General features: G+C 47.6%; 8 protein-coding genes, 3 long non-coding RNA genes and 1 pseudogene across 21 annotated transcripts; 6 read left to right on the forward strand and 6 right to left on the reverse strand.

The window, feature by feature from the left end:
• Positions 1 to 1,816: 1,816 nt before the first annotated feature.
• On the reverse strand, positions 1,817 to 62,762 carry SEMA4C (semaphorin 4C). Its single transcript, XM_079988995.1, has 15 exons — positions 62,542 to 62,762; positions 40,884 to 41,089; positions 15,719 to 15,867; positions 15,016 to 15,078; positions 12,697 to 12,795; positions 12,479 to 12,575; positions 12,059 to 12,175; positions 11,318 to 11,469; positions 10,629 to 10,804; positions 9,193 to 9,337; positions 7,872 to 8,067; positions 6,934 to 7,049; positions 6,241 to 6,398; positions 5,689 to 5,759; positions 1,817 to 4,199 (listed from the first exon to the last, which is right to left on the reverse strand). The coding sequence occupies exons 2-15, from the start codon at positions 40,999 to 41,001 to the stop codon at positions 3,358 to 3,360; spliced, it is 2,499 nt and encodes an 832-aa protein (XP_079845121.1). The 5' UTR covers positions 41,002 to 41,089; positions 62,542 to 62,762; the 3' UTR covers positions 1,817 to 3,357.
• Positions 62,763 to 86,490: 23,728 nt separating this feature from the next.
• FAM178B (family with sequence similarity 178 member B) lies at positions 86,491 to 295,555 on the reverse strand. Of its 6 annotated transcripts, none has more exons than XM_079988991.1 (18): positions 295,188 to 295,551; positions 289,070 to 289,585; positions 286,560 to 286,626; positions 281,532 to 282,550; positions 280,606 to 280,664; positions 275,694 to 275,816; positions 254,850 to 255,005; positions 244,930 to 245,035; positions 228,912 to 228,993; positions 213,550 to 213,679; positions 187,069 to 187,174; positions 175,633 to 175,809; positions 173,449 to 173,546; positions 148,397 to 148,472; positions 132,401 to 132,532; positions 93,709 to 93,786; positions 92,315 to 92,482; positions 86,491 to 86,844 (listed from the first exon to the last, which is right to left on the reverse strand). In XM_079988991.1, exons 2-18 carry the CDS (start codon positions 289,460 to 289,462, stop codon positions 86,824 to 86,826), a joined length of 2,991 nt encoding a protein of 996 aa, XP_079845117.1. In that variant the 5' UTR covers positions 289,463 to 289,585; positions 295,188 to 295,551; the 3' UTR covers positions 86,491 to 86,823. The 6 variants fall into 6 exon arrangements, 5 of the variants coding, with proteins under 5 accessions (XP_079845117.1, XP_079845116.1, XP_079845118.1 ...); XM_079988990.1 differs by having other exon boundaries at positions 213,550 to 213,682; XM_079988992.1 differs by lacking the exon at positions 275,694 to 275,816 and having other exon boundaries at positions 213,550 to 213,682; positions 295,188 to 295,552.
• A 5,799-nt stretch (positions 295,556 to 301,354) lies between these two features.
• On the forward strand, positions 301,355 to 304,165 carry COX5B (cytochrome c oxidase subunit 5B). Its single transcript, XM_079987979.1, has 4 exons — positions 301,355 to 301,565; positions 302,295 to 302,365; positions 303,327 to 303,426; positions 303,935 to 304,165. The coding sequence occupies exons 1-4, from the start codon at positions 301,448 to 301,450 to the stop codon at positions 304,042 to 304,044; spliced, it is 399 nt and encodes a 132-aa protein (XP_079844105.1). The 5' UTR covers positions 301,355 to 301,447; the 3' UTR covers positions 304,045 to 304,165.
• Positions 304,166 to 307,811: 3,646 nt separating this feature from the next.
• On the reverse strand, positions 307,812 to 322,165 carry ACTR1B (actin related protein 1B). The gene is made up of 11 exons (XM_079989012.1): positions 322,008 to 322,165; positions 317,526 to 317,590; positions 317,271 to 317,346; positions 315,101 to 315,226; positions 313,619 to 313,743; positions 312,992 to 313,208; positions 312,033 to 312,125; positions 311,577 to 311,751; positions 309,613 to 309,674; positions 309,189 to 309,229; positions 307,812 to 308,741 (listed from the first exon to the last, which is right to left on the reverse strand). The coding sequence occupies exons 1-11, from the start codon at positions 322,053 to 322,055 to the stop codon at positions 308,639 to 308,641; spliced, it is 1,131 nt and encodes a 376-aa protein (XP_079845138.1). The 5' UTR covers positions 322,056 to 322,165; the 3' UTR covers positions 307,812 to 308,638.
• Positions 322,166 to 328,577: 6,412 nt separating this feature from the next.
• LOC307223387 (uncharacterized protein) lies at positions 328,578 to 334,188 on the reverse strand (the record flags this gene model as incomplete). Its single annotated transcript, XM_079989353.1, has 10 exons — positions 328,578 to 328,735; positions 328,824 to 329,226; positions 331,379 to 331,776; positions 331,928 to 332,062; positions 332,330 to 332,444; positions 332,578 to 332,697; positions 332,883 to 333,019; positions 333,131 to 333,245; positions 333,399 to 333,541; positions 333,955 to 334,188. The coding sequence occupies 10 exons, from the start codon at positions 334,186 to 334,188 to the stop codon at positions 328,694 to 328,696; spliced, it is 1,842 nt and encodes a 613-aa protein (XP_079845479.1). The 3' UTR covers positions 328,578 to 328,693.
• Positions 334,189 to 350,711: 16,523 nt separating this feature from the next.
• On the reverse strand, positions 350,712 to 354,441 carry LOC307223188 (basement membrane-specific heparan sulfate proteoglycan core protein-like). 3 transcript variants are annotated; one of them, XR_013842015.1, is made up of 4 exons: positions 354,332 to 354,441; positions 353,916 to 353,991; positions 352,867 to 352,970; positions 350,712 to 351,358 (listed from the first exon to the last, which is right to left on the reverse strand). XR_013842015.1 is itself a non-coding variant. In XM_079989048.1 (3 exons), exons 2-3 carry the CDS (start codon positions 352,928 to 352,930, stop codon positions 350,843 to 350,845), a joined length of 237 nt encoding a protein of 78 aa, XP_079845174.1. In that variant the 5' UTR covers positions 352,931 to 352,970; positions 353,916 to 353,968; the 3' UTR covers positions 350,712 to 350,842. The 3 variants fall into 3 exon arrangements, 2 of the variants coding, with proteins under 2 accessions (XP_079845174.1, XP_079845175.1); XM_079989048.1 differs by lacking the exon at positions 354,332 to 354,441 and having other exon boundaries at positions 350,712 to 351,015; positions 353,916 to 353,968; XM_079989049.1 differs by lacking the exon at positions 354,332 to 354,441 and having other exon boundaries at positions 350,712 to 351,015; positions 353,831 to 353,968.
• LOC307223190 lies at positions 353,918 to 355,262 on the forward strand. Its single transcript, XR_013842017.1, has 3 exons — positions 353,918 to 353,971; positions 354,304 to 354,748; positions 355,138 to 355,262. It is a non-coding gene; the product is annotated as an uncharacterized lncRNA (long non-coding RNA).
• Positions 355,263 to 356,116: 854 nt separating this feature from the next.
• On the forward strand, positions 356,117 to 373,337 carry LOC307223176 (E3 ubiquitin-protein ligase MARCHF5-like). Of its 3 annotated transcripts, XM_079989022.1 has the most exons (7): positions 360,021 to 360,038; positions 361,206 to 361,342; positions 362,619 to 362,821; positions 369,188 to 369,318; positions 369,974 to 370,157; positions 370,989 to 371,158; positions 372,842 to 373,337. In XM_079989022.1, exons 1-7 carry the CDS (start codon positions 360,036 to 360,038, stop codon positions 373,010 to 373,012), a joined length of 999 nt encoding a protein of 332 aa, XP_079845148.1. In that variant the 5' UTR covers positions 360,021 to 360,035; the 3' UTR covers positions 373,013 to 373,337. The 3 variants fall into 3 exon arrangements, with proteins under 3 accessions (XP_079845149.1, XP_079845150.1, XP_079845148.1); XM_079989023.1 differs by lacking the exons at positions 360,021 to 360,038; positions 361,206 to 361,342 and adding an exon at positions 356,117 to 356,157; XM_079989024.1 differs by lacking the exons at positions 360,021 to 360,038; positions 361,206 to 361,342 and adding an exon at positions 359,377 to 359,411.
• Positions 356,251 to 359,376, reverse strand: LOC307223198. Its single transcript, XR_013842027.1, has 2 exons — positions 358,947 to 359,376; positions 356,251 to 358,612 (listed from the first exon to the last, which is right to left on the reverse strand). It is a non-coding gene; the product is annotated as an uncharacterized lncRNA (long non-coding RNA).
• Positions 373,338 to 389,341: 16,004 nt separating the features above from the next.
• LOC307222829 (neuropeptide Y receptor type 1 pseudogene) lies at positions 389,342 to 398,741 on the forward strand (annotated as a pseudogene). The gene is made up of 2 exons (XR_013843867.1): positions 389,342 to 389,685; positions 393,257 to 398,741. The product of XR_013843867.1 is annotated as a neuropeptide Y receptor type 1 pseudogene (transcript).
• Positions 398,742 to 426,894: 28,153 nt separating this feature from the next.
• Positions 426,895 to 428,362, forward strand: LOC307222830. Its single transcript, XR_013841889.1, has 2 exons — positions 426,895 to 427,971; positions 428,087 to 428,362. It is a non-coding gene; the product is annotated as an uncharacterized lncRNA (long non-coding RNA).
• A 16,564-nt stretch (positions 428,363 to 444,926) lies between these two features.
• Positions 444,927 to 455,163, forward strand: PURB (purine rich element binding protein B). The gene has a single exon (XM_079989021.1). The coding sequence runs from the start codon at positions 445,225 to 445,227 to the stop codon at positions 446,275 to 446,277; it is 1,053 nt and encodes a 350-aa protein (XP_079845147.1). The 5' UTR covers positions 444,927 to 445,224; the 3' UTR covers positions 446,278 to 455,163.
• Positions 455,164 to 511,283: the final 56,120 nt, after the last annotated feature.

Here is a 511,283-nt window from a genome sequence, read left to right on the forward strand (position 1 = left end):
GGATTAGAAAGCAAGGATGCCAAATGCAACACCAAGGCAGGTTTGGTCACTGCCAGGAATCCACACTGCCCTGTGGTACAGATAGCAAATTTTTGATTCTGGACTTAATGGCTCTATGGGTAGCATGCCTTGATTCATTTAGACAGTAGTGGCAGACAGTTGCATTTTGTGTCCTCGGGTTGGCCTCTGCTATGAACTCGCTATTGTGGTCTGAGCTAAGCAACGATTGTGCCTCATCCTCTACAACTTGACAGTAATACAGATCTTCATTACAGGGGTGTTGCAAGGATCACAAAGCCTTTGACTTTATCTTCATTGCCAATTCTAGCAAAGCCTATGTAGGTTTAACTTCATTGCTCACAAAGATCCCTCCCTCCCCTCCCCTCTCTTCTCTTCGCTATTCCCCCTCTGTAAAAATGTAGATTTTAAGTTCTTTTGGTGGTGGAGAGCAGTCTATTTTTTGCTGAAGCACCATGTTAATTGATACACACAAAAACACTTTGCCTTACTCTTGGCAAAGAAGTTGTAAGTGCTATGAAAATAAGGAACTGAATGCTGAGATGCCAAAATAGGTCACAAGCTGGGGATGCACAGATATCTTGAGATTCCACGTTCCACTCCAGAAGCTTCCTTGCAAATCCTTTTTAAACACCCAATTTCATCTCTTCATTGCAAGGTTATTGTTAGCTGATTGCCTGATCTGCGCCTCATGTGTAGCAGGGGAAAACTATGGATTATTTTCCCAGACTGGAAGCTAGAAGGGAATCAAGGCAGGATAAGTGGGGGAGGAGAAATCTGTTGCAACACACACCATTACTTCCATCCTTAATATATTTATAAATGTGTGTACAAATCAACAGGAGCAGGGAAGGCATTAAATTGGCAGTTGTGACAACAGAGCCCAGAGAGCTGCTTCCTGGGAGCTCTGGTTCTTTCCTCTGGGCTCTCCCACCCCACCCCACGCCTCCCTGCTTGGCCCTCTGGAGTGCTGGGAACAGAGAAATGCCCTTTTATAGCCCTGCTGCTCTTTTTCCATGAGCTCACAAGCGAAAGGAAAAAGACTGGCAGGCTGTCACAAGGGCAGGCCCCGAAGATCGCGGGGAAAGAGGCCCAGTTGTCGGGAAAGCTAACGAAAGGACAGCGCGATATCCAGGAGTGGCCTCCACAGGGCAGAAAAAGAAAAGTTTGTCCTGTCTGGGGCAATTCATCATCTGAGATGCATCATAGCCAGGAATAAAACAATTGCAGAAAACCAACTTTCACCAACCTAGCGCCCTCGAGATGTTTTGAACGACAGGTCTCTTCATTGCAAGAGATACACTGGGGTGTTGTCAAAAATATCTGGAGTTTGCCAAAGGTTAGCATAATCACACAGCAATTTGTCAGGGCTTCGTTTTCGAGAAGAGGCAGTCAGAAACCACCCACCACCATATATGGCCCTTATTCAGCCTTCCTCTCTCTTCTCTTCCAAATGCAATGTACAGAGCCAATGAAAACAATGTTAGCCATGCCATTTAATGTCCATGGGTCTACTCTTGAGTAGGGCTGGTCCTGGATACACACCACATTCACCTTTTTTTCTCCCAATTTCCTTCTCTCTCCCTCCTTCTCCCATCTTGATTTAGATTTCAGTCTGCTTGGGACAAGGAGCTCTTCTGTTCTGTAAAATGCAGTGTACACCCAATGAGGTTTTAACAATATTATCACTGCCATCAATTATTATTAATAACATATAATGCACACTCTCCTCCTGAGAAGGCATGTTCTGCAATGGAAGAGAAACCCCCACGCCCAATGAACACAGTACTCATCATGATATTCTTATTCTCCATTTTATTATTAATATAAAAATATCCAGATATTTACATCAAATAAATATATTTCAGTAACAAATAAATTACACGAATTGCCTGGGGGAGGTGGGCAGGGTGAGCAAGAGACCCTTGTTATCAAGAGGCCCCTCTTATTATTTACATGGGGTTTTTCTTGGATTAAAAAAGGGTAAAAAGAGAGGAGGGGGTGAAGTCAGCTGCTGGCAGTGGTGTGAGGCATGCAGGATTAGGGGAAGGGTCTGGCTGTGTTGAGGGCTTGGTTACCAGGCAGGGGTACAGCCAGGGGGGTGGGGGGGTATCTACACTGCATGCTCCTCATTCCCCAGAAAAGAAGGGAGGAAGCTCAGTTTAGTCACAGCAGTCAATTGCTTTGAAGGAAGAGGCATCTCTCTCTTTCTCTCTCTCTCTCTCTCTCTCTCTCTCTCACACACACACACACACACACACACACACACACACAGGGGTTCTCTCTCCCTCCAGAAGCAAGTCTAACCATGGGGTAAGTAAAGGTGGTCACCACAGGTGGCAGATCTGGAGGTGCCATGGGGAGGGCACCCCACAGACTGGGAAGGGTGTGATTTACTGGGGAGATCTCCTGCACAAGCCCCACTGAATTGAACATAAGCCTGGAAGGCTTTAGCAGGATGGGAGATTGCCACTCAAAACTTTCTGCCTTGACCTGACTACAATCCCTTAGGCAAACCCAGATTCTGCGCACCTTCCCTGGCGGTGCCACCCTTTGGCCCACCCCTTGGCAAAAGGTGGGTCTTTTCCAGGCAAAGCAGCCTCCAGCTCAGTTATGGCAAGTCTTCCCTGGAACTCAATTCTTCCCTGCGCCACCTTCCCAACCCCTTTTCGCTCTCACCAAGACACCTAAGCTTGAAGAGGCCCAGCCCCACACATGCAGGCCCCCCTTTGTGGCAATACTCCCGGGGGGGGGGGATTTATGCATCTTCATGTTAATCCCCAGTGTTTCCTTCAGAGGCATGGGTGGGGGGCACAGACTCTCAGCTACCCTGGCCCAACTATTGCATTTGGCCGGTTGTTTCCTGGTTAGCCCAGCAGAAGTGGCAAACAGAACAGCATGGACCCAACAGCAGCTGTGTACTGGGAACGAGACTCTGCCCTGCCTTTTGCTGTCCACTCTGCCATCAGCCACAGAGCCGTTTCGGGGAGGGGGTGGGAGTGGGCAAGCCTGAATTACTGGGTCTGCCAGTCCAATGGTTAAGTCTCCAGTGAGGTTCAGGCTCACCATCCAAGGCAAAGGAAGAGTTGAACACACCTCCCACAAAGTCCTGGGGATTTCTCAGAAGGAAGCACGGCTGAAAACACTGAATGAGGCAGGAGCAGCCTGTAATGGGGGCTTGGCAGTGTATAAAAACTGGGGGCCAAAGTGTCTGAAGGAAGTATTTAAATAGGATTTTCTTTTCTTAAAAAAAGAAGTAGAACCAGCCAGGGGCAGTGATCCCAGCCTAGTTTATGAGGTAGTTGAGTAATAATAGACAGGCCCAGTCCATGGCGCTGCTCATACGGACGACTCCTCAGGGTTTGAGTCAGGCAGCGCTTGCCTCTGCTTGAGCTTCCGGCGCAGCTCCTCGGCCAGGTCGCTGTAGTCTGGCCGCTCCTCGGCGCCCAGGTTGAGGCGGATGTAGCCGTTGGAGGAAGAGCCGCGGATGTTGCCCAGGTTGATGCGGTTGGGCGAATGGAGCGGGGGAGACTGCAGGGGCTGCCCGGGGATGCCGTTGGTGGTGGGAGAGGGTGTGGTGCCTCCGTTCTGGCACACGGCATGGCCGGGGACGATCTTCAGGGACCCGTCAGAGTAGTAGTAGCTGGCTGGGTCCCACAGCTTCTCGTCCGAGTCCGAGGTGGTGCTGGGAATGAAGGTGGGGCTCTTTGCCTCCTTGGGCAGCTCAATGGGGTAGACCAGGGTGCTCTCGATGGCCTTGGAGCCCTTCTCCAGCTCTTCCTTGAGCCTGCGCCGCAGGGACAGCACCACCAACAGAAGCACCAAGCACACGGCGGCCAGAGCGATCACAACCATCCACACCAGGCCCAGGTTCTCCAGAGGGGCTCGCGCTTCCAGAGACATGGCCGGGCCAGAGACCACGGTGACCACGTAGCTCTCGGACATCAGCTCATTGCGTTCCTCCAGCTGGACACACCTGTACAGCCCGCTGTGCTTCAGGCTGGTGCCCAAGATGATCAGCGCCTTGAGGTGGGCATCGTACAGGACCGAGTCCCGCTCTTCAGGCAACTCCTGCCCATTGAAGGTCCAGCGAGCCTGGGCCAGGTTGGAGGTTGGGCGGCAAGGCAGGACCAGGTCTGTGCCCACCATCACCGTGATGTTCTTGGGAATTACTTTGGTTCCTGCAGAGAGAAGGGAGAGGGTGAACAAAAGACGGGGGAAGACATCACGCCTAGCTATTCTTCTGCCAACAGACAGGGCTCCTTGCAGTCTACGAAACACAGGATTTTCTTCCTTCCAAAGCAAAAGCACTGTGGAATCCCACAAGCAGAAATGAAAAAACAGCAGAGTCTTTGTATATTGCATTTGTAACCTGTATGTCCCTCCCAAAAACCGTAAGAGTGGCACACATTTTTAAAATGTCTATCCCACCTGTTTGTCCAAAGAAACACATAATCCCTGACAAACCTCAATATTAGGGTTGCCATATTACAAAAAGCAAAAATAGCAAAGTTGTTGAGCTTTTTAAAAAATGCTTTTGAGGTTTTTTAAAATGACTTCCAACATGGGTTGCTCTGTGCCTGGGGTTTCCTGGACATTTTGGCTGAATTTCAGTAATTCTGCCCAGACGCTATTTCCGGCAGACGAATCCCAGCTATGTCTGGGCAATTCTGGGTGTATGGCAGCCCTGCTCAGTATAGTGTCACAGAATCATAGAACTGCAGAGCTGAAGGAACCACGAGGCATTGCAGGAACCTTTTTGCCCAACGTGGGGCTCTAACCCAAGACCCTGAGATTAAGTGTCTCATGCTCGACTGACTTGAGCTATATTCAAAGCAATAAATTAACAATAACCAACCTGTTTAACAAATTCCAGCAGCAAAAAACAAAACAAAAAAAAACCCACATAGAACTAATCTAGCAAGAATGTGATATCACAGCACTTTAAACGTACTGTGTGAAAGTGACCCAGTATAGACATTCTGATCAGGCAGCCTCTTGCCTAATTCTGTTCTCTTGTGCTTCAAATTATGTGCCCACAGGCTCCCACCACCATTTCTAGAAGGATTTGCAGACGGAGGACTCAATGTCATGTGAGCTTTGATCAAGAGGCAATTACGCCTCCTCCTTTTCATGGTCCAGCCACAAGTCCCAGGGCTGCCCTCAGACAAGCAACCAAATCTCCTTGCAGTGAGAGTCCATCCACGCACAGCCTGTGAGAGTCCGTGGGTTGCATGATGCAGCACACCGGGGGGGGGGGGGGGGGGCCAGGGACAAATTCCCCACTTGGCTACGAAGCTCCCTGGGAGACCCCAGGCCTGCTGCTTTTGCTTAGCCCAACCTACCTCACAGGGTTGCTGTGAGGATAAAAAGGAGGTGTGTGGTGTGGAGACAACTGAGGACATTGCTCCAGAGTTACTGATGAAAGCTGGAGTGTTTCCTTCACTTGGCATGAGGGACAAGTAAAACTCGATTTTGTGGCATTTCCTATGAAGATGTTGGTTTGGAGTTGCAACTGAGCATTTGAAACACACAATCGCCCTAGTTAAGCTTGTCTTGTCACTGAAGGACCACAATGCTGAAACCACCGGTCCCACAAAGCATATATACGAGGAGTCCACAGAGTAACCACAACACAACACTGCCTGAAAATTGCAGAGGAGGACTGACCTGATTTTGACGTGCGCAGGGGGCTGCAAATCCCAGGCTCCACTCCCAAATCCTGGAACAGCAGCGAGGTCCTAAAAGAGCCAAAAGCCAGTTCATCAGAAGGTGTTTTGCCACAAAGAGAGAGGGAACAAAGCTAAGGAACAGCACCGCAATACCAAGGAAAAGCTGGTGGTCACCTTTGTGTTAAAATTTGTCCATTGTCTGTTTTATTTATTTTTTTGTAAGCCACTTTGAGACATGTGTGAAAAACAGGATATAAATTATTTAAATAAAAGGCAACAGGACCATAAAACCAGAGTTGAGTGTATTCCGCATGCCTGTAAGTTCTTTTTGTGCAGGCATAGAGTTCTGACCCTCAGAAAGTGCAGAAGTTTCTAGGCCTGGTGGTTGAAGCTACTTAAGAGCATTCAGCAAAGGTCTGGACACAGAAGAGTAGCTGAACAAGATTCCTGAGAGTTGATGTCTCAGGGCGGACACAAACAGACAACTGCTCTCCACATTTCCCTTCCTTGTCACTCCCTCTTTTGCCACTTTCCAAGATGTGCCTCTTACCCATCATAGGCATCTATGCGAACACAGCGACTCCCATTCCACGTCCAGGCACAGTACGGGTCCTTAGTGAGGATGCAGTCAGAACAGCTGTGATACTTGCTGCAGTCGGCCACAGGAAGCTGGATAACTTGGGAGTTGGAGCCAACAAACAGCACCCTCTGGGGTGAGAGGGAAGAATATCAATACTGGAGCAGCATCTAGAGTCACACCACTTTGCTCCCACCTTAATCTTCAGATACCACTGAAAAAGTCAGTGCTGCCTCATTCCCTGGGTTGCTCTATTGCATGCTCTTGCTGCAGAGGCACAAACATCTCCTGACAAATGTGGGATGTTGTGGATCTAAGTTTACATACATTTGTCCAGGTTTCTAGTCCTTATGGTTGCAGAGAACCATGCAGGCATTTTCTGATGAAATCTTAGCAAACCCCAAAGTACACAGTGGCTGACCCCAATCCTGTCGTGCTCAGTTTGGCTGCACTGCCCTCATCTCCTGACCAGCACATCCCACTATTCTCTCACCTCCAAAACACTACAATTCCACCAATCCCTCATCAAAAAGACCCACTCGCTAACCCTTCTGCCCATCATGTGGTGTGATCGGGGACATGCCTTGTGACTCCGCAAGGAAAGGATTGCTGCCTGCTGTCACCCCCCGTGTTTCCAACCCCAGCCCATGCAGGGACATTTCTTACCTTCTGCAGGGACAACACTAGGCTCTTGACAGGCTGGGCATGCTCAAAGATCTGCAACTCTTCGATCAGGTGGACACCCGATGGCAAGACCACGGCCTTGTGCAGCCAGCCATTATCTTCAGAAAATTCAAGAGAGGGAGGTCATGGCAAAGAAGTATCACAGGAAGGCGCTCTCTGGACCACCCTCCTCCAGAACAGAGCTGCCCTAGGGACCACTGCCTCTGCCAGTTACCATATCATAGGAACCTAGGAAGCTGCCTTGAGGCAGGCCATTAGGTCCACCTAGCTGACACTGCCGGTCAGCAGCTCTCTGGGATTCCAGGTCAGGAATCTTTCCCAGGCCTTCCTGGAGATGTCAGGGGTTGATCCTGGGACCTTCTACATGCAAGGCAGGTGCCTACCATTAAGCTACAGTCCTTCCTCAGGCCACTCCTTCCAAGAACCGCCCCAGCATCAAAACTGAAATTATGTTGTTCTCATCTGACTCAAGAGCGGGGCTCATGTGGCATTTCCATCCCCCAAACCCAGGAACAGGTTGCAGCACTAACTCAGTCTATCCGCAGAGGTGCTGCAACTGGACATACAGAGCCAGACCCCCTACACAATCTTCTCTGCCTGGCGGTGGAGTTTCAGTTTGTGGAGCAAGTACACCAGGGATGGGGAGCCTGTGGTCCTCCAGGTGTGGCTGGACTCCAACTCCCAACAGCCTCAGCCAACATGGTCATTGGCGAGGGGGGGCATGAGAGTTGGTAGTCCATCATCTTGAGGGCGACAGGTTCCCTATCCCAGGTCTACTCCGGCAGGCAGCAACACTTCAAGACCTCCTGCAGAGAAGCTTTGCCATCCTTCACTAACCAAGACCCTTGTATTTGATGTGCCAGAGGTTAAACTGGTACCTTCTACATGCAAAGAGTGCTCTGGGCCTTAGAATCCCATACCTGTGCCAATGTAGAGCAATTCATACGGTTTGCCATCCAAGCCATGAACCCGTTCCACCACCAGCTGGGTGAAGTTGGCCTCCTTCTTGACCAGCAAAGGCCGGTTGCCTTGGGGAGGGACCACCTTATCCATCAAGGGGTGCTTCTTTGCAAAGTTGAGCGTGTTGTCAGGCAGCTCCAGGGAGTTGGTGATGCACTGGAAGGAAGGGAAGATGCAGGGCTTAGGTCAGAGCTGAAAATGCTTTTGACACAGATTAAGCCTTGGCTCTGCAAAAATGATTTTAATTTGACAAGACCCAGCCGTGATGGATGCAAAGCAGTCATGAAGAAGAGTGCTTCTGAGGGCGTACAGAAGGAGTGCCTTCCAGCTCCTATCAGCCCCAAGCAGCACACTCAGGAGGGGAGCTGCAGTTCAGCAACAGCTGAAGAGCACCACATTGGCTGCCCCGGGTGTGCAGAGCACACTTTCCTCATGGCTAAATAAGAAGGCACCTGGAAAAGTAATGTGCACATGGGAAAAGATGCAAGGATTTGAAGCCAGGAAATGTAGCTTCCACAAGATGAGTAGACACTTATGACAGAGAGACAGCCAGAGAAAACACACCCAGAGAGATAATAATAGAATTGCAGAGTTGGAAATGACCACGAGGGTCATCTAGCCCAACCCCCAGCAATGCAGGAATTTCTTGCCCAATGTGGGGATTGAACCCACGACCCTGAGATTTAAAGTCTCATGCTCTACCAACTGAGCTATCCCAGCTGCCTATACTCTCAACTGTCAGCCCGATCATGCTTGGGCTTGGGGACCTGGATAAGAGGTGGACACAAAACCCTGTGGCCCATTATCACAGAATCATCCCAGGATCACTGAGGTGGAAGGGCTCCCATGGGTCATCTAGTATGACCCACTGTGATGCAGGAATCACAACATCAGCTGGGGTGGGGATTCACATAAGCTTGGGGACATGCCAAGTCTTCCGCGTAAGACCAGGGAAATTTCCACTGAGTTGCTCCATCATATACACATTTTCCAAATGTGTGCCTACATTTTTCGTGTTGCTGCCACCTGCCCTGTGTAGTGGCATGTGGTATCTACCACATGTGATAAAAAGTAAAGATACTCTGGAAGAATCTGGATATGGAGAAGCAATCTCAGGATTGTGAGCCAATCTGTCCAAGGGGAAACTGGGAGGGAAGGGAGTGATAGGTACACTTCTGCCCTCACAGACCAGAAGGGGGCAGCAGCTGGGCACCCCATCTCTCAGGGGGTGGGGCAGGCAAACCACTCGGGATTCCCACTCTCCTCCCCAGAAGTACTTACTGCTCCAGGACGAGGGCTGGGCACTTGGTCCGAGTACCGAACCCACTTCTGAGCTACCTCGCTGTACTCCTTGTAGGGACCGTCAAACACTTTCTGCACCTCTTGAATCTGGTATTGACAGACGGCAGAAACATCCACATCTCCCCTGCAGGAAAGGAAGGGAGGGAGGCAGAAATAAGTTTAGCGATAGAGAGCAACCAAGATTGGGAAGATTTTATTTTAAATAGTTACTCGCCCCCCCAAAAAAAACCTTAAGAAGTTGCAAACAAAAAAATGGTACTGAACTAAAAATATTTACAAATAAAAGAAAATATGTTCTAATGAAAACTACATATATGTTTGATATGACTGCCATAATTAAATCCTAAACTGATATGACAACACAGAAAAACAACCATACACTAGGCTTGCTTTTTATCTTGAAATTTGTTATTCCCCAAATAAACAAAGACCATTTTTCAAAGAACATATTTATTTTCTTGAATAGCTTCCAGAAAAACAAGTTAGAAAAAGAAATCAGCCATGTAGTGTCCTATATTTTGCTTAACCATTCGGCGATTGTGGAGAATTTGTGCCACCCCCCCCCCCCCGCCCTTTGCTTTACAGATTCTACCAGCAGCCAGTAAATTGAACAATAATTCCAGATCAACTATTTCAACCTCCCCTTTCAGATATCAAGGTTGGGAGGTTTTTATTGCTGTTATATCAGGACAGGCTGAGGGAAAGAACAGGACTCCTGCAATTATTCCCATTTCATTGACTGTGTTATCCAACTATCAGGATGACAGCCTCTCTAACCCTACCCAACCCCACATCTTTCCTTTTGGCATTGGAAGGAAGTTTTTATTTTTTTTTGGGGGGGGACACCAGGAAAATAATCCAACATAAATCATAATTTAGGCAATTTATGCTGCTCTCTCCCCCATGTTGCGTGACTAGCACAGGTCCTGCTCACTATGGGCAAATTAGTGTGTGTGCCCAAAAGAGACCTAGAACACACTGAAGTTGTACCCGCCTCCCCTGGAAATCTTGTCTGATCACCCCTCCTATTCCCAAGATTTCTTTGGGAACGGACCACGTGCTTTAAAGGATATGGTTTTCTTTCTAATATATAGATTTATTTTTATATTGTTTTAAGGAAATTTCACTGAATGTCATTTTCAAAAACTGGGTTTTTTTAAATAATTCAGTTGTATCAATAGTCCATCTATCAATACCTAACAAATATTGTTTCTGGCCTTAGGACAAGATGCTTCTTGCTTGTTTAAAAAAAAGTGAAAGCAGAGATTCTCAGGAAGCTGAATTCTGTTCTCACCCTTGTACCTTGTGATATTTTTACACTCCTGCAGCCCTGCCAGCCACCCACTCAGCCTTTGCAGAGCAGAGGGCCATCAGTCCCACAGGACAAATCTGAAAGCAGTTCTTTGCTGCCTTACCAGCGTGCTTGGAAGACTCCGAAAAAGCTAGTTTCAGACCAATGATCCCCACTCAGAGTGTACGTTCCCTGGATCCGATTGAAATGCAGCTGTTGCTCCGGAATAGAGCACAACAGCCGTGCCTTCAGGAATGTCGTCCACCTCTTCTGCAAAGTCCGGGCACCACCCACGTCCCCCTGTACAGAGATAATTAACATTTAGGGGGGTGGGGAGAGGTCCCTGTCTCATGGAGCTTACAGGCAAAATTTTAAGAGCTGGAGAGGAAGAAGTGAGGCAAAGGTAAAGTATGAGAATCAGCTTCTTGCTGTTTTGTGCATGTTTGTTTTTTATTCTAGAAATGCTGACTTGTTAAAGATTTTTATTCTTTAGATTTCTCACATTTCATTCCTTTAATGCTATATCAGGTCACTGATGAAGACCTCTGTGTTGTTGGCCAGAGAGTGAATATACTGCATCACAATAAGTCCTATTAAGGACTTATTATTGGAGTGTCTGTATATAAGAGAATTGTTTCATTGCAATAAAAGAATTCTGTAGGGTTTTAAAAATACATCCATCCTTTAACTCTGATTTGGGCTGCTGGACTAGACAAGCCTTGGGCTCTGACCCAGCTGGAGTCTTCTGAGGTGGTTGGAGCCTGCCTTCTGAGCCTGCCATAACTCTCCATCGCCTCTGGAAGTGTCGCCTACCTTGCAGACTCTGGCTACCCGGGCCACAACTTGGTCTATGTCACAGTCGTACTCCACCGCCCGCTCGCTGAAGAAGAAATAGACCTTGTCGTCATCCCCTCTGTCGCTGCCTTTGCTCTCCCGGACGAAGGCCGAGCCCACAAAGTGGGGTTCTACAAAAGGAGGAAAGGAAGCAAGATGAACGGCCAGTCCTGAAACCAAACACATCCTTCCCGATCCCCTCTAAGCCCCCACCAAACACACATGCGCAGATATAATCCTGGCCTACTTTCTTCCAATGACAGTTATACCCCTCCTTTCCTCCAAGGACCTCTCTTACCATTTAATCTTCACAATAGCCCTGTGAGGTGGGGTAGGCTGAGTGACAGTGACCAGCCCAAGGTAACTCAGTGAGTTTTACACCTGAGTGGGGCCTTGAACTCTGGTCTCCCAGATCTCAGTTCAATGTTTTACCCACTACACCACACGGGCTTTAGAAACGGTTGGTTTCAGGCTCCCCATGCCTAGCATAGACAATATTGAGATATGTGCAGACGAGATTCCACATTCAGAGTACAGAAGCAGAGGGTACTGGTTTTTCCAAGCTAAGTAAACCAAGGCAAGCAGCATTTGCCACACTTGTGAACCTCTGCCTGGAACCCACCGTGGAAAACATGCATTTGTAAGGAGAAGCCATAACACACTGATGCGCACAGAGAGCCCAACTGGAGAACCACCCCCCTGCTTCCCATCGCATCTCACCATTGAGCCATGTGGGCAGGTGCTCAGTCTTGACAGAATACTGGGGGCCCAGGTTGCGCAGGATCACGGGTTCCGTGCCCAGAAAGTTGTAGAGTGTTGCCGAATACAACTCTTCCTCTAAAATGGGTGGAAGAGAAGGGGTTAACCTGGCTTGAAAGCCCTGAGGCCCAGGCTGCATTGAGGGGGAGCAGGCAGGGAGCAGGCCGGCCAGCTGTTACTTGCCTGGTTGCCTGTGGAGAACAAGAACTTGCCTGCAGGCGACCAGGCAAGAAAAGCTTTGCAGAAGTTGGCTCTTCCCCCCACTGCACTCCAAAGTCCTTCTGCAGAATCCACTTGAATGAGCTTTGTGAAAGAGCTCCTCCCAGTGGGACATACTGCCCTTTGGACTGAAGAAAGCCGGCAGCCCTGGGTGCCACTTACCCACAATGAGGCCCGTGTGCCCCTTGTCGGGGTCGTAGGGGCACTTCCCCCTTCCGTCTTCAAAGGAGAGCCTGTCCAAGGAGAAGGTGGCCAGATTCTGCAAGGAGCCCAAGAAAGAGAGGAGTGTGATGGGACTGAGCCAGTTGCCCCCATTCAGCGCACTCAGCCCACCAGTCCAAGCATGATTCGTGGACAGAAAAGCTCCCCGCCATACTCACAATGTAGGCGCACTTGGGCTGGAAGGCGTAAGTACCACAGGCATACATGTGGGAACTGTTGTAACTCTGCAGGAAACGGATGTAGTTGAAGCAGTCAGTCTGAGGAGGAAAAAGCAGGTCCTTCGTGAGACTCCAAAGGCCACAAACACAGAATAGAATCGCAGAGTTGGAAGGGACCACGAGCGTCATCTAGTCCAACCCCTGCAATGCAGGAATTTTTTGCTCATCGTGGGGCTCAAACCCACAACCCTGAGATTTAGAGTCTCATTCTCTGCCAAATGACCTGCCCCAGAGGGTATGGGTTGTTTTCATTTTGTGGCTGCATTGCTGACACGCAGAAATCAGCACCTGGAGAATGTTGCCGTTCTTTAAAATCACGTTTCCAGTCCTCAAGGCTCCTCAGAAGCCAAACTTAGAATCAGAGGTTAGAGCTCCTTCACAAAAAACCACCAGTGTACCCATGACACCAATTAAAAGCACAATACAGTGGTACCTCTGGTTACAAACTTAATTCATTCCAGAGGTCCGTTCTTAAGCTGAAACCGTTCTTATCCTGAGGCGCGCTTTCGCTAATGGGGCCTCCCGCTGTGTGATTTCCATTCACATCCTGGGGCAAAGTTCGCAACCAGGAGCAGCTATTTCTGGGTTAGAGGAGCTCGTAACCTGAAGCATTCGTAACCAGAGGTACCACTGTAAATGTAACCAAAGCATGCATCTATGTATATTATATGCAAATAATGTGCAGGATTCAGCACACAGATACAGCAACCTGGTATCAAATCCTGGCTTAATAAGCCAGCAAATTCAGGAGCGGCCAGGAAAACCCTTTCAGGACAATACAGAAAAGGATAACCCAAACTGGAGAGACGTTGAAAGATGAAAAAGCGATGAATGCTTCTCTGCCACAAGCCACAATCCCTGTGGTAACTTTCCTGACACTCGTTGCTTGCCTTTTTTTCACGTAAGAAATTAATTAACTGATTAATTAGCTGGATCACATCAGCATTTGTTTTCATATCCACACACAAATGGATCCCCAGGGAGGGTGGGGAATGTGGTTTTTTTTTTTAATATGGAGCCTGTGCATATATAGTAGGAAGACCCTGCTTAGGAAAAGGCATCTCTGCTTCCCTCTCACACCAAAGGGAACACCTCTCTTCTGCGGAGGATGCCTGTCACCCAGAGTTGTGTTGTTGTTTTAAAAAAATCTTCTTTTACTGAAAGTTAGAAATTCAGCTGCCTGGTTAATTGGGGCCACATTTTATCACTGAGCAAAATGTTTTAAAACCTACCAAGGGACTCAACATTGAAGCCCCATCAACAATGATCCATAATCAACTGCGACAACAGAAAGAGTGGTGGGAGGTTGCTAAAGCTGTGGTCTTAACTGTGACTACTCAGATGCAGGTCACCCTGAATTCAATGGGGCTTACTCCCAGGTCAAGTGGGGAGAGGAAGGCAGCCTCCGTCTCCCTCTCTCCTGTTGCCCAGTAAGCAAGGAAGCAAGGCTGGCTGCCAGGTGCACACCTGTCTGGTCCAAAGCTCAGTGAGGATTCACGTTTGGCAGAGAAGTCTGCAGCGGAAGATTTGATGTGCAGAGAGCCCTGGTCGGCTTGCTTAGCAGGAAAGGCGAGAAGCTGAGCCGACTAGAGGGGACCAGTGTTCCCAGGGGCAGGGCAATGGAAAGGGGAAGTATAAAGCAGCCACACTCTCTGCAGGGTGCCTGGGGGCTCACAGGGAAAGGGCCCATGCACACACTGATACCAAGATGGTGTAGCATAATGGCCGCCAGGACAGTGAGCTATGAATCAGGAAATCCCTGATCCAAACCTCACCTCCACCATGAACTCATTTAGGGACAAGCCGCTCTCCCTCAGCTTCAAAGTGGGTCCTCTCTGAATACTCTCCCGGCGTAACAGATGGGGAGAGCAGCAAGTTCCTCACTGCAGGTGCCTGACAAACCATGACAATAATGTGCTTGCCTGCCCACCGCTGTCAAGAGACGTTTGGCGGTAGGGACAAAGGCCCATCCTTCTGTGGGAGATCCATGGGGCAAGAGGATCCCCACGGGGTGCAGGTCTCAGACGCCACCCTCAGTTTTCTTAAGGACAGCTCTTGAAAACAACCCCCGAAAAAGCAATGGGAGACACCTCTCTGTTTCCTTGTCTAGAAGTCTGCAGTGAAGAAAATGTGAACTGGCTCAGATTTGAGTGGCATGTAGGACAGTTGTCCTGCCTGGGGCTGATGGGAGTTGTAGTACAAAGCAGCTGCAGGGCACCAGGTTGGAGGAGGCTGAGTTATGGTCATGTCCTGTCTTACCTGATTACTTTTGCCCTTTTGAATACATTCTGCTTTCTTCTCTGCTGGAGCCTCCCAATGGATCTGCAAAGAAGTAGAAATTATTCTTAAGCATCCTATGAAGCCCACCCTATCACAAGGGCTTGGGGTGGTTTATGTTGCCTAAACAGGAAAGTCACACAATCACAGCCACAAACAGCATGATAAAAGCATTTTAAAAGGGAGTTATAGAGTTGGAAAAGAGCGACCAAAACAATCAAGGGGGTAGAGCAACTTCCTTAGGAGTAAAGGCTGCAGCATTTGCAGTTTTCTAGTTTAGAGAAAAGGTGGGCAAGAGGCCTGGCTTTCTACAAGGCAGCTTGCTATGTAAGGACACCCAACGGCTGCTAGTCCTGATCGCTGAACACGGCTGGGAAGCAAGAGCAGCACGGCAGGCACTCTTGGCCTTCAAATGCCCATCTTGGGGATTCTTGGAAGCATCTGCTTGAGCACTGCTAGAAAACGGGTCAAAGAACGAGATGGATCTTTGGCACAGCTGTCCCAACCTGATGAGACTACAGCTCCCCTCAGTGCCAACCAGCACAGCCATATGGTGCTGGGCCTGATGGGAGTTGCAGTCCCCAAAACTAGAGGGCACCCAGTTGGGAAAGGCAGATTTGGCAGGCATCTCTGTGATTAATGCATCTGTGTAGCACCTCCCAAGACAGCCCAATCTGCAACTCACCATTTCCTCAAGCTCCATGTTGTTGGTGTGGAGGGCGAAAATGGCTTCTCGAGCCCCCACGTAAAGCAGCCCTTTGGGGTCAGCCAGGGTCAGTGTTGTGTAGTTGAACACCCCCATCTTGGAGAAGCGCTTCGTCACTTCCCTCAGGTCTGCAAGGGAAGAGCAGGCAACGTTAAGGGTCAGTGTGGTGCAGTGGTTAGAGTGCTGAGCTTGGGTCTGGGAGGGAAATCCCCACTCAGGCCCACGAGGGTCACTGGGTGATTCTGGGCCAGGCGCCATCTCTCAGCCTAACCTACCTCGCAGTGTCGTCGTATGAAATGGGGAATGAGGTGGGTTATCAATGTAACAAAAACTAAACATGAACAATGTTTTAAAAAGTTAAAAGGGGACAACAGGATTCTTGCTTCTCTACTGGCAGCAGATCCCGGTCCTGTTTGTGCTTAACAGAGAGGTAGACAGACAGATAGAGAGATATGTTCCAGTGGCTTTTCAGGGAACACCCTCGCAAAGCAGGGAACACACAATAGAAGATATAAAGATATAATAGACTCATTAGCAAGAATGTAGAATACTTTCAGACGCTGCTCTGCCACACCCAAGCTAATGAAAATCTCAATTAAAAGGCAGCACTGAAGAGGCAAATCTCCAGTGCTGGCCTAAATGTCTGTACAGATGGGAGTTCCACAGTTCAAGGGCCACCACGAAGAAGGCCTTGATCCTGTCCATGCTGAAGTAACCAATCTGAGCTGCAAGCCCTCAGGAAGCCCCCTTGAGGCACCTCTGAGCATGTGGGCCCTAACATTACAGCACCATATAGGCTATCTATGGGCTGCCCCCATATATAGGTGGGCTTTTCTGGAGGAAGAATCCGTAAGAGTGTAACATCCCATGTAGCACAAGGACAGAGCCTTGTGGCGTGATACTTGTTCTGCTAGCAATATGCAAGAGAATGCAGAAGCAGGTTGCTGGAAACTAGTTGTATGATCATGCATAATCCAGTTGGGATTCCTGCATGGGGGGAGGTGGAGTGGGTGACCCTAGGGGTCCCTTCCAACTCTACAATTCTATAACTTTGTTACACACTGGTATGTGTGATCCACTAGAGAAACTGTTGCATTGGATCCCTGCTAGTGTCTGGGTAGACCCATGAAATTAATGGACATCACTAATTTGGGGTTATTAATTTCAATATGTCTATTCTGTGCATAACTTAGCTGACAATTTACTGAATTTGCACCAGACAAACTTTTCTGGGTCCCCCTGCCATCGGAGGCAAGGGTGATGGTGACAGGAGGCAGGAGCTTTTTGGTGGTGGTGCCTGTTTGTTAGAATGCCTTTCCCAGAGAAAAGCCTGCTGGGTGCCTTCTTTGGCTGTGTACACATTTAAAGCAAGTCTTCCACCTCCCTCCCACCCAAAGCTCTGGAAACTGTTCTTAAATTCGCAGGCTGCTGGGAATTGTAGTTCTGGGGCAAACTCCAGTTTCCATTATCCTGTTTAAATTTATGGTGCACACAGTGGCAAAGTTACAATTAAGGCCTTTGTCTCTGACTTGAACCTTCTTAATAATAATAATTTGTTTGTTTGTTTGTTTGTTTAATATACTGCCCTATACCCTGGGGGTCTCAGGGCGGTTCACAGAATAAAATCAAGATATAAAACCACAAAATACCATAATAAAAATATAAAACAACAACCCAATAGTCCCCCCCCCAAAAAAAAAACATTTTAAAAGGGCATAGGATGTAAATCGGATTAACCAAAGGCCTGGTTAAAAAGGAACCTGTTGCCTAAAAGTGTATAATGAAGGTGCCAGGCGAACTTCCCATGGAGAGAGCATTCCACAGACGGGGAGCCACTGAAGAAGGCCCTGTTCTCGTGTTGCCACCTCCGGACCTCTTTCGGAGGAGGCACGCAAAGAAGAGCCTCAGAAGATGATCTCAGGGTCCGGGTAGGTTCATATGGAAAAGGTGGTCCTTGAGGTATTGGGCCAGGAAACTAATCGGTGGCCAGTGAAGTGGGACCAGGATTGGTGTAATGTGCTCAGACCATCTTGCTCCAGTGAGCAACCTGACCAGAGAATTCTGCACCAGTTTCTGAACTGTCTTCAGAGGCAGCCCTACATATAACACATTGCAGTAATCTAACCTTGAGGTTATCAGAGCATTGACAACAGTAGTTAGACTAACCCTGACCAGACAGGGGCATAGCTGGGCCACCAGCCGAAGCTCATGGAAGGCACTCCGGGCTACTGAGGCCACCTGAGCCTCAAGCTTACAGCAATGAATCCAGGAGAACCCCCAAGCTATGCAGCTGCTCCTTCAGAGAAAGTGTAACCCCATCAAGAGCAGGCCATCTCCTAGCCATCCGGTCTAGGGAACCCCCCACTAACAGCGCCTCCATCTTATCTGGATTGAGCTTCAGTCTGTTGGCTCTCATCCAGTCCATTACCGAGGCAGGACACTGGTCCAGCACTTCCACTGCCTCACCTGCAGATGTAAAGGAGAAATAGAGCTGAGTGTCATCAGCATCCTGCTGACAATGTACTCCAAACATCTGGATAACCCCACTATGTTAAACGACATGGGGAATCTGTGCCCCCCCCCCGCAAGGTTGCTGAGACTCCAACTCCAGCGATGCAGCTAGCAGTCCTGCATCTGGAGGGCCACAGATTCACCATCTCTGTGAAGTTTAAGAGGCTTCTTGGTGAACAGGGAGCTTCTTTTGTCTGCCAAAAACTTTCATCCAAGTCGTTTAATGTCCCATCTGGCATTTGAATATTTTCATTATTCCTACCCGTTCCAGCTGCTGCAAGTGATTGATTTTAATTGCCATTCTATTTAATGTAGTTCTTTTTACGATTTATGTTCACTGCTGGAATTCCGGTTACAAACTTCTAAGTGGGGATACACATTTCAAAGAAATAAATAGCAATTTTCGTGTTATTTTTGAAGCTAGCAGGTGCAAACACTGTTTCGCTGTGGGGGCGGCACTTGCGCACAAACATCACCGGCCCATCACAAGAAGGGCAGAGATGATATTACTTCCAGGCACATCATTGATCATTCCCCTGCGTGGCTGGGCCATTTTGAGCAGCAAAAACCTCTCTCTCCCCCCCTCTCTTTGCCTTTGCCAATCTGGTGCCCTCCAGACATTTTGGGTGACAACTCCAATCAGCCCCAGCAACACAGAGGATAGGTGTTGTAGTCCAAAGCATCTGGAGAACATTAGGTTGGTAAAGGCTGCCCTAGTGTCCCACACTCATATGCACTAGTATCCCAGAGTATAACAAAGGAGCAGTCCTGACCGCTTCCACTGTTTGAGTTCAGGGAATGCCACTGTGCAGGGCAAGAACAGTAATCTAACCATCTGCAGTGCAGCAACCACAGAAGCTACCATGGCTTTGCGAGGACCCAAGGATCGCCCACTTTCCCTTTTAGGGTGGCTGCAAGGGCCATCCAGCATCTCCTTTAATCTGAGGAATCATTTCACTGCAATTCTCCAAAGGAGATCTAAGCAAAACATTAAGAATTGGCTGGATCAGGCCAATGGCCCCTCAAGTCCATCATCCTGTTCTCAGGGTGGCCAACAAGATCATAGAATCATAGAATTGGAAGAGACCACAAGGGCCATCGAGTCCAACCCCCTGCCAAGCAGGAAACACCATCAGAGCACTCCTGACATATGGTTGTCAAGCCTCTGCTTAAAGACCTCCAAAGAAGGAGACTCCACCACACTCCTTGGCAGCAAATTCCACTGTCAAACAGCTCTTACTGTCAGGAAGTTCTTCCTAATGTTTAGGTGGAATCTTCTTTCTTGTAGTTTGGAACCATTGCTCCGTGTCCGCCTGTGAGAAGCCTGCAAGCTGAACAGGAGTGCAGAAGCACTCTGCCCACCCTCTGAGGTTAGCAGGGGCAGCAGCCTCTAACATACGTGTGTGTGTGTGTGCATGTGTGTGTGTGTGTGAGAGAGAGAGAGAGAGAGAGAGATTTATATATATGGATGCACATGCACATGTGCACACACACACACACACACACACACACACAGTTTTAACTGTTTTTAATATAAGTAACTGTTTTTATAGAATTGCTTTGAAATACATGAATGAAATAAATCACCACAACCTGATCCCTGGGTGAAGAGCTGGCACCTAAGTGGTAAAGGCAAACCATGATTTGCAAGCCAGGAGCCAGTCTGAGGAAACAATAACACCCTCTGCCTCTCCTCCCTCCCTTTCTAAATGTTAAGCATGGTTAACATGGTTCATTTGAAACAGCACCCCACAAACCTCGCATTTAGAAAACCACGCTTTCATATGCTGCTGCTTCCGTAAGTCAAGCAACAGGCTACATCCGATTCAAAGGAATTAAAAACACTCTGCAGGACAAGGCAGAATTGCTTAAGGGGGCAGAAGAACCTCTCTGACTTGGCTGCAATGCATGACACAGACTCCAGGGAGCACCGGTTAACCCTTTCCCTTGATTTCTAAGCTTTGAGTGATGACCAGGTCAAAAGTCTTTAAGTCATCAGAGTGGGAAAAGCAAAAATCTGCATTTGGGGATTAAGGTCTCAGCGCATTCTGTTGCACAGATGCAGGGCACTCATCCCACAAATGATGGGAAGACCAGGAGCAGAGGCTCCTGGGAAAGATAGCAGCACAATGGTGGCCCATGAACAAACTGGCATCGCTCTTTGAGAGGGTAATCCTGCAAGCCTCAGTCACCAGCATGGCCGGGGACATCGCTGAGCTCCACTATACGAGCACAGGGAAGGTTAATCCTACAAAATCGCTTCCATTCCCCTGCTCAGTGATTAGCAAATTAGTCTCTCTATAAGCCACCGGAAGCTACAGAGCCAGAGCTGGGGACTAAAAGCAGCTGTTTTCATGGCAAAGCAGAATGAAGCAGCGCCTATTAGATCACTTCTACCAGGAGGCTGGGTGATATCATTTGGAACTCATCGCCCCCTGTGATAAGCCAGATGGGCAAAAGAAAGGGGGACAAGCGTGCTTGCAGTGGAGTACTGATTTGGACACCCACAAACACACTGACTGACAGGTGTGATAGATCTGGCAAGCAGCCCCAAGCACAGGCAGGCAGCACAGGCTGCAGAGCAGTGTATGCCGCCTGGAGGCCCCAGCTTGGGGAAGGCTGGTGTAATTCCCAATCCAAGATTTGCTCCCAGAAGACACAGCAACGGCTACTAGCTTGGGTGGCTCCAAAAGGAGAATGGAAGATGGAGCTGTCAGTGGTTCATGGCTCTGATGGTTGCTGCTCCATCTCTGAATGAATGGGATGCCTCTGGATATCTGTGGCTGGGACTCTCAGGTGGGAAGAGGGCGGCTGCACTCAGGTCCTGCTTGTGGCATCCCCACTGGTCATTCTGTCTGGCCACTGTGAGAACAGGATATTGGACTAGATGGGCCTTGGGCCTGATCCAGAAGCCAGGCTCTGCTTCCTGGCATAGTGCTCAGTCTTGGGAGAGAACAAAGAGGTGGCAGAGCTGGGCTGGAGGCAGGACATCTTTCTCGCTCTCTTTTTTAAGCTGACGGTGGTACAACAGTGCCATTATAAGCCACAAGCTACCATTATAAGCCACAAGCTATTAGGAGAGCTGGCCAGAGGCTCTACCTTGTAAAGTTTACAAGGTGACCAAGTTCATAAGATCTAGTTAGTCAGGACGGTGGAGTGGAGTACAAATGACCTGGAAGCAGAGTCTGTCATGGGTCTACTGCACGTCCCCATTGTCCTGGGAGGCAGCTGCAGGAAAAGTAAGTTTGTCAAAAGGGCTCCCAGTGGGTAGATTTGCAGAGGGGCACACTGGCACCCCCACACACGCAAGGAAGCAGCTGGAATCCATGGAAAACACCCCACCTGGAGGAGGCCTCTGCAGCCCCGCTCCTGCCTGCCAGACCAGATCAAAGGACCATTGTCTGGGATATCCAGAGTGTAACCAGAGACAGAGAACCCTTTCCCCAGCCGGCTCAGGCCTTGAGAGCAGCGCTTTGTTTGCCAAAGAGGCAGCCCTCTGTGTGGTGGAGAGCAGAGCCCCAGGGGAGTTTGTAATGCATCAGGATATGGTTGGCACTCAAGCAGTGCTGGAGGGTGGGGGGAGCCAGGTGCTGGGTCTCCAGGCATTGCTGGCTGCTTGGGGTGAGGAGACGGGCGGCAGGTGGGGAGAGAAGCCCAGCCAAGCACTGCACCTGCCTCCTCCAGTCCTGCTAAGTGACTTTGGGCAGGCACAACAGTGAAGGAAAGCAGACGGAGGAGGGAAGAGGTAGCAACTGCTGTGGCCACTTGTGACTCAAGCATGTGGCCTTTGGAGGATTGCCCAAAAGGGAATGTGGCCCTTGGGCAGAAGAAGGCTCCGCACCCCTGCTATATATGTAGTTATGCTGTTTCCACGCTAGCCAGAAAGCTGAAACCTGTTGCATGCACAAGACCCAGAAATGGTGGGAAATGATGCTGATGACACTTTGAAGCCACTCAGAAAGTTGAAATTTGGCACATTCAGATGACTGGACAATGAGACATTTCACACCTAGGTGTCAAAATGCAAGATGTGAACTTCAGCCCAGAGAGGACGCTGACATTTTACCAGAGAGAAAGCAAAGCACCCCGAGGCAAAGGGTTAGGGGCAGGTGTGCTGTTGCTTCGTCCAGCCTGGGTCTGGCCAAAGCACAGTCATCCAAACAAGCAACCAGGTTGCCTGAAGAAGGTGGGCTCCCCCCCCCCACGGCCAGTGGCTGGATCCAAATGGGGCCCTTCCAAACCACCCCAGGAAACCTGCCTCCGCAGTAGCAACTACTGTCGCTTCTTGGCTCAACTCCCTCAGCAATCTTTCTGCACAGCGCTCAGCGGCCCCCCTCCCCATTTCCTGGCACTTCCAAATCCAGCATCTGCAATTTGCCCAGCACCCAAAGACGCTGCAGAGGTCAGGCATCTGGGAGCGATTAGGCCTTGGAGCTGCCACAACACGCCGCCTGATCAAAAGCCCCAAACGCCTGGCTTCAATCAGCCCCTTTTCCCTCAGCAGGAGAGGCTGGGAAGGAAGCCTTCCCAACTCCCTGGGAAGAGAAAGCTGGGGGGGGGGCATGGAAGGTTCTGGAAGCCCCCAAATGGAGATTCTCTCATCCTGTGTGCACCTCAAGCACACTCACAATTCTTATCATGCCAGCCACACAAACTGCCATTGGGACAAGTGGAAACTAGCTGGGGATCCTAAAGGAAAGCTGCTCCCCAAATGCCAAGTTTGCCCAGCTCAGAAGCTGTTGTGCAGAAAATCTGCAGGCTTCTTCCAGCCCTTGTTGCAGAGCCCCCTGCTTTCTCCTCCCACAGCAGTGTTCAGCGACTGAATGCGCTGAGCTGTGTCAGGCTGCGGGCGCAGGACCAAGGAGGGAAGCTGTAATGGTGCCATCCTGACTGGCCCACTGCCCTCAAAAGCCCCAGAGCAAGGCAGTATCTGGCTTTTTCATCTGAAGCATGCTTAATTATGCCACCCTAAAAAGAAAAAGGAAAACCCACAGTGTCATTTAACATTTATTTTGAAAACCGTCAGATTGGTTGCATGATCTCTGACAACACCCATTTTGTGTCCTGCTCTTGGTCGCGCCCACAGCAATTGTTCCTGTTGCCCTGCCCTCGTAAGACAACTGCAGGCATTCTCCAGCTCTGGATTAGCAAGGAAGAAGCCAGCGTGTCAGAGCCAATGGGGGTCATAGTCATTTGGAGGGCGCCAGGTTGGGGGAGGTTGGCATGTGCAGTTGTGCAGCCAGCGCTGCCTTTCTTTGCTTGGGGCTGCTTGCCAGAGCTACAAATGCTGTTACATATTTCAAATGCAGATCCAGATCCAGATCAGCATTCTGCTCCAAACACTCCCTTTCTTTTGGATCTCCAGCTTATCACAAGGGGGTGTTGAGCTCCAAATGAGATCATCCAGCATCCTAGCAGAAGTGATCTAAGAGGGCCGCTTCATCATTCCTTGCCACAAAACCAGCAGTTTCCAGCCCCCAACTCTGACTGTAAAGAGACTAATTTGATGGTTGTTGGGGAAAACTGCACTAAGGCCTTCCTCTATGGACAGGGACCACCTTGCACAAGAGGAGGGGGCTGGCAGCTATGCAAGCCAAGAACTGCAACCTCAGGCAGGCTTGAGCTGAGCCAGGCTTAGCCCAGAACCCTCCATGCCTTGGGACTGGGCACAGCCCCCGCTGCCCCTTCACTTCGTCCTCACGTTTTTGCCTGACTGGAAAGAGCCTTAGCACTCTTGATATGGCTTCTCTGGGTGAATGATAGAGGGCCGTGTATGTTCAGGTAGAAACCAGCCTACTCCACCCACTTTTGCCTCTGGCCCCACCCACCACCGCTGTGTGGCCCCTGAAAAGCTGCCCAGAAAGGAATGCGGCCCTTGGTTGGGCTGAAAGAAGTTCCCCTTCCCTGGAAGAGGAAGCAAATCTGAGCATATGCAGAATGCCCTTGCCTCACCACTGAGCATACAAGATAATGGGCAAGTCTCCCCACAAGGAGGGTTACGTTCCTGGATGTTTCCCATTTTAGAAACAAGAAATATTGCTCTCAAAACTAATAGGGAAGACAAGGCAGGGAGAATGTGCGTGGCTCACTGCCACCTCTTTCCTGTTTCTGTCAGGGCAGGTGCCCTTGGCAGCCTCTGGCCATCCATCAGCCCAGAACTGGGCCATCAACGTACCAAATTTATTCAGCACAAGGGCCAGAAAAGGCAGGCCTGGGCCTTGGCTCCGGCTCCTGCTCCACTCAGATTCAATTAGAAGAAGACTTCAGAAAAATATCCGAACGAGATAGACAGGCACTGCCAAAATATACACTGACAGATCCTCAGTGTGTCTAGCCAGGCAATGGAGCTATCATTAAGGCTGGCAGGTGCGGGGGGGGGGGGGGAGGACCAAGTCCAAATACCTGGTGGAGCAGATGGCTTGAACAGTGTGCTGGTACCGCACAGGATTTGGTACCATTTGTCATATTTCCAGTGCTGCAGAGCAGTAATGCTCTGTGCCTTCCTTCTGCGTTGCTTTCACAGCTGATCACCAGTGTTGAGTGTGCAGGTCTCTCATGCGAAGTGTTTAAAGCCCTCCACGTTCTTTGGCTTGTTCTAATGCAGGGGCCAGGAGCCTGTTGCCCATGGAGGACCTGCAACCAGCAAGAGTCGAAGCAAGCCAGGGCGGCCTTCTCTGGCTCTCTCCTTCTGACACCCCCTTCCTCTCATCCTCTCTCTTGTTCTAACATCCTCCTCTCCTGATTCTTTCTCTTTTCCCATCCCCTCCATCTCTCCCTCTCACCCCCCCCCTTCTCTCGCCCTCTTCCTGCTATCTTCTTTCTCCCACAGACAACCTCTTCTCCCCCCCAACCCTGGATCACTTTTACCCAAAGACTGAGAACTGCAAGTGCCCACCTCTGCTGCAATCTGTACAATATTTTTGTAATGTAGGACAATAGCCTCATTGGCAAGCTGAGGGCTGAGTTGGAATTGCCTAAAGCTAATAGACTGATTCTTACATTACCTAAAAATATCTGCTTCCGAGTGGTTCCTCCCTAGATTGCTCAGATAACACAGCAGAACCGTCTGCACATGTTCATGAGAAAAATGTTTTTCTTGCATTGCACAAACTGTCTGCTAAATGTTCCTTTTTTCTTCCAATGACTGATAACTACACTGAACCTCCAGGCGCCAGTATACCACACAATAGCAAAGGCTGTGAGCAAATCACAGAGGAGAGCAGTTGCCTTTACGTGTATGTTCTGCTTGCAGGCTTCCTGGAAGTATCAGTTGGCCATTGTTGGAAGGCAGCCTACTGGGCCAGATGGACCTTTGGCCTGACTGAGCAAGATGCTGGAACCTGGGAGGTCGTGTAGGATGGGCCCATTGGGGCCCTTGGGTCCCTTCCAGCTCCAAGATCCTATGATTCTATGACTCTGGCACATGCTCTAGGGCGCACAGCAAGGTGTGCTGGTCAAAGGCTACTGGGCTGTACCACTGTGAAATGAATACGCCCTAACACACACCCAGGGCTCCTCCATGCCTGTGCATTCCAGGGGAAGGCCAACAACAGAGGACAGGCTGTCTCTTGGGGAAGATTTCGTCTGCCATTGCCATCTGCAACCCCCAGATAAGCTACTGGGGATCCCCAAGACTCCCCAGAAGGCAATTTAAAGGCTGCTGGCCTACATGCGCATTCCACAGTTTCCTCTCTGCTAGGAGGAATAGTCCTGTGAGGCAATCTCAGGGGCTGTTGCTATGAATCAGGCCCAACAACTGCAGGCTTCCCAAAAGAGAGAGGAAGGGGCCACTTGCAATCAGAGGAGTGATTCCAGAGCCGAGTGTGAGCAATGAGTTCAGACCTCTGGAGAAAGCAAGCCATCCCTCCTCGGGCAGCCTGCTAGGTGGGCAGGAGGAGAGGAAGGGGGCAGAGGATGGGTGGCAAAATGAGAGGGAGGGAGGGGCAGAGAGAGAGAGAAAGGGGAAAGGGAGAGGGAGAATGGGGTGGCACATAGAGGAGGGAAGAGAGAAAGAGTTATTGGTGCCAGAATGAGAGAAAGGGGTGGCAGAGAGAGAGACGGAGGAAAGGGGGTGGCCGCACCAACTGCTGGCATGCAGCCCCCAACAGATTACTCACATGGAAATGCAGCAAGGAAAAAGCAACCACCACCCACTGACCCACATGGCATCAACTCAGCAAAGCTGTCCTGCCAACTTGGGCATTTCAAGCACTGAGCAAGGCCTTTGCAGCAGAGCTGGCAGGATGGGTCTCATTCAGCCAAGCACCCCAGCCAGGCAATTACGGAGCCCGGCCCTGTAATCAGTGGCTTTGTCGTGAATCAGCAGAATGTGCTGACACACACCACTGGAGGGAGAGGGATTAGAGTGGCGTGTCTCCATTTGGAGCCAGGCTGGGTGCCCAGCTCCACCTTCCGGGTGCCCAGCAGCAAAAGGGGGAGTGGAAGCGGAGGAGGCAGCCAGGCGGCTGTGTGTCATCTGTGCACGAGATGGGTGGGGGGAGATCCATGGCACCTCCTTGTACACTTTCACCCTACCTACTCCCATTATAAATGGCTCTAACCTCTCCCTCTGTGTTTGGGGAGACTCCCATACTCTAAACCAGAGCGGGGAGGGTGCCTGGGGCTGCCACGCCTGTGTTGTCCCTGCCCTGAAAGAACCCTGTGCAGCCCAGTCTGGACTGGTTCGTCACCCCAAAGAGCCGCTGCCGGTCAGTGAAGAGACAATACGAACTGTCTGACTCGCCCAGGCCCCGTCTGCACCATACAGTTAAAGCACTATGATATCACTTCAAAGAGTCCTGGCCTCCCTCAAAGAATCCTGGGAACTGTAGTTTGTTAAGGGCACTGAGACTTCTATTCCCCTCACAAGTTACAATTCCAGGGGGTTCCTTGGGAAGAGGGATTGACTGTTAAACCGCTTTGGGAGCTGCAGCACTGTGAGGGGAACAGGAGGCCTCCTAAATAATGCTCAGTGCAGTCTCTCCACCCTTGGGCTGGTGGGCCACGTGGCTGCTGTCCCAGTGCCAAACAGTGGAAAAGCAGTGGAAAGGAATGTATGACTCAAGGAATATGGGGAGACTCAGGCAAGAGCCGGCTGTGAGGTTCACGTGGACTAGAAACTTGTTCCTCAATGTAAACGAAACCTGGGATTCTCCAAAACAGACCAGATTCTTTGGAGAGAAGAGAAATGCAGCAGTTCACAGCATGGCTGCAGTCACAGAGTAAGTCATTCACCGTATAAAACAAAAACCTCACAGGCTACCTCTTACGTTTGGACCTAAAATAGACCGGGTTGCCACAAGGGGATAAAGACTATTGCCAGGCGCTGGCCCAAGCCTCCCCCCGCATCCCTATGGCAAAGGATGACATAAGGGAAGGCAGCATTGGTAGCAGGAAGAAGAGGTCCCCAAGGACTCTGTCTGAGCTGCAAACAGAGCATGAGATCATTATCAGGTGTTTGCAGCAACCGCTGGCAATTGTCTCAGGAGAGCCCAGCAGGTGAGACCACGCACTCTCCAGGTGCCCACAGCTCCCTCTATTAGAGCCAATCCTAGGGCAAACCTCCAGCCCAAAGGTGCCAAAGAAAGAGAGGCAGAGATGCTGGCATGTTGCCCGACAAGCTGGCAAATCTCAGGAAAACCGTGTTCTGCAGGTTCATCTAGAAGAGGAGGGTGCTCTCCACTTATTGCATCTAATAAAAAGCAAGATTTATTTGACAGGAGGCGAACGCTGTCTGGCAGAACTGTTCAGATTGTTCCAAACCTCCACACTACTCATGCCAGTTAAGCTCTCTGCCCCAACTTGTGAGGCCGTGACGGCAGGCAGGGCACAGGCGCCCGGGCAGCACTCAGGGCTCCCCATTGGGGCATCTGGGACTAGAAGGACCTTTGGTCTGATCTGGCATCCAGGCTCTTCTCATGTTCTCAACAGCACTGGGAGGTGTAGAAAAGGCCCGAGCCCCTTCCACCGACTCCCAGAGCCTTCCTCTCTTAGAAACCATGAGATCTAGAAGCTTGCTTGCAACTTTGGGGGTTGAAGTATTCTGGATTGAAGCCAGGTTCTTTTATTCATGACAAGGCTGTGGCCTCATAAAAAGGAAAGGAAAAGGAAGTGTGGTGGGGGCACAAACACTCTGAGGACAGAGGAGCCCTGGAGGAGCCCACACACCATGGCACCTTCAGTCTCCTCACCTAGTGACTGTCCCGGACCCTCTGCCCCAAGCCTTCTCAATTTACAACATTTAGAGGTTTCTTTTTGTTTTCGCTTGTTTGGTGATGCTGCAGCCTCTGTCTTTTTGGGGGAGTTGATGCTTGCTTTATTTCTCTGTGTTTTACGTGTGTGTTTTTTTGGGGGGGTCATTATAGGTATTTTGCTTGGAAGGTGTTATGAGCATCACTCCCAATAGGCTAGGGAACCCTGAAGCAGCCTATGGCATGGAGCCTCATCTCTAAGACTCTGCAGTGGGATTCTCTAAAAACATATTAAGAAACTTTCGATTGTTCATTAAAATGGAAATAAAACCAGTATTTGTATACTCATACTGTTATACTTGGGACGCGGGTGGCGCTGTGGGTTAAACCACAGAGCCTAGGGCTTACCTATTGGAAGGTCGGTGGTTTGAATCCCCGCGATGGGGTGAGCTCCTGTTGCTCGGTCCCTGCTCCTGCCAACCTAGCAGTTCGAAAGCACATCAAAGTGCATGCAGATAAATAGGTACCACTCCGGCGGGAAGGTAAACAGAGTTTCTGTGCGCTGCTCTGGTTCGCCAGAAGCGGCTTAGTCATGCTGGCCACATAATCTGGAAGCTGCACGCCGGCTCCCTCGGCTAGTAAGGTGAGATGAGCGCCACAACCCCAGAGTCATCCACGACTGGACCTAATGGTCAGGGGTCCCTTTACCTTTACCTTTACTGTCATACTACAGATGGGAGGGGAAAGACTGAAGCTTTAAGATGTGAAGTTACTTAAGGCCTTGAGTTCATGGGTTATGGTGAACCAGCAACTTTCGCATTTGAACTCTCAGCTAGTCAGATCAGCTCTACAAGCAGAGAGCAAAAAGTGTTTAAGTGTATAGATATCACAAATCCGTCTGACAAGAGGAGAGGGGGAATTATATCCAGCCTTCAGTTGTAGAGATCCATTAGCCACTTCAGCATGCAATTAAGACCTGCCTCAAGCCTGGTTCACACATGCACATTCACCACTTGATGACCTGCATGTGTGAATGGGACGGTGCAGACATCACATTAAGAAGTTTCAAATCCTTGTCACAGAAGCAGTTGCCACACTCAACACACAGCATGTAAGAAGCAAATCAAGTGAATAAAATAGAATTATATGCCCTTGTATCTGAAACAGGAGTCATTCTCCACCACTCAGGCAGGGGCGAAACCAAAGCAAAGTAACTTCCATCTTTCGTCTCACAAAAACAGCACCAAAGCCTTGAGAGAAAATATGGTCCAGTGGCACAGTCCTAATTCAACAGACAAGGCAATGCTTCAAACAAGAAGGCTCCGCTTCCTCTCCCCAGGACCAGGACAACTTTAATCCTTTGAGAGCCTGATCCTACCACTATTTATTTGGAAGTACAGTAACACTATATTTCACTGGGGAGCTCTTACTCACAAGCAAATGAGAGTTAGTCCTTATTTAAATAATTTATTTTTATTCTATGAACTTCTAGCTCACTCTTCATTAAATTTAATCCCCGTGGAGCAGAGTATAATATAACAAACCTAATGCATAAAATATAATAACACCCCCCTTCCCACACTAATATACGGTCATACCTTGGAAGTTGAACAGAATCCGTTCTGGAAGTCCGTTCAACTTCCAAAGCGTTCAAAAATCAAAGCACGGCTTCTAATTGGCTGCAGGAAGCTTCTGCAGCAAATTGGAAGCCGCAGAAGCCCCCCAAAGAATGTTCGAAAACCAGAATAGTCACTTCCGGGTTTCGGTCATTTGGGAGCCAAAACGTTTGAGAAGTAAAGGTAGGGCTGTAATCTCCAAACAACAATAAATCCAGAAGTCCAACAAGGGCAGGCCCATTTCCAATAAGAAGAACCTAGGAAGAGCCCTGCAGAATCCGGTCCAAGGCCCATCTGGCCCATCATCCTGCTCTCACGTGGCCAACCAGGTGCCTCTTGGTGAGAGGTGGGCAGTAAGGATGCCCAAACACTCTGCACCCCTTTGAGACAGCCTGGGCTCCAGAGCGCAAGGATGAGCAAGAGCTTTTTGGAAGGAGCAGAGGAAAAACTCCAGGCCAGACTGGATCAGCTACGAGGACAGATTCCTACTTCAGCACAGAAAGTGGGGAGGCAGCAGCAGCCCCCCCTACCTTTGCTACTCACATGCCTTCTTTCTTTTTCAAAGGAAACTACCATGGGTCATATCCAATTGTGGTTTTGCACTCACAAGAAGAAGCACCCAGTTTCCACTCCTTCCCCATCCCATTGTTTACTGTTGCAGAGGGTTCACTCAGGCTCCAGGAGCAGCTCTTCAGAGGGTTGGGTGACTGCAGTAGTGAGGGGGGTTGAGACTGCAAAAAATGAGGGTTCAGCCTTCCACAACTGCTTTCCACTTAAGCGCAGTGGCCACTATAATTACTATACATTTTTATGTAATGCAACAATAAAAGAAGAGATAAATATAAATATTTATGTTATTTATGTTCTCCAAGGACCTCGAGGTATCACACATGGCTCTTCCCCTCCTCAGTTAATCCCCACAGCTGCCCTGTTAGGTAGGCTAGGTTGGGGGGCAGAGAGGCGGGCCGAAGGCCAACCAGTGATCTACAGGAACAAGTGGAGATTCGAACCCTGGTCTCCCAAGTCCTCGCCTGACACTCTAACCTCCACACCACCCTGGCTCTCATTGGGAATCGCAATTCACCTCTCACCTCCCCATTTTACATATTATTTCACACTCAGGCTTAAAATATTAAATTGTTAAGATCTAACCTGGTAGGGTAGGAATATTCAGGTGAGTGTTGCAAAGTGATAGGGCAGAGTCCCCAATGAGGGGGGAAAGTGCAAGCGAGGGGAAATAAAACAGGTCTATGCAAAAACTAGCACAGACGAAGTCAAGCTGAGCTAGAAGCTCTCTCTCCAAAGCGCTAGGTCAGGGGTGGCCAAACTTTTTCCAGAAAGGGCCAGATTTGAACATGAGTGAGGGCCAACCAAAGTTGCTGACCTTTTCTTAGGATTGAAGTTGCTGAGTTAGGATTAGAGTTGTTGAGCATTTTTAGGATTTTACACAAAAGTTGTTCAGCTTTTGGGGGGGGGTTTAGGATTATAGGGCTTTGGGGGGGATTTGCTGCAGGAAATAAACCGCCACAGGGCCCCCAAAATGGACTTTGGACATGCCTGCGCTAGGTGGTTTTTTTTGTTAAGGAAAGGATTATATTATTATTATTATTACTACTATTATTATTACTACTACTACTACTATTATTATTATTATTATTATTATAAAAGCATCTTCCACTTCTGAAATGAAATTGTGTAGACCTGGTCTACCCCCCAGAAGAAAAATGAGTTGGTTGAATCCTGAGGGGCTGGAATCCCCTCCAACTCATTTTTCTTCTGGATGGGTAGACCAGGTCATCTTGCAGATATGCAGTTAAGTCTGCAAGTGTTCACTTGTTCTTCAAGCACCTGATCCTGGGGCCCAAATCTGCCATAAAGCTCCCACCCCCAGGCTTCCATATTTAGTTCAGATCTGTTGCATCAACCTAGCCATTATCAAAACATCCCGTTGCTTATTAATCCAATCTGTCTCAATGGTCGGAAGAGACTTCTGATGTTGCACAATAAGCATCTTTGCAGCAGGCAACATAGTTTGGATTTTTATTTTTATTTTATGAAAGTGAGCAGCAGCAACACCATCAACATTGCTTAATGTTTTAACAAAAAGGCTGTGATTTCTACCATTTCCTGATGGACTGGAGCACAAAACTGCAGTGAAATAAGACAAGACCACCCTGTGTGTTTATAAGCGCTGCTTCTCAAGCTTGACCTTTCCAGGTGTTAAATATCAAGATGCCACAGCTTTTCTTTAAGGCTAAGATCCCAGCAATGGTCTTGTCCATATGGCCATTAATGTTTCATATCCACAACTGGATATGATGGGCAGGCTTGATGACGTGCAGGATCTGCCTACTTAGTTTTTACTGAAAACCCCAAATCCCACCACCTGGAGTCTGGTGCAAAAGACACGCACTTAGAATTAAATAATTCTGAGCCCAGGGACTTGATTTTGAGCATCAGAACTGGGTGTTCAGAGTCCTTCCACACACAAAATCCACCCCTGGTCACTGCCCCCCCCAACACCCAGCTCTCACCATTTAAACAGTATAATTTGGGGGAGGGGCCACTTTGTTGCTGCTTATACCATTAGAAATCTTGCCAACCTACCACAAGCCACCCAGAGATCTGGATCCAGATCTATCTTCTGTATGTTCTTCATATAGAATATATTGCTCTAAAAGTGAGTTCTGTTTTTTAAACCCATATATCTTGATTCCTGGATCAAATCAAGCAAGCTATTGTATGCAACCAAAGGACTGCTCTTAAAAGGCTCTTCTGCCGTGTTTTACTAACCTTCCCAAACGGGTCTTCCTCTCCTAATTTTACCTTGACGTGAGAAGTACCTGGGACAGGCTGCAGTTAAGAACTTCAGAAGAGGCTGTGCCAATCGGTCAGCATCCTGGTCTCACTGTGGCCAAGCAGGCACCTCCCTGGGGAGCCACAGGCAGGACTTGAGTGTCACAGCCCTCTGGCATTTTGAGGTACACTGCCTCTCATAGGGCACAGTCATCGTGGCTGGTAGCTACTGGCAGCCTTTTCCTCCATTAATGGGTCTAATCCTCTCTTAAAGCCGTCCAAGGAGGTGGCCAGCGCTACTTCTTCTGAGAGCGAATTCCATAGTTTCACTACGTGCTATGTCAAGAAGTATTTTTCTTATGGCGGACCTGAATCTTCTAATGTTCAGCAGGATGCAGTTTGGGGGGGGGAGAGATAAAGGAGCTCTGTATATACTACTCAGTGACACAGATATTATCGCATAACCGTTTCTCTGAAGAAGAGCAATGGCTGAAGATAGGGCAGGGGCATGAATAGAGGAGGAAGGGCTTATGCCCTTGCCTAGGTCTGGCCCACAGTGACCTCTGGAGCCTGTAGCATATTATAGCGAAAGAAAGGAGAGAGCAAACAGAATTACCCCATGGTGCGCCTGCGCTCAATTCTCAATAACACACCTACCAGCTCTCAGTTAATCCTGGTCCAACTCAACAAGGCATATGAAGCTTTATAGTCATTAGCTGGGGGGAGGAAATATTTTAGAGGCACCAACGAAACCGTGCAGAATGGAAAAGGCCCCCCCCCCCCCAAAAAAAAACCCTGCTGGGAAAGGAACATACAGATGGCCTGAGGCTAGACCCTTAGCATCCTCAGCGCTGTTAGAAAAGTTCCTGTCCAAGCACACAGTCAACTGCTCAGGCGGATGAACCGTCACAGCCCAGTCCTGCTTCTGCTATTTATTATCTCAATACCTTCCAGAACTGGCCCCTCCTAACACCCAAGAATTGTATTTGCCAGCACTGCAGCCCCATCACTTCAGAGGAGAGTCATCAAGCGATTTAGTCCCCTCCTCCACCACTGTTCCCCTGCCAAGTCCTTCTCCCTACGCTGTCAGTTCTGGATGACGAGTCCACAGCAGATCAAGAGCCCGCCACCGGCCCACGAGTGCATCACCTCACACAAGGCCCTATTAATTTCCTCCCAGCTTCCGTTGCTCCAGCCTACGAGGTCCCTCAGTATCACCCTTTGGTCGTCTTCCAATCCTCATCTCTGCCAGCGCCTCTTAACTTGGGATCATCAGTGAATTTTAGAACACCACACATCCCCCCCCCCCCCCCGTAAGGAAAAGAAGTGGGGGAAACAAAACGGTCTAAAAGCTGATCTCCTTTACTGTTTGCTGTTTGAATAGAAAATCATCTTTGGAAAAGATGGTAGGAGGAAGGCAAGTGGTGAACTGCCTTTTGCATTCTTCTCCCTGAGCTTTCGGGTCTTCTTGCCTCAAAGGAGTTTCTTTAATAGGTTAGTATTATGGTTCTTGTTCATTATTTATTACTATTATTGATGATGATGATGATGCCTCAACATCTATACTGGCAATGCTTTACAGAGTAAGATAAGCAAAAACAAGAGAGAGGCTCCTGAGCAAGATATTGCAGTCTAAATTTCGCCAAGTGGGGCAGAGCAACAGAAAGAGAGCAGCCAGGGGGACAAGGGATGGGTGTGAGCCAATGCAATTGTGCACACTGGGTTTCATTTCATCTGGAGGCAAGGACATCAAAGGAGTTAAACTAGGCACTCTTGCTTGCCTGAATGGAGGGATGTGTCTGTGGGCACACAGTCTCTGGCTTCAGCCTGGCTGACACAAAAACCCCAGTACACAAAGCCAGACATTCACCTCCTTTTGCCTCCGACTCTCTCTGCTGTTGGCAAGCGGTCCTTGGAAGGTTGCCCACAAAGGAATGTGGACTCAAAAAAAGTACCTTCACCCCAAGTTAAACCCCCCGAAAAGTGAACTTTGAAGAGCATGAAGTTTGGTTTGCAAACAAGGCATGGCACCGAATATCATCTTAAATGGGGTGCACCCTGAGCTGCTTGCTTCCAGCCTTGGTGCAAACACTGATTGACGGGGCCCACAGGGCACTTTCTGACAGCCATTCCCAGCTTCCATCTGCCAGCCAAACAGACTCTGCTGATCCATCAAGTAGGATCAGTGCAGGTCACACAATCCGAATGAATGACAGCACTGGGGGGGGGGGACAACCCACAAAAACCCCACAGAGCCAGGCATGATGGCCTGAAGGCCCATGAGGCTACAACCTTGCTGAAGCTACAGGAGTCGGTACTAGGAGTGCAGGGTGTCTGGAAACTGTATGGACTCAAGTAGAACCCTTGAATTCTACTGGAGGCGAGGCAGAATTCAATTCATTTATTTACTTAGGTCAGTGGTCTTCAACCCGTGCACCGTGGCCCCCTGGGGTGCCTTGAATGGTGGTCAGGGGTGCCAGGGCAACACTGGCCTCTGTCCCTCTTTCCTTCCCTCCCTCCTCTGATGCCCTCTCATGTCTCTGCCTCCCAAAGGCTTGCACAGCTGTTTGTTGCAGCAGCCCTGGCTACTAGCTCCCCAGGCGAAAGGTGCTTCTAGGGCAGTGTGAGGAGGCACCTCTCTCTGGGGCGGGGGGGGGTGCAGTTCAGAGACCTGGGGCGGCAGCTGCGGCTGCCCAGAGGACTCCCAAGGAGAGGGGAGAAGAGAGGAGGCTGAGGGAACCCTCCACAAGGGAGGGTGTTTGAAATGGGGTGAGGGGCTGCCGGCTCTGCAACTGGGCTCCTGAGCCCCACTGGGTGCCGCAGAAAGAATGTAGTTGGTCAAGGGAGCTGTGAACCTAAAAAGGTTGAAAACCTCTGCCTTAGGTGGTTGGCACACCACCCTTTGTGCAAGCCACAGGGACACAGCTCTGCAGCAGAGCGTCTGCTTTGCATGAAAGTTCACTCCCCAATGTCTTCAGGTCGGGCTGGGAGAGCCTTCCGTCTGAGGCTCTGGAGGGCTGTTGCCAGTCAGTGTAGGCAATACTGAGCTAGAGGGACCAACGGTCTAACACAGGCAGCTTCCTGTGTTTCCTACACAAGTTGTCCCTCTGTACCCCTGGCAAGGGAAACAGCCACACATGGGGCCCCAGCCACGTGGATGGGTCCTTCAAATGCCATCCACAGCCATGTGGGATCATGCCACACAAAAGAGGGTCCCACAGCACTGCAGTTGTGCACAAAGGGGCCTAAGCCATGAGTGTTTCCATCTGACTCTCTCTGGAGTGGCACCAGTGGCAAAATCAGCTGACTTCTCCAAGTCTGGGTTCTTCTTAAAAATGAGCATCCAACTGGATTTCCAATTCAAGCCGCTGCTGCCTCTTGCTGGCCTAACTCCTCCCTATTTTGCATTTAATTAACAGTGTTTGCTTGCCCCAACTCCCCAGCTTAATTAACAGCTCGCTTGTGAGCCTCAGTCAAACCCACATGCAAAGTTCCACCGGATCACAGCACTCCTTGTGGTTTTTAAGGTTTCCTCCTTGTCAACAGTTGGATCAAGGGACGGGCTTCTTGGAGAAGTCTCCATTCTGAGTCAGGGACAAAGAAGTGGCTTTGGACTCCCAGCGCAGCCTGACCTGGCCCTGTGCTTGCGGCAACCTGGTTATCTCCAGGTGCTGTGGACTAAAAACCCCAGCAGCCCGTGTGTCATATATGGCTGTGCTAGCTGGGGCGATGGGAGTTGTAGTTTAATGGATCTAGTTCAATGCTGGTCATTGACCCTAATAATAAAGATTTGATTTGATTTACAAGCACCTGGAGAGTTGCTAAGGCTGCCTTGGAAGATTTGGTGCTAACAGAAGTCACCAACAGCAAGGAACTTTGCAGAATAGTTGTGAGCCCCACTAGAGAACCAGCAGCCAAAGAGCCTCTCTGGGAGGCCCTAATGCGACTTAACATGTTATAGTGCAAGAGATGCAATGGAGGCCCTGCCTGTGTGGCTGAATACGAAGGAACTTCCAAATGGCCAGGAACCAGAGAGCCTCCTCGCTTCCTTCCAAAGAAAGGGTGGGGTGGGACTCAGAGCACCTGCATCCCATGCAGGTGGTTCCAGGTTCAATCCTCACTCTCCTGGGAGGGCTCTGGTCTGAAACCCTGGGGAGCTGCTGCCGGTTTGTGCAAGCAATACTGTGCTGGGTCGACCACTCATTTGAAGTTGCATAAGGCATGTTCCTGATGGTTGGGGCAGGGCTGCACAGCCCTGGAGTCCAATCTCACGAGTCAGGGAAAGCCTGAGCAAAAAGAGGCATCTTCACAAGATGCCTGGAGCCGCTAACAGACGATGCTTCACGTTTGTCACTAAGGCGGCCCAGGTGTACTTTGGGCTGGCTGGTGAACCCACATGGCAGCTGGAAAATGCAACACACGCAGCCCTTCAGAAGATGCTGGAAATACATAAATAGAAATGCACCAGCAAGTACATACACGTATACAGGCAGTGGGTTGAACACAGACATCTGACAGGGAACCTATGCACATCAGCTACAATGCAACCCAACAACCGTATTACATTTTTTTTATTTACTCATTACATTTTTACAGTGCCATTGCATCTTACATGCATTTAACTTGCACGATTTCAACTATACATGTGATTGAAGGCCACTGGCTGAAATCCCACAAGCTAAATGCAAGCAAGGCAGAGAGCTTCGAAGCTCTTTTTGCACCAGCTTTTCCTTGGGAAGAAAGGTCTGGGATGCTCCCACCAGCTCTCCTGGGAATTCAGACAGCCCCACAAGATCTCATGAGAACATCTCAGGGCCTCTGGGGCCAGCACTCTCCAAGCAAGACAGGGGGCTTAAAAGTTCTTCTGTGCTGGGAAAACTCTCTGCCTTGCTTGTGTGGGAGTGGAGGGAAGCTGTGGGCTGCTCACATGGAAGCAGCTCCAAGGGTTCGGGCATATGCAGAATCCTTGGGAGCAAACCCCCACTTGAGAGGCAATTGGACTGCATCCCACAGGGCAAGATTCCAGATCATGCAGGAGCCTCAAGCCTTCAGGAGTGGGACCTACCAACATATAAGCACAGCCTTCTGAAACAGACTACAACACACGCCTTGCAAAGTGCAGCAGTTGCTTCCGTGTTCCTCTTGCTCTGGGGCAGAGTCCCCCGCGCCCCGCCCCCCACCGGGCAGCACACTGTGCATGCACAACACCCAACAAGCACAGCCCCTCCCCCAATCCCTTTGGCGTATGGGCAGGCCTGTGGCGGTTAGAGCAGAAGAACAGCAAGCATTGGCTTGGCAGGCATTTGCCTTCTCCTGGTTCTGGCAAATGGCCCAAAGGACAGAATTCTGGTCAGGCCTGTACAATTCTGGCTGGGTGGAAACTCTAGGCATCTCCTCCTCCTCCTCCTCCCCACATGTGCTGCAAGGGAGGGGCAGGAGCAGCTCTATCTAATGAAAAGGCTGGGTAACCACACCAACCAGCCAGGTGACTCTGCCAGGTCACCCTGATCCACAGTCCTTGCTTTCATCCACCCCATACGGTTCCCGTTCAAGGCCCAAACTGCATTCAAGAAAGACAAAACAAAAACAAAAAAACCCTTGACTCTTTTGCATTGTAGCTTTAGCATCTGCTCCAGCCACTTTTTCAAACGTATTCCCACCTCAGCCATCAGGACTAGAAGCTTAGTGGTGGAAGATGACTGTTGGCGGTGCATAAAGTTCCAGTTTTCGAAACAGTAAAAACCTAGATTAAGTGTTGCTTTGGTAAAGCCACTGACACTTCCTCCTGAGTATATTACAATGCTTTATCTCATTTGTTTTTCGCTTTAACTGCTTTGGTAGTAACTCTAATTGTTTTAGTAGTTTGTACTAATAGTTTTACCATGTTTTTAATTGTCGTAGAGATTTTTTAATATATTAAATGGTATAGAAATGGTCCTTAACAAGTAAACAAAGGCAGAACCTGGACTCAAATTCAGTCCCAGGTCTGATTCCACCATCTGGGCTGCAGCTTCACAAAGCAACCCCTTACCCAGCCACAGTCTGAAGTTAGAAGGAAATACCACAAGGGTCAAAAGGCTTAGAGGTAATAAAAGTCCCTTAACCAACAACCCTTGAGAACTTCTGCTGAGTCCCTGCCTGCCTTGGAGCCCAGATCACCCAAGGCCCAAGGCGCTGCCCTGCTTTCTTTGGCTTCACCCTAAAAAGAAGTGGGAGGAGGAGGGGGCTGGGGGGGCAGCCTCAGGGCAGCTGCCAGGGACAGAGATGTCTTGGTGCCCCATTCAGGGAATGCCCTCTCCAGAGCAGCTCACCTGGGGATCAAATGTGGTATTTTTAGGCACAGAGTGAAGACCTTTTCTCTCTCCAAGGCCCCTTTCTACAGCACCACCCACATTTGCCTGGAGCTTTTCTATAACTCTTTACGTCTTAATCTGTGGGCTCCTCACATATTTACACTGGCTTTTCAAAGTTGTCTTCTCTGTTCCTAATTCTTAGTTACAGGGGTAGCACAGATATGATGGTTTGTTTCCAAAAGAAGTGCAGAGTTAAGCACCCTGCCAGCCCAAGGATTTCCACTTGCACAACAGAAACACACACACACCCTGCTCCCCCGTGTGCCCCCTAAACCCGTTCTGGGGTCCCCCCAACCCTCCAGAGCAGATCTGGGGAGGGTGCAGGGGTGGGTGGGGAAATCTTTGCACTGGTGGGATGTGTTAGCTGCATGGCGTCCTAAATAAATAAAAATCAGGTCTCCGTGAAGAGCTGCCTGGCTGCGCTTTACACCCGCTTTCTGTCTCTGGGTTCCTTTGCTCTGCCTGTTTGCCTTTGAAGTCCTGGCTAGCCCTCAGCCCATCCAAGGCAGTTTGCTGAAGGAAAAGCTCGGAGGAGAAAAGAACAGAAGAATCCAAGCAGACCAGATACCTGGGTGATGCCAGAGGCACCGGTCTCCATCTCCTCTGAAACTAGGCTCAGGGCAAGGAAGAGGCAAGACATTTGGCTCAAAGAGTGGGTGGGGGAAGGGAGGGAACCTCCAAGTTATTAGCCCACATGTCATTAACACTGCCAGCCCACCCTTTTAATGGAGAAAGAGGTGCATTTCCAGTTCACAAAGGGTTTCAGACATGAAAAAGTCTTATCTGGAGTCTTCCAAAGAGTGGGTAAGGCTTTAGGCCAGAGTAATAGATCTGTAAAGTTAAAATGTGCTTTAGAGAAAACTACTGGACACTTTTGCATTGTAGCTTTAGCATCTGTTACAGTCACCTGTTCAGTCTGGTCACCATTACAACCTTGTTTTAAAATATTACTGTTTATAATAATTATAATAATAATTTATTATTTATACCCTGTCCACCTGACTGAGTTTCTCAACCCACTCTGGGCGGCTCCAACAGAATATTATATTATTATTATTATTATTATTATTATTAATAATAATGCAATAAAACATCAAACATTTAAAACTTCCCTAAACCTTCAGATGTCCACTAAAAGTCAGATACAGTGATACCCCGGGTTACAGACGCTTCAGGTTACAGACTCCACTAACCCAGAAAGAGTACCTCGCGTTAAGAACTTTGCTTCAGGATGAGAACAGAAATCGCGTGGCGGCAGCGGGAGGAACCATTAGCTAAAGTGGTACCTCAGGTTAAGAAAAGTTTCAGGTTAAGAATGGAACTCCAGAACAAATTAAGTTCTTAACCCGAGATACTACTGTAGTTGTTTATTTCCTTGACATCTGATGGGAGGGCATTCCACAGGGTGGGCGCCACTACCAAGAAGGCCCTCTGCTTTTCGGGGGCAGCGGCTGCTTTTTTAAAATAAACACTATGCATTCGTGATTTGTATAAAGCCACCAATATGCATTTAAAATAGAACAGAAAGGAAGAGGAAAGCCTGTAACCTCACTGCCCACTTAAGGGAGATGTTATCTAGGTCTCTGTTGTGGATATGCAAGCACACAGTGGACATCTATCGAGCTTCCATTTTCAGCCTGGCATACGGGTTGGGCCAAAAAAGGCGCCCTTGACTCACCTTTGTAGGGGACTGTTTTCCGGGGCACCAGGTTCCACCAGTTGCTAACCGAGGAGGCGCCCACACTCAGAACTACAGAGGCCAGGAAACACATGCCCAGGGCTGGGCTGGCGGCCATGCTGACCAGGACGCAAGGCTCCCGCTTCTCCCGCTGCCTTCCGAGGAGGCTCCTGCTGCGATGCCTTCCTCTCGCTCCGTCAGGGGCCCTGACAACAATGGAAGGAAGGAGGTTAGCCTGGCTAAGGTTACAGCGGCCTCAATTATGAATGAACAGTGTCAGAATCGGATGGTGGGAAAGGAAGGGGGAGGGAAAGAGGATGCAGAGGGGAACAAAGGGGGCATTGAGAGAGTTTCCACTCAGGTACTGCGATGATCGGCTCCTGCTTGAAGGGAAGGAGCACATGGCAGCCAGGATGAGTCAGGCCGTGAGTAACCGGGGCTGGAAATGGGAGGAACCCCCCCCCCAGCACTTATACATCACCACCCCCTTCATACACTTGTCCAATTCTGAAATTCCACTTCCTGTGTGTCTATATCAATAAAAAGGGTTTCCTGGACATCACAGGACACTGACCTGAAAGAGAGTCATTGCGAAATATACCCCAGAGCATTAAAAACGGTAACCACTAATGTGCCCATTAAGGTTGTGATGCTGATAATGGTTTCTGATCTGAGGTGTACCAAGACTCTCAGCCTCGGGAGCAGAGTTCAAGCTGGGGAATTCAGACAGAGGAACGGCAGGTTATGAATGCATTTCCTAGGCTGGAGGCAGACGAGAAGACCTTCTTTTTAAAGGCGGCGGGGGAGGGGGGAGATTTGACCTGTGAAGGCTCCTTCAAGCCACCACTTCCAGCTGGTGAATGTCAATGTGCAAGCAATGCGTGCTCTTCTGTGTTTTTTGGTGCAGTTTGGGCAGCTGCTTCTTTTGCAGAGTTGGAGAGGCTTTGCTTCTTAGGGTGATTGGTTTTGGACCACAACTCCTATTATCCCATGTGGAGGCTATCAGGCTGGGAGAGGCTGGTTGTCAAACACCTGCTTTTTACACACACACACACACACACACACACACACACTCACACACAAGCCACGTCCTCTTCTCAAATTGTCTTTAGAAGCAGGCCAGCCCCCACCACAAAACTATTAAGCAGAGTCAAGAGTGAGGTGAATATACACACACCACAAGCCATGATCTTTTCCCAAGTGCCCAGAGTGTTTCTGGAGAATTTGGGGAAACTGAACTACTGTAGTGGCAGAGTGTGAATTAGCTCCTCTTCAGTTCATTTACCCATAATTAATTCCCCAAGATCTCTTGCTCCAAATCAATTCCATTCCCCCCGTGCATTACCCCAAAATCATCTCTGCATACAAGTTATATTAAACCATTTCATACACCCCACAATTCATATCCCACTCAATAACCCACTCCCATCACCCTATCCCTAAATTCTCCAGAAGCAGCCTGGGCATTCGGGGAAATAGATGCTGTGGCCCGTGCGGTGGTTAGAGTGCTGGACCAGGGCCTGGGGAGCCGGGTTCCAATACCACTCAGCCACGCCACTTGCTGGGGGCGACCCTGAGCCAACCATCTCTCAGCACAACCTCCCTCCCAGGGTTGTGAAGATATAATAAAGAGAAGGAGTATGAAAGGTGAAATATAAATGTATACTAATAATTCAACAGTTTTGATTGTTGTCCTAAGACATAAAAATATTTGTAATGTTTCTCAAGAAAGAAAACCTAACTGCTATAATAATCTGCTGGTTTAATTTCACCAACCAACCAACCACAATGCTTGTTAAGGGTTCCCTCAGGTCAAATGGCTGGTGGGCTTGTTGTGCTGCCTGCAAGCCCAGCTTGGCCGGATTATTTGTTGTGCTCACAGCCTCCTTGCTACATTTTGCTCTTGGGTTTGCTAACCACAGCTGGAATGGGGTGGGCACCTCAGAGAAAAACCATCCAACGGTGCAGAACAACACTGGCTTAATTTGATAGAACAAGTTCCTCATCGCTTTCTTTCCAACTTGTTCGCCTTGGGAAGAAAAAGAGTAGCAAGGCATTTTTCCCATATTTAAACTGGTCTTCTCTACAGTAGGATTAGGCAGAACAAGGTAGATACATAGAATCATAGAGTTGGCCGAATCAACCAAATCCTTTTTGATCTGCCATGTGCTCAAACCCAGGGAAATCTTTTTCTGGCTTCAAACACAGAAACTAGATTCTGGGGGGAAACAACCAAAAAAATCCTGACACAATTTTTGAAGGAGCAACCTGTCTCTTGCTGTGCAAGCCCAGAATACCTGGCTCAATTTGCACAGATAGCACCTCTTCAAGAAAATGTCACTTTCAAACTCCTGTTCTGCAGAAACAGGCATTCACTTCTCCCAAGGAGAGCATGGCACAACTTCCTGCCGCACACCTGTGGGTGAATCACATCCAAGCGCAAGAGAGCAACAGCTGCTGCTTAATTTGTATTGATCAAGGATTCCTTTCAGAATCTGGCTAGATAGATCAACAGCCTGACTAAGTTAAAGGCAGCTTCCTATGTCCTAAGTTGTTCTGAGTCTTTCCCATTTCTCCACCTGAAGCCCATGAGCATGTGCAGAATGCGCTTAAACCCCATCACTTCTGAATCTAACTGACATTCAGGGGCAGGGCTAGCCCACACGCTTGAGCCAATACATTGGTCTACATCTGGAATACAGCCTCTGAATAGCCAATAGCTAGACTAATTCAACAGCAGCAGCCTGAGATCCTCTAAATCTTACCTGGCTTGAGATTTGTAGAACTCTGGAAAGACAAGGTTTTCAAGGGCATCAAGAATGCGCTCCCCCCCCCCCCCCCGCTTTGCAGAATTATGTTTCCCAGGTTGGTTAACCATGACAGTCTGCAAATGGTTAAAGCACAAGTGCAGACGGGGCCTCAGATGCCCCTCTCTGCGCAGCCCTCCAAATCAGAAGCTGAGCATCCAGCGAAGCACAGTGGAAGACTTGGGAGAGGAGGGGAGGATGGAGAATTACAAACAAACGTGAACACTCACATTCCCGACAGGAAGGAGAGAATGGAGAGACCAGGCTGAGAACCAGCCAACCAAGTAATTGTATACCATTTCATTTCAGGACTTTATAAATCCAGAAAATTGTTCTGAACAAGACAGCTAATTTCAGCTTTCCCCAGCCCAATCCCAAAACTCTGGGCCAGCCTTTGCCAACTTGGTGCCCTCCAGAGGTTGTTGGGAGGGACAGGTGGGAATTGCAGTCTAACAAACTCTGGAGGGCATCAGGTTGGCAAAGGTTGCTCTACGCACCCCAAACTTGATTAGGGGGAGTGCCATAGTTCTGTGGTAGGTAATCAATACCTCAAGGACTGCCTCTCCCCATATGAACCGACCTTGATCCTGCCATCATCATCTGAGACCCTTCTTTGTGTTCCTCCTCCATGAGAGGTCCAGAGGGTGGCAGCACAAGAACGGACCTTTTCTGCGGTGGCTCCCGGCTTGTGGAATGCTCTCCCCAGGGAGGCTTGTCTGGCGCCTTCATTATATGTCTCTAAGTGCCAGGCAAAAACATTCCTCTTCTCCCAGATCTGAAACCTTGGAGAGTCACTGCCAGCAAGTGTAGATGATAAGACTAATGGAATAAGACAGCTTCCTAAATTTTGCCTCCAATTTAAGATGCTGGGTTTAATCCTCCTTGCCAGCCACCAGAGCTTAGTTCTGAGCCAAGGCAGACCACAACTGAAGACTTCCACTGCCACAAAGGTCTCCTAATCTGCCCCGATGTGCAATTGCTGCACCGGCTGTGGTTTTACCCAGTGGTGGGGGAAAGGCACTCTGCACAGGTTCATAGTCTTGGGGGGCTTCAAATCCCCACCCAGCCACTAACTTGAGTGCAAGTGACTCAGTTTCAGTTCCCCATGTGTAATCTGAGAAAAGGCTTCTGGGGCTAATAAGTGCCCCTCCACGCACATATTAAATCCTGCCGGCAGCAGGCAATCCACACAAAAAGGCAGCAGCAAGACTAAATGGATACCAACATTGCCTGGAGGATAGGTCTATCAGTAGCAAAGAGGACAACACAAAACCTCCATGTACAGAGGAAGTATACCTCCAAATATCAGGTGTTGTGGAGAAAGAGCAGAGAAACCACATTCTTAAAAGTAGGGAATTGGTTCCCACAAAAGAGGACGTGGACAAATTCACGAAGGCGGCGGCTATCCACAACCACTAGCGATGGTCGCCAGCGTTCAAAACCTGCCAGGTGCCGGGCACATTTTGCACCTGACTATTGGCCACTTGCGACCAAGTGAAGATGCCCAGGTGCCAGGGCGGCAGCTGACGTCTCCACCACCCGGAGGTGCCTGCCTGGGGATCTTGTCTGTTTTCACACATTAGCAACACATCCTTTAGAATTCTATTTGTGACATTTTATCTGCACAATCAGAAAGAAATTCAGGAACAAAAAAGTTGTATTGAAAAATATGACTTTTGAGCAGTCTGGCCCCAAAGTGGAAACTAGACATTCAATTTTGGCAACTGTAACTCTGGTTTAAGGAGCCATTTGGCGCCTGGCTTATGTATCTGTGCTCTTGTGCTCAGGTCCTGCTTGCATGTCTCCCAGAGGCACCTTGGGGTCAGCCATTGTGAGAAGAGGGTGCTGGACTGGATGGGCCACTGGCCCGAACCAGGAGCCAGGCCCCTTCTCACAAAACATCTCCGCCTTCACAAACCTTGCCTGTGAGCTTCCTAGAGCTGGCGAGCTGCTTACAGAATATTGGATTAGATGGCTCTGTCGTCTGACACAGTGATTTATATATTTGCGTGCTGCTCCCACTACGCACATGTGCTCACACACATGCGCACATGTGCTGGAGGAGAAAATGAGTCCTTGCTCTCCTCGTCCCCAGTAATGTGATTTGCTGGCTGCCCCCTTCCTCCCAAGGGCAGAGTTTCATGCCACACATCCCAAACTGGCTTCCTTCCAAGTCGTCAGGGGGCTACCTGTCTCTTGGCTCTGCTTGTTCGCAAGCCAGTTTGCCTTCTCTTAAAATTATTCCAGACAGGGAAGCAGCAAAGTCAACTCCCCACACGACCGTCCAGTCAGCAAGACTCTGCAGAGTGTGCCGGTTAAACCATAGTAGAAAACTGCCCCTGAGAGCCCACCCCACGAGCCGAGGCCCATCCCTCCCCTCCCCCATCAGGCACACAAAGCCAATTAGGACACCGTGGTTTTTTAATATCATCAAAGCGCCCTGCCAAGGCTCCCAACAGCCGCAGCAGTGCGGCCTGCATCATTATGCCCACTTAACAGATCACAAGCCGGGGATGAGTAACAGCCCATGGGGTGGCTAGAACCAGTTTTCACGGCACTCCACCTCCTAGGGCTAATTTAAAATTAAAGTAACTATATATACTATATATACCTACAGAGCAAAGCAAGGTATTTGAACCTAGAAAACCTGGGGTCCACTTTGCGCTTGGTCACGTGCGCACACAAGCCACTCAGGCACCAGGGTAATTTGGGGGTGCTTGTGGCTCACCTGACAGCACTGTTGTTGGAAGGATAAATGTGAAGAACATGGCCCATTAAAATGTTCCGTCAGTTATTCCCTAGGCAAGGTTGGCAAAGTCACCCCCGCCTCTCAGCCTCAGGGGCGCAGTCTGTAAAACGGGAAAACTGCAAACCTAAAAACACTGCTTAGCATCTCCACACCTATGCCACGTGTTCAGAATTGCTTCACAAACATTTACCTCACTAATCCTCACAACAACCCTTTAAGGTAGGTCCACAGACAGCGAACAGCAAAGACTGGGAGCCAGTTGTCTGAGGCCCCTTTTAAGCAGAGCTTGGCTGGCCGTCTGACAGGCACCGCAGGGGGTCGGGGGGGGGAGGGTCCCTTCCAACTCTACAAATCTATGATTCTTGGTAAGTTCATGGCAGACCCACCCAGAGGGCACTATTGACTGAAAAGTATATCAACTGCCAAAAATAAAGTAGCAAAATAAGTCCGTTTTGAACGAGCTGCTTCCTTCAGCCATCCTGCTACATTTCTGTATATGGTTGGTATCCAACTAATTTCTACAATGAAATTAATGAGTAAGTTGTTTCAATTAACATCAATGGGTCTCCTCTGAGGAGGACCAGCATGGGATGCAACCCTTTGCCTGACTTTTTAGTCATTATCTACGAAGTGCTGCATCTATGCCTACAAAGCCACCAACTAACAAAAGTGAAAATGCTGCCGTTTCCCTGGTCTTTGGGGGGCAGAGCCAAGTGTGGGTCTCAGCTGGGGGCAGGCTGGGTCAGGGCCCAATAGCTTTCAGAAGGCTGTGGGGGCAAAGGCCAGTGCAAAATCTGCCTTTTCACCTCAAGCGTACAGCTGAACAAGAAAAGAAAAATATCACCGATTTTTTGACCACCAGGGCCACGGGTGGGCATGCTGCACGAACCACTATGTAGATGAATAGAGGATCTAAACTAGGTTTCCACCCAGTTTTATTATCCACTAACTGTGTGGAGGGGGGTGGAATGGGGGAAGCAAAATAGCCTGCACTGGCTCTATTTTAAAAGAAAGAAACAGCAATGTTCTCCGAGATCCAGGCCAAGAGCCACGGCCCTCCACACCAGAAACCTCTGCCAGGACTTAGAAATGCAGCCCAGCCAACTCACCACAAATCCTTCCATCCAACTCTCCCCAAAGAAGCCTCCCCCCTTGGTCAAATCCCCTTTCTTGTGGCTTTCCTGTGCTTTTAACCACTTCCTGTCTTCCGAATGAGGCCAGCGCTGAGTCAGCTGTGTGTAGGAACCAGGGGGGAGAGAAAGAAACAATTAACAGTTCCAAAAAAGCAGCAGTGTTTTCCTTTTCCAGCTGAGTCGGAACTGCAGCCACACCTTCCTCTGCCCCTGGGAGCTAAGTCCGCCTCACTACCAAGAACGCAGATGGATCACGTCTTCTGCAATCTCTGGCAAAGGCAGCCTTGCCTGCCCAAACTCACGCCTCTCCCCCCCCCCCCCATCAACTCTGGGAAGGATGCAAGGCAGGCGGCATGGGAGGGAAGGAGAGAAGGGAAGACTTCCGATCCTCAATCCAACCAAAAGCTGGCTACTAGTTCACAGCAGAGAGAAAGGCACTCTGTACATGTTCTGAGGCTACCACTTCATGCCAGCAGAGTCTCAAAGCCAGGATTCCTGTGTTCCCTTTTTATCTTCAGGGAAAAGCTGCAGTGCAGGTTGACAAAAGTGAAGTATCAACTAGGAAGGAACCTTATTGGGAACAGAAATAACATAGAACACAGAACGCTGTCTTACATGTTCCATCTAGCTCAGCACGGTCTACACTGACTGGCAGCGGCTCTACAGGATTTCAGGCAGGAGTCTCTGCCAACCCTACCTGGAGATGCCAGGACTGAACCTGGGACCTTCTGCTTGGAAGGCAGGTGTTGTGCCACTGAGCTATGGCCCTTTCCCAGCATAGACACAGCTGCCCTGAAGGTCCGGCCCAACCACTGGCCAGAGGGAAGCAGGTGCCTCTGGCTGCAGCTGTGGGAGGCAGGAAGCAGCAGCAAAGGCTTTGGTGCTCCATGCACAACACATACACCCATCGCTACTGGTCACGGTGGCTATGCCCCACCTCCACTGTCGGAGGCAAGGCGTCTCTGAAGGCCGCTCCTGGCATCCCATGTGGGCAGAGTGCTGTTGTGCTCAGGTCCTGCTTTTCAGGCTTCCCACAGGCATACGGCTGGCCGCTGTGAGCACAGAGTGCTGAACTAGGTGGGCCAGAGGCCTGATCCAGCAAGAAATCTGTCCCCCAAGTATGCCTGCTGCTCTTGCGTGTCGCAGAGGAGCCTGTTCTGTTGTCTGTGTTGAAGCAAGAGATTGCCAGGACAGTGCACCCTCTTATAGCTTACAAACACTCGCTCAAAACATCCAGTTGAGCATGCAACGGCAGGGGCAGCCATCGCCAATGGCTTTCCGGTTCACATGCCACTGGGCCAACCTGGCACCTTCAGCCCAAGATGGCTAGGAATAGCCAGAAGCCGGGGAGTGAGTGACCTACGGAAAACTTGACTTATCCTGGGGTGGGGGTGGGGGTGGAGGCCGGAAGAGACATCCCACTTGCTGGCAGCTGAAACAACCATTCAGATGCCAGGCTACACCAATGGTCTCCACTAGGCCATTGCCAAGTTCTATTTCAGAAATTCCCAAGAAGACAGGAGGAGGCTGCAGAGGCGGGTAATGGATCAGTAAACAACACACCCATCATGCGTCACAATCCCCAAATAAGCATTGATGTGGGACGAGGGAAGGTACCCCCCCCCAACACACACACACAGAGCAGAAAAGCATGGGGAAAGATGCAGTAAGTCAAGACAGGAAGAAATGTGGACTTCTTTATCTTGGACGACATCAAGGACCACCAAATGACACAGAAGCAGAGTTCTAATGTTGACTGTTGTGGGACTGAGGGGGACATCAAGATGTTCATGGTTGCTGGCTGGTCTTTCTGGGGCATCCTCCACAGGTGAATCTTCATTAACTCAACCCAATCGCCTTGCCCTACTCGGGCTGCATTTCCCTGGTACTGTAGCAACCCTAGCTTGAAAACAAAAGGCATTGTAGCACCTTAAAGACTACCAAACGTATTATTATGGGGCATACCTTCTTGGAGCAGAATCCACTTCCTCTCCAAGAGCAGCATTCTGGCACAGTTCCTGTTCCTTTCAAATGGGTTTGCATAGGAGAAGTTCCTGATTAGAGTGTGCCTGCGCCTTAACTGTGGAGTGGACAGAATAGAAAGTCCACTTTGATTTTCCTGCTCAGACCCCCGAATACCTGGGGTGGAGAGCAGGTTCACTCCAAGACGCCACAAAGCAGGGGTTGCCAATGTGACGCATGGGAGGACGGCAGCTCCCACCAGCCCCTGTCAGCACAGCCAATGGGCAGGAATGATGGAGTTGCAGACCACAAGATTTGAGGACATGGCATTGGCTATGCCTGGCTCCATCCCAGATTGGGGAAAACAAGTCAAAACGGGTCCATTATCTTCCTTTGGGGTTGGAGAGCAATTCCTTTTTTGAACTAGCTGCTGTATTCTCCACTGAACATAAAAAAGAATCAGATGTTGTAGATCACTGAGACGGATTGTCACAACCAGAAAGACCCGCTGTGCATGCAGGGACCTAGACATGGTGAATTCTGTGTAGTGACGCCCACATGAGAACCTGGATGAAAGCCAAGGCCTTTCAGGTCCAGCACCCCATTTCCCAGAGTGGGCAACTAGGTGCCCCTTAGAAACCCACCACCAGGCTGTGAGTGCAGCAGTTGTCTCCTCCGGCTGGCATTCCTAGGGATGCTGTCTCTCCTGGAGGTAAGATACAGCCATCAAGACAGTGGGCACTGATAGCTTCATGCTGTGTGAATTTGCCTAAGTAGGTGGTGATCACTATATCTTACAGCAGCAAATTCCCAGTTTACATGCATGAAGCAGTGCTTCCTTTCCTCTGTCCTGGAATCTCCCAGCATTTCAGCTTCATTGCAGGATTCTTGATTCTAGTGTTATGAAAGGGGGGGTGAGGGGGGTTCACTTTCTCCAGGCCATGCATCCTTTGATAAGCCTCTGTTATCCTCCACATGCCCAGACATCTTTTTTCTACACTATCCCCCCCTCCCCATTGTTACGATATATCCTTTGACAATCATCGCCACCCTTTTCAGAGATGTGTTATCTAGAAGTGTACAATGTGGCCCCACTAAATCTGTACAATGTGGCCCTTTGAGGCTCTATCTGAGGCAGCCACACCCTCTCCCCCTAGAACAGCTTTTCTCAAACTTGGGTCCCCCAGTTGTTGTTGGACTGATCATCCCTAGCTAGCAGGACTAGCTGCTGCCCAAGACCACCCCTGCTTTGCACCATCCTTGAGGGTTCTTGCCTGGCTGGACTGTTGTCTTGGACCTCTGACCATGCCCCCCACTTGCCAGGGCAGAGAATAAACAGCAGGGGATGGGGGTGTAGACACTAGCCCACAGTATAAAGCTAAAATTCACTTGTTGCTACACCTACTTTTGCCTTTGGTTCCCCCCCCCCCACTGGGATGTGGCCCCCGGAAGGCAATGTGGCCCTCCGGCTGAAAAGGGTTATCCACCCCTGCTACAAGGGCATTCCTCTATTGCCAGCTTTGTTTTTATCCTTCTCGGCCTGAGGGATACCTCCGATTCCTGGGCCTGGTTCAGATTTGACTCTTCCATCATTTACAGATTTCAGCACTAACTGAGAGACATCACACATCTTGGCACCCTGGGCTTGAGCTCACATCTCCAGGGCAAGTCAAGTGGGACTCAAGTGCAGAGTGTGCAAAGGGTGAACTGGCTGCAGAGCACACAACCCCCATTCCCAGAAGCACCTCTGAGATGCAGGGTCAGGGCGAGTTACGCAGCATTTGGAAAGCCCTGGACAAGACCATTTTTAGAATTCAGCAGGCCTGAGGATGGTGGGAGTCACAGCTGCTATTGTTCTTCATTAAGGGAAACAGGAAGAGCCCTCCCTCCTCCCAAGGTCCCCGAAGGAGGCAGAGTTCATGGCAGAAAGAAGCATATAAATGGATCTCCGGAAAGGAAACAAGGAACAGGGTCAGTGGACTGTGGGAACCGAAGGCTATTACACCAGGAAGCCCCACCACCAAGCACAGTCCAAGCAGAGCAGGATCTTGGATCTCGGCCGTCATGTAAATGAAGGGTTTTGGAGTCAGCCCAGAGGCCATGTGGCCCCTCCAGCCCCCTGGGATTCTCCCTGGACCCCACCTCTTGCCAGCCCTGCTCTCTGCTCTCCTAGAGCGCTTCCTTCCTTGCTGGAACTGCATCACCCAGCTAGGATGGTGCTTTTTGCAGAAATAAAGGTGACACCCATTGCTCCACCCCCCTTTTGCCTCTGGCCCTGCCCACCACTGGGAAGTGGCCCCTAGAAGGTTGGCCAGGAGGGAATGCGGCCCTCAGACTGAAGGTTCTTCAAACCTGGTCCTACTTAACTTCATGAAGGAATCAGGGGAAACTGTGGAGTAATAAAATAAGCACCCTGAACACGTGCAGATTGCATTTCTCAGGGATTCCAGGATAGCACAGCAATGCTTCAGGTCAAAGGCTGCAGCCTCAAGACATGCTGCAGCCCCCAGGCCTCTTTTTGCAGATTAGCCTCTCTCTCCTGCCCCACCACCCTACAAACTACACTTGAAATCATTTTATACAACCTTCCTCACCCCTGAATTCATGTGGATTTGGATGTGCTAGGCTACTATAAATTTATGCAAATTTAAAAATAGCTCACTGCTTAATATTAGCAGATGCCTGAAAAAACAGACTTCAGTTATAAAAAAAGCAAATGTGAAAATTGGAATAAAGGGGGCAGGAAGATTGCAGCACTCAACAGCTTCTCCTCCAGGCCTTATTTTATAAAGATTCAGCTCCTTGGGGCACAGGAGAAAACACTCAACTTGGGGTTCATCTGTGCTCAGTCATAAGAAACTTTAAAATGTGAAGAGAGATTCCAGTGTGAAAATGCTGGATTAGAATTTATCAAGAAATTTGACTCTATCTGCGCAGGGGTTTCCTTTTCCACTCCAGCTCTTAAATAACACAGCAAATCTAGAATGACTGTGTTGTATCACCAATTAATGCTTCCACGAATGATCCACTGGGCTTATATTGCATACATTTTAGCATTAACTGAATGGTCACAAACTCTGCATTTTGCATTCTCTTCCCATTTCTCCCCACAGGTCACCTCCCCTTCCCATCTGAAAAATGTATAATCTGTCTGCCAGCTGAGGAGAGGTCCATACAGCTGATGTTGTGGATGCTGCAATCCACGAAAGTATACCCTATAATACAGGGATGAGCAGGCTTGCAGGCTATGCTTTGGGTTTTTTTAACCCCCCCCCAATCCACCAATTAGAGCCTGGTGCAAAATATATGTGCTTAGAATTAAATAATTTGGAGTCCAGGAATTAGTTCTGGGTACCAGAACTGGCTGAGTTTTGTTGCTGCTACTATTAAACAAACTGAGTCAGAAATGCTTCTGATCTCCTTCAAATCACCCAGAAATCTGCCTTGCCCATCCCCGACATAATACACATCTTAATCTTGAAGGTCCCACAAGACCCTGATGGGTTCACTGCAACAGACAACTGCAGCTATTTGTATATTTCGTTAGGCTGTCTTGCAAGTTGGGGGCTGCGGAACTCAAACTGGAACTACTTCCTCCCCCAAGTGCTGCTGGCCAGAGGCAGGCTGAATTGGCTGGTCAGACTCCTGCCAAACCCTTCTAATTCCTGCACTGCGAGCAAAGGAGAAATCCACTCTGCTACCATGGGGTGTCTGAAAGTCAGTGGCAGCAGGAAACCCCACCCTCTGCACAAAAGCCAGATCTGTGGATCACTGCTGGATCTCAGGAGAATGGCAGCAACCTTGGCAAGTGTTGAGCAGGTGCTTACAACCAGATCAGAAATAGACCAAGATAAGCAACAAATGTGGAAAAGTCTGCTTAGTGCACACCTTTGGAACCCAGCAACACACCCTGCCCCACAATTCCCCCCCCCTTGGTTTATGCATCTGGGCTGAGCCAAACCATGCATGCCAACAATAAAGCTACTGGACTGAATGGGGGTGACCCCCCCACCCGGAATATAGGGAACTGCTTTAGGCCAAGTCAGATTCTTTGTCCATCCTTACACCAACTGGCAGCAGCTCTCCAAGATTTTGGAAAAGGGTTGCAGCTCACGCCTTCTGCATGCTCTGCCCCTTCCCCAGACGGTGCATCAGGAACGAAGTGTGCCAATCAGTTTCTACCATAACACATCCTTTGCCAGCCTAGTGCACTCGAGATGTTTTGGACCCCAGCTCCCAATGAGCGGAAGTTGCCATCCAAAACATCTGGAAGACTCCAGGGTGGCAAAGGCTGTGTTACAGGTGGACTGCTATCCCCATCAGCCAGCCCTGCTGTGCCCCCATCAAAACCTCTCTCAAAGCACTTCAACGCATTTTGAAGGTTTTTGTTCTGTTTTTTACAATCATGCAGTACTGTATTTTATGAAATAAAATTAACAAACTCTGGCAGAGAGGGGGGAGATCATCTGACTCCAGCCACAGACACCCTAGAAGCCACTTGCAAATTTGTCTTCATCCGCTAACAAGCAGCACATTCCAGCCTGACACCCCCCTCGCCCCCCGTCAATCGCTGAAGAGCCAAGCGGCAAGAAATCCGCCATTGCCCACAGGCCTGCAAGAGCAGCTTCAAACGGGTCAGAGGATGCTTTTGATAGGGGGCTGATTATGTTGGCAAAAGGTGGCAGGAACATTCCTATTAATGCTGAAGTGTCCATCAGACTCCAGGGGCGGCAGTGAAATCCTGACTAGAGAAACCACCAGGCCACTTACTAATGCAAATACACACAGGTAGCTCTCAATTATACTCCAGTGAGGACTACTTTCCAATGCAAATATATTCAGCTGCTACAGTTAGATAGCGGCTTACATCTCAAAACAGTTGCAGTTGCTTAAGTGAGCCAACAGGCTGGAGAAATTTGCATTAGTGCAGACGGTAACACCAGGCGTTCACTCTCCATAGGGGAGAATTTAAAGGCCTTTCCACTTTGGCTGAAAGGAGATCTGTGCCATTCCACCGTTACTTCACCAGCTGATGCCAACTTAGTAGGAAGGAGCCAATTTTTACCTATGGCTATATCAAAGAACCACCAAAGCTACCTGAGACTGCAGAGCTGAATCATAGAATGATAGAGTTGGAAGAGACCACAAGGGCCATCGAGTCCAACCCCCTGCCAAGCAGGAAACACCATCAGAGCACTCCTGACATATGGTTGTCAAGCCTCTGCTTAAAGACCTCCAAAGAAGGAGACTCCACCACACTCCTTGGCAGCAAATTCCACTGTCAAACAGGAAGTTACTGTCAGGAAGTTCTTCCTAATGTTTAGGTGGAATCTTCTTTCTTGTAGTTTGGAACCATTGCTCCGTGTCCGCTTCTCTGGAGCAGCAGAAAACAACCTTTCTCCCTCCTCTATGTGACATCCTTTTATATATTTGAACATGGCTATCATATCACCCCTTAACCTCCTCTTCTCCAGGCTAAACCCTTAGCCGTTCCTCATAAGGCATCGTCTCCAGGCCTTTGACCATTTTGGTTGCCCTCCTCTGGACACGTTCCAGTTTCTCAGTGTCCTTCTTGAACTGTGGTGCCCAGAACTGGACACAGTACTCCAGGTGAGGTCTGACCAGAGCAGAATACAGTGGCACTATTACTTCCCTTGATCTAGATGCTATACTCCTATTGATGCAGCCCAGAATTGCATTGCTTTTTTAGCTGCCGCGTCACACTGTTGGCTCATGTCAAGTTTGTGGTCAACCAAGACTCCTAGATCCTTTTCACATGTACTGCTCTCAAGCCAGGTGTCACCCATCTTGTATTTGTGCCTCTCATTTTTTTTGCCCAAGTGCAAAAGAGACACGCTTTGGCCTCTGCCATGGAACCATGTCTCCCTATCTCCCAGGAAGAACATTCTGCAAAGGGAAGGTCAACCTGGCCCCATCCATCATCTAATGAAGGCACAGCTGCTTCAGTGCTCGCTTTCTTCCTCCCTCCCCAATCCTTTTTCCTTTCGTACCATGTCAGTTACATGAAGCAGCATTTGTTAACTGCTTCCTGTGTCTTGTGAACAAACATTTTTCTCTTGACCCATAAGATTTATTTATTTATTTTTACATTTACCTTTCCTCCAAGGAGCTCAAGACTGGACTCTCCCCCCGACCCCACCCCCTGGAAATCCAGTTTGTACCTGTATCTTGCTTTAAAATATTAAGAAGCTTAGAAATGCTTCTAAATAAATAAATAAATTGTGAGCCTATCAGATGACAGGTGCCATCTTATTTTTCAGTATGTGAACAGCGCTTAGAAAATGTACCCATAGTTAAACTATGGCATCTTTTTCTACAAGATGTGGTGAATTTTAAATGTTTTAAATATGAATTTAAAAGGAGATTAGGCAATGGTCACTAACCATAATGGCCATATAATCTCTCCAAGATCAGAGGCAGGGGGTCTCTGATTGCCACTCCAAGCAAGAGAGGGCCACTGACCTCATGTTTTCCTCAAGGGCTTTCTGGAGAAAAACCCATGGACACGACCTTGAGCTCCTCCTGAGAAAAGTTGCAATAGAAATGCAATAAATCTTTTAAATAAATCTGGCAGATCACTGTAGGCAGCAGAATGCTGGTCTCGATAAGCCATGTCTGGGGGACCTGGGGCCTCCAGGTGCTGCAGAACTACATCTCCCATCATCCCTGGCCGCAGGCCATGCTGCCTGGGGCTGAGGGGAGATGTAGGTCAGCAGCATCTGGAGGGCCAGAAGTCCCCACACCTGAAACAGACCTTTGCTCAGACCCATCAGGAACTGGATCCTTTAAACTAGAGATATTGCGTGAATATACATTCCCACGGAGTTATCACAGATCTTCCCATTTTTGGATGCTGTGAAGAAAAGAGCCATTGAAGTCAGCAGAGCAGTTGCACAACTCCCAACTAAAAGAGGCTCCGGAATAGCCAGTGAGTCAAAAGGGGAAGAGGACAAAATTAAGCCCCAAGAGAGAAGGCAGAAGACCAAGACTGTGGAAGCACGTTTATTGGGTTCTGAATAAAAATGATTCAGCCTAGATCAGTCCATCTGAAATGGCTACTTCAGGATGGATTTTGGGGTGCCAATAAAGGCAGCAATTAGGAACACCGTGGACCATCTCCCAGGATGTTCCATTCATTCCACCAGGGCTTCCAGGGGATTGTCTCCCATAAGTCGAGGGGCAGCGGTTCTTTTTATCTTAGACTACCACACAGATGGGGACCCTGTGGCTCTCCAGATGTGGCTCTCCTAAGCACACTAGTTGCTGATGGGAACTGGAAGACCAGCAACTCCTGGAGGGCCACAGGTCCCCCATCAGTGCTGTACTACATGGTGGGTCAGTCTTAGGCAAGAATACAAAGGGAACTCCTCATCCAAGGAGCTAAAATTTAGGCAGAAGGAAGGAACAAAGCAGGCTGGCCCAGTCTAGATTGCTCCAGCAAGGAAATCGGGATGCTTTCTGTGGTGGGAAAAACACATCCAAGATGAATGCCTGTAAGATGCCAATCAGTCCTGTCACTCCACGGAGGAGTTTCACACCTTGGCAAGACAGACTAGGAATAAAAACAAAATCATTGGTGTCATCCTTGGTGGCTAAGAGGCAGAGATTCACACCAAGAAATCTGCAGTTCTAATCTCTTACACTCTGCCACTAAATGGCATTAGGAACACTACAGTTCTCTCACCCTCAGTCTTGCATCTGCAAAATGGGGATAACAGCACTGGCCAACCTTTTAGGGCTCATGTAAAGGTTGCTGATTAGCATTATATAATATAGAAGCATTGTGCACATGTTCTGCATGCAAGGCAGATACTGTGCCCCTCAGCCACAGCCCTTGCAGTCCCCTCAGTTTCACCCTGGTGGCCGTGGGTCTCTCCGCTTGCCCTGAACAATGGTGCAGAGCACCCACTGCAGCAAGTGGGGGGCGGGCTTAGTCCAGGGCCTCTTCTTTAAGGCAGACTAATCCTTCCCCAAAATGCAGAGCTCTTTTTCTAGAAAAAGAGGTGATGGAACTCACTATGAACGCCTCCCTTGTTCTTTTATAATGGCAATGGTGTCCCCACCTGAGAGGTGCCAGAACTGAGTTCTAGCGAGTTCCAGCTGAAGAAAAGCCCTGCCTGGCAGCACCTGCACCTACACACCTCCAGTCGCCCCCACCCATCATGAAAATGAGCAAAGAACCACGCTTGTGAAATGGAACAGGCCCCAGACTGGGAGAGTGAACTACTTGGAGGTCCCAACAGCCTGGCTTTTTATATCACAGACTGGGCCTGGGCAGGACCCCGGACAACTAACTACATTTCCACAGGCAGCCTTTCCAGTTGTTTTGGACTACAGTTCCCCTCAGCCTCAGCCAGCACAGCTGCATTACAGCTTGACTCACTTGCTTTGACCCCCTGATGTTATTTCCCATGTAGCATGCCTGTTCCTGAAGGGCAGGTAATAAATAGAAATAGTAATAGGCTTTAGTCAGACCAAACCTATTGAAATTAATGGACTGAACAGAGTAATGTGTGTTAATTTTAAATGGGTCTACTCTGCGTAGGACTAACACTGGATACACCTTTGGGTATGCACAGCTCTACATCTGTGGGGCCTCAAAATGAGTCAACCTTTGGGTTAAGAAGGTCTAACTGGGGGGTGTCTTGTTTCATGCCCAAATCTACCCTCCCCAGCAAGCATTTGCCCTCCCCAGCAAGCATTTGCCACCAGCTCCAAATGCTGTAGCCACCCAGCAGCAGAAATCAGAGGCAATCCCTGACGAAATGCTGTGTTGGCAGCAGGCAGGAGAAAGCAGGCAAAAGGAGGAGAGAAAACAAGAGAGAAAACAAAAGATGCAGTTTACCGCCTCCTGCCCTGGCTGGGAAGATCTTGGTTGGCACAAAAAGCTAACACCAGTGTCGCGTGTGTTTAAATTAGTACCCCTCTGAAAGCCACTTCAGTCGTCTGGAAGCCATGAAGCCAACTCCACCCCAAAGGCAAAAGCCACAGAGTCAGAGATAAAAGAGCCGTCAAGAGATCAAGGAGGAGGATCTGTGGCTCTGAGCCATTTAGTAACTAGCTTTACTACCGCCTCCTCTCACCCCTCCCCCACAAAGCCCAAAATGCTTCTGAGTTGAAGATTCCCAGATCCTGCCTACAGAACAGAAAATAGAAGGGGGGGGGAGACCACTCCCCTCATTTGGGAAGATAAGGAGGAGGAGGGCATGAGGTGCCCCCTGCTGGAAAGGAATACATAGTCATCCCACTGGCCCCCAATTCTGTAAGAAAGAGAGGGATTTGACAATATGGATCCGCTCCCTTTTGTGTGTCCAAGCAGACGGCATAGCTCAGGTGAAAGCAGCCTTCCACAATCAGGTGCCCTCCAGATGTTTTGGACTACAATTCTTATCAGCTGTGCTGGCTGGGGCTGAGGGAAGTTGTCATCCAAAGCATCTGGAGGGCACCAGGTCAGAAAAGGCTGGGGAAGGATGCGCCCCTCCTTAGCACCCAATTTGCTTTTTCCAGCAGAGGAAAACTCACCTGGGGTTCATCTCATTCAAGTCCTAAGCAGTCTACATCTTGCAAAACACTTGTAGAGGTAGAACAGTTTCGTGAAAGACCAACACCCTCAGTTTAGCATCAGCAAGGTGTTGACAGGGGGTTAACGTGGGAGGCTGTCATTAGCCCCCAACCCAGAGTCATGTAACTGTCAGAACCCTACTAAGATGATCTAAATGAATCCTTACAGTAATCCTGTGAGGAAGGTTCCCTCAAATAAAACGAGTCTAGAAAGAGAAGAAAATTAGGGAACCTGAGTAGCATAAGAGAAAGCAGGAATAAATAAGCAAAGACTGCCCACATTTCCTTTGCTAACTTACTTTGCAGATGCTGCTACTTCTGTGCTAATTAAGAAGGAGGGACAATTACTCCTCGCCTCCACACCAAAAATCAGCTCACAGATTAGAAACCTCAGCCAGAGTGGATTGAGAAGAAAAACTGACACCCAGGCTGGCATACACACAACAAACAGGTTCTGAGCAAAAGCTATTAGTCCAAGAACAGCCCACCTAAATGGAACGGAGTCCCATGGAGAAGCCCAGCCAACTATTTCCACCTCTGCAGACTCACAAGCAGGGCTGGACAGGTGAGGGGGGGGGCTTTTAGTTTACCCCCAGAGGTACCTTGCCTCTGAACACGGTGGATCCATTTGGTTATCATGCCCCAGAGCTGCTGGCAGACAACCCCCCCCCCCTTCTCCACAAATGCGCCTGGTCCTTCTTGCTAGAGTCCATCACCACATCTTGTGGCAGTGAATTCCATAAGCTCATAACTTCACATGGAAATAAGTCTTTCCTTTTTCTCAACCTTGAACCTACCAACAATTTCAAAGGGTGACACACACAGAGCAAATTATATCTGGCTTAATGAGGCACTGAGAAGGGGGATCTTTCTCTGCTTGTGTTGAAAGCACATTTTACAGAGCAAGGAATCCACATCAAGTGTTTTCATCAAATACACCACCACACTCCATCCCTCTGTGATTCTATGGCATGCAGAGTTGCTTACTTCCCAACTGTCCAGCGGTCCTATGCCCTGCTAAAGCAGCTGTTCTGCACCTTCACTGGCAGGTATTAGCTGGCCATCACACTTACCCCCATGCCCAGAAAAGCATTCCCTGCTGCTTCTGCAGATCAGGCTATTATTAAGGCCACAAGAGCAAGCCTAGCAAGGGGCTTTTTGTTCGCTTTTCCTGCTCAGCTGGCAACCCTATTCTGTGTGGCTATGGGATGTGTGGGTGTGGAGAAACGGCAAGGGAGACTGGGGCTATCTGGCCAGTTTTGAACTGGAGAGTTTATTTAAAATAAAAAGCTACATTGAACGGCGGTTGCCTCCCATGCTTTGTACTGATGTGAACAAGCCCCAGGGATCTATTTGCGTTTTTCAAATTACTTAAGAGAAAAAAGAGGGAGGAGAGAGAAAAGAACATTAAAAGCAGGAGGGGAAAGAGACTATAGAGGCTGAAAAGAAAAGCAGCCCAGATGGTGTTGTGTACACATACACAGAAGGGACTTTTTTGTGTTGCTCTGTTTGAAAAGTGGGGAGGCCGCCCCAGACATGCAGGGTTCAAATGTATGCTGACAAGAGAGACATCAGTATTTCTTCTTCTTTTTCCTTTTCCTTTTTCCCCCTTTCCTTTTTTGGGAAGAGCCTGTCAGTGGAGGAGGGCAACAGACCCAAAAACTGCAGCAGGTGGAATAAATATTAGATTAAGATTGTGAGATATATATTAGTGGTGAAGGAAAGGAATAGGAAAGGTTGAGTAGTGCTATCACTAGCCAAATATCTGCTAGAATAATTTTCACTATTCTCTGCCTGGGCCGGGCAGCTCTTGGGCCCGAAGCAAGAAGCCAGAGCAGCTGGCTTAGGAACAAACCTCCCCCCTCCACACACCTGGGGGAGGACTGCCAAGGCGGCGCCAATGCTGCAATCCTACCCAAAAGTCAAGGCTTCCCCTTACCTGGAGGCAAGCCCCGCTGAACTTAACAGGATTTGCTCCCAGGGAAACACCAGTGGGATCGGGCTGCGAGCCTAAGAGCGCAGAGGATGAGCGCATGGCTCGCTTGGAAGGCCGGGGAACTTGCCTCTAGTCTAGGTAACTATGCAGGCAGGCAGTGGAAGATAGGAGAGCCTGGCGTGCCCTGGTCCAGGGGGTCACCAAGAGGCGGACACGACTCAACAACAACAACTATGCAGGCAGGAGGGTCGGGCTACCAAATGATGCAGAGGGGTGGGGTGGGGGCGGGAATGCCCCGGGCAGGAGCCGGGCGGGGGGGGAGAGATCTCGTAACGCGCTCCTCCAAAAGTCACCAGAAGAAACTTGATCCGGAGCAAACACAGGCACACGCCCCAGCGCGCGGGGGGGGGGGGGGAGTTGCGAAGGAAGGCGAGAGGCGAACAGAAAACTTTCCACAGCTGTTTTTTTCTTTGGCTTAAAAAGAAAACAGGCCCACAAGAGGGAAGCAAGCCTAAAACAACATTTTAAACCTGCGTTAGCACGAGAAAGAAGAAAGGAAAACGAAGCGCTTGTGAGAAATTGAGGTGGGGCAGAGGTGCTCCGCAAAAGCTCCTGAGAAGAGCGATCCAGCGCATATTTCCCTGGGAACTGTTGCAGCCAGCGGGACTTACTCCTCAATGAACGTGCAACAGGATCGCGCCCACGTTCCAGATAACACTTGGTCGTTTGCAAAAAAAATGGGGGTCCAGCAACGAATAGGCAAATCATCTCTCTCTCTCTCTCTCTCTCTCTCTCTCACACACACACACACACACACACACACACACACACACACACACAGCAACACCCCCAACCCTCTCCGGAGAGAAGGGCGCTGGCCAAGCCCATCCTTGGCCAATGCGCGATCTACTGGATCCCAGGAGAAAGCAACGGAAGGAAGGACGGGCGGGGGGTATATCGTCACACTCTGAGCCCGTTTCCAAAAGGGAATCGTCTTTCTCTCTTCCACCCCCCCCCCCCCCCCGCCCAGACAAATAAATAAATTTCACGCCAGAAGCGCTTCTCTGCAATGTTGATGTTATGGTGGGGAAATCAGAGGATGGGAGGATCTGGAGCGCAGGCGAAGGAGGCGGCGAGGGGGCCCCGCGCGCGCACACGGCGTTGTAGGCAAAGGGGGTGGCGTTATCTGACGGGGGTCTCCCCAAGGAAAGTCTCTCTTGGCCGGGCTGGGCGTTCGCCAGGCAGACCCCCCCCCCCCCCGCCACGCAACACGCCGTTTTGGCCCCGCGGAGGAGAGATGGGGGCGCTTTCTTTTCTGCTTCCTTTCTCTCGCCCCTCGAGCGACCCCTTCCCTGGACCCCGCCCGGCAAGGGAAACAGAGGCAGACCCGGCGGCCAGACAATAGCGGCGGCGGCGGCGGCGGCCCGAGAGGAGCCAAGCGCGCCACAGCGGGCAGAGCCGCGGGCTGGCGGGGCTCCTGGGCGCTCACCTCTCCGGCGCCAGCCCCGCGCGCCCTCCTCTTGCGCCTCCTCGGCTCGGCCAGGTGGGAAAGGCGTAGATCCACAGTCGGCACCCCCGAACTTCGGGCGACCCTCCGGCCGCTCCTAAGCCGCCGCTGCTCCGGCTGCTCCTCCCGCTGGGCTGCTGCCCCTGCTCGGCTGGCGCGGGAGTGTTTTCCTGGCTGGCTGGCTGGCTGGCTCGCTCGCTCCCGCCTTCCTTCGCTCCCTTTTGCTTTCACTCTCCTCCTTCCTTGACGTCAGGGCCGGGGCGGGAGCCGCGAGTCGGGAGTCGGGAGCGGGGGGCGGCGAGGGCGCGCGCTCTCGCTCCCGCGGGACGGGGTCGCTTGGCCGCCGGGCTCCCTGCAGCGCGCCCCGGGGAGGCCCTCCAGCAGCTTCCCCTCCAGCCCCGCGGCCCCCGGCCCGGCACTCTTGCTTTCGCACGTGCACGGGTCTACCTGGGTGCTTACAACTCACGGAGCCACCATTCCGCGAAACAAAGCCGAGCCTATTATGCTCCGCGTCCAGGCGCCGGGGAAGGATTCACACGGATTATTCAAGCGTATTCGCGCCTGTTGAGCGCTGCCCTCTGCCGGGCAGAGATGCTTTCTGGATGTTACCTTCCTATTCCCTACACGGCGGGGAGGAGTTTCCTTCCCTTCCCCGCGAATTCGTTTTACTGGCTGAGTTTCCTTCCAGCAGGAGCGGGTTTCAGATACAGGATTAAGGCCACAAGCCCGTTTAAGGGGTGCACGTGTGAAATGGCTCTAGGGGCCAAATGCTGTGCCGGCTAATGGTCCTGGCAGGTGCTGGAAGTTGGCGGGTCGAGGGGCTCACAAGCAATTGCCACTTTTAAATGCTTTTTCTTATGGATATAGGCAGTGCTTTTTTCTGGGGGCATGCAGGGGGATGCATACCCCTAAAAATTTTGTGAATCTTTGTACTTTTGTCCATTTACTGTATTTATTTTCCCCCATTTGAAATGGGTGGTTTTCTTGAGTCAAAATGAGAGCACCCCTAAACATTTTTTAAGAAAAAAGCACACTGGATATAGGAAGCATACACAACCTTCACAAATGTGCAATATATAAACAATAATAAAGCATAGTAAAAAAGTAATTTGGGAGGAGGAGGGAGCACCACCCCCCACTTGCCTTCCCATCACAATGACATTGCCTTCTCCGCAACCCAGCAAGAAAGATCAGGCCAGTGGTCACATCACCCCAAAGAACTGAGCACGCAGTTTTGCCTCCAACCAACTGGGGTTGGTTGAGGTCTTTCCAGCCTCTGCCTCTTGGGCTGTGTTCACACGCCCATTTGTTCTGCATCCGGTGGTTTAGTTTGTGAAGCCACGTGGACACAAGAACGTAAGCCGCAATTCACATCTATCTGGGAGTTTCTCAAGAAATAATGTGCTTTGATGTGTGTGTCCCCCCCCCCCAGCCAGTGGCGTAGCGTGGGTTATCAGCACCCGGGGCAAGGCAAGTAATTTGTGCCCCCTAACCCGTGGATTTGCTCCCCCTAACCCGTGGATTTGCGCCCCCTAACCCGTGGATTTCCCTAACCCCCAGATGTTGCGGCCGGTGCGGCCGGCCCCTCCTGCACCCCCCACGCTACGCCACTGCCCCCAGCCCCCGCAAGCTTTGATCCAATTGAACAGGTGAGCCAGATGAAGACATCCATGCCCACTCAGATGACTGATGCAAGTGCAATTTGAAACAGGGATTTAAGACGGGTGATGTAGGTACTTAAAAACACCAGAAGAGCCCATCTAGTCCAGCATCCTGTTTTTGCAGTGGCCAACCACATGCCCATGAGAAGCCAGCAAGCAAGACCCAAGCACAAGCGCCCTCTCCCCTCCTGTGGTTTCAGCAACTGGTGTTCAGAAGCATTGCTGCCTCTAACTGTGGAGACAGAACATAGCCATTGTGGCTAGGAGCCATTGCTAGCCCTCTCCTCCATGAATTTGTCTCATCCTCTTTTGGAGCCATCCAAGTTGGTGGCTGTGGCTGCTGAGTTCCACAGTTGGCCTTGGGTGCTTGGCTTGAAGGAAGGCTCCCATGAGATTCCTCCTGACTCTGGCTCTATGAGCTTTGGTGCTGTGGGATCTGATGAGGGGGGAACCTCCTCAGTCACCTGCTGATCACAAGCATCAGGCTCACATCCAGCTCCTTTGCTGGTGAAACTGCAGCCTTTGTCTCAGTTTCCCGGTCACTGCTGGGCTCTCGGGGCCAAGACCCCTCTTCTCCATCACTGTTCTATCCCTCCTGAAGGCCAGTCAGGATTTCATGTGGCTCAGAGGCTGCTCTCTTAGGCAATATAAAGACAACAATAACAATGCACTTTAAATTATTCAAAGTTCTTTGGTAATCCTATAACAACTCTGTAAAGTAGGTCTGTATAAATATCCCCAGATTGCAAGTGGGAGAGGGCATGGCAAGAGAGTTGGTCCCTGTCCTAGTAACTTTTGAATTGAGCACAGCTAACTTTTGAATTGGGTTTCTTGGCACTGAGAATGAATGGTACTGGGTGCGGGCAGTGAGCTGGAGCCAAATGAATACTGTAATGAGTCCTGCTAGTGTCGTGGTACCCTTGCCCCCTAATTGGCTCTGACAGGGTAAGGAGAACCCAGCCCCCGCAACAGCATGTTGGGGTGAGGAGAGGGGAGATTGTTCCATCAAAAGGGGTTTGTGAGAGGTTTTACTTGTCCTGATGTGCACACATATCTTTTGTCCCAGTGTCACATCTGACCAAAAAGGTCTTGCAGGTTTTTCAGAGCATGGTGCTGATCATGCCAAGGTTGGAGCTTCAATCCCTGTGTGGGACAGCTGCATATTCCTGCAATGCAGGGGGTTAGACTAGATGATCCTCTGGGTCCCATCCATCTTTACAATTCTATGATTGTAATTCTATGATTATGACTAGAGGCAAAAAATGGGGTGACTATACGCACCACAAACAGCAGTCCCTCGTTCATCTGCTCTCTAACATGAATTGGTTTTATCCTACACAGAGTAGACCCATTGAAATTAATATACAGTTAGGTTAGTAAAAGTTAGTTGGATATGATCCACTGTCTCTGGATCAGTCCTTTCCAACCTGGTGCCTTCCATATGGTTTTTGGACTACAACTCCCATCAATCCCTTGCCAGCATGGTCAATTGTCATCAGCAATGGGGATTGTAGTCCAAAAACCTGGCAGCACCAGATTGAGGTTAGGCCACCGAAGAGGCACAGCCAAGCAGAAAAGACTTCTAGGAATCATCTCACAAGCCACCTGTTGTAGCCTATTGATACCCCCACAAATATTCTGAACTCAGGCATAAAGAGCAGCATATAGACAATCCTAATAGATGATTGCAATTAACAAGCAAACACCTGAAGCTGGGAGGTCCTGCTGGTGATCTGCAGGACGGGTGGGCTGAACCCACTTGAGCTTTGCACACAGCCTACCTCATGGGTCACCAACAGAGCACCTGAAGGGATTTTCCACCAGCGATGCTAGGGCGCCAATAGATGGCTTCTTCCTGAAGCACAACCGTTGTTTTTTGGGGGGTAGTGGGGGACCTTCCTAGAGAAAGCAGTTGGGTAGGGAAGGTTGATTCCTGCCCATCTCTGGCACAGGCCTATTTGTTTTGTCTGGGTGCCCTTATCTTTTATGGCTTAATTGAACACATTGTGGCCCTATGGCAGACTCCCCAGCCTAGTACTTTCTAAACCTATTGGACTCCCAACTCCCAAGAGCACCAGCTTGCATGGCTGCATTTCCATCAGCCCCAGCATCCTAGAGCCACACTGGGGGGAGCTGATGGAAGCTGTAGCCCAACCCCCTGGAGGGCACCAGGTTGTGTTTCTCTGCTGATTCTGTTTTATCCCTTTATTGGAAACCGCATTGGAATCAGCATACAAGTTGCCTAAATAGATAAGCTGATGACTCCTGTTTCCCTGCACCTGGGCTTTCACCATCCATGCAATCCTGTTATCTCTGCCTTCCTGTCATTTGCGCTGTGCTCTTGCACAACACCCATTTGCCTCCAGATCAAAGGGGCTTGCGTGGGACACAGGAAGCTGCCTCCTCCCCATGGGCTATTGTCCATTTAGCTCAGTGTGGATGGGGGGGGGGCTTTTTCAACCTGAGAGAAGCATGCCAGTGGGGGCAAGGCCAGAGGCAGAGGAGAAGGAGAGAAAGGGATGTGGCTCTTACCTTTGTGCAGGAGGCTGCACCCCAGCTGTGCAAAAGTCTGAGTCTTCCACAGGCACACCTCTATCCAGGGAAGCAAGAGGCATTAATATCATGGTTATATGACACATTCCTCTCATGGGAGGACCAAGGAGAGGGCTGGAAACCCAGAAGTGCTCCCCAGAGTCTCCAGCCGTGACGGGTCCTCTCTGTCACCTGCTCCTTGATCCTTTATCAACAGATGTCAGGGACTGAACCTGAGACCTTCTGCATTCAAAAAAGGTGCTCCACAATGGGGCTCGCAAACTGGCATGTAATAATTCTGCGTGCGGACTTGCATTTGGATCTTCCACACCAAAACTATTTGGAGCTGCCCAGCAGACACTGCAGTGAATGGGGAAAGCAGCAGCACTTTCCAGCAACAACAGTGATGCCCCTTGTCTTCATCCCTGGAAAGGTGATCATGCAAGCAATACTCCAGCTGTTGCATCTGCCTGGCGGAACTTAAAGCTGCAACCGAAATGACTCAAGTGACGGTCAGCAAAAGGGAGCACCAGAAAGACTTGGTTTATGAGTGCAAGAAACTTGGTGTGAAGAGGCCTGTAATGGGGGGGAAGGAGAGTTACATGGCATTCTTAGAAGACTGGCCCCAGGATATCCTCTCTGGGGCTGCAATAAAATATGTGAGGAGGGGGCCCTAAGGCAAAAGAAACAATTTGCCCCACTAATGAATATGCAGCACAATAATTGCTTCCGAGCCAGCCTAATTAAAACCATTCTTCTTGCCCAACTCCTATTTCTTTTATTCATTTGTTTTATTACATTTCTGTCCTGCCTTTTTGCCAAGGAGCCTACAGTTGGTGCATACAGCTCTCTGCCTCCCCATTCTCTCCTCATAACACCCTTCCAGGGTAGGTTAGTCTGAGAGATGGTGACTGAGAGATCAGCTGGTGAGCATCATGGCCAAGCTGGCCTTTGAACCCTGGGTGATCCCTCACTACACCACACTGGCCTTCGAATGAGTTTGTGTCGGAGAAGGACATCTTGATGGATTGGGTCCCCCCTCGGGGTGGGGGTGGGGTTCTACCTCACGGAAAGGGCTTCAGAAAGATAGGAGATGGCTTTAGAAGAGGGCTAGACAAAGCGATGCAGGCTGCCAAAGGCCATTGGCCAGGATGGCTGCGTTCTTCTGTGCAATATGCCTCTGCAGAGCAGCCGCCGGGAATTGCAAGTGAGAAGAGTCCTGCTTGTGGCTTCCCACTGTGTCTGCTTGGCCATTGTGAGAACAAGATGCTGGACCAGATGCACCTTCTGCCTGACCCAGCAGGGCCTCCTGATGTTCTTACATTCACCTCTTGAGGATACTGTAGTTCTCAATTTCCTGCATTAATCTTTCAGTTGACCTGGATGGTGAACAAGGCTCCCTTCTCCCAGCTGCATCTGTCTCCCAGTTTGCACCTAAAACCTGCCACCTCTGGTGTGTGCACTGTAACTGCTTATCCCAATCTGGTGCCCTTCAGATGTTTTCAGCTGCAACTCCCCTCGGCCCCAGCCAACACAGCTGTGCTGATGCTGAAGCAGATGGGAGCATGGCTGTGGTGTCTGGGGATGGCGGGAGGGAGCTGTCGTCTGACGGGCACGAGATTTAGGAAGGCTGCATTGCAGCCTTAAACTGGTTTAATCAGAGTTGGAAGGGACCCAAGGGTCATCTAGTCCAACCCCCTGCAATGCATAATTGTTCTTTTCCCAGGACAGGGGAATCTGAGTGTTGTAGTTCTCTCAAAGAGGATTATGAATTCTCAATAAAAAATGGTCAGCACTCTCACCAAACTACAATTCCCAGAATGCTTTAGGAGAAGATGTGACAGTTTGCTATAATCAAAATTGACCTTACTCAGCAGCGGACATGTTTGCTGCCTTGCAGCAGAGCCATCTCTGCTGCTGCCTTTTCCAAGCATCTGGAGCCATTTCCATTCCCAGTATGACTAGCATCAAAACCAGGCGGTGGTCTCAGTGTGTGTGAATGGTCGCAGTTCAGCGGTAGATCATCTGCCTTGCAGGCAGAAGCTCCCAGGTTCAATCCCCAGTATCTCTGGGTAGGGCTAAGAGAGACACCGCTGCTTGAAACCCCAGAGAGTCGCTGCCAGTCAGTGTAGACAATACTAAGCTAGATGGACCAATGGTCTGACTTGGTATATGGCAGATTCCTGTGTTCCTGTGTGCACAGCGGGCAAAAATGCCCTGTCCTTTCATCTTTAAAGATTCACTGCTGTGCCGCAAGCAGAAAAACATGCAAAGCAAATCCTCCTGCACCCCCCCCCATCCCCTGGGGAAGCATCACCTCTTGAACGTCTGCCTGTCTTGTGGCTGATGAATGGCCAGAAACAAATGATGTCGACCTTAATCCACCCTTGTTCTCCTTCTCCTGGCCTCTGTTTCTTAGGGTACACAGCACACAAGCAGAAGTCTAGAGCTGGTGTAGGACAAACCCTGCGGCAATCATGAACGCCTCAGGGTACTCCACTTTTCCTTTGTCATATGTGGTTTCCTTCCTTTCTTCTCTAACAACCCTGCTGGCTGCTTGTTCTTCAGGGTCTCTCCTTGAGACTCCCTTATGTGACAGAGAGGAGTTTTCCACAAAAGGAACTGGGCTTTCGGCAGCTTTGGGGAAGGCGTGCAGCTCAGCGGTCACAGAACATCTGCTTTGCATACAGGAAGTCCTGGATTCAGCCCCAGCACTTGGGACAGTCTTCCTGCCCAAAGTGCCAGGAGAGCCACTACCACGCAGTGCAGACCATAATGAGCTAGAGATGGATCAGAGGCCTGGCTCCATTGGAGGCAGATTCCTACGCTGTTCCCCTGTTGTTCCTACCATATTGGGAGAAAACAAGTTGTCCCTGCTGCAGATCGCTGAGCTTTAGTCTCTGAAGCAGTTGTGCAGGGAAGGGGGCAGAGGAGAGTGGGCACGCTGTTGATGGTGATGGGAGTGTAATTGCAACAGCTGGAAAAGGCAGCTACCAGGCAGCACCGCCTGTCTTCTTCAGCTCTAGCATCCATTTAAGAGAAGGCAGGCAGGATTCTGCATCTATATAGCACCTTGCATTAGAGAGTCCCGGGTGAGTGCTACGTCAGCGTCGCACTGAATTAGAGTCAGGAAAGCAATATTCTGGAGAGGCAAGGGGAGCAGGGGACAGAGAGAGGCTGCTGTGCCAGGCCTGGTGGCAGGCGTGTGGCAAACCACTCAGGCAGCCTGGTGCCCTCGGGGGGTTTTGGACTATGACTCCCATCAACTCCAGCTAAGCATAGTTGTAAATGGTGATCCCCAAAGCTCCAGTTGCTGCTGGGTAGTTGTCCTGCAGCACAAGCCTTTCTGAGGTTCACAGGAGCTGTGCAAGAGTGTGGCAGAAGGAACAGGGAGGTGTGTGTCCAGCCGTGGCCACCAGAGCCCGGCTGGACCTGTTTTCAGGCCTGGTCAAGCCTCTGGATGTGCACAGATCAGGAGGGGAGGCATTTCCTGTCACAGAGAATAAGACACACCGTCTCATTCCCTGCTGGCTGCTTGCAAGTCAAGTGGCTGCTAAAGGCCCAGCTGCAGAGGGTGGCTCAAAAGTCAGAGAGAAACCAGCCATGGAGGAGTGGGAGGAGGAGGCAGCGCTGAGAACCAGGGAACATCCTGTGCAAATTAATGTGACAGAGTTGGTGAAGTGATGGCATCACAAGCTTGTTTCACCTCCAAGAGTGTGTTTCAGGGGCTACTTCACCAGCCTGGAGCTCACCTAATATTTTGGGCTACAACTCCCATCCCAACAGGGCTGGGGCTGGTAGGCGTTGTGGTTCAAAACATTTGGAGGGCAAAGTGAGCTGGTGGTGTTGGGGAGCTGACAAGGATGTCCCTCCATGCCCATCTGCTGGAGAGTCTGTGCTGCTGGCCTGTGTGAGGACCTAAGAGGAGGGAGGCCCCTCTGTCCATGGACTGCTGTCCCTGCAAGGCCTCCTGGCGCTGACTTTGCCATCTTTCTGGTGTCAAGTCACGATGTTCTTCTTCTTGCAAACATCTGCTGGGATGGTTATTTTGCACATTTTTAGCTGATTATCCCTGATGTTTTGTCTGCTAGGATAATGTGGCTATGGTATCATGGTACTCCTTAGACTCTTTTATATTATTGTTTAATTTTTGTACATTTTAATCTGCTGCAAGATGAGTTTCTTTTGAAATAGATGTTTAAGTCATTTAATAAACAAAGTGAAACTTTAATAAACTCTGGATGCTGCCTGATACCAGCCTGCCAGATGGGTATCATCCTTCTAGTCCATGACTGGGCTCTGAATGGGCCTTTTGCATCACCTGCTACTCTGAAATCCTTTTTTAATTAGAGATGTGGGGAAGTTGACATGGGACCTTCTACAGGCAAGGAATGAGCATTGTCACCTTGCTCCCTATGCCCTCCTTTGCTGGTCTGTGTCTGGGGAAGCACATTGGCTCAAGCCTCCCACATTCAAAAAAAATTTTTTTTAGCCCAAACTGTCTTGGCTGACTCCTGGGATGGCTCCTGGGATGTCAGCAGCTTTCTTTGCCCTAAGTATACCCACCTCTCAATTCCAGGAAGCCATCAACATCAAAGCTTGCTCAGTTTGTGGGGCTAAGGAGGCACCTCCCAAATCATGCACCCTTTTGAGATTCAGATTGCTCTCAAGCACTCAGAGGCACCAGAATCAATCAGCACAAGCCAATCTGCATCCAGGAGCAACTGTGCCTCCGGCATTGCTCTCTATGTGCATTTGTAAATAACCATGCCAAGCTTCCTTTCTTCGAACCTGCATTAACGTTATACATTTGCTTCTGGAAATGGAGCTTATTTCTGGCCACAAAGGCCTTAATATTCTGCTTCTCCAGCTGAGCAGGACAGTGCTCTTGCCCAGAGGAACAGTAATAAGCAGAGCCTGACCATCTATCCCTGTCTTGGCTCCCACCCTCTTAACTCCTTCCTCATTCCTCCGAATTCCCCAACCTGGTAACCTCCAGATGCTTTAGACTACAGCTCTTATCAGACCCAACACCATCTGTCCATATTTGTTGGAGCTGTGGATTAAAACAACTGGAGGTTCTTAGGCTGGGGAAGGCTGCTGTCAGGTGTTTCTTAACTCCAACCGTAGGAAAAGTGGTTCCTAATAGGTATGCAAGTCCCAACAGAACTTGCTTCCCAATGCACATTGTGCAGGGTCTGGATGCAAGGCTATTAGAATGGGAAACTGGCTGGTCTGACTGGGGAAGGACCATAGCTCAGCGGCAGAGTATTTGCCTTGCATGCAGAAGCTCCCAATGGCATCTCCAGGTGGGGCTGGGAGAGGCTCCCTGCCTGAAATCCTGAAGAGCTGCTGCCAGGCAGTGTTGACAATGCTGATCAAGAAAGACCAGAGGCCTGACTCACTCTAAGGGCTCATCCATCCATGGACGTGGCCAGGATTTTGTTGGGGGTGGGCAGTGTTAATCTGAGGCTCTAGTCTGGGTTCACATTTGCACAGGAGCAAATTCCCCCTGGATTTTGCCTCATGTTGTTTATGGGGAGGGTGGTGCCCCATAACCCTTTGTCCAATCCCTTTGCCTGGGAGTTTCCCCTCTACCACACAGGCCCCTTTTGAACAGCCCTGCGGCCTCAGCATTTCCCTTGTCTCTGTTGCAGATGACCAGCTTTGCCTGTGTAAACAGAGGCTTCCTCTCCCCTCGCCGGGGTGCCTGGCAGTGTGTAATCTTGGCCTTGGCGGTGGTGACTGGGGCTGGAGTTCACTGACGCAGATCTAGGCTATTGCAGGATATGGAGAGTGTCTGGTTATGACAGCACCTCTCCTCTGAAAGACGCATCTTTACTTGCTGGCCTGTCATCATCCGTCGTCATCCCATGAGAATTAGGATCAGGAGTTAAGTACTGAGGATCCAGCACGTCAGACAGGGATGGCAAGTGTTGATGTTCCACAGCTAACCTTTGACAAATTAAAAATTAAGCTCATTGGTTCATATGGCACACACTGGAGAGTTCTCCAAGAACTCAGATGTGAAATTGTTGATCTCCTGGGTGGGGGGAATATGCAGCTTGTCACTTTACATAAACTGTAAAGAGATCCAAACAGGATTTCTCCAAAGTCTGACTGAACAGAGAACAAAAAGTCAAATGAGGTTCAGGGAAAGGAAACCTAAAGTGTTGCACACAAACAGAGCAAAGAAATCTCTATGCACACCTTCTGGACTGGCAGTGGCTAATCAGGAAGGGGATCTTGCTCTTGAAGCTAGCGCAGAGGGTGGCCAGGGCCGGCTCAGCCATTGGGAAGAGTGAGGCAGCTGGCTCTGTCTGGCAGCAGCAGTTGGAAGGCAAGCAGCAGTAACAGCAAAGGTTTATGAGCTGTGCCCAATGTCCACCATGCACACATCATGGGTACTAGCCACAATAGCTATACTCTATGTCAGTGTGCCAAGCTAAATTGAAAGGGATAGGAGCAAGGCAAGAGGAAAAGTTGGCAACTCTCTAACAGCCAATGGAGCAGCACTTGAGTTCCTTTTACATGGAGCATTACATTTTATGGATGTGTCAGTCACAAGTGGAGCAGATGGATGAGCCTCAGTATGGGGTGGGAGAGATCAGGGCAAACGATTAACACACCCACACCCATTTGCTACACTCCTAATGGGGAGGAAAACAGCCAGCAGATCAATCCCATCCCAATCTGCTTCCTAATCTACACTCTCCTTCCTTTTCATCCAAAGGGAAATTAATTAATCAGGCCTGCATCTGTTCCACACCCACCCTCTGCTGAACAATGCAAGCACTTGGATCTCTGTGCCTAACCCACCCACACAGACAGTTTCCCGCTGCGCAGATCTCCAAACAGGAACTCATCCATCACAAGCTCAGGACCTCGTGTGGAACTTCGAAGCTTGCACTCCCACAATCATTCACAACTTCTCTCTCCATCCATCTGGTGCCTGCTGGAACCCCAGTCCTCTTCCATTCACACGCAGCACGCAATGGTTCCCAGCTTCTCCTCCTATTTCTTAATCAGCTATTAAGCTGATTCTATTTCTTTGGTGCTTTAGGGTGCAAACTAACATGCTGAAATTAGGCATATGAAACATTGCCCATCATTTATCACCATGTGTGGGAACATAAAGGTTTTTTATAGAACAACTATTTTTATTCATTTTTCAGAAACCAACACAACACAAATGGGGAGTGCAGAGGCCAGTTCCAGCAAAGAGTTTACATCTGGCATGGAAAGATTTCCATGAGAACCTGTCTGCCTGAATCTATGTTGCTTAGTGGCTGAATCAGATATAAAATTTGACCAAACTACATAAAATTTCTCTGTGTTCTGACTTCTCCTTGTGCACAAAGTTGCCAAGTCAGTTTGTCCATGAGCACAAAACTCCACAGTTGTTGGTGCCAAGTTATTGTCAGACTAGCACCACACTTCTCCAAACATTTGCGGTCATAAGCCTTGCAGCAATCGTCAGATGGGTTATCAGATCTTCAGGAACAAAATCCTAATTTTCAAAGTTAAAAATGAGGAGAAGAGCCATTTTGGAGTTTGGGTCCTTTTAAGGGGGGGGGGAGGAATTGGCAGCCAGCCAGCCACACTGATTTTCAGCCATTTTTTGGTGCCCCCCCCATCCGCCCTGCTCCCAACAGCCAGTCAGCATTCCACAGCCACTGAGGATGCTCAGTCCTTACTGGGCTGCCTTAGGAGGTTATTCATCTAATTAAAACATTTGTGTCCCACACTTCAGCCAGAAAGGTTCTCAGAGCAGCTTCCATACAATCTGTTAAAACAAGGCAGTCTTTGCCCGCAGGGTTACGATCTAGAAAACACAACACATAAGGGAAAAGGGACAAGGAAGGAAGGTGGGGGTGGGGCAAATGCAGGCACCAATTTTTAAACAGCAGTTCTTATAATGTGCAGCTTGAATGGAAGCACTTCAAGGGCAGCCCATTCTTGATGGAGCTGCTCTTCCAGCAAAGCTGGTGGAATATGCCCTGCTTCCCATGTCTCTCCTAAGGCAGCCTGACGGAGCCCCATCGGTGTCCCCCATCTCACCCAAGGGCTATTCATTTATTCAGACACTTCTGCCGGCTCGTGCCTCCTTGTTGTGCTTTGATGATGCTCTTCTGGCCTTATAAGCATTGGCACTCATTCCTGTACAACATAGATAGAGGGAATAATCAACAGTACTTTTTAAAAGAGAGAGATCGAGAGAGATCCCACTTTATAATTTAGAAAGAATTCTAGCTGGCTTATGATAAAAATAAATAGCAACAAGCTACTGACAACATAAAAACATCATCATCATCATCATTATTATTATTATTATTTCTATAAATTATCTGTGGGTCTTCCATAAAGGTTTTTATTGAAGGGATGGAATAAACATTTTCTAAACAATGTGATCATTAATTCGCTAAGTAGAGGTGTGTGTGTGTTTAAGCAACAGAATTGCATTTATTAAATACTAAATGTCTAGGCTTTTTTTTTAAAGGTCTTAGCCTAGCACTTAAAAGTTACTGGGTTATACACTACTTAACTCAAGAGTAGACCCATTGAAATTAATGACCATGGCTACCTTAGGTCCATTAATCTCAATGGGTCTACTCTGACTAAATGTTAGTTGGTTGTAACCCATTCAAGCGAGGAGATCCTCTCTGCAGACTATGGGTGGTAGTCAACAAAGCTTTACTCAGAGTAGATGCATTAAAATGAACATGACTAAGTTAATTTTGATTGGTCTACTACTGCAATAAAACTCCGCTGACCCCCACCCTGTGGGTGTTGCTGCTGTAGGGAAGGTTCTCTGAAGGCGGCAGGGGAAGTGGCTCCGGAGGCCACCTTTAGATCCTGAATCCCTCCCCCAGCTGGATGACAAATAACAATGAATTAGCATGTAGGCACCCAAACATTTTAGTCCCCAAAGCACTTCTTCACGCATCATCCCTGGATGTTGCTGGACTCCAACTCCCATCAGCTCCAGTCACCATGTCCAATAGTTAAGGGTGCTGGGAGTTAGAGGCTCAGCAGCATCAAAAGGGACACAGGTACCCCCATCCCTGACTTGCAACAACCCTGTAAGGTGGGCCAGGCTGAGAAAGAGTTAACTTTAACAATGTAAGTTAGCAGGAGCCTTTTGTGCATGTTAGCACTGACATCTGTCAACATGTGCAGATCCACTAATGGTTAAATGTAGGAGAGCAGCAGGCAGTTAAAAATTGGCATCGTGATAGATTGAGATGAGATGCAAACTGGGACCTCTGTGTCTCACACTCTCAGGGAAAGCTTCGCCTGTGTTACTGTTTCCTCCAGTTAAGCTGTCCTTAGCACCTGGGAGCAGGGCAGAGGCATGGGAGGGGCGATGGCTAATAGTAAACATGGAAATGCCAACCTTCTGAATTCTGGAAGAAATAACAGTTGCTCAGTCTAATCGGAGCTCCCGGTTCACCTCTGCTCCCTGTGCTGTTCACGGTGGATCACATCATAAATGTGCTTCTTTTCTCTCTCCACTAGATACTTACCAGGTGCCTGGGGCTGCTCAGGTTAGTCACATGTTACTGCTCCTTTTCTAAAAGTAATTTGCAACCCTGTCTGAGCCCCATGGGCCAGACCTCCCTCTCCCTGGAAGGAGCTGCTGCTGACCCTTCCTTGGCTGGGGCTATAATTAGCCAAGCCCAGAAGTGGTGCAAAAACCTACAATTGGAGAGAGCCCTCAGGTGGGATCACACCTGAGCCAGAACAAGGGCAAAGGAGGTGGTTTGAAAAAGGGCTCCTTATAACTGGGGTGAATCACCAAATTATTTTAATAGTATGTAACCTGATCCTGGCTGTTGATTCAGAATATAGCCCCACTGAGCCTCGTAAGGAAGGCAGGAATGACATGCGGTGGTGGGAACTTTATATTGTTTTTATACCAGTTTTAACTATCATTGTTCCCCCACCCTGACAAAAAAACTCTGGGGAATTATAGATTGCTCCTGATCATTTCTGTTTAGCTGAGAAATCTTTAGCTCTCCTTCCAGAACATTCCCATGGGGGATAAAGCGTTCCTTTTAAACCAGTTTCACTCTGTGGTATAGATGTTGGTGCTGACCTTTAAAGCCCTAAACGGCCTCGGTCCAGTATACCTGAAGGAGCATCTCCACCCCCATCGTTCTGCCCGGACGCTGAGGTCCAGCGCTGAGGGCCTTCTGGTGGTTCCCTCATTGCGAGAAGCAAAGCTACAGGGAACCAGGCAGAGGGCCTTCTCAGTAGTGGCACCCGTCCTGTGGAACGCCCTTCCAGCAGATGTCAAAGCGATAAACAACTACCTGACATTCAGAAGACATCTAAAGGCAGCCCTGTTCAGGGAACTTTTTAACGTGTGATATTTTAGTGTATTTTTGGTTTCTATGGAAGCCGCCCAGAGTGGCTGGGGAGGCCCAGCCAGATGGGCGGGGTATAAATTATTATTATTATTATTATTATTATTATTATTATTATTATTATGTGCCCCCCTATGTCTGAAGTCGGGGAGCAGGAGAAGGGGCAGAGGCGACATAACACTGCAGCCTTTCCCAAGCTGGTCCCTTCCAGGTGTTCTGGACTATAACTCCCAGCACCCCAGCCAGCACTGCTTGAGAGGGACTTCTCCAGCAATAGTTCTGTTGTTTACTATTTTGTTCCTTACAGAGGATAACATTGCTGCTGCTGGCAATGCTCTTGCATTGCATCCATTCATGCTGGTGGCGATTGTACAAGATACCTTCCCAGTTATGCATCATGTTAAATATTGGGAGAGGAAGGCAACATTTGGATTTTTCCTCTAAGGTGCCAAGGTCTCTCAGTGGTGGGGCAAAGCGTGGGCACACTAGTCCTTCGCCATGGGTTGAAATGTGCACCCTTGCTTGTGAGCTCTGCCTTGGCCAGTTGGATGGTGTGAATCTTCCCACAGAATAGGCTGAATTGTGTCTTGGTATGGTCAGGGTTTCCCAGACTTCTGATAAGCTGAGGACACACTCCCCCCCCCGAATTAGAAGTTGGGGTACACAAATAATTCTCTCACTTTGGGGGTGGGGAAAGGTTGACTTCTACAAAGGCTAAGAGTCAAGGACTGCACTTCTTCCTTCCATGAGCTGGTCCCTTGTGTGTGTGCATGAGGACCAAATAAGGTGTGCATCCCCATTTAATTATTTCACTTGCCTTAAGGAAGGGGTGTTTCTTACAGAAATGGCCAGGGCATGGGGGCCCAATCTACATCAGAACATTGACATGGGGGCAGAGGAGCTTTAGCCCTTCCCCTGCTGCAGTCCCAATCCAGATCAGTCCTCCCTGCCTATAGTTTGCATGAGGGGAGAAATGCCCATTTGTTCCAGCTGCATATTTTTCTGGAAGGCACTGATTTGAGTCTAGAGTGCAGTGGAGGCAATGCGTTAAAGTTCCACTGCCTCCTCACACCACAGTCAGGTCACTTGCGCAGGCTATTTCTATAAGGAAAATTCTGCAGCAATAATGTCACATGTTTAGCACAGACCACTGATTTGGGACTGCTGCCCAGAGCAGCAACTCATTCAGAGATGCAATGGGCAGCCTTCTTCAAGGATGGCTAATTTGGCTTCATCTGTGCAATGGAAGTGATGGAATGAACTAAGCATTTGCACCTGATGCGGAGAGGTGCAGAGTTATCCGTTCCCAGTGGCAGCTATTTGAAGACATGGTAGGCGAGGATGCTGAATCATGCAGAGATCAGTAGGTAGCCTCTTCTGCAGGTTTGCTCTTTGGGCTGAGGCACACTTTGGGAATTAATGATCTATCTGGTTAAGAGAAGTCATTTCACTTTTGCTAAGTGATACAAGCAACAATCTCAGGCTGTGAAGGCTTGTTTGAAAAGGGCGTGTGCTCCCCCCTCCCCCCATGAAAAACTTATCTGCAAGGAAACCGTATTTGTGGTGCAAAATGTCAAAAACTGCAGCTGTCCAGAAGCCCCACCCATAGCGTGAGGGAGACCGCAGCTGAAGCAACAGATGGACTCTGACAATAGTTCAACGGCAACAGGGAAGGGAGGGGGAGCAGGGGGGGCCACAATCTGACTTCGGAAATCAAAGTTTATTTGTGGAGAGGCATAAAAAGGGTCTGTGCTAATACAACAGCTGAAACACGGCAGCTTCTCTCGATGTGATGGAATCCCTGTGTAAATCCATATTCACCAAGAATCATCGTGCCCACCCTCCAGTTGTGGCTTCAGGTCAGCTTTGGGGGTTTTTTTTGGGTGTGTGTATGTGTGTGGACTGAGTGCTGGACTTTGATCCAGGAGCTACCAGCTCAAATCTCTGCTTACCCTTTATCATCCTACAGCCATGTTGAAATTTATGGTGCTCTCTGGAGAAATGGAAGGATGAATAGTAATAAAAAGAAAAAGCTCTTTTTTTAGACTGTATCTGTCCCAAATGCATACTATCCCAGTTCTTCAACAATGACAATTATTTCACATGCATTGGAATAATCTCGCATCACACACCTACAAAACTATGTGCTGGAAAAGTTTATATATAGTGTTAAGTGACCTGGAGTTACTGCACTGAGTAGGTACACTTCTGAGTTGATGGAAAGACACAGCCGTAGTAGAGAGAGAATAACAATGGTGGATGTTTATAGAGCACTTTTTGAGTGTTTCCCTCCCCCCTCCCCCCCTTACACTCACTGCAGGAGGAGGCAAAATGGAAGGAGGCGGAGGGAACTTTCAGACTGGGTTAAGTTTCATGTGCTTAACCACCATTCCAAACTGCAACACCTTTGTTACACAACTGGGCATTCTCAGCCATAGCAGTGTGTCCCTTTCCACCAAAACAAGTCTTTGTTTCCATATTTACTCTTTGCAATAAATAGAAATGTGCATCTTGTTCCTACTTGCGTGACAATTAACCCCACCCTGGGATTTCCCAGTTCTGTTGAAACCAGGGATCTGCTTCAGCTGCCAGGTATTGCTTCCCCTCTCTCCCAGTTCGCCAGCCTCTCTCCAGGTACTGGAGGGCCAAGGGGGCTAAACTGGGCCTGAGGGGAAGCAGGATGTGTGCAAGAAAGGCAACAACTGCAAGAAGGGCAAGTCATGGGCAAGCAGCACTTCCTTCATCCCTTTGACTGGCCCAAGGTGGTTTAAAGGAAATCTTAATGGTTTCCCACTTTCTCTGCACATAGCTAAAAGAATGTTTATTTTTTTTTTTAAAGAATCCTGGCCATTTGCTGCCTCTTAACCAGAATCTGCTGCCTTCCTTTGCCTAAAGCAAGGTAAGGCTGCATCCTTTGACAGAGTTCTCCCAACACTTCCTGTTATCAGTTTGGCAACCCGCCCACAGCCATCTGGCCAGTCCCAACGCCGCACCCTGCAGGAAGACTGGCCAAGTTGCTTCCAAGGCCATTTCCCACTTAGCGATTTGCAGATTTTGAGCACCCTTAACAGTGACAGGCAGGCAGGTATCACCCACAGGCTACCATCCAGAGGGAAGTTCTCTTGCATTCTTTGCAGACTGTGTCTCATTAGAGTGATCATTTACACATTGACAGGAAAAGAGGAAACACATCACCAAAAGGAGAAGAAAAGAAGAGGCAGTTTTGCATACAATTTGCATATGCCAATTTATCTGTACCACTTTAGCTTTCTTTAGAAATACACCTCAGGCTTCCAAAATGTTTTGGGAACAGCTCAGAGAAGGTAGGGTGTGCATTCAGAGTGTGGCCATTGCTTTTGGACCTGCTGGGATGCAACTCAGCTTGTTGCAGGGTTTGCAAGGGGTTAAAGCAGATAGAGAAGGGAATCTGTCTCACTATCCTTTGATCTCTGTGCTGACCTTTCTATTGATGTTAGGCTGATATTCTTAGAGTTGTTGACCCAGGATCCTGCTTCCCCTTTCTTCATGCTCTTAATTCTGAAGCTGATGGAGAGAGGACATATTTGTGTGTCTCTCTGCTGAGTGCAAGAGGCAAGCACAACTCTCCGCAACTCCAACTTAGTTGGCTAGAACTAGGAACTCTTTTCTATCCAAGTAAGTGTTTCCTAAAATAAACCTAAGCTTTCTTATTTTCTGTGAGCAACCAAGGTAAGCCTGCTCTCCCAGCAAGGATTCAATACATAGTCAGCTTCAAGCTGTGTGCTAACTCTGCCAAGTAAAACAAGTGCCACCAATATTTTTTGCTGCCTGATGCAGAGAACCCTTCCCCATGCTAGCACCATTAAAGCTTGCTGCACCATTCAGCAATTCATTTCTGCATTCATCTGTCACCCTAAATGTAACCATATCTGCATAGAGGTTTAGGGGAGGGGCAGTGCCTCTGGTGGGGCCAAGTCATGCTCCTTCTGGGGTGGTTTGTGCACCTTTGGTCCCTACCGTGTACTCAGATCTCACCTGTGGCTCTTAGAAGCTGCCAGCAGGCGACAGCAGCCACACCCCAGGGAATGGCTTCCACTGGCTGGCTAAACCAGGTGAGGGGAGCTGATGGGTCTGAAACCCTTGATGAGTTTGGGACTTCCCCTGCATGCAAATACAGGTTCAGGCAAATTGAGCAGACAAGACCAAGAGTGGGCTAAATGGCCAAGAAGGAGGTTGTTGCACTTGCTGTAGAGGGAAATGAGGGGCAGATGGGGCTTGTCAACCTGGGAAGGGAGCCCTTCTAGAAGGAAAACTCTGATCCTAAATCTCCATTGCTTTGCAGCTATATTCATTCCCAAGAAAGCAGTAAACCCTGAGGAAAAATTTGTAGCCGCTGCCTTGTGAGAAGTAAACCCTACACAAATCTGGCGAGGAGTCCTCAAGACAGCTGGATGGCACCTCATACATCTCCTTCCAGCAACTCCTGCAGCCAAGCTGGTGCCAAACATATTGCTATAATTTCCTTTGAACCACATCAGAAAGGCCGTTTTGTCATCTGAGCAGTCCATACACACTGCCCAAGCATGCATCCTGGAGAGGTCACTTCGGTGCTCCTAATGCAACAAAAACAACGCAGGAGGCAGCAATCACAAGTTACCATTCTCCGCAGCCACAGCAGGTGCTGTGATTCTCAGTGCTTTGACTTCACACCCAGAGACACTCCATTGTCTCTTGAGTACAGACTGGCAATCTGTTGCTTGCATTTGTATCGTTTTTATATCTTTGGAAGCTGCCTTGTGAAAAGATTTGCTAATAGGCAGGGTATATATCTGTGAAATAGACGTGTAAAAGTCCACCGCTTGAGTCAGCTTCTGCACCTTGCTGCAAGGTATGGCTGCCTGTGGATGCAGTGAGGGACTCACTGAAAAAGGCAAAGGGAGACCCTGCCTTGTGCAACCCACAGCTTTTCCCCCAATATCTTTTCTGGCCCTCCATGTCCCTAGAAGAGCACCTCCCACCCTGGAAGTGGATATTTACATTGCAGTTGGGATACTGACCTACCAACAACACTGGTGACTGAACAGGACAGGGCCTGGGTGGCTTGTAAAGTCCCCAGCTAGCCTAAGAGCCTAAGAGCCTGGCATGTCCCTTCCTCAAAGGGCTAAAGATAGAGAAGCTCAGTGGCTAATCCTGATGGATTTATCACCAATCCCAGGACCATTGTCCCACATAGATTTCACAGGGCACAACCTGTCTGACTTCATTGTGCTGGGAAAGTCCCCTTGTATTTGAAGAGACGGGTGGGAGTCACAACCCAGAACTCTGCTTGCATCATTGGTTTCCCCTGCCCTGAATCTCATTAGCCTTTATTTACATGTAAAGGTGTGCTTATATGGGATGCATTGCAGGATACAGATTTGACATGAGTAAATTATATGGCAATCTGAGTTGTTCACTGCTCTTGGCTCCCTGCCTGCTTGCACCAGGGGTTGCCCAACATCACCAATAGCATACTGATATGTTTACTGGGGCTGATGGGAGCTAAAGTCCAAAACATCTGGAGGCCACCAAGTTGGCGAAAGCTGGGTTAGAGTACTGGACAACCTGGGACCTTCTGCGTGTAGAGGATTTTTCAGACACAAAAAAATATTTTTTTGGGGGGGACCTCCTTTTTAATCTTGAACCATATAATTGTATGGTGGTAGTGCTGCTGTTGCAACCAACCTTAAATCAGGCCACAGTCAGGGCCCTGATCCACCAACCAAAGCCAGGCATCCTATACCCTTGAGATATCCCCAAATGGGAATGTTAGTAATTTGCTTAATTCAAAGCAGAAGCAACAAAGGATCGTTGCTCATAGTTCAGTAACTTCACTGCTACACAACACAGGATGGAAACCTCTGGCCTGGACCAACCCTTCTTTTAGGTGGCCCAGCCTGCAGTCTCAGGTGTTCTGGAGGACACTATGCCATCAGTCCCATTGGCTTCTGCCTGTGGAATGGGCATGTTGGATCAAATGCTGCCTCCTCTCACTGTGAGCTCTTGTAGAAGACAACACAAAAGGCAGGAAACTTCCAAGATGAAACCAATTCCCACATGGAGCCCAGACGGAAGTGGTTCACTGTCCTGGCAGACATAAGCATCTGGGCTGCCTGATTCCACCACCCAAAGAGGAATCGCAACTTTGCTGCTGCTGCACACAAACTGCCACCCACACAACCGCTTCCCTGCATGACAAATGGACAAAGAAGTCATCCATCTCCTAATGGGAATGCCCAACGGGTCCCCTCTCAGCTGCTTGCAGCGACTTCTCAGCCCTAGTGAAAATGGCTGCAGGCCAGATCCAGGCCCACTGGCATTTCCTGCTTACAGGTAAAATATGCTGCTCATTCAATCCAGCAACTGTTTTAGCAGGCTGGCCCTATGCAGAACACCCATGTGTGGACGCACACACACTTTGTGTGGCTGCATGGCAGGAAATTGAGGGTGGCAACCATAGAACTGGATGGCAGGTAGGGGGAGTCAGGAATGGAATCCGGGGACCTTTCAGGCTACTACTGTTGCAAAGGCAGGCCTGACTATTTTGATTATTGGAGGGAGTGTGCACAGCAGGAGGTGAGAAACCTCAGGACTGGACTTCTACAGAACCACACACACCCTGCCAACTAAGTTAGCAAAGGTTGGGTTAACCCTTTGTGCCAAATCAGCAGTGGAAAAGTCCTTCTGCAAGGAAGCTGGCCATTACTTTGCCTGGGAAGTCTGAGATGGGAGAAGGGCCCACAGGGCCTGCTCAGCCCCCACCCCACCCCATCTGAACAGAAGTGTCTGCTATGGCACCTTCCTTGCCTCTGGACGTCCCTGTCCATCTCCATCAGCCAGACCCACTCGGCTGACTTTCAGGAAAAGGAAGATGCTTCCTCATTGGCTTTGAACATGGGTGCTCTCTTTGAATTGTTGGTGGTTCTCATTTGTCATCTGTGGATTGTTTTATTTATAAGCTGCCTCTAGAATATCCCTTGCTTTAGAAGGCAGGGTATAAATGTTTCAAATAACATTTCCCCGCCATATGAATAAACCACCTATGGCTTTACGAAATTAAAATAGATTATTAACTCTGCTGGCGATGGAGTTACCACCATCCTTCCTCCTGGCTGTTTTGTCTTCCAAAGGGAAGGCCATTTTAATTTACTGCTTCATCCCTGCTGGAAGGACCTCACTAGTGAGGCCGCCTTGACATCGAATTAACAGCATCTGCTTCCCAGGTACCAAGGAGCACCTGGCTGGTTGATGCGGAAGCAGGATGCTGAACTGGAGCTGCCTTCTCCAGCCTCGTGGCCCACTGGGGCAATCCTTACTTCTTACATCGCCATGGCTGCTGAAGGCACCGGGGCAGCTGCCCGCCTTCCAGCCGCGGCAGCCCGCTTGCTTGGTGATGGGCTTTGGTGCGCGCGCGCGCACGTTTTCTTAGGACGATCCCGGCCCGCTCTCGGGACTCTTCTCGCAGCCAGGCGCCTGAGCGCACGGAGCGCCCTCTGGGCTCCAGGCCGGCGAGGCGAGAGACCCCGCGGCAGCTCCTTCCCGGCGATCAGGCGGCGCCTGGAAGAAAAGGCGGATCAGGGGCAGCTAATCCTCTAACAGGATCGGCGCGATCGCCTTGATTTCTGGCCGGGCGGGGCGGACAGCGAGCAAAGAGCAGCGGATCAGGCGTCCCTGCAGCCGGGGCGCAGCCTGCCGTATCTGCCCACCTGCCCGGTGACCTTCGGCCCGGGCCTGATCCAAGCCCTTTCCTCCCTGTTTGAGCCAGGCAGATCTTACTTACTTACACGCTTCCAGCCCTCCCCGGCACCCCTTGCTGCAGCGCCTCCGTCGTTGAACAAGCTAAAGCCTCCATCCCGGGCCATGAAAACCATCACCTGCTGATTTCTGGGCACCCAGTCGCTGTTTAAAGGGAGGACTATTCTACAGTTCTCCATGTCTGATCTAGCAGAGATTCCTGCGTTGCAGGGAGTCCCTTCTATCGCTATGATTCTAAGGAGACAGGCCTTCCCGTCTCAGTCTGGTCCAGGGAAGCGACTCTCCCTCCACAGGGCTGCTTCCTGGGAACTGAGCCACAGAGCGCAGGACCTTCTTGCTGGTGAATGGGCTCCAGCTGCAGCTGCCCCTCGAGGGGGGACAGGAGCTGGGTGGGCGGCCGCCAGAGTGGAAGGCTGACTCTGCTTAAGCACAGGGGGGAGCGCCAGTTGCCCCTCCCTGAAACCCTGGAGAGCTGCTCCCACTGGAAGCAGACCAGCCTCTTCCCTCCTGGGAACTGTGTTCTGGACTGCAGCTTCGCATCAGCCGCATCTACAGCACCACCCCAAACAGCGGAGTCCCCGATGCTGCGCTAGATGGAGCAATGGCCTGGCTAGGCATAAGGCAGCTGACTCTGGATGGGGCACCAGCCACCCAGCAGCCGCTTCCAGAGAACCTCCTGGTGGATTGAACCCCACGCGAGCGAGTGGTTGGGAGCGGGTTGCAGCTATGTGGCTCTTTCAGGTCCCTTTATTTTGAGGCCAGAGAAGTCTCTTGAATGGAAGCGGAGAGGAGCGGGGTCACTCATGTATCTTACCCACCTGAGTCTGCAAATGTGTCCCTTCCTCTCTCGCCTGCCTATTCAGAGTGACATTTGGGGAGTGGTACCTGGCGGCCGCCAGCTTAAATGACTCTGTAAGGTCACAGTGCTGGGTCACAGAGGGTTATCTTGCGACTCCCCCCACCCCCTTTTCTATTTTCAGTTGGCTTTCTACAGCTGCTTCTTGTTGCCCAGCCAAGACACTCCTCAGAGCTAGATCAATAAGCAAAAAGGTGGTGGTGGGTTGGAACTGCACACCAGTGTGCTTTAGACAGAGCAGTGACTCCTCCTGCTTTGTCATGCAAGCGAGCAGCATGCATCGACTCCAGGTTTTGGAGGATCCTTGGACAAGACACTCTCCAGGGCCCCCTCCCTCCCTGCATCTACCTGCTTGCAACAGCAGGCCCAGGGCACTCTCTTCACCTGCGCTGAGCCGTTGGCAGATGCTGACCCTTGGCACCAGCCTGTAGCAGCTTTGCAAGGCCTTGAGTCCTTTCAACCTGATATGCTAGATTGAACCCAGAGCCTGCTGCAGGTGAATCATGTGAGCCTCTTTGCACTGACCTCTGCTGAGCAAACGCCTGGTGGTTCTGTAGACCCACCAGCAGTTCAGGAAGTACGGCCTCTGTTTCCTCCAGATCCCTTTCCTGATCTCCCCGGTAAGTAACAAGAATCCAGCATGCTTTTAAGAGACCTCTCCACACCCTTGATGTGGCCCATCGCCATGCAGTAGAGCACTTACTGTTACAACCTCAGGGAACAGCCAGGAAGAGAGAAATAAAATCCATTAAAAATGACATTTATTTTGGCCTCCTCTGTGCAGAGAGGGGTGGATATTCCTTCCTTGAGCGTTTTTGCTTTGAAAGGCACACTTCTTAAAGGCACAAGGTTGTGCAAATAAATAGCAAACATTGTTAGCTTAGCCCTTGAAAGAACTTTTCTCCTTTAGAAAAAAAGGTTTGAAACCCAAGTTAAAAATGCCTCTGCGGCTGAGGAACTGGGGGGGGGGGGGGAAACTGTTGTGCGCCTGCCTTACTCCACCAAACTGCTTTGCTGGGCTCCTTGCTGCTGCTCCCTATGGCAAAGCCCTGGTTTCCTGGGATATGTCCCATCAGATGTTTTCATTCTGGCCCTAAGAGGGGAGGAAAACACAAGGACAAACTCTCAGAAACATATTTTGCAGCAGACGCCAGCTTTGGGGGGCAGCTATGAGCTACGTAAGCAAAGCCTCCTGCAGACACTGCCGCTCTTGGCCTGTTGTCCCCCCCTTCCACCTTGATTATTGCAATTATTGCTCAGCTGTCCTCCAAGGATCTCAAGGTGGTGTAGGTGGTTCTCCCAACTCTCATTTTATCCTCACAACAACCCTGTGAGGAAGGTTAGGTGGAGAAACTGTGGCTGATCCCACCCAGTGAGCTTCAGGATTTGAACCCTGGACTCCCGGGTCCTGCCTCAACATTCTGCCCACTGGACCACACTGGTTCTCCTTCTACACCCACACCCATTGAGCACTGCTCTCATCTGCGTCCCCTTTTCAAGTAAACAGGCATGACGTGACTTTTCCTCTCCGCTAAGAACATCAGCAGAGCCTGCTGGATCAGGCCAATGGCTCTTCCAGTCATGGTGGCCCCAGGTGCCTTTGGGAAACCCTCGAGCAGGACCTGAGGGTTTCCAACAACTCTCCGCTCCTGTGGCTGCCAACAATGCAACCCTCTGACTGCAGAGGCAAAGTCCAGCCAGTGGGGCTAACAGCCATGGGTAGCCTTGGCCCCCACGGAAATCTATCTCCAAGGAGCAGAACTTCCCACCAGAGCAGATGGCTATGCTTCTGCACAAGCTGAGCCCTGGCAACTCTCTTTTTAGAAACTGAGCGCTTGCTCTTGCTTTGCAGTGTTCCAAAAACATAGTCCAAAGCAGCTGTGGCTACTGTTAAAATGTATGGCTCTAGGCAGCATATGCTGACTGAGTAGCGGGGGGGGGGGGGCTCTTCCCTTCTAGATGGATGCACGAGGTGGTCAGGACAGGCAGGGCTTTGAACATCTGCTGCAGGGTTTTTTGCTTTGTTTGTTTTTTATTAATTAATTTAATTTATATACCACCCTTCATCTGAGGATCACAGGTGGTTTACAGTACAAAAACACGAAAAGCAACATAGTAACAAAACAAACCTCCCCTCCACAGTTTAAAAGACCATAGATTGTTAGCCGGATTACATAAAAATGCTTTTGCCTGGCACCTAAAGATATGTCATGAAGGTGCCAGGCAAGCCTCCTTGGGGAAAGCATTCCACAAATGGGGAGCCACCACAGAGCCGGCGTTGCCCCCCTGTACCTCTTGCGGAGGAGGCACCAGAGGAGGATCACAGGATCCTTGAGGTACTGAGGTTCTGCCTCAGGCAGCAAAATAGTCAACCCACCCCTTGTGGGGGAGCTTTCTATCAGCACATCTGGGTCTTCTAGTGCATGAGCAAGCAGGACATGGTGCGGCTCAGAAGTAACCCCTGCAGGCAACTTTCTCCCTCTCCTGGCCCCTGCAACATAGGTGGGGGAAGGGGGCCAGGGAAGGCTGTCAGGCAGGAGGAGAATGCCAAGGACAGGTCTGCAAAAGCACATTAATCTGCACACATGGCAAACCCTGTGGCTGGGGTGAGCAGCCAACCTCTGCAGATTCACATCTTGTGTGACAGGACAGGGATTCTGGCTCTGTTCTCCCTTGTGGAAAAAAGGAAGGGATTTAGGGTGATGGTCTGGGAACGGCTGGTGGTGTTAGAGACCAAGACACACAGATTCTGAACACCAAAGTGACAGCCTCTCCTCTGCCCCCTGTGGAGGACTGGGGTCACCCAAAGGCATCTGGGGGGCATGAGGCAAATGGCATTTCCCACCTCACAATAGCATGAGACGTCATGAGGCATAAAACATAAAGTGACGTTTCTCTGCACATTACAACAAACAGGAGCTGTGCAAGAGCACTGCTGGAATTTATATCGCCAGCTTAAAAAAAATTGCTCAAGAAACTTTGCAGAGTGCCATTTGCATGGATGGCACTGTATTACAAATAATTCAGTGTGTCCCTTTCCTAAAGAACACTTGCTCACAATGCTGAAACTCACAAGGTGTCCACACACTCCAACCCCGTAGGCAGCTATTGATGCATCCAGCGCTCTCCTCCTGTCCTGGCTGATTGGATTAAAAGAGGGCAGCCACCAGGTCAGGAAGGGAAGACAACTCATTAAACTCTGTTTAGTAATTAAGTGGGCAGTAACAGCTCTGAACCCCTTTGATTTGAGCCACGCTGATGAAGATCATTTCCTCTCTCCAGCCCCCCCTCCCTTTGACTTCAGGCCATACTAGCAGGAAAGGGCCCAGCCAGCATTAACTCCTGGGCGGAGAAGAGTCATGGAAGCGGTGCTTCTGTTTCCCATCACGTTTGCACAAAAGGATGTAAGCATCATCCCAGCTCGTAAATCAGGGATTGGTGTGGGAGTGCTAGGCAGCCCTCTTGGGCTTCCTGGGTGCAGGAATGGGTCACAAAGGTTTGGAGGTTATTCCAAATTTTGAGGTTTGTAGTTGGCTGATCGCCAAAGAATTGATGCTTTTGAATTATGGTGCTGGAGGAGACTCTTGAGAGCCCCATGGACTGCAAGAAGATCAAACGCATCCATACTTAAGGAAATTAGCTCTGAGTGCTCACTGGAAGGACAGATCGTGAAGCTGAGGCTCCAATACTTTGGCCACCTCATGAGAAGAGAAGACTCCCTGGAAAAGACCCTGATGTTGGGAAAGATGGAGGGCACAAGGAGAAGGGGATGACAGAGGACGAGATGGCTGGACAGTGTTCTCGAAGCTACAAACATGAGTTTGACCAAACTGCGGGAGGCAGTGGAAGACAGGAGTGCCTGGTGTGCTCTGGTCCAGGGGGTCACGAAGAGTCGGACACGACTAAACGACTAAACAACAAAGTACAAACCCCATGTTAGATGTATCAGTTGCTCAGTTTGTGAGATGCTGCAAAATGCAGAAGGTTTTTTTTTTTTTTGCTGCAAAACAACTGCCAAAGTTTGGCAGAGGTCTGGAAGAGATTTGATCCAAAATTTTGTAGCTAATTTCCCTGGTCAGAAAGCCTCTGCTGTGGTGCCCGGGACTCTACTCCCAGGATCCTGCAGCCAGGCAAACCTGCTTGAGCAGGGCTGCAGCTCTCTCTGGCTTTGTAAGCCTGTACAGCAGACAAAGGATCTCATCCCCAGTGAGGCCCTTTCCTGCAAATCTCTGCCCAAAGCTAGTGATCAGCCTCCCTGGTATGGCACTCTTTCCCAAGGGGGGGGGGAGTTTATTAACCCTTTCTTTCCCTCTAGAGCCAGTGCACTAAAATAAGATTCAAAAATTGTACAGCAATATGTACAAAGAAAACTCAAAATGTATAGAATTGTATCTGAGTTCTACTCAGGGTAGACCAACTGAAATGAAGGAACCTAAGTTAATCATGTTCATTAACTTTAATGGGTCTGAGTAGGACTGGCATTGGAGTCAACCCACAATTCCTTGGTATACTGGCAATATCATATTGTTGCACTTAACTAAGTTGGCACAGTTTTGAACGCACCAAGGTTTTGTGCATGTTCAGCTGTGCATCTGACCTGCCCCCTGCAGATCCGAGTCCACATTCCCAGCATGTTTGCATTTCTGCCCAGTGCTATTTTTCTAGAAAAACAGGTGCCAGAACTCTCTTATCATGGCAATGATGCCTACTTGAGAGGTGCCGGAACTGAGTTCTGGCGAGTTCCAGCTGAAAAAATACCCTGCTTCTGTCTCAGTGACGTCTGTACTGGCTTGGTCATGTCCACAGAATGGAAGATGGCAGGATTCGCAAGGATATGTTTTACAGGGGGTTGGCTTCAGGCAACACCCCCCCCCCGAACAAGATTTAGTGAAGATGGGAGAGCGGCCAGTCCCTTGCCTCATCACCTTTCAGGCCACATCTGATTGTTTCCCAGGAACGCCTAGACTTCTGGCAGCTCAGCTGGCCTCAAGCACAGAACGGCAATTGCTTTAATCTATGAAATGGGCCGGTGTACAAACAAACAAAGGATTGTCTAGCTTGTGTTCATAATAGTGCCATAGTCATACTGAGTTCTTTAAAAGATAGGAACCTTTGGAAGATAAACCAATGTGTTGTAATTTAATCTTGAACAGGGAGCAGCCCTTCCAACCTCATAGAGAATCTTGCACCATTATACTAAAAACTCATTGTACCCTCCTATGGAAATCTGAAACGGAGCCCGGAGTCCCCTCACCCAGACCAGGGAAGCTCTTTTCCAGCCAGGTCTGCATCCTGCAGAGATTGCTTTGCTCCTCTCCTGGGGGGTTGTGCAGGGGGTGCTGCTGTGGCCTGCAGTCACCAGGAGTAATGGAGACGGGGAGGTGGAAAGCAAGGGAAAGTGTGGTTTTCTTGCACCACAAGTACACACAAGCTCCAGGTGGGTTTTTTGGTTAATATTCTGGAGCTGTCCAGGACCAAAGCAGGAACTGCTGGGAGCTTGCCCACTCCTTGCTTTGGGGTACAAGTGAAGTCTTTCTTGGCTGACCTGCAGCACAAATGGCACCAAGTGGACCAGGCTACCTGGGAAAGTGGTGGCCTCTCCTCCCCTGCAGGTTTTTAAACAGAGGCTGGATGGCCATCTGCCAGGGATTCTTGAGCTGTGATTCCTGCATTGCGGGGGGTGGGACAAGATGACGCTTGGGGTACTTCCAACTCCGCAGTTCTATGATTCCAAGTCAGACACAGCTCTGGCACGCTTGATCCCTTTCCTCCTTGTTCGGCTGGCTCTGAGCTGTGGGCTTCTTGCCACCCAGCAGGGACGGGTGTGTGTGTCATGTGTGATTAGCCACAGACAGCTGGAGATGGAGCCACAGCTGCCAGGGTCCCATGCATCCCAGGCCGGCTTGAAATACTGCCAGGCTTTTGGTGGACTATCCAAATGACATCCCCCTTACACACACACACACACACACACACACACACCGCACAGAACAGTTCTCCTGGTCCTCCCAGTGGCTGCAGTCAGACTGGTCTCTATTTTATTGTACTGCCCTTAAGGGCACCCTTCCATCATCTTCAGCTTGCCTCATGGTGGCATTTTAGCTCCTTTCACATGTTTTGTTCCACTGCACTTTTGTGTGAGTGTGTGAACCTGCTTGTGCTTGCTGGCCTGGCTCAGCTCTGGATGCTCTGCTCGGTGGTACAGCAGATGTCTTGCCTGCAGAAGGTCCCAGGCTCAGCCCCTGGCACCTCCAGACTTCCTGAAACCCTGGAGAGCTGCTGCTGGTCAGCGTAGAGAATACTAAGCTAGAAGGACCCATGTCAAGGCAGCTTCTTTTGTTTGGTGAAAGCTGTAAAAGAGCCTATCCATGTTCCAAAATGCAGGTGCATCCGCTCCATCTGTGAAGCCGGGATCCTTTGCAGAGTTTGTGTGCACAGAGGCTCTTTCACACCTTCTCCTGAATACACGAAAGGGAGAGAAGTTGTGACCCTTCCTCTGCCTCACCATCTGCTCACTCACCCCTTCCCACGTCTTTCCAGGTTCCTCTTTACATGGAAGTTACCTGCAGGGAGGTTATCTTGAGCCAGCCCCGAGAATGCAGCTCCTCCCACTTGAGAAAGGTTTGGGCAGCCAGGTCCTTGAGCTCAGTGCGGTACATGAGGCCAGCGTCTTCCCGTATGCTGGTGATAAAATGTTGCTGCAGCTGGATGCAGAGCTGCTGGAGGTGCCTCTGGTGCGGGAAGAAGGGGAGCACAGAGTCAAGGGAACAGAAAGGCAGGAAGAGAGGCATCTATCAGGGAGCAGAAGCTGCTCTCATCTGGTGAAGCATTAGCAGAGTGCAGAATAACTTTGTGTTTTTTAAATATATATATATATATATATCAGAATTCTGCACCAGGGTAGATGATATCCTGCATCCAGGGAAAGCCACATTCTGCAACCTGAACAAATCATGCATTTATATCTTTATGTGTTTGTGGGACGGGGGGTTATTGGTTTGGTTTGGTTTTGTTTTTATTATGCATTTTGTGTTTCTATTTTGTGGTATGCAAATATATTAAATAAAATAAATAAATAAAATATTTTTGGGTACCAGACATCCTTTTCATTGCACTTTTTCATGATTTTTACTTATGATGCTACTGTTGCCTTCAATACTGCTTACTGTATTTCCCCACAGCAATACTTTTTCTGAGCATTGCCCCATGCCCCTGCTTACAAAGACCGCTGGGCCTTTAGCTAGATATAATTAAAATAGATAGCATGGAGGTGAACCTTCTCCCACACATGCAGGGAAGTTTTATGTGCAGGGCAGTGGGGCGGCCTTCAATCAGAAATGCTGCTGCTATGCTTAAAGCGTGATGACTTGATTCTGCTAGTTGTATCAACACAGGGCTGCCTCCGAAGGGAGTCTGAAGAGAAACAAGGCAAAAGGAGAACTGGGAGAAGCTCTGGACCAAGCCATACATTACACAGTTGAGGGAGGCTTAAGACAGGTTTGTGTGTAATATGTAGCTCAGTCCAGACCTTTCCCCCAGTTCCCCTTTGCTTTCCTCTTGCTTTTGCTTGGACTCCCTTGGGAGTGGAGCCACTTCTCTGCCCAAGCACACTCTCCCAGGGGCTGCTAGGCTACCATTCAGCTACCACTGCAGCCCCACCGCTGAGTTCTGCTTTGTGCCACTCCCAGCCCCACGGTTGCTCTGAGCTAGGACTTTTTGTTGCTTCTGTGTGTTGTGTGTGTGAGCTGGCTCCAGCAAAGCCGTGAAGCTGCAGTTTATGCTGCCCACAAAGCTGGCCTGCCTCCAGCCTTCGCCTCCACCACACCAGGCTAAATGTCGCACACAGTGCAGTTTTCATTTCTCCTGGTGAGCGATCTGTTCTCTTAGCTGGCCTGGGCACAGCCCCCTTTTCAACATAGCCGCTCTCTGCTGTCCTTGCTCCGGGATCCTGACTCACCTGATCTCTCAGAGGGACAGCCGTGGTTCCCACAACCACATTGGCCAGTGTCAGGAGGCTGTAGCAGAGGTAGCAGGCCTGGAAGAGAGAAGGAGGCAGAGGCATATCATTTGGAAGTAGGTTAGCTAGCGAGCGAGAGAGCGACTGGCCCAAGGTGGGCTTCATGGCTGGGCTCCCAGGCCACAGCCCAGAATATTAACCTCTACACCAGCTCATGCAACATTCATCACAGAGAGAGAGAGAGAGAGAGAGAGAGAGAAGAAGAAGAAGAAGAGGAGGAGTTTGGATTTGATATCCCGCCTTTCACTCCCTTTAAAGAGTCTCAAAGCGGCTAACATTCTCCTTTCCCTTCCTCCCCCACAACAAACACTCTGTGAGGTGAGTGGGGCTGAGAGACTTCAAAGAAGTGTGACTGGCCCAAGGTCACCCTGCAGCTGCATGTGGAGGAGCGGAGACGCGAACCCGGTTACCCAGATTACGAGACTACTGCTCTTAACCACTACACCACACTGGCAGGTGTGTTTCCAGACTGAATACTCTCTCACTACCCAGATGCCGCTCTTCTGTGGTAAGACACAGGTAGAACTGCAACTGAGCTTCTGGATTACTGCAGTTTTTCTGTGCCCCCCACTATGTTCTCTCCACATTAGCAGGAGTGATGCTACTGCTGTGGGTGGAGCCCTTTTAAACTTAGCACCCATTCCGTATAATGTTTGCGGCTGGTGGGTGACATTAATTGTTGCTAAAAAAACCTTTTCCAGTTTATAATGAAAGAGAGGTGGCACAGGGCTGTAATGCAATGGTACGATCACACGTTACTACTACAGAGCCAGAGCATTAGAGGGTTTTAGCACTGCGGTTGCTTCCAGATGACCTCTTTATTGAGCATTTATCCTGATTTGTTTGCAGGGAGATCAGACAATGCCAGATATGCACCGAGCATTCACTCCTTTTCGTTTGTGGGGAGGTCAGAGGATGCTGTGTCAGAGCAAGTGTTACCTGTCACTTTCCTTACAGCAAGAGTCTGATTTTGGGGGTGGGGAAGCAGGCTTGTTGTGCATGAGCACTAATCACCTTTAACCTGATTTTGCCAGTATGCAAATGAATCCAATCTGAAAATAGGAACAGTTGGGAAGCACCCTTGAAATGTCCTTCACATTAGAAATAAATTAAAATAGCGGAGGAAACATTTCAGCTGTGGAGAATGCACTGCTTCTGGAAAACGTTGGACTTTCTGCAGTGTGGAAAAAGTTGGAAGGCCCGCATGGAAAATAGAGGATGACAGTGGTTTGATGCCCTCTAGAGAGAAAAGGAACAAAGCTGCCAGACCCTTCCCTCAGCCTCCTGGGACCCCCTGCCTCTTCTCAGGACAGAACCATGGATGGCCAACCTAGCTGGTGTCCAGCAGAAGGAGACAGACAAATGACCATGCAAGCTTTATCAGTTTTGGGGCCCCATGGCCACTAGCCCCACTGCTTCCAGCGGCGTGCCCTGCTAGCAACTAGCCCACCCTGCAGGGAGAGCAAGACCCCTTCTAGGTCTGCCCACTTGCACAACTCCCAGCTCATATCAAGGGGGCTTTTGCACAGGAACTTCTCAGTGGATTGGCGCTTGGGCAGATCTGTTGGTCTCCTACCCTCTGCCCTAAAGGGCATGAAAATCCTGCTGCCTTGTTTTGCTGGAAAGCTTAGGTTGCAAGCCTAACCCCACGCACCCGGCAGTTTAAGTCCCACTGAATTCAACAGGGCTGACTTCTGAGTAAACATGGTTAGGAAGCCACTACTGAACAACTTGCTTTGTATCACAACAAACTTTGACTGAAAAAGTCCCCCAATGAATCTCTCTGCTTTATAGTTAGATATTGTGGCCACAAGCAAGCCGCCTACTTGGCGTACTGAGATTTGTCTCGTAGGGAGAAGGCAGAAGGACAAAGAAGTTCTGTATGGAGTGGAAACTCAGTCTCCCCTGCAAAGAAGTGGAGAACTAGAATCTATCCAAGCCCTTTGCAGCTGCCAGGTGAGTCAGCCCTGCAGCTGTTTTCTCCCAAGCTGAAATCCACCTTATAGTGCAGCAGGGAAGGGGTGTGGCTCTGTTAGGGCTGACACACGCCTGGGATTTCCTGGACATTACCAGGATTTCAAAGGCAGAAGTGACATCCAGGGGAATTTCCAATTTCCGGAAGGCAGCAGTTTGTCCTGGATCTTTGGCAAGTAAACAATTTTTTTGCCGTTTTTGTAAAGAAAAGCTCAGCAATATTTGGGGTGTCCTGGTTTTTATTTTTTGAAATATGGCAACCCTAGGCTCTGTGCTCCTGCCCCAGCCTCTGCCCCTGCCAGTGCCACCTGTCCAGGCCTGAAAGTCTCCCCAGCTTCTATGCCAGACTTCATGGAGTCCCTTGTGCAAACCGTCCTTCCCACAGATGTCCTGCAGCTCAGCTTGTCGCAGCAGAACTCCTCAGCTGTTGTTTCAGCTGTGGAAGATGGCAGCCAACTTACTGCAGGGCAATGGAGAAAAGAAGATCAGGGTAGGTGTGTGTGTTAAACCACGTATCTGCTTCCAAAGGTATCAACAACAGAGCGATTAGAGTGGGAGGAGGCCTGGCAGGCCATCTGCTTGAACTCTCCGTTCACTGCAAGATATTCAGAGTATCTTCAGCAGTAGACGGCCATCCAGCCTCTACGAGTTCCTTCCCTCTCCCACCTTTTCCTTCAGCAGAAGTTACACAGGTCAACTTAGTCAGTAAGTTCCATTCAGTTCCATGGAGCTGCCTGCCAGTAAGTGAGTATAGGAATGCAGATTTGTAGCCTGCCTGCTTCCTGAACAAAGCAATCTAGCCTCTGATCCATTGTGCTGCATGGTGTTTGGAGGCAGAGGACATGTCTTTCTGCTCAGTTCTGCCTGGCTGTGCTGGACTTCACTGATGGGGAGACTCAGCTGCCTAAAAGCACACACCACTTGGAGCTACTGCTGGTGGCATCCCAACCAGTGGCAGCCAGTGCAAAGCCCCCAAAAGGCGTGTTTCAGAGGCAAGAGGGGGAGTTGTGCCCAAAAATCCACTGGATCTTCAGTCAGTCCAGGCCTGCTGGTTACCTGCTTTTCTTAGGGCTGCCTTGCATCCAGAATTTCCTGGACATACAGCACTCTGAAACAGTGTCTGGGCGGAAATCACTTGAATGTCTGGGAAAACCAGACATGGCAACCCATGTAAAAAGTCAAGATTTTGGTGAATTTCCTTAAAAATATCTGAACAACTTCATTTTTCATTCAAAAGTTCAACTTTGACCCCAAAAAGCTCAACATTTTCACATTTTGACATATGGCAACCCTAGCTTTTCTTGCTGGCGCAAAGTGGCAGGGCTCCAGGGTTAGGATGGCGGTCCCAAGGCTGAAATCCTGTGCCCACTTTGTTGTGGCCAAGCCCCATGGAACTCAGTGGGACTTAAAGGTTAGTAGAAGTGTGTAACGCATGGGATCCAGAAGCTCCGCCTTACTTTTATGTATTCCAAAGAGATGGTTATGCTAGTTTTTGCAGCAAGAATAAAAACACCTTACAGCACCAGAAAAAGCAGCAGAATTCTTCTAGTTTACATTTTCTTGGGATGAGAGCCCACTTTGTCTGATACATGACACATTATCCTTAGCGCTCTCTCTCTCTTTCTCTCTCTCTCTCTCACACACATAACAGGCGTGTTTGGGGTGTGTGTAAACAGTGGGCCAAAAGGCCAAGCAAAGCAAGAGGTTCACCCAGCATACATTTCTATGCAAAGCTCCAATGTCTGCAAGAGAAGCATGGTGGGCATTTGCAACAAGAGTAATTAATTATAACACAACCTCCTTAGCTTCTTATCTTACATACATACAAGCTTTGCATAGATTGGAAATGCCACAGATCTGCTGTTCCTCTTGCATTGCACGGCCTCCTGGCCCCAGATTGACAATCCCTCTTCTGTAGGTTTAGAATCATAGAATCATAGAGTTGGAAGAGACCACAAGGGCCATCGAGTCCAACCCCCTGCCAAGCAGGGTGTGTTGTGTCTCTGTGTGTTTCTCTGTCAACTGGGGATACCCTCATGCTTCTAACAAACTGGGCTTTCCTTCACAAAATCTTATGCCACAGTAAACCTGTAAGTCTTTAATAGCGCCACAAAACTCCCTGTAGTTTTATAAATGTGATTGCTGATGTTGATTAGCAATCTCAGCTGGAGCAGCTGGTAGCATCAAGGTCGTGGGGAATTCAAGCGGTGAATTAGTCAGAATACATGCCAGAGAGCTGTGGGCGAGCAAAGGGAACAATACGGAAACCTTCCAGCTTTTGAATTGGGCTAAATATGTTGAAAAGCTGGCCCAGCCCCTCTGGCCTCCCCCAGCTTTGCATAGCTGCACATTGCACAATCCTGGGAGTCAGTTCTTCTGTGGAAATTCCTGATTTAGCCGGGTGATGTTTGTCCCAATTCCCTCTAGTAAGTCCCTTTGAAGATTTAACCTATGCTGGTGATCTTTCAACTAGCAAGTAACCCAGTAGCCAACAGGGAACCGTGAAGCATTGTGTGCCGTTTTGCACAAGCTTAGCAGAAGAGGTCAGCAGGTAAAGGGGTTTGCAGGTAAGCTGTTTGCTGTGGGGACGCCAGCAAATTGCATTAAGAGATTGCAAGACAAACAGGATTAAGCTTAGAGGTGGGAGACAATCCTCCCTTTACCTACCAGCTCCCAAGTGCCAGAGGTGGGATCAGCTAGTCCCTTGTCTGATACATGCTACCATCTGGCACTGGAAAAGTCTGCAACTTCAGGTTCCCCCACCTTAAAAATAACCCCTTTTTATTCATTTGAACATCTCACCAACTGCATCCCTGCACTGCTGAATAAGTTAGCCCATTGTCAGTATAAAACTGCAAAGTGGTTTGCCTCTGCAGGATTGCATGTGTCTAAGTTGGAACCCCCCCCCTTTAAAAATCTTTACCTCCAACATTTTCCTACATAATTAGGATTATTTTGTAAACCAGGGGTAGGCAACCTAAGGGCCATGGGCCACAAGCAGCCCATGGGGGTCATTTAACTGGCCCACAAGCCAGCACTGCAATTATGAAAATGTTTTGCGCTCCTGTGCAGGACTTAAAACCCTGGAGCCTTTTTTGGAAGGCATGGCTGGAATATGAAAAGAAATAAGGAAGAGGTATAGTTCAATTGAGACTCATAATCTCAGGGTCATGCTCTGATTTGATCCACACGTTGGGCAAAGGATTCCTACATTGCAGGGGGCTGGACTAGATTATTCTCGTGGTCCTTTCCAACTCTACGATTCTTTCATTCTAAGATGCTGAGAGTGCCTCTGAGAATATGTTCCCATCCCCACTGAGTAATCACAGTCCAGCTGTGAATAGAGATCGCTCTCTGAGTTTCAGCATTTCTCTTTGTAGACATGGGCCTCTTTTGCAAAACACAACCAGTAAAAACAAAGCCCCGTTGCCTCCGTAAGACATGGGAGCCCATGAATCAGACAGAGCATCTGAGAAGCCAGGCTACTCCTGACAGCTGGAGTGGTGCCTTTTTGCCTCCTCTTCGCCTCCACACCCGGAAAGGGGAGCAGGTCGGGAGTTGCCAGCCCCAGAGCTAACACGTTCCAGGATGCAATTGTGCAGTGCAGGGGAAGGTTTTACCTGGAGCCTGTCCAAGTAGGGGAAGTGGAGGCCTGGGAGGAGAAAGCCCAGGCAGACAGTAGACCCAGCTAGACTTTGGGCATGTGGAGGGAATAGATGTTAGGAGCAAAACACAGGGTTCCCAAGACCCCCCTCCTTTGGTAGCTGGGAGGCAGATTCATAGAGTGCTGGCAGGTGTGTGTGTGTGTGTGTGTGTGTGTGTGAGAGAGAGAGAGAGAGAGAGAGAGAGAGAGAGAACACCCTTGCATGGCTGCTTTTCTCCCTTGCTGAGCTCCAACATCAGAAACACCTGAGTGAAAAACAACTGGGGGGGGAGGGGGTAGAGAGCATCCCACCTGCTCAGGATTGAGGCCTGAGAAGCCCACTCATAATGGATAAACACTGAAGATCTCTTTGTTGCCTAAAGTGCCAAGGGAGCTCCCTGATTCCTTATATCTCTGTCTTATTGCTGAGGTCTTTGGGGGGGGAGTCACTGTTAGTGGTCCCCCATGGCTCAGATGTTTGGCGCATGTCTGCCGGAAGGGCTTGGGGCCCATTTCAGCTGAGGCCAGACAGACCTCCTCCCTGCTGAACTTCCAGCACCTAATAAAGACCTTCTGTGTCAGCTTTTAAGCACCTACTGAAAACGTTTCTGTTCAGTCAGATTTATGCAGGCAATGAAGAATACATCTTCTCATAACAACTGATTTCTGATTTCAACTTTTTAAATATGGTTTTTATTGTATCATGTTATGCACAATTGTTGTAAACTGCTTTGACATTTTTTTAAATGAAAGCAGTAAATAAACAAATACTTTTTAAAAATCCCAGCAGGCATTTAAACTGAATTTTGACTTTATAATTTTAACTGATTTTTCTTTTCAATGTATTGAGACTCTTGTACATTGCTTAGAGGCAACTGCAATTAAGCATGTAAACTGTCAAAATAAATAAATAAAAGTGAAACCACTTGCAGAGGTCAGGGTCCTTTTCCATGGAAACTTGGAATCCTAGACTTGTAGAGCAGAAAGGGACCACCAGGATCCTCTAATCCAAGCCTGTGCAAGGCCAGAAAGAGCCTCATCATGCTCTACGGACTGAACTGTTTCAGTGCTGATCTTAACCTTGCACATTTTTATAGTATTTTAATCTTGGGTTTCTTGCTTTTCTCAGCTGCCTTGTGGGACTGGTACAAGTTAAGACAGAATACAAGCAAACAGGATATAGGCAGGTTTGTCTCCCGCTAATTCAGCAGTTAAAAGACACAGAAATAAAATGGGTCTGATAACAGAGAAGGAAGAGCAGGAAGGGGAACGAAGCGCCACCCAGACTAATAAAGGGAACTTTTAATCTTCTTAGCAGTAGAAATGTTCATGTTAAGAACCCAAAGTAGACAAACCCCAGTGACAGATCGCAGGATGCGACACACATGACACCATCTTCGTGGGTATGATATGATTGCACAAAAATCTGCCCACCCCTTCCGTGTGTGTGTGTGTGTGTGTGTGTGTGTGTGTGTTCAAGCTGCCCTAAGCAAAGGCCAGCAAAGACCACCACCTCTGCTCTGCCAGCAGCAGACCCCCCTCTTCCTAGCTGTTGCCAGGCACATCTCTGAGTGGTGTTCCCAGACAACTTTGCTTTTAAAGGACCAGCACACGCCAAGCGCCTGCCTCTCTTCTCATGTGTAATCTTCACATATCCACATATAATTTAAGAAATGTTAAGTGCAATTATTTGAAGGGATAATTAATTAGGCAGCTGAGGATAAAAGGGGGAGGTTGGGGAGGGTTATTTTTAATTGCCCAAACAGAGATATGCAATAATAGATGTTGGAATGCAGTCTGTTTTGTTGAGTAGAGAGAAAATGCTAATAAATATGTATCGTTTTCCACCCTCCTTCTTTCTCTAATCCTATACTTTCCCCAGTTGCCTTCCAGCCAAGAATCTCTGAGCAATTAAAAGAGCTCTAATTAAGCATGAAAGAAAATAAAAAACCAAGGCAAATTAAAGTAATGAGTTGTTGGATAGCTGGGTTGGGAGTGGAGAGAAGGAAATTACAGAATCATCCTTCAAGCCCTGAGTGTAGTCTTGCCATCTACTAACTGCAAGATGAAAACTTCCTTGTGTTCAGAGCTATGCACACATACAGAAACAGGAGTGGGATAAATTCTACACATTTCTGGCACTGGAAGTTCAGCTTCCTGACAATCTTTGCTTTCCTTCAGATACAGAAAGAAGAGGGAAATGGTGCAATCCAGAAGTGTGCATATGGTGGCATCAATATGTTCAGTGGAGGGTTGCCAGCTTTTCAGCACGCTTGTTGCTCTGCCCTTGCCAGCAAATTGATGTGCTGCTGGCACTAGCAGGTGATCACGTTCCTCTTCAGGCTGTGAAAAATCCCACCTACTTATTTCTGCTATTTTAAGTTGCTGTTAAAGGCATAGGTGCAAGCTTACTGGGCACCCCTATGTGGGACTTCCCAAAAAGCCTTATTTTGTGGCTAAATTGGCTACCTTTTATCTGTTCCAGTTCTTTTAGAACAGTAGCCTGACACAGAGATGAAGCAGCTTGGAGATGCAAGGCAGGAGGAACACCACCTGCTGATTTTCTGCATCTCCTGCTGCACTTTAAGGCATGGGAACAGGTCTAGCAGCCAGCCTTAAAATGGATCCTAAGGGCAGCACAGAAGGAGAATGAGATGTTCCTGTTTATAAAAACACAGGACAATAGGCTTGCTGCACAAATACAAGCCCTGGGCACATTAGCACGGCCAGTCTTTGAACTGGCCACTGCACATGTGTCTTTAACAGTAGCAGCAACTGACTGGAGCATCCTCCTTCCACCAGCTCACTCTTGTGCCTTACGTCTTAAGACCGTGATCTGTTGTTAAAGGCAGGGGCGACACTGCCTGGCTGAGAAGATGGCAAGTCTAAGGGACATTGTTTGCTGCCCTGCACAAAAAAGCTGACCAATAGTTTTTGGGGTTGCTGTTTGTTGTTTTTAACTTCTGTGTTTTTAGTAGCAGCTTGATTAGCAGGAGATAATCCTTAAACCCATGCTATGAATAAGCTTCACCTCTTTGTTTCTGCAGTTCAAACCACACTCAGTCACAGAAGCAGATTTTCCTCTCCTGGAGATCAGCTGGCAGCACAAACTGTTATCAGAGCTACAAATCAAAGGCTTCTTTACTAAAAAAGGTGAGGTTGACAGAGAAACGCCATGGAGGGTAGGTGGCCCGTCCCTAGGGCATATCTGTACATCTGCAAAAAATTGCTGGACTCAGGAGAATCCCAATTTCTTTCTTTCTTTTCTAGTAGTAATGTAGCTCTCACCCCCCCCCCCATGTTGCACAAATGTTGGCAGCAAAAATACTGGACACTCAGGAATAAGGAGGTAGGTGTGTGTGTGTGTGTGTGTGTGTGTGTGTGTGTGTGTGTGATGAAATACAGATTGCTAGTTTCCCCTCAATCTGGTGTTTTTTAAGCCTTTGCCTCAAGGTTTCTCTAGGTCTGTCTCACATTTTTCACAAGTGAAGACAACAAACCTCAAATAAGCATATGGAAGCCCAATAGGCTTATCAACTGAGCAGAGCACAGGCGTTGCTGCCTCTTTCCCGGCAGGGATCGTTCAGAGCCAAGGGGATAAAAAAATGCTGACCTATCACTACTCAGCCCTTTTCCTGCCTCTTTCCCTGAAACAGAGAAGAGGTCAAGAGGAGGAACTGCAAGAAGTTAAAACCAGGTTCCTGCTTTTCTGCACGGAGGCTCAAGCGTTGCCTCAGCTGGGCAACCTGATATCTCCTGGAGACGCATCAAGCAGGGCTGCCCCAGACCTGCCCAATCCTGCCTGGTGCTTGGCAACTCTCAAGCAGCTCATCCTCTTGCTTGGCAACTCTCAAGCAGCTCATCCTCTTACAGTCAGGCTTAGGCTTGTTTTTCATGGAGCCGTGGCGAGGTCAGGACTGGGGGAAGTGGGTCAGAGGCAGGGCCTCGTGTGACCCCTGGCAGGCCAAAAAAAGGTGTGTTTATTTAGGTTTTGAGGCTGAATCCTAGCTTCTGGATGAACCTGTGTTCAGAGGCCCTGAGTGTTTCCCAGCACACAGATGTGTCAATGGATGGCAGGACTAGGAGCTCATCCACACGTACCTCTTGCCCCACACTGTCCACCCAGGGGTCCGCACTTTAAAACTCTGAGTCCCCGATAGAAGTGTTAACGGTAAAAAAGTTAAATATAGAGGGGGGAAGAGCAACTTATGAAGACATTTTAATGAAAACCGAGGATGGGTGGAAGTTAAAACCTTATGAAAGTATAGAAAACGCTTTCACAGGATGACTTCAATACCATCAAGGTCATGGAATATTAACAGAAGACAAAAAAAACAGGATTTAGTGATAAAAAGTCATGATTCCAAATTGAAATTTTAGAGGGTAGAACAAAACTTCTATCCAAAATGTATGATTTTCTCCTGGAATGGGAGGGCATCCTGATCAAATTTGCAGATGACACCAAACTGGGAGGGGTGGCTAACACCCCAGAGGATCACACTTCAAAACGACCTTGACAGATTAAGAGAACTGGGCCAAAACAAACAAGATGAATTTTAACAGGGCACTTGGGCAAAAAAAATGAGAGGCACAAATACAAGATGGGTGACACCTGGCTTGAGAGCAGTACATGTGAAAAGGATCTAGGAGTCTTGATTGACCACAAACTTGACATGAGCCAACAGTGTGACGCGGCAGCTAAAAAAGCCAATTCAATTCTGGGCTGCATCAATAGGAGTATAGCATCTAGATCAAGGGAAGTAATAGTGCCACTGTATTCTGCTCTGGTCAGACCTCACCTGGAGTACTGTGTCCAGTTCTGGGCACCACAGTTCAAGAAGGACACTGACAAACTGGAACGTGTCCAGAGGAGGGCAACCAAAATGGTCAAAGGCCTGGAAACGATGCCTTATGAGGAACGGCTAAGGGAGCTGGGCATGTTTAGCCTGGAGAAGAGGAGATTAAGGGGTGATATGATAGCCATGTTCAAATATATAAAAGGATGTCACATAGAGGAGGGAGAAAGGTTGTTTTCCGCTGCTCCAGAGAAGCGGACACGGAGCAATGGTTCCAAACTACAAGAAAAAAGATTCCACCTAAACATTAGGAAGAACTTCCTGACAGTAAAAGCTGTTCGACAGTGGAATTTGCTGCCAAGGAGTGTGGTGGAGTCTCCTTCTTTGGAGGTCTTTAAGCAGAGGCTTGACAACCATATGTCAGGAGTGCTCTGATGGTGTTTCCTGCTTGGCAGGGGGTTGGACTCGATGGCCCTTGTGGTCTCTTCCAACTCTATGATTCTATGATTCTATGATCCATTCGGCGCCATTCCACCCTGCCACCAATGGCCAAGCAGAACGCATGGTGCGGACCACTAAGGACATCCTTCGCCGCATGACGCAAGGGGATTGGGAGTACCGCCTTGCCACATTCCTCCTAGCACAGCACAGCACCCCCACCTCAACAACTGGGTGGAGCCCCGCAGAACTACTAATGGGTCGGCGCCTTGCAATCAGATTGGACCGCCTTCACCCCGATAGAGCTCAGGATGAGGTAGTGGTGGGGGAAGGCAGGAACCCCTGGACGTTCGTGGCCCAGGACCCAGTGTATGCAAAGAATTTTGGGGCAGGCCCTGCATGGGTACCCGCCACAGTCACCAGGGTCACTGGCCCCGTGTCGTAGAAGGTGCTAACAGATGGGGGGCAATGCTGGCGCCGCCACTGCAACCAGATACGGTGACGATTCCTGGGAGAAAACCAGGAGGAGGACAGGTCAGAGGAGTCCCAAGGGAACAGTGGGGCAGTGAGGCCCATAGAGCAGCAGGGGCCAGCAGGAGAGGCAGAATCAGTAAATACAGAGAGGACCTGCGAGGCCGAAAGGACACCGGAACCAGAACCACGACTGAGCGAGCCGGTTGCGCCAGACCAAACAGCCCCATCACAGCCAGCATCCTTGGAACACGAGCCAGAACCTGAACCCCGGACCAGGGAACACCCCAGGCCGCAACGCACACGTAGGCCGCCGGCGTACCTTGAGGACTATGAATGCGACCTCCCGGGCAGGACTGGAACTTAGAGGGGAGGGGTGTTATGTACTGAATTGAATAGGATCCAAACTGCAGCAGTCTGATTGGTCCTAGAACAATAGGATCCAAAATGCAGCAGTCTGATTGGTCCTAGAACAATAGGATCCAAAATGCAGCAGTCTGATTGGTCCTAGAACAATGCAGCAGTATGATTGGTTGGCAGGAGCCACCCAATCCAGCTTCAGATAGAAGTGAATCCACAACCTGATTGGCCTACAGGAGAAGTCCGGAATTAGCCAATCACGTGCAGCCCATTGTGTAAATAATGTATATAAAGCAGATACTTTGGGGAAATTTCCATTCCTCCTCACCACTATGAGCTGAATAAAGAGCATGAAATCACTTTGCGACTCTGAGTATAGTTCACAGAGTTTAAAGCACAGAGCATGCCTGGAAAGCACAGAGGAAAGGTAAGTGAGGGTTGCTGCATTTCCCCCCTGGCAGGGGTCTTACACACTGAATAACTGTGAGACATGGATACATAAACAGATGAAGCTTTTGTGGGCATGGAGGTGCTGTGACGCGGAAGCCTGGACAGCTAAATCTCTATTGACCGTGTTGCTGTTAAAAAGGAACAAGAACTACAAAAACCCCACTCAATTGGAAACTCTACCTGTAAACTCAAGCATACTGGGAACTCTGCCAGTCCCCAGCCGAAAAACTGGCAAACCTCTGAAAAATTACTTGGCCTTTTGGGACTGGCAGATGGCCTACTTAGCTGCTCTGCTTGCTTTTGACGCGGATGTAGAAATTCAGGAGGGAAAATCCCCTTTGACTGAGAGTTTAAGAAGTGAGGGAAAGAAAACTTCTCATTTCATCAGAAAGCAGGGAGTTGAGTCACTCCGATGCCCCCTCTTTCCCTGGCTCTCCTCCTCCTCCTCGCCAGCCTTGGCAGCTGCTGTGGCCAAGGAGGAGGGGGGAGAGCATGCAGTGCGGAACCAGATGTTCAGGCTGGCCTTGCAGACTGGAGCCAGCTCCCAGCTGTTTATGCTGCTTCTAGCTATTAGATTACAAACTGGGGGTGGGGTGTGTGTGGTTAAACTCTAGATCAAGAATGAGGTGATGAGTAGCAGAAGGCACTGCTGCCTGAGCCATTTCCTTACTCCCTAAAGGTTGGAAGACCAGCTCTGCTATTGGGAGGATTCTTGTACAAATGGGATAAAAATAAAATGGGAATTTATGCACTGCAGAGTTCTTGGATGAGGCTGGAGACCAACAACAGGTTACAAGAGAGCTGAAAGTGGTTGAAGAGAAGATTCGCCCTGATGATACGAACACTGATTTCTTTTCCCTGCCTGCCATCTCTAGTCTCTTGTGGGATTTTGAAACAATAGAAAAAGCTGAAAGACCTGCTTAACAGAGGCAAACACAGGATAAACATGCCACAGTGAACACCAGTCCCTCTTCCAAACAACCTATATTATAACACTTCATCTGATGTTATGACTGTTCAGAAATGATCTGGAGTTATGTAACCAAATGTGCTGATAATAGCAAATTGTTCAGGGCGGCTAAAACAAAAAGGATTGTGAGGAGCTCCAAAAGGATCTCTCCCAACTGGATGAGTGAGCAAGAAAATGGTGAAGGCAATTCAATGTAAGCAAGTGTAAAGGGATTGGAGGGGAGAGGATCCTTACTTCACACGGACATGAATGGGGACTGAACTGGCAGTGACTGATGGGAAGACCTTGCAGTCATAGTGGACAGCTCAGTGACGATGATGCCAATCTAGTGTGCAGTAGTTGTGGAGGAGGTGAACTTCATTTTAGGGATCATTAGAAACGGGACTAAAAATAAACTTCCAATACCACAATGTCCTCATGCAAAACTAGGGTAAGACCACACTAGCAATAATACTGTGTACAGTTCTGGTTGCCTCACCTCAGAAAAGGTATTGCAGAGTTGGAAAAGGTCAGAAAAGGTCCAGAAAAGGGCAGTCAGTCAAAAGGACGAAGGGACTGGAGCAACCTCCCAGTCAGGAATGGTCACAGCATGGAGGACTTTTCTGTTTAGAGAAGAGGTAGGTCGGGAGTGGGCATGATAGAGAGGTGGATAAGTTTAAACGTGGTGTGGAAAAAGTGAGCAGAGAAAGGAACTTTTTTCTTGTCCCAGAATACTCGAACCCAGGGCCATCCTATGCAGCTGAGTGTTGGAAAGCTCAGGACAAGGAAAACGAGCTGGTTCTTCACACACAGCGGAGTCAAACTATGGACTTCTGATCCAAGTCGTACTGCTCTGGAGGGTCACAGGGCTACTTTTGTTTACATTTAAATTTTGTTTATTTACTGACTTGGTAGAAAACCTCTAAATTGTTTAAAAATATATAAAATAGAAGATTAATATTCTTGATAAAAAACAGTTAAAAACAGGCATTTAAAAACATTCAAATGATGGTTAAAATCAACAGCAGCTAAAAAGAGGTAAAACACATGAAACTTCCACATATCTGGACAGATCTGCCTATGCAGGAATCTTGTAAGCAGGCACTTAAAGAATTCAGTGAAGCTGCCTGCTTAATATCAATAGGCAGGGAGTTCCAACGTGTAGGTCCTGCCACACTAAAAGATCTATTTCTTACAACTGCAGAATGAGTATTATGTCACAGTGCCAGTTCCGCAGATCAAGTGGGCACATTTAGGGATAGGTGATCCTGCAAATAAACTGGGCCCAAACTGTTAAGGGCTTTATATATCAACAGGAACGCCTTGAACTTAGCCCAGAAGCAAATGGGCTACCAGTGAAGATGTCTGAGCAGAGGTGTTCCACACTCACAGGGTCTCAGTCCTTTTCGTTATGTGTATTCTCCTCCCCAGTGCCCTGATTTCTTGGTCAATTTGGCCTGATTGTGGAGGGGCTGAACACAGCAATTTCAGTAGCAGCCTGCTAGACTGATATCTGGGCTCGCTAGTGGAGCAGGTAGCCACTGTGGCCTCTCCCAGTTCCAAAAGTGCAGACCAAAACAAAAAACAAAAAACAAACAAACAAAAAAAGGAATTGAGGGTGGTTGCGTGAAACTGTCCTCCAGGCAGGCTCTCGTCTTGCCTGTATCATGCTGCGGAGCCAAGGAGACACACACCATTGGCATTGCTTCCTGAGGCCCAACAAAAAGCCTGCCTAGGGCCTTGGGGGTTCCCTTGAGGTGGTTCTTTAATTGCAAGGCTTCTTTTGTGCACAGGGAGATGGCAATAAAGCCTTTCTATTTAGCAGCAGGAGCAAGGAATTCAGGTCAACAGGCACGCCGGCCACAATGGTCCATCGCTGGAGTTTTAATTTGAAGCTGTCTTCATTGCCAGAAGCACCCAGACATTCCAGGGTGTTGCAAACTGACTGCAGCCATCAACATGATGCCTTTGCAAAAGGTGAACAAGGGTCATTTGGAGGTTGCTGCATATCCCAGACATGGAAAGGGCAGACCCACCAACTGGACAGTTGCCTAGAATGTCAGTGGGGTGGGAAGTGCAGAAGAGGCAATGCACTCCTTTTGCCTCTGCCATGCTTCACCAGGTGGCTGGTTTGGTTAGGTTTGTTGAATTTAATGCTGCTTCCCATGACAAAAAGTCCCAAAGCGATTTACAACAATAATGAAATGCAATAATAAAAAGATGTAGCTGTATTGAAAACACAGTTGGAATAAAAACACAGAACTGTAGAGTTGGAAGGGACCGCAGGGCTCATGGAGTCCAGCCTCCTTTCATGCAGGAATTACAGCTGAAGAATCCCTGACACAGGGCCATTTTGTTTAAAAACCTCCAGGCAAGGTGAGTCCACCACCTTCCAAGGGAGTTCATTCCACTGTCGAATATCTAAGTTCTGCTGCTGCCCAAATGCACGGGAAAATAAAAGCAGATTACAAAGTTGGTGCCAGGCCGGCATGCCTGGGGAGGGGATTCCATAGGCCGGGAGCTACAGCAGAAAGGCTTGTGCTATCGCCGCCATCCTTTGGACTTCCGTCAGAGGTGGCACACAGAGAAGGACCTCAGGGGACAATTTCAGGAACTATGCAGGTCCATATGGGACACGTTCATGTGTTGCTGGCTGAAATGGGAATGAGGGGTGGAGGATAAACCTGGATAAACCCCTTCCCCACCCCAGGCCAGAAAGTTGTCTTAACTACCAGTGCCCCTGGACCATTACTTGCCTCTGGATAGGCAGATTTGGCCCTGGAACCTCCTCCTGCTGACCCCTATAGCTAAATGGAGAATTTAGGTGAGTCTCTAGTGCACCCCTTCCCCCCTCCCATTTTGTTTATGAACATTATAGGGCCTCGAGGCTTCACTGTAATGAATATCAATCATAAGGAACGCGCCTTCTCAACGTGTTAATGCATGATCCAAAGTGAGACACGGTTCTATCGGGATTAATGTCTTCCCAGGCCAAGCTGATGGAGATAATGAGGAAGCCACCCAGCTAGACAAAATGCAATGCAATAAAAATGATTCCTAGCATAAATATTCTGGAGATCCCAAGATGAAGGACAGAAGGTAAACTTCACCAGTTGATTCTGGAAGGCACTCCACAAAGGAAGTGGAGGTTGTGAGAGCCCCCAAGCCTCCCCGCCCCAGGTGCAGTGTCCTTCTGCGACATGTTCCTGCTGCACAAGCCCTCTGATATGTTGGGCAAAAGATCCCTGCATGGCAGGGGGTTGGACTAGATGGCTCTTGTGGTCTCTTCCAACTCTATGATTCTTGCCACATGTGACCCACCTCCCACTTTACACCCTTCCCTGCCCCTTGGAAGAATTGCTCCCAAGCGGGGTGCAGGAACAACCATCAAAACAAAGATCCTGGACAACAGTTCTGGCAGTACCTTGTTGCCTAGCTGTTAGGGGCTGAGAGGATGAGTGGAGTAAAAGGACATCTGGGGTTCTGAGGGAGGGAGAATCCCCAGTTCTTTCGCATGGCTGAAGTACTAGAGGGAAATCAAGGTTCCTTGGGGCTGTGCTCCTCTGAAAGAAGGGAGCCAATGCAGGCTTTTAGGAAGAGAGGCATCACATTTAAAGAGAAGCTACAGCAGGTTCTCCACCTGTAGCCACGGTCCCTCTCAGCTTTGTCATCTGCATGGCACACATAAAATGGACCTGCTGCCAACTTCCAGCGCCTGTAGCCTTCTCTAAGTAATCCTAAATACACAATAACAGAAATAATGGCACATTTGTCCCATTCATGTCTGTCTCCATTTCCCTCGCCTTCCTTTTCTTGCTTCTGTGGGAGCTATTTTCAGACTGTAAGCCCTTGCAACAGAGAGCTGTTCTCTCATTCTCTGCAAATCATATACACCTATAAAGATAGTAAATAATATCATATCATATCATAATCTTGCCCCTCCCCACACCCAGCATGTTTCAAATATGCTCTTCAAACATATACATTCATCTGTTTATCCATTCACAAACATACAAACCTTTTCCCCCAAACAACAGCAACAGCAGCTGAACAGTCCTGGGGTTTGGCAAAGGAGCAGAGGAGTCATGCTGACATCACAAGCCCAGGGGAGAGCAGCCTTTTTGGCCCAGCGGGCCAGATCTTTAACTCTCCCACCCTGGCGGGCCAACTTTAGCAGGGGCTGGGGCCACCCATCTGTCCAAGTTGGCCTCCAGGGGAGGGGGAAGATACTGCCCAAGCAGGACTGAATTCAATCCTGATTTATGCAAGGCCAGCCACTTCCAGAAGAGAAGCAGCTGGTGAGCTCAGTCCGAGTTGGACGGATCTCGCTGCACCTGGGGAGTTCAATCATGCTTTCTGCAAATGGGTCTCAACCTGCCACACACCTGATGTCACATATGGGCAGGTGGGCACCATGTTGGGGAAATGGTTTGGCGGGCCAAATGGGGGGGGGGGCTGGGGGGCCACCTTTGGCCTGCGGGACAGAGGTGTCTCACCCTTGCACCAGAAAATCTGCAGCAACAGCTGGCTTACTGGACAGTTACAGAACTGATTTATTTTCTTCCTTTTTCAGAGCACAACCCCAAAGAGAAATATATATCTTTGCACAAAACAGGGCAAGGGCACTTCCAAAGCAGTGCCATTTGCTCCACAGATCTGTCTCCACCCGGTGATACATGCCAGCAGCTACACCGAGGAAAGAAAACGACTAAATCTGCTGCAGGAGACATTCTAGGGTTGAATGCTGCTTATTGGGAGCAACCTTCATTACGATTTGTCCTCATATAGTTTGGCAACCCTTGAGTAAGTTGTCAGGCCAACAGAGTATTAATGGAATTGAGCTGACTGAGAGCTGGCAAGAGATGCCTGTTTGCCACCCCTGCACTGGGGCAGACTCCAAGCCAGGCAGCTGGCCAGCCCACAGCAGGTCCAGTGGGGCAGAAGGTGAGCCCAGTCAGCTGTGCATCCTGATCCCCTTCACCAGGGCTTACTCCTAGGTAGGCATGCATATCATTTCGGCCTTTGATTTAAGAATTTTCACACAACTGGTGGTGCGATGCTGTGCTCACCACTTCAGAGAACACAACATTAAACTTTTCCCCTTCCAAACCTAAAGCTACTTTGGGGGCCCTTTGGAGGCCAAAAATAGACATTTTCTAAACTTCTACTACTATAGCCATTGTTTTGAAAGGACACTGAAAATGGTAGTAGGCACAAAATGCTGTTTCCTGAGATAAAAACTGCAGTTTTTAATATTAGAAACAAAGCAAGATTCTAGCCCTCATGGCTGCAGGCATATATATTTTTTGGGGGGGAGGGCAATGATTGCTGAAATCTCAGCAGCCAGAAGGGCAGTTGCATAAGAATTCCAGCAGAGGAGTGAGGAAGGTATCTGTCTTCTTTCTCCTCTGATGGTCAGCAAAACCAAAATAAATTATGCAAACAGCAAAAATGACAATACAGTATATTCATTTATTTGTGCGTGTTATTTGCACATGCACAATGGCCGTCTCATATGTACACATACAGTATTATTGTTGTATTGAGCATACCTTTTAATACAGTATGTGATTGTTTATTCAGAGGCATCTTAAGTGGCATGGCTTCATGCGCCAGGGCAGGAACCAAAGCTGTTCCTGGCCGACTCTGCCCTGACCCCCTCGCACCCTTTTTCTGCACCCTTTTTCTGGATAAAGCTGACAAGTTCCAAGGCACTTAACTTCTGGCAGCTGGCAGGGGAAATGTGGGTGTTCAAAAACTGACAGTGCCTAAGGGGGGTGGGGGTGGGATGCATTTTCTTTCCCCTTCTGGCTTCTTAGGAGGAAGTGCCAGTATAGCAGATCACCAGGAGCGGTGAGATAGCTTCTTGTGGGAACAGCCTCAGCATCAGCCGGGCAGCCAAGGCACCGAAGGAGGGAGCTCAGGCCAAAGAACTGGCCAATGGCCAGGGGCAGCCTGCGCTTCTTCTCTCAAGGGATACGGGGCAGGCGTCCCTTATGAATGACGCTGCGGCAGTCCTGCACCAACCCTGCTGAGCGCTCACGCAAAGGCTGCCTTCTCCCCCCCCCCCAGGCTCTTCATGCTCTTTCAGATGGCATCTCACCGCACTGTCTGTTTTTACTGTGATACTGCAAATCTGCCCAAAGCATGCGAAAGGGCGAGTAGCACATTAAAATGAGGGCGCATTGTCATGGCATACGTCTAAAGCACTTTCAGATCACTTAGACTGCTATGGCTCCCAACACAGAATCTTGGGAACTGTAGTTCACCCCTCAAAGAGCTAAAATTCTCAACACCCCTGACAAACTACAAGCTTCTGGGACTATTTTTTTTTTGGGGGGGGAGCCAATGTATGGTGTGGATGTGACCTAACTGAGCTGAAACCTAGTAAACACAAAGGTTTTCCACAGGTCATGCTGTGAAAGGATCCACTCAGCAGACTTCATGGCTGGTTTAAGGGCACACACTGCAAAGTATCCATCAGAACCCCCACCCCTCCCTGGGTGACCTCGGGCCAGTTCTGTGACTGTTCTCTCATCCTAATTTACCCAACAGAGTTGTTGTGGGTTAGTAGTAGTAGTAGTAGTAGTAGTAATATGCTTATTTGATGGCAGCAGATGGAAAGCCACCTGCTATGTTAAACTTCCCACAGTGCTCTGGACAAGCAGCACATCAGATGTGCCAGGGGACTGTGGGAAACCTGACATGGAAGGCAGCTTCCCACACCCAGCTGCTAATGTCTGATAAGTTTGGGGCCAGGGAAACAAAGGGGCAGGAGAGCCAAGGCCTCAGTGCCAATGGACTCTGCCAGGGGGCTTGGGCCCAAGAACTGCCCAAGGGCGCTGGCTGCTTCCTCCTTCTCTATTCCCCCTTTGTTCACAGAGCTGTGTGGATGGGCGATCCAGGTGACCCAGAATCCTGCCTTGAACTTCCTCTCTTATTTCCCTGGGCGCAGCTGAGAGTAAATCCCTGGATAAAAGAACCAGCTGAGTCAACTTCTCTGCGCACTCTGCCCCTAAACTCAAGCACACAAAGCTGACCCCCCCACACACACATTTTGGAAGTTCTGCAAGTGTCACTGAATGTAACCCAAGAAGCAACTTGCTTTCCCAGTTCTACCTGCCTACAAGGAAATAAAAGGAGAACACGCAAGAACAGGACTCCTGAAGATCTCTGCATGTTGAGGGCTTTTCGCTCTGGAGCCACTACCCCTGAGGCGGATCAGGAGCACACAAGCCTCAGCGCCTCCCCTCTGCTCCCTCTCGTGTCAGGTCCCAGCTGGCTGCCAAATTATCTGTATGTTCCCGCACTTGGCCCCACAGAGAGTTGGTTCACTGCAGCAGAATTGCTTCACAATATTCTGGATTTGTGGGTGCAAGGCTGTCCTGCAAGGTTATGGGAAGGCCTGTGAATCTTACTCCCTTGAGCTAAGCAAAGTGACTATTAGCTCAGCTTAGGTGGACTTTGCTTTTGTTTTGCATGCTATTGTTCTGAAGCACTATTTTAAAGCCGAGTTGTTTGAAAATGCATATATCGCCATGAGTATTTGTTTAATAAATTTCAAATACAAATAAATAATGCTATAGTCTAAAACTTAACTGTTCTGAATGTCTGCACTTGCACAGTTCTGTAAGCAGAGCACTGCACAAATGGCTTGAGCAGAGTTGCATGTGCTGCAGACACCCCCTGGCACCCAGGATGGTGCCTTCCTTGCCAGTGGCTATTCCTGCATCCCTGGCATTAGAGGACACTTCCTCCCACTCACTGCTTCAGCCTTCGGATGCCCTTGCTCATGTCGCCTACACAAATCTCAGTGGTTGTACAATGGACTCTTCTGTAACATGGAGGGGGAGGGGGGACCAGCCTGGGCTGAAATCTCTTGTTCTGGAGTGCAAGCATCAGGTCCACAGTGAATACCCACCCAACTCCCTTCCAAGTGGCTATATAGATAGATTAGCCTATGACACCCCTTTATTACCCTAGAAAATAGCCTCTACTTCGGACGGCTCTGGGCAGGCGGTGACGCTGGAGCGGCTTCAGATTGCCTGCAAGAAGCTCCTGCAGCCAATCCAAAGCCTCGCCGCCCATGGCTGAGGTAAACCCGGCGCGGCCATGGACAGAGAGGCCGGCGGGCAGGCGGCGGGTCTGGGCCACACCATGGGCATCATGATGGGTGCGTCGCGGGGCTTCAGCTGGAGCTTGGTGCTGCTGCCAGTGCGTTCTGTGGCCACGCTGGAGCAGTTGGAGGGCGAGCAGCGTGCCGCCTGCCCGGTGCTCTGCGTGCACGGCCTGCCCGTCGACCTGGCCTCAGACGACGGGCTGCAGCGTATGGTGCATGCCACCTGGGAGCTCCGCGGGACGGGCCGATGGAGCAGCTGCTGCTCATCAACAACGCTGGTGAATGGGCGGTGCCAAGCTGTGCTGCTGAGCGTGTGCAGAGTGCTTTCCTCCTCCAGGTCCGGAAGCACCTGTGGGACTGGTTTGCAGGGTATTTATATTTTTCAAAATATAGTCGAGTCCCCCACAAAGTCTGAGGGACAGTAGACCGGCCCCCTGATGAAAAAGTTTGCTGACGCCTGCTTTGGTGGTTCAGAAACAGAAAGGGCAATCTTTAACAAAGAAAATCTGGACTTTGGCCAGTAAGTTCAGGATTCAAATTAATGCTTGGCTATTCAGCTACATAGGAACCGAGTATGGTCTAGGCCAGTGTTTCCCAACCTTGCGCCTCCAGCTGTTTTTGGTCTACAACTCCCATCATCCCTGACTAGCAAGACCAGTGGCAAGGGATGATGGGAATTGTAGTCCAAAAACAGCTGGAGGCACAAGGTTGGGAAACACTGGTCTAGGCCCTAGGGTTTCAGGCAGGGGACAGTCCTCCCCTACAGGGAGATGCTAAGCCAGGCTTCCTCAACCTCACCCCCCCCCAAGATGTTTTGAGATAGTTCCCATCATTCCTGACCACTAGTCCTGCTAGCTAGGGATCATGGGAGTTGTAGACCAAAAATATCTGGAGGGCCGAGGTTGAGGAAGCCTGTAAGCACTGAAGTCAGGACCTTATGCACACAAAGCATGTGCTCTACCAATGGGCTAAAACCTTTTTCCACTTGCTTAGGGTGACTTGATATATTTCAGGCTCAAGTCACCATCTGCACCATGGCCTACCTCATAAATGATTGTGAGAATGAGCAGAAATGTAAAATGCTTTGCAAATTCAAAGTGCAAACTAATTGTTATTACTATCTATGATAAATTTTGGAATGTTGCATTTTGGAATCTCTATGCATATGGACAGCTCTTAAAACATCACAACCAAATTTTGCATGCTGGCTTCTGAGATCAAAGCGCAGACTTTCATTTATGTTTGAATACCGTTAGACACCCTTTTAAACCAAAATGACTGAACCTTTCAAAAGTGCACTGGTTTCTTAGAGCTCCTGAGCAATGTGCGAGGCTGCTAGTGGATGATAAAGTATTTGAAGTGTCTACATGCAGCTGGGCACTTTTGGGGACAATGGTGTTCTCCCTACCAGCACTATAGGCAGGGATGTATTCATATCACAAAGGGGCTTTCCAAAGAAAAAAACCCCTCCATATCAGAAGTGCTCACTCTACAAAGGCCTTTCTTTGCATAATTGGATTAACTTCTGAATTGCTCAAGATCTTCTGAAGGACTCCTTACAAGAACCCTGTTTGTCTCAATGGCTGAAGGAGACCATGGATTTAGGGCATGGTAACTATGTGATGAGGGCTCTGGGTTCTCCTGCAGTACATCATCCCTACTTTGGCAGGATTTGTGTTCTCCCAATAGCTGAATTCATGTTAAAGCACCAGAGCAAGCAACTCCCCATGCAATAGTCCAGGGGTTGCCAACATGGTACCCATGAGCACCAGTGTGCACAGCGGTGCCTCCAATGGCATCTGTGAAGGACTCAGTTAGAGGTGCAAAGAGCTTCTCTCTGCGAGTACAGCTGTGGCTGATGTAGGTGCCTTTTCCCATTAATGGGGGGGACGACTAATGGGGGACATAGCCTGCTGCATTTTGTAATTCTGCCTGGGTGCAACACCATTTCATTCTCCTTGCTCTTTAAATGTGGCAGCCATGATGTGTTATGCACATCCCAATGGCACTTTCCCAGAATTCCAAATGTGCCCAGAGGCCACTGAAATGTTGGCACCCCCTGCACAGGCACAGCCGTGTTAGCTGGATTTATAAAGCCCTTTAAACCCCACCCTGGAATCCCCCTTTGCCATGAAGCCTTTGGCTTCTCCCCCAACGGAAACAAAGACAAGGTTTGTGCAGCTCTATTTGCTGATGGTCTTCCTTTGACGCTCCCTTTCCTCCTCTACGTCTGTTGTCACTCCCCCCCACCAACCTCTGCCAAAAATTAGATTGTAAGCTCCTTGGGGTATGAACCTTTCTTTTTTGCTTACCCTACCCTGCAGAAATGTCATGTATATTGACAGCATGGTATAATAAAAAATAAAAATAAAACCTAATTAAGGTTTTATATTAGGTTTTATTAGGAGTAAACCTAATTAAATCTGCACAACACATCCAGTGCTCCATCTTTCAAACTGCAGACGGAAGCTTTTCACTGTGCTCAGGAACCATTTTTGCTTTCGTCAACTTTATGACTGGATCCAGACTTTAGTGGGTAATGTGGCGGGCTTTGGGTTTTCACATTTCAGTGCTTCCCTGTGCCACACCAAAATGCAGTGCCCCCCCCGGTGTATTCTGTACTAAGTCACTGTTGCCGCACCCCCTGAAGGACCCTCTCAGCTCAGCGTCCAGTGTGGGCAAACCAGTCCCTCTTCCCTAATCTGTCTCTGGTGGGCTGACCTAATGCCGACCTCGGCACTTGCCCAGAACTGTTGCTCCCCTGCTGGGCATTGCTCTGCTCTCATCTATATATGCCACCACACCTGCTTGAGTGAGCACATCTGGGGAAAGTTGCTGGCCGTATCAGACAAGGCGGCCAAAATTGGTGGATGGTGTCAGCAGTGCTGTGTGAGGGCTCCTTGGCAGCAACCAAGCCTGTTTCCCACTCCAGGCTCTGGAATGCAAAAGCTTGCTTGCTACTATCTTTTTTTTCTTCTTCTGAGTTTTAATAACAAGTGATACTGCGTGGGGGGGGGGAGCGGGGAGAGGACGTCCCCTCCTGCACTTAAATAATGAAACATTTAAAAATCAGTTGCAATTACCCCCTCCCTGTTTCCTCACTTATATTTTGGTTCACTTAGTTGAAGAAAACAGAGAGCAGCAGTATCTTTGCTTCATTACTTTCTCATCTTTTATGTGGCATCACAGAAGTAGGTATCACCCAGCTATTACTTTGGGATTTTCCCCGAATGCACCAATACAGAAACCAGCAATTATCAAATGACTGCAACCACAGGGCGGCTGCTCTAAGTCTGTGCTGATCTATCTCCTCTCTGAAATGCTTATGGGTGAACCCCAGATTGGTTACACAAGAAAAACAGTCACTAAGACTTCAGACTTACCCTCTTGTCCCACTGCTTTCCTCTGGGGAAAATCACTCTTTAGTGCTCAGCTGGAGCAAATGGCAATTCAGCTTTTCTCCAGACTGAGTTTTGCTCTGATTTAGCACTAAAGAGCAGGTTTTCCATGGGAAAAGAGTGTGGCAAGGAGGCAACCACTCAACCCTGTGCTTTCTGGGCTCTATGATGAACTAAAGCTGGATCAACTGGGGCCCTAAGACGTAGGATAACTTTAACACATATACATGCACACTCCGGATCTTGCAAGTAAGTATGGAAAGCACACACACTGCATTTGGGATCCAACCTGCAAAAGCAGGAGGCAGAAGCCAGCAAACTCCTAAGCCTCGGCTGTGAAATCTGTTCATCTAGATGAATAAAACATGACAGGGGTCCCCCCCAGGCTCTGGCAGTGTTTATACCATGCATATTCTCTGTGCCAGCATGGAGAAAGCAACCTCTGATCCAAAAGGGAAAGACACACACACACACAAAAAACACCTCTCCCCTCTTCTCTGCATTTTCAATGGCATGAAAAAACATGTTTCTGCCATTTGCTGCGTTTCACCCGTGAGCACGAGTGATAGACAGCCTTTAATCAGCAAGGGCTGAACCAAAAGCTCAACTTTCCTTAAGCATTCCATGAATTTGCCTGTAATAAGAATGTGTATTTCCTCACCCCCACTCCCAAAATCATTAGTCTTATCGAAACTAATCTGGGGAGCAACACAGTCTAAAACAGAATTCCCAGAAGTTAGCAAACACCTGGTAATTTCATGCTCTTTATTCAGCTCATAGTGGTGAGGAGGAATGAATGAAAGTCCCCTCAAAGTATCTGCTTTATATACATTATTTACACAATGGGCTGCACATGATTGGCTAATTCCGGAATTCTACTGTAAGCCAATCAGGTTGTGGATTCACTTCTATCTGGAGCAGGATTGGGTGGTTCCTGCCAACCAATCATACTGCTGCATTGTTCTAGGACCAATCAGTGCTGCATTCTGAATCCTATTGTTCTAGGACCAATCAGACTGCTGCATTTTGGATCCTATTGTTCTAGGACCAAACAGACTGCTGCAGTTTGGATCCTATTCAACTCAGTACATAACACCTGGCCTTTGTTAAAATCCTAATTTTTAGTAGGTAACAGGCTTAATAAACTCTAAAGGCTAATAGAATCCTCATTATGACAGATGAAGAATGGGGTGGGGAATTTAGTGGAGGCTGCCCCACTGACCTTGGCCTGCGCTCATCCAGCCCCCCCCCCCCCCCCCGCAACCTGCCTCTTTACTTACTGCAGTCCAAAGGACGGCCCAGCCTGCCTCTCAGCTTCCTCCTCCTTCATCTCAATGTTGCCTTTGTAGAACTCATCAAGGAAGTGGATGAGGACAAAACTAGAATTACTGATTTAAGTGACTGAATGAATTCCAGAAAATACCCAGGAAGAAAAAGCCCCAGTGATTTTCTGGGGAACAGCAACTTCCTATAATCAAATAATAACATTAAAGGAAGTGTTTACTTCCCTGTTTCAGTTCAACGCTTGCAACTATTGAACCTCAACTCCCACAATTAACTTTTTGGAAAGGCTGGAGGAAGTCCATTTATTGATAATTTAGGACAGGTATGTCCAACAGGTAGATTGCAGGCCCCCCAGGTGATTTCCTCCTCCCCCTCCTCCCTCAAAAGGGACACACACACCACTGTGGCTCCCTAAAAAAAGCTCAACAACTTTGCCTTTTCCAACATAGCTCAACAACTCTAAAAAAAGCTCAAAAACTTTGGACCATCCAACGACAATGGGTAGATCAGTGCCAGTTTTTTTTCATACTGTGAGTAGATCACAGTCTATTGGGAGTTGGACATCCCTGATTTAGGAGAACAAAACCAACACAGGGGAGCAGTTCTCCTCCCTAAACATGATTGATCTATTGTGGTTTGTTTCTTTTTTGCTGACCTCCTTTACTGAGTTAGACAAGACGAAATCAGCAGCATAGGCTAATGTGTAGCAGACAGGAGATGAAACTTGAGAAATTATAACAGGCTTCTGGAAAATCTGCACCATAATAAAATACATAAACTGCCAGAGGTTGGATAAGGAGTTTGCACTGCAAACGCCGTCACAATCTGACCACTGGCCTCTGCTATGTGGAGCCACAAATACTCCTCTTCTGAGGATGCCTAGTATGTAAGGGAATTCCAACTTTCATTTGAATCCACCAGCACATAAAATAGAAGTGTTAGAAAGCAACCAGGCAGCCTCCTCTTACCTCTGCCTCTTTGTATGCATGCAAATGTTAGACCATTAAGAAGAACCCTTTGAGCTCTCTGGATCTTAGAAAGCCTAATGTCATTACTTGTTAATGGAATCTTTCTTCCTTGCCTTTCTAAGTTGAGCCCCCATGGAGAATGCTAAGGAGCTTGCTATTCCATTTCCCATTACTGTTACTATTTGGGGAACATGTGAAAAGGGGAGGGGGGAGAGAGGACCACATATGAGCAAATGTTCGTGCTTGCTCAAAGAGCAAGAACTCTGAGCTAAAAGATTAAGTATGCTGCACTAGTGGAACCCATGTTACAATAGCTGAATTCTGTGATCAGTGTTTTTGCACGTCTTTTCCTATGCATAAATTGTCCTGTTCCTGCATATGCTGCCTCTGACTGCTGGAAATCTTATTCAGCAAGATCTTCTGGAGTCTGATACAGTGGTACCTCAGGTTAAGAACTTAATTCGTTCTGGAGGTCTGTTCTTAACCTGAAACTGTTCTTAACCTGAAGCAGCACTTTAGCTAATGGGGCCTCCTGTTGCCGCTGCGCCGCTGCTGCACAATTTCTGTTCTCATCCTGAAGCAAAGTTCTTAACCCGAGGTAATATTTCTGGGTTAGCGGAGTCTGTAACCTGAAGCATATGTAACCTGAAGCGTATGAAACCCGAGGTACCACCCAAGGTACCACTGTATTTCAACAGTCTCATGGGAGAAGTTCCAGCTGGTTATGAAACATTTTCCTTGCTTACCATTTCCTAATAATAATAATAATAATAATAATAATAATAATATAGCACTGCAACTCAGCTCTCTGAAGCTGGATATCTGCAATCCAAGCCCTTGCTGAAATTCAAATATTCATTGGAGACAAACTCTGATCTGCCCTCTTGCAAACTGATACTTAAAATTGACAACGGTCTTGTCATCAAGCCATTTTCTCAGCAAAAGGAGCTCCAGTATTAGCTCCAGAAAAGATTGTCCTCAAGTTGTTTGGGTGTGCTGGGTCCTTCGCTGCAACCCAGGGGAACACACCCCACACCTTTCCTTTCTGACCTGCAATAGATGGGTTCCTTGCACACAGCCGTCTGCATGCGCTCCTATTGCTTTCAACGTATGTCAGAGGTGCTGCGGAGGCTGGATAAAGTGATGAGCTTCCCAGAGCTGGAAAACAGCCCCTGAGCCCAGGGAACAGCTCTTCCTTTCCAGCTGTTTCTCCCATTAGTTCCCCTCCTCCAACCTTGCATCCAGGGCCAAGTCCCTGATCAACGCTGATCCTGCACGGATGAGGGCCAAAGAGAAGTGCACCAGAACTACCAGGCTAGGACTATGTGAAAGATAACATGTGCTCTATTGCAGCCTTCACCAACTTGGTGCCCTCCAGATATTTTGAAATATTACTCCCATCAGCCCCAGCCAACACATGCTGACTGAGATTGGTGGGAATTGTATTTTAAACATCTGGAGCTGGGTGAAGGCTGCTCTATTGAAATCTGCTGCGAGTGCTGTTGTGACGTGGGGTTTGTGATTTCAGCTCTCTTGACATAATATGCTGGAGACAGTTCTCTAGTAACACTTCTTTATTAAAGCAACAAGACTGAGACCTGAGGAGGGGAGAGCTACATTTATAGGGACAGGGAACTAGCTAGAAAGGATACATTTTGGAGGGAACAATATCAGGCAATCACAGTCCTGCCTTTTGGAGGAAACCAATAAGACAGAGGATCCAAATACAGCAGCTTAAATGAACCAATAGTAGCTGTACCCTCTGGAACCAAAAGGCAGTTACTTTACCCTAATGCAAATACAGACAATAATAATACAGATATAAAATCATTTGACTCAATACACAACACCCCTCCCCCCCTAGTGAGCACAGCAGACATAATCTCTCAGGTACTGTGGGGTCCTACAACTTCTACTTGATCTCCTGACAACAGGTGTTGCTGGTTCTGGATTGTGTGTCACCTGTGGTAGGGGGGGCTGCTATAGGGGTTTCGTCAGGAACAGATGGAGTCCCAGACATCTCAGGGTCCCCTACCTGTACCTCGTCATCCTGAGGACTAGCAGACCCTGGTTCATTTGCTGAAGCCCCTGGTGATTGCACCTCTGGGCCATTTTCACTCTGGTCTTGCAGCTCTGCGTCGTTAGCCAGGGAGGAATTATCAGACTCCTCCCTGCTGAGCGCCCGGCGCCTCAGCTGATCTATATGTCTCTTCCAAACTTGCCCATTTTCCAAGGTCACATAATAGGACACAGGTCCACTAGTCCGGGTGACCACACCAGCCACCCACCGCGAACCTCGTGAATAGTTCCTCACCCAGACCAGATCTTCAGGGGCGAAATACCTTGTTGTGTCAGTCTCAGCCTGGGGTTTTGCTCTTGAATTATGGTTTGGCATTTTATCCGGGTGGACATAATCCAGCACCGTTACCAATCTTCTACCCAAGAGCAGCTCAGCCGTCGCAGTACACGGTGTCGCATGCTGCAAAAATAACATTCGCGCGATGCGAGCTGACCAGTTACCCTCCATTAAGCGTGCAATGGATTCTTTGGCTGTTCTTACCATGCGCTCCACCTGCCCATTGGAGGATGGGTGAAAGGGCGCGGATGTGACCCCTCTTATGAAGTTATCAGCCAAGAATACCCTGAATTCTTGGGATACAAAAGCTGCCCCATTATCTGATACAATGGTCTCAGGTAACCCGTGGGTTGCAAACAGCTGCCTCAACACCTTGATTACGGCAGCTGATGCCATGCTAGGGACCATCGCCACTTCTAACCATTTGGAATATGCATCGACGATAATCAAAAAGACCTTCCCCTGGAATGGCCCAGCAAAATCTAAGTGCAGCTGGCTCCAGGGAGCTCTGGACTGCTCCCACCAGTGAACTGGTGCTCTGGCCACTTCTGGCTGCACCTCTTGGCATGCCTTGCATGTTCGTACCCATTGTTCTATGTTCTGGTCCATTCCAGGCCACCACACATAACATCGGGCTAGCGACTTCATCCTGACCATTCCCGGGTGTCCCATGTGAAGCGTCTCAAGAACCCTGTTTCTCAGTGGTGCTGGGATGATCACCCTATCTCCCCACAGGAGACAACCCTTATGCATGGATAACTCGTGCTGCCTTGTCGCATAAGGCCTGAATTTGTCTTCATGCGGACCACCTGGCCACCCCCTCCCCACCCAAGTGAGCACACGGGAGAGAACAGCATCTTTCCTCGTTTTCTCAGCAATATCAGTAGCCGTTACAGGAGCCCCCGGAAGTGTTTCCAGCATCATTATGTGCTCCGCTGGAGCAGGATCCTCATTGCTCCCGCCAGGAAGGGGCAATCGACTCAGCGCATCAGAGTGGCACAACCGTTTCCCCGGCACATGGGTCAAGGTGTACTGGAACCCGTTCAGGAATATAGACCAACGCAACATTCTGGGGGAGAGAATTTGTGGCGTTTGTTTGTTCGGGTTGAACAACCCCAACAGTGGTTTGTGGTCCGTTTCAATGGAGAAATGACGACCGTACACATAATCATGGAACTTTTTGATTCCTGCCACAATTGCAAGCGCCTCTTTGTCAATTTGAGCATAGTTGCGCTCCGTGGGCGACAACGTACGGGAATAGAAAGAGATGGGCTTTTCCGACCCATCCGGTTCCCTATGACTCAGCACCGCCCCCAGGCCGTATTGAGAGGCATCACATGCCAGGACCAGCGGCTTCGATTCATCATAATGAGCAAGGACGCTCTTGCTACTCAGCATTCCTCGCAAGGAGTCAAAAGCCTTCTGCTGCTCCTGCCCCCATCGCCACACATTCTTTTTCTGCAACAGTCTATGTAATGGTTCAGCTACCGAAGCTTTCTGGGGTAAGAATGAATGATAAAAGTTAATAAGTCCCAGGAATGACTGCAACTCCGTCTTGTTCTGTGGTCGTGGTGCCTCGATGATGGCCTTAACCTTAGCATCTGTGGGGTGGATGCCTGATGCATCAATTTTAAACCCCAAGAATTCCACAGTTGGCACCCCAAAACTGCATTTTTCCTTTTTTAGTTGCAACCCCACCTCCTTGAACTTGAGCAACACGGCACGGACACGCGCAACCAGTTCCTGTGGGTCTTTTCCAGCAATCAAAACGTCATCAAAAAATGGCAAGACCCCCGGCAGACCTCTTAACAGGCGTTCCATGAGCCCTTGAAAAATCCCTGGGGCCACACAAACTCCAAATTGTAATCTGTTAACTCTGAACGCCCCTTTATGTGTGACAATAGTCTGTGCTTCCGCTGATTGTGGGGTTACTGGCAGCTGTTGGTAAGCTTGCGCCAGGTCAATTTTGGCGAACACCTTGCCCCCAGCCAGTTTAGCCAACAGATGTGATACGACTGGAATGGGGTATGAGTTTCCCCTGAGTGCCTTATTGATAGTACATTTGTAATCAGCACAGATCCTGACTTCCCCATTTGCTTTAAGGGGCGTGACGATTGGAGTCCACGGGTGAGAGAACTCCCTGCTTGACCAATTTATCCAGCTCTGCTTCGATCTTGGGTTGCAGTGCAAATGGCACTCGCCTTGGTTTGAGTCGGATTGGGGCCACCCCAGGGTCCAATTCGAAGTCAAGTGGGGGCCCTTTATAACAACCCAGTTTTCCATTAAAGAGACCAGCAAATTCTTTGCATAATGCCTCGCTCATCTCAGGGCAGGTTTGGATTGAATTAAGCCCTGATATACTCAGTCCCAGGGCGGGGAACCAGTCAGTGCCCAGGAGACTGGGGCGACTGCCCTTCGCAATCACCAGTTTGAGTACCGCCTGTTTGTCCCGGAACTGTACTCTCACGGCACACATTCCCATGACATGGATGCGGCCCGCTGAGTATGACTGCAAAGTTGCCAGGAAGGGCTCCAGAGGGGGCAACTTACCCCTGGGAAAGAATGTCCTCACGGTCTGGTCCGACACGATAGTGAATCCAGATCCGGAGTCCACCTCCATGTCGCACAGCTGACCCTCAATCTTCACCTTGACGTGTGCCTTGCCTTGCACTGGAAACTGCACGACCCTCCCGTTGATCTCCGTTACGTAGTGGCAGTCCTTTAGAACATGGTTTGCTGTGGGCGATCTGCGATGCTCCAGTCTAGGTGCTCCTGTCGCTCCCAACGCCGCCGATCTACAGACCCTGGCGATGTGACCTGTCTTTCCGCACGTCCGGCACATAGCATCCCGGAAACGACAACTCTTCCGCTCATGGTTTCCGCCACAACCAGGGCACCTGCCTCGGTGATCTTTGTGCACTGTGCAGGCCTGACGCACTGACTCGACCCCACGGACTGGGCTCTGGCTCGGAGTAGCCTCTAGCTTGTCCATGGCATGCGCAGCTTCTATCTGTGGCTTAGGGGCCCTGTGACTGGCATCAAGCTCCTCTCTTTCATAATTCTCCGTGGCGGTGGCCTCCTTCAAGGCTGAAGCAAGGGTAACCTCTTCTTTGGCCACGATGCGTCTTCTGGCTTTCTTGCTGCTCAGACCACCGATAAACCGATCCAGGAGAGTCTCTTCCAGATCTTGGAAGTCGCAGTGCTGAGCGAGCTTCCGCAGTTCAGCTAGAAATGCAGATACAGACTCCCCAGCACGCTGCTGCCTCTTATGAAACTCCATCCGCCGGGCCACCTTGGTCTCAGTAGGCGCTAAATGGCTTGTTAGGCAGGCAAGAATATCTTTGAGAGATGTCTCACTTAGCTTCGCTGGGGCAAGCAATGCCTTGGCCAGCTTGAAGATCTCAGGCCCACAGTAGCTTAGGAATGTGGCCCTTCTTTTGCTGGCATCGGTGATCCCTTGAGCCACTGCGAAGAACTCGAAGCGTTCGACGTAGTCTTCCCACGTGTGGGGCTCTGATGGCTGGAAGGGATCCAATACCCTTGGACTCTCCATTGTCCTGTGGGCAGGGTCGTCTTCTCAGCTGGCCAGTGAGTCTTGTTCTTAGCTACAATCCGGACTCTGAGGCAGGGCTGCGTTTAACCGCTCCTCAGCATTCCGGATCCCACCTTCGTCGCCAGTTGTTGTGACGTGGGGTTTGTGATTTCAGCTCTCTTGACATAATATGCTGGAGACAGTTATCTAGTAATACTTCTTTGTTAAAGCAACAAGACTGAGACCTGAGGAGGGGAGAGCTACATTTATAGGGACAGGGAACTAGCTAGAAGGGATACATTTTGGAGGGAACCATATCAGGCAATCACAGTCCTGCCTTTTGGAGGGAACCAATAAGACAGAGGATCCAAATACAGCAGCTTAAATGAACCAATAGTAGCTGTACCCTCTGGAACCAAAAGGCAGTTACTTTACCCTAATGCAAATACAGACAATAATAATACAGATATAAAATCCTTTGACTCAATACACAACAAGTGCACTTTTAGGGAGGAAAGGCAGGGTATAAATCCCACTGATAAATATAAATAGGCAAATATAAATAGGCAAAGCAAAAATTCTGTGCTCAGATCAATCAAATGCTGCAGTTTACATAAATTATGCATATATGCACGGTATCTCTGAGGTTGCATAATTCTGATCTTAAAACTGTTTTGTGCAATTGATTTTGGCTCTGCTAGTCATGGGGAGAGGAGGGAGGGAAATGGAGGGCACCCCTCCCCAATGAATATAAGAAACAAAGATATTCAACTGCTGCAAGGAACTGGGACAACACATGTGGATGATCCCATTTTATCCTAATAGCGCTAATATCTGTGATCTGTAATACCAAGGTCACATCCCCACCACAAATTTAAAGCTCTCTTATAGCTTCCCCAATGAATACTGAGAACTGTAGTTTGTTAAGGGTGCTGGGAAATATTAGAAGAACTCCTCACGGAGCTACAATTCCCAGCACCCTTTTAAAACTGCAGCTCCCACGATTCTTTGGGGGAAGCCATGCCTGTTAAAAGAGGGCTTTGCTTGTATGGGGTGGAGGAGACCTTGGGGCTGATTAACCCTGTCCTTCCTGGTCTAAGCCCAACAGGTTAGCTTACTGCTGAAACTCCATTTTTGACCAGCACAATTATAGCCTGTTGGACATCCTAATGTGAATGTGGGGCACATGGCATTTGTACGGAGAGCGGGCGCTTGGAGCTTCTACTACTCTGATTCTTCAGTTGGCATTGAAGAGTCTCGCTATGTGCAGGCCGGCTGGAAAACATTAACAGGGAGAGAGAAAAGAGGGAGTCCTTTGTGCATGTGCTCAGGTTTGCCTAGCTGTGCTGGAGACACATCTGCCACTCATCTCCCACTGAAACCCTCTGCCTGCTGCATACTTGGCCATGGAACTGCTGACTTTTCTATGTGAGGTTATGGAATAACTTACACATGAGAAAAGATTTGCCTGCTGATGACATTCTCTAGGTCCAGGGATCTTTGTACAGCCAAAAACCTCTAATTTCTTGTTTCAGTATATAAGTGACAGGAGCTGCAGAAGAAACTAGATTGTTTTCCACTTGAGATCAGTTAATACCCTTGGCTAGAATGTCCCTTTTTATTTCTGTTGCCCTCTGCTTTGGTGAGCCAAGCAGTGAGGAGAAATGAGAGGCTGTGATAAGTTTCCAGCCTTTGATACAATAACAGAGAAAATCAAGGGCTTTCTTGGACTACTGTAACAGCTCTCTATGTAGAGCTGCCCTTGGAGACAGCCTGAAGCTGCAGTTAGTGCAAAATTCAGTCCCCAGGCTCTTGTAGGGATTAGTCTATTGGCATCTTCTAGCACTCTCCTGAAGCAGCTCCACCAGCTGCCGATCAATAGCAGCTGGTTTTGCTGCTCCGGTTTCCCAATGCCAGACATTGGTGAGGGAGAGGGAGAGGGAGAGGGAGAGGGCAGCAGGGAGCTTGGCACAGTGAGGTGGCACGAGCATCAAAACGGGTGTACCGCTTTGCTTGCACCGGAAGTGATGCATGGCATCGGAAAGCAGGTCACCAATGCAGCCTTCCGACGTTGGCTGCTACTACTGTCAATATGCTACTGGACCGCGTTATTGGTGCTGAGTAATACATTACAAAGCCCAACACAACTTGGGACTTAAATATTTGAAGGAGTGTCTCCTCCTGCAGCAGCTTGCTCACCTACTAAGATACCCGGGGTGGTGGGGGGTGGCAGGGGGTGGGTGTTCCACAGCCAGCTGAGATCTGTTCCACAGCAACATGGCAAGGCACCTGCTCCATGGTGCCGTCCCTCTTCTCTCCAGCTGGAGACTTTTTTATTTGCACAGCCAGGTTCTGGGTGTTAATATGTAGGCCAGGTATAAGGTGAGACTGTTATTTCTCTACTGGATGCTGTTTTGATTGTTATTGCTTTTTCCTTTATGGGATTGTTATCAAATGTTGTTGTTGTTGTTGTTGTTATGGTTTTAGATTCCTTTATTGCAGGGTGGGCTAAAAAGATCTGAATAAATGAACAAAATAAGGGAAAATTAGGATAAATAACTTATTCAAGAACAAAGTGAAGACTTACTGTGCAAGTCAGTGGAGGGGAGGGGCAAGAGGACCTGGGAGAGAGCAGGGCTCAGATCCCCATTTGGCCATGAAGCTCTCTTGGCCATCTGGGGCCAGGCACTGCCTCTCAGCCTAGCCCACCTCACAGGGTTGTTGTGGGGATTAACTGGAGAGGAGGAGAACCATATACAGCAGCTTGAGGATCTTGGAGAAATAGGTGGGATATAAATGCAATTAAAAGTAATAATAATACGAAGTCATTATGAGATTGGATTTGGCACCATTTAGTCATATGCGAAATGTTAGGCTCAAGGCTTGGTAGGTGGTTGCACCCAAGTGTGCGACTGTCCGTGTGGCAGCACAAGGCAGTCCCTCTTCCCAAGCACATTCCCCCTCCTTCCCTTTGCCTCCTTATCTCTCTGCTTTTGCTCCGGCAGCCCAACACTTTGCCCTCCTTTCCCTTCAGCCTCAGCCTGCAATTAAAAGCCATGCACCAAAGAGCCGTTCTGTACTCTCTTGTTCCCCGGCTTCCCTTTGCAAACAAGACCCAGTAGCTGGCAATAAAGAGGCGCTTTTTCTTACTCCTCCAGTCCCTCCTCTCCCCCTTTGATGCCTCCTGCCAGAGGCCCGGCTCCAAGGCCACGTGGACCTCACTTCAAACTTCTGATGCTGGCAAGAAATAAAGAGATCCTTTGTAGGCCTGTAAAAACAAACCCCTTAACAGCAAACCTCTCGCAGCTGGATATATCTTCCCCCTAGAACGCCCTGGCCCTTCTCTTCCACCCTTATGAAACATCTGATAGAAAATGATGTAGCACCAGCTAATGGGGTTAGGCAAAAACTTTGGAGGCTTTCGTTTTATAAGACTGAGCTGAAATGGGAGGGAGGATGCAGAGGATGGAGGGGTTAACAGCAACAACAACATCCACTCCACACAAAACTGATTCCCATATGCTCGCATCCATGGCAGTGAATTTTCAGGAAGGCCAGTGAGACGGGATTAAAAATGTTCATCCATCAATGTGAATGCAGGAAGGATGGTACCCCCACTGCTCTGGTTCCATGACATCAGCACCTAGTAAAATCTAACCGACCAACTATGTGGTCCTGCGGATGTGTTCTCTCACAGACTGGGGGCCCCTCCCAAATTCCCGTTCATTGTACATTCATGATTATTTGTGCTCGTGACAGTATGCAACTCTAGTTTAAACACTGTTTGTGGCTGCAAAAGTTTCTGGGTGCAAATACTACTTAATTTTCAGTCAGTGTGTATACTGTAGCTTCCGGCTGATATCCTGTACATTTCATAGCGCAGATGTTCTGGGGCAGAGGTGGCGACTGTCCCACTTCTGTTGCGCTATAGCTCAAAACTGCCCCTCCAAGCAGCAATGGGGAAGCATCTCAGGACAACTAATACAGAAGAATGATGTGTGGACAGTCTAGTATAAATCCACTACTGATGCAGCAATGTATTGCACCACAGAGTGTCAATGAGATGTTGCTGAATGAACCCGCAAACAAAACAAAACATGAGGGAGTTGGGACCACTTCAGGAGGAAGCTGTTTTGTCATTTCCCCTTCAAAATATTTGCAGCTGGAATTCGCCATGTCCCAATTATTTTGTGAAGTGCTATTATTTTATATCTACAAGGCAAGAAAAGGTGCTTCTCCATAGAATAAAATTAATGAAATAGCTGACAATTTCCCACCCTTTCATATGATCAAAATGTTCCACCTCGCTGTACAGGTACGTCTGCATCCAGTAATTCAGGAAGAATGTTGACAAATTGCAAAATATTCCAAAAACACCTCATAAAAGCATCTAGGATAAACATTGGAAGTTGCTGCCTTTGTCCATCTAGCCCAGTATTCTCTGATGGGCAGCAGCTCCATAGAAACTCTGGCTGGACCTCAGATGCTCTGAGATCTACAGCTGAGCTATGGTTCCTCTGCAAGGAAGGCATGACGTGGGTTGGATAAGTTTCATCTAGAGCAAGTGCCAGGTGCTAGGTCTGGCCAGAGGGATAGATCCTGATTTCCCATCCTCCCCCACCCGTACATCAAATGTGAAGAGTTGGTGACCCTACTCACCTGTCAATCATGCCATGTCACAATGACATCAGGTGACACAGCACTTGGAAGCCCCTAAAATCAGCTAACTTCAAAGTACTGCCCTGAGGTCTTCCAGTCTCCTTCCATCATGTGTTGGGACTGTTCTGGATACAGTCTCAGTTCAACAGTGAGACTCAGCAGGCCTGGGCATCACCCCACAGGAACTGAGAATGTGACTTTGGAACAACTCCCCCAAATAATCTGCAGTGATGAGCAAAGGCTGTTCCACAGCAAGCAAGCATGTTCACGTGGAAATGTGTCCCTGAAGGTTAAATGCTTGAAAACCAGTTAGCTAGCTAAAAATTGTTTCCAGCTGGATTTTTACAAATGGAAAGAGATGAGCAGTAATGTCACTTAGACATGGAGCGCAGGGCAGTAGCTCTAAACTGCCAGGAGGCAGTTGAGGGCAAGAGATAAAACCACCTAAAGAATAATTCATCAGTGCGGCAAACTGACAAGAAAAGGATGTGAGATTTATTAGGGGGCGCAAGGTGGTTTTCTAGGCGGCTCCACCCAGCTTTGTTGGAAGGGCAGTTGGGTCTGCAGCACCTTCGGACTCCTCATTCTGCTGCAAAGAGGGAAGGGTCTTCACAGGCCCTTCCAAAGGTTACTCATCCCATCTCCACAAGGTGGAAGAGGCATCTGCAGGGGACCTTCTTTATGGAAGCCCCCCCCCCCCCCGCCAATTCAGATGTTCCACTGGATCCTGTTTTAAGTCTCCAAATTTACTAAATTGGAGATTGCAGCCACTTCACATCAACAAAAGTCTGTCCGTTTTGTCAGTCTGGACTCTGCACACTCCAGCGGACCATGTTTTCTGCTTGTTGATTCCCTGCCGCTGCTGCTGCTCTGCCCCACTGCACAACCTTCTGCACTGACAAAGGCCAATAAGTGCAATTCACACCACACATTTAAAACCACTATGATACCGCCTGAAACACACAAGTTTCCCCTAAAGAATTCTGGGAGCTGTCATTGGTTAAAGGTGTGGAGACCTTTATTCCCCTCACAGAGCTACAATTTCCATAGTTCCCTGGTAAGAGGGGTTGACTGTTAAAGCACCCTGGGAATGGGGTCTCCTGACAACTTTCAGCACCCCTAACAAACCAGAGTTCTTTGGCGGAAGCCACAATGCTTTAAAGTGGCTTCATAGTGCTTTAAATGCAAGGAACAAAGGCGGTCAAAGCCTTCCTCACCCCCTTTGCTTTTCTCACCTCCAGGTCAAGTTCAGCGAGCACCTCCTGCTGGTTTTTCCCAGGCTGCACCTGAAGCCTCTGATCTTGCTGTAGGCCCTGCTTCAAAAGGGCAGGCTTCATGAGGGGCAGGAGATGGACCAGCTGTTGCAACTGTGGGAGAAGAGAGGCGCTCAGAGTTAGTGGCTGACATGAGCACCATGGGAATTGGTGCTCTAAAGTGATCAACTGGGACACCCCCTACACCCCCCAGTTAGTGGTCAACAAATCTGTCAGGGTCGGGTTCTCTCAGTTTCTTATTTCTCCAGTCTTAAGCTCAATTCCACTACATTTCTGCAACTGTGTGCATTGTATATATATATATAGAGAGAGAGAGAGAGAGAGAGAGTATTCATGAAAATTCATCAACATTTTAGTGTGGATTTCTCCTAATACACACATTTTTGCATGCAGTTTGGCCTGAGGCACATATTTTTTGCAAACAATTTCTCCAAATACATTTGGATGTCGTATTTTCACTAACATTGTCTGTTATTCACTCTGTACACCAGTTCAGTGGCTTTATGCTGCAAAGTAGTTTGTACATTTGCTTAATAAATAGCTAAAATAATCACACCTGCTCTTTTACGCATACTTCCCCCTACTATAAGCATCTTTGTACAGTGGTACCTCGGGTTAAGTACTTAATTCATTCTGGAGGTCCGTTCTTAATCTGAAACTGTTCTTAACCTGAAGCACCACTTTAGCTAATGGGGCCTCCTGCTGCTGCCGCGCCGCTGGAGCACAATTTCTGTTCTCATCCTGAAGCAAAGTTCTTAATCTGAGGTAATATTTTTGGGTTAGCGGAGTCTGTAACCTGAAGCCTATGTAACCTGAAGTGTCTGTAATCTGAAGCGTATGTAACCTGAAGTGTATGTAACCCGAGGTACCACTGTACATATTATTTGCATACAAATGTTTATAAATGTGAATTTCATGTATTGTGAAATTCCCGTATTATTTTCAGAAAGTGTGAACTAAGAATCCAAAGGGCAATTTCTCCCCCATTGCTGCAGCCAACCTCTTCCCACGTCTGCCTTCCAGAAGGAGCCGAGCCCCATGGCAGCATGGGAAGGGGGGCAGCTGCTTTGTCCCGGCAACACCTGGCGCCAAGAGCAGCTGTGTGCTTTGCTGCGACCTCATAATAGAGGCAGGGCCAGACCCTTCAGTTTCATGGGCTGCAGCCGACAGCCCAGCCAAGAGGCCCGCGAAGATCGGAAGCCCACCGAGTCAGACGCAGGCTGAGATCAACGGGGTGAAACACTATTCACTCTGGCACCATTCCCACAAACTGCAGATGTTTGGACTGTACCACTTCAGAATTGCAGGTGGGGGCTCACATGAATTAAAGTGCTCCCAATATTGAAAGCTATGTCAACAAACAGATCCGCACACAGTTATAAGTCCAGGAGAGCACTCACAAGCCAGCCTTGCCCCCACATACACGTTTTCTGTGTATGGGGATTTTTATTTTTCCCCTAGCATGGCGGAGCATTCAACTATGTGACTCTTCAGCTGGCACCATAAGTGGTACAGCTCAGAAACAAGCACATTTTACCACCCACTGCTGGCAACACAAGCCTTTGGCCCCATGTCCTCCTCCTTCCCAATTTACTGTCTAAGGACATTTCCTTGGATTCACCCCTTGATATCTTTCCTTTGCTCTGCCTCCTTTGAAATACTTTGCTGACAAAGGCAAGGATGAAGAGCTGCAAAGGTAGCAAGAGGTGAAGGCTGTGGAAGAGGAAGAAGGCTGTGGACTTCATGGAAAAGGTGAGTTGGGGGGGGGGACTGGAAGGAAAAGAGCGGGAGGGGGGCACCACGCAGGTGTTCTGGGAAGCTGTTCTTGGCTCTGCAGCTCTTCCACATGAGGGGGGGGGGGCGCTATTACTGGCACCCTGTTTCTGGATTCCTCAGTGCACTTCCAGGCAGAATCTGGGTGTGGCGGGAGCAAGGGATGGGTGCCTTATTTTACAGGTTAAAGATATGTCAGGTCTCCCTTGATGCAGACAGAACCGTAAGGAAAACTGACTCAAAGGAAGGGAAACTACCAATTGTGTTCTTTAATATGATGTCCAACTTTGATTTGATTGATCTATGGCTTTTTAAGCACCCGTTAGAACGCCAATTTACATTTTTCTTCTTTATTCACAATTCTTTTTCCAGAATAGATCACCTTTGGGCTTCAAAAGAACTAGGGTAAAAAAGGTGGAAATTCAGCCTAGAACAATCCTAATGCCATTTTGATGACAACAGCAGGTGAAAAATGTTCCTCATTTAGAAGGAGGTTAAACGATGCCGTACTGCAAAGTGAACAGAATGTAAACAGGGGGATTCAATCCCTACAAGAATCTGTTGATTTTAATCTAAACAAAGAAACAGACTTAAGTATAGTATGGGACGCTAGTAAAGCGGTAATGAGAGGTTTTTTTAATTCAAGAAAGCACTTTCTAAAAAAAAAGGAAAAGGAAAAAAAGAAGCAGGAGTTGTCAGAGGCGTTATTAGAAAAGGAGAAGGAACAAATTCTAAAACCAAAGGATGAAAATATCATACAAGCAATTAAATTACTTCAGACACTATTTTCGCTATTAGTGAATCAGGAGATTGAACAGAAAATTAAATTGATGAAATAGAAAAAGTTTGAATTTGCTAATAAAGCAGGCAAACTGCTAGCATGGCAACTTAAAAAAGAAAGAAAGAATAAGATAATAAATAATATCTATCTATCTATCTATCATCTATCAACCAACAGAAAGGACTCTAAAAACCATATTTTATCTTGCTTGTGTATTTCTCTACCTACAACACCCAATAGAAAGGCTTCTGGTTTCTTTACAATGTATATTACAACATTTTTAAAAAGTTCATTATATATCATTTCCCATGAAGCCTTCACTTTCTTACAAACCCACCACATATGGTAGAAGGTACCCTCTTTTTCTTTACATTTACAACATTGATTATTTAGTCTGTACATTTTTGCCAACTTCACTGGTTTATGTACCATCAATAAATAATTTTCATACATTTTCTTTAAGTGAACTGCAAGCTGTAAAATTTATTCCATCTTTCCAAAATTTTCCTCAATCATCTAATTGTATATTATAACCAATGTTTTTGCTCAGTGTATCATAACTGATTTAACTTCCTCATCTTTCACATGCCATTCTAAAAGTAGTTCACACATTTTTGACAATATTTTAATTTTAGAACTCAACAAATCTACTTCAAACCTGGATTTTGTAGATTCAAACCCATTATTTTTCTTATCTTCTTTAAATATCACATTTATTTGATGATAATGCAACCAATCTTTCACTAAGCTTTTAATTTCTTCGTAAGATTTAAATTTCTACTGATTGTCTACTCATAGCTGTCAACTTTCAGATTTGAAAATAAGGGATCAGCAATACAATCTAACAATCTAACAATCCGGGATCTAACAATCCGGGATAGCAGCGGGAAACGGCACTGAAATAAGGGAATTTCCCGCAAAAAAAGGGAAGATTGACAGTTATGTGTCTACTTTGATCACAAAATTTTCATAGGTGGCCCAATTTTCTTCCATATTTAACTTTTTTACACTTGTAGCCTCCAATGGTGATAATCACCATGGTGTTTTACGTTTTAACAAACTCTTATATCTATTCCATGCCTCGTATAATGATTTTTGAATTATATGGTTCAAAAAACCCTTGTTTACTTTTACTTTATCATAACATAAGTATGCATGCCATCCAGATCTGTTATCATATCCTTCCAGATCTAATAGATCTGTTTTCTTTAATAAAATCCAATCCCTGAACCAGCACAGACAAGAGGCTTCGTAATACAATTTTAGGTCTGGTAAGGCGGAGCCACCTCTTTCATTTACATCTGTAAGTAATTTAAATTTAATTCTTGGTTTCTTCCCTTGCCAGATATATCTTAAAATTACTTTTTGCCACTCTTTAAAATTGCTTTGTCCATTTATAATTGGGATTGACTGGAATAGAAAAAAACATCTTTGGTAGCACATTCATTTTAATCGCAGAAATTCTACCCCACAGGGATAGTTTTATTATTCCCCATATTTCTAAATCTCTTTTGATGCCATTCCACACTGGTATGTAATTATCTTTAAACAAATTAATATTTTTAGATGTTAGCCGTACTCCTAAATATTTTACTTTTTTAACCACCTCTATACTTTCTTGTTGCAATTTGTCTTTCAAATTCCGATTCATATTCTTATTATTTCAAGTGCTCTTTTAGCACTGATTAAAGGTTCTTCCATTGTTTTAACAAGATCATCTGGAAAGGCCCTTAATTTGTATTCATTCCGACCAACTCAAATTCCCTTAATTTGCTCCTCATTTCTCATATTTCTTAACAGGACTTCCAGGACCATGATAAATAATAATGGAGACGACAGACAACCTTGTCTTGTGCCCTTTGCAATTGCCAAATTTTCAGTTAATACATTATTATTATTCATAATAAATAATATCATTGATGAGGATAAACACCTGACAAGCCCAAAAGAAAAAAGGAAAGCATTTGGAAAATTTTATAGGTTACTATATCACCGTGGTAATGAGGAGTGTAAGAAAATGGAATCTTATTTGAGTAACTGTAACATACCACAAGCATCCAGAGAAAACCAGATAAGTTTGAATGCACCCATATCAATATTGGAAGCACAAATGGCAATACAGAGAATGAAGATGGGGGACGCACTGGGACCAGATGGACTTACAGCAATTTATTACAAAAAGTTCCAGGATGCTCTTATTGACCCGCCTAAAGATACCATGAATAGAATATTGGAGACGGGAGTAATTCCTGTATCATGGAAGGATGCCTCTATTACCCTGATCCCCAAGCAGGAGAGTGATCTAACAAAGACAAAAAATTACAGACCTATTTCTTTACTGAACTGAAACTATTACACTATTTGCCACAATTTTAGCTAATAGACTAAAAAAACCATTGACTGAGACAGTCTAAAGAGACCAAGTTTTTTAATATATTTTTTTTTTCATTTTTTAAAACAATATTCTTATACATTCCCATCATTTTCAATTTCTACACTTCCGGGATTACTTAGATCCCTCGGACTTCCGCCTGCCCCTCTGGTTTCCAATTTTTCCCTATTTTTTGCATCTAATTCATAGAATCATAGAATCATAGAGTTGGAAGAGACCACAAGGGCCATCGAGTCCAACCACCTGCCAAGCAGGAAACACCATCAGAGCACTCCTGACATATGGTTGTCAAGCCTCTGCTTAAAGACCTCCAAAGAAGGAGACTCCACCACACTCCTTGGCAGCAAATTCCACTGTCAAACAGCTCTTACTGTCAGGAAGTTCTTCCTAATGTTTAGGTGGAATCTTCTTTCTTGTAGTTTGGATCCATTGCTCCGTGTCCGCTTCTCTGGAGCAGGAGAAAACAACCTTTCTCCCTCCTCTATGTGACATCCTTTTATATATTTGAACATGGCTATCATATCACCCCTTAACCTCCTCTTCTCCAGGCTAAACATGCCCAGCTCCCTTAGCCGTTCCTCATAAGGCATCGTTTCCAGGCCTTTGATCATTTTGGTTGCCCTCCTCTGGACACGTTCCAGTTTGTCAGTGTCCTCCTTGAACTGTGGTGCCCAGAACTGGACACAGTACTCCAGGTGAGGTCTGACCAGAGCAGAATACAGTGGCACTATTACTTCCCTTGATCTAGATGCTATACTCCTATTGATGCAGCCCAGAATTGCATTGGCTTTTTTAGCTGCCGCATCACACTGTTGGCTCATGTCAAGTTTGTGGTCAACCAAGACTCCTAGATCCTTTTCACATGTACTGCTCTCAAGCCAGGTGTCACCCATCTTGTATTTGTGCCTCTCATTTTTTTTGCCCAAGTGCAATACTTTACATTTCTCCCTGTTAAAATTCATCTTGTTTGTTTTGACCCAGTTCTCTAATCTGTCAAGGTTGTTTTGAAGTGTGATCCTGTCCTCTGGGGTGTTAGCCACCCCTCCCAGTTTGGTGTCATCTGCAGATTTGATCAGGATGCCCTTGAGTCCATCATCCAAGTCGTTGATAAAGATGTTGAATAAGACCGGGCCCAAGACAGAACCCTGTGGCACCCCACTAGTCACTCTTCTAGAATGGACTTGTAAAAGGGTGAAAGAATATTGAGAAATGATATATAATGAATTGGGGAAAATGTGCAAAAGTACCTTTCCAAAAAGAGTCCTTTTTGTTGGGGATAATTCAGAGGGAAATTCCCAGGTGTCAAAAAGGACTATTTATGTATGCCACTATTGCAGCCCGTATCTTGTTAGCCCAAAAATGGAAAACGAGTGAGGTCCCAACCAAAGAAGGATGGCAACTTGCAGACTTAACACATAGAATAAGAGAACAAGAAAAATGCAAGAAGAATGGAAAATGTTTATGGAATATATGAGTAAAAACTGTGTTCATTTAAAAACGCTGGTAACATTAAGATAATTTCACAGTGTAAATAAGTTTTGATAGATGTAACAATGGATTATTGAATGGTTTAGTTCATGTAAAATATGCAGCGCTGTATGGTATGCAAAACGAACCACTGAAAGAGAAGAAGGGAAGTCATTGATTTAAGCTTGTTTAAATGAATAGTTTGAACTGTAATTTAGAAAATTTAATAAAAAAACTATTAAAAAAAAAGATATGTCAGGGAGATGTGTGGAATTCCTCCCAGGGCTTCTGCAGAGCTGGCCCTAACAATGGGCAGAATAAAGCAGCCGCCTCTGCTGGCAGACACTGGGGAGCCATGAGGCGTTGTGGGGAAGACCTGTACGTGCCCTATAGCCAGCTCTACACCTGCTGGTCTAGCTTGCTGCCCTCAGGGGCAGTGCAGCAAGCTGTCCTATCAGTGCCAAGGTAAGATCCACCTGTCTGTCTGGTTGCCTTTTGAACATCGAAAGGGTGTGTGTGTGTGTGTGTGTGTGTGTGTGTGTGTGTGTGCCATTTTGTCCTTTGCCTCAGGCAGCAAAACATCTTGCCCCAGCCCTGGATGTGTGTGAGCCAAGGGGCCTGCTCAAGCAGCGGCTTGCAGGCGTGTCGTGCCTCTGCTCGCCCCCCGCTCTGTCCTCCAACCGGTTTGTTGTTAGCAGCTCGTGACTCAGGGCTGCCAGTCGAGTGCCTGACAGCAAGACTCACCTATTCTGCCGGCAAACAACAGCTCAGCATCCCACTGAAGACACAAAGAATATCAGAGTTTGGCAGGAAATTGCAGGAGCTCCAAACCCTGGATCAGAAGCCTGCAGTCTATACTGGCACACACACATGTGCACTGGTTTTATTGCTGATGTCGTGTGCTCTGCGATGGAGCCGTGGGCATAGTGCAATTGCTATGCTGCTATTGAACAATGCTGTGCAGCACAAGCAGAGCAGAACTATCCAGTTCTTTGCCTTAGGACAACTTTTTCTTGGTGGGGGGCATAATAAAGGCAGCGGCAGATTTCCAGCAATGGACACTGGGTCTTGAATTGCAGAGCCAGTTTTCCTGCAACAGAATCACAGGTGGGCCAAAGATTGCCAGATTCAGCAACGTAGTGTTGGTTGCCGGTGCCTGGGATGGGTGTGCACTGGAGCAAAGCGGGGCTGCACTGAGCTGCCTACCCCCCCCCCCCCGCACAGGAGGGAGCCAGCCAACGCGGCCCTTGGTGGGCAGAAATGGGGGAGTGGGCCGGGCCACGCTGGGGTCACCTGTATGGAGGCGCCTGTGTGCCCGGGGCCCTGGCACCCCTCACACTTCACCCCCATCCAGTTCATAATAATACATACAACATCAATACAAAGAATGTATCCAGTTGTTCAGAGTACTTCACATGCTTCAGTCACCCTTACAAGGAAAAGCACTATTCTTATTCCCACATTGCAGATGCAGGAGCTGAGGCCAGGAGAACAGCTGCTTGTGGCTGAGCTCTGAACTCATGGTTCATACTTGGCCACAAAAGCATGGCAATGTCTGTGGGCACTTCCAGACAACCTGTTTATTGAGCATTCATCTTGATTTGTTTGCAGGGAGATTAGACAGCATTGGCTATTTAATGTGATTTGTTTGCAGGAAGCTTAGATGTTGTAGCGTCAAAGCCTCTGTTGTCGTTATTACACACTTTCCAGTACATTTTCCCGTCGGTTTCCTTTAGGGAAGCCGTTTTGTTCTGCCAGAGCTTCCAAACCTGAATTTGCTGGTATGTGAATGAGTCCCACTCAAAAATAGCAACAATGCCCGGGAAGTGAACTAACGGCATTCTGCCCCTTTGCATGGAGCTTATCTGGCAGCATGATAGAGATGTTGGGTAAGTCAGCAGCAGCTGCAGCAGCGGCAGATCTTTGCGCTCAGTCCCATGAGGAGGGAGGGTGACAGGGAAGGTGGATGAAAGGATCAAACAGTAAGAAGGCCTCTCAAATGCAAGGACTCTGACCTGGCCAGTTTGTGCACTGCAGCTCTTGAGACCAGGAGGCAATGGAGTGAGCTGATGTGCCCAAGACATTTCTGGAGCCACTCAAAACAAACTAGGATATAATGCTGGCAAAGGTCTGAGAGAGAAGGAAATCAAATAAAACTGGGAGAGGAGAAAGGAAAGGTGAAGACAGGCATAATACAGAAACAGCTCACAGCAGATTTGTCAGCCTGGCTTTCTTCAACTTTCACCAATGAAATGACAGGCATTTGGCTGGCACAGCTGGCAGCCTTGCCCCTTCTGCCATGCTTCAGGAGTGTTGATACCTTTTAACATTGTTAGAAGTGCTGTACAAATGCCTGCCTTTATATCGTCATTTGTTGCTGTATTAATTTAAAAGTTTTTATTTATTTATTTTAAACTGCTCTGGGGAAGAGAGTCTTCTGCTCCCAACTTGCAGGACTGGTTTCCCCGTCACTGCCTACTCAGACTTGACTCTGAATAGCAGCCTCTGTCTGATCTGCTTGGCACGCAGCGGGGGCAGCTTGATAGACCTAGAAATGCCCTGCATGTTTCTCCCCAATGTGAAGACGTTTGTTTCCAGTTACTTTGTTGTCGTTAGCAAAAAGAAGGGATTGTTGGCTCCTGTCTTAGCTGCCACTTGCTGCTCACATGATGTGAGCCCCAACACCACAGAACCAGAGCCCAAAGGATTCTACCCCACACATGCACCCCACAGATGTCACATGGGAGTGAGCACTGCGGCTTGTGGGCTTGTAGTCAGAGGATGAGGGCCGGAGGCTGCACTGGGGATGAACAAGCAGAGCAACCTCCTCTTCCCGGGCTCAGACAAGTCCCTTGAAGAGGCTGCGCGGCGGGATCCCTTCACTTGGCAGAAGTTGTGGGATCAGTTCACTCACCAGCAACCAGGCAGCAGTTCTGTGTTTTCAGCTCCCCCAACTGACTTGCAGCAAAAAAGAATCCCATCCCTTCTGAAAAAGGCAGCCCTATGAAATAGGAGGCACCCTGACACCGAAATAAAATGAGCCAACAATCTAGGGACACAAGGGCAGACTTACGAGAGACACCAATCCAACATTTCCGTGCCATTCCTTTTTGCAGGGGAGATTTGCAAGGGCAGAAGAACTGTTTGGGAGATGGGCTTCATCTTTTGCAGGCATGCTCCCGGGATTCTCTCTGGATTATTGACTCTCCTCTTCCCTTTGCATACATGTAAGTGGAAGTGCAACTTGCAGGGCGGGGGTTGCACTTCTCAACCCCTATAAGGACCCGAGCTAGCAGGCAGCTCCAGCTCCATTTCTTAGGCTTCACCCTGCCTGCCCTGAATAATGTTGTTTGAGCTCTGTGAGCTGCCATCAATGCTACAGTCTCTGCCTGCCTGGGTTTTCAAGCCTAAAAAGGCAATGGAACAGCAAGCAAATGGAAGGAAGCCAATCCCACCCCACTCCCCCGAGAGAACGGAAAAGGCCACTCAGAAAGACAGCCTCTGTTCCCAGCCAGGCCTGACCTTCTGTAGGATAGGATGTGGGTTTCTGCTGAAAGGGATCAATTCACATGACACTGACCCAAAGCCACCATTCCTTGACCTCACCATTGTCTCCCATCGAAATGGCACGAGAGAGGGGGTAGCAATGTGGGTGTCAAATCCAGACTCCAGCAGGGAGGGAAAGGAGGCTAGCGGGAAGGGGGGAGCCTGTGAGACTCAGAGAGCCCTGCTGGATTAGATGAATCGTCTGTGTAGTCCAGCATTCTGTTTTTCGTGCTGGCGAAGCCGATGCCTCCAAGAATCCCATATCTCGTGGTACATGAGGGCAGTAGCCTCCTCCAGCTGCTGCTCTCCAGTAATGGGTGTTTGTGACCAGCAGCCATGTGTCGGGGATTGGCGGGGCTCCAAAGTGCACATGGCAGAGCCAGGGGACCAGCGATTTATGGGGTTTGATGCCACCCGCAGGGCAGGAAATAGGGCAGGGGGTGGAGATCACTTTAGCTTACTTTTTCTGCAACTCTTTTTGAGATATGGCAATCAAAAGCCATACACAGTATTCATATTCTGGTTATACCATAGAATTTTATAAAGTTGTTATGATATTGGAACTTCTATTTTTTTATCCCTTCCCTAATGATCTCTAGCCTGAAATTTGCTTTTTTAAAAAACAGCTGGTGTACTCTAGCACAGTGTTTTGACCGAGCTACCCAGTATGATCCCAAGATCCCATTCCTGTTACATCAGACTCCATCAGTATGCATGCAGCTAGGATTTATTTTTATTTGCCAAGATGTGCTGATCAGTACACTTACTTACAACGCACCATGTTTGCTATTGCCCATTCACTCGGTTTTGAGAGATCTTTGGGAGCTCTTTACAATTCTTTTTATTTTTACCAACCTGAATAATGTGGTGTCATCAGCAAGTCTGGCCTCTCACCGTCCTCCCCTGTATCTAGGCTGTTGATCAACATGTTAAAAACCAAAACAGCTCCTTGGGGAACCTTACTTATGTGGGAAATTTCAGTCCAATATAACTAGCAAGCTTAGGGCTAGTTAATGCATGAAAGGGTTAAGACTCAGGCTATTCCCCCTTCACCTTCGGTGAAGAGGGAAGTAAAGGTTCTTTGTTCATTCTAAAGTTGACCAAGACAACACTGCGCTTCAAGCCCAGACTGTGTGGCGAGAAGTATTTTTCTGTGTTTTGTAAAACAATTTTTTTCTACCTGTGTTCTTCTTGCTGCTGCATGGAATAACACATTAATCTTTGGAGTTTGTAAGTAATGCATTTAAACTTGCTAATGGTGTGATCTGTTCATTGCAAGAAGGGTAGAAATGGGGAAGTGCTGTAAATGGGTTAAATCTAACAGCCTATATTCCTAGGCTATACTGTTGCTTGCTTTTGTGGTTTATAACTTTGCTGCTGGGACTCTGGCTCTGTTACTGGAGTTTGACTGCCCCACATTTCTGGATGTAGCCACCCAGCGCATTCTTTTATTAATTAGCCCACATGGGTGATATATACTATTTCTTCCCCTGCAACCTAATCCGTCTTTTTAGCAACCAGGACGTATCTCATTACTGTCATCATCAGACCTAAACCTTTGCTGCTTGTTCAGGACAAGGATGAAGAATACAAGGCCTCCAGATATTATGTGGGGGTTGGTTGCAATTATTTCCTCTGCTCAGCTCATAATCCAGCCATGCTGATGAGTACATTTTTTTTAGCTGCCTATAAAAAGTGTGCTTGTTTCTGCACCTCCACAACGCCTGCTGACTCAGTATACCATAAGTCAGTACTGATCCTTCTTCAAGCTGGCCTTGTAAAGGCCACCCTGAATTTCTCAAGGCTCCAGGAAGGAGGAATGCACAATAACATCATAGGTCCAGGTCAGACTGTGCATTTAAACAAATAATTGGCAAGAAGCTTGAAATGGTGGAAACTGAAAAAGGTGGCTTAAGCAGAGTCACAAAACTGATCCAGCTTCTCAGAAACTTTGGCAATTCCACTGCTAATCCCTGATAAAGTCCAAAATTCTAAGGCTTGTATTGGGAACCCGGTGGTCCTTTCAAGGACTGGGTGTGCTCAAGCCACAAAGTGCTTCTTCAAAGAATGGTAATGTGACACACATCTGTGCTTGTGATTGGCCGGCATATATAAGGCCTTCAGACTGGACTGGGCTCTTGCCTGGCCAACAGGTTAGAACCGCCTGCTTGCTGCCTCAGGCCTGAGTGCAGCTTTGTTTCCAGGCTGGCTCAGCTGCCTGCTGCCCTGGCCAAGCCCTGAGGCAGCACGCCTTGCGCAGATCGGATGGGCTGAGTCGGCACTTCTGGGGCCCCAGTGCCCCTGCCAAGCTCCTGTGCAGACTTGCCCTTGTAAAAGCGATTCCTCCTTGTGCACTCTTTCCCTGCCTCCCAAGTGCTTCTAACTCTGCATAACCTCGTTGTGGGTTTGAATGTTAACAAATCAGCAGAAATTTCATTTCAACGGAGCACTGGAGGGGAGGGGCGGTGGGGGGGGAGGAAAGGGAAAGCAATCTGTCAGATCTCCTCTCCGCTCACGTCCATTCCCATCGCTCCCCATTGTGCCTGCTGATTGCTTATTCTTCTTCCTTAAAAAGAAGCCTTGGAGAATATTTAAACAATAGCTTACTTGCTGGGATGAATCACAAAACATATATAGAGCTAAATATACAAAAATAAGCCGCCCACCTGGACGCCTTTCTCAGCGCAAAAGTGCAGAAGCCAAAGGAGTTTCTGCTGTGATGGGCTTTGGAATAAGCCAACTTGGCAATTTCGAAATTACATTCAATTGCTGGAGCAGAAAACAAAGTATACAGCTCTGGACATCAACTATTTTTTTAAAATGGGGGTGGGGGTTGATTTTGAAGGAAGCAAAGCCAGAGCTGGCTTTGTCTGTCAAGTCATTCCCTTGCAACCCAAGCTGCATGCAAAGGACTCCTTAACTCTCTCCTCTCCATTGCGCACAAAACTTTTACCAACCTGGGGCCGATGGGAGATGTAGTCCAAAACATATGCGGAGCACCAATGTTGGTAAAAGTCGGTGCACAGCAGGGGGCTACAGGGGGGATAGCCAGGTTTTTTGCCCTGGGCAAAGCCTCCAGAGGGATACCATTGAGGCTCCTAGCGTGTGTGTTTGTGTGTGTGTGTGTGTACACAAATGCACATGGGAGGCCAAACTGGGTCTTTGACCCTGGTGAAATAAAGCCTAGTTTTGCCCCTGGTGCACAGCAAGAGAGGCATGGGTGGCACGCAACCCCCCCCCCCCCAATCTTAGGCACCTCACCTTTTACTCTTGTCCATAATGCAAGGGCAGCTGTTCACTGCCTGGAGGGGGGGATTGAAGAGTCATTTGTCTAGCATCTCAGATACATTGTGGGGGTTCTTGGGGTCCTCCCGGGGAGCAGATGGGAAGCCCTGGGTGCCAGACTGAGTTGCTAGACCTCCAGTTGCCTACCCCTAATATACAGAAATGTGTGGGAAAGGGCTGGTGTATTGCTCATAAGGAGAAAAAAGTTTAACTTCATTTTGTGATCCTGCCAAGTCTTCATCAGTTTGCATCATTCAAATAGTTACAGATTTTTTTAAAAAATGTTTCAGCTTGTTTAAGATCATAAGAACGTAAGAGAAGCCTGCTGGATTAGGCTAAAGAGGGCCCACCTAGTTCTGCCTCCTGTCCTCACAGGGGCGGACCAGGCGCCTCTGGGAAACCGGCAAGCTTTCTTTCAACTGAGTAGGGAGAGTTGGGCTGGAAGACACAGAAGGATGGGAAGCAAGAGCGATGGAGTGCTGCAAGGACCGGGCATGAGCAGGTGAAAGGCAAAGACACAGCAGAATGTGCAACTGCCTTTGTGGATGTGACTCCCCTTCTCTCTCTCTCTTGCTTTGCTACCAGCCCCTCCTGCCAAAACGTAGGCTGAAAGCTCTTTGAGGTGCAGAGCCACCTGTAAAGCAGGGGCAGCCAATGTGGAAGTACTGGCTTCCATCCTTACTGAACGTTGGCTCTGTTGGCTGGGGCTGATGGTAGCTGTAGTTCAAACCAGCAGGAGAAAGGGCACCGGGGTGGGGAAGGTTGCTTTAAACCAGCATGAATGTCTCAGTCAGTAGAACATGAGACTCTTAATCTCAGGGTCGTGGGTCTGAGCGCCCCCCCCCCCGTCAGTCAAAAAGATTCCTGCATTGCAAAGGGTTGGACTAGATGCCCCTTTTGGTCCCTTCCAGCTCTACAATTCTATGAATGCTTCAGCAACAGGCATCCTGGCTGGGCCCCAAACCCAGCCCTTCTGATGAATGCCTCCCTCCTTGGTTGCTAACCAGGAGGCATATGAGTGAGGAGAAAATGAGTTCGGGGGCAACAGGATTCCCAGCAGTGCACCTATGGCACTGGCGCATAAGACCCACGGGCTTTTTCCAGTGGCCTTGATGTCCTTTTGTGAGGGTAGGTATATAAATACTTTTATTTATAAATAAATGAATAAATATTCATCAAAACTCTTGTCACAGAAAACATTCCACCAGACTATCTGGCCCCTCATGAATGACAGATATACATGCTCCTGTCTACACGAGAGTGCAATGTGCGGGAGATGCTGACGGCAGGGCACATGCTGCTAGAAAGGATGCTACGAGCAGGCGGCCTTGCTGTCATGTCGCTTTCCTCTGCAGGGATCCCATCAGCCTTTATCAGTCCCAGACGCAAGCAGCTATATTAATTTTCTGGCATTGCGTTCAAAGTTGAGAAATCAAAGCCAGGAAGGATTGGAACCCAGTCACACATGGCAGTCACAAAACCACGGTGTGCACCTCCTCCCTTTCTCTTCCCCTCCTCTGCCCTGGGAGGGGGGGGGCGTGGAGATGGAACCCAGATGAGGGCAGAAAAGTTGCTGGAAGAAATGATGGTTTCTAGATGCCTCTAGATGTCTTAGAGGGTGACCACCTTTCTAATTCCGGGGTGGGCAGCGTGAGCCTGAGGGCTGCTTCTAGACTAAATGCAGGGAGGGGCGAGAAGAAAGAAAAGAAAGAGAAATGGGAGAAGTGAGAGGGAGAGAGAAGTGGGTGGCGGAGGGGCAGGGAGAACACAGGCTGCAAAAGAGAGAAGGGGAAGAGAAAGCAGAGAATGAGGGAGGGAGACAAGGGGTGTCCTGCCCACTTCTGGCCCCAGCCTGCCCACTACCAGCATGTGTTCCCTGGCAGATTCCCCCCCCCCCAGGAATGTATTCCTCAAGATAAAATGACTTGTCCTTTTGTGCCGTAATGTGTGTCAGAATTCTGACCTGCAAAGGTTCCTTCTGCTGACAGGGAGTTTGCAGGGAACAACGTGGCTCTCCTTCTGTGCCAGGGCCAGGCTGCCCTCTGTTACACCTGCTTTGCTTCCCCTTCTGGGTAGACATGCTCAGACGTGCACATCTGCAGTGCTCAGCCTGCTGGGGAGTTCTGAATGCATTCTAAGTCACACTTGGGACTTCTTGGGGCTCTGTAAGCCTGGCTGGCACTCTGTCTGCACCCCAAATGTGTATATGAGCTTGGAGAAAGGCATGCAACAACTCACTGACAGTCACACAGACATAGAAAGGCCTCTTTCACAGGCAAAACTTTGACAACTGCTGGTCTACACAAATGTTTCAGCATCCACAAACAGGATGCAATATCCCTGCCAGCCATGTTCCCAGAAAAACCCACAGCCAGTATTCCAAGGGAGCTCCTGCTATACAAGAAAGGCGGTTCCAACTAAACCTCAAGAAGAACCGTCTGACGGGAAGAGCTGTTTGACAGTGGGATGGTCTCCCTTGGGAAGTGGTGGACTCTCCTTTCTGGGAGGTTTTTAGGACAAGATTGGATGCCCACCTGCCATGGATGAGCTGAGATCCCTGCGTTGCAGGTTGGGCTAGATGGCCCTTGGTCCCCCTTCCAACTCTAAAATTCTGTGATCCTTTGATTCTATGATTCTATGTTGGAAGGATCCCAGGAAAGCATCATCAGACCTGGAACCAGTTCACCCTCTTCCCACGTTTTCCCACACTAACCTCATTGCTCACTGCTGTCTGCATCTTTCCCAGCAGCTTTGTAATGAAACAGAGACTCAGGTTCCTGCGCAGTTGTCTAGAGGAAAGATGAGAAAGCATCAGCCTCTCCAGCCCCATGCCAAGAAGCCTTCCTTTCCTTCATCATGCCATGGACCAGCGTGGCACCAAGAGCGTGGCAGATTCCTGATGTTGCCAAAGGGCAGCAAAGTTTCTGTTTTTAAATGGAATTATTACTTTAAAAAAAAACAACCACATCCCAACAGGGGCAGGCAGGAGCATTTGGATTGTATGCCTCAGGTGCCAAAGGGCCCTTTGGGTCAGTCCTAAGGATCCCCTCTCTTTTTCTCTCTCTTCAAGGCTCTCGGGGCCCCTCCAGATATCCTTTTCATGGGGCATTCATGGAGACTGGGGCAGTCATATGCAACCCCACTTTTTGAGAATCGTTCGAGTCTGCTAAGGTTTTGGGATGAACATACTGCTTTGCCTCCAATCAGCACCTGCCCCGTAACCTCCTGCTAGAATCCTGTAACTTTTCATAACCACAAATATTCAGGTGGGGACAGGATTCGCTCTGCTTTTGCTGTGCTATAGCACAAGAGTTCCCTTCTGGACAGTATAGTAACACTGAGGAAGCATCACAGAGCAAAGATTGAAGAGGGAGGATGTGTGGGTGGCCCAGTATAAATTCACAACTCATGCACTATTACTGAATCTGTGACATGCTGCAGAATACACCCACAAAAACCCCACTGGTCTGGAAGAACCTCAGTCTCCCATCACAGGTTTCATTCACTCCATGAGATTTGTGTCAGGAGAACCACTGGGTGGATTGTGCCCCATATTAGTGAGTGGCCTTTTGGGTTTCCCTTCTCTCAGGCAATGAAACCATCTTGGACAGATCCCACCAGCACCATGCAAAGGTGTCGGTTAGGAGTGAACCACAAACCTCTTGCTAAAGCATTGGTAGAGCTCTATCTCTCGCTGCCTCCCACTTTGTTTAATTTGCTAGCCACTCTGTGAGCATTCTTTTGGATGATTTTCTTTTTACTAATTAAATTTAGACTGTCCTCTTATTATGTTAGCATTACAGTTGTATCCTCTTTCTGTATTCTGGGTTGTATTATTATTATTTTATTAGATTTATATACCACCCTCATCATAAGATCTCAGGGCAGTTCACAGGATAAAAATAAGTAAAACAAAACAGCACAACAACAACATGCACACCCTTCCCACAGACTCATTTCAAAGGCTGTAGAATATTAATCAGCCCATGGCCTGGTTGAAGAGGAATGTTTTCTCCTGGCGCCTAAAAATTGGATTGTGTCCAGTGCAGCACTAAGTTAAAGTCGCTTAGTGGGATACTTACTCTACTGGTGGGATGTTGTTGCCCAAAGGAATGCCTAAGCAGGTTGCTGGCATCTTTGCTGCGCAATGATTCTCTGCTGGCGCAACACTGCACTGGATTCCCCTGTTGCGCTGCGTTACTCCCTTGCACGAGGGCCACTGCAGAACTCTGGCACCACCATGCAAACAAAAGCTTCTGTGCCAACAGGCCACTCTTATCATCCCCAGCATTAGGCTGGAACTCTTGACCCTCATTTCAAGTCATAGTAAGCCACCTTGGCTATATCCAAGGCCAAGCAGCAGCAAGTGAATTAAATCAGCTATATGCATTCTGACAACGCAAACTGGCACGCTGCTCTTTCGCTGACGGTGACATCACTGGCAACAAGGCTGGCAGCTGGGATCCCTAAGGGCCAAGCCAGGCAAGATGTAAAAGCAGTTGTGGGAGATTGGGAATGGCGTTACGGCGGGGGGGGGGGGGGAGAGTTAACGCTCCCCTCTGTCTGCACCAGACCCCAGAAGGCCAGAGCACTGATGAGCAGGGATGAGCCCACGCATCCTCCTCCAGGGATTCAGTGCTGCAGAATCTCCAGAGCTTGCTGCCCCTTGGGACTGTGCCAAGGCCCACACCCTTCTCCCCAGCCCTGCTTCCCACCCTCCTCGAGTGTTTTTGCCTGGGTAAAATGTGTCCATGAACTCTGACAATGCCTCTTAGTTGTTTGGTTGTTTGGACAGAGGCTAGAGAGGGACGTGTGAGCATGTGCAGAAATGAGCCCATTTACGGAAAGGCTGCTCCTCCGACCTTGGACCTGGCACTGGCATTTGGCCCCCAGAAGGCAGCCCAAGAGGGAATGTGGCCCTTGGTCACAAAAAGGGGCCCCCCACCCCTGCCAAATAAAGTGGTGGGTGCACCCAATATGGTGGCTTAGGGTGAAAGAAGGCCTAATACAAACAGAGCCTGACTTCTTCTCGGGCTCGCAGTTGCCGCAATGGGACTACATGGCAGCAAACTGATTCAGCCACCGGCTCTGTCTTTCCCCAATTCCTGAGCAAGCTGCCTGCCTTTAAAGTGTCACATGAATGATATCTGCTTATAGGCCCACACTTCAGCTTCTTCATAGGAAAAAAAAGAAACCTTTCCTTTTATATATGCAAAGCTGTCCTGGGAGTTTGGGAATGAGGGCAGATTGCAAGCATCATAAGCAGCACCAGCCACAGCTGGCTTTTACTGACAATTTGCAGTATTATTCCCCCCTCCCTGGCAGTGTGACCCTGATGATGGAAAAAGGTGTTCTGCCTGAACTGAACGGAGCTGAGCCACTTTGAAACTGTACCCGCTGCTCTACAAAATGATGTCTTCATCCATAATGTTTCAAGGTACCCTTCAGCCCCTCTATTTGCATACCATTTGGGAATCCCTGCTTTGCTTAAATGAAGAAGAGGAGGAGCCTTCACCAGCCTGCTGCCCCCGCCTCCAAGTTCTGAATTACAGTTCCCCTCAGCCCCAGCCAGCCGTATGGGGGCTGGAGCTGATGGAGCACGGCCATTCTGGCAGAGGCTGGTGGCAGATGTAGGGCAAAACATCTGTGGAAGGGCACCAGGTTGGCACATTCTGAGTGGAATGAACACATAACAGCACTTAATTCCTGAATAAACCGCTGAGAATTCATTGTGGGGTTTGTCCCTCTGTGGTGTTCCTTGCTGCTGAAAGAGAAGCCCTTTTGTTTTCTTCTGCTGAGGGTGTGTTCCTTTTGTGTGATGTGTAAATATTACTAGCACCATGTGAAACTCTGCAACTTAGTGCTGCTTCACTTCCTACAGGATTCCTCCTACAGGCAGCTTCTTCGCTGTGTATACACACGGCATGGAGATTTCACACAAATTCCAGATTCTTTTTTAATATGCACAAAGAGGATCACATAATGTGCAGAGTCCTAATTTTTAAAATTTCTTTAGAATATTTGTACACCAACCTTCAGAAAAAATTATCCCAGAGACATTTACAAGATAGTTTAAGACTTTAAAACAACAATAGCAAAACGAAATACAACAGAACATTAAAGCGGAGTGTAACGCACATTAAACACACCACTACTTAACATAGTATAAAATCATTTAAAATGCCTGAAAGAACAATCACACCTTAACCTGGTGCCTAAGGTCACTTTCACACAACCTGTTTATTAAGCATTCATCCTGATGTGTTTGCACAAAGGTTGAGCAGAGATGACGGTTATTTACTGAGCATTCATTCTTATTTGTTTCCGGGGAAGATAGATGATGTTGCATTAAGCAAATGTTATCTCACACTTTCCAGTGCCTTTCCCCATCACATTCCTTACTGCAAAAAGGCTGGGGGGTGAGCTTCGGGGGGGGGGCAGGTCTGTTGTGCAAGAGCTCCAAATAAACCTGAATTGCACGACCTGCATTTGCTGGTAACTGAATCCCACCTAAAAATGGTGACATTCTGGAAGCACCCAAAGTGACCAGATACAGTGGTACCTCTAGATACGATCAGGATCTGTTCCGGAGCCCCGTTCGCATCTAGAAGCAAACATAAACTAGCGATGGCACGTCTGCGCATGCACGCATCGCTTTTCGCCACTTCTGCGCATGCACGTGATGTCATTTTGAGCGTCTGCGCATGCGCAAGTGGCAAAACCTGGAAGTAACATGCTCCGTTACTTCCCGGTTGCCGCAGAGTGCAACTCAAACGCACTCAACTCAAAGCGTATTCAACCCGAGGTATGACTGTATACTTCTTTGGGGAAGGTGTTGGTTGCCACCTGCCTTCCCCCCAGTATCTGGGGCACCTGAAGAAACAGCTTAGCTAAAGATTTGGGCAGGTTGGCATGAGAGCAGGTGGTCCTTAAGGAGTATGGACAACTCAATTGACATTTGTTCCAATTCAGTGGTAAACAGCATGTTTTCCTGGGGAAATTGTTGGGGCGGGCACACACACAAAACTGCCCAGACCCAGGCCTCTGAATCACAGACCTGGGCCTAGAAATCGCAGCACAAATGGAAATGTGGATGAGCTTCTGCTTCTCAAGTTAGCCAGAGCCTCGCTATCCTCTGGGGCCAAGACCCACATCTGGAACATAAGACTGGCCAGCTAACGAGAATATTCCACTTCAGTGGAATAGGAGTTCCATCGACTTGGACTGCTGCTCCTGCTAATCTGGGGAGCCTTCCTTAAACAGCTCGCTGCCACAAGAGAAGGTAGGTGTTCCCACAGAGTTCACCACTAGCTTAGTCTGCCCACAAAAGTAGCATAAAGATCTGGCGCTCTTAAGCAGTGGCATGAGGAAGCCTTCTTTTTAGGCCTGCAAGACTTTTGCTGAGCTCTTTGACTTTTGCTGAACCATAAAAAACTTTAAGAGTTGGAAGGAACCCGGGGAACCATCTCGGCTAAGCTCCTTCTCCCCAAGACAGGATTTCCTGGACATAAAGCAGCCATGACAGATTCGTGTCCAACCTTGTCTTGAAAAGCTCTAGGGAAAGACTTGCTGCAACTTCCTCTTGCACTGCCAAAGTGTTTGTAGTTTCCTGGAGTTCATGGTAGAGCTTCTCCTGTGCAGCCCTTTGCTCCTTCCAACTAGATTAAATGGGGCAAAGTAATGTGCATTGCACAGTAAATTATGCAATTTATAAATTATACAATTTACAATTTATAAAATACATAAATTTATAAATTATACAATTTATAAATTATTCAATTTATAGGTTACAGAATCCATTTTTTTTCTCCATGCAGAATTTGGATTATATTGCCTGAAAATTATGGTTTTTATCCAGCATTAATCTGGCTCATATAGACCATGTCTATATCTGTGTTGGGAAGGCTCAGAATGCTCTTCTCTAGAATACATGCCCTTTTAATGTCGTGGAAGGAGGGATCATCGGTTTGTTTCTGTTCTTATTTTTATTATGTGTTTTGTTTTTTGTGTTGTACTTTTGTGTTGTGAACCGCTCTGAGATCTATGGGTATACAAATTTAATAGACAATAGTAACATAATAAATTAAGGTTTTCAAAAGGTGAAAATCCAGACACAAAAGTTGACCTTTTTTTTTTTTTTTTTTTGCAAAGTTGTTGAGTCTGCCAACTGGCATGCTGATCCGGTCACCCACAAAGCCACTCACCGGGAAGAGGGATACCTGAAGAATCCGCAGCCCTGGAGGGAGCCAGGTAACTGCTCCCTCCAGACAAAGCCATGCAGGGCAAACTCAGCTCAGCAATTCACACAGCCTGGATCCCTGCCAGCACTTGAGTCATGATTACTTCCTTAGTTAGATTAGGAGAGAAATGGCTGCAAAATCTATTGCAATTGTAGCTTTATCATTGGGCATTAGCTGCACAGTGAAGACACTCCACACTTCTAAGGTCTGCCAGCAAGAGACTTTAGGGCTGCAATTCAATAGACCCCTACCCTTGGGCTGGGGTCTTGGGGGGGGGGGAGGTTGGTGGTAGAGGCCTTGTTTTTATTATTGATATTAATCTTTTGGATCTTTATTTTGGATCTTATGATATATGTAGAAATTGTGCAATTTGGCTGTGTATTTTTTGATGTTTTATTTATTGTTTATAACTTCTTATGCTATCTTGTAATTATGTATTTTCCCATGTTTTAAGCTGCCTTGAGCATGGCTTGAACTATGGAAAAGTGGCCTACAAATTAAATGATGTATATATGTATGCATCTGGGAGTAAGTCCCATTGAAGTCAGGATTGCACTGCAAACCTCTTGAACCACATTAGAATTAAACACACTGTTTTTTTTCTGTCTTCCCACCTTGCCTGCTGATAAAAGGTAAGCCATTTCCAAATATCAGATGGGGAAAACTGAATAATATAAAGGACTAGCTCAGAGGTCACACTGGACAACTCTGCTATAGCAAGGCTGCATAGCACACACTGTGGGATGTAACATCACTCAAGCAGTCAAATACAACATTTCCTGTTTGCCCAGAGTGGACACACAGGGGAATGTTGCTCCAGACAGAAGGACTAACTGTCACACCTGGTCTGGAGCGTCCTCCCCCTGTGTGTGACCAGGTAGATGGGTGTGACCCTGGCAGACCCTACAAAAGGGCCAGTCATGCAGCCACCTCTCTCTCTCTTGATCCCTTCTCTCCATTTTGCCATTTGCTGTCTGCTGGCTCTCAGCCAGCAGCACATGGGCTCATCCCTCACAGAGGATGAACCCACACTTTTCTCTGCAACTGTAACTACAAGATAATGCCTGCCTTCAGGACTATACTGTGAACTGAATGTAAGTAATGATCATTACTTTTAAAAGAAGACTGTTGTGTCATTACTGTTTTTAAGAGGGAACTAAATAGGAAATTTACCAGGAACAATCCAATCTGGACAAGCCAGACTGGACTGCTCAACTTATACGATTCCAATGAATCTATAAACTGACTTCCAGAAATGTGCAAGGGAATGTGCTCTGCTACTAGCTCACTAGTGTGAATGAAGAAGGATAATATTTAATCAATATATCCTCTCCTGCTATCCACAACACTTCCCCCGCAACTCTGTCTTCTAACATTTCACTGCCTCCCCCTCAGCCCTTACCACCTGAGGCAGCCACCTCTCTCTGTCTAATGGTAGAGCCAGCCCTGTTAGGGATTGAGTATGTCTCCTGTGTGAGGGCACCAAAAAGCTGCACAATATGGAAATAACTTCCTGAGAATCTTTGGTACTCAGGTTTATATGGGAAGCCCTGCTTCTTACTCAGTGTGGAGAAGGAAAAGCACTTGTTACATGCTCAGTAGTAGTCCTCTTTATTTTTGCTGGAAGTTTGCAGGAGAAGAGTTTACAATGACCGAGTAAGGAACCTCCTAATTACCAGGCTATCCCTGTACCTTTATCTCTCTGCGGACTTCTCTCTCTCTCTCTCTCTCTCTCTCTCTCTCTCTCTCTCTCATTATTTTTGTTGTCTATAGACTGATACATCTTAGGCAGTATCCCATTTACAGCTTCCTCCTTTCCTCACACTTCTCTCTCGGACCTCAATATGGGAGGTCATCTTTAACTATCCCCATGGCTGCCTTGTTCTTCTCTAGATTAGTTAGAGTAGAACTAGAAACCTTTTCCATCCAAGTTATGCATCTCCTACAACAAACAACTTTATTATTATTTTTACCTACAAGCATCTATGTGTGTGAGACTGCAGCAGGTGTAGTCTACTCTCTAACCAGATTCACTAAGCAAACACTGCACACTTAGTATAAGAAAGGGCTTCAAAGACCTTGTCATTCAGCTCAGTTGGTAGAGTCTGAGACTTTCAATCTCAGGGTTGTGAGTTTGAGCCCCATGTTCGGCAAAAGATTCCTGCTTGGCAGGGGGTTGGACTAGATGAGCCTTGTGGTCTCTTCCAACTCAACAATTCTATGATTCTATCTAAAGAACAATAGGTAACTGAGCCAGTTGCCCCAATAACAGTGTTATCACACATATTAATAGCAACCTTAATTTTGTGAGTGCTGTTGCACCAGAGGGGAGGTATCAGTGGACTTGGGGAAGCCCTAAGGTTTACAGAAGTACCACTGTTGTTCCAGAGGCAGGATCCCCGGGAGGGGAACATGCGCCATGCAGCCCAATTAGGATGAAAGAGGCTCTGTGGGCATGGAATGCTGAGTGCTGGGGGGAGAGGGAGGAAAGAGAACTTGGACGCAGGTTACACTTGTATTATTTCCTATCTGCTTTCTTCATATAAGGTGTTTTCAGACTGTCACTATTTTCTGGTGGGATGCAATTACATACTGGCAAATTCAATTACAGTTGATTGGAAGGTATTGAGCCGAACAAAAACAAAAAAGCTCCCCCAAAAGATTGGACTTCTTTTTCAATAAGTGTTACACAGTGGTTCCACTCCTTTCTCCTGGGCCGTGTACAGGGTATGAGTGTTCAAACTCCTAGGCTCTCACTTGTGGGGTGCCTCAGGGTTCCATCCTCTCCCCCATGCTTTTTAACATCTATGTGAAGCCGCTGGGAGAGATCATCAGGGGGGTTGGGCTGGGTGTTCATCAATATGTGGATGATGCCCAGCTCTACCTCTCTTTTAAATCAGAACCAGTGAGGCAGTGAAGGTCCTGTGTGAGTGTCTGGAGGCAGCTGAAGGATGGATGGTGGCTAATGGATTGAAGTTGTATCCTGAAAAGACAGAAGTACTATTTTAGGGGGACAGGGGGCAGGCTGGTTTGGGGGACTCCCTGGTCCTGAATGGGGTAACTGTGCCCCTGAAGGAACAGGAGCGCAGCCTGGGAGTCATTTTGGACTCACAGCTGTCCATGGAGGCACAGGTCCATTCTGTGTCCAGGGCAGCTGTCTACCAGCTCCATCTAGTACGCAAGCTACCCGCCGACAGACTGTCTTGCCAGAGTGGTGCATGCTCTAGTTACCTCCTGCTTGGACTACTGCAATGCGCTCTACGTGGGGCTACCTTTGAAGGTGACTCGAAAACTGCAATTAATCCAGAATACCGCAGCTAGATTGGTGACTGGGAGTGGCTGCCAAGACCATATAACACTGGTCCTGAGAGATCTGCATTGGCTCCCAGTACGTTTCCGAGCACAATTCAAAGTGTTGGTGCTGACCTTTAAAGCCCTAAGCGGCCTCAAAGGCCCAGTAGACCTGAAGGAGTGTCTCCACCCCCATTGTTCAGCCTGGACACTGAGGTCCAGCGCCGAGGGCCTTCTGGCAGTTCCCTCACTGCGAGAAGCGAAGTTACAGGGAACCAGGCAGAGGGCCTTCTCGGTAGTGGTGCCCACCTTGTGGAACGCCCTCCTGTCAGATATCAAAGAAATAAGCAACTATCCTACTTTTAAAAGACATCTGAAGGCAGCCCTGTTTAGGGAAGTTTTTAATGTTTAATGCTGTACTGTGTTTTAATATTTGGTTGGGAGCTGCCCAGAGTGGCTGGGGAAACCCAGCCAGAGAGCGGGGTATGTATGTATGTATGAATATTATTATTATTATGGGGCAAGGCACGTGGAAAGTGTAGGATAATAACACTTGCTTTGAGGAGCATCCTCTAACCTCTCAACATACAAATCAGAATGGATGCTCATTCATTGTCTAATCTTCCTGCAAACAAGTCTGGATGAACTTTCCACATAGAGGCTGCCTGGAAGCGCCCAGGGCAGGGGGGCAGGGAGGCTAAAGAGGCCTGGCTTAAGGAGGAGTGGGGGGGGGGTGATAAGACCATTCGCACTCGCAGGACATTTTTGTTCCACTTCTGCTGGGTGCAAGGTCCAGTGCAGCAAAACAGGTGATTTCAGGCTATTATTTCAATCCCTCACCCCCGTTTTGCTGCCTTAGCTCCTGGGCACCACCTTGTGCTTGGGATGCTGCTATTGCTCTGCCAAGCATCAGGAAGCGACTGGTCTGGGTGTAATCCTATTGTTGTGCAGCCGCCGCCACTGGGCCTCAGCAGGGTGAATACAAAAGACACGTGCTCATCCCCCTATTGTGGCTTATCCAGAACTCAATAAACAAATTCCCACAGAGTTATCTCGGGGACTGGACCAGGACAGCAGGTAAACTAACCACATAGAGGTGTTCATGCATGGGTGGGTGGGTGGGTGTGGATATAGAGAGATATGCCTGCATGCACACATACATGCTGATCATGCCAGCAGTCTGTCTAATGCGTTCATCCGCAGCTGTCAAACTCCATGTCACTTTTGTTCTGGCTTGGAAGGCGAGGCAGGGGGTGGGGAGAGCTGCCGAACAGAAAAGCTGAATGCACTCCACACCCGCTGTCAAGCACAATAAGGAAGGACTCCTTAGATGTGGAAATTGCTCTACATAGGGCAATGCAAAGCATCGTCATTGCATGACAACCGTCAGCTGAAGCAGCGGCGTTGGGCTTCATCTCTGAACAGCTGCTTTTAAGGACTTTGCTGGAAAGCACTCCATCAGCAAAATGAGGTGAATGTAACACAAGGGGCAGCTGAGGCGGGGAGGGAAATTGGCCAGGCACGTGCCTAATAGCAGGCTGGAGAACTCTGCTGCAGAGATTTATAAGGGCATGAGGCCCAGGCAGAGGAATTATTGGAAGGGGGTGTGTGTGCGAGTGTGCGAGTGCGAGTGCCTGGTGAGGAATGAGGGGCAACTGAGGGCAAGGCTAAAGAAATGCTTTCCAGCAGAAAGGCAAAAGAATTAGGTGTCTGTGTCTGTTATCTAGGTGGAGAAGTTGTGGGAGTTTTCCTAGAGCTTGGGAGATGTTCTGTGTGGAGAAAGGTTGTGGGAGACAACTTTGGCAGAGGGAACTGGTCCTCATCAGAATGTGTCAAAGTGTACCAGAGTGTGCCTCCTTAGGAGAAGTAAAAGAAAAGAAAAGAAAAGATTTTCTCTGAAGGAATCTCTCTGAAGGTCTCTCCAAAGAGAAACAGCTCAGATACAAAACCTGAAGCCCAAACAGCAGCTAAGGGGCACCACCAATCTGCGTCTCACTGGTAATGCACAGTAGAAAAACAAAACACACAACACCATTGCACGAGTGCTTCCTTGTTTCCCCACTGTTATGAATAGCAGCCAAGTAAGCAGAAAAATCACATGCAATCACGCCAAATCACATTTTCTTCTGGAAAACTCAGGTTGGTGGCACTTGTGGCTATGTTTCCCCATAAGCATATAGCTTGAGCTTTGCTCTCCTTAAGGTCAGAAGGATGCAACCCAACAGCGTTACTAAGACTTCTGCTAAAGGAAGTAACTCAGTGGGAAATAAATGGGACATCTCATTCCCTCCATGGTGGTGCCATTTCTGGGCCCAGACTGAAGCTCAGTCCTGCCTGAAGTTTGAGCACCAGGTGAAGTAGGGAGAAAGTCCAATGGAGCCAACATGGAGCGAGCCATCAAGTCCTCCTGCACAAGACTCACTGAAATTAAGGGGAGCTGCTGCTGCAGATTATTATTATTATTATTATTACTACTAAATTTTGCATGTTTTACTATGTTTTTATATGTGCTATAAGCTGCCCAGAGTGGCTGGAGAAATCCAGCAAGGTGGGCGGGGTATTATTATTATTATTATTATTATTATTATTATTATTATTATTATCACACCCTTCATCCAAAGATCATAGGGTGGTTCACATCATCAACAAAAAACAGTTATACTGTATTGATAATTTAACATTAATCACTTTGAATTTCTTTTTAAAGAAAATTAAAACCAGGCATATCAGCATGATCTGTATATCTTTCGTCCGTCTGACCTCACAGCCTGTACACATCAGGAATGGAGAACCTGCGGGTGGCCCTCCAAGTGTTATTGGACTAGAATTCCCATCAGGTTCAGCCGGCACAGCCAATGATCAGGGCTGAAGGAGTCCAGCAACAGTTTCTCGTGCTCTGCTGTACAAGAGGGGTGATATGATAGCCATGTTCAAATATATAAAAGGATGTCACATAGAGGAGGGAGAAAGGTTGTTTTCTGCTGCTCCAGAGAAGCGGACACGGAGCCATGGTTCCAAACTACAAGAAAGAAGATTCCACCTAAACATTAGGAAGAACTTCCTGACAGTAAGAGCTGTTCGACAGTGGAATTTGCTGCCAAGGAGTGTGGTGGAGTCTCCTTCTTTGGAGGTCTTTAAGCAGAGGCTTGACAACCATATGTCAGGAGTGCTCTGATGGTGTTTCCTGCTTGGCAGGGGGTTGGACTCGATGGCCCTTGTGGTCTCTTCCAACTCTATGATTCTAGGATTCTAGGATTCTAGGATCTCACACCCCTTACAAGATTAGCTCCAGACCATATAAAAGATCCACCAACCCCTGCCCAGAGCCTGAGTCTGAAGAGCTACACCTCCCTATCAGTCACCTTTGGATCTTTCTGGCCCTGTTCTAGGCTCATGATGCTCAAAGGCCACAGAGGTCCCCTCAACGAATGCCAAAGGTTAGACAGATTTAGTCAAGGTACCCAAGAAACCGAGAAGGATCTCATTCCCCATGAAGCAACTGTTAATACCTCCAGTACGACTGCCAATGCCTCTTTAGGGAGACCCACTTCCTACTAAGAAGTTTGGGCTATATGTGCATTACTGTTTGGCCAAGCACCAGGAAATAAATGGAAGAGAGTAGTCCAGTATCTAATCGATCAGATGGGACTTAAGATTCATAGCCTAACCTGTCTTGAATCGCTCCTTACCTCATTCATCATCCCGACAAGTCAGTGGAGTGGGTTACATTTATCTAATGGAAGCACAAAGAAAGTGACTTGCTCAAAGGTACCAAATGAGCATAGCTGAGTAGGTCTTCTTGGTCCTGCAGGAAGGGTACTGGCTCTGTTGCTGAGCTGTACTTAGTTGAGTTTGCATCAAAGGCCATTCTCATTCTTGTCCTCTTTTCCTCCCACCAGGATGCCCCTGCCTGCTGACTGTGGATGTTTCTGCTAAACTCATCTTCCCATCACTATAAACACATTCCATGAACGTCCGTTCACTGGCTCCCTGTCAAGCACTATATCAGCTTCATCTTTCTAGCTCTTGCTTTTAATTCTCCCACACTCTCTGCTCCTGACTTTGGGTAAATTGACACAGTCAGAAAAAAAGAGCATGGTGCAAAAATCCTAGGACTACACAACAGCAGGATGAGCGTAAGAACCTATTTTTGGTTTAAAGACAACCAAGGCCACCACCTTGCTGAAGCGAAGCAGGTCTACCTGGATGCGTGACCATCTGTGAACCACAAGACAGCCCCCTTGGGTTTCATGTGGTGCAATTGCGAGGTATGAATTTAGTGAAGTAGATAAAGTAAGAAGAGCCTTGGTGCATCAGTCCCAGCAGTTGAGCCTTCCACAATCTGGTGCCCTTCAGGTGTTGTTAGAGGATGCTATCTGATTGTTGGCCATGCTGGCTGGGGCTGGTGGCAACGGGCAGTCCAAAACATCTGGAAGGTCCCATGCAGGAGAAGGCTGCAGGCTCCAACTAGGGCCAGCAACTACTCTTCCACTGAGGTTCCATTTAGTGACCTACCATGGCTTATCCACTGACAGACTGTCCTCTATAAAATTTGTCTCACTCATAGAATAAAAAAAATTGTGGAGTTGGGAGGGACCTTGAGGGCCATCTAGTCCAACCCCCTGGAATGAAGGAATCCTGCCTACAGCTGTCCTTGAGTGGGCTAGAACCACTAACCTTCTGGTTAGCAGCCAGGTGCACTGACCCATTGTGCCACATATTTTGAGGTCATCTAAGCTAATGCCCCCCCCAAAATCTTGTGACAGTGAATTCCATGCTGCCCCCACCTATAGATCTCTCTCCCTCTGAGTTACAGCTGGCGTCGACTTAGGTGAGCTTTTCACCACTAGCTGAAAGGGACATTTCTTTGTTCCACAATATGCGGGGTGTTAATGCTGGAGCCTGGTGCAACTTGCTTGTTTTAGTGGCTGCTGATACTGTGAATAGATGTTTTGTGTTTTAATCTAAGGGGCTGCATTTTCACCATTTGTTTTTTACTCCATACTGGAATCACTTGTAACTATAAAGGGGGTGGATAACACACATTATTAAGTAAATAATTTTTAAAATAATACAAAATGCAGGCCTTTTTTGCAACCGGAACTTGTTCTGGCCCCTCTCAGAGGGTGGCCACCTTTGCCATTCTAAGAAACGAGGGCGGTGTTCAGGGTGAGTTTTGGTACCTCATTTTCTGAGAAAAATGAATAAACTGACAAGACTGGCCTCAAAGATGTTTAGATACTTTCTACAGCCCATCTTTCCCACTGCTGTTCTGGGGACTGTAAGACCTGCCAGGAGGGAGGATTATAGTAGGGTTGCCATATTTCAAGCATCAAAGAGATGTGAACTGGGGTTAGGGGCCAGGTCTCTTGCCTAGAAGTCGTCAGCTGATGACCTCTACGCCCCCTGCTATATTTTCAACTTTCTATTATGCACTGGCAACGATAATGCAGTTTATGGCATTATCCAAAAGGCCTAGAAGTCTCAGCATAGCTGGGCTGAAGCCTTCAGAGGGAAGCGTGGTCCTGCTTTGAATGTGGGCCTGGTAGAATAAGGGAGTGAGAGTGAGCCGTACAGCAACAAAGCTCCCCTCCTCCCCTCTGTGCTCAGGGGAAACAGCTGGCATCATGCCAGTGGGATGATCCCAGCTACCAAAGGGAAAAATAAAACTCAACTCCAAGTAACCTCTCTGGCGAAAGCAGGTTTTATACAGCCAGCTGGGCTGCTGTCCAGCAGGATCCACAGAAGAGAGGGGAGAAGGGGAGGAGGAGCTCCAGGCCAAGGGCTCACAGGAGAATCACTGCGGAAGGCACAGCTGGAGGAGTGGGAGAAGCTGTCAGGGGCAGCCCTGCTTTGGGACATGGGACAAGGAGAAGTCCCAAGAAGAGGTGGCCCTCCCACAATGGCCCAGGGAACATATCTGCCATGTATGGACGGGCAAATCTCACAACTTCAAAACAAAAAATTCCTTCCAGTAGCACCTTAAAGACCAACTAAGTTAGTTCTAGGTATGAGCTTTCGTGTGCTTGCACACTTCTTCAGATCTGAAGAAGTGTGCATGCACACGAAAGCTCATACCTAGAACTAACTTAGTTGGTCTTTAAGGTGCTACTGGAAGGATTTTTTTGTTTTGACTATGGCAGACCAACACAGCTACCTATCTGTAACTCACAACTTCAGTTTCTCTTACTTACTCATTTATTTTTTCAATTTTAAATTCAGCTGTATACATTTCCACATCAGTTTGTATTAAACACGGGGGAAAGACCTCATGAAAATTCACCATCAATGGCTCCTAATATACAAATTTTTGCATATATTTTTGCTTTGTGCACATATTTTTGCAAAACAATTTCCTCTAATTGAAGGCATTTTTAATGTTATACATGCATTTTTGTGTACATATTACATATGCACATGCATTTTATACGTATCTAGTGGGCTGGAAAACTGCTTTGCAAAATTCAGGGAAATGTGAATTTCAAAAGAGGACTGTGTTTTGGTTCAAAAAGTGCACAGTACGTAGGTTTGCCTTTAAATGTGACGTGAATCATTTCCCACCCCCTCCCCATTTGGGTGCCTCTAAGGGAGTCAGAGTGGGAGACAGAAGACCTTTGTGGCACAGTCCAGTGGTTCGTTCTCCCATGCAAATCCTATTGAAATGAACGAGGGCGGCTGCCCTTGAGCATCTCCCAATCGTTTCAGTGGGGCTTGCACAAGACAATTTCCCACTGAACTGCATTGGGGAGATGGGGGCTCTTTGGGTTCTCCCATCTCCCAAATGTTACAAGCCAGACTTGGAAAGAGGCAAATTGTTTCACAAAAGCTATAATTGTCTCCTGTCGGGACTTCCGGGTTGGCGCCTCCGGCAATGGCTGAGCTCCTCCGATCGGGAGGAACTTACTCCGTGAAAAACAGGGTCTGACCGCCACGGCGAAGGCAGAGACCCATTGAAATCACAGGTGGAAGAAACCTGCGAACCTGGGATTTGGCTGGCACCTTTTGCGCCTCCCCTACTCGCGGGGAAACCCTGTTTTGGGGATCCGGAGCTACATGGGGTGAGTGGCGTGGTGCTTTGAATCGACCGCTTCTTTCACAGAGTGAAGCCGCATTGCTGTTGCTGGAGAGCGCTGACTTGTTCCTGTGGACAATTGGATTTTAAACAACTACCCGGGAGTAGAACGAAAAATTGGATTTTTAAGTATCTTAATTCGGCGCTGAAGCTGGAAGGTCATAAACAGGAAGTCCGCCTTCCGCTTTTGTAAATAGACTGAAGCAAAGACGTTACAAGCTAAAGCCTTTGAAAGCCTTTGATAAAATATTAAATTTCCATCGGTTAAAAATACAGAACCCCCCTTGGAGGCAGGTGAAGAGGGGGGGAAGCTTTGAATTGAACTAAGTAAGCCTGCAGGAGTGAGGGGAAAATCAAATCACCTCAGCTCTGAAACTGGGAACGGGTTGCCAGATGATGTTTGGGGAAAGTTCGTTGACAGAACGGATTTGACAGCTAGTTGAAATAAGAGCAAGATACTGTTTCCATTGTCCTCTTCTGCTTTCAAAATGGAGGAAAAGTAACCGAAAATTGAAACTTTGTTTATTGCTTGAGCTGTGCTTGAAAGAACTCATACAAGTGGAGACTGTTTCCCTCTAGAGGGAGCTTTTGAAACTGTTACAGGAGTGTAACTGGGGGATTTCCAGCTGCAAGATAAGGATTCTGAGAACCAGTGATTGATCTTGGACTATTCAAAATGTTGATAGAAGATATTGTGACTCTATTATGTAAAATAAGTCATTCGTTGGAAGAGCTTAATAAAAAGACGGATGCCACGACTTTTAAAGTTGACAACTTGGAATAGAAAGTGACTAATTTGATACGAGAAGAGAGCACCAATACAGAAATAATTCAGGACTTGGCACAAGAACCTACTTTGGCAGAACAAATGGTGGAGGAAAATGAGAAAGTTGTTGTTTTTGAACCTAAAATAACACAAGTGGGACTCTTAGTTTTACAGAAGCAAATTGAGGACTATAAATTGAGGCCTTCTATGATTGAATATAGAAAAAGTCAAATTTCGAGGATTGGTTCCCGGTTTGGACTGAAGAAGGAAAGTCGGAATGATCCCTCTATCCAGGGATTAATTGATTTTTGGGACATGGATTTGGACTTGGTGGAGATTGAAGGTTTGTGTGCTGGTCCCGGGGGAAAGGTACCCTGATCGTAGTCAGAGTTCACGAGATGAGAGGCGAGGTCCAAAACAGGGAGCCGGGTGGGGAACAGGAACGCTGGGAGGTCAGAAGCAGAAGGCTGGGCAGGGAACAGGAACGCTGGAAGGTCAGAAGCTGGGAGCCGGGCGGGAACAGGAGCGCTGGAAGATCAGAAGCAGGAGGCCGGGCAGGGAACAGGAACGCTGGAAGGTCAGGAACAGGAGGCCGAGCAGGGAACAGGAACACTGGAAGGTCTGAAGCCAACAACGACGTTGCTCCCGCAACCTGGGACCGGGCTGACTGACCTATATCTTCTTCTAAGGCCAGGGGCGGTCCCGGCCCCCAGGAGCCCCGCCTCCTCTGGCCTTAAGGCGAGCACTCCTCCTGGGAGCAACCAGTTCCCTTCGCCTCTCTGCCCTAAGCCTCTGTAGTTCAGGAGAGGCCGAAGGGTTACTGGGCCCCGGAGGAGGCTCACCTGTAGCCACTGAGTCCTCAAGCACCTCTGGGGCCAGAAGGGTTTCACCTGGTGCCTGCTCTTGAGGATCTGACACAGGTGTAGGCACCTCAGAATCTAGGCCTTGCCCCAGTTCAGCCGGCCCTGGAGGCGGGGACTCCTGTGCAGGCTGGGATTCCTCTGGTTCAGCCTCTGAATCGGAATCCCAGGCCATCACAGTTTGGGGGCCTTTGGATTTGGAAGAATCTTGAAATACGACCTGAAATACTTTATTGACCCTAGCCTCAACTATGGAAATCTGGCTGAACTGTCCAGAAGGAATAAAAATATTGTTAAGATGGAGTTTTCTCGAGATTTGCTCTCTAGCATCAAAGAATATGAAGGAGATCGGCAGAAGGGGCCTGGAAAAGAGTTAAGAGCCTCGGACATAAGATCTCCAGGTTGATGGACTATATGGAATTGATGGAAAGGACTGGCAGAATCCGAAACCAGGGAGAGGAGTTGATGGAAGAAGATTGAAAAATTTAAAGTTTATATATAGAAATATTGCAAAATTAATGAGTGATAGATAATTGGTGGATTGATATTTTATGGATTTAGCAGAAATGTTATTTGGAGGAAATTTAAAGACTATTTACAGAAACATTGTAAAATTAATATCTGTTAGAAGGATGCTGGAATAATATTATACGATTTTAGCAGGAATGATATAAAGGATTTGGGAATAACTGACTGTTAATTGGTGAAAGGAGGAAAAGTAAAGTTACATTATATTAAGACAATTTACAGGACAAAAATTTTAAAAGAGGGAAAGGATTTGCTGAAATGGATAATTGACCTAGAATACAAAAAAGGGAGGTGGGAGGAGGTCAAGGAAATAAGCTAATGAAAGATTAGTAATGAGGAGATTTGATGCAATTTTTTGTGTTTTTGTTTTTGTTTAATGGGTTCTATTTCTCTGTTGTTGTTTTTTCTTGGTTTTTTTCCTACATTGTGATATGTTGTTTTGCTTTTGTTTAATGTGGCATTTTTTACTTTTTTTCCTGTAATTTTTGAAACTTTAATAAATATAAAAAATATAAATATAAAATTGTCTCCTGTCACATTCTTCTGGCATTTTAAAAATGCTAATCGGAAGCCTCTCTTTTCTCTCCAACTCCCTCCCACCGCCTTTCTATAAATACTGGGGGTGGGGGGGCGCTTGCCAATGGGGGATAGAGCACGGAAGATTCTGCAACCTCAAGAATAAAAGTAAGATTATTATTTTTTGAGTGTGTGTATGAGGAAGGATACTGGAAGGATAATCATAACAGGAAGATTTCAAATGGAAATAAGACTCCATGGCTTCTGGCATCCTGCAGCATGGAAGGCACTTCTATCAGCAACTGGTTAACCCTCAAAAGCTTTTGGTTTTGCCTCTGAAAAGGTGCATTCCTGCTTTTGCAGAGCAGAAAATTGTGTGCTTGTGTGTAGAAACTTTGGAGAACCATTTCAAATTTGGGTGGGAGGAAGATTTCAAGGGTAGGAGCAACATTCTCAGCAAAGTTTAAACATCTATTATTGGATCTAGTCAATAATAAACTGCAGAAAAAGAGTACCGGTATATTATAAGAGAGTCACACGTTAATGAAGCTTTCTAAGAGCATGTATTATGGGAACTCTGTCAAACTTCATGATAACTACAGCATTATAATCAGCTAAAGTCAACAACTGAAATTTAGTTATAGGGGGCTGAAAATGTGCCTGGAGCAGCATGGCAGCTGGGGATGGGCTACTTTAACCTTTCCCTCCAGGCTATTTTCCTGAGCAAAATTCCTCTCCTCCCCACTGCTTTTTCATTCATGAAAGGAAAGATATGGGGTTCCCTCCCTTTTTGCCTTATAGATAGAAAAGTAATGGGGGGAGGGCTGATTCTGAGGGGATAAATGGCCCAAGGGAGAAAAGAAGCACTCGGATTTGCAGCACCTCGCAGCTGCATTTCAGGGTCACACAAGACATGAAGCTGTTAAATGCGTCACTTAGAAGGAAATCAGGGATATAAAAATATATAATAACTGGTGTGAGCCCCTTCCCCAAACACACAAAATTTTCAACAATGCAACTATAATCCTGAGAAAAATCAATCCCATGCTGCTATTAGTCTCGGAGGGGGAAATTCAGAAAGGGAAATTATCTCAAACCTTCCTAACCTGCAACTCTGGTCCCTAAGAAGATCTCCCGCTTGCTCCTATTCCTATTGACCCCTAATGCGCTGCCAAGGGATCCTTACTGCCATGTCCAGTTTGTGCCGCAATTAAAAGAGAAATATTCACATTGGCCAGTATCTCATCTCATCTGAGGCTTACAGTGTAGATTAGAGCCATTCAAGCTGGACAGAAATATAGATGATCTCGAGGAATAATTTATAAATGCAGGTCTAAATACTTCTCAAAAAGAAGATTTCCAAACCACGGAGAAGATTTGGGATCCCTCTAGATGGGTGTTTGTTGGGAGGTGTACTGTGTCATTGACACAAGGACAGAGTATTAGTGGTGGATTTAAACAGGACAGTCTACCCACCATTCACCTTTATTAGCCGCTCTGCAATGCTTCCCCAATGCTACTGCATCACTGCTGTCCAGAAGGGCACTCTGCCGCAAAAGCGTGGCACCCCACCCCAATATTTGCAGTATTAAAAGTCACAGGATTTCAGTGGGAAGTTACAGGGCATGCACTGACGGGAAATGAAGCAGGATGTCCACCCTGGAGCTTTTGCAGGAACAAACTGTATTGAAAGCAGGATAACATGTAACCATCCTGATATCATCATGAGCACAAAACTTCATGAATGCACAATAAAAAGGCACCGGGAGCTGAGCTGAGCTGAGAACTCGGAAGTCCAGGCCCCTAGCAGAGCACTGCTGAGGAATGAATGCAAATTATGGGGAGCCAGGAGGTGGCAAGTCACTTTTCAGACCATTATCTCATTACATAAGGAAGTCATTCACCCCTCTGTGCCTGTGGAAAGGAGATAAAATACTTAATGCCTGTTCAAAGCTGTCAGGATTATACAAAGCTAAGTAGAGTTATTATCCTGCTTTAACCTCTGGAACTGCCCTAACTTTTCAAAAGACAGAAAGGAAACTTAGGGTCTGTTTGGACCTTACTCACCTCACCCCACAATCCTTCCATGAGACAAGGTGAGGAGGTCTCCTCAGAAATGGATTTTGAGGGCATTTAAGGGCAGGGTGGAGGACAGACATACCTGATCCTGAAGAGCACAGACTTCTGGAAGGATATATATATTCAGTGGCGTAGCGTGGGGGGTGCAGGGGGGGCCAGCCGCACCGGGCGCAACATTTGGGGGGGGGCGCGCTCGCACTCGCAGCTCTCTGCCCCTACCTGGCTCACTCACTCTCTCTCACTGCAGTGCTGGCTGTGCAAATCCGATCCGAGCTGCCGGGTCGCCGCCCACTGTGGAGGGGGAGGGTGCCAGGCGTGCGTTTCGGTGCGGAGCGGAGAGAGAGCGAGGGAGGGACTATCTGGGGGAGGGACAGTGCAGCAGCCACCCAGCGCAGCGCTGAGCGTGGGAGACAACCACACCTGACCAGCCCAGGCAGCAGCAAGAAGAAGCTGGCAGCGGCGGCAGGTTAGGGGTTAGGGGTGCAAATTACTTGCCTTGCCCCGGGTTAGAGGGCGCAAATTACTTGCCTTGCCCCAGGTGCTGACAACCCACGCTACACCGCTGTATGTATATATATATATATATATATATATATATATATATATATTCCATGCAATAAAAACATACCTCCAACTTCTCATTGGTTGGGCTACTTCTCTTAAACTGACTGACCTATAGAAGAATAGCTAGCACTGGCATGTTACTGTCAGGGCCATTGCAGAAATGCAGTGTTCCACTTCAGCTCTGTCCAAGAAGGAAGGGCTTCATGTACTTGAGTATTAATGAGCAGCCCTTTCCCTCACAGTAACAGAAGTAGACAGTCCACTGCAAAAGTCTAAGAATGCCCTAGAACAACTATTATGCTTAACATTTCCCGACAAGCCTATAATGGAGGCACAGCAACTGTGTGTTGTGGGGGGGGGGCAGGGCTTTAGAGCAACGGGGCGGCCGGTACTGGCAGGAGCCCTTAGTGGAAGGCCAGGAGGCTCATGTTCATGCTGTTTTGTAGCCATGAACTGGCCAGGCACTGCTAAGCATACAAGTGACTGGTTTCACCTGCAGCTCCATTTGGGGTCAGGCAAAAGAAGAAGCAGGTGTGCCAATGAGCTGAGACCATTTGGCGAGACTTTTGGTCTCAGGGTAGGTGAGATAAAGTGGACAGGAATGGAGAGAAAAGGAGGGACGCTTACTCTTTGATAATAACACACACACAAAAGATCTTCAGTCACTCGACAGCCCTCATTTAGCTGAACTGGCACGTGGAAACAAGCAGGAGTCACTGAGAGGGGATAAACTGTAAGGTTGTGGTCCTGTATACTTTGGAAGAAGCCCATTGAATCATAGAACATGGAATGTTGGAAGGGACCCCAAGGGATCTCTAGTCCAATGCAGGAATCTCAGCTAAAGCATCCATGACAGATGGTCATCCAACCTCCAAGGAAGGAAAGTCCACAACCTCCAGAGGGAGACCGTTCCACTGCCAAATAGCTTTCACAGTAAACATGCACAAGACTGGGCTGAAAATCAGTGCCTCCTTTTGTAAGTGAGGGTCACAAGGCCTTATTCAAACCAACTCTCAAACCCCTCTAGTTCTCTCCCTCCTCTGGGCCTGGCCTTGATCTCCTGAGGCCCTTGCGAGCTCTCATGCTGGCTTGGGTGGGAGTGAGCAGGATGGGGTGGAAGCAGCATGTGCGCAGAGGAAGCCATGGGAGTTCATCTCACCCCTCTGCTTCCGCTTCCCTTTGCTGGGACTTGAACGCTTGACCCCAGGAATGGATGGCTGAATGCCTTTCCTCTCCCAAGCAATGTGCAAAGGAAAAGGCAGTCTTTGGAAATTTCTGCCCCACCTCCCAAAGAAGGAAATGGGCCCCATGAAGAGCAGCAAGTTTCAGAAAGGAGATGAGGCCTTTGTGTAGTTACAGATGATTTGGGGTTTCTCATCTGGGCCACTCCCTTCCAGCAACTGTTCCCGATCAGATCTGCTGCTTAAGTAGGCTCCCACAAGAGGACACGTGTGGAAATGTGGAGATGAGCAATGCTTTAAATATCCAAGGGATGCATAGAATGCAGCACTTCCTATAAGCCATAAGCTAATCTAGCAACCCTAAAGTTGTAGCTTCTGCTCAGGTCCTTCGTAAAGCTGCCAAGTGCCCTTTTAGTTCCCCCGAACAGGAATAACATCAACACCTTCAGAAACACACATAGCCCCTGGCAGCCCTGTCCCTTTTCACTTCAATCTGTCTATCAGATCTGTAGGACTAGGAGCCTTCAAGCAAACCTTTTGGCTAGGAAATTCCTGCGTGCACACAACCACCACGTACCGCACTATCAAGAAACTATGGAAGACAGCCCCTCCCTGCAAATGTTTCTTACACCAGCTGGTATTTCTCCCCGTCTCCATGCTTCTCTGTTCATACATCAGGGATGGTGGTCTTGGCATGGCCGGTGCCACAACTGGTGTGTGGGCTGCTGTCTCCAGCACCAAACACCACCAGCTGGGCAGTCCACCATGATGACCAGTCATGAGAAGGCCTTAAGGAGAAGGTCTTAATCATGCAATGTCCCCTTTCCTGAGGGAGGGAAATGGCGTGAGATGGGCTTCTGTGGAGGAGACCCTGGCTCACACATTCTTGGGAGGGGAAAGTAGTGATGGGGGGCTGCAGCCTCCACCCCCCCCCCAGACTCACGCTCTCTCCTCCTCAGGGCACATACAGACTGGTGTTTCTCGCAGGCGGATGCGGCAAGATATCACTTACACATGAATAATGCCTTTGGCATGGACCATCCACACTTCATATGGCTTTATCCGTTGTTCTGTGCTGATTTCCCCGTGTTCCTGCATTCTTGCACCTACACTTTAATGCAGTCCATGCCATTGTCTGTGTTCCCATCTTCTCCCATATCCTCTCTGAGTGCAGGAAGCCATGACACCCTACTTTTATTTTTGCACCTTTGAAGTTCTTATGCTCAGGCTGTGACTGTTGTGCTGAGCCATAGCTTGTTTCCACCACAGGATGCCACAGTATTTGGCATCAGCAGGAAGTATGTGGGAGGGGTTATATCACACAGAGGCAGATAGAGCACATTTATGCACATTGCCAAGGCACTCCTGCACTACTACAAGCAGAGCATTTGTTGTATAGAAAAAGGTATGGATTTCAGCAGGAAACTACGGTGCGTGCACTAAGTGCACCTGACTGCCCCCAAACTGCCCCCAAACCTTTCGCAGGTGGAAATGGAATGGGAAACGTTATTGTGTATAACTTGCCCCAATAGCATCCTGAGCACAAATCATGATGAACACAGCAAGGACATCTGGAGGGGCCCCGAGACGTATGTTCTGATGAGGGCAAGGATTTGCCACTACATGTAGAATGCAGTCTAAGGCACCATTCAAATGCTCTGGTGTGCACGTGCAACGACATGATTCTCACAGCATTACTGCTGGACTGTCATCACGGCACACTATGATTGAGGATAGTATGCTCATTTCATGGTGATTGGATTGAAAAGTTAGTACAGGAGCTGGAGAAGGGAGACAGGCTGGCAAGCAAGAGATTATGGCAGCAGTCTCTGCATAGGGAACAGCCTCTGGGCTAAATCCTCTAAATTCCATTATCCTAACACTTTTTACACTACAGATCTGCTCCTGCAGCAGCTGCCAGAGATTTGGGTGGCCTTGTAACTTTTTAAGAAACTGTTTTTGGGGCCATGTGTGCCTTCCACCTCTGCCCGTTCTCTTGTCCTCTGGAGTACTCCCACCTTCCAGCCTTCCTTTCCGAGTCCTCTGTGCTTCCTTAGGCTTGCTGAAATTGGATGTGCCTCCTGTTTTCCTAAACTCTTACTACTACTGCCCCACAGTAGAGGATCCTCTGCCTGTTCCACTCACAGCCCGGCAACATGATAGACATTGGGTTGGTGAAGCCAGTCAATGTCAGAGATGACTTTATCATCAGTCCCACCACCAACTCCCTCAGTGCATCACAATATGATGCCCGTGGTATCAGTTTTAAGTTGCACCATGTTCTCATGCTAAACAATGTGGTCTGAAATAGACACTCCTGCCCCCCCCTTCTTTTTTCCCAAAGCACACATTTCTCAACATGCAGACACTCTGTTTGGACAGGGGAGGCTAGGAAGGATCTGGCATTCTAATCGGGAAAAGGCTGTGAGCAGAGTGGAAGCACTGGGAGAGAGAGAAAAAGAGAAGGGGACTTCCCAGATAACAGCATGTTTCACTGCATGGCCATGTTTCTGATTTAGCATCAAGCATCCCCTGGAAACATTCAGGTCTGAGTATGGCGGGCACTTGCAATAATTAGTGCCTCCAGAGACATCTAGTCACACTTCTTCCAGGATCTCTTCAGCAAGTCATCCTCCCTCCCGTTCTTACTGAACAAGGGCAAACTCACCGTCCTCTGGCTGTGGTGTCAGGAAAGGAACGCACAACAGCTACCAAATTGTGATGGTGCTGTGAGACATGGCAGAGGGACCTGCACAATTCTGGCAGCTGCAAAAGAAAAGGATGTGTCAGTTGTGAAGTTGCCGGGGAGGTGGGTTGAGATGGTTACTTATGGGGAGAAGGAGGAGACGGAGTGGGTGGGTGATGTTTCAAGATGAACAGCTCCAGTGAACATCTGCAGGCTATGCAGGCTGTGCTTGCAAGCCTCCCATAAACCAGGGCAGGGAACCTCAGGCCTCTCTAGCTGGCCCTCTGAACTCTCCCTGAGACATGTCCTTCCTCAGGCCACACCCCTCACCCCTCCACAAGTTCTTGTGGAGCCTGATGTCTGCTCAGCTGCATGGTGACAGCAAGCAACATGGAGCCAACCTGATGCTTGGTGCAGCTCTTATGTCCTTTGCTCACTAGCTCTCAGCTGATATTAAACTAGCCTGAGTTTCTCCCTCTTGCACAGCTACATCCCTCTAACCAACAGCTGGTATGAAATCCTGGGAACTCTTTCCCATTAAGGGTGTTCAGGGCCAGACTGCAGCTGGAAGGGGGCGTTGGAGATCTGATCTGGAGCAGTCTCAGCACAGTGCCTGCCTCCACCCAGCAGGCTGCTGTGACCCCAGCCTAGCCAAGCATGTCAGCTCCAGACAGAAGCATACAAATGCCAGCAGCTCTGTCAGGCTCTGCAGGGAATTGCTGAACCAAAGCTCGAGCCAGAGGTTCATTAAGCCTTGCAATTAATTAAGCAGCTGAATGGAAGATGCTTCTGGCTGTGTTGCAGAAAGAGGCAGAGGACAAGCCTGAATCAGCAGGGCTCCAATGGAGGGGAACCCTATTGCTGCAGCAGGTTTCTGAAGACAAGAAGAAGGTACACATGGATTGTAGGAAGAAGCAGTGCCGATGGGCAGGGACTCTCCAGTATTGCACATTGAAAAGCTCTGCTCTTGCTGCTGCTGCTGCTGCTGCTGCTGTTATCCACAACCAGGACAATGTGTAGACCCCCAACATGAAAACCAATCTTCCAAAATCTAAGCCCCAAATAAATCATGTATCTTGAGGAAATATGCATACACTTCCTTATATTGTATCACTTATTCAGATTGCTTGACCCACATTTGTTTTCCCCATCCCCAAAAAGTAGAATTATTTTAAGCCAAAGATTAGAAGAATGGAAGAGTGTGGATATTGTGAATGGGCACAGCAGCAGAAATCACGAAAAAGAAACCACCAAACATTCCACTCCTGTTCTGTATACTCAAAGTTATTATTATTCAAGAACATGTAGGCACCAAAAGAACAGGTAACAGAGAACAAGTAATGCAGACTTACAGAATAAAATAATAACAGCAAACTCAAACTCTGAAGGTAGCAATGTGTAGCACCCAGCAAAAATTCATTACATATGTGTGGTGTGTTGGGGGCGGGGGGAAACCACCATCCACACAATGTGTTTCAGTGCATACATGGTGAGGTAACATGAGATTTTTATATTGGATTTTCTTCCCTTAATAGATTATCTGTGGATCAGGAAGATTTGAATTAATTGGGAGTAAGGGCCAGCTGCCAGTTGGATGAGGATGTTGTGTGGAAGCTGCAATAAAACTGAGACACAAGCAGCTTTGGATTTGCAGACCTGGCCCACCCAAGGGGCAGGGTGATGCACATGCCTCAGGCGACAGAAGTGCAAGAGGGGGCAGGGGAGCAGGAAGATGACATTCCCGTTTCAAACAGGACACCCCTGCGAACAGGCATTAAACATCCTGTGTGGACAAGACTGCTAACTAAAGTGGATTATAATTTTCATTCCATTTGAGAAAAAACAACAGGAAGTCTGTGCAAGAGAGAATCTGTCTCCTTTCCCACACTTGGGCAGGAAAATTGGTAATGAGCTTAAACCAATGATATTTTAGTTATGCATTGTGACTGAAATCTGCCAATCCCATCCTGCCCTGACAGGAAAGACTGGCAACTTTTTTACCACTCCTTTGTCTTTGACAGCAGCCTGGCAGACAGAAATTCAGCAGGTGAAGCTTTTCTGGACATGGGAAAGTCTGACATGGAAATGTCAAAGACACACAAGCAGAGTCAGCAAAAAAGGGGAGGCAACTCTGTTCACAGGTGTACTAACTGGAGAGGTCAATACCTTTTCTGACCAGTCCTGGATGCCTTCAAACAGCACCAGCAGCAGTTGCTGAAGCCCTGTCTGGGGATGCTTCCGCAGGTTCTTGTCCAGGCCAAGCCGGCAGAGCAACACGAGGAGGGCCAAGCGCTGGCGGTCAGGGTAGGAGTGCGGATGGGATGCCACACACAATGTCAGGAACTAGGAAGGAAAGGAGAAACCCAAACAGTGTCAGGAGGATGTGGCAGGATGAGAATGAGGCAGGGGGTCTTCCTCAAGGCTGACCCACCAGGAATATCTTAAGGAGAGCTTCCCAGAGGTTCTCCAACACCAGCTGGATAAGGCATACAGATTAATTTGGCACACATTCATGGCTAGCCGGCAGGCAGGAATCCAAGCTCCCAGATCAATCCTACTTCTAACTGCAACCTGCCACAGCACAGTGATCAGCGTGGCCTGAAGCACTGAGCATTGGCTTGGGACCCAGCAAGATCCATGTCTGAGGACCATCTCTCATGTGAATTTGTGCCACTATCACTCACTATTAGTTCCCCTCTATAATGTGGAAAGAACAAGTCACCTAACACAACAAAGATAGAGAAGCACTTTGTAGATGTGTTGGGGGAGCTTGTAGGGCAGCGGCTGAAGAAGGAGCAAAAAGGGTTTTCTCCTGTGTGTGTTTCTTGTGGCTGATTAGCTGCTCTCCCTGTGCAAGGGTCAGAGGGGGCAGGGTTTCTGTTGAGGCAGGTGATTAGCTGTGGGAGGAGCTTATCAGAGCTTGTAGGGCAGCGGCGTGCGCAATTTGATCCATCTTTTAGATTTAGGGGAGCTAGTCTCAAACGTTTGTTGGGGGAGACCTAGGGTTTTTTGGGGGAGGAGTTACTTGTCCTGTCTGCACGCTTCTTAGTATGGAGGACCACTGTAGACAGCCCCAACGACACGTTCTCAAGATGGAGAGTGAGGGAACAGCTGCAGTCGCCTGCGGTTCCTGCACAATGTTTGCCATCTTGCCAAAGGTTGCAGGCAGCTTTACCTGCAGCAATTGCATGTTGATTGCCCTCTTAAAAGACAAAGTCCAGCAACTGGAGGAACGCTCCAAAGAATTAGAGAGCTGGAGCTCTTCTTGGAAGCAACAGAGCACACCGTCTCCACCAAGGAGGAGACAGGGGACTCCCCTGAGAAGGAGGCTAGTTCACCAACACAGGAGCCAGATATATGGAGAAACGTGACTCAAAGAAGTAGGAGGCCCAGGGTTCGCTCTGATTGTTTAGAAATACACAATCGCTTTGAGGTCCTCTCCCCTAGAATGGAAGACGAAGAGCAGACTCCATTTGAGGATCTCTCCCTCGTTACAGTCGATCAGGTATATGAAGACGAGCAGCATAGTCAGTCCTCAGGGAATGTGCAGGCGACCTTGGAACGGACAGATCACGGAAGAACCCCAACCAGACCTAAGAGGAGGCATGTAGTGGTGATAGGGGATTCCCTACCGAGGGGAACAGAAGCAGTGATCTGTGGGCCTGACAAGATGTCTCGGGAAGTGTGCTGTCTCCCCGGGGCTAAGATCCAAGATGTAACTGAACGACTGCAAGGAATCATAAAACCCACTGACAAATACCCCTTCCTCTTGGTTCATGTGGGAACCAATGACACTGCAAGCAATAGCCTCCAGAAGATCAAAAGAGACTATGAGGCTCTGGGCAGGAAATTGAAGCAATTAAATGCACAAATTGTCATCTCATCTGTCCTCCCAGTTGAACGACGTGGCCCAGGGAGAGAGAGAAAAATAGTGGAAGTGAACAGCTGGCTTCGCAAATGGTGTAAACAGGAACGGTTTGGATTCTTAGATCACGGACTGCAGTTTCTTGAAGATGGACTTCTGGCAAGCGATGGGCTGCACCTCACAACGGTTGGGAGGAATGTTTTTGCCAAAAATCTCAGAAACCTCATCAGGAGGGCTTTACACTGACTAATGTGGGGGAGGGAGACAGTGCTCCTGAAGGTAGGAGTCTATCAATTGATGAACATGATCATCCAAATGTCATAGACCAAATGGAGCAAACAGCACGCAGACCGAGTGGTGGGAGGAAAAAATCCTTAAATAAGAGACACGGGGGAATGATTAATGGACTTCAATGTCTGTACACTAATGTGCAAAGCATGGATAATAAACAAGATGAGCTTGAGCTCTTGGTACAGCAAACTAAATATGACATAATAGGCATCACTGAAACCTGGTGGGATAAGTCCCACAACTGGAATGTAATAATGGAGGGATACAATCTATTTCAGAGAAACAGACCAGACAAGAAAGGAGGAGGGGTGGCGTTATATGTCAGGGATGTGTATACCTGTGAAGAGATCCAAGATTTAGAACCTCAAAGCCAAAGTGAGAGCATTTGGGTCAAAATTAAGGGAGAGAAGAATAACAGGGACCTCATTGTGGGAGTTTACTATAGATCCCCAAGCCAAACGGAGGACATAGATGATGCCTTCCTGGAACAGATGGCCAAGCATGCAAAAGGAAGGGAGATAGTAGTAATGGGGGACTTCAATTACCCGGATATTTGTTGGATGTCAAACTCAGCCAAGAGCATAAGGTCAAACAGATTCCTCATTGGCCTTGCAGACAACTTCATTGTCCAGAAAGTGGGAGAAGCAACAAGAGGAACAGCCATTTTAGATCTGGTCCTAACCAGTGTTGATGACCTGGTTAGTGGGGTAGAAGTGGAAGGATCATTAGGCGCGAGTGATCATGCTCTTCTGAAGTTTACTATACAGCGGAAAGGAGCAGCCAAGCATACTAGGACTCAATTTCTTGACTTTAAGAAAGCCAACTTCATAAAACTTAGGGAAGTGCTGGGTGAGATCCCATGGACAGTAATACTAAAAGGAAAGGGAGTTCATGATGGCTGGGAGTTTGTTAAGAGGGAGATAGTAAAAGCACAACTTCAGGCAATACCAATGAGACGGAAACATGGAAGGTGCCTAAAGAAGCCAGGGTGGCTATCTAAAGAACTTTTAACTGAGTTAAGATTAAAAAAGGATGTGTACAAAAAATGGAAAAGGGGGGAAACCACCAAAGAGGAATTCAAACAAATAGCCAGCACGTGTAGACCCAAAGTCAGAAAAGCTAAAGCACAGAATGAATTCAGGCTTGCTAGAGAGGTTAAAACCAACAAAAAAGGCTTTTATGGGTATGTTCGTAGCAAAAGGAAGAACAAAGAAACAGTGGGGTCACTCAGAGGAGAAGCTGGTGAAATGCAAACAGGGGACACAGAAAGGGCTGGATTCCTCAATGCCTTCTTTGCCTCAGTCTTCTTCGATAAAGAAAACAATGCCCGACCTGAAGAATTTGGAGCAAATGATTCAGCAGAGGAAACACAGCCCAGAATAACTAAGGAGATAGTACAAGAATACTTGGCTAGTTTAGATGTATTCAAGTCTCCAGGGCCAGATGAACTGCATCCAAGAGTATTAAAAGAACTGGCAGATGTGATCTCAGAACCACTGGCAGTCATCTTTGAGAATTCCTGGAGAACAGGCGAAGTCCCGGCAGACTGGAGGAGGGCAAATGTTGTCCCTATTTTCAAAAAGGGGAAAAGAGAGGACCCAAATAATTACCGCCCAGTCAGTCTGACATCAATACCAGGGAAGATTCTGGAGCAGATCATTAAGCAAACAGTCTGTGAGCACCTAGAAAGGAATACTGTGATCACCAATAGTCAGCATGGATTTCGGAAAAATAAGTCGTGTCAGACTAACCTGATCTCGTTTTTTGACAGAATTACAAGCCTGGTAGATGAAGGGAACGCAGTGGATGTAGCCTACCTTGATTTCAGCAAGGCATTTGACAAGGTGCCCCATGATATTCTTGTAAAGAAGCTGGTAAAATGCGGTCTTGACTATGCTACCACTCAGTGGATTTGTAACTGGCTGACTGACCGAACCCAAAGGGTGCTCATCAATGGTTCCTCTTCATCCTGGAGAAGAGTCACTAGTGGGGTGCCACAGGGTTCTGTCTTGGGCCCGGTCTTATTCAACATCTTTATCAACGACTTGGATGATGGACTCAAGGGCATCCTGATCAAATTTGCAGATGACACCAAACTGGGAGGGGTGGCTAACACCCCAGAGGACAGGATCACACTTCAAAACGACCTTGACAGATTAGAGAACTGGGCCAAAACAAACAAGATGAATTTTAATACGGAGAAATGTAAAGTATTGCACTTGGGCAAAAAAAATGAGAGGCACAAATACAAGATGGATGATACCTGGCCTGAGAGCAGTACATGTGAAAAGGATCTAGGAGTCTTGGTTGACCACAAACTTGACATGAGCCAACAGTGTGATGCGGCAGCTAAAAAAGCCAATGCAATTCTGGGCTGCATCAATAGGAGTATAGCATCTAGATCAAGGGAAGTAATAGTGCCACTGTATTCTGCTCTGGTCAGACCTCACCTGGAGTACTGTCTCCAGTTCTGGGCACCACAGTTCAAGAAGGACACTGACAAACTGGAACGTGTCCAGAAGAGGGCAACCAAAATGGTCAAAGGCCTGGAAACGATGCCTTATGAGGAACGGCTAAGGGAGCTGGGCATGTTTAGCCTGGAGAAGAGGAGGTTAAGGGGTGATATGATAGCCATGTTCAAATATATAAAAGGATGTCACATAGAGGAGGGAGAAAGGTTGTTTTCTGCTGCTCCAGAGAAGTGGACACGGAGCAATGGTTCCAAACTACAAGAAAAAAGATTCCACCTAAACATTAGGAAGAACTTCCTGACAGTAAGAGCTGTTCGACAGTGGAATTTGCTGCCAAGGAGTGTGGTGGAGTCTCCTTCTTTGGAGGTCTTTAAGCAGAGGCTTGACAACCATATGTTAGGAGTGCTCTGATGGTGTTTCCTGCTTGGCAGGGGGTTGGACTCGATGGCCCTTGTGGTCTCTTCCAACTCTATCATTCTATGATTCTATGATTAGAGGTGCCAGATGGGTGAAAAAGTCTAGCAGCAATACAGACGATGACACTGTGTTTTTAGAGCAACAGCCTGGAGATGGGCAGAGTCTCTCAGTGCATTTTCAGGGGGGCTATGAGAACGCAACACAGAACATGCCAAGGAAGCCAGACACAGGGCTTGTCCACACTTACTTTTAGTCCCACTCTTTGCAGGCACAGGTCCTTGCTTTACCAAGCGTTGGTTTTTTGCCCCAAATTCTCCCTGCAAAACCCCACTCTTTAAAGCTGAATCAGAGCAAATGTCAATTTGGGCTTTCCATGGATTGGCATTTGCTCTGATTGAGCTTTAAAGAGCAGGTTTTCGTGAAGCAATAAAACACAGTGCTCAGATACGGAGCTTAAAAGTGCAGACCTTGCCTGGAAAGAGCAGAGGAAAAGTAAGTGCGACTAAGTCTGAAGTCCTATCTGTAGAAGTCAGCTTCAGACTGATTATTAAGGGGCTCCTTTGCTGGTCTCCTTGTAGTTTCTACCCAGGACTCAGGAACCTTTTTCAGCCTAAGGGCTGCATTATCTCTTTCTCTCTCTTTATATATAATTTCTCCCCCCCACCACGTATATACAATATTAATTTGAGAGAACAAAAGAGAAGTAATAAAAAAGTATAATAATGGAAACTTGTAGTACATATTGCTTTCTTGATCTACATAAAGTCTCTGTATAATTATACAGAAATGCATTATCATATACCTAATAAAATGTGTGGATTTGCTTTTTCCTGTACTTTATTACACCAATACATTATAAATGCACTCCATTTTTCTATAAAACAATAATAAGATTGCCTGCCTGCTCTGACCTTGACTAAGTAAGTTAATTTGATCATATTTACAATATCCCACACTGATTATCCAACAAAGGGGCCCTTATTTTCCCCCAATTATGACTTATGGTTATATGAGCATATGCATAATAAACTAAAAACCAGTCTTTTATCATCCGTTATAACATGGTCTTTAATAAATCCACAAAGGATAACCAATGGATCTACTAAAAGTGTATGCAGTGGTACCTCGGGTTACAGACGCTTCAGGTTACAGACTCCGCTAACCCAGAAATAGTACCTCGGGTTAAGAACTTTGCTTCAAGATGAGAACAGAAATCAGCTGAAGGCTCCATTAGCTAAAGTGCTTCAGGTTAAGAAAAATTTCAGGTTAAGAATGGACCTCCAGAACGAATTAAGTTCTTAACCCGAGGTACCACTGTACCCTGTGACTGTTTCTATTTCTTTTATCATCGCCCAACAGAATTTATTTATTTTTGGACAAGTCCAGAAAATACATTGTATATCAGCCTTATTTGTTTTACAATGGCAGCCTATATTGCTTGTTGTTCTGTATATATGACTATGTTGTTCTGACATCAGATACGATCACATACTATCATTAAGATTAACAGATATGGTTTGTTGAGGAATATTTAACCATTCTTTTTGGGGTGCCAAATGCTAGTGGGGATGGGCAGTAGTGGGTGGTGCAACAAAATGTTAATTGCACCTTTATATGGTGGTATTATTAATATTATTGTTGTTTGTTTATTTATTATTTTATATTGCATCCTTCACCAGTAGGTCTCAGGGCAGGTCACAATTTTAATTTCAGTATTAAAAACAGGTAAAACAAATTGCAAACACAGGAATAGCAGCAAAACTACCCTCCTCCAAAAAATAAGGGCTTTTTGCTGTAAGGAAAGTAACAGGAAAATGCACTGGAAAGTGTAGGATAAAACTTGACACAACATTGTAAACAAATCAGAATTCTCAATAAATAGCAGGTGTTATCTAACCTCCATGAAACTTTGTGCAAGGAAATCAGGATGAATGCTCAATAAACAGGCTGTTTATTGGGTTTTGAGGTGACAGCTTTAACCCTAGGTTTGAGGAGCAATTAGTGTGTGGGGCACTGCAAAACAGGGGGTTTTCACTGCAAAATGCTGCCAAACTGTTGCCAAACTTTGGCACCGGTTTGGAGTAAATCAGACAATGTTGGATTTTGGGGTGTTAACCACTGACCTCATGTTTGGTGTGTCAATTACTCAATTGGTGAGGTTTGTGCAAAACGTGGGGTTCTCCTTGAAAAATGCTGCAAAGCAACTACAAAACTTTGGCACAGGTTTGGAGGGGATCCAAAATTTTGGAGTTTGTAGTTAATTGTCCTGTCTGGAAGCAGGCCTTACGCCCCTGGATCTATTTCTGCTTTGACTCTGACCTGGACCAGACCTGCCTTGCCTCCAGCCTGAATTCAACATTCTGCTAACCCCAGTTACCTGCTCTGATTGCAAAGACTGAGACCATCTACATGACTCAGGCTGGCTGGTATCATTGGAGACAGACAGCATGTATGACATGCATGTCATGTATGACAAGCATTGAGAAATGTTGATCACAGACGATTGCAGTAAAGCTTAAGCTGCCGTCTATGTGAATGTGTCCTCTGGCAGGAGAAGAGAATCAGATGCATAATACATAGAGAAAGAACTGGTGGTTCTCTCCCTTGCTGAGGAGGCGCGGAGGTAACGAGAGGCAGCCTACGTCTCTGTGCTGAAGGCTGTAGTGGAACTGGCCAAGATGAAAGGAAGGATGGAAATCCAAAGCAGTATCTTGCTGAATTATTCAAGTCGGGGAATGAAGTTGTTGGTCTAAGGAGTTACAGAAGGAAGTGGTGGACCATGGGGCAATCCAGGTTCTAGCACAGGGGTAGGCAAACTAAGGCCCGTGGGCCAGATCCAGCCCAATTGCCTTCTCAATCTGGCCCATGGACGGTCTGGGAATCAGCGTGTTTTTACATGAGTAGAATGTGTCCTTTAATTTAAGATGCATCTCTGGGTTATTTGTGGGGCCTGCCTGGTTTTTTTTTTTTTTTTTAATATTTATTAAAGTTTCAAAAAAGTTACAAGAATGAAAAAAAGAAAAAAAGAAACAAAAAATACAGAGTACAAAAAAGTAAAAACAATTAAAAACAAGTCAACCTTTCCATATCTTGACTTTCATTTACTTGTTTCCCTGACCTCCTCACACCTCCCTTTTTTGTATTCTAGTTCAATTAGTTATTTCAGCAAATCCTTTCCATTTTTGCTTTTATCTTAATAATTTATCTTAATATATTATAACTTTACATTCTCACCTGTTAATAATCCATCTTTAAATACTCCTTTATAACATTACTGCTAAAACCACATAACCTCATTCCAACATCCTTCTAACATTCCTTAATTTTACAATATTTCTGTAGATAGTCTTTAAATTTCTTCCAATCTTCTTCTACCGACTTTTTTCCCTGGTCTCGGATTCTGCCAGTCATTTCCGCCAGCTCCATGTACTCCATCACCTTCATCTGCCATTCTTCCCGGGTGGGTAGCTCTTGTGTCTTCCAATACTTTGCGATGAGTATTCTTGCTGCTGTTGTGGCATACATAAAAAAAGTTCTATCCTTCTTTAACACCAATTGGCCAACCATGCCCAGGAGAAAGGCCTCTGGTTTTTTCAGGAAGGTATATTTAAATACCTTTTTCATTTCATTATACTGTAGATCATCTCCCAGAAAGCCTTAATCCTTGGGCACGTCCACCAAAGGTGAAAGAATGTACCTTCAGTCTCTTTACATTTCCAACATTTATTATCAGGCAAGTGATATATTTTTGCGAGCTTGATTGGTGTCATGTACCACCTGTATATCATTTTCATAATATTCTCTCTTAAACCTCATACCTGTGGTCCATAACTGTTCCCAGTCAGCCAGCATAATCTTGTGCCCATTTTATCATAGCAGATTTCACCATTTCGTCCTGAGTGTTCCATTTCAACAGCAAGTTATACATTCTTGATAGAGTCTTAGTTTTGGGATCTAACAGTTCTGTTTCCAATTTTGATTTTTCCACCTGGAAGCCAATTTTCTTGTCCAATTTGTATGCCTCCATTATTTGATAATAGTGAAGCCAATCTCGCACTTTGTCTTTTAGTTTTTCAAAGCTCTGCAATTTTAATTTATCTCCCTCTTGTTCCAAAATTTCCCAATATTTTGGCCATTTGGCCTCCATATTGAGCTTTTTCTGAGCCTTCGCTTCCATCGGTGACAGCCACCTCTGCCTGGTGTTTTTAAACAAGTAGAATGTGTCCTTTTATTTAAAATGCATCTCTGGGTTATTTGTGGGGCATAGGAATTTGTTCGTTTCCCCCCTCCAAAATATAGTCCAGCCCCCCACAAGGTCTGAGGGACAGTGGACCGGCCCCCTGCTGAAAAAGTCTGCTGACCCCTGTTCTAGCACTTCATTGCTGCCAATTCTCAAGCAGATTAACACCTGCTTTGTGACTTGGTTTCCCCTCTGTTGCAAAAAGCAATATCTGTCCAGCATATCTGAAGTGTTCAGCAGTAAATCTGAGGAGCTCCAGGAGCTATTTAGTTGGGGGACTGTATGAGCTGGCGATGGAGGAGCCTGAACCAGAGACCTGCTCTGTGTCTTCATCTCTTGCCTGGGGAAGACAGATGCTCCTCCCACTGAAAGAACATGCTGCTCCTTTGCTAGTATAAACCTTAGGACGTCCTCCTTGCTTCAGTCCCAAGAGCCAGAACAGCCACAGGAAGGGTGGATTAAGGGTTTGTCCCATAGGATCTTCAAACAAGGAGCTGTCTGGCTTAGCTAAGTGTCAGCATTGGCCATGCCAGTTATTCACCCATTTTCACCTCCGCAAGGCCAGACTAAAGGAAGAGCGGTTTCTGTGCAGCTTTCCATTTAGAGCCCCCAGGAAGGGGCAGGCTCTTTGTGCCCAGGCATGACTGCTTGTCTGTTGCAGGAGACAGAATATGGTGATTCTTTCCCCTTATGCTGGCCATGGATGCTCTGCAGCCAAGCAGGTCTTAAAACTCTGCACAAAAGCATGCTCAAATTCCCAATCTAAATGATTCAGATTGGGAAAACCCACACGTACCAGCTTGTTTTGCATAATTTATCATAATTCCAACATCCAGAGCCTTTGATGGTGTAGAGGAGTGGTGCCTTTCCCTGAAGACGGTGCGTCTGTTGCAAGGTGTTATGTTTCCCCTAGCTATCAAACCACATCTTTGTCCCTGGAAAATGTTATCCACCCCCTGCAAAAGAAACCTAGCACATCAGTTGCAGTTTTCTGCAAATGTAACTGCGCTGCTGTCACAGTTTCATAGCAACAAGAAAAATTGCATCCATGGAATGTCACCCTGCTTCACAGCCCTTGCATTTGATTCAGCAGCTCACTTTTAAAAGTTTTTAACCAAGCCCTGTTTCTGAGCAGTATGTCACACAAAGCATGGAAAATTGGTCCTTGTTGCAAGCATTTTTCTTGGCACATCAGATTTCTGGGCTCACGCTGTCACACCAGGAATGCTTCTGTGTAACAAATAGCTCTGACACTTTAAGGTTGTGATGGTTTCAGCAGTGCTTTCCTCCATCACCACTTGAAAATCCTAATCCCCTGGGTAGGGGCATCACAATTAGCTGCCACAGAGATGATTGTGGTGTGTGACAAGCAGCGGATTAGGAGGATGGAAGGCAGAGGAGCAGGCCGTTGCAGGGAGGCAAGAGGAGCTAATCCACACACAGGGTGAATGAAACCAGATTAGCGAACATCAGAACCAGATTGTGCAAATACAGTAAATGCCAGTCAAAACCTTATTTCCAGGGCCTAGCTCAGTCTTCCCCAACCTGGTGCCCTCCAGATGTTTTGAACTACAATGCTCATCAGCTCCAGCCAATGGTCAGGGCTGACAGGAGCTGCACTCCAAAACATGTTGAGGGCACCTGGGCTTTGGGTCTTTGCTATTAAATAGGGCCTCCTCATTCAGAATCTGGGGCAGTCACATGGCTTGTCTTTGACAAAAAAGGCTTTCTGGCACCCATCACATTCTGGGCCTCCCAACAGATCATGTGTAATGTTAGTTTCCAGAACCTGCTTTAGATAATCTAAACCCCTTCCTCATTGTCTGTGTCTCAGCCAGAAAATGGTGGTTGCATATGAACAGACACAGGAGCAGGTGTAGGTTTTGATGCTGCCAGTGAGTTGTGTTACCTTCGCTCCTCACATGTACAGCCTTCAAATCAAACCAGGACCACTTCTTCCACTGCGCCTGTCTCCCCATGATTCAGACAAGCTGTTTGTTTAATCCCCCCCGTCCCCCCTCTGTGAGTACCCTGCATGAAACTCTTCTTTGGTGGTTTGTTTGTTTTTTAAAAAAACCAAACAGCTTTTTTAACCCCTGAAAAACTGCTCTGAGAAGAGTGCTGGCACCAGGGCCTGCCAACCCACCCTGTACAAATCCAGTTTCCATTGCAGACTGGAAAAACAGGCTTCTCCTAAATTCAGTCTGGAGGAAGAGATTGGGACATGTGCCCAAAATGCAGTGGGCATGTTTTCATGCTGGGTCGACAGCTGGGAGTAGCTATGTCTGGATGCACCGGGTGTTTTGCTTGACGCTTACCTTAAATATATCTCCAAGCACTGATGGCAAGGTGAGCTGCCAAGACGCTCCCTCAGGAAGGCTCTCGCTCTTGGTGTCTGCGGAGCCAGGAAGGTGTTCAGAAACCCTTGAGGCAAGAGGAACAAGGAGGAGGTCAGCAGGGGGAGACCAAGGGCAACCCTGGAGTCCATGGGCTGAAGACCTTGGGAATGCCAAACTGAACAGCATCTGATCACGAGAAACGAAACCTCACTCTCTTATTTATCCACGCAACGAAAGCAGAACATTGTTTAAATTTTAGCATGGATAAAAAGATTGTTTATAAATGTATAACCTTTAATAAGTTTACAAAAGTATGAGATTAATGAACACATTAACACAGAACATTCATAGGAGAATCATAGGTACATTATTATAACATTACACTATATACAGAGCAGTTTCTTTCAAGCTCTTTTGGATGCAAACATCAATTATATCATTAAAATCCATAAGTCACAGTTTACCATTCTCTATGCAGAGAATGCTTTGATCAGAAAACTGATCTTGGGACATTGATGACCATAGATAATTCTTTATCTTTTCTAGTCTAAAAAAATGATCATTCACCAGTACAGTTTGCAACCATTAAGCATGGGAACAATCTGAAAATAGTTTCCAAAGGTGAGAGCTGAGCGCAGGGTGTGGACCAAAGGTGGAAGAACTACCCCAAGAGGAGCATGATGTGTCCCATACCAGAGGTACTGCCCGTCCCCCAACACCCCATTTTTTTGGTAACAAATTGGGTGCCACTACTAATAACTTGATAAAAGTGCTGCAGGTGTCTTGGACAGCAAAAAAAAAAAGAAAAAGAAAAAAAGAGGTGACTATTCTCCATACCAGTGAGGACTGTCACAAAAAAGCACTGGTTGCAACTCTTTCTTTCCATTGGGACTGAGTAAACTCAACTGGATGGAGCTGGAATAATTGTGCTTTTTCAGAGTCTCCGCCTCCTCTCCCCTCCCCACACGAAACCACTTGAGTCTGGCATGTTGCCAGCTGCTGTTTTGAGAAATAACTTCATCCTAACCCAGGGAGTGGAGGGCTTCCAACACACACTTTCATCATGGCAACGTGGAGCAAAAGGCGATTTCACACTCTGCTCCAGATTTCTGCTCAGCAAATCTAACTGGGGGGGGGGGGGACCCTCACTTCTCAGCCCCCACCCTTCGTTCCCATTAGAAACCTTCAATTTCAAGGCTCAATTTCTCAGCCATCTCAGATTGCTCTGGGCTGAAACTGAACATGCAGGATCAGACGGCAGCTCTGATTCCACCCGCCTTTTATTCTCTTTTATTTATTTATTCCTCTTCTTCATAACCGAAAGTGATTTTAAAAATGCCTCTTTTTATTATTAGAAGGCTTTTAGCTCAAAAGTCTGACCTACATTGAAGACTGTATAATTTAATCAGGATGAAAGAAAGTTCTCTCATTTCTTGATACCACATTTTTAACTCTTACCATCCTGTTGATGAGAAATCTCATAAAAACCAGCACTGTTCTTGAATTTCCTTGGGGGGGGGGGTGGACACACAGCAGCACCATCTTTAACTCTTTCTTTATTCCAAAGCACAGGCATTTTCACACGAGGCTTAAATGTGTAGACAATACGAATCTAAACTCAACTTTGGCTGAAAGGTAGAATCCGACTGCCTGTGCCATAGCCAAATTATCATTATGGAATTGGACTTCCCTATTTTCATCAGAGAAATGTTGGAGGGAATTTTGCAAATTTGACATAAAAATGGCCCTCCACTTTCCTGTCTGCACCAGCCACATTCACGCAGTGACAATATAACCAGGGCTGCACAGTGTTTCTTATGCATACTCTGTGCGTCTAATTCTGGAATGTTCCCCAGCAACTATTGTGTGATTGGTTAACTCTAGTCACATGGGAGGTATCTCATTATCCATTTTGTTTTGTGGGTGAGTGACTTGGCTGTAATGGTGGCATCTGCATGAACACGGAAGAAGAGACCGTGTTAGAGAACTCTCCCTCTCGATGCAATAGAGGAGAGGAGTGCTCATGTTTCTGAGTGAATGCATGTGAAGTTGATGCTCAGAAGTTGATGTTCTCCCAAAGAAGCAGGAAGGAGAATGGGGAAACCTCTCAGAAGGAGCTGCATGGCCAAGGCGGGTCATGTGCAGAAGGCTGAGAGCAAGGACTGGGCAGAGAGAAAGGAAGATGCTGTAATCTTCAACTAAGAAAAACCAAGCCCATGCTTGGATAAGCATGTGAATGTAAATACTTTGCATATATCTTCTTTAGCTATATGTTATACAGGTAAAAGCTTTTGAATAGTTTAACAAGTGTTTGGACACTGTTCTATTCTAATTTCAGGAAATAAAATTTCAAGATTTGGCTTCCTAGCTGCAATTTATCTACTCTGTCATCCATAACCGGGAAGACGTCTCTGTTTCATCACAGCATCCATGACATCATCCAGCCCTTGACACAAGGGAGAATGGATTGCGAGTTGCAGGTTATGAAACTCCACACAGGGGATTTTTAGTGGCTCACAGCATAATTTGCGAGCTTTTTTGCAGAGAAAGTCTTGCTGCTCCACCATGACCTCCCTGCCAATTTGGATACAGTAACAGAACTGGAGGCCCCTCGACTGTCCTCAGGTCCAGTATTGGACCATTTCGACTGGATACTCCCTGCCAATGTGGACAGATTCCTCCGAGCTGGAAGGCCCACCACTTGCCCCCTTGACTCGCTCCCGTCCTGGCTGATTAGAGCGTGTCCAGACGAGGTGCGGGTCTCCCTGGGTGATATCATTAATCAGTCCCTTGGCACGGGGACTTTCCTAGGGGAGTTGAAGGAAGCAGTGGTGCATCTGCTCATAAAGAAAACATCTCTATATCCTTTAGATCTATCCAATTACCACCCAGTTTCGAATCTTCTGTACCTGGGTAAAGTAATTGAGAGAGCGGTTGCCGAACAGCTTGGCAGGTTTGTGGATGAGACACCGGCTCTGGATCCATTTCAGTCCGGCTTTCACCCTGGTTACGGGACCGAGATGGCTTTGGTCACCGTAGACCCCTGGATCGAGGCAGGTCGGGACTGCTGATTCTCTTAGATCTGTCGACTGCCTTCAACATGGTCAGTCATGATCTTTTGGGGATTCAGAGCACAGTCCGACAATGGATGCGCTCCTTTATCTCAGGTCGGGGACAGAGGGTGGCGCTAGGGAAGGAGTTGTTCCCGCAGCACTCCTAGGTGTGTGGAGTCCCGCGGGGCACAATCCTTTCTCCGATGCTTTTCAATATCTTTATGCGCCAGACTTTTCGGAGTTTTGGTCTGGGTTGTCATCAATATGCTGATGACACCCAGCTTTATCTGTTGATGGACGGCCACCCTGACTTGGCCCCGGACACACTGACCAGATGCTTGGAAGCTGTGGCTGGATGGCTGTGTGGGAGCTGGTTGAAGTTAAATCCTCCAAAGACAGAGGTCCTCACATTTCATCTCCACCGTATTAAGCCTTTCGTGCCCTGATCTGGCCACAGTGATCCATGCGATGGTCACCTCCAGGCTTGATTATTGTAACTCGCTCTACGCGGGGCTGCCCTTGAAGCTGACCCAGAAACTCCAGCGGGTGCAGAATGCTGCGGCGAGGCTTCTTACTGGGTCCTTGCCGCGGGTTCAGATTCATCCAGTGCACTGGCTCCCAGTGGAGTACAGAGTCAGGCTTAAGGTCTGGTTTTGACCTTTAAAGCCCTATATGGCCTAGGACCCACATACCTATGGGACCGCCTCTCCTGGTATGCCCCACGGAGGACCTTAAGGGCCACAAATGACAACACTTTGGAGGTCCCAAGTCGCAAGGTGGTTAGATTGGTCTCGACTAGGGCCTGGGCCTTTTCAGTACTGGCCCCGACTTGGTGGAACGCTCTGTCACAAGAGACTAGGACCCTGAGGGACTTGACATCTTTCCACAGGGCCTGCAAGACAGAGCTGTTCTGCCTGGCCTTTGGTTTGGACTCAGTCTGACCCTTATGTTTCCCTTCCCTTAGGTTTTTATATATGGGCTACTTTTAAAATGAGGCTGCATTTTAAATTGCATTTTAACCTGTATTTTAAATTGGTTTCTTTCTATTATGTTTTTATTGTAATTTTACTGGTGTTAGCCGCCCTGAGCCTGGCTCTGGCCGGGGAGGGTGGGGTATAAATAAAAATTATTATTATTATTATTATTATTATTATTATTATTATTATTAATCCTAACAATGTCTACTTACAAAAAGGGAAAGGTAGTTAGGATTGCAGCCTCAAACTTGATTTTTCAGGTATGCAAGTCAGTCAAATCTTTTAAGAGAACACAGTATTTTGCCCATCCCTCATGATAACAAAACAGGATTTTTCATTTCAGTTTAATATTTATTTCCCCATTTTTCTTTCTATGGAAACCAAATGCAAGCAAAAAAAACCAATATCAAAAACAGCAATATAAACCATTCAACAAACGGATGAACCCCATGAATGCTTCCTAGGCTGTTGGATTTTCCATTACAGAGCAACGTCTTCCCCACACATCCTCTGCTCAAATTGCTTAAAAGCAAACAAACACACACATTCCCACAGAGGTAAATGTTATGTTGCTACAGCCTTTGAAAGGACCTCAGCTATCTCTGCTCATGTAAATAAGTGGAAAGGTGTGAAGGGAATCAGACCCCTGTGTGTTATGCTCATTCAGCCATGGGATTGCCGTTCTCCAGCAGCTCAGCTATGGCCCGTGATAGCTGCTAGATTCTCCCTTCCCAGAGCTATCAAGAGCTAAAGGAGCAAAGGGGAGAATAAGACATGGCATGAGCTCTTGGCTGCGATGTAAAAACAGCTCAATTCACTCTTGCTCAGGTGCAAAGTGATCAGGTGATGGTGGTGGAGGAGGAGGAGGATTGGTGCAGAGCAAATCACAAAGGCCAAACGCAGCAGGAGGGGACCTGGCAGCCTGCCCAGGCGCTGGCAACAATAGAGCCTTAACAAAGCAAACCCCGTTAATCCCGTGGGTGGGAAGCCTCTTGACTGCCAGGCAGTGGAAGTTACACCTGGCTCTGCGCAGAGGCTTTAATTTCCCCCAGTTTGAGAGAATGGAGCAGAGAGGCTACCACTGGGCCCAAGGTCAAGGGTTTGGAAAGGGTCACAAGACGTCTAGTTCAAAGGGGGGAATTATGCACTCAATAGGTCATCAAGGACACACACACAAAAGCAGAGGGAAAAGGATGATGGGGAAAACAGCTTGCCAAGAACAGAAATTCTTCCTACTGAACAGTGGAAAATGTGGCCTCAGATTCTCAGTCACTTTTAAGAGCTGGGCTGGAGCAAGTCAGTTTTGCCGCTTGAGGCGAAGGACAAGATGGAGACCCCGATGTTCTATGTACAGAAGCCAGCTGGCCTGGCAGTTGAATCTTATTTCTTTATATCTGAATGCAATAGTGTTCTCTATCACTTCTGAGGGCAGCATCATTACCCTATATTGTTTTGTGGCTTGGCCCTCCCCCCGGCTAGTTATCAGAGTGCAGAACAGGCAAATAGCATACATAGCCCTGGTCTCTCTCACACACACAAAAAGAGCACAGCCATGGGGTTGCCACGGCTGCCCTCCCAGCATCTGCCAGAGTCGGCCCTGTCCAAATGTCTTGCTACTCCTCCACTGCCCAGAGATGGAAGGACCAGCGTCTGGGCTGATGTCAAGCTTCAGAGGCACATGGCAAGCATTAGGCAAAGGTGAAGTCATCACCTGAGATGACGGATTTTGCCTGCTTGTCAGAGTAGCAGAACTCCCTGGAGGCACCATTAGGAACTGAGGGGTGGGGGAAGAGAAATTCAGGACAGTTTGAATTCCACTGTGATGTGAAAATACCTAATTTGCACTTTCCCAAACAATATGTAAACTGAAACTAGTCTTTGAAACTCCCATTGTTCTAGGCACATTTTGTGACAAGGAATTTCGTTAGCGCAAGTAGTTTCTGAGCTCTGGGTACAGTACTGCGCCTAAGATTTCAGATGAAAACTGCAGAGTGGAAGGAAAGGAGGACCTTTTTCTGCCTGCCCACTTCCAGCTACTCTCTGAAGACTGGAGAAGAGACCCTCTTAAGAATATTAGGGGGGTGGGCAGGGTAAGGACTAGACCATGTGAAAATGAACATAATATTTTAGCTGCAGTTCATTCACTTCCAGTTTTGTATTCTTGTTGTAAAAAAATCGTGCCTAGACATTCTGTCGTTGCGCCCATATGTTATGTTAATGTTAATTTAAGGTGCCTTTTAGCTCCTAGCTTTCATATCTCTGTTTCTAACATTGACTGAAACACAGCTGTCCTTTGACATTTGCATTTCTCCCAATGCTGCAATGCTGCAAAAACGTGTGTGCAAGGGGCAAGTGTGCCCTTCACAGTTTGGGACCAGTTCACCTGCAATACGGCTTTACCCCCATATATATCCACTTGCCCTTGTTGATCTGCGGAGCTGGCACAGTTACAAACACCTCATAAAGCTCATTCTGCATTTGTAAGAACACAGTCTTTGAGTGTGACAGCTCTGGAACTCCCTGGCTAGTGACGCCAGGCAGGCTCCATTTGCCACCTGCTCAAAACATTTTTCTTTAGGCAGGTCTACCTAATGTGGACATGTGTTTTCATCTGTTTTTAGCTTATTTTGTTTTTAATTATTTTGAATGTTTTAAACAGCTGTCTTAACTGTTTTTTATTGATAATTTTATTGCTTGATTCTTTTTGTAAACAGCTTTCTGAGGGTGTTTTTTTCTAAAAGCAAGTGTTACATAAATTTTATGAAATAAATAAAATAAATATATGAGTGAAAATAACATAGAACAATGCTTTGCAAAAATGTATGGATTAGTCAAAACTGCACACAAAAATATGCACATTAGGATAAATTTGTTCTAAAATGCTGATGAATATTCATTAGGACCTTTTAAAAATGGCAAATCAGAAACTGGTGAAGAAATATGAAGAAATATGGATCACAAACTGTAAAAAGGAGCAAGGGAGAGAAATGGGCAGATCCGTCCCTCCCAGGCTGCAATGCCCCGCAAGGTCCTCCTGAACAAGCCCCAAGAAATGCAGTGGAGCTAAGGAAGGGCAAGGTGCTCCTGCTCTTAGGCAGCTACTCATGCCTCTCAGTGGGACTCGCACAAAACTTGGATTATTTAAAAATCTCAAGTGCCAAAATGTCTCAGTCCAATCCTGTGGCCCTATTCCTTGGGTGCTATTTCCTGAATTTCTGTTTCTGTGCCAGGGGGCAACCCTGGGGTGTGAAAAGTCCAACTGATCTCACATAAGACATTATAAGAAGAATGTGGCAAATAGGAGACAGCTGTTATGTGTGAAGGTGATTAAAGGATCCTTAAACAACAAATTCACTTTTTAAAAAAGTTTTAACCTTTTGAAGTGACAGAGAAATGCATTGAAAAGTTTAGGAAGGTGTGGAAATACACCCTGCAAGCAAATCAGGATGAATTATGTTGTATAACTCATTGGTCTTCTGCTGGTGGGTCAGTACTGACTTAGTGAGTAAGAAAGATTAGGAAATGGGTTCTCCAGTGCAGGTCTGGACTAAAAGTGGGTCCTGGGACCCACTATTCCACCACGCAGCACAAAACCTCCAGAGAAAAACCTGCCAAGCCAAAGGCTTATATCGCCTAGCAGACTTCTACAAAAACAACAAACCCATATCAACACAAGAAATACAAGACAAACTAGGGCATACCCCTGGCTAACACACTACCAAATTACATGCCCTCTTTAAATAACTCAGTAGTAAAGTCAGCAGCAACTAGGCTCTTGACAACCTTCAAAAACCTCCTCCTAACAACAAAGAGACATGGCAAAGGGATGATATCCACAATATACAAAATACTGCTCCAAAACCCCACTAGACGTAATCAAAAAGCAATGGGAGGACAACATAGGCTATTAGATTACCCCACCCAGTGGACCAGGATGTGGTCTAAACCCCTCTTTAAATCCATAACAGCAAAAAGAAATCACTTATCAGTGAAAAGAAAAGAACCCACTCTGATACTCACTTACAGGTGGTAACTAACACCATGGAAACTAGTGCTAATACGCCCAGGAACCTCACCAAAATGCTGGAGAGGATGCACCTCCACAGGCACATACCTTCACATGTGATGGGAATGTCCTAAAATCCAACTCTTTAGGAGGGCAATCATACAAGAAATATGCAAAATAACTAAACTAAACAAGTATTCGATAACTAAAAAAGTATTAGAAGTCACCCCAGAACTGGCCCTACTAAACGCTTTCCAAGATAATAATGCCCACTCACACCATAAAGAGCTCATAACCCACCTACTCTCAGCAGCCAGAAACATCATAGCCAGACACTGGAGAGACCTGTCAGGAGTAAGCATGGACCAATGATACCAAACAGTATGGGAAACGGCCTTATTAGAAAAACTAGCCAACAAACTGAAATTGACCCAGGGATAAATAGAAGACGACGCCTTCACCCTGGTATGGTTCCCCTTTATCACGTACACAGCCCAACAAGACAACGACAAGTATCCGCCGACAGCATACGAATCAGTCTGGCTAAACTGATTCAAAAATACATACTCACACTCCGCTCACACATAAAAACAATTCTCACTACAGCCAACCAAAGACAACCAACCACACCCTAAGCCCCCCGCAACCTTTCTCACCACCAAGGAAACACAACAAATGAATAGTAAGAGAACCCATACAAGTAATGCTGACACAACCCCCCCACTAAGTAGAAGAACAGAAGAATAACCACCCCACCCCACCCCACCCCACTCACCATTCCCCCTCCCCCTCTTTCCCCCTTTTTTTTCTCCCTAATTGTTTAAAGCAATTCATGAACCAAGAACCTATACATTGACCACTAATAATGAAACATATGTTGTAAATATTTTTCCACATTAATATGCTATTTTTGTGATATACAAATGGCATGAGAAAACTTGGTATACTTATTTGTATAACGTTATTCTTGTTTATAAAATAAATAAATAAATAAGTGGATCTTGGGTCTGAAAAGGTTGAAGACACCTCATGTAACTGGCCTCTAAAGAACAAAAGCTCCACCAGCTTTTACTGATGTGCTTGACATTTCTAACTTGTTTTACTGCAATCCTGTGCTTTTAGTTGGTAACGCACCTTGCGATATTTACCGGTAGATATGAAAGTGCAGATTATAAACATTAAAATAAATAAGTAGCTATCTGCTATCATCTAACCACGATGTAAGCAAGGTGCCAGCAAATCAGGATGCCGCCTGGAAGGTCCCTCTCTTGGCAAAGGGGCTATTTGCCTCCCTCCAGCCTTCTAGAAAGCGGACCAAGCTCATTGACTCGTGAGCCACCAAGCGCACCCTCTCCTGGGAGGGGCCTTGGGCTACAGCTGGGACTGCACTCAATCTGGGCAGCAAACTTCCCTCCTAGAGTGGTTGCATGTGACAAGGCCAGAAACATCTGGCCCACCTTGCAACGTGGTTGCTCAGCACAGCTTTCCAGCACCCGCAAGCCCTCTGTTTCTCCTCCCCACCCTGGCTTTGTGGCTGCCTTTATGAGCCTGGCTATCTTCTCTTTCCAGACTCCCATCATTTACTTGCTTCTTTGCTTCCCGGCCTGTTAATTACAGGCCTGATGTGGGCGAACAGAATAGAGGGAGGGGGTGTTATTTAGATGGATAACTGCTTTTGTTTCCTTCCCCCTGAAAGGACTGTGGAAACTGGAAGAGGTGAGTTAAAAGAGGAAGATTTATACCAGGATCCTCTCCCTGCGGCTCACCACCAGGATTTATAACCTGCTCTGGTTCAAACTATGTTCAGGAACTGGTGGCTCATAAAAGTGAAGGATTGAGAGGTGCCAGCTGGGGCCAGGTGGCAGCAGATGCCGGGAAAGACACCCCCCCCCCCTCCAGCCCTGCCGATGCTGCTCCTGGCCTCCAGCCATCTCCTTATTGCAGCTCTGGGCGTCCCACACATGGAGCCTTCTCAGTCCCTCTCAGTTCTTAATTTCAGCTCTCAGGCACTAACAGCCATACTGAGTCAATGCTGGGCTCAGGGTGTCACAGCAGGGTTCTAAGGCACACAGCTAGGCATAAGCTAAGGCGGCGTTGTCCCAACATTTGACATGCCCTCTGAGCTGGGTGGGCATGGTTGTTGTCCCAAGGCCTGGGACTGGGCAGTAAAGAGAGTGCTCCTGGGAGGAGGCTGGGTCTGCTCAGCCCAGTTGCCGTTGCATCCTTGGCAATGGAGGTGGAGACAATACGGCTGGCTCACTGTCCAATCTGGTCTCAGGGGAGCACTTCACTGATGAGCGGGGGTGTTGAAGTCATGCTGCCGCATTGGAAACATCCAATAACACGGAGGTGAGACTGAGAGTCCTAGAACTACACCTACAAGGAGCCACGACAGTCACAGCTGAGGAACATGTGGCCCCTGACAAATTCTTGGACTTGAAGTCACATCACAATGGTCAATTCTTGGGAATGACAGGAATCATGTTACACAAGTCAAAACACACCTGTCCTCCTAAATTCACTCTGAATTGCGCAATGCAGTTCTAGAACCCAAAAATGTGCACAAAAACTCCCCCTATATAAGAGAAAGTGTGCACAAAATGCACATATTGGCAAAAATAGCATGCACTATTATTAGGAGAGATGCACACAAAAATTGTTGGAATTCTGCCTCGGTCAGAGGGATGTGCCAGTCTTCCAGGCACTGGCAGATATTCCTTGGCGACCTCCCGGCTGCTACTCCGCTGAAAAGCAGGCGAGGTCTCGGCGATTTTTTCTCAGGCTGTGAGAAAAACACACTGTTCCTTCTCTCTCCCCTTTGGTGTCCCCCAGGGAGGGGAAAGAAGCAGTCAGAAATCTATTTACATCTTTTATTTCTGTCTTTCACTTCAGTACAGAGAAAACATGTCTGCACTCAACAGCAGTAAGAATAAACTCCACCCATGTACATCCTGTACAGGTCATATGACACACACACTGAGCTAACATCCGGTGCTCGAAACAGAATGGACTGCCCCTTTGTTTCCATGGCAACAGTCACAAACATCCTGTTTGGCTTTCCAGCCACAAGCAGCTGACTGAGCTGCTAGAGCCTTTGCTTGCTGCTGCATTGCTGCTTTAGAATAACAAAAATATGCACAAATTTTCATTTATTTATTTATTATTATTTTTTTGCAAAGTGATGTGGAAATGGGATGAAATTGCAGAGTTTCGAGAAATTAAAGGACAAAGTGCGAGACTGGCTACATTATTTTCAAATAAGGGAGGCTTTTAATTTAGATAAAAAAATTGGCTTCCAGGTGGAAAAATCAAAACTAGAAACAAATTGTTAGAATCCAAAGCTAAGACATTATCAAAAATTTACAACTTGCTGCTGAAATGGAATACCGAGGATGAAACGGTAAAATCTGCTATGATAAAATGGGCACAAGATATCGGTCATAACATTATGTTTGCTGACTGGGAACAGTTGTGGACCACAGGTATGAAATTTACGGCATGTAATGCCTTAAGAGAGAATATTATGAAAATGATATACAGGTGGTACATGACCCCAGTCAAGCTAGCAAAAATCTATCATTTGCCTGATAATAAATGCTGGAAATGTAAAGAGGCTGAAGGTACATTCTTTCACCTCTGGTGGACGTGCCCAAGGATTAAGGCTTTCTGGGAAATGATCTATAATGAATTGAAAAAGGTATTTAAATATACCTTCTTGAAGAAACCAGAGGCCTTTCTCCTGGGCATGGTCGGCCAAGTGGTGCCAAAGAAGGACAGAACTTTCTTTATGTATGTTACAGCAGCAGCAAGAATACTCATCGCAAAGCATTGGAAGACACAAGATTTGCCCACCTTGGAAGAATGGCAGACGCAAGTAATGGACTATATGGAACTGGCTGAAATGACTGGCAGAATCCGAGACCAGGGAGAAGAGTTGGTGGAAGAAGATTGGAAGAAATTTAAAATCTATCTACAGAAACATTGTAAAATTATTGAATGTTAATGACGTTGGAATGAAATAAAGTGGTTCTAGTAACAAGGTAAAATAAGAATATGTAAGAAGGGATGGATTTTGGATGAAAATGTGAAGTCAGAATATGTGTGGATAAATAATTAAGGATAAAATATGAGGTTATGAATTCGCTGAATAAATTTTTAAATGGGATACAAAAAAGGGAGGTGCGAGGAAGTCACGAAAATAAGTAAATGAATATAAGATACCATAAAAGAGGGATTTTTTTTTCTTAGCTTTTTTATTTTTATTTTTTATTTTTAGGTTAAATTTTTGGTTTTGTATGTCTGTACTTCTTTGTGTGCTATGATTTTGTAACTCTTTTTTGTTAAAAATTTAAAAAATATTAATTAAAAAAAAAAAAGGAAATGGGATGGACTGAATTTACAATTGGAAAAATGAGAAAGTGATAGAAACCAAATTTTGCAGGTTTATCCATCCCTAGTTTTTAGACCCAAAGTTCTGTCATTATGTCAACTTCTGTTCTGGGTCAGAGCAGAATCCAGTACATCCATCAGACTGGAAAAAGCCAACACTTTCTTTTTCTAGTCCTCATGGATGTGCAGATAAATCAGGGAGAAGGCTTAAAACTCAAATGTGAAAGTCAGTAAAGCACATGTGCTATTTCTTCCCCACACACCAGGCTCATCCCAACTTGCCATTGCTGCTCCACTGCCAAGCTGCTTTGGGCTGCTCTCCATTGCTCTAGGGGTGTGTGGATATGAAACAACAAGTTGGGTGCTTAGTGAGGCAATCTCAGCATTGCTTTGCCCAATGCCAAACCCATCCACAACAACACACACCAATCTGCTTGTATAAAGAACGGCCTTTTTCATGCTCACTGGACTGGTGCTGATACGCAATGTACTCCAAAAGATCTAGAGCGAACCAAGTTGAGAAAGGCAGGTCTAGGTGTAGTAACTGGGCAAGAATACCTCACATAGGACAACATCACATAAAACGTTACTACTACTGGCTGGTTTAGCCAGCCAGTCAAAGCTGTTTCCCAGGGTGTGGCCGCTGTTGCCTAATGACAGCTTCTAGGAGCCACAGGTGAGAGCTGGGAGCAGGATGAGGGCCAAAGTTGGAAAAACTATCCCTGAAGGAGCACAATGTTTTCCCCCACCAAAGGTACTACCCTCCCCTAACACCCCATAAACCCTAAACCAGGTGAGGGTAGCCGATGGGTCCCAAACCCTTGGTGAGTTAGGGACTTCCCCTGCATGTGAAGACAGGCTCTGGCGGATTGAATGGACGAGACCAAGAGTGAGTCCAATGGTCAAGAAGAATTGAAAGTCATTTGGCAGTGGCATTGCTCCCCATAAACATGTGTTTATTTGTCCCACTTTCCCTCTCTAATTAAACAGTTTCTATAGGTTAGAAAATACAAAATCCAGCACATCTTGTTTACCAGCAGCAAAAGCAAGATGAGCACATACTATAGACAATGACCCCTTCATGGGTCACTGCCTTGCCGTGGCGAAGGGGCTTGAAGAACTCAGAGAAGCTATGAACTATGCCGAGCAGGGCACCCAAGATGAACAGGTCATAGTGGAGAGTTTTGACCAAACGTGATCCACCTGGAGGAGGAACCGGCAAGCCACTCCAGTATCCCTGCCAAGAAAACTCCATGGACAAAGACAACAGGCATATAAAAGTTATAACGCTGGAAGATGAGCCCTTCAGGTCGGAAGGCATCCAACATGCTACTGGGGAAGAGCGGAGGACAAGTATAAGTAGATCCAGAGCTGATGAAGCGGCTGGGCCAAAGCCAAAAGGACGCTCAGTTGCGGATATGCCTGGAAGCGAAAGGAAAGTCCAATGCTGTAAAGAAAAATATTGCATAGGAACCTGGAATGTAAGAACCATGAACCTTGGTAAGTTGGATGTGGTCAAAAATGAGATGGCAAGAATAAATATTGACATCCTGGGCATCAGTGAACTAAAATGGACGGGAATGGGCGAATTCAGTTCGGATGACCATCATATCTACTCCTGTGGGCAAGAAACCCGTAAAAGAAATGGAGTGGCCCTCATAGTCAGCAAAAGAGTGGCGAAAGCTGTACTGGGATGCAATCTCAAAAATGATAGAATGATCTCGATACGAATCCAAGGCAGACCTTTTAACATCACAGTAATCCAAGTTTATGCACCAACTACTGGTGCTGAAGAAACTGAAATTGACCAATTCTATGAAGACTTACAACACCTTATTGAAGTGACACCAAAGAAGAAGGATGTTCTTCTCATTATAGGGGATTGGAATGCTAAAGTAGGGAATCAAGAGATAAAAGGAACAACTGGCAAGTTTGGCCTCGGAGTTCAAAATGAAGCAGGGCAAAGGCTAATAGAGTTCTGTCAAGAGAACAAGCTGGTAATCACAAACACGCTTTTCCAACAACACAAAAGACGACTTTACACGTGGACATCACCAGATGGGCAGCATCGAAATCAGATTGATTATATTCTCTGCAGCCAAAGATGGAGAAGCTCAATACAGTCAGCAAAAACAAGACCTGGAGCTGACTGTGGCTCAGATCATCAGCTTCTTATAGCAAACCACTGGGCCGGTAAGATACAATCTAAATCAAATCCCTTATGAATACACAGTGGAAGTGAGAAACAGGTTTAAGGATTTAGATTTGCTAGACAGAGTGCCTGAAGAACTATGGATGGAGGCTCACAACATTATACAGGAGGCAGCAACGAAAACCATCCCAATGAAAAGGAAATGCAAGAAAGCAAAGTGGCTGTCCAATGAGGCCTTAAAATAGCCGGGGAGAGAAGGCAAGCAAAATGCGAGGGAGACAGAGAAAGATACAGGAAATTGAATGCAGATTTCAAAAAAATAGCAAGGAGAGATAAGAAAGCCTTCTTAAATGAGCAATGCAAAGAAATAGAGGAAAACAACAGAATGGGAAGAACCAGAGATCTGTTCAAGAAAATTGGAGATATGAAAGGAACATTTCGTTCAAAGATTGCCATAATAAAGGACAAAAGTGGTAAGGACCTAACAGAAGCAGAAGACATCAAGAAGAGGTGGCAAGAATACACAGAGGAATTGTACCAGAAATATATGGATGGCTCATACACCCCAGGTAGTGGGGTTGCTGACCTTGAGCCAGACATCCTGGAGAGTGAAGTCAAATGGGCCTTAGAAAGCACTGCTAATAACAAGGCCAGTGGAAGTGATGGTATTCCAGCTGAACTATTTAAAATTTTAAAAGATGATGCTGTTAAGGTGCTACACTCAATATGCCAGCAAGTTTGGAAAACTCAGCAGTGGCCAGAGGATTGGAGAAGATCAGTCTACATCCCAATCCCAAAGAAGGGCAGTGCTAAAGAATGCTCCAACTACCGCACAATTGCACTCATTTCACACGCTAGCAAGGTTATGCTTAAAATTCTACAAGGAAGGCTCAAGCAGTATGTGGACTGAGAACTCCCAGAAGTGCAAGCTGGATTTAGAAGAGGCAGAGGAACCAGAGATCAAATTGCAAACATGCGCTGGATTATGGAGAAAGCTAGAGAGTTCCGGAAAGACATCTACTTCTGCTTCATTGACTATGCAAAAGCCTTTGACTGTGTCGACCACAGCAAACTATGGCAAGTTCTTAAAGAAATGGGAGTGCCTGATCACCTCATCTGTCTCCTGAGAAATCTCTATGTGGGACAAGAAGCTACTGTTAGAACTGGATATGGAACAAATGACTGGTTCAAAATTGGGAAAGGAGTACGACAAGGCTGTATATTGTCTCCCTGGTTATTTAACTTATATGCAGAATTCATCATGCGAAAGGCTGGGCTGGATGAATCCCTAGCTGGAATTAAGATTGCTGGAAGAAATATCAACAACCTCAGATATGCAGATGACACAACCTTGATGGCAGAAAGTGAGGAGGAATTAAAGAACCTTTTATTGAGGGTGAAAGAGGAGAGCACAAAATATGGTCTAAAGCTCAACATCAAAAAAATGAAGATCAATGGCCACTGGTCCCATCACCTCCTGGCAAATAGAAGGAGAAGAAATGGAGGCAGTGAGAGATTTTACTTTCTTGGGCTCCATGCTCACTGCAGATGGCGACAGCAGCCACAAAATTAAGAGACGCCTGCTTCTTGGGAGAAAAGCAATGACAAACCTAGACAGCATCTTAAAAAGTAGAGACATCACCTTGCCAACAAAGGTCCATATAGTAAAAGCTATGGTTTTCCCAGTAGTGACGTATGGAAGTGAGAGCTGGACCATAAAGAAGGCTGATCGCCAAAGAATTGATGCTTTTGAATTCTGGTGCTGGAGGAGACTCTTGAGAGTCCCATGGACTGCAAGAAGATCAAACCTATCCATTCTTAAGGAAATCAGCCCTGAGTGCTCACTGGAAGGACAGATCGTGAAGATGAGGCTCCAATACTTTGGCCACCTCATGAGAAGAGAAGACTCCCTGGAGAAGACCCTGATGTTGGGAAAGATGGAGGGCACAAGGAGAAGGGGACGGCAGAGGACGAGATGGTTGGATAGTGTCTTCGAAGCTACAAACATGAGTCTGACCAAACTGCGGGAGGTAGTGGAAGACAGAAGTGCCTGGCATGCTCTGGTCCATGGGGTCACGAAGAGTCGGACACGACTAAACAACTAAACAACAACAACAACAACAATAGGCAATGATCCCTGTTTCAAATTACTTCCGACTCTGAAAAACAGCCATCTGTTTCTAGGCTTTTCTTTTCTTCAAAGATAGCAAACAGAATGTACAATTCCCAGGGTCCTCTGACTGGGAGTCATTACTATTAGACAGGTAGGGCAGCTGCAGGGCAGCAACTGAAGAAGGAGCAAAAAGGGTTTTCTTGTGTGTGTGTGTGTGTGTTTCTTTGTGGTTGATTAGCTGCTCTCCCTGTGCAAGGGTCAGAGGGGGCAGGGTTTCTGTTGAGGCAGGTGATTAGCTGTGGGAGGAGCTTATCAGAGCTTGCAGGGCAGCGGCGCGCGGCGCAGTTTGATCCATCTTTTAGATTTAGGGGAGCTAGTCTCAAACGTTTGTTGGGGGAGACCTAGGTTTTTTTGGGGGGGGAGTTATTTGTCCTGTCTTCACGCTTTTTATGATGGAGGACCGCTGTAGTCACCCCCAACGACACGTTCTCAAGATGGAGGGTGAGGGAACAGCTGCAGTCGCCTGCGGTTCCTGCGCAATGTTTGCCATCTTGCCAAAGGTTGCAGGTAGCTTTACCTGCAGCAATTGCATGTTGATTGCCCTCTTAGAAGACAAAGTCCAGCAACTGGAGGAACGTGTAGCTACACTCCAAAGAATTAGAGAACTGGAGCTCTTCTTGGAAGCAACAGAGCACACCGTCTCTCTCTCTCTTTTTTTAAATAATATTTATTACTTTTAGAGCTTACAAAAAAGAAAAGGAAGAAAGAAGACAAAAGAAAAAAAAAGAACAAAAACGAGAAAAAACAATACAATACATAAACAATACAAAACACAACCTTAACACATTAAACTAACACAATAAACTAAACCAAACAAAACAAAAACAATTTAAAAACATACATCATACCTTTTCCATATTCTATCTTTCATTCCCTTGTATCATTGACCTCCTCTCACCTCCCTCTTTGTATTCTACTTCCATTAATTGTTTCAGCGATTCCTTTCCATCCTTCTCTATTTTCTATCATATAAATGTCTTAACATATTTTTAATCTTATTTCCATTAAAATTAATATACTTATTTAAGCTTAACTCCTTATAGCATTTCAGCTAAAGCCATAAAATTTCCTTCCAACATTTTTCTATCACTCATTAATTTTACAATATTTCTATATATAGACTTTAAATTTCCAATCTTCTTTCACCATCTCCTCTCCCCAGTCTCGGGCTCTGCCAGCCACTTCCGTCAACTCCATAAAGTCCATCAACCTGGAGATCTTATGTCCGAGGCTCTTAACTCTTTTCCACGTCCCTTCTGCCAGTCTTCTTCATATTCTTTGATGCTAAAGAGCAGATCTCAGGGAAACTCCAATCCAATGATACTTTTATTCCTTCTTGACAGGTCAGCCAGATTTCCATAATTAAAGCTAGGATCCATAAAGTATTTCAGGGCATGTTTCAAAATTCCTCCAAATCCAAAGGCCCCCAGAACTCCAATCTCCTCCTGACCCAAGTCCATATTCCAAAAGTCAGTTAATCCCTGCATAGAGGGATCTTTCTTCTAGTCTTCAAAATCTGACTTTTTCTAGTCTCAATCATAAAGGGCCTCCACTTGTAGTCCTCAATTTGCCTCTGTAAGGCTAAGGCTCCCCCTTGTGTTACTTTGGGTTTGACAACAGCAACTTTCTCCTTCTCCTTTTCAGCAATTTGTCCTGTTGAAATAGATTCCTGTGCCAAATCCTGAATAATTTCTGTATTGGTGCTCACTTTTGGTTCCAAAATGTCAATTTTAGTAGTCATAGCATCCATTTTTTTATGAAGCTGTTCCAATAGGTGGCTTATCTTAGAAAATGCAGTCCATAAGGCTTCTCCTGTCGACATTCTTGAATATCCAAGGTCAATCTCTAGTTCCCACAGTTCTTATCAAGCAGCTGGAGATTTCCCAGCTCCACTCTTGTAACAGTTACAAAAGCTCCCTCTAGAGGGGAACAGTCTCCACTTGTATCAATCTTTTCCAACACAGATCAAAAAGTAAAGATAGTTTCAATTTTCAGATACTTTTCCTCCCTTTTAAACACAGAAGCGGACAATGGAAACAATATATTTCTCTTATTTAACTAACTGTCAACATCCATTCTCTTCGCTGTCAATGAACTCTCCCGAAACGTCAATCACCGGGAGCCCATTCCCAGGTTCAGAGCAGTGGTGATTTAATTTTAATCACTCTCTCCTGCAGGATACACAGTCCAAAATTTCCCCCCTCTTCTCCTGCTTCCAAGGGGGGGTCTAATAATTTCAATCGATGGAAGTTTAATCCTTTACATAAGGCTTTCCAAGACCTTAACTTGTAAGCTCTTTGCTTCAGTCTATTTACAAAAGGGGAAGGCGGACTTCCTGTTTTGAACCTTCCCCGTTCGATGCAAAATTAAGATATTTAAAGATCCAATTTTCCTTTTTACTCACGGGTTGTTATTTAAAATCCAATTGTCCACAAGAAAAAGTCAGCGCTCTCCGGCAACAGCAATGCGGCTTCACTCCGTGAAAGAAGCAGTCGATTCAAAGCACTGCGCCGCTCACCCCACATCGCTCCGGATCCCCAAAACAGGGTTTCCCCGTGAGTAGGGGAGGCGCAAAAGGTGCCAGCCGAATCCCAGGTTCACAGGCTTCTTCCGCCTGTGATTTCAATGGGTCTCCACCTTCGCCGTGGCGGTTCAGACCCAACTTTCCACAGAGCAGGTTCCTCCCGATCGGAGGAGCTCCGCCATTGCCGGGGGCGCCAACCCGGAAGTGCTCCAGAGCACACCGTCTCCACCAAGAAGGAGACAGGGGACTCCCCTGAGAAGGAGGCTAGTTCACCAACACAGGAGCCAGATATATGGAGAAACGTGACTCAAAGAAGTAGGAGGCCCAGGGTTCGCTCTGATTGTTTAGAAATACACAATCGCTTTGAGGTCCTCTCCCCTAGCATGGAAGACGAAGAGCAGACTCCATTTGAGGATCTCTCCCTCATCAGGTATATGAAGATGAGCAGCAAAGTCAGTCCTCAGGGAATGTGCAGGCAACCTTGGAACGGACAGCTCACGGAAGAACCCCGACCAGACCTAAGAGGAGGCGTGTAGTGGTGATAGGGGATTCCCTACTGAGGGGAACAGAAGCAGTGATCTGTGGGCCTGACAAGATGTCTCGGGAAGTGTGCTGTCTCCCCGGGGCTAAGATCCAAGATGTAACTGAACGACTGCAAGGAATCATAAAACCCACTGACAAATACCCCTTCCTCTTGGTTCATGTGGGAACCAATGACACTGCAAGCAATAGCCTCCAGAAGATCAAAAGAGACTATGAGGCTCTGGGCAGGAAATTGAAGCAATTAAATGCACAAATTGTCATCTCATCTGTCCTCCCAGTTGAACGACGTGGCCCTGGGAGAGAGGGGAAAATAGTGGAAGTGAACAACTGGCTTCGCAAATGGTGTAAACAGGAACAGTTTGGATTCTTAGATCACGGACTGCAGTTTCTTGAAGATGGACTTCTGGCAAGAGATGGGCTGCACCTCACAACGGTTGGGAGGAATGTTTTTGCCAAAAATCTCAGAAACCTCATCAGGAGGGCTTTACACTGACTAATGTGGGGGAGGGAGACAGTGCTCCTGAAGGTAGGAGTCTATCAATTGATGAACATGATCATCCAAATGTCATAGACCAAATGGAGCAAACAGCACGCAGACCTAGTGGTGGGAGGAAAAAATCCTTAAATAAGAGACACGAGGGAATGATTAATGGACTTCAATGTCTGTACACTAATGCGCAAAGCATGGGAAATAAACAAGATGAGCTTGAGCTCTTGGTACAGCAAACTAAATATGACATAATAGGCATCACTGAAACCTGGTGGGATAAGTCCCACAACTGGAATGTAATAATGGAGGGATACAATCTAATTCAGAGAAACAGACCAGACAAGAAAGGAGGAGGGGTGGCGTTATATGTCAGGGATGTGTATACCTGTGAAGAGATCCAAGATTTGGAACCTCAAAGCCAAAGTGAGAGCATTTGGGTCAAAATTAAGGGAGAGAAGAATACCAGGGACCTCATTGTGGGAATTTACTATAGATCCCCAAGCCAAACGGAGGACATAGATGATGCCTTCCTGGAACAGATGGCCAAGCATGCAAAAGGAAGGGAGATAGTAGTAATGGGGGACTTCAATTACCCGGATATTTGTTGGATGTCAAACTCAGCCAAGAGCATAAGGTCAAACAGATTCCTCATTGGCCTTGCAGACAACTTCATTGTCCAGAAAGTGAGAGAAGCAACAAGAGGAACAGCCATTTTAGATCTGGTCCTAACCAATGTTGATGACCTGGTTAGTGGGGTAGAAGTGGAAGGATCATTAGGCGCGAGTGATCATGCTCTTCTGAAGTTTACTATACAGCGGAAAGGAGCAGCCAAGCATACTAGGACTCAATTTCTTGACTTTAAGAAAGCCAACTTCATAAAACTTAGGGAAGTGCTGGGTGAGATCCCATGGACAGTAATACTAAAAGGAAAGGGAGTTCATGATGGCTGGGAGTTTGTTAAGAGGGAGATAGTAAAAGCACAACTTCAGGCAATACCAATGAGACGGAAACATGGAAGGTGCCTAAAGAAGCCAGGGTGTCTATCTAAAGAACTTTTAACTGAGTTAAGATTAAAAAAGGATGTGTACAAAAAATTGAAAAGGGGAGAAACCACCAAAGAGGAATTCAAACAAATAGCCAGCACGTGTAGACCCAAAGTCAGAAAAGCTAAAGCACAGAATGAATTCAGGCTTGCTAGAGAGGTTAAAAGCAACAAAAAAGGCTTTTATGGGTATGTTCGTAGCAAAAGGAAGAACAAAGAAACAGTGGGGTCACTCAGAGGAGAAGCTGGTGAAATGCAAACAGGGGACACAGAAAGGGCTGAACTCCTCAATGCCTTCTTTGCCTCAGTCTTCTCCAATAAAGAAAACAATGCCCGACCTGAAGAATTTGGAGCAAATGATTCAGCAGAGGAAACACAGCCCAGAATAACTAAGGAGATAGTACAAGAATACTTGGCTAGTTTAGATGTATTCAAGTCTCCAGGGCCAGATGAACTGCATCCAAGAGTATCCAAGAGTATTAAAAGAACTGGCAGATGTGATCTCAGAACCACTGGCAGTCATCTTTGAGAATTCCTGGAGAACAGGCGAAGTCCCGGCAGACTGGAGGAGGGCAAATGTTGTCCCTATTTTCAAAAAGGGGAAAAGAGAGGACCCAAATAATTACCGCCCAGTCAGTCTGACATCAATACCAGGAAAGATTCTGGAGCAGATCATTAAGCAACCAGTCTGTGAGCACCTAGAAAGGAATACTGTGATCACCAATAGTCAGCATGGATTTCTGAAAAATAAGTCATGTCAGACTAACCTGATCTCGTTTTTGACAGAATTACAAGCCTGGTAGATGAAGGGAACGCAGTGGATGTAGGCTACCTTGATTTCAGCAAGGCATTTGACAAGGTGCCCCATGATATTCTTGTAAAGAAGCTGGTAAAATGCAGTCTTGACTATGCTACCACTCAGGGACCAAGCAGGCTTTCTCCCGAGAAGACATTTATCAGACAATGTAAGGAATATAATAGACATTTTGGAAATGCTAGAAGTTAATATAAATACAAAAGCTGTTTTGATATTTGTGGACGCGGAGAAAGCCTTTGACAATATTTCTTGGACTTTTATGAGGAAGAATCTCCAAGGGATGGGGGTAGGTCAAGGGTTTGAAAACGGTATAGGTGCTATATATTCTGAACAAAAGGCCAAACTTATAGTGAACAATGTGATTAAGGAAGAACTTAAAATAGAAAAAGGGACACGTCAGGGGTGCCCAATCTCCCCATTACTTTTTATTTCGGTCCTGGAGGTTTTGCTGAATATGATAAGAAAAGACCAGCTGGTTAAAGGGGTTCAGGTCGGAGCGAAACAATATAAATTGAGAGCATTTGTAGATGACTTGGTACTTACATTACAAGAGCCAGAATCTAGTACCAAAAGGGTTCTGGAATTAATTCAAGAATTTGGTCAAGTGGCAGGGTTTAAATTGAATAAGCAGAAAACTAAGGTATTAGAGAAAAACTTAACAGTAATTGAGAAAGAGAGGTTTCAGAGGGAGACGGGTTTAACGGTGGTTAAGAGTGTTAAATATTTGGGGATTAACATGACAGCAAAAAATTTGAACTTATTTAAAGATAACTATGAGAAATGTTGGAAACAAGTGAAAAAAGATTTAGAAATTTGGTCGAATTTGAAGCTCTCCTTGTCGGGTCGAATAGCAGCTATAAAGATGAATGTATTGCCTAGAATGTTGTTTTTGTTCCAAACATTGCAAATTGTGGACAAGATGGAGTGTTTCAAGGGTTGGCAGCAAGATATTTCTAAATTTATCTGGCAGGGCAAAAAGCCCAGAATAAAATTTAAAATTTTAACTGATGCAAAGGAAAGAGGGGGATTTGCCCTGCCGGATTTGAAACTTTACTATGAATCAGCAGCTTTCTGCTGGTTAAAAGACTGGCTGCTGCTTGAGAACACTGACATTTTAGATTTGGAAGGTTTTAACAATTTCTTTGGTTGGCATGCATACTTGTGGTACGACAAGGTTAAGGCTCATAAAGGTTTTAAAAATCATATTGTCAGGAAAGCATTATATAATGTCTGGATTAAATATAAAGATTTGCTGGAGAACAAAACTCCAAGGTGGCTGTCACCAATGGAGGCAAAAGCTTTGAAAAAACTTAATACGGAGTCCAAGTGGCCAAAATATTGTGAAATTTTAGAACAGGAGGGAAACAAGTGGAAATTGCAGTTTTGAGAATCTAAAAGACAAAGTGCGAGACTGGCTTCATTATTATCAAATATTGGAGGTTTATAAGTTGGATAGGAAAATTGGCTTCCAGGTGGAAAAATCAAAATTGGAAACAGAGTTGTTAGAACCCAAAACTAAGAATTTGTCAAAAATGTATAACTTGCTGTTGAAATGGAATATGCAGGATGAAACAGTCAAATCAGCTATGATTAAGTGGGCACAAGATATTGGTCATAACATTATGTTTGCTGACTGGGAAAGGTTGTGGACCACAGGTATGAAATTCACGGCATGTAATGCCTTGAGAGAGAATATTATGAAAATGATTTATAGGTGGTACATGACCCCAGTGAAGCTTGCAAAAATTTACCACTTATCAGATAATAAATGTTGGAAATGTAAAGAAAACGAAGGTACATTTTTTCACCTCTGGTGGACATGCCCAAGGATCAAGGCTTTCTGGGAAATGATATATAATGAAATGAAAAAGGTATTTAAATATACCTTCTTGAAGAAACCAGAGGCCTTCCTCCTGGGTATGGTTAGCCATGTGGTGTTAAAGAAGGACAGAACTTTTTTTATGTATGCCACAACAGCAGCAAGGATTCTTATCACAAAGTATTGGAAGACACCAGATCTACCCACTCTGGAAGAATGGCAGATGAAGATGATTGATTACATGGGACTGGCGGAGATGACTGGCAGAATCCGAAACCAGGAGAAAGAGACAGTGGAAGAAGATTGGAAGAAATTTAAAGACTATTTAAGCAAACACTATAATATCAATGAAGGCTAGAATCGACATGAGTTTTAAAATTTTGTGGTTTTCAGGGGCGTTGATTAAGGGAAAAGAACAGAATTATCAAAAATAATGGGAAATAAGGGAATGGATTTGCTGATTAGATAAATGGAATTAGAATACAGAAGGGGGAGGTGTGAGGAGGTCGAGGAAATTAGGTTTAAGAAATAAGATTTGAAATGATACATGTTTCTAGTATTGTGTAGGTGTATGTTTGTATATGTCTGTGTTTATTTGTTTTAATTTGGAAACTTTAATAAATATCATTAAAAAAAAAAAAAAAACCAAAGGGTGCTCATCAATGGTTCCTCTTCATCCTGGAGAAGAGTGACTAGTGGGGTGGCACAGAGTTCTGTCTTGGGCACGGTCTTATTCAACATCTTTATCAACGACTTGGATGATGGACTCAAGGGCATCCTGATCAAATTTGCAGATGACACCAAACTGGGAGGGGTGGCTAACACCCCAGAGGACAGGATCACACTTCAAAACGACCTTGACGGATTAGAGAACTGGGCCAAAACAAACAAGATGAATTTTAATAGGGAGAAATGTAAAGTATTGCACTTGGGCAAAAAAAATGAGAGGCACAAATACAAGATGGGTGACACCTGGCTTGAGAGCAGTACATGTGAAAAGGATCTAGGAGTCTTGGTTGACCACAAACTTGACATGAGCCAACAGTGTGACGCGGCAGCTAAAAAAGCCAATGCAATTCTGGGCTGCATCAATAGGAGTATAGCATCTAGATCAAGGGAAGTAATAGTGCCACTGTATTCTGCTCTGGTCAGACCTCACCTGGAGTACTGTGTCCAGTTCTGGGCACCACAGTTCAAGAAGGACACTGACAAACTGGAACGTGTCCAGAGGAGGGCAACCAAAATGGTCAAAGGCCTGGAAACGATGCCTTATGAGGAACGGCTAAGGGTTTAGCCTGGAGAAGAGGAGGTTAAGGGGTGATATGATAGCCATGTTCAAATATATAAAAGGATGTCACATAGAGGAGGGAGAAAGGTTGTTTTCTGCTGCTCCAGAGAAGCGAACACGGAGCAATGGATCCAAACTACAAGAAAGAAGATTCCACCTAAACATTAGGAAGAACTTCCTGACAGTAAGAGCTGTTCAACAGTGGAATTTGCTGCCAAGGAGTGTGGTGGAGTCTCCTTCTTTGGAGGTCTTTAAGCAGAGGCTTGACAACCATATGTCAGGAGTGCTCTGATGGTGTTTCCTGCTTGGCAGGGGGTTGGACTCGATGGCCCTTGTGGTCTCTTCCAACTCTATGATTCTATGATTCTATGATTCTAGGTTAAAATTGGCTTAACTTTCTTGTTATATCATCCACCCAAGGCTTCTGCGCTGAGCAGGCAGCACAGAAATGTCCTGAAGCAAGAACCTGTTGGTACTCTTCCCAGAGGCCAAATGTTTGTAGCTGCAGCATTCCTTATCTCATGGTCAGAATGTCTCACAGGAAACAATCTGCAAAGCTGTACATTATTGCTTTAGAAACAGAGACAAAAATCCAGGGCTCATCACCTCCACAAGTTTTGAAGGCATCCAAACCAGCACATGGGGATGAAGGTTCAATTTGTTCATCTGATGGTCTTACTTTCTCACCTATCTACTTATTTTCACATATTACATTTATATCTCCCAAGGATTTACAGGAAGTTTCTCTGATCCTGGCCAGGCCCAGACCAGCTTACAGATCAGCCACCTCAGACCATTCTCTTGGTCCTGCGTCAAAAGGGACACGTCAGTGCAGCCCCAGTCCTCTGTGTCTACTGGTTCCAAGGACGAGAGAGCTGCTGGTGCTGCTGCTGCTGCTGCTGCTGCTCCAGTGACTTGAAAAGTTACATGAATATAGGAAGTAGCCTTATACCAAGTCAGACAATGTGATCCATCTTAGCAGTGCAGTCTGTATTGTCTAAACCTACCGGCAGCAAATCCCCAGAGTTTCAGAGAGGAAGACATTCCCAGTCCAACCTGGAGATGCTAAGGAATCTGGGACCTTCTTCATGCAAGGCAGTTGCTCTACCCCAATGGCCCTTCCCCAAATTTCTTTAGAAGTTCAAAAAGAGTTCAAGCATGGTCCACAAAAATAAAACTTAACTCACTTTACGTCTTTAGGTCTGAATTCTGGCTGAACAAGCCCAGGAAGGTACAAGGCAGATGTACAGGCTCCCAAATTGTAGAAGGCTTGTGTGATGTCCTTCAGCATTGGGCACCAAAGATCTGGGATCTTGTCTGCTAATAAGAGAAAAAGAGTTTGAGTGTATCTGTCTATTTGGGGTCTTTCAATTTCTTGTTTCTTCATTTTTTTTCTTGTAATATAGACATCTATTCACTTTGCCTGGAGGGACGCAGGTGGCGCTGTGGGTTAAAGCCTCAGCGCCTAGGGCTTGCCGATTGAAAGGTCGGCGGTTCGAATCCCTGCGGCGGGGTGCGCTCCCGCTGCTCGGTCCCAGCGCCTGCCAACCTAGCAGTTCGAAAGCACCTCCGGGTGCAAGTAGAGAAATAGGGACCGCTTACCAGCGGGAAGGTAAACGGCGTTTCCGTGTGCGGCTCTGGCTCTGGCTCTGGCCAGAGCAGCGATGTCACGCTGGCCACGTGACCCGGAAGTGTCTCCGGACAGCGCTGGCCCCTGGCCTCTTAAGTGAGATGGGCGCACAACCCCAGAGTCTGTCAAGACTGGCCCGTACGGGCAGGGGTACCTTTACCTTTACCTTTTATTCACTTTGCCTAATATGCACATTTTTGCTAAGCAATTTTCCCTAATAGAATACATTTTTGTATTTTATTTTCACGAATATATGTATTTTAATGCACACCTTACCCCAGTATATGATTTTTGAATACATTACGTGGCTGGAGAACTTCGCTGAAGGATGGCCGTGTTTCTGTTCATGTATTGTTTCATAAAGTGCAAATGAGGTAGGCTCACTTTTAAATAGGAACCTCTCGGCTCATCTACACTTCCACTTGCCCTGTGCCTAGAAAGCAGTTTTCTGCTTGTCCCATGCTTTCTAGACACTGGTTTTACCTCTTTGCCCCACTGTTTTCTGCTGAAAAAACCCACTTTGGCGCTATATCAGAACAAATGTCAATCCAGAAAAAACCTGTCTGCTGTTTGTTCCAATTCTGAGCTAAACTGCGGGTTTTCTCAGGGGAAAGTAGCAGGGCAAATGAAGGCATAGATTCACCCAGAATCCAATTTCATTAGGTGTCCAGTTGCAGAACACAGGAACAGATCATTGTCCCTTCTCCAATGAGAAAGAAATATCAGAACCTTTTGCTGATCTGGAGCATTTTGGTCTGGAACATGAATAAGCAACATCTCCTCCTGCAGTTTCAATCAGCGAGCTTGGAGGGGATGATGTTCTTTGCCACTTACTTCTTCTTGCCTCATGGGAGGGGGGGGAAGTGCTGCAGGAGTCAGCGCCTTTATAAGCGCACATCCACAATACAAACTTATATTAGCTCTATGTTAGATTAACTTTCATAACTTCTCTCTATTGAGGGTAGTAGGTTTTTGGGTTAGATATCCACAGATCTAGAGTCCCAAGGTTTCTGGCAGTGGGGGCCTTTTCCCACAATAAATTTGGGCTGTGCACACTGTACCTTTAAAGCACCTTCAAAGCAAATTCTCCTCCTCGAAGAATTCTGGTTTACCCCTCTTTTTTGTTAATTCATTAAATATGTACAATGCCCTTCATCTGAAGATCACAAGGTGGTTCACAACATAACAAAAGAACAAACAAAAACAAACCAATAGCCCACAAACACTGAAAGGGTCACAGAATGCCCACCCAAAGCCCTGGTTACAGAGAAACATGACTGCCTGGCGCCTGGAAATATGTAATGAAGGTGCCAGGTGAGACTCTCTGGGGAGAGCATCCCACAGACGCTCTGAGTGGCCTGTTGGTGGGTACATTGTCTTGCATGTTTTTGACATGCCGAGCAGCGGCGGAGCATATGCTACTGCCACCCAGGGCAGGCAAGCAGAGGGAGCCCACTGCAGCCGCACCAGCCCAGCCCTCGCCACTGCTTCAAGGGCACACTCATCCTGCACAGCTTTGCAAGGCGCTGCAGGCCAGGGAGGAGAGAGGCGGCCACACTGCTGCAGCTGCCTCTCCTCCTCCAGGTCAGGCCTGCCCCAGGAATGGAGCCGTGACTGGTGGGGCGTTGGGCCATTGCAAGAAGCGGCTGTCTCCGCAGCTCTCTCTTGCGCTAGAGCCAGGCCTCAGAGACCCGGCTGGGTTCGGCTTCCCTCCCTGTGGCTCTGGCTACGATGAGGGGCCTGTCATGGAGGCACCTCCGCACACCTGCCTCCGCACACCCATGCTGCCTCACTGATGCCAAGGTTAGGGGGACTATGCTACAACCAACCACAAGTGACCAGAGAATCTGTATGTATTACAGCAAGTTTATATGTTCCTCTCACTCAGACTAAGAATTTGTTACCTTTGTCCCAAAAGAAACCAGAACTGCTGCCTGCCTGCCTGGTGGATGGAGGAACAAGAGAGGCTGTCGGTTGCTCACCCACGGCCTTGTGGAAGCAGGCCTTGCCCCCACCCCAAGGCCAAGTGTGGTCGCCATTCTGCTGCCCCCCCCCCCGCCACTTGGTTTAACTACCTCAGCTAGAAAGGCCAGAAGACCCCCACCCAAATCCCAGAGCGCTGAGGCCCCTTCCCTTCCAGTGTCTAAGCAGATAAGCGCGCACGCTGCTCAGGGTGACTCAAGCCCTCATAGCACACAATTGCCTGAGGGAAACAAATCTTTACCATCAGACAAACCACTGCCTTTCTTTGTTGCAGCCATTTGCAGCTGGTGGGCTCCCCCTCCACCCCAGCCTTTGTTTCTTTGCCAGCTTAACAGATCCTCTAATTACCATGTAGGATGGGAGGAGGGAAACTGCCGCTTTTAGGAGCCAAGCTGGGTGGCAAATTCCCTCCCTCCCTTTTCCCTCTTCACCTCACAATTACCTGACGCCTGGCTGGGCCATATCCTGAGCAATTTAGTTGCTGGGGGTGGGAAGATTCTTTGGCTGGGGCAGGGTGGGGCGCAAGAGCAGCAACAAACTGCTGCGCATCTGGAAGGGATATGGAGGGTGGGGGCAGAGCAGCATCACACACGCAAGAGCGCTAGGAGTGGGAGAAATGAACGAGGGACGGAGCCAGATGTGGGCCTCCTGGGCAGACGGCTGGCTGGGAAGCTGGTGCTGCAAGGTTAGCAATATTGGGTCTGGGGAAGCAGCCAGTAGTCCAGGGAATGGAGAGCTGGATCCAGGAGATGGACCACCCAGTGACATCAGATACCCTAGCAGATCCCTTTTGCTGTGGAGTGGCCCCCAGCTCCACCTCCTGTCACTGAGTGGCCTCCTCCTTCTGGGGAGGAGACTGAAAGTAAACCAGATGCTGGGGAGGCATCAGGATAGCAGAGGCAGACTTAGGGCAGCATGACTGGTGTGTCCCCCCCCCCCCCGGGTGCCAAGCTGAGGGAGGTGCTTCTGAGTGCTGCATCCTTGACGTAGTGCACATGCACAATGGAAGGCAAGAGGCATGGGCGTGCCAAATTTTGGGCTCACACAGTGTGCCGCAGAAATCTGAAAGACCAAAGGGTGCCCCTGAGCATTGGCACTGACACCACCTCTGTCTCCAAGGATATGGAGACGCCAGCCCTGGCACAAATAAATCTTGCAGACCCAGAGAAGCAGGAGCCTCATGGCTTTAGAAGCCATCTGAAGGCAGCCCTGTATAGGGAAGTTTTTTTGATGTTTAAAGTTCTATTATGTTTTTATATGTGTTGGAAGCTGCCCAGAGTGGCTGGGGCAACCCCGTCAGATGGACGGGCTACTACTGCCACTGCTCCTAATAATAATCCACACTCCCACTTGTCCTGTGTTCACTTACGCTTGTCTTGTGCTTTGGGGGCACAAGTCCAAGAGGCTTTTCATTTGCTCTACTGCTTTCCCTGGGAAAACCCACTGTTTACCACTGAATCAGAACAAACATCAATCTGCAGAAAACCCAATTCACTTTTTTTTTATAGTTCAGCAGTAAATAGTGGATTTTTCTGAGGAAAGCAACAGAGCAAACAAAAAACCTCTCGGACCCGTGCCTAAAAAGCACAAGACGAATGGGAGTGTGGATGAGCCCTAATATAGGCTTATCTGCAACAATATTTGTCCGAAATCTTAACAACCACTAAAACACATCTCCAATTTGCCTGCGGTCTTTGCATCCTCATGGAAGCCTACACTGCTACCCACATGGGTGGTTCCGAGCCGGAGCCGACTGTCTCTAATAACTTCCCCAGCTGTGCTAAGCCATTAGTTCCTGAATGTTTATTGCTGGTGTTCTCCACTCTGTGCAAGAGTGATAGCCCCACGGTGAAGCTTATGAAAGCCAGAAAAGTCAAGTCTGGTAAACATGCCCACTCCCCCGTAGCTTATGCTACAATGAGAAAAAGCTGCTTTCCTGAAACCCGAGAACGGATGCAGGAAGCGAAGAAAGTTCCTTCTCCCTCTGATAAAGCCATTATATCCCCAGATCTCTTGGCTACTTTCACATCTGCTGGGTGAGTCCAAGCACTTGACGCCTGCCCACATGCTCTTCAGTGGAGAGGGCAACCTCCCTGAGGAGCTGAGCAGGAGGCGGAAGCTGACGGCATCTCTGGCAGCTCCTTCCGTCTCAAAACTGACAGGGGAAAGCTCCTGAGCACAGACGTGTGCTTCTCTGCAGGGCTTCTCCAAGAGAATGCACTGGTGGATTGTGGCCTCTAGCTCTGGCTTGTCTCATGTTCTCCTACTCTGAGCACTGCCTCATGGGAAAGCCCCTCTGCTTTGGACACGGCATTGAGATGGAGGAAATGCCTCTTTTCATCTCGAAAAAATTCATGGGGCTTCCACACAATGGTTTTGTTTCCACAAAGATGATTATTTCCTGTACCCCTGGTGGCTGCAAATTCCCCATTCCCATTCGAAATAAATAAATAAAATTAAAAAATTGTCCAGAGACCAACTACCGTAAGTTGGTTCTGGGTATAAGCTTTCGTGTGCATGCACACTTCTTCAGATACATGAAAAGCTTATATCCAGAACAAACTTAGTTGGTCTCTAAGATGCTACTGGACAATTTTTTTAATTTATTTTGACTGCGTCAGACCAGCACGGCTACCTACCTGAATCCCCATTCCCATTGAACTGAAAGGGCCTCACTGCAGGAGGAAAGCCCTTCTTTTAATGGGCATGGAAGGAGGCATGCACAGACCAGAAACACACACTCCAAAGAGAAGACCCCCCCAAAAAAAAACTATTTGTGTACTGTAGGGGGGGAGGGAAGCTCGGGCACAAGGCCAAATGCAGCCCTCTAGGTTTCTCTGTTTGGCCCTTGCAAAACTACCCAGCCAAAGGCACACCTAGGAGTTGGTGAAACCAGTCCCCACTGGGGGGGGGGGCAGGCCCAGGCGGGGAGGGGGCACAAAAATCACCTCTCGGACTATGAAGTGTATGGTGTATGTGTGTTTGGCAATGAGCTACTGCTGTCAAGATCAAATGCGGGATAAGTTTCCTGTCGGTCTTGCTCCACTTTTCACCTTCCTCCTCCCCTCACCATCACTCCGGATGCTTTGAGAACTTGGGCTACGTAAAATGTAGTAATTTCTATTGTGGCTATTGTGATAAAGTGATGGGGGGCGGGAGAGGATGCCAATACAGCTCCTTGCCAAAGGCGCAAGGGAACCTAAGTTTGCTTCTCTACCCAGCCAAAAATGCCCCTGAGCATTTTTGCCTGACTGGAAAATGTCTTCAAACTCTGCTAAAGCATCTTTCGTCCTTGGATGATGGAAAGAGGACAGTGTGTCTGTATGTAGAAACCAGCCTACTGTGCAATGTATATTCATTGCTCCACCCACTCTTTCTCTGGCACCAGGACCGGCAAGGGGCCACTGGAAGGCTGCCCAGAAGCTGGAAAAGGTTCCCCCACTGCTGGCATTGCCCATGGTTACACAGCAATGCTACTCTGACTTGCTCACCTACAACTGTCTGTCATCCATATATTTCCTGACTCTCCCACCTGAGAGATGGCCACGCTCCTTATGCATGGGCATATCCTAGGCAGAGGAGATGGTTCTGAAGTAGACAGAGAAGTGGATGGAGGTGTGGGATCCACTTGTATTTCCTGTTCTCAGGGATTTCCTAAAAATCCACAAGCAATGCAAAGAGCACTTGGGAGGCTATATACAACCCGTGGGCAACAGGTACCATATGTTTGCACTCACTTATTTCAAAATTCTCACCAGTGGAGCAAAAGCAGTTGCCACAGAGCCTCTGTCCTCCTTCCTTTCTAGGACCTCATCATTCAGCCCCACCACCTGGGTGTCGTCTGGTCTGCACATGCTGAAGAAGGAAGTGGCTTCTGCTTTTTGTTATCTCATCAGTCTGATCCTCACGCTGCCCTCCCCTTCTCTTCCCCCACTCAGCATTCAGTCTCTGACCTTGCCCAGTCCTCTTCCAAACTCATTCATGTTCCTTGCTCCACAGCCTCCCTCCTGCTGATTCACACTAGATGTTCCCTTTCCTCTGCCTGCTCTGACTCACTTACTCTCCTGGCTCATGCATGTCAGAACGTGTGTGTGCCACTGGCCTGGCGGCATCAGTGGGAAGGGGAGTGTGCTCTGCAGTGGCTTTGGAGACTTGCACCCAGGCTCTGTGACAGCTGGCAGGTTGCCTGTCACGGGTGGCCCGGAGCAAGGCTCTTGCACCAGAGCAGCTTCCCCCTTCCACCAGCTGTGCACTGCAGAGAGCAGGAAGAAAGAGTAAGCCGGGGCAATGGGGAGATGGGGAAAGAAGGAAAGGAGGAGAGAAGTCACAGCCATGCCATGCATTTAAAGCACAGGAAATCCCCCCAGAGAATCCTGGGAACTCAGTGCCCTTATAACAAATGACAGTTCCCTGGATTCTTGGAGGAAGCCCTGTGCTTTAAATGCATGGCATGGGTGTCAATGTGACCAAAGAACAGGAAGGAAGAGAGGATTTGTGTGCATTATAGGGAGGCAGAAGGAGTTTTATATATTGCTATAGATTCCGGGGAGACCCCACACCTAAACCCTGGATGGAAATTAATAAATGGAAGGGTTTTGATGAATTGGGATAGGATAAAAGTACAAGCCATAGGAGCCAACTCTTAGGGCCTGAGGTCCCTTTGCCCCCCTCCTAAAATATTTGAAGGGGCTGGTCCTCCAAAAGTTGATGGGCATTGCCATTCAATTGGTGTCTGTGCACCACGTCATGTGACTGATTATGCAGGGGGACAGGGCTTACTCGCCCCCCAAATATTTTAGTCAAGTTGGCACCCTGGTATAAGCTGGGCCGACTTAACAAGACAAAAGGGGTTGATGGGCATCTGAGAGGAATCCTTTGGCCTGGGGAGTCAGATGGTGCCAAGGTGATGGGATGTATGTTTGAAATGACAGGAAGAGAGTTTTAGCAAGGTGTTCTGGGAAGAAGTGGGGGAGAACAAGGTCTGGGATCCATCTTGGACAGGCTGGCTGAAGGCTGGCTGGGAGAGATGCCCTGGACAGCTGCACTTGTAGCGGACAACCCCTCTTGAAATGACCAAGCTGTAAGATCTGGACTCTCTCCATGCAGACGGAAGGTGTAAATAGGTGAATAAGCCATAGTTCTTAAATCTATGAAAGTCTCTGCCACATCTTCAAATCTCCAGAGGAGCACAGACCCTATGAGAGTGCCCAGGACCCCCTGGGATCTCACCAACACTCGGCAGAGAGTAGGGTTGGCACCCAACTTTCGGAACAATATGAAGGAATCAGAGGCTATGTTGTCAGAACCTATGGGGCATTGTCTCTTTGTGTTACTAACAGGCAAATGGGATTACTCTAGTCCAGGGGGTCAGCAAAATTTTTCAGCAGGGGGCTGGTCCACTGTCCTTCAGACCTTGTGGAGGGCCAGACTATATTCTGAAAAAATATATATGAATGAATTCCTATGCCCCACAAATAACCCAGAGATGCATTTTAAATAAAAGGACACATTCTTCTCATGTAAAAGCCTGCTGATTCCCAGACCGTCCGCGGGCTGGATTTAGAAGGTGATTGGGCCTGATCCGGCCCCCGGGCCTTAGTTTGCCTACCAATGCTCTAGTCCTCCACCCTCTCTCCCCAAAGTGATCATCCCATATAACTAGTTGCTGATCAGAGACAAGTCAATTTGGAAAAACAGCAGCAGCCCAATACTTGGCCTCTGACTTTGAGAGCAATTTTATTTGCTTGTTTTTAATGTCCTCAATGGCTACATATTCCCTGTGGTGCACTACCAGTGTATTAGAGCAACCGACCAAGGATGTGCTTTTGAGAGGGTGGGGTGAGCACAACATATTTGCAGTTACAGATAGGTAGCCGTGTTGGTCTGCCATAGTCAAAACAAAATTTAAAAAATCCTTCCAGTAGCACCTTAAAGACCAACTAAGTTAGTTCTTGGTATGAGCTTTCGTGTGCATGCACACTTCTTCAGATACACTGAAACTTTACGCCAAAGAATAAACGGACATAAATCTGACATCAGGAACCACAAGACAGAGAAACCAGTAGGAGAACACTTCAATCTCCCAGGACATTCTATACAAGATCTCAAAGTAGCTGTTCTATTACAAAGGAATTTCAGAAATAGACTGGAAAGAGAAGCTGCTGAATTGCAACTTATTACCAAACTTAAAACCATGGAGAGACCTGGTCTGAACAAAGACATTGGATTCTTATCTCATTATACATGACAAAGCCATTTTTCACCTTCTCACCCCTTGCTTTTTCCTGCAAGACCTATTGCAGTCGTTAAGAGTCGTCAACAGGCTCATCACAGCTATCTGCCAATCACCCAATCCCACCACCCTTCTGAGTAATACCCCTCCCCACCTTCTCACTATATAGAAGGGTCTGGTGACTTCTGTTTCAGTGTATCTGAAGAAGTGTGCATGCACACGAAAGCTTATACCAAGAACTAACTTAGTTGGTCTTTAAGGTGCTACTGTAAGGAATTTTTTTATTTTGTTTTGACAACATATTTGATCATCTAGGCAGGACTTGTTTTTGCTTTGAGCTGCAGTATCCCACTGATACTGGGGAACGCAGGTGGCGCTGTGGGTTAAAGCCTCAGCGCCTAGGGCTTGCCGATCGAAAGGTCGGCGGTTCGAATCCCTGCGGCGGGGTGCGCTCCCGCTGCTCGGTCCCAGGGCCTGCCAACCTAGCAGTTCAAAAGCACCTCCGGGTGCAAGTAGATAAATAGGGACCGCTTACCAGCGGGAAGGTAAACGGCGTTTCCGTGTGCGGCTCTGGCTCGCCAGAGCAGCGATGTCACGCTGGCCACGTGACCCGGAAGTGTCTCCGGACAGCGCTGGCCCCTGGCCTCTTAAGTGAGATGGGCGCACAACCCCAGAGTCTGTCAAGACTGGCCCGTACGGGCAGGGGTACCTTTACCTTTACTATCCCACTGATATGAAGGTCTGCAAGGGGGTGAGGGACCATGAGCCTGCGTAGCAGGATAAAGGCAGGTGAAGACAGATGCAACTTTCTCAGAGCAGAGGGCGAGTGGCATTGAATCCGAAGGTGCCTTTCTCTCTCCAGGGCTCCACTCTGGGGTGGAGGTGAGGGGGCACATCTTTTGGTCTTTTCAGAAAGCCACTTCCGGCCTGCCCAGGAGGTGGGGTTGCGGGCTTCACGCCCACCCCATGTGAGCGGGGGCTGGTCCCAGCCCCTGCGAGAGCAGGGGAATCCCGGTCGGGTCTGCCCCCCCCCCGGCCAGCCAATCAGCTGGCTGGCTGGGGGGCGTGGCCTGCCCTATTTAGGGCCGGCGCGGAGGGGGCTCGCCCTCTTTTCGGTGCCCGATAGCCATGAATAGGGCGAGGAAAGCCCTGGATCGGGCAGTGGTGCGTAGAGTGGCGGCCCTGGGGGGGAAGGTCATTGAACACCCGGGCATTCGTTTCAACTGTGAGGCCCTCTACCGGTTTGATGGCGTGCATCTTTCTGATGCTGGAAATGATATTTGGCTGGGGGATATAGCTAAGGGGATTAGGGATTGGTTTCAGGCATGAGAGTATTGGCGGCGAGTGATTGCTCGTGTGGCGGTAGGCATTGGTAAGAAGGGGTTAAGAGGATGTGTGTGGGGGGGGAGGAACGCCATCACCTCCCCCCAGCGACCGAAGGGTGGTCCGTTAAAGGACTCCGGGGGGCGTGGCCCTGTCCGAAGCCTATGGAGGTGAGGGCCAAAGGCACGCCCCAGAGCGGTGACCCGGGGGAGCTCCTAGTCGACGTGCCTCGGCAGGAGACTCCCCCGATATAAGGTTATCCCTTCCCCGTGTCTCCAGCAAATGGGCTGGAGCCGGATAGTCGTTAGGACCAATGCCTAAGCCAATGCCTCTCATTCCTGAATTCAATAAAGTTGTGGCCTAATTTGCCCAATTAACCTTAATTATGGTGTCTTGTGTCTTTATTTACCCTGGTGGGGGGCGGGAACTCGCCACGCAATGTGTAAATCTGAGTGAGGGAAAGACTGCTGTGGACAATATAAATCAGTTAGCTCCTATGGTGTCCCTAATATATAGATTTCTGGAGCAGTTTTGCGATTTCTTGCAGCTTTTGGTGCTGCTGTTTTTTAAAGCTAACGCAAAGGATGAATGCATAAACATGCACATGCTGTAATGACAATCATAGCAAATAGCTCACATGAGGTGCTGGCTGAGGGACAAGATGGATGGCAGAAGCAGAACGTGACTTGTAGCGATGCACTTTTGAAAGGCAAGTGGCAAAGTCAGGCTCACACCGCAAGTGAAGAGCCCACTGCTAAAATGTCATGTCTTTTTTCACCCCCAATGTGAGTCATAGGTGAGGCGCCACCATCGGTTACGTCCCTCTCTGCTCTGTTTGCTACACACCTGGCCACTCTGTAAGCAGCTGCACAGAAGCACACTGAGCTGGAGGCTCTCTGCCACTTCCTGACGGCCGTGCACCAACCCTCTCCCCTGTGGACAGCAGCTGTCAGAGGCTGCCTGCACACAGAGACCTTCCCTTTGCAGAGGGCAAGTCCACCTCTGGTGTAGGCACAGCTGCAGCCAAACAGTGGCATAGCTGTCAACGTTTCCCTTTTTTAAGGGAAATTCCCTTATTCAGAATAGGATTCCTCGCCAGAAAAGGGAAACGTTGACAGCTATGAGCAGTGGTGAACACCAGAACCCATTGTGGGGACCTTGAAGGAGAAGGGGAATTAAGTCCTGGCTTGGGGGAAAGCAGGAGAGCATTTGCTGGCCCAGGGGAGAGGCGATGGGGATGGGTGGCATCAGAGAGAACGGAAAGCAAGAGGAGGACGCTGTAAAGTTCTGTCACTTCCCAAACTAGCATGGCAACAAAAAAGGACAAAAAAGTTTGGCATTGCCTGGAGGGAACAGAATGAGGCAATAAACCAGCCTCCCCAACCTGCTGTTTTCCAGCTATTTTGGAATGCAACTCCTGTCAGCTCCAGCCAGCACCGTCACATAACCCATGCAATATACCTTCTGCAGGGAAAAGTGCACGTCTGCACTGCAGATTAAAATCAGTTTTATAATCTCATGTTCCTCCCTGCAAGGAATACTAGGTGCGCAGGTGGGTCAGGGACTGATGAGAGAGAGTTCTGAGCACCTTTACAGAAAAGTACAATTCCAGGTCTGCTTGGGATGGAGAAAAATTGTCAAAAGAATGGCTCATATTTCCAAGTGCTGACATACTGATAGTTAGCTAGTTTGGGTCTTAAACTACTACAACTGGCATGGCTTCCTCTCACTCCCTGCCGTTTGGTAAGGGTGCAGAGAATACTGTTAATATCTCTCTAGACCCCAGGCCTCTCTACAAAGAACTACAACTCCAGGGTTTCCAGCTGGGAGGGAATCACTTTAAACAATGTTAAGTCTATGGTGTGGATGGCCTCCTGGGGCTTCCATGCAGAATGTTCTACATTAGAACCAAGAAAGTCTTGCTGGATCAGGCCCATGGCCCTTCTTGTCCAGGATCCTGTTCTCACCAGTGGCCAACCAGATGCCCATAGGAAACCCGCAAGCAGGATCTGAGCACAAGAGCATGTCTCCCCCCTGTGGTTTCCAGCAACTGGGGTTCAGAACCGTGGCAGCAGAGCAGAGCCATTGCGGTTAGCAGCCCTTGATAGCCCTTTCATCCATGAATTTCTCCAGTCCTCTCTTAAAGCCATCCAGGTTGGTGGCCATGACGGCCTCCTGTGGCAGGGAGTTCCATAGTTTGACACTGTGCTGTGTGAATAAGTTCTAGTAACCTAAAGCTTGCTGTGGGAGTTTCCATTGAAAGGGGTCATCCAATTGGCAGTGTCATTTGATCTCCCTTTACCATTCTGCAAACTCCAATTTTTAAAATGTAATTTAATTCCCTTGGCTCTACTCCTCCTGCACCCTTCCTGGGTTGTGCATCTCCAGTAAGGTGAGATTATTATTATGAATTAGCAAAACTCAGGGCTTCCCCATCTCTCCTGCACATTCTGCTGTCAATTTGTGAACCTTTACTTTTATGTTATTTATTTCTGGGCTGGCAGCACACATCCTCACATCTCAAAGCCCATGCTCTAGCCCTCATTCAGCTTGGTTTAGGGGGGAAAGGAGGGGAGGGATACAAAGCAGGTTGTTATTTACAAGTAGACCACTACTGGAGCTCAATGTGGGTTACCTTGCAATTCAAGGAAAGAAGGCTATACATGTTGGCAGTTTCCTACTCCTGAAGCAAAACAAGATTTTAGTTGGATAACTCTTGCAAACGTTAAGCATGTCTGTAAGTGCTGCTACTAGATCTTTGTGGGAAGGAGGAAGGTGACTGAGTTTGTGCAAACGATTGTAAAACTAAGACAGGGCTTGGGCCAAAAGGAGGAAGAGAACTTCTCTTTCTCTCTCTCATATACCCACATACCCCACAACCCCAACCATTCACAAACACAGGCTCTACACCGAATTTGCACCGGAGAAAAGCAAACAAACCTCCTATTCACTTCAGTGGGATATTGCACAAGTGGCCCATGCACACACATTCCCAGCACAGGGCCCCAATCCAGATCTGAACCACAGTTGGCAGGCCAAGAATTGAAATGCACCCCCCACCCTCCTCCCAGGACCCTGATTTCCTTGCAGAGAAGGAAGGAAGAAAAAGCCCTCCCTGCACAACCAGCGCAGAAGCAGAGGAGGCTGGGCTGGGTCTGGAGGGGGATCCTGCCAAGGCTGCCTTGGGGGGCCTGCTGGCTTGCGCTTCCCTGTCTCTAACCTTGGTCACCTGTGCGGAGCCCGACCAAGACAAAGGGACAGGCTTTGGGCTCCAGCCAATGCAAGGATAACAAGGCTGGGCTGGGGCACAGATTCTGATCATGTGGAAGCGTCACTGTGAAGACGGGAAGCTTCCCGACCAAGAGGCTCTGGTCTGGCGCCATGAGCGACAGCATCTTTCCCTCCCTGTTTGTGTCTCTTCTTTCCCTCAGCGGCTGACAACTGCATGAAAGCATAATCCCAGGTACGTATAACCTCACTGGCTCCGGCTGCTCCTTCCCCACCTGGAATTCCTAATCTTTGTTTGCGGCACCGAAGTTAATTGCCGTGGAGGAGAAGAGGAGGAGGAGGAGGATGTAGCAAACAGGAGATTAAGACTCCCTCATCTCTGGTGCTGCCTTAGATGTTTCTTTCTGTTTGAAGTGTTCCTCTTCCCCCACCCCAGCCCTGGAAGCTCGGAGGGAAACAGGGAAGTCTTTGCATGTGGAGCAGCAGCCAGAGAACAGATGAGAAGCTCGCTAAAGTAAGCAAATTCCCTAGGAGAGAAGCACAGAATATCTAAAGCAGGATCAGACATCTTTCTGTGGCTGCCCACACAGGCAATGAAAGGCTGCTCCCCATCCCCGGCGCACACCAGATGCTAATCTTCCCTGCCTCCCCTTCAACAGAGAGTTGCTGCCGAATCTCATCAAAAGCAAATCTTTTAGAAATGAGTTTAAATGGTTTCTGCTCCTGCAAAACAGCCGAGGAATTGAAAGGCAGCCGAGAGTTTTGTAAAGGCAAAGTTTCTATTAGCGTGTGGCCAGAGTGAGGGGTGTGGCCTAGGAAGAGGGGCGGGGTTGAGGAAGGGCGGGGCTAGGCATGGGGAGAAAGGCGGCACAGTTCAAATTTTAATCTGCACTTTAAAAAACAATATGCTGAAGCACAGCTGTCCTAAAAACTGGCACTTTGAAAATAACCTACAAAATGCATTACGAAAAATGCTCGCCAATGATGTGCATCTCAGGCAAACTTGCACACAAAAACATGAACATTAGGAAAGAGCTGCACTAAAGTGCTGACAAATTTTCAAGAGGGCTTTATGAAATAAAATCACTAGTACATAAATGTGGAGAACCAAACTTAAGACTGCCAAAATGTGAGGGGCAGAGAAACCAAAACTGACAGTCGCCCATCCCTAGCCATCCTCTAGCTGGCCCTGAAGAGGCTCCGGGACCAGATGGAGAGACCTGGAGGGGCACATTTGGCTGCAGGTCTTGAGGTTCCCCACCCCACCCCTGCTGCCTCGTGAGGCATCTCCCCCTGTGTGCGAGTGGAAGGCAGAGAAGCCACGGCAGCCCCCTCCCAGCTACGCCCACTGAGCCCCCTGGCTGCAAGGCAGAGCTGTGGGGCCTCAGCCCGCTCTGCACCCGCTAAGCAAGGTTCAGCCAGGGGCAAAACAAGGCTTTATTTCACCTGGGCCAAAGACCCAGTTGGGCACCCCCACCCCCACGTGCATTTGCGTCCACACACCCACAGGCTGGGAGCCTCAAGGGCACCCCTCTGGAGGCTTCCCCCGGGGCCAAAAGCCTGGCTAGCCCTCTGGAAGCTAAGGCTCTGGATTCAGCTGCCCAGTCTGGTCAGTGCCTGTTCCGGGGAGCGGCTGCGGAGTGTGGGCACGGAGAGGCATATTGTCCTTCACCTCAAGCAGCAAAATGTCTTGAGCCAACCCTGGGTGCGTGGCCGGGTTTGCATGCAGAAGGTCCACAGCATTTCCAGGTAGGACTGAGAAAGACTCCCCGTGTGAAATCCTGGAGAGCTGCTACCAGTCAGTGTAGGCAGCACTGAGCTAGATGGGGCAATTGCTCTGACTCTGATTAAGCCAACTGTCTGTGTTCCTAAAGTGGTCTCTCACACAGGCCGGGAGCTGGGGTTGGTTGTGGCTCCCTGCTGAGCACATGCCCCGGAGGAAACCCGAGTTCACTGCTGTGTAGTGTGTGAAATGGACCTTAGACCCAGTACAGGCAGGAATGGAATAAAACAAAAGGCTCAGGTTGCCTGCAGCAGTTTGGAACTTCTTCCCCAGCCATCCCCAACCTAGTGCCCTTCAGACTACACCTCTCATTTCCAGACAAGTACAGCTTCATCTTACAAACTGCCCCCTCACACAACCCCACACTGACCGGCTGAGGCAATCTGAGGAGCGCTGATTTCCCAGAGAGTTTGGAAGGCACCTGGTGAGGCAACTGGGCTCCAAGACATCAGCTGCAAAAGAAGCAGGGACACACCATCACTCGGAGTTATCAGCTGCCTAAAAGGTCCCCATTTAAAAACGTAAATACATTATGCCATTAAAAAAAATAATCATATAAAACATTAACATACAGTGCTGGCCTATCAGTCACAGTCACAGGAAGCAACAGAAAAAACACCAAGTGAAGCACTCTAAAAGGCTTATGTAAGTGCTGGCAAGTATTATCACTTGATGGCTGCAACCTCAAGTGACGACATGCAAGTGTGGAGGAGCTACCTCTACCCAAACATCGTAGGCAGCATTTCCTTACCACCAGATCTATCACCTCACACAGGTGGAGCCCGGCTACCCTTGGCTGCACTTCACCCCAGTGGAAGACGCTGGAAGCCAGAGACAGCAGGATGTGCCAGAAGGAGTGGAATTATGCATTGCACAGCAGCAGAGGGCAGGGATGGGGAATCAGGTTGGTGATGCTTCCCTCGTGTGGAAACCTCCTTGAATCCACACAACCAGCACTTTGTAGGGGAAAGTTTTAGCACCGCCTCTCTCCACACGTGCTAGCTCACTACAGAAGGAGGCACTTCTTCACACAGTTGGACTATAGAATTGGCTGCCACAAGATGAAAAGGCAATGAAAACAATGAATGAGATTCAAGGAGGATTAGACAATTTCATGGAGGATAAGACTATGGAAGGCTGCTAGCCATGATTGCTATGTTTTGCGTCTGCTGGGGAAGGCAGGGGTAGGCCTCTGAATACCAGTTGCTGGAAACCACGGTGGAGAGAGTCCTGCACTTCAATAGGGAGAAAGCCACACTTGCAGAGCTCAGGCGATGCTGGATTTTGGCATCAACGTTGGCCCTTGAGGAAAGAGAACTGCCCAGGTAGGAGAAGTGATCGACATTTTCCAACTTTACACCAGTTGGATTTGTGACACTGCAGAGGGGTTGTTTTGTGCTTGTTGGTGCAGCATTTTGTTTTTTGGGATGTTGAGCAACAGGCCAAGCTTTTTGTAAACTTCTGCAAATATATTTAGGGTGGCTTGAAGGTCATCCTCTGAGTGTGCGCACACTACATTGCCATCAGCATACTGAAGTTCCTCTGGGCACCTCAGTGAAGGAATCTGGTCACTGGCGGGGGCCATCGCAGCAGTCCTGTGGGGCGCCCTCCTCAGTCGGCTGGCAGCAAGTGCTATTAGTCCCTTACCAAGGGGGCAGGTGATGTGGGGAGCCAATGCAGCTCCTTTCCCAGGGTGCAAGGGAGCCTTGGCACATCTCGGTTTCAGCACCCAACACCTCCAAGTCAGGTTGCCTGAAAGTGATCACTGCCGGTTAGTGTTGGTAGTACTGGGCTATATGGGCCGATGTTCTGAAGTGGTGTAAAAAAGCTTTCTCTGTTCAGTCTGGAACTCCTGTGCTCTTGTGCAGCTCCTCTTGGTTCCAGCAGTGCTTGACCTGGAGCAGCTCCTGCCTTGTGGTGGTAACAGACCTGCCAACCTTGACAAGACCCAAGACCCACCACGTGGCAGAGCTCTGCCTGGAGACTGGAGCCTGCCCAGAAGCTGGCTGTCCCTGCTGGCGGCTATCAGCACCCCACTCTTCCCACAGCTCCTAATAAGATTTCCCTCCCCCAACTCTTCTTTTATCTACCTCCTGATCTCTGTTCTGCCAGGGTCAAACCAGCCGCTAAGCTTGGACTGGGCAACCTCAGGACTCCTTTTCATGTCCCTCTCAGTCTCCCTCTTTCATCCTCTTGCACTCAGTTTCGCACTGCTGTGGTGGAGCACATCTGGCCAGGCTCATTAGACTGCACTTAATTGCATTTGTCACAGGCCTGCTGTTTGACTGCCAGTGCAGCTCCAACCCTGCAATTTAGTACCTGGGTGCCTCTTTCTGTGTGGCTTAAACAATTAGGCGACTCCATTCTTAGGCCTGGAGGAGGGGGAGCCAGAGGGATGCAGCAGTTGGAGAAGGGGTGTGTGCCCGCATAGCCACTTATGGGGAGGCGGGGAGCTTGGAGCAGCAGCAGGACCAAAGGCCCTCCCAATTCCCCTCTTGTCCTGGGCAGCTGGGTAGGCCTGCAGCATGAATCCCGTTGGGATGGCAGTGAAAGACTCTCCCTGCAGTGCTGTATGGAAGAAGGGAAGGTGAGAGAGAGCCAAAGACGGGGAAGTGGAGGTGGGAAAGCAAATGAGAAAGAGACAAGGAGGAAGGGAAAGGAAATGCTGGCAGAGTGGGAGGGCGGGGACGGGGGGGGGGGGATGCAATTCAACTCAGTTCTCCGTTGCAGGCAAACTGATGAAATCCACACTTTCTGAAACAATATGTGAATTGTAACACAGCCTTCCTTTGAAATCCACACTTTCTAAAATTTGTCATGCAGTTCTCTAGCCAAGTAATGTGTACAAAAATGCATATAAAATGTCTAAATCAGTGGAAATACCATATAAAAATCCATTAAGTTATGGAGAAACTGCTTGCAAAAATATGCATATTTATCAACATTGCATAGAAACATACATATTAGGGGAAATTTAAATGTGTTTTTTTTTAATGGAAATTGCTGTGGGAATGTGGAGAAATGAATTTAAGATTGGGGAAAATGAGGAAATCTGATAGATTTGTTCATCCCTCCATGACAGACAGGGAAACAGAGCCAGAACAGAGATCTAGGAAGCTATACTCAAAAATGCCATGTCCTGTAACATGGTGGCTTGTGAAAAGCTTATGGAGTACAACAAGGTACTCAAAACCCAGGGACAACAACCACACGATAATTGTCGCTGTCAGGAATGGGACAGGGGAGAAAAGTATTGGAGTTTCTAATGCTCACTTGTGCTGTAGGAAAACCTGAAAACATTGGGGGGCTAAAGGTGAAGACTGCCCTACAAGCAATGCTCAGTTGCCCCAGACGTTTTCTGGTTTGCCCTTGGATCCCAGAAAAGGGACGAGGGACTCCTTCACTTCATGTATCATTCAGCTATTTTCTGCTCTAAGTTGGCCCAACAGACCCATATTGCTTCCAAATCTCAGTTACAGAATTTGGGGGTTCTGGTAGTAGAATTTGAGTTGACCGCACAGGTAATTTTGGATCCTCTTTAACTTGGTGTATGTGCTGGCAGAGCAAAGGAGATCAGAAAAGCACCATGAAGAGGACAATGGGCGGCCAATCCACACAGGGCACTTCCAGTTCCAGTTCCCTATGAACTCAGTGCTGCTCATCTCAGGCATGGGATTTTTTCACAACATCCACACAGCCTCCTCCTCATCAAAATGCCATTCCACATTCCATATCTCCTCCCAGTCCTCTCTCAATCTGGATTTACTGTTTCCATGGGGCTGAGTAACTGGATTTCCCCTGGAAATGGTAAATCTGCTTTAAATGGGAAAATAATATGGGAATGGCATACTGAGGAGGCCAATGCCATGTTGATGGTGTGCAAAACTTGCATGTGTCAGCAGCACTGAGCCCACATGAAACTCTGCTGTGTGGAAATGCCCACAGCAGACTCAAGTCGTAACAGCTTTTCCTAGACGTCAGGATCTAAGTTAGGAGGGCTGTTTGTCTGAATGGATAGAACTCTCTGCAGAAGAACTCAACCAAAGCAAGGAGAAGGGTTTCATACAACCTTCCTCGTGACATGCTAACTTTCTATGCAATGACAGGCTTGTTGCTTTTTCTGTTACCAAGCTAAAACATGACCCAGCTTATCTCATCTTCCAAGGGAATGCACTTTTTGGTATTCTTTCTTCACCTATTAGGGCTAGACACTTGTGGGTTTGGAAAAACAAACAAATGCACCATTGTCGTCATGATGTTCTCAAGAGTGCCATCAAGGGAGAAAAAGCAGGGGTGTGTGAAGATGGACGTGTTTGAAAACAAGGAGTATGAAGGCAGAGCTGCAAGCCTCATCCCTTTTTCTGAGCCAAGAACCTGTTAACAGTTCCCTACTCAGCAAGGTCTTTTCGTTGTTCTTGCAAGAAGCCAGAACATAGGAACTTTCACCACAACAAGACACAGGATTTCCAGAAACTGAGGTCAACCTGGCATGAGGTGGGTGCCTTTGCTGTAATAACAGCCTGTGAGGTAGTTGGAGTGAGGCATCTTAATACCTGATGCAGAAAATCCAAAACGGCCCACCACTCACTTCCCACGCCTTAACACAGGCTCAGTCCAAGAAGAAGTTCTGCTGCATGAGCCTCACTGAAATGAAAAAGAGCTGTAATGACGGGCAGAATTCGAGATCAGGGAGAAGAGTTGGTGGAAGAGGATTGGAAGAAATTTAAAATCTATCTACAAAAACATTGTAAAATTTTTGAATGTTGATGACATTGAAATGAAAGGAAGAGGTTCTAGTAAAAAAGGTAAAATAAGAATATGGGAGAAGGGATAGATATCAGATAAAAATCAGGAACAAATAATGAAGGAATTTGCTAATTAATTCTAAACTGGAATACAAGAAAGGGGGGTGTGAAGAAGTCAAAGAAATAAGTTTATGGACGGTAAAAAATTAAAGAGAGGGGTTTTTATTTTTAACTTTTTGAATCTTTTTAGTGTTTTACTCTTTTTCTTTTTTCTTGTTTTTTCTCTGTTTTTCATACATGTTAATTGTTTGGTTCTTGTATTATGCTTGAATGTTTATTTGCTTGAGTGTTTATTTGTTCTGTGTTTTTTTCCCCCCATGTAATTTCTTTCTTGGATAAAACTTAATAAAATATTATATCTTAAGAAAAAAAAGAAATGAAAAAGAGCTGTGGAAGAAGTGTCCTTGGGCAGTTCCTGTCAGTGAGGCTCATTCAGGAAACCACCCCGTGATCTTCAGATATAGGGCGGTATACGAATTTAATAAATGATGATGATGATGATAATAATGATGAGGATGAGGATGTACCAGTATGTCGACTCAAAAACCTTAAAAGGTACAAACAAGTATTGAAAGTGGCTTCACATATAACTTTGTGAATTAGTCTACAGCGTACACTTTACCTTTTGCAATCACTCATAGATAGATATGGTTGAGAAAAATAAGAAAATTGTTTATTATAGGAAGTAAATAACCTGCATAGAAAAGTTTCTTGTTTAACCCAGAAAAGTGAAAGGCAGCCATGCTTGCTCCTTTGTTCTCAGAGGAAAGATCCAGGGTGATCTCTCATCCTGAGGTCTGGGAGAGAAGTGTGAGGAGGTGGAAGTTGCCAACAGGATGCTTAACGGAGCACTGTGTCACCTTGCAAGGAAATCAGAATGAATGCTGGGTAAACTGGCTGATGTCATCTAACCACTCCCAAATGCTGCGCAAACAATCCAGAGTGACAGCTCAGTAAACTGGGCCTCGGAAGTGACCAGTGTCTGAACACAGAATACTCCACCATCACCACACAGGCCATGTGGAGCAACTGTCACACTGGGGCCACATTCAGTCAGGGTGCTGCCCATTAGCTACAGTTAGGCAAATGAACCTGTGCACAAGCTTTCTATCCAGCTTTCTATCCATGCTTTCTATCCAGCAGGGAATCTAACACATACCTACCAAATTTGTCTGATGAAAATAGGGACATCCTATTTTTTAACAACAACAACACACCCTGTCCATCTGACTGGGTTGCCCCAACCACTCTGGGTGGCTTCCAACATATATACAGTAAAAACATAATAAAACATTAAACATTAAAAAACTTCCCCATGCAGGGCTGCCTTCAGATGTTTTCTAAAGGTTGTCTAGTTACTTATCTCCTTGGCTCAAGGGTCACATAACTCCATACCCGTCAACATTTCTCCAAGTGAAATAGAGACGTCCTTATGGAAAAACGGGACATTTAGGGACCATTTAGGGATGGCTTTTGTAAATTTGGGACTGTCCCTGGAAAATCGGGACACAGGGAGGGTCTGGTCTGCAAACCATGGAATGACTGGCTTATCATGATGTCTGAACCAGTACGGTGGTTTGTTTCTCCCAACCAATCTCAAGCACTGGAGGCAACGCTAAGCCTGTCACTTTGTGATTTGTTTCCCTGCGAGGAGCTCTCAGTGTGAGGGCCCTTTCACCCAGCTTGCACACAAATTAATTTGCCCAAGCTGAGTTAACGGTCAGCGTTATGTGTGAACATGGCTCAGGTCAGACTGTCCCTGGTCGACACTACTGACCTACCGCATGCCCCGAGGGAGCCCCCCAGCAGTGTGCCATGGGGATAGCCCCACACTTCTTATTCATCTCCAGTAGTCAGACCCATAGGGTTTGTATTCAGAACTCGAGTCCAAACTTTTGTTCCTGCAGTTAGACAAATCTCACATGCCAAGTCTGGGGGAAGACTCTGCCTCAGGATGGGGCTCAGCAGCTGCCAGTCAGAGTATACAGCACTGGGCTAGTCAATGGCTGCTAACCTTTGGTGGCCAATGGGCACAGTTGCAGACCAGAGAAACTTGTAGTGGATACACCAAACACATGGCAACCTCGCATACTCCTTTCCAGCCTAATTTTAGCAGGGGAAGCAGAACCTACAGGCAGCAGGGAAGGCTTGGGGGGAGCACGTGCACCCATGGGTGCCACAACAGCAACCCTAAGGCTAGATGGATGACTAGTCAGACTCAGTGTAAGCAGCTCCAAATCTTCCTCAGGGTATTTCACTGGCAGCAGTGTAGTATACAGAGTAAAAAATTGACACTGGACTTAGACTACGCCAGGGGTCAGCAAACTTTTTCAGCAGGGGGCCGATCCAATGTCCCTCAGACCTTGTTGGGGGCCGGACTATATTTGGGGGGGGGACAAAAAACGAATTCCTATGCCCCACAAATAACCCAGAGATGCATTTGAAATAAAAGCACACATTTTACTCATGTAAAAACACGCCGATTCCCGGACCGTCCGCGGGCCGGATTTAGAAGGCAATTGGGCTGGATCCGGCCCCCCGGGCCTTAATTTGCCTACCCAAGGACTACACCTATTAAGCAGCAGGGGCCACCTTTTCCTGGGCTGACAGTTGCTTACAGGCTCTTAGGTTCTGAGGACGGGGGGCTACAGGGGGTTTGCACACAGCCGTTCCTTGTAGACTCAGCGCTGCTCATGCCTTTGGGGGGTTCTTTTGTTGTGTGTGTGTGTGTGTGTGTGTGTGTGTGTGTGTGTGTTGCAACATCCAGACATCGTCATCCTCATCAAAATGCCACCCCAGGTGAGAGCACACCAGACCCAAGGGGGAAAGAGTGCCATAGGCAAGAAGAGAAATGATTTATGCACAGGCCAGAGGTCTTTTGCTCGTGTCTAAGTGTGGTTTAATGAGAAAGAACCCTAAGGAGAGAAAGAGGGGAGGGGGCAGTTTTGAATTTGCCCATCCAAAGTCACCACCTGGAAAGCAGACTGAGCAGGCACAATGGCCACTGCATGGAGACTTGGATTGCATTGCTACTTAAATTACAGTAATTATTTCACAATTTGACTTACAACTTTAAATGAGCATATGTAAAATTTATGCAAATATGTTACCCTTTTTGTCCTCTCTTTTGAAGATGTGTTTCCTTTGGGGGGAGCAATCCCAACTCAGCCATGAGGCTCACAGGGTGGCCTTGCGCCAGTCACCATCTCTCAGCCCACAACCTCGCAGGGTTGTTGTGAGAAGGAAATGGGGAGGGCGAGAACCATGTGCGCCACCTGGAGCTCCTTGGGGGGGGGGGGACAGGCTCACTTTGGGCCAGTTCATGCAACAGGCAAAGATGGCACTGGCTGCAACGCATAGTAATGCCAGCGCCGAGCTCAGGCGTCCCTGACTCTCTCCATCTATCTGCCGGAGAAGCGAAAAGCTTTGGGCTATGTGGTTCACCTCTTGAGTCATTAAGGTATAATAGTCTCAATTCATGGAACAGCAGGGGTGATATTTTCTGCCTGGAGTTGTGTAGGAGAAACAAGATCATTGTTGCAGCCCCTTCTGGATTAAGATGCATGAACCCGCAGCAACCACATAAATTACACCTACACTATGAACTTAAAATGCTCCCTGCCCACCAAACATTGTGCAGGAATTATTACTTACAGCAGCGGCCAGCAGCACGTGAGAGAAAATGCATCAGAAGAATGTCCCAGAGGTGATTCAAACACCGAGGAAGGGCGTGTGGCAGAGTCCTCCCAGGCTTGCGTTGTACCACCTCTGCCTTAAAATGAGTGGGAGGGGAGGGGGTATTTGTTGGAAAACAGCCCCCTCTCCTGCATCAAAGATCCCTTGCACATGTTAAGCATCCATTTTTCCTTAAATATATACTTTTACATGTGTGGACAAGTTCTTGGATACAGAAGGACTTTCAAGTATTTTAAGTCCTCCCCATAAGCATTATCTGCGTTCAGTTCCTGTGTAGACCATAGAATCACAGAATTGTAGAGCTGAAAGGGACCCCAAGGATCATCTAGTCCAACCCCCTGCAAAGTAGGAATCTCAGCTAAAGCATCCATGTGTAAAAGGAAAATTCCAAGAAAATAGGAGCAAAGCAGCAGCCTGTAGGCTTGACCTTTATTTAAAAGACTGTTGCAACAGGACCTCCAGCCACCCCACAGAAGAAGCAGGAAGAAGCCCCGAACAAAGGATGCTTCCTCTTTTATACGGTTTCCCTTTTCCCATAAATACCTCAGGTGAAGCATCATGCATACATCACAGATACATCATACATATGTCACAAACAGGGAGGGGTTTTCTGGTAGAAACCAGTTTGTCAGGTTTGCCCCCAACCTCCCTTGCCCACCACCACACACCCATCAAGTGATACAGTAGGAATATTTACAAGTTCCTGGTTTCCCCCTGACTGAGGACCTAATCCATTCCTGGGTGGTTTGCCATTGTCCATGGGATGACTGCCTGTCTGGCACCCATCTGCCAGGATGCCAGTCTTGTGCAAGAGCCTGCTGTGTGCCTGATCCCAGGTTTCAGGGATTATGGCTGCTCACATCCCAGATTCCCTCCTTGGTAACCATTCCTTTCCCAAACAGAACAAATTTGGAATGGTGCAAATCCATACTGGAGCATTTTTATATGACTTTCTAAAGTTTTCCCAGTGAGCCAGGACATAAATACATTTATCAGTGAATTGTTGTATTTGTTGAATAGAGATAGGGAAAAACTGTGATGAAGTGTTTTGTGGGGACATTTGCAGGAGTGATGTTTTGCGTTTGGTAGTCAGTGTGTGTGTGTGATGTCTGCTGGAGGGGCAACCCCCCCCCCCAACCTTTACATAAATTCCTGTAACACATGGCAGACGGCCAACCATCTTAACTCTAATGGCTGTAAGTAGAGATCAGTTCCCTGAGACAGGAAGTGCTTCCTCTAAGCAAGAAGTGTACCACAAAAGAAGATACCCCACTCCAGTCTGATCCAGCAAGAATGTTTGGCCTCTCTGCCTTCGCCACAGGGATCAGCACAGCTGACATCCACTCTCAGGTGCCAGTCACCTGCAAAAGCATTCCCAGTTGGGCTGGCAATTGAGAGCTGCCTTTGGACCTCAGGGGCGGCTGCAGAGCCATCAGCGTCACTTGCTGACTCGGGCCTGCACACCTTGGGACATGGGCCAAGAGGGAGCTTTGGCCCACTCCTGACCGTGCAGCTGAGCTAACGGGATGCAAGCAAAGAGCAGTTTGTTCATGTTCCTCCCCTTCCTCCGCGTGAATTCCAAACATCCTCTCAGTTCTGTCCTTACTATTATTGCAGCATTTGGGGACACAGGTGGTACCTTTTACCTGTTAAAGGCAGGGGTCAGCAACATTTTTCAGCTGTGGGCCAGTCCACCGTCCCTCAGACCTTGTGGGCGACCAGACTATATTTTGGGGGGAAATGAACGAATTCCTATGCCCCACAAATAACCCAGAGATGCATTTTAAATAAAAGGACCCATTCCACTCATGTAAAAACACGCTGATTTCCGGACCGTCCATGGGCCGGATTGAGAAGGCGATTGGGCCGCATCCGGCCCCCAGGCCTTAGGTTGCCTACTCCTGTGTTACAGCATTAAATTCATTAGTTGCTTTTTTGCCACAGAACAAAACAAATGCATTCATGAAAATCACAGCTACGGGTGTGTGTGTGGGGGGGATATTCACCTGGGTTTCCCAGGTCTTTGGCACTCTAACCACTTGCCTGTGTGACATATGACAGGTGAGGGGGGGGGTAGGGTGGTGAGAGAGATCGAGAGATCCACCCCGCCATGCCCACTGGTGAAAGTAAGTGGAGTGCAGCTTGCCTCCTCCCTGGGGGGCAGACAAGCCCAGCCTGCCCAAGTGCTGCTGGGAGCAGGGAGAGTTCTCTGTAAATGCGCGGCATTATCATCTGGCTGGATGTGATGTGAGGCAGGAAGGAAAGGGAGGTGTAGAATGTATTTCAAAGGCAGCCCCCGCCAATGTGCCCCCACATCCCCAGAGCCAGGGAGAGCTGGAAGCGGGACAGGGGTTGGCGGATGTGCAGGAGGGCTCCAAGGGCAAAGAGAAATGGCCTTTGCTTGTGCCTGCAGCCAACTCCATGAACTACAAACCCCAGAATCTGCTGACTCTGATACATATGTGGATTTTAAACTTATAAACTTACCATACAATAAAAAAGAAGGGCGCCAGTTTGGAGTGAACCAAACAATGTTGGGTTTTGGGGGGACCCTGCGACCCCCGGGTTTGAGGGTCTATTGCCCCATTTGTGGGATGCTGCAAAAACATGGGATTTTCATGGGATTTACATGAGTGGAATGCAAAATGCAGTAAAACATTTGCCAAAGTTTGGATTGAAAAGCATTGGATTTTGGTGTCATACCCATGGCCCCCATTTTGAGTTTAAATTACTCTATTTGTAGGGTGCTGCAAAATCTGGGGTTTTCACAACAAAACAATTACAAAACTTTGGCACCAGTTTTGAGGGGATCCCAGATTTTGGGGTCCATAGTTTATGAAGCTCCAAAGCAGCTGGGATCGCTCATAGTTGCAGTCTGCTCAGGGATGCGCTGGGAGGATAACTAACTATGAAGCCCAAAGTTTGAGATCCCCTCCAAACCTGTTCCAAAGTTTTGCAGTTGTTTTGCAGCATTTTGCAGTGAAAACATCACAATTTGTAGCGCCCCACAAACTGAGTAATCAAATACATCAATCACAGGGGTTGTAACTAACACCTGTGGGCAGGGCTTTCGCTGAAAAATGCTGCAAATTAACTGCAAAACTTTGGAACAGGTTTGGAGTGGATCCCAAATTTTGGGGTACATAGTTAATGGGATCAGTGCTGGGAAGGGGGAGAGAGGGGGCACTAAGACTAAGATGTCAAAGCACAACCCCCACCCCAAGATAAGGCTGAAGTGTTTGGGCTTTAGATGATGGGGTGGGTGAGGTCACAGCAACATTCCCCAACCCAGCAGACTTCAGATGTTCTATTTATTTACAGCACTGGAAGAGCAGGCTACATGCAACCAAGTAAGGCAAGACACTCCTGGCTCGCAGGCTTGCTGTCTAAATGAAAAAGCGACAGGGAGGGAGAAGCAATTCGGGTGCCAGGTCTTAAAGTTACATAGCAACTTCCTATAATGTCAAGCTGAAAACAGTTTGGGTGCAGGAGGTGCCTGATGCAGCTGGACTTCCAGCACATCTAATGGAATGTTTCGGACGGCAACCCCTATTAGCCCCAGCCAGCCCAGCTGTCCTGCTGCAGCCCAAAACATCTGGATAGGAGAGGCTGGAAAGCTTTCTCTCCCTCTCCTTTTCTTGAGTATTGAGTACCGTATTTTTCGCTCTATAACACGCATCTGACCATAACACGCACGTAATTTTTAGAGGAGGAAAACAAGAAAAAAATATTCTGAATGAAACAGTGGGTGCATGATTTTTATGGTTCATGCTGTGGCCACAGACATGTGATCTGATGGTGAGTTTGGGGTAGCCCAATGCAAAAATCCTGAGGATCCATGTGGATCCGTGCTTTGTAACCACGTTTTAAGTGGGGAGGGAAGGAAAAGCACTCAAGGGACAAGGAGCACGCATGGAGAAGGAGCTTTTCGGCAAGCTGAGCGGGGAGGAGGGAGGGAAAGAGCACTGTTGCTTTAAAGGTATACTTAAGGTACTTGCCCTGTGCCTGGGTTTTTTTTCCATTTAACAGTTTGCAGCCTTTTCCTTCCGCTCCTTGTTTTGAGGCAGAATAGATTTGAGCAAGTGAGGAGGACTTGGATTGCAGGGGATTCACCATTAGCTGTGTAAAAGCGCTCCTCCTTGTAGCCTGAGTGATAAGCATCCACCAGCAGCAATAGAATGGAGCACAAAAAAGTGGTAGGGGCACTAGGACCCAGACAATGCTCGAATCTATCCTGCCTGAAAACAAGCTGCTCGCTCCCAGCGGATCAGCTGAGACGCGGGGATTTGCGAAGTTTTCCCCTCTCCCTCATCCCCAGCCTTTTTTTTTTAACTTCCTGGTTTTCACTGCGTGGCTCAGAGCTCGAGGTTGGTTTTATTTTGCTGCTGGTTGCTTAAATTTTATCTTTCCTGCCATCCCTCTGCAGCCTCATTGCTCTGTTTAGAGAGCACACGGACCTTTGCTAGCGTCTGTCCCTCCTCCCGTGTAAGTGGCTGCTGCCCGCTTTGCTGCCATGGCTCTCCTTCCCTCCCTCCGCTCCAGGTCGCTTTAAAGCAAGCAAAGCGAGAGCCTCGTAGAGTGTGTAAGCGGCTCCCGCTTTGCTTGACTGACGGCAGCCATGGCTCCGATCCGTGCATTCGCTCCTTAACACGCACAGGCATTTTCCCTTACTTTCTAGGACCAAAAAAGTGCGTGTTTTGGAGCGAAAACTACGGTATATTAGGGATACTCAATAAAACATGTCAACAATTGATTTAGGACTTACAAAAGGGAATTCTGTTTTATTCAGTGGAATTTGTGAAACAAGGTGTAATGATGGGCATTCGCTTAGGGCCCATTCCAGACATTCTTTTTATTGTGATTATTTGCACTCATGATGGCATCAGGGTCGTTCTATGTTATCCCGTTTTCGGTACCGTTAGTGCCTGCAAACGTTTCCAGGAGGGAAACTCTGCTTTGTTTCCGATTGGTGCGTGTGCCATAGTCTCCTGCTGAAATCCTTTAACTTTTTATACCACAAATGTCCTGGTCAATCTTATGTCCCACTTTCATTGCACTATAGCCCAGGAGTGCTTCTCCATATGGCAACAAGGCAGTAATACTGGGAAAGTATCACAGAACAACTAATAAAGCAGAATTATGTGTGGACAGAATGGCACAAATCCATCACTAATGCCCTATTGGGACATGCTGCAGAATGAATATACCTGCAAAAGACACCAGTCTGGAGGGGGTCCAGGGTAGTTTTAAAAGAGGACTAGAAAACTTGAAGAGGAGAGGTCTACCAGGCTCTACCAGCAGAGGCGGGTTTAGAGGAGCATGACACACTGGGCACAAAGTCTTGGGGCGCTTCAGGGCATGCCACTACTATGATGTGGAATGGAAGGCAAGAGGCGGGGGCACCAAATTTTGGTGTTGCACAGGGTGCAGCTGAAATCTGAGACCCCAGGGTCCGCCACTGCTCCTAGCCACGAGAGATACTGTAAGTAGAAACACCAGATTAAGAGACAGGCCACCACAAAAGGGCTCTTGCCTCCATGGTCTGCTCTGGGTTTCCCAGAGATATCCGGCTACCCACAGCCACTGCTGGAAAGAGGATGCTAGGCTAGCTGAACCAAAACGTCTCCTGTTTCTGAGTGGGAAAACAGCTGAGACCGAATGTGATATTGGAGTTGGACACACCAAGGCAACAGGACTTCCTGAACATTGTGTGGGGACTCCATAGTAAGTTCCTGGTAATATTATCTGAGAGCTGCTTTTCCTTAGGTATGCTGCAAATAGAGGGGCTGTGTGCAATGCCTGAACAGATACAGTTCTATCATCATCTGCTATGACACAAAATTTGGCATCCTGAGAACTTGAAGCTGTTTAAACTTTCTGTTTTTGTTTGTTTGTTTGAAAGTCAAGTTAGTAGTCTTCATTGGCGGTTGCCTCATTGCGAGAAGTAAGGTTACAGGGAACCAGGCAGAGGGCCTTCTCAGTAGTGGCGTCTGCCCTGTGGAACACCCTCCCAGCAGATGTCAAAGAGAAAAATAACTACCAAACTTTTAGAAGACATCTGAAACTCTTTAGGGAAGTTTTTAACGTCTGATGCTGTACTGTTTTTAATATTCACTTGGAAGCCGCCCAGAGTGGCTGGGGAAACCCAGCCAGATGGGCGGGGTATAAATAATAAATTATTATTATTATTATTATTATTATTATTATTATTATCATCATCATCATCATCATTGTTTAGGGTGGGTGGGGAATCAATTATGGGACATGTAGGGAGAATCTGGTGAAAGCTCAGGAGCTAGAAAACTTGAGCAGGACTTCAAGTGAGAAAGGAGGCAGTTTGTGCTATCAGCAGGTGGCTGGTGGATCAAGGAGCCAGAACGGAAGCAGGGGAGTCAGCCTAGATGGCAGAATCTGGGCAGCAAAGGGCCCACAAAGGAGCTACCCAGACTAAGGAAGCTTTAGAAATTCCCAAACCCCTCAAAGAAATACAGTTTCCTTAAAGGCAGGAAAGCAAAGTTGCAGCATTCTATTTTGATGTGGTTTAAACATGCCATATGACTTAGGAAAGGCCATTTCTGGATGATGAAGATGGATATAAAGTCTGAAAAAGAGCTCCAACGAGCACGTCCCACAGACACAAGGGAATCTTCCTTCCAGATTGCAATTGCAATGACAGACATGCAAGTCAGTGAACTAAGTTCCTCAAATGCTTCATGCAGCCTGTCCACTTTTTCCTTTTCTTTTAAAGCACTGCATGAACTTGTCACTTTAATAACCACCTGAAACAATAAACCATTTTTAAAAAGTGCAAAGCTGCCGTGAGGGTGGGAGTTAGCCAATCAGCACCAATCATAAACGATTTCTGCTTTGGATGTTCAGAATCTTTTGCTTTTCCAGAGCTCAACCGGGGGTGGGGAGGCAGGAATTGCATGTTTTGAAGGAGGGGTGAAACTAGGGTTTATTTCACCCAGGTCAGAGACCCAGTGCATTTGCTCACACACACACAGGCTGGGAGCCTCAAGGCACCGCTCTGGAGGCTTCACCCAGGGCAAAACACCCAGCTAGCCCCCGCATTGCCACGGCTCTGCTTTGAATAGAGTGCTTCAAAGCAGCCTCACAGCTCTGAAAGGATTGCATCCATCTTCAACTTTGCATCCATCAAATCTGCAAAACGGGCAATGCCCTATCAGGCTGGCATGACTAACCTGTGGCCTCTCCAGGCCACAGACTATAAATCCCCTTATCCTTAGTCACACAAATCCCATTATCCCCAGTATACACAAATTTGTATGCCACCCTTCATCCAAAGACTGCAGGGTGGTTCACAACATAAAAATACAAAATGAGAATGCAAAATACAAAGAAACAAAAATGAATACCGAGTTCCACCCCACAGGGGACAAACAATATTTACAAGTCTGTTCCTCCTTCTCAATCAACTTGGAGGGTCCTTTAGGCACGATAATGATGCGAGATATGCGTCAGCTTGCTAGCACTGGCCACTTCAACCAACGTGTGGCTTGTTCGGCACACCAGCAGCACTGAACATCCTTTTCGCAAAGTCCTGATGCGCTTGGGAGATACAGGATCCCCTCCACCGCCCCCTGCCCCAATTGCCCTTAGTCAAGCAAAGGTGCTTTGGGGAGCCCAAAGGCGTCTGTTCCACAAGGCTGAGGACTTGCCCAATTAGCCAGACTTGCATCTTAAAACCAGTGATTAACGTTTTAGTGGATTAACCATGCTAATTGATTAGTGTCCTGGCAGTGTGCCCTGAACTATTGGGAGCTCAAAAGGGGATGAACGGTGCCTCCCAACGCAGTCCCACCTTGGGCACTGCTGCCATCTAGTGGCAAGGCCTTCTGCCTGCAGTTGGGCTGCTTGGCTTACCTGGAAAAGCCACTGCAGGAGAGGCTGAGGGCAGTGGCAGGTGCCGTGGTAGAGGGCGCCAAGGAAGCCGTCTTGGAGGAGCGCCACCTGGAGGGCAAATGGAGCGCTGGAGACAAAGAGGGGAAAGGGACGGAGTACTGAGGATCAATAGGGTTGTGAGCTTCCCCAACAACCATCATTCAAATCTCAACCCAGCCCACAGGATAGGTGGGGCATCTTAGGAGATGAACGCAACGCAGGAAGCTGCCTTCTGCTGAGTCTGATCATGGGGCTGCCTAGCTCAGTACTGCCCACACTGACTGGCAGTGGCTCTCTGGGGTTTCAGGCAGGAAACTTTTGGAGATGCTGGGGGCTGCACTTGGGACCTCTGCATGCAAGGAGGATGCCTGCACCCCACGGCCCCTCCCCTGAAGCGCGGAGGCAGAAAGGAAACACAGAAGTGAACCAACTACGACAACAGCTAAGAACCTCCACCTGCAGGGGCACTATGCCTCTGTATTAGACCCTGAGGATGCACAGCGGGGCAAGACGTCACATTCACACACCAGAAACAGAGTACTGGGACTGCAAGGCCTGTGGTCTGATCCGACTCCACCAGAGAGGGCACAACTGAAAAATGTTTCCAAATGGTTCTATATCTCGGCTCACTAAATTGCAGAGGAAATTGTGGGGTTTTGACAGGTGGAAAATTGGATGTCCTTTTTATTTCTTGTTTCTATTACAGTGGTACCTCAGGTTTCAGATGCTTCAGGTTACAGACTCCACTAACCCAGAAATAGTACCTCAGGTTAAGAACTTTGCTTCAGGATGAGAACAGAAATCGCGCAGCGGCGGCAGCGGGAGGCCCCCTTAGCTAAAGTGGTACATCAGGTTAAGAACAGTTTCAGGTTAAGAACGGACCTCTGGAACGAATTAAGTTCTTAACCCAAGGTACCACTGTATTTGCTTCTTTTTATCTTCTTTCTTCTGTTTTCTCTGCTCTCTTCTTTTATTTTCGTTTGGTGTCTCTGCTCAGGGCCATTATTGGGATCCAAGGATCACACACAGGAAGGCAGCCCTGCCCCCCCCCCCCCCCGTGAGAGATGGGGAAGGGAATCCTGCCAGGGGGAGAGGCTGGGAGAAGAAAGGAAAGCTCCCAGGTGAGAAGAGCTAGGAGCGTCCAGCACTTTCTGTGAGACAAGCATTTCAAGCAGTGCTATTTTTCTAGAAAAAGAGGTACTGGAACTCACCCTGAACACTTCCCTTGTTCTCGTAGAACCTGAGAGGTGCTGGAACTGAGTTCCGGCAAGTTCCCGCTGAAAAAAAAGCCTTGGTTGCAAGCTACTTTTGAGAGGGGACTCTGCGTTTTCTTTGCTTTTTTCTGTTTCAGTTTTTATTTAGATTAATTTATTTTATCTTATTGTATGATGAAAAAGCTTTTAAAAATCTTATTAAAAAGAAAAAGGAAGTGTGGGGTTTCTGCTGGGAACAGGCAAACTCTTAGATTGGACTGTATTTGCAGACCCCACCTTCCCACTCTAACAGGGTCTTGTGAATGAGCTGTCTTTGTGGCCAGAAAGGGGAACCTTTGGCCCTTGGGAGGCTGCAGGCTGCACCCCCCCCCCGCCCAGCTGGCACCTCCCATGCTCAGGGATAAGGGGGGGGGTTGTAACCCACAGCTTCTCCACTCCTCTTCTGCATACTTTGTTCATTGATCAAAGGACACAGCTGCTCTTCAGAGAGGAGGAGTGAGGGGGACATAGCCTTCAGGAGAAACCTTTCCCCCCAGGCCTTCTTTTGACAAGGGGGGGGGGTGCTCTTGTGATTCTGTGCTAAGCTCTCCCGGGGCTCACAAATCCATCCGTCTAAATCAAGTTGGAGGTAAACAAAGAAAAAAAGCACCTCAGAAATGGAAAAAAATCCCCAAGCCAGTCACTCCTTCAGAGCATTATTTCTAAACAACTCCTGTAAGTGAAAATAAAAGATGCAGGAAGAAGTCTTGTGCATTAAAGAGAAAACACAATTTAAAAGACACCCGGCGGCCCCCCTAAAAGCGGCTGTTTTTCAAATAAATCTTTCCAGAGCATTTGATGCCATACTTTTCTGGGACAAAATATATTTAAGCTGCTCAGAACATAATGATCCGTAGTGATGGTTCCCCCCTGGGCCACGCAGGCTGTCATTCCGCTCCCTGACTGCGTCTAGGCAATTTGATGAATTTCTCCTCAGCAGGAATTGCTGCAAATTTGGAAACGAAAAGAGCTCAAGGTTCTGGCTTGCTAGGAAAAAAAGAGTCTTTATTCTCTGAAACGCAGAGTTTGCATTCAGATTCACGCATGCAAAAGTGAAACGCAAACACATTTTTTTCTTTGTCTGATGGATGGAGGAGCGGAAGGGTCCAGTGGAACTTTACTCCATGAAGAACAACTCATTTTGCCCCCAGAACCAAGGAATCAGGGGGTTCTAGGAATTGCAGCATTAAGTGAGTTGGCGGTATCACGGGCACTAGCCAAGAGGCACCCTCCACAACTAGTCCCTCCACCCCCCCCGATTCCAAATATGTGGAATTTGGTTTCCAGAGCTTGCCCCAGAACAGAAAAGGGCACACATGTACTGAAAGAGGGGGGGGGAGCACTTTCAAAAGGGCTCTACTGTTCTTAAATGTTGAATCTGTTTTCCCCCAAACACAAAGCAAGCAAATTCTGCAGAGTATCAGTCACTTCAGGGTCATCCAGCTGCAACTCTTCTTTTAATTGCACAAAGGAAGATGAGCTGGCCTCCTTGTGCCCCACTTCCTGCCTGTCTGGAGGCCTCTCAATAGCCTGAGTGACTTGTCCGAAATTCCAGCTGCTGGGCTTGGCTGCTCTGGCCTCCAATTCGCCTTGCCTGTCTCCCAGCCAGTCCAGCGTCAGCCCTTAGGGGAGCGAGGCTGGATCCTGACATAAAGGGGATTGATGAGCATGGAGTTACAAGGAAAGCACAGACTTGCCTCGTGTCATTGGAATCCAAAGGGCCTTTGTCGGATAATGGAAAGGGCATTTAAATATAGGCCAGGTCAGAGGTTAATTGCTTGTGTGGAGCTGATGTAGGTATTAGATCAGCCTAGTCAGGACCACAAGGCTCCAAAAGGCCAATTCTGCTCAAGGAGAATCCAAGAAGGAAAAGTGACCCATGGGTGGGGGGTTGGTAGGGGTGGGGCTCATGGGACCCCAAATGTTGTGTGTGCGGGGTTGTTATTGTTGTTGTAGTAGTAAAAGCGGTGAATATTACTTGATGAATTTTTTTGGAGGGGGAAACTGGGTGTGTGTGATCTGGGTTATGCAGTAAGGTATTAAATTTGGGGAAATAAATTAGGATGACTTTATCTAAAGAGTCATGTGGGGGATATGAGTGCACTGAAGCAGATCTGATTTGGAGCGATCTGGAGTTGGGGTGGCAGATTAATTAGGGAATTCACCTAGGGAAATTAGTTGGCTCGCTTTCTGTGAAACTCAACTACTCAAGTTACGTCTGTACCTATTAGGTGACGTGCAAATATGTATCTAGGGGTCAGTGCCCTGAATCTCTTATGTACTCAGCAAAGCCCCTACAGCCAGGAGAGCAACCTGGGGCCAAGGTAAGTGATGACAGAGGTGGGTATGCTGGGTGTGTGTGTGCAGAAACATAGAAGTCAAAGAGTAAGTAACTACAGTGGTACCTCAGGTTACATACGCTTCAGGTTACATACGCTTCAGGTTATAGACTCTGCTAACTGAGAAATAGTGCTTCAGGTTAAGATTATTGCTTCAGGATGAGAACAGAAATCGTGCTCCAGCGGCACGACAGCAGCAGGAGGCCCCATTAGCTAAAGTGGTGCTTCAGGTAAAGAACAGTTTCAGGTTAAGAATGGACCTCCGGAACGAATTAAGTACTTAACCTGAGGTACCACTGTATAGGGATGCACACAGGGTGTGCCCAGGCACAGCCTAATGTTTCAAAAAGATTTGGGGATTGTGGCCAGGAGCACAGAGTGGCAACTCGGCCCCCTCAGTTGCCACGACTTGTGGGGAGTGGCAAGGGGAGAGCAACAAAGGTGGAAGGGAGAGGGAGGGAAGCAGAGAGAGACGCAGGAAGAAGAAAAGGGTTCTACCTGTGTCTGTCTCTGGAAGCAGTGGGAAGGGAGGAGGCCGCTTGCAGAGTGGCTGGGGAAACCCAGCCAGATGGGTGGGGAATAAATAATAAATTGTTGTTGTTGTTGTTGTTGTTGGCTCAGACAGAAGCTGCAGATCCATTCCAGCCTTTTTCTTCTGCCTGTGTCTGTCTCATGGCTCTGTCTCCCCCTGAGCTCTGCTTGCCGCCTTTTGTGGAGAGATATTAGTAGGGGTGAGAGGCTGCTTTTATGGCACGCAAGCAAGGAGGAGGAGAAGCCCCCCTCCCTGCCCTTGGCCCTCCAGATCGAACGTGCCCCAGTCAGCTTGGCACAGCTCCTTTTCGCTGCAGGAAAAATTCTGTTTTGACTTCTTGACTGCTCCTGTTGTAGACGTTTTGTTAGCTTTTTGCCTCTTTTCCTTGTCCTTCTTTGTTTGTCTTGCAATTTCCCCCCAATTCTTTCCTTTGTTGAACTAAATAAATTCCTTGGGTGCACATGCTAATGAAATGTGCTGTGCAAGCCTATGTAAATGACAGAGTGGGTGTCGGGACCTGAGGGGTGTCAGGAGGGCATTTCCATGCAGAAACGTCCTAGTCCAGGGTTCAGAGACTTGGCACACAATCCAAACGATACTAGAAAGGGAAAGACGGCCACCATTGTAACAACGCGGCTTGTTTGCATGTCGGGTGCTCAGTCACTGCCAGAGCTGAGTGTCCAGTGGGAGCCAGGAACCAGAGTAGGCCAATGTCTCCATTTCAGTTTCTTGTTTTTCCAATCCTAACTTCAGTTTTCCACATTTTTGCACTTTCCTCAAGAAAATCCACCAGCATTTTAGTGCAAATTTCTCCTAACATATGCATTTCTGCAAGCAATTATTCTATCATAATTCATTTTGCATACTATTGTCACTAAGAGATGCATTTCAACGTACACTTCCCCTAATATGTGGCACACACTGTTTGATTGGAGAAGTGTGTCACAAAATTCAGAAAAGCATAAATTTCGAAGGATCGCTAAGCTTCAGTTCTGTACTGTTTGGGGAAGGATGAATTACATAGGTTTGCATAAAAATGCAAATGAACTGAATTCCTGCTCCCTGCCCCTATCCCAAGCCAAGAACGAGAAGAGACCAGAGGCAGGAAGACAGCTGTTGCCCAGGCAAAGGCAGGATGCGTTTATCACCCTTTCTAGTTGTGGAGAACCAATGGGCAGCCTGGCTTCACTTCCCAAGATGACGCTCTGACCTGTAGCCACATAGGGCACCTGCGCAAAGAACTGTGAGCTCCTGGTTGTAGCCCTGGCAGTTCCTGGAAGAAGTGCTGAGTAGCTGCATTGTGGGCAGAGCTTTTATAAAAGTCAGGCAGCACCATCTGACTTATTTTGATGGTCTGATGCAAAGCTTTCCTAATTTTTCACGTTGGTGACACAGTCTTAAGACATGCATCATTTTGCGATACAGCAAATCAGTTTTACTAGCAAACCAGAGTTTAAACTAACCCCTTTGCAACCCTGGCAGGAGCACGGGGAGCTTTTGCGCAACACACCTACACACTACAGCCAACACATTAACACACAGTTTGGAAAGTGCTGACTGTTTGGCTGGAGCCTGGCAGTGACAGACAAGCTCAGTCTCTGTCCAAGTTCTCTCAGATGCTGCTGAAGCTCCTACGTGGTAAGAGACAGATTATCACTGGAAGAAGGGAAAGTGAACTGGAAATGCCACTGAGGATGGTCCAAGAAGTACAGCAATCTAGCCTACAACCTAGCAGCCACATCCACACTCAACCTAATTTTATGCTGCCCCCAAGACCTTCTGAAACTGCCCTGTTCTTGCATCCTATCACAGTTCCTTCCTTCCTGTAAATTTTCTCCTTACTCCTTGGCTTATTTTCTTTTTAAAATCTTCTTTTTTTACCTCTTCCTATGTAATTTTAGAATGATTGGCAGTATTTTATTTGATAAAAATAAATCAGCGTGTTGCGTTTTCTTTCTCTCTTTTTACCTCTTTCTGGGTTGCATGACGAGAAAAAGAAATTTCTCCCCAGCTGCCTGAGAACAAATTGGTAGGCTTCCGACATATATATGTGTGGGTGTGTACAGCTCAGCAAAGCCAGCAGGGAATTGCCTTCACTTGTTTTCTAGAACTGGAGCTATTTTGTTCTGTTGTATCAAAAAATACAAATATGAAAAAATCCTCTGTATACTCAAGTGTGACCCCATCAAACCCAGTGGGGTTTACTGCCGGATTTGCAGGATTGGGAATTTAATCTGAGAAAGACACAGTGAACACTGAAGCGAGACAATCTTTATTCTGGATTAGTTAATCCAGAACACCTTGGTCTGCTGCCACAGCAACCGTCCCCTGCAGAAAAACGACAGCACAGGTTTATATGAATGAGCACATGTGAAACTGACATGGATGGATCCGTCCATCTCTTGGCTCAATCTTCATCGCATGCAGAGACAATATGCTTGTGCCTTTGATTGCACAGGAGCTTTGAGACAGGATGGCACAGGTTTTTCTGCAGTGCCCATGTGACGCAATCGGCTTCAATGTGACAGCCCGTAGTTCCCCCCTCATATAATCCAGATTTATCCTTTCTACAGAAAATTAAGAACGCCTGCTGGCAACACTGAACCCCACCTGGAAGCACACTATGGGCAGGCTGGACTGCAACCAGAGTGCTTCCTTTCACTCTACATGCATGTTTCACACATGTGCCTTGCCCATGTGCTCATTTGTATGGGAATATGTGCAGCACAAACTCGTGAATATTCTAGCAGAGCTGCAAAAGTAGGTTACCTGTAATGCACAGCATCCCTATGATAAATGGCAATTGAGAGCCCCCCCCCCCCGCAGAGCACAGTGGAGCCTGCGCCAGAATAACAATGAAGCGACTGCTTTGCTCAGCTCCAAAAAAGCAGGGTGGTGGGAAACCGCTGCACTGAACGAGATTCTGACAGTAATTAGCCCGCATTGGCTCTGCTAATTGGAGGAGCTGCATGGCACTGTTGGAAGCAGAATTGCAAGGATGTCAGACAAGAGGGGAGTTGTGCGGTTGACAGAGGGAGGGGAGGAGGGATGCACACCCTGAATCAGGAACATCCACTGACAGGCACTATTGTCATTTCTACCCACCAAGACAGGCAAGGGAAATGCCAGGCACTTCCCTGGGCAAAACCCCCGCGGAAGGAATCAGGTCCCAGCTGCACTATGCATTTAAAGAGGCAGCTTGCCACATTCAGCAGTTGTGGGTTTCCCCAGAGACGCCTGGGAAGTGTCGTTGTTAAAGGTGCTGAGAGGTGTTCGGAGACAGCTTCTCCCTTCACAGTGCTACATTTTTCAGAGTGGTTTGTCAATCGATCCTTCTTTGCAGAGAATGATGGGAACTGAACTGAACGATGGGAACTGAACTGAACGATGGGAACTGAACTGAACGATGGGAACTGAATTGAACGATGGGAACTGAACTGAATGATGGGAACTGCGTGCTCCAATAGTGACTGGCCACTGTCAGAGGCAAAACACCAGGCTAGCCAGTTCTTTGATTTGAACAGTTCTTGTTGCATTAACAGACCAAGCTAAACTGACAGTACATTAAGTCTGCTTCTGCCATTTTCCAGTCTCAATTGTCTGAAAAGGTTCTTTACAACTCCAGAAACAAGACTATTTGGTATGTGAATCACCATCACACTGTCATGGAAACCCACAGACTTGCAATTTCGTATGCCCATGGCCCCTGCAGAACACAGTTGCAAGGTGCTTTTTAAAAGTTGGTTGCCTTTTCTGCATATGGTGAAAACTTTAAAGAGAAAAATAAACTCTTAGCATTTTCTTCTGTTTCCACCAGGGCCTTGCGGCTACCTAAAAGAGGACCAGGTTTTAAGGGGGGCCACACCACAGCTGGAGAGATTCAGTTCCTCCACTGAAGGAAGAAGGAAAGAAAAACTCCCCATCTTTGCAAACTGAAAGTATGAATTTGTGTTCTTGGTGGAGGCCACTTGGATTCCCACTTCTGCCCAATTCCTCACTGCTTCCAAATTTCACCAAGGCTTAATGTGTTCACCAGGATCCAGGCCTCACTGCTGCCCCAGCAAAGCAGAGGGCCATTAGTTATTCATTCTGATGCTGAAACAATATGCTGGCTGGCGACCCAGAGGCAAGAGAAGAGGAAGCAAACCTAAGCTGTTCTGAAGCCAATTTTCACGATGGCTGCAGGCCCCCCATTGCCAGCGACAGGGAAAGCAACATTGACCTGGGAAGATCATCTGTGTCCACATCGTTCAAATCACTCACTCGAGCGAGTAAAATGCTCAGCAAATGGCAGGCAGGCAGGCAGGCAGGCAGGGGGACAGGAGGCTTCTTCTGCAAGAGACGAGAGCAACTTCTGCCCCACGGGAGGCTGTGAAAGATGAGGGGTTAGGCCATGTGATCAGTAAGAGGCTGTGTTCCTCAGCGGAGAGATGTTTCAGTCAAGGAAGTTCATGTCCCCAAGATCCACAGGTGATCTTCCTCCAGCTTCTACTTCCACAATAAGCATGTCCCCGGGATCTGTGGGGATGCTCACTCTTGAGGAGGGGCGAAGGTCTGAGCAAAGGAAGGGTGGGCATTTCTGGTTCCCAAGGCAAGGCATCTTTGGGGGAGGTCATCGTGTGGATTCAGGACCATGGCTAGTGCTCCTACAACTGAGGCCTTACATCCAGGTTGTCTCAGCAAGGTCCTGCAGCCATAGGCTGAGCTTTATAGCAGAGCTAGGGAGTCGCTTACTGCAGAACCCTCCCTGCTGCCTCCTGATCAGCCACAGGACCAGCACTGACATCTGCAGCCATTGGCTCCTTCGGGGGAATGGGGTTCCCAGCTGTGAGGATCTTTCCAAAGGGCTCTCTTGGTCCCCCAAGGAGTCTGTGTGTCTCTTTGGGGGGTTGGGGGAACGGAGGCAGGCTCTGATGTCCGTAGACCGACATGAGGGGAGGGCCAGGGAATGAATCCATCTCCTCTTTGGTGTGGCAGTGACTAGAGGACTCTAACTCCAAGGAGTCCTGGATCAAGGCCATGGCGAAATCTCCACTACCATACCAATGTATACTGCTCCCCAGAGGTGGATTCAGAAATAGAATCCCCTGAATTTTGAAAGAGTGGACTAAGGGACTGGCCTAGTTCTCACTGAAGTGATCAACTTGTGCCTGAGTTACACCATTTCAGACTGCAGGCAGAAGGATAATATGATGGAAGCCACACGGAGAGCCAGTGTGGTGTAGTGGTTAAGAGTGGTAGTTTTGTAATCTGGGGAACCGGGTTCATGTCTCCGCTCCTCCACATGCAGCTGCTGGGTGACCTTGGGCCAGTCACACTTCTTTGAAGTCTCTACACTTGGGCCAGTCACACTTCTCTGAAGTCTCTCAGCCTCACTCACCTCACAGAGTGTTTGTTGTGGGGGAGGAAGGGAAAGGAGAATGTTAGCCGCTTTGAGACTCCTTAGGGCAGTGATAAAGCGGAATATCAAACCCAAACTCTTCTCTTCTTCTTCTCTATGGGGAGGGGTGGGTGGGAATCCCTGCACACAGAAAGCTAGCGTGTCAAAGAGAAGTCTAGGCATGATCTCTTCTCCCTGGCATACTCTTTTTAATAGAGAGGAGCATTCGGCTATTCACTGACCTTCAGGCTGAAATGGTACAGACCAGGGACAGGTTTGACCCTCTCAGTGAACACCAGACCTACATCAGCTGGCCTCCTGCACCCTCTGGCCTGAAGCCGTGACTTCCTTGAGGCCCACAATATATTCTTTACCTTCCAGTTGAACAGAGAACTCACCCAAAGAAATAACTTTCTAGCTGATTCTGTGGCATCAGCCGAACAGTGTCAAGGGTCAAAGCCGTCCTCAGGTAGGGAGGCAACATGAAGATGCATTCCCCGGGATGAACAGCTGGGATCGTGGCCTGGCTGACAAGGAACTGCTCCAGGAGGAACCTGGGAAGAGGAGGAAAACCAGCCTTTTAGAAACAGCTGCAAGAAGGAAATAATTACACTGGCTTTCAAATGGGAAACTGTGAGGCAGGAACATAGGAAGCTGGCTTGTACTGACTCAGATCCTGGAAGAGACGGCTGTCGGCGGCTACCAGCCATGATGACTTGGCTCCCAAATGCCACTTGCTGGAAACCACCAGAGGGGGAGGGCTGCTCTGGGGCTCAGGTTCTGCCCCCTGGTTTCCCACAGGTACCTGGTTGGCCCCTCTGAGAAGAGGATGCTGGGCTAGAGGGGCCATGGGCCTGATCCTGCAGGCTCTTCTTAGGCTCTTATGTCCCTCGAGCACAGCACTCTATGCTGGTGGCAGGTCTCCAGGGTTTCAGGCTTTCCCAGGGATCCCTTCCCAGCTGTGGCTGGAGATGCGGGGATCAAACCTGGGATGTCTGTATGCTCATCAGGTGCTCTGCCACTGAGCTCCAAGGCACAGGGCACAGATACAGGACGCCTCTCCTCACCTGCACAGAGGCGTAGGAAGGGGGTGGCAGTGGGGCAGGCCACCCTGGGTGTCAACCCTGAGGGGGGTGACAAAATTATCAACAATTACCGCCTTCCCCTCCAAGAGGAGGGCAGGGTTTGCAACCTGGCGCAGGGCTTCCCAGGTCTGAGACGCCACCCTCATTGCCTTGGGGTCTTCGCCCTGCCCCCAACCCAGCTGGCCAATTGGCTGCAGGCTGGGGGCCGGGTGAAGGAAAGGAAAGGGCCAGTGCTGCTCAGCCCAGTCTCATTTTGTTCCCCTCCAGACCGACCTCCTAGGTCGCTGCAGCGGCCTGCAGAGGCTGAGGACACTGCCTGTCCCGTGCGCCCCCTTTGGGCCCCAATCCCCCTCTGAGAAGCCCCTGCTGCCTCCGAAAGTGGAGCACGCGGGACAATGGCACTAGCCCCATTTTGCCCACACGTGGCACTGGGAGGAGCAGCACAGCGCCGCCCTGGACACTCGGCCGGCCTCCCCTTTGCCCCCCATCTCCCCTCCATGTAGGTAGCATTTATTATTCCAAAAATGAAACCTTCATCCGGTTGTAAAAATTAAGATTATACCAGCAAGAATGAGTCTTTCTGTTAAAAAAAAAGTGATTTAAATCGAGTCTTACTGACTACTGATTTAAATTGTGGTTTAAACTGTGATTTAAATCAAATCCACCCTGCTCACCCAGCTTTGGAAACGTAGCACAAAGGGCTGTGTTGTGCTTTGGCCTCCCTGTGATAGTCAATAAACCTGACAAAAAGGAGATTTGTTGGTGGTTTGTCTCGTCCAGCCTCCTGGTGTTCAGCCTATTCTGGAGCAGGTTACACCACCCTGGCCTAAAGGGATCAGGTTTGTAATCTGAGAGTGCTCTTGGATCTGGCATTGCCACTGGAGGACCAAGTGGCCTCCATGATTAACAGCATTAAAAAACAAAACAAAAAACCCAGTTTATGCAAAGAAATCAACTGCAACTCTTATCTGGACAGAGATAGCCCCCAACCCTTGCCTCTGCCGGAAACCCCAAAAGAGTCCATTGATTTAATTTCCTTCCCCTTCAATTATGTGTTTTCAAGAGACGTGGGAATACATTTTTTATGAGTAGCAAAGATGTGCCTCTCCAATACAACAGCCTAAACTTAATAAAAAGTGCCCCCCCCCAACTTCCTTATCCCTCCTTCTTGGCTTGGGTTCTGCCAGCTTCTTAAAGAGACAGCCAATGGCAACACACAGAGTGCAGTTAGGATGAGTGAAAGTTAGGTTTCAGAGTGCAAAGTGCACACTGAGAAATGTAAGGCTGGGGTGGGTTTTGGAAATGCATGTTTCAGGCAGGTGTGCTCTTCAGATAAGAGCCACAATAGGCTGCAGCATCCCTGCCCTGAGTTTTCTGCTGCACACTACATGCAAGGGGACTTGGTTCCATTTTACAGCCATTGCCAATGAGGCTTGGCTGGAGCTCGCTCTAGGAGACTATGGCTAAACAAAAGTATGTTCCAGTAGTGCTTAGAGTGAAGGGCTAGGACCTGGTTGAGAGACCAGAATTCAAATCCCCATTCAGCCAAGAAATTTACTGGGTGACCTTGGGCAGGCCGCTCCCTCTCAGTCTAAGCTGCCTCACAAGTTTGTTGTTGTTGTAAGGATAAAATGCTCAGTCAAGCTTTCACCAATGGAGGCTAAGGAGGTAAAAAAACTTAATATGAGAACTAACTGGCCAAAATATTCTGAAATTTTAGAACAAGAAGGTGGTGAATTTAAACTACAAAGTTTTGAGAAAATAAAGTCCAAGGTACGGGATTGGCTCCATTATTTTCAAATAATGGAGGCCTATAAACAAGACAGGAAAATCGGTTTCCAGGTGGAGAAATCGAAATTCGAAACAGAACTGTTAGAACCCAATACTAAGAATTTATCAAGAATGTATAACTTGCTGTTGAAGTGGAATACAATAGATGAGACAGTGAAGCCAGCTATGATTAGATGGGCACAGGACATAGGTCATGACATTGTTTGCTGACTGGGAGCAGTTATGGACCACAGGTATTAAATTCACGGCATGTAATGCCTTACGAGAAAACATTATGAAAATGATTTACAGGTGGTACATGACTCCAGTCAAGCTTGCGAAGATTTATCATTTGCCCAATAACAAATGTTGGAAATGTAAAGAGACTGAAGGTACCTTCTTCCACCTTTGGTGGACCTGCCCAAAGATTAAGGCCTTCTGGGAAATGATTTATAATGAGATTAAGAAAGTACTTAAATGCACCTTTCATAAGAAACCAGAGGCATTTCTCTTGGGTATGGTCGGCCAGCTGGTGCCGAGGAAGGATAAAAACTTCTTTTTGTACGCTACTACGGCAGCAAGGATTCTTCTAGCAAAGTATTGGAAGACACAAGAGCTACCCACGCTGGAGGAATGGCAGGCGAAAGTGATCGACTTTATGGGACTGGCAGAAATGACCGGCAGAATCTGCGACCAAGAGAAAGAGACTGTGGAAGAAGACTGGAAGAAGTTTAAAATATATCTTAAGAGCTACTATAAAATTGAGGAGTGCTAAAATGCTAAGGGTGAGGAAGACGTAGAATTACAGCGGTAAATTTTGTTTGATTTAGGGTGAAATTGAAAGGGAGACTGAATTTATATTTAATTGGCTAAAAGGGTTGTTGAATAATTGTTAAAAATAAAAGGATGCAAAAAGGGGAAGGTATGGGGAAGTCCGAGAAAAGAGGCTTATGGAAATAAGGTTAAGAAATTATGAATTTATGTGTTTGTTTCTATGTTGTTTTTGTTGTGTTTGTTAAAAATTGGGAAAATTAATAAAAAATTTATTAAAAAAATAAAAAATAAAATAAAATGCTCAGTCAAGAGTTATCTTAGGTCCACTGTGAGCCAAGCTCAGCTCTCTGGCTTAGCCATCTTGTCAATTGAAAACCAAGTAGCGAAAGGAACTGATTTTGATGATGCAATTTCAAAATTTGCAGAGAACAAAGTTAGGGGGAAATGGTTTTAAGTGCTTATGCTCACCATGTTAAGTAAATAAACCGGAAAATAACACTTGCAACTGTAAGCACCTTATTTTTCCTTCCTTTAATGATTTCAATGGGTGGGGGGGACAAGAAATTTTCTGCACCAGGTAGCACTTGCTACGCCACTGCATCTGCCTTGCCCTGCACATCCTTAAGAGAAGAGCAGGATGGTGGCCATGAATGTTTAAGCAACTCAAAAAGATCAAAGGCTGCAAATTCTAGTCCGGGGGGGGGGGTCCTTTTGGGTATGGAAACATCAGAAGAGGCTTAATGGCTTAATGCAGTCAGGCCACTGGTCCATCAAGTGCAGCTTTTTCAACACTGGGCTTCAGACAGAAACCATTCCCAGCCTTACCTGGAGATGCCAGGAATTCAACCTGCAACCTTCTGCATGCCAAGCAGATGCTCTGCTGCTGAGGAGCTATCATCTGTTTATCTGCCTGCCTGCCTGCCTGCAAGCCACTCTGGGAGTGTGAATGCTTTCAACAAATCGCTCGGATGTCCCTTTCCCTCGTCTAGATTCTAAGCCAGTAGGCAGAGTTTGTTGGCATGTAGTAACAATGATCCATACGAAAACTATGACCAGAATGCCCTCCCTGATTGGCTTTTGGCAGGGCTCCATCAGTAAAAGCAGCTGCATTGAACTGAGGTATTTTCCTGCAAGTAAATCCCAAGGAAACAACAGATTTTTTTCCAAGCAAGTGTAGCAAGGCTTAAAAGCACTAGGCAAAGGAATGATATGATACAGCTAAAAAGACCAACCAATTTTGCTCGGGTTCGCTTTCCCGTTAGCCTAAAGTGCTGACCAGCATTTCTCTGGCTGGAATTCTGGAGAAAGTGAGGAAGATTAACAGCAAACCACTGGATTGATTTCTCCTTTAATCTCTGGCCCCAGCAGGGCTCCTGAACTGATGAGTTTTGAAGCAACACTCACAAGAGAAGTAGGACAATGACTGCATGCAGAAAACAACTCCACTGACAGGTTGCGATTGCGGGTCTGTGCCGGTGCAATAAACAGGGGGCCTCACCTGGAAGGAGAACTGCGGCCTTCCCTCTCCAATCCTGTGCAGAGCCAAAACAGAGGAGGCGGGAAAGAAGGTTTGGGGGAGGGGAGAGCATGGGGCCAGCCCCACCATTAAGCACCATTAAACCTCTCTCCCAGGACTCTTCCATTCCCATGGGGAGGTCCAGTCGCAGATCTTCCACGTCATGTCAAGTCTGGCTCTTGGGCATCAAAATAAAGTCTTGGGTGCCCAAGCAAATGGTCAGAGGAATGGATGGATGGAGCAGGTGTTAGAACTGGGAAGACCCAGCTTGACATGAGTGGAGCTCATATGTTTCCTGTTCAGCAACCTGGCAGTTGAACAGACTTCAAGGAGCCCTCAAAAGCAGCTTCAGAACACATTGCGGTGGTCTAACATGGATAAGCATGGACATTGCGCTCAGTTATCCTTGTCTATCCTGGCCCAGATGAGGGATAAAGGAAGAAGGCTCCTGATTTCATCTCTGTCTTGGGGCACGAGACACAAATGGGCCTGTCTGTCTCATGTTCAGCGCTGTCCCCTGTTCCCATGACACGACTCCAGGGATGGGGAGGGGGGGGAGGAAGGGAACACCCCACTTTCAAAGTGGTGAAGCAGCTGCCTCTGAACTTTCCACAGTCACGCTTTGTGGGTGGAAATTTGGGTGCAACTCAGCTTGCAGAAACGGGGTTGCATGAGGTTAAAACCAGATAGAGCAAGAGGCCTCCAGATTCCCAGGCTACTCCTATACCTTCTGCCTCTGTGCTGACCTCCCTATCTTTTAAAATTTAGATGGATATGTCTTAGGAGGCATCCTGTTTGCAACTTCCACCTCCTGACACCTCTCTTGTTTTCTTCTCAAAGCTTCTCCTTTTTTTATGTTCATGGAGTTTTCTTGGGAAAATCCTGGAGTGGTTTGCCAGTTCCTTCTCCAGGTGGATCACATTTAGTCTAAACTCTCGACTATGACCTGTCCGTCTTTTGTGGCCCTGCACAGCATGGCGCACAGCTTCTCAGAGTTATTCAAGCCCCTTCGCCACAACAAGGCAAGGATCCATGAAGGGGCATCCCCACCTATCCACCCACAAAAAGACAGGGAGGGGCTACAGCTCTGTGACAGAGACCATGCGCTGCAGGCAGAAGGTCCCAGGTTGAAATCCGGGTGCCTCCGGAGAAGGCTGGGGGAGACGGACGCCCCAGAGAGCCACAGCCCGTCCGTGTGGTGCCAGCACAGAGCCAGGTGGACCAAGGGTGCTTGCAGATTGGGAGTTTATGATCAAAGCCCTCCAAAACCCCAGAGGCTTCACCACCAAGGAATCCCCCAGAAAAGCATCACTAGCTGCCACAGGAATTAACACGCAAGAGCCTGGGAGAGGAGAAATGTCCTCAGCTAGTGCCGCAAATACAAGCAAACCTCCCTGAGGAGAACTCTTCCAGAAGAGGGGGTTCTGAAAAGAAGAGGGGGTTCTTGTCTTGCGCCCCCAGCCAAAAGGAAAAACCCTGGGAACTGCAGTTTATTCCCTACAGAGATACAATTCCCAGCACTCTTAACAAACCACAGTTCCCAGAATTATTTGAGGGAAGCCATGTGTTTTAAGTGTGCTTTAAACATTTGGCATCTTCCTGTCTTGCTAGCAGCAGGCAACAGCAAAGATTTCTCATTGCCTGAGGCAAGGAAGCGCCTCTGCCAGTCAGAGTAGACAGCACTGGGTTAGGCGGAGAAATAGCCAGGCCTGGTAGAGAGTTCCTAAGACCTTCCACTCCTCACAGGTCCCTCCTTTGTCATCCGTCTCTTTTTAAATTATTGTTTTGAGGAAACGGCCGCTGCATTCAGCATTCTGCATCTTACTGCATTCTGTGGGAACGGCAGCCATTCTCATCCCACAAGGGGTTAATTGCTTTTGATCTCAGGAACTGCGAATTCCTGCCTTCCCCCCACTTTTTCTTTGACTGCAGCCTGACAGACTAATAACTCTTCTGCCAGGTCTCCGGATAATTGCCCACCTCCCTTGCTGGGATAATGAGCGACAACCACCGATGCAGAGCCGTTTGTTCCCCCCAAAGAGACGGCGAGATTGGACCACTGCTGCAGTGCCAACAGCTGGGTGGGGAGCTGGCACACCCGGTTCCTGCCATGGCTCCTGGGGGGTCACTCCCCAGGCTCAGTCAAGCAGCCTGCCTGGCAAAGGGCAACTGTAAAGCAGCTGCCCTCCAACCCTGGTGCTGAGTGGGCACCAGGATGGGTTGCTTTAGGATGGCACCCAATGGCTCCTGAAGAGGGGCCTACAGAGGGGCCCATAAACCTGGTTCCCCACATTTCCCCCCAATTCAGCTCCCACCATCAAGCGCCTGCATTCTTTGCAACTGTTGTCTAAACCTGATTTGCAGCAATACAACATGAAAGGAACTGAAGCCTTCAGCTCAGTGGCAGAGAGTGTGTTTTGTTTTGCATACAGAAGGCAAAACCCTCAGCACCCACCCAGAAAAGACTTCTGCCTGAGGTCAACAGTCCAAGCAGAGGGTGTTTCATGTGGGTCAACGGCAGAAAGGCCTGGTCTCAATTATCCCGTGGCAGGTGAAGCTATGAGGGCCAGCAGTTAGCAGCAGGGCTGGGAAAGAAAGGCCTCTGTCTGGGACATTGAAATATACTCAGAGTCGCAAAGTGATTTCATGCTCTTTATTCAGCTCATAGTGGTGAGGAGGAATGAATTGAAGTCCCCTCAAGGTATCTGCTTTATATACATTATTTACACAATGGGCTGCACATGATTGGCTAATTCCGGAATTCTACTGTAAGCCAATCAGGTTGTGGATTCACTTCTATCTGGAGCATGATTGGGTAGTTCCTGCCAACCAATCATACTGCTGCATTGTTCTAGGACCAATCAGACTGCTGCATTCTGAATCCTATTGTTCTAGGACCAATCAGGCTGCTGCCTTTTGGATCCTATTGTTCTAGGGCCAATCAGACTGCTGCAGTTTGGATCCTATTCAACCCAGTACATAACACCCCTCCCCTCTAAGTTCCAGTCCTGCCCGGGAGGTCGCATTCATAGTCCTCGAGGTACGCCGGCGGCCTACGTGTGCGTTGCGGCCTGGGGTGTTCCCTGGTCCGGGGTTCAGGTTCTGGCTCGTGTTCCAAGGATGCTGGCTGTGATGGGGCTGTTTGGTCTGGCGCAACCGGCTCACTCAGTCGTGGTTCTGGTTCCGGTGTCCTTTCGGCCTCGCGGGTCCTCTCTGTATTTACTGATTCTGCCTCTCCTGCTGGCCCCTTGTGCTCTATGGGCCTCACTGCCCCTCTGTTCCCTTGGGACTCCTCTGCCCTTTCCTCCTCCTGGTTTTCTCCTGGGAATCGTCGCCGTATCTGGTCGCAGTGGCGGCGCCAGCATTGCCCCCCATCCGTTAGCACCTCATACGACACGGGGCCAGTGACCCTGGTGACTGTGGCGGGTACCCATGCTGGGCCTGCCCCAAAATTCTTTGCGTACACTGGGTCCTGAGCCTCGAAGGTCCGGGGGTTCTTGCCTTCCCCCACCACTGCCTCATCCTGAGCTCTATCGGGGTGAAGGCGGTCCAATCTGATTGCAAGGCGCCGACCCATTAGTAGTTCAGCGGGGCTCCGGCCAGTCGTTGAGCTGGGGGTGCTGTGCTGTGCTAGAAGGAATGTGGCAAGGCGGTACTCCCAATCCCCATGTGTCATACGGCGAAGGGTGTCCTTGGTGGTCCGCACCATGCGTTCTGCTTGGCCATTGGTGGCAGGGTGGAATGGCGCCGAACGGGTGTGGCGGATGGCGTTCTGCGTTGTGAAGGTTTGGAATTCTCCTGACGTAAATGCAGTCCCGTTGTCTGAGACGAGAGTGTCAGGGAGCCCGTGGGTTGCAAACAGCCTGCGTAGTACCCGGATGGCTGCGGACGTAGAAGTGGACGGTACCAGTGCGACTTCCAGCCATTTGGTGTAGGAGTCCACCACTATGAAGAATGTTTTCCCCTGAAAGGGGCCAGCGAAGTCCACATGCAGGCGTGACCATGGTGCTCGGGCGGACTCCCAGGACTGGACTGGGGCCCTTGGGGGATCTGGGCGGGATTCTTGGCAGGCCTGGCAGTGTTTGACCCAGGCCTCTATCTCTCCGTCGATCCCTGGCCACCACACATAACTCCTGGCAAGGGCCTTCATTCTTACTACCCCTGGGTGTGTCTCGTGTAGGGCTGTGAGGACCCTTCTGCGGAGGGGCTGGGGAACAACGACCCTGCTTCCCCATAACAGGCACCCCTTGTGGGCCGACAGTTCATGTTTGCGGGTTGTGTAGCCGGCGAATTCTGGCCCGGGGCTGCTGCTGGGCCATCCCCTCCACACCCAGTCCAGGACCCGGGAGATGACCCTATCTTTCTTGGAATGGTGTGCAACTTCTTGTGCCTGAATGGGGCGGTCAGGAAGCAGCTCCAGGCTCATAACCTCTTGTGCAGGTGCTGGGTCGGGGCCTGTTTCCGGTAGTGGTAGCCTGCTGAGGGCGTCCGCATGGCCCATCGCCTTCCCTGGACGGTGAATCAGTGCATACTGGTAGCTGGCAAGGAAAATTGACCACCTGAGGACGCGAGGAGACAGCACTTGGGGGGTCTGCTTTTCAGGGGCAAACAAGCCAAGCAACGGCTTGTGGTCAGTCACCACGGTGAAGGGCCGCCCGTACAAGAAATCATGGAATTTTTTTACTCCCTTCACGATTGCCAGACCCTCCTTGTCGATTTGCGAGTAGTTTCGCTCGGTTGCGTTGAGTGTCTGGGAAAAGTATGCCACTGGTACCTCTCTTCCATCCGGGAGTTGGTGTCCCAGGACAGCGCCAATTCCATAGGGCGAGGCGTCGCATGCTAGCACCACCGGCAGCCTCTCGTCGAAGTGTGCCAAGACCGAGTTTGAGACAAGCAAGTCCTTGACTGCCTGGAATGCGGCCTCCTGGCGCTGGCCCCACACCCAAGGGGCCCGCTTGTCCAGGAGTCTGTGTAGGGGCTCCGCTACCGCCGCCTTGTGGGGAAGGAAGGAATGGTAAAAGTTCAATAGTCCCAAGAAGGCCTGAAGTTCAGTCTTGTTCTTGGGCGCTGGGGCATCACAAATGGCCCGTACCTTGTCCCCAGTCGGGTGGACCCCTTCTGCGTCCACCATAAATCCCAGAAAGTCCACCTGAGGCACTCCTAGTAGACATTTTTCCCGCTTCACCTTGAGACCCGCCGTCTGGAAACGGTGCAGAACGGTGCGGAGGCGGTCCTCAAACTCCTCTGGTGTGGGCCCGGCAATCAACACATCATCGAAGAAGGGGGTGACGCCAGGAATCCCTTTAAGTAGAGAGTCCATTAGATTCTGGAATATGCCTGGTGCCACGCTGATACCGAATTGCAGCCGCTTTACCCTGAATGCTCCTCTGTGCGTCACAATCGTCTGTGCCTCTGCTGTGGCCTCATCTACTGGCAGCTGTTGATATGCTTGGGCCAAGTCCAGCTTGCCAAAAATTTTCGACCCAGCCAGGGTGGCAAGAACATGGCTGACCACTGGCACTGGGTATGCATGGGCCGTAAGGGCCTTGTTTATGGTACATTTGTAGTCTGCGCAGATGCGGACCGAACCATTAGGCTTGACGGGTGTGACAATTGGGGTTTCCCAGGGGGCATTAGGCACCGGCTCCAGCACTCCTTGCTCCACAAGCCGGTCCAATTCCTCGTCTATACGGGGTTTCAGGGCGAACGGGACCCGGCGGGCCTTGAGCCTGACCGGTCGTACTGCGGGGTCAAGCTGTAGAGCAATTGGGGGGCCCGTATACTGTCCCAATTTCCCATCAAAAACCCCCGGAAATTCCTTGCATATGGCGTCCACGTCCACTTGTAAGCTAGAGTGGTTCACCCCGGTGACGGCTAGCCCCAGTGGTCCAAACCATGCCAATCCCAGTAAGCTAATGTAGGGGCCCTTGACCACCAGCAATTCCAGTTGCCGCGTCCGCCCTCGGTATTGCACCCTGAAGGTCCCCACCCCCATTGTGGGGACCTTACGTTTCTGGAAGTCCCGGAGGGTGAATGGGGCCGGCCTGAGTTTGGGACCCCCAGTAGGACACAGTTTCCTTAAGGTCCTTGCCGAGATTATGGATAGAGTTGAACCCGTGTCAAGCTCCATGCGGCATGGGGCCCCCTCTATCTGTACGTCAACATAAATTTTCTCTACGTTGGGGTGGGGCAACTGGTATACCTGGAAGTCCGTGAGCTCAGTCGAGTTGCCTTGGTGCGTTGGGCCCCGGGACCTGGGGCTCTTGGATTGGTCATCTGATGCCTGGCGTCGGGTGGGCCGAGCCCGACACACCCGGGCGATGTGTCCCGATTTTCTGCACTGCCTGCACTCTGCGTTGCGGAAACGGCAGGTCCTCCTCTCGTGACTTTCTCCACAGCTTGCGCAGTTCCCTCCTTCTCGTCGAGGCAGCTGTGGTATGTGGGCTGCTTGAGTGCGCTGCTGTACTCGGTGCACCTCCTCCCTGTTGGATCCTGAGTCGTCGGTGAGGTCTTCATGGTGGACCCTCGGTTGGGATGGCTGGCTCGGCCGTGCCTCTTGCGTCGACCTCTCGGCAGCTTCCGTTGCCAGGGCCTCCTCCAGAGCGACCTGGAACGTTAGGTCCTTCTTAGCGTAGAGGCGTCGTTGCAGCTTCTCATCCCTCAGGCCACCGACGAGGCGGTCACGAAGCATGTTCTCTTTTTTTTTTTTTTTTTTTATAATGATTTTTATTAATTTTCCACACATAAAATAAAGAACAATGTAACACAGTATAACTTCATAATCATCGGTTCATAACCTTTTTTCTCTGACTTCCCCATACCTCCCTATCCCTGCATCCTTGTTTAAAATTCTTTAGCAACCCTTAAGTCCATTGTCTTAGTTCTTTTTCATAAATATTTCTTAAGTTTTTTTTTTGTTTACTGCTGCAATTCTTTACTTCTTACCCCCTGACATCTTAACATTCCTCAATTTTACAGTTATTTTTAAGATATATCTTGAAATTCTTCCAGTCCTCTTCCACTGTCTCTTTCCCCTGGTCCCGGATTCTGCCCGTCATCTCAGCCAGTCCCATAAAGTCAATCACCTTTGTTTGCCATTCTTCCAGAGTAGGTAGTTCTTGCGTCTTCCAATACTTTGCCAGTAGAATTCTTGCTGCTGTAGTGGCATACATAAAGAATGTCCTATCCTTCCTTAACACCACTTGGCCCACCATACCCAAGAGGAAAGCCTCTGGTTTCTTAGGAAAAGTCCACTTAAGGACCTTCTTAATTTCATTATAGATCATTTCCCAGAAAGCTTTAACCTTTGGGCAGGTCCACCAAAGGTGGTAGAAAGTGCCTTCAGTCTCATTACATTTCCAACACTTATTATTAGGCAAATGATAAATTTTTGCAAGCTTGACTGGGGTCATGTACCACCGGTAGATCATTTTCATAATATTTTCTTTTAAAGCATTACATGCAGTAAATTTGATACCGGTGGTCCATAACTGTTCCCAGTCAGCAAACATAATATCATGACCTATGTCTTGTGCCCATTTAATCATAGCTGATTTCACCGTTTCATCCTGTGTATTCCATTTTAACAGCAAGTTATACATTCTTGATAAATTCTTAGTATTGGGTTCCAACAATTCTGTTTCTAATTTTGACTTCTCTTTCTGAAATCCTATTTTCCTGTCCTGTTTAAACGTCTCATTTATCTGGTAGTAATGCAACCAATCTCGAACCTTAGGTTTTAGTTTCTCATAACTCTGAAGTTTCACCCTTTCACCATCGTATTCTATAATCTCATGATATTTTGGCCATTTAGAATCCATATTAAGCTTTTTTACTTCCCTAGCTTCCATTGGTGACACCCACCTAGGGGTTTTGCTTTCCAACAGATCTTTGTATCTAATCCAAACATTATACAATGCTTTCCTTACAATATGGTTTTTAAAACTTTTGTACACCTTTACCTTGTCGTACCATAAATATGCATGCCAACCAAAGCTATTATCATACCCTTCCAGATCTAAAATGTCAGTATTCTCAAGAAGTAGCCAGTGTTTCAACCAGCAGAAAGCTGCTGATTCATAGTAGAGTCTTAAGTCCGGCAGGGCAAACCCCCCTCTATCCTTTGCATCAGTTAAAATCTTAAATTTAATTCTGGGCTTTTTGCCCTGCCAGACAAATTTTGATATATCTTTCTGCCACTTCTTGAAACAATCCATCTTGTCCACAATCTGCAGCGTCTGGAATAAAAACAGCATTCTAGGCAATACATTCATCTTAATAGTAGCGATTCGGCCTAACAAGGAAAGTTTCAGCCTTGACCAAATTTCCAGATCCTTTTTAACTTCTGACCAACATTTTTCATAATTATCCTTAAATAAATTCACGTTCTTAGATGTTAAGTTTACCCCTAGGTATTTTACCCTTTTTGTTATTTCCAAGCCTGTTTCATTCTGAAAACTCTCTCTTTCTTCCATTGTTAAATTTTTTTCCAACACTTTCGTTTTTTGTCTGTTCAATTTAAAACCTGCTACTCGACCAAATATTTCAATTAATTCTAAAACTCTTTTAGTACTAGTGTCTGGCTGTTGCAAGGTCAATACTAGATCATCTGCAAATGCTCTTAATTTATAATGTCTAACTCCGACCTGAACTCCTTTAACCAACTGGTCCTTTCTGATCATGTTTAACAAAACCTCCAGGACTGATATAAAAAGTAAAGGGGATATTGGGCAACCTTGTCGTGTACCTTTTTCTATAGGTATTTCTTCTGTTACCACGTTATTTACAATTAATTTGGCTTTTTGTTGAGAATATATTGCACCTATACCGTTTTCAAAACCTTGACCTACCCCCATCCCTTGGAGATTCTTTTTCATAAAAGTCCAACAAATGTTGTCAAAGGCTTTCTCCGCATCCACAAAAATCAAAACTGCTTTCCTATTAATGTCAACGTCCAGCAGCTCCAAAATGTCTATAATGTTCCTCACATTGTCTGACATATGTCTACCTGGGAGAAAGCCTGTTTGGTCCTTATGAATCTCTTCTACCAACACTCTTTTCAATCTTTTTGCCAAAATGTCTGCAAAAATTTTGTAATCCACATTGAGTAAAGATATAGGGCGGTAGTTTTTAACTTGGTTCTTCTCAGTCTCTGTTTTCGGTATAAGTGAGATGAAAGCCTCTTTCCACGATTCAGGTGCCTTTTTCCCCTTCAAAATTTCATTGCAAACTTCCTTCAATGGTTGTATCAGCCATTCTTTCAGCATTTTGTAATATTTGGCCGTCAGGCCATCTGGTCCTGGTGATTTTCCCAGTTTCATATTTTGAATGGTACCCTCTATTTCTTGTTCTGTTATTTCCTCGTTTAAGATCCTTTTACTTTGTTCTGAGATTTTTGGTAAACCGTATTTTCTGATGAATTCTTCTATTTCTTGCTCGTTGGTTGGCCCTTGTGCATACAATTTCTTAAAAAAGCTTTGAAAACAATTGTTGATCTCGTTGGGTTTGTGGATAATCTTTCCATCCATTTCTAAACTTGTTACCGTATTCATTTTCTGCCTTTTTTTCAATTGCCATGACAGAAGTTTCCCACATTTATCCGCTGATTCAAAAGTTTTTTGTCTCATTTGCTTTATCTTCCATTCTATTTGTTGGTTCATGAGTTCCATATATTGCATCTGATGAAACTTTATTTCTCTCAAAATCTCATGAGACTTTGGTTTGGACCTCAACTTCTTCTCTCCTTCTTTTATTTTTTCTAAAATTTTTTCCTTCTTTTCATTTTGTTGCTTCCTCTTAATAGAATTTTGTTGAATTAGGAAACCTCGCATCACGGCTTTGCTTGCGTCCCAAATTATTCTTTTTTCCACATCTGTTTTCCTGTTGATCTCAAAATAATCTTTTAATGTTTTAAGGGCCTTCTTGTGGATCTCTTCGTCCTTAAATAGGGTGTCATTCATTCTCCATCTAAAGGAACCAGTAGTTGTTAGTTTCATCTCCATCTTAACCGCGTTGTGGTCGGAGCACGTTTTTGGGCAGATTTCTACTTTTTTTGTTCTTGACGCCAGACTGCTAGAAATCCAAATTTGGTCTATTCTTGTCCATGTCATTTTTGCTTCTGAGAAGAAAGTTCCCTCTCTCTCTAAAGGATTCTTTGTTCTCCAAATGTCAATCAAGTCCATTGTTTCAGTCATTTCAAAAAAGATCCTTGGTAGTCTCCCTTCTTTCGAGATCACTTGTCTCTGTGCTTTATCCATGTTTGTTGAGACAACTCCATTCATATCTCCCATCATTAGGATTTTATAATCTAAAAAGTCAACTAATGTCTCATGCAACTTCCTGAAGAATTCAGCCTTCCCTTCATTTGGGGCATAAACTCCCACAATTAATATCTTTTCTCCTTGAATTTGTATTTCAATTGCCAGGTATCTTCCTTGTTCATCTTTAAATATCAATTTTGGAACCAACTTTTCCTTTGCATAGATCACCACACCTCTTTTCTTTACTTTATCTGATGAAATGAATTCTTGACCGAGTCTCTTATTTATTAATAATTTCCTGTGTATCCTGGCAATATGGGTTTCTTGCAAACATATTATGTCTAATTGTTCTTTCTTCAAAATGTGAAAAACCTGTCTTCTTTTCCGAGGAAGGTTCAAACCATTACAGTTCCAACTAAGGAGTTGCAGAGACATTTTGTATTTAGGTAGCTGTTCCTCCAACTGCTCCAAGCTTCTGCTCTTCCTCCGATGGTGGTAATGAAAGTCCAAATGACAAATTTGCTATATCGGGTGGTTCCCTCTCCTCCACGGTTCCTTTCTGCAAATCCTCCAGATACTTCTCTAGAAATAGTTCTTTGTCCTGAATTGTTTTTATTTTAATCTTCCTTCCATTGAAGTTAAAGGACAATCCTTGTGGAAATTCCCATCTGAATGGTATAGTATTTTTCTTCAGCAGGTCTACTAAACTCTTGTAATATGTTCTCACCTCTAAAATGTATTTAGGAATGTCCTTAAAAATCTGTATCTGACAATTTTGAATCACCAGTGCCTTTTGGTAATGCAAATTCAATATTCTATCTCTTTCTTCTTTTGATCTCAATGTAATTAGGCAGTCCCTTGGTTTTTTGTCCTGCCTTCTACCCAGTCGAAAGGCTGATATTATCTCAAGTTCCTCATCTTCCTCCCATTCCTCCCGCCAAAAAGTTATGATGTTCTCTGTGAGAAATTTCACAAGGTTGTCCCCTTCCACTTCAGGCACCAATCTAAATTTTAAATTCTTCTCTTTACGTTGAAGTTCCAGTAAGGAGAGGGCTGCATCATGCTCATTCACTTTTTTAATAATAGGCCCAAATTTTTCCCTTGTCTCTTCAGCTGTTATTTTTGCACTTTCTGCAATCTTTCGTGTTTCTGAATTTTCCTGAATTAATCTATTTATAGAATCTGTGTTCGATGCGACACTAGCCGTATTCACATCCAACCTTGTTGTCAACTCTGTTAATTTTTTAGAATTCTCTGTCGAAAGTTTTGTCAATGCTTCCAGGGATTGATTTATTTTAAGTAGAGCCTGAGTCATAGGATCCATAGAAGCTGGTGTTTTTTCCTGCACAGCTGCAGTTCCTGATATAGAGGCCCTTTTCTTGTGAGATTGTTTTGCCTTCTGCCTTGTTACTATCTCTTCTGTAGGGGCACTCATATCCTCAAGGTCGTTTTCACAGAGTTGATTCCCAAGTGGAAAATCCCACTGTTACTTTTTCAAGTGCAACAGTTTCAGATAGAGCCCTCTAGAGGGAGCATTCAATTGTATCCAAATGGCAAAGATGGAAAAAAACAAAGAAGCAAGGGAGTATAACAGTAGCCAAAAGTTTCGAATGTCCAAATTATAAAGTCTCTATTTTTCTATGTGGCCAAAATGCAGCAAAGTACATCTAAGGTCCGATAACTTTTTTGCAAACAAGTCCCCGCTTCTCAAAGTTTGACAGTCCACGTCCCAGGTGTCTTGTTTGGGCAGCCCGACCCCAGGGGATTTGGCAATGGAAGGTCTTAATTTCCATTAATTTTCCAGCAGATTAACAACATTCCAATCCCTTCCCCCCTTCTCCTGCCAGTCTGGGGGGAGATTTTAAGTCCGATGTCAGTTTGACAGCTTAAAAAAATTAGAAAGGTTCCCTTTAAGTGCAGCTTGATTTTCGTTGCTTTATTCCTTCTGCAGTTCCGGGGAGGCAGACTTCCTTAATTGCCCTCTTCTTGGCGTCTTCTTCATCGGTGACCCCTTTGGCTTCTAGGAGGAAGGTGAAACGGGAGGCGTATGCTTCCCAGTCTCCAGATGCTGGGTTGAACGGCGAAAAGCTGCTGTTGGTTGCCATTCTGAGTTCCTTGTGTCCCGGAGCTGAAGCCTGGATACACGGTGCGAGGCAGCGATGCGGCAGGTGGCGGTGCTGCGGTGCTGTGTGTGGCAGTCAGCTCAGCGGGATCCCACCTTCGTCGCCAGTGAAATATACTCAGAGTCGCAAAGTGATTTCATGCTCTTTATTCAGCTCATAGTGGTGAGGAGGAATGAATTGAAGTCCCCTCAAGGTATCTGCTTTATATACATTATTTACACAATGGGCTGCACATGATTGGCTAATTCCGGAATTCTACTGTAAGCCAATCAGGTTGTGGATTCACTTCTATCTGGAGCATGATTGGGTAGTTCCTGCCAACCAATCATACTGCTGCATTGTTCTAGGACCAATCAGACTGCTGCATTCTGAATCCTATTGTTCTAGGACCAATCAGGCTGCTGCCTTTTGGATCCTATTGTTCTAGGGCCAATCAGACTGCTGCAGTTTGGATCCTATTCAACCCAGTACATAACAGACATAATGGGGCCGGCCAAGGTCTGAAAAAGAATCGGGCCCATTTCAGTGGCCATCTTGAATATCAAAGCCAAAGATGGAGGACAGAGGTTGAATCCGCCACTCAGCATACAAAATGCTCAAGTGGGATCTGAAAGCCCCTTCCCACCAGAATGCCCTGCAAGGGAAGAGGGGGGCCTTCAGCCACTGCCCTCTGATTTTGCGCCCCCCCCCCCCGTCAGAACTAATGGAGCCAATCATTCCTATGGGGGCAGGAAAACAACTTCATAGGAGGAGAAATGGAGGGTGTGGACAGAAAGCCTTTCTCTGCAAATGTGGCCCCCAAAGCTTTTTTGGGCTCCTCCGGGTGACCCATTTAATCAGCACTCATCCTGACTTGCTCACACAAAGCTTACATGGAAGTTAGACAACAGGTCCCTCCAGGCACCTTTTTCATTTTGAACTTAGTAGGATTTGGGGCAACTGTGCACATTCCCCTTTCAAAGCTGTTTGCCCCTGCAAAAATTTTGGGGCAGACATACTGCTTTGCTTCCAGCTATGTCTCACAGTTTCCTGCTGATTTCCTGTTAACTTTTTATATGTCAATTTTTTGTCCTGATTCTGCTGTGCTGCAGTGCAAGAGTGACCCCTCCAGACATCCACAATGCAGTAACACTGGGGAAACATCACAGGGCAACTAATGAAGCCTAGGGTTTGCCACTGATTCTTTCCTTTTTTTCAAACAGGAGTTTGACCTTTGGGCGAGCATTCAACCCCTGGCCCAAGATATACAGGCCCACTGGTGCAAACTCCTGGGGACCCCGGCAACCACAAAAATTTTGCTGTGGGTGCCCAGCTTCCTTTTTGGCTCTGGCTGTGTTCACATGAGCCCCTTACAGCACAGTGAAGTTGCTGCCCCCCTGCTGCCCCCCAATGATGGGCCAAGGATGTCTCTACCATATGAGGAGGTGAACATGTCTTGGCTAGAAACAAATATATATATTTTTTTAAATAATATTTATTAAAGATTTTCAAATATAACAAAAAAAAGAAAAACATCCAAATTTAAGGCCTTATTTTCAATATCATCTTTCCAGGACTTCCCCCCTCCCCACCCCCTCTTGTATTCCAATTCTTTCAAATAGATTCAACAAATTCTTACCCCAAATTTTAAAATTATTATCATTAACCCAATTTAAAAAATATTTTCCCATCCCCTAAAATCGACCTGTTCCCTTCCACGAGTTCCCCTCTTTAATATAAGATACAGATTAACATAAAAGAATTAAAAAAAGAATAAAATATAATTTAACACCCTTTGGATTCCAAATTTCCCTCCCCCCTTTCCCGGTTGCGTTCCCAATGTCCATCAAATCCACTGTCTTCTGGAGCTCCCACATCTGAACCATAATCTAAGCCATAATCCTTCACCAGTCCGCTTTGCCGTCTTTTTAGTAATCTTTACCGTCTTTTAATCATCTTTAATTTCAAATGTCCAATCTTAGAAAGGGTCTATCTTCCAACTTTGTCCAGTTCTTGTTTTTCTTGTTCTTGATGTTCTCTCTTCTCCTCTTTTTTTTTCTTTTTTTCCCCCTGCTCTCCTGCACAAATGTTCTAATTCCAAAAAGCTTGTAATTCCTCTACAGAGGCTTTGTTATTCAGGAACAAAACATTACGTCAAGTCCCTTCCATTCTTCAATAGATAAATCTATTGTCTCCTTTAGTGTGTAGACCTCTGTAGACAAAATAGTGTTCCATTTCTCCAGTTTCCCAGGAGATAAAATGTCTGATTCAAATTCCATGCCAGCGATACTTGTAATAACCCACAGCTCCTCTAGAGGGATTATAGTAACTCAGTTTCATTCCCGATCTCACCCACCAGTCAAAGTAACTTATTATTCCTTGTTTTAAACAGTTTATATCCAATTTATAACAAATGTAACCAGCAAAGTCCTCGTAACAAAGTTCTCTTTTTGTTCTTCAGTTTTGGCAGCTCCTTTGACAGCTGTCAAAACCTCTATTTCTCCTCTCCAGGCGCTCTCACGGATCGCTCCCAGGGCTTCCGGGGGGGGTGGTTGTATTTTAATTCACATTCCACTCTTCTCCTCCAGCCCAGCTTATAATTTTCCATCGCGAAATTAATATCTTTATCAAAAGAAAAGGTTGCGCTCGATCTTAGTTGTCAGGTCCTTTGCTTTAGCTCCTCTACAACAGGGGGGAGGTTGACTTCCTTTTTATACCTCCCCCGCTCGCTCCGAATTTAAGAAAAAAATTATTCCCCTTTTTAATCCAAGTTCCAATTACTCACGGGTTGTTCTTTTAAGTCCAGATTTTCAATGGAAGAAGTCAGCGCTCTCCGCCAAATGGCATGCGGCTTCGCTCGGCAGGGGAAGCGGAGGACTCACAGCACCCCCCCCCCGTCACCCGCTCCGCAGCCTTTAAAAAGGCTCCTTCACGTGGTCGGGGGGGGCGCAAACGGTGCCCGCCGAGTCACCATGCCAATGGGTTTCAGCGCCCATGGTTTTTGAGGGTCCCCGCGTTGCCGGCACGGTAGAACCCAGCCCCTGCTGAGCAGACTCCCTCCGGAGCTCGGAGGGAGTCCGCCATTCGGCGATGGCGCCAACCCAGAAGTCGGCTAGAAACAAATAAAGATCAGCTTAAGGACTCCTGTTGCTGCAAATCTGGTTTGAGAAATAATGTCAAACAGCAGTATTTTGTAACAAAGTACAGTATACATATGCATTCAGGATAATGTGCTTGTGTGAACACGGATTAAAAACCCAGAACAGTCCATGGAGTGCACAGTAAAATGGGAATGTGAAGACAGCTGGAGCCTCTGAGTTCTGTACATTCTGGTACAGAACGTTCTGGTACAGAGTATATTCCTTCTCATGTTATACTTAGTCAGACCATGGGGCCCATTGAGCTCTGCACTGCCTACACTGACTGGCAGCAGCTCTCCAGGGTTTCAGGCAGGGGATCTCCCCCAGTCCTATCTGGAGATGCCAGGGATTGAACTGGCAACCTTCGGTCTGCAAGCCAGATGCTCTGTGGGCCCCCTGCAGCAGCATCTGCTCTCACTATCGGCTTTCAAGAGTCTGATCGTCTTGTGTTATCTTTCCGCAGTCATCCAGCTAGTCCTCGGAAGATGCTGCCCAACACCTGAAGTGCTCAAGGCGCCAAAACCAGGGCCACCCTTCTCTAAGCGCTGAGCCCTTCCCACTCCCTGCTGCCCAGCTGCAGAAGGGGGGCTCATTACCTGCGGGCCTCAGGAGGCAAGGCTGCATTCTCTTCCGTTGCCTCCACCAAACTGAACGAGTTGGAGAGCAGCAGCTTCTCCCCCAGGCTTCTTTCCAGCTCCTCATCCGCACAGGATTGTTCCCTAGAAAGCCACAGCAGCAGCAGCATGAGACTAGGGGCAGCGGGGGGGGGGGGGAGGCAGAGGATTGAGTGGGATATGTGGGCTTCATAAGGATCAGTGGAGCAGCTTTGCCCCGGCTTCCAACCTCCAGTCCTGATGGCCTGCTTATTTATTATTACATTTATATCACACCTTTTCTCCAAAGAGCTCAAGGTGGCACACCTTGTTCTCCTCCCAACAACCCTGTGAGATGGCTAAGCTAAGAGGCGGTGGCTGGCCCAAGGTCACCCAGGGAGCTTCATGACCAAGTAGGGATCTGAACTCTGGTCCCCCAGGCCACAGTCCAACACTCTAACCGTTACACCACTGGCTCTCAACTACAGCTCCCATCAGCCCCAGGCTAGCATGGCAATAGCATGCTGATGGGAGTTGTGGTCCAAAACATCCAGACTGGAGGGCCCCAGCTTAGGGAAGGCTGAAGCTGGAGAGCCTGGGTGGTGCCATGGAGAGAGTGCTGGGGTGGGAGCATGGCCAAAGGCCCTGACGAATGGGGAGGGAGCGCCTTTTAAATCTACCTCAGCACAGATGATGGAGAACTTGTTCATAGCTGATATAGGCACCCACTTCCTTTAAGCAAAATAACTAAAAAACCTCAACACTCTATTGGATAAACTGCTATGTAACGGATTCATTTAGTCATATGTGGTGGTGGTGATGCTGTGCTGCTTCGTTTTGGATAAAGGTGTTTCATGAGGCAAGCCTCATTGCAGAACAGACTATCTTCCTTGATCCCAAATTGCCCTTTTATCCTGCTCTGTGGCCACCCAAGATCACATAAGAGCCCATCACCCACCCAATGACTGCAGCAAAACTAACCATTGTCAAGTAGAGGAAAACATTGAACACAAACTTGTTAGGGTCTCAACTTTGGGATTTAATTCTGATGGACAAATTAGTAACCCATGTTTCTAGAAAAATGGATGGGCAAGAAATTTGACACTTTTTATTAAAATTGGTATAAATTTATTAACTGGTATAAAATTGGTATGTATATATATATATATATATATATATATATATATATTGGTAGAGGGAATTGCTTGAGGGGGGTGTTTCTGTTGTGATTCTAGATTCTCAGTTCTCTTTGCTGTATTAACGTCTGGATGTTTTTAAAAAGAAGTGGGAGAATCCAACTTCAAAACCCCTCTAGCCAAACTGGCTAGCAGCTCTGGGCTCCACAGTGCAAGATGTGGTTTGGCTCACTATCATGAGCCAGCCAGAGCTATTTTCTTAACAGGTGCCATCTTCCGGCTGCGCACATCTTTGACTGTGACACAACGAGCAGACAGTACAGATTACCAACGACAGGATGTGTGGAAAGCAATGCTGCCAAGCTGCAACCCAGAAATACACTCTGCAGCTGCTAACTCCCCAGTGAAGCAAGAAGAGGCTGCAGTTCTGCCCCCCCCCCCTTCTTCACCTAGTCCTGCTCCATCAGCTCTCTTCTGCCACCTGCTGCAAGGAGCAGGGCTCCAGGTGCACTGCAAAGCAGACCAGGGGGGTTGAAGCATGGCAGAAATCATGGGGGAGAAAGCTATCAGTGGCTACTAGCCATGGAGGCTGCTAAGCTCTGCCTTCACAACCAGGAGTAATGCTTCAGAATACAAGTTGCTGGAAACCAGAGGAGGGAGAGGCATCTGGCCGGCCACAGGGAGGACAGGAACTTGCAGATGCAATCTCAGAGCCTCTGAATATAATATATGAGAATTCTTGGAGAACATGTGAGGTCCCTGGGGACTTGAGATGAGCAAATGTTTTCCCCATCTTCAAAGTGGGGGGAGAGGGCCCAGGCAACTACCGGTCAGTCTGGTTGACGTCCATACCAGGAAAAGGCCTAGAACAGATAATTAAACAGTTGGTCTGTGAGCAATTAGAAAAAGATGCTGTGATTAGTAAGAGCCAGCATGGGTTTCTTAAAAGCAAGGCATGCAAGACTAATTTTATTTCTTTTTTTTGATAAGAGTTACAAGCTTGATGGACTAGAGGAATGCTGTGGATGTAATGTATCTTGGTTTCAATAAGGCTTTCAACCAAGTCTCCCATGATTGTCTTTCAGAGAAGCTGGTAAAATGTGGACTGGATGAGGTTACTCTTAAGTGGATTTGTAGCTTGAGGACTGACCAAACCCAAAGAATGCTCATTAATGGTTCATTGTCATCCTGGGAAAAAGTGACAAGTGGGGTGCCATAGGGAGCCACCCCGCCGTTCAAGATCTTTATAAACAACTTGGATGAAGGTGTTGAGGGATGCTCATCAAATTTGCAGATAACACCAAACTGGGAGATGTAGCCATTGCCACTGAAGACAGAACTGAGATTCAAGAGGACCTCAACAGATTGGAGAACTTGGCCCAAACTAACAAAATGAATTTCAATAGGGGCAAATGTGAGGTTCTGCACTTAGGCAGGAAAAACCAGATGCCCAAATATAGGATGGGAGACACTAGCAGTGCCTGTGAAAAGGATCTAGAGGTCTTAGTGGACCACAAGCTTAACATGAGTCAACAGTGTGGTGCAGGAGCAAAAAAATAAAAATAAAAATGCTCATGCTATTCTAGGCTGCATCAACAGAAGTCTAGTGTCCAGATCAAGGGAAGTAACAGCACCGCTCTATTCTGCCTTGGTCGGACCACACCTGGAATACTACTGTGTCCAGTTCTGGGCACCACAGTTTGAGATGGATGTTGACAAACATGTGCAGAGGAAGGTGTGGAAACCAAGCCTTATGAGGAATGGTTAAAGGAGCTTGGTATGTTGAGCCCGAAAAAGAGGAGATGGAGAGGAGATATGCGAGCCATCTTCAAATATCTCAAGGGCTGTCACATGGAGGAGGGAGCAAGCTTGTTTTCTCCTGCTCTGGAGAGTAGGACTCAAAGCAAGAAAGAAGATTCTGACTAAACATCAGGAAGAACTTTCTGACAGTAGGAGTTGTTCAACAGTGGGACAGTCTCAAGAGGTTGGAGGTTCTTAAGCCGAGGTTAGGCGGCCACCAGTCAGGGATTCTCTGGCTGTGATTCCCACATTGCAAGGGGTGGGCTAGATGATCCTTGGTGTCCCTTCCAACTCTACAATTCTAGGATTTTAGGATGCTGGACTAGATGGGACAGTGCCCTGATCCAACAGGCTCTTCTTATGTTCTTGACTAAGCCGAGTCTTAAGACACAAGACCGTAGGGGAGCCTGTGGCCCTGCGGATGTTGTTGGACTCCCATCATCCTCTGCCACCATGGCCAGCCAACAGGGATGGTGGGAGATGTAGTCCAGCAACACCTGAAAGGCCACACGTTCCCCATTCTGACTTAGAGGAATATGGATGTTATCTAGGCTGCAACAACCTGAAAATCCCAGTGGAAGGTTTGTCCAGTGCGTGGAGAAGGGTGTGCATATAGAACAAGAGTGGGAAAAGGCAGGCTGGGATTTGCTTTTGTAGAGCTGAGTGACTGGCAAGGATGTCTCCCCCCCAATTGTTTAACAGTGGCAGCAACTGGAGGAGGGAAAACCTCCTTCACTCCCTGAGGTTGCTAAGAAAGAATGCTTGGGTGAAAAAAGTGAGTGGCTTTTTTCATGAAAGAAATTGTGAGTTTGATCCTGGTACTGAATAAAAATTCCTGAGCTGAACATGTGTTCAGAGGAACTCAGTTCCTTTACTGTTATTTCAATTTCTTACCCATCCTTCACCACAAGGCCACAGAGGAGGTTATAACAATACAAAAATGTAGTAAGTCAATTTAAACCATTTGAAATCAGAAGAGCAAGGCAGAAAGTTTCATCTTCAGCATGCACCTCTGTGGGGATGGAGTTCCAAAAGTGAGGGGCTGCCCCAGAGAATGCCCTCTTCCAAGCTAGCATTCCCGATATTAGCATTTCACTCCTCCCCATACTTCTCCTTCACCCCATACTTCGGGGGGGGGGCAGAATTCTATCAAGAAACACCCAATAAGGTCTGTATGGGTGGAGGTGCTCTTTCAGAAATTTGGGGCCTAAAGGCTAGCATATGTCCACCCAGCTGAGCCTTGAGGTTCTGGGTGAAAACCAAGGAGATCCTGAAAGCCAGAAGCCCAGCCACCTTTGGTTTATATCACAGCCTCCAATGATAGGATTCCATAAAGTTACCATAAAAGCAGCACTGAAACAGAAAAGCTCTCTGGCAGCTCTCCTGGGGCTCTCCAGAGATGGATGCTTCATGGAACCACCCACAGCAAGTGGGTTCTGAGATGTGCCAAGCCCAGTCTCTTCTTCCTGTGTCCTGACGGCAGGGCCCCTCTCAGCAACCCTTTCATTGGGCATTGCTGATGACTTGTCCTCACGATGGTACTGGGGTGCGAGACATGATTCCCCTTTCCCAGTAAAATTACCTGAATACATGACTTTATTGGGGCAATTATACACAATCCCACTTTCAACTGCACCTGCAGAAGTTTCGGGATGGACCTACTGCTTCTTTTCCGCTCAGTCCATGTCCTGTAACTTTCTGCTGAAATTCTGTCCCTTTTCATACCTCAGGTGTCCCAGTTTTTTTGCCCCGCCTCTGTTCTGCTACAGCGCAGGAGCCCCCCCCCCATGTGGCAATAAGGGGGATAACATGGGGGGAGCAGAATGATGTGTGGGTGGGTCCAATGCAGAAGACACACCAATAAACCTGAATGGAGGGGCCCACGCAGCAATGAACACATGGCATGCGCAGGTTGCTTCAAGGTGTAGCTGCAAGACACAACATGCACCAGTGGAGTTCCATCCCTGGGTGAGCCTTACCTTTTCTCAAGGAACTTGTCAAGGCTGCTGAGATAACCGTCTGGCTCTGGAGAAAGGAGCTGGATGCAAAGGTGGAGGAGAAATGTGTCATTTTAGCAGACGAGGACAGAGCAGTGCTGCACAACTACTAAACAGGGCTGGTGTTGGCACCTGGCATTCTGGGGCAGCTGCCAAGGACCCAGTAGGGACACACACATGACATGTGGCAGCAGCAGGATCTCAATGCTGCCCGTGCAGGCCACCATTTTTGCCCCGGAGCAATGCTACATCAAAAGCATTGCAGATAATTAAAACGGCAGGCAGATTGCATCGTAAAAAGCAGTACTGTGTCCACTGCTGCCACCAGGGGGCTCCATCAACATAGGAGGGGGGGTCCACCAGAGGGCATTTACTGTATTTTTCGCTCTATAAGACGCACCAGACCACAAGACGCACCTAGTTTTTGGAGGAGGAAAACAAGAAAAAAAATATTCTGAATCTCAGAAGCCAGAACAGCAAGAGGGATCGCTGCGCAGTGAAAGCAAGCAATCCCTCTTGCTGTTCTGGCTCCTGGGATAGCTGCGCAGCCTGCATTCGCTCCATAAGACACACACACATTTCCCCTTTTTAGAAGGGAAAAAGTGAGTCTTATAGAGCAAAAAATACGGTAACTACCTCTCCCTTTAAATTGAGAATTGGCCCGGCCACACAACCCACGGGCTGTGCGTTATTCTCCCTGCCTTCAGTTTTGCAGTCTCTCTTTGTGCATTTCTATGGGGCGTAGTCTGCATCAGACATCCGGCCTGCTGCCCTTGACAGTGTCCAGGGACCTTGTGGGGTGCTACCTCTCTGAAATCACACTGGTAAGGAAGATGGGCTACTGAACCAAACTAAGCCAACTCTATGCCATTACATTCCAAACCTCTAGTCCACAGAGTGTTACCTACTGTGTAAAGGTCCTCAGAGCCTGGATCTGAATTGCTCATCTGCAGGAGGTCTCCAAGAGACACAAGGTCATCAGTGTCTTCATCCATGTCTGAGCCCAGAGCCAGTCTCCTTGGGGCACCTGAAAGCTCATCTGGGGAGGCTGAGATGCTGGAGGATGTCATTGGGAAATGGGCGGGGGTGGGAAAAGAGGAATGCTCTGGGCCTGGGTCTTCCTCTTGGTCTGAATCATAGGGCAGCCTCCTTGCTGGGTCCCCAGCAAGCTCACTGGAGGATGTCAAGGCACTGCTTCTAAGGTAGGTGGCAGGTGGTGTGGCCAATGGATGGCTATGAGAGGGTAAGAAAGGAGACTCCAGCTCTAAGGCCCTCTGGGTGCTTGTCTGGGTTTGGCCCTCAAGCGGGGCTCCTTCCAGCTGCTCACTTGCCATGTGAAAGACACTGCCCATGGGGAGCACTGGACCAACTCTCTCTGCCTGCTGAAGAGTTGCATTCTTTGGCTGCAGGATCACAGGCTCTTCCAGGAACTGTGGGTGGTCCCCAGCGGGGGAAGAGGCCTTGGCTGTGGACTCCATCATGTGCAGCTCAGCAGGCTCTTGGGTGATATCAGGCATCTCCTCCAAGCTTTGGTACTCAGATGCGGGGTCTGGGGCAGGGCTCAAGGGCGGCAGTTCATCATTGTACAGGAATTCAATCCGGGGTGGGGACCAGTCTGGGGGGAACATGGTGTCCTCTTGATCTTCCTCCAGCGGCGAGTCTGGGTTGCCCCACAGGCTGGAGCTGTGGCTGCTGTGGGATGCCTCTTCCAGGGGATGTGCAGGGGGAAACAAATTAGGGAGGCCGTGCTGATACAAAGAGAGGCCTTGCTGCCCCTCTTTGTCGCTGCAGCTGCTGCCAGGCCCCTTCTTCTGTCCCTGGCTGGGAGCTCCCAAGAAGCCTGTGTCTCTCTTGGACAAAAAGCGGGCTGCTGATGACCTGCATTTCTGGGACCTTTTTTGCATCTGCCGCAAAGTGGCCTGGGGCTCTGCCGAAGACAGGGAGAAAGAGAGAGAGAAAGAGAGAGAAAGGGAGAGAGAGAGAGAGAGAGAGAGAGAGAGAGAGAGAGAGAGAGGGAGAGAGGCGTTAATGCTCTGGCAGTTAGCATGATACTATGCCACAGGGGAACAAACAAACAAAAGGCGCAATGGGCAGGGAGGACTGAGCACAGAATTCAACTTTCTAAGAATTTCGCGTTTATTTTGGTGTGTGTGTATGTGTGTTTAGAATCTGGCCCTTAAGACTGCAAATATATAACTGAAAGTGCCTGGACAGTGTCAGATAAGAAATCAGAAGCCACCGGAGGAGTGGATGGAGAAGATTTCTGTGGCCAAAGGGCAGGACGTCTGTGCCCTCCTAAGGTCCTTGCCCCTTCACAAGGCAAGGCTCTGGTACACGTTGGGTTAATGCTGACACAGGACCTTGAGGGGGTTGCATAAACCCAGGATGCAAACAGACCCCACCTGTTACGTGAAGGTCTCAAAGAACCTTCCTAAAGATTAGAAACAGAACTGTAGAGATGAAGAGACCCCAGGGGTCATCTAGTCCAACCCTTTGCAATGCAGAAATCGCAGCTGGAGAATCCCTGACAGACGGCCAATCAAACGGTTAAAAAACTTCCAAGGAAGGAGAGTCCACCACCTTTAGAGGAAGCCTGATTCACAGTGAAACAGCTCTTAGCATCAGAAAGTTCTTCCTAATGTTTAGCTGGAATATTCAGCACTCCTGAGTCAAGATCCATCCCCTTAACTAAGTTGTTTCGGCTTCAGACCTATAGACATTTGTACTGATGGAGGCCAGTTTTAAGAAGTTTCAGAAATCCTACTATATTGTTCCACTAGACTGGTGCTTCTAAGGGCAGGCTCATCTTTTGAGAGAAGGGGCTTTCTGACCTGTGAAAAATACAACTTTCATTTAGTGAGAAACTCCTGGGATTCCGTAACATTTTCAAGGGGAAAGCGCCCTCTGCTGACTCCTCCTGCAGTCCAAGAAGACCCTTGGTGTTGCTTCCCTCCTCCGCCATGCAGACGTTTACTTCGCAAACCAGACTGGTGGGCTTATTCTGCAACATGTGCTTGATGCAATAACAGTGCATGACTGGTGGATTCATCCTGAACTGTCCACACATATCACTCCACTCTGCCAGCCTTCCCCAATCCTATTGCATTATTACCAACGGGGGGGGGGGGTTTGCACTGACTGGAAACAAATAATAATAATAATAAATTTTTATTTATACCCCGCCCTCCCCAGCCAAGACCGGGCTCAGGGCGGCTAACAACCAATAATAAAAACAAGTTGATTAAAATACAATTTTAAAAAGATTAAAATACAACATTAAAACATTAGGATGCAGCCTCTTCACAGGAGGTGAAAGGAAAAAGAAAGAGAGGGAGGGAATCAAATTGGCTCCAAGCCAAAGGCCAGGCAGAACAACTCTGTCTTACAGGCCCTGCGGAAAGAAATCAGATCCTGCAGGGCCCTGGTCTCATGAGGCAGAGCGTTCCACCAGGCCGGAGCCAGTGTTGAGAAGGCTCTGGCTCTGGTTGAGGCTAATCTAACTTCCTTAGGGCCCGGGACCTCTAGGGTGTTGCTATATATGGATGTTAAGGTCCTCCAAGGGGCATACCGGGAGAGGCGGTCCCGTAGGTACGAGGGTCCTAGGCCGTGAAGGGCTTTAAAGGTCAAAACCAGCACCTTAAATCTGACCCTGTACTCCACCGGGAGCCAGTGCAGCTTGAAAAGCACTGGGTGAATATGCTCCCATGGCAGAGACCCCGTGAGGAGCCTCGCTGCAGCATTCTGCACCCGCTGGAGTTTCTGGGACAGCTTCAAGGGCAGCCCCGCGTAGAGCGAATTACAGTAGTCAAGCCTGGAGGTGACCGTCACATGGATCACTGTGGCCAGGGCAGGGTGGGAAAGGTAAGGGACCAACTGCTTGATGCGGCGAAGGTGGAAAAATGTCGCCTTGGCTGCCCCCAAAACTTGAACATGGGATTGCATATAATTGTCCCAATACCATCTTGAGCACAAATAATTTTATTGTGAATGGACAATATAAAGGACATTTGAAGGGGCCCACTGTTGACCACATCAAAACAGCTGCACTACCAGTTTCACGTGCTTTAAATATCACCATTCTGTAGGCTGCATTCCAAGAGGATGTGGTTTAGCATACAAAGTGCTTGAGATTACAAATTTTACCATTGTAATCCTCAAATCTATGGGTAAGGAACTGCAGGCCCCCAGCATGGACAGCTCTAAAAGGAGATTAGGCAAACGCAGCAGGGAGGTAAATCTCTCAAAGGGCACCAAGATCAGGAGAGCCCTGCTGCCCCAGGTCCTGCTGGCACCTGGTTGTCCATTGTGGGAAGACGACAAGACAGGCCTTTGGTCTGGTCCAGCAGGGCTTTTCTTATGTCCTAAAATAAATGCTACCCTCCATATTATGGGTGGGGGCTGAGAATGAAAGGCGAGCAAGGTGAGGACCCCCAGGATTAGGGGCAGTTGGTGCAGTCAAGGATAAGGGAGGGAGCGCCTCCCCCCACCTTGCTTAGAATGTCTTAGGAAAGGAGAAGGACCTGCTTGGGGGTCCTTGCTATCCAAAGTACAACCAGAGGCTGCTCAGACGAGGGCTTTATCTGTGGTGGGACTCACAGCTTCATGGCTCTTCAACACATTTTATTTTATTTTATTTACATCTCACATTTCCCTGTAAGGAGCTGAAGGTGGCAGGCCTGGCTTTTCCCCTCCTCATCTGTAGTATTCTCACAACAAACCTGTGAGGTAGGTCAGGCTAAGAGACAGTGACTGTCCCAGGGTCACTCAGCGAGCATAATAGCTGAGTGGGGATTTGAACCCTGGTCTCCCAGCTGTATAACCACAACATTACCCTGGCCTTACATTATGCATCAAAACTTTCCCTTTCAACAGAGCCTGGGACTGCCAAACTGGATATGGATCTTTTTCTGCTGGCTGGATTTATTTTTAAAGCCAATGCAAAACACTTTTTGAATTGTTGGGGCATTACATTTTGAGAAAGAAATTGAGTTACGCCTGCATTTATCAGACGTATGATCCACTCCTCCCTTTCAACTCTCTCCATGGGATCACAACCCACAGCAGAGATTGGATGGCCATCTGCCATGGATGATTTAGCTGAGATCCTACAAAAAGCAAGAACACTGCAATAAATAGCAAGTGCTAAATACACATTCATGAGCCACTTGGTGGTGATAGCATAAACCTCTGCAGAAATTCTGTGGAAGCAAATCTGGAAGCAACCCCAGAATGAGGAGCTGACGTGGATTGGATGGTTTCATAAGGCAGTGTTTCCTAGCTGGCCTGTTGGGGGGAACCCTTGATCCACCAAGCCTAGTCTGACTGAGGGGCCAGAGCACTGAAGAACCACTCAGGTGAACTCACCTGCCACCAACCATTTATGAGAATCCCTAAACCCTCCTTCATCACACTGACAGCAAAAGGATGGCCAACTACGGCCATTGTTGTGCTTTTAGCATTGCCTCTGGAAAAGCAAAGGGTATCCATTAATTGCCCTGGTGTAAGGTCCAGCAAAGCAGAGTTGTCTTCGAAGCAGGACCTTAGGGGATTGCCTACCAGAAGCAATCCCTTTGCACTGCCAAAGTCACTGGTGACATTTTGGATCAAGGGTGGGAAGAAGGTAGATCAAAATATAATGGTGGATCTCTGAATGATTTGCAGCAGATCAACATGACTCAGGGGCAATGGAAAAGAAATCCAACTTAAATCAGGCTGCTGAAATGTAGAGAGCTAATGGGGGGGGGGAGGACTGTGTGAGCTCAGTTCGTTCTCAGTCCTGAAGACCTACCTCTCAGCTCAGAGGCTCCCTGCTCTTTCATTCAAACTGGGTGCCTTTTGCACCTGGTTCTCCTTGATAAATCTCAGGGCTCTAGCAAAAAGAGAAGCGTAGATCCAACAAGCCTTACGTCTTGCCCACCCCTGTTTTAAAATATTACCTTTGATACAGGAGAGGGATTTGCCACCTTTGGCTTCACCAGCCCTTGAGCGCCTGCGGCCGTCTTGCTGTAGGACAAAAGGGACATCTGTTCAAGGTGTGTCATTTTTTAAAAAAATAATATTTATTCAAATTTTAAAGGTTACAAAAAGAAAAAGTAAAAAAGACAGAAAAAAGACAGAAAAAATACAATCAGTAAAAAAAAGAACAATTCGAACCTTTACATAGCTTTCTTTCCTTTACTTATCTCCTTGACCTCCTCACACCTCCCATTTTTGTATCCTAATTCAAATTATTGTTTCAGCAAATCCTTCCAACCTTGTTTTTATCTTAATAATTTGTCTTAATATACTATGACTTTACATTCTCTCTTTCACCAATTCATTCTTACTTAATCCTTTATGTCCTTTCTGCCAAAACCACATAATTTTCATTTTCCAACATCTTTCTAACAATCCTTAATTTTACAATATTTTTGAAGATAAACTTTAATTTTTTTCCAATCTTCTTCCACCGACTCTTCTCCTTGGTCCCGGATTCTGCCAGTCATCTCAGCCAGTTCAATGTACTCCATCACCTTCATCTGCAATTCTTCCTGGGTGGGTAGATCTTGTGTTTTCCAATACTTTGCAATAAGTATTCTTGCTGCTGTTGTGGCGTACATAAAAAAAGTTCTATCCTCCTTTCGCACCAATTGGCCGACCATGCCCAGGAGAAAGGCCTCTGGTTTCTTCTGGAAGGTATATTTAAATACCTTTTTCATTTCATTATAGATCATCTCCCAGAAGGTCTTAATCTTTGGGCATGTCCACCAAAGGTGAAAAAATGTACCTTCAATCTCTTTACATTTCCAACATTTATTATCGGGCAAATGATAAATTTTTGCAAGCTTGACTGGTGTCAAGTACCACCTGTAAATCATTTTCATTATATTCTCTCTTAAGGCATTACATGCCGTAAACTTGATACCTGTGGTCCATAACTTTTCCCAGTCAGCCATCATAATGTTATGTCCAACATCTTGTGCCCATTTAATCATAACAGATTTAACCGTTTCATCCTGTGCATTCCATTTCAACAGCAAGTTATACATTCTTGACAAATTCTTAGTTTTAGGATCTAACAATTCTGTTTCCAATTTTGATTTTTCCACCTGAAAACCAATTTTCTTGTCCAAGTTATAAACCTCCTTATTTGATAATAATGAAGCCAATCTCGTACTTTATTTTTTAGTTTGTCAAAGCTCTGCAGTTTTAATCTATCTCCTTCTTGTTCCAAAATTTCACAATGTTGTGAAATTATCGTTCAAGGTGTGTCATTATCCAAAGGAAGCCTCTCTGCAGCAACTTCATCAGCGCTTTCTGTGGCTTTTGCACTACTGTCTTGTGTGTGCAGTTTGGCTGTCTGTGCTGGGAACAAAACTGATAGGACCCAATTCATGCTTACAGAGATCTCATGGTAATGCAGGATGCTTGGGAATTAGAATTTGTACTGGGACATTTGTGGCACGATGTACAGCGGTACCTCTAGTTACGAACTTAATTCGTTCCAGAGGTCCATTCTTAACCTGAAACTGTTCTTAACTAGAGGCATACTTTCGCTAATGGGGCCTCTAGCTGCTGCTGCGCCACCGACACACAATTTCCATTCTCATCCTGGGGCAAAGTTCTCAACTCGAGGTAACTCTTCCAGGTTAGCGGAGTTTGTAACCTGAGGCATTTGTAACTCGAGGTATCTACCAGCCGAGGATGACCAAGGGTCACCTAGGGAAAGAGCAGCCTGAACTCTTCTAGGCAACCGCAACAGCTGGAGGGAGTTTGCTTTCTCCTCCCCACACTCTCCAGAAAGAACTCTGCTGCGACTATTAGTTGCTGTTGCCACGTAGCTGCAGACAGCTGGGGAAGGGAAATGACGGGCTCCTATCACAAGCCGAAGAAGGACTGGCTCCTATCGCAAGCTGCTGGGTAGCCCCTTCACCTCCATCACAGCAAGACCACCAGCAAGTAAAGAACATTGCGGTTCCAGCAGGATGGACCCTCTGCACCCTAGCATTGCCAAACGGATCCCTCCCCCTCTACCATTTCTCTACATGGAAAGCTGCCTTCCACAGGGTTGGATCCTTGGTCCATCTACTCAGTAACAAGCTTGGTATTGTCCACACTGACTGGCAGAGGTTTTCTAGCATTATAAACAAGGATGATTCCCAGCCCTACCTGCAGATACTAAGGACTGAAGCTGGGACCGTCTGCCACTGAGCAGTGCCTCTTCCCTCTTGCCGGAGGCTTCCAAGAGGCATTGGGCAAGACGGTCTTCTGCCCTCTCAGAGTCTAAGCCTAAGGGCAGGGCATGTGCCTTTCGGACACTCTAAAAATAATACTTATTTGCACATATATCTATTTGGACTGACAACAAAGGCAACAGTACACACCAGCCTCAGGAGTCAATCCATGAGCACACTCCTCCCTCCCAAGCCCCAAATTCTAGCTTCACGTTTGGCCAGGGATTACTCACCCTCTTGTGTGGTGCTTCCTGGGAGCCATCAGTGAGCATCAAGGGAACAGAAGAAAGAGGCGGCATGGAGAAGGGCCGGCCGATTTTCAGATTCTTGGACTTCCGGAGCTGCTGGTACTCCTCCAGGCTGGACTGGAATGTAAAGCTGAAGAGGCCTGCTTTGGGCCTCCTTGAAGATGACAAGGGGATCTGGTACCACCGAAGGTCCTGCCAGGGGTTAAACAGCTCCATGCTGTAGGATGGCTGTATTGGGTGGGGAAGTGAAGTGACTCTGACCGCATCCTCCTGGGAAGGTGGATTAGGGCACATCTGCTCTGATGCATCCCTGGATGTCCCCTGCGGGTCACTGGATGAAGAGGAGCCTCCAGGGCTTTGCTTCCCTGCCTTCTTCATGGCTAACTCTGCTGATGTCTCCTCCAGCTTGTTCTGCCTGCTCTCTGGAGTTTCTTAAAGGAATGAGTTCAGCAGCTGGGGAAAGCAGCCTTATCTCCTGCTTTCTGGAAGGCCTCCAGCCACCTGGAGTGAGGGAAAGGGAGGCAAACAATATTTATCTTCTTGCTACAAAGAATAAATCCCACCCCCCCCCCCAATTTGGTGGCTTATTGGAAGTCATCATCTGTCTGGTGCTTAAGCTACTTTATTTTATTTATTAAAGCATTTTTTTGCCACTCATTAACAATACTATTGATTGGGATAACTTGGTGAATGACTTATTGAAACCCTTTTGGTATGCAGAGCAAGCAGTGTTTAAACTAGTGAAACCTTGGTTAGAGAAGAGACATTGCCTGTCACAATCACACAGAGATAAATGCTTGCAGAGAAGAAAATAGTAAAGTTGTTTATTGCAGGAAATACATAACTGAAACTAGAACTAGAAACTTCTATCCAGCTAGTCCAGAGAAGAACAAGAAAGCCGCGCTTGCTCCTTTGTTCTCTCATAGAAGAGTTAAAGATGACCTCTCATCTTGAAGTCTGAGATAGAAGTCTGAGGAGGAAGTGGTAAACAGGATGCAACCCAAGACATGTCAGTCTAAGCAAGAAGGAGATAGAGAAGACAGCTGATGGGTGAAAGGGGCAGGGATAGTATGGGAATGTGGGTGCCTGCCCTCTCTCGTCTTAACTCCTCCAAGCTGAGTTGCACCCAAACTCCCAAGACGCCAGATGAATCCCAGGAGCAACAGCCAGCATGGCCAGGGGTCAGGGGTGATGAGAACGGCAGTCCAGCCAATCTGAAGGCCTACAGGCTTCCCCACCCCAATGTGGGCGTCTTGTTTTATTCTTGTACCTACAGCACAAATAAAAGTTTTCGCTCTTGTGAATCACTCAGGAAGACGGAATAGACTATTCCTCATTGCAGGCATCTCCAGAGGTCATTTTATTTCTCATTCATGCTGCTTTGTGCTCATGATGCTATTGGGACAGTCATACGTGATCCCACTTTCAATACTATTTGTGTCTGCAAAGTTTGGGAGCGGTCATCCTGCTTGTTTCCAATCAGTGCATGTCCTTTAACTTTCTGCTAAAATCCCTTAACTTTTCATAACCCAAATGTTGGGGGTGGGCTGTCCCACTTACGTTGCACTAAAGCCTCTCTCAGGAGCAGTAATGTGGCAGCACTAAGGAAACATTGCAGAATAAATCCATCACTAATGTACTGTAATCATGTCAGCAAGAACATGCTGCAGAATACACCTCAATGAAACACTTGTCTGGAGGGGCTGAGGACTCTAACTCCAGGATCCTGCATTGCAGGGTTGGACTAGCTAACCCTTTGGGCTCCTTCCCACTCTACCATTATACGATTCTGTGACAGTTGCATTACAGGAAGCAGCAGCACACAAGGACTTTCAGGACACACAGCGGCAGAACGCCAGTCTGGAGGGGGCCTGCTTCTCACTCATGTGCATTCGACTTGAATGACCAGAATACAGTGGCAGCAGGGCTGAAAGCCTCCACCACCTCATTGCAAAGCCTTCCATCAAAAAATGATCATGACAATGCGAGAAGAAAAAAGTTACCATAGGGCGGTTATTTTACCGCACATAGCCTCCGCTTTTTGACAGTTGAGTCTGTGAGTCTTATCTACACGCAAAAAGCAGCAACAATTGCATGTTGCTCTTAAAAAGTCCCAAGGTCTTTCACTCTGCACCACTGTAGGATTTTGTACTGACAGCTTAAAATGTGGCTCCAGCATCTCTCAGCAAGGTCAGAGCCCTACTGTTCCAAAGCATACATTTCTGGGGTCCTTGAGAATCCACACACCATTGGAGCCAGGCAGTGACAGATCAGGCGAGTTCGCAAATTTTTAAAGATTTATTAAGGAACAAATATGTGAAAACAGAGGACTTTCAGATGATAACTTGCTGGTGTAGGACTAGAACAGTGGTTACAAAACTTTTTTGAGCCATCATGCCCTTAGTTCCATAAACTCATCCCCAGTGCCCCCGCCACCCTGTTCTAGAACAAGCATTTTTGGAACAACAATTTACACAGCCCACCAAGGAAGGTAACACAATAGAATTCAAACCAGTAGCAATTAATTGCACATTTGTTCAAACTATTCAGTTTAATTAAGTTGACAAAACGGATGAACTTGATCCACAGATACCAGTTTTTCAAAGTCTGATGGTCCTTTACACCTCCAGCACCCGTCCACGGTCCCCCTTGCCTCTTAGCTCCCCCAAGGTAAACCCTCCAGGGGGCACTACCACTCATTTTGGGAACCACTGGAAGAGAACAACATATGTGTGTTGATAATAATAATAATAATAATAATTTATTATTTATACCCCGCCCATCTGGCTGAGTTTCCCCAGCCACTCTGGGCGGCTCCCAATCAGTGTTAAAAACAATACAGCATTACATATTAAAAACTTCCCTGAACAGGGCTGCCTTAAGATGTCTTCTGAATGTCAGATAATTCTTTATCTCTTTGACATCTGATGGGAGGGCGTTCCACAGGTCGGGCGCCACTACCGAGAAGGCCCTCTGCCTGGTTCCCTGTAGCCTCACTTCTCGCAATGAGGGAACCGCCAGAAGGCCCTCGGCGCTGGATCTCAGTGTCCGGGCTGAACGATGGGGGTGGAGATGCTCCTTCAGGTATACAGGACCGAGGCCGTTTAGGGCTTTAAAGGTCAGCACCAACACTTTGAATCGTGCTCGGAAACGTACTGGGAGCCAGTGCAGATCTCTCAGAACCGGTGTTATGTGGTCCCGGCGGCCACTCCCAGTCACCAGTCTAGCTGCCGCATTCTGGATTAATTGCAGTTTCCGGGTCACCTTCAAAGGTAGCCCCACGTAGAGCGCGTTGCAGTAGTCCAAGCGTGAGATAACCAGAGCATGCACCACTCTGGCGAGACAGTCCGCGGGAAGGTAGGGTCTTAGCCTGCGTACCAGGTGGAGCTGGTAGACAGCTGCCCTGGACACAGAGTTAACCTGCGCCTCCATGGACAGCTGTGAGTCCAAAATGACTCCCAGGCTGCGCACCTGGTCCTTCAGGGGCACAGTTACCCCATTCAGGACCAGGGAATCCTCCACACCTGCCCGCCTCCTGTCCCCCAAAAACAGTACTTCTGTCTTGTCAGGATTCAACCTCAATCTGTTAGCCGCCATCCAACCTCCAACCGCCTCCAGGCACTCACACAGGACCTTCACCGCCTTCACTGGTTCTGATTTAAAGGAGAGGTAGAGCTGGGTGTCATCTGCATACTGATGAACACCCAGTCCAAACCCCCTGATTATCTCTCCCAGCGGCTTCATATAGATGTTAAAAAGCATGGGGGAGAGGACGGAACCCTGAGGTACCCCACAAGTGAGGGCCCAAGGGTCTGAACACTCATCCCCCACCACCACTTTCTGAACACGGCCCAGGAGGAAGGAGCGGAACCACTGTATAACAGTGCCCCCAGCTCCCAGCCCCTCTAGACGGTCCAGAAGGATGTTATGGTCGATGGTGTCAAAGGCCGCTGAGAGATCCAGCAGAACTAGGAAACAGCTCTCACCTTTGTCCCTAGCCCGCCGGAGATCATCAACCAGCGCGACCAAGGCAGTTTCAGTCCCATGGTGAGGCCTGAATCCCGATTGGAAGGGATCCAAATGGTCCGTTTCCTCCAGGCGTGCTTGGAGTTGTTCAGCAACCACCCGCTCAATCACCTTGCCCAAGAATGGAAGATTTGAGACTGGGCGATAGTTGGCCAAATTGGCCGGGTCTAAAGATGTTTTTTTAAGAAGCGGTTTAATGACCGCCTCTTTCAGCGGGTCTGGGAAGGCTCCCTCACAGAGGGAGGCATTCACCACCCCGCAAAGCCCATCGCCCAGCCCTTCCCGGCTCGCTTTTATCAGCCAGGATGGGCAAGGATCAAGAAGACAGGTGGTCGGTTTCACTCGTCCAAGCAGCCTGTCCACATCCTCGGAGGTAACAGATTGGAATTGATCCCATATAACAGGACCAGACAGAACTCTAGCACTCTCCCGCCCTGGCCCTGCTCCCACTGTGGAGTCTACTTCCTTCTGAATCTGAGCGATTTTATCTGCAAAAAACTTTGCAAAAGCATTGCAGGAGATCTTGGGGTCCCTACCAGGCCCCGGTGGTACAGGTGGTTCCGATAAACTGCGAACCACCTGAAAAAGTCTCCTGCTGCTGTTTTCTGCAGATGCAATGGAGGCGGCGAAGAAGGCCCTCTTCGCCGTCGCCATTGCCACTTGGTAGGCTCGACGTTGAGCTCTAACCCGTGTCCGGTCTGATTCAGAATGAGTTTTCTGCCACCGGCGCTCTAGCCGTCTCAACGATTGTTTCATCACCCTCAGCTCCGGGGAGAACCACGGGGCTGTCCGGGCTCCATGCAATCGGAGAGGGCGCTTCGGAGCCAGACAGTCAATAGCCCTGGTTAACTCCGCATTCCAGCGTGCCACCAGGGAATCAGCTGAAAGGCCATCAACTTGGGATAAAGCATCCCCTACCACTCTCTGGAAGCCAATTGGATCCATTAAGTGGCGGGGGCGGACCATCCGAATCGGTCCCACCTCCCTGCGGAGGGGAAGGGTTGCGGAGAAGTCCAGTTGCACCAGGAAGTGATCTGACCATGGCACTTCTTTTGTTTCGCTTTTAGTTAATGTCAGATCACCAACATCCGTAGAGGTAAACACCAAGTCTAAGGCATGTCCGTGGCTATGAGTTGGGCCAGACTTATTCAGGGACAGCCCCATGGAGGCCATGCTTTCCACGAAGTCCCGAGCTGCCCCTTGTAAGGTCGTGTCGGCATGGATGTTAAAATCCCCCAGGACAACCAAGCTAGGTGTCTCCAGGAGTATATCCGCCACGACCTGAAGCAGCTCGGGCAGGGAATCCTTGGTGCAGCGGGGAGGTCGGTACACCAGTAGGAATCCTGTACTGCCCCTATTGCCCAACTCCCAGAACATGCACTCAGAAAACTGGGTCTTCCCAATAGGACGCCTGGTGCAGACTAATGACTTCCTAAAAATCGCTGCAACCCCCCCTCCCCGCCCACATGACCTGGGTTGCTGTGCGTAAGAGAAACCTGGTGGGCAAGCAGCGGCAAGGACAGGCCCATCTGCCTCATCCAACCAGGTCTCTGTCACACATGCCAGGTCAAATCCTCCATCCACAATCAGGTCGTGGATGGCAGTGGTTTTATTCATCATTGACCTGGCATTATGTGTGTGATATATCATGCTCTGAGTAACTATAGGTAGGAAGAGGGTTACTATAGGGGCTAACTCAGAATCGTGGCTAAAAGCAGTGGCATCTAGCACAAAGCAGCAGCAGCAGCAGCAGGAAGAGGAGGAGGTGGTGGTGGTACTTAGAGGCCACAGCATGCAAGATCCAGTATCTTTGCACCTTTTCTGCACCTCACCAAGTACTTTGATATTACAAGCAGGCAGGTCGTTGCCAATGCACCGCAACCCTGGAAGGCAGCGGGCATTCAAGGCTGAGGCCACCTTGCGAACTGCACCGCCTTGGGAGGCAGGCGTGGGAGAGGAAGGTTGATCCCAGCGAAGGATGCAAGAAGGAAGACCTCGGAAAAGAGGGGAGGAAAAGGACCCCAAGAACTGGCAAGAAGGGGCTGCACTCGGAGGGAGGCTGCACCCCGCTCTCTACCTGCGGAAAAACTCCTCCGGCCGCTTCTGCCGCCGCCCAACTCCCACCTGCTTCGGCCCGATTCAAAAATCAGCCCGAACGCTCCATCCCTCGGTCGCCCGGGGCGCCAGCCAATCAGCAAGCGGGGATCCCAAGCCAGCCACGTGGTCGCCTCGAGGGCTCGGGAGGGAGAAGGGGTCCTTTCCGCGCGCGCAGCCCGATCCTAAGCTTACAGGCACCCCACCCCTCCGGAATGCGGGGACCTGTGGTTTAAGGGACTGCGCATTGGAGCCCCTGAGGGGTAGACTATGGTTCCCAGGATTCTTTCTGTTGCAGGGAGGGGTGCTTTAAATTGCCTGGAGCGATTCATGAGATGCGGCTCCAAGATGCAACCTCCACCTGCTAAAACACTGGCTAAAAAACTGGGCCACACTTTCAGAATAAAAATGTGCTTTGCGCTGCACCAAATTTTTTTATAATTGATAATAAGTACACTGGAATACAAAAAGAAAAAACCTTATAGCAGTGCTTGGTTTATAACAGTGGTTCCCAATTAGTTAATTACTGAGGACCCCCTATTTTTCAAAAGCCAAGCCACGGATCCCCCACTTTTGAAAAATTTGATAACTCTAAGGTAGTTTACCTCTACAAAGCAATTTTTTTTGAACAAAACGGTGGGGTAGCCCATAATAATCAAAGGATTTTGTTGTTGTTTAGTTGTGTCTGACTCTTCGTGACCCCCTGGACCAGAGCACGCCAGGCACTCCTGTCTTCCACTGCCTCCCGCAGTTTGGTCAGACTCATGTTTGTAGCTTTGAGAACACTGTCCAACCATCTCATCCTCTGTCGACCCCTTCTCCTTTGTGCCCTCCATCTTTCCCAACATCAGAGTCTTTTCTCTTCTCATGAGGTGGCCAAAGTACTGGAGTCTCAGCTTCAGGATCTGTCCTTCCAGTGAGTACTCAGGGCTGATTTCCTTCAGAATGGAGAGGTTTGATCTTCTTGCAGTCCATGGGACTCTCAAGAGTCTCCTCCAGCACCATAATTCAAAAGCATCAATTCTTCGGCAATCAGCCTTCTTTATGGTCCAGCCCTCACTTCCATACATCACTACTGGGAAAACCATGGCTTTAACTATACGGACCTTTGTTGGCAAGGTGATGTCTCTGCTTTTTAGGATGCTGTCTAGGTTTGTCATCGCCTTTCTCCCAAGGAGCAGGCGTCTTTAAAGAATTTTAGGTATACTAAAAAAAAACAGACTAGGGATGAGTGTTATATGGTTTTCAACACTGTGATATATCAGCAGCTAAACATCGTTATTGGGTGGTTTTTATTTTGTATTTTGATTTTGTTCTGTGAACCACCCTGAAAACTCCGGATATAGGGCAGTATATAAATTCAATAAATCAATCATTAGTAATAATAATCTGATATATCACAATGCCTGAAGTTGAAGATCAGGTGTGAGGATGAGGGAAGGAGCAGTCACGGAGATCGCACAGGTGGGGTGCCTGCTGATCAGGCGTGGAGATGAGGGAATCACAGAATCTGAGAGTTGGAAGGGACCCGAGGGTCATCTAGTCCAACATCCCCCCACAATGCAGGAAGCAGCAGCCGCAGAGATTGGGGGGGGGGGAGGAAAGGAAGCGGCATCACCTCCACTGCATGGTTTGAGTGGGAGGGGGTGGGGGTGCATCAAGTCGCAGTCCGTGGGGCATCCAGTGGAGATGCACGTCCTTCTGTGGCTGCTTTCTTGCTGAGTGAGAAAAGCAAGCATCATGCCTTTGTTGGTTAAGGGATTGGATGTTGTTGGAGAATAAAGACCTTTTAGATCTGGAAGGATTTGGCAACAGATTCAGATGGCACGCATATCTTTGGTATGATAAAGTAAAAGTTCATAAAGGATTTGGAAACCACATACAGTGGTGCCTTGGATTGCGAACAAGACCCATTCTGGAGCCCCGTTTGCAACATGAGCAGAATGCAACCCGCGTCTCTGAGTGCGCGGGTCGCAATTCACCGCTTCTGTGCATGCGTGTGACGTCATTTTGCGCATCTGTGCATGCTCGAGTGGCGAAACCCTGAAGTAAACCTTTCCGGTACTTCCTGGGTCGCCGCGGGACACAACCTGAAAACTCTCAACCTGAAGCAAACATAACACGAGGTATGACTGTATTTCGAAAGTCATTGTATGAGGTGTGGGACAGATATAAAAATCTATTACAACGCAAGACACCATGGTGGCTTTCGCCTCTTGAGGCAATGAGTGTAAAAAAGATAAACATGGGTAAAAATTGGGCCACCTATGAGCGATTAGTAACAGAGATGGAGAACCAATGGAAGCAAAAACCATATGAAGATGTAAAAGGCTTGGTGAATGGTTGGTTGCATTATCGTCAAGTCAACAAAATGTTTAAAGAGGATAAAAAGAAAAAATGGATTTGAATATACAAAATCAAATTTGAATTGGAGTTATTAAATAATAGATTTAAAATATTATCTAAAATGTACAAATTATTATTGGAATGGCATCTGAAAGATGAGGAAGTTCAATTGGTTATGATTCATTGGGCTAAAGATGTTGGTCACAATATACAAATAGATTGGGCGAAACTGTGGAAAGAGGGAATAAAATTTACTGCTTGCAGTGCACTGAAAGAAAATATTATGAAAATGATGTACAACACTAGTGAAATTAGCTGAAATGTATAAAACTGACAATAAATGTTGGAAATGTAAAGAAAAGGACAAAAATGTTGGAAATGTAAAGAAAAGTAACAAAATGCACAATTAGAAATGATTTTAGAAAACCACTGGTCAAGGTTGAAGGAAGTCCTAGGCCTAAAGATAGCCAAAAAATTTGAAACGATGTTTAAAAGGATATGCTGGAAAATATGTGTAAAAACCAATAAAAAATTAAACATAAGAGAAAAGCTGCTCTGCCTCAGTGCCGGGGGAAGGTGGTGCCACAGCGCCTTGAAGTGATATTCTCCATCAGTGTGAGGGAAAGGCAGAGACTCGCAACCGGCTGCCCTGCTCTCCCTCGAGTGAGGAGTGATCTGTTGCTATGTATTGCCGGGTCAAAATCGTTATTGCAGTGTGATTTCAAAACCAATTTTGGCCCATATACTGAAAAATTGCACAGACCATACAATTCGTGACATAACCCTGCAAAAATGACAAACAAACAAAAATAGTTGGGGGGGAGGCAAGGGATGGGGCTGCAGAGCCCCTGGGTGCATTCCATGGGAGTCCCAGGCGTCCCCGAACCCCTAATTGGGAACCACTGATGTATAACATAGAACACGACTGCTTCATAATATGATCATGGGACATTCAGAAATTATAAAACAATGCAGCTACATAAGAACATGAATCATTCATGAAATAGAATTATAAATGAGCCTCTGACATACATATCTTAAGTATCTATACAAACTCATTTATTTTAAATAATTTGCATAAAGGCGCAGTATTTTTTCCAACAGGCAAATCCATAAAAACCCACAAAATGACACAAACATGTAACGACACATCAAAGGACATGGATGGCCTAATTTCTGTCATCTATGCTCTAGTAGGCTCTGGGTTAGATTACTGCAATGCGTTTTACATTGGGCTACCTCTGAAGACAGCTGGGAAACTTCAGCTGGTGCAGAATTTGGGGCAAGACGGTTTGAGCAGACAACACTGATCCAACTGCAGTGGCTGCCAATTAGTTTCCGAGCCCAATTCAAAGTGGTGTTTTTTGTCCCAATAAAGTGTTAAACAGCAGTACCTCAAGGGTCATCTTTCCCCTACGAAGCTACCTGGTCTCTGCAACCGTCATCGGAGGCCCTCCTTCGTGCACCTCCTCCATGAGATCCAGAGAATTGCAACATGAGAGTGAGCCTTTCCTGGAGAGGCAAAAACATTTCTCTTCTCCCAGGCCTTTGGCAAATTAAACAATCTTTGGCCTTTTTAACTGTGGATTTGGAGTTTTTGTTTTTGTTTGTCATTATGTTATGTTTGTGTTTTTATACTGTAAAACACCCTGTGATCTTCAGATGAAGGGCGGTATAGAAATTTAATGAAGAACAACAAATCATTGCTAATGCAATAGTTGCAGCTTTTCTCCTTAAGTGCCCATCATAAAGAAGCATCTTAACTAGCCCCCTATATAGAGTTGGGCCCAGGAGAGCACACCAGGTATCTGATACTGAGGATGGGCCTCCAGGAGGGCCTCAGTTGCTGATCTTAGAGTAAGGGCAGGTTGATATGGAAGGGGTTTTTGCAGCAAATATAATGGAATTATTGGTCCTAGAATGCTTGACTGGTTCCCTCACTTGTTCTTTCATCAGATGGTAAAGAGGGTTTTTTTAATTCAAGCTGTGGGTTAAACAGAGCCTAGGACTTGCCGATCAGAAGGTCGGCGGTTCGAATCCCCACGATGGGGTGAGCTCCCGTTGCTCAGTCCCTGCTCCTGCCCACCTAGCAGTTCGAAAGCACGTCAAAGTGCAAGTAAATAGGTACTGCCCGGCGGGAAGGTAAACGGTGTTTCTGTGCGCTGCTCTGGTTCGCCAGAAGTGGCTTAGTCATGCTGGCCACATGACCCAGAAGCTGTACACTGGCTCCCTTGGCCTATAGAGCGAGATGAGTGCTGCAACCCCAGTGTCGGCCACGACTGGACCTAATGGTCAGGGGTCCCTTTACCTTTACCTATTCGTTTGTTTTACCAAATAAATAATTTCCTACTTAATGTATTTGCTTTATTTGTTGAACCTTTCTTCATCTTATATTACTGTGATGTCATTTCATTGCATTTTCTAATGTTTTACTTGCAAGTTGTCCTGAATAGCAGTGAGCACATCGGATTTTGAGAGTGCTGTGGATGCCAGTCACAAAGTGGGTGCCAGGAGTGGAGTGTTGCATAACACAAAATGGCTGCCACATCTTAAAGAGCAGAGAAATTGGTGCACAAAACGTTGCAGGCATGCCCCTGCATCAGCCACCCTCACCAGTGAGAGAGAAAGGGAACTACACCTGCCACCATCCCACTTCACTTGCTCTGAAAGAGAAGCCCTGTGCACCTCCCCTTTGTTCAGAAGAGAAAGTGGGCATCCACTCCTGTCACCCACTGCACAGTGGACATGTTTGGAGTGGTGAGAGCTCAATGTAACAAGAACTGAGCAGGAAGAGCAAAAGTCTTTCATACATTTTGGATTTGTGAGGGGATATTTACTGAGACCTTTCACAGGTGCTGTAAGAGATACTGGTAGGTACACTGCTGCCCACAGGCACCATGCTGGGGACCCTAAGAAGGCTGGCATATTAATCCTGAATGGCAGCAATCATCTAACTGACATGGTGAGATTCTAGGTGTTTCCTCTTATATTCAGCCCAGGCATAGAGGGGAAATATATTTTAAAAAAGAAATACAAAAACAGTCCACAAGAGGGGCAGCCACAGCATGTTTGGTGCGAGGCCAGTGAAGGCGCTCCCACGCCACGCGGACCCAGAGGCATCCAAGCCACGCAGGCATGTCTGATGTGCTGCCCCGCCTGCCCCCTGGAGGCAGAGAAGAGAGGGAGGCTGGCGGGGTTTACTTCCGCCCAGCGCAGGACGAGGAACTTCCTCACCTGGCACGTGGGGCTCAAGGAAAGAGGCGTCTTTGGTGTGAGCCGAGGGGGGCCAGGTTTCAAAAAGGAAAAACCTGGGACCCCCCCCCCCAAAAAAAGTTGTTGTGGAGCTTTTTTAAGGAAGACCCCAACATTGTTGAGCTCTTCTTCTTCTCTATACAAAAACGCCACAAAACACCGCGATTTTTCGATTGGTTTGTCTAAGATCCCGGACGTGAACCCCGCCCTTGACATCACTTTTTGTCCGGGAAAGTCCGGACGCCTGTCAGAAATGAAGGCGTGTCAGGACTCGGGCTGTGATCTCCTCACACATGTCGGACTCCCCTCCCGTCTGGGCTGCTGGGCATTTTATTTGTGAGAGCAGCTGGAGCTTCCCGGGAGGCAGGCCGGGCTGACCACTCCCAAGGAACGGCCTCTGGCTTCAAGATGGCGCCTCCCGCCCGCCCGCCGCTTTCTCCCGCCCGGCCATTCTCGCGAGGGCGCTGCTGCCCTGGGCCCGCCCACAGGGCGTCGCGACCAATGGGGGCTTTGTTTTATTTTTAAGACCGGAACTGGGTGGGCGGGCGTCTTCTTAGGCGGCGAAGTGAAGGGCAGGAAGCGGAAGAGATCCTGTGGGGAGGCTGCCTCTCTGCGCCTCTCTCTCGCTCTGCTGTGAGGGTTGCCATGGCGTCAAGGTTACTGCGGGTGTGCGGGGCCCTGCGAGGCCTCAGCGCGGGCCGGAGTCCCCTGGGCCGGGGGCCGCTGCGCCTGACGGGGGCCGCCCGCTCCATGGGCGCCGGAGGTGAGCGGAGCTTGCTGGGGTCTCTCGGCCGCGGCTGCCACGGGGCCGCCCTGGCCCGGCCGCCTTGGTCTCCCCGGGAAGATGCGCGGGGAAGGCGGGCAGAAACAGGGACGACCCTCACGCTTCTCCAGGGTCGCCTCCTGCCAAGGGACCCAGCGACTTTTACCTTGCCGTTTTATATTGCTTCCGTTTTCAGTTTCCTAAAAGTAGTACAGTATAGGAGAAAGTCCCAGGTCTCCGTTTTTAATTTTGGGGGGATTTGCCGGACTGCACAAAAACCTTAAAGATGGCTCAGTCCAGAACGGAGATATTTCAAAACTAAAAATACCAATCTCTTCAGAACTTCATAGGCTTTAATATGATTTGGCGCATAAAGTTAAGTTACAAAATTTATACTTTAAGAAATGATTTAAAAATCAATGTGGTTAAAAATCCACCCCCTCCAAATGTATTAATATTTCCAAGAGCTTCCTGCAAAATTTCAACTTGGGATCTCAAAACAGATATAGGGCCTTCTCTTATACTACTTTTAGGAAACAGAAACGGAAAGCAATTTAAAATGGTATGGTAAAAGTCATTGGATCACTTGACTTGGACTGGACAAAGTGGTAAATGCCAGGGGCACAGATGCCAAGAGGCTCACTGGTAGTAAAACAAATATTTTGTGTCTTCCCTGACATAGGGAAGACTCTTTCATCCCCAACAGGTCACTGTTGTTCTCTATCCTAGGTATTCCCAGTGATGAAGAACAGGCTACAGGAATGGAGAGGAAAACCATGAAAGCTTTAGAGAAGGGGCTGGTGAGTAAAAACAAGCAAGGGAAATGACCTTTATTGATAAAACTGTGTTGTGACTGTGCTCCTTTAGTATAAATGGTAAAAAAAATGGTAACTTCCCCCAGAACACTGGCACTTTTACAGTGGTACCTTGGTTTACGAACTTAATCCGTTCCAGAAGTCTGTTCTTAAACCGAAGTGTTCTTTAACCAAAGCGTGCTTTCCCATAGCAGCGGGGGACTCAGTTTACAAATGGAACACACCCAACAGGAAGCGGAACATGTTCTGCTTCCAAGGCAAAGGTCACAAACCAAAACACCTACTTCCAGGTTTGCAGCGTTCTTCATAAACTAAGCTGTTCTTAAACCAAGATACCACTGTAATTGGATCACTTAGAATACTTTAGACTTAAAAATGAATTTATTAGGTAGCAGCAACAGCCTGTCCCACTAAACATTTTCTCTCTTTATTCAGTATTCAGCTAAATGGAAATCAATTGAGTAGATCCCCCACAATAATTGACTGATGCTCGTTTTTAGTTTTTCCCCTTTTGTATCTGATTTTTTATTATTTTACTCTATTGTTTTACAATGTTGTAAACCACTGCAATATATTTTTATGATACAGCAGTATAGAACATTTTATAAATAAATAACAGTCTGGTGCTTCCATCAAATGAGAGATGGAGACTGGTTTTTATCTGCTTCATAGTACAGTACTTGAACTGAATCTGAGAAACTGTCAGGTTTGCTGGGCTGGGTGTGGTTGAGTTCATATCTTGGCTTGGAAATCAGGTATTTTAGTGACAAAATTATACAAATAGAATAACTGGCTGGAGGGGGGGGATGTCTAGGGCATTCGGCTGCAAGCTGATTTGCTGCCACAAACCTCAGGGGTGGGAAAGGCAAATAGTCAGTTACTGGGAACATGTGCAGTAATTTTTTTTGGTTTCTAAAGTGGTCTTCAACTCTCCTGCTGCTTGTAGGATCCTTACAACATGCTACCACCCAAACGATATGCTGGAACAAAGGAAGACCCCAACATCGTCCCTTCAATTACAGACAAGAGGCTTGTGGGCTGCATCTGTAAGTCTCTTAAATACAGAAATAGCTTCTGGCTTAGTGCTGTTTGTTCACATCATTTCAAGGGAACTTTCTTGTGCAGTCACTTATCTGTATATGAAATCAGTGTTGCCGGGGGGGGGGGGAAGCATCTCATTTGTGCTGAACTTCCTTTGGGTAGGCGGGAAGAATATGGCTGAAGATGTGACATGTTTGAGTTGGAACATCTGCAAAATTTGTGAAGGCAAATTGTTGGCTTGCCTGCAGATGCAGCTGAACTCTTAGACATGATCAGTGTAACAAAACAAGCCTCATAAATGGCCTCTGCCTAAAGTAGTTTCTTTAATAGCTTGAGTGGCTATTAAATTCACTCTTGGTGATTTAGTTTATTAATCAACTTTTTCTTTGTGCTTGCTCTTTTACTGAATCAACTTGCATTGCCTAGATGCAACCCCCTGTCATCATTCCTATGTACATTTTGCCAATGTGTCTGCAGTATCTTGCCTAATCTACTTTATCCCACACATTGCAGGTGAAGAGGACAACAGCACTGTGATCTGGTTCTGGCTGCACAAGGGAAATCCCCAGCGCTGCCCCTCCTGTGGAGCCCATTACAAGTTGGTTAGCTACCAATTGCCCTGATTTGGCTTCAAAGCTTTGCTGAGCTCTCAATTTATGATTTTTGGATACAGGGCTGAGTTAGGTAGCTGTTTATGTCACAATGTATCACATTCCTTGAAACCTAATAAAGTCTTTGACTCATTGTGTGAATGAATTTTCTCTTTATGGTCTAACCCAGCTGCTAAAACTAGCTGTGTGTGCCTTGGAGCTTTTTTTCTTTACTGTAGCTGCTCTTGTGCTGGAGCAAAGAGGGTGGTGGTATTCCTCCCTCCTTTTTTTGAGTGAGGTACAGCTCTTCTGGGAGGAAAATGGGTGTCACTTCTCTTGAAAGGGCAGCTGTACAAATCTACCAGCGACCTTAGTTCTTTTATCTCTAGATATGTGAGCTTTCTAATTTTTAGCATTCTAAAGCTGAACAGACACTACTTACAACCAGTTTGATAGCACACTAATGTAGATAAATAGGTACCACTGTGGCGGGAAATTAAACAATGTTTCCATGTGCTCTGGCTTGTCAGTGTCCCGTTGCACCAGAAGCGGTTTAGTCCTGCTGGCAAACACTGGCTTCTTCGGCCTGAAAGCGAGATGAGCACCATGCCCCGTAGTTGCCTTTAACTGGACTTAAACATCCAGGGGTCCTTTACCTTTACTTTTACCTTACAGACCAATTTAGCCTAGCCTCCAGGAACCAGGAGGAGAAAATGTGCTAGCTAACTGATCCAAGGCTGGGAAGCAAGCAAAACTTGGTGGGAAAGTGACCCATGGCTTCAAGGGAACAGATTAGTTGGAAGAGTCATTGCTGATGCTGCTTGAAAGAGCAACTTAGGTTTGCGTGGGTAGATGGTTGCACTTTGGCATCCAGCAATATATCTTAAGCTCAAGCCATTTCCCCATTTCTCTTGCTTCAGAGAACATTCTCCAAAATTATGACATACTTAAGCAGTCCCTATGGAAGATTGAAAACATTCTTCATTAAGACTGGGTTCTTGGCCAAGCATGTGGTCACATTAACAGTACAAGCCATCTTTGTCTTGTAGGGATTGTTCAAACCCTAGTCCTGCATCAAGATTCCTGCAGTATTCAGCTGGGCTGTTCCAGGAAGGCCACATTACCACCCCTACAAAAGAGAGGTTCCCATGGCTCATGCATGTCTCGGAGAAGCCCCTCTCCCATTACTTAAGTAATCTTTCTAAAGCTCCATGAAAATGCAGGTTCCTTTCCTTCAACCTCTTTGTGTCTTCATTAAAATTCTTCCAGAACCACAAAAGCAGAGGATGTATCTTGTCTAGCACAATTTTCCTCATTTGTTCCTAGTTTCCTTTTCCCAGTAAAGGGTTTTTAGGCATTTTTGCCCATGTGAACATCTCCGTCTGCCACAATATAATCTGTGCAGCTTGGTTTGAAACTGCATATAGCCTATCACAGCTGTAAGAGATTCTGGCTCCCCAGCATGTTTTCCACATACAGTAGCCTATGAAGCTACTGACAAGCATGAACCCCTTTTAATAATTTATAATAATAATAATTTATTATTTGTACCCCGCCCATCTGGCTGCGTTTCCCCTGCCACTCTGGGCGGCTTCCACAGAAAACAAAAATACACTAAAGTATCACACATTAAAAAGTTCCTGAACAGGGCTGCCTTAAGATGTCTTCTGAATGTTAAGGTAAAGGTACCCCTGCCCGTACAGGCCAGTCTTGACAGACTCTGGGGTTGTGCGCCCATCTCACTTAAGAGGCCAGGGGCCAGCGCTGTCCGGAGACACTTCCGGGTCACGTGGCCAGCGTGACATCGCTGCTCTGGCGAGCCAGAGCCGCACACGGAAACGCCGTTTACCTTCCCGCTGGTAAGCGGTCCCTATTTATCTACTTGCACCCGGAGGTGCTTTCGAACTGCTAGGTTGGCAGGCGCTGGGACCGAGCAGCGGAAGCGCACCCCGCCGCAGGGATTTGAACCGCCGACCTTTCGATCGGCAAGCCCTAGGCACTGAGGCTTTAACCCACAGCGCCACCTGCGTCCCTCTTCTGAATGTTAGGTAGTTGTTTATCACTTTGACATCTGATGGGAGGGCTTTCCACAAGGCGGACACCACTATCGAGAAGGCCCTCTGCCTGGTTCCCTGTAGCTTTGCTTCTCGCAATGAGGGAACTGCCAGAAGGCCCTCGGCGCTGGACCTCAGTGTCCGGGCAGAACGATGGGGGTGGAGACGCTCCTTCAGGTATACAGGCTGTTTAGGGCTTTAAAGGTCAACTCCAGCACTTTGAATTGTGCTCGGAAACGTACTGGGAAACGTACTTTTAAGCAGTTTACACCAAAACACACCTTTCATATGTGTAGACAAGGCTTTTGTCTACACATATGGTTGTATTTTCACCTTGCTTTCTCTTCAGCAGTTCAAAGCAGCTTTTTACCTGTTTTGGTGCAATGTCTACTGAAAAGGCAGAGGGATCAGTATCGGATATTTGTAGAGCCATTTTGTCCATTAGCCACCTATCTCTTGACCACAGTCCTTGCTCCAACCCTTCACCTTTTCAAAAACATGCACTGGTAAATTTAGCCCTATGTGTTCCTAGTATATATTGGGGTCCACAGAAGTCTCCTGCCTGCGTTCTTGTAGGCACTGTTCCCAATTAGTCACAGTAAAGACACCACACCACCTTTGAGCAATGACAGCAGTCTGAGACCCATGCAAAGCCACTGGCTGTTAATTTATAATTATTACTATAATGAATTTACAAAATAAAAATACAGGCAACTGTGTTATTGTACATTGCAGCCCGAGGGGGGGGGTGTATAGTTTTTTGGAGGGTGGGGGGCTTTGCTCTTGCCTCCATTTGGTATAAGATCACGATAGGTCGATAAGATGGAGAAGCCAATATACACACACTTGGAGGGGTGGAGCCATGGGCCCACCAGTCAACAGGGGGTCTCTTAAATTAATTCATTTCCTTTAAAAAAAAGTTTTTAACCCTTTCCAGTCCAAGGCTACAAAGAGCATCTATTTTTGCAATGCACCTGGAGTCAGCAGAAGGCAGCTGAGTAGCTTCCCATCATCTTAGCTCTTGTATATACTTTGGCTGCCACAGGACAGTCCTCCTCCCATGTTCTGCAATCCCACCCAGTGCGATTCTCTACATACCCAGCATGGCCTGGCAATTTTTAATGGAACAGCAGCAGAATCGGGACCTTAGGTCAAGCCTATGCACATCAGAGAGTCTGTGAACAAGGAGGCGCAGCCACCGTTCCCTACAGGGAGCAGAAGGATAAAAGGGATGCAGGGAGAGGGGAGTACAGCCCAGTGAGAGGAGCAGGCACTCCCAAGAGGGGCAAGCTGAAGATGCAGGGCGCACCTGTAAGTGTGGTAGCTTAAAAGACAGACAGGTGAGAGTATTCCTCCTTATCTTCCCCCTGACTCGGACTCCAGCAGAGTGCTAGGCCTGGAGAAAGGATTTGCAGGCCCCTCCAACTGCAGTCATCCCATCCTGTCTTGTCCAATAGCCAGTTCGCAACATTCTCTTGCATGACATGAGCAGATCAACTCTCAAAAGGGGGAAGCACAGACCATCTTCTTCCTCCTCCTCCTCCTCCTCCTCCTCCTCTGCCATCACAGGTAGTCCCTTCGAAGCTGGCTAGGCCACACTGCAGAAGCCACCAGGCCCAGAAGATGTCGCGGCTGGACTCTTCTATCTCCTGCTGCCTCACAGACTTCTAACCGAAACTAACAGCATGCTGACCCTACTCCCCTGGGACTGGACAGGGCAGAGACGGTGGGGAGAGACCCCTGCCCTATTTCCCTTCCTATACCTCTTCCTCCAAGAGGTAACCAAGATCCTCTTTCTTACCAAATCTGGCAGTCCATGAGAGCGGGGCGGGTGGGCTGCCCTGAGGCAAGAGTTCCTCAGCACTCCTTGAAACACCTTGGCACTGAGCCCTGAGTGAGGCCCTGCCAGGAGGACCTCTCCGAGAAGCAGGCTGAAGACTGCTTGGCAGACACGGCCATTCAAAAGGCAGGGGAACTTGAGGGGAACAATAGCACCTCCTGGCCTACACCTTTCCTATGCTTTAGGCAGGCAATGCAGCTGCCCCAGGCAGTCACATCAACAAACAGATTTATTCCTTTTGGGGGGCATCTGAACGTTTGAGATTTCCGCAACAAACCTTGGAGCAGGCAGGCAGGCACCTTTCCCTAAGGGCAGGGCAGCCAGAGGCCGCACAACAGCTCCCTGCTCAGGGAAAAAAACCAGCCTTCCTACCAGCTGACAGGCACAATGAGCACCAGGTCAAAGCAGCAGTGAAGCTCATGGAACAGATTAGAAAGTGGAATGGAGCTTGAGTTTCCTTCCTGGCTGGGGCCGCTGCCCTCCTCCACCACAGCCAAGGCCTCGAAATACAGCTGCACCTCCCTCCCAAGGGGGTGCGTGCTAGCAACATGCATCGGACAGGGCACTAAGACAGGAAAGCGTGAGGCCTGGGAGGAAGGCAGGAACTGGCCCCAGCCAGCAGGGATGCAGCAGCCCTGGACAAGTAAGGGTTAAGAGAAAAAAAGACACAACCTGGATGAGTCGCCCACAGGCACCAGCTGCCTTGCTGCTGCCCTGCCCCCCCGCCCCTGCCCTAGAATGTCTTCCGATGGATGGCCCGGCTCCCGTCCTCTTCATACTCCTTCTTGGACACCCACATCTTCTTGAACGTGTCCAGGGAGGCGAGAATAGAGCCACTGTGGGGGAAAGAGCACAGAATCAGCAGGCCTGGCCAAAGGAAGCAAGGCATGCAAACAGAGAGAAATGAAGGGCCCCCCCACCGATGCAATTGCCGCACAGAGAATGCCCACCAGAGATGGTATAACCCTCGCTCCTGATCCAGGCCATACGGCTCCACTGCCACTCACAACTTGGAGCCAGTTCATTTTCTGAAACTAACCCAAGCACAGGAGAATTTTCCAGATGGAAGAACAGGAGCTGCCTCACCCAACCCAAGTTCATGCTGCAGTATCAGGCTCCCTGTGCTGAGAAAAAGCCTCTACATCACAGCCCTCTGTTTCTGTGGAGGCCTCAGTGCACTAAGGACACCTTGACCAATTTTGTTAAGCCCAATAGGAGCACCTGATGTGAGGTGCCAGAGGGGTCAGGGGTTGTTTTCATCCCTCCCTGCAGAATGCTCTTACCCAATCCACGTAGAGTATAATCTCTCCTGAGGTGCAGAGATCTGCAAGGAAGAAAGCACAAATCAGAGACATAGCCTCCGGGGAACAAGGGTACATGCGCACACAGGAACTGCCCTTCTGAGCACCAGAGCCCAACCCCTCCTTCCACTGGAACATCACCTGCTAAGATGCAGGAAACACATTATTTCAAACATCTGGAGATCCTTGCCTTTGTAATAAGAGAATGCATCCTCCAGTACAGAGCTTAGCAACTTAAGAAAATTCAGACACTTTGTGTTTCCCTTTAAAGAGCGAGTTGCCAGCCTTCGCTGTGGAGAGTGTATTGGAAACCAGATCACTCTGCTCCTCCTGCTCCTCCTGCTCCACCCACCATGGTCACTGCACACAAACTGCCTTGGGGCCCGGAGCTCCTCCAAAGCCTCACCTTAATTTTGACATCTTTTGGAGCAAGTTTCTTCACCTCGCTGAGCAGCCGGTCTCCAAAACCTGAGGAGTTGAGAGACAAGTGAGGAAGCTTAGAGTTCAAGGAGCTGTACCATAGAGGTCAAGTATTGACTACATTTCATGTTGGTACATCCCAAACATCAGTGCCTCATCGTTCCAATGCTAATCCCAAAAAGGACTGGACACAGTTAGCTTTTCAGCATCTCTTCACAGCAGAAATGTCCCCGTCCTTCCGCCCCTTCAGAGGCCAGGTGGTGGTGGTGGCAACTTTTGTTTCCCTGGCCAGGTTTGGCAGGCACAAACTCTTCTTGTCTAGAGCTCAAGTGAAGACCTTATTCTCCGAGGCTCTTTGTGAGTGATGGATGCAAACTGCTTTCCATGATTGCTTTCTGCTATTTTATGGCTCTTTTTTATTCTTTGTTCTACCTCCCATCCTTTAGAAACTGTTTTAATGCTTTGTTCTGATATTCTCATGAATCACTCTGAATGTGTTATATAAAAAGTGGAATAGGTATTGTATAAAGTAAACACACTCGGAATCTGTAGAGAACAGGGCCTGGGGGAAGCCACAATTCTGATTCCCAAATACGACATTGAACTTGTTTCGTTAAAACAAAAAAGCCATTCACTCTCTGGCTTTCAGAAAGGGAAAAGAAAAACTAAGACAGTATTTGCCTAAGACACAAAAGCCAGAGAAAGCCTGGATGGCGTTTCTGGTAATCACTTCCCTGCATCCCACAAAAAATATTAATATTGTAATAGGGACACTGCCCTCCGCTTGGGGCAATTACAAACTTCTTGTCTTGCCTTAACATTGATTCACATGCAGTTAGATGAAACAGACTGTAGAATCCTGATCCAAGTTTGTCTGCATGTTTGTATTGTGTGCATATTCATTCCTATTCATGTACTAATATTTAGATATTTATCTAGTATCCCTGCACACTTTGGATATACTGTATACCCTGCCCCATTTAGCAGCTCGGGTGCCCATGAAGATCTACGAATCTCCAATTTAACTGCTGTGTTGGCAGATTCTGCTATAAGACAACTCACTCTGGGGAAGCGGGTGGGAAGCTTTTTGAGTCCCAGAAGTTATTTACAATTAGCCTCCATCCAAAGTTAACTGGGTTAATTTGGCCTCCACTGGAAACCTAATGTTCTACATATGCTCCTCCTCGCCACCACCTTTGGGTGTGTGGAACAGGACTCCTTTATCAATAGTGTTAAGTAATTGCTAGGGCTCCCCACAATACCAACACTATTCTTGATTTGTAGGAAACGCCAAATAAATTGGGGGTAGACCAGTAAAATTGTAGTTTTTAACACCCCTCCCTCTTCCAGGTTAACACATCTTCCTGAAGTCATCTTGCCTGAAGGGTTCCAAGATCCTGGTGCTTGATCGTCTGCAATGTACACCTGTTTTTCAGGGCAAAAATGGTCCTCCAGAGGACTGGGAAGTGCAGAGGGGACTTGGATATGTACTGACACAGGAAGAAGCAGAGACTCATCCCAAGAGTTACATGCTCGGCTGAAAGCAGGGCATGAGACTGGGTGTGCTAGAGGTTTTAACAGTGCAAGCTTTGAAGCTTTCACACAAAACAGGGCAGCAAGAGAGGGCACAGAGGAAGACTATTGTCAGAAACCCAGCCTCTTAATATCAGCACTTTGTCTCCTACACATATCAAGAGCTCACTGGAATGATACATGCTTTACATACACAAGGTCCCAAGTTCCATTCCTAGCATTCCTCAGCTAAAACAGATCTCATGTAGGATTTGACTGGCAATGGTTCTCCACAGTCTCAACCAGAGTTCATTCAGACCTCTCCCAATAAGAATAGACCATATGCAGCTAGTTGGACTACCTGACAATTCATGGTGTGAAGCAGCCTCCTCTTATAAGACAAACAAGCTCTCTACCTCTTCTGGGGAGCCCCCATACCTTTAAAAAGTGTAGATCCTCCAGACAGAACAATATTCCCAAATAATGTCCGCCGCAGGTCCATGTCAGATTTCTGAATAGCAAATGCTAGCACTTCATGGATCCCCTCGCTTTCATCTCCTATTAAGTCCGGCTGGAACAGCAGCTCAGGGGCTCGGAACCGGGATGGACCAACCTGCCAGGAAAGCCACAGTGCCAATCAAAGTAGGGCAAGGGGACAAATAAGCTCTACTTCAACCCACAACAGCTACAGCATTCAAAAGACAGTCTTTTTTGTCACTAGGGGGTTCTGCATGACTGTGAGAAGTTTGTGTCAACCACCTTCTTGTACACAGCATGAACGTTGCAAAACTTCTCCAGAAATAATTGCAAACACCTCTACTGCAAAATGCAATGTGAAGAAGCCCCAAACCTCACGATTTCCTGCAAGACCCCTTTTCCAGTTCAAAAACTTACATCTAACGTGCTTCCATCAGGCAGAGTGTACTGCACCTTCTCTGTCTCCAGGGCCTCATCCTTCTGAGGGTTGATGGACAAGTAACAAGCTCTCTGCAAGGAGGAAGGCAGCATGTGAGGCAGCGGGTACTGGAAGCCACTTGCTAGCAGCTCCACCCACCCAGGCCCACAGCGAGCTAACTGGACAGAGGACCAGAATTCAAGCCTCCCCTCTGCAGATGCACTTTCAATCATGACATAGACCAGTTATCTTGCACAATCTCATACTACAACCCAATCCAGGATAGTTCACCCAAATTAGCGAACTATCCTGGTTTTCTTGCTCTCTGCAGACAACCACATTGTCTTATTTTATGGACAGCATGTAGCAAATTGCTTCAAGAACTTCCTAGCTCCTGCATTTGTCTTCATGGCTACAGCTCTGAAAAGCAGTATACATATACCTGAGGATGGATTCAGAATGTGTGAAAAATTGACTACAGGTGGTAGCACTGCTTAAGAAGCACACAGTTTTGACTCATTAAACTCAAGAGTTGCTTGCCTCTTCAGTATATGATGGAAATGTCAAAAAGAAACCCCTGGTTCATCAGAACTTTTCTCTTTTAAGACCATTGCGACCTCAGATGTAAACTGAAAATGCACTAGTTTAAGAACCAGACTTGGCGCCATCTAGCTGGGAAGACTGTCATAGCACTGCTCAACCATATCCTCTTTCTGATTTGCAAGGCTCTTATGGAACATTCTCTGAATCAATCGGCCAGTTACTGCTCCAATTCTACAGAGGAGTGTTTAAAGATAGGGGTCACCTGGAACTAGATTTTTAACAATTTAGAGGTCTAGTCCAGTGTGCTGCTCAGTAACCAAAAACACCTTATTTAAATCCTAGGACTGTCTCTCGGCAGGAGCAGGATATCCCCCCTCCCCCATGGCAGGCATGTATTCATCTGCCCCAACCTCACCTCCTTTATTGTCTTCACGACTTCAAACTCAGCTGAGGTGTGGAAATCATAGCCCTCTTTCCGTAGCAGCAGACGGAGGTAACGGGAGACGTCTCGCCCAGCAATGTCTACGCGCATGATCGAGTGAGGCATGGCAAAGCCCTCGTAGATGGGGACCGCATGTGTCACTCCATCCCCTGCGTCCAGCACCACCCCTGTAGTGCGGCCAGTGGCGTAGCTTAGAAGGAGAGAGCAGAGGGAAACAAGAAGGGTAATTGGTTCAGGACTTCTTCAAACAACTATGGCATGCGCTCTCACAAGATGCAGTAATGGCCACCAATTTGGATGGGTAGAAAAGGGAATTAGACAAATTCATGACGGACACAGCTATGAATGGCAACTAGCCATAACAGCTTTCTACTGCACCGTCGGAGGCAGTATACTGGGAACTACAAAATGACTAAATGAGCCTTTGGCCTGATCCAACAGACAGGCTTTTCCTATGTTCTTAGTCTGGCCATGGCCCTCCAGAGCACAGGAAACAGATTAGGCTCAGAAGAGAAAAGTATCCAAAGTCTTCTGGTCATCACAGTGAAGCAATGCCAGAAGCAACCACCTCCCCAACCTTCCAGCAGGCTGGATACTCACAGGCTGAGGACAGCTTGCATGGAGATGAAAAGAGCTGGAACGTTGAAAGTCTCAAAGAAAACCTCGGCGGCCTTCTCTCGATTTTTGCTGGGGTTTAGCGGGGCTTCTGTCAGGAGAACTGGATGCTGGAAGGAAAGCAGAAAGTGACAGTCGTGGGGAAAACTGGCTGAATGCCCACATGCTATTCACTGGAGGAGGTCCACACACTCTTTCCTGGTAGCCTGCTCCAAGTTCTGCTCTGGTTTTACAAGTGATGCTCTGGTTTTACTACTAGAAGCTGTTGGCTCCTAAAATGATACACACATTAAAATGCTAAATGCAGCACATCCATTAAAACTGAGGGAACTGTTAAATGTTCTGTTGACCTTTCTATCAAACCGCTCTTCTCCAGGAATAATTTGATCCACTGATGTTGCGGAATACAGTGTCCCTCCCTCCAAGTCTCCTCAACTTCCCAGCAGACCTGCATCACAACAGCCAGAAGTGTGGCTGCTGCCTTTCTTCAGGATTAGTAAAGAACCAGCACAAGGACCCAGAGGGTGAAGCACCTTCATATCTGCCCACCCCAGAAGGAATTCAAGGTTTCCTTCTGAGAATCAACTTGCAGGGAACAACAAACATCTTTCCAGGGATAGGGTGAAGGTTTAATTATCTGTTAAGATATGCCTCTAGTTCTTTTCCCCTTGAGTTAAAGAGATTAAAAGTCCACAAGTTAAACACAGAAAATTAAGAAATTTGGCGTCTCCTTGACAGGCACCAAAAAAACACCAGCCAGAAACTATTTTCCTAGGAAGGGTTAACAGTCACAGGCCTGGAAAAGACCAGGCATGCCCTGCCAAGCTCCCAGAGGGACCACCACACTGCTGATGCAGAAAGAAGCTGGACTTTGAATGCTCATCAAGCAGTCCTCCATCCCCAACGTGAGCAAGACGGCCTCCTCAAGGCCTCCTGTGGCCGGAGAGGTTCGTACAGAAGAAGGTCATCCTCAAGGCATGAAGGATCAGACTGTGAAGGTCACCCAATGGATCAGTAATAACACTCTCCAGGACTGACAGTAGAAGATAGTCACCTTCCAGCCACATCTATCCCAAGGCTGCCTTTTGCCTCAGAGATTGTGCAGGCTCACAGCTTACAGGTGAAAGGGATTTCCACCATGTTTCCCATGACCCTATTTTGGCAGGAGGAGAGCCTGAGAGCATCATCACTCATGTTTCCTTTTGGCACTTGACCAGGCTCCGAACTGGGAAGCAAGCAAGAGAATCACAAGCCAAAGCAGCAGTACTCAACTTACTATGAGGAGGGGGGATGTAGATTTCCTTAATGAAATCCACACCTCACCCCTGGACTGCCTGCATTGTAACTGTCTAAAACAGCAGCTAAGGGGAAGTGTCACATAAAGGTACAGCAAATGCAATTTCCCAGCCCCCCACCTAATGCTAATATTCAAAGGCTGGCTAGAAGCATTGTTCTTGCAACTATTACCTCTTCTGAGAACGTCTGCAGCTGATCTTTGGAATAAACGTACTGCCAGATCCTCTCCATGTCATTCCAGTCCCGGACAATGCCGTGTTCCATGGGATACCGGATAGATAACAATCCTCTATGCTCCTGCGCAAGGAAAGAGTAAGCAATGTGTTGGAGCAAGAGCATTTTCATCAGGAGGATAATGGCATGTCCCCGGTACTCAATGGCTTTGGGGTGCAGTATCACAAGCCACAATGCTTCTGTGGGGGAGCCTGCCCCTTTGGGGATTTCTAGCTTGCTGGACTCAATGCTTTCTTTGACATACCGAGTGACACTCCCTCCGGAATGTCTTTCCTATAGAGTTTACATGTGTCCTCCTGGTTCTCTGGATGATGGACTCAAGGGCATCCTGATCAAATTTGCAGATGACACCAAACTGGGAGGGGTGGCTAACACCCCAGAGGACAGGATCACACTTCAAAACGACCTTGACAGATTAGAGAACTGGGCCAAAACAAACATGATGAATTTTAACAGGGAGAAATGTAAAGTATTGCACTTGGGCAAAAAAAATGAGAGGCACAAATACAAGATGGGTGACACCTGGCTTGAGAGCAGTACATGTGAAAAGGATCTAGGAGTCTTGGTTGACCACAAACTTGACATGAGCCAACAGTGTGATGCGGCAGCTAAAAAAGCCAATGCAATTCTGGGCTGCATCAATAGGAGTATAGCATCTAGATCAAGGGAAGTAATAGTGCCACTGTATTCTGCTCTGGTCAGACCTCACCTGGAGTACTGTGTCCAGTTCTGGGCACCACAGTTCAAGAAGGACACTGACAAACTGGAACGTGTCCAGAGGAGGGCAACCAAAATGGTCAAAGGCCTGGAAACGATGCCTTATGAGGAACGGCTAAGGGAGCTGGGCATGTTTAGCCTGGAGAAGAGGAGGTTAAGGGGTGATACGATAGCCATGTTCAAATATATAAAAGGATGTCACATAGAGGAGGGAGAAAGGTTGTTTTCTGCTGCTCCAGAGAAGCGGACACAGAGCAATGGCTCCAAACTACAAGTAAGAAGATTCCACCTAAACATTAGGAAGAACTTCCTGACAGTAAGAGCTGTTCGACAGTGGAATTTGCTGCCAAGGAGTGTGGTGGAGTCTCCTTCTTTGGAGGTCTTTAAGCAGAGGCTTGACAACCATATGTCAGGAGTGCTCTGATGGTGTTTCCTGCTTGGCAGGGGGTTGGACTCGATGGCCCTTGTGGTCTCTTCCAACTCTATGATTCTATGCACTCCACCAGGATGGCGTTATCACCACTATATCAGTGCTGTCTGCTAAGACCTAGCACTCTGGTTTGCCCATCTTGGCCAGGAGTCTTCTAACCTTAGAGCTTGCACACATCTGGACAGGCTCTCTCTTCCAAGTCTCTTGCATTTTAACTGTGGTGCTTTGGTCTCTCTGAGCTGCCATCCTGTGCCCCTGCACTCACAGTGCCTTGTTCTATGCCACCCCATTTAAATTTTCATCAATTTTATGTTCTTCATCCTAAGGGAGATTTGTTCTGAGCCAGACCCTCCTCCGCTCCTGTCAGCCCCCCACCACACAATGCCAATCAGTTTTAAAACTGCTCTGCCACCTTTTTTCATTTTGGGCACCAGCAGTCTGTTTCTATCCTGGCTCAAGTGGAGCCTGTCCCTTTTGTACAGGCCTGGCTTCCCTCACAATATTCCCCAATGCCCAACAAATCCAACTCCTCCTCTCGACACCACTGACTCATCCACTCATTGAAACTACAAAGTTAGTCCTGCACATGGAACCAGTAGCATTTCAGAGAAAGTTACATTGGAGGTCCCAGCCTCCAGCATCCTACCAGCGACCAGTATTAATACCAGTATTAATACCAACATGCGCCACTAGCTCCTCCCCAGCACTCTCTACTAGGCTATCTAGGCAATGTGCAACACCCACAACCTTTGCAGCAGGCAGGCATGTATATCCATCACACTCCCAATTATCTATGTTCTTAATGATCTTTCTACTTTAAGTTGGACTTTGTTAGCTACAACCCTACGGGATTACAGCTACAAAATGTTTCTGTCAAACGCAAAGGGAACACACACAAAATAGGGAGTCAACACCCCCCCCTCTCCCCCCAAACACACACAGAGGCAATGTGGACTTTACCTCTGCTTTGGGTCCAATGAAAAGGTCTCCTTCCAGTGCCCCAGCCATAACCCGGACATGTTTTGGACGGCCCACACTGACAAGAAAAAAGAGACTGGTTATCTGTCTACACTGCCAGGTTGAGTGTTACGAACCATGGCAAGTGAATTTAAAACAAAACAAAAACAAAGCCTCACTAAGCACATATTGTCTTCAAAAAACTACCACACTTTATTATTGATGAGGCAATCAATCAAATATCACAGCAACACTCACTAGTTTGGGAAGCAGTATTTGGGGATCTGATCTCCAGCAAAACCAGCCTTCACCACACCGGAACCCTGAAGAAAGAAGAAAAACCAGTTAAGAGAGAAAGGGAAAAGACTTTCAGTGCAAGACAAAGTCTGAGAACATTTCCTAAAACTCATGAGGAGTTTTGGGTTTAAGTCACCTTTCAGCTTCTATTTAGTTCCTGAGTCACCACAGATTGAAAGATAACATGCACATAACTTGCAAAGCACTTGAGGCATACAAATGCCTCACATAAGTCCTTTCCTTCCAACATTACCAATGGGAAGGACCATAACTCAGTGACTGACTCCATGCTTCACACAGCATGCTGAAGTCCCTGGAATCTCCATTACGCAAAAGGCTGGGGATGATCATGGCCTGAGAATCCAGAGAACATTACTAGCCAGAGATGACAGTTCTGGGATACGGGGTATGAGGTAGCATCATATGTTTTTCATGAGTAGGGTTTAGTACCAAAATTCCTAGCCTGCTGGTAAAACCAAACCACTCTGTAAAACCAAAGCCAAGGCCCATACCAATTACAACCCCATGGGGGCATAGACTGTGGCCGCCCACAGCTTCCTCCAAGCCAAATGAAAGGCAATTAAAAGAGGAAGGGCTGCAGACAAGATTAAGAGATCTGAGATCAGAGGTCTGCCTCCAAAACCCTGGAAACCCTGATTAGATGGCCCGATGGCCCCACTCCCAAAGGGTCAAAATCACTGCTTCATCTCAGAAATGTGGAAGCCAAGGCAGAGGGAGTGCAGGGAAATAACTTCCCATGGCGCAAGAATCCAAACCAAGAATAGAAGTTGAGCCTGATTTTCTTTCAGTCACATGATTTGCCTCTTAGTTCTCCAGGCCAATGACAAAGATTCCCAATGGCTGTGTAGAAAGGCAGCCAGTCCCCCCACGATTCAGCACCTTCTATGAATGAAAAGAGAACAAGTGCCCCCCCAAAAGTGAATAGCGGTCAGTGAAAAACCCTACTGTGCCCACCCTGGAGGATCATGTAGCAGCTCAGCTGACTAGTCTTGCCAGCCTCCAAAAGCAGCTATGAGGCTGGGCTGCTCTCATTCCTGTTCCTAATTATTTCTTCGCAGCATGAATAAGCAAGTCTCTTTCACAGACACACCCCAGCAATGGGCATAAACAGGCCAAAGACCTTTACACGGAAAACAGTCCGAAGACAAGAGCTATCGGAATACAAGAGCCATCAGCAAAGTCACTTTCCTAGAAAATCCAATGCGAGACACTTCTTCTGTGTTCCTCTTCTTGTACTTGCCCTATTCTTGTACTTGTACTTTTATCCGAAAGGAACATGGGGAGCCTGGAAACATTGCAGACAGGGAATTCTCCAGGCACCTTTCCATTTCCAAGACTATGAATGCTCCTACAAGTTATATCTTCAACAAACATACCCCCAAACAGCTAAAAATAGTTTTTAAAAGAGTACAGAAAACAAGTTTAAAAGCAATAAATACAAAATTAATACCGAAGGCAGAGAGCTTTTTGTCTACCTGGAAAACTTTTCAAAACAAAAATGTATTCCATTGTTTCTGGAAAGTACAGCTAGTGAGCACATGTCATCTCAAAGCTGAAGAATGGACTCCAGATGGCAGTACTTTGGAAAATCCAGAGTTTGGTCAGTATATACAAGGATTCTTTCAGGCAAAATTTGCCTTTATAGTGTTGGAAACCATCGCTAGACAGCGATCAGACAAAAAAGAGGACATCCACAGTTTTGCCACCGCATTACATCGCATCTCCACCTCTGACAAGATTCAATACCTACACAATTTTTCTCCATACATGACATGCATATGCAGTGGAAAATTTTCTGTGAAAACAAATCCAAACTGGAAAATTTTCTGAAAATATTTCCAATCTTTATTTTTCTGGGGTACATTTTCCATTCATAAGGTCTTTAGCAATAATGAATAGATGATAACTGCAAATATAATCATCATCATCATCCACCCATCTGACTGAGTTGCTCCAGCACTCTGGGCGGCTTTCAACAAAACATAAAACACAGTAAAACATCGAACATTTAAAAATTCCCTATACAGGGCTGCCTGCAGATGTCTTCTAAAAGTCATATAATTGTTTATTTCTTTGACATCTGATGGGGGGGGGCATTCCACAAGGAGGGGCCACTACTGAGAAGCCCTTCTGGCTGGTTCCCTTTACTTCTCACAGTGAGGAGCATCTCAACCAGGGTCACTGAAAGTGATTGATATTGACCCCTCTAGGAACAATGGGGCTATGCAGGGTTTGAATAGAGACATTGGGTCTGGAATGACCCTGGGGTGGAAAAGAAGTTTATGAGCTATGGTGCAAAAAAATCAGAAATTCAGAGTCTCAGAAATAAAGGGCATGGTATGGTATACAAGGTATGGTATCATTATTTTTTGCATTTGTTTTCCTTCTTTATTTTTTACATATTATGATTCCTACAAACGGTGAATGCAAGAGTAGTAAGTGACAATATAGTTAAGCCTTCAAGTAAGCTGGCTGAGGTGACCTACCTAAGTGGCAGATTTCCGGCTGCCGTTTATATTGTGGGATGTGACATCCGATGCTGCTCAAGCAATGGGGCTTCACCTTCTTCTCCTCTCCACTTGTCGCCCATGTGCCCTCAAAATCTGCTCTGGATGGCTACAGCAGTGTTTGGAGGGTTGAGGAGGTGGGAAAAGGATAAATTCCCACTGCATGAGTGGAAGTCCACTCCCACAATGTTGGGTTCCACCCACTATATTCTTACAAAGTGTTGGTGCTGACCTTTAAAGCCCTAAATGGCCTCGGTCCTGTATACCTGAAGGAGCATCTCCACCCCTATCATTCTGCCCGGACACTGAGGTCTAGCACCGATGGCCTTCTGGCGGTTCTTTCATTGCGAGAAATGAAGTTACAGAGAACCAGGTGGAGGGCCTTCTTGGTAGTTGCGTCCGCCCTGTGGAATGCCCTCCCACCGGATGTCAAGGAAATAAACAACTATCTGACTTTTAGAAGACATCCGAAGGCAGTTCTGCTTAGGGAAAATTTTTATGTCTAATGTTTTACAATTTTTTATGTGCTGTAAGCCGCCAAGAGTGGCTGAGGAAACCCAGCCAGATGGGTGGGATACAAATAATAAAATTATTATTACTACTACTACGAAGCTGTATGCCGGCTCCCTTGGCCAATAAAGCGAGATGAGCGCCGCAACCCCGGAGTTGATTGTGACTGGACCTAATGGTCAGGGGTCCCTTTACCTTACTACTAATACTACGACTACTACTACTACTAATATGGAGAGGAAAGATGCTGCTAAGAATGCCAAGTGCTAAGAATGCAAAGTTACTTTTAGTCCTAATCACCAAAAGCTAGTATCAACAACAAAGTTATTACACAACTTAATAACTAAGCATGATAACTTCTTAATAGAATGTGCTGTACAACAGCAATAACGGCAACAATAGCACTATAAGGAATGGTTTAGTAATGATTGTTAATACAATTCAGACTTAAGTATTATTTTGTAAAACAAACAGAAGTGTCATGACAATCCTCCAGATTCAATTCCCATAGCAGATATTGGAGTTCCTGTTGTGAAGACAAAAATCCTAGATCCTTCTTAGTCCAATTCTCTCTCTCCAGACTTTCAGGCAGAGACCCTTTCCAATCATTTGCTAACTTGATCCTTTTAACAGGAATTCAAACCTGGTTTTAAAGAATGCATGTAAAGCAAGGGGTTTCCCAACACTATAAATGCAATTTACTGTTTTAATGATTTTATGTGTCTTGCTTTGCAATCCTTACCTTGAAAACATCTAAAACAAAAAATAAATATGTTACATGACCATGATGGCTATATGCCATTTTCAGGATCTGAGTCCCCTCAACTCTTCAGCACTGGAGATCAGGAGAGCTAGTCCCTTCAGGACTTGCTTGTTGGCTTGAAGAGAAAAGCCCGGGGCAGCCCAAAAGGCGGCTCCCTCAGACAGTGTTGACTACACCTCCTAGCAGCCCTTACCCGTTGCAGTCCCACAACACCCCATTTCCCCCTCCCCAGAGAGGCCCTGGCCCTGAGCTAGCAGATGCTGCTGCTGCTGCTGTTCTCAAGTCTGGCGGGCGGCGGCGGCTCCCGGGAGGGAAGCGGGGCCCCGTCCTCGGCTCCTGCTCTCTTCGGGCAGCAGCAGCAGCAGCAGCAGCAACAAGGCCCTCCGCCCCCACCTCACAAGGGGCACGGAATAACAGCAGCCCGGGCTGCGAGCAGCGCCTTTTCTTTTGAGCGGGGCCCGATGGCCCGCTCCTTCTCCGAGGCTGAGGGGGGTTCAGGCCCGCGCTGGCCTTTCTGGAGCCGACTCAAGGGAGCAGGGCGCCCGGGCCTCGCCGGGCCTCGCCCGCCAGCGCAGGCCCCCAGGCCCCACCCGGACCCGGACCCGCTCCTCCGCCGCCGCCGCCGCCGCCCGCCCCGCTTACGTTGTCAATCACCACGGGCTGGTTGGCGATGATATCGTAGGACTCCATGGCCGGGGCCGCCGCCGCGGGGCCAAGCCGGGCCCAGGACTCCGCGATGCGCCGCCGCCGCCGCCGCTGCCGCTGCCGTGGCCCGGGAACCACCACCCAGTGCGGCGCAACCCAGCCCGCTGCCCGTGTCCGCCGCGGAGGGAGGCGGGACCAAGCGTCGCTTCACGCTCCCTCGCCCAATCGGAACCCCCGACAGCCGCCCCGGGTGCGGCTCCGGCCTTGACAGCTGCCAAGCTATTGGCCCGCTCGGCTGCGGGGGGGCGGGTCTTCCGCATCAAGCTTAGTGGAGCGGGCACGCTGCGGGAGGGAGCGGGGAAGGGGGAGTGATGTCATAGCGCGACTCTTAAAGGGCCAGAGGCGCGGCTTTGCTCCCCGCCCTGATCTGCCTGAGGCGAGTCCGCATTGGGTGTTGCGGCTGCCTCCTCGGAAGTAAATCCCGGGGGGAAACATAAGAGTTTGCTTTCATGGAAATATGCTGAGGCCTGGATTGTGAATGGGTAGTCGAGTGAGCTTTACCGGCGACGCGCTCACACGTTACGTGTTGATGCAGCCCTTGACAAAGTATATATGATAAAGGAGGTCAGCGACAGGTCGCACTCTCACAAAAAAGAGGTTGCCATGGCTAAGATGCAGGTCATCCAGTGTTCGTGTCCGCCGCCCCCCCCCCCGCAAAAAAAATATACATAAGAATCTGCTGCACCGGCCAATGGCCCATCCATCGAGTCCAGCATCCCCTACTCAGAGTGGCCCAGCAGGTGCCCGTGGGAAACCAGGGAGCAGGACACGAGCACAAGAGCAACACCCTCTGCCTGGTTCCTGGAAAGCCCCCTAAAAACTCTGATACCCCATTTTTAAATATAATATACTCCCATACAGACTCCTTACAATGCGTTTAAAACCAAAATCGCAATTGGGTAGAAACTGTTTCTCAGGCAGCTAGTCCTAGTCTTTATAACCCTGGACCTTCTTCCAGAAGGCAGAAGCTGAAAGAAATCATTTCCGGGGCGCACACTATCCTGCACTATCTCTGCAGCTTTCTTATAGCACCTGGAAGCATCGATTTGATCCAAGGTGGGAAGAGTGCACCCAATTATTCTCTCCACAGTCTTTACAACCCTGGACAGCATTTCCCCCCCTGACCATGCAGCTCCCAAACCACAGGCACAGACCATAAGTTAATACACGCTCCACAATACAATGGTAAAATGCCATCAACAGGTCCTTTGAGAGATTGTTTTTCCGGAAGATTCTCAGAAAATATAACCTCTGCTGTGCTCTCTTCATCAGGTCTTTGCTGTTTTCTCCATATTGGCCTGAATATAAGCCACCCCCACCCCCCAATTCTGACCATGAAAAGTTAAAGTGAAGTTTATACGCACAACCTTACGGTGTGCAGCCAGGAATGCGGGGCAAACAGTACCAGGAGAACAGCAAAGCGGCGCCCGCCCCACACGTAGTACCCCGTCCTCTCCCCCAAGGAAGACAGCGAAGAAAGTGGAAGGCTGCCAGCAACACAGTGCACCTCCCCCCGCCTAGTATGCACCCAGGAACAGCGAACAGCTTATATTCGAGTATCCTCCCCCCCCCCCCCAGTTTAAAAGGTGAGGCTTATATTCAGGCCAATACTGTATGTTTTTATGCATTTATTTTTAAAAATAAATTATATGCCGCTGTATCACAGAAATAGATGACAGCTATGACATGGCTCCCCAAATCAACACAGACTGTGGAAACTTCACACTGGACTTCAAGCGCTGGACTGGCATTGTGTGCCTCCCCATTCTTCCTCCAGACTCTGGGTCCTTGGTTTCCAAATGAGATGCAAAAGCTGCTCTCATCAGAAAAGAGATTTGGGGAGCCATGTCATCAGCTGGTGTTGGTCCACTGTGCTTCATTAAGTCCAGGGTCAACACAGCCATCTACCAGGAGATTTTGGAGCACTTCATGCTTCCGTCCGCACACCAGCTTTATGGGGATGCTGACTTCATTTTCCAGCAGGACTTTGGCACCTGCCCACACTGCCCAAAGTACCAAAACCTGGTTCAATGCCCATGGGATTACTGTGCTTGACTGGCCAGCAAACTCGCTTGACCTGAACCCCATAGAGAATCTATGGGGCATTGCCAAGTGCAAGATGAGAGACATGAGACCGAGCAATGCAGAAGAGCTGAAGGCTGCTATTGAAGCATCCTGGTTTTCCATAACAGCCCAGCAGTGCCACAGGCTGGCAGCATCCATGCTATGCCACATTGAGGCAGTAACTGATGCAAAAGGGGCCCAAACCAAGTAATGAGTACATATGCATGCTTCTACATCTCAGAGATCCAATATTGCTCTATTTGCAGTCCTTGTTTTGCTGATTTCATTTAATATTCTAATTTTATGAGATTGTTAATTTGGGGTTTTCATCAGCTGTACACCATGATCATCACAATTATAACAAATAAAGGCTTGACATATCTCACTTTGCATGTCATGAGTCTATCTCATATATTAGTTTCACCTTTTAAGCTGAATTACTGAAATAAATGAATTACTGAAATAAATGAAGGCCCTCTGCCTGGTTCCTTGTAACCTCACTTCTCGCAGGGAGAGAACCGCCAGAAGGCCCTCGGAGCTGGACCTCAGTGTCCGGGCTGAACAATGGGGTGGAGATGCTCCTTCAGGTATACTGGGCCAATGCCATTTAGGGCTTTAAAGGTCAATGTTAAGTTGTGGGTGAACATATCAGATGACACAGCGATTCTTCAAACAGCTCTTGTTTATTCAGAGGTCAGAACAGAACTGAACTGAAGAGCTCAGTCAGCCTGCTTATATAGAGCTCCAGAACAGTGTAACTGTAGCAACTTTCTAAAACTATCCAATCACTGAACGTCACTTTCGATCCTTCATTTGCATACAAACTATCCAATCATTGAATGTCACTTTCGATCCTTCATTTGCATAACTATCTACAGTATTTATTAAGATTTTACAGAGTCATAAATACAGAAATACATAGTAAAACAAAAGAAAAAGAAAAAACTCAGACAAAAATACAAAATACAGAAAACAAAAAAAATAGAAAAAAAGAAGTTAAAACAAATCCATTTTTTATAACTTTAAACTCATTAGCTTGTTTCTTTGACCTACTCACACCTCCCCTTTTTGTATTCCCATTAATATAATCAAATCAACAAATCCTTACCCTCTTTCATTTATCTTAACTCTATATCTTAACATATTATAGCTCTATGTTTTCACCCATTATCAATTCATTTTTGCATACTCTTTTTAACTTGATTGCTAATGCCGCTTATTTTCAATCCAACATCATTTTAACATTCATTAATTTTACAGTGTTTCTGCAGGTAGTCTTTAAATTTCTTCCAATCTTCTTCCACCAACTCTTCTCCCAGGTCTCGGATTCTGCCAGTCATTTCCGCTAATTCCATATAGTCCATCACCTTCATCTGCCACTCTTCCAGGGTGGGTAGATCTTGTGTCTTCCAATACTTTGCAATAAGTATTCTTGCTGCCGTTGTTGCATACATAAAGAAAGTTCTATCCTTCTTTGGCACCAATTGGCCGACCATGCCCAGGAGAAAGGCCTCTGGTTTCTTCAAGAAGGTATACTTAAATACCTTTTTTATTTCATTATAAATCATCTCCCAGAAAGCCTTAATCTTTGGGCATGTCCACCAAAGGTGAAAGAATGTACCTTCATTCTCTTTACATTTCCAACATTTGTTCTCGGGCAAATGATATATTTTTGCAAGCTTGACTGGTGTCATGTACCACCTGTAGATCATTTTCATAATATTCTCTCTTAAGGCATTGCATGCCGTGAATTTCATACCGGTGGTCCACAACTGTTCCCAGTCAGCAAACATAATATTATGGCCAATATCTTGTGCCCATTTAATCATAGCTGATTTAACCGTTTCATCCTGAGTATTCCATTTTAACAGCAAGTTATACATTCTTGAAAGTATCTTAGTTTTGGGGCCTAACAGTTCTGTTTCCAATTTTGATTTTTCCACCTGGAAGCCAATTTTTTTATCTAAATTGTAGGCCTCTCTTATTTGATAATAATGAAGCCAGTCTCACACTTTATCTTTTAATTTCTCAAAACTCTGCAATTTCAATTTGTCTCCTTCTTGTTCCAATATTTCCCAATATTTCGGCCATTTGGCCTCCATATTGAGTCTTTTCAAAGCCTTTGCTTCCATTGGTCCAGGGTGAGAACTTCAGTACATAACACCCCTCCCCACCGAGATAAGGCATTAGTTACAATCGTTATGGTTTCCTTATATACAGCACTACACGTAATGGTTCAATTAGGCACAAAAGCATATCGGTTACATTTCACATACTTAGACCGACAGTGATACATGTCCAACAACATAGCTCTTTAAATAAGTTGGGCGCTTGGAAACTCTGCCAGACCGCCGGGGACTGGTAGCCAAGTCCGGGGGGCCACCCAATTCATGCTGAGGCTGTGGTGCGACCCTAGGTGGCGTTGAAACCAAGTCCCCTAGATCCACTGCTGAAACCAAGTCCCCTAGATCCACTGCTGTGGATGGAACCTTGCAAATGGAGTTGGCGGAATGTCTGGCATGGCAGTGGTCTGAGTCTGTGGCAAGTCCGGCACACCCTCTGAAGCGGCTTGGTTTGGCTCCACGCCGGCAGTTTGCAAGAGAGGTGTAGGTGGAGCCTCACCATCTGTAAGTGTGTTCCAGAGCCATGACCACAGTTGGGGGCACCACGGTAGCGTCCAAGTCCCCAACCCTGTGCCTAAGCTGGTCTATGTGCCGGCGCCACAAGCGTCCGTCTTCGAGTGCCACCTGGTACGAGCGAGGTCCAGTGACTCCCACTACTGTGGCTGGCACCCAAGGAATGTCCCCCACAAAGTTCCGGGCAAAGACCTGGTTTCCTGGAACAAATGACCGTGGCGCGTTGGAACCGCCTGGGGTTCGGCCACGGCAAAGTCCGGGTGCAGCCGGTCGAGCAGTGACCTGAGGCGGCGGCCCATAAGCAGTTTGGCAGGCCCTGTGGCCGCATGAGGGGTGATGTGTGGAACGAACAAGTAGTCGGCTACCTACTCGTGCCAGTCACCCCGGTCCAGGCGCACCAGTGCCTCTTTTGCCGAGCGCGCCATTCTCTCCGCTTGCCTGTTGCTGGATGAATGAAATGGTGCCGTTAGGGCATGGCGGATGCCCAGTCCCAAAAGATACCGCTCAAAAGTGCCTGACGTGAACTGCGGTCCATTGTCGGAGACCAGGACATCAGGACACCCATGTGTCGCAAAGAGGCCTCGCAGCACCCAGATGACGGCCTCGGTAGTGGTGGAGGGCATCAGGGCCACCTCCAGCCGTTTGGAATAGGCGTCCACCACTACCATAAAGGTCCAGCCATGAAAGGGGCCGGCCAGATTGATGTGACCCTTGACCAGGGTGTCTTGGGCGTCTCCCAGGTGTGTCCCTTAGCTGCCGGTGGTGCAGGCCTCAATTCTTGGCACGCTTGACAGGCGGACACCCAGGCAGTGATGGCATCGTCCATGATAGGCCACCAGACGTAACACTGAGCCAACGCCTTCATTTTGACGATTCCCGGGTGGCCAACGTGCAGAGCCTCCAGGACGCGTTGACGGAGTCTTTGGGGAATCACGACGCGGTCTCCCCACAGCAGACAGCCGCAGTGAGCCGAGAGTTCATGTTGTCTGGTTGCGAATGGCTGGAACTCCGATGCAAAAGGCCCTTGTGGCCACCCCCTCCACACCCAGTTGAGCACACGGCTGATGGTGCGATCCTGGGCAGATGCGGAGGCTACAGTGGCAGCCGATACAGGCGCTGCTGGAAGATCCTCAAACAGGAGGAGCGATGAAGCTGGAGCCGGGTCTTCCACAAACGCTGGAAGAGGGCAACGGCTGAGGGCGTCGGCATGGCCCATCAATTTCCCCGGGCGATGGACGAGCCGGTAGTGGTAGGCAGCCAGGAAAACAGTCCATCGCAGCATGCACGGCGAGAGGACCGGTGGAGTTGGACGATCACCAGCGAGGAGGCCCAGGAGCGGCTTGTGGTCGGTGATGAGGTCAAAAGTCCTGCCATAGAGGTATTCATGGAACCTCTTCACTCCAGCCACAAGTGCCAATGCCTCCTTGTCGAGCTGGCTGTAATTCCGTTCAGCCAGAGATAGTGTCCTGGAAAAGTAGGTGAGTGGTGCTTCTCTTCCATATGGAAAACGGTGACTAAGGACAGCACCGATGCCAAAAGGTGAGGCGTCGCAGGCAAGGACCAGCGGCCTGGCTTCACTGTACTATACCAGCACACTGTCTGATGAAAGGAGAGCCTTGACCGCATTGAAGGCCGCCGTCTCCCGATGACCCCAGGACCAAGGCGTCTTTGTGCTGAGGAGTCGGTGAAGAGGCTCAGCCACTGTGGCTTTGTGGGGCAGGAACATGTTATAAAACATCGGTCCCAGGAATGCCTGCAACTCCATCTTATTCTTTGGGATGGGGACCTGCTGGATAGCGCGGATCTTGGATGTGGTCAGGTGAAGGCCGGAGGCGTCGATAAGGTAGTCCAGGAACTCCACCTGTGGAACGGCGATCTGGCACTTCTCCCTCTTTACCTTGAGCCCGGCCTCCTGGAACCTGGTCAGCACTGCACGGAGGCGCTCGAACAGCTGCTGGTGTGAGTCTGCGGACACCAAGACGTCATCAAAATATGGTACCAAAATATGGAGACGCTCCATAAGGCTTTGGAAGATGCCAGGAGCCACACTCACCCCGAACTGCAAACGGCGGCAACGGAATGCCCCTCGGTGGGTGACGATCATCTGGGCTTCATCTGTGGCATCATCGACGGACAGTTGTTGATAGGCTTGGGCAAGGTCCAGCTTAGCGAAGACCTTACCCTCACCCAGGGAATGCAGCAGGTGTTGGACAACAGGAACCGGATAAGCGTGCTGCTGAAGTGCCTTGTTGATCATGGACTTGTAGTCAGCGCAGATTCTCACTGACCCGTCTGGCTTGACAGGCGTGACGATGGGGGTTTCCCACTTGGCGTGGTCAACCGGCTCCAAAACTCCTTGGGTGATCAGCTTGTCCAGTTGTTCGTCCACCTTAGCCTTGAGAGCAAAGGGGACCCGGCGTGGCTTTAGCTTGATGGGGGCGACTTGTGGATCAAGGCTAAAGGAGATGGGCGTACCTGTATATTGCCCCAAAGTGTATATTGCCCTCCCAGTCTAGCCCTAGGAGGCTTGGCCGCTGACCTTCGACCACTACCAGTCAGAGCTGGACCGAAAAATCCTTGAAGGTGATCCGGAACCGGCCAACGCCTACCATGGGAATGTCGTTTCCCTGGTAGTCTCTCAGGTGTACGTGGTAAGAGTCTAGTTGCCTTTTGGACACTCTGGGTACCAGTCTTTTGATGGTCTCCAAGACACGATGGGAGGGACGCAGGTGGCGCTGTGGGTTAAAGCCTCAGCGCCTAGGGCTTGCCGATCGAAAGGTCGGCGGTTCGAATCCCTGCGGCGGGGTGCGCTCCCACTGCTCGGTCCCAGCGCCTGCCAACCTAGCAGTTCGAAAGCACCTCCGGGTGCAAGTAGATAAATAGGGACCGCTTACCAGCGGGAAGGTAAACGGCGTTTCCGTGTGCGGCTCTGGCTTGCCAGAGCAGCGATGTCACGCTGGCCACGTGACCCGGAAGTGTCTCCGGACAGCGCTGGCCCCTGGCCTCTTAAGTGAGATGGGCGCACAACCCCAGAGTCTGTCAAGACTGGCCCGTACGGGCAGGGGTACCTTTACCTTTACCTTTACCTTTAAGACACGATGGACAGGGCAGACCCGGTGTCAATCTCCATGTCACATGGAGCTCCTTCAATGAGCACCGTGACGTTCAGCTTGTGTCACGTAGGCGAGTTTGGCCAATCGTGGTTCCAGACGGGCAGCAGCAGTTGGTGAGAGCGAAACAGTTTTCCTTGGCGGACTGGAGTGAAGACTTGGACTTGCGAGTCGGTGAAGGGGAGGTGTCAGACGGAGCCGATCGGCAGACCTTAGCGATGTGGCCCCTTCTGGAACACTTCTGACAGATGGCATCTGTGAATCGACACTTGGCACGGGAATGGTTGCCTCCGCAGCTGGCATATTCCGATTGGCCCTTGGACTTCTTTTGGAACTTCCTGCACTCCCACTTTGTCTGGTGCATGTCATCGTCTTCACTGGAGGATGCCTCATCACTGTTAGCCTCTTCGTGATGCACTGGAACTGGCTTCCTAGCAAGACGCGGGCTGCTGGCCTTGCGGATCTCCTGGGCGGAACGTTCGGCAGCTTCCGAGGCCACGGCCTCCTCAATGGCTTTCTGCAGTGTGAGGTCTGGCTTGGCGAGGAGACACCGTTGCAGACGGATGTCCCAGACCCCGCAGACGATTCGATCCATCAGGGCATCGTCTAAGTCTCGGAACTCGCAGTGCATTGTAGCCTGTCGCAGGGTGGTGGTGTAGTTGTTGATTGACTCCCCCTCTGACTGGTTCCGGTGGTAGAATGCATGGCGGGCAGAAATCTTGGACGGCTTTGGCGCGTAGTGGTTGCAGAGCTTCTCTTGAATCGTGTCCCATGGTGTTGCCTGGACTGCTTCAGGCGCAACCAATGCTCAGGCCATCTCAAACACCTCAGGCCCACAGAGGCTGAGGAATAGGCCCCACTTCCGTTCCTTTGATACTTCTGTCAGCTCGTTGGCTTGGAGGTAGCAGTCGAACTGAGCGAAGTAGGAGTCCCATGATTCAGAGGCTGGCGCAAACGGCGGTAGAGGCACAAGTGAAGCCATGGTTCCGATGCTGGCGTGAAGGGCGATGGATGGAATACAGTGCTCTAGCCAGAACAGTCAGCTCTGAATTGGTTCTGTCCAGTGATTTCGCTCTGTGATTTCGCTCTGTGATTCAGCTCAGTGATTCAGCTCAGTTCAGAGGCTGGCCGCATCTGGCTGTGCTCTGATGTCCATCGATCCCATCCTCGTCGCCAGTGTTAAGTTGTGGGTTGACATAGCAGACGACACAGCGATTTCTCCAAGTAGCTCTTTATTTTGTAAGCTGTAATAGAACTGACTGCAAACAGCTCAGCCGGCCTGCTTTTATAGGCAGCCGGCTGTCAACATTGTAGCAACAACAGCCCAGCGTTTCCCGCCTAAAATAACTGACGTGGACCTGAGTGAAAACTATCTACAGACCTGAGTGAAAACTACCGTATTTTTCGCTCTATAAGACGCACCTGACCATAACACGCACATCGTTTTTAGAGGAGGAAAACAAAGGGAAAAACATTCTGAATGAAACAGTGGATGTACCACTGGGGTGTTTTGAGGCTGCTCAGCCCCCTATCCTCCTCCTGGGGGAGACTGGGGGCAGGGGTGGCTCTCCCCCTGCGTTTTCCAGGCAGGCTTCCAAGAGAAGGTGCTCCAGAGGAACACCCTCCTGAAGCCAGAACATCTCCGCTGCATGCCAGTCTAAACCCCACCCTTCCTCTTCCAAAGCATTCCTCCTCCACCGGGTGTGTTGTCATGTTTTCCCTAACACTCACATGGGCAGCCAGACCGCAGTAAGTTGCCGCCAGCATCTTCAGGTCTTCCTCTCCCAGCTCCCTGGAATGGTAGGCTTGGTCTACTAGCTCTATCAACTCTGGGAGGACATCAGCTTCTGCAGAAGGGAGGGAATCCAGCAGCAACAGCCGCAGAAGCGAAGGGTCCTACACAAAAGAGAGAATATTTTCAAAGGTCTGAAAGGCCTCATGCCTTTTAGCACAGGCCCTTCAGTATTGTGCCAGCAAAAGAGTGCTGGACCATGATTAGAATCGAGATCTGTACCTCCCCTCCCCCCTCCCTCTGAGCATCACTTGCCATGTCAGAGTCCAGAAGCAGGGATATCCCTCTGATGCTGAGCTTCTGGACTTGCAGGTGGTTGTGTGCCAGCCAGTTGAGGAGCTGCTCCAGTGTATCTTCACAGGCATAGACCTCCAGACGGCAGCTGAGCAGCTAAAGAGGCCCAAAGAGAAAGAAACTCTTCAGGGATAAGAGGCTGAGGCAGGTTCTCCTTTTACCCACCATTTGCAATTCTGCACAGAGCAAACCCACTGAAGTGAATGTACCAAAGTTTGTCATGTACATCAAATCCAATGGGTCTACTCTGAGGAGCACTAAAACAGGCAACAGTCCTTAGGCTCAAAGTAGCCCAACACTCGGCAGAAACCAAGCCAGGGCCTCCTTGCTGCACCCATTTCCTCCCGCGTCAGTCCCCCTCACCTCGATGTAGATAGCTGCCGCGACTTGTGGCACTCCGGCAAACTCCTGGTCCTCGAGAGCAGTGATGATGCTTTCCACCATGGGAGGGATCCACCAGCGTCGCTTACTGACAGCTCTGAAATGGAGAAACAGATCTTGGTAAGGAAGGGAAAGATACCGCAGGAAGCAAACAGGGGCACAGTCCGATCCCGTGCCTTCAGCTCCGTTTGCCAGACCACTGGGGAAGGTCACCGCGTTCTTCCTCTTACCTCACCATGGCAGACAACCCCTGGCTGAAAGTCTCCCGGCAGAAAAGTTGGTCAACGATGGCCGCCTCCACTTGCTCTCCAGTGGTGCCAAGAAGGAGGTGCAGAACTTCCTTAGCCCCTCTGGAACCAAAGCAAGACCATGTTCACCAGGAGGGTCATTGTCACACACTCAAATTCTTTCCCCATCCTTCCTCCCTAGCAACCGCCTGAAGGAGAGCCTCCCTTGGAAAACCAAGCTGGACTGGAAACCCCCCGAGGTTGAAGGGGAAAGGACTCCATTGGTCCCTTTGCAACACACTACTCACCTGAGGAATTCCTGGTCATAGTGGAAGTTCATAACCATCCCCAGGAGAGCGATCAGCAGCTGTGGGAAGTTCCGGCGCACAGCTGCCTTGTAGTCCTCCATCCTGAGGATGGCGTGCAACAGGCTGGTGAGATGTTGCTGGAAGAGAGAGGGGTGCAAGTCACTTTCTCTGCTTTTCTGCAGAATACAGGAACCCCTCGACATTACCCTGGGAAGAAGGAAGCCAGAAAGCAGGTGGTTGGTCCTTACCACTTGGGTGGCAGATTCCGCCAAGGGGCTTTGGTAAATCTGCTCGGCCATGAGATGGATCAGTTGTTCTGGATCGGCCGATGCTAAAACCTCCTTCCACACTCTCTCGCAGTCTCTGTGAATGCAAAAACAAAAGCAATGGTCAGATTCAAGTCTTCTGCTTGCTGCCATGCTCCAGAGAGAGGAAATGGCAGCAAGGGCTTTCTGAGCAAGCCCTGCAGCTTGCCAACCTTCCCCTTAGCCCAGTAGAACCTGGAGGGCTCCATACCCAAAGGGAAACTGGAGGAGGTATTCAAGTACTTTTGCCAGATGGTGGTGCGCCAAGACTGACAAAGCGAAGACGGCCATGCTTCTGCCTTGCACTGTAGGCCCCTGGCTGATCTTATAGAAGGCCTCCAGCAGCACCTTCACCTGTCAGAGAAAAAGGAGAGTGTTGCTTGGAGAGTACAAGGAAGCGGGGCTGTCTGCAGGCGGATCCCTCCATCCCTCATTGAAAGAGGGACCCTTGACCTGTGCCACCACAGCCATCTTCCTTCCAAGGTACCACTCAGGGTCCTTGGAAGTATTGAACCAGGCAGCTCCAGGGCGCCAGTTCCCCTATCCATTGTGGGCCAAGAGAAGAAGCTTGCCAGTCTGCTCCCAGAAGGAGGAGGATTCCCCATCCCTGAACCCATGTTTCTCAGGACCCTTGACTGAGGTTCTTGTCCTGACATTGCCAGGCCCCTCTCAACTAACATGTGCCCTGGCCACCCAATGGCATGAGGTTGCCTCCCCTACACCAAAGCGGAGAATCTTCTTCTCTCCTACCTTTGCAGATGCCTTACCTCCACTTTTGTGCCGCCAAACTGCTTGATGAATTCTTGCAGTAAGTGGGAGATATCCAACGGGTTGAAGCTGCTCTCGACAACCAGGTCTCTGGCCAGGAAGCACATGGCCTCCAAGAGCTGCTCCGCAGGGAGAAAGGCGCCAAAGACCTGAAGCAAGAGAGGAAGGTCAGAGATGCCCACAGGGCAGGGCTGGGGAGCAGAAAGCCCCTTCTCGGGCTTGATTTGCAGCATTTTCCCGATTTCCCGGCATCGACGGTCTTATCTGAATTGCTGGGACCGTCGGGGGGGGGGGTCAAAGACAGTTAAATCTGTCTCTGGCTTTCTGTGTGTCCCATTTCCCTTGGGAGGGGCATCACTTGGCATTGGCTGATCAGATTCCAGCTGGGGTAGAGAGTGGTGAAATTCTGGATCTGCCAAAGGCGTAATGGAGTGTCCTATCTTTGAATTATCTAGATTGGGCTGGCGTTCTTTGTGTGTTTGGCCTTTTTGCTCGGATGTTTTCCCTCCAAGGGAGTGTTACAGCTGGGTTCACTGCACGTATTCATCTTTGACAGCCCTTCCGAATGAATCATGGCCCTATGGCGAAAGCCCTTCGGCAGAGAAAGTGTTGATTGCTTGGGGTCGGTCCAGCTATACGACAAGTTTGGCAGTAGTTGTTTTCGTTCTGTGTCTTTAAAAACATGCCTCAGCTCAATATTATAGTCCTGTAAAAGGGCCCTATATTTCAGGAGCATTTTAGGGGTAGCTGAGTCAGAAAATGTCAGCATGAGTCTAGTTCCTTTTGGATTTCCTTCCAGTTATTTATGTAATTATCAGCCATTAAATTTATATTGTTCATCGTTAGCCACACTCCTAAGTATTTTACCTTTTTTGCTTCTTTGATTCCCGATTGAAATTCTAACTGCCTCCTTAGATCTTCTCCCATGTTCTTAACCATCATTTTAGTTTTAGTTTTATTTAACTTAAAGCCCACTACTTTCCCAAATTCCTCTAGCAATGCCAGGACTTTGTCAATACTCTGTTTTGTTTTGTTTTTGTTTTGTTTTGTTTTGTTTTTTTAATAATATTTTTTAATAATATTTATTCAAGTTTTAAAGATTACAAAAAGAAAACAACAAGGAACAAAAAAGAAAAAAGAAAAAGAAAAAATACAGAAAAAATACAAAGAGTTAGAAAAAGGAAAACAGCTCAAACTTTAACATAACTTTCTTTCCTTTGCTTATTACCTTGACCTCCTCACACCTCCCTTTTTTGTATTCTAGTTCAGTTAGATATTTCAGCAAATCCTTTCCAACTTTGTTTATATCCTATAAATTTATCTTAATATACTGTAATTTTACATTCTCGTCTTTCACCAATTAAAAAATCAATTTTTACCTAATCCTTTATATCATTTCTGCTAAAACCACATTACTTCATTCCAACCTCCTTCTAACATTCCTTAATTTTACAATGTTTCTGTAGATAAACTTTAAATTTTTTCCAATCTTCTTCCACCAACTCTTCACCTTGGTCTCGGATTCTGCCAGTCATTTCCGCCAGTTCCATATAGTCCATCTCTTTCATCTGCCATTCTTCCCGGGTGGGTAAATCTTGTGTCTTCCAATATTTCGCGATAAGTATTCTTGCTGCTGTTGTTGCATACATAAAAAAAGTTCTATCCTTCTTTAGCACCAATTGGCCGACCATGCCCAGGAGAAAGGCCTCTGCTTTCTTCTGAAAGGTATATTTAAATACCTTTTTCATTTCGTTATAGATCATCTTCCAGAAGGTCTTAATCCTTGGGCACGTCCACCAAAGGTGAAAGAATGTACCTTCAGTCTCTTTACATTTCCAACATTTATTATCGGGCAGATGATAAATTTTTGCAAGCTTGACTGGTGTTATGTACCACCTGTATATCATTTTCACTATATTCTCTCTTAAGGCATTACATGCCGTAAACTTGATACCTGTGGTCCATAACTGTTCCCAGTCAGCTATCATAATGTTATGTGCAACATCTTGCGCCCATTTTATCATAGCAGATTTCACCGTTTCATCCTGAGTATTCCATTTCAACAGCAAGTTATACATTCTTGACAAGTTCTTAGTTTTAGGATCTAACAATTCTGTTTCCAATTTTGATTTCTCCACCTGAAAACCAATTTTCTTATCCAAATTATAAGCTTCCATTATTTGATAATAATGAAGCCAATCCCGTACTTTGTTTTTTAGTTTTTCAAAACGCTGCAGCTTTAATCTGTCTCCTTCTTGTTCCAATATTTCCCAATATTTCGGCCAGTTGTCAGGATTCAACCTCAATCTGTTAGCTGCCATCCATCCTCCAACAGCTTCCAGACACTCACACAGGACCTTTACCGCCTTCACTGGTTCTGATTTAAAAGAGAGGTAGAGCTGGGTATCATCTGCATACTGATGAACACCCAGCCCAAACCTCCTGATGATCCCTCCCAGCGGCTGCATGTAGATGTTGAAAAGCATGGGGGAGAGGACAGAACCCTGAGGCACCCCACAAGTGAGAGCCCAGGGGTCTGAACACTCATCCCCCACCACCACTTTCTGAACACGGCCCAGGAGGAAGGAGCGGAACCACTGTATGACAGTGCCCCCAGCTCCCAGCCCCTCAAGACGGTCCAGAAGGATGTCATGGTCGATGGTATCAAACGCCGCTGAGAGATCCAGCAGAACTAGGAAACAGCTCTCACCTTTGTCCCTAGCCCGCCGGAGATCATCAACCAGTGCGACCAAGGCAGTTTCAGTCCCATGATGAGGCCTGAATCCCGACTGGAAGGGATCCAAATGGTCCGCTTCTTCCAGGCGTGCCTGGAGTTGTTCAGCAACTACTCGCTCAATCACCTTGCCCAAGAATGGAAGGTTTGAGACTGGGCGATAATTGGCCATCGTGGCCGCATCTAGAGATGGTTTTTTAAGAAGCGGTTTAATAACCGCCTCTTTCAGCGGGTCTGGGAAGGCTCCCTCACGGAGGGAAGCATTCACCACCCCACGAAGCCCATCGCCCAGTCCTTCCCGGCTAGCTTTTATAAGCCAGGATGGGCAAGGATCCAGGAGACAGGTGGTTGGCTTCACTCGTCCAAGCAGCCTGTCCACATCCTCGGAGGTAACAGATTGGAATTGATCCCACACAACTTGACCAGACAGGACTCTAGCACTCTCCCGCCCCGGCCCTGCTCCCACGGTGGAGTCTACTTCTTCCCGAATCTGAGCGATTTTATCTGCAAAAAACTTTGCAAAATCATTGCAGGAGAACATGTGGCCCGTACTGGGCCCCGATGTTACAGGTGGTTCCGCTAAATTGTGAACCACCTGAAAGAGTCTCCTGCTGTTGTTTTCTGCAGATGCAATAGAGGCGGTGAAGAAAGTCTTCTTCGCCGTCGCTATCGCCACTTGGTAGGCTCGACGTTGAGCTCTAACCTGTGTCCGGTCAGATTCAGAATGGGTTATCCACCACCGGCGCTCTAGCCGTCTCAACGATTGTTTCATTGCCCTCAGATCCGTGGAAAACCACGGGGCTCTCCGGGCTCCATGCAATCGGAGAGGGCGCTTCGGAGCCAAACAGTCAATAGCCCTGGTTAACTCCACATTCCAGCGGGCCACCAGGGAATCGGCTGAAAGGCCATCAACATGGGATAAAGCATCCCCTACCACTCTCTGGAAACCATTTGGATCCATTAAGTGGCGGGGGCGGACCATCCGAATCGGTCCCACCTCCCTGCAGAGGGGATGGGTCGCAGAGAAGTCCAGTTGCACCAGGAAGTGGTCTGACCATGGCACTTCTTTCGTTTCACTTTTACTTAGTGTCAGATCACCAACATCCGTAGAGGTAAACACCAGGTCCAAGGCATGTCCGCGGCTATGGGTTGGGCCAGACTTATTCAGGGACAGCCCCATGGAGGCCATGCTTTCCACGAAGTCCCGAGCGGCCCCTTGTAAGGTCGTGTCGGCATGGATGCTAAAATCCCCTAGGACGACCAAGCTAGGTGTCTCCAGGAGAACATCCGCCACAACCTGAAGCAGCTCGGGCAGGGAATCCTTGGTGCAGCGGGGAGGTCGGTACACCAAAAGGAATCCTGTACTGCCCCTATTGCCCAACTTCCAGAACATGCACTCAGAAAACTGGGTCTTCCCAATAGGACGCCTGGTGCAAACTAATGACTTCCTGAAAATCACTGCAACCCCCCCTCCCCGCCCACATGACCTGGGTTGCTGTGTGTAAGAGAAACCTGGTGGACAAGCAGCGGCAAGGACAGGCCCATCTGCTTCATCCAACCAAGTCTCTGTTACACATGCCAGGTCAAGTCCTCCATCCATGATCAAGTCATGGATGGCAGTGGTCTTATGAATCATTGACCTGGCATTGCACAGCAACACTTTCAGGTCATGTGGGTATCCCTTGCTGATTCTAGTATTCATCCGGTCAGGGCCAGACCCGGAGGCAGGGATAGTCCTCAGACAACGACTAAACCTGCCTCCTCTGTAATGACATGGTCTGGTCTTAGCGTAACTCCTCCTCCTACCCGTGATCACTGAGATCGGTTGTCCCAGTGCATTCCCCCCCGTGAAACATATCCCAGCCATTTTGTGGGCTGGGGCCCACTCTCCGGCAGCCCTGAACCCTCCCCCTAAGAACAAAATAACCCCTTTAAAAAAAACAACAAAAAAAAAACAACAACACAAATAAAACAATACAAACAAAAAACAATAAAAATTATAAAAATTACAAAAACATAAAATCAAACAAATTCCCAGGCCCAATAAACATCCACCCCACCCCACCATATAGCTGGAAACATGCTATAGTAGTCCCAATCTTTAAGAGAGGCCACCCAAATGTACCTTCCAATTATAGGACAATTAGCCTGCTCTCAATAATTGGGAAGCTTTATGCCCGTTTCCTCAGTAGCAAACTGACAACTTTTCTAAATGAACATAATATACTATCTGAAGCCCAGGCAGCTTTTCGTGAGAACCATTCAACAACAGACCACTATCTAATGCTGTCCTTCCTAGCCGAGACGTATACCAGGCCTCTACAGGGTAAACTCTTCGTGGCCTTCATGGATCTGAAATCAGCGTTTGACTCCATCCCCAGATCCCAGCTATGGTCCAAATTAAGTCTGATTTTGCAGGACAAACGACTTCTCTTTCTCATAAAAGCCCTGTACAATGGAACCAAACTGCAGGTCCGATGCGGTCGACAGGGACAGCTATCGAACAGCATTGAGATGACTAGGGCGGTGAGACAGGGTTGTATTTTGGCCCCCACATTGTTTTGTCTATTCTTAAATGACCTAGAAGAGAACTTAATGTACCCAGATGGACACATTCCAAAAATAGGAATGAGAAGGACCCCCTTGTTGCTATATGCTGATGATGCGGCCATCATCTCACGTTCCAGACCGGGTTTGAATTATCTGCTGAGGAAATTTTCTGATTACTGTTCTGGAAATGGTTTATCCATTAATTATGAAAAATCTAAAATTTTAGTCTTCGAAAGAAGATTTTCCTGGTCTAAATGGGTGCTGGATGGCCATAACCTTGAACAGATAAAATACTTCAGTTATCTAGGGCTCACATTCCATCATACAGGATCTTGGAAGCACCATTGGTGTTAAGTTGTGGGCGAACATATCAGACGACACAGCGATTCTTCAAACAGCTCTTGTTTATTCAAAAGACCAGAAGAGAACTGAACTGAGGAGCTCAGTCAGCCTGCTTATATAGAGCTCCAGAACAGCGTAACTGTTGCGACTTTCTAAAACTATCCAATCACTGATCGTCACTTTTCGATCCTTCATTTGCATACAAACTATCCAATCACTGAACGTCACTTTCGATCCTTCATTTGCATAACTATCTACAGTATCTCCCTGCTGGCCCAGGGTGAGAACTTCAGTACACAACAGTTGGCAAACCTCCCTTCAAAAGGCGGAGATTACAAAGCTAGCCATACTCAGATTCTTCTTCACAAAGGGTGGCAAATATGTTCCAGCAGCCTTAAGGGTTTTCAACGCAAAGCCCGTTTCCCAACTCCTGTATGCAGCAAATGTCTGGCATAATGGGGACCTGCCAAAGCTAGATGGCTTTCAGGCAAAATTTCTACGATCTCTGCTGCAGGTACCCAACTGCGTCCCCAACTCCGTCCTTCTGTTAGAAGCTGGTGAATGCCCAATTTCAACTAAAGCGTGGTGGGCTGCCCTAAAATATTGGCTCAGGATTTCAATGATTAACCTAGGGAAGGGTTTGTACCAACACCTGACCAATGAGGAATTTGTCAGCAAATGGCAGAAAACCATGGCTAAAAAAGCCACCTCTATTGGTCTGTCCCCCCCCCCCAACTGTATTACCTGGGTTATGAAGGCGCCCAAAAGATTTTAAAGCAAAGATTATGGGATAATGCACACAGTGACTTGCCATCTCGATCACATGCAGTCTGTAGTCCGCTGGCAGTAGGAGTTCAATATGAGTATGTCTTTAAGTTAACATCTTACATTAAAATCTGACAGTACCAAACTACCGAAGGCTTCTCACCAAAGCCAGACTAAATGTCTTTCCCTCTGCAGTGTTGGATGGCAGGTTGAGAGGAGTTCCCTACCAGGACAGACTTCGCTCATGTGCTCAAGACATTGATTCCATAAAACATATTTTGCTGCATTGTGCAAAATATGAGCAAGCCAGGGCTGAACTGATACTACCTTTGCTGGTAACTTTCCCGGGAAAATCAGAGGCTCACTATGTCAGGTTCCTACTGGAAAACCGGACAAATGCTAGAACGTTGGCAGTGGCAAAGTTTTTATCGGTGGTTGAAAGAACAAATGAGCCCTATATTCTAAACAAAGTGCTTGATTAACCTGGAGGCAGGCTGTATGAATTGTGTATTGATTTGTAATGATTTGTTGGGTCTCTGGACCGTAATAAAGATTGATTGATATATAAAATTTATTTCTCCCATACCGAGATTTTTTTATCAAACCCCTTAAGCTTATTATCCTTCTCAAATATTGTTTTTAAATGGAAATATTCTAACCAATTCACACACACCCTCTTTTAATTCTTCAAATTTCTTTACTGTTGGGCAATCTTTGATCTCTTCTACGAGTTCCCTATATGTTAGCCAGCTATCTTTCATATTGCTTCTTTGCAAGGCTGATGACTCTATAGGTGATAGCCAACAGGGAGTTTTGGCTGTTACTATTGTTTTATTTCTTTCCCAAACTTCAAATAGGGCCTTCCTCACCAAATGATTAGTGAATCTTCTATGTGCTTTTATTTTATCGTGACCCAGGTAGCCATGCCACCCGAAAAGTTTGTCCCAGCCCTCCAGGTCTAAGATTTCAGTATCTGTCAGTAACATCCAATCTTTCAGCCATGTCATGCATGCAGCCTCAAAATACAGCTTGAGGTTTGGGACTGCGAACCCGCCCCTTTCTCTCGGCTCCATCAGTACTTTGAACCTTACTCTTACCAGGGGTTTTTAAAAAAGCAATTGATTATGGGGGAGGGGATTAGCACAGGATTACCTTGGAGGAAGATCCTCCCCATCTTCCAGGCTGATTTCTGATATTTGATCTTCATCAAAATCAATTCCCTGTCCATGAGAAAAGAGAAACAGGAACGTCAGAATGTGAAGAATGGATCAGACCCATCAAGCAGTTGGTCCCTTACCTTTCCCGCCCCGACCTGGCCACAGTGATCCATGCGACGGTCACCTCCAGGCTTGACTACTGTAATTTGCTCTACGCGGGGCTGCCCTTGAAGCTGTCCCAGAAACTCCAGCGGGTGCAGAATGCTGCAGCGAGGCTCCTCACGGGGTCTCTGCCATGGGAGCATATTCACCCAGTGCTTTTCCAGCTGCACTGGCTCCCGGTGGAGTACAGGGTCAGGTTTAAGGTGCTGCTTTTGACCTTTAAAGCCCTTCACGGCCTAGGACCCTCGTACCTTCGGGACCGCCTCTCCTGGTATGCCCCACGGAGGACCTTAAGGTCCATATATAGCAACACCCTAGAGGTCCCAGGCCCTAAGGAAGTTAGATTAGCCTCAACCAGAGCCAGGGCCTTTTCAACACTGGCTCCGGCCTGGTGGAACGCTCTGCCTCATGAGACCAGGGCCCTGCGGGATCTGATTTCTTTCCGCAGGGCCTGTAAGACAGAGTTGTTCCACCTGGCCTTTGGCTTAGAATCAGTTTGATTCCCTCCCCCTCTTTCTATTTCCTTTCTCCTCCTGTGAAGAGGCTGCATCCTAATGTTTTAATGTTCTATTTTAATCTTTTTAAATTGTATTTTAATCAACTTGTTTTTATTATTGGTTGTTAGCCACCCTGAGCCCGGTCTTGGCTGGGGAGGGCGGGGTATAAATGACCTCTACTTACCTCCAGGAGTCTTTGGGACACCATCCTCTCCTGTAGTGACGGAGCGAAGGTCACTACAGGCCACCTCTGCCAACCTCGAGATGCTGAGGAACCTCAAACGGTCACAAGATCCGTTGCTAGGCAACGGCAGTTGAGAACATGGAATTCCCGGCCTCAGTGCCAAGGAGAGTCCGTGTGGGCTAGTGGTTAGAACTATGTTAATGCCATGCAACGCTAGGGTGATGTATATATATATTCTTTGAAATGTACAGTTTAATACTTTTTCTGTTATTTGTATCCTGCTTTGCAGGCTCTTGTTGTCTCCTAAAGAAGCTGACAGGATTGCTTCCCTGTACTTACTTATGTGTTTGCCATGTACATTTATGAACATTTATTTTATATTTGGGACCTTTGAATTCTTAACTCTGAACTCTGAATTAATAACATTTTAGGAATCTTCCAGTACGGCTAAGTGACTCAGTGACCCTGGTCTATTTTAGGAGAGAGGGTGGTATGGGGTTGGGGGCAGATGAGATGGAGCTGCTTGGCAGTGGGTGTGTTGTATGCAGAAAGCACACGCTTCAATTCCCATGACCCACCTCCTTCAGTTACTGGTTTCTTGGGGTTGGGGCTAAATCCATGATGGGTCAGAGAAAAATGAGTGGTGGCAGGAACCAGTCAAAGCAAGTTAGATCTTAATTTTACTGTTGTGACAGAGTTTCTCACCTTACATGTTGCATAGAGGTGAGGAGCCAAGACAAGTGTGTGTAACAACTTTGAAAGACTTGAGAAATTGCCCATAACAACAATAATAATTTATTTTTTATACCCCCCCCCTCCAATCTGGCTGGGTTTCCCTTAGCCCAGAGGTTTTTGACTTTTTTGAGTCCACGGCTCCCTTGACCAACTACATTCTTTCTGCTACATTCTTTCTGTGAGGCTCAGGAGCCCAGCTATGTCACCCCTTGCCAGCAGAGCTGGCAGCCTCTCGTCCTTTTTCTGACTCCTTCCTTTGTGGAGTGTTCCTTCTTCTCCTCTCCCCTCTCCTTAGGAGTCCTCTGGACAGCCGCAGCTGCCGCCCCTTCCCTAAAGAGAGGTGCCTCCTCACGCTGCCCCACAGGGGCCTGGCAAGTACCCCCTGGCCAGCTCCAGAGGCACCGGTCGCCTGGGGAGCGAGTAGCCAGGGGTGCTGGAACAAACAGCTGCACAAGCCTTTGGGAGGCAGAGATGCAAGAAGGCATGGGGGGGGGGGAGAGAGAAAGAGGGACAGAGGCCAGTTTTGCTCCCAGCACCCTTGGCCATCATTCAAGGCACCAAAGGGTGCCACAGCACCCTGGTTGAAAACCCCCACCCACCCAACAAGCATCAGACATACATCACAGAAAGAGGCAGTCTTGTCTCCTGGCTTGTCTCTTGTCATGATACCTGACAATGTTTGCTGGTTGCCCTTTCCTGCCAGTCTGAGCCGTTCCCTTGAAATGGTAAATACCTCAGTTCTTGAATCCATTGTCACAGATCTACCCCTATTTATGTGAGAGGCTTATAGGTTTTGCAGGATTTGTAAGTGAAAAGAACTCTTGGGAAAGGTTTTTCCTTCAACTGCAGAATAAATACCTGGGGTCATTAAGAGGGTCAAGATGGCTTCAGGATTGCTCTGTGAACTCAAAGAAAGTGTCTTTTTTTCCAGGGAATATTTTATAATTTTTGAATGGTGAAGGATTGGTTTTTCTTTAGGGTGTGTGTCTGCTATGTGTGCACCTTCAGATTTGTGTAACACTCATGCCAACTTCAGTTGCCCAGCGCCTGCAAGCCCCCTACTGTGACATCATAGAATGCTTGCAGTTGTGTTTTTTTAAAACCACACCAGCAACTGCTCATCAGGAGCAGAACTGAGCAGCTTCTGTGAGTGAAGTGAAGGGCTGTTTCTCAGAAGGGGAAATCCTGGGAGAGACTAGGGTTCAAATACCTCCTTACTCAGCTATGCAGCTCACTGGGTGACCTGGGGCCAGGTTGTGGGGATTAAATGAGAAGGCGAGAACTATGTATGTCGTCTTGAGCTCCTTGGAGTAAAAGATGGGATATCAATTCAGATGCCCTCAGAAGGTGGTGGATGTTGTAAATCACGCCTTCTTTGGGAGAAGCTGGCAACTCTCCCGGGCTCCCGGCTTGGTTTTACGGTGACCTCCCTGTCTGCAATTCCCGCAGGATCCAGGCTAGGTCTCAATAGGCGACACCTCCCAGCGTGGGAGATGCACACCCCCTCCCTCCTGCTCCCCGGCACGGAAAGGAGATAGACAGAAATGTCTATTTTATATGCTTTTATTTAGACATTTTAGCACTACAGAAAACATGTCCATTTACTTCAAACTCCTTCCAGCAAGTGACAAATACTTCCTGTGCATACGCAAGAGGAAGGTCTCAAATTACACTCTGAGCAAATTCTGGTGCATTGCCCTGTGAACTGACTGTCCCACTGTTTCCCACAGTCAGTCCCACCATTCCCATTATGTGATGTTTTCAAGCTATCAGTTTGCAGCTGCGTTGCTTCTATATCGTAACAGTGGACTCTCCTTCTTTGGAGGCTTTTTATACACAGAGGTTGGGTGGCCATTTGCAAGGGATTCTTGAATTGGATTCCTGTTTTGCAGGCAATTAGACTAGATGCCCCTTGTTCATGAGTGGAATGTGTCCTTTTATTTAAAATGCATCTCTGGGTTATTTGTGGGGCCTGCCTGGTGTTTTTACATTACAGTGGTACCTCGGGTTAAGAACTTAATTCGTCCTGGAGATCTGTTCTTAATCTGAAACTGTTCTTAACCAGAAGCACCACTTTAGCTAATGGGGCCTCCCGCTGCCACCGCACGATTTCTGTTCTCATCCTGAAGCAAAGTTCTTAACCCGAGGTAATATTTCTGGGTTAGCAGAGTCTGTAACCTGAAGCATATGTAACCTTAGCGTATGTAACCTGAAGTACCACTGTAGAATGTTGCCTTTTATTTAAAATGCATCTCTGGGTTATTTGTGGGGCATAGGAATTCGTTCTTCTTCCTCCCCGCCCCCAAATGTAGTCCGGCCCACCACATGGTCTGAGGGATGGTGGACTGGCCCACGGCTGAAAAAGGTTGCTGACTCCTGGGCTGACACCTGGGCAGATGTATACTGGCTGATTTCCCACAAGGTGGCAGGAGATGCCTGCTTCTTTCCTCAGTGGTTTCAAACTAAGGCATTTGGCACCAGGCCTTGAGATATGCTCACATCCACACCATGCATTTAAGAACACAAGAATAGCCTGCTGGATCAGGCCAATGGCCCATCTAGTCCATCATCCTGTTCTCACAGTGGCCGCCAAGATGCCTGTGGGAAACCTGCAACCAGAGCACAAGAGCAACTGGAATTCTTAAGCATTCACCGCCTCTGACCTCCATGAATTTGCCTGATCTGATCCTCTTTCAAAGCCTTCTAGACTGGTGGCCATCACTGCCTTCTGTGGGAGGGAGTTCCATAGTTTAACTATGCACTAAGTAAAGTAGTTTTTCCTATTATTATTATTATTATTATTATTATTATTATTAATATTATTATTATTATACCACCCTATACCCGGAGGTCTCAGGGAGGTTCACAGAAAAGATAAACATAAAAACCACAATATATATAATCAAAATAAAAACAACCCAATATAACCCCCCCCCCAAAGGAGCTGCATTTTAAAAGGGTATAGGATGTCAAACAGATCAACCAAAGGCCTGGTTAAAGAGGAAAGTTTTTGCCTGGCACCTAGAAGTGTGTAATGAAGGCACCAGGCGAACCTCCCTGGGGAGAGCATTCCACAGACAGGGAGCCACTGCAGAGAAGGCCCCGTTCTCATGTTGCCACCCTCTGGACCTCTCGAGGAGGAGGCACACAAAGAAGGGCCTCAGAAGATGATCTAGGGTCCGGGTAGGTTCATATGGAAAGAGGCGGTCCTTGAGGTATTGTGGTCCTGAGCCATTTAAGGCTTTATAGTGAGGCATCTAATCATAAGCTTGCATTTTTATTAAAGCTTATATGTTTAATCAGGGCTTGTATTTTAAAATGAGCTTAAAGATTTTCAAATGTTTCATGCCAGGCAGAAGAGCAGCTGCCTAAGAACCTTGGCAAAATGTTTTTACTCCTAGACAAGGGGGCCCCCTGATTTATAGCAGAAAACAATTCTCAAAGTCGTAAAAAGGTAATTACAGGCTGAGAGCCAAGGTTACACTGACCCTACAAATTAAGGGTTGATAAATAGTAAAATGAGCCATATCTTCTTCCTAAGGTTAAAAAGGTCAAGAGCAGTGAAAAAGCAACTGGTCTGGCTGGCAGAAAGAGAACATTTTTGGGAAGTCTTTTCTAAAGCTGTTTCTTTCTTAAACTAAGATCCTTTTAAGATTTCTTTTCCTTTTAAAAGGTTATTTATGTATTAAATATATTAGTTTAAATATAATTATGCAAAGGATTTAAGAAATGCTAGATTCTTATTTCATATAGTTGGAAGAGATCACAGGGGCCATCAGCCACCAGCCTCCTGCCAGACAGGAGACGCCATCGAGCACTCCTGATATATGGTTGTCAGGCCTTTTGTTTAGAAACCTTCAAATGAAGGAGATCTCTCAATGTTGATGTGAACTCAAAATCCTTGACATATGTTTAAGATAAAAATTCAAGATTAACCATCTGTTTTGGAAGGCAATAGGGCAAGGAGGGCAAGAGGTGAGCTGGTAATTAAGATTCCTTGTTGAGACACATGTAAGATATATTACTACTTATTTGTCATTTATAGATAGAAGAATATATAGCTTTCTGATTCCCATAAAAGGGCAAGAGGAAATGGGTGTATCTTTTGTGATTGGTTCTAGCAAATAGCCAATAGGAATTTCAACCAGGCTGATTGGACAGAGGCAGCCACAGGAGGAGCAAGGGGGCTGGATTAAGGAAATATAAGTGCTGGCCAGAATGGCAAGAGGCAGGCCAGAGCTTGGTAACCATATACCACTGTGCCTCATATTTATTTGTCTGACAAATAAATTATTATTTTAATTTCTCTATTGCTGCGTTGAATATTTCATTCCAGCTAAGCGTTAACCACAAGCAGGGTGCTACAATAGGTCAAAACCAGCACTTTGAATTGGGCCAGGAAACTAATTTGTAGCCAGTGCAGTCGGACCAGGATTGGTGTAATATGCTCAAACCATCTTGCTCCGGTGAGCAACCTGGCTGCCAAATTCTGCACCAGCTGAAGTTTCTGAACCATCTTCAGAGGCAGCCCTACGTATAACACATTGCAGTAATATAACCTTGAAGTTACCAGAGCACAGACAACAGTAGTTAGGCTATCCCTGTCCAGATAGGGGCCAAATCTTCCAGCATTCAGGATGTGCATGAGTTCTCGTGTCATATACCACTTTGGTTTTCATAGAATCAACCAACTGCAATGCAGGAATCTCAGCTCAAGCATCCATGACAGATGGCCACCCAACCCCTGCTTAGAATCTTCCATGGAAGGAGAGTCCACCACCTTCCTCTGTCAAACAGCTCTTGGAACTGCACTTTTAAGGGTGCCTAGGAGACCAACCCCCCTCACAAGAGCTAAGAGTCCCTAGGATTTTGGGGGGGAAAGTCATGACCGTTAAAGTGGCCCAAAAACACTTTAAAGGTTTGGTGTGTGGATGGGGTTTCTCTTTTGCTCTGGGCCTGAGATCTTTCCTCTTAAGCAACAGCCAGCTTATGATAGGGGAAGGAAAGCCCATGTTCATCTAGCTGACTTCCCACTGTAAGAAAAGGAAAAGACCTGAGTTGTGGGATCAAGTCAAAGGAGACCCACAGATGTTCCCTCTTGTTTTCTATCGAGGCACCAAGTCAGGCACCTGTTCCACTGATGGTATCAGGAGACTGGGAATGACAAGCTTTGAAATGTGGGTATTTTAGATTTTCAACCTTTTTGAGTCCATGTCTCCCTTGACCAACTACATCCTTTCTGTGGCACCTCTTGTGGGGCTCAGGAGCCCAGTTATGTCACCCCTTGCTTGCAGAGCTGGCAGCCTCTCACCCTTTTTCAAACACCCTCCCTTGTGAAGTGTTCCCTCAGCCTCCTCTCCTATTTCCTTGGGAGTCCTCTGGGCAGCAGCTGCCTCCATCCCTGGTCTCTGAGCTGCCCCCCTGCCCCAAAGAGACTTGACACATGGACTTTGGGGTTCAGCACCATTTATTTAAGAAAGAAAGAAAAAGAACAAATGGGGGGGCGGCAGGCAGGGGAAGCAAAAGGCAGGAACAAGTTCTGGAGTGACACAAGCATCATGGTGCCTCCCAGGCAGTATAATTCTGGTTCTGGAAGGAAGCGGGCAAGGCAGAGTGAACACTGGCGGCAAAGGCTCACACGGGGCAAGCCAGAGCCAGCCACACCATTAAGGGAATGTGGGAGGCTGGCTGGAGCACAATCCTGTGAGGCCCAAGCTCAAAAGATAAGCCCCCTAGTGCCTGCTTGGCACCAGCACTGTCTGCAGGGGCAACACCCAGGGCTGTCTGAAGAGGGAAGGAAAGGCAGTATAGATAGCTGAAGATCAGCTCCAAAGTCTGCCCTTTTCAGTGTCTCGGGGCCAGATGAGAGGAGAAGGTAGCAGTCGAAACCCCATTTCCCCAACTGCAATGGGCTCCTTCTGCCTCTCATCCCCCAGCAAAGCATCTTGCCGCCCTTCTGGGAACGCTGGATGGGACACTCCTGCCCTCCAGTGCCTGTGGCACACGGTGCAACACTCTTGCCCCCACCCCTGCCCATGGAAAGGGAGCAGCCTGGTCCTCTGAAATGCTGATGAGAGACCTACCTGCCTGCTTCCCAGGCAGCAGATGAGGCTGCAACAGCTCCTTACCTGGCCCTGCCAGGCCCCGGGGTGTCTGCAGCTCTGGGGGACTGTACACTGCAAAAGAAGGTGTGGCTCTATGGGAGACCCCACGCAGACTAATAAGGCACTGATGGCTTGGGAGGGGCAAATCCCATTTCTGCCCTGTGGCACTTAAGGCATGGGAACCATTGCCCGCTTTTTGGTGTTGGGCTCTCGGCTGCTTTCCACGCCAGCCAGAGCACAGGGGAACTCCGTATTGCTTTGCATGTGTCACTGAGGACCAGGTGGAGAGGACGCTCTGAGGCGCTGCAGCGCCAGAACTCGGTTCCAGCACCTCTCGGGCCGGCACCATTGCCACTAAAAAGAGAACCAGTGAGGCATTCATGGTGAGTTCCAGCACCTCTTTTTCTAGAAAAATAACACCGACCACAGCCTAGCTGGATGAGTGAGGGGCGGGAGCAAACTCGATTGTGCCAGGTGGGCAGTGCCACATGGGGCACCGCGACAAAACGCAGGAAGCTCAAACTTGTCCAAGTTGAAAAGCTTGTGAAATATACTCAGAGTCGCAAAGTGATTTCATGCTCTTTATTCAGCTCATAGTGGTGAGGAGGAATGAATGAAAGTCCCCTCAAAGTATCTGCTTTATATACATTATTTACACAATGGGCTGCACATGATTGGCTAATTCCGGAATTCTACTCTAAGCCAATCAGGTTGTGGATTCACTTCAATCTGGAGCATGATTGGGTGGTTTCTGCCAACCAATCATACTGCTGCATTGTTCTAGGACCAATCAGACTGCTGCATTCTGAATCCTATTGTTCTAGGACCAATCAGACTGCTGCCTTTTGGATCCTATTGTTCTAGGACCAATCAGACTGCTGCAGTTTGGATCCTATTCAACTCAGTACATAACAGCTTGGCTCATGCTGGAGGACGAGGGCAAAGGACCTCCCTCCCTCCTCGGTGCTCCTGCGAATCCTGCCCTGGCTGGAGTGCTGGATGCTGCTACAGAGTTGGGCATGGGGCACCACGATACAGAGACCCACCCAGCCCACGCCCACCCAGGGGAAGGGCAAGACAGGACAGTATCTTTGGCCACAACCTGCCTGGCCCAGCCCAGCAGCGGAAGCAAGAGAAGCCACGCGGTCACCCCACTGCCCACCCCTCTTCAGGGCAAGGCGGCACGTTGGGCCCTGTCTGAGATGCTCATCCCTGGAAAACCTTGGGCACGGCACTGTCCAAGCGCCTCTCACGAATGCCGCTCTCCAGTCCTTTAAGTGTCCACTGTGCCCTCTCTCTCTCTCTCTCTCTCTCTCCTTCCATGTGAGTGCTGGGGAAGGTGGTGGGACGACAACAGGCCCTGCGTGGCCCCCATCGGTCTGTCACTTCCACAAAAAAAACCCCTCACAAACCAACTCACTCCCACGTCTCCCCACCCCACCCCCATTTTCTTTTGGTAGCAGCAAAGCACCATTTGTGTGTGTGTGTGTGTGTGTGTGTGTGTGTGTTTCTCTTTTTTTAAATAATAATAATAATAATAATAATAATAATAATAATAATAAATTAATAACAATAATAATAACAATAGATGTCTCTCAATTGGTCTGATGACAAAAAAATAAAACAGCGAAGAGTGTGCTTAAGAGGCAAGCCCGGCCTATGAGGAGCACTCCTGGATGTTGAGAACGGCCTCAGAGTGATGTTCCAGGTCAATGGGCTGCTGAGGCTGCTGGCCGGGCCGGTCGTTGATCAGCACCACGTTCTTGATGCAGCCAGTGATCCCTGAGATGTACTTTCCAGCGGTCAGGGTTTGGATGTCAGGTGCTCCACCTGCGCAGAGGGAAAGGAAGAGCCGTCCGTCAGCAAGTGTGCTCCCTGAAGGGGAGAGGCTGTTGTCCTCTTTCTCCTCCTCAAGTCACTGGGAGGATTCGGGAGGCTGGCAGGGACCGCAGCCTCCATCCTAAGATTTTGATTTCCAGCATCATCACTGATGCTGCCTCATTTGGGCCATGGGATTCAATTGCACAGCATCCTTCAGAGAGGCGTGTAGACTTTTCAAGGTTCTCCTATTGCTATTCGTTCACATCCCGGGCCCACAAGTCACTTGCTATTCTCACTGCCACGTGGACCACGTTTTTAAAATGAAATTCATGCAAGCTGCTTTCTATGTTTTCTTAAAGGAAAATGTAGAAACACAATTAGGGAAATGCATTAAAATCCTTTTGTTGTGTTTCTCCTGGGGTTTTTTTGTAGGTGTTCTTTAAATATATATATATATATATATATATATATACTTTTCAGATTTAGATATTTCACTGATTTTGCAATCATTTTAACATTTCAAAACTTGACTTCCTACCCCCCTGTTTCTGCAGTTCCTTAAATTTATTTTTAATATCTTCTGCATATCCAAATTACTATATTGGCTTGAATATAAGCCTCACTTTCCCCCCCAAATTCCGACCATGAAAAGTTAAATTCGGCTTAAATCCGGGACCTTACAAAAATTGGCTTTTACGATAACGCTGCTGAAACAGACATATGGTAAAATGGAACAGGTGTGACTGCCTGCAGAATTTTAATGGAGCGGCCTATATTTGGGTATTGTCTTTTTTTCTTTCCCCTCCTTGAAGTTTAAAGGTGTGGCTTATATTTGGGTGCGGCTTATATTTGGGCCAATACGGTAACTTAATTTGACAGTAACTTTAATTTATTTAACTTCTTTAAATATATGCTCTTATGAAACTGCAGGTTATTACAATAATCCCGCCAATGTTCTTATCTGTTTATGATTTATCTGTAAATATTCAATAAACCATTTGTAGGAGGCGTTCCTGAAGAAGCATTGCTTAGCAAATCGATAATGTCCACCCAGGAACATCTTGTAGGGAGGGGTGGCCCTGAGGGTGCTCTGAAAGTGACAAGACATTGACACAGTCCAGACTGAAGTGTAAAGCTTTGAGGATGAGGGTCCTTTGAACAGCCTTCCCAAATTCAGGAGGGCTGATGCCACAAAGTTGTCGTGCGGCACCTGTGAATTTTACACCATTTGCATGGAAAAGCTCTAGAAGTCAGGCAGCAACCAGTGTGGCAATCAACGTTGAAAGGAAACATGAAAAGCAATGCCCTCCTGCATGGAGGACACATCCTGTTCTGTTGCCTTAGGTGAAATGGGAAGGTGCTTTCGCAGGGCTGGTGCCCTGACCTGGGTTCTGTGGCAGCACCTGCAAAGGGGTGGTGCCGACAGTGGGTTCCAGCAAGATCTTGTGAGGCAAACGGGTCCTGCATTGTATGGGGTTGGACTAGATCAGCCTTTCTCAACCTGTGGGTCCCCAGATGTTGTTGAACTACAACTCCCATCACCCCTAGCTAACAAGGCCAGAGCTCAAGGATCATGGGAGTTGTAGTCCAACAACATCTGGGGACCCACTGGTTGAGAACCGCTGGACTAGATGTTCCTTGTGGTCCCTTCCAACTCTACAATTCTATGATTCTCTGGCCTGTTCCCACCTCATGGCTGTACCCCCGAGAGAAACATAACAGAAGAAGAAGAAGAAAACCTACTCAGTTGATGAGGGCTGCAGAAAACTAAACAAAAAGGGGAAATGTGAATCCCTCATGAGCCCATACACCCAAAGTGCCCTGAAAGTGGTCCGGTTTTGTTGAGACGAAGACGCTTACCTATATAAATTTGACCTTTGGTATTCACCATGACGTTCTTGCCAGGAGATTCCCCAGCTACCATCTCCTCGCCATCAACTTGAAGGAAGCCTCTTTTCCCTTCCCTGGAGGAGGAACGGGAAAGTGTGTCAGAAGGACTAAAGTGTTTTTGAGTGAGGTTGGTTCAATTGGAGAGGAGGAGCATGGATAAGGAAGTGTTTGTCATCTGCCCGTGAGAACAGAATTGGAAATGTGGTCCAAGGATATTCCACAGGGGAATCCTCACGTGGATCAAAATAGTAATAATAATAATACCCCACGCTCCCCAGCCTGAGCCGGGCTCAGGGCGGCTAACACCAGTAAAATTACAATAAAAACATAATGCGGGGGGGGGGGGGGGACAATATAAAATACAGGTTAAAATGCAATTTAAAATGCAGCCTCATTTTAAAAATAGCCCATGGATCAAAACCATAAGGGGAGGGAAACATAAGGGTCAGACTGAGTCCAAACCAAAGGCCAGCTGGAACAGCTCTGTCTTGCAGGCCCTGCGGAAAGATGTCAAGTCCCGCAAGGCCCTAGTCTCTTGTGGCAGAGCGTTCCACCAGATCAGAGCCACAGCCGAAAAAGCCCTGGCTCTGGTTGAGGCCAGCCTAACCTCTCTGTGGCCTGGGACCTTCAAGATGTTTTTATTTGAAGACCGTAAGGTCCTCCGTGGGACATACCAGGAGAGGCGGTCCCGTAGGTACGAGGGTCCTAGGCCGTGTAGGGACTTAAAGGTCAAAACCAGCACCTTAAACCTGACCCTGTACTCCACCGGGAGCCAGTGCAGCTGGTAAAGCACTGGATGAATGTGATCCCGCGGCAAGGACCCCGTAAGGAGCCTCGCCGCGGCATTCTGTACCCACTGGAGTTTCTGGGCCAGCTTCAAGGGCTGGGACAGCATCCCCAGCCCCAGAAGCAAACAAATTGTTCCTCAACCCACCTTGTTCAGGAAACAGGGCCTTGACAACGCTTGGGCTTGTCAAACTAGGGGTGTCCCAAGCCACATCTCTCCACACTCGTCTCACCAGATGGCTGTCACTCTGTGCCATTCTCCATCATCAACTGGGTCTTCGGACAGGATGTTGGTTACCTAGCTGGTAACTGCAGGAAACACACGGTCAGTGTGAGAGAAGAAGAAGAAGAAGAGTTTGGATTTGATATCCCGCTTTATCACTGCCCTAAGGAGTCTCAAAGCGGCTAACATTCTCCTTTCCCTTCCTTTCCCACAAGAAACACTCTGTGAGGTGAGTGGGGCTGAGAGGCTTCAGAGAAGTGTGAACAGCCCAAGGTCACCCAGCAGCTGCAGGTGGAGGAGCGGAGACGCGAACCCAGTTCCCCAGATTACGAGTCTACCGCTCTTAACCACTACACCACACTGGCCACCCCGGAGCCTCAATGCAGAGCGACCAATAGCGTGAGCTCTTATGCGGCCTTCCCTCACCTGAACACCAGGTGCCCGTCCTTCAGCCCGAGGCTGATGAAGTCCTTCGCTTTGGCGCTCTCTCCTTCCTCCTGTGACAGAAACCAGAGCGTTGTTTCTCACCTTCTCCTTTCCTTAGGAGATGGCACCCCTAGGCATCAGTGGGGGGGGGGGGTCATCCCATAGAGGGAGAGAAGCCCATGAACTGCTAAGGAACTGGCCCTGCTTCTCAGGTGCCACATTTTACTTTGTAAGAAATCCCGCCTTTGAGTGTGGCAGCACCGACACTTTGCAACCCCCTACCTACTGACATCAGTTGGGTGCCTTCACTGTACTCTATTTGGCGCCTGCTAAAAACATTTTTTTAAAGGCAATTGCTTATCCAGACGTGTAAAAATGTTGACAGGTGTTTTTAGCTTATGATTGATTTTAGTAAAGGTAAAGGTAAAGGTAAAGGTACCCCTGCCCGTACGGGCCAGTCTTGACAGACTCTGGGGTTGTGCGCCCATCTCACTTAAGAGGCCAGGGGCCAGCGCTGTCCGGAGACACTTCCGGGTCACGTGGCCAGCGTGACATCGCTGCTCTGGCCAGAGCCAGAGCCAGAACCGCACACGGAAACGCCATTTACCTTCCCGCTGGTAAGCGGTCCCTATTTATCTACTTGCACCCGGAGGTGCTTTCGAACTGCTAGGTTGGCAGGCGCTGGGACCGAGCAGCGGGAGCGCACCCCGCCGCAGGGATTCGAACCGCCGACCTTTCGATCTGCAAGCCCTAGGCGCTGAGGCTTTAACCCACAGCGCCACCTGCGTATGATTGATTTTAGTTAGGCTTAATAAGAGCCATTCAACAGTGGAACAGTCCCTTGGTAGGTGGCGGACTCTCCTTCATCAGAGGTTTTTAAACTGATGTTGGATGGCCATCTTTTGGGGATTCCCGAGCTGTGATTCCTGTCTTGTAGAGGGTCAGGCTGGATGACCCTTTGGGATCATCGATGATGATGATGATAAGTCTCTGCACTGCATAGTGAGGGGGTCTTATAATCACAGATTCATAGAACTGTGAAGTAGGAAGGGACCCCAAGAGTCATCTAATTCAACCCCCCCCCGAGCAATGCAGGAATCTGGACCACCTCCTGCTGGGACAGAATGCTCTCACCCCCATGGGGGCCAGTCTCTTGCCTACTACTACTATACCTTGCCCATCTGGCTGGGTTTCCCCAGCCACTCTGGGCGGCTCCCAACAAATTATTAAAAACACAATAAAACATCAAACATTAAAAACTTCCCTAAACAGGGCTGCCTTCAGATGTCTTATAGAATACCAGGCTTACCAGGTTGGGATAGCTGGGATAGCAGGCTTGTTGGGTTTTGAATGTCTTATGTAGATTTTTCAATTTCGTTGTTCTGTATGGGACAATGACAACAAAGATTATCGTATCATATCGTAATAAGTGCCTTCAGCTTGATCTGACCAGTGGCCCATCGAATCCAGCGTCCTGTGCTTGCGGGAGGGTTGGAAGCAGGGCACGAGTGCAACTCTACAGTTGCTGTTCGCCATCACCCGGTATTCAGAGGTAGACTGCTCCTGGGCAAGGAGGTTCTGCTATTACAACGGGTGTCCCTAAGGAGAGCCCTGCTGGATTGGACTGAAGGGCCATCTCATCCAGCGTTCTCTTCTCCCAGTGACCAACCAGATTCCTGTGGGGAAACTGGCTAACGCAGCAGAAATGTGCAGAGTCTCTCATCGCTTGGTCTCTTTTTTTTCTCTTGGTTGCTGACTCACCGGAGACGATCGAGCTGGAAGTGTGCACCAATTCAGCAAATGGGCTTCTCCTCTGGCAGGGCGTGGTGAGTGAATGCGACAGAGCAGGGGTCCGTCACCTCAATGTGGCCTACACTGGCTGGCTGTGGCCCCTCCGAGGTTTCAGACTGGTTTTTGGGGGGAGGGGATCCTTACTTGGGGATGCTATGGAGGAAATGAACCTGGGGCCTTCTCTCTGCCTCTCCCAGAGACTGGAGGTGGAAACAGGAGATGTAAAGCTTTGGGTGAGGGGTGGAGGGCGAGGGGGCAGTTGGATACTGGCAAAACTGAGCAGGGGGATGAAAATGCTAGCAGCCTGTGACGCCAAAGTGTTGGTGAGGCCTCTTCACTGATCACAAGTAAATAAAGTGCAGTCTTTGTGCCTCACAAGTCAGTGCCATCTTGATCACTGGCGCTGCAAAGATCAGCAGGAGTACAGGGACAGCCTCTGCTTCACCTGGGACGCGGGTGGTGCTGTGGTTTAAACCACTGAGCCTCTTGGGCTTGCCGATCGGAAGGTCGGCGGTTCGAATCCCCGCGACAGGGTGAGCTCCCGTTGCTCTGTCCCAGCTCCTGCACACTTGAAAGCACACTGGCGCAAGTAGATAAATAGGTACCACTGCAGTGGGAAGGCAAACGGCGTTTCTGTATGGACCAGTTATTAATAAATTTCTTTTGGCTTAAGCCTTTGGGGACCAGAGTCCACTTCAAACCTGGCAAACTCCCTTCATGGTAAGTTGCTATGAGATGTCTTATAAAAAGTTGTGAACAAACATAATAAATAATAATCACCATCATGTCTTCCAGAATCCATTTTATTCAGCATACTTATCTAGTATAGTCATTGATATCCCTTCTTTTAGGATATGAATATTTCCCAGGCAATGGAAAAATAACATTAAAATGTGTGTGTTTTATAGCCACATTTCACAGTATCCACTCTAAAACTCATCAGGATCTTTCCCTCTGGGCAGCTGATGGTAGAGAGAGGAGAGGAGCTAGCCCACGGGTGTCTTCTCCTGGGATCTTTCCCACAGTGGTGGGTGGCCCTGTGGAGCAAGCGAGTTCCCTACATTTGCAGGCTGGCACTCCTCCCAACAGTTCAGGGCAGCCTAAATGTCCTTTCCCCACATTCCACCTTCACAACAACTCTGTGTAGGAGGTTCAGCAGATTGATGGTGATCCATGCAAAATCACCAGTGAATTTGGGAGCAAGGATTTAAATCTAGGCCTCTCCAGTCCAAGAGCAATACTCTGCACTGGATCTCAGCACTCTACATTTAGATAGCTTGTGATTCCTTCTGACCTTTCATCATTCTATTCTGAATGTGCAACAATGCCATTTAATTTATGTGTATCCACAAAAAAGGAGGGGCCAGGAAGAAACTCCAACCAAATAAAATGTCAGTAGAAGGAATAAGGAAGCAAGGTTGGAATAAGAGTTGCAATGTTCATTTGATTCCCAGGTAGGTTTATTGCAGGTTCTAGTGAACTTTGGCCCTCCAGATGTTGCTGAAGGACAGCTCCCATTCTTCCGGTGTGGTTAAGAGCGGCAGACTTGTAATCTGGTGGACCGGGTTTACATCTCCACTCCTCCACATGCAGCTGCTGGGTGACCTTGGGCCAGTCACACTTCTCTGAAGTCTCTCAGCCCCACTCACCCCACAGAGTGTTTGTTGTGGGGGAGGAAGGAGAATGTTAGCCGCTTTGGGACTTCTTAGGGCAGTGATAAAGCGGGATATCAAATCCAAACTCTTCTCTTCTTCCTGGCTGTTAGCTATGCTGGAGCTGATTAGAGGAGTCGTTCAGCAACATCTGGAGGGCCAAAAGCCGCCGCCCCCGGCTTACTGGAAGGCTCTCTTTTGGGGGCAAAGATAGAGTGGCTAATGATCTGGGAAGATGAGTGCTGCAGCCCAATACTACTAATACTAACACTAAATTATTATTTATATGCCACCCATCTGATTAGGTTGCCCCAGCCACTCTGGGTGGTGTCCAACAGATTAAAACATCAGTAACCTCTGGAGGGCAACATGTTCCCCATGCCTGCTCTAGGGGGCTTTTGAGGTAGGGTGCCCCACTTACGCATCCAAAAGGGAGAGCATGCTTTGCATAAAAGTTGCTCGGTCCCTGCTCCTGCCAGCCTAGCAGTTCGAAAGCACGTCAAAGTGCAAGTAGATAAATAGGCACCGCTCCGGCGGGTAGGTAAACAGCGTTTCCGTGCGCTGCTCTGGTTCGCCAGAAGCGGCTTAGTCCTGCTGGCCACATGACCCAGAAGCTGTACGCCGGCTCCCTCGGCCAATAAAGCGAGATGAGCGCCGCAATCCCAGAGTCGGCTATGACTGATCCTAATGGTCAGGGGTCTCTTTACCTTTAATTAGAATTAGAAAAAAGTAATCATAAATACAATAGCTCTCTCCCTAGAGGGGAAACAGTGGCCAGGAGTGCTGAGTGCTGCAAGGTCTGCTCTTCAGGTGCTGGAAAAATGAAGGATGCTTTTACCTAGAGCAGTGTTTTTCAACCACTGTTCCGCAGCACACTAGTGTGCCATGAGATGTTGCCTGGTGTGCTGTGGGAAAAATTAAAAAATTCGAAAGATTTAAAAATAAAGTATTTTATAATTTTTCATATTTCTGTTTACTTACTGTTTCATAATAAAGTAATAATAAAATACTTTCTTTGTGTTTATTTGATTCCTATTCAAGAGAATTACTTTATATATAGTCAATATAGGCACAGAGTTAAATTTTTTAACATTTTCTAATGGTGGTGTGCCTTGTGATTTTTTTCATGAAACAAGTGTGCCTTTGCCCCAAAAAGGTTGAAAAACACTGACCTAGAGGACTGTCCTCTGGCAGCCCTTCAAAAGAGGACTGTCCTTTTCCAGGAGACCTGGAAAGCCTGTTTTGAGGTGACTAGACGGATGCACGAAACAAAAAGAAAGGAAAATGGGGAAGTGCTATGCCCCGTGGCCCAGTTTTCAGCCTTCCAGGAAGAGGCTTGGGCTAGTCCAGCCTCGCCCGGAGCACCAAGGCCGAGCGGGGCCTTTCCTGGAGCGACTCCAAGGAGCAGCGCGATCCCTGTGTTGCGGCCGCGATCCTCGCGCCATTCCCGCCGCCGCCTTCAGCCGGCCCTGGGCGCGTCTCGGGCCGGGCGGCGAGGCGGCCTTCCGGCAGGTGAAGCTCCTCCTGGCCAGCCGAGAAGAGCTGCTGCGGCCACAGGCGGAGGCCAGCAGGAGCGGGAAGCCGGGCCAGGCCGCGTCCCCGGGCTGACGGCGGGCGATGGCAGACGCGGCGGAGAGGTAGGCTGGGCTCGGCGCGCCAGGCCGGGGGGGGGGCTCGTGCCAATGGCCGCCCCTTCTCCCCCCCCCGCCTGCCTCAGCCCCTTCTAGGGATAGCCAGGCGGGTGTTGGGGGGGGGGACATCTTGGACGTCCAGCCTCTCCTGCCCTTCTTGCCGTGGGGCGCGAAGGTGGCGGCGGCGGCGGCGGCGGCGCCGGGCTGCCGCTTCCGAAGCCCCCCCGAGGCTCCGCGGCTGCTTCGGGTTTCGTTTCCCGAGAGCCGAAAGGGGCCTTGCTCTCTCCTCCTCCTCCAGCCCCGGGAAGCCGGCTGGGGCGAGAGAGAGGGGCTGCTCCAAGGGCCCCTTCCGTGGGCTTCTTGGGCGGAAAGGGCTCGCCCTTCTTGCCTCGGCTGAAACTGAAATTTAAAGCCTCGCAGCGCTTTTTTGTCCAGAAAGACAGAATGAGCGTCTCTACAGCAAATCGTAGGACAGCCTTTCCCAAGTTTCTCTCCCATGAGTGTTGTAGTCCAAAACATCTGGAGGGCGCCAGGTTGGGGAAGGCTCTTTTAGGAACCCAGGCCTCTCTCTAACCGGTTTTCCACACATTCAGAAAAACCGGCTTGATTGTCTGTATTTATATTAATAAAATGGTAATGCTGCCCTCTGATAGATACCAAATGTGGCTTACAATAAAATAAATGAAAATAAACAGAATAAATAAAAGACTAGAGTAATTAAACAGTAGGGTGTAAGAGCCACATCAAAGCAGTCCTATGTTAATCTAAATTGGTGAAATGAAATGAAATGAAATGCCCTTCAGCTGCCTGGTGCTGAGGGAAGACATCAGGGTGAGTCTAAAGCAAGCTTCCCATCCCAGAAAATGTTGTCAGTTGAGCACCTCTTATATAAAAGATGTCTGAAGTCCCACAGTCTCACTCAGGAAAAGCAGCAGAAATCCAGAGCGATAGGGGTTGTCTCCATTGTGAGTTCTGCTCCGAGTAAACACATTGCAACCAATGGCCGTGAATCCACTGATTTCAGTGGGTCCAAGATGAACTAGCATTGCACACAACCCTTCAGCTGTAACCCTTTATTATACAGATGTTGCCATGGATGATGGGAGTTGTAGTCCAGCAACATCTTGAGGCCTACCGTTTCCCCATCCCTGCTATAAACATACCTGGGCTGGAGGAAATCCCAGGTATGTCGGAGCAGAAATGCATAGGATCGTGGGGTTGATGGCCAAGCTGTGGGGAACGTGTCTTGTGAGCTATCATGTCAAGGTGACTGAGAACAAGGAGCCACAAATCAGGAAGTCCCACATTTAGATCTTGCGTACTCCTATATTTGCTCCTGTTCTTTCCCAAGCCTCATGCTTTCATCTTCAGTATTACACTACAGGGCCACTAGAAGCCTTATCAAAGCACTTTACACACTAAAACTCTGTGTGCTGTAACTGGGACACGCTGGGTGTGCCGACCTGCACTACACCTGTGTCTCAGGCATGTCTCAGGCCTGTTTTCAGCCCTAGTGCAGAAGGATTACCGTGGCTGATGGTATAGTCTTGGAAACCACTGGGGAACCAACAGGGACCACAGGCTCCTGTCCAGGCTGTGGTCAGAGGGAGACATTCCTGAACGATGTGAAAAGCATCCTGCAGCCCAAGTACCTGCTGGACTCTGGAAAATCCCTTTTGTCTTCCCATGGCTTTCCTTTTAGAGCAGGGATGAGTCCCAATGCGTCTCCTGATCTGACCCCCTGGCCTCTTCCCAGGCCCCGGCCATTTCTTCTTGATGCTCACCTTTCTTTCAAATCAGGTGAGCAGTGTGGTTAAAGCTCCCCATCCTGTGTCCTGCTCTCAAGCTGCTCAGCTGAGCCCTGGAAAACAGCTCTGCAGTGGAAACTGGGTGTGTGTGGCTGAGCCCTGTCCCCAAGCTACCCAAGGAGGAAGAATGTGGGCTGTGGGCTGTGCAAGGAGAGGGCATGTCTGTGCCCATGCTGGTGGTATGGATGGTGCTTGTGAGTTTTGGCCCTGTCCACTACTGATAGGCAGCCCCGTCCCGGCCCACCCACTTCTCCCAGGGAAATAAAAGTCGGGGGAAGGTTCTCTGTCCTGGTCTTGAGCCTGGAAAACACAGCCTGGCCTACCCTGTATTGGAATATTGGAATGGTTCTCAAGCTCTTTTCTCTGGGCGAGACTTTCAGAATAAAAACATGCTCACACTGCACCAATTCTTTTATTGATAAGAAATATATTGGAAAACAAAAAAAAAGCAACTCCTGGCAGTGCTTGATTTATAACATAGAAGACATCCACTTTATAATACTGTATGATCCAGAAATTATAAAATAGTGCAGCTACATAAGAGCACAAATCATTCCCAAAGTAGAATTATAAGCAAGCCTCTTACAAATGTACCTTAAGTATGTATAGAAACTGAATGATAGGTGAGAGTTGTTTGATGCTCTTGCTCTCATATCTACCCATATTCATTTACAGCGGTACCTCTGGTTATGTACTTAATTTGTTCTGGAGGTCCATTCTTAACCTGAAACTGTTCTTAACCTGAAGAACCACTTTAGTTAATGGGGCCTCCTGCCGCCGCCGCGTGATTTCTGTTCTCATCCTGAAGCAAAGTTCTTAACCCAAGGTATTATTTCTGGGTTAGCGGAGTCTGTAACCTGAAGTGGATGTAACTGGAAGCGTATGTAACCCGAAGTACCACTCTGTGTGTGTGTGTGCGTGCACTACGTTGCACTAATAGTATCCTATACTATTCTGAAATGTTTAAATTTTCTTTGTTCTTGAATCTTCCTGCCACACTTGCCATCTCCTGCCACACCCTTTCAGAGCCACTGATTTACACACAAGCAATGGCGGCAGTTACGTCAATATATGGCAAGACTGGCTTCTACTGGTTTAACCATGGGGCATTGCAACTTTCTTATCTCTGTGGCTACAACAGTTATAACAATCTCTTGCTTACATGCTGTCATGGTACTCTTGCAAAGACAACCTTCATCTTCCAACTCTCATTTACTTGTAACACAGATTTCAACTTTTAAAAATTATTTAATTCCTTTATAATTTTATCCTCCTTCCATACTACCTCAATCCTATCACATATCAGTCTTATGATTTAGGGAGTTTAAAACCTTACCTTGCCCAGCTTCTTATGTACCTTCAAACTGGTGGAACAAGTGACAGCTATGCTCTCTTTCCCCCCCAGGCACTGCTGGGTCTGTTTTGGCACTGAGAGCGATGACCGCTCAGCTGAGTGGGTCTGCCCCTGCCGCTGCAAAGGCTCCACCAAATGGATCCACCAGGCCTGCCTCCAGCGGTGGCTGGATGAGAAGCAGAAAGGCAACAGCACAGGCAGTGTGAGCTGCCCACAGTGTGGAACGGAGTATCGCATTGTCTTCCCCAAACTAGGTGAGTTGTAGGGGTGGCCTGGCTAGCCCCATTCCCTGGTGTGGCTAGATTGAGTCCCTAGCAAAGTTGTGGAGCTGCCCAGCAAAGCCAGGTTCAAGGCAAGGTGTGTTTAAGCAGCAGGTGAGCTGTCCAGCCAAGGATTTCCACTGGGCTAGGGGACACACAGTACTCTTTCTGAAGTACTGTATTTTTCACTCTATAAGACGCACCAGACCACAAGACACACCTAGTTTTTGGAGGAGGAAAACAAGAAAAAGAATATTCTGAATCTCAGAAGCCAGAACAGCAAGAGGGATCCCTCTTGCTGTTCTGGCTTCTGTGATAGCTGCACAGCCTGCATTCGCTCCATAAGACGCACACACATTTCCCCTTACTTTTTAGAAGGGAAAACGTGAGTCTTATAGAGCAAAAAATACGGTAGTTTGCCCACCCTTGGTCCCCACCCTGCGATCAGCTCTCACCTGTGGCTCCTAGCAGGCAACAGCAGCCACACCCCAGGAATGGCTTCCACTGGCTGGCTAAACCAGGTGAGGGGAGCCAATGGGTCTCAAATCCTTGAGGCCAAATGGATTGCTCTGCTTTCCTTTGGGCCACATCAGCAAGGCCAAGAGGGGGTCTTGTCGTCTTCAGCCACAGCAGGCGCTGTGATGCTACAATGGTTGACTTTGCCTCTGGAAGCACATTTCATTTTCTTTTGAGAGAGATGGATGCCAACAACAAAACAGCCAGGCAGCAACATAGCAGTTGTGTAGCTGTTCCTACAGCCTTCCTGTCAGCAGGTTCCTGATCCAAAGGTGCACATCCAGTTATTGAGCCCTTGTTGTACTGCCAAATACATACATTCTGGCATTTAGTTTGGCCAGTGGCATAGCGTGGGGGGTGCAGGGGGGGCCGGCTACACCGGGCACAACATCTGGGGGGGCGCGCTCGCCGCCTCCGGAGTCGCCGAAGAGCCTCGGGCGCAGGCTGTAGCAGAGCCCCATGGCAGCAGCCCAGGCAGCAGCAAGAAGAAGCTGGCAGCGGCGGCAGGTTAGGGGTTAGGGGCGCAAATTACTTGCCTTGCCCTGGGTTAGGGGGCGCAAATTACTTTTCTTGCCCTGGGTTAGGGGGCACAAATTACTTGCCTTGCCCCGGGTGCTGACAACCCACGCTATGCCGCTGAGTTTGGCCATCAGCTTGGCCTTGCTACTTCCTGTGTTCCTGGGATCTTGGGGGTAATAGGTGCAGGTTACAGCAACAGCCGACATTTTTCCACCTTCGCCGCATCAAGCAGTTGGTCCCTTACCTTACCTTTCCTGACCTGACCTGACCACAGTGATCCATGCGACAGTCACCTCCAGGCTTGACTACTGTAATTTTCTCTACGCGGGGCTGCCCTTGAAGCTGTCCCAGAAACTCCAGCGGGTGCAGAATGCTGCAGCGAGGCTCCTCACGGGGTCTCTGCCATGGGAGCATATTCACCCAGTGCTTTTCCAGCTGCACTGGCTCCTGGTGGAGTACAGGGTCAGATTTAAGGTGCTGCTTTTGACCTTTAAAGCCCTTCACAGCCTAGGACCCTCGTACCTTCGGGACCGCCTCTCCTGGTATGCCCCACGGAGGACCTTAAGGTCCATATATAGCAACACCCTAGAGGTCCCAGGCCCTAAGGAAGTTAGATTAGCCTCAACCAGAGCCAGGGCCTTTTCAACACTGGCTCCGGCCTGGTGGAACGCTCTGTCTCATGAGACCAGGGCCCTGCGGGATCTGATTTCTTTCCGCAGGGCCTGTAAGACAGAGTTGTTCCACCTGGCCTTTGGCTTAGAATCAGTTTGATTCCCTCCCCCTCTTTCTATTTCCTTTCTCCTCCTGTGAAGAGGCTGCATCCTAATGTTTTAATGTTCTATTTTAATCTTTTTAAATTGTATTTTAATCAACTTGTTTTTATTATTGGTTGTTAGCCGCCCTGAGCCCGGTCTTGGCTGGGGAGAGCAGGGTATAAATAAAATTTTATTATTATTATTAATAATAATAAATTTTATTTATATCCCGCCCTCCCCAGCCGAAGCTGGGCTCAGGGCGGCTAACAACATTCAAATAAACCAACATTCTAAAAGCATTTCATTATAAAAATTAATTAAATCAAATTGATGGCAACCATTAAGCAAAATTTTGCGCAGATTGCCAGAGGAGAGAGTCAGGCTGCGCCCTGACCAAAGGCCTGGTGGAACAGCTCTGTCTTGAGCTGTCTTGAGCTAATAAAGGAAGGTCTTTGGTTGGTGAGCATCCAGGCCCCTTCTGCAGACTTCCTGGGTAGGGGTGGTCTTGGAGGTCCTGGGAGAAAGAAGTCTCACCTGTTTCCAAGTCCAAGCTGGGAGCATGAGTAAAACTCTGGCAGACTGGTTTTTTGCTCACCCTTCCTCTGGCAGCCAATTGCTGCTGTCAAAAAGGGAGCAATGCAGTGGTGGTCAATGCCAGCTTCCTTGCCATGCACTTAGGCACACACAGTCTTCTTTACGGATGGGGGTATGCAAAATATTTAGAGACCCCTCTCCTACCCATAGCAGAAGTGGTTCCTTCAAATCATGTTCTTGATCATGACATTTATATTCCACCTTTCCTCCAAGGAGCTCTCCATTTTATCCTCAGAACAACCCTGTGAGGTAGGTTAGGGTTGCAGCTCCTGAGCCCTGGTCTCCCTGGTCCCAGCATCTCTGTGTGGCTCTGCTTTGGCTTCCCCTTCCCTGCGCAAATGCACACACACACCTTTTCTAAAATTGTACTAGAACACAAGCCACCATTACACAAAAACGAGCCACTTATCTTCTAAGTAGTATCATTGCCTGGAAAATAAAAAACAATGTTGTGTTACTTTTGGGGAGGAATTTGCAAAATTTGTAGGAGACCAGCCTTAAGCATGAGAGAGAGAATAATGCTGAAAGTTAATGAAGCAGGAGGGCACCCCCGGCTCCCCATGTGGGCTGGAGTCCAATGACTGGAGGGCTCCAGGTTCCCCATCCCTGAGCTAAGGGCTGCTTGGCTGGATCAGATCCAAAGTCCATGTGCTTCAGCACTCTGATCTCCCACCACAGCCAGCCACCTGCCCAAGGGAAACTTACAGACAATGTTGGTGGGCCTTTGCCAACCTGGTGCCCTCCAAATAATAAGAATAACAATTTCAGTAATTTTATTAGGGAGTTCCAGAGTGTGGGTGCTGCCACACTAACTGATCAGTTTCTTACAAATGCAGAACAGGCATCCTACGGCACCTGTAACAAAAGCCCCACGCATGGCGGCAATCCAACCTTAAATTAACCACTGCATGAATGACTGACCGAGCCTTCCTGATCCAGGAACAGTCAAAGCTGCCATACCTGTCGCAGCTGGTAAAAGGTGCTACTAGCCCCGGAGGCTACTTTGGGTTCCAGGGACAAAGTTGGACCCAGAAGCACCCCCAGACTGTGAACCTGCTCCTTCAGAGGAAGTGCAGCCCCTCCAGGATAGGGAACTGCCCCAATTCTCAGACATGGGTGCCAGCCAGCCAGCCAACCAACCACAGTGCCTTTGTCTTGGCAGGATTCAAGCTCAGCATGTTTTTCCTCCTCCATCTCACCCCTGCGTCCAGGCCAGGGACTGCTTGGCCCCTCCCAGTTCAGATGCTATGGAGAAATTGAGCTGAGCATGCTCAGCATACTCATGGTGTCTTATCCCAAAACTCCTGATGACCACTCCCAGCACCTTCCTATAGCACTGGAGATGAGATGGTGCCCTGTGACGTAGCCAGCAGGGGTCTGAAAAGCATTCCCCTAACGCCACTCTCTGGACTCAGTCCAGGAGGCGGGACCAAAACCACTGCAGCCCAAAATTCCCTGGAGCCGGTCCAGGAGGATAACATGGTCAGTGTCATTAAAAGCCAAAACGAGATCAAGATGCAGGAGCAGAGTCATAGTTTAATAACGTTGGGCTGCTTTGGAGAGTTAGCACACAGCTTGGAAGCAGGCCACTACTGAATACTTGTCGTATGAGCACCCTTGGCTGGTAAAGCAATCAGAGTGAGACTTCTAAATGTGGAAAATGAGAAAGCGTATAGAATTATAGGGGAAACGTATTGGATAGGAAAGAGCTCCTATTCTAGCTAGTTGTGAATCCAAAGGAGCCGTCCTTGCCCCTTGATCTCTGCAGCAGAGAGACAGTAGGAGCTTGTCCCCTCTCCTTTTCTGCTCCAGAAGGAAGCAGGAGAGGAAGCTTGAAGTTAGGTCAGCAACCCTAAGAATCAGTCTAACCTCAGAAGGAAGGCCAGCACAGGTGCAGAGGACAGTGAGAAACTTTAAGAAGCTTGGAGGTCTACTTTCTCCCCATGCAAATGTGGTCAGCATTAATGCAAGCTGAGTTGCATCCCAACACTTCCAAGAAATAAAACAGCTCGCTTGGTCCCATAGACCAGCAGTGGGGAACAGCCAATGGGTCGGCCAAATGAGACCCCTGCCAGACTTCCCCAATGGACCCAGTTGGTTGGTTTGCACAAATCACACCCACATTGTGTGGCATCAGTTGCAGGACAGGTAATGGTGTCATGTATTGTACTCAGTAGTGATCCAGAGCAGAATCTTTAAGATATGGTTAGCAGAGTAAAAACTTTAACATGTTGCAGGATTCCAAAAGAATAGACCAGAGGCAATTTCATTTCATCCAGCAGAGCTTTGCTGCTACTGAAGGCAAGTGAGCATAATGGTCACAAATCCAATACATTAAGGATTGGCACTGTCCATAAGAAATCCAGTTGCAGCAGACTTAACTTAAACTTACAAGAACTTATAATAAGTCTAAACCTTAACACTAAGCACACTATGTACAGAACATCACAGCAGAAGGAAAAGTGATAGAAATAGAAAGTGAAGCCCAGACTCCTTCTGGTCTCTTATTATAGTCAGCATGACCTTGACAGAAAAGATAACAGAACCAGTTTAGGCCAGTTGTACTCAGCTTCCCTGAAGGAATAGCCCAAACTTCATGAACCTCCTGCGTGTTTCTTTCACACAGAGAAACTTCCAGAACCCTCTTGAATTATTTAGGAAAGATCTCTACACATCATACACACAATACTTTCTGTACTAAGAAATGTAAACTGACAAAAGGCACATCTGCAAGAAGTGCCAGATTCAGGCCTGTTTGAATTTAGCAACTTTCCCTCTTGCCGTGTTTTCTGAAGGGATCTGATGCGCTCAAGAGCTCCCCATCACTAATAGGTGTATCCAGCCCTTTCCAAAAGCCACACGATGTGCCAAATTCAAGCAGTGCCGAAAGCAAAGCCATGGCTGCAAAGGAACCATTGGGAGCACACACCCTGTCACAGACAGGCATTTTATGATGATGTCTACTCCACTGAGGCCTCATCCATAGCATACATTTAAAGCACTATGATACCACTTTAAACCGTCATGGCTTTCCCCAGAGAATTCTGGAAGCTGTAGTTAAGGGTACCAAGAGTTGTTAGGTGTTTCTTATTCCCCTCACAGAGCTACAATTCCCAGAGATTGATTAGGACAACTCTCAGCACCCTTAACAAACTACAGCTCCCAAAATTATTTGGGGGAAGCTATGACTGTTTAAGGGACGCAGGTGGCGCTGTGGGTTAAACCACAGAGCCTAGGACTCGCCGATCAGAAGGTTGGCGGTTCGAATCCCTGCGATGGGGTGAGCTCCCGTTGCTTGGTCCCTGCTCCTGCCAACCTAGCAGTTCAAAAGCACGTCAAAGTGCAAGTAGATAAATAGGTACCGCTCCGGCGGGAAGGTAAATGGCGTTTCCATGCCTTGCTCTGGTTCGCCAGAAGCGGCTTAGTCATGCTGGCTACATGACTGTATGCTGGCTCCCTCGGCCAATAAAGTGAGATGAGCGCCGCAATCTCAGAGTTGGTCACGACTAGACCTAATGGTCAGGGGTCCCTTTACCTTTATCTTTACCTATGACCGTTTTAAGTAGTATCATAGTGCTTAAAATGTATAGCAGAAACCTAAAGTAGTCTAATATGTTATGAGCTAGTTTTAATAAAGTAAGTTAGATTTTAAGAAAAAAATTAAAAAGAAACAATCACTTACCATTTGTTGGTTACTCAACTCATTTGGGCTCATTGGCAGGAACTTTGAGTAGCCAGGAGCAGAAGGGGCCAGAATACCAAGGAAGCGGATAGACCCCTTCCTGTTCCCTTTTCCTTCTCACTTGTGAGAGGACTTGGAATTTCACACCCACACCCCTCTTTCAATGGAATCTCAGTGGCTGAGGGATGCAACACCTCTGAAGGGGCCTGAATGCCTAGGCCATGATCCTGGTGGCTGTTGAGAGCCCAAGCTGAGTGCCTGCAACACTGAGTTTCTGTTGTCCTTCCTTTGTAGGACCCTTGGTGTATTTCTTGCAACAAGTGGACCGAATTCTATCCAAAGTGAGCCCCTTCGCTGCAGCTGGCATTGTTGTGGGGACACTCTACTGGTCGGCTGTGACGTATGGGGCTGTCACTGTCATGCAGGTAAAGCAAAGGGGTGCAGGGAAAGAATGAATCAGATGGCCTTCAGCTCAGTCAGTAGCTTTGAAAGTCACTTGGAAATTTTATTATAATCGAGCAGTGGAGAAAATTTGTGAAATAAAATCATATGCAAGAAAGCTTAATGAGGCTGCACGGTTTAATCAGAATTGACAAAGGTTATGACTGATTAATCAGTGGGATAAAAAGGGGGTGCATTCACACTATGATACCACCTTAAACAATCATGGTTTCCTGCAAAGAATTCTGGGAACTGTCAGTTGTTAGGAGACCCCTGTTCCCAGAGCTACCATTCCTAGCATGGTTAAACAGTCAGTTCCTCTTCACATGTAACTCTGTCCACTTTGGAGCTCTGTGAGAGAAATTGTGTGTGTGTGCGTGCGTGCGTGCGTGCATGCTCCCTAACAACTCTCAGCACCCTTAACAAACTAAAACTTCCAGAATTCTTTGGGGGAAGCAATGACTGTTTAATGTGATATCATAGTACTTCAGACGGTGCTGTGCTAGGAATCTGAAGCTATCCAGTAAGAATCTGACCGTTTGGGTTATGTGAATGGAGTTTTATTCTCCTCGCTGATGAAGGCAGAAGCCACCCGGCTTGCCCCACTGCATTGCTGATCAGCCTCTTCTCCTTTGGCAGGTTGTTGGTCATAAAAAGGGCCTGGATGTGATGGAGCGGGCAGACCCCCTTTTCTTGCTCATGGGGCTCCCCACCATCCCTGTCATGCTGGTGCTGGGCAAGATGATCCGCTGGGAAGACTACGTGCTGCGGGTGTGGCGGAAATACTCCAGCAAGCTCCAAGCCCTGCAGGCCTTGGTGCCAGGTGAGTGCCACCCTCCGCTCACTCCTCCTGGCCTGGGCATTGGCCTGAGGTTGATGGGCCGGGAGACCAGCATGAGGCAGGCTTCCCCTGGACTCTGCATTTGGAAGGAAAGGTGGGCCAACCAAAATTTATGGTATGCGAATGAATCCCTCCTACAAAACAGTGGCAATTGGCAGCACCCTAGGACAGCTTTGTCCAACTTGGTGCCGCTGCCCTCCCACTGTTTTTGACTACAATTCCCATTGGCCTCAGCCAGCTGGTGGGAATTGTAGTCAGAAGCAGTGGGAGGGCACCAGGTTGGACAAAGCTGAACTATTCATGGAATTCACAAGAATATGGATTTCTCACAGCCATCCTACTTCCGGACTAGTTACTGGGCAGAGCACAGCTCTGCATCTGGGGCAGCAGGACAAAAAAGCAGATCCCCCATTCCTTGTCCTTTTTGCAAGCCAAGAGCCTACCTGTATACATAGCTTTGCCAGTGGGAGCTGAATGGCATCTGGAGTTATGGACTATTCTGCTTGGCAACAGCAGCACACACAACAAGTAACTACAATTGCCATGAGCTGCAGCATGAACTGATCCCTCTAATCCATGTGCATTTGGCCAGGATGCAGTGGAAGGAAGGGCAGAGGCAAGGCATGTTCCACCATTGTGCAGAATAATAGTAATCAACAACAGCAACAAATTTGCACCAAGCAAAGTTTGCTGTCTGTCCAAATCATGCTAAATATTCATGTTTGCATTTTTTTATTCTGCAGCTGTTCTTATCTTTATTAAACAGATTTTTAGCTCTCACCATGTTTTTCCTAATCTCTCTTGCATCCTCAGGGATCAGCCGCCCTGTTCCGCACATCCCTCTCGCCGAGTCGCGCTACCAGAGTGACCACCTCTCCATCTCGCGCACGCTGTGCGGGGCCCTGGTCTTCCCCACCATTGCCAACCTAGTTGGCAGAGTCACCTTCCGCAGGGTGAACTCCAGCCTCCAGCGTACCATCCTGGTGAGTGGAGAGACTGGGGAAGGAACTCTGGAGTCAACTGGGTGCAATACTTGGGTCAGAATTCAAGTATTTGAAGGAATCACTCCCATTCTTGGTTCGACGTAGCATCCCTGCCACAGCACCCTGATGCTGCTAGCCATGGTGGCAAGGCTGGGACAGCCCTCGGGTTAGCTGGCACAGCACATAGTTCATATGCAGAAGGTTTGGTGCACTGGCACCTCTGGGTAAAAGGATCTCAAACAGCCAGGCTGGGAAGGACCTTTGTTGGAGATGATGCCCATTGGATTAGACTCAGCTTCTCCAACCTGGTGCCCTCCAGAAGTTTTGGACTACAACTCCTACCAGCCTGGCGCCATATGGTTGTGCTGGTTGAGGCTGGTGAAAGTTGCAGTTCAGTCCATCAGGAAGGCATGCAGCCGCCAAGGTGCTGGGCCAGATGGACCGATGGACCTGTTTGTGGGATGCTCTCGCCAAGAAGGCTTGCCTGGCACTTTCATTGCATATCTTTAGGCACCAGGCAAGAACATGCCTCTTCTCCCAGGCCTTTGGCCAATTGAACGATATACAGCATTTTAAACTGTGGGGGTTATTGCTTTGTTTATTATTATGTTATCCATGTGTTTTTATACTGTGATCTTCGGATGGAGGGTGGTATATAAATTTAATAAGTAACAATAATGGTCTGACTCGATAGAAGGAGCTCCACATTCCCACTTTTTTTCTGGATTTATATCCTGCCTCTCCATCATTTAGGTCGTCCCTCTTTTTTTAGGTGGCTTGAAAACATATGTTAGCGTAGTTGTTTTCAGTCTGAGGGGGCAGGGGAGGCCTCCATATTGCAGAACCTGGAGGAAGCCTGTAGATCCCTTTTGTCTTAAGCCAGGAGTCACCAACTTGCGTCCCCCAGATATTTTTGGAGAGACACCAGCTCCTATCATCCCCAACCACTGGCCATGGGGCTGGGGGCTGGTGGGAGCTGGAGTCTCGCAGCACTGGGAGGGCACCATGTTGGCTGTTACAAAAGGCCAGTCCCCTCTGGTATCCCCCTCAGGTGATGCTTCTGCTGCCTCAGTGGGAGAGAGGGCTCCCTCCTACAGCGCCACTGAAAGTGCTCGATCCTAGGCTTCCACCTGGTAGGCTCTCACCTGGTAGGCTGCCTCCATGGCAGAGATGGGCAAGGGGGCTCATTGCACCCTCTCAGCATGGAAGACCAGATGCACCTGGCACCTTCCACCTTCCACCTCGGAACTGTTTCCATTCAAGCTGGTCATTATAAGAACCACAATTTTACTTTAAGAATTGGCCCCCATGTTTTCTTTTTTCTTCTTCCCTCCCTGGCCCTTTTTTCTTTTGTGCTGTGCCTTTTAGATTGTAAGCCTGTGGGGAAAGGGCTGTTTTGTTTTAACTGATTGCTTTAACCCTGGAGTCTTCTGGCCGAAGAGCCGTGTCTAAATGTTCTAAAGGAAAAGGAAACCCTGGACTGGAGCAGATAATGATGATCTGGCTGCTTCCCTCTGTCAATCAGACTCCTCTCAGGAAGGGGCTTGAGGGAACTGCTCTCTCGTCCCTCCCATACCAAGTGGTGGTTCACGTGGACCTGCCTCTCCAATGCTCAGAAGGCAAAAGAGGTGGTTTGAGGCTCTTAACTTCACCTACCCCTCCTTTTCTCTGTTTCCCTGCCAGGGGGGCATTGCTTTTGTGGCCCTGAAGGGAGCCCTGAAGGTCTACTTTCGCCAGCAGCAGTACCTGATCCAAGCCAACCGGCGCATCCTCAACTTTGTGGAGAAAGGGGACATGGAAAGGAACTCCACTCAGCTCGATGAGGACAGCGGCAGTGAAGCAGGGCTCAGCTAGGGCAGGGAAGGCACCCATGCACGCTCAAGAGACACACACACCGCTCCAAAGCTCCTCAAAAGAAACTGGATTCCTCTCTGGGATGGATTTTGGGTCAGTCGACTCCGCTCCCAAGAGGAAGCACTCTGGGCTTTGCTGCTGTGGTTTGCGGAGAGGGCGAGGTGCTCCATTTAGGCCGGACTGGGCAAAGTCTGCTTCTTCTTAAGCTGGTGGTTTATGGGCAGTCTGGCTCTTTGACTCTCTTCTGCCTGGTTGCTCCCCTTGCACGGGGCTATGCTCTGATCTCTTTGTAAACCAGGAGTTAAATAAAGGAGTCAAGCTGCAAGTGTCCTCTTTGTGACCATAGAGAATTGCTACTGCTGCTTCACTTGGTTTATTGAAGAACAATGCAGAGGTTTGCTTGTTTCTTATCCCAGCCTTCCCCAACCCAGTGTCCTCCTGGTGCTACAGGGCTACAACCCCCCTCGGACTCAGCTGGCACAGCCAGTGGGTCAGGGCGGCGGAACATAGGGGTCCAGCAGCATCTGGAAGGCTGCAGCTTCTCCCGACCCCCGTCCTGAGGCAGCTTGGTATGGGGAAAAGGCTAGCCACTCTCCTGCCAGGGGTGCAAAGAGATGGTGCAGCTCAGGTCTTTTTGGAAATGCAACTCTCTGATTATGAAATCCTCTCTCCTCCCCACCCCCAGTACAGCCAACTTGGCCCAGTCCCAGCTCCATCAGCCCTCATGAGAGTTGTCATCCAGAATGTCTGTCCAATACTCCACACATGCAGCTCTGCTGGCGCAGGGGGGCTCCCTCTTCCTCTCCTCCCCCTGTGCACCCCCAAATCTGCTCTGAAGGGCCCTCCTGCACAAGGCCTTCTAGGCCTTGGAGAGAAGCAAGTTCTTATTGGTGCCAAGCTAAAAAGTATTTCAGGATCAGACCCTGTGCTAGCAAGTGCTGCCTCTCAGCCTAGAATGATGGATGCACAGAACCTGGAGTTGGCAGTTACAATGCCCAGCCCACCCTCAAAGGACAATGGCCACTGCTGAATTGGAGCAAGCGTCGTTGCGTTTTCTCCAGTTTGACATTTTTTCCCATTAAGCACAAAATAGCAGGTTTTGTGGGGGGAAGCGGCAGGGCCATGCCTAGAAAGCACGAGGCAGGTGGGAAATGGCTTGGGCTCTTGCTTGCCAGGCCTGGGGCAAAGGTGGACGAGTCCAGAGACTAAGGAGGAGGAAGCTGACTGGCAACTCCCCCCAGGCTGCAAGTAATAAAAGGAAGTGGAGGCTAAGCAAGGGCAGGCTGGGGTAGGTGGGGCAGGGTCCCATTTGCCCTCTGTGAAAGTGGCCCCAGCACCCCATAGCAGCAGCTGGCTTTGGCACTGCATACGACACCCCCATGGAATCCAGCTGTTTACGGAAGGGAAAGGTCCCCCACCCCACGTTATCAGCTGATATCTATTCACAAATTAAGAGGGCAAGGAGAAAGCAGGCAGGCAGCCCAGCATTACAAACTCCAGCGCTAGAGATGGTCTAGTCAATTGTCACAGAAGGCCAGATCTTCTACCTTTTGTTCTTGGGACTAGACTAAAGGAGGCCCAAAGCTTTTTTTTATGGCATACCATTAAGGAGCCACTATGGTCTTCCCCACCCAGAATTCCTTGAGAAGAAGGATTGGCTGTTATTTGCGGGGGGTGGGGGGGTGGGGGCGGAGAGAGGGGCTTCTAACAATTCTCAACTCCCTTAACTTAACAGGTTGGCGGGATTCTTTGGGAGCAGCCAATACTGTTTAAAGTGGCATCATAGGGCTTTGAATGCATGGTGTGAGGGTGGTCTTTGAGCCAATCAGGGTGTCTCAGCCTGGCCAACCTTGCAGGGTTGTTTTGAAGATAAAACAGGGAGGGCACAGAACCATGTACACCACCTTGAACTCCTTGGGTGGAAAGGTGGGATATAAATGCCATATAAATAACTGCCAGTTTTTTCATCTTGCTAAGAGTCGCAACCTGGTGCCTCCCAGATGTTTTGGTCTCTGGCTCCCATCAGCCCCAGCCAGCATGTTATGTCATTCAAAACATCTGGTTGGGGAAGACAATGCAAGATTATGGGGGGGGGGTTGTTTGGACAGGATGAGAAAGAAGCGTCTATCAGGGTGGTGCAGAAGCTCAGTGGTAGAGGTTTTCTTACAATCAAACAGTATATAAATTTTGTTAAATGAATAAGACAGCAAGATAGTTGAATTAATGATGAGGGTTATGGACAGCCAAGCTGCTTCACTGAGAATAACAGCCCATGGCATAGAACCCAGGGTCATGGGAGAGCCTCCAACTTTTGCCTGCTGAACTCATCCACCCTTTAATTAAAAAATAGTAAAAGTGCATTCCTACTTGGCCACAAGGTGGTACTGGTGGTCTAAGGAATGACACCTAAGGTTTCTCTCCCACATTTCCAAATAATTGGGTTTAAGGGTGCTGCCAGAAAGGTGTTTATTGTGGGATTGGTGCTCCTCACGCATACAGGTTTTTCATAGCATCCACGTGGTATTGTGGGCATCAAAATGCCAGCCTGCATTCTAATCCCCCCCCCCGCCCCCCTTTAATCCGATATACATTTTCCACTGAAAATCCAATAAGGTTTTTTTTATAAAACCAAAAACCAAAAACCAAACCTGTTGCCCTTGTCATATTAAGCTCCTAACTGGAAGCACGTTAAGTTATGTTACCCAGCCAACAGAACAAGGGACCCCTGGCCATTAGGTCCAGTCGCGGACAACTCTGGGGTTGCGGCGCTCATCTCGCTTTACTGGCCAAGGGAGCCGGCGTACAGCTTCTGGGTAATGTGGCCAGCATGACTAAGCTGCTTCTGGCGAACCAGAGCAAGGCATGGAAACGCCGTTTACCTTCCCGCCGGAGCGATACCTATTTATCTACTTGCACTTTGACATGCTTTCGAACTGCTAGATTGGCAGGAGCAGGGACCGAGCAACGGGAGCTCACCCCGTTGCGGGAATTCGAACCGCCAACCTTCCGATTGGCAAGTCCTAGGCTCTGTGGTTTAGGGCTTTTAGAGCTTTTGAGCTACACAGAGTTCTTCTTATCCAGTGGAGTGGAAATGGTAGCTTGGGGGGGTGGGCAGGATTATGGATAAAATTTTCATAAGGATTGCCTAACTATATTAAACTAAGATCCATTGAGTCTAGCATTCTTCCAGACAGATATTTTGTGATGGGCTCATATTTTGGAATGCCCTACCCAAGGAAATGTGTATTGGCGTTTAGGGAAGCCCTGGATTCTGGTGGCTTTATGATAGTTACAGTCAACTGTTTTCTCTGCTACACTTGCTTTAAAACTCTTTATTGGTTTATCTTAAATCTTGGGGCTTTAATTTTTTTCCTGAAGTGTTGAAAATCACCTCCGCATTAACTCATCATTGGCAAACCCTCTGTGAAGGGGAGCCTGACTGCTGCATCCGACTCTCATACCTGCCTTCTGACCAGGAAACTTGGAACAGCAACCAGCCATTTATGGGGTGCGGGGTGTTGTTCAATTCAGCTCCCATTTTCCCTGACCATTGGTCATGCTGGCTGGGGCTGATGGGAGCCGGAGTTGAACAATATCTGGAGGACATACATTTCCCCACCCCCGGTCTAAGGGGATTGGGTGGCCCTGCTTGCAATGCCTCTCCCCCAGTAGCCCCCCCCATTCCATCTCCTCGTTTGTGCTTGATTTAGATGCTTCCAGCAGTGCAACCCACATTGGGCACCCTAGTTCCGCCTGGTTGCTAAGTGACAAGTCCCTGTGATCTGGCTCAGGACTGAATCATTTCCCCCACCCTGGGGCCCACCATTCCATACACGTATCCACCAGCCCACCCCCCACCCCAGTCCTCCGCAGCATCCTTTTTTAACATCATTTCTTGGTTCCTTTTCCTTCCCTGCTGCCCATTTATTTCAAGGCGGCTGCCACAGGTGAATGCCCTTGAGGGATTGTCCCCATAGGAAGGGATGCTCCGGGTTTTCTGCCTTGAGCACTGAAATGTCACTGGCCATGCCCAGCTCCCGCACCTGTGAAAAGCTGGCAAGGGAGGCACAAAATTGGCAAGCGGAGGGAGAGGAGGGAGGGGCTGCTCTTGATTTAACTTGGCCTTTGGAGGCCAAGAGAGCGGAGCATTAAAGTGAATTATGCCACCTTGGTCCACTGAAGTAGGAGAGATCTGAGAGGTGCCTTCACACGCCTTGGAAAGAGCTGTTTTGTTTTCATTAGCTGGAAGGGACACACACAGACAGACACACATGGAGGTGGAAGCTGTTCCAAATAAACCAGAGCCAGACTCCTTTACTCTGGACCCTTTGCAAATCTATTTAAAAAACTGTAAGCTCCTAAAGTGCAGAGAACTATATTTTTCACTTATGCTATTCTATAATGCAGAATTTGCCAAAATATCAGGGACTTGAATCATGCTATTCCACCCCCCTGAATTAGAAGTGGACACACATTTCTCCTTGCACCTGAAAAGGCTTTTGAGTGTGAAAGCGTCAGAATTGCTCTGTGTTTCTGTGTGAGTCACTATTCTGAGTATTTTCGCTGTTTGGAAGGAGCCCAGGGCATCTAGAGGCACAGTGGGGGGCTAGCTGAGTGGGGAGAGCACTGACTTCAGACTTTGCTGGGCCTCTAATTGTTTGTTTTGTGTATTTCTTATGCACATGAGCAGTTCTGTTGCAGCAAATCTCTCTCCCCACCACCACCTACCTACCTACCTGCCTGCCTACCTGCCTGCTTGCACTTACAGGCTACCCTTCACTCTGTCATCTCATGGTGGGTTATTACAGGATTATATAGTGCTAAGTTAAAGTCACTTAGTGGTACACCTGTTCTGCTGGAAAATGTTTGTTGTTGCCCAAAAGGATGCATAAGTAGGACGCTTTGCTGCACTATAGATGGTGTGATCTATTGCACAAAGAGTTTCTGCTAGCACACCTGATGCATTGGAGTCCTCTGGAGAGCAATATAAAAAGTCACCCATCCAAAAATAGATCACCTGACACCCATAGAATCATAGAATTGCAGAGTTGGAGGGCACCCTAAGGCGATCCCTTCCAACCCTACAATTCTCTAATTCAAGGGTAGGCAAACTAAGGCCCAGGGGCCGGATCAGGCCCAATTGCCTTCTCAGTCCGGCCCATGGGTGGTCTGGGAATCAACATGTTTTTACATGAGTAGAATGTGTCCTTTTATTTAAAATGCATCTCTGAGTTATTTGTGGGGCTTAGGAATTCATTCATCCCCCCAAAAAAAATATAGTCCGCCCCCCAAGGTCTGAGGGACAGTGGACCAGCCCCTGCTGAAAAAGTTTGCTGACCCCGGCTCTAATTCCTCCACATGACCCGTTCACTCAGAAGTCCTCCTGATTTGCTTGCACAAAGCTTACATGGTGCTTGGAGTATGTTCTTTTGTGAACAGGTTATGCATCCTTCCAATTAATAATTTATTCATCCCACTCCTTTCTGTGCATTTCCTTGTCACTTTCCTAACTGCAAAAAAGTCCTTTAAAAATAAATGAAGTGCATTTGTTGCATCAGGGTGACAGCAAGCTTTAATCTGTTATAATTGGAAAAACCTAAATTTCTGGAATGCAGAGCTACAAAATAGCAACAATCTGGGGAGGCACCCTAGGACAACTTTGTCCAACCTGGCGCCCTCCCGCTGTTTTTGACTACAATTCCCATCAGCCTCAGCACAGTTCCTTGGGTCCAGGGGAAGGTGTCTGTGAGGGTCTTGGCTCTGGTTCCACAGACCAGCTTCCCATTCAGGAGTCCCTGGCCAGAAAACTAGTCCAGCTCCTCAGCCCTCAGGTGATGCTGGGCCTCCCACTTGGTGTCCTTGTCTGTGCTGGTTTCTGGGGTCATAAGAAGGAACCTTTTACAATGCTTACTCAGCAGTAAGGTCATTCAAAAAAATGTCCATGCTTTCCTCGCCTTTCTCCCTTTAATTAGTAAGCTTCTGCCTGCCCCATTCCTTTAAAACAGCTTCTATCCCGTGATTATTTTCTCCCTATTAATATGCATATCCATGACATTCCTGAATTGTTCGTTAATTAGGGGCTTCAGTTATTGATTTCCTCTTTCCAATTGTTCAGTAATTCAGTTAGTTTCACATTTATGAGAGCAATTCTGCAATTGCAGGGGTCTCCAGGCTAAAAGGGTGGAAAGTTCACCTGGCGCCTTCAATATACACCTTTAGGCACCAGGTAAAAATGTCCTTTTTAACCAGGCCTTTGGCTGACCTGATTTACATCCTTTACCCTTTTAAAATGTGGCTCTTTTTTGGGGGGGGGTTATTGGGTTATTGTTTTTATTTTTATTTTATACATTGTGATATTTTCTGTGAACTGCCCTGAGACCTCCAAGTATAGGGTGGTATATAAATTATTATAATAATAATAATAATAATAATAATAATAATAATAATAATAAATGTTTTAGATAAATAGCATTTTAATAACTATATCCTGGGGGCAACAGGAAGTAATTAAGGGGCAATCCAAGTGGGGACAGGAAGGAACTCAATAAAGGGCAGGAGTTATTTGAAAAGAAAAGAGCAAGAGGAACGATATTGTTATGAGCTGGAGTTGTTATGTATGCTAAGACCCTTCTAACCAGCAAATGTTAAAATATAAGGCAGGCTGTCTTCCTGATGAGGTGATGGCCTGTGTGAAAGGGGAACAAAGGAAAGGGGTTCTGTGGGAGATGACAGATTGGTTGGGGTGGGGCCCCTCCCTCAACTCACAGATAGTTAGAAGGAAAAAGGTAGAGTTGAAAAGAGGCGAGCTGGAGAACCCCTCCATTGCAGGCTCAGGTTGTATATCTGCGTAAATAAACGCATGATAAATATATCATGAAGACGCCACAGCCTCTGCTGTGCCTCTTTCCAATAGGAAACATGAACCCTGGGGAAGTGCCTGGAACCCCTGAACTCTGGCACCACTCAGCAATTGGGGTGGCAGGCAACAATATTCAGGAAGGGACAATAGCTTCCAAAAGCTTCTACAATGTTTTGCCAGTCCATGCGGGACAGGATGCCACTGCAGCCACATTTTAAGATCAATAAAATAAATAAATAATCACAAATTATATTTTTTAAAAGACAGAGGAACAACATGGAAAACACTGAATGCAATGGGATGTCAGTGAGGTTGCCAGGATTATCTGTAAAAACTGAATAAACAAAGGATAGAAGCTCCAGAGAAAAAGGAGCAGGGATGGAAGCAAACAGACAGACAGAAGACAAACAGTGCCAGGACCACTGTCATTCTCTCCCTTGTTGCTCCAGCCAGCCCTCCAGGCAGGCCATCATGCAGTGCCAAGGACCCGAGTTCCCTGCAAATCTGGGATCCCAGATGCCCTCCTACAGGAATGTTCTAAAAAAGCATGGGCAATCTGCAAAAAAGCAGGGGGCCAGATGGCTTCTATCTGCAGCTTGTTTTTTCCAGGGCAAGCTCAAAATAAATAAATCTCTACACCTAAGATATAGCTGATGCTAATGAATTCTGGGGGTGTGGGGGGGGGCTGTGTTGGTCTGTAGTAGCGAAATAACAAAAGTGTGTCCTGACCCCTTAAAAACTAGCAGATCCATTCTGGCAGAGGGTTTCATGGACTAACGCCCACTCCCCCCCCCCATGAACTCTCAGTTGGCATGAGGAGCACTTGGCTGTGCAATATTCCTGTTCAAAACCGGCACTGGCCAAGGAGTGTTACAGACTCTCTGGCCACTTGCATTTCAGGGCCTTCCTGTTCAGCCTCCTATCCACTCCTATCACTTTGCAAATCTAACATTTATGAAAGGTGTCAATTTTTCATCAGCTTCAGCAACGTGTTTGATTTGTGAAGTGCATTAAATTAGTCACCAGCCTTGCAAATCGGTCCATGTAAGTTATTCGCCCACCATACCAGAGTAAGCTGTTTGTGGCACATCAAGCAGGGTTTTTTTTTAAGAAAAGGGGGGAGAATCACATTCTCATCCAGTTCACAAAAACTTCCCTACCTTTTCCCCTGGAAGCAATTCTTACTTTCTGCAGGTAAAGAGAGAAGTGGCTGCAGTGTTTCCAACTTGCTTGGAGCTGAGTAACTAGAGCGGTGCTGGACTGGCAGGGCGCCTGAGCTGCTGCATCCTTCTCAGGGAAGCTCCAGCGGGAGGCCAGCTGAGAAGGATGCAACAGCTCACGGCCCCCTGCCAGTCCAGCCCTGTTTTTGTGAGTCTTGCAAAGCGATGCTGGACTCACAGGGCACCAAGTGCGCCCTCAGAGCCGGCCGGCCAGTGGGTGGGGGGTGGGGCCCTCCCCACATCTGTAATGTCATCTCCCCCCACCCTCAAGATCTAGTTTAAAGCTCTCTGGATCAGGTCTGGGAGACTCTTAGCAAACACATTCTTGCCAGCCGCTGTGAGGTGCAGCCCATCTCTTGCCAGAAGTCCTTCTTCAAGGAAGCAGAAAACATGACTGAAGAAGCCAAACCCTTATTATTATTCATCATCATCATCATCATCATCATCATCATCATAATAATAATAATTGCATTGTTTATATGCTGGCCATTTGACTAGGTTGTCCCATTCACTCTGGGCAGCACCCAACAAAATATTAAAAACACAATAAAACAACCATTAAAAACTTCCCTTTACAGGAAGTCAGTGAAGAAAATACAGGGCTAGATAGATAATAAGAGCATAAGGTAGATTCCTGTGTTGAGCTCTCTCTCTCTCTCTCTGTGTGTGTGTGTGTGTGTGTGTGTGTGAGAGAGAGAGAGAGAGAGAGAGAGATTTCTATCAGCTTAAAAAAATGTCCCTGCAAGTCCAGGTTTCCAAAAGCAACCAAAAATGACTTGCTAGGTGTCTGATTGAACAAAGCACATTGAACAAAGCTTGGGGTACCAGACATGTAACGAATAGGAGCTTTGGAGGTGACTGAGCAGAGCCAGAGCAAAAGATTTTGCCACCTGTGGGGAAAAGACAAGATGGCGCTCCCACCATGGCAAGTACAAGAACTGACCAGGCTAGCAGTGGTGCCTGCCCTGTGAACCCCCCGCCCCCCCATCAAATGTCAAGGAGATACTGCACAACTTTTAAAAGACATCTGAAGGCAGCCCTACATAGGGAAAGTTTTTTAAAAATGTTTTATTATATATTTATGTGTGTTGGAAGCTGCCCAGAGTGGCTGGAGCAACCCCGTCAGATGGGCCGGGTGTAAATTTTAAAATGATGGTGGGGGTGATGAGGATGTTGGTGACAGAGGAATCGGACGTCCCTCTTTTCATCATAGAAATGTTGGAGGGTATGGCATATAGCACATCTTCCTATTAAACCAGAGCCAAAACAGAGAAGGGGGCAAGGCTGTGGAGATCATCGATCCAATCTGGCTAGGGTGCTTTGAAAACTACATGAATAATTTTAATGAGACAAATAAAGGAATGAAGAGGAAATAAATCCAGAGTGACTCATTCCATCAAAGGGAGAAAACACACCAATTTCCCTCAATTAAGAGGATGAAAAACTCTTACATGCTAAATCAGCCAATTCATGACGTCTCCACCTAATGAATCTGACTCGTATTTGGTTGTTTTGCTCATGGTTGGGGATGAAATTAAGTTATACTCTATTGTTTCATGTTGCAGATGCATTAACATTTTTTATTCCAACACAGCAGCACTTTCCTCTCTGGCACACAACCCTGTTATATAGCCCGTATTTATCCTAAATAAGCAACATGCCACCCAGCTCACAGGGCTACTGTGTGTGCTCTGAACATACAGGGATGTGCAGCAGCTCTTGGTCCTCGCACTGCAACATATGACGTTCAGCTCTATTGTATTTGGTTTGGGGTTGGAAGCCATAGGCTGCTTTTGGTTTTAGATGAGGCTCTTCTGCACAGGAGGGTCAAAAGTTCACAGGAAGGTAGAAAATACACAGGAGGGTAAAAGGTTCAGCCTAGGAATCCAGCAATAAAAGAGAAACATAACCAGGGCTCAGCTGGCTGAAACACTGGGAGGAGGAGTGAAAAGGCTGTATAAAAGTCAAGCTGGGCAATAGGGTAATTAGAGAAGTTGAAGAGCTGCAAGGAAGAGAAAGGGCTGGAACACTTTAAGAGAGCTGGAACACGGGAAAGTGTTGAAGAGCACAGTTGGGAAACTGTGGCAGAAAGGAGTGAGGAGAAGGCTGCAGAGGGACCCAGAATAAGTTGAATTGAGAGGTGTGAAGTGTTTTAACTGTTAGCTTAGTTAGGGAAACAGTCTGGACTAGGTCTGGCTGAATAATTTCTCTACAAAAACTGGAGGTTGAAAGAGCAATGTGGGGCTGTTTGCAAAAGGGCTTTCAAACAGTCCCACACTGCACTTTGAAGCAGCACCCAGCAGGACTGAAGTCTCCACGCATCATTTGGTGAGTGCAAAGTTCACTCCTGCTCTCTGCAAGGGACTAAGCAGGATTTAAAACACTCATCAAACGTGTGCTGCAAAATCCTTCTGCTTTGGCTGTGGGGAATTGGCATGAGCAGCCAGCAGAGACTCAAACTTCTCAACCTGGTCCATCTCCTGATGTCACCCATGAGAGTGTGGTTTGGGGAAAATTGCCTAGTGGCCAAGACTGGACCACAAGCTGGAGATTCCCCTCTGCTCATGGAGACCTTTTCTCCTGTGACAGAGCCTTCTGTGAGCTCATTGGGCTCCAGTCACCTTCACTCCTTAGGCCCAGAGGGGGGAAGGGAGAGAATTTGGGATCAAGACAGGGCAAAGGCATTCCTGAGGTGGGGCTCTCCTGGCTGTCTTGGCACCCATAGAGGTTCTTCCAGGTCTTCAGTTGCAGTGAAGTTCTCTGAAGCCTCTTGCTCCAAAGAGGTCTCTCCAAGGTCTGGGTTGGATCACATCCTGACCGCACTGGACCTGTTGCCACCCACTGAGTGGCAGCTCACCCACTATATCTGGGATGGAGAACCTGGGTCCTGCCATATCCTCTTGGACTCCTGCTCTCATCAGCCCCAGCCAATACAGCCAGTGGTCAGGGCAGGGCCAGCTCAGGATGTTTTGCTGCTTGAGGCAAAACAGAAAAGCCACCTCCCCTCCTCCTCCTCCTCTGCAGCCTCCCCTCCACTGCTGCCATTGCCTCCTTTATACCCCCCCCCAGCCCCCACTGTGCCCAGGCTGGTGGGGGAGTAAAAGGAGGCACCATGCCCCCCAGAGGCCTCTCTTGCCACTCTCAGTCCAGTTTATTAAAATTTGCCTTCCCTCAAAGTTGGTCACATTTTATTGATAAGCCAAAGCTTTATTTGCTGCATCTATTAATTAAGCCTAGCCACCTTTATGCTATAGATGTTAATGAGGAATTTCTTAGAGTAGCATCAAATTCTTGCTTATACTTCAACCCTCTGCTTTCCCTTATCAAACTAGCAGAGGCCACTTCCTCCTTTTTTAACAAAATAAATAAATAAGAACTTCTTTTGGCTTCCTATCAACATTCTGCTTGCTCTTTCTCCCACATTCCAGGGGGTCCCTTGAATGCTGCCAACCCCCCCCCCCCCCCGCCACTGCAGAAATCCCCCAGGTCTATAGCAGGGAAGGCATTTCCTGGACAAGCTGCATCCTTCACCTGCCGGGCTTCCCCTAGTTCACAGAATGGCAGGAAGTTCCATTGACATCACTGGCTCCATGCCAGTCAGGTGCCTGGAGCTTCCATCCCCATTTATTCCCCCCCACACACACACACACTTACACTCGCTGGTCCCTGAGAGCTTCAGTGCTTAGGCAAAGCCAGTTTTCTCAGTCTGAGGCTCACATGGCCGTCTTTCAACTGCACTGGCTGCCTGTCTGCTGCTGGGCCAAGTCCAGTGTTCTTGCACTTGTGTACAAAGCCCTGAATAACTTAGGCCCAGAATACCTTATGGACTGCCCTACCCTCTAGACTCAAAGTCGATCACTGGAACCCTGGGCGTGGGCAGTGACGATTAGTGGTTCCCTGTGGATAGAGGCCTCACTCATGTCAACCACGAGCCATGCTTTCAGTGTGGTGAGCTCATCTCCATGGATGAGACCTGGACACAGTGGCCAGGGAAGAGCCTGGCTGACCAGTTGTCTCATGGTGAAGGATGAGGGATGGAGAAAATGGCAAAACCTCTTAAGCCAAGCAGAAAATAGCCTTCCGCCTCCAAGACGCAGGGTCCCTTCTCTTGGACTTTACTTCTCCTGGAAGCTAAAACCCTGGCATTCCAGGTCAAGCCCCAAGACCTGGCAACTCCTTTGCTTCCACTTTCTTGAGCAGAGATATCAACCTCATGCTTCTGAGGCTTTGACTTTCCAGCAAGCGGTTCCTGGAGTTTTCTGGCCATGCCGGCCTACACTGTCCAGAGCCCTGATTGGCTTCAGGTGGCTACGCAGTTTAGCACAGACACCAGCAGAACCCAAAGCCTGGCAGTGAATGTTGGAAAGAGCCTTTCCCATCCTAGTGCCTTTCTGATGTTTGGGCTACAACTCCCATCAGCCTCAGCCAGCATGGGAGATGTAGTTCAAAACCATTAGAGGGCACCAGGGATAGGAAAACTGGTTTTTTAAACAACAAACAAACAAACAAACAACAACAAACCATAACAAAGAGGCACCAATTGTCCAATGTGCCATGAAGTCCCAATCCTCTACCTGAACCAAAACCCCTGCCCCTCATCCCAGATGGCTAGGGACAAGAACGTTGCACAGTCCCAGATGCATCTGCCTCTTTATCATTATGCTCTGAGTTTCAGGGCTAAGGTACGTTGGAGCTCCAGAGGATACTGTGGGTCCCTTCCAACGGAGGATCCTGTATCTGTGAGGGTGGACTCTATAGAAGGAGACCTGTCTGATCAGTTTCTCTGTCAAGTTCATGACCTTAGCCACTCAACTAGGTACCCACCACCTGCATCTTGTTGCCATAGAGACAAATGAGTGGCCTTTTCCTACATTACCTGGCTGGAGGCCACATCATCCTGGGATGGAGAACATGAGGCCAAGGCAAGCTGCAGATGCGTAAGTTATGTGTTTGAGTTTGGCTGACACTGGAGCAAGAGCCAGTGTGGTGTAGTGGTTAAGAGCGGTAGACTCCTAATCTGGTGGACCGGGTTCGCATCTCCACTCCTCCACCTGCAGCTGCTGGGTGACCTTGGACTAGTCACACTTTTCTGAAGTCTCTCAGCCCCACTCACCTCACAGAGTGTTTGTTGTGGGGGAGGAAGGGAAAGGAGAATGTTAGCCGCTTTGAGACTCCTTCGGGTAGTAATAAAGCAGGATATCAAATCCCCCCCCCCAAAAAAAAGACATGCTGCTGTGCCTCCAGCTTCCAGGCTGGAGGCCACATCATCCTAGGAACCCAGGCTGTGGCCACTGAGGCCTTCCCTGGAACCCTAATGGGAAGCTCAGGTTGTAGACCTGCAGAAAGAAAACCATAGATCTGAAAGACACCATAGTGCCCACTAACCTTTATTCCATGAAAACTAAATCCTGAGAAAGTGCAGGCACCCCTGGAAGTCTCATAGATTGGTGTTCAAAACTATGATGAGTGTTGATTTAAATTAATTCTGCAAGTTTGTAAGGTGTAAATTGTTCCTAACTCAACTTTGCTGATTTATACATGCACGCAACTGACTACTGCAAGCAGGCAGGAAAGAAGATGGGTTGGTGCATGGATAAGAGGAGAAAGCCCTGAAAAACGTGCTCCTGAAACACAAGGCTGCTTTTTTCTCTCTCCTAGCAAAAGTACTTACTGCTTCAGAAAATTAAATCAACACCAGGCCCTGTCTTTTGCCGAGGTGAATATCAATATAGATTGACCCTCCAGATAAGCAGGAGCATTTGTGCTGATGAATCCCAGCGGCAACATTGGCATCAGTGGCGCCAAAGTATCTCATTAGCTTCCCAGGAAACTGGCTGTTGTTGTGCCACCAGGAATTGGTGAAGGTGGAAGGTGAGGCCGCCCAGAGGCCTCCTGTGGAACTGCAGCTAAACACACCATGGTTTTACATAAAATAAAAAAATTCCTTCCAGTAGCACCTTAAAGACCAACTAAGTTAGTTCTTGGTATGAGCTTTCGTGTGCATGCACACTTCTTCAGATACACTGAAACAGAAGTCACCAGACCCTTCTATATAGTGAGAAGGTGGGGAGGGGTATTACTCAGAAGGGTGGTGGGATTATCACAGCTATCTGCCAATCACCCAATCCCACCACCCTTCTGAGTAATACCCCTCCCCACCTTCTCACTATATAGAAGGGTCTGGTGACTTCTGTTTCAGTGTATCTGAAGAAGTGTGCATGCACACGAAAGCTCATACCAAGAACTAACTTAGTTGGTCTTTAAGGTGCTACTGGAAGGAATTTTTTTATTTTGTTTTGACTATGGCAGACCAACACGGCTATCTATCTGTAACATGGTTTTACATATTCAACTACTGTACATTCTTCTGAAATGTGCAGTAGAAGTGTGAACACAACAAACAGGTGCTTGGAAATGCAATCGTCATCCAAGCATACCCATCAAAGAGATTGGAACAGTCATAGTGCCACAGCAATGGGCAAGCTAACAGTTTTTTGCATTGTGATGTCTGAAGCTGCACTAAGAGCAACCTTAATGGTGATGAATCGGAAAGTTATCGGTTTCTGCCACAAAGTGTCTTTAGACAGAAAGAAGAAAGCAGCTCCTAAGAGAGAGGAAGGGGCTGGAGAGCCTGAGCAGATGTGCTTCTATTGCTGCCGTTTGGTACAAGAGGTTCTGCAGGTTTTTGAAACCGTTCAACCCACCCCTGCAAAACCTGTTTACCAGAGGCAGTAGCGGGATGGAATGCAGGCATCATAGTTTCACTCCCTCTTTCAAAGCTCTCTGAAGCAAATTCTTGTCTGTCTCAGCCTCCCCCATTCTAGTGTCCTCTAGATATTTTGGGCTACAAGTTGCAATCCAACACATGTACAGCATTCAGGGATTGGGAAGATTCTCCTAGGAAGTCAAACCTCTTTCAAACTCCCTTTCAATTATTTTACAGCATTTAGAACTCTTTAGTTTAGAGAATAGGCGAGTAAGAGGGAACATACCAGAGGTTTATGCATGGCATAGAAAGAGTGGATAGAAAAAAGTTTTTCTCCCTCTCTCATAACACTACGACTTGCAGACATTTAATGAAGCTGAATGCTTCAGGACAGTGAAAGAAAGGACTTCCTCATGCACTTGCTCCCACAGGAGGCAGCAATGACCATCAGCTTGGATGGCTTTAGGAATGGACAAGTTTATGGAAGACGGCTCTGCTCTGCTCTGCCTCCACAGCGATGCTTCTGAATCCCAGCTGCTGGAAGCCACAGGAGGGCAAAGTGCTCTTGGGCTCAAATTCTGCTTGCAGGCTTCCGAGAGGCATCTGGTTGGCCATTATGAGAGAAGGTTGGCCATTATGAGAGAGGCATCTGGTTGGCCATTATGCTGTGTCTCCATCTTGAGATGAGCCACATCAGGATTTCAACTCAGGTCCCTAATACCTGTTCCGATATTCTATACAGTGCTGGGATAAAAGAACAGGGAGGGTCTTTTACCTTCATGCCTTCTTTGTGGTCATGTGAGTTATTATTTAATAGATTTTAATCCCAAGTCCCTTGAGCCCCAGCCAGTATGATCAGCCCAGGAATCCTACAGCCATTCTGGCTGGGGTTGATGGGAGTTGTAGCCAAACATCTGGAGGGCACCAGGTTGGAGAAGACTGTCCTTCACCATAGACAGTGCAGGTGCCTGCTAGTTTGCCTTGCCCAGCCATCCCTTGATGGGTGATTTAAAGCCAAGCCCCTCCCTTCCTCCTAACCAGTTGGCATGGCTGTCCACTACCTGGCTGTCAGGAGAGGGAAGACCTCTGGCTTGCAGGATCGGCTCACTGCCTTCCTACTAGAAACCACCCACCGAAACCTGGCGCAGAAGGGGTTTGTTTGGAATCCCAGAGATGAGCAGAGCCCGCAGTCTTTCTGCACAAAAATCCACTCTTGCTCACCCCACCTTAGCTTTCTTTATTTTAGCGGTGGTGTCGCCAGTTGCAAAACCGTTTTGGGAGCCAGGAATCCTCGCCCATCTACTTCCCAGCGCCCAGAGATCTCCCAGGAGCGCCTGACCTCCCTACCTTCCGCCCATCAACGCTCGCCTGAGTAAAACCCCCGCTCGCCTGCCTGCCTGCCAGCCAGCCTGCCAACCTTTGCCAGAGCTGGATCTGGGGCACCTCCGCCCCCGCATGCCGCAGCAACAGCAGCCTCCCCCCCCCTTCACGTGCTCTCACACTGAGAGACTGGAGCGCGCGGCTGGGCGGGGGAGAGGAGTGGTACCCACGTGGAAGAAGCATCCCCTCTCCGCCGGGAAGCCAGAGTCCCGGGTGGGGCTAAGCCACGCTCCTCCCAGGGGTGGAGTTTTTTATATGGGTCGGGGGGCAGGGGGGGGGGGCTTCCCTAGTTCTTCTTAAGGCAGCCTTTTCTCTGGGTGTCTCCTTGCTTCCCCCTCCCAAAAAACCCTGGAGCCCATCATTTGGGGGAGGGAAAAGAAGAAGAGGAGGACCCCTGAGCTGGGAGACGCATTCACGTGTACCGGGAGGGTGTTGCAGCATATTTCAGAGCAGATCTGCCCGGGTTTAAGAAGAGGCTGAGCTGACACGAGAACTAGTTCAGCATCAGGTGAGTGAGGGGCGTGTGTGTGTGTGTGTGTGTGTGTGTGTGTGTACGCGCGCTTGCTTGTGTATTCTTCATAGACCTGGGGGCTGCACTTTGGGCTGGGTGCCCCAGGAGTACCGTCCTCACTCCCCTGACCCTGTAGCAGCAACAGCACTAGAACTTGTGTAATAGTCCCAAGCTGCATTTTCTGCTCGGCTTGCCAGCCTCTACCAGCCTCAGAGCTAATTCTCCAAAGCTGGGGCAGAGTGGAGGGATGACAACCACAGCGTCTCCCGTCAAAAGCTGCAGCAATCTACCGCTCGGCCGCGTGCGCATCTGTCTGGGCAGTGGTCGGCGGCTGGCCTGCTGGGCTGGGGGCGGTGGGAGGCATGGGGGGCACCTGCTCCCCAGCTAGCGCTGGCATTCCAAGGCTAGCCTGCAGACCAAGTTCCAAGAGGGGAAGGGTACTCTGTCTTCATTCCTCTATCCCTTCCTACCATTAAATGCTGGTCTTGGAATCGAAAGGAAAGGATGAGGGGGGCTGGGGGGGGGCAGCCCTGTGCAGCTTTTCTGAAAGAGGGCAGGTTGTGCATTGCAGCGCTGAAGGGGAGGACCTAAGCACACAAGCTCCAATTGACAAACATTTTACAAATAAAGCAAAGTGTCCATGAAATGGGATGTTGATGTGGACACCAGCGGAAGCAGCCTTGCTTGCATTTCCTCCCATTTTACCGTTTAAGAGACTACCTGGGTGTCCTGCATTGGAAACAGTATTGTAGGCAAGATCTCTACATTGAAAGAAGTCGGAAATAATTTTTAAAAAAAAACATTTCAGAGGATGTTGCAGATATAAATGGTGGAAGTTGTCTTCCTGCTCTGACACTGGCCAACAGGTGCTTGTGATAGTTGCCTGGCCATATCCTACTCAGCAGTTACTCCTCACCTGTTTTAAGTCTTATGTGTTCAGTTTATCCATATGTTTTATCTTATGCTGGTCTGTGACTGAAATAAACTTTGATACCGATACTAATACTCAGCAGTTACTATGTAGGCTTGAAAATAGCTGCTTGCCTGGGGCAAGTAAAAATTGCCTCTGGCAAGAATGCTTTTCTAGGTTGGAAGAGTCTGTCTTCTCCCTCTCAATTTCATTTTCCTTTTTGCAGGCCTTAGACACGCTAAAAATAACTATCACTAGACAGGGACTTGTGAACAATTTTTTTGCAGGCTTGTAACTTCTGTGGACTTCATTTGCAAGGCTGCATTATCATAGCTGATGGGCTAGATGGGAACAGAGGGCAGGAAAAGACAATAAGTGATGGCCATGACTTTCCTGAACCACAGGGCGGGGATTGTCTGGAAAAATGTAGAGAGTAGCAGGCCATGCAGATAAAGGGCGGAGGGGGGTGTTCTCATTTCCTCTGCCTCCATTGCAATGAATAGCAACTCTGCTTTACAGCAGGTGGATAACTCACTCTTAAGATCTCATGTCTGTCTTGACAGTAAATGGCAACCACAGGAGAGGGCTGTCTCAAGACAAATAACACATTTTTAATACTTTCAGTGAGCATGTTCTTACCCAATAGAAGCTTCTAGGATAAGGTGGGGTCCCTGCAGAGTGTGGCCCATCCATACCTCAGCTTAGTGTGTCTTGTGACCACCCCCCATGCTTCCCGTGGCTCCTTAGCCCACTTGGTGTTCTCCTCCATCTACTGCAGCCTCACATTTTCTTCTCCCTAGATCTGGAGATTCCTTAAAGGTAAAGGTAAAGGGACCCCTGACCATTAGGTCCAGTTGTGACCGACTCTCATCTCACTTTATTGGCCGAGGGAGCCGGCATACCACAAACTTGACATGAGCCAACAGTGTGACGCGGCAGCTAAAAACGCCAATGCAGTTCTGGGCTGCATCAATAGGAGTATAGCATCTAGATCAAGGGAAGTAATAGTGCCACTGTATTCTGCTCTGGTCAGACCTCACCTGGAGTACTGTGTCCACTTCTGGGCACCACAGTTCAAGAAGGACACTGACAAACTGGAACGTGTCCAGAGGAGGGCAACCAAAATGGTCAAAGGCCTGGAAACGATGCCTTATGAGGAACGGCTAAGGGAGCTGGGCATGTTTAGCCTGGAGAAGAGGAGGTTAAGGGGTGATATGATAGCCATGTTCAAATATATAAAAGGATGTCACATAGAGGAGGGAGAAAGGTTGTTTTCTGCTGCTCCAGAGAAGCAGACATGGAGCAATGGCTCCAAACTACAAGAAAGAAGATTCCACCTAAACATTAGGAAGAACTTCCTGACAGTAAGAGCTGTTTGACAGTGGAATTTGCTGCCAAGGAGTGTGGTGGAGTCTCCTTCTTTGGAGGTCTTTAAGCAGAGGCTTGACAACCATATGTCAGGAGTGCTCTGATGGTGTTTCCTGCTTGGCAGGGGGTTGGACTCGATGGCCCTTGTGGTCTCTTCCAACTCTATGATTCTATGATACAACTTCCGGGTCATGTGGCCAGCATGACTAAGCCACTTCTGGAGAACCAGAGCAGTGCACGGAAATGCTGTTTACCTCCCCCCCGGAGTGGTACCTATTTATCTACTGGCACTTTGACGTGCTTTTGAACTGCTAGATTGGCAGGAGCAGGGACCGAGCAACGGGAGCTCACCCTGTCACGGGGATTTGAATTGCCGACCTTCTGATCGGCAAGTCCTAGGCTCTGTGGTTTAACCCACAGCAACATCCATTGCATAGGGAATATCAGATTTAGGGAGGAGAAAATTTGGGGTGGTAGTTGGAGGAGAATGTCACCAGGATGAGGGGGAATTAAAGGGGGCACAAGGGGTTCCCAATGGGCATTAAGCCAAGGTAAGACTAAACTATGTGGGGCAGAAGATGAGTAGTCCTTGGGCAGCTGATCCAGACTAGCACCCTCCAGATGTTTTGGACTACAACTCCCATCAGTTGGCTGGGATTAATGGGAACATATGGAAGGTGCCAGATTGGGGAAGGCTGCAGTAGGGCATGCTCTGAAGACTCCTGATACAGCCAACCACTTGGTGAAGCTAACAAGACTTGGGTCTGGGAGTGACTGCCCAGACCATATACTGAAAAACTGGTCCTAAAGGATCTTCTAGCTCCCAGTATGTTTCCAAGTACAATTCAAAGTGTTGGTGCTGATCTTTAAAGCCCTAAACAGCCTCGGCCCTGTATACCTGAAGGAGGTTCTCCACTCCCATCACTCAGCCCGGACAGTCGGACACTTAGGTCCTCCTCCAAGGGTCTTTTGCTGGTTTCCTCACTGCGAGAAGTGAAGCTACAGGGAACTAGGCAGAAGGCCTTCTCAGTAGTGGTGCCCACCCTCCCTTCAGATGTCAAGGAAATAAACAACTATCTGTCTTCTAAATCTGAAGGCAGTTCTGTTTAGGGAAGTTTTTAAGGATGTTTTTAGATATGTTGTAAGCCACTCAGAATGCCTGAAGCAATCCTAGGAGCCCCCTGGGCACTTCTATATGCCACCTTGAGCTCCATGGAAGAAAGGCAATATACAAATGTAGTCAATAAGTAAGTGCCTCCTAATGTCTGGATGTCTTCTTCCTTGGCACAGGGCAAGTGAGCGCAGCATCTCATGAGGAGGAACAGCTGCCGCTGCCGCTGCCGCAGCCTTTTTTGCCACCTGCACTAGAGATCTCTCCATCCTTCCATCTCTAAGGTAGAGTTGGGACGTGCTATGGACCAGCTGATGAATCTCCTCTACCTCAACTTCTCAGAGCAGCTGAGCCTGCTAGAGGAAAACGACATGTCCTGCAGCGACTCTGTGGGGAACGGCACTTTCCTGATCGTAGCTTACAGCGCAGTCATTGCAGTGGGGTTGATTGGCAACCTCTGCTTGGTGTGTGTCATCATCCAGCAGAAGGAGATGAGAAACGTCACCAACATCTTCATCGCCAACCTCTCCTGCTCTGACATCCTCATGTCACTTGTTTGCATGCCTGTCACGGTCATTTACACCTTGATGGACCGCTGGATCTTAGGAGAAGTGCTCTGCAAGGCCAGCCCCTTTGTCCAGTGCATCTCTGTCACTGTCTCCATCCTCTCCCTCGTATGGATTGCCCTGGAAAGGCATCAGCTCATCATCAATCCGACTGGGCGGAAGCCAGGAGCTAACCATGCATACCTGGCTGTGGCCATTACCTGGGTGGTGGCCTGCTTCATTTCCCTGCCCTTCCTCTCCTTCACCATCCTGACCAATGAGCCCTTTCAAAACTTAAGCCTTCCCTTTGACCCGTTTGCCAACCACGTGGCCTGCATTGAGCACTGGCCATCGGATCAGCATCGCCTAGCTTACACCACCTTCCTCTTGCTTTTCCAGTACTGCCTGCCCCTGCTCCTCATCATGGCCTGCTATTTCCGCATCTTCCTGCGCCTTCAGCGTCGCAAGGACATGGTGGAGCGCTCTAAGGATGGCTCCCGGGCCACTAGCCACAGGAAGGTCAACATTATGTTGGCTTGCATCGTCGTTGCTTTTGCCGCCTGTTGGTTTCCACTCACTGTCTTCAATGCCCTCTATGACTGGGACCATGAGAAGATCTCAGTGTGCTACCACAACTTCATCTTCTCCCTCTGCCACCTTATGGCCATGGCTTCCACTTGCATCAACCCCATCATGTATGGTTTCCTCAACAGCAATTTCCAAAAGGAAGTCAAGGCATTGCTGTATCGCTGCAGCTGCAGCAGTGAGAAGGACAAGTATGAAAGCTTCCCCCTTTCCACAGTCAGCACAGAGATCTCCAAGGCCTCGCTCCATAGCGGGGCTTGCACCAGTACCCACGCGTGACTGCCAAGATCCCATGCAGTGCCTTCCAACAGCAACCAGTCCCTTTCTCAGCTGAGCCAAGCTGGAAGTATCTCCGCTGTCTGCATATTTCCAATTCCACCCCCCAACCCATCTCATACCAAACTTGTATCAGGGATCATCTGCAATTATCTGGGGTACAAAGAATATGTACTGAGGTGGGGAGGGAATGACCCAGAGGATTGGGGAACAGTATGTCTTGAGTTCAAATCCAAGCTTGCCCATCAGTTATTCTCTTTGATCCTTAACCCATCTTAACATTTGGAGCTTTGAAAACTTCCTTGAGAATATGGTTGTACCCCACTAAAACGGATGGAAACTGTGAGTCCTGGGACAATAACTAAGCAACTTACTGTCTGCTTAGCCTCTCAAGAAGATCCAAGGGCCCCTAAATAAATCATCCAACTCTGTTAAGAGTTGCATTCATCAGCATTGGGCAACTTAGAAGCAGATCTTCACAAATGGTCCTTCAAAGAGAAGATTGATCATGGCAAAGAAACATTTCCCGAAAGAAAGCTTCCCCAGCACCCTAGCATTTTTTTGTGCTAGACTGAACTTCAGGAGAACATTGGGTGTGTCCTAGGTTGTATTCTCCATTCAGATGGACCAACTTGGGCTTGACAGGCCTGGTCATTGTCCTCCATGAACTAAATGTGTTCCCTGGTACAAGGACCGAAGCTCGGTGGTAGAGCATCTGCTTTGCATGCAGAAGGTCCCAGGCTCAATCTCCAGGCTGGACTGGAAGGAGACTCCTGTCTCACATCATGGAGACCCACCACTGCCAGTCAATATAGGCAGCACAGAACTGGATGAGCCAATGGGCTGATGTCCTGTGTTCCAGAAACGTATGCAGTGCTCTGGGAATCCATGGTAGACGTGTCCCTTGAAAAGCATTTTTTGAAGGTAGGAACCTGGAAAAACGATGCCCTAAATGAGTCTCCATCTCCATGGAAATGGAATTATCCTGGTTGAAGAAGAGCTTTAAAAAATAGAACTGGTAAGATCCAAACTGGTTCAGCTGAAATCCTTAGTATGAAGTGTCTGGGTAATACATCAAGATTTTGAGAGACCCTCCCAGTCACCCCAACGGCCAAGGCAGAAAACTTTAAGGGCCTTCCTCTTCCCCATCCTGGATGGTTTAGTCTGCATTTCCCCACCTGAAGAAATGTTTTGCCCCACTCAAAAACTTGCTATCATGTCCTGTCAATATAATTGCATCAATTGAAACATTGTTTGATCTTCTCTCTTTCTTTTGAATATTAATAAAGCAAGCGTTTCCGTAATAGAAACTGAGAAAGATGATATATTGTTCTGATTGGTTCTGCCCTTTTATTTCCATGAAAATTAGTCCATTTAATATAAAGGACTTATGAGTTTGGAATGTGTATTAAGACTTGGAGCTTGAAGGGTTTTGGCTTTGAGAGCTCTGCCTTCATTTGCCTATTGGAACTACCGTATATGATCAGCAATTCTCATTTATTGCACATTTACTGGGGAGAAGGGGGTGAGAAATACTTCATTCCTAAAACTCTCTGGATGCAAAATGCACTGCATTAAAAGGATGAGTCAATGAGTGCTGGCACTGCATAATCCAGCTGAGGACAGTGATGTGCAGCTTAGTGTCCCCTTTTTTTCTAACACAGGGAGACTCTTCAGAATGGTATTATCATTTTAGCCTTAATATTTAAATCAGGAATGGACAGGAGCTGGCCTTCAGAGGGACCTTTTCATCAGATGGCCTGAGCAAATGTCAGTCACATGAGGATGTAATCAGTTTCCCTCATCAGGATAAAGAAAAAGTTGCCATCTTGTAAGAAACAGAGAGTCCCATAATTCCCAGGCAGCATGACCAATGGTCAGGGTAGTGGCAGCCTCAGCCCCAAACATTTGGAGGCACAGCGCTTTTGGCAAGCAGGTCTAAAGCTTTAACTCATTCATCACCTGGGCCAAAACCAAATGGCACAAGAGTGTATGTGTGTGTGTGTGTGTGTTTAAAAATGCCATTAGATTTGAGTGCATGATTGTAACAATGAATTAAAAAGAAAATAGTAAAGATGGCATTTCCTTGTATTAGTGAGGAGTCACTTTTTAATCATCTTCTACATTGGCTCATATTTCTTTCAAAATCACCCAGAATTCCTGACCAGTGTGAGCGCTCTTATGAGTTGTTCTGTTTCATAAATTAGTTGTAATTTATCTTTCTGCCATGCTTTCCTTAACATTATGTTTTCAATCAGTAAAAACCGTGAAGTGTCTTGTGGCACCTCAAAAGCTAAAAAATATTATTATTATGGCATAAAGTTTCATGGACTACTGCAGTCTAGAACATTTTTCCATTTTGGTTTGTGGCTTTAATGAAGACTGATTTGACGTGGGACATTTCTGGGTTTTCACTCTGATCAGAAAATCCATAATGCAAAAGAAAGTGTTATTGCTAGCAAATATGTTACTGTTGTAAAAATAAAAATAAAAATCTGGACCTCAGACTAAACCTTCAGAAGGTGACTAAGACATTTCACAAACTTTTTCACAGGTAAAATTCCACTAGACTTCCTGGGGCTAACTTTTATGGAGATAGCTTTGAGCTATCTCACTCCCTACCCTGGTCCATTTCTAGACCATTTATTAACTGAGTCTCATGCCCTGGCAAAAATGCTGCGATGTTTGGGATGCACAGATCAAGCCAGAGGATTTTTTCATAACATTCATAGGAAAGACATACAAGGTCGTATCTAATGCTAGCCATAGAGTCAATTTTTTGAGATTCACAGTCATGGCTAACTTAGGTAGATTGATTTCAATGGGTCCACTCTGAGCAAAAGTTAGTTAGACACACTCTGATATTTACAAGCATAGAGCAAACATTCTAGAATATTTGTCTAAGCTAACTGTGTTCTTCCAACCTTTCAACATCAGCTGAATGTATCCTAATGCCTGATCTCTTAATATGGTGATGTCTGCTGACTCCTAGATCTAGGAACTTGCGGGCAAACAGTGCTTGTGTTTTCAACCAGTTTTGAAACATGTACTTTATTTAACTGCATAGGCATGGGTCTACTTTGTGACAAGAAGAAAGTCTGTTTTCCTGCCACTTCCTTTACCTAATACATGAGCAATGTCCTTTAAATAAACTTGAGGCTGCACATGAAAAGCAAGGTGTGTGTCCATGAAAGCTCACAGGCAGGGTTAGCTGCCTGTGAGCAAGCTTGCTTACTGAGGACAGGAAAAAACTTTGCCCATGTTCAGATATGCTTTTCTCCAGTGAACCAGAACATGTGGAGAGAAAAAACCTGATGTAGACTGGCCCTCCACAACCTGGTGCAGACGTCTTGGACTTCAACTCCCAGCTGCCCCTTTGCCAACACAGCAGATGGAAGTTGCAGTTTGAAACATCTGGGGGGCACCAGCCTGGAGAAGGAGGAGATCCGTGGTCTCCCTCTAAGCCTGTCAGGAACTGACAGGAACAGGGACTCACTAAAGCAGGGTAAAAGTTAAGGTTCTTTATTGAAACTCCTCCAGGTTTGATGCCAAGTTCAAAATCACTGGGGTGAGATAGAAACCGTCCCTAACTGGCAGTGGAGGCCAGCCTTTTTCTGACCCAGAATTCCTCAGAAATATAGTGGCTACACTACAATTTTATATCCTTTCTAAACCATTTAACTGTCTTGACTTCATCCTGAAGAATCTTGGAAACTATAGTTGGCTGAAGATGTTTAGGTGAGAGTTTGGCTCTCTGGCCACAAGATGGTTGTTTTAGGGCAAGCAGGCAGGACAGCAAGGGACATTTTTCTTTGCAACAGAAGGGCTAGAAAAACACTGCTAGCCTCTTTTTTATACAACAAGTGTTTTTCTCCTTGAAACTAACTTGGAGAGTATATTTATGTCACAGTCAGTTAAAAAGATATCCCCATGCAAACTGTCAGACCACACAGCAAATCTGATAGTTCTATATCAGTTTAATCATCAAGATCCTCCCTCCGCCCTCAAAGAATCCTGGGATCTGTAGTTTTGTGAGAGTGCTGGTAGCTACAGTTCCCAGCCTCCCATGAAGCAAAGTTCTGACTTCTGAAGCAGTTTGGCTCTGCAGTGTAGATGTGCCCTTTAACTGTGCAGAGGCTCATTTGGTCTGTGAAATAGACTTCTTCTGTTTCGCTTGAACTATAAGAACAGTAATCCAATTATATTCCAGGGAGGGGGTATGTGTCATAAAACTGGTTGTATTATATGGCTCCCCCCCCCCCAAAAAAAAGAATAAAACATGCTGCAGTTACAAAATCCCAACTGTCTTTTATTTGGCCTTGTTGTGTCTCTCCTTTGGTGTGTGGGCTTGGGCAGGGTGTGCCAAGGAGCATTCAAACTTATGGGACAGGTCGGAGGGTGGGAATTGAGGGGAACACGCACACTCTCATGACACCAGCCCCCCTTTGTGGAGGGGGGTTCCTCGCATTTGGCCTGCTGCCTCCCTCGTCACGTAGGTGGGCCGGGGCCAGCAGTCAACATGGGACGGCTCCCACAGGGGGCTTGAGCCACAGCTGTAGCCTCTCTCCCAAGCTGGTGTCAGAAGAGACTCCAGCACCAAAGAGGAGGGGTGGCGGAGGAGTCCAAGTGGTGGCAGACCCACACCATGCTGGACTGGCGGCGGCAGTGGTGGCTGAAGAGATGCACCAATGGGGGGTGAGGAAGGAGAGGGCAAGGGAGGCAAAGGAGGTTGCTCCTTCCCCCTTCTTTCTATTGTCGCTTGTCAGCCACACCTACAGTAATGCAGCCGCCATTTTGGGCCAGCTGCCACCCTCTCATGCCCACTGGTGTCAAGGAGGAAAGGGCTTCTCTTGGGATTGGGGAGGATAATACAGCAGTTGCAAGGACAGTGACAGAGAGTGAGGAGAAGAGGACTTCCGGGTTAGCGCGATCGGCTAATGGCGGATTCCCTCCGAGCTCCGGAGGGAATCGGCTGTGCTGCAGACGGGTCTCACCGCGACGGCGACGCGGGGACCCTTAGAAACCGCAGGCGCGGAAGCCTGCGGACTTGGTGACTTGGTGGGCACCTCAAGTGCCCCCCCGACCCACGAAGAGCCTTTTTAAAGGCTACGGAGAGGGTACGGAGAGTGGCGTGGTGCTGTGAGTAGACCGCTACTGAGGTGGAGCGAAGCCGTGAGCCATGGTCGGAGAGCGCTGACTTTTTTCCCTGAAATTTGGACTTGAAATAACCCGTGAGTAGAATGGAATTTGGACTTTAAAATTTTTACCTTTAAATTCGGTACGACCGGGGGATGTGCTAAAGGGAAGTCCGCACCCCCTCTATTTACAAAAGATTTAAAGCAAGGATCGGAGAACTGAGGTGGAGAGATCTTTTTTTTTTCGGTACGAGTTAAAAGACATTAATTCCATGAATTTGACAGAAGAAGATTTGTGCTGGAGAGTAAGAGTCGAACTTTAGAAGCTTTTGTCTAATCCCCCCCCCAACCCGGGAGTGCCCCTGTGTGTGAGATGGTAGAAAAGGAACAAGGAGTTTGACAGCTGTCAAAGGAGCTGTCAAACGGGCAGTTAAAGTTAAAAATTCTTATTGTTTAACATCTCTCTGGACTAAATTTGCTATATTTGAATTAAAGTGCTTGGGAACAAAGTAGTTACAAATAACAAAGCAACAGATTGTTGGGAAAGGACTATTAAGTAACTAGAATCCCCCTAGGGGAAACTTTGAAACATTACAATGGCTACAGATGGAAAATTACAGGCAGAGATAGAAAGAATGTTTCTTCTCGTGGGAATACTGCAAGAGCAAAGCATGGCTATGAACAAACAACTTATAAGCTTGAACTCTAAAACAAGCAACCCTGCTGAATGCATAAAGGATCTGACTGAAACAAAATCTGCAGCTGAACCAGAGGAGACTTTTTTGGAACTGGAGGAGAGGGAAGAAGGAGTTAAGAAACTACAGGAGAGTACCAATCTGAAGCCTACACTGCTAGAACATAAAGAAGAAGATCTTGGGATTACCAATCTGCGAAAGATGCGAAAGGGGAAAGAGGAAGCCCATGGAACACTTGGAATACTGGAACTTAAAAGAAACAAGAAATATGATTGGGGCTTCCTCTTTGAGTATGGGAGATCAGTTGGCTTGTTGCAGCAGCTGTTACCAAGTATTTTGGATGGAAGAAAATTTGATGAGACTGTGCCAGAGCTCCTTCGAGAACTGAGGACCAACAAAGAGGGCTACCAACAAAACCGGCAGAGAGAGACTGACAGAGATTTGAAGGCCTCTGATGTGAGGAATCCAGGCTAAGAACTGTTTTGTGGACATCTATTTGGGAAGGGACAGAAACCGGGGTAGGGAGGGAGGGGAGAACAGAATTTTAAAACTTTTATGACTTTTGTGTTTGGCTATTATGACCTACATTCAATACAAAAAGGGGGAAATTCGTGGAAGGGAATTTGGGTTGACCTTAGAAAAGGACTTAATATTTATAAGAAAATTGGACAAGTAAAATTTGGCCAAGTAATAAGAATTAATTTTAAAAATAACAATAATATGTTAAAGAAGAGAGATAAGAACCTGCTGAGCTAATTATTGGATTTGGGATGTATGAAGGGGGGGTGGGGGGAAGTCAGGGAGTGGGGTTAAGAAAGTAAGGTTATGAAATTATACATGTTTTGTTTTTGTTTTCATCTGTGTGTGTTTTTAAAATGTGAAAACCCAATAAAAATTACTTAAAAAAAAAAAAGAGTGAGGAGAAGAGAGGTGGTGGGCAATATCAACTGTTATAGGAATTCTAAGGTCTTATATATATAAAATAAACGTTCATAAAAATGTACGTGGCAAACACATACATAAGTATATAAGCCATGTGTCTGAAATAGTACAAGAGAACAATCCTGAAGCCATTTTGACTCTTCCAGTAACCTCAAATGTTCTCCCCATTGCTCACAAATCCTGTCTTAAGGGTGAGTCTGTGACCTGGCTTGGACAGTGTTCTCGAAGCGACCAGCATGAGTTTGACTAAACTGCGGGAGGCAGTGGAGGACAGGAGTGCCTGGCGTGCTCTGGTCCAGGGGGTCACGAAGAGGTGGACACGACTAAATGACTAAACAACAACAAAGAATGACCGGGCTGCCCAGATATAGCAATGATTGACCATTGACAGGTTTTCTGCTGCAGACCGCCCCCTGTGATTTATTTCTGCTGGGGACCCCCTCTTTCTGTTACGTATATATTATGTTTTGGGCGGTGGTCTTGAGCTACAGGGGAGGCAATTTCAAAAGTCTATATAAGAGCTTGAACACCATTGTTCTAGGTTCTTCTCCTCCCTCCCTGCGTGGGGGGAGTGGGGGGATTCTGTTGCAACAGTTCAATAAAGATCAGACTTATTAGCTGCTTTGCTTCTCAATATTCTCTGGTTGGCCTCTGTTATTTTCTCCTACTAATAGAGAACTTGCATAAGGACTCTATATGGGCTCTTGGATACCCCATAAGGGATCAAGGAACTGTTTTTTCTTCTAACACCAACCAATGAACTGGACCCACCCTCTGCCCTGCCTGCACAAACTCTCGCTCTCCCCCAGATCACCCTCTGCCCATGCAGTTTTGAGGAGGAGGAGTTTAAATATGGGGGGGGGCAGGCATCCCGTTTGAAATCCAAATGGGACTGGGGACTCTTTTATTAATAATATTTTTATTGGTTTTACACAATTGTATACATTTTAACTTTAACCATTTCAAACATTAAAATAAAAGGTTCTTTTGAACCTTCGGACCGCCTTCCCTCCCTCCATGGATTCCATATTTAAGATTAAATTTTCTGCATCTTTTACCATTATCCATCTATTATATATCCCTAGTTACCGCAGTCAGTTCCACATTATTATTATTATTTATTTCATTTCTATACCGCTTTATATTACAAGTGTCATTACATCCCTGCCAATGATTTTAACTGTTTACAGTGGTCTTTTAAATAAATTAAGAATTTACTCCAGTCTTTTAAAAATACTTGATCTTCCTGGCTTCAGATCTTCCACATCTGTTTCGCCATCTCTGCCTACTCCATCAGTTTCGTCTACCATTCTTCTTTTGTTGGTACTTCTCCTTCTTTCCATCTCTGGGCTAGTAGCATTCTCCCTGCCATCGTTGCATACATAAAAAGTCTTTTGTCCTCTCTTGGTATCTCTTCACCTATTATACCTACAAAAAGTCTTCTGGTTTATTAACAAATGTATTTTTAAATATTTTCTTTAATTTATTATATATCATTTCCCAGAAAGCCTTTACCAGTGTACATGTCCACCACATATGATAAAAAGTATCTCCCTTCCCTTTGCATTTCCAACACAGATTTGAACTCGTTTTGTACATTTTTGCAATTTTACTCGGTGTTAGATACCAACGATACATCATTTTCATATAGTTTTCTTTCAACAAACAGCATGCAGTAAATTTTATTTCCTCTTTCCATAACTTTTCCCAAGATGAAAGTTGGATATTATACCCAAAATCTCTAGCCCAATATATCATCACTGCCTTAACTTCTTCATCTTTTGTATACCGTTCCAAAAGTAATTTGTACATTTTTTAATAACGTTATTATTTTCAAAACAGATCTATTTCAAACCTCGATCTCACTGTATCAAAACCATTTTTTTGTCTACCTTAAAAACATCATTTAATTGGTGATACTGTAACCACTCCGTTAATAACGCTCTTACATCTTCAAATTTCCTCAATTTTAGTTGGTCTTCTGCCTCTGTTAACAAATCTGGTCCAATTCCCTCTCATATTTAATTTTTTAACTGAAATTGCTTCCAATGGAGAGAGCCACCATGGTGTTCTGCGTTCTAGTAAGTTTTTATATCTATCTCATACCTCGTAGATTCATTTTCTTACCAAGTGGTTCAGGAATCCTTTATGTGCTTTCGTTTTATCATACCATAAATATGTGTGCCACCCAAACCTGTTACCATGACCTTCCAAATCTAGTAAATCTTTATAATATAACTTCAAATCAAGCAAGGAGAAGCCTCCTCTTTCTTTAGGATCAATTAGTAACTTTTATTTTATTCTTGGTTTCTTCTTGGGACAGGGGACTCTTTTGTCCAAAAAAGGGACAATCCTGTTTTTCTAGGGACAAGTGGCAACCCTACTCAAACTGGACATTTGAGGAGATGGGACCTAAATTACTGAGCAACTGTGGGCCGTCCATGCTCAGTCCTTGGACCTCTTTCCTGGTACTGAAGGGCAAAAAGATCACTGCATTGCAGGCAGTTGGACTAAATGATTCTCGTGGTCCCTTCCAACTCTACAATTATATGATTCTCTGGTCCTCTCCTCCCCACCATGTGCCCCCCGAATGGGCTAGGGCCATGTTTAAGAACCCCTGGAACAGTGCAGGGGTTGGCAGAGTGGGATTGTTCCATCTGGCAAGCCAAAAGGCTTGCCCTGGTGAAACAATTGCCTCAGTGCAATGTTGCATTCCTCCCACTGAAATTAATAGAACTGGCTAACTGAGGTCATCTCTGAACTGAGATTGTGAAGCTGAGGCTCCAGTACTTTGGTCACCTCATGAGAAGAGAAGACTCCCTGGAAAAGACCCTGATGTTGGGAAAGATGGAGGGCGCAAGGAGAAGGGGACGACAGAGGACGAGATGGTTGGATAGTGTTTTCGAGGTTACCAGCATGAGTCTGACCAAGCTGCGGGGGGCAGTGGAGGACAGGAGTGCCTGGCATGCTCTGGTCCAGGGGGTCACGAAGAGGCGGACACAACTGAACGACTAAACAACAAACAACAAACTGAGGTCAATTAATTTCAATGGGTCTACTCTGAGTAGAAGTCAGATGGCTACAACTGCATATCCTCCGAGTGCCTCTGTTTTCCAGGGACAGTCCTGGGATTACAAAAACCACCCCAGCTTCTGATTTGATCCAGGAATGTCCCTCTTTCCCCCACCAGTGCTGCCACCACTGAGCTCAGGGAGGAGGAGGAGCCGGTGCTTGTCCTGAGCGATGGCAGTGGTGGCTGCTGCTGCTGTTGCTGCTACAAGGGCCTCGAAATGCTGTTGCTGGCTTCCTCTCTCGGGCAACTCGTAGGGGCTGCTGGAGTGCAGACAAGAAGGAGGAGACATCTACTGCTCCCTCAAAGGCCCTTTCTCCCCTCCTGCCCCTCCATTATTTATTTAATTGTTTAATTTCATATATTTATATACCACTTAATACTGAAGATACTCCAGGTGGTTCACAAAACAACAAATAAAACATGTACATATACAAACAATTAAATGGAAAGGCTATAATACAATATTACAGTCTTCAAACAACTTACGGTCTTCAAACAAAAACATCTTGGAGGTCCCAGGCCACAGAGAGGTTAGGCTGGCCTCAACCAGAGCCAGGGCTTTTTCGGCTGTGGCCCCGATCTGGTGGAACGCTCTGTCACAAGAGACTAGGGCCCTGCGGGACTTGACATCTTTCCGCAGGGCCTGCAAGACAGAGCTGTTCCACCAGACCTTTGGCCAGGGCACAGTCTGACCCCCTCCTTTGGCAATCCTCACAGAACCCTAGCCCAATTGGTTGCCATTAATCTGATTTGAATTAATTTTATAATGAAATGATTTTAGAATGTGTATCATTTTATTGTTGTTAGCCGCTCTGAGCCCAGCTTCGGCTGGGGAGGGGGGGATATAAATAACATTTTATTATTTTATTATTATTTATTATTAAGCAAGTGTGCAATACAATGCAGAAAAACAATTAAAAAAAACCTACACAGAAACACAGCAGTCAGTTCTGAAACCTTTTAGCAAGCAACTTCAAGCCCTTGCCCCCTCCTCTTTATCTTTAAACTGCACTTGGAACAGACACCCCTTCAAAGAGAGGGCTTGAAAGAGGGGAGCACAGGACCATCTGTTGAGATCACCCCTGATCTCCAGCGACAGAAGCAGAGACCAGGAGAAGGTGAGTTGCCTCTCTGCCCAAGACTGGATTACTTCTGAATTATTCCAAGCCAATCTGGAGCAGTGGGTTCCAACGGTTGCCAGACCTTTGATGCTACCAGCCCATCAAGCAAGATTCCAGTTGGCCGGCACATTCAGTATTATTATTGTCAGCTTCAAGGAGGGTGCCAGAAATTGTGATTAAAGGCCTATTAGTTCAGTAAGTATCATCACAAAATTGTATGCTAGCCAAGTTCAGTATTGGGGCAGTGCTAATAAGGTCATTTCCAAGGATCAAGTGAGTTTTAGAGCAGGTTATTCTGTATAGCCTATGGAACAGCCTTCCTATTGCTATGTTGTTGTTTAGTCGTTTAGTCGTGTCCGACTCTTCGTGACCCCATGGACCAGAGAACGCCAGGCACTCCTGTCCTCCACTGCCCCCCGCAGCTTGGTCAGACTCATGCTGGTAACCTCGAAAACACTATCCAACCATCTCGTCCTCTGTCGCCCCCTTCTCCTTGTGCCCTCCATCTTTCCCAACATCAGGGTCTTCTCCAGGGAGTCTTCTCTTCTCATGAGGTGGCCAAAGTACTGGAGCCTCAGCTTCACAATCTGTCCTTCCAGTGAGCACTCAGGGCTGATTTCCTTCAGAATGGAGAGGTTTGATCTTCTTGCAGTCCATGGGACTCTCAAGAGTCTCCTCCAGCACCATAATTCAAAAGCATCAATTCTTCGGCGATCAGCCTTCTTTATGGTCCAGCTCTCACTTCCATACATCACTACTGGGAAAACCATAGCTTTAACTATACGGACCTTTGTTGGCAAGGTGATGTCTCTACTTCTCAAGATGCTGTCTAGGCCTGTCATTGCCCTTCTCCCAAGAAGCAGGTGTCTTTTAATTTCGTGGCTGCTGTCACCATCTGCAGTGATCATGGAGCCCAAGAAAGTAAAATCTCTCACTGCCTCCATTTCTTCCCCTTCTATTTGCCAGGAGGTGATGGGACCAGTAGCCATGATCTTCGTTTTTTTGATGTTGAGCTTCAGACCATATTTTGCACTCTCCTCTTTCACCCTCAATAAAAGGTTCTTTAATTCCTCCTCACTTTCTGCCATCAAGGTTGTGTCATCTGCATATCTGAGGTTGTTGATATTTCTTCCGGCAATCTTAATTCCGGCTAGGGATTCATCCAGCCCAGCCTTTCACATGATGAATTCTGCATATAAGTTAAATAAGCAGGGAGACAAAATGCAGCCTTGTCATACTCCTTTCCCAATTTTGAACCAGTCAGTTGTTCCATATCCAGTTCTAACTGTAGCTTCTTGTCCCACATAGAGATTTCTCAGGAGACAGATGAGGTGATCAGGCACTCCCATTTCTTTAAGAACTTGCCATAGTTTGCCATGGTCGACACAGTCAAAGGCTTTTGCATAGTCAATGAAGCAGAAGTAAATGTCTTTCTGGAACTCTCTAGCTTTCTCCATAATCCAGCGCATGTTTGCAATTTGGTCTCTGGTTCCTCTGCCTCTTCTAAATCCAGCTTGCACTTCTGGGAGTTCTCGGTCCACATACTGCTTGAGCCTTCCTTGTAGAATTTTAAGCATAACCTTGCTAGCGTGAGAAATTAGTGCAATTGTGCGATAGTTGGAGCATTCTTTGGCACTGCCCTTCTTTGGGATTGGGATGTAGACTGATCTTCTCCAATCTTCTGGCCACTGCTGAGTTTTCCAAACTTGCTGGCATATTGAGTGTAGCACCTTAACAGCATCATCTTTTAAAATTTTAAATAGTTCAGCTGGAATACCATCACTTCCACTGGCCTTGTTATTAGCAGTGCTTTCTAAGGCCCATTTGACTTCACTCTCCAGGATGTCTGGCTCAAGGTCAGCAACCACACTACCTGGGGTATATGAGACATCCGTTTCTTTCTGGTATAATTCCTCTGTGTATTCTTGCCACCTCTTCTTGATGTCTTCTGCTTCTGTTAGGTCCTTTCCACTTTTGTCCTTTATTATGGAAATCTTTGTACGAAATGTTCCTTTCATATCTCCAATTCCTATTGCTATACTTCAGGGGAATTCCATGGCTGGGAGCCAGGCCTCTTCTCCCTCATCAGCCATTCTGTCCAAAAGACCAGCTCCATCTGGCACCTCCTCCCCCTGAACAATACAAGCCAGTCCTTACAAAGAATTGGTCCCCGAGTTTGATTTTCCCTCTTCTCCCCCTATCCCTTTTCCCTTGTGTGTCTCTTTTTTTTATTTACTGTAAGACCATCTTGTTTTAACTGATTGTGTGTAAGACACTCTGGGCGCCCTTTTGGCTGAAGAGCAAGGTACAAACACTCTAAATAATAATTATATCTGCATTTTCTGGAAAGAGTTGAAGACATTTTTTGTTCCCACAGGGTTTCCCAGGTGGATAAATGGGTCATGGCTTCAGTGTGGTTTTAAATTGATTTGTTTTTGTTTTTTACTGTTTTCAATTCTCTGATGTGCAAATTGCCTTCAAGTGGTGGTTTAGAAGGTGATTAATAAATCATTTGCAATAATAAAAGCAATAATAGTAGCAGTAAAAATAATAATAAGGCACCTGTTTCTTCCATCTAACATAGCATGGTCTGCTCTGACCAAAGGCTGGCCAGAGGGTTGATGGTGCATGTGCAGAGTTGGCCTGCAGAATCCCCACAGACCACCTGCAAGAAATCGAAATCTCAGCTCTTCCTTGCCCTGGAAACAAGAGGGCTTTATCATTAGAAAGGCAGATTGGCAGACACTCAGCACACGAACTGCTTATTAAACTCATGCCGCAAAGTTAAGAAATGAAGAATGGAACACTCTTGCCACTGGGCAGTGTGGCAGAAAAGAAATATGGCACACTTGCAAGTTTGGGTTGGTGGGAGCTCAGACACGGTTGGATCTCTTTTGAAGATGCCCCCAGGGACTGGATCCTTAGGTAACATTTCCTGAAGCCCCATATCAGATCCAGACCCCAGATCAGTAGCTTCATTTTCGCCCCTCCCTCATCTGATGCCATATCCACATCAGCTTGCACCTCCAAAGCACCACACAGGGTGTCAAATTCTCCAGCTGCAGCGCTGGCTTGCTTTGTGACATGTTCACAATCAGAGGATTCAGGGCTTTTTCCGCTGGAACTCACTGGAACTCAGTTCTGACACCTGTCGGAGCGGCGCCATTGTCATTATGTGAGAACAAGGGAGACATTCATGGTGAGTTACAGCCCCTCCTTTCTAGAAAAATAACACTGAGAGTATTCCTCCTCATTCCCTGCCTGGCTCCATAGCCTGTTCCACATCCAGCTTCTTCTTTCCAAATCACGGCCACCATGCTTCTTTGCCTCTGAACCTCAGAGGCAGACAATGCCATGGGAAGAATCATGCTCGGAGCATAAGTGTTTGGCTTCTGTGGATGAGTCACCCTCTCCCGGCCCATGACTTTGGCCTCGTAAGTCCTTCCTCCCAGCCAGCTGCCCTGGCCTTGAAGCTGACAGGATGTGGGTTGCAGGTGGCTTAGGAGAAGGAAGGGGCCTTTGTTTTTGCCGCCACTGCCACAAATCCTGGAGCTGATGAGGTAAAGAGCCTGCTGCTGACGCTGGAGGTGGTCTCCTGTTGTGCTCAGCTGTGACACACTCACGCACCCTCCCCAGCTCCTTTCCTTACAAGATAGATGTGTGTTCCTCAAAACAGCAGCTGGCTGAGGGAGGCAGGAAGGAAGGGCAGCAAAGCAGCAGTGGGGTGAGGAAGCGAGAGACCGGGCTTCGCTTCCTCAGCTTTTGGCACAAGGCTAAGCCCCCAGGCCAGGGGTCAGCAACCCGCGGCTCCGGAGCCACATGTGGCTCTTTTACACCTTTGCCGCGGCTCTGGGGCGGATACTAGCGAGGGGAGGAGGCGCATTGTGCGCCCCAACACTCCCCACTGTGGCGGGCGCTGTACTGGCTGTGACGTCGCATGGGGGCGGTGCGTGCGTTAGTCACGCACTGTCCCGGCTCACCTTCCCGCCCACCTGCCCGCTACATTGTAAGGGGCATGTACGCTGGTCACTGTTTTGAAGGGGAGTGAAGAACACACACAAAAAAAAGGTAACTTGTTAATTTAACGTTTATTTCTATGAGGAGGAGTAATTCTGAGGGGTCAAACAAAGAAATAATTTTAAAAAGTGACAAAAAAATTATTTTTATAATGACGAGTTTTGCGGCTCCCAGTTTTTTCCCCCTTCGGAAACGGGTCCAAGTGGCTCTTTTTGTCTTAAAGGTTGCAGACCCCTGCCCCAGGCCTCCTTTCTGCAGCTGCCAGAGACCAACCAAGACTCATAAGATATGTCGTAAACTCTTGTTTACCTGTTAATAATAATTATTTGCATTAATGCCATGCTAAAAAAAAGTGCTTCTTCTCCTACTTTATCTCAGGGCACCTCCAGACTGTCAGAGTCTTGCAAGAGGGATTCAGGTGCATACTGGGAATCTGCACTATACATCTAAAGCAGTATCACACCACTTTAAACAGCCCTGGCTTATCACAAAGAATCCTGGGAACTGTAGTTTTTAAAAGTGCTGAGAGTTGTCAGGAGACAATTAATCATTCTTCCCAGGGAACTCTGAAAATTGTAGTGCTGAGATGGGAATAGGAGTCTCCTAACAACTCTAAGCACCCTTAACAAACTGTATATGGTAGTATCACAGTCCTTCTGATGCCTAGTGCAGAAGGGGCGTTAGAGTCAGCAGTTGGTTAAAGTGCTCTGTTGTCCTAGGCAGGGGTAGGCAACCTAAGGCCTGGGGGCCGGATGCGGCCCAATCACCTTATAAATCCGGCCTGCAGATGGTCTGGGAATCAGCGTGTTTTTACATGAGTAGAATGGGTCCTTTTATTTAAAATGCATCTCTGGGTTATTTGTGGGGCATAGGAATTCGTTCATTATTTTTTTCCAAAATATAGTCCAGCCTATCACATGGTCTGAGGGACGGTGGACCAGCCCATGGCTGAAAAAGGTTGCTGACCCCTGTCCTAGGGCAACAAACCCACTTTCAGCAGGAACTTAAACCTGGGTCTCAGCAGACTTAACTTGACACCAGCGGCGTAGCATGGGTTGTAAGCACCCGGGGCAAGGCAAGTAATTTGCGCCCCCTAACCCGGGGCAAGGCAAGTAATTTGCGCCCCCTAACCCGGGGCAAGGCAAGTAATTTGCGCCCCCTAACCCGGGGCAAGGCAAGTAATTTGCGCCCCCTAACCCGGGGCAAGGCAAGTAATTTGCGCCCCTAACCCCTAACCTGCCACCGCTGCCAGCTTCTTCTTGCTGCTGCCTGGGCTGGTCGGGTGTGGTTCTCTCCCGCGCTCAGCGCTGCGCTGGGTGGCTGCTGCACTGTCCTTCCCCCAGATAGTCCCTCCCTCGCTCTCTCTCCGCTCCGCACCGAAACACACGCCTGGCACCCTTCCCCTCCACAGTGGGCAGCGACCTGGCAGCTCGGATCGGATTTGCACAGCCAGCACTGCAGTGAGAGAGAGTGAGTGAGCCAGGTAGGGGCAGAGAGCTGTGAGTGCGAGCGCCCCCCCCCAAAACGTTGTGCCCGGTGCGACTGCCCCCCCTGCACCCCCACGCTACGCCACTGCTTGTCACTTAAACCACTACACCATACTAGAACATTATATTTTTGTGTATTCTAGAATATATTTATATTCTAGCTCCACATGCTACTCCTGCCTATCCTTTTGCCAACCAACCCGCTTGACACCTCCTGCCCCCCCTTCTCCCCCAAAAGCTGGCCCCAAGCCCCTCCCTCATTTAAAAGAGAGAAGGGGCTTCCCAGAGCAGCGTGTTCAACCCTTGCGTGAAGCTCCTCTTCCCCCCTCCATTAAGCCCCACTGCAGACAATCTTGGGGCTGCTGGGGTGGGGAGGCGCTCCTCTGCAGAGCCTGCCTGTGAACCCCAGGTGGGCTGGGAGGGGGCTCCTGCTGGCTTGGCTTTGAGCCCAGGAGGACGTGGCCCAGTGGGGGCTGAAGTTACGCAGCAACAGCCTCAGAGCCCAGCCATTTTCGTAGGAATTGATGGCTACCCCTGCACTTCACAGAGCAGGTTGCTAAAGGGCTCTGTGACGCTCCTTTCCCCTCTCTGTTCAACCTTGCTGCAGCCACATTTAAGGGGGGGGGGGCTCAACCGCTGTGTGAGGTGCCTCCCCCTCCGTTAATCCACACTGCCCCTAGTGGAGGTAGGAGGCACTTCACCTTGTCTCCCTCTCCGCTAAACAGCTTGCCTAGGCCTGTCCGTCATTCCTCACACTGACTCCTATCAGCCCCTATGGATGCATTTGACATCTGGGGGCAAAGTTATTGTGGAGTGGGGGTGTTAGGAACATAGGAAGCTGTCTCCTACTGAGTCAGACCATTGGTCCTTCGCAGTGCTTTTTTTCCTAAAAAATGTTTACAGGTACTCTCATTTTGACTCATGAAAAACACCATTTTATAGTTCAAATCAGGGGCAATAAATACAATAAATGGACAAAAGTACAGAGATTCACAAATGCTTAGGGGTATGCGTACCCCTGTGTCCCCCCAGACAAAAAGGCACTGGTCCATCTAGTTCAGTACTGTCTCCTGGTTTTCCGAGAAGGGACATTCCCAGCCCTACCAAGAGATGCCAGGGACTGAACCTGGGACCATCTCATGGAAGGCATGAGCTGCAGTTCTTGCCAGCAGATCTCTCATCAGCTCTGCAAGTGGTCCTCACTCTTTGTACAGGCTGACCTACACATTCTCAACCACTTTTCAGCTCCAAAACTAAACACAGGTCCATAGAAACTGCACAAATATCACCCCCCCCTTTCTTTCTATCTTTCTCCTCTAGGATGCCCCCTTCCCTCAAGGTCTTGGGATGCAGCTGCCTCCTAAGCCACTGGAATGTGTCCTTGCTGAAGGAAACTGGGAATGTCAACATTCCTCAGCACAGCTGCCTGGGGAAAGGAAAACAGTACATTCTGTAGCTGCTTTAGCTGATTTGGTGCGGTGGCTAGATAAAGCCTTTTTGTGAGCCAAGTTCCTATTGCAGATATTAATATTGCAGTTTAAAGAGACTGGATGCACAAAAACTGACTCCTTTTGGAAATGAAGCATTGTCCAGACCCATTCAATTGTTCAACTTTTTACTTGAAGAACTTTCTTCAAAACATAACAGAAACATCAAAGATACATCCAAATAACATATGCTTATCCAAGCATAGGCTCAGCATCATCTCAGAAATAAAATAACTTATTATCAGAGCTTACAAACATAGCTCTCTCTCGCTCTCTCTCTCTCTCTCTCTCTCTCACACACACACACACACACAGGCTTCATTGCCTGCATTCCAGCCCCCCAGGCTGTTGAGCTCCTGGAGAGCCATTTACATGCCCTTATTCCATAGAGCCTGGGAACAAAGAACCAAAGGCAACTCCCTTCAAAATGGCAACTTGCCATTCAATACCTTAATCACTTGATCTAAGGTTAAACACTCATGTGTTAGCTAGCAGAAAACAACAACCTTGGGTTAAGAGCTTATTTCGTTCTGGAGGTCCATTCTTAACCTGAAACTGTTCTTAACCTGATTTTTCTTGTATTTTTCTTGCCTATTGCATTGCATTGCACTGAACTGCATTACAATTGGAATTCTATGGAATTCAATTTGTAATACAATAAAATACAATATATAAGAAATAAACAAAAAATAAACAAAAAAATCGTACAGCATCCAGCACGGCACATTACATGCAGTGTGTGTGTGGAATTATTAAGTGGTCCTCCAAGAGCCTCAGCCATTTTCAAGTGGTCTGTGGCAGAGGAGTTTGGGAATCACTGTGTTAAACTAGCTTTGAGGAAGGCATCAAAGCTGGAACACTCCTGTTTGCGGATTATGGTGTACTGCAACATTTTGTTGCATATCTCATGTTATTATATATATATAATAATGAAAAATATATTTGAAAAATGAATTTGTAAATTCAACACCCTGCCCTATGTGTCTTTATTGTCTCAAGAAGGTTGGCCATCCTCCTTTAGGCCGTCATTTTAAAATGATTTATAAAACATCTGCAGATTGTGCTGCTTTTGTTGTTGCTGCCAGAATGATCGGAAGAGACTCCTCTCACAGGTTTGCTCCTCTTCCTTACAAATCCAGGGAACCAAATACAAACCTTTGACATGGAAATGAGTTACGCAAAAGGGAGCCATAGCCCATCCTCCTTGCCTATTATTGCATGACCCCATTTTTAAAACACTTTGTCAAGGAAGCAGCAGTTTGTCTGCTAGTTTAATAACTACCCAGGAACAAAGCCTAGAGCATCAACTAAATTGTAGCAATGTTTACAGTAATGAGGCCTCTACTCCACACCACAATTACAGACCCCGTAGGCCCATAAACTAGTAGCTCATAAGTAGGATTATTGCAACTGCTCTATGATAGTGCCCTGGGGTTTGGGGAAAATTCATAATATGGGGCTCAGTGGAAGGAAGGCAGCAGGCATGAACTACACACCACAGCCATTACCTTAAGTTAGCACACACCTGTCATCAGGACTATAGCCTTCCTCGGACTGTAGGGCTCCATGAAAGGATGCTAATTCACCCGCTGATCCTAAAGAGGTTCTTTGGAAATACAGTGGTACCTCGGGTTAAGTACTTAATTCGTTCCGGAGGGCCGTTCTTAACCTGAAACTGTTCTTAACCTAAAGCACTATTTCTGGGTTAGCGGAGTCTTTAACCTGAAGTGTATGTAACCTGAAGCGTATGTAACCTGAGGTACCACTGTAAATGTAACTTCCCTGTCCTCTCTGAGGGAGCAGACCTCTCTCTAGAGTCTAGACTGTGCCCCTTTCAAGCTGCCGGTGTGAGTGACACTAGCATCAAGGCTTCCCCCAAAGAATCCTGGGAATTGTAGTTAAAGGTGCTGAGGGCTGTTAGGAGTCCCCAATTCCCCTCCAAGAGCTACAATGCCAGAGCGGTTTAACAATAAATTCTTCTTCCCAGGGAACTCTGAGAATTGTAGCTCTGGAAGGAAAATAGGGGCGTTTTTAACAACTCACAGCGCCTGTGCTGGTCCAGGGGGGAGGTTACCGTGGGGCAAGGTCCAGGACCTGAGTCCAGGGTCGGCAGACAGTCCTCCATGGGCGAAGCGGGGTCCACAAGGACAGGAACTCTGGGGGAACAGGACTGGATGCTGGCCGAAACAGCTCTTCAACGACGTTGCTCCCACAACCTGGGACTGGGCTGACTGGCCTTTATCTTCTCTGAGGCCAAGGGCGGTCCCGGCCCCCAGGAGACCCGCCTCTCCTGGCCTTAAGGCGAGCACTCCTCCTGGGAGAAACCAGTTCCCTTCGCCTCTCTGCCCTGAGCCTCTGCAGTTCAGAGGGTTACTGGGCCCAGGGGGAGACTCACCTGCAGGCACTGAGTCCTCAACCACCTCCGGAGCCAGAATGGATTCACCTGGTGCCTGCTCCTGAGGATCCGGCACAGGTGCAGGCGCTTCAGAATCAAGGCCCTGCCCCAGCTCAGCCGGCCCTGGAGGCGGGGACTCCTGTGCAGGCTGGGATTCCTCTGGTTCAGCCTTTGAATCGGATTCCCAGGCCATCACAGCGCCCTTAACAAACTTCAGCTCCCAGAATTCTATACCCGACTGTGATGGTTCTAGGGGTTGCTCGTGCGTAAGTCGTCACCACACCTGGCTGAGTTACCTGGGTGAACCCTATTCTGTCTGGACAGCCACTCACCCGTGGCTGTCTCAGTCGCTGGCAGAATCCGTCAGTGGGCGTTTCTTGAACTTCTTCCAGCAAAGAAGCTCTTTGACGCCTAGTCTCCGCCTACTCTCCCTGCGCGGAAGCCTTCTGCGCAGGGAGGGTGTGGGCAGCGGAGGACCCGTGCTCTCCCCGCTGGTCTCCAGCGAGGAGTCATGGAGCCACCTCACCGATTCCCCCATCTGCCCCCCTTCTCCACTGGTGCTACGCTGATTTCCCTCCCCAAAAGATGGGCTGCTTCTCTCCCTCCTGGGACACTCTCCGTAATCCCTCTGGAGCCCTCCCTCTCCCTCTGGCTCCAATGGCAGTTCCCTGACATCCACCTCCCCCCCCCCAGGACCCCCTCCACTCCCGGCGCGATTTTCCGATTCAACCTCGTCTCTTTCCTCGGCCGACGATGCAGGGAATCCCGTGAAGGAGCTGTCACCATCCTCTGAGGATTCAAAACCAGCTTCCCACCCGCTCCGATCTCCTCCCAGATGGAGTAAATAAAGACACCGGACACCAGAAATTTAGGTTAATGGGCGAAAAATGGCCACAACTTTATTGATTTCAGGTAAGAGCGGTATTGGCTTAGGCATTGGCCCTAACAGACTATCCGGTCTAACCGGGAAGGGTTAAACACCAGCAGGGGGAGCCCCCGAGATGCACATCCCTAGGCGCTCCCCGAGGGGTTACCGCTCGGGAGCGCGCTTTAGGCCCTAGCCTCCGTAGGTTTCGGACGAGGCGACGCCCCTCGGAGTCCTTTAACGAACTACCCTTCAAGATTTGGGGGAGGTGATGGCGTTCCTCCCCCCCCCGATCTCATTTGCATGACAATACCCCGGCCAATGCCTAACCGCCACCCGAGCCAGGCTCGCCGCCAATACCCTCATACCTGCAACCAATCCCTGATACCCTGACAAATATCGGCAAGCCAAATATCATTTCCCGCATCAGAGAGATGCACGCCATCCCCGCGATAGAGTGCTTCATTGCTGAACTGGATGCATGGGTGTTCAATGACCCGCCCACCCATCGCAGCCACTCTACGCACCACCGAGCGCTCGAGGATCCTCCTGGCTCGATTCACAGCCACAGGATTTGTGGCGTCCCACCAGTTGCGCCTCTCCAGCAAAGATGACCAGATTATTGTTATGTTTGAATAGGAAGCCCGCAACTCCTCCAGGTCATTGACAATATTCCACATCAAGTCCACCCCTTTTCTGTAAGCCAAGTCATTCTCGCCTAGCTGGATGACCAGAGTGTCGGGTGGGCCCTCAACAGCAATTCTCTTTGTTACTGCCGGGAAGAACTCTTCCCAACGCATTCCCCGCCGTGCGATCCAAGACAATTTGACATTGTTGGGGAGTTGCAGGTCACCGCACCAGCCCCTGGTGACCACCCGCAGTCTTGCCCAGTGAACAATACTGTGGCCAATGATCCATAGACGCACTGCCCCGACACCTGAAAGAAGAGAATAGGAGAGCCGGGTCAGGGAAAACGCTGTGGAAGGGGGAATTAGTGCAGTTTGCGGATGTATCCCTTGTACGCTCTCGACTTCCACCGTCCCATGTCCATTATCCTCTCCGCCGGTAAACCCATGTGGACAGCGGTGGTCGCAGCCCCAATGCGGAAAGAGTGTGCAGCATACTTCTCAGGGGGAAGTCCAATGGCCGCGATCGCCTTGCGCATAACCCTTGTAAACTGATGTTTTGACAGGAGGGAACCATCTGCGTGTATGAAGAAAGGGCCACTTACTTTTGGTCTTATGCACAAAAACTTCCTAGCGTCCTTTACCGGGCAGGGGCCAGCTTTCTGAGTTGCCTGAAGGCGGATTAGGGCCCCTCTACCAAGCTGATCGGTCTTTGAACTACGGATCTTCAAAATTACCTCTGAGCTTGACAAAGACACATCCTCTAACAAGAGCCCCCTATTGCTGCTAACCGGTACACCCTCACAGACCACCTCGCCAATGCGTAAGGCCCCAAAGAACGCAAAGGAAAATGCTGTGGAAAATAACCTGGCCTCATACCTGGACCAGCAGATGCCCCTGAGCTTCTTACGTATCTCACTGAGTACGCCATACGTTATAGGTCTTCTGCTGTCAGGGCCAGCAGGCCGCGACCTACGCCAACCCTCCAGCATCTTCCGTACTACGAAGTGCGCACAGGGGTCAGTTGAGAACAAAGCTTTGGAGAAGAATGAAATTGCTGCGGAGTGAATGTTGAGGGTTTTGGGGGCCCGACCTAAGTCCCGGAGGCGGACGAGATATTCAATATCCTCCGACTCATACAGGGGCCTGCCCGGTTTGAATAGCCCCCTTTTTTTTGGCGAAATGATGTGAAATCTAACCACGCCTTATTATAGGATCGTAGGGTAGAGGGTGCTACAGATGACAATACTCCCTTTATTGCTTCTCGTTGCCAATACTCCAGAGATGTTCCGGAAACGGCTGCGGCAGCTGTAGTGCATCCGGCGCCAATGAGCGAAAGCGATCCATCTGGAAATGAGATAGAGCGTCCGCGATGTTGTTATCTATACCCGGAACAAATCTGGCGGAGGCATAAAGGTTTAACCGAAGGCAGGAGAGAACAAAATACCGTAACAGCGATGCCACCCTGGGGGAGTGAGAAGATTGCTTGTTTAAGACAGACACCACTGCCTGGTTGTCTGTCCAAAAGCACACCCTACGGTCTTTAAACTGTTCGGCCCATATGTGAATTGCCACCACTATAGGGAAGAATTCTAAGAATGTTAAATCACGCAGTATGGGCTTACCCTGCCATGACGCGGGCCAACGTTGTGCACACCACTGACCTCTGAAGTAGACGCCAAATCCCAAAGAACCTGCTGCATCTGAGTGCACCTGGAAATCAGCTTGCAAAGCCATGTTATCTTGCCAAAGTGAAATCCCGTTATAGCCATCTAAAAATTGCAACCACACCTGGAGATCTGATTTTACTGCCTTTGAGAGGCGCACCCTATGATGAGGTGACCGTAAACCTGCTGACAGTTTTGCCAACCGTCCACAAAAGGGGCGGCCGGGGGAGACTACCCTGCACACGAAGTTGAGATGACCTAAGAGAGATTGAATTTGCCTAAGGGTCACTTTCTTCAGAGGCAGCATCTGCGAAATAAGCTCCTTTAAGGCCAGCAATTTCTCGTTAGGCAGGCGAGATGTTTGAGCAACCGTATCAAGCTTGATGCCCAAGTACGTCAAAGTGGTGACTGGGCCCTCTGTCTTCTCGCTTGCTAATGGGACGCCTAGTTCCTCGGCCAAGGACTTGAAGGCCTGTAGCAAGGCCAAGCAGTCCTCTGCATTACTTGCGACCAAAATAAAGTCATCCAAGTAATGCCCCACCCCCTCAGAACCGGTCTTAAATTTAAGCGCCCATTCCAGGAAGGTGCTGAAGGTCTCGAAAGCGGCACAGGCAATTGAGCACCCCATTGGCATCGCTTTATCGACGAAGAAAGCGCCCTGGAATTTAAAACCTAACCAACGAAAGTCCTCAGGGTGAACTGGGAGAAGGCGAAAAGCGGATTCGATGTCGCATTTGGCCAGAAAAGCGCCCCTACAAAATCTCCTGACCAACTTTACCGCCTGGTCGAAATATGCATACTTCACTGTGCATAGCTCCTGGGGGATAGCATCATTAACTGAAGCACCCTTGGGGTAAGAGAGGTTGTGGATCATTCGGAATTCTCCAGGGGCTCCAGTAGCTGCTCAAAGGGGGGGCTCTGGGAATGGACCAGCCACCCTCCCGGCTAAGATTTCTTTCTGAATCTTTTTCAATGTGATGTCAGGTCTCTCTAAAACTGACTTTTGATTGGGGGGGGATTGGAATTGGGGGTAAAAGCCACGGGAATTCTGAACCCTTGAGAAAACCCCTCCCCTAAAAGAATGGCAGCCTGTCTATTAGGATATAAATCTAATAGCGCTCTTAGGGGTTGGAGCTTAATCGGAGAGTGGGCTAGCAGGAGGGACAAATTAGAAGCGATTCCCTGTTGCCCCTTGGGCTGATCCTGACAAACCAGAGGGGGCACCCCGACTTCCCTGGTGGGGGTGACCCCTGCCGCCTCGAAAGGGCTGCTGTCTACCCTTGTAGCAGTTGCTAGCTGGGTGGTTGCCTAAACATTTATCGCATTCGTGCAAGTACTTACAAGAGATGCGCTGGCAGGCCCCTTTATTGAAGTCCCAGCATTGCTTTCAGCGTTTGGCGTCCACCTTACCCGGTTTTGCTTGGTCATGAGCTTTCTTCTCGATGTTAGGCCCCACATGCTCCATCCAGTAGTTATTATCCCTCTGATCCCAGCGCGTTGAGGACAAAAGCGAGGCATTCCTGTCTCATCCTTGGAGTCAGATGGGTCTCATCTTCTGCTCTTCTTAGACACATGTTTCCTCTTCGCCTTCCACTTTCCTCCGCGGGAGCTACTGTCCTGAGGGGCTGGGTCGTTAGAGGTTGCCGCTGCCTGCTGGGGTGGCAACTCGTCATCCGAAGAAGATTGTTCTGACGAACTGTGCTGGGCGGGAGTATTCTGAAAAACACTAGGAACACCAATTGCCCCCTGGCTTGCATTAGAGGGAGTGGTCTGTGATGCTCTGGCCTTCTGCGCGTTGGCCTTGGACTTCTGTGTGCCAGCCTTGACCTTCTGGACACTAGACTTAGAGCTCTGCATGCGTGCGGTTTGTAAGCGTGTCTGGGGCCGATTAATGACCTGCTGTGACGTGCTAGCTTGCGGTGACGTAGCTGACGGGGGACCTGCCTGTCCCTGCTGACTGGGAGGGGTGTCAGGTATACAATCCTGTGATACCTCCACTATGGTAGCGGTTGAGGCTACCGGAGGGCTACATTGCGCGTAAAATGATTGCAGAGCCGAGAACAATTGGGCCAGGGCTTGAGGGTTACAGGGCCCAACAGGCACTAGGGCGCCACCCGCTTGGGGTGCTTGAGCATTGCCCCTGTTTGCCATATTAGCCCCCGAAATATTCAGTGAATGTATGCCTGACTGCAGGGATTAGATTAACTATCTATCTGCCTATCTATCTATTTAACTATCTATATAGGTTATTTAAGGGGACGCAGGTGGCGCTGTGGGTTAAAGCCTCAGCGCCTAGGACTTGCCGATCGAAAGGTCGGCGGTTCGAATCCCTGCGGCGGGGTGCGCTCCCGCTGCTCGGTCCCAGCGCCTGCCAACCTAGCAGTTCGAAAGCACCTTCGGGTGCAAGTAGATAAATAGGGACCGCTTACCAGCGGGAAGGTAAACGGCGTTTCCGTGTGCGGCTCTGGCTCTGGCTCTGGCCAGAGCAGCTTCGTCACGCTGGCCATGTGACCCGGAAGTGTCTCCGGACAGCGCTGGCCCCTGGCCTCTTAAGTGAGATGGGCGCACAACCCCAGAGTCTGTCAAGACTGGCCCGTACGGGCAGGGGTACCTTTACCTTTACCTATAGGTTATTTATTTCTCTATTTATTTATCCTTATTATTAGTATTATAATATATTTCCTTATATATCTATATAGGTTGAAGTCACCGTTTATTTATTTATTTATTTAATTTTATTTATTTATAATATTTTTATTTTTATTTTTTATTTTTTATTTTTTAATTGCTATTTATTTATTTATTTGTATATTTATAACAACTAGTGATGCTATTATTTAAATGATGCCAATTTTTAATGATGCTATTAGTCAAGCCCAATGTGATTGAATATAGCTGGTGATGCTCAAGAGGTGCTGACCAAATAAGCAGCTTCTAGTACGGTGATATTATCAATTGTATAAACACAGTGCAATAAAGTCAATGTACCACGTCAATAAAAAAAATCAGATGCTGAGTAATCAATGCAGAAGTAAAGTGGGTCACAGCCAAATAAGAGAAGCCCCTCCCCTATGGTAGTTAACCCAAGGAAAACAGGAGCCAAAACTTCCACTAAAGCTGCTAAATTTCACTAGCTATATCAGCAATAACAATGGCTGAGTGCTTCCCCCCAACTGCTAGCTTCACCTAGCTATGACAACAGGAAACTGCCTGTTGATCGGTTGCCAGGCAACCTGACAACAATAGGAGGCTGCAGATAACACTGCCGGTGAGGAAACAAAGGAAAATAAATCAGCAGCTGGAGAATCGCTGCCTCTTACAACTGTGAATGCTGAATAACAAAGCCCCCAAGCACCGCTCGTTAGCTGCTGAACTTCAAACAGCGTTTCTATAGCAGCACCGTGAGAGGAAGACAAAATCCAAATTCACCAACTCCCTTTACTCCCAGCGAGGGAAGAAGCGGGGGGGGGGGGGTTGATTGGAAAATCCAAGCCACGAGGAAGCTAAAGGCAAAGAAAAAGCAGAAAAGGGGCTTCTTAACTGAAATAACTCAAAGGAGCAGAAATAGACCTGCAGGAGGAAGCCCTGCCAAATATACAATCCAAAATTAAAAGAAACCTCTCCCTTCTCTCTACTCGATACTATTTAAAACTGCTAAAGCAGGGTCTGTTGTTTTCAATGCACAGGGCTGGCCAGCAGAGGGGGAGGAAGGACACAGAGCCGGCTAGCGAAGGGGGAGTAAAACCCAAGAAATAAAGAAACAGCGATGGTGTTTCCAGCAGAAAAGCAAGAGGGAAGCCCCCAATAAACGTCCCCCCCCCCCTCAGTCAAAAGAGTGTTGAACAGGGCTGCAATATGGGGTATAAATTCGCTCCCCCCCACGAATTAAACACAATCCCAATGCCAGCACCCCCCGAACAACATGAAAGCCGATTTTCAATCAGCTGCTTAAGGAGTAGTTTAAAGAGACAAACGTGAAGGGAAAATTCCGGAGGCACACACAAACCAGATGGGCAAATATACCCGCCACAAATACAGAGCACCCCCCAGCAGATTTAAGGACAAACGTTCAGCAGTCGTTCTGACACCAACCGCTCAGACACTCCAATTAAATAAATCAAACCAATACGCAGTAAGTAGGATAGAATTAGCATCGTAAATTAAAATTAAAATTGGCTCTCTCAAAAACGCCGCTGTGCTGGAAACACACACTGGATGATCCCCGATTCCACCCCCATACAGCGTAGAAGGCAGGCACCCACCAGCACACACACACAGCGAAAAAGGCTTTGGGATCAACCATGAAATCAGGGGGGGTATTCGGTGAAGAGTAAAGGGGGAAGTAATGGTGGGGAGGGAGGAGGAATTAAGAAAAGGAAGAAAGGTTAAAGTAATGGGGTTAAGCAAAGGTAAAGAGTAACGCAAAAGTAATGAAAGGAGGATTTAAGGGCAAGACTTCCCTTTCTCAGAAGTCTTCAAAGTTAGCTCCACGTGGCTGCTTCTCGCTGCAGGAACACGGAAGAGAGAAAAATCGCAGCTGCTGTAGAGGAGGGAAAGGGGCGAGCCAGGGGCTGCCCCGATATTAAGTGCCCCTAGCTCGGCCCGCCCCTGCCGCCAGCCGATTGGCTGACGCTGCAGGAGATGAATAGTAATGGGAATCCCCTGATCCTGCGGGGCTGGAGCCAGCCCCGCGAGAGTGTGGGCGGGGTCGTGAGCCCGCAACACCCCCCCTCCTAAATTCGGGAGTGGCTTTCCGATTCAACCTCGTCTCTTTCCTCGGCCGATGATGCGGGGAATCCCGTGAAGGAGCTGTCACCATCCTCTGAGGATTCAAAACCACCTTCCCACCCGCTCCGATCTCTTCCCGCAGGGGGGACCTCCCAGTCTGATTCTTCTCCCTCTGACACCTCCCCTCCCTCCTCTTCGGAGCAGGAAATCCCACAAAGTCCTCTTCGTCGTCTGTGGTACCAAATTCTTCCTCCCAGAATCTCGCTAGTGGTTTTGGTTTATCCAGGAACAAGCTGTGGAATTCTCCCACCAGATAACCGTCATTGATCGACTCAGCGGGGACCCACGTGTTTTCTGACCTGGGTTCTCCCTCCCAAGCTACCAAGTACTCCACCTGGCGACCTCGCCACCTTGAATCGAGTATTTCCGTGGCTTGGTTGCGGTGTTCCCTCTCCTCTACCTGCGGGTGGGTGGTGACTCCTCCCTCCCGCCCCGGAAATTCCCGCCCCTCCCTGTACGGTGAAAATAGGGACCGGTGGAACACCGGATGTATCTTCATGCTGTCAGGCAACTTGAGCTTGAATGCCACGGGGTTCACCTGCTGTGTTACCTCAAAAGGCCCCAGCCGCCTCGGCTGCAACTTTTTGCACCCTCCCTTTAGGGGTAACCCTTGGGTTGACAACCACACCCGGTCTCCCACCTGTATGGCCTCCCCCTCCTGACGGTGCTTGTCCGCCTGCCTCTTGTAAACTTCCTTGGCCCGCTCCAAGTTCATCTTGAGTTGCTGGTGCAAGGCCTCCATTTCTTCTACAAACTGCTCTGCCGCGGGTACACTCCATCCTTCCTCCCCCCTCCCCGGAAAGGCCCTGGGGTGACACCCATAATTGGCCATGAACGGGCTCATTCCCGTGGACACATGTTCAGTGTTATTGTATGCGAATTCAGCCAACGCTAGTTTCTCTACCCAATTGTTCTGTCTCTCACTGACGTAGCAGCGTAGGTATTGCTGGAGTATACTGTTCACTCTTTCTGCTTGTCCGTTGGTCTGCGGGTGCCTCGCCGTCGAGAAGCCCACCTCGACCTGTAGCAAGCTCATGAGTTTCCTCCAGAACCGGGAAGTAAATTGTTTCCCGCGATCCGAGATGACCCTCGAGGGAGCCCTAGGCAGCCTGAAGATGTGATCCACAAACAACCTGGCTGTCTCCTCTGCCGTCACCGCATGTGAGCAAGCTATGAAATGGCACATTTTGGTCAGTAGATCGACCACTACCATGACTGCTGTCTTCCCCCTTGACTTGGGCAAATCTGTCATAAAATCAATGGACACCACCTCCCAGGGTCTCCCCGGTGTAGGTAAGGGTTCCAATAACCCTGCGGGGGCAGCCCTCTGCCCCTTTGCCCTCTGGCATTGGTCGCACCCCCGTACGTCTTCCCTCACCTTTGGCCACCAGAACTGCCAGGTGACGAGCAGCATGGTCTTGTGCTATCCAAAGTGCCCAGCTGTTGGGTTGTCGTGGAGTTGTTTGAGTACCTTCCCCCTCAAGGTCTTCCCCGGTACATACAGTGCCCCCTTATAGTACAGTAGCCCTTCTTTTTCCTCAAACCCTCCATGGTCTTCCCTTCCATCCCGGAGTTCCCTGATTTTCGCTTGAGCGAACGCGTCATCTCTAGTAAGCCCGGCCAGTTCTCGTTTCCCAACCAACGCTCCCCCACACACCCATCGGTCCTTGGGAAACACGTGTCGGATCTCCGGCGGTCCCTCTCCTTCCATGTACTCCGGCTTCCTGGAGAGAGCATCTGCTCTTACGTTTTCGTCTCCCGGCACATATCGTATCTCGAAGGAAAACTTGGAGAACTCCTGAGCCCATCGAATCTGTCTCTGGTTGAGTACTCGCGCGGTCCGCCAGTATTCCAAGTTCTTGTGGTCAGTACAAACCTGGATCTTGTGCCGCGCCCCTATCAACAGATGTCTCCATTCACCCTGGCCACTGTCATTCTTGGGTTCTCCCCTCCCAGACAGTGTTCTAAGCAGTAAGCTGACCCAAAGGTGACTGACCGCTGATGCGATGACACTACTGGATCATGCAGTGCCAGCCGGCTCATCCCCAGTATTATTGGGGGTCCTGCCAGTGTGGCCACGTGAAAGGCAATGGTCTCCGTGTGCCTGGACACCCTCATTCGCATTGGTGGGGTCTGGTGTGTCACTCCCCCCCCCCCCAGAAGTTCCCTGCCATCAATGGTGGTCACTTGCAAGGGAAAATCTAGGGGCAGCAGGTGGAGTTGGTGCTCCAGAGCGAAGTCTCTGCTGAAGAAATTACACGAGCTGCCCGAATCCAGCAGTCCCTTGACTTTGACAGGGTGCCCATTCGGGAGTTCTAGCACCACTTCTATGGCTATAGCTGCCTTGGGGGGTCAGGCTGGGACACTTCTATTGGTTGCTGGCCTGGTGCTGCCGCTGCTGATTGGCAGCCAGGCATTGTCGTTTCCCTGCGCCTGCCCATCCTCCCCCTTCTCCTCACAGCCAGCAGCCCCCACCATCCCTTGCCAGGCTTTTCTATGAGGGCAGACCTTAGCAACATGTCCTGGTCGTTGACAGAGGAAACACTTCTTGGTAGTTTTCCACTCCTTTCCCTCCCTTTTGCAACCTTCACTGGAGTTTGAAACCTCGCACGCGCCATCAATTTGCATTAGCTCCACCGCCTGGGAAGGATTTCTCGGTATCTCAGGAATGTGGTAGTCATGGCAACGTTCCCCTCTCCCTTCGCGCTTCTCCTGAGCCCGCGCTTCCTGGCGTACACCAATAGCAAGCGCAGCCTTGGTGAGCTCATCCATCGACCGACCGTGGGACAACTCGTCTTTCACTGCTGGGGACAGACCCTCCTCAAACAACATTTGTATCGGTTCAGAGTCCAGATCCCACCCGAGCCGGTGGATGAGCATCGCAAAATGCGACCAGTAGTCTCTGACGGACTGGCTCCCCTGCCTGCACCCCATCAGTTCCCGCCGAGTCACACTTTGCTCCACTTCGCTGGAGTACATCGCATCCATTGCCTGGAAGAATTTCTTAAGGTCCTTCAAGGCATCATTTTGCGTCTTCATTAGGGGCCTGATCCATTCGTGTGCCCCATCCTGCAGATGCCGCACAATGTAAGCCACCCTCTCCCCGTCATCAGCAAAGTCATCATTCTGCAGTTCCAAAGCGTACTGTACATCCGTTCGGAAAGCATTGTAGTCCTGGGGCTTCCCACCAAAATTGTGTACCAGCCCCGCTACCTTCCTTGCGATGGGGGTGGGTCTGACCTGTGCATCCTGAGCCCGTCTTTCATCCAGCCGTGCCGTCAGGACAGCTACATGCTGTTCCAAGTCTCGGTTCCTCTCTACCAGACTCTGCATTGTAGCTGGTTGCTCCGTCTCTCCGGCTGTCCCTGTTCGGCTCATCGTGCTGCCTCTCTGGGGCTGCGCACAAGCAACGTAAGGGACTGACGGATTGCTGTAATGGTTCTAGGGGTTTCTCGTGCGTAAGTCGTCACCGCACCTGGCTGAGTTACCTGGGTGATCCCTATTCTGTCTGGACAGCCACTCACCCGTGGCTGTCTCAGTCACTGGCAGAATCCATCAGTGGGCGGTTCTTGAACTTCTTCCAGCAAAGAAGCTCTTTGACGCCTAGTCTCCGCCTACTCTCCCTGTGTGGAAGCCTTCTGCGCAGGGAGGGTGTGGGCAGCGGAGGACCCGTGCTCTCCCCGCTGGTCTCCGGCGAGGAGTCATGGAGCCACCTCGCTGATCCCCCCATCTGCCCCCCTTCTCCACTGGTGCTACGCTGATTTCCCTCCCCAAAAGATTCTCTCCCTCCTGGAATGCTCTCCGTAATCCCTCTGGAGCCCTCCCTCTCCCTCTGGCTCCGATGGCAGTTCCCTGACACCGACATTCCTCAGATGAAAAGAGAGACATTTCTCACTCCCCCAAACTGACCCTTCTCAACCCCCCATTTTTTGTGCCCCCTCCCCCATGCATATCCACCACCACAACACCAATGGGACACTGCACAAACACCCTCCACCATTCTGATAAAACCCCTTGATCCCTATTTTATTTTATTTTATTTTATTTTATTTTATTTTATTTTATTTTATTTTATTTTATTTTATTTTATTTTATTTTATTTTATTTTATTTTATTTTATTCTTTGGTAGATTTACAAAACGATAAACACACATCAGTAAAGGAATTTTAGAAAGGGGAAATATAAGAAAGCTCCTCTTTCTTCTCAGCCAGGCTGGCCCTGCCTTCTGCCTGGACCCCAGAGCTGCCACTGCCATCATCGCTGTTGCTCAGGACAAGCACCAGTTCCTCCTCCTCCCTGAGTGCTGGTGGGGGAAATAGGGACATCTGGGATCAACTCAGAAGCTGGGATGGCTTTCATAATTCCAGGACTGTCCCTGGAAAATCGGGGTCCCTGGAGGGTATAGAATTCTTTGGGGGAAGCCATGACTGATGTGGCATCGTGGGGCTTGAAAGGTATGGATGTGCCCTCTGTCAGGGGCTGCTTACTGAATCCAAGACCTGACAGGTGCTCTGGTATTTATAGGGGCCCAACCAGAGGTATAACATGGCCTGCCAACCTCAGGGGTTGATGTTGCTTTCCATGCCAGACTTCAGCACTTATAAAATGAGGTCAGTTTAATTATTCTTTATAGAAGATAGGATCCAACCAAGATCCACCGGATGGGATCCACCAAACTGTCTCCACACAAAGGATCTTGGGTTTGGATTGCACTGTTTAATAGGCTGCTCACTGTGCAAATGCAGCAAGATAAAAATGGAGAAAGAATCAAAGGAGCAGAGTCAGAATCATGCCAAAAAGGGGGGGGGGAGCAACCACAAATCAGCCTCAGTCAGAGCAGAAATGTGGAGGAATTTGCTGATCTCACCAACTCTTCTTAGTCACTGTGATTAGCAGTCAGCTCTATTGTTCTACATGAGCATAGCGATAGATGTTGCCATGGTTTGCGGAAGGGGTATCCATGGCAATGCTTCTATGCAGCCCACCAGACGTGGGTGTTACCTGTGCTATGGATGAGTGTATAAATATCAGTTTACCTGAAGGTGGTGACCCATGGTTGCCATGGAACCCACAAGAGCATCTTCTCTGGAGAGGGGGTTGTCATAGAAACAGTGCTGTCTCTATGGCAACAGTGCATCATTATTTCCCCTCTTTCAACTGAAATATGTTTAAAGAACCTGTTGAGGAAAGTATGTGCATTTATTGGAAGTAAGAGCCAATATCCAGGCCTGGTATGAAATATTAGGGAGGCTGATGTGCAAACCCGCTGAAGAGATCTGCATTTGTTTCTTCTTTGCATTTCAGAGATGCTGTAGATCAGGGGTTCCCAGCCGGCTGTCCCTGGACCACCAGGGGTCTGCCTGCAGCATGTCTGTGAAGAACCAGGGCTGTGGTTGTGAATGGTGGCATTGGCAACAGCAACTACAGCTGCTCCAGGATGGACCGGAAGTGATGGGCAGGAGGAAGTGGCCTGAAAAGGGTCAAAAACACATTGCACCTCATGTATTACAATCTGAATTCTTGGGACTCAAATTGTATTACAAAAATCATATAGCATATAAGACAGTGCATTACCATTGCTACAGTAGGCTGATGAATCATTAAGTCGTCCACCACGACCCTCAGCAATTTTTGAGGGGTCCATGGGAGAAAGGGTTTGGGCATCACTGCTGAAGGTTGAACCAGATATGAGAAAATTGGCTCCAGTTGTCCCTTACTCACCTCCCTTGCCAGCTCTTTAGTGTAGGACCTCAGAAGCCTCCTGTTCTCACTTCATGCTGCTCCCCAATCAAAGAATGTGTTTTGTAGATAAGGCCTTATCCAAGCTGAGGGATACTGGCACTGTGACCTAACCCAGGCCTTGCTTCCCCTTCCTGGGCTGTGACTGTGCAAGATTTAAACTGTGTTTCCCTTTAAATCCATCTGTAATGCTGATGTAATCCTGACCTTGGCTGCAAAGTACAGTACTTATCTGCGACAGGTGGTATTCAGCTAAGTGTGAATCAGAGAATGCATACTTCCAGGGATTATGCCTCTTTGCCCCTCTGCCAACCTTAAAAAATTCAAAATTCTCTGTCCTTCATGTCAGCAAACTTTGTGGTGTTTCCATCTTGCATCTTAATACAACTCTGTGGGAACCAGATACCGTTGCACAAACACCCTGCTCTTCACAGCTCCATGTCACATTCTGTGGGAGCAACAGAGACTTGAATTATCATGCCCACCTCGGGATTGGGTCAGAGAGTATGAATCCTCTTTTCCACTGTGGGCCATCAAACATTTTAAAAAGCAAAGTTTAGTTGGTTAATAAAAACAATCTTTCATAATTTCTCTTTTAAATTCCATATTATAGTAATACAAGTGGGGGCTGCAAGAAAATGTTGCTATGTTTAGCCCTCCTGCTCAGAGTTCCAGTCAGCCAGCAGACCATGCAGTCTTACAGAATACTCCATTCCGCTGCACTCCCCCAGTTTCCAGGTTTCTCCTAAACAGACACGTTGACAGGCTTTTAAGAGGAAGTTATGGAACATGCACTAGTGGGAAGCAAAGCAGTATGACCACCCCAAATATTCTGCAGGCACAAATGGCATTGAAAGCATGATGATGTGTAACAGCCCGAAAAACATCATGAGCCCAAATCATGATGAATGTGCAATAAAAACGACATCTTGAAGGACCCTCTGACCACAGAAATATTAGATGCTATGAGAAAAATACAAGCCTAATTTGGGGATAATAAACTAATGAGTGTAAATCTGAAGACTGGTGCTCTCCTGCAACGTATGTTTAAATTGCAGTGGGTTAAAAAACAAATAAATCCCAGAGCATTGCTTAGCAACAGATCCCCTGATAACAGCAAATCACTCTGGAAGAAAACTCAGCTGGGTCGGCCCTTCCATTAGGCAGAATGTGGTGGCTGCCACAGGCATCAGGTGCTGGATGGAGGCGAGGAGCAGTGGTGGTGCTGGAGGACAGAGCTGTGTGTGCCACACGGCCGACCCTAAGCAAGCCTGCTGGGACCTCAGGTGGAATCCCACTGGCAGTCTTTCCATTTTGCTTGTACTGTTTATTTCCAAATGCAAGAGAGGGGGGACACCAAGCAAACTGGCAGGTGACATTATCAATAAAAATGTTCCATCAATTCCAGTATAAAATTATAGATTAATAGAGGCAGTCCTTATGTCCAAATAGGTATCTAAATGAGACTGGTGATTATAAGCAGTAGCAGCTGATGAGTGTTTGCCCTTCCAGGTTTGTTTCTTTTTATATATATAAATTTTATTTTAAAGGTTTTTACATACATTATTATTTGCATTAGTCCACAAACCATCTCAGTATCTTTATGGGGGTTCTTCCAACCCCCGGACTCCCCCCCCCCTCCTCCCCAGTTTCCAATAATTATCTCTTCTCTTTTCTGCATCTAAATACCTTAATCCAAACTATTAAATTTCCTTTTTAATATCCTTTTTTTAAAAATAGTATTTATTAAAGTTTTAAATGTTACAAAAAGAGAAAAAGATAACTCCAAGTTAAACAAAAACTTGGCAACACATCACAATAATGAAAGAAGAGAATAGAATTTTTTTTATAAAAAACAGAAAAGCAGAAAAATAGAAACAATTAAAAAACACAGCGATGGTATCTAACACCATGGAAACTTTCAAAAATGTATAAAAATGTGTCAAGTAATTGTTGGAGATGTGAAGACTCAGGAACATTCTACCATATGTGGTGGACATGTAGGAAAATACAGGTATTCTGGGAGAGTATACATGCAGAACTGCAAAAAATGCTAAAAATCTCTTTCAATAAAAAAACCAGAGGCTACCTCCTGGGAATAACAGATTTGGATATTCCACAAAAGAGGAAGGGTATCTTTTTATATGTGACGGCGGCAGCAAGAGTTTTGATCGCAACAAAATGGAAGAGTAATGAAATCCCCTCTATACAAGATTGGATCCAAAAGCTGACAGAATATGCCGAATTAGATGGTTTATCAGAAAAGATAAAGAATAAATCAAAACAGGAATTTGTTTCTAAATGGGAGGTTTTCAAAGAATATCTGAAAAACAAATATAGTAGTTTAAATTCTGTTGCAGCATTCGAGGAACTTCAGTAATAGCTGCTCGGTAGATAGAAGAAATTAGATTTATTGAGAATAAGTTTAATTATGAAAAAAAAAGTGTATTGGCAGTAAGTAATATGAATTTGAAATATGGAATAGACGGGAAGTTGGGTCTTTAGTGTTAAGACCAATAGATGTTTTATTGTTTGCCAAGAAAATTATGTGACTATGGTTATTTTTGTAATTTGTGTGTAATTTGGCATTTGTGTTTTTTGTGTGTGTTTTTTTTCCTTGTTGTATAAATAAATAAATAAATAAATAAATAAATAAATAAACACAGCGAACCTTCCCATAACTTATCTTTCATTTGCTTGTTTCCTTGACCTCCTCGCACCTCCCTTTTTTGTATTCTAGTTCGATTAGCAATTTCAGCAAATCCTTTCCATCTTTCCCAATTTTTATCCTATAATTTATCTTAGTATAATGTAACTTTACCTTTCCTCCTTTCATCCATTAACAATCTATTTTTACTTAATCCTTTATAATATTTCTGCTAAAGCCACATAACTTCATTCCAGCCTGCTTCTAACATTCCTTAATTTTACAATGTTTCTGTAGATAAACTTTAAAGTTCTTCCAATCTTCTTCCACCGACCTCTGGCCTCTGGTTTCTTCAGAAAAGTATATTTAAATACCTTTTTCATTTCATTGTAGATCATTTCCCAGAAAGTCTTAATCCTTGAGCATGTCCACCAAAGGTGAAAGAATGTGCCTTCAGTCTCTTTACATTTCCAACATTTATTATCGGGCAAATGATAAATTTTTGCAAGCTTGACTGGTGTCATGTACCACCTGTATATCATTTTCATTATATTCTCTCTTAAGGCGTTACATGCCGTAAATTTCATACCTGTGGCCCATAACTGTTCCCAGTCAGCCATCATAATATTATGTCCAACATCTTGTGCCCATTTAATCATAGCAGATTTCACCGTTTCATCCTGAGTGTTCCATTTCAACAGCAAGTTATACATTCTTGACAAGTTCTTACTTTTGGGATCTAACAGTTCTACAGTGGTGCCTCGCAAGACGAAAAGAATCCGTTCCGCGATTCTCTTCGTCTAACGGTTTTTTCGTCTTGCAAAGCAAGCCCATTGACGGCTTAGCGGATTAGTGCTATTAGCAGCTTAGCGGCTTTTAGCGGCTGTCAGGGGCTCAGGAGCAGAAGCACAGGGAAGAGGGGAGATGGAGAGCGAAGGGGAAGAATCTGAGGGCAGCGTAGGGGAAGATGACAGTGGCCCGAGAGATTCCATGAGCCTCTCCAGCGAATCGGAAGATTCACAGAAGGGGGCTCCGATGGCCAGGGCAAGGGGGGTCCCGGGAGGGACGCACCAGAAGCTAGGGGCCAGCAGCAACTCCCAAAGCAGCAGCTGGAGATCGGGACCAGTTTCCCCACCAGAGCATAGCGGGGGGGAAGAGTCCCATGAGTCAGGGCTGACCACGCCCCTATCGCTGAGTGAGGGAACGGAGGGGAAGTCAGATCCAGCTAGCCCCCCCGAAGGGGGAAGCAGTGACAGGAGCAGTGTAACGGTCAGGAGGAAGGTGGCCGGGCGGGCGCGCGCGCCAAGTTCAAATGTACAGGCGCACGGGACAGCAGGGAGCTCGGATTGGGAGCCAGGTCCTAAAGCACGCCGGAGGCAGGGGGAAGAATCCGGGGACTCTTCAGCATCAGAAGAGTCCAGAAAGGGCAACACCCCGGCGGGCAGACGGACCCAGAGGAGGAAAGAACAACGGAAGAGGTGGAGTAAGGCTAGAGTCTTAAACTGGTGTCTAGGGGGAGGAGACTCAGACGGAACTTCGGCGGTCTAGGGTTTAAGACGTAGAGCTGCGCGCTATGGCTTTGGAATGGAAACTGAACTTCAATAAAGACTTTTGTATATAACCACGACCTGGCGTTGGTCCTCTGTGAGCTGGGACCTTGGGCAGCTCTGACAGCGGCTTTTAGCGGCTTATCATCTTAGCGGATCAGCTGATAAGCGGCTTAGCGGCTTAGAAAAAGGGGGGAAGGGAAAAAAAGTCGGAAAAACTCGCAAGACATTTCGTCTTGCGAAGCAAGCCCATAGAGAAATTCGTTTTGCGAAGCGCCTCCAAAACGGAAAACCCTTTCGTCTAGCGGGTTTTTCGTCTTGCGAGGCGTTCGTCTTGCGGGGCACCACTGTATTTCCAATTTTGATTTTCCACCTGGAAGCCTTTTTTTTTTTGTCCAGATTATATGCCTCGATTATTTGATAATAATGGAGCCAATCTCACACTCTATTTTTTAGTTTTTCAAAACTCTGTAGTTTTAATCTATCTCCCTCTTGTTCCAAAATTTCCCAATATTTCGGCCATTTGGCCTCCATATTGAGCTTTTTCTGAGCCTTCACTTCCATTGGTGACAACCACCTTGGGGTTTTATTTTCGAGCAAGTCCTTATATCTTATCCAGACGTTAAACAGTGCTTTTCTGACAATATGATTTTTAAACGGTTTATGTGCTTTGACCTTATCATACCACAAATATGCATGCCACCCAAATACGTTGTTAAAACCTTCTAGATCCAGCACGTCAGTATTTTCAAGAAGCAACCATTCTCTCAGCCAGCAAAAAGCGGCTGATTCATAATAAAGTTTAAGGTCTGGCAGGGCAAATCCACCTCTTTCTTTAGCATCAGTTAGTATCTTAAATTTTATTTGAGGTTTCTTGCCCTGCCAGACAAATCTAGAAATATCTCTCTGCCACTTCTTGAAACAATCCATTTTATCCAGAATTTGCAATGTTTGAAACAAAAACAGCATCCTAGGCAGTATTCATTTTTATCGCAGCAATTCGGCCTAGCAATGATAGCTTCAGATTTGACCATATTTCTAAGTCCTTTTTCACTTCCATCCAACATTTTTCATAGTTATCCTTAAATAAGTTCACATTCTTGGCAGTCATATTGACCCCTAGGTATTTCACCTTCTTAACCAGTGTTAATCCTGTCTCCTTCTGAAACCTCTCTCTCTCAATCACTGTTAGATTTTTCTCTAAAACCTTAGTTTTCATTTTGTTCAACTTAAAACCCGCTACCTGACCAAATTCTTGAATTAGTTCCAGTACTCTTTTAGTACTAGACACTGGCTCCTGTAATGTCAATACCAAATCATCAGCAAATGCTTTCAATTTGTACTGTTTAGCTCTGACTTGTATACCTTTAACCAATTGGTCCCTTCTAATCATGTTTAAAAGGACCTCCAGGACCGATATAAAAAGCAATGGAGAGATTGGGCAACCTTGCCGTGTTCCTTTCTCTATCTTAAATTCTTCCGTCACTACATTATTCACAATTAATTTAGCCTTTTGTTCTGAGTAAATTGCACCTATACCATTTCCAAACCCTTGACCAACCCCCATCCCTTGTAGGTTTTTCTTCATGAAACTCCAAGAAATGTTGTCAAAGGCTTTCTCCGCGTCCACAAATATCAGAACTGCTTTAGTATTAATATTCACTTGTAATTTCTCTAAGATATTAATTATGTTCCTCGTATTGTCAGACAAGTGTCTGCCCGGGAGAAAGCCCGCTTGATCTTTATGAATTTCTTCTACTAACACCTTTTTTAATCTTTTAGCCAAAATATCTGCAAAAATTTTATAATCCACATTAAGCAAAGATATGGGGCGGTAATTCTTAAACTGTGTCTTCTCAGACTCTATTTTCGGTATAAGTGTAATATAAGCTTCCTTCCACAACTCTGGTGCCCTTTTCCCTTCCAATATTTCATTACAGACTTCCTTTAAAGGTTGTACTAACCATTCTTTCAGGGATCTATAATATCTTGAAGTCAAACCATCTGGTCCTGGGGATTTACCTAATTGCATGTTCTGAATGGCCCCTTCTACCTCCTGGTCCGTTATTTTGTAATTCAACATTAACTTATTTTCTTGAGAGATTTTTTGTAGTCCATTTATTTTCAAAAAACGGTCAATGTTCATTTCTTTCTGCGTCTCCTGTGTTGTTGTTTAAAGTTGTTTAAAGTACCTCTGGAAGCACTTTCTGATCTCTGCTGGATTCTGTATATTCTTTCCTTCCACTTCCAAGTTTGTAATAATATTAAGTTTTTGTCTTTTTTTATTTGCCAAGTCAGCAGTTTTCCGCATTTATTTGCCGATTCAAACGTCTTTTGTCTCATCTGTTTAATTTTCCATTCTATTTCCTGGTTCATCATTTTCATATATTGTACTTGATATAACTTTATCTCTTTCAGGATCTCCTGCGACTTTGGTTTCACTCTCAATTTCTTTTCTCCTTCCTTTATTTTCTCCAAAATTTTATCTTTTTTCTCATTTTGGACTCTCTTCTTAATTGCATTCTGTTGTATCAGAAATCCTCTCATAACCGCTTTGCTTGCATCCCAGATTACTCTTTTTTCAACAGTGGTGTTCATATTTATCTCGAAATAATCTCTCAAGGTTTTTTGGGCCTTCTTAGTCACTTCTTCATTCCTAAACAAAGTGTCGTTCATCCTTCATCTAAAGGAACCAATTGGTGTTAGTTTCAATTCCTTTTTAATATCCTTTGTCAAATTATATTACAAGTGCTAGTCCAATCCTGCTAACTTTTTTAGAGGTTTGCAGTGCTCCTTCATATATTCTATAAAGTTAATCCACTCTTTTTCAAATTTATCGTCTTCTTGGTGTCTAATCTTCGCCATTTCGGCATAGTCCATCAGTTTCAATATCCATTCTTCTTTTGATGGGGTTCGTTCTTCCTTCCATCCCTGGGCATACAACATTCCTGCTGCTGTTGTCGCATAAATAAATAAATCTCCTTCGGTAATTCTCCTGTTATACCTAATAGAAAAGTCTCTGGGTTTTTTAACAAAAGTTATTTTAAACATTTTTGTAACTCATTATAAATCATTTCCCAGAAGGTTTTTGCTAATTTACAGGTCCACCATATATGATAAATTGTACCTTCATTATCCTTACATTTCCAACACATACAGTATTAGACATTTTCTTATATATTTTTGCAAGTCTTGTAGGAGTTAAGTACCATTGGTACATCATTTTCATATAATTCTCTTTTAATGAACAGCAAGCAGTAAATCTTAAATCCACATACCACAACTTTTCCCATGAATCAAGTTGTATATTATGACCCACATCTTTTGCCCAATGTATCATTACAGATTTTACTTCATCTTTTGTCTCCCATTCCAGCAACATTTTATATATTTTTGACAGAACCTTTTTGTTATTTTCCAACAAGTCTTTTTGTAATCTTGCGAGTTCTTTCCTAAATCCCACTCCTTTATCCATTTTAAAAATGTCATTTAGCTGATGATATTGGAGCCAATCAGGTAACAAATGCCTTATATTCTCTTAGTTCTTCAGTTTCAACTGATTTCCCTCCTCTGCCAGCAACTCTCTATATGTTGCTCATTCTTTTTCCATATTTAATTTTTTAACTGAGAACACTTCTAGTGGTGATATCCACCACAGGGTCTTATTTTCCAATAGATTCTTATACTTTTCCCGTATAGAGTATATTGATTTTCTAACAATAAGATTCAAAAATCTTCCCGCTTTGTTTCTTAGCCACCAATAGGGATAGACGCTTTTGTCGCCCATCCGTTTTGTTGCCAGTGCTTTGTTGTCAGTGTTGAAGTAAGAGTCAACTGGCAGTCTAGTTGGTTTCAGCATGTGGAATGGCGCTGGTGGTGGGAGCCTTGTTCTTTGTCTGAAGCAGCAAAAGGCAGGCCCTAAATCTGACGGCTGCCTCTTTCTCAAAACCTCCTGCAAAGCTGAAAGTAAAATAGAGACAGAAACAGTAGCAAAACATACTTGAATTGGCTCTAACAGTACCCCCAAGGCCAACGTCAGAGGGAGAAAACAGTCTGAAAATTTGTTTGAAGCTGAGTTTTAAGTGCTGTGGCTCCTACAAAGGACCATGAGGATTGTGGTTTTGTCCAGAGGGACAATATTCTGTATCTGAGACGCAGGCCTAATCCTTGAGCACCTGTCACAGTCCTTTTATACATAACTAGCATGCTAAGAGGAAGGCATGCTTGGCAAATCCACACCATGATCAACTCCCGCCCGGAAACCTATGTCCCCACTGTGGAAGGACATGAATTGGCCTCCACAGTCACTTACGGACTCACTGCTAAAACCGTGTTTATGGAAGACAATCTTACTCGGCTGCAAGTAACTGCCAAAGAAGAAGAAGAAAGAAGAAGAAGATACATAACTAGCAGGAAGTGCCCAGCACTATCCAGAAATGAGAAGACATCAAAAAATATTGTGATTTTAAAATGGATAGTGCAATTTGTGTGTGTGCATGCGAGGACACTCACTCTCTCTTTCTCCAAGCCAGGACCCCAATCAATTTGGAGGTGGGAACTAATGTTTAAGTACGCTTGATTTGGTCTGCCACTTGATTCAACATGGTCTTTGACGTTCACATCGGGAGTCCTTGAGCCAAGTTGGGTGACAATATCTTCGGAGGCATCCAAATCAATGTAGTTTGCACTCATTGCACCAAAAAAATAGGCAAAGTGAACACCAAATGTTGACAAAGGCTACCACTCCCACCTGGGCGTTTGGCAATGGTATCTTGAGAGGCGTCTGACTCTACAGAGAACAGGCAGGCAGACAAACTGCTTTCCAAGCTGCACCATCCTTTGGGATGATATTATCACAATGGCCAAAACTGATTCAATGGGGACCCCTGGTGACGGAAATGTGTCTCTGCCATCAAAATATCTTACACTCCAATGTTCCCAGCAAGTACAGTGGTACCTCTGGTTACGTACTTAATTCATTCTGAAGGTCCGTTCTTAACCTGAAACTGTTCTTAACCTGAAGCACCACTTTAGCTAATGGGGCCTCCCACTGCCGCTGCGTGATTTCTGTTCTCATCCTGAAGCAAAGTTCTTAACCAGAGGTAATATTTCTGGGTTAGCAGAGTCTGTAACCTGAAGCGTATGTAACCCGAGGTACCACTGTAAATTCATATCAGAAGTGAACAAAAAGTTCAGGAAGCTGCATTGACCCCAAAGGGGGCAGGCGGGGGAGCCAAACAACAAATGAAGGAATGCATTTCTAAGGACCAGCTACTGTATATGTCACAGAGTCCTGAGAAGTTTCAATGACAGGGCACAGCTGTTAGTTCAATACCATCCATACAGATCTGAACAATAAATCCACAATATTGTGTGTTGGATAATCTGTAAATGGGGAAGGAGGGAAGAGTGTATCTGAAAAATTCAAATAAACTCCAGATTCTGCCAGGCTGCACCCAGGACCTGCCTTCAAATGAGTGCCAGTGTGTCTAAACATCAGGAAAAACTTTCTGACAGTAATAGCTGTTGGGCAGTGGAATGGTCTCCCTCAGGAGGTTGTGGACTCTCCTTCCTTGGAGCTTTTAAACCAGAGGATGTATGATTCTATGACTGTAGAGTTGGAGGGACCCTATGACCCTATGAGTCTTCTAGTCCTAAAATGACTTTGCCTCGTCTAAGTCCATCTTCTGTGAGGAGAGAGGTGCTATAGAAAAATGAGTGTGTGCTTCGATCCTTGGTATTGATCCAAATATGCATGCACATGCAATGGTCCTTTGGTGAAAATAAATAGCTGAAATAATATTTTAAAAAGCAATTGAAGATGAGAAACTTCAGACTAACTCTTTGAATCTGGTTGCCTTAGAAGCAGTGTATCACAAACACTGTCATGTGGAATTTTTAGCAGATGCCCTGAATGCAAACAGATGGAAGTAAAATATGGAGAACAATTATTCTTGGGCCAGTCAATTCTCAGGACTGAATGACACATTGCAATAAACACACTTTAAACTTCTCCTCAGAGCAGACCCACTGAAACTAATAAACATGACTGTTAGATCCATTAATTTCAATGGGTCTCCTCTTAGTAAAACTAAGACTCTGGATTTTTTGGAAAAGTTAAGTTTTGTAGAGAGAGAACTCAGTCCCTGAATCCAGTTACCAAATCTGCATCATGCTCCTACGTACGCATTTTGAAAAGTCACAATCCCATAATTTTTCATGAACCAGGATGAAAGGATGAACTAGTAGGATCCTGCTATTGATGGGTTAAATCTCCAGGCAGGCAGGAAGCCAGCTCCCCACACCACACTTCTTGGCCAGAAGAAGTTATCTTTAGAACTGTAGGCATGTGGCTCCCCCCCCCCCCCCCCGCCAGGATCAGTTGGCTACTGAAGAGCTCATGCCACAAGGATCCACTTACAGACCAGCATAGGCAGACAGCAGCAGCTGGAGGTTGAGTTATGTGCCTGCAGTGGAGACTAGGTGAAAGGGTTTGACAGGGAGCAAGCAGGAAATATAATATTAAAAAATAAACCTAAATAAAGGAGGAGAGGGAAACAAGCCTTTTAAAATGAGGAAAACCCATCTATGATCACAGCAATAGAATAACCAAATGAATGCAATGCAATCCACACTCTCACTGGAGCAGATTCCTGGAGCAAGCACAATCTGCTGCCACTTGAAGATTTGAGTGAAAGGTGCAGTCCACAATGCGGGATGCTTTTTCTGTTGGCAGGATTTCCTTTTTTAAAAAGCTTCATTTGCAGATGTTTCATAATTCCATTATAGCCCTGGTCTGAAACATGCAGAGCACAGAGGATATTAGGATTGCCTTCCTGGATCAAAGATCCATCTTGTCTGGTTCTGTTTGCAATGGTGGCTGGTTGAGCACCTGTAAGATCTTATTGCCAAGGAATGATTCTGATGGCCACCCTTTGTTTGTTCTTGGATTTGGCACAAGGAGAAAGAATGCCTCTAAACAGGGAGGTTCCAGTTCAGTATCAGGGTTAATAGCCATGGGCAGCAGGCCCCATCTGCATCCTCTGCTCCTGGATGGATGCTGTTGGAAGAAACAGAATTCGGGGTTAGCATGATTTAAGATTTATCCAGCAGAGCAGTTATTAGGGCTGCAGTCCTATATGCATTTCCCCCAGATAATCCTCATTCATTTCAATGGAATTTAATACATTTCAGGAATGTATTTCAAAGTAAATACATAAAAGTAGGATACAGCTAGGATAAGCAGATGCAAAAGGGGGAAGATGTCCTGTACCTTTAATATTGAGTCAGGAACCCTTTTTCAGCCATGTCTCCTCAATGATAACTTTCTGGACTGCCAAGAGCCAATGATGGTCATTGGTCAGCATTAGGGGCAAAAGTGGGCAAAGCAACAGATGCAACTCTTAATTTTGATCAGTACTCTATGCTCAAGCCACGCAAATGTCCAAGGTTTCTACTCCACTTCCACAAACCCTTTCACCATCCAGGCAAGCAAGAAGCCTGGTCATAGTTCAAGGAAACATTGCAGCCAGGCTAAGGCAGTCTAGAAGAGCAGAGAACAGGGTAAGGGAGGGGGGCTTCCTATGTTCCAAGAGCCACATTCGGCCCACAGGGCAGAGGTTCCCACATCTGCTTTGCCATTGTTTAAAATCATGCCCTTCCCCCTCTGTGTTTCTCCATGCCTGCTTAATTCAAACTTCTGTCACTGTTTTAATCCACCACTTTCTCTCCCTTCTCACTCCCAAGTTGCTGCCACTGCTGTTGTGCAACATGTGTCACCTTTGCTCCCCATCCCACCTTAACTTCATTGCAAATCTAAGGCTATGATGCAGGACTACAAATCCTCCAAAGGGGCCTATGTGATGACATTCTTACAGTATTACAGCCTTTGGCTGCTGTCAAATATTTGCTTTGCTGTTGATACATACCAGGGGTAGCCAACATGGTGCCCTCCAAATTCTGTTGAACTATTAGTCATGCTAGCTGTGAATGATGGGAGCTGCAGTTCAACACCTAGAGGACACAATAATGGCTGCTACCTCTGCTCTATTTCTTTATAGCCTGTCTTGGATTTACCTGTGTCGGAGAATGGCTAGATATAATGGAATGAATGCACAGGTCAGTAAGAAGTTGGCAACCCAATTAGGGGTGGTAGTCCAAAAGCCAATGCTGGGAAAATGCATATTATCATAGCTTAATGCTACTATTGGCCAGCCCCGTCCCCCCAGTAGCCATGAGCCAAGATGAGAGAATGAGCCATACATCAAGTTCAGCCCTTCTGCCTTAACTGTAGTACTATCACAAATTGTCTAGCTTCTAGGAACCATTTTTCACATCAATTTGTCTGCTAGAAACTCTGCAGCTTTCAGCAAGGACTCCTTCCACTTTTACAGAAGATTCTCAGACATCATTTACGGTACAAGCTCAGTTCATGTGCACTGTGGCACATAACCAAACACTCCCACAGCCGTGTAGTAGAAAGGGAGCTTATGCAGAGATGGGCAAGCTTTCCTTCAAGAAATATTGTCCCCCATTATTGATCTTCTCATTGAGAAGCCCCTCTCATAAACCACTAGGGTGTTCTTGACACAATAATAGTGACACAATAATTAGTGCTGTCTGGAAACACTATAGAGCAACAACTATAAGGAACAGTATAGAGAACAAACATTTGTGGTATTAAAAAGTTGTAGGATTTCCTCAGGAAGATACAGGATATACACTGATTGTAAAGGAAGCAGTGTGACCAACCCCAAAACTTTTGAAGGCACAAACAAGTAGAGTCACGTGTGACTACCCCAGTAGCATCATGAGCAGAAATAATAATGAACGTGCAATAAAATGACCATCCAGAGAGGTTCTGAAAACCAAAACTTGCCATTTCATGATTTTACCAGCAGAGGTCTCTCAAGACCATTGAATCCTATAACGTGGACATTATTAATATATCAGTTCCTGTTAAGCACCTCAACTAACAAAGATATGCAACCTGTTAGCATTCCCAGACAAGGAGATTGGCAGCCACTCTGGGTCATGTCTCTCTTTTTACAGTATTAGTCACAATCCTGTCGACCCTTGAAAGCTGGGAATAGGATACGGCACAAATGAAGAGCCCTCGATGACCTGCTTTGCCCTCTGCAAGCAGGGCAGCTGGGGAAAGTGATCTTACTGTGTGTTGGGAACACAAATTACATTATCCAGCCAGCACTTAAATCCTCTCTCTGAGCTGAGCACAACTGAAACAAATTCCTTGCCAGCAAGTCTTCATTTTCACAAAGAAAAAATATTATTCAGTAATTGATTCTGCAGATCTAAAAATCAAGGTCTTGGAAAAGGGAATATCTGAAGTTGGCTTCTTAAGCTTCAATATAGGGGAAGGGTGCTGATGCAGCCATCATGAAAACCTGCCTGTACACACATACACACAAGACCTGGCTGGTTCCAAGACCTCCATGCTGGTTTCTCTTATGCCCTACAGATGGAAGAATAGCCCAGGGTTCATTTTAACCTTGCCTCATTATTTGGCTTGTTAGATTCTACTAACTGGTTTGAATTTCTTCCTTTCTGCGTTTGCTGCCTCCTTGGCTTTTCCAGGTCTTGAGAGACCTTGTAAGAGCTGCAGAGGGAAAATGTCATCCTGTGTGGGTTCCCTCCAACTATTACAGCAGTGCCCGGACAGAAGAATCTGCACATGGCTGCTTTCCCTTCATTGCATCTCTTAGCGTAAGGATGCGCCCCTCTAGAGTTGCTGGAATACAGCTCCCATCATCCTGAGTACTGGCCAGGCTGACCAAGGCTAATGGGAGCTGGGGGCTGCATCTGGCCATTTGGGCAGCGGACGGGTCTATGCACCCTTGCCTTTCCGGTCAACATACCTCCAGCCTCCAAATTTCCTTTCTTTTGTGCCAATAACTGACAGATCCTGCTGTTCCTAAGTGGCACATGAAGCCTGTCTCCTGCCCTTTTCTTGGCTGCTCCTTTCTACAGCTCCATGGCTTCACTACTGTACCTGCTGTTTCCCCTCTTCCTTCCTCTTCCTCTGGCTTCCAGCCAATGTTTGCTACCCAGGATAGCTAGCATTTTAAAAAGGTATTGGGGGGTAGGGGTGGGAATAAACCACCCTTCAGGTGGCAACCTTGGGCACATTTGGTCAGACCACACCTGGAGTCCTGTGTCTAGTCCTTGGTGCCACAGTTTAAGGGTAGTATTGACAAGCTGGAAGGTGGGCAGAGGAGGGCGACCAAGAGGATCCAGGGTCTGGAAACCAAGCCTTATGAGGAACGGTTGAAGGAGGTGGATATGTTTAGCCTGGGAAAGAGGAGACTGAGAGGAGAGATGATTGATATCTTCAAATAGCTCAAGGGCTGTCACATGGATGGAGCATGTTTGTTTTCTCCTGCTCAGGAGAATAGGACCTGAACCAACGGATTCAAGTTAGAAGAAAGGAGATTCCAATTAAACATCAGGATTGGATTCCCGGGGGGGGGGGGGTGGACTCTCTTTCTTGATTGTTTTTAAGCAGAGATTTGATGGCCATCAGTAACGGATGATCTAGCTGAGATTTCTGCAGAGGTTGGACTAGATGACCCTAAAGGTAAAGGTAAAGGTACCCCTGCCCGTACGGGCCAGTCTTGACAGACTCTGGGGTTGTGCGCCCATCTCACTTAAGAGGCCAGGGGCCAGCGCTGTCCGGAGACACTTCCGGGTCACGTGGCCAGCGTGACATTGCTGCTCTGGCCAGAGCCAGAGCCAGAGCCGCACACGGAAACGCCGTTTACCTTCCCGCTGGTAAGCGGTCCCTATTTATCTACTTGCACCCGGAGGTGCTTTCGAACTGCTAGGTTGGCAGGCGCTGGGACCGAGCAGCGGGAGCGCACCCCGCCGCAGGGATTCGAACCGCCGACCTTTCGATCGGCAAGCCCTAGGCGCTGAGGCTTTAACCCACAGCGCCACCTGCGTCCCTTTGATGACCCTAGGGGGTCCTAATATAAGAATGAGAGACCCAGGGTGTAGATTTGTTTGATTTCCAGTATTAATTGCATTCAGCCCTTGGCTAGCATGCATCCATGAATGATTCCTGCATGTTGTGACTCTCTCTTGCCTCCCTCCCACGCTGCATTCCATCTCTCCTGTCTGACCCTGAAAGTGGTACAAATGGCAGGATCTTTTCCTCTGTCTGTTGTGAGTTAGCACGGACATCTCCTTGAAAGATTCCAGATATGGGAAAGGACTGTCAACAGCCCCACTGAAGGTCTGGTTGCCTTGACAACCGTCCGATAAGTTGTAAGCCAAGACCACGTTTTGGAACACCCCAAGGAAGTTGATCCCAGGGTGGAGCCCTGTCTCTTCCTCTCTCTTGATTTGTAACCTTTTTCCATGTATGTAGTATGTTTGATGTCTAATGACTCTTTTTGCGCTGTGCCTATAAAACCTTTGTTCTGATGCTCCTCTAAGCGGTGGTACAGCTGAAATAAATGCCAGTTCCCTTCCAACTCTGCCATTCTCTGATTTAGCTGAGAGCGCAGGAGCCAACTGCTAGGGGCCGAGGTCCCTTTGCCCCCCATAAAATATCTGAAGCGTAAAGGACCCCTGGATGGTTAAGTCCAGTCCAAGGCGACTCTGGGGTTCTGGGGCTCATCTGGCTTTCAGGCCAAGGGAGCTGGCGGTTGTCCACAGACAGCTTTCCGGGTCATCTGGCCAGCAGGACTAAACCGCTTCTGGCGCAACGGGACACCGGGATCGAGTGCCAGAGCGCAGGATCATCGGTGTCCCCCCCCGTGAGGGGCTTTGCCGCTCCACTGGTGCGCGTGCGCCACATCTTGTGACGGGTTGCGCAGGCTGGGGCTCAACTGCCCCCCCCCAATGTTTTATGAGAGCCGGACTCCAGAGTGCAGGGAACTCTGCACATGCTTACGTGCAAGTCCCGCCTTTTCTGTCCCCCCTCCCGCCCGCAAAAAAGGGGTCTTGCGCTTCTTAGGCCTGCGAGGGGGGGCGGGCGAGGGGGCTCCTCACGCGCCGCCCGCTGGGCCTGGCCCTGGTCGCGGGGGGGGGGGGCAGGCGAGAGGGAGTGCGCAGGCGCCAGAGGCGGCGGAAAAGCTTCGCGCTCCTTCTCTCCCTCCCGCAGGTTTCTCCAGAGGAGGCGGGGCCTAGCGTGGAACGCCGCTGACTTCCGGTTGTGGATCCTCCCTGGACTCCGTCCGTCCGCGCGTCCCCGGAAGTGGGCATTGGTGCTGCAGGCGGGGCGGGAGGCGGCGGCGGAAGGGGAGGCGGCCTGAGGGAGCCAAGTGCGTGTGAGGGAGAGCGGGAGAGAGAGAGAGAGAGAGAGGCAGAGAGCGGGCGAGCGAGCGAGCGAGCGGGCGAAGAAGGCGCGCGCCTGCGCGAGTGTGTGTGTGTGTGTGTGCGCGCGCGCGCGTGCGTGTGTGGAGGAGGAGAAGGCGGCGGCGGAGAGCCGGACGGGCGGAAGGCAGGCTGGGCCTGACGGCGGCAGAAGGAACCCGAGGAAGGAGAAGATGGCGGATGGCGACAGCGGGAGCGAGCGAGGGGGCAGCGGGAGCGGCAGTGGCGGCGGCGGCGGCGGCGGAGGAGGCGGCGGCGGCGGCGGCTTCCAGGGCCACCGCGGCGGGGGCGGCCCGGGCCCGGAGCAGGAGACGCAGGAGCTGGCCTCGAAGCGCCTGGACATCCAGAACAAGCGCTTCTACCTGGACGTGAAGCAGAACGCCAAGGGCCGCTTCCTGAAGATCGCGGAGGTGGGCGCGGGGGGCTCCAAGAGCCGCCTCACGCTCTCCATGGCGGTGGCCGCCGAGTTCCGGGACTACCTGGGCGACTTCATCGAGCACTACGCGCAGCTGGGGCCCAGCAGCCCCGAGCAGCTGGCGCAGGCCTCGCCCGGCGGGGAGGACGGGGGCGGCGGCGGCGGCGGCGCGGGGCCCCGGCGGGCCCTCAAGAGCGAGTTCCTGGTGCGCGAGAACCGCAAGTACTACCTGGACCTGAAGGAGAACCAGCGCGGCCGCTTCCTGCGCATCCGCCAGACCATCAACCGCGGGCCGGGCGGCGGCGGCGGCGGCGGCGGAGGGCCGGGCTTCCCCGGGGGCCCGCCGGGCCTGCAGAGCGGCCAGACCATCGCGCTGCCGGCGCAGGGCCTGATCGAGTTCCGCGACGCGCTGGCCAAGCTGATCGACGACTACGGCGCCGACGAGGACGAGCTGGGCGGCGGCGGGGGCCCCGGGGGCGGCGGCGGCGGGGGCGGCCTGTACGGCGAGCTCCCCGAAGGCACCTCCATCACGGTGGACTCGAAGCGCTTCTTCTTCGACGTGGGCTGCAACAAGTACGGCGTCTTCCTGCGCGTCAGCGAGGTGAAGCCTTCCTACCGCAACGCCATCACGGTGCCCTACAAGGCCTGGGCCAAGTTCGGCGGCGCCTTCTGCCGCTACGCCGACGAGATGCGAGACATCCAGGAGCGCCAGCGGGACAAGCTGTACGACCGGCGAGCCGGGCCGGCCGGGCCGGGGAGCGGCAGCGGAGCCGGCGACGATTCCGACGGAGACGATGTAGACGACGACTGAGCCTCTCCCCCCCCCCGCCTCCTCCTCCCCGTCGCCCCCTCGCTTCTGACAACCCCCTTCTCCTCGCCGCAGCCCCCTTCCGCTCCTGCCGGGAGGTTGCCATGGAGTAGGGGACTGGGTGGAGCAGGGAGGGAAACCTGGCCCCAAGCTTCCTCCCCACCTCACACGCATTCTTCTGTCATGAGAGAGAGAGAGATTCGAGATTCCCTGCATACACCCCTGACCTGCGCCACTTCTGGAGCCCCCTCCTGATCTCTATCTCTGTGACCCTTTTATTTTTCCCAGGGATACAGCATCTGTTGGGCTTCACCGACATCATTGCCTCCCCTGCAGAGAGGAATCTTTGTGGCCTCAGTTAACCTCAACCTTAGCCCATGGCGGAGAGAAGGGGATCTCTGCCATCTAAATCTGTCCTGCCTTCCAAGGCTCCTCCTCTACCGAATGGCTGAGATGTTTTATTTGGGAGGAAGGGAGGGAGAATTGTTACTTGGATCTTGACTCTCTCTTTCACTTCCACCCAGACCCTTCACTCTTGCATTTCTGAGATGGTGCCCCTCTACTCTTGAAACCAGCATTCTGGAGAATAAAAGGCCACTGAGCATTGTTTGAAGGAAGGGCAGAAGCTACCACCGCTGTCCAAATCAGTGGGGGCATGGGGCTTATTTTGAGGGGGGTGCAGATCCCGATGGGGAAAGTCGTAGAGATCAATCATGGACTTAGACCAGCAGAAAATGGGGATTTAAATGGCTCGGGGAAGGGGACATAGCAGGTGGGCAGGGGAAAGAAGCAACCAACTCAAAATACCTTTTCAGAAAGGTAATTGGGTGGGGGGAGCCTGTATCTGGACCAATGTCCATTGTTGTCTTTCCCCCACCCCCTTTGCAGAATTGTTTGTTTTATTTTGGGGGTGCAAATTGCTAAGCTCCAGGTGCCTGAACTGGAATTGATAAGTGAATTACTTTAAAGCTGGCAGGTTCTAAAGATCTTAAATGGTATTTCATTTTTCTTTTTTTAATGGGGGTTGCAAACAGGTAGATTAAAGAAAAACAGGCATAAAGCACAAGGCATGCAGAGTGGACTGGTCGCTGCTCGCTAAAGTTCTTCCCCTTCTCTCCAAATAAGGTGAAAGCAAATGGCTTTAATAGGAGGTGGAAACTGGAGCTGTCTTTCTGCTGACTTCAAAAGATGATCTGGTCAAAGAAGTGAAATCTGTAGCTGGGTTTTTAAAAAGCAAAATCTTGAAATTGTAATTTGGCAAAGGAACTGTGTGGCTACAGGTCTGTGAAAAGAACCATGTAGGAAAACGGAAGGCTTCTTTCATCGTGCAAACTAGTGGACATGAACACAGACACCAAGAACCTCAGGTCCAGAAGTCCAGCATCAGTTATTCTTTTAACAAGATTTTTTTTTAACAAAAAGAGAACTATCCATTTCCTCAGTACCTCACATTATGTTAACAGCAGAGTTGGCAAGAATGAATTGATGGGATGGATTGTTCAGAGCAATGCATGTCCAGTTGGAGCTTGATATCCATCACTAAAAAGGAGCAGAAACAACCCCACAAAAGATCTGTGACTGAACGTTCCCTAGCAGCGTTTTACCATCTTCACATTTTATTATAGACTGGCTACTGCCAATTTATCCAGCTGTCCTTTCCAAACAAAGTTGGGTGTCTCCACCCAAATAATTGCCTCATCTATATTTTGAATGGATTCTTAATCTAAAATGATATTTTTTTAAAACAAATAAGTCAGACCTATTCCCTCCAAAAGTGTTTTTAGATACATTCTATACTGGCAACTTTGAATTGAATGGAAGTTCACTACAAAGTTTCAGGTATTATTTGTGCAACATCTTAAGAGAGGTGTTCTACAATCTTTTTTAATTGTGCATGCCTGTCCTTTATTTGAGCTGCCTTTTTAATTTATTGCATACCCTTATTACCTTATTTTGGTATTACTCTTATCTATACTATCTTTGTTTTGTATTTATTAGAAAGCAAGGAGACATAAAAGGCATTTCTTCACACGGTTGTCACTGTAGTGGGGAAATTTGCAGGAATTTTCTTTAGAAAAATTAATTGGTTTTACTATAGCTATTATAAAGATCTGCAAATAATGTCAGAATAGTTTACCACAAGATGTTCAGCCACACATATAATTGTTTATTTTCAAAGATATTTCTTTATTCCCAGTGTCCACAGTAGATATTTTTATTGTATTTTTGAAGAAATCTTTCTTTCCATTTTTCTCCGTCGCAAAGAACTTGTTTCCTGAATTGTAATGGGAGCAATAGTATTTCTTGATGTTTTAATTACATCCGTATACTCGTACTGTATTTTGTACTCTCCAAGGCAGCTGTTTTCAATAATGTCCTGCTGTATCTACCTATGTATTTTTGTTCAAATGTATGTAGTTCTTTGCTCCGGAGAACAACTTTCACCAACAAAAGTTTCAGCAGGTTAACTGGGATACCACAGCCCTCTAGGATTGCAGAAAACTCTACTTAACTAATTAGAGCTCTAGGCAGCAATGAAAATTGAGGCTGCAGATGCTTGATGTATATTGCTGTAACTCTTCACTCATTTTAAACCAATGTACAATACTTGTATAGACCAACAATGTTTTGTTGCTTCAGTGGCAATTGGGTTTTTTTTTTCCTTTTGTTGCTCAGCTGCTGTGAGCCAATTAAAATGCAGTACCTCTCCTTTTCAGGAGAATTTTTTTTTTTTTGGCTGAATTGCAGTAACTAGTCTTACCTTTGTATTACGTGGTAGTGACAGGGTTTGACTGTCCCTGGCCAGTGGCTACATATGCTATAATTAGCTGTGTAGGAAGTATGTGGAAGTAGACAGAAGCATATATCAGTTGTATGCCAAGAATGCTGCCATATATGGTGTTGTTTTGGCAACCAGAAAAAAATATTCTGTAGTCATTAGACCAGTTAAAGCATTGTATATTGAGTACACAGATTGACACATGACCCTCCAAGGTATGTAGGTGGTGACAATGCAGTGTGTCAGTAGGAGAGTCTCAGTGAAAATACTGGGCATGCTTGTGTCCAGCTTAAGTATAAATGGTAAGATTTTAAATGTTTTGAGTAATACTGAGGTTATCTCACCACAGCAGGTTAACGGCCAAGCCTCATGCTATAGGAAAGTTAGTCTGGTGGCACAAGCCCTTGTTAGGTGCAGGGGTTTACGGAGGAAAATCAATAGAAATCTGAGAGTGAGGGAAGGGGGCTTGCCTGGCATCTGTAGAGCTTTGAACCTCTCCTCCCTGTTGTAAAATTTGGGACTTCTGTAATTAAAATAGTGGAGATTGCAAATACTGTATTGTTTAAGGGTCACTTGGAAGCATTGATTGGCCTCTAATGAAAGATGAATCCTATTTGGTGTAGGGATAACTGTTAGAAATCTCACACCCCCCCCTGCACACATGTGTGCACTTTGTACAAACTGCACCTTTAAAAGAAAAATCACACTGCTCTCTAAGCCTAGTAGTTTTGTCTCAACAATTGGTCTCTGCAAATTCTAAGTAGGCAGACTTGTCCCTGTTCAGAGTAGCTTCTGTTCATGTGATAGGGATATTCAGCCATGTTGGAAAAAATGTACTGCCTGGATTACATCTCAGATGAATGATCTTGTTATTCCTGTTTATATTCTTGTGCTTAAATGTCAATTTGGGTAAAGGCTTCCCCATTCTTGGTGCTGCAGTTAAATTGTGTCTTTGAATTTTTTTCTGCAGCAACATTGACAGTACCTCAGTGCAGTTTACAAGCTGCCGTCTGGCATATCTGTGCTTAAAATAGCTCAATTCCATAAATTTACTGGAGTTTAGCTGTCACACGTTCAGGTATGTTGAGTTATGTGGCTTGTGGATCACACTGTTGTCTTAAAAATGTCGGTTCTGTGTGAGGGGGAAATGGGCAAACCTCCCTGTGGAGTTCTGCATATCCAACATTTCTAGACTTCTACTGTCCTTGGAGTGATGCATCTGCTGTACAAAACAAAATGTAAATCTTGTATAGCACCAAAAATTGTAAATATTTGAGGCATACAGGTATAAACACCCGTATCTTTAGCTCACATCTAGCTACGGGTTCTTGTTCTTCTTTCCATAGCTGTCTGCTGCAGAGCGGTTGCAGACCTAACAGTGAATGCTTTTTCTTTTTTCCTCAAATAAAAAGCAGTCACTGTTGCTTACCCTGGAATCCGCTCTGCAACCACAGATCTTTTTAAAAATAAATTAAGATTCAAGCTTCTGCTTCAGTTTCTCTCCCCAAAAACACACATTCTTATCATGCCCTGGCTTACAATTTTCAGGATAATGGGCACAAGATGCAGGTTACAATAAGCCCTCATATTGAGTGGTCCCATCATTGACTGCACGCTTCAGGTATTGGAATAGCTGAGGATGATTTGTGATCTGTTCCTATCATTAAAGGGGACATTGGAAAAGTGACTAACTCAGGCTACTTTTCACTTGTGAGGGCAGCAGTTTTGTGATTTTGGTGGAAAACTGTTCAGTGCATAAACATGCATGGATATCTCAATGTTTTAACAGAAAGATTATGGTACTTTATCTGATGCACAATTTAATCTCTCAGCAGATATTCAGTTATTATTTAAAAATAAATAAACTCGTGGCCTTGAATCTTAACTTAGTGGAAGGGAGGAAAACTTAGTTTTTCCCTTTAAAAGTGGCACTTTTTGGCTTCAAAATTATTCTAATACTACGTAGTTCTTGGTAAACATGTTGTTGATATGCTTCCTTTGGTAAAATGGTAAATGTATTGAAGTATGTTTGCTATGAAACAAATTTAGTTTTTTAAAGGGATAGTGTAATTGGGATTACCAATCTACTTGAGGCTAAATATTTAAAACTTAATGGACCCTGATACTTTTAATATGCATTATTCAAAATTATTTCTGGAAACATTGTGTAGGCAATTTAATATTACCCAGCAGAACCCTTAGCTTAGAGCTTACCTATGCTACAAATCTGAATCATTTTATACCAGAAGAATATATAGACGTTCCTCAAAGAAACATTAGTTTGATGAGAGTGCTGGGAGATTTGTAGACTCTCACTGAGAGGGAATGATGATTAAACCAGTTTAGACCTATATGCTTTGAGCTATTGCACTCAGACCAGTCTTCTGCAGTCTTTCTGAATGCCAAACTGGTAGTGGCAGGTCTCTTATTATGTATTTCTTGATTATTTGTTCACTGATGAATTTGCAATGTGCATACTCTTCATGGTCGCTTCCTTCCCCCATGTTCTTGATAGTCTGATTCCAGGTGTGCTAGAGGTGTTTAGAAAGCTTGCCTCTTGTCCAGCAATGGTGCTTATGGTAATTCAGTGTCGGCAAAATTACTGTAGCAATTTGTTGTGCTTGAGCATTAGCCAGATCATCTTAATTGTCAGGTGGCATTTACTTCCTAAAATTGCATACTTGGGTTTGATTTATTAGGTTGATGGAGTTTGGCTAAGGTAAGGAAAGACTGGTTGTAGTAAAAAAGATTTCTTCCTCCCTCTTGCAGGTTCTCAGGAACCTCATCTTTTGCACTTTGTAGTTTTTAGCCAACAGAGGAAGAGTTAAAAAGAATTAAGGCTGACAGATTGCTTTATTGAGGTATTGTGAGAGGAAAGCACGTGGCTGAAGCATAACAGCTGTTTCGTGTAAGGTTCCAGAGAAGTTTAATATTGGAAGCAGACATTCAAACCTTTGAATGTGGCCATGAACTGCTACCTCTCCTACCTGTAGAATGACAGTTAATCTGCAGTGGTGTTAGACTAACTCCATCTTAATATAATGAGGTTGGTGTAGTATATGGTGGAGTAAAATTTTCCTTTTTAATAAAATAAAATCCCAACATTATGGTCTAGTCACACAAACAACAGGTATTTTGCATAGTTGTAGGGAGTAAGCAATAACACAGTCGCTGGGATCTAAAGAACTGATTTGCTAGCTGGGTGTGCTTGAGGTGGGGTTGGTCTTGTGGTTCTTAAGGAGGAGCTTCAAAAGCAGTTAGTAGCATGGGGGATCTCTTCAGATGTGAATAGCCCAAAATTTCACTGGCTGTGTACTATTCCATTGGGCACAGTGAAAGTGTTTCTTTGGGTCCCAGCCTCTCATATTCAACTTGCAGCAGTATAATTAAGGCAGTTGTGTAAATTTGCTCGTATCTGATTTGACAGAGGAGAACTAAGTTGTAGACTTCAGAGCAGCACGACTAAAGTCTATGGGACTGTTCCCAGAGTCTTTAGAGAATAACTGTTCTACCATCGCCCAGTTTTTTGAGCATGAGAATCATTAACTTGCCAAAAATGCTCACCTAAGGAAAGAAGAATGTTCCAGGATGTTTACTAACTGATTTCTAATCAATAGTTGCCATGAATTTTTTTTTGCTAGCCTTCTCACTCCAGCTCCTCTTTTTTTTAATCTGACAAGGGGAAGAGTGGGGGAGAGCTCAAGGTTTCAATGTCTACTAGAACTATAGAAATACCAACACAATTTTGTCTCTTAAATTCTGTGAAGGGAAGGTTAAGTGTGCTTTGTCAAAGCCATTTTGTAATAAGCTGCTATGTAGCCTTAATCTCATAATGTGCTGTGTGTGTGTATAGGTACATATACACATACATACAAAGTAAGCGGCCCACAGCAAAGAAGTACAAGTTTGTCAAAGCTATTGTAAATGTACAGGAAAGCTTACTGCTGCTTCCCCCACTCCTGGCCTATCACTGCTTTGTGTAGCCAAGGTAAACTGTCTTTAAGACTTGCAGAGGACATAATTTAAAACAGCAGTCACTGTGCACCATTTTAACCCAGGCAAGTTTCCAAGACAATATGTTTAATTTCCTGCCCTGCTTTTTCTGTGTTGAAAGACCCATCTGGTTAGAAAATCCCATATTTGAATGCATGTGGGATTTACAAGAATATAGCTTAATCTTGTTGTTTCTTCACACTGCCCCTCTTCAGAATTGGAGCTGTTGACTCAGGCATGCTCAAATGTAAAGAACCATGATAAACAAGTTAGCCAGTTATCTCCTAGCTTACATGTGCTGTGAATACCTTACCAGCATTTGTAGAGAGGGGCCCATTAGGAGAAGGCAGGTCATTGGCCCAATAATAACATTGGGTAATAATCTGAGCAGCTCTCCATACTACCTTTCCCTCCAGCACTTTCACATCATCCTTGCTGGCCTATTATTAAGAGGAAATGTGTTAGTATAGATTGCTGAAGCTGCATTCAGTGATTTCCATGCTACTAAGAATGCTGTGGTTCCACAGAAGCCTATCAGGTTCCTCAGTGAGAAGACTGTCCGCTGTCTCAATGTCCAGCTGCACAGGAAGGTTAGGGCATTTTGGAACATAGCCTTTCTTGGTGAGAGGTCTGATCAGTGCCCGTATTTGAACATACCGTAGGATCGTCTGCAGTGCACAGGTTGCAGCAGATGCTCAAGGCAGGCAAAACCCTGTGTGAAGCAGCTTCTCTGAGGAGGTGACATGTTTGAAGGTCAAGCAAATGTTGAGCAGTTGCAGCCCGTACTGTAGGCAGCTTATTTTTCCCCATGTTATGTTACCAGTTGGTGCTGGTAGTCTTCCATGTTTTGCCAAGACTGGTGGAACAAACACTCATAATCTGGTTTCCAAGTCTCTTGCTCTTTCTCCTTGCCTCATTGAATTAACCTTTGCACTGCAGGTGGATTTTGCAAGCACAGGTCTTCCATTGAAATGAATGGATAGTGCCCCCGCTGCTCTGCTTGCTGGCGTAGCCGCCAAAGTCCTTTTCCAGCAGAGGGTGCAGCAGTCAGCTGCCTCTTCCAGTTAGAGGTATTGCTTACTACAGATACTACAGTATCTGTTGCTCAATTTGATGCTAACAGATTTGTCAAAAGTGATATGCAGGATTATAAAGAAAGGGCAGGGTGGTGCAGAATCGCTGCCCTTGGGAAGTGGAGGTTTTGCTGGGCTGAATGTACAATTTCAGTAGTGAGCAAATATTTTAATTTGGTATAAAGTTGAGAAAACCTTGTGTAAGTGATAATTGATCATATATGGATGTAATCAGCCCATATGTAAATATACACGTTTGTACATTGTATACATAGAAAGAAATGTCTGTGTACATGTGTATGTATTTATAAAAACATGTTTCTCTGCTAGATAGTAAATGCAAAAGTAGCTCTAATTTTATATCTATCTCTCTATATATATCTATATATTTAAAAAAACCTCCCCCTCTATAAATATATTATATAAATGCTAGACGTTAATTTGTAGTAAAATAGATCTGATTTCAGGAATATCTGCTGAGAGACCAAAAAGTTCACTTTTAAGTACCTTAATTAAAGAATAAAGTTTATTCCTCTTGTTTATTTTTTTATATAAAAAAAATTAAATGCACTTTAACTGGCAAAACAAACACAAACAGCTGCGTGGTGCAGTTTCAAGCATACAGAGATGTTTTAAAAGTGCAGCACCCATTCAGAAATGTTCCTTTCTCACCCATCAAGCAGAGCGCTGGAAAGTATTTACAGTCCCAGGGCAAAGAGCTGCCTATTTGTCTTGCTGCCTGTTGGCTGAAGCTGAGATTCTGATTTCCCTTTTGGGGAGGGGGCTGGCAGGACTGCTTTTAAAGAGCAATGCAGATGCAGCCAGACACTACAGGCTGCTGTCAAACAAAGGCAGGTCCTGGATTTACCACTAGCTGACTAGCAAAACAACAACAAACCAGTCCAAACGACATTAAGAACTCCTCGTGCTAGTTGAGCACTCCTTACCATAACAGGTTTTTGCAAATGGAGTTTTACAGTCTATATTTAAAAAAATGTATGTTTGTAACAAATAAAAGTATGCGGAAAAGTGAATGAACATGTACCTCTGTCTCTGGGTTTTTTATGTAGTGGGAAATAGTGTATTTTTTGTGATGCAATTGAAAATTAATCATTTATTACCCTGGAGCTATGTTAGATCTGTCATGAGTTGATGGGCCTGTGGCAAAGCATTGCCTGTTTGAATGAGTGGAAAATATCCAAGTAGGGAAGTATACCAAACAAGAAGCAAGATTCTATCAATCCTGATGGATCTCAGGGACTGAAGATGAATTCCTGGAGTGGGGCAGGGAGGGCAAGGGAGCAGGGAGAAGCTTGAATTCCTATAAGGATGCCATCTTTTGCCAACTGCTGTCTGTGAATGCTAGGTTATTTTATTTGTATATCACTACACACATCCAGAGGCACCCTGGAGCAATTTTCAAGAACAAAATACAACATATACATATGTTCAGTAAAATGATACAAATATTAAAATATTCATCCAAAGAAAGAAGGTGTTACTTTTTATTATCGTAATCTGGCCACCCCAAGAGAGAGTAGTGTGTTGTGTGTGTGATGACAGTTTCACAGCACTTTAGAGCCATAGAACTGAGGCTTGTGATTCTCTCCCTGAGCTTGGATTTAAACCCAAAAATCCACCCTTCTGGAGTACGTAGCCTCTTAGCTGTTAGTTGGCTCCTGCGGGAAGAAAGCCTACAACTGGCTTCTCACAATGTGCAAAAGTGGAGTTTCCAACTTGTTGGCTGAAACTAATTTTGTAAACCATCTATGATTATAGGCCAAAATGACTAGAAAAACCTTTTAAAACTCTTAAAATAACCATGGAGATAGGTGCATTGTTCAAAATATGCCATGTGGAATGCTGCTTCTGAAAGAATCTGGCACCAATCTCCGGGAGAAATGTTATAAACTAGCTCAATCGCAATTTGAAAGTTTGTTTGTACCCTGCCCATCTGACTGGATTGCCCCAGCCACTCTGGGCAGCTTCCAGCAAATTAAAACATCAGACACAGTAAAACATTAGACATAAAAAACTTCCCAATACAGGATTGCCTTCAGATGTCTTCCAAAAGTCAGATAGTTTTTTTCCTTGACATCTGATGGGAGGGCGTTCCACAGGACAGGCTCCACTACCAAGGAGGCCCTCTGCCTGGTTCCCTGTAACCTCACTTCTCGCAGTGAGGGAGCTGCCAGAAGGCCCTCGGAGCTGGACCTCAGGCTAAATGGTGGTGGTGGAGACGCTCCTTCAGGTATACAGGGCCAAAGCCATTTAGGGCTTTAAAAGTCAGCACCAACACTGAATTGTGCTTAGAAACGTACTGGGAGCCAATTTAGATCTTTTAGGACCAGTGTAATATGGTCCCTATGGCGGCTCCCAGTCACCAGTCTAGCTGCCGCATTCTGGTTTAGTTGTAGTTTCTGAGTCACCTTCAAAGGTAACCCCATGTAGCATGCATTGCAGTAGTCTTAAGTGGGAGATAGCCAGGCATGTACCACTCTGGTGAGACATGGCACAAGCAGGTAGGGTTTCAGCTGGCGTACCAGGTGGACATAGAATTGACCTGTGCCTCCATGGACAGCTGTGAGTCCAAAATAATTCCCAGTCTGCGCACCTGGTCCTTCAGGAGCACAGTTACCCCTTTCAGGACCAGGAAATGCCCCACACCTCCCTGTCCCCTGTGACCCTGAAACAGTACTGTCTTGTTGAGGTTCAATCTCAATCTGTTGACTGCCATCCATCTCCCAATCGCCTCCAGATACCCACACAGGACGTTCACTGCCTTCACTGGTTTAAATGAGGTAGAGCTGGGTATCCTCTGCATACTGGTGAATGTTTAGCCCGGACCCCCCTAATGATCTCTCCCAGCAGTTTCATATAAATGTTAAAAAGTATGGGGAAGAGGACAGAACCCTGAGACACCCCACAAGTGAGAGCCCAGGAGGAAGGAGCAGAACCACTGTATAACAGTGCTCCCAGCTCCTCTAGATGGTCCAGAAGGAGGTCATGGTCGGTGGTATCAAAGGCCGCTGAGAGATCCAGCAGAACTAGGAAACAGCTTTCCCCTTTGTCCCTAGCCTGCTGGAGATCATCAACCGGTGTGGCCATGGCGGTCTCAATCCTATGATGGGGCCTGAAAACTGACTGGAAGGGGTTCAAGTAGTCAGCACCCTGCAGGTGTGCCTGGAGTTGTTCCGCAACCACCCACTCAATCACCTTGCCCAGGAATGGAAGATTTGAGACTGGGCGATAACTGGCCTTAGTAACTGTTTCTTTAAGTGGGTCTGGGAAGACTCCCTCACGTTCACCACCCCACGGAGCCCACTGCCCAGCCTTGCCTGGCTTGCTTTTATGAGCCAGGATGGGCAAGAATCAAGGAGACAGGTGGTTGGTTTCACTTGCCCAAGCAGCCTGTCCACATCCTTGGAAGTAACAGGTTGAAACTGATCCCATGCAGCTGGACAGAGTGCTGGCACTCTCCCACCCTGACCCTGCTAACACAGTAGGAGATCTGGGTGTCCTTACTGAACCCTGATGGTGAACGTGGTTCTGTTAAACTATGAACCACCTGAAAAAGTCTCCTGGAACTGCTTTTTGCAAGTGCAATGGAGGTGGTGAAGAACATCTTCACTGTTGCCATCACCACTTGGTAGGCTCGATGTTGAGCTCCAACCCATGTTCAGTCCGATTTGAACTAAGTTTTCCACCCCTCTAGCTGTCTCAGCGATTGTTTCATCACCCTCTGTCCTGGGGAATACCAGGGAACCATCTGAGCTCCTTGTAATCGGAGAGGGTGCTTTGGAGCCAAACTGGATAATCCTGGTTAACTCTGCATTCCAGTGGGCCACCAGGGCATCAGCTGAAAGGCCACCAGCATGGGATAAGACATCCCCTACCACCCTCTGGAAACCATCTGGATCCATTAAGTGGCAGGGGCGGACCATCCAAATCGGTCCCACCTCCCTGCGGAGGGGAAGGGTTGCAGAGAAGTCTAGATGCACCAGGAAATGATCTGACAATGGTACTTTTTTTGTTATGCTGGAACTTAGTGTCAGATCACTCACATCCACAGCGGTGAACACCATATCTAAGGCATGTCCATGGCTTATTCAGGGATAGCCCCATGGAGGCCATGTTTTCCATGAAGTCCCAAGAGGCCCCTTGTAAGGTCGTGTCAGCATGGATGTTAAAATCCCCTAGGACAACCAAACTAGGTGTCTCCAGGAGAACATCCTCCATGACCTGAAGCAGTTCAGGCAGGGAATCCTTGGTGCAGCGGGGAGGTCGGTACACCAAAAGGAATCTGGTACTGCCCCTATGGCCCAGCTTCCACAACAAGCATTCAGAAAACAGTGTCTTTCTAAACATCACTGTAACCCCCCCTCCCCGCCCACATGACCTGGGTTGCTGTGTGTAAGAGAAGGCTGGCAGACAAGCAGTGGCAAGAACAGGCTCATCCGCCTCATCCAACCAAGTCTCCGTTACACATGCCAGGTCAAGTCCTCCATCCACGATCAAGACATGGATCTTGTGGACCATTGACTTGGCACAGTGCCACTTTAAGGCCATGTGGGACGCCCTTGTTAATACCGGTATTGCTAACACCATAGAATATTTCAGCAGTGCAGATGCTTTTTATTAAGTATTTTGATATATTGTATTAAGTATTTTTATTATTATTATTATTATATTTATTGAACATTTTCAGATATAACAGAAAAAAGAAATGAAATAAAACATCCATTTTGTAACTTTATATTCATTGACATCTTTCCAGGACTTCCCCACCCCACCCCCTCTTGTATTCCAATTCCTTCAAATAGATTCAACAAGTTCTTACCCCAAATTTTAAACTTATTATAATTAACCCAATGTTAAAAATATTTTTCCCTCCCCTAAAATCGACCCCGCTCCCTTCCACGAATTCCCCTCTTTAATATGCAGACTAGATTAAAATAAAAGAAAATAGAAAAAAGAATAAAAAATAGTTTAACACCCTTTGGATTCCAAATTTCCCTCCCCCCTTTTCCGGTTGCGTTCCCCAATGTCCATCAATGCCTGTTGTCATCCTGAAGATCCCACATCTAAGCCAAAATCCTTCACAAGTCCACTTTGCCGTCTTTTTAATAGTCTTTGCCATCTTTTTGATCATCTTTAATTTCAAACGTCCAATCTTGGAAAAACTCTGTCTCAAAAAGGTCCATTTTTTCCATCCAGATCTCTATATTTAAAAGTAAAAACTCCAATTTTGTTTCTTTAAGCCTTTCAAATCTGGATGTCCCAAATGTTCCCACTTCCAGCTTTATCCAGTTCTTCTTGTTCATGTTGTTCTTCTTATTCTCTCTCCTCACTTTTCTCTGGTTTCTTTCCCTGCTCCACTGCAAAGATGTTCCAATTCCAAAAGCTTCTAAATCCCCTACAGAGGCTTTGTTATTCAGGAACAAAACTTTATGTCAAGTCCCTTCCATTCTTCAATAGATAAATCTATTGTCTCCTTTAGTGTAGAGACCTCTGTAGACAAAATAGTGTTCCATTTCTGCAGTTTCCCAGGAGATAAACGTCCAATTCAAATTCCATGCCAGCAATACTTGTAATGTCCCACAGCCCCTCTAGAGGGATTGTAGTAGCTCAGTTTCCTTCCAGATCGCACCCAACAGTCAAAATAACTTGTTATTCCTTGTTTTAAACAATTTATATCTAATTTGTAACAAATGTAACCGGCAAAGTCCTCATAACAAAGTTCTCTTTTTATTCTTCAGCTTTGACAGCTCCTTTGACAGCTGTCAAAGCCTCTATTTCTCCTCTCCCGGCGCTCTCGCCAATCGCTCCCGGTTCCCAGGGGGGGAGTTGCATTTTAGCTCACATTCTACTTTTCTCCTCCAGCCCACTTATAATTTTCCATCGTGAAATCAGTAACTTTATCAAACCAAGGTAGCACTCAATCTTAGTTGTTAAATCCTTTGCTTTAGATCCTCTACGACAGGGGGGAGACGGACTTCCTTTTTGCACCTCCCCCGCTCGCTCCGAATTTGAAATTTTCCCCCCCTTTTTAAGTCCAGTTTCCAATTACTCACGGGTTGTTCTTAAATTCGAATTTTCAATGAAAGAAGTCAGCGCTCTCCGCCAAATGGCATGCGGCTTCGCTCGGCAGGGGAAGCGGAGGACTCATAGCACCACACCCCCCCCCCGGCACCCGCTCCGTAGCCTTTAAAAAGGCTCCTTCGCGGGTTGGGGAGGCGCAAACGGTGCCCACCGAGTCACCATGCCCATGGGTTTCAGCGCCCATGGTTTTTGAGGGTCCCCGCGACGCCAACGCGGTAGAACCCAGCCCCTGCCGAGCAGGCTCCCTCCGGAGCTCGGAGGGAGTCCGCCATTCGGCGATGGCGCCAACCCGGAAGCTTAAGTATTTTGTTATCTCTTGATAGAATATGTGATGTGCTGCTCACAGATCTGCCGTGGTCGTGCAGTCCTATCTCCTTATACTTACATCCCATTGCAAGTGTATTTTGCAGGAAGGAACACAAAAATGCAAAGTGAAATTAGGCTTCTGGTGTATCTTGCTTTCTGCTATTTTTAAGAGCAGGCTTCTAGCTTGTATGGTGGATTATTTAAGTGGGGGGACAATGCTTGGTACAACCACAGGTTCAAAGGGGTGGCTTTCAGCTGGCCTTCAACGGTCACTGGGCTTCCCAGTATAGCAGTGCCAGAATAATTCATTAAAAATAGTATACTTGCAGAACAAAACATGCAAGATATTAAATGCAGTACAGATCATACCTTGTGTTACGTTTGCTTCATGATACGTTTTTTCAGGTTGCATCCCGCGGCGACCTGGAAGTACCGGAAAGGGTTACTTCTGGGTTTCGCCGCTCGCACATGCGCAGACGTGCCAAATGACGTCACATGCATGCGCAGAAGCAGCAAATTGCAACCTGCGTGTGCGCAGGCGCACCGCTGCAGGTTGCGTTCTGTTCATGTTGCAAACGGGCCTCCGGAATGGATCCCGTTTGCAACTAGAGGTACCACTGTACTGCTCAACTCTGGCAGTTTGGGTCTTGGTGCAGAATCACCTTAATGCAAAATTATAATATTTTTGTTCCATGTGGAAGACAGACAACTTGATTACCCATTCCTGACATTGTACTACTTTCCAATAAAGATTCCAAGTCTTGCAAGAATACCAAGTTGAGTGTGGAGCCTCTCTACTCAGTGGCATAACGTGGAGGGTGCAGGGGGGGCCAGCCGCACCGGGCGCAACATCTGGGGGTTAGGGTTAGGGGCGCAAATCCACAGGTTAGGGGGTGCAAATCCACGGGTTAGGGGGCGCAAATTACTTGCCTTGCCCCGGGTGCTGACAACCCACGCTACGCCACTGTCTCTACTTGTACATGTTTGTGCATTTCAACCTATGATAGTACAGTTCATTGATTTGCATAATCTTGATTGGAATTTGAAATGGGGTTTGATATTTTTGGGTTTGTTTTCAGAGTCTGCAGTGACAGTAGTAGCTGCAAGAGGCCAGTTTGCAGTGGTGCTGTCAGGACTGGACTTTGGAGCAGAAGCTGAGGGCTGCACTTAGAATGAGCAGGGTGGCCCACAAACAGCTGGGGCACCTTAGCCACATTTTGAAATAAGGGAAGTAAGACGCTTTGCAGTCTAAATAAGGGCTTCCCTTTAAGAACACGATATCGAGAGTGCAAAATTGCTTTGCTCCACTGCTCCTGAGCAGCAGTTTGTTCTGACCAGTGTAGCATTACTGCTATTGATATCCGCCTGCACAGGTAGGGGGGGTCTGGTTTGCCCAGGTGCCAAGAGGTGTATTGCAGAGGCAAAGGTTTTTCAGACAGTTTTGGTTTCCTGCTGCAAGAGGATCTTATTGATTTCTTTACAAAACAGGAGTGGGGTGGACTGTATCGCTTCAGTACTTGTAAAAGAGGCTATTAGGGATGGTTTGAACAGGGTGTGCTGCACGTAGCTCCAGTAAGGGCTCCCCAGTGGAGTTTTGCCAACACTGCCTCCTCATCTGCCTGCAGCATCCGCTTATTGCAGCCTTGCTCTTCTCCCTGCTTCTCTCTCTGCCCCATCTCATCCCCAGCTATCCCTAGCTTGCTTCCCCTAGTCAAAAGCTTTAGCTACATTCCCAACATTCTACTTGGGCTACTTCTGATGACTTATCAGTCCAAGGGAGGCCTAAAACCCAAATATTTGCTTTATTTCAAATCAGTTTGTGGATTTTAGTACTACTTCATCTCTGCAAAAAGCAGAGACATTACCTTACCTACAAAGGTCCGTATAGTAAAAGCTATGGTTTCCCCAGTAGTGATGTATGGAAGTGAGAGCTGGACCATAAAGAAGGCTAATTGCCGAAGAATTTATGCTTTTGAATTCTGGTGCTGGAGGAGACTCTTGAGAGTCCCATGGACTGCAAGAAGCTCAAAATTATCCATTCTTAAGGAAATCAGCCCTGAGTGCTCACTGGAAGGACAGATTGTGAAGCTGAGGCTCCAGTACTTTGGCCACCTCATGAGAAGAGAAGACTCCCTGGAAAAGACCCTGATGTTGGGAAAGATGGAGGGCAGAAGGAGAAGGGGATGACAGAGGACGAGATGGTTGGACAGTGTTCTCGTAGCTACAAACATGAGTCTGACCAAACTGCGGGAGGCAGTGGAAGACAGGAGTGCCTGGCGTGCTCTGGTCCAGGGGGTCACGAAAAGGCGGACACGACTAAACGACTAAACAACAACATCTCTGCAGATCCACATTTATCAGTACCTCTCTTCCTTCCCTATACTCTCACCATTCCCCTAGACTTTCTTTTTAAAATTATCTTTTTATGGTCACTTGCCTTCTATAGGAGGGGTGGGGAACATCTGTCTTGGGGGCTGAGTGCAACCTTCTAAGCCCCTTGCCAGACTTGATGTGCTTTTGCCTGCCTGAAATAGGCCTTTGAACTTTGACCACACCTTTTGCTTGCCGGATAGAGGATGGATGTGTTTGCATAGAAACTAGCCTGCTGTACAAAGGTAAAATTCACATGTGTAGCTCCTCCCACTTTTGCCTCTAGTCCTGCCCACCACTGGCATGTGGCCCCCAAAAGGTTTCTCAGAAGTGATAGTGGCCCTTGGACTGAAAAATGCCTCTACACCTGCTCCTATAGCTCCTCCCCACCACTGGATAGCTCAGTCGATTAGAGCATGGTGCTGATGATACCAGGGTTGCAGGCTCAATCCTCATATGGGGCAGCTGAATTGCAGGGGATTGGACTAGATAATCCTCAGGGTCACTTCCAACTCTACCATTCTATGACTCTATCTCCTTCTTTCCCAGCTGCCCTCCCTCTCCCACAGGAGCAATGTCTGTGATAGCTTCTAAGCTTCACCAATTGCAGCAAAAATACATTGCCACACTATCCCTTAGTTTCTACCTGCCTGTATCTTCCTTTTCTTCTTGCCTTGGCTCTTAGCAACGGGGGGGGGGGGCAGAAAATCCATATTGCCCTTTTCACAAAAAAGTGACATTTCACAGAGCAAAGAGCTCCAGGTTAGGTATAGAAGCTACACAGTTCCTGCCACCTGCAGCCTAATCTGGTGCCTGTTTGTTCAGAAGTTAATGGTCAGGAGAAAAGGGGTGAGTGAAGATCTATATCAAGAACAAAGGAGGCGGGTAAAGATCTACACGGGGATCTGCCACCCCTGTGGATCCTGCCACCCTGCTCACCAGACACTCAGTTGGACGGTAAGGACCAAAATCGCTTCTTCTCGACTGATGGGCCTTGCAGTCCAGAAACGCTGCAGGGCACCAGGTTAGGGAAGCTTGGCCAGGGCTCTGAACAGGGGCAGACCCTGGGGGCTCAGATTTCAACACTGCCCTGAGTGACGCCAACATTCACCCTCTCCCTGCTTCTCTCACTCCATCCTAAATAAGAGTCGTGCCCCCCCCCCAGCTCTCCCCTCAACCTGCCTCTGCTCTGAAGGAGCCACTTGCTGGAAGAGTGCAGAGCGAAGAGCGGCAACATCTCATCCCGGCCCCCCAGCGCCGAAGGTGGGGCACTTTCCGCTGAACCTCTGCAACGGGGAGGGGCCTCAGCGAGCGATGGCATCCTGTGCAGAAGCTGGGCGCCCTAAATCCGCTGATCCCATAGAACTGTGGCGCGACTCCGAAGGGACTCCGAGGGCAATCCTGCCCACAGCCGCCCCGGGGTGGAAGAGCGGCCAGGCTCGACGGGCTGGTGCGGGGGGCCCCGAGGAGCCAGCGCCTAACAGGTTGGGAATGGCGGGTGGGAAAGACGCCCAGAGACGACCCTCCAGCCAAGGGAAGGGGAGCCCCGCGGGCCCGGAAAGGGCGAGGGAAGCGCGCGCGCAGGTTATATATAGAAGGGAGCAGGCGGCGCGCCCGCTGCACCGCGCGGCGACGTCAGCCAAGGGAAGCTGCTCCGAGAAGCTTCCCCTGGCGGTGTCCCGGTTTATCCGGGCGATTGTTCTGCTCCCGGGCCAGATCTGATGCGAGATCGAGGATCCTTTGTTTTAAATGCTGGTGGGTTGTTGTGGGGTGGGGGTGGGGGTGGGGGAGCCCTACTCGCCATCAGACATAATGCTCAGGTCCCCTGCTTTCATTTTATTAAAAAATGAGTGCATAATAAGGCCACATCCGCATCATGCATTTAAGGCATCACTTTAAACCCAAAGAAATCCTGGGAACGGCCGTCTGTGCTGAGAGTTGTCCCTTCCCAGGCTGGGCTACAATTCCCAGGGTGCAATAGACAACCCACCCGCCTCCCTAGGGGACTCTGCAAACTGCAGCTGGGCTGGGCTTGCCTTCCCCACCATCACAGCCTTTTCCATATAACCTCAAAGAGTCTCATGACAACTGAAGGCTTCAGCACATTTATGATACAGCATAAGCCGGCAACGATGCTCACTTCTATGCATGGCCAGGAAGTGCCCAGGCGTGAGGTCAGAGGGAAGTGAAATGCAAGGAGGGCAGTGGCGATCAGCGTAAACTGACACATGCACACATCCTGGAACTGGTAAGCTAGGTAACATACGTAGCGTTGTAAAAATACGTCATCTAAAGTCAAGTACAGGTGAAAAACTGAATTTCCTGGTAAATTGTGATTCAGAGGTTTCCCTTGAAGGTCCTTTATTTGGCCGCTCTAAGATCACTTGCCGCAGGGGCAAGAAGCCTTTTGCAGCCTGCGGGCAACATTCCCTTCCGAGCAGCCTTCTAGACATGGCTGTCAACATTCCCCTTTGCTTGCGAGGAATCCTATTTGGAATAAGGGAATTTCCCTTTTAAAAAGGGGAAACGTTGACAGCTGTGCTTCTAGAGATAGGGGCGGGGCAAGAGGCAAAAGTGGGCGGAGCAACTAACAGTTTCTACTGTAGGTACCATAGGCTAGCTTCTAAGCCCATTCACACAACCCTCTTCATGCGGACAGGCCAAAGACATTATCAGACTTGAAAGGGAAAAGCAGGGGGGGGGGGCAGATCAGGGCCAGTGATGGGTGTGGCAGAGGGAGAGTTTTCAGAGCCAGAGAAAAAGGGCTGCAGGGCTGCCTTGGGGCCCATCGACTTGAAGTTCAATTCCCTGAGTTACAATATACTCTGATATTCTGAAATGCTCCACTGTTTTCTAGATACAGTACTGTATCACAATTTCTAATTCAGATTCCTGCCCAGACAGCTTTAAAATATCATTCCTTCTAACAGCAAATTTAGCTGGTAAGTGCTGATCGGATTGTAGCCAAAATAGGGCATCAGAGAAACCGCAGGGGGGTAGCATCATGCTCTGGAAAACCAAAGATTACAAAAATACAAAAAATACAAAAAGAGGCAGGGATATAGGGTAAAAACCTAAGAAGGCATTCCCCTTCCAATGGCCCACTGAGGACTGAGCATATTCAGAGATCACAGAATGCTAAGTTTCATATAATCATAGAATTGTAGAGTTGGAGGGGACTTATGGAATATGTAGAAATGGAGGAACTTCCTGGAAGAATAAGAAAACAACATAATAAACTTTTTATAAAAGAACAGAAATGGTTTATTGAATGTTGTTTAGTCATTTAGTCACGTCTGACTCATTGTGACCCAATGGACCAGAGCACACCAGGCACTCCTGTCTTCCACTGCCTCCCGCAGTTTGGTCAAATTCATGCTGGTATCTTCGAGAACACTGTCCAACCATCTCGTCCTCTGCTGTCCCCTTCTGCTTGTGCCCTCCATCTTTCCCAACATCAGGGTCTTTTCCAGGGAGTCTTCTCTTCTCAGATTTATTGAATATTTACAGATAAATTGTAAACAGATAAAAACACTGGCAGGATTATTGTAATAACCTGCAGGTGTATAAGTGTATCTATTTAAAGAAGATAAATAAATGAGTAAGTTAATCTGGATATGCAGAAGATATTAAAAATAAATTTAAGGAACTGCAGAAATAGAGGGAAGGAAGTCAAGTTTTAAAATGTTAACATTATTGCACAATCAGTGAAATGTATACGTACATCTGAAAAGTATAAATAAAATTTGGAAGAAGAAGAAGGCGGCCATCATATCTCCTCTCAGTCTTCTATTCCCCAGGCTTCTTCAACCACTCCTCTTCAGGCTTGGTTTCCAGGCCTTTGATCATCTTGGTCCTCCTCCTCTGCACATCTTCAAGCTTGTCAACATCCTTCTTAAATTGTGAGGGAGGATGAAAATGGGGGAAATGGGAACCGAATGGGATAGAAGAGGTCATGGCTGCAAAGCTGTAGCCCTGAACTGGTGATGATATACTGCAACACTTTGTTGCAGTTCCCATGCAGAGTCAGGCTGTGCACACACTATACATTTAAAACACATTGCTTTCACCCAAAGAATTCTGGTAACTGTGGCATGTTAGGCATGCTGGGGATTGTAGCTCTGTGAGGGGTAAACAACAGTTACCAGGATTCTTTGGCTCAGAGCAGCCCCATTGGAATGAATGGCCCTAAGTCGTGTCCATTAATTCCAATGTGTCAGAGTATGACAAGGATTGGCTACATCCCACTGTGTTTATGCAGCCATCGTGAACAGAACGCACAAGAGGCAGAGAGGGGACCTTTTGCAAGGTGTGGGAAAGGTGAGCTGGCCTGGCTCCTGGATCAGGTGAGGATCCGAGCACACGCCCACAATTTATAGGCAGTTGTCATACATGTGGCAAAATGAGCAAGACACTGGAAAACACCCCATACCCTGGCTGGCTTTTATTGGTTTATTTAATGTGGAAGCTTGGGGTTTATTCGGTCAATGGGCAGAAGAGTCAGCCCCAGCTTTGCCTGCTGCTGAACTTGCCTGTTAGCTTGAGACGTAGTAAGCCAAAGCACCTTCACTTGGTTGCTCTAAATTTATATGCCTGGCTAGCTTTTCCCAGCTGTGACTGCAGCCAATCATACCAGGGTGTGCTGCTCAAATGCCAGAAAGCAGGAGTTTGAAAGGGTCAGGACAGTTTAGCCTCTTGGGCTAAAGTTTTTTCAAAACTTTAAAAAACACATTAACAAGCTTTTACCTTGTTTTATATAGTACTCAACGCAAAGCATAAACTTTTAGCTGAGCACCTGTCTAGAGTGTTTGGGATTAGAGGACAGCATAGCTATAGTAGGCATAACAGAAACATGGAGGAATGGAGAGAATTGGTGGTATATGGGGACAAACTTTATAGGAAGGACAGAGAAGGGCAAACGGGAGGTGGTGTCGCTCTCTCTCTCTACCTCAGTGAGGACATAAGAGTCTTGTTGTTTCGGGAGGAAATGAAGGAATGTGCCTTTGTGGGAAGGTTGCAGCTCCTGCTGGGGCTGTAGAGACCGACGTGGGAGAGACGTTTTGTTGCAGCCGGGGCAGATGAAGGTGCCCAGTTTTGTGCTGCAGATGCACCTTGGCGGACCCTAAATAATTGTGCCCCAGGACAGCGGTCACAGAACTGACCAGGGGGCCAGTTCAGGACAGGCCACCAGAAAGTTCTTCTTCTCCCTGTGCATAGTTAAACTCTGAAATTTGCTCCCACGGAGAGCAGTGAACACCACCAACTTGGATGGCTTTACTGCAGAAGAGAATTAGGCAAATCGATGGTGAATAACGCTCTCGATGGCTACAGAGATACCTCTGGATTCCCTCGCGAGGGAAGGGAGCTCTCTTGCACTCTCGGTCCCGCTTGCCAGCTTCGCACGTGGGGCATCTGGCTGGCCTCAGGGAGAACAGGGCGCTGAACGAGATGTTCCTTTGGCCTCTCCTTATCTCCTTCTGTTACAAGCAGAGCTGCTTGGCTCTCTTTTCCTCTGTGAAATGCTGGAAGATTGATGCATTGTCACAGGAGAAGAAGGAGGGAGGTGAGTGAGCAAGGCAGTGCCTGGGAGGGGGCGACGGGGGGGCACTGTTACTAGGCGAGGCTGGGCAGCGCAGGCAGGAAGGAAGGAAGCTCCCCCCAGCCTCCCACCCCACAGGCGGGGCGCATCCATCCACCATCCGGGGGTTACGCACTGCGGTCCTCTCCCCTCCCCTCCCCGCTCTTGTCTCCCTGCCAAGAAGTACACGCACGCACCCAGCGCGGTCACATTCATCAGCCAGCCTGCGAGAGATTTGCTCGCCTCGCAGGCTCCTCCTTTGCAACAGGACCGCCCCTCGCCTTACCTTAGATGAACCCGGCAGGCCGGCTTGCTTTGCTGCCGCCGCCTCTGCTGGCTGTTCTCTGCAACGTAGCGGATCAATGGGAAACGGGCGTGCGATGGGAAGGTTTCACAAGCGAGGCCGCCGCCGGCCAGAGACATTTGGGTACCTAGGGCGGAGCATCCGAATGGGAACCGAAGGTCACATCCTCCACGCGGTACATACATAGCACTCTTGCAGCGCTATAGGAGTCATGACTTCTCCAGAAGAATATTAGGGGACCCAAACTACAGACTCAGACCCCAGGATTTGGGGGTGGGGTGGGGTGGGGTGGGGAGTAAGCTATCGCTCTTAAAGTGGTATAAATGTTCATTCCATGTACGGTGTGGATGTGACCTAAGGCTAAACCCTTCTGGGTCAGACAGAAGGGGCCCACCTTGGGGTGGACTTTCAAATATCATTCAGATCAGACCCCAGCCTCACAAAGCGGCTCGGCTCGGCGCTGGCAGGGCAGCAGGAGATGGATGCAGCGGCCCCTCGATCCCAGCGCCTGGCCAATCAGGCACCCCAAGCAAAGCAGGGGGGGTCGCCCTCCGCTCTGCTTTTGGCCCCCAGGATCTATTTTCTCTATAGCCTCTATAGCCTCTCATACCTCTATCTCTCATACCTCTATAGCCATGGCATGACTAATGGCAACCCCACCCTCTGCCAGTTCGCAAGGACCACAACCCACGAGGAAGCTACCTTGCCCGGCCTACACTGGAGAGTCTGGGTGCAAGAGTCTGGGTGGCCGTGCTGACTGCTGGCACTCAACCGTCGGGACGAAGGCAGTCCTCAGTCTCTGCAATGAAGTGTTGACCGCCCGGATCTAGCCCAATATTGTCAGTTCTGCCTAGAAGCAGCTGTCCAGGGTCTCAGACGGAGGATGATTCCCCCCCCCCCATAACTTAAGAACGTAAGAAGAGCCTGGCTGGATCAGGCCAATGGTCCATCGAGTGCAGCATTCTGTTCCCAACAACCAGCTGCCTGTGAGAATCCTGCCAGCGGGACCCGAGGCCAAGAGTCCTCTCTCTTTCTGCGGTTTCCTCCTCTGGCCACGGAGGCAGAAGCGAGCCCTGGGGTGCCGGCAGCCATCCAGGATTCCACAGCCTTTTCCTCCATGGATTTCTGCAACCCTCTTTTTAAGCCATCCAAGCTGGTGGCAACCCCTGAGTCTCTTGTGGAAGCCAATTCCCTAGTGAGACGATGCAGATGGACTTCTCTCATCTCTCCCGAATCTTCCCTGGTTGTCCCTTGCCCAGATTATCCGGAGCTTTGGGCTGGGTTGTCACCAATATGCTGCTGACACGCAGCTCTGTCTGCTGATGGATGGCCATACCGATTCAGCCCCGAACACACTGACCAGATGCTTGGAAGCTGTGGCTGGATAACCAATCCAATTCAATCGTGGGAGCCGATTGAAACTAAATCCTAAGAGAGTCTGTGTACTGGTCCAGTAAACGCTTCCGCTGCGCAACCAGCAACAGTTCTCTTTGCAGAGCATTAATTAAGTCCAGTGCAGAGATTCTTGTTGCAGTACGAGCTTCAGAGTCTCAGCAGCAAAGAAATAATGACACAGGGAAGCCTGTCTTTCCAAAGACAGGTTTATTACAGAAAGATAACAGAAACACCTCCGGAGCTTTCAGACATTTTTGCTTCACGCCCCACCGAGGCAGAGAAAACAAACACTCTTTATATAATGAGCAACTTAACAACTTAACGAGCTTGACTACTTAAAGTCACATGACATTGCTAACTTGCCAGCGTCTAAGGTTTCACACCCTAACACCCCCTCTCGCTGGCAATACAAAAACAAAATTACTTCAGACCCATTTCTTCACAAAAGTTTTCATGCCGCTGAAACCCAAGCGGTTTTGTAAAACCATCAGCTTGATTTTCATGACTGGGACAGTAATTTAATTTAACAATTCCTGCTTTTACCGTTTGACAAACATTTTGAAAGCGGATATCCAAATGTTTTGTACGACCTTTAAACTGCCCATTTTGTGCTAACTTAAGACACGGTTGATTATCACCCCATACAGTGATTGGAGTGATGGCCTTTTCATACATCTCTTGTGCCAAGCATTTGTAAAATTCTAGATCTCTACATAACTCAGATAAGGCACAGAACTCAGCTTCTGTTGACGACAAAGCAATCAGGTTCTGTTTCTTGGATCTCCACCCAATCAGAGAGTTACCAAATTTTATTACACAGCCAGACACTGATTTTCTATCCTTTAAATTTGCCCAATCACTATCTGCCCAACAAGTAATCTGTGCTTGTCCTTCAGAAGATAATTCAAGGCAAAAATCTTTGGTGTATTGTAAATATCTTAACACTCTTTGAATTCCTTTCCATGCATTTACACTAGGTTTTGAAGCTTCTCTGCTGAGTAAGTTAACAGCGTAAGCAATGTCTGGTCTACTCCATTGCGAAAGATGAAGTAAGCTTCCCAGTGCTGACTGAAAGATTTCAGCACGCTTGAATTCAGCACTATCCTTGAACTCATTGTCTTTTACAAAACCCATTTCCATTGGTGTTCTAACACCTGCACACTCCGCCATGCCAAACTTTTTCAACATTTGCAATATCTTGCCTTTTTGATTCAGTAGAAAACTGCCATTTTTGGTCCTATCTATCTGAACACCAAGATAGACCTTCACATCACCAAGATTCTTAACTTTGAAGTGTTTATTTAACTCTTTGGCTAGTTTTTTTACTTGTTCTTGTGTCTTTGAAGTATAAATCAGGTCATCTACATAAACAAGCAAAGATTCTTGAGCATCTCCTGAACCTCTGAAATATAAGCAATTGTCAGCCTTGCTCCTGCTAAAACCAATGCCTACCAAAACGTCATTCAAACACTCATTCCAATTATGAGCAGATTGCTTGAGTCCATAAATAGATTTATGTAGTTTCCATACCTGATTTGATTTACCAACTTTCAATCCTGGCGGTAGCTCCATATAGAGCTCTTCAGCCAAGTCTGAATGAAGATAAGCTGTAGAGACATCAAATTGATTCACTTTGAACCCTTTCTGAGCAGCAACTGCTAATAGTGCCCGAAGGGTTTCACTGCTTGAAGTGGGTGCATAGACTTCGGAATAATGTAACCCCTTTCTTTGAGTAAAACCTCGAGCTACAAGCCTTGCTTTGTACTCTGGTTTCCCCATCGCTGTTGTCTTTATCCTGTACACCCACCTACAACTTACTGCCTTGGTACCTTCTGGCAGTTTGGTGATGGAAAACACACCCAGTTCTTTCATAGAATTCAACTCTTTTTGCATGGCTTCACGCCACCTACTGGCCTCCTCCTGGGGTAATTGCTCAACCTCTTCAAAACTTTCAGGTTCGCAATTTGCCAAACCAGCCCAAACACTAATAGCTTGGTACCTTTCAGGAGGTATACCTTTGTTGGCACGCTTGGAACGCCTTAACAGTTCCTGCGATGTTCCTTCAGTTTCCCCTCTGACCCAGAATCACTAGTCGTCACCTGTTTGTCACTAGTAGTTGAAGAACTTTCTGATTCTGACTTTACACGTCTCTCTTGCTGTACGGGTGAACTTTTAGAGCTAGAAGATTCTGACTTTACAGACTTGGGTGAACTAGACGATTTCTCACCCTCGTCCTCAGACTCAAATTCCTCAGCCTGTTCTGGAACTAATACCTGCCCTGGCGCCTGAGTTTCATTGTTACTGTTCACCACATCAAATAGTATGTCAGTATTTCCATGAATTTTATTCCAACCATCCTGTTCACAAAATTCTGCACTTCTGCTGATTGTGATTTTTGTTTGATTGCCTTCTACATTCACAAATCTCCAACCTTTTGTGTTTGCTTGATAACCACAGAAAAGCATTTCTTTAGATCTAGGATCGCCTTTCCTACGTTGTGCCCTAGGCACCAGCACATAAGCACGACATCTAAAAACTCTTAGATGATCAATTTTTGGTTTTTTCCCAAATAGCATGAAGTAAGGAGTGTTGCCTACTGTGCTATTGTACACTCTGTTAAAAGTATAATTCGCATACAGTGCAGCCTCAGCCCAAAACTGCTGTGGAAGTCCAGAATCAAACAGCAAAGCAGCAATGGCTTCCTGTAATGTTCGAAATTTTCTTTCGGCAACTGCATTCTCCTGTGGTGAATAGGGATTGGTAAGTCTATGAACTATACCTTTCCTTTTTAACCACGTCTCCAGCGTGTGGTTCACATATTCCCCACCACGATCTGATTGTATTTTACGCACCCTGGTGTCAAATTTACATTTGACTTCTTCAATCCAATCCATCAGGATGGAAGCTGCTTGTGATTTTTCTTTCAGAAAGAAAACCCAACTAGCCCTTGAAAAATCATCCACCAAAATTTGCATAAATCTTGCACCTCCAAGTGATTTGACTGGCATAGGGCCACACACGTCTGTGTGCACAAGTTCAAAGGGTTTCTTACTTACTCTATCAGATCTAGGATAGTTACATGTCTTAACCTTAGCATGTTTACAAGCACAACAATCCAGAAAATTTGGACAGGGTTTAATGTTACACTCCTCAGCTAAATCTGGCATCTTGCTTACATACTTAAAGCATATATGAGCTAACCTTCTGTGTAGTAGATGTGCACAACCTATATGAGGAGCCCTATTTACACACTTAGCTTGCGCTTCACCTGTTGAACATCTACCTGCTGCTAACTGCTCTTCATCCAAAACAAAAAGCCCATCCTCACAGGGAATTTTAACTAGCTCCTTCCCCTGTTTCGAAATGGTGCACACATCATTTTCAAACTCAACCTTAAAACCACTTTTTACCAGGCATGACACACTCAAAAGTCCATTCTTCATTCCTGGAAGAACGAAAACAGGAAGGTTAGTTTGCAAACAATTAACATAAATTGTGCCTTTAAGGTTCATTTTTCGTTTACTATTGTCTGCTATAGTCACAGTTTTTGCAACTGGCAATGTCTTGCAGTTCATCAGGCTGCCACTAGATGTCGCTGGAACTAAACTGTGACTTGCTCCACTGTCAATTATCCACTTCAAGGTTTGTTGGCTCCTTTTAGGACTCTGTTGTGCTGCCATTGCAGATAGTCCCTTATCAGCACCTGCTCCCCCTCTGGATCGTTGATACTTGTAGTTCTCACTTCGTCTTCCCCTGTAGCTCTGGAAACTGACCTTGGACTGTTGAAATTCCTGTTGCTTTTCTGGACACTTTGCTATCAAATGAAACCTGCTGCCACATCGAAAACATGACTTGCTGGCCATAGCAGACACTTGTGAGGCTTCCTTACAGCTCTGCCTGCTAGTTCCCCCACTCTCTATGGTGGCTCTATGGTGAATTCGCCTAAGAGCTTCCCAAATTTCAAATGCAGACCTTAAATTTTCCACATGAGGTAATTGGGAATCGTCTATCGATACCATCTAGCTTTAGTGTCCATTTTATCATGTTCCCTGTTCTGAGCATGTGCAGCAGCCTGTTGCTCTGCTGTGGCATCTGCTGCAACAACCACAAATGGCTTTCGCCTTTGGACATAGTCAGCCCACACTTCTTTGGCTTCCAACCAGACTTGGGCCCTCTTAGACCACTGCACGTAATTAGCAGAGTTCAACTTTGTAAAGGGAACCTGGAAATTTTCCACTGCCATTCTTGGGGTCGGCTGCTACTCCCTCTGTGTGCCCTTGCTTCTCTTTCCCCTTGGGATTTGTTTTACTCACTTTTCAGACGCCTCCAGCCTCCTCTGAAGCCTTTTAAACTTTTTTCCCTCCGTCTCTTCACTAGCAACCTACCACCGTCCTCTGTTTTTATTAACAAAACAAAAACACAACGGGAGGTCAAGCTAGCCTTTTGCAGCTAATGAAGCTGTAAATCTTCACTTACGCAGCTCTCTCAACTTTCTTCAGCCTCTCAGTTCCTTTAAGAGCTGGATTTACGACCAAGCCGGTCTTCTCTCATCCGAAAGCTGCTTTCACTTTCTCTGCACACAATACAGCTGTAGAAACGTAGAAGGAGCCATAACCTAAGAGAGTCTGTGTACTGGTCCAGTAAACGCTTCCGCTGCGCAACCAGCAACAGTTCTCTTTGCAGAGCATTAATTAAGTCCAGTGCAGAGATTCTTGTTGCAGTACGAGCTTCAGAGTCTCAGCAGCAAAGAAATAATGACACAGGGAAGCCTGTCTTTCCAAAGACAGGTTTATTACAGAAAGATAACAGAAACACCTCCGGAGCTTTCAGACATTTTTGCTTCACGCCCCACCGAGGCAGAGAAAACAAACACTCTTTATATAATGAGCAACTTAACAACTTAACGAGCTTGACTACTTAAAGTCACATGACATTGCTAACTTGCCAGCGTCTAAGGTTTCACACCCTAACAAATCCTTCGAAGACAGAGGTCCTATGGCTGGATTGGGATGACATGGGGTTGGGGGGCCAACTTCCTTCTCTTGCGGGGGCCCAATTAGTGCCATTGCCTTCCGTTAAGAGTTTGGGTGTAATCCTTGATGCCTCCCTCTCCATGGAGGCGCAGGTTACAGCAACAGCCAAGGCGACATTTTTCCACCTTCGCCGCATCAAACAGTTGGTCCCTTACCTTTCCTGCCCTGCCCTGGCCACAGTGATCCATGCGACGGTCACCTCCAGGCTTGACTACTGTAATTTGCTCTACACGGGGCTGCCCTTGAAGCTGTCCCAGAAACTCCAGTGGGTGCAGAATGCTGCAGCGAGGCTCCTCACGGGGTCTCTGCCATGGGAGCATATTCACCCAGTGCTTTTCCAGCTGCACTGGCTCCGGGTGGAGTACAGGGTCAGATTTAAGGTGCTGCTTTTGACCCTTAAAGCCCTTCACGGCCTAGGACCCTCGTACCTACGGGACCGCCTCTCCTGGTATGTCCCACGGAGGACCTTAGCATCCATATATAGCAACACCCTAGAGGTCCAGGGCCCTAAGGAAGTTAGATTAGCGTCAACCAGAGCCAGGGCCTTTTCAACACTGGCTCCGGCCTGGTGGAACGCTCTGCCTCATGAGACCAGGGCCCTGCAGGATCTGATTTCTTTCCGCAGGGCCTGTAAGACAGAGTTGTTCCGCCTGGCCTTTGGCTTGGAGCCAATTTGATTCCCTCCCCCTCTTTCTTTTTCCTTTCTCCTCCTGTGATGAAGCTACATTTTAATATTTTAATGTTTCAATAGTCTAATGTTGTATTTTAATTTTGTTTTTAAGTTGTAATCATTCAACTTGTTTTTATTATTGCCGCCCTAAGCCCGGCCTTGGCAGGGGAGGGCGGGGTATAAATAAAAATTATTATTATTATTATTATTATTATTATTATTATTATTATTATTATTATCCACAAGTTCCAGGGTTAGGAGGGGGGGAGAACTTTCTCTCTCCACTTTCACCTCGTCATAAATTTCTATCCTGCCGCCTCTACTCGCCTTTTCTCTAAGCTGAAAAGCCCCCGATGCTGCCGCCTTTCTACATGGGGAGTCGCTCGCTCGCCTCGCCTGCTCTTTTCCAACTCTGCAACATACTTTTGGGGCGAGGCAGCCGGGACTGCGCACTGCATCCCATATGCCGGTCACCTGGTCTTCCTTTGGTTGGCGATGACAGGGAGTGACTCTTACACTGCGCCTTCCTCTCAAGGGGGTCAAGGAAGTATGTATTGTACCCTCAAAACAGCCCTGTGTCAGCTAGACGAGGCAGACTGTCTGCCCACGGTCGAAGTTTCTTTAAAAGCTATCCGCGTCCAGTCCCCCGCCGGCATCTCCAGCGCGGAGCCAGGGGGGCCACGTGCGCCCTCGCCCGGCTTCCTGGGCTCCGGCTTGCGGACGTGCCTTCCGCCTCGGTGCTGCGCTCAGCTCCTCCTGCTGCTGCTGCTGCTGCTGCCGCTCTTCCCCGCCCCGCAGGGACGCAGCGAACCAGGCAGCCGCGCCAGGACACTCGGCGCGCACGTAAGAGCCACCGCCCGGCGCGGCCCGGGCTGCGGGACAGGCTTGGCGCAGCGCGGAGCGCACGGGCCGGGAGGCTCCTCCGGGCGTCCCTCCGGGGCACGGGCCGTAGCGCCAGCCCGCTCCCCGTCTCCCCCTCGGGCACCTACCTCCCCCATCGAAAAGAGGAAGCCGGGATGGAAGCCCCTAATCCGGCCCTCCGGCCCTCTCTTTCTGGCCCTTGGGCCACTTCCCAAGTCACAACCTTCACCTGCTAGCATAGCACGCGCACGCGCCCGCGCCCGCGCACACCTTGCATGTTTTTGCCTGGCTGGGATGAGTCTCTTGCGCTCTCTGAACACGGCTTTCTGCTTGCCTGGGCGGGGGCTCGAGAGAAGGAGGTGTCCGGGCTCTAGTTCACATTCCTTGCTCTACCCCGCCCCGCCCACCTATGGCCCCCATAGGGCCCTCCGCTGAAAAGGGTCCCTCCACTGCCTCTGTCTGGAAAGATGGACAGATCCGTAGAGGGTGCAGCTGCGAGCGGCCACAGTGAGCCAGGACGTAACAAGGAGCAAGTTGCAAAGGGAGCGGTGGCAGTTCGGATCATCAACTCACCCCGCCAACTCTCTCATTCTCTCAGGAGGCTCTTAAGAGTTTGGGGGGTTCTTTGGCTCTGCTCAGCACCCGCTCTGAAGCGGGCATGTGGCCCTCAGGAATAGTTCTGATGGAATGTGGCCCTCAGCAGGAGAAGCTTGCTAACTCCTGGACTGTGCTGCTGAGTGACAGAGGCGGGGGGGGGGGTTCAGACGGGAGTCTTTCTGGAACAAGCACGTGCTCCCTGCCTTTGCAAGGAACCAGGAAGGCACCTTCTACTTCAGCCGGGCCGTTGGGCCTCCTGGCTCAGTGCTGTCTGCGGAGACTGGTAGCATTTCTTAGGGTTCTGGGCAGAGGAGGGCGTTCCACATCCTAGCTGGAAAGATCAGTGATTGAACCCAGGGTGTTCTGTGTTCAAAGCAGATGCTCTACCACTGAGAATCACCCTTTCCCTCCTGACTGTAGGGAACAGAATGCTGGACTGCAGTAAATTTTGAGTCAGGGTCCCTCAAGATTGGTGCGGGGGTTTTCTGGGTGTATTCTGCAGCAGTGCAGCATGTGAAGGAAGCACTAATCGTGCATTAGTGGTGGATATATACTGGATCATTCACACATCACTCCACTTTATTAGCTGCTCTGCAATGCTTCCCCAATGGGACCGCATTATTGGCTTTTGAAGGGGCTTTTTTGCACCCCCGCCCTGCTGCTAGAACATTTGCAGTGTAAACGGTAAATGGTTTCAGGATGTCAGCAGGAAGTTACCGGACATGCACCAAGTTTCAAATGAAGCGCCAAAACTTTGGCAGAAGCCAACAGTGTTCTGGTTCTAAAATCATACACTGTATGTATTCTCGTGCCGTGCAGAAAAGTCATTGGCAGTGGAATTCTGCTTCCATTTCATTTCAAAAGAGCAAGGGAAAGAAGCCTCCAAAATATCCTTGGGTGCCCATTGCTCCGTTTGTGCTCCAGGAAAATCTCCAGCCTTGGAAGAGATCTTGGGGTCACACCTCCAGTTCCACCCCTGCTTCACTGGCACCCCCTTTAAAACATGTTGGGTTGTTTGTTCTCCTGGGCTGGCTTTGCTTTATGGTTTCAGCATGTTTTGCCACGGCGGAGCAATTACACTCCTGCTTTGCTCTAAGCAGAGTTTGAATGAAGAATGAAGAACTGTGTCTTCATCGCCTCCAGTTTAGGCATGTGAATTGGGTGCAAATGTTAAGGGCGGGATTTACTTTATATTGTTCTTTTGTTGATTTCATAAAATGTATATACCACTTGGTTGTAAAAACCACTCTCAAAGCAGTTTACAAAAAGAATAGAACTATAAAGCTATCAGTAATAACAGTTTAAAGTAACTATTGAAAACATTCAAAAACAATTTAAATACATGATAAATTAAAACACGTTAACATTATTCATGTCTGTGTAGTCTTGCCTAAACAAAAATGTTTTCAGAGGGGCCACAAAGAATGCCAGGAGGGTGCCTTCCTGCTGTCCACAGGCAGGGAGATCCAGTGTGGGTGTTGCTGCCGACTAAATGGCTGATTTCTTACCAAGGTGGAACAATTATTGTGTGGCACACGTAACGCTGCCAGTTCTGCAGGTCGACACAATCAAGGGGGCAAATATAAAGCAATCCCGCAGGTAAACTGGTCCCAAGTTATTAAGGACTTTGTATACTTGGCCCAGTGGCAAACTGGCTCCCAGTGCAGGTCTCTGAGCCCAGGTGCATTTCTCTGGGTTGTCATGCAAGTTGCTCCTGAGACCAAGGAGCTTCCTGTGAATCTGACAACTCCTCTCGGCTCCGTTCTCTCTCAGCTGTGGAAATTTTTGCTACACGTCTCAGGAGGATAAATCCTGGTGAGTTGCTGGAAACATTGAGCCAACTCTGTTGAGCTCACATGTATTATTGATGTTGTATTATTAATAAACTGGCACCTATACTTCTGTTAAACTCTGTGGTGCTCTTAAAAACAGGGGGGGGGGGTCAAAGAATCATAGAACTGTAGAGTTGTAAGGAACCCCGAGGGTCAACTAGTCCAACTCTTTGCAATGCAGGAATCTCGGCTAAAGCATCCATGACTGATGGCCATCCGACCTAAATGGGAACGGAGGAGAGGCTGAGCACCTCCATCAAGAACAGGCTTGAGAGAGACGGAGGGTCAGCTGCATGCCACGTTAAAGGGGCAACATGAAGCTTCTTCTCCATGGGTTCCAGGGGCGAATAGACGTTTGTGCGGTGCTGCTGCGATCAGCCCTGCTTGTGGGGCACCTGGTCTGAGGCTGTGAGGAAGGGATGCTGTGCCTTTGGTCTGATCCAGCAACCTGGCTCTTCTTATCTTCGTACCTTCTGAAAGAACCTGCTAAAGCAATGCTACAGAAGAAAGTCATAATGGAACTGAATTAGGGCCAAGAATGCTTGCTGGGTCTTGCTTGCTTATTTATTTATACCATATTTTTCCATGTATAAGACGATATTTCCCCCCAATTTTTTAAAGTTTAAAATTCGGGGTCATCTTATACACGGAACGTTGCAATTAAGTATAAAAATAAATACATGCCACCATCCATATTCTTTTCCCGCAGCCTCCCCTCACTATTGGCCTCACGACAAACCCTGGTCTGGTACTCCCCCCTCCAGCAGCCCCCACTCCGGACATTGTCCCTTCCACCCGGTTCCCTCAGCCACCCCCTGGCTATTCCCCAAGCGCACTCACTCAGGCAGCTCCGGCAGGCGCAGCTCCTCCCAGCGGCAGAGGAATCCGCTCAGGCGCCTGGGGCAGAGTGAGCCGCTCCCGGGGACGGGGCGCACCGTGGGGCCTCCGCAGCCTGCCCGCCTCTCCCACTCAGCCGCCCAAGGGGCAGAGTGCAGTTGGCTCCTCTGGATGTTTGAGAGTGGAGCAGAAAAATGCAGTTTGACTTCTGCAGCATACAAATTCCCTCTTAAAGGGTTCTTTAGCTATGATTCTTGCGTTGCCGCGCTGACCAGTTCCCGGCCATCGGGGACGTGCTCTCATTCCAGCTCAGCTGCCGCTGCTCCAGTTTTTATACGGCACGTTATAATAATGCTGACTAGCCCCCCCCCCCCCAAAAAAAATTACCTATCGTAATTACGATACTAAATATATCAGTAAAGCTGTTCTGTTTGATGTTTAAATATACGGTACTAAATATACCGGTGTTTTGAATATTTAATAAAATATCAAAGTTGTTCTGTTTGGTGTTTAAAATATTTATTTCTTAATTTTGGGCTCAAAAAATAGGGGTCGTCTTATACATGGGGGTGTCTTATACAGGGGAAAATACAGTACATACATGCATACACACCTACATACAGTGGCACACTCCCAATCTCTGAGCAGCAAGAGACTCCAGGGGTGCCTGCACTTACCCAGTACAGTGGTACCTGTAGTTACGAACTTAATTCGTTCTGGAGGTCCGTTCTTAACCTGAAACTGTTCTTAACTAGAGATGCGCTTTTGCTAATTGGGCTTCTTGCTGCTGCTGCACCACCAGCGCACAATTTCCGTTCTCATCCTGTGGCAAAGTTCTCAACTCGAGGTAACTCTTCTAGGTTAGCGGACTTTGTAACCTGAAGCGTTTGTAACCTGAGGCGTTTGTAACTCGAGGTACCACTGTATCGGTTTCCTTGCAAGGCAGCTCAATGGAGACTGTGGTGTCTTTAGGATATCTGGTTTCATTTAGACATATATACAGCCTGAGCAAAGGCTCACAGTGTTAACATGCCAACAGATCTTGCTCCTCATTAGGGTTCCAGGGAAAGCCCTAGCAGTCACAGCTTGGATCCAGCCCAGAGCAAGGCAGGCCTCTGTGTCTCTGGTCCAGCATCAGTCAAAACTCAGGGCTTCTCCACACCTTTGCTCTGCATTTCTAGGCACAGGTGTGCACTTTAAAGCTTCCTGTCCAAGCACTCCCCCCCACCTCTGGCACTTTCCCCAAGAAAACCGGCTCTTTATTGCTGAATCGGAACAAACAGCAATCCACGAAAAGCCCAAGTTGCCATTTGCTCCGATTCAACATTAAAGAGTGGGCTTTCCTGAGGAAACTGGCGGGGTAAAAGAAAGAAAAAGTGCTCAGACACAGACCAGAAAAGCGCAGGGCAAATGGTAAGTGTGGAATGTGGATTCCCACCCCCCACCAGCACTTTTCTGGGCTTTATGCTTCTCCATTCTTTGGATGAAGTGGCATCCAGCTAGGTAAGGTGTGGGGGAGGCTGCGCCTTTTGTCTCTAAGCAACAGAGCAGCCTCTCTGGAGATTGTAGCTAACGGTACTCATTGGGTTTGGCTGGGTCAGCAGTCTCTTCTACTAGGCTTGGAAGGGGCCCAGGGCATCATCCAGACTGACCTGCTGGTCTCTCTCTTCTCCCCACTTCTCTATTTCTCTTAAACAGCTGCAACCTCCAGTTCACATGACAACTTAAAGATGCATGCCTTTGCACTTTCCTGAGTGTGCAAAGAGGTGCCTCTTGGAAGAGAATTGCTCTTCCATGGGCTCAGGCGGTGAGAGTATTGCCACCAACAGCTGTTCAAGGTCACAGAGAGTTGGTATTGCTGGTCCTGGTAGCTGCTATGGATCAGGATTGCAAGTCAGAATTGGGTCTTTGTCTAGCGGCTTTTTGTTGCTCTCCAGGACAGAATAAGTGTTTGTCATCTGTGCCGGCTCAAGAGATGTAGGGTGTGAAGTCAAACTAACTTTTACTCAGAGTAGCCCCACTGAAATTATTGGGCCTAAGTTAGCCATGTCCTTTAATTTCAATGGGTCTACTCTGAGTAGGACTGATGTTGGATACAATCCAGCTGATGTTTCTTCACCTTCCTTTCAATAAGTTAGAGCACAATTAGGGATGGACAAATTCGTCACATTTGATTTGTTTCCCCCACTTTTTCTAATTTTAACTGCGGTTTGCCACATTTCTGTATCAGATTGTGAATCTCTGCCTGCAAAGAGGCCTCCCCAAAATTTACCATCATTTTGGTACGCATTCCTCCTAATATGAGCATTTGCTGCAGGAAGTTTTTCCCAGTAGAGTGCATTTGGGTAATTTATCTTCACTCATACATTTATAAGGCACATGTTCCCTTAATATATGCACTTTTGCACACTAGTTTTGTTTTGGGAACCGCAGCATTAAATTTGGGGAAGTGCAAACATCCAAGGATAGCTGCCATATTGCACAAGAGCATCAGGAGAGCCCACTGGATCAGGCCAGTGGCCCACCTAGCCCAGCATCCTGCTCTCACCGGCGCCAGCTGAATGCCAAACAGGCGCAGAGCGAAAGACCACTCACTCACCCTTCCTGCAGCTGTGAATTGAACCAAATTTCTCTCCCATCCTCAGGCACAATCCTCTGGGGAGTTCTCCTGCGCAACCCCCATTGAAAGGAAGGGGAGCTGTGCAAGAGACAATCCTCTGGGGAGTTCTCCTGCATGCGTCTCCTTGACATGAAGGGAGCTGAGCTGTGCCCCGTGTGGCTGGTGCATTCGCAGAACCCGAGATGCCGCCTTGTCTGCTGTCTGCCGCGCTGCGTGGAACAACGCGCAGACCCGCTGCTCCCTGAAATGGCTGCTGCTGGGCTTGCCATCTTGCTGGAAGCCAGCGGGGACAGAAGAGCTCCCCGTTGCCCCGCTGTGTCCTTCAGCCGACGCCGCATCGAGCATGCTCAGCACACGCGCAGCACTCGTCCTCCGTGCGCTGCGCTGCTTCATGGAGACGGCAGAGGCAGCCTGCTCCTTGTCCGCCCCTTCCCAGCCTGTGTCCTCAGATGCCCTCGGCTGCACTTCCATCTGTTCCAAGCCTTCCCCATGAATGAATGCGCCAAAAGGAGCGCGGAGGTGGGGGTGGGGAGAGAGAGGATTAATGGACGTGATCAATACAGGTCTCAATGCCGGGGTCGTCACGGGGTTTCAGATACTCACCTGCCGCCGCCAGGAATTCTAGCAAGCGAAATCTGCTCTGCATTTGAGAGGCTGTCCGATGCAACCCTGGATGGCCAAAAAGCTGCCCCCCCCCCCCGCATTCCTCCAGCAGGCCGTACCCGCCTTTTGTATGTTGATAATCTTTAAGTTTATCCTCCACAAAATGCAGAGCGCTTCACCGACACTGCTATAGCGGATAGAAGAAAAGCAGCGGGCAAAATTTGGTCAGTGGACAAGCATATCAAGGGGGGGGGGTGGGTTGGGGGAGAAGGGGGAGGAAGACAATAAGCTCTGATTCTGCTCGCCTGGCGGAGCCTAGGGGTCTTTTCAAAAGGACAGCACCAAGTGGCGGTTGTCGTGCGCGCGCCTTCCTGTTCCTTTGTACATGACATGTGGAAACAAAGGGGGTCTTGCAGCGCAACCAGATGGTTTTGTAACTTTGACGAATGGCCGAGTATCTCCAGTAAGACCCCTCCCCACCCTCTCTGGTTCCGCATCTAGGGAGCTTTGGGGATGACATCCAATGCAGCAGAATTCCACAAGGGCGGCTCATCCCCTCCCCCAATTCTGCAGACAAATCTTGTCTATGCAAATCCAGGCAAATATGTACAGCCTGGCAGGGAATAGCTTTGTCTTTAGCATGGTTCACACACTCAGACTATGCACATTTAAGCTGGGGCGAAACTACCCGGGACAAAGACGCTGTTTGGCAAAAAACAAACAAAGAAACATTTGCATTCATCCACCCACAGGCGGGGAGCTTCAGTGGTGCCCCTCGGGCAACTTCACCGAGGGCAAAAAACGTGGCTACCTCCCCTAGCTACAGCTTTGGTTTAAGAAACACCCCCCCCCCACAAAGACTTCTGGGAACTTTACACTTCACAGAGCTACAATCCCCAGCCCCTGAAGAAATCACAGCTCCCAGGATTCTTTAGATGGGGGAAATGTGCCTTAAATACATGGGGTATACACAATTCTATGGAAGCAATGGGGCAGAGCCTGGCCTAATGTGCAGGTGACAGGTTTCTGGACATACCGGATGGTTGTGATATCTTCAGACCCTTCTCTGGGGATAGGCAGATCTTCAGAACTGGAACTTTGCACAGTTTTATTTCATTTTATAGCAATTACACACACACCCCACACACCTTTTGCCCCAGAAAAGGCCCCAATACAATTTGCAATACAGAACATTAAAACACAATAAAATGCAGTACTGTAATAACAAAAGAAAAACAATAACATGAAATAGGAAATAGAAACATCAGATAAAACAGCAGGGGAAGGGCCAAACCAAATTAGACAGCGGATAAAAGGCACTTAAAAGCTCTCAAGTTCTGCTAAAAGCCACTAAAAGCATAGTGGGATTGGGGGCGGGGTATGTGTATGCACACACAGTGCACTGAAGTGTCCTTGGCACTGAGCATCAGTGAACAGCAACAAATTCTGCAGCCTGAATCAGTCCTGAAAGTAGGAACTGCCCACTTGTCACATAAACCTTGTGGTTGGCTGGGAGGCAAAATATACATTTTCTGCCCTAGGAAATATTCAAAATGAATATTTCTACATTTGTCACTATCACATGGTGGATATTTTCCTGGACTTTAGTGCTCAGGCTACAGGTAGGAGAGGCTGCAAGGTTCATCCCTCTCTCTATCTCTCAGAAAATCCCTGACTCCTTGCCCATAGAAAACTAGCAGTACAGGGAGAGAACTTCAGCCAAGAGGTCTCCCTGACAGCACCCCCACTACCACCATGTCCAGGGAGTGTAATTCATGGGGAGATCATTCAAACAATGCTCTCATTCTCAACTGCAGCCTGCAGTAGCCAAGCCCCAGGAAAAACTTTACTGCCGGAACCTGGGAGTTGCATCAAGTGACCCTTCTGAGAATTCTTACATGTGACTGCAGGTAAATGGTCTTCGTAGGAGACTTTTGGCAATCTTCTTGTGTGAGTTTTCAGTATTTCTCAGTGCACTGCTAAGTTGGACTGTGAGGCAGCAGTTCCTTGTGGGAATAGCAAGCCTCATGCAAGCGAGAGTACAAGTTGGAAGAGGAGGGGTACAGGAGGAGGCTAGGCAGGAATTCCTCTCCCCAAACAGGAATTCAAATGATGCTGAAGCTCTGGGTCAAGGATTCCAAACTGATAATCTGGTGGCAATCCAGAGTGGTGTACTGGTTAGAGGGTTGGAATAGGAGCAGGGAGAGCTGAGGTCCCCATTCAGCCACAGGCATTTTCTTTTAGCCTGTCCCACCTTCCAGGACGGTTGAGAGGACCCCTTGGGGTAGCAGAGGAACTGTGGATGCTCCCTTCCACTCCCTTCCGCTTCATCTGGAGGAAACAAGACTGCTGGGTTGCTGACAGCCTGTTACTAGCAAACCAGAATCTCTTCTGAGCTTGGCCGCTCTCTTCTTTTGCTTGCTCTCCTCCTCCTGCATTATAGGTGAGCTTCCTAGAATCCCACCCACCTCAGCCCACACACCCCACCTGTATCCTGCCAACGTGCCCCAGGTGCCAGGTTTCAGCTCATTCTGGGGGATTTGAGCCTGTTGGCAGGAAGTAAGTTTTGGAAGCCTTTTGAGACAGCCTGTTGATTTCTGAGCTTGGGAACAAACAGTACAAATACTGTGCCCAGTTGAGTCATATTTGGAGAAAGGCTGCCACCTGGTGGTCAACTCACATGGCTAATGGGAATCAAACTCATGACATATAGCAGGAGTTTTTATTGTGGACGATAACTGAACAAGGATTGGGTTGTTAGGGTCCCCCTGGCATGTGTGCACGTTGGAGGGGGGGATTTATTGTGCAACTTGTCATTGATGCACTAATCGTGCATTAGTGGCGGATTTATATTGGACCATCTGCACATCCTTCTGCTTTATTAGTTGTTCTCTGATGCTTCTGTAATGCTACCAAATTATTTCTGCTTGGAAGGGCACCCTTGTTCTATGGTGCAAAAGAAGTGGGATGGAAACACTCACCCCTGGGAATATTTGTGGTGTGGAAAATTATAGGATTTCAGCCAGAAGCTACAGGACAGGCATAGACTGCAAACAAAGCAGCATGTCTGTCCCAAAATACCTGCGGGAACAAGCAGCATTGAAAGCAGGAACTTGTATAACCCCCCCCCCCCAAAAAAAAAAAAACCCCAGACCATCCTGAATGCACAATGGAAACCATGTCTGGAGAGCCCTTTAGTCATCTATAGGGGTTGTATGGAATAGTATTTGGAAGTTATTGAACTAATTGAGTGTGAAGACAGTTGCTGCAGTTGGTTCTTCACCCAGCCTGGCCACCTGCATTGCATACCAGCTGGTCAAAACCCTGGATCATCCATCAGCCTTGCCCCTCCTCTCCCCTCGACTACTGGGTAGGCCCCGGTCTCATTTAAGGCAGTGATGGGGAAGACACCCTCCAGGCCTCTTTACCAGGCTCTTGAGATGCTCCCCAGGCAACCCGCCCCCCACTCCTTACCCACTTTTGCCTGGCAAGAATGAGTCCTTGAATTTTAAAAATGCTTTCTGCTTGCCTAGTTGGAGAGATGTCAGAATGTGGCCTCAGAAGTCGCCTCTTCTGCTCCCCATGCTTTTGCTTCGATTCTCATCCTCTCCTGCCATGCTCCTCTTCGCCCTGAAAGCTGCCCTTTCAAGGTGGCTTAGAAAAACTTCCCACTCCTATTTTTAAAGCTATAGAGTGCACATTGATTCATGTCCTTGTCAGTGTTTCTCCTGCCACAATACATACATGTTTTAAACAGCTGAGAGCTTAGAATGTGGGTGACATGATGGGAGTTCACCCAGAGGCCCCCTCCACACAGGTTTGGAGGAGCTAAGCATTTAAGATTTGGGTGCCCCATATATCTCTAATTCAAAATATAAACAATTTTATTTTTTGAAAGTTGGAAAATAATTTTTATTTTTGTATCCTTCCATTTTATTTATATCTGAAAAATCTTCTCCTACTTTTTCTAATTGCAAACTCTTTGATCAGATCCTCAAAACTAATCTTAGATAACACATCTGCTTCTATACTTAGTACTGTAGAGATAATGCATCCAGCCTGTTTTGTTGCACAGTTGTTCAGTTGGGATTTTTAATAAACTTCATTTTTTTTTTAAAGTAATTTTTATTCAATTTTCCATATATTTTTTTTAAACAAATAAAACAAAACAACAAAAAACAATAAAATGCAACATGTATAATTTCCTGCTCTTAATTTCATATTTCTTACTCTCCCGACTTCCTCGTACCTCCCCTTTCTGCATTCTCATGTCAAATTAATTAATTAACAAATCCCTCCCTTACTTTCAAATTTATTATAAAAACATTCATTTTCTTCCACTTAATCATTATCGCTGTTAACCCCTATTTTTCTCATTCAACATCAATCTAGCATTCACTAATTTTGGAATATTTCTTTAAATAGTCTTTAAATTTTTTCCAATCTTCTTCCGCCGTTGCTCTTCCCTGGTCTCGGATTCTGCTCGTCATCTCTGCCAGGCCCATGTAGTCAATCACTTTCATCTGCCACTCTTCCACGGTGGGTAGGTCTTGTGTCTTCCAGTACTTTGCTATAAGGATTCTTGCTGCTGTTGTAGCATACATAAGATTTTTAATAAACTTCAGATGAGAAAATGGACACTCATCTGAGCAATATGTAAACATTAATGTTTAAAATCCAGCAATGGAAAATGCCCATGTTTTCCCCTTCCCTTGATGCCCTAAGCAGGTGCTGAATTTGCTTAATGGTTCATCCAGCCCTGCCTCCACAGCTGCATCTCCGCAGGACCAGCTCTTTTTTCTGCTCCAGAACCTCTTCTCGCCCAACTCATGAAAACAAAAGGTTACATTTGCTCTGAATCATGGTAAGGAGGCCTTTAAATTGACCCCAGTGATCTAATTGACAGATTAGAGAACTGGGCCAAAACAAACAAGATGAATTTTAACAGGGAGAAATGTAAAGTATTGCACTTGGGCAAAAAAAAAAAAAATAAAAAAAAAATGAGAGGCACAAATACAAGATGGGTGACACCTGGCTTGAGAGCAGTACATGTGAAAAGGATCTAGGAGTCTTGGTTGACCACAAACTTGACATGAGCCAACAGTGTGACACGGCAGCTAAAAAAGCCAATTCAATTCTGGGTTGCATCAATAGGAGTATAGCATCTAGATCAAGGGAAGTAATAGTGCCACTGTATTCTGCTCTGGTCAGACCTCACCTGGAGTACTGTGTCCACTTCTGGGCACCACAGTTCAAGAAGGACACTGACAAACTGGAACGTGTCCAGAGGAGGGCAACCAAAATGGTCAAAGGCCTGGAAATGATGCCTTATGAGGAACGACTAAAGGAGCTGGGCATGTTTAGCCTGGAGAAGAGGAGGTTAAGGGGTGATATGATAGCCATGTTCAAATATATAAAATATATCGTTCCACCACTGTTTGCTCAATTCCGTACCCCATGGGCCAGACTTGGGCTAAGGCACTTGCTTCTCCTTTAATGCTTGGAGCCATTTGCTCCCTTGCAGGTTTGGGATGTTGGCTGTGTGTTGTTCCTCCTCTGCTGAGCCATGGGATCTCCAGGACAGCTTGAGATGACCCAACTGCACAAGTGACCAAAATATTGCTTGAGAACCTCATTTTATTGCCTGTTGCCAAGGCACCTCCATTTGTTCTCCAAGGTTCCATGCAGCCTGTTTATAGCTGCCACATCAATAGGGGCTGGCAACCAAGGTGAGGAGATCTGTGTACACCTGACTGGTACACCTGATTGGCAGAAATAGAGCCAGGAGCTGCAGGGAGAAGCAGTTTCCCTTGCACCAGCTCAATTGCCCAATCTCCCACTGTTCTTGAGGGCACATTAAGAGGACGAAGGAACCAGGTTTCCATGTGTCAGATACACATGTTCCAAGCAAGGGTGGTAATAATCCCTTACCAGGTGACAGAGAACCCTTTAATGCAACTCTATGGCTGTGAGGGCTCCTGGGGCATACTGCTTGGATGGGCAATTAGTGTCTGGGGCACCAAAATGTCATGGATCAACCTGAATAACGGGCTAGGTCTGTCCCATTCACTTTTGGATACATGCTGTCAGGCCCCTGACTCAAGGGGTGGAACCAGTTGGATCTGACTGACTGGTAGTGAAAGCTGCAAAGATGCCTAAGCCAAGACGTCATCTTCAAGTGCCTGGGATGAGGAAGCCTGAGACCCTCAAAATGCTGATGGACTCCAACTCCCATCAATCCCAGCCAGCGTGGCCAATGGTCAGAGACAATGGGAGTGGCAGTCTTCTCCTTATCTTTGCTCCTCCACCAGCATGCTGACCTCATGGCAAGGTTCCCTCTGATAGCCAGGGCTTCCAAACTGTTGTCCACGAACCACCAGTGGCCCACAAGCTTCATTCAGGTGGTCCATGGCATGTTCATGGATGTGTGGTTTAAGATGGGAGATGGCACATCCAGCGTATTAAACATTCATCTTGGTTATTAATTGTATTCTTGTGGCTTCTTTTATTTCTTATTTATTTATTTAATAAAAAGTATACCCTGTTTGATTGTTTTTTTAAAAGTGGTTTACAAAGAGAATAAAACAATAAAACTAGCAGTAAAAACAGCAAAAACAATATTTTAAAACATTTAAAAGAAAAAAACCCCAGCAACTGAAACCAGTTTAAAACATACACCAACATTCTACACGTCTGGGTAGGCAGGTACCAAAAAGGGAACAGCGACGATGCCCGCCTGCTCTCAATAGGCAGGAAGCTCCAGAATGTTGTAGTTTATTGTGTTACAGTCTGGATTCTGTGGAATTACAGCTGCTGCTACAACAGGCAGAAAAATCATGAAGTGGTCTGCCAAGATCCTCAGCAATGTTCAAGTGCTCTAGGGTGGGGGGAGGGGATTCTGGGAACCCCTGGCCTAGATACCCTTCTCTCAGATCCCAGATGTACAAGAACTAGTTGTGGTTTAAAGACCCTTTGCACACGCCAAAAGAAGGAACCTTATTACATTTATTCAAATATTAAACGTCTGCATCTCAGCACTGAAAATAGTTTCTGGGGTTGAGCCCTGGTTGAAATTAAAATCTGAGTGATCACTTTAGGGCAACAGGGTTATATCTAATGCAACTGATATTCAGAATAGAGTCATTGAGACACAGCTCCACAGTCCATTAGTTTCAATAGGTCTACTGTTAGCAAAACATAATTGGATACCACCCATAGAGTCCAAGATATGTATGTCTTATTGGGAGAAATAAAAAATTTCATCCCCCCTTTTTTTCCTTGTATACTAATTGCAATTTGAGATAGGACATACAGGAATATTCAAAATTGCATTTGCCCTACCTCTTGACATTTGGAAGCAAAGGCATAAGGTTAAACATTAATGCAGATTTCCCCCTCTCAGTATCACATGAAAGATGCTATATTAGCAGTAGAATATCACCATGATGTTAGTATCGCCAATTGCTGCTAGAAACCCCTGTTTTGCCACTGCGTTAAATTATTGTCCCAACAACCTTTAGGTTATTATCCTAAAGTATAAAAGTTATTGAACTTTTGATATGTAACTTCACGTTTTTTCTTAAAATTGTGTTTGTTTTTAGAAATGAGAGTGTTTGCACAGAAACCTTGCAGTTCAAATGAAAAGAGTTGGGCTTGGAAGGCCGCCTTTGCCAACCTGAGCGCTTCAGATGTTTTGGACATTCACAGACCCTCCAACATTCCTCAGATGAAAATAGGGACTTTTCTCACTCCCCCAAATGACCCTCCTTGGCCCCTCATTTTTGTCCCCCACCCCCCACAGAGCATTTCCTATCAGAAGGGCAAGTGTCACCACAACTTCACCAATGGGACGCAGCACACATGTCCTCCACCCAGGGGTGCCAGCTTGAAGAAAATATTGGGGGGGGGGGGGCAGGTAAGTCCTGCCCCATATAATCAATTGCATGACACAAACACCATTTGAATGGCAATGCCCATGAACTTTGTGGGGGGGCTGATTCCCTTAAATATTTTATTGGGGGAGCCGAAGGGACCCAGTGGTGTAGTGGGAGGTGCAGGGGGCATGGCCCTGGGCGCAACCAGTTGCCCCCACACAGGGGCTGGCTTCTGCAGGGATCCCTGCCCCACCCCAGCGAAGGCAGGAGAGCAGCCCAGGCCCACCGTGAGTGGGCATGTAGAGAGGGAGGCGGGCAAGGGGCAACCACAGCATGGCTTGACCTGGCGCTCCTCTCTGTGGGCATCGGATGGATTTGTCTGCCAAGAGTCACGTTGGCCAGCTGGGCTCCCCACTGCGTGGTCAAGCAGGCTGCACAGTGTGGCCCCCCTTGACTCTGGTGGGGGGAGCGCTCCAGTGGCGGCTTACCTGCCCTGGGTGCTGGCCACCCACACTATGCCGCTAAAGGAACCTTGGCCCTTAGGGGTTGCTTCCTATGCCTTCACCATGCTGAGAAAACCTCTCAGTCCCTATTTTATTTTATTCTTTGGTAGATTTACAAAAATAAAAGCACACACCAATAAATAAATTTTAGAAAGGGGCAAGATGCACAAAGTGGACACACAAAGCATTCTTTTACAAAATGTCCTCTGCCTGCACCTCAGAGCCAGCCCATTATCTGAGGCAGCAGCAGCAGCAGCAGCCTCTCCTCCTCTCCAAGGGAGGAGGCCAGCGGGGGCAGTCCTGGAGAGGCCGTGGAGAGGCCCCGGGGTGCTCCCTCACAGCCGCTGCCCAGGACAAGCACCAACTCATCTTCCTCCCTGAGCTCGGTGGCAGCCGGACTGACAGGGAAAATAGGGACATCCCAGGATCAAATCAAAAGCCAGGATGGCTTTCATAATTCTGAGAGTCTCCCTGGAAAAAAAGGGCACTTGGAGGGTATGCAGTCGTGCTGGCTGGGGCTGCTGGGAGTTGTAAGCCAAAACATCTGGAGGGCACCTGGTTGGCAAAGGCTGGGTTAAAGCCTCTGACTAAAAGACAAGAGAGCAGCTGTTTCCCCCACCCCACATGCCTTCGCCACACTCCCTGGAGTTAACCTCCCATGTTCCCTTATATGCTTACAGCCCACTGACTTGTTTTATGGCCTTCAGAATACCAAAGTGGAAAATAACACCCCCAGTGAGCTGACTCAACAGGTGTTGGGGGGTGACCGTGGAGCAAATGTTTTTTTTTTTTTAAAAAAAATAATATTTATTAAAGATTTTCAAATATAACAGAAAAAGAAAAACATCCAAATTTAAAACCTAATTTTCATTGGCATCCTTCCAGGACTTCCCCTCCCCTCCCCCTCTTGTATTCCAATTCTTTCAAATAGATTCAACAAATTCTTACCCCAAATTTTAAAATTTTAGACCGTGGAGCAAATGTCTCTCCCCCTGCCTTCCACAGAATCCAGAACTTCACTTCCGCTTCGCTTGGGCTGGGTGGCCTTTCAGCTGCTCTCGTCCCCGCCCTGACCTTTGATGCCACTGTGGGCATTGCCCCAGATACTGGCTCCTCTCCCAAAGGGGCAGGGGCAGCAGAATCCTCTGAATGCAACCTATTGTGAAGGCCTCTGGCCCAACAGCAAGCTCTGGCAGGATGCACAAATGGAATGAGCCGCAAGTTATGCAGGCGGGTTCCACAAGGCAGGCTAACGTCAGCTGGGAGAAGAGCTTCGGACAGATGGAAGCTCACCATGGGGGTTCAGTATTGTTATTTCCTAGTGAATTCTCTTCAGCTCTCGGGCAGGGGTAGAAACTGACTTGGAATTGAGGCATCTAATCATAAGCCTGCATTTTTATCAAAGCTTATATTTTTGATTAAGGCCTGTATTTTAAAATGAGCTTAAAGATTTTCAAATGTTCATGCCAGGCAGAAGACCAGCTGCCTAAGAACCTTGGCAAGATGTTTATTCTCCTGGACAAGGGGGCCCCCTGATTTATAGCAGAAAACAATTCTCAAAGTCGTAAAAAGGGAATTACAGGCTGACAGCCAAGGTTACACTGACCCTACATATTACAGAAGATAAAAAAAGAGATAAACATAATTAAGAGTTGATAAATAGTAAAATAAAACCATGTGCCTCCCATTAAACTTGAGCCATATTTTCCTAAGGTTGAAAGGTCAAGAGCAGTGAAAAAGGCAACTGGCTTGGCTGGAGAAGATAGGTTTCTTCCTATCTTATTTTGAGGCTGGAAACTGTTCCTTCCTTTTTTACTTTGAAAAGGTTTATTCTTCTAAAAAGCTATCTATGTTATGTATTAAATATATTGGCTTAAATGTAATTATGCAAAGGATTTAGAAAGAAAGAAATGTTAAATCCTTATGCTAGATTCTTATTTCATATAGTTGGAAGAGATCACAGGGGCCATCAGCCATCAGCCCAGCCCCCCTGCCAAGCAGGAAACATCATTAGAGCACACATATGGTTGTCAGGCCTTTGTTTAAAGACCTCCAAGAGAAGGAGATCTTTCAATGATGATGTGAACTCAAGATCCTTGACATCTGTTTAAGATAAAAATTTAAGATTAACCTTTTGTTTTGGAGGGCAATAGGGCAAGGAGGGCAAGAGGTGAGCTGGTAATTAAGGTTCCTTGTTGAGACACATGTAAGATATATTACTACTTATTTGTCATTTATAGATAGAAGAATATATAGCTTTTTGTTTCCCATAAAAGGGCAAAAGGAAATGGGTGTATCTTTTGTGATTGGTTCTAGCAAACAGCCAATAGGAATTTCAACCAGGCTGATTGGACAGAGGCAGCCACAGGAGGAGCAAGGGGGCTGGATTAAGGAAATATAAGTGCTGGCCAGAATGGCAGGAGGCCAGGCCAGAGCTTGGTAACCATATACCACTGTGCCTCTCATTTATTTGTCTGACAAATAAATTATTATTTTAATTTCTCTATTGCTGCGTTGAATATTTCATTCCAGCTAAGCGTTAACCACAAGCAGGGTGCTACAGAATTACTAGGCTGCAAATCCTGTGCCCATTTACCAGGAAGTAAGCTACATTGTAAGCTGCACTGAAATCAATCTGTCCATAATTTATTTACTTAAGACATTACATCACATTACATCACATTTCTAAGCAGTGTACAAAAATACAGACCACAGAAAACGAAACAATAAAATAAAAGGTTTGTCATAAAACTGAACACCATCTTAAAATGCCCGCTGGAACAAGAAAGGCTCAGTCTTGCACCCAATGTTCAGCAAGAGCGGGGTCTGTCTGATCTCAGTTGGGAGAGACCTCCATGGAATGCACAAATTCTAGGAGTTGTGAGCCGCACTCTTCACTTTGAGGGACCACCAAAAGAGACTCTTCACAATATCTCAGTGATCGGGATAAGAAATAAGGTGGTCCTCAAGATATCCTGGACCCAAATTGTGAAGGGTCTTGTAAATTAACACAAGAACTTTGAATCTGGCCCTGTAGCAATGGGACCTGCTTCAGAGCAGAAATGCTTAGGACTGCACTGTTAGGACTTTGCACCGGTTTTTTTTTTATATATATAATATTTATTCCGATTTTAAAAATTACAAAAGAAAACACTAGATTAAGCAGGAAAAAACGAGACCATGAATACAGACAAGCAAAAATAAAAATAAAAAACCCAGAAAAATACAAGCAATTAAGAGAAAAAGAAAAAGAAAAAAGAATATGAAAAAAACACAAATCAAACCTTCCCATAACTTACTTTCCATTTGCTTATTTCCTTGACCTCCTCACACCTCCCTTTTTTGTATTCTAGTTCAATTAGATATTTCAGCAAATCCTTTCCCTCTTTGTTTTTATCCCAATACTTTATCTTAACATACTGTAATTTTACACTCTCTTCTTTCACCATAATTTATCTTAATATACTGTAATTTTACATTCTCTTCTTTCACCAATTAACAAATCATTTTTACTTTATTTAATCTTATTTCTCATTAAAATTAATATATTTGAGCTTGATCTCTTAAGAACATTTCGCCTAGGGTCATAAAATTTCATTCCACGATTTTTCCATCCCTCATTAAAATTTTAAAATCTCCTTATAAACACTTTAAATTCCCAGTCTTCTTCCACCGTCTCCTCTCCCTGGTCTTGGCCCCTGCCGTCACTTCCATCAACCCCCAACAGTCCATCAACCTGGAGATCTTATGTCCGAGGCTCTTAACTCTTCTTCACGTCCCTTCTGCCGGTTTTCTTGATGATCTTTGATACTAACAAGCAGATCTCGGGGATCCTCCAATCCAACAATACTTTTATTCCTTCTTAATAAGTCGGCCAGGTCTCCATGGTTAAAACTAGAGCCCATAAAGCATTCCAAATCTTGTTTTGCAATTCCTCCAAATCCAAAGGCCCCAAAGGCTCCAATCTTCTCCTGGCCCAAGTCCATATCCCAAAAGTCAATTGATCCCTGAATAAGGGAATCTCTCCAACTTTCCAGTTCCAGTTCAGGCCAGGCTCCCATCTTCATAATCTGGCTTTTTCTAGTTACAGTCATATAGGGCTTCAACTTGTAATCCTCCATTTGCATCTGTAAGGTTGAGGCTCCCCCTTGTATTGCTTTATATTCAACAACAACAACTTTCTCCTTCTCCGATTCATCCATTTGTTCAATTAGAATAGATTCCTGTGCCAGATCAACTTCTGTGCTGATGACAACTTTTGTTCCCAAGATATCAATATTAGTAGCCATGTCATCTATCTGTTTATGCAGCTTTCCCAACAGATAAATTGTCTTATTCAATACAGACACTACATCTTCCTTAGCCGACATTCTTGAGATGTTCAAGGTCAAAACCTGGTTTCCCACAATCTTTATCTTAAAGCCAAATTCTTCAGCTGCACTTTTGTAACAATGTCCCAAAACTTCCTCTAGAGGAAGACAGTCTCCATTTGTATCAATCCTTTCCAGCACAATTCCAAAGGTAGAATAGTAACAATTTTCAGTTACCTTTTCTTCTTTTTAAGCGCAGAAGCGGAGGATGGAAATAATGTCTTTCTTTTATGGCTAGCTGTCAAATTTATCCTTTTCACCGTCAAAGGACTTTTTACAAGCCGTTCCCAGGTTCAGAGACGCGGTGATTCAGTTTTTTATTTTTCACTTTCTCCTGCAGAATCACTTGGTCAAAATTCCCCCCCTCTTCTCCTACTTCCAAGGGGGTTAAGTAGTTTCAATCAGTGGAGTTTTAATCCTTTGCATGAGACTTTCCAAGACCTTAGTTAACGACAACTTTGCCTCAGTCTGTTTACAGAAAGAAAAGGCGGACTTCCTGTTTGAACCTTCCCCGTTTGGTACTGTCAGGGCTGCCCGAGGTCCCAGCTCACAAAGGACCAGCGCCAGTCCGTTGTTATATACAAAAGTCTTTATTGAAACGCAGTTTCGATTTCAAAGCCGTGGCATGCAGCCCTACGTCTTAAACCCTAGACCGCTGAAGCTCCGTCTGAATCTCCACCCCCCAGACACCAGTTTAAGACTCTAGCCTTGCTCCACCTCCTCCTCTGCTCTTTCCTCCTCTGGGTCCGCCTGTCCGCTGGGGTGTTGCCCTTTCTGGACTCTTCTGATGCTGAGTCCCCGGATTCTTCCCCCTGCCTCCGGCGTGCTTTAGGACCTGGCTCCCAATCCGTGCTTCCTGCTGTCCCGCGCGCCTGTACATTTGAACTTGGCGCGCGCGCCCAGCCAGCAACCTTTCTCCTGACCGTTATACTGCTCCTGTCACTGCTTCCCCCCTCGGGGGGGCTAGCTGGACCTGACTTCCCCTCCGTTCCCTCACTCTGTGATGGAGGCGTGGCCAGCTCTGACTCATCTTCTCTCCCTACTGGAGGAGACGCTGGCCCTGATTCATGGGACTCTTCCCCCCCACTCCGCTCTGGTGGGGGAACTGGTCCTGATCTCCCGCTGCTGCTTTGGGAGTCCCCGCTGGCCCCTTGCTTTTGGTGTGTCCCCCCTGGGACCCCCCTTGCCCTGGCCATCGGCGCCCCCCTCTGGGAATCTTCTGAATCGCTGGAGAAGCTCATGGAATCTCTCGGGCCACTGTCATACTCCCCTATGCTGCCCTCAGATTCTTCCCCTTCGCTCTCCATTTCCTCTCTCCCCTGTGTCTCTGCTCCTGAACCCCTGACATCCATCCCCCCCTCGAAGCCCCCCCTTCCCCCCTCCCCCTCTTCGGGTGTGGGTTCCGGGTGCTCCAGTGCTGTGGGGGTGAGTGCGGGATACAGTCCTTCCCCCTGGTGTGCAGCTGGCCGGCTGGGTCCGTAATGGGCTCGTCGACGTCGATCTCCTCTGCTTCCATCTCTCTGCAGCTGTGCTCGAACCCAAGATCCACCCCCAACACGTCCATGTCCGTCTCCCCCCCGTTGCCCCGGGGGATGCTCCCTGCAAAGGCCCCTTCAGCAGTTCCCTGCTCCACCCCACCTCCGGTTGATCGTCCCACCAATACGAGCGGTCCGTGACAGACTCCGAGAGTGATCCCTCCGGGGAGCGTGTGTCGGGTGCTGGTTCCTCATCTGATGAGAACCCCTGGAACGTGCTGGCTGAAAGTGTGGGTGTGAAAAGATATTTGTCGAAATAATCTGCCGGCATGGGTCTGTGTGGGAAGAGTGTGTGAAACTCGTCTTTGAGGTAGTGCTCCTCCACGGCATAGTACGGTACCCACCTGTTGGCGCTGGCCGGGGTACCTTCCCTGGCAAGGAGATATTCCACCCCCTCTTCCCCCCACCTCGAGTCCAAAATCTCCGTGACCTCGTTGAGTGGCGCCGCTCTCGGCGACCCCCTCCCTGTTGGCGAATTGCGGGGTGGGTCTGGTGCGTTCCCTGGCGCCTGAAACCTGTGGGGTTCCTTGTAGGGTGTGAGCACTGATCTATGAAAGACCGGGTGCATTCTGGAGCCCTCCGGGAGTGTCAACCGGAAGGCTACCGGATTGATTTGTGCCTCGACTTGGTAAGGCCCTAGCTGTTTGTGTCTGAGCTTCTTCTTAGCTAACGTCCTGGCCGGCACTGCCTGGGCTGCTAACCAGACCCAGTCCCCCACCTGGATGTCTTCCCCGACTCTCCTGTGCCTGTCTGCCTGCACTTTGTATGCATGTTTTGCTAGTTCTAAGTGCCTTCGGAGCTGCTCGTGTACCTCCCGTAATTCCGCTGCCCAGGCCTCTGCTCCCTTTGTCTCCCCCTCCCCCACTTTCTCTAATCCCGGGAAGGTTCTGGGATGCCGTCCATTGTTGGCGAAGAACGGTGTCACCCCCGTGGACACGTGCTTCGTGTTGTTGTAGGCAAACTCGGCCAGCGGTAGGTAGTCCACCCAGGTCGAGGGCTGCTGATTCGCCTAGCATCGCAGGTACTGCTGCATGATGGCGTTGACCCTCTCCGCTTGTCCGTTGGTCTGCGGGTGTCATGCCGACGCTAAGTTGATCTTGACGTTCAGGATGCCCAGCAGCTTCTGCCAGAAGCTCGAGATGAATTGGCGACCCCGGTCGGACAGGATGGACCGCGGTAAGCCGTGAACCTTGAACACGTGATCTATGAACAGCTTGGCTGTCTGTTCTGCTGTGGCCACCTTCGCGCAAGGAATGAAGTGCGCCATCTTGGTGAACAGGTCTATGACCACGAGTACCGCTGTTTTGCCTCGCGAGCTGGGCAGATCTGTGACAAAGTCCAGGGCCACTTTCTCCCACGGTTCGAGCGGCGTCTGTAGCGGTTCCAGCAGTCCCGCCGGCGACCTGTGTACTGGCTTGGCCCTTTGGCATGTGTCACACCTAGTGACGTAATCCGCGACTTCTCCTCTCATCTTGGGCCACCAAAAGTCTCTGGCTACTAATTCCGCCGTCTTGTCCTTGCCAAAGTGCCCGGCGCTGGGCGCGTCGTGTAACTGCTGCAACACTTTCGCGCGGAGGTCATCTCCTGGCACGTAGAGGGCCCCTTTGCGGATGAGCAGTCCGTCGCGTATCTGAAACTCGTCGTCCTTCGCTGTGCCTCTTCGCACCTCCTCCATCTTGGATTGTGCGAACGAATCCGTCTGCAGTGCGCGACGTACCGCGTCCAGATCCACTGTAGCTGAAGCGCACGCCCACGCTTTCGGTGCAAAAATGTGTTTGGCTGCCACTGGTGCCGCTTCCTCGAGATACTGCGGCTTCCTGGATAGCGCATCCGCCATGACGTTGTTGTCTCCCGGGATGTATTCTATCCGGAAGTCGAAATCCGCAAAGAACTCCGCCCATCGGATGTGTCTCTGGTTCAGGAACCGCGCCATGCGCCAGTACTGCAGGTTCTTATGGTCCGTGCGGACCTGCACCGTGTGTTTGGCTCTGATGAGGAAGTGCCGCCACGCCTTGAAGGCTGCATGGATGGCCAGCAACTCCCTGTCCCAGATGGTGTAATTCTGTTCTGACTTGCTGAGTTTCCTGGAGTAGAATGCGCACGGCCTCCAGTCCCCTTGCGGATCTTGCTGCAACAGGACTGCCCCCACCGCTCTGTCCGAGGCGTCCGTTTCCACCCTCATTGGTTTGCAGGGGTTGACGTGTAGCAGCTGTTCTTCGGACGCGAAGAGACGCTTGAGTCTCTGAAAGGACTGCTCCGCCTGGTCCGTCCAGGTGAACTTCTTCTTCTTAGAGCTGAGGGTGTCCGTGATGGCCGCCGTCTCCATCGCGAACCCCTTGATGAACTTGCGATAAAAGTTGGCGAAGCCGACGAACTTCTGGACCTCCTTCTGATTGCGCGGGCTCTTCCAGTCCAACACCGAGCGAACCTTGGTGCTGTCCATGGCGAGTCCCTTGTCGGACAGCTTGTAGCCCAGGAAATCCACCTCCGTCATGTCGAACTGGCACTTCTCCAGTTTGGCGTAAAGTCTGTGCTCCCGTAGCCTCTGCAGGACCTCCTTGACGTCTCTCTCGTGAGCCTCCTGCGATTCCGAGAAGATCAGGATGTCGTCTAGGAAGCAGACGCACTTCTTGTAGAGGAGTCCCGCTAGCACGTGGTGCATGAAGGCTTGAAAACAATGGGAGCCATTTTGCAAACCAAATGGCATAACCCTGTATTCATAGGTGCCCAAAGGCGTAAACATGGCTGTCTTCCACTGTCATACTCCCCTACGCTGCCCTCAGATTCTTCCCCTTCGCTCTCCGTTTCCTCTCTCCCCTGTGTCTCTGCTCCTGAACCCCTGACAGGTGCCAAATTAAATTGTTTTAAAAGTCCAATTTTCCATTCTACTCACGGGTTTAAAATCCAATTACCCACAGGAAAAAAGTCAGCGCTCTCCGACAGCAGCAATGCGGCTTCACTCCGTGAAAGAAGCGGTCGATTCAAAGCACCGCGCCGCTCACCCCACGTCGCTCCGGATTCCCGATACCGGGTCTCCCCGTGAGTAGGGGGTCGCAAAAGGTGCCAGCCGAATCCCAAGTTCACAGGCTTCTCCACCTGTGATTTCTGAGGGTCTCCACCTTCGCCGTGGCGGTCAGACCCTGTTTTTCACAGAGCAAGTTCCTCCCGGAGGAGCTCCGCCTGTGATGGCCTGGGATTGAGAGGCTGAACCAGAGGAATCCCAGCCTGCACAGGAGTCCCCGCCTCCAGGGCCGGCTGAACTGGGGCAAGGCCTAGATTCTGAGGAGCCTGCACCTGTGTCAGATCCTCAAGAGCAGACACCAGGTGAAACCCTTCTGGCCCCAGAGGTGCTTGAGGACTCAGTGGCTACAGGTGAGCCTCCTCTGGGGCCCAGTAACCCTTCGGTCTCTCCTGAACTACAGAGGCTTAGGGCAGAGAGGCGAAGGGAACTGGTTGCTCCCAGAAGGAGTGCTCGCCTTAAGGCCAGAGGAGGCGGGGCTCCTGGGGGCCGGGACCGCCCCTGGCCTTAGAAGAAGATAAAGGTCAGTCAGCCCGGTCCCAGGTTGCGGGAGCAACGTCGTTGTTGGCTTCAGACCTTCCAGTGTTCCTGTTCCCTGCTTGGCCTCCTGTTCCTGACCTTCCAGCGTTCCTGTTCCCTGCCCGGCCTCCTGCTTCTGATCTTCCAGCGCTCCTGTTCCCGCCCGGCTCCCAGCTTCTGACCTTCCAGCGTTCCTGTTCCCTGCCCAGCCTTCTGCTTCTGACCTCCCAGCATTCCTGTTCCCTGCCCGGCTCCCTGTTTCGGACCTCGCCTCTCATCTCGTGAACTCTGACTACGATCACGGTACCTTTCCCCCGGGACCAGCACACCGCCATTGCCGGAGGCGCCAACCCGGAAGTAGGACTTTGCACCTGTAGAGTCTCATGTTGTTGAGAATTTTTGCCTGGAAAACGTTAGCAATGGTGTGAATAAGAGCTGACACAAATATTTGCAGGTGTGTGAAACTTGCTGAAATTTCTAGTTTTCAAACTCAGCATTTTACTTCATGTTTTTTGAATGTGAAAATTAGCCTCACATTAAAGTGCTTTATACTTGTTAGCATTGTTCTGGCAAGCATGAAATATGAAATGTCATAAGCTGTCAGCGGCCAGGTATGGAATACTAAGGCATGACATCTATCAGTTTATACCTGGCATGGTGTATTGGTCAGTGTCCAACAGAGGCCAGGCTATCCCAGGTTCAAAACAGCACTCAGTCAGGATGCACCCATCACTATCTCTCAGCCAAGGGTGGTTCTGAGCATGTATGCTACCGAGAGCCAGTGGCAATGGGGGGCGGAGAGCAGGCGGGGCTGGGGCTGGTGCATGTCCTGGCGGTGTGGTACGCCACCTGTGGGGGCGTGGTGCCCAGCACACGTGGAGGAGCAGCCACGATGGCACCCCACCGGGATTGCACTGCCGGGGGCGGTGCGCTCTCCCCGCACTCCTCTTCCTCTGCCACTGCCAAGAGCTCCTGGGAAGAAGAACAAGATGCAAGCATAATTTTAAAAAGACCAAACTTGGATGGTCTCATGCCCATCAGATTGGAAGCAAATGGGGCCATGTGCTTAAAATACACCATAAAAGAAAGGCTGACACTGTGAGGGCCATTGCATACTTGCACTATGGCTCTGGGAGTGACTGTGCTGGGGGGATGGAGATGGAGGCGGGAGGGCAGGGAGGCAACTAGAGCGTGGAGCTGAAAGCCACCACTTCCCCTTTTCTAAAAAAAAGATGCGTTAGGAAGTTGGCAGATTAACGCAATGCTATATACAATCTGTATACAACTACTCCACTTGGGTCAGGAACAGATTGCGATGGATACAGCAATGGGATTAGGTCCTTTCACTTGTCTCTGACCACACCCTCCCCTCCCTCATATTCAACTTATCATGTTGGGAGCAGACATGACTGCATCCACTGCATATCTGCACACATACATTAATTGATTTAAATATATGCAGGTAGAAAATTTCTATTTATTAGCCATGAGACTAGGCATTAAAGAGCCCAGAATCAGTTGGGAGATCAACACCTGTACCCCAGACCACCTACCAACTTGAATACCACTTCAGCTAAAATGAAAAACAAGGCAGTCCACCTTCAAACCAGTGCAAATGAGAACTTTATTTTTTGTTAAGTTGCTCAATGTACTCATGAAAATTAGGACAAATGCTTGTCGCCTAACTGCTGCCTAAACAAAACAAAGGCTTAGTAAAGACAGGATATAATCTAACATCCACATCATCTCTGTGCAAGGAAATGAAGAGGAACACTGAATAAGATGGCCATGGGAGAAGTCTTTGTTAATGTTGGTGGCATTTGTATCTTATTTGTAATGCAAATGGACAATCTTGAAAATATGTGACTTCCTTTCCCTCTAGTGGCTGATCTAGGTAGTTGTATAATTATTGTTATTTGCAAAATATTGTCATGAGCAGTACAGGTGGCGGCCATTTTGTGTGGGGGGTTTGTTCCTGGCCCCCCACGTGTGTTGGTGGAACATGCATAAGCCCAGCCCAGCCTCTTATGCCCCACCCCTGTTCTGCCCTCTGTGGGTTCCAAAGGACCCACGGGTTGGCTGTCACGCATCAATTGAACGCACACAAAATAGTCACTCCCTGTACTCAGTGTTTTATTCCATTTCCCAAGAAACTCAAGACAGCATACAAAGTTTTCCCCTGCCCATTTTATCCTCCCAACAACTCTTTGAGAAAGGCTAGGCTTAGAGAGATTGTCTCCCTGGCCCAAGGTCACTCAGGACTGGTTAAGTCTTCGTTGAGTGGGGAACTGGAATCCAGCTCTTGCTTATCCTTGGCTCATACTCTTACAAAGCATTTGCCAACTGGATGCCTTCCGTGCTGGCAGGCTGGGGTTGAGGGACTGCCAGTCTGCAGACTGAAATGCTTGAGGGGACATATATAGGGTAAGGCCATTGTGCAAGGAAACTGGTCGCAAGCTCATCTGCAAGTCACCAGCTGTTCCTTTTAGCTAAAGATGTTGGGAGTTGACTGATCCTGGGACTTTTTGCAAGCAAAGCATTTGTTCTGTTACTTCCTCCCCATACCATGCATACCAGTGTTTAAAATAAATTAAAAAATTGTCCAGTAGCACCTTTAAAAAGGAATTAGCTCAAGTTCAACATGGCCAAAAAAGGAACTCATCCCAGTTCATATCTGTTCCTTTAATGAGCTGGTTCAGTGCACATTCAGCTCACAGTTAAGTTCAAGGTCATTCAAATGATGCTTGGCAATAGAAAATAGAAAATAGCATTCTGAATGTTACAAGCTGGCTACTGAGTGGAATGTGAAATGTTTAGTTTATTCCTCCCCCCCCCCAAAAAAAATCATGATCTTTAAGTTTAAAGGCCCAAAGAGTTTAAAGAGGGGGGGGGGGAAACCCCACATGTGAGATAATTGAGGATCTGTGGACACGGAGCAATGGATCCAAACTATAAGAAAGAAGATTCCACCTAAACATTAGGAAGAACTTCCTGACAGTAAGAGCTGTTCGACAGTGGAATTTGCTGCCAAGGAGTGTGGTGGAGTCTCCTTCTTTGGAGGTCTTTAAGCAGAGGCTTGACAACCATATGTCAGGAGTGCTCTGATGGTGTTTCCTGCTTGGCAGGGGGTTGGACTCGATGGCCCTTGTGGTCTCTTCCAACTCTATGATTCTATGATTCTAATTAGAAATAATGTAAAGTTCTACCCCCAAAATGAACTTAATTCATGTTCAGTTCAACGAACAACTATGGAAACTACTATCAGGTGTAGTTAAGTATTTTTGAACTTATCCAGTGAACTTTGCTAAACTGAACTAGTTCATTCCACGTGCTGTATGAGGTAGATCCATGCACAGGGGCCCAACACTAAAAATATTACTTTTTGATTACCAAGATAGGTAAGATGTCTGGAGGCAAATCAGGGCTGACCAAGTGTTGGGGATTTTCAAACGGCATTCATCTCAGTGAAGACTATGCAGGAAAACTTCTTGCTTACAACTGAGTCCAGTGGGACAGATCCCAAAAGCTAACACCTTTAGGGTATATATATAAAAAATAAAAAATAAAAAAAATGTCCAGTAGCACTATAGAGACCAACTAAGTTTGTTCTTGGTATGAGCATCTGTGTTCTCATACCAAGAACAAACTTAGTTGGTTTCTAAGGTGCTACTGGACAATTTTCTAAAGAAAATTTAAATATATTTCTACTGCATCAGACCAACATGGCTATCTACCTGAATCTAGAACCTTTATTTATTTAATGGCAATTATTTATCCATTTTTAAATATCTATATCTCATCTTTCCACTTAAAGAAAAGTATTCAATGTGACTTATGACATACCATTTGATAGCACAACCATGATTAATAAAAATTATCAATATACGCAATCTCACTTTAAATTTCTGAAGTGTTGATTTGCCCTCTAGTGGACAGATGTACAATAGCACCTTATTTGAAAGGAGGAGGGAATTATTAGGAAAATTTGTGACAGCTCAGAAGAAGGGACAGAATGACTTTTATAGAATTTAAACTATATTAAAATTAACATAGAGGGATGCAGGTTGCACTGTGGTCTAAACCACAGAGCCTAGGGCTTGCTGATCAGAAGGTCGGTGGTTCGAATCCCTGCAACGGGGTGAGCTCCCTTTGCTGGGTCCCTGCTCCTGCCCACCTAGCAGTTTGAAAGCACGAAGTGCAAGTAGATAAATAGGTACCGCTCCGGCGGGAAGGTAAACGGCGTTTCCGTGCGCTGCTCTGGTTTGCCAGAAGTGGCTTAGTAATGCTGGCCACATGACCCTGAAGCTGTCTGCGGACAAACGCTGGCTCCCTCGGCCAAGAAAGCGAGATGAGCGCCGCAACCCCAGAGTCGTCTGTGACTGGACTTAACTGTCAGGGATCCCTTTACCTTAAAATTAACATAATAGCATTCAACAGAGAGAAATTTAAATTTATACATTTAGGCAAAACAGGTGCATAGTTATAGGATGGTGGAGACTTGGCTTAGCAGCAGAACATGTGAAAAAGATCTCAGAATTATAGGAAATCTCAAGCTGAATATGGGTCAGCCATGAGATGCAAATGCAAAACAAGCCTAATGTGGTTTTGTCTGCATTCAGAGAACCATAATTTTGAAGTCGTGGAAAATAATTCCACTTTATTCTGTCTGTTCATACTTCAGACGGGGACCTGCTTTAGGCACCATATTTTAAAAATAATATAAAGGAACAGGTTCAAAGAGGGGCAATGAAAATGATCAGATATGTGGAAAACATGTTCTATGATAAATGGATGGGGGAGCTAGGTATATTTAGCTTGGCATAAAGAATAATCAGAAGGTGGTGCTCTTCAGAATTGTCATATAGAAGACTGGCATAGCTAATAGACAAACATGTTCCATCAATGGGTATTAATGACATTTGGTGTCTGGTGGCTAATTATAATGCAGCATTCCCAGTTGATTGTCTCATAACTGCTGTTTTAAAAAACCACTGTGGGGTTTTTTTGCATACCTTCTTGGTCTAATTTAATTATCGCTGTCCATAGTGTTTGCATTTCATTCCCACAGCAACCTACTTGATGTGGAAAATGTTTCTTGATGGGAGAAAGTTTCAAAAGCTGTGCTGCAAGAATGTAACATAAGAAAAGTCTGCTGAATCAGTACAATGGTTCATCTCTGTTCACACAACCAGATGTCCTTATTTGAAACCAAGCAAAACCTGAGTACAACACTATCCCTAAATGTGAAATTTAGATGTTTTGCCCCAGTGTGCATCAATTTATACTTGCTTGCTTTGAATTGCATCTGCCTAATTCTGGAGAGATCCTTTTGGAGCTTTTTGTTTTTACCACCCTGATTGTTTATTGGAGCTTGTTTTGATATTGTTGCTATAAGTTGCAGAGGCCGGAACCTTATGGTTTGAGTACCGGTACGTCATACTCAGCTTGTCATCTCTGGGCTGCAATGCCCTTTCTCCAATGTCATCTCCATGAAACATAGCAAGTATGTTATCAGCATACTCATCCACCGTCAGTAGCCTTGGATTTGATGGGGTTAGATCAAGAATGGAAAAAGACTCCTCAATGTCCATTTCCTTCTGTCTCTTTCTCCTCTGGGGGGTGGGTAGAAGACACCAAAAAGAGCAAAGGTAGGAAAAGATAGAAGAAAGAGAAGGAAGAAAAAATAATGAAAGAGTGAAAGGAGGGAAGTAAAAAGGACTTCCAATTCTCCGTCTGCCAGTTTCATATGGGTCATTGTGTCCATGGATGGGTCACTACTCTGCACTCGCCTCCTGCTAATCAGGAGTTACATCCAAATTAGTGACATGCAGCAACAAAGGTGCTTGGTGGGCTTCCTAATTTAGTTCAGAAGCGTGTTTCATCTATCATGACTTGGGACACCCTCACTATTAATGACTGCAGAAGTGCAAATACATCATATTAATGCAACAGCAACATAGCCATCCTATGCTTCCAAGGAAGACCAACACTTCAGCAAAGTGGTCTGGTGAGACACCTTTTGCTGGATATATCTTTATTCAGAAGTTAATCCTGCAGAACTCTGCACTCCCTAGGCATGGCTGCCGGGAATAGGGATTTTCTGTGCATAGTGCTTTCCAGTGTGTCCAAAGCACTTCCCTTGCATTCCTTCACTTGTATACTATCCTACCTTAAAATTGTTGCCTGTAAATATTTTAAACAAATTAATAAGTTGAGGTGCTGCTCTTCCGTTTTTAGGAAGCTTTGTAAATATTTCCTTTTATAATTGAGAATTTGTTATAGAGTTGTTTTTGACAGAGCTGGACACAGAACAGGAGGTTGTAGCTTAGTTTGTTTGGTTTAATGAATTAGTTTGAATGAATTATTTACCCTTTTTAGTTTTAGTTGAATGAACTGCATCCAAGAGTATTAAAAGAACTGGCAGATGTGATCTCAGAACCACTGGCAGTCATCTTTGAGAATTCCTGGAGAGACTTCCGGTCGGCGCCAGCGCTTAATGGCGGTCCGAGCCTCGAGCTCCGAGGCAGGACTGCTTCGTTAGTTCGGGTCTTACCCGCTACGGCAAGCGGGGGACCCCTAAAATCACAGGCGCGGAGCCTGTGAACAAAGGAGATTCGGTGGGCACCTTTCGCGCCCCCCGGCACTGTGAAGGAGCCTTTTTAAAGGCTTCTGAGCGGCATCGGGGTAAGCGCGGTGCTGAGAGTCGTCACCCAGCTAACGGAGTGAAGCCGCGTCGCCATGAGCGGAGAGCGCCGATTCCTTCCTGCAATTGGAATTTGATCACAGCACCCGTGAGTAAGACCGAAAAAGTAACGGGACATTAAATAAGAAATTCGGCTGAAAACGGGAAAGGCATAAATTAAGGAAGTCTGCCTCCCCGGAACTGCAGGAGAGACAAAGCAACGAAAATCAAGCTGCATTTGAAGGGAACCTTTCTATTTTTTTAAGCTGTCAAACTGACATCGGACTTAAAATTTCCCCCCAGATTGGCAGGAGAAGGGGGGAAAGGATTGGGACGTTGTCAACCTGCTGGAAAATTATTGGAAAATTAAGATCTTCCATTGCCAAATCCCCCTGGGTCGGGCTGCCCAAATAAGACACCGGGACGTGGACTGTCAAACTTTGCGAAGTGGGGGTTTGTTTGTAACAAAGTTACCGGACCTTAGATTTACCCTGTTGCATTTTGGCCACATAGAAGATAGAGACATTACAGTTTGGATATTGGAAACTTTTGGTTACTGTTATACTTCCCTGCTTCTTTGCTTTTCTTTATCTTTGCCATTTGGATACAATTGAATGCTCCCTCTAGAGGGCTTTAAGTGAAACTGTTGCACTTGGAAAAGTAACAGTGGGATTTTCCACTTGGAAATCAACTCTGTGAAAACGACCTTGAGGATATGAGTGCCCCTACAGAAGAGATAGTAACAAGGCAGAAAGCAAAACAATCTCAGAAGAAAAGGGGCTCTATATCAGGAACTGTTCCAGCTGCACAGGAAAAAACACCAGCTTCTATGGATCCTATGACTCAGGCACTACTTAAAATAAACCAATCCCTGGAAGCATTGACAAAGCTATCGACAGAGAATTCTAAAAAATTAACAGAGTTGACAACAAGATTGGATGTGAATACAGCTAGTGTTAAATCTAACACAGATTCTATAAATAGATTAATCCAGGAAAATTCAGAAACACGAAAGATTGCAGAAAGTGCAAAAACAACGGCTGAAGAGACAAGGGAAAAGTTTGGGCCTATTATTAAAAAAGTGAATGAGCATGATGCAGCCCTCTCCTTACTGGAACTTCAACGTAAAGAGAAGAACTTAAAACTTAGATTGGTGCCTGAAGGGGAAGGGGACAACCTTGTGCAATTTCTCACAGAGAACATTATAGCTTTTTGGCAGGAGGAATGGGAGGAAGAGGATGAATTTGAGATAACATCAGCCTTTCGATTGGGTAGAAAGCAGGATAAAAAACCAAGGGATTGTCTAATTACATTGAGATCAAAAGAAGAAAGAGATAAAATATTGAATCTACATTATCAAAAGGCATTGGTGATACAAAATTGTCAGATACAGATTTTTAAGGACATTCCCAAATACATTTTAGAGGTGAGAACATACTACAAAAGCCTAGCAGATCTGCTGAAGAAAAACACCATACCATTCAGATGGGAGTTTCCACAAGGATTGTCCTTTAACTTTAAAGGAAGGAAGATTAAAATAAAAACAATTCAGGACAAAGAACAATTTCTGGAGAGATACCTGGAGGATTTGCAGAAAGGAACTGTGGAGGAGAGGGAACCACCTGATATAGCAAATTTGTCATTTGGACTTTTACCACCACCATCGGAGGAAGAGCAGAAGCTTGGAGCAGTTGGAGGAACAGCTACCTAAATACAAAATGTCTCTGCAACTCCTTAGTTGGAACTGTAACGGTTTGAACCTTCCTCGGAAAAGACGACAGGTTTTTCACATTTTGAAGAAAGAACAATTAGATATAATATGTTTGCAAGAAACCCATATTGCCAGGATACATAGGAAATTACTGATAAATAAGAGACTTGGTCAAGAATTTATCTCATCAGACAAAGTAAAGAAAAGAGGTGTGGTGATCTATGCAAAGGAAAAATTGGCTCCAAAATTGATATTTAAAGATGAACAAGGAAGATACCTGGCAATTGAAGTACAAATCCAAGGAGAAAAGATACTAATTGTGGGAGTTTATGCCCCAAATGAAGGGAAGGCCGAATTCTTTAGGAAGTTGCATGAGACATTAGTTGACTTTTTAGACTATAAAATCCTAATGATGGGAGACATGAATGGAGTTGTCTCAACAAACATGGATAAAGCACAGAGACAAGTGATTTCAAAAGAAGGGAGACTACCAAAGATCTTTTTCGAAATGACTGAAACAATGGACTTGATTGATATTTGGAGAACAAAGAATCCTCTAGAGAGAGAGGGAACTTTTTTCTCTGAAGCAAAAATGACATGGACAAGAATAGACCAAATTTGGATTTCTAGCAGTCTGGCGTCAAGAACAAAAAAAGTAGAAATATGTCCAAAAACGTGCTCCGACCATAATGCGGTGAAGATGGAGATGAAACTAACAACAACTGGATCCTTTAGATGGAGAATGAATGACACCCTATTCAAGGATGAAGAGATCCACAAGAAGGCCCTTAAAACATTAAAAGATTACTTTGAGATCAACAGGAAAACAGATGTGGAAAAAAGAATAATCTGGGACGCAAGTAAAGCCGTGATGCGAGGTTTCCTAATTCAACAAAATTCTATAAAGAGGAAGCAACAAAATGAGAAGAAGGAAAAAAATTTAGAAAAAATAAAAGAAGGAGAGAAGAAGTTGAGGTCCAAACCAAAGTCCCATGAGATTTTGAGAGAAATAAAGTTTTATCAGATGCAGTACATGGAGCTCATGAACCAACAAATAGAATGGAAGATAAAGCAAATGAGACAAAGAACTTTTGAATCAGCGGATAAATGTGGGAAACTTCTGTCATGGCAATTGAAAAAAAGGCAGAAAATGAATACTGTAACAAGTCTAGAAATGGATGGAAAAATTATCCACAAACCCAATGAGATAAACAATTGTTTTCAAAGTTTTTTTAAGAAATTATATGCACAAGGGCCAATCAACGAACAAGAAATAGAAGAATTCATCAGAAAATACGGTTTACCAAAAATTCCAGAACAAAGTAAAAGGATCTTAAATGAGGAAATAACAGAACAAGAAATAGAGGGTGCCATTCAAAATATGAAATTGGGAAAATCACCAGGACCAGACGGCCTGACGGCCAAATACTACAAAATGTTGAAAGAACGGCTGATACAACCATTGAAGGAAGTTTGCAATGAAATTTTGAAGGGGAAAAAGGCACCTGAATCGTGGAAAGAGGCTTTCATCTCACTTATACCGAAAACAGAGACTGAGAAGAACCAGGTCAAAAACTACCGCCCTATATCTTTACTTAATGTGGATTACAAAATTTTTGCAGACATTTTGGCAAAAAGATTGAAAAGAGTGTTGGCAGAAGAGATTCATAAGGACCAAACAGGCTTTCTCCCAGGTAGACATATGTCAGACAATGTGAGGAACATTATAGACATTCTGGAGCTGCTGGACGTTGACATTAACAGGAAAGCAGTTTTGATTTTTGTGGATGCGGAGAAAGCCTTTGACAACATTTGTTGGACTTTTATGAAAAAGAATCTCCAA

This window comes from Podarcis cretensis (genome assembly GCF_951804945.1).
Source record: "Podarcis cretensis genome assembly, chromosome: 8".
In the NCBI taxonomy this organism is placed as follows: domain Eukaryota; kingdom Metazoa; phylum Chordata; class Lepidosauria; order Squamata; family Lacertidae; genus Podarcis; species Podarcis cretensis.

Excerpts from the sequence above, each read along its gene's own strand:
- LOC307223188 (XM_079989048.1), bottom strand. The coding sequence starts at position 352,930 with ATGGTAGCTGGGGAATCTCCTGGCAAGAACGTCATGGTGAATACCAAA. Across the intron at positions 351,016-352,866 it reads CAAAGGTCAAATTTATATAG|GTGGAGCACCTGACATCCAA; the intron begins GTAAGCGTCTTC and ends CCCTCTGCGCAG.
- ACTR1B (XM_079989012.1), bottom strand. The coding sequence starts at position 322,055 with ATGGAGTCCTACGATATCATCGCCAACCAGCCCGTGGTGATTGACAAC. Across the intron at positions 315,227-317,270 it reads TCATTGGACCCAAAGCAGAG|GAGCATAGAGGATTGTTATC; the intron begins GTAAAGTCCACA and ends TTCCTTGCGCAG. Across the intron at positions 308,742-309,188 it reads TTATACTCTACGTGGATTGG|TGGCTCTATTCTCGCCTCCC; the intron begins GTAAGAGCATTC and ends TTTCCCCCACAG.
- LOC307223176 (XM_079989022.1), top strand. Across the intron at positions 369,319-369,973 it reads GGGCTGTCACTGTCATGCAG|GTTGTTGGTCATAAAAAGGG; the intron begins GTAAAGCAAAGG and ends CTCCTTTGGCAG. Across the intron at positions 370,158-370,988 it reads CCTGCAGGCCTTGGTGCCAG|GGATCAGCCGCCCTGTTCCG; the intron begins GTGAGTGCCACC and ends TTGCATCCTCAG.
- COX5B (XM_079987979.1), top strand. The coding sequence starts at position 301,448 with ATGGCGTCAAGGTTACTGCGGGTGTGCGGGGCCCTGCGAGGCCTCAGC. Across the intron at positions 301,566-302,294 it reads CCGCTCCATGGGCGCCGGAG|GTATTCCCAGTGATGAAGAA; the intron begins GTGAGCGGAGCT and ends TCTCTATCCTAG. Across the intron at positions 303,427-303,934 it reads GAGGCTTGTGGGCTGCATCT|GTGAAGAGGACAACAGCACT; the intron begins GTAAGTCTCTTA and ends CACACATTGCAG.
- PURB (XM_079989021.1), top strand. The coding sequence starts at position 445,225 with ATGGCGGATGGCGACAGCGGGAGCGAGCGAGGGGGCAGCGGGAGCGGC.
- FAM178B (XM_079988990.1), bottom strand. The coding sequence starts at position 289,462 with ATGAAGAAGGCAGGGAAGCAAAGCCCTGGAGGCTCCTCTTCATCCAGT. Across the intron at positions 175,810-187,068 it reads TGCTTGGAGATATATTTAAG|TTCCTGACATTGTGTGTGGC; the intron begins GTAAGCGTCAAG and ends TTTCCTTCCTAG. Across the intron at positions 132,533-148,396 it reads AGACAGCAGTGAGCAATGAG|TTGCAACAGCTGGTCCATCT; the intron begins GTTAGTGTGGGA and ends CTTCTCCCACAG.
- SEMA4C (XM_079988995.1), bottom strand. The coding sequence starts at position 41,001 with ATGGCCGCCAGCCCAGCCCTGGGCATGTGTTTCCTGGCCTCTGTAGTT. Across the intron at positions 9,338-10,628 it reads GGAGTCTTCCAAGCACGCTG|GGGAGATGTGGATGTTTCTG; the intron begins GTAAGGCAGCAA and ends CCTTTCCTGCAG. Across the intron at positions 8,068-9,192 it reads CCAGCCCTCGTCCTGGAGCA|TGCATCACCAACTCCCTGGA; the intron begins GTAAGTACTTCT and ends CCTTCCTTCCAG.